This window comes from Oryx dammah, unplaced genomic scaffold (genome assembly GCF_014754425.2).
Source record: "Oryx dammah isolate SB20612 unplaced genomic scaffold, SCBI_Odam_1.1 HiC_scaffold_12, whole genome shotgun sequence".
NCBI lineage: Eukaryota > Metazoa > Chordata > Mammalia > Artiodactyla > Bovidae > Oryx > Oryx dammah.
This window is the reverse complement of record NW_024070196.1, coordinates 62,207,312-62,778,261: the sequence shown is the minus strand read 5'-3', so window position 1 is coordinate 62,778,261 and position 570,950 is coordinate 62,207,312. Positions and strand designations below refer to the sequence as shown.

Below are 570,950 nucleotides of genomic sequence, written 5' to 3'. Positions count from 1 at the left end.
GGACCGTTAGGACTGAGCCGAGACACTCACCAGCACATTTCTGCCACCTTCATTCATTAAAATCGAGTTGCTTAGTTCGTGTTTAAGTGGAGGAAAGTTAGGCTCCACTGCCCATGGGGAGAAGTGCCAAAGAACTGCGGGCGTGTTTTAAAACTACCACACCAGGGGACTTCCCTGGCGGTCCCCTGGTTGAGGCTCTGCGCTTCCAATGCAAGGGGGCACCGGTTCGATCCCTGGTTGGGGCGTACTAAGATTCCACATGCCGCTCAGTGTGGCCAAAATAAAATAAGAAGAAAAAATAGTGTTGTTGAGAAATTGCCTGACTTAAAGAGTCCTGTAGAACTTCAGGTTAAACTACCTTTAAAAAAAAAAAAACCAACCACGTCTGCTGTCTCCTTCACGGGGCTGTCGCTGCCTGACACGTACGTTACTGTCTCCCTGAACTCGGGCTTCCCTCGTGGCTCAGCAGTAAAGAATCTACCTGTCAATGCAGGAGACCTGGGTTCAATCCCTGGGTCAGGAAGATCCCCTGGAGAAGGAAATGGCAACCCACTCCAGTGTTCTTGCCTGGGAAATCCCATGGGCGGAGGAGCCTGGCGGGCTACATTCCACAGGGTCACAAAGACTGGGACACGACTAAGTGACGAAGCCACCGCCACTACCTCCGACTAGCTCCAAAAGGGTAGGCACTTCAGTTCGCTTTGCCTGCTGTTCATCTCCAGGCCCAGGACGGTGCCTGCATGCAGGAGGGGCTTGGGAAATACCCGAGGCACGCTGGCCTGGGCAGGGGCTCCTCTCCACAGGGCTGTCTCTGGCTTCATTCCTCCCAAGACCCAACTCTCCCAAGGGTGGAGACTAGTGGGTAATAGGGGCTCCCAGGCTGGACAGGTTCCTTCTGACCGACCACAGGCTCGTCATGCATTCAGCAAGGCTTCCCTGAAGAGTGGACAGGCCAGCTCTGGGAGCCCTGTCTGCTGGGGGAGCCAGATAAGCCAAGGGCAGGCAGTATCTGCCTCTGGCCACACCAGGCAACCACCAAACCTTCGCCGGGGTCCCCGACACCCAGCTCAGGGAACCCAGGAAGGTAAGGCCTGCAGGGACACAGGTCCCTTTCTCTGCCCCCTCCCCCCGGGCAGGCAGCCCCAGCCAGAGCTCCCCTGGACATGTGCTCGCCTTTGGGTGGCCCTTCACTGCGTAGAAGCCCACCGCAGACAGCTGGCTTGGCTGGTTGCTCTGTGAGAGGCCTTTTTGTGCCATGATATTTGTCAGAACAGGGCTGTGCGATGCCCCTGAACGCTAGCGGCTGGGCTCACCTCCAGGCGAGGGTCTGGAGCCTCTTCCTACAGGGGCTGGGAGGCCTGGCCTGGCCCGAGTGACCAGGAGCCCCCCGCCCCCAAGCCACGGCCACTATGCTCTGCTGGGCAAGACTGCATTTGAGGCCCCAGGTGGCTCAGGAGAAAGCCCTTCAGGAACAAGGTGTGAAGCAGTAGAGGCTGCGGATGCCAAGGCTCACACGGCGCGGTGATCACACCAGGTTTGGACAGGGTGACTCTGGTCCATGGTCTCCCGAAGGCAAGCACTTGTCTGGGGAGCTCTGCCCCGGGCCACCTGCCCGGTCGCGTGTCCTTGGACGGAACGCCTCCCGCCTCTCTGAGCCTCCAGGCTGACTTGCTGGTCCCTCCTCAATACTGTCTGCCTCCCGAGTCTATGGAAGAAAACGGTGGGGTGGGGGGCGTGGGCGGAGCCCCCCTGGATCTCCCAGCCTCGGCTGGGGCCCGCCTTGGGGTACAGGGGGAGGTGCCGACGTGGAAGCTGAGCCCCAGCTCTGCCCTCTCCAGCTGTTTTGGAGAGGTCCCATTTCCTGCTGCGTGGCAAGTCGCTCCAGAATGTAGTGGCTTAAAGCAGGGGTCCCTACCCTCCGGGATTTAATGCCTAATGATCAGAGGTGGAACTGATAATAATACTAGAAATACAGTGCACAATACATGTAATGAGCTAGAATCATCCCGAAACCATCCCCGCCCTCCCCCAGCCCTGTCCCAGCCCAGGGAAAACTTCTCTTCCACAAAACTGGTCCATGGTGCCAGAAAGGCTGAGGACCGCTGACTTGAACGGGTCAGTCATTATATACTGTCTCTCCTGGTTTCCGTGGATCAGGAGCCCCCTAGCTGGTAGCTCTGCTCCGTGTCTCTCGTGAGGCTGCAGGCAATTGTCGGCAGGGGCTGCAGTCACCCGAAGGCCTGCCCAGGGCTGGAGGACTTGCCTCCCCAGGATGGCTCACATGGCTGCCGGGCCTCCCCGCAGGCTGCTCCCGTGCCGCACGGGCGGAGCAAGTGATCCTGCCCTGGACGTCTCGCCCCTTCCCTTCACTGGTATCTCGCAGGCCACACGGGTCAGCCCCATCGGAAGTGGAAGAGCATGCATACCGTGAGGCGAGGACCACCCGGGTCTTGCAACACGTCTTGGAAGCTGCCTGCCAAATGCCACGACTTGTCTGCTGCCTTATCTGTGAAATGGGACTGCCTCCCAACCACTGGGAGGTGGGTTGGGAACCCCAGGTGCTGCAAACAAGAGGCGCAGGGCAAAGCTGTAGGCCCGGAGCCTCGCACATACTAAGCTCTCACAGGAGACAGCCTCTCGGGTGCTACCGCCATCGGCTCCCACAAACGCTGGAGGGACCCCAACTGGCTGAGGGCCCTGCTGACCAGTGGGGGCCAGGCGGGCCCCTTCTGTCCACGAATGGGAACGAGAAACAGGCATTGCCAGGTTTTTTTTTCGCCTCCTTCTTCTTAAGGTTTTAAACACCTAATTTATTCCATCCATTAGATAGATTTTGTAGATTTAATCATTTTCACAGTTGGTGGCTCATTGGATACTCAAGATAAACTCCAAATGAAAGTATAATGGTGAGGACAAATGAGTTTTCACACCACAATGGCAGAAACTTGCTTGGGAAGAGAGTTTAAGGGGAACAAAAATACATACAGATATCATTTTTTTCCCCCGGCAGCCGCTTTTGCTGACTATAGTAGGTTACCACAGTTAATTTCACCAGTTTTGTTCATCTGTAAAATTGCATAAAAGTGACATTTTTGTGCTCATTATAGCAACTGCTGATTTATGGCTGGTAAATGAAGAACTGGGCCCTTTTTTGTGGGACTCTCCGAGCGGCGCTAAGTGCCCATGAAATTGCTTGTATAATGTAGTTTAAATCCAATCTCAGAGAAAGATTCCCCCGTTGGCCAAAGTGACATTTCCATTCTCCACACCGAGTTTATTTTAGGCCACTTGTGGTGGGGGGAGGGGGGGGTTGCCCCAGGCAGGGTCAGGATGGGGGACCTGGGTCAGCTCCACCCACCCAGCTTTCATCGGGGCCACAGGGATGGGTGGGTACTCTGTCACCAGCCTCCTCCTTCCCCGCTGCCCTGCCCAGCTCAGGGCAGAGGAGCACTGTCCTCCTGATACACGGTCTTCCTGCCCTCCCCGTCCCTGGCCAAGAACCTTCCGTGGCCGCCAGGGCCTTGGCCCAGGGCTCCTGAGGCAGCACAGCTGACCCCGCATCCAGGCAGTTCCTTGTGGCTGAGTTTCTGTCCTGGGCACCGCATCCCTGACCAGTACCCACGAGAGGCCATGAGACCCTCTCCACAAGTTAGGATGACAGAACTCGTCTGCGGACGACCTGGCCAGTGTACCCTGGGGACAGAACCATCGGGAATTCCTGCCCCACGGTGAAGAGGCCCTGCTCGGGCCTGACGCCCTCCTGAGCTGCCCGGGGTGGGCTTTCCTCCCCGCACGCCTGCCCTGTGCTTCTGCTCCTTCTCTGGTTCATCGTTCTCATGGAGGCAGACCACCTCGCCTCCGCACCTTTGCCCGTGTGACTTCTGCCTGGAATACATTCCTCTCCTTCCTTACCCCTTCAGCCCTGCCCTAGCAGAGACACCCTTCTCTTTCAGAAAGCTGTCTCTGGAGCCCCCGGGGGTGAGGCTCCCCTGTGTCCCCACGCTCCCTGTGTGTCCCCATCATAGCACTCAGTTTGCTCAGATTGGCTGTGAGTCATCAAGGGGGTCTGCCTGCCAGTGTGGGAGATGTGGGTTCGATCCCTGAGTGGGGAAGATCCCCTGGGAGCAGGAAATGGCAGCCCACTCCAGTACTCTTGCCTGGAGGATCCCCTGGACAGAGGAACCTGGCAGGCTACAGTCCACGGAGTCACACAGAGTCAGACACGATTTAGCGACTGAGCACATAGGCTCACATCTCGAGGGTTGGGGGGAGGCTCGGGGAAGGTAGGATGTGGCGGGTCACCTTCCCGTGGGTGGGGAAGCGGTAGGGCTTGCGCTCTGTCCCAGCCACGATGCCAGGCCCACCCATGCACATGCCCTGCCCCTTCCTCTCCTGGGAAAACCCTTGTGCCAGGCAGACGGGGAGGGTCATAACACACGTGGAGAGACCCACTTCTGCTGAGGCTCCGCCACTCGACTTATTAAACCTCACAGTAGCCAGGAGAAGCAGTGTTAGCACCAGCATAAACCCATTTTGCAGGTGAGGAAACTGAGGCTCAGGGTGGTAAACCCCTCCCTGCCCTTCCCCAAGACTCACTGCTGGGCTCCGGGGGATGCCCTTGGCAGGGGAGGAAGGCAGTGTGCCATTAGAACTTGTGGGGTCCTCCTCGCCCAAGGGCTCAGCCAAGTCTCTGTCTCCCAGCGCCTGCTCTGTGCTGCACCCCCTGGTGGGCTGCTTGGCACGGACGTTTCCTGAGGCCGCCCTGCAGACCTGGCACAGTCATCCCCATTCCACAGGTGGGGAAACTGAGGCTCAACCAGACCAGCCAATTGTCCAGGACCACACAGCCCCACAAGCAGGCAGGACTCCACCCAGGCTGCCAGCTCCAAAGCCCTGAGTCTCTCCACCCGCCTCCTGCAGGCCCCTCACTCCCCTCCCCACTGCAGAGAGGGTCACGGACAGCGCCTAGGGTCACAGACAGTGCCTAGGGAGGTCTCAGGACCGGGAGGGTCTCTGGAGGGGAGAAGGGGGTCTGCCTGCTGGCCACCTGCTTCCCCCGCTGCAGGGACCAGCTGTGCCCACCAACAGTGGGGACAGCTGGCCTGTCACAGAGTATGCCCTTCAAGGAATCCCCTAGTGGTCCAGTGGTTAGTGCTTTCACTGCTGAGGGTCCGGGGTCCAATCCCTGGTCACGGAACTAAGACCCCACGTGCAGCACAGAATGGTCAAAAAAATAAAAAATTTTAAAATAAAATAGCTCAGCTGGTAAAAAATCCGCCTGCAATACAGGAAACCCTGATTTGATTCCTGGGTTGGGAAGATCTGCTGGAGAAGGGATGGGCTACCCTCTCCAGTATTCTTGGGCTTCCCTGGTGGCTCAGCTAGTAAAGAATCTGCTTGCAATGCAGGAGACCTGGGTTGGGAAGATCTCCTGGAGAAGGGAAGGGCTACCCACTCCAGTACTCTGGCCTGGAGAATTCCATGGACGGAGGAGCCTGGTGGGCTGTAGTCCATGGGGTCGCTAAGGGTTGGACATGACTGAGGGCCTTCACTTTCACTTTTCACTTTCATGCATTGGAGAAGGAAATGGCAACCCACTCCAGTGTTCTTGCCTGGAGAATCCCAGGGACGGAGGAGCCTGGTGGGCTACCGACTGTGGGGTCGCACAGAGTCGGGCACGACTGAAGCCACTTAGCAGCAGCAGCAGAGCGACTTGGCACACATGCATGCACACCAGAAATGACGCAAATGTCACTAGCAGTAGGAAGGACAAGCAGGACGAGTGTGTCTCGCAGTCACACTCCAATACCTCGAGGCCATGAGAAGGGACAGACCCTGCCCCACAACTCCCCAGATGAACCTGGAAAAGTAGCCTTGAGTGGGAGAGACCCGAGAGTGTGTGATCCCTGCTCACCTGCGCTGACACCAGGAGCGGTCAGGAGTCTGGGGGCCTTCCCTTTGGTCCCCTTGCTGTGGTTCCTGTCTGAGGGTGGGCGCAGGGGTTGCTCTGGGACTGACCACCTGCCCCCCTCCCCCAACCTGAGTGTCACACGAGTGTGTTCTATGTGTGAAAGTACAGTAAGTCTGTGATGCATGCAGTTTCCTTGACATACTTTATGCTGTGATGAAAAGCTTAAAAGTTTAGAAGGGGGGACTTCCCTGGAGGTCCAGTGCTTTAAGACTCTGTGATTCCAACGGCAGGGGCCCCCTGGGTTCGATCCCTGGTCAGGGAACTAAGATTCCACATGCCACACAGGCACAGCCCAATTTTTTTTTCTTTTTAATGTAAAAAATTTGAATGAATGAAGAAGAAAGTGAGGGGCTGGGAAAAGCAAGGGAGGCGCGGCTGGGAGCCCTTCCAGGGAGCTGTAGGGGGCGCGGCCTGTGGGCTAGCCTTCACCTGTGCGCCCTCCCCTCCCCGTGTCCCCCTGCAGGCGAGACGGTGGCCAGCTCCATGCATTCCTCCCGCTACCCGAGCCCGGCCGAGCTGGACGCCTACGCCGAGAAGGTGGCCAACAGCCCGCTCTCCATCAAGATCTTCCCCACCAACATCCGCGTGCCCCAGCACAAGCACCTCAGCCGCACGGTCAACGGCTATGACACCAGCGGCCAGCGCTACAGCCCCTACCCGGCGCACACGGCCGGCTACCAGGGCCTGCTGGCCATCGTCAAGGCCGCCGTCTCCTCCTCCTCCAGCGTGGCCGCACCCACCGGGCCCGCCAAGAGCGTGCTCAAGAGCGCCGAGGGCAAGCGGACCAAGCTGTCGCCGGCCGCCGTGCAGGTGGGCGTCGCGCCCTACCCGGCGCCCAGCACGCTGGGGCCCCTGGCCTACCCCAAGCCGCCCGAGGCGCCCGCCCCGCCGCCCGGCCTGCCCGCGGCCGCGGCCCCCGCCGCCGCCGTCATCCCCCTGCCCGGCCGCGGCCTGCCCCTGCCGCCCTCCAACCTGCCCTCCATCCACAGCCTCCTCTACCAGCTCCACCAGCAGTGCCAGGCCCCCAGCGCCGCGCCCGCCGCCTGCCAGGCCGTGCCCGGGCCCCCGCCCAGCCCGGCCAAGCACGGCCCGGTGCCCGGCTTCCCCCGCGCGGCCTACTCGGCCACGGCCGGCCCGCCCGAGTGCCGGAAGGGCGCCGAGTTGGGCCAGGGGAGCACGCCCGCGGCCTTGACGTTGGCCGGGGCCGCCAAGCCCGCGGGCTACGCGGACGGCGGCCTGGATTACCTGCTGTGGCCCCAGAAGCCGCCCCCGCCGCCGCCGCCGCCCCAGCCCCTGCGGGCCTACGGCGGCGGCGCGCTGGCCAGCAAGTCCCCCGAGGCCTGCGGGGGGCGGGCGTACGAGCGGGCCAGCGGGTCGCCCCTCAACTGCGGCGTGGGGCTGCCCGCCAGCTTCGCCGTGGGCCAGTACTTCGCCGCCCCCTGGAACAGCGTGCTGGTGACCCCCACCAGCGACTGCTACAACCCCGCGGCGGCGGCGGCGGCGGCGGCGGCAGCGGCAGCGGCGGCGGCTGCTGGGACCGAGTTGGGGCCGGGGGCCGCCCGGGAGCTGACGGGGCCCCCGGCCGAGACCCTCTCGGGCCTGCCCAGCAAGAGCGTGTGCAACACGGCCGTGCTCAGCAGCAGCCTGCAGTCGCTGGAGTATCTCATCAACGACATCCGGCCGCCCTGCATCAAGGAGCGTATGCTGGGCAAGGGCTACGAGACGGTGGCCGTGCCCCGGCTGCTAGACCACCAGCACGCCCACATCCGCCTGCCCGTCTACAGATAAGGCCGGCCCGGCACACACACGGACCGACGGGCAGGGTGCCGAGGAGCCGGGGGGTGGGCGGGGAGAGGCAGGCCGCAGAACAGGGTGGGCGGCACGCGGGGCGGTGGGGATGGGGGACAGCCCGGCCCCGAGTGCCCCCCTGATGCCCACAGGGAAGCCAGGCTGGCGACCCGCCAGCTGCCGCCGATGGGGAGTTGGCCAGGTGACCTCTCGCTCACGACGCCCCTCCCCACCATCGACTGCCCCAGCCCGGCCCCGGGGAGGCGTAGGGGCAGCCACCCCCTACCCCAGGTCCATGCCTCCCTCCATCCAAGCTGGCGGAGGCCGGGAGAGAACAGAAGCGGTTCTTCCGGGCTGTCCAGGAGAGGGGCTCAGGCTGCTGTGGGGCGCAGGAGGAAATGTGATGGTCTGGGGGCGGGGGTGGGATCGGAGCAGGCCCCTCCCCCGGGCTTAGCTCCTCCCTCTTGAGGTCCCAGTCTCCAGGAGAAAGAGCAGCGGGGGCCCACAGCGCCTCCCTCCCACTGCCCATTCCCGGTGAAGACCAAGACTACAAGAGGCTCCGGGGAATGCTGGTCCCCCTGGTCCTCCCCTTCTAGACCCTCTTCCCCTCCCCATCCTGCCTTCCCCACACAGAATCCCATCTCCATTCTCCAAACCCTGGACCACCACCTTCTCCCTTCCCACCAGGACCTATTATGGGGGGGCTGCCAGGCACAGTTGTGCAGGTTGTGTACTGCACAAGGGCAAACTCATCCGAGACGTCATTTGCATCCTAGACGTGTATGTTTATGACAGCAAATTTTCTGAACCTCGAGGAAGGGGTGGCATTGACCTATTCGCACAAAGGCGCCATAGGGGCTAACAGTGTCAGAGGGCTCAGACCCTGCTTCCTTCAGGGGTCCTCCCAGGAGCCAGTGCCAGGGCAACCTGCTGGTTTTAACTGGGAGATCCAATCCACTCCCTTTTCCTGCAAGCCACCCTCCAAGGCCTGCCCCACACCACTTGGGAGGGGGGATCAGGCAGGCATGGCAGGGGAACCCCCATTAAGTCCCTAAGGCCCAATTTCCCCAAGTCCTGGCCCCTCTGGCACTCTGGAAGCGGTACTGTATCTCTCTCCAAGGCCTGTTCAAGCACTAAGTGCATTTACGAATCTCTGAGAATGTTTTTTTTTATATACTAAAATTGACCATTATATTCTACTGTGAGAAGTACGGTCTGCACTATATTGTTTTAAAAACGAAGAGAAAGGAAAAAAAAGGAAAACACAGATGGTGTCTCAGCTGTGGGATTGTTTCGTTAAGCTCTTGTGTTTGTTCATTCTTCCTTCCTCCACCGCCCCCAACCCTTCCCCCGCCAGGAGTAAATCGGGCTGTCTTCTCCCCTGGCGGGGCTTGGAGCCCTGGGGAGCAGGCAGGGAGCCTTCCGGCACCCCCTCTGCTGGGCCACTTTGTAGGCGATGTTTCATTTGCTCCCCTAGGCCTTCTGACCCTGTTAACGTGTCAGCCACTCAGCAGGGCCAGCGACTGGTCCATAGGGCAGACAAGACAGAGACGAGCCCAGCCCCTCTGGCTCATTCCCTGAGGGGTATAGAGGGGGTCTGGGGTTGGTGTCCCCCTTGCGTCACTAAACCACCGCCACTCAGTGCCTGGCACCCTCTGTGCATCTTCTTAAGCAGTGTGGCTTGGGGACAGGCCAAAGTGGTTGAGCAGTGGCCATCTCCCTGGCCAGCCCCAGCACATACACACCCCATGCCCCGGGGGCCTGGGGCTGTCCAGGAGACCTCCCTTGCCCCAGGATGCTCAGCGTGTATCAGGCACTTACTGGGCGTTTTCCTATACACAGCATCTCTTGGGAGCCTCGCCACTGCTTGTAAGGTGTGCTGTGCTAAGTCGCTTCAGTGGTGTCTCTCTGTTGTGACCCCCTGGTCTATAGCCCGCCAGGCTCCTCTGTCCGTGAGGATTCTCCAGGCAAGAATACTGCTGTGGGTGGCCATGCCCTGCTCCAGGGGGTCTTCCCCACCCAGGGAAGTCTTAAGTCGACCGCATTGGCAGGTGTGTTCTTTACTACTAGCTCCACCTGGGAAGGAAGCTTGTAAGGTAGGGGTGTTCTAGAGGAAGAAGCTGGGGCTCAGAGATGGGAAGTGACCTGCCTGAGGTCACACAGCAAGTCTGCGGAAAGCTGGGGTTCAAACCCCACAGCATAGACTCGTTCACATCCTGTACCCTCCTTCCTCCCTGACCTGCTGGCCCAGTGTCTGAACAGAGGGGAATGGGGGCTGTCCCCAGTCTGATTCAGGCCTGCCCTCTCATGCATGGAGCCCCGTCTGGGTGCCTGGCATGGCAAGGTTCAGGGAAGAAGAGGGACAGAGGGGACACCCTGGATGTGACCTTGCAGTAGGGACATCCACCTCCTAAGGCCAGGCCCCAGAGCCTGGCAGCACACGGAGGTTTCGAGAAGAGGCTGTGTCCAGACCCAGGCCCTTCTGAGCCGGGTCAGTGAGCCAGACATGTCACCAGGGCCTGAAGAGCAGGAGCAGGGGTCCGGCTGGGTGACAGGCTAGGGAAGCCATCGCTGCGTGAAAGGCCCCTGGGGGTGGTGGTTTAGTCGCTAAGTTGTGTCTGACTCTTTGCAACCCTGTGGACCAAGGCCCACCAGGCTCCTCTGTCCATGGGATTTCCCAGGCAGGAATACTGGAGCGGGTTGCCATTTCCTTCTCCAGGGGATCTTCCTGAACCAGGGATCCAGCCCATGTCTCCTGCGCTGGCACGTGGACTCTTTACCCCTGAGCCACCAGAGAAGCCCGAAGGCCACTGGCTGTGGCCACAGACAGGATGCAAAGGAGTGCCGACACGGTGCTTTTCTGACCTCTTGGAACAGTCTCACAGCGGCCTTTGCAGGTCGTAATGAGATCATCCCCATTTTACAGATGAGGACACAGAGGATCTGAAAAACAGCCCCAAGGAGAGGAAGAGGGAGGCGGGTTCTGGCAGCCAGCCCCACACTTGGGGCCAGGCTGCCCCCAGACATTCTACTTTCACACATCTCTGAAGCTCACCTTCAGAGGTGCATTGGGGCATCACAGCGCTCAGGGATATCCAGCCTCTGGAGGGAGCATGCCCTGGGTACAAATCCTACCATAGGTACTTTAAGTGACCCAGAACCAGTCCATCCCCAAAGAGGGCAACGCCAGAACCAGGGATGGAATTCAAGGAGACCACAGTGTGGGCACTTGGGAGGGGGGCGGGGCAGAGCAGGCTCAGCGCTGGGGGCGGGAACCCGTGGTCTGGCTGTCCCCAGAGCTACTACTGCGGCCACCTCCACACCAATGCTAGGTAGCCCAGGTCCCCAGGTCCTGGGCCCACCAGCAGGCCCGCCAGGCAAGGGGACAGAGACTGCAGCCACCCTCCAGGCCAGGTCCCTCACATGCAGGGTGAGGACCCGTCCCCTATCAGTGGAAAACCTCCTGACCCCTCTGCAGGGCAAGTGAAGAGGCAAGCAGGTGGGGCCACGGAGCACAGCCAGTCGGGGCCTGACCCCAGGACCCAGCTCCCTCGGTACCTTGGCCGGGTTTCTTCTCCCTGGGAGCTGAGGGAGCTGAGCTCAAAGGGCTCTCCAGCCTCTTTAAAACCAGGTAGAGGAACAGTGCAGGTGTTAACAATATTATCATCACTACAATTACAGCCCTGTTAGTGCAGGCAAACAGGCCCGAAGGCTCAGCGCTAAGTAGTAGGTAGGTCTCGCCACAGTTCAGGTGTACATGGTATACCTGAGGCCAGCAAGACCAGAGAAGGGCGATCACTTTGCCTAAGTTCACACAGTTCAGGATGGGGCTCAGAGAAGGGGTGGGCAGGGGCAGAACACCCACCTTCTGATTTGGAATGGAAGCTCTTAACTGCTATGCAGAGACTAAAACCACCACCGATCCCTGCACACGGCCTGTCTGGCTCCAGAACGCAGATCCAGCATTGGTTCCCACACCCTGCGCTGCTGGGACCTCCGGTGGGTGATGGAGGCAGAGAGGAGCCGCCTGCTCCCCCTCCAGAGCTGCCTGCCTTCTCTTTATAAAGACACTAGAAGCTTCTCCCTCTCTGAGTATCTGGGGTTCATCCCTAGTTAGAGCTGAGCTGTCTAGTCTCGTAGCCATGCGCTGGAACCACACATATTACTACCACTTCCCATCATAACAACAGTTAGATCACTCCATGTTCCAGAGGCCTCAGATGCGCGGGAGGGCTTCGGCAAACCTTTAAGTGCGGGGGAGTCCATGGCGGGCACACTCACCTTTGCGGGGTGGCTCCATGTCTTCTTGTCTCATCCCAGCCTTTAGATCCCGCTCCCATTTCCATCCCCGCCTGGCCTCCAAGCAGCGACTTCGACCTCGCTCCACAGCGCTGAACTGCACCTGGGACTCCACGTGCCCTGCGTGCCCTGCGCCTGGGTTTCCTCCACCTGCACTGTAGTGCGCATGCGCATCCCAGGAGTCTTTAAAGGGCCCACGCAGTCACTACGGGGGGCCCCCTTCGCTGGCCATTGGAAGGTGGGGCCCAGCCACAGTGGGTGGGCAAGCCAGGGGGAACAAAAGGTTTTTTTGTTTAAATCACCACTTGCTCACCAGAGAGTGACAAGGGGAGAGGAGGAGGATGGAGGCAGGAACACTGGCCCGCTCCCATAGACTCCATGTGTGGCCCTGGGCCTCGGTCAGGAGTGGTGGTGGCATTTGAAGGGCTGGGACAGCATCATGTGATGTGTGACCAGGATGACAGGGTAAATTAGTGCTGTAAGTGGGACCTGCCTCCCCCCTGCCCCAGAGCAGTGGGGCCCAGGCGTTGCAGTCCTGAGGCTGCCTCCCACCGGCATGTGGCCTTTGGCGAGTGACTGCCTCTCTTTGAGCCACCTGTTCTCAAGTGTAAAGTGAGTCTGCTATTACAAAGCATGTACCACATGCGGCTGAGCATAGGGAAAGGGCAGTCAAGTCCGAGGGGCTTTCCTGGTGGCTCAGTGATAAAGAATCTGCCTGCAATGCAGGAGACCTGGGTTTGATCTCTAGGTCGGGAAGATCCCCTGGAAGAGGGCATGGCAACCCACTCCAGTATTCTTGCGTGGAGAATCCCATGGACAGAGGAGTCTGGCGGGCTGCAGTCCACGGGGTGGCAGAGAGCCGGACATGACTGAGCGCCTCAGCAGCAGCAGTCAAGTCCTCTAGGGAGCACGGAGCCTCTTCTGAAGGTGGGTTATTCCTGTCATCACCAGAGGCTGATTTTCACATTGCAAAGTGGGTTTCTAGGTTAAAAGAGTTTGAGAAACCGAGGCCTGGTTCACCCTCCCTCCAGCACCTTGGAGATGTATATTAGCATATTATTGGCACATGGATTTAATATGCTAAATCACATTAGATATTAAAGGTTCTGAAAAGTCCTGCAGGGGAGATGTGCATGCATGCATGCTCAGTGACTTCAGTCGTGTCCGACTCTTTGTGACCCCGTGGACTGTAGCCTGCTAGGCTCCTCTGACCATGGGGATTCTCCAGGCAAGAATACTGGAGTGGGTTGCCATGCCCTCCTTCAGGGCATCTTCCCAAGCCAGGGATCGAACGCAGGTCTCCTCCACTGCAGGCGGATTCTTCACCATCTGAGCCACCAGAGAAGCCCAAGAATATTGGAATGGGTAGCCTATCCCTTCTCCAGAACTTTCCAACCCAGGGATCAAGCCCACATCTCTTAGGTCTCCTGCATTAGCAGGCAGGCTCTTTACAAATAGTGCCACATGGGAAGCCCGCAGGGAAGATAGCCTTCCAGATTTAGCCCAGCATTTCCCTAACTTTTTCCTATCAGCTAAGTTTTTATTTGTTTCTGTTAGCATCCCAAGGAACAAAGGGGACTTCAGGAAATATTGAGTCTTAATTTGTGTTGCAAGTGGGAGAACTAAGTCTCCTCTCCCCGCTGGGCCTGTTTCCCCATCTGCAACACAAAGACTCCTCACGGGTTTGCGGCAGAAACAAAACTGGGATCCAGACCTGCCCTGGAGTCGTTGGGCCTCACGTCCTAATTGGTCTTTGTCCACTGTGTTGAGCTGGGCTCCAAAGAGGGGAAAAACCACCAGGAAGAGAAAGGAAGCCCTTGTTTGAGAATTGGGATGATGTCCTTATTTTGAAAATGAGAAAAGTGAGGTTCAGAGGAGGGAGGCAACTCGCCTGAGGGCACACAGCAACTAGGTCCTAGACTCCTTTCCACCTGGTGGGAGTGATAATGGCGGGGTTTCCTCGGTCTGTAGCTTCAGCCTCACCTCCTGGGGAGCTCACGCTAGGGGCTCATCCTGGACCATGGCACCAGGTTCCAGTTTCCCTACGGCCTCCTCTAAGGAGGCTCCTGGGCATGACTACAGCAGCCTCTGGTGGCCAGTCTCTACAATCAGCTGCCCCACCCTGTAGCAGCCAAAGGCAGATCTGTGGGATCCACTGAGTATATCCTAGACTGTGGGGGTCTCAGATAAAGCAGGAGGCTCTCTGACATCACTGAGCACCTTGAGATGCAGAGATGAGCCTGAGCTCAGATATGGGGACCTGGGTTTGTGTCCCAGCTCCACTAACCTGTCCTGCTTTCATCTGTTAGAAGCCATCAACAGCCTGTGGGAAAAACAGAAAAGTCCTTGTGCTGTGGAAAGGACACATAGCTAAGACTGAAGAAAAAAAAATCCTGCCACCTCCCAGCAGGGGTCTCCTTCTAAGACAGAGGGTTCAAATGCTGAGTCCACCACATCCAGGCTGTGTGTACTTAAGCAAATACATTTACTTCATTGAGTCTCACTTTCTTAATCTATAAAACAGGCAGAAAAGTTTGTTCTTGTGTCTTCATGATTTTGGCAGAGTAATAGGAAACCCTGACGCATTGGTATAAATGAGAAAAAAAATTGCTATCTCAAACAATCATAAGAAACCCTAAGGTAGGATGGCTCCAGAGTTGGTTAATTCACTAGCACAATGGTGAGATCAGGTACCCAAGTCCCTTTCTTCTTTCTGCTCCACTAAGCCCCTTCATGATCACAAAATGGCTGCTACAGTTCCAGGCATCACACCCAGTCCTGATAGTGCCTAGCAAAAGAGAAGACAGTGTTTCTTATATTTCTCTTATTTTCCCCAAATTCCTCCTCCTTCAGCAGACTTTCTCTTTTGTCTCAGGGTCCAGAACTCATTCATGTGGCTATTCCTATACCAGTACCTAGTAAGGGAAATAGAACCACAGTGGTGGGTGCGCCTGGGAAAGCCCATGATTGTAGAGTAGAGTGGAGAACTCTGAACAAAATGAGGTGCTGTGAATAAGGAAGAGAGTCTGACTTCCAGAGAGGCATCCACACCAATTCATAAGCACTCACATACAGTTCCTGAGATACGAATTCCAAACACTGAGCACAGCACCCAATGCACGGAAGATGCCTTACGTGAGCTCATTTGTCCCCTCCTTTTTGTGTTTCCCTCCAAAGTCACAAGACACCCAGCCTGGCCTCTCCTGACCCAGCCTCCTGCCCTCCTTCCCTGGGGCCTGGGTCTCTACTGCCCAAGGCGGCTTCTACTCTGTCCTCTGGCTCCATCACCCCCACCTCTTTTGTTTCTGTCCCAAAAGGTTGGGATGAACAAGGATCTCCTCGTTGTTCCCCAGGACTTCAGATTCCTAAAAAATAAAAAGCGGGAGGTGCTTGATTCTCATGCAAATGCTTTCACCAAGGAGTCAAAAATTAATAACAGTATGAACAGAGGCCTGGAGTATTTAACCACTCCATCCAAACAACCAAAATGATCTGAATACACCGTTATCCGGGTGAGGTGTAGAAAATTGACTGCCGACTATGACATTATTACATCGGAAATGTCAGGAGTGTGTGAAAGCCAGGGGGAGATGAACAGTGTGGTTGAAAACGGCTTTTGATTTTTTTAAAAAATTCCCAGCATTCATCTAAAACAATAATAACAGCTAATAATAACAGAGCATGTAATAATGAACTATTCATAGGCATAAGAGGTAATTGTTCAATTAAGATCCGAGAGTTTCTGCAACTGTCTTCTCTGATGGGGTCCCTTTGTTTTTGACTCTGGTAGCACTAATTATTTCCCGGTAGTGCTTTAAAGTTGGGATGAAAAAAGCCCTGCTGTCAAATATGACATACAAGTGCTTTATCATTATTAAATACACACGCATGCACATAATAAGAAATCCTTGTTGGGATAAAGTTAGGGGTAAGTTTAAACTGACAGTCTCCGGAGTTCAGCATTAGCAATAGGAGACAGCCAGGGTCTTCACCCACAGCAGAAGTGATCTGGCCTCACTAACTCTCACCCCTCCAAGCGTCAGAGTGTTTTCCTCTTTGGCATGAGGAGAATGCTGCTAAGTCGCTTCAGTTGTGTCCGACTCTGTACAACCCCATAGACGGCAGCCCACCAGGCTCCCCCATCCCTGGGATCCTCCAGGCAAGAACACTGGAGTGGGTTGCCATTTCCTTCTCCAATGCATGAAAGTGAAAAGTGAAAGTGAAGTCACTCAGTTGTGTCTCACTCCTAGCGACCCCGTGAACTGCAGCCCACCAGGCTCCTCTGTCCATGGGATTTGCCAGGCAAGAGTACTGGAGTGGGGTGCCATTGCCTTCTCCGGCATGAGGAGAATCAGTTCAGTTCAGTTGCTCAGTCGTGTCTGACTCTTTGCGACCCCATGAATCGCAGCACGCCAGGCCTCCCTGTCCATCACCAACTCCCGGAGTTCACTCAGACTCACGTCCATCGAGTCAGTGATGCCATCCAGCCATCTCATCCTCTGTCGTCCCCTTCTCCTCCTGCCCCCAGTCCTTCCCAGCATCAGAGTCTTTTCCAATGAGTCAACTCTTCGCATGAGGTGGCCAAAGTACTGGAGTTTCAGCTTTAGCATCATTCCTTCCAAAGAAATCCCAGAAATCTGATCTCCTTCAGAATGGACTGGTTGGATCTCCTTGCAGTCCAAGGGACTCTCAAGAGTCTTCTCCAACACCACAGTTCAAAAGCATCAATTCTTCGGCGCTCAGCCTTCTTCACAGTCCAACTCTCACATCCATACATGACCACAGGAAAAACCATAGCCTTGACTAGACGGACCTTAGTCAGCAAAGTAATGTCTCTGCTTTTGAATATACTATCTAGGTTGGTCATAACTTTTCTTCCAAGGAGTAAGCGTCTTTTAATTTCATGGCTTCAGTCACCATCTGCAGTGATTTTGGAGCCCCCCAAAATAAAGTCTGACACTGTTTCCCCGTCTATTTCCCATGAAGTGATGGGACCGGATGCCACGATCTTCGTTTTCTGAATGTTGAGCTTTAAGCCAACTTTTTTACTCTCCTCTTTCACTTTCATCAAGAGGCTTTTTAGTTCCTCTTCACTTTCTGCCATAAGGGTGGTGTCATCTGCGAATACCTGGGTTCAAATCCCGCCTCTGCCACTTACCAGCCGGGTGCCCTGGGCACAAGTCTTCCCCTCTCTGAGCCTCTGTTTCCCCATCTATGACATGGAGTGCAATGGACATTCAGGTTTTTGTAGCCTGACCAGGTTCCGGTTACTCTTTTTTCTATTGTCTGTATTCGTTAGCTATTGCCACAAAATTGATGACTTGCACTTGAACAAACTCACGAAAACTCAATGGCATACCAAAAAAAAAAAAGTTTTTGGTCCCTCGTTGGTTGGGGGCCCTCTGATTTCTGTGAGGCTTGCCTGGGATGACGCAGCTCTGTTCCACGTACCTCTCATCTTCCTAGTTGCTGGCCTCGGCAGGTCTGCTAACACCCCATTGGTTAGAACAAGTCCTGCTCTGCCCACAGTGGAAAGAAAAAGGTAGTACTGGAAAGGAATGGCTAAAGGGGAGAGTCAGGACCATTGCTGCAGTCTAGCACAAGTATCAGCATCCCAACTTTCCTTGGGATCTCTCTCCCCTCATCCTCAGTCCCTGTGGTCCTGGAGAAGTTAATATCATCCCTGGTTCTAGCTCTTCCTTTCAGAGATTCTGAGCCTCAGGTTTTTCTCCATAAAGAGAGATTAGTGTTAGGAAGGCCTTAAAAGCTCAGAAGCATCAAACAGAGACCACGTCATAATTAGGAGGGATATTTTCCTCTAAGCAATTCTATGGCCAATGTGTCCCCTGACAATATTTTGACCTATCACCAGTTCATGCCCTGTCCTTTGAAGACATTGGCAAAGGTCATCATTAGGATCTTACAGGAACAAACAAAATCTCAACGGCTGGGAAATATTTGAAATTCCCCTAAAACAGCTTTTGAAAACCTCACAGAAAATCAACACCCACACCATCAAATTATTTAGAAAATCACAATTGAAAGAGTTGTTATCTATTTAGCTAAAAATGTTCCCAGAGGAAAAGTCATAGCCTACAATGATTTCATTATTTTAAAAGAATGCATTCTGCATTCACCTCAATAATTTATGGAATCTTTTTGAGTTAAGAGGGTGTTTTGATTTTGTGGGCCAACCCATCACAAAACTCCTAGAGAAATGACCTCCTTATGGCCCCAGGATAAGTCACAGTCATGTTCCGTGACAACGTTGCTTGCCTTCCAGTGGAAAGACGGGGTGGCGGGGAGGGCATCTGGCTGCAGAGGCAATAGTGGTTTCCACATCCTCCTTTCCCACAGAACCAAGACCTGGCTGGGGAAACTTCCTTTCTCTATATTGCTTTCTGCTGCTTTAGGACAACTGCTGCTTCCAGCTTGCTGATTGGCTGGAGCACGGGCCACATGACACAATTCTGGCCAATAATACAGAGGGAATGTTGGCTAGGGGACTTCAGGGAAAACATCTCTCTCATAGAAAGAGACACAGGAAGTACCATCTCTCCATCTGGATGCCCCTGAACAAAAATGTGAGTTGCTCAGTCGTGTCCAACTCTTTGCAACCCTATGGATTGTAGCCTGCCAGGCTCCTCTGGCAATAGAATTCTCCAGGCAAAAATATGGGAATGGGTTGTCATTTCCGTCTCCAGAGGATCTTCCCAATATACAAATCGAACTCGGGTCTCCTGTATTGCAGGTGGATTCTTTACCATCTTAGCCACCAGGGAAGCCCTGGATGCCTCTGAATCTGGGAGAAATGCCTGAAATAGCGGCTCCACCCTGTGTCTCTGATGGAGGCCCACGGTTTCCCTGGTAGCTCAGATAGTAAAGAATATGCCTCAACGTGGGAGACCTGGGTTCAGTCCCTGGGTTGGGAAGATCCCCTGGAGGAGGGCATGGCAACCCACTGCAGTATTCCTGCCTGGAGAATCCCCATGGACAGAGGAGCCTGGCGGGCTACAGTCCATGGGGCCACAAAGAGTCAGACATGCCTGAGTGATTAAGCACAGCACATGTGAGGAAAAAGCCAGCACACTTGGTGGGTGGTGACTAGCACAGTGCCTGATAAATGCTTGAAGGAATAATGAGCTGGCAGAACCCTTAATGAATCACAGAGACTCAATTAACAAGCCTTACTGCCCTCCCTAACTTGGGACATCTTGCTGAGATAATAAATATTCTTTTCGTCAAGCCAACATAATAAGTCTTCTGTGACTTGCTGCCCCAAACATGTTAATGTATGAACACCACAACCACAATTCTCTCTTCTTTGAAAAGCCCAGGGAATCAACTGACCTTCACAAAGTCAGCGCCCATTTTACAGATGAGGACACTGAGTCTCAAGAGTTTAGGAACTACCTACCATTTTGCAGAAGCCTTGGCTCAGCCAGGGAGGGTATCCCATCCCCCAGGATAGGACTGGCTCAGGCATGACAATGTGACCCACGTCCACCCAAACAGAATGGCTCTTGGGACCTCCATTAAGAACGCCGGGGGGCTTCTCTGGTGGCTCAGTGGTAAAGAATCCGCCTGCCAATGCCAGAGACACGGGTTCCATTCCTGTCTGGGAAGATCCCACATGCCGCAGAGCAACTAAGCCCGTGCGCCACAGCTACTGTGCTCTAGGGCCCACGTGCCGCAACCACTAAAGCCTGTGCTCCGCAACAAGAGCAGCCCCCACTAACCACAACCTGAGAAAAGCCTGTGCAGCAACAAAGACCCAGCACAGCCGAAGATAAAGAAATAAAATTATTAAAAAAAGAAAAAAGAATGCTGGAAAGAGGAAGCAAGTAGCCTTGGGAGAAGCTGGGTCATCCATGGACCGCAAGGGCAGCCCATCAGCCCTTGGAAGCCAATGTAAAGGGAGACGGAAAGAACCGGTCTGTGGGAAGGTTGGTGCTCTGCACCGCACCCCCCAGCCACCCTCAGTGGTAATACGAGTCTCCCCTTCATTCTCTGCTTCATTCCGATAGCTGAAGAGACTCCCATCCTTCAAGTAACTGACATCCTTGTAACAGACAGGGAACATGGAGGCCCAGAGAAGTGACCTATTCCCACTGTTTGGGCAGAGGGTGCAAAGCCAGGTCTTCAGACCCCACGCCCTGTGTGTCTCCCACTGCAGCTGTCCTTGGCCAGGTCCTGCAGAGTCCCAAGCTCTCTTCAACTGAAGCTTCAGATGGGACCTAAGACTGGGTCCAAGCCAGGACCGGGAACCTGGGAGGTCAGAGGGAAACTGGCTGGCTGCGGATTCATCCAGGGCGGAGCAGCAGGATCCGGTATTTGGAGGGCCCCTTCTCATGCCCGGAGGCTTGGAGCTGCCCCAGGGCTGGATCAGCGGTGGAGTGTGACCTGGGGAGAATGGTGGCCCTGGGAAGGGAAGCTCCGGCTCACGTTCATGGCTCCGCTGGTGCGTGTCAACCAAAGTTTCTCTTGCGACTCCAGCAGGCCCCGCTGTCCTTATTAGGGCTGCTCTCCTCCTCACCATCACCCCACTGGACACCGGATGGCTCACCCACCTCCGTGGCTGTCGTCTCCGCCTCTGCTCTGCCCCTCCCAGCTGCTTGCCTACTCCCCCGGAACCCGCATCACTCGGCCATGATGAGCTTTACCACCTCCCCACTGGCATCATTTTTCACCCCCGTCATCACCTCTCCCGGCACCTCTGGAGACTTAAATGTTTCCCTTCATCTCCACCTCCCCATCACACCCCAAGCTCACCCCCATCTCTCAGTCACCACCGCCCTCTGAGTCCAGCCCCTCCAACCATCACCCTGAACACTGCCTTGGTTGTAACTCCTGCCCTGCCTTCTTATCCCCACCCTACCCCCAACCACAGAGTTATTTCTTTGCTCACTGGTCTCCCCGCCATCTTCCCCCCATGCCTGCTACCACTGCTCTCACCATATTCCCAACTGTCTCCACCATCAATGAACATTTATTGAGCACCGACAATCCCAGACCCACCCAGGGCCCGGCCCCTCATCAGAGCCCCTGCACTTCAGCCCAGGGTGGCCTGTGCAGCCGGCCCTGCACCTGGGATGGGGTCCTGGGGCCCCGGCCAGGCTCCGGTTCGGGGCTGGGGGTTGGGCCACTTTCCTGAGAGCAGAGCAAATAAATAAATGAAGAGGCAGGGGGCTGAGTCCTGGTGGGCGGAGACCCTGGTGTCCCTTACTGTGACTCCATGGGAGTGAGACAGGCGACCAGGCGTCCCGTGCCCGGGCCAGGGAGGTGGGGTAGGGGGGCAGGAGCCTGGAGACCAGAGGGTCCTGGGGCCTCCCCGGCATCTGCCCGGCCCTCACCTCTGGGGGTCGAAGGAGGGTACGGGGCGGGGCACACCCCAGTGGGCTGCACCTCCGAAATGCAGCTGGACTGGAAATGGGCGGCGGAGGGGACCCTGCTCCTGCCCGCAGGCCCTAGAGCGGGGCGTCGTCAGTCCTCCACTTGGGGGGGTAACTCTGCTGGTGGCCGTCGCAGCTGGGGTTCCCCACGTGGTCCAGAGGCACCACCACCTCGTCCGGGTTGGAGTTCTTGTTGAGCTCCACCACGCGGGGCACCACCGAGGACCAGCGATCTGTAGTGAGAGCGGCGGCGGGCGGGGTGAGGGGGGCCAGAGAGCGCATGCGCCTGTGTATCCCGCATGCCTTTGGGGTCCCACGCACTCAGCAGGGGTCGAAAGGAAAAGGAAAGTGAAGTCGCTCAGTTGTGTCCAACTGTTTGCGACCCCACGGACTGCAGCCTACCAGGCTCCTCCGTCCTCGGGATTTTCCAGGCAAGAGTACTGGAGTGGGTTGCTATTTCCTTCTCCAGGGGAACCTTCCCGACCCAGAGACAGAACCCGGGTCTCCCGCATTGTAGGCAGACACTTGACTGTCTGAGCCACCAGGGAAGTCAGTCTAAAGGGGGAGGTATATTATCCCCGTTTTACAGAGGTGGCAACTGGGGCTCGGAGAGGTCACGGAGCCCGCCTCGGAACACCCAGGAGTAAAATGAAAGAATCAGGGTTCAAGCCCGGGTCGGGAGGCCTGCGAGCCCAGGGCCTCCCGACTGTGCTCGGCTGAGTGGAAGCGAGAGCCCAGGCTTTCACTGGCAGCAGAGGAAGCTCGGAGGCCAGCCCAGCACACCTTCCCATTCTACAGACGTGAATACTGAGTCCCAGGGAAGGGACAGGACTGCTCCAAACAAAACGGTGCTGAGGATGACCAGGGCTCCCCCTCTGTGCCCCTCAGTCTCCCCTACACCTCCGCTGACCACTCCCCGCCCCGCCCCGCCCCAACTCACCCCTCCGGAGGCGGCCCACGGTGTGCGAGAAGCCGTAGTACTGGTAGTTCTCATTCTTGCCGGGGTCCTCGTTAATGATGCCCAAGTTCTGGTTCCAGTGAGACCAGTTCACCTCGTCCACCCTGGTGGGGCCACAGCAGACAGAGGGTCAAGGAGAGCACCCCACCCCCAGCCCAGAGACAGCACCCCTTCCCCACCCCCAGGCAGCCTCCAAGTTCCAGCCTTCCAGCACACCCTCCTCCTTTTTTTTATTCTTTAAAAATAAATTTTTTTTACGTTATTATTTGTTTATTTATTTATTTGGCTGCACCAGGTCTTAGTTGCAGCACTTGGGATCTAGTTCCCCAACCAGGGATTGAACCCAGGTCCCTGCACTGGGAGCGTAGAGTCTTTGCCACTAGACCACCAGGAAAGTCCTTGGGGTTTTTTTTTGTTGTTTTGTTTAAATTTCTGATAATATATATAGACAGATAGATAAAACATAAAATTTGCTATTTCACTTTCTCTCTTTTTTTTTTTTTTTGGCCTCTATACTTGACTTGCAGGATCTTCGTTCCCTACCCAGGGATGGAACCCTGGACCCGGCAGTGAAAGCTCCGAGTCCTAACCACTGGACCACCAGGGAAGTCCCTCACCCACTTTAGAGTGTACAATTCAGTGGCACTAAATACATTCCTAAGATTGTGCAGCCATCACCACTACCTAGTTCCAAAACCTTTTCATCACCCCAAACAGAAACTCTGTGCCCATTAAGAAGTTACCCCCGATCCCCCTCCCCACCAGCCCCCGCAACCTCTGCTCTACTTTCTGTCTCTATGGATTTATCTATTCCGGACATTCTGTGTTAAGTAGAATCATTCAGTATGTGGCCTTTGTGTCTGGTTGCTTTCACTTAGCATCAGGTTTTCAAGATCCATCCACGATGTAGCCTGCATGAGTACTACATTCCTTTTCATGGCTAAATAGTATCGCATTCCCTGCAAAGACATTTGTATGGCTATATATCCTTCATCTGTGGATGGACGTCCTCTTTCTTGATATTCTCACTCTTATTATTGAGACACCCTCATAAAGTCAGGTTATAGGGCCCAAATGGGCTCGAGATAATTTTTACTGTTTTAAAATATTTATTTGGCTGCATTGGGTCTTAGTTGTGGCATGTGGGATATGTGATCTTCATTGTGGCATGTGGGATCTTTAGTTGTGGCGTGCAGGATCTTGTTCCTGGACCAGGGATCCAACCCGGGCCCCCTGCATTGGGAATGAGGAGTCTTAGCCACTGAACCACCAGGGAAGTCCCAATTTTTACTTTCTAAAATTATTTTTAAGTTATTTTTATTCAATTTCTGTTTTGGGGGGGCAACTGCTATGGGTCAGGACCCAGCAAGGAAGATACATCCTTTGCTCCCATTTTACAGATGAGGAAACTGAAGCTTGTTGAACTATTTGTCCAAGGTCACCAAGGTGTTAAATCACAGTCAAGACTTGAACTTTGGATCCAAAACAGGGCTGTGCAGTGGGGGCTGTCATAGTGGAAACTGACTTGCCTGATTCCAAGCATGATGCTGATGCTCCATGCTGGCAACCACGCTACAAAGAGTGAGTCTTCCCAGGGGTTCCTCCTAAGAAGCTGGTATTCCCCATGCATCTGGGTAACATCCCAAGTCCCGGAAGCTGCTGATAACTCAGTTTCTCTATTTCAATCAAAGCCCTGAGGGGACTTCCCTGGGGGTCCAGTGGCTAAGTCCGCACTCCCTATGCAGGGGGCCTGGGTTCAATCCCTGGTCAGGGAACTAGATCCCACATGTACAAGGGTTCGTATGCCACAACTAAAGATCCTGCAAGCGACAACTGAGGGATCGAAGATCCTGCAGGCCACAACTAAGACCCAGGGCAGCCAAATAAAAATTTATCTATCTATTTATTTAATTTTTAAAAAATAAATACTTTTTGAAAATCGAAGCCCTGAAACCCATTCCATTGTATCACCAATAGAGGGCGGTGCCATGGGGTAAGCATTGCCTCTGAGTCTGCTTCCTCCAGCAAAGGAGAGAGCAGTAACACTGGCTGCTTCGGGTTGTCTGCCCCAATGTGCATTGGGGGCTTGCAGGGCACATCTCACGTGCCAACCCATCTAATACATACAGCTGGCCAAGAGAGTGATGCTATCATTGTCCCCATTTCACAGATGAAAAAACCAAGGCTGAGAACTGAACCCACAGGATCAGCCAGTGGAACTGAGCTCCAGTCAGGCCCCTGGGGGCCTCAATGGCTCAGAAGTGGCAATGGGTAGAAAGCATAAGGAGGCCCGGTGGTCTCGCCCAACCCGGCCTCACCTGAAGCACCACCTGCGGTCTGGAGTGCCGTCCGAGCTCTTGCCCACGGTCACCATCTCGCCGGAGCGGAAGGCCTTCCTCAGGAACACGGGGAAGGAGCGCTCAATGTCCAGGATGGTGGTGGCCCACTGTGGGGAGAGAGGGTGGGCAGACGGCGGGTGAGCCGCGCCCGGCCTTGCCTGTTCTTAAGGCAGGAATGACGCAGAGAACCAGGCTTTCTAGCTCCCACTACCCCTGCATTAAAGACTCAAGTACCCACAGGCGCCTGGCCAGAGAAAATGAATGAAGGGTCAGCAGCCCGTGCCCCAGGACACCAGGCGTCCCCTCAGTGCTGGGCATCCCCAGGGAGGGGTGGGGACTGGGGCAGACCAGGGGGTGCAGAAGACCCCCACCCCATGTGAAAGGGGCAGCCACCTCTCATCCATCCAGGAATGTGGGCCCGCCTTGCCAGGCTTCCAACTTTTCAAGAAAGGCCAGAAATCTGGATTTTTCTATGAAATCTTTCAATTAAAATTTTTTTGCATTAAGTTTTAAAAAAATATATAGTGATGCAGAAAACAAATAAATCTTTGCTGGTCAAATCTAGTCCACAGGCTGCGAGTTGGCATCTTACGAGTTACATCCAGCGGGGAAACTGAGGCCCGGGGGAGGAAGCGGTAGGGATAAAGGGTAAGAGACCCAGACCTGGGGGAGGACCTTGTGGAGCTGTTTTTCCTCACTGTGCCATTTCCTGAAAATGTGCCAAGTCACGGCAAGTGTGAGTGCTGCCTTCCCGGGCCTCGTGGTAAGGCTGTTTATCGGGAACCCGGGTTCTTGAACTGCCTGCAGCCAGGCAGGCCGTGACACCCTCCCCTCAGGCCCTCTGCTCCCTAGGCTTGCACAGAAACCTGTGGGAAACAAAGGCAGCAGCTCCCCAGTGCATCCGCACCCAACACATCTGCTTGGGGTGGGGGGTGGGCAGAGGGCGTGGGGAGCCCCTCTGATGAGGATGCTGGTGCTTCCCGGCTCTGGGGTGGTCTGCTCCCATGCCAGCCTGGCGTCTTGGGCCCAGCTAGGGCACGGAAGCTGCCCCCGGGCTCCATGCAGAATCCCCACTGAAATGTGAGGCTCTCTGAGCATTTCCGGTGCCCAGAGCGCTCCCTCCCTGGAGCCAGGGGGATTGCATCCCATGAATGGGACCGCAAGGGAAGCTGAGCTGTTGGTCAGGCAAGAAGCCACCGGAAATGCGCTAGGTGGCTCCGGGAAACAGACCTGCAGGCTTCATCAGTGCCCATTAAACAGACAGGGAAGTGGAGGCAGAACGGGGTGGTGCGGCTCGCCCAGGGCACCAGGTCGAGGAGGTGCAGCAGGCCAGGTGGCCCCGGGGCAGAGCAGCCAGCGGGGCAGGCTCACCTGCAGCTTCCAGATGTGCTTGCTCTCCTTGGACACCTGGCCCACCGTCTCCCCCATGAGGGCGATGAGCATGTTAAGGAGCAGCACGAACGTGAGGATGATGTACGTGACCAGCAGGATGATGAAGACCACGGGGTACTTGGTGCTGCTCAGCATCTCCAGGTCGCCCATGCCGATGGTGAGCTTGAAGAGGTCCAGGAGGAAGGTGCTGAAGGTCTCGCTGTCACGACATGAGGGGTAGGTGGGCACCGTACAGTTGGCGTGGTCCTCGTCGCACACCTTCAAGTTGGCACACGGGTTCAGGAGCGAGACCAGGGCTGCGGGAGGGACGGCAGTGACGGTCACAGAGGGTGAGAGGTGGGGAGGCCCCTTCCCATTTGATGGAGGGGAACACTGAGGCCTGGGGAGGGCAGGGAGGCTGGCCCAAGGTCACTCAGAGTGGAATCCAAGCCAGTGGTTGAATCTGGGTCCTCCTGCACGCAAAACCTTTGCTCTTTCCACAAACTCTTATTAACAAGGAAGAGGGTCCCAGGACTCAGTCTAGTGGTTCTCAACCGAGGATAATTTGTCCCCCAGGGCACCTTTGGCAGGTTTAGAGACATTTTTGGTGTCACAAGTGGAGGAGGGACACTACGGGCACCTATTGGGTCAACAACAGGGATGCTGCCAAACATGCCACCATGTACAGGACAGTCCCCACCACGGAGAACTGTCTGACCCCAAATGTCAACAGTGCCAAGGCTAGGAGAACCTCATTGAGCTGACTGTTCTTAGAGGTCTTGGGAGTCTGGGATGCCAGCATTCCACTCTAGTGTCCCTGTTTCCCAGCTCACAGCAGCACAGAAAGGAAGGGAGGAAGGTGAAACCAGGTACCAGCCTTGACTGCCCCCAGAGCTGTGCTCACTAAGGCCATCACCCCCTCCAGACATCAGCTAATTGTGGTGCTCATCCCTTCCCATGAAGCCCAGATGAAGCCTCCGAGTCCTGCTCCCTTTTGGATCCTGGGCATCGGATGGCCGGTCACCCGCCCCTTGGGGACCAGCCCAACAGCTTGATTACCTTCCCCAACCCTGGTCCCGCCCCCATGGCCTATGCCACTGAGGTCCCAAGGCATCGTGACATCAAGGATACAGCCTCGTAGAGGCTTTGTAGCTCCTGCCACCAAGAGGGTAGAGTCTATTTCCACACTCTTTGATTTTTACTCTTTATAATTTTTGGCTGTTCACACGATATATGGGATCTTAGTTCCCAGACCAGGGATCGAAGCCAGGTCCCCTGTAGTGGAAGCGCTGAGTCTTAACCACTGGACCACCAGGGAATTCCCGTTTCCCCACTCTTTGAATCAGGCTGAGCCTTGCTTTGGCCAATAAAATGAGAGAGAGAGTGACACTGTGCTAGTCAGTGACCTCAAACGCTTCTGCTCACCTCTGGGAACCCTCAGACCACCATGTGACCAAGTCCAAGCTAGCTGGCTGGAGATGAGTGACCCCAAGGAAGACAGTAAAGTCACCCCCAATGGAGGCCAGCCCTAGCTACACTAGTCAGCTGCAGCCAATCCGCCAGCAAACACAGACACGGGAGCCCAAATCTGGCCCAGGTCAGCACAAGCCCCCAGCAGACCCATGGATTTGAGCATAATAATAAATGGTGGCTGTTTGGGGGTCTTCCCTGGTGGTTAAGACTCCATGTTTCCACTTTAGGGGGCACAGGTTCAATCCCTGGTTGGGGAACTAAGATCCCACATGCTGCAGGACATAGCCAAAAATAAAAAGGGTAGTTGTTTAAAGTCACTAAGTTTTTGGGCGGCTTCTTTTGCCACAGTAGCTAAGATGACAGTTTTACTGTTTCCTAGCTTTTGATCTTGGGCACGTTATTTAACCTTACTTAATCTAAGCCTCAGTTTCCTTAATTGTAAAAGGTCATAAGAAACGCACTTCCCTTATAGACTTGTTGGGAGGATTAAACGAGGCAGGGATGGGAGAGGACTTGGCTCAATGCCAGCCACAGGATGAGAACCCTACAAACGCTATATATTCTCCTCCATACACCCTGGCGGCTGCTCCAGCCCTGGTGCCACCCCCACCAGGCCCACCTGGGCACCCAGGGCTCACCTGACGCATAGCCGATCATGAACAGCAAGTAGACCAGCAGGAAGCGGAAAAGGTCTTTGAAGAGGATCTAGACACCCCGGTGGGAATAGGAGGCAGAGATGAGATACGTGGTTTCTGGCTTTCCCAGCTCCTCATCCCACACCTTCTCTGCAGCTCCACCCTGCCCCACCCCATGTCCAGGCCCTGCCCGCTGCCCCCACACCGCCCCACAGCCTCAGGGCCAGCGGCACTGTCTGCGTTCATGTGGTGTGTGTAGCTCCCTCCAAGGACACACAAAAGTCCAGGGGGAACCGCCTGCCCCGTACCTTCTGGATCATGATGCTATAGGTCCCCGTCAGCTTCAGCCCGCGGGTGAAGTAAAGGGCGTTCATCCAGCCCAGGACCAAGGCAAAGACCATGACGGCCAGGTACGCCTCGATCCCCGCCAGGTAGAGGGCGGCTGAGACAATCACCAGCACGGAGTAGATGAAGCTACAGGGCGGCAGAGACCACGAGAAGAGCCAGAGGGGAGAGGGGGAAATGAGACCCTGGACGGGGAGGCAGGCCCCCAAGCCCTCTAGGTACTAGGACATCCCGATGACACCCAGAAGAGAGACCATGAGACCATGTGGCTTCACGGGGTTCCCCAGCATCCTGATAACCAGAACCCTCAGTTAACTGGCAACTCGGCTTCCCTGGTGGTCCAGTGGTTAAGAAGGCGCCTGCCAAAGCAGGGGTTCAGTCCCTGGTCCGGGAAGAAGCCACGGGGCAATTAAGCCTGTGTGCCACAACTTCTGAGCCTGTGCACCACAACAAGAGAAGCCACCGCAAGGAGAAGCCTGCACACCACAATAGAGGGTAGCCCCTGCTCGCCGCAGCCAGAGAGAGCCTGCGTGCAGCAACGAAGACCCAGTGCAGCCAAACAGATACGTAAATAATTACTTAAAAAACTAATTGGCAACTGACGTGTGTGTAGTTGTCCTAGGGCCCTACCAGATCCCAAAGTGATGTCCTTTGGAGTTGCTAGAGGAAGACTGAGTAGTTCTCAGTGGAGATTTTGTGGCTAAGTGAAAAAAATTTTTTTTTGCCCTACCATGTGACATGTGAGATCCTAGTTCCCCGGCCAGGGATCAAACCTGTGCCCCCTGCAGTGGAAGCGTGGAGTCCTATCTCCGAATTTTCATTGTTCTCTAACTCTGGGAAAAAGGGAAAATATGTAACACACAGGCCGCAATCCATCCTGTGCCCCAGGCAGACATCATCAATCAATCCCAGCACTCTTTCCCACCGAACACAGACACAGCCTTGATTCTTAACATGGGCACTCCTGGCAGGCATTAGCAATCAATCACAAGCGTAAGAGGTTAAATTTATTTCTACCCATGGTGCATATAGTGATAACTCTCCAGCAACCAGAATCTTGCTTTAACCAGAGGACTCTTTTACTTCACAATGGCCTGACTTTGGGCTACAGTAGCTGATCAGGCTGGGTGAGTTCACTCCTAATAAGAGTCACACACACCCCCTACCACCAAACCTCAAGAATGTCCCTCCCAACTCCACCTTCCTCACCCAGAAGCTACCACCCCAGGGATCTCTACTCACTAGAGTAGCTGGAAGGAGCCGTCAATGAAGAGAGAGTTCACTCCAGGGCATTTCTTCATGAACAAGTCTTTGATCTGGAGGAGGGGAGGAGGCGGGTGAGAGAGGTGGAGTCAGCAGAAGCTGGAGAGGTGGAGGGGGACTTTCCTGAAGGCCCAGTGGTTAAGACTAACTCGGCGCTCCCAATGCCGGGGGCATGGGTCTGAGCCCTGGTGGGGGAAGCTCCCTGTGCCATGGGGTGAGGCCAAACATTAAACAGATTAAAGAGGTGGAGAGAGAGGAGGGTCCAGGCAGGGTAAGGCTGGGGCCAAGTGCTCACGTTGGTGAAGAAGAACAGGATCCCAGTGAAGAGCGTGATGATCTCGCCGGCCAGCCTCAGGTAGTCCACCGTGGTGCGGTAAGGGTATGGCGGCTGGGGGGACGAGGGGCATGCAAGTCCTCACCCAGCCCCTCCAAATCCAGATGTCCCCCAACAGCCCAGCCTCTGGGTCTCTGGAGCCTCCTCCCTTACCCCTCCTCCCCCGGGCGTGGGGGCGCCTTCCCACCCTGTTCCAAGCCTTCTCCAGCCCCTCCCACAGGGGGCCCAGCTGCGCCCCAGCTCCGCACTCGCAGCCACTCACAGTGCCCTCGAGAGGCTGGTAGTAGGCAGTGAGGGTGAAGATGACCATGGCACACAGATAGGAGACCACGTTGATGTAGAAGGAGACGGCCCCGAACTTCCGCCACTTGTCCCTCAGTAGTTCGTTGATGGGCTCCACGGCCAGCATCTCATGGCGGTTCTGGGGGGGAGCAGGGTGGGCAGGGGGTGGGCAGGCTGACTCCAGTACGCCTTCCCCCACCCTCTGCCCCGAGAGCTCTTTCTCCTCCTGATCCATTCTTCAGACACCCCGACTTCTGGGCTCAGCATTTGAGGCCCTGCCCAGTTCTGTCCCAACTTACCCTTCTAGCCTGTTCTAGACACATAGAACCCAGAGCTAGAAAGCTCCTGAAAGAACATCTTTCAGGATGTTTGAGTGGTCCCCAAACTCTAATCAGTGGATGTTGCCAAGTTGCTGGCACCAAAATCACCTATAGAGCTTATTAAAAAACATAAATCCCTGGGGACTTTCCTGGCAGTCCAGTAGTTTAGACTCCAAACTCCCAAGGCAGGGGGCATGAATTAGATGCCCTGGTCAGGGAACGAAGTTCCTGCATGCTGCAGCCAAAAAATTTTTAGTGCAAATAAATAAATAAACCCCTGGGTTTCAACCTCAGACATTCTGATTCAGGAAGTGGAAACTGGGAAATTTAGCCCCAGGATGATAAATACTTGACTCACCACAATTTTCCAAGTCTGAACCCAGGACAGACAGCAATAATTGAGTCCCACACAATAGTTCTCTATACAGTTTCCTGGGCAGACACTACCAATCAATCAGAGTTTGCAGCAGAGATGCTAAAACTTACCACCACCCCCAGTTTAAATCAGGTTGATCACTGATTTGAAAGATGAGGGAAGTGAGCTCCGGTATGAGAAGGCATCTGTCCAAACTCACAGAGCCAGGGCTAGAAGGAAGACCTTCTGTATGCAGGCCCCAGGGCTTTCTGCCCCATTTGTGCAGCATCCTGTCTCTTTAAGGACTTGAGTTTCTTTATCATCAAGGATATGTGCAATGATGTAGCTACAAAGATGCCACGGCAATGTTATTCCTGATAGTTAAGTGCAGAAACAAACTCAAATGACCAAGAATAGAGGAATGGTTAATTAGAATGTGGTACATTTCCACGCAGCAATGATACTGCAGAAGAATATTTAATGGTGCAGAACGGATGTTCATAAAATACTGCTAAGTTAAAAAGAGAGCTTTTAAAAACTTCATATAACAAATGCTAATGATAATAGCTGACACATAATGTTTACCCTGCGCCCGGCTGTTCATCTGGTCCTCCCAGCAGCCCAATGGGAAATGCTCTATTTTTATCTGCATGGTACCAAAGAGGAAGTTGGGACTCAGAGAGATTGGGGAGTTTGTCCTGAGTCACACAGCATGTCAGTTACAGCGCCAGGCTCCTAAACCAGTCCTGCGTGCCCCTGAAGTCTGACCCTTACAATCCTGCCATTCCCCGCTGTGCCAGATGCCATCCTGGGCACTCAGTTGGCCTCTTCTATTGCACCCAGTCCATCACTGCTCTGGCCCCTCCTGCCCTGCGCCCACCTCGATCTTGCTGTTGTACACCAGGATCTCCAGCACGGAGGTCTCTTCCCCACACGTGTCCAGGGAGGAGAGGTCATAGAGCGAGGAGTACACCGGCCCGTAGGCCCAGTCCTTGAACTTGCGTGACAGGTGCCTGGTGTCCTCGTCTGTCACCTCCCGACGGATGATGTGTTGGAAGATCTGTGTGGGAGGAGGGGGCTCAGGGGGTTTCGCGGGGGTGTGGGCAGGGGTACTGCCGCTGGGCCACTCACATGGGAGGGACTCCAGCAAATAGCACCTCCCCCGAGAGCAGGATGGGCTAGGGAAAACATTTACTGAGCACCTGCTGGACGCTTTCCTCACATCACCTGGTTTAATTCTTGCCCTTACCATCCTGTTTGACAGATGAGCTAATAGCATGCATGCTAAGTTGCTTCAGTGGCTTCCGACTCTTTGTGACCCCATGGGCTGTAGCCCGCCAGGCTCCACTGTCCATGGGATTCTCCAGACAAGAATACTGGAGTGGGTTACCATTTCCTGCTCCAGGAGATCTTCCTGACCCAGGGATTGAACTCGTGTCTCCTGCACCGCAGGTGGATTCTTTACCGCCGAGTGATAGGGGAAGCCCCCATGAGGAAACAGAGGTTCAGAGAAAAGGAGGATGTTCCCTGAGGCCACACAGCAAGTTAGGGGCTGGGCCAGAACCCCGGCCATGGAGGGCAGAGGAGTCCTGCAGGGCTACAGCTCTGGGGCGCAGCTCTCTGTCAGTGGCGTGCCCTGGCTGGTGGGAGTGGAGCGATGAGCATCCAGCGGGGTGGGATGAGCAGAGAGGCTCTGGGATGAAGTTGAACAGCCTTGCTGGACAATAGGGAGCCACAGCAAGTTCTTGAGCTAGCACATCTGCACTCTGGGGTGAGCAGGATGGGAGGTGAATGTGTGCATTAATAACACGTGCCAGCAGCAGCCTCCCCCGCGTGCGTGCGTGTGTGTGTGTACAGTGACCCCGGCCCCACGCTCACCCCGATCTTGCCCGTCTTGGCAGCCATCATGAGGGGCGAGAGGCCGTCGTTGTTGAGCACGGCCTCCAGGTTGCTGTCGGGGAAGAGGCGGGCACACTTGAGCAGCAGCAGGTCGTACATCTTGGTGACGAACTTGGTGTTCTCGCGGGTGTTGTCGGCGATGGCCACCAGCGCATGCAGCACCGTGTTGCCGCGGGAGTCCTGGCGCCGCATGTCCGCCTTCTTGTGTGGGTTCTCCGTCAGGTAGTTGACGATGTGGGGCTGGTTGGTGCAGGCAGCCAGCGACAGGGGCAGCTCCCCTGTGGGGCAGGCGGTCGGGGGGCCGGCTCAGTGACGGGGTCCCACCCCGAGGAGATGCCGTGACGCTGGGCACAGCGCCCACGGCCAGTGTGAACAAGCCCTGGCCGACTGCAACTGTCTGGGGGCGATGTCCCCGGGGAGACGGATGTGGCTATTTGAGGTACAGCCACGAGACTTGGAGGCTGTGAGGGACTCTTTGAGGAACTTTGTCTCTGAACCCTGAATAACATGTGTCTAAGCGGGGGTAAAATTTAAAATCTTTCATGGGTCCAACTGGGCCATGGTAGTGATGCCATTTGGACCCTGCATCTGACCATCAGTGCCAGCTTAAGTCAGACCAGAGGATGAGCGTGATAAGGTCTGTGGGGGCGGGCAGGGACAGCCCACCACAGCCCTCTGATCCCATCACGATGCCCACTGCACAGAAAGGACAGCTGAGGCTCAGGCAAGCGAGGTGACACTCCACTCCTCAAAGGTGAGACATCAGTGACCAAGACCAACAAGGCAGCCTGTGCCCTGGGCTCCGTCTGGGCCTGTGGTCAGCACGGCCCTGGGTGTCTCGGGAGGTGTCAGGACTGCCAGCACCACTGGGTACCCCCCGTGGCCCCCAGCTTTGGCCCCATGTGCCCCACCCTCCACCAGGCCCCTCCTCACCGAAGTAGAAGTAGCCGCCCTCGTCCTTGGGCTGGAAGAAGCGGCCCCGCGCCTGGGCATGGACGTCGGCTCCTTGGGCCACCAGCAGCTCCACGTAGTGTTTGCAGCGGCGTTCGATGGCGATGTGCAGGGCGGTCTGGCCTGGGAGGGAGTGGGGGACAGTCACCGGGAGGCAGGGGGAGCGCACAGCCCTGACCAGGTGTGGGGGACGCTGGGGCGCAGAAGGAGGAGATCCACCCCAGGGCAGCAAGGGGACCTTCAAGGTCCCAGACCTGCTGTGTCACACCCACAAGAGTTTAGGCTCATGGGGTATCTGACTTGGAGGACCCCAAATGTGGGGGCTTTGCAGACTCGTAAGAGCCTTTCACGCCAGAGGAAGCAAGGGCGTCTTGATCACACAGGGTTTGGGAGGCAAAATTCACAGCCTCTCAATCTGACATTCAGGAATCCGAAACGTCAAGGTGGATTCATGGATCTCAGAATTTAGACCCAGGGAGCTGGGCCTGGTGACACCTCTGCCTTTTCGAGCTGTTGGCTCACAGGACCATTGTCACAAAGCCTCAGAGTCTCCAAAACCAGAGCATCTTGGGTCCGGGTTTCCAGGTTCACAGCACCTTTGGCTCATTACATGTGAGAACCTTGGAACGTTCAATTCTGAAACCCAGAATTTAAAAGTTGGAAGGGGTAGTTATTGTTGTTCTTCAGTCCGTTCATTCATTCATTCGTCAACTGGTTCCAGGACATGCTGGCACTTGCAGCCCAGGCTGAAATGAGGTGTTGCTGGGGGTGGGGAGGGGTTGGACAAGTGAAGAGGGAGCCCCCCTCCCGCCCAGCCCGGGGCCCCACCTCGGTAGTAGATGTCTCGGAAGGGCGAGTTGATGAATTCCCGCATGTTGCCCGTGCGCTCGGCGATGTCCAGAAGCACGGGGATGGTGTCGTTGCGGCCGTTGCTCAGATTCAGCAGGGCCTTGGGCAGGCAGGTCTTCCCGGTGGACGGCTCTGCGGGGAGACACGTGCAACAAGAAGAGTGCTCGGCCCGAGGCTCAAACTGCTGGGCAGCGGGGAACAGGGCACTGGGCAGGGAGCCAGAGGTCCTGGCCGTGTTCTCCTTTCTGAGCCTGGCCCCTATCTGCTCCCCGACCCCACCCCAGGGTACTGAGAAGGTCAAAGAAACTCAGAGGAGCAGAAGTTCTTTAAAACATGGGAAGCTGCAGCCTGAAGAGAGATGGTACTTACCAAAGCATATTTGGAAGGACTTTTTAAATATATATATATATTAAAAATATATATATATTTATCTGTATTGGTTTATTTGCAGCAAGCAGGATCTAGTTTCCTGACCAAGGATTAAACCCAGGCCCCCTTCTTTGGAAGGCAAAGTCTTAACCACTGGACCACCAGGGAAGTCCTTGGAGGGGACTTTTTAAAAATCAGATAAAAAGGGGGAATGCTGAGTTAATAATCAAAGCCAATCGCCACCATGTCTTCACTACAGGACTTCTCAGAGCCTTTAATCTGCTAATGAGGACTGCTGCTGCCGCAGCTGCTGCTAAGTCACTTCAGTCGTGTCTGACTCTGTGCTACCCCATAGACGGCGGCCCACCAGGCTCCCCCGTCCCTGGGATTCTCCAGGCAAGAACACTGGAGTGGGTTGCCATTTCCTTCTCCAATGCATGAAAATGAAAAGTGAAAGTGAAGTCGCTCAGTCACAGACCCAGGAGGCAGCCTTTGCTTGAACACAGATCCTTTACCCATGAAGTGGGTGCAGTAGCGCCCCTAGAGGGGAGCAGAAGGAGTGCAGGTTTCCCGAAGAGGGGGCTGTGAGCCATGGTAGACAGGAAACTATCTTAGAGGATTTGGGGGCTCCTGCAGGGGCAGCGGTGGCAACCTGCTCCAGCACTCTTGCCTGGAAAATCCCATGGACGGAGGAGCCTGGTGGGCTGCAGTCCATGGGGTCGCTAGGAGTCGGACACGGCTGAGAGATTTCACTTTCACTTTTCACTTTCCTGCATTGGAGAAGGAAATGGCAACCCACTCCAGTGTTCTTGCCTGGAGAATTTCAGGGATGAGCGAGCCTGGTGGGCTGCTGTCTATGGGGTCGCACAGAGTCAGACACGACTGAAGCAACTTAGCAGCAGCAGCAGAGGCAGCAATAAAAACAGCCAAAGCCCGAGTGTGCAAGGTGTCAGCCCCTTGTCAAACCTCTCCTGTGAAGTCAGTCTCTGTTTGGTACTAAGGGGTCTTTAACACCTCCCCCTAACGCTTACTAATGTCCCTTTGCAATTTTCTTTCCCTTGTATTAATTTTTATGGTGATGTGAGTGGATTTACACCTTTAAAAGAGAGAGTCAATGACAAGAGAACTGGCATTTAACCAGGCACAAGGCAACACAGCCCGGTGCAGGAAGGGGCCCAGGAATGGGACAGGGAGTGGGAGAGGCAGGGGTGGGCTGAGGGGCTCGCTCTGGAGCCAGGATACCTGGGGCTCACACCAGGCTTTGCTCCCCATTTCTGATTTGTGTGTGACCTTTTCTCTGCTTCCATTTCCTATCTAACTACATTGAGCCTATAAAGGGAAATCATAGGCTAACAGATAGCTGTTGATGAGCCCAGCACCAGGTAGACAGGCATTCTCAATAAGTCATATTGTTGCAGTTATTATTCTACCAGAAATGCTTTCAAGACTCTCCTTAGATACCTGGAATCAGTGGAGAGAATGGGAAAAACCCGTGGACTCAGAGAGACCTGAATTCCAGTCCCACCGCCCCTAGGAGTGAAGTTGCTCAGACAAACCTCATTCTGGCTATTTCTTGCTACATCCCTAGCACCCAGCCCAGTGTTGATGGCAGGTAACTGTGTACTGAATAATAACAGCCTTCAGCTTTCCATCTGCTTAAGGCGGGGGAGGGGGGGCGGTGCGGCAAATGCTGGCCGAGGCCCCTGGGGAGTCTGCTCAGACTCACGAGCCTGGGGGTGGATCAGTCCGTTTCTGAACTGACAGGGATTAGAAAATTAGAATTGCCGCAACTCTCCATGCTGACCTGATCATCTTTCATTCCCCAAACCCCAACCCAGTCCGCATGTATCCCCTTCTTAGACACTGATGTCCCTGGCCAGCCAAAACCTCTGTTACTCGTCTTCATCCTACCTCTTGTGCACACCCTCTCCCCCAGCAAGTCCCCACCAGTTTTACATTTCTCCAAGCCCTCCACCACTCTCCCTCTCCATTGCCACCAACCCGGCCCAGCCAGCATCTCTCTCACATGCCCAGGACACCTGCCTGGTTTCCTCTGGACACCCTTGAATCCTGGACAGCCTCTCTGGACATCCTTGAATCCACTTTCCACATAGCAACTGAGTTCAGCTCTGGTTATGGTCAGCCACAGGGCCTTTGCATATGCCGCTTTTTAACCTTCTCTCTAATCCTTCCCCCACCTGTTTTTACCTGGTTAACTCTAGTTCGTTCAGACTCAGCTCAAGTGTCACCTCCTCCCAGAAGCTCTTCCAGATTTTCCTGATCAAGTCAAATCCTCCAACACAGCTTCTTTGTGGACACACAGTTACAGGTTGTAATTGTGTATTTGTTTCTGTGATTGCTTAATCAATGTCGGTCTCACCCCTGAGACTGAGAGAAACTTGAGGTCAAGTCTGCTTTGTTCATGATCTTTTGCCCCAGGCCAGTACCATACCTGACACTTGGTAGGGGCCCAATAACCACTTGTTGAGTAAATACACATTCCCTGAAGGGGCATGCTGTGCACTGCAAGGAATTCCAAACCACAAGGGCTCAAGTGGTTTATGTATGATGTGAGACCACACCGTTGATTTGGACTGTAGCAGGGTATGGGGCTGCCAACCTGGGTCCTGGGATACGAAGCCAAGAACAGGGCTCAGCCAGAAATCAGGCGTGGTTGCAGTCACAGGACTCCACCACCAGGTGGCGAAGTGGCTTTGCCCACTGGGGAGGCTGGCGCCAGGGGCCCTAAATAAACTGTTCTGTTGGAGGTTGTCAAACTTTTGAGGGGGTGGTCACTGACTCCCCTAATGAGCTCATGAACCTCTGGCTAGAAAAACATGCAGGGGTGGAGCCAGTGTTTGAGGAGCTTGAGACATGCAATTTGGGGATCCTGTTTCTGAAAATGAACACACAACTACAAATTCCAAGTTAGGTCCACGGATGTACTGGGGGCCAGAGCAAGAGAGGATCCTGAAGCCTAAGTAGTGGGCCTCACAGTAAATCCCCCTCTACACCTGCCTTATTCGGTACAATGTCAGGAACCTCCCCCGAGCCAGTCTTAGAGCCCCCCACCCAGGCTCACGCAGACCCACTCGCCTGAACTCAGCCTGCGCTCAGAGACCCAGTCCTGAACTCAGGAAAAGCCAGAAGTCTTGGCAAGTCCAGCCTGGCGCTGCTCTGCCCACCAAAGGCAAAGCACCACAATTTCTGTTTCACAGGGGCTCCCTCCACTCAAAAGCTCCCACTTTTGCCTGGTGAACTTGGGGGGCTAGGTGGGGCTGTTTGGCCAGGGCTTATATGTGGTTGATCTCCATATGAGATTGACAGCATCATGGAGACCTTCTGAGGAGAGAGGGGGACCCCATCCCCCTGACAACTCTAAGCTCATGCCCCAAACAAGGCCATACCGCCTGCGCCCTGGACAGGCACCATGAATGAATGCTTTTTGTAAGTCTGGTAATTCTCTTCTGATGGACACAGTGATACAGCAGAGTATCATTGTGGTGTTCAGAGAGTCTGGCTGGTAAAGGTATATGTGAAAAATATGCTACAGACCCGGCCAGCCTATTGAGGTGCTTAATTTGCTTGAAATACCTAAAGTCTCCAAATACCCGATCTCCCTGGAGCTTCGTCAGCCCCGTTACTGGGGCCGGCCCACCTGAGACAGGCCCTCCTTCCTGGCAGGTGCCACAATCCTCGACATTTTATATTGATTTGTGGGGTCACTTGGCCAGTTAATAACAGCTCACCTGGTACCTGGCACACAGTATATGGCTGACTTGGGTGGAGGGGTTCACAGGCTCCCCTCCCCGATGTGCAGAGAGGCCGGGGCAGCAGAGGGAGCCAGTGCCCTGGGGCGGATGTTTGAGCCTGGACGAGGCTGGAGGGAGCTGTCTGGGCTACGTCCCAGGGCAGTGGTGACTGGGCTCCAGTCTACAGTGGGGAGCCAGAAAACTGGGCGGGGCGGGGCTCGGACCTGGAGAGCAGAAGAGGAATGAACTGCGACCCCCTCCAGAGCTCCCACAGACAGGACAGGGGCTTCTGGGACCCTGGCTGGCTTGTGCTCAGCACTATGGGATTCTCTGGCCGCAGAGGCCAGGGCTACGCTGTGATTATTCCCCAGGGTACAGATGAGGAAACAGGCTCAGGGAGGCCAAGGATCCCTTAAGTGGTAGAGGTGGGATCTGAGGATCCCTTAAGTGGTAGAGGTGGGATCTGAGGATCCCTTAAGTGGTAGAGGTGGGATCTGAGCCCAGGTGTGTAGACTCTGGGCTTCCCTGGTGGCTCAGATGGTAAAGAAACAGCCTGTAATGTGACCTTGCTTACCTATGACACTTTCCAGAAACAAAGGCTGAATGAAGAAAGGCAGCCAAGGCCCAGAGAGGTTAAGTAATATGGGAAAGGACACACAGGACTAGACTCCCTGTCCAGTGCTCCTCCTGGCTAGTGCAGCCCACTGACCCAAGAGAAGACACTGACGGGAAAGGGGGCCCCTGATGCCATCCCCCAAACCCCAGCTGGCCCGCCTGCTATTCTTGGGTGGCTCACCCCGGAACTCCTCATCCGTGAGGCGCTTCTTGTGGGTCAGCAAGAAGGGGAGCAGCCCATCCAGGTCAGCGGTGGAGCCCCGGGACACGATGTCAAAGAGGATAGGCCGGTTGAAGACTTTGAGGATAGGAGGCGGCTGGGGTGCGGGAGCTTTGGGGCTCTGTGGCTGCTTCCTGAAGGGGGAGGAAGCGGGGTGATAGGAGGGCTCATTCCCTGCCCACCCTCATGGTCTCCAGCCTTAGAGGGTGGAGGATTGTAGGGGAGGGCAGCTGGAGCCCTAGGGAGGGGCCAGGCTGAGAAGGGAGAGACATCTGGAGACACAGAGGAATGTTTTACCCCAACACTCTACCTAGCACCTACTGTGTGCTGGGTGGAGACAGACAGAAGCTTACAAGGTCCCCATCCATCTATCCATCTATCCATCTCTCCATCCATCCATCCACCCACCCATTCATATATCCAACCATCCACCCATTCACTCACCCATCCATCTACCTATTCATCCACTACCCACACTCCCACCCCTCTACCCATCCATTCACCCATCCATCCACCCACCCACCCACCCACCCATCCAATCTTCCATCCTTCCACCCACCCACCCATTCATCCATCTATTTGTCATTTATTAAGTGCTTAATTAGCCAGAGACTGGAAGAGACAAAGATACTAAGGACAGAAAGGAGGAACACCAGACTAAAAGATAAAGCAACTCTGTCATTTATTCAAATCATTCACTGCTTGATTTGTTCATTCAACAAACATTTGAGACAAATGAGGCCGTGCACATAGATGCTTAGTTCAAGGCCCCACCACAGTCAACACTGGTAAACGTTAGCTGCTGTTCCTGTTATTATTTAGTGCTACTGGGTATCCGGAGCCTGTATGTGTGGAAGAAACGCTGAGCTGCAGAGGTGGGTGGAGAAAGAATAAGGTGGGAAGGGCTGGGGGAGGAGAAGTGATGGAGAAGGAAAGAAGGGAAAAAACAGTCAATCAGCCATTCTACAAGCGTTCACTGGGCACCTACTGTGCGCTAGGTTTTGAGAGACAAAGAGCTGGCGCAGAGCTAGCCCAGGGGCACCGAGGGCAGGGACACTGTGTCGCGTGCTCACCCACCCAGCGCCCAGCACACACAGGGGCAGGAGGAGGCTGTGAATGAGGACAGGAGGGACAGGAGAGGAAGAGCGTGCGAACGGGAGAGTGGAGGGGGCCAGAGAGGGAGCCAGACAGGAGGCGGGGCCCAGGGCCAAGGGGTCACCGAGCTGTTCCTGGGCCCAGACCTCGCTCCCCAGGACGGGGCCTCCAGCGACGGGGCGCCAGGGAAGGGAAAAGAGGTGCTTCTGGACATTGGGGTGGGGGGCACACAGGCTAGGGCAGCCCGCATTTCATCTGCTCCTGAACTGTGACCTTTGAGCCAAAAATGAAAAGAACATCCTTGCCCCGCCCCCATCCTCACTGAGGCAGCCTTCGGGGTCTCTGAAGACCTCAAGTGCTCAACCGCATCCCCCTCCAACTCCTCTGCAGCCCCTCCAAAGCCATCAGCCCTAGCTGTCTGAGGTAGTGGTGGGGATGAGGGCCTGAAGGCGGGGGAAAGGGAGACGAAGAGCCCACCAGCGTGCAATGCAACCTTCCAAAGAGATCGGGCGCCGGGACATCTGACTCTCCTGGGCTTGTCTCCACTTCTGAGTGGAGCTTACAAAGTTCGTCCTGCAGCTTGCAGACTGCATTCCGTGCAGACCTCAAGCTTCTCCAGCCTCCACCTGGAATGTTGTTCAGTCACGCAGTCATGACCGACTCTTTGCGACCCCGTGGACTGCAGCACGCCAGGTTTCCGTCCTTTACCATCTCCCGGGGTTTGCTCAAACTCATGTCCATTGAGTCTATGAGATCCAACCATCTCATTCTCTGTAATCCTCTTCTCCTCCTGCCCTCAATCTTTCCCAGAATCAGGAGCTTTTCCAATGAATCTCCTATGTGGCTGCCCTTTCTCACTCCTTAGCTTTGGGCTTAAATGCCAGCTCCTCCAGGAAGTCTACCTGGATTATGTTTCCTGTATCAGCTCCCTCTCTCACCTCAGCACCTCCCCCAGAGTGAACTATTTCTTTTTTTTTTCAGTTCTATCAGTTTCTTGCTTCCAGCCCATCTCCCTCCACCCTCCTCATGCATGCAGCCTCAGTCACGTGACCCCATGGACTGCAGCCCGCCAGGCTCCTCCGTCCATGGACTTTTCCAGGCAAGAATACTGGAGTGGGTTGCCATTTCCTTCTCCCAGAGTAAACTATTTCTTTCTTTCTTTTTTGACCAAGCAGCACGCGTGATCTCCCCCGAGCAGGGACTGAACCCATACTCCCTTCATTGGGAGCATGGAGTCTTAACCACTGGACCATCAGATGAGTCCAAAGTGAACTGTCTACTCACCTGCTTATTAAGTGTTCTGCCCTCCAAACTGAAAGTGCCAGTGACAGCTACGCAGTATCTAAGCTAAGCATCTGGCCTGGCTCATTCCTGGAGCCCCAGGGCCAACCCCTCCCCTAACCTGGCATGTGGTGGGTGGTCCAAAAACCCTCACTGAACAAACCGGTGACTCGGTAAATAAACAAAGGAGACAGGCAGCTCCTGACCAAGCAGGGGCTGAGAAGGTGGCTGGGCTTCATCCAAGGGCATAAATGAGTCTGTGATCAGCATCGGGGGACAGAAGGACATACGCAGACTTCAAGACTCCTCTAGATGCACACAGAGGCCTGAGAGGGGTCTAACAGGTTTTCATGCAGAGATGGCTAGACAGAGATGGCAGAGGAATAGATGGTTCCATAGGTATCCGAATGAGTGATGATGGAGGATAAACTGGACAAGCGGATGGACAGGTGGAAAGGCAGGTAGCTGATAAGAGAGAAAGAGAGAAGGAAAGAGAAATAATGAAAGAGAGATATGGAAATGGAATAAATGAATGAATGATGAGTAGTTTGACAGCTGACTGGCTGGATGAATAGAAACGGTGAGTAGACAGAAGAACGGATGGCTGTTTGGGGAGTAAACGGTGGACAAACGGAAAGCTGGTCATATGAGAGGATGCCTAGATGATGGATAGACGGGCAGACAGATACCTGAGCGAGTAGATGACGGACAGGTGGACGGGTAGATGGATGGACTGGACGAGTGGATGGCTAGGTGGAAAGATAGGTAGCTGGATGAACGAGTGAGTAGATGATGGGTGGGTGGGTGGACGGATGGGTGGACGGGCGAATTCAATACAGAGGAGACCCTTGGTCAGGCAGCCAGCAATACTCACTCTATGACCTTCCTCCTCCACCGCTTGTTGTCACTGGGGTGGTGACGATAGGTGCCGTAGTCAAAGAGCGAGTCCATGGGCGCCTTCTTGGGTCCGGGCACCACTGAGGACTCGTACAGGGTGGACTCCAGCAGGTCGATGGGGTTGGGTACCCCCTTTCGGAAAGCACCCTGGAACTTCATGCGCAGGTTTGGCCGCCCGTCGCCTGGGCCGGCGGAGCGACCACCATCAGCCGGGGAGGGCGACGGGGAGCCGTCTTCCCCCTCGAACAGGTTGGCCAGCGACGACAGGGGGAAGGCCTCCCCGCCGGGGGGCCCACTCTCATCCCCGGGGGACTCGGCCGCCTCCCCTGGAGCCCCGCGGGGGCCTTCGCCCGGATCCGCCATGCTGCCCTGGGGACCCGTCCACACGGCTTGGCCTGCAAGGGAATGGGAGGGGTGTCAGGCCAGCTCCAGGAAGCCCCCCTCCCACGTGGGCAAACAGCACTGCTGCCAGCTGCTTCAAAGCCACCCTTGTAATGACAGGGGTGCAGGGCGGCCACTCCCAGATGTGGTTGGCCGCCAGCGCCCGGCAGGAGCTGCAACAGGAGCCCCATTCAGGGATCTGGAAACACAAGTCCGCCTCGCGTCCAGCGACCCTGGGCATCAGCTGGAGAAGGAAGGGCCTCAGAATCACACCAGGTCCCCAAACACAGAGCCTGGGGCTTACTCCTGGCCAACCAAACCAGCTTTGGAGCACCCAGAGCAGGGTTCGAATCCAAGTTCCGCATTTAGCCACCATATGACAGGAAAGCCGATGGTTCACAGCCTCGGTTTCCTCATCTGTGAAATGGGGACGAAGCAGAGCGCATGCGATCCAGTGACCTGTGCTGTGCCTGCCACACAGAAAGCACCTACTAAAACATAACCATTGAATGCGTGCTGCAGGCACACTAGGTGCTCAGCAAATACACATGAACTCATTGTGGGAGTCAGTCACCCTCAACTTCCCAGCGCCATCATTATGACCCCATTTCACAGAACGGGAAACTGAGGTTCTGAGGGTTTAGTTAGCCGTGCCCAAACTCTGCTCCCCAGTGCCAAGCGCTGACTCCTTCCCTCCCCTCTTTGCCCGGTTAGCTCCTGCCCACCTGTGTTCCCAGCTCGTGCCGCTTCCTCTGAGAAGCCCCCGCCCCCGACCATTTGTTCATGGGATGAGTTAATCCCGGGGCTGTGAGTACCAGAGGGCAGGAAGGCCTCTGCCTTGCCCACGCCTGCACCCCCGCGCCTTGAGGGGTGCCGCATGGACACACGACTTGACGGCAATGGTGTTGTTTAGTCTCCTTTGTCAGGTGAGGAGAATGGAGCTTGAAGAGGACCAGTCACACAGCTTGTAAGGAGAAGCGCTGGACTTGAACCCAGGTCTCTCTGGCTCCCAGGCCCAATGTTCAGCCAGGAGAAGGGAAAGGGAAGGACGAGGGCCTGCTGGCTGTCAGCCCCCTGCCCTCTGCAGCATGCACAGGGCGGGCTGGACACCAAGGGCGAGTTCCCAGGAACTCCTCACATCCCACCCGGGCTGCAGAGAAATGTCTGAAAAGCTCTCTTTTCTACATCTGTCCCTCCATGCACATTAGCAGAAGAACAAATAAAGATCGGTCCCACCTTGTTTGTTTGGGGTTGCCAGGAGAGAAGGCAAGGGCCCCTGCGAGAGGCCTCTCTTGGCCGGCACAGCAGGGCACACAGAGGGTCAGAGCTCCTGCCTCGGATGGGCCCCACTCTGGGCACAAATGGGGAGGCAGAGCCTGGACTTTAGACTCTTCCAGGCCTGGGTTCTAATCCCAGCTAAGCTATTTCCGTGTAGCATGACCTTGAGAGGGTGTCCCAAGCCTCAGTCTCCTTATCTATAAAATGGGTACAATAGTAGTAGCTTTCTCATACATTTGCAGGAAGAATTAAATGAGATCGGGCATGTCCAGTGTTGACCCTGGGATTAACCTGGGAGCTGTTGATGAGCACAATCAGAGAAGGAAGCACAGGTCCTGAAATCAGTTTTACCCGGTTCCCCTCTGGGCCCTGGTTAATCAGCAGCTGTGAGATCTTGGGCAAATCGCTTCCTCTCTCTGGCCCTCAGCTCTCCACCTGTAAAACCAGGGTAACCACAACACCTCCTAAAGCTTGGGAGATGCCAAGTGCCTTCAAGAATTTGAAGCACCCACTGGGTGCCAACACCTAGTATGAGTCAGGAGACATTAGTTCCAATCCACCTGCCAGGCAGGTAATGGAGACCCCCTAGGGGCTGCCCCGAGTCCCAGCTCTGTGACGCAGGAATGGGGGTTTGTTGAAGCAGGGAGGGCTGTCCACCGGGGTGCAGGCACTGAGGGGGAGATTAGACTTCCCCGGGCACAGTCCTGCTCACCTCAGTGGGGACCCCAGGGTCAGGGGAAGAGAAGGAGTTTAGGCACATACTTCTTAATTACCGCACCCCCTCCCAGGTCCCCACGGGGTTCCAGACACCCTCCACCCAAGGTGGGGGCCAGATGAGGCAGCCCCTCTGGCCCCCACCATGCCTGTACCCCCTCCTCTAAGAAATCTCAGCTCAGACAGCACCCAGTGTTTCTGGGGCTCCACAACAGGGGGTCTGGAGTCAGCCAGTCCCAGGTTCAAATCCCCGCTCAGTCACTCACTCACTCACTGCCAGCAAACTTGACGAGGCAAACAGGGATCAATGTCAGCGCGTTACCTGCGGAGGCGCGATGCTTATGAACCAACCCCACCATCACCGTGATCATGGGGCTCGTGGGGCCCAAGTGCTTCACACACACATTTTCACGTGGTCTTCCCTGGAACCCTAGACCAGTGGTTCTCAGCCAGGGGCACCTCGGCTCCCCAGGGACACTGGGCAATATCCAGAAACATGCTTGGCTGTCACAATGAGCAGAGGAGAGAGGGCTAATGGCATCTAGTGAGTCAAGGCCAGGGGTAGCGCCAGACACCCTACAAGGCATAGGACCGTGCCTGCCACAAGGAACTACCCAGCTGGAAAACAGTGCTGAGGCTGAGAGATCTACCTCTGGAGGTAGGTAGGTACTGCTGTAATTCTCCTTTCACAGATGAGGAAAACTGAGGCTCTGAGAGGTTAAGTGACTCGCCTGAGGGCACATCGCAGGTGAGTGACAGAAAAAGTGAACGTGAAAAGTCAGTCGCTCAGTCGTGTCTGACTCTTTGTGACCCCATGGACTGTAGCCCGCCAGGCTCCTCTGTCCATGGAACTCTCCAGGCAAGAACACTGCAGTGGGTAGCCATCTACTTCTCCAAGGGAATCCTCCCAACTCAAGGACTTCGCCTGGATCTCCCGCATTGCAGGGCTTCCCTGGCAGCTCAGCTGGTAAAGAATCTGCCTGCAATGCAGGAGACCCCGGTGTGGTTCCTGGATTGGGAAGTTCCCCAGGAGAAGGGATAGGCTACCTACTCCAGTACTCTTGGGCTTCCCTAGTGGCTCAGAAGGAAATGGCAGCCCACTCCAGTGTTCTTGCCTGGAGAATCCCAGGGACGGGGCAGCCTGGTGGGCTGCCGTCTATGGGGTCGCACAGAGTCGGACACAACTGAAGCGCCTTAGTAGTAGTGGCTCAGATGGTAAAGAATCCGCCTGCAATGTGGGAGACCTGGGTTCGATCCCTGGGTTGGGAAGATCCCCTACAGGAGGGCATGGCAACCCACTGCAATATTCTCCAGTATTCTTGCCTGGAGAATCCCCATGGATAGAGAAGCCTGAAGGGCTACAAACCATGGGGTCGCAAAGAGTTGGACATGACTGAGCAACTAAGCACAGCATAGCACTCCTGCATGGCAGGCGACTTCTTTACCGTCTGAGGCATCAGGGAAGCCCTTAGTGAAAAAACCAGGACTCAAACCCAGGCAGTTGGCTGTGGAGGCTGGGCTACCCTAACCCCTCGGTTGACAGCATGGCCTGGGGGCCGGGGGCCACACCAAACCCTTAGAGTATCTTGTTCAAGGTGCACAACGGCCCCTTGAGAGGATGATTACCATCAGCCCATGCTAACCTCTCTGAGCCTCAGTTTCCCTGCATACAAAATGAGGGTTGCAAAACAGCTTCTATCCTATAGGGCTGTTAGTGGGCATGTCAGGTGTCTCTTGGGCCCCTAATAAGCACCTGACAAATGTTTTTTGTTTTTTTTTTCTATTTTCTGGCCACACTGTGCAGCATGCAGGATCTTAGTTCCCTGACCAGGGATCGAACCTCTGCCCACTGCAGTGGAAGCACCCGGTTAAGCATCTTAACCAGGGAGGCCCCTTGACAAATGCTTGAATCATCACTGCCATTATGATACAATCCCAGCATACCCACCCTCCCCAGGTACACACACGGGGTGGTCCTACAGCCGTGCATTCACAGTCCTTATGAACATTCACCAAGTCCTCCCAGCCTCTCCCTCAGTTAATCCGCTGGGGCCTGGTGAGCAAAGTTGCAATGCTCCCATTTCACAGCTGAGAAAACTGGGGCCTCTGAGATGATGTCACACAGAGTGAGTGACCTTGAAGAACTGGACTCTGGGCTCCCAATCTTGGACTCCCTCCACAGCGCACAACCGAAGTGTGTACAGACACCAGCGTGCATGTACATGCCTGTTCACAAGCGGGCACACACAGCCTGCTCTGTGGCAATACCCTCCCCAAACACTGCCGTTCTCTGTGGCTGGGGATCGCGATCACTCCCTGTTCTCATTTGCCCTGTAGGCTGTTATTACACATTCCAAATCCGTGCCAGACTAAGGGGAAGGAGGGGTGCCGGCTGGGAAGGGAGGCTGAGAGTCCTCCTGCCTCTCCTCTGCATGTAAATATCGTGTATGTTTCCTCCTCTCTTCCCCCTGTGCTCATACACATGTGTGTGCCCACTGTAAGCCCCTGGGAATGCCTCTGCAGAAGGCAGCGCCCAGCTGGCACCAGGAGCGTACCGGGGGCTCAACGAAGGACATTTACGCCAAGTGTGGACGTCCCCACAGGCTGTGTGACTACTGCATTCATTTAACGTGGCGGATTTCAAATGTTTTTAAGCATCCAAACCATATATATATATATATATATATATATACACACACACACATATAGGCTTCCCAGGTGTCCCAGATGGTAAAGAATCCACCTGCAAGGCAAGAGACCTGGGTTCAATCCCTAGGTTGGGAAGATCCCCTGGAGAAGAGAATGGCAACCCACTCCAGCATTCTTGCCTGGGAAATCCCGTGGACAGAGGAGCTTGATGGGCTACCGTCCATGGGGTCACAAAGAGTTGAACACAACTGAGTCACTAACACACACACCCACATCATAATATATACTAGGCGGTAGTCCACACACAGATAGTAACTGCGGCAGGATGGACGGGTCTGAATCCCAGGGCCCAAAGAACAGGATTGGAAGCCATTCACCCGTGATTTACTCAAAAAATGTTTCCTGAGCATCCATCGTGTGCCAGGTCTTGGGGACACAGATGTGAGCAAGACAAAGCACTCCTGCCCTCCTGGGGCTGACCTGGTGAGAAAACAGAACAAACAGCCAGACAGAGCAAGACGCTGAGGCATGTCTGGGGACGAGAGCTGGTTAGACAGGAAGGGCCTGGGAGCGGTGAATTCACGGGTGCAGGGCGAGGAGATCAGGAGACCAGGGCCCCCCAGGTCTTCCTCTCTGCCTGGGTCAGACCCCAAGCTCTCCAGAAACATGGCTGAACTTCACACATTTGGCTCGGATGGCCCTGGGGACTCAGTCAGGGCAGCTAAACCCACACTCCCTGGCCTGACCGAGGAGGGGGCACCTGGTGGGAGCTGGTGGATCTGGGAAAGAAAGTGCATGTTGATGTCAGACCGATCGATGTTGGTGCCCAGACCCTACTGCTCATTAACCAGGTGAGCCTGAGCAAGTCACTTGGCCTCTCTGAGCCTCGCAGGCCTCACCTGCCCCTGGGGGACTTAACTGGGTCACCGTGAGGATTATAGGAATTGAGTCAAGCACCTGGCACAGAGTAAACCCTCAACGAACAGCAAACCGCAAGACCGCACGAATGGCAGCCGCCTTCTCCCTGGCAATCCCGGGTACAGCAGGAGCGGGCTGGAGGTCTCTGGGTCCATACCCCGCATCCTTCTTCTGGCAGAAGAAGGGGCCCACCCTCGCCGTTACCCCGCGGCTTTGCCTGATCTCATGGAAACCCTGGCACGTCCTTGTCAAATCCCATCCTCCTGATTACGTGAGCGAGGAAAGCTGCTTAGATCTGGGGGCAAGTTCAGGCGTGCAGGGGCTGCTCCACCCCAGGAGGAGGAATTCCAGGGAGCTGGGACCGATGCACGCCAACAGGCATCTGCTGAGTGCCAACTGTGTGCAGGGCACCGGGGAAGCAGAGAAGAGTGGCAACTCGGGGAACTCAGTCTAGGAGGGGACCAGATGGCTGACCCGCTCCGGGCCTTTGCCTGGCCTGGCCTTCCTCCACTGCCTCCCTTTCTCTGGGTGTCATCTTAACCAGCACTTCCTCTGAGAGGCCTTCCTCCCCGCCCCACCCCACCCCATCCCATTCTAAACCAGCTCCTTGTGCTCACTCTTACAGCAAACTGGGCCTCCCTTTACGCACTTCTCATGATTAAACTTTGACCTTTACTTATATCATCCTTTCATTCATTTTCTCTCTTCTCCTCTAGTGTGTGAGCTCCATGAAGGAGAGACTATCAGTGTTGGCTGTCTCCCCGGCATTCAGCGTTATGCCAAGGCATCAGTAAATATCTGATTGCTTAAACAGTCAGACAAGGTCTGCTGAAGTTCTGGAAGAAGACAGGCAGGAGGAAGCAGCACTGATTGATCCTGAAGGGCCTGGGAAGAGGCAGCAAGCAGGAGGGCTTGATACGTGGGACAGATAAAAGAGCAGAGGAGACAGCAAGGTCCAGGCTGTGGGGCTGGGAAACAGTAGGGGGCACTAAGGAAAGGGCAGCCTGAGGCATCGGGAGAAGACAGGAATGAAGAGAGAAAAGATGGGTGAGTGGGTGGGCGGACCGGGAGGTGGGGGGAGGCAGGCAGATCAGGTGGAGGTTCTGGGCTCCCAGACAGACTCCCCTCCATCCTGTGGCTCTCTGCCCCATCTGTGGGGTCCCTCACTTCCTGCAGTAACCTGGCTAGCCTATCATTCTAGATCAGTCCTGGATCGGTGGTGTGGGTGGGGAAGGGCCTAGGAGGACGGATCCCAAGGCTTGCTGGCGCTGAGAGGGAAAATGCCAGCTCTATCCAACCCCCCACCTGCCAGGTAAGGAAATGGAGGCTCAGAGAGGTAGAGTCACTCTTACAGGGCTGCCCAGCTCCTTAGATGTGGAACCAGGTCCAGGACTCACATGGCCCCAGGACCTGCGCCTTTAGTGGATACTTTGGGGTATGTGGGATCTTAGTTCCCTGACCAGGGATCACACCCACCCCCTGCACACTGCAAGCGTGGAGTCAAGCGTGGAGTCCTGGCCACTGGACTGCCAGGGAAGTCCCCTCAGTCAATACTTTACCAGGACCAAGGGACTTGAGAAGAAAAGGATGGATGATGGGGGTGGAGGGAGAGTGGTTCAGGGTGGGTGGTGGGGACCACGGGCCCCAGAGGCAAACTGCCCACTCACCAGCTGTGTGACCCAGGGTAAGTCACCCGGCCTTCCTGTGCCTCTGTTTTCTCACCTGTAAATGGTGATGACTGCAGCGCCTGCCCTGGGATGGTTGAGAGGGTCAAATAAGACAGTGTGTAAAGCACTGAGCCTAGCACCAGGCAGGAAGCGCCGTGCTGCACTCAGCAGCGTCCGACTATTGGCAACCCCACGGACTGAAGCCCGCCAGGCTCCTCTGTCCGTGGGGATTCTCCAGGCAAGAATATTGGAGTGGGTTGCCATGTCCTCCTCCAGGGGACTTTCCCCACTGAGGGATCGAACCCAGGTCTCCTGCATTGCAGGCAGATTCTTGAACCGTCTAAGGCACCAGGGAAGCCCAAGAATACAGAAGTGGGTAGCCTATCCCTTCTCCAGAGGATCTTCCAGACCCAGGACAGGTGGATTCTTTACCCACTGAGCTACCAGGGAAGGCAAGGAGTACACACCCAGCAGAAGATGGTTGTTGTTGGCATCATCAGTGTCACGGTAGTCTCTTTATCAGAAGATGGATAAACAGACAAACTGAGGACCAGGGAAGGTGTGACAGCCAGGGAGGGCCAAGCAGTTGGGCCTAGAGCCTGGGACGCTGGCAGCCACCTCAGAGCAGCCGCCACGGGGAGCTTGGCTCCCTGGCCAGGCTGCCGAGGCTCCCCCCGGCCCAGTGGGTGGGAGCAGCAAGGGGCATCACGCCACGCAGGGCACCTTCCCCAGCCAGCCCGTATTTACCCAGCAGGTCTCGGCCCTGCCTGCTTCCTGTCTGCTGCACAGTGGTTGCTTGTCCAGGGTGGACAGAGCCCCAGTGTCCCGTCGGGTCCCCCCCACCCAGAAGGGGCAGGGCCGGGGTGACTCACCAGGCCCCACAGAGGGCAAGGCTGATGTGACCATGACCTCACTCGGTCATTCTGCAAGTCCTTGGCTGGAGGGATTCCGACAGGATACACAAGGATCCCTCCGAGCTCTCAGCGCTGCCCATTCGCTCCCAAGGTCCCCGGCCCCAGGGTGGGGAGCACCGGGAGGCGGGGCGGCCGAATGGGTTAAGAGCACACTCCGAGCAAGGCAGAAGGTGACGTGTGATAGGATTCCATGTACATGAAATGGCCAGAACAGGCACGTCCACAGAAAAGAAGCAGAGGGATGGCTGCCAGGAGCTGGCGGGAGTCAGGGGGACGGTGACTGCTCGTGGGGATGGGGTTCATTTGGGGGGATGATGAAAATGTACTGGGTTAGACAGTGGTGATGTCTCTATAACCCTGAACATTCTACAAAACCACCAAATTGCACACACTGAAAGGGTGAGTTGCATGTGAGTTACATCTCAGAAACCCTTTGCAGCTTGATAACCTCGGGAAAGTCACGTCCCCTCCTCAGATGCTCATAGAGGGGGCAGCACAGGGACTGGTGAACAGCAGGGGGGCTCGAGGACATGAAGGTCCTGTCCCAGGAGGCTCTGGCTCCTTCTCCTGAGGCCTCACCCCCTCCCATCCCTCTAACTCAGCCCTGGTCAGAACGCGATGCTACCCAGCCCGGGAAGATGGAAGCCCCTTCTCTCTAGCCCAGCCCCTCTACCGGAGGACAGTCACAGCCACAGAGACTACACCCCTGACCCCCAGCCCAGGGAGGATTCTGCAGCCTTAGGAACCACCCCACCCGTGTTCTCTTCCCCACCTGCCACTTCCTGACAGGGCGGCCGGAAGCAAGTCACTTCTCTCTGGGCCTCAGCTTCCTCATCTGTAAAATGGGGGAAATGATCACTGCCACGTGGGAAGGATAAACTCACATATTTGCTTTATGGTTACTGGTTGGACTCTACGTTCATGCTTTGAATGAAAAAATAAAATGATAGCTCTTACACCAAAAGGCTGCCATGAGGACTGAATGATCATGGAAGATAATGTATTGAATTGATAATTCACGAGTTTAAGCCAGTGCCTGCTGCGTGGTAAGTGTTAACAACGGCAGCTACCTTTTCATTGTTAATATTCCTTCAATTAAGAGCTAGGGAGACAGAGCCCAGAGAGGGCAGAGCCAAGGCAGCGCTGGGACCCAGACATCCGAGGTCCAAAGCCAAAACTCGTGATTCTGCTCGGAGACCTCGCCTTCGGAAAGCCTTTTCTCCCCTCCTCGTCTCCATATCTCCTGCATCACCCCCCCATTACCCAGCTGGGAGGCTGAGGCCCCGAGGAGGCAGGACACCCACCCACGCAGACCAACACCCACCCCTCCATCTCACACCCATGGGCAAAAGTCAGAGAAGAGAGCAGACACCATGGAATGAATGGGCAAGGCAGGAGCCAGGAAAGGGTGCCCCAGGCAGCAGAAAACCAGTTCAAGATCCTCTTTCTGCCCCGGCCCGCCTTACCTGCAGCCTACGCCAACAGGAGGCTGTGTCTCTGGCTAACTGCTTGAATGCCCACGTTAGCAGTGCCCACACCCCTCTGGTACATGTCACATATACCTTCTGTTTTAATCCAAAAAATAACTCTAGAAGTCATTATCATTTCCATTCTCAAAGGAATAAACTATGACTGGGGAGAATGGAGGGGAGGGGCTGACACTTATCTAACACCTATCGTGTGCTGAGCAAGCTCGCACTGACCTCTCAGCCCCATTTCACAGATGAGCAAACTGAGGCTCAGAGAGACCAGGAGACCCAGCTGAGGTCACAACTCAACAGGAGGGGAATGTGGTTGGGATTCCAACCACCTGGTTTTAAGCCCATTTGAGTTCATGCCTTTAGATGTATTAAGCCCTCTCCTTGGGGTCACCTTTCTAAATGCCATGCCCCTTGGAAGTCTTGGGGTGAGCCAGAACAGACTTGTAGTTTCCTTATTTCTAATTTTTTTTTTTTTTTTTGGCTGCACGGCACAGCATGTGGGAATCTTAGTTCCCCAACCAGGGATCGAACCCATGAGCCCCCTGCATTGGAAGGGCAGAGTCTTAGCCACTGGACCAGCAGGGAAGTCCCCTCACTTCTAAGAGGGAGCTAATCACAGCACCCACCGCTGGGTTGCCTGGGACTGTGGGTGTCAAGAGGGAGGCTCATAAAACGCTGTCCTAGATGTTGGGAACTTGGACGCCAGCTCCAGGAGGGCGGGGGCCTCTTCTGTTATAATCACAAGAGTTCCCAGGGCCTAGAACAGGGCCTGGCACATCGTAGCTGCCCAAGACATACTTGCCGAATGAATGACCAAATGGATGAACGCAAAGATATAAATGAAAGGAATCGCAGCTAAGTCCTTCTCCACAGGACAGACAGCCCTTCACAGCTGCACCTCTGCCCAGCTAACCAGCTGGACAACCCCTCCTTCCCATCCTTGAACAGATAACGTACTGAGCACCTGCTGTGTGTTGGACTCTCTGACCTACGACGTTCAACATCCTCCCGTGACGGCAACAGCTACCATGTGTCCATTCTGCAGATGAGGAGACTGAGGTTCAGGCAGGCCAGGACTCTTGCCCGAGTCCCTGTCTGAGTCTGAGCAGGCGGGTCTTCCTGATGCCCCCACCTGGCTGACTGTCTGTTGGGTCACTCAGTCCTTCCTTGCTTCATCCGTCTGCTCTGTCCACAGGTATTCCTGAGTCCCTCCTCTCTGCCAGGGGGCACAGGGAAAGGAGTGAACCAGGCCAGCTGGTCCCTGTCCGAGATCTGTGGGCCCTTTGGCCGCCGGGGTCTCCCCCAAACTTGGGGGGGCCCATCGGGGACACGCACTGGAAGTGCCTGCTCCATACACACTCTTGACGAGCCGTCGCAGAAGGTGGTCAGCTTTCCTGGTCAGTCGGGTGGAAGCCAGGCCACTCCACCCTCGGGGAAAAACTGGTGTCCGGTGAGACTGAGGAGCTCTTTGTGCCGCGGGTGGGCAGGGAGGGGGCAGGAGGGATGGCCGTTACTCACCACCCAAAGAAAAACAAGCTCACTCCCATTTGGTCAATGGCCCTCCTGTCTGCCCTCATGCCACCACCTCCTTCCCGAGCCTTTCCCGCCCTCTGATCTCATCTGGAGCAGACCTGTGAGGGCCTCCGATGCCCCTGGTATGCCACTGTGACTGTCACTTATGAGGAAACAAGCTCAGAGAGATGGCGTGACGGACCTGAGGTCACACAGCCCGAAGGGCAGAAAGGGGAAGCCGATGACCAGGACGGGGCTCAGAGGTGGGAAGGAAATCGGAGTCACAGTGAAAGTGAGGGCCTGGCCTCTCTTCCTCATTCCTGCTCGGCCGGGGTGACAGCTCAAGGTAACTCCAGGGCACCTGAGGCAGGGGAGCCCAGGCCGGGGCAGGAGTGGGCAGCCAGAAGGATCTAAATCCCCCTCAACTGGTTTGCTGTGACCTTCTGCCCACCCCGGGGGTGGCAGCCCCAGGAACAGAGAGGTTAAGCCACTTCCTGAAGTCACACAGCAGCAAGTGGCCAAGCTGGGATGTGAACAGAAGTGGGTCAGACTCCAAGAGCGGACAGTCCCAGTGGCTTTCTGGGAAGGAAGTTGGGCCAGCCACTGGGCTTTTCAGGGACCCTAAGGGTCACTGCGACCTAGCTTACAGGTCCAGCTCTTCCATGAGCCGGTGGGGCATCCCTAGGCAAATTGCTCCTCTCTCTGAGCCTCGGTTTCCTCTACTGTAAAATGGGACTCAGCCTTCCTGCTCTGCCCAACTCCAGTGGGAATGATGCTGCAACCCCATCAAGGCAATAGATCATCAGGCAATAGACACTGGTAACACGCTGAACAGTCTGTGCTGCTCTGGAGACTGTCCACGACCACCCCCACAAAGCCTGCACAGTCATCACCCCATTTTACAGGTGAGGAAACTGAGGCCCCAGGAGTGAGGGAACTGCCTGAGACTTGGGGTGTGAACCAGCCCTTGCGTAAGCACTAAGTCAGGAAAGTAGGAAACTTTGACGGCTCCTGGCGCTCAGTCAGGCCTGGAAGTATTTCCGAGCTGCAAAGGCAGCATCTCTCGTCCAAGTGCAAGTCCAGCTTTGCCCCTGCTTCCTTCCTCCCGCCTTCCTGGCACAGAGGGGCTCTCAGAGGGATGAGCTGGAGGAAAACGCGCCCTGGAACAGGCTTGGGGACAGGATGAGGAAGCAGACGGTGCTCAGAACCCCCTCCGTGTGCTTTGGACTGTCCTTGCAGAGAGGGGACTGACAGCCCCATTTAACAGATGAGGAAACTGAGACTCAAAGATGCGGTGGCATGCCTGAGCTCCCCTGGGGAGAAGGCAGCAGGCATAGGAGTTAAGTCCGGGCCTGTCTAAACGATTCAGGTTCTTACGTCTAAACTGCAGACTGTCTTCCCATGACCCCAGATCTAGACAAATGGGGACAGGCCATCTTGGAAGTTAAGGGACATGGATTTTATATGTATCTACTTTTACTGATTTGGCTGCACTGTGTCTTAGTGGCGGCATGCGTGATCTAGTTCCCTGACCAGGAATCGAACCTGGGCTCCCTGCATTGGGAGTGTGGAGTCTCAGCCACTAGACCACCACGGAAATTCCTAGGCACTGATTTAGAGTCAGATAAATGGAGTTCAGATCTTAGTTCTGCCTTTCCCAGGTGGGCCAGCAACTTTACCATCCTGACCTCAATTCCTCCCTCTCAAAAATGGGCACCATCCTAGCTTCACATCCAAATGTACTTAGTCTTGGGCTCACTGTCTGGCACACAGTAAGTGCTCAGTAAATGCTCACAATCATCATAATGACCGCTAACGCAGCCTATGCTTGGCTGAAGCCAGACAGAAACTTGCTCCCAGAGTTCAGAGCGGCAGCTGCGGGTCCCAGGACCACAGGCATCTTGAGAGGTCTGAATTAATCTTTAACAGGTGAATTCCGCCCCAACCTGGCAACACGGAGCATTCCAGAGGGCCTCCTGGCAGGAAATGTTCCCTTGGCTCCCCAGATCCTACGTGAGTCAGAAGGAACTGGTCCTTGGGTTCCCCCGTGAACTGAGGAGGGGTCTGGAATGTTTTTCCTAGAGTTGAATGGGGGAAACTGAGGCACACGGCAGGTTGAGGGCCTGGGAGGTGTAGAGCCACCACTCTCCATGTGGCCCCCTCCCTCCCAGGGACACACGAAGGACCTCAAAGGACTCTGGCCCTCTCAAAACGCTGTGTTCAGGCACTCAACCGTGCAAGTGGGGTTAATTGCGCACCACGTGCCGGGTGCCCTGAGATCAAGTCTTGCATAGTGCTTTCCCTCCCACATCTTCCAGCCGCCTACCGGGGGTGCCAGCCCCTACCTGGGGCCTCACACCTCTGGCTGGATGACTTCTCCGCCTGGGGACCGGCCTCCCCACCCAGCCCCGACTCCTCGGGCCTTTCCAGACCACACATCCGGCGTGGCCCTCCCAGGCTGGACTTGCAGGGCTTCTGGGTCTGACCCAGCCCACTGCCTGTCTGATCCCTTGTCCTTCCTGTTCGTGTCACACTCCAGACAAACGGGACGTCTCAGCTCTGCTAGTTTCACCACCTGGTGACAAGTAGAAGTCAGGTCTTTACCTGAATACCCTTTCCCCCAGCATCTGCACTTCCTCCTTCAGGTGAGCCTCCAAGGCCACCGTGATCAAGCCCTTCCGGGTACCCGATCGTCACAATCCCACCCACAGCACGCTCCCCTGAGCCCCAGCCATCCGGGGCACACACACTCCCTGGCTGGGTGCTCTTGGGGCTGGTGTGGGTGTTGCCTGAGGGCAACGCCAGGGTCAGGGAGGCAGCTGCAGGGGAGGAGGCAGCCCTCCCTCCCATCCCACCGGCTTTCTTGGCCTACCCAGTTCACCGCGCACCCCCCCGCCCCGACCCGGGCTGGGGCTAGGTGGGGGTCCGATGCCTCAGTGCCCAGTCGAGGGCTGGCCCGGGCAGCTTTGCAAGAGGGTTTTGTTGGACAGAGGAGGAAATGGCTGAGGCCCAGCTCACACCGGCACAGCTGATGAGGTGGGAGGGGAGTCCACAGCCCCAGCCTGGATAGAAGGTGTCTGGTCTGGATTTCGCTCGGGGGATTCGAGGAGTCTTCACTAGTCTCTCACACACTTCTTCCTCAGGCGCCCACTCTCTAAACCTGGGGAAACTCCACTTGGAAGCGACCCCACCCTGCTTCTATTAATACAAGTGTGAGCCTGACTGGCCCAGGACGGTCATTTGTTGTCTTAGGAGCCCCTCCCCGCTCCGGTTCACCAATAAAAGTGGGGAAAGGGGTCCCCCGCCTTTCTGGCTCCCACCACTGTTCAAACAGAATGATCTAGATAAATGTGGAAATGACCAATTACCTTTTATCACCCCCTCCATTGGGCTTCCCTGGTGGCTCAACTGGTAAAGAATCTGCCTGTGATGCGGGAGACCTGGGTTTGATCCCTGGGTTGGGAAGATCCCCTGGAGAAGGGAATGGCTACCCACTCCAGTATTCCAGCCTGGAGAATTCCATGGACAGAGGAGACTGGCGAGCTACAGTCTATAGGGTCCCAAAGAGTCAGACACAATTGAATGACTTTCACACTTCACATTTCACCCCCGCCGTTAAGAAGATGTTGGGGGGAATAGCCACCAGCGCAAACATCATACCCTTAGACTGGGCTCCAGGCAGTGTGGGGCCCCTCACAGGTCGGCTGTCCTCGCTTCAGCCCAGGGGCGCCCTCAGCCCAGGGGCGCCCTCAGCCCACCCCCCACTTTATAGATGAGCTGTCTGTCCTTCAGACAGCTAAAGAAGTAGCCCGAGATCACACAGTAGCAGGTGGCCAAGGGAGGGTTCAGACCCACACAGGCCCCACTTTTAACCTCACAGACGATCCGGGCTTGACCCTCGTACCTGACCTCTCTTAAGAGGCCACCTCCTCACCCAGTGACCCCATCCTTGCCCATATGATAAAGGGGCAAAGCTCAAACCCTCCAGAGGGTCTCAGTGTTCGAGATCACGCCCCACCTCCACCCCCCAGCAGAAGTCCTTGGTTCTAGACACTCAGGGGCCATAAGTCCACCCCCTCCTTGGCAACTTCCACAACAGCCCCTGAGCTCCATGTAGGGAGGACGTTTGAGCTGGACAACCCTGGCTTTAAATTCCACTTGGCTATATCCCTGACCTGGGCCTCAATTTCCTCACCTGCAAAATGGGAGAACGAATGGAGGAAACCAGCTGGTGCTGGGCCAGGCAGGGGAGTCCACGGTTGGAAACCGCCAGGCATGTGGGAGGGTAGGCGGTCTCTCCCAGTTCTCAGAGACCTCCCAGGGTGTCCCGGCAGAGCTGGAGGGGAGATTAGAGATCTTCCTGCCTCCTGGGAGAAGAGCCCTCTCTCTGGGGCTCAGTAAGGAAGAAGTGATCTTTGGAAGCTGCAGACTCCCAACCCTTCCCGGAGATTGAAAGCAAACCCCAGGCACCCAACTCCCTCTTCCAAGCCCACCAAAAAGGAGGTGACCGCGAGGTGGTCTGCAGGGCCTCCTGTGTTTGGTTCCTGGGCTTGGATCTCCGGGGGAGCCGGTACCTCCCTCCCTCAGGCCTGCATTCCCAGGAGCCGGAGCCGAGGTTAGCGCCCACTTCGCAGGTAGGGAAAGGGAAGCCCAGAGAGGTGGTGCCCGGCCAAGGGACCCCCACGGATCCCGCGCCCCAGACTGGCAACTCCGCAGCCTCCAAAACGTACCCAGGGGCGCTCGGGGTCCTTGGCTGTGCCGTCCCTCCCGGGGATCCCCGCCCCGAAGGCCCAGACCCCACTCACCTCCGAGAGGGCTCGGCGGGCACAGGCGGCCGGGAGCTCGGCGCTTCCTGAATCCCGGCAGCCAGCCCCGCGCCCGCCGGAGTCGCCGCGTCCCTCCTCCCCGGGCTCAGGTTCCACCGCACGCGCCGCCCCCGGGCTGCACCCCGCCCACGTCGCCCGCCCCGGAGGCGAGGCACCGAGCCTACCCAGCGCCCGGGACCCGCGCCCCTGCGTGAAGGGCGGCGGCGGGCGGGGGAACCGGGTGGAGGCGGAGGCAGGGCCTCAGTTTCCTCACCTGGAAAACGGGCGTCATCACCCCAGATACAGGGGCAGGCTCTTCGTGAGGGGCGTGGGGGAGCCTCTGGCTGGAATCCTGAGACCACCGGCTCCTGAATTCGTCAGCCCGGGACTGCTTCGCCATCTGGTAATGGGCTTGTCGCCGATTCCTCCACGCTTCCGCTCATTCAGCAGTCAATTCAGAGACAGTGTGCGCTAGGTCCCGGCCTTCAGGTAGCTCCAGACGTCCAGCAGTGGAGGCACCTGTGTTGCAGACAGTACCATCCAGGACTAAACCAGCACGAGCGCCTTTGAACTTCACCTCTTTACCCAGCGCCTAGCACAGACCCTGGCACTGAGTAGGCCACCAACCAGTGTTCTTTTATGGAGAAGGTGAGCCCCACCGCGCAGTCCCACTTTCTACCCCAGACACTTGAATACCTTCATGGACAGGCAGCTCACTTCTGCCAGGACTGGCTCGACTCCTCCAGCCAGACTCCCGGAGCCCAAGCCCTGGCTCTGTGACTCACCAGCTGAGCAGCCAGTCCCTACTCTGCCTCAGTTTCCCCTCACATCACAGTGAAGAGGCTGAGGGCACCAGGTCCATGCAGCAGCCAAAGAACAGCCTTAACCCTTTTTATTGTTATTCTTTTCTCTAAACTGAGCTGACTCCCACATTGGGAAGACGGTGGGGTGGCTCCTTCCTCAACAGCTTGCAAGCAGAAATAGCTGCCAGGGTGCGCTGGTTCAGCAGCCAGAAAGTGGAATTTGAGAACTGTTGGAGAGAGAACCTTAATGGAAGTGCTGTGTTCAAACCAGCGGCCGAGGACGTCCCTGGTGGTCCAGTGGTTAAGACCCTGTGCCTTCCACTGCAGGGGCACGGGTTCAGTCCCTGGTCGGGCATACGTGCTTCAGTTACACGACTCTTTGAGACCCTGTGGACTGTAGCCTGACCAGCTCCTCTGTCCATGGAATTCTCCAGACAAGAATACTGGAGTGGGTAGCCATTTACTTCTCCAAGGGAGCCTCCCAACCCAGGATCGAACCCGAGTCTCTTATGTCTCCTGCATTGGCAGGCGGGTTCTTTACCACTCGTGCTACGTGGGAAGCCCCTGGTCAGGGGACTAAAATCCTGCATGCCTCGCGGCCAAAACAAACAAAAAATAAAATAAAATGCAAACTGCCAGTCTGAAACAATTACCAAAAGAGAAACCTTAATAAAGAACTCACTGAGCAAGAGGTGGGGATGGGGGTGGAGGGTGTCAAGTAAGCCTTCCTCCCCCCAGGCTGTGTGGCGGGGATTAGTGTGCCCGTTTTACAGATGGGAGACGGGGGCTTGGAAGGAACTGTGGCCTCTCCAAAGCTCTGTCCATGAGGATTTGAGAAAGAGGACTCTCTCCTCTGGGCTTCCAGAATCTTAAACAGAGCAGACAGGCAGTTATCTGGCAGTGAGGAATGTAAACAGATGGCCCCTTATACCTCCTTGAGGAGGAAAAGCCCTTCTGTTTGGGGCCTTCTGGCTGGGCGTGGGTCAGGGCGGGACGCAGAGGAGTTCTGGGCATATCTAGTCTGGAGGCCATTTCTGGAGAAAGCCTCTTCTTAAAAGAAAGAAAAAGAGGGGCTTCCCTAGTGGTCCGGGAGCTAAGCCTCTGCGTTCCCAATGCAGGGGAGCCGGGTTCAGTCCCTGGTCGGGGAACTAGATCCCACATGCCACAGCCAGATAAATAAACAAATATTAAAAAAAAAAAAAAAAAGGATAATTCAGTAGGAGGACGCTGGGGGCTTCCCTGGAGGCTCAGATGGTAAAGAATCTGCCTGCAGTGCAGGAGACCTGCGTTCAATGCCTGGGTCAGGAAGGTCCCCTGGAGAAGGGCATGGCTACCCACACCAGTGTTCCTGCCTGGAGAATCCCATGGACAGAGGAGCCTGGCAGGCTTAGGAGGGTGCTGGAGGGGACTGGAGGAGATAGGGTCAGGGATGACGTTTGCTCTTCTCCGGATGAGGGAGAAGAGGCAGGAGCGCTCAGCATCAGTATGGCTAACCCTACTCCCTCCTGACCCCCGTTTCACAGACTGGCCCACTGAGGCCTCATACAAGGAAGCAACTCATCGTGGGCCAGGAGACTGGATCTTGGGCCCCTGTGCCCACTGTGAGTTCAAACTCTGCTTTGCCGCTGATGAGGTAGGGGCCGTGAGCAAGAGCCTCTCCCTCTCAGTGCCCCAGTGTTCCCATCTGAACAACGGTATCAGTTCCCCCGAGGCAAGGACCGTGTCTGTCTGGTTTGCTGGACCAGCCTCTGGTACTTAGTAGGTTCTTTTAAGATACTGGTTGGTTGAGCTGGAAGGGGTGGGAGTTTAATGGCTATAGACTTTCAGTTTTGTAAGATGACAAGAGTTCTGGAGATGGATGGTGGTGATGTTAAGGGAATCACTGACTGAAACTGCCAGGTACTGCAGTAACCACCTGCGTGAATTATCTTACGACAGGAGGTCCTGGTAAGGAACACGGAACTGACAAGCCACCAAGAATTCAGGAAAGGTCAAAAGGAGAGCGGAGACTCCAGTCCATCTATCCTGCCGACCTCCCAGAATCCTTCCCACTGGAATCCATCCTAGCTAAGCTCTGCGTGCACCACCAGGGAGGTGACCACCTGAGTCGGAATGATTGGCCAAGACAACCTGGAAGCTAAACCCATCAGCATAAAACCTGAGACTGTGAGCCGTGGGGCAGAGCAGTCCTCCTGGGTTCCCTTACCCCGCTGCTCTCCGCCTGGCGCCCCTCCCCCGTAGTCTCTTGCTCCATGAGCACGGGTGTCTCCTTGGACAATTCCTTTCTGAGTGCTAGATGAGAGCCCACCCTCAGGCCCTGGAAGGGGCGCGCCCTTCTGCAACAGTGATGCTGGTACAACAGTATGAATGATCTTCACGCCACCGAACTGAGCACACAAATGGCTTACGAAAGCAAATTCCATTACGTGTGTTTTACCACAATAAAAGAAAAATTGGGGGAAAAGTATTGGCTGATTGAAAGCCTGCGGGCCTGCCTTGCAAGGAAAAGGGGAGTAGGAAGAGAAAGCAGGGTGCTCAGGGCACCCAGCAAATGCTCACTGGTTTGACTAAATATGAACAAGAGTCACTGCTAGGATGTGATGGCAGTGGCGGTCACTGTTTTTGTCACTGGCAAAACTGTCCAGCCTCTGCTTTGAGAGGACAAGAGATTCTCGACAGAAAGAACTTTTCCTCTTAGGGAAGGAAAAGATTTCAAAGCCATTAAAGCAGACGGAGAGTCCAGTAGAGGCTGCAGGGCGGCCCAGCGCCTTGTCCCACACAGGTCTCAGAGTCCCCAGGTGGGTGGGGGGCTCGGCCACTTCCACTAAGGGAGGTTCCTGTGCAGCACCAAGGGTCCACACTTAGCAAGCGCCTGCTGTATGCCAGAATCAGTGCCAGTGTTGGGGAGAGACCGTGAACCAGGTGGGCTGCATCTCAGGAAGTTTATACAGACTGCACCTGCCCTGGATTATAAAAACAAGATGTGTGTACCTCATTGTACAGTTAGCATAGCCCTGACTCTGTGGGTCACCTCCTGACAGCCAGGAAGGAGGATTTTTTTCTTTAACTTTTTATTTTGTATTGAGGTATAGCTGATTGACAATGTTGTGATAGTTTCAGGTGGACAGTGAAGGGACTCAGACATATACATACATGTATCCCCCAAACTCCCCTCGTATCCAGGCTGCCATGTAACTTAACATTGAGCAGAGTTCTCTGTGCTCTACAGTAGGTTCTTGTTGGTTGTAAAATTGAGATTCTTATGTCATTTCCCATGAAAGGACACAGAGAGTCCATGTGCCCGACAGACTACAGCTGGTAGCATTTGAACCCAAACCTGGCAGACTCTGTAGTACAGCAGTCAATGAGAATACAGTCTCAAAAAAGCAGATCATAACATGTTTTAGCGAAGAAGTAGGGAAGCTGGGACCCTCGTACATGGCTGGTGGGAATACGAAATGGTGCAATCACTGTGGAAAAATCTGGCAGTTCCTCAAAAAGTTAAATATAGAGTTACCGTATGACCCAGCAATTCCACTCTGTGGGAGACAGCCAAAAGAAGTGAAAACAGATGAACACAAAAAACTTGTATACAAATGTTCACACAACATCACTCATACTAGCCAAAACTGAAACAATCAAATGATGAGCAGATAAATGAAATGTGGTATATCTATACTGTTGAAGATTATGCAATAAAAAGAATGAAGTAATTCCCTGGTGGTCCAGTGGTTAGGACTCTGAGCTTCCACAGCAGGGAGTCTGGGTTCAATCCCTGGTCAGGGAATGAGCATCCTGCATGCCACACAGCGGGCTTCCCAGGTGGCTCAGTGGGTAAAGAACCTGCCTGCAGTGCAGGAGATGCAGGCGTCGCAGGTTCGATCCCTGGGTCAAGGAGATCTCCTGGAGGAGGACTCGGCAATCCACTCTAGTATTCTTGCCTGGAGAGTCCCTGGTAGGCTACAGTCCATAGGGTTGCAAAGAGCTGGACACAAAGTGATTGAGCATGCATGCACACATGCCATACAGCTAGGCAAAAAAAAAGAGAAAAGAACAAAGAATTGATATATGCTGCAATGTGGATGAACATTATGCTAAGTAGAAAAAAACACCTTGAAAACATTATGCTGAGTTAAAAAAGCCAGACATCAAAGGCCATAAGATCCCCTCTACATGAAATGTCCAGGAGAAGCGAATCCACTGAGACAGAACTTAGACTAGTGTTTTCAAGGGGCTGGAGAGGCTTGGAGGGGTGACGGTTAAAGGGTATGGGTTTTTTTTTTTTTTCTTTAGGATGATAAGAATGTACTAAAATTGCTGTGGTAAGAATTGCATCTATCTGTGAATATATAAAAACCACTGAATAATACACACCAAATGAGTGCACTGCATGGTTTGCAAACTGTATTTCAATACATCTGTTACAAGAGATTAAAAAAAAAAAAAAAAAGAACGTGCTCTCTGAAGTCAAAAGGATCTGGAGGATCCAGGTGGGGCTATACTGTATTTTGAAGCTGTGTAACCTCGGGCAGATACCCCTGCTTCTCTGAGCTTCACTCTGCCATCTATGTGGGGACAGAAACCTACCTCACACTGTTGGGAAGGTCAAACGTGATGATGTTCGTGAGGGCCGGGCAATGCCAGCACAGAGCAACGTTCAGTAAATAGTCCTGTGGGGGCAGGCACCGTGGGGTCCTCACCAAGACTAGTGTCCCCCTCAGAGCGCTCCCACACTTACCCAGCACTCCCCCTTATGCATCTTCCTTCCCAGTAATCTGGTGAGTTGGCATCAGCGTCTCCACTTTACAGATGAGAACTACTGAGTCCAGCAGACAACAGGCTTCCCTGGCAGAGTGGCTCCCTCTGACACCCCCAGGCAGAAACATTTTTCCTCTCCCTCCCCACACCCCACGTGGCTCTGTCTCTGCCTCTTCCCTCCTTCTCTCCCCTTAGGCACCTCTTTAGCTCAGCTGGTGGTCTCACGGCTCCAGAGCTCAGTTTAGGCCAAGAGTTGGTGTTTAGGTTCCTGGGGGCTTGAAGTGGTTCTCAGACTCAGGGATGCAGCCAAAACCCACCACCTGCAGACCTGGGCGATCTCATCCCCTCCTCCCTACAACCCTCGGAGGGGTGGGTCTTTTCCAGCCCTTTTTGCAGATGGACAAACTGAGGCTCCACACAGTGAAAAGCCCTCTGCCAGAGGCACCTGTTGGTGATGCAGTCAGGATTTGAAACAGGACTGTCTGAATTCAAACACCCACTCTCCAGCCCCTCTAGCAGCCACACTGCCCCCTGGACCTCAGTCCCCTCACCTCTGACATGGGAAGCCCTGCTCACATCCACTGAGGTGAGACTGCGGAGCATGGGGTTGTGGGGATGAGCAATTCTGACTGGCCTTTTAGCTCTTCCTCTGAGTGCCAGGGACGGGCTCAAGTGATGAGGAGAAACAGCGGGGGGTTGGGGGGAGGGGGAGGGTGCATTTATGCAGCACCTGCTGTGTGCCAGACCTTTCATAAGGCTTGATCCTCACTGATCCCCCTCCAGCTATAAGAGAGGAAGGCACTCAGAGGTGAGGGAACCTGCCCCAGGTCACACAGCCGGGAGGGTGTGGGGTCTGATGGTCTTCCTCTGGGAGCTGGCCCCAGGGAGGAGCAGGCCCCCTGTGAGATCACATCCCCCACCCAGAAGCTGCGGAGACAGGATACCCAGAGACTGGGACAATCAGCTGGCCTGTCTATCTAGGACCTACAAAGAGTTGGCCTTGTCCCAAGGACCAGAGGCCTCACCCTGCCAGGGACCGTCAATGGGGCTCTTCTGGAATTCTCCCTGGGGCAGAAACCTGAGGCCAGGTGGCGAGGAAGCCCTTCCCCTCAGACGCCCGTTGCCATGGACACACCACTCTCTGCCCTCAGCCCCTGGCTGTGATTCCAGTCTGCTGGGCAGCAGGCCTGGTGGCCTGTGGGTGCGGTTGCCTGGCCACAGCTGGCCATGGGCATTTCAAAGTTAGCTTCATCTGGAGCTGGGGCCTAGGGGGGCGGGGTGGGGGACCTTGGTGCCAGGGGATCTGAATAATTCCAACCTTCCCAAATGGGGTCCTTGGGTGGGCCATGGGGATCTTGGGAGGCCCTGGGAGGGGTGACTGAAATTGTGAAGGGGCCTGAACACTTTCCTGCGATGCCCAGGACTTTCGCAGAGGTCTGGGACCCGGACCCCCAGCACACAGGTGATGAAGGCTCAACCTTCCCAAGCAGGAAGAGGCAGAGGGTGGGACGAGGGAAGGATCCCAGCTATCAGCTTTTTAAGCTGAGAACTGGCTTCGTCACCCTCTACTCACCGAGGCTTATGATTTCCTTTGTTCTGAAACGAAAACCAAAGTCACATGGACCTCGGCATTGCTATTTCCTCCCTCACTGCCCTCGATTATCAGGCTCCAGACACTGTGGTCTCTCTCTGCTCTAAGAACAGCACTCTCTCTTCTGCCGCAGGGCCTTGGCACCAGCTGCTGTTGTTCAGTCGCTAAGTCGTGTCTAAGTCTTTTCAACCCCATGGACTGCAGCACGCTTCCCTGTCTCTCACCATCTCCCGGGGTTTACTCAGAAGTCATGTCCATCGAGTCAGTGATGCCATCCAACCATCTCACCCTCTGTCACCCCCTTCTCCTCCGGCCCTCAGTCTTTCCCAGCATCAAGCTCTTTTCCAGTGAAAAGACCAGCTGTAGCCAGCTTCTTTTCATGGTCTGCTCTTTCTCCCCCTTCAGATCTCAGCTCAAATGTCACCTCCTCAGAAAGGCTTTCCCTGTCCCTCCCCACCCCATCTAAATCTCTTGTCTTGGACCATGAGCCCCTTGGAGGGTGCAGGCTTATCTAACTTGGGGCTCACGTACAGTAAGTGCTCAGCAAACAGGAGCTGAATGACTCGCCTTCCAGACACCTCTCGGGGCTAGGTGGAGAGCTGATTAAGAGTTCATCATCATAGCTGCCCTTTATCAAGCACCTTCTAGGTGCCAGGCGCTGTGCTAAGTACTCTGCACATGCGGTCCCATTAGATGTCACAAGGAGAAACCCACGTGCCCACTTGTGGATGGAAAGATTTCCCTGGAATTATGAATACAAACCAGGGACTGTTGCAGTGACAGTCCACTGTAGATCAACAGAGCTAGGAGGGCACTTGGAACGGTCCAATCTCCTGACTTTATAGAGGGAGAAACAGGCCCAGAGGGAGAAGGCACTCGACCAGATCACACAACCGATTAGGCCAGAGCAAGAGGAATCACAGCCAGAATCATTGCTGGAATGAATGAATCATTGCTGCAATGAATCCGAGGAATATTGCCTTTTTCTGGGGTGTTCCTGTTGATGCGTCGCTCTGTGCCCTGCCGTTATCTTTCAAAACAAGGAGTAAGTGAACAACCTACGGTCTAACTGCATTAGGAGGCCCGCTGCCCCTCAGGAACCCCTGGCAGGCGACAACGCCATAATAAATAAAAATATCAATAAATGCTATTTACTGAACATCTTTCCGTGGCAGGCACTTCACACACATCACCTTATATAATCGCGCAAGGGAGAGGTGTTCCCGTCCCGTTTTACAGATGCAGAAACTGAGGCTCCGAGTGGTGCACTGGACTTCCCAGGATTACATGGGCTATAGTTACGGAAGCTGAACTCGAAGCCTGAACTGTGAGGTGATGATGGTGCTGGTACTACTAGCCGCAGCATTAACCGGAGTGAGAGCGGTAGCGGCAGCAGTAAAGCAGCGGTAGCGGTAGCAGCCGCGTTGGCGATGGTGGTAGGCGCAGCAGCGGCGGAAGTACTGACATAAGCCAGTCGCAGAGCCTTCGCCCTCATCCGAGGAGTACAAGTATTAGGACATACCCTTGACCCAGCGGCTGACATTCAGTCAGAATCCCAAAGCAAGGGAGGCTTTGGACTATTCCAACAGGGTTCAGAAGCCACCCCGAACACGTCAGTGGGGCACGCCCTGGGTGCCGGCTGGAGTTCCAGAAGGTGCGGACAGGCGTCGGGGACTCGCCGCTCCCGGGGAAGCGGCTCTCTGCTCACAGCGCCACCTATCGGGACCCGCGGGACCTGCAGGAGGTCGGCGCGCAGGCGCAGCGGCGGTGGGACGCCCAAGGCCACGACGCTGAACCAAAGGAACCCATTGATCAACCAACTAAACCCAGGAAATGGAATCGTCCTCTGTTTTCCGTAAGCTTCTGTAAAGGATGATCAATGGGTCAACACTGAACAATTAGCAGCCAAGCACTTGCCTGGGCGGCTTCATTGATTCTCAGTGAACTAAGAACTGTTAGTATCGCCATTGCACAGACAAGGAAACTGAGGCTCAGAGAGGTGCAGCGATTTGCCCAAGGTCACTCAGCTGATAACAGAGCCAGACTCCAACACTTGATCACGTTACCATACACATCACACACCAAAATATTCGTGCAACTTAACACTAAGACAGCTTATTTCATGTTTATAATTGCTTTACAAATAGTATTTATTTATTCGTTCATTCGTTTATTTTTGTGTGGCCCCACTGTGCAGCTTGTGGAATCTCAGTTCCCTGATCAGAAACTGAACAGAGGCCCTGGACAGCGAGTGCCGTAAGTCCTAAGCACTGGACCACCTGGGAATTCCCGACAAGTATTGAATGTAAGCCTCACAACCTGTGAGAATGGCTACTGGCGGGACCCCCCTGGTACCGAAAAGGAAACGGAGGCTTTTCATGGAGAAGTGAGCTTCAGTTCCTTGTCTATAATAAGAGAATTTGAATCACAGTTCAGGGAGGTTTAACTAAATGCAGCAACGAGTAGAGAGTTCTTTTTTTTTTTTTTTTTTTAATATACTTTATTTTTAGAGCCTTATTTGGCCACACCACATGGCATGCAGACCTTATCCAACCAGGGATGCAAACGGTGCCCCCTGCAGTGGAAGCTTGGAGTCTTAACCACTGGACCACCAGGGAAGTCCCAAGAGTCAGTCTCTATCAAATTTTTGGGCTCAGTCCGTCCGCTGGCATCCAAACGGGCACAACTTGGAGGAGATATGGAGTCAGATGAGAGCCCGAGGTGCCTCCAGACCTGGCAGGATCACCCTGGCTGAGTTCTCTTGCCCCATCCCTGGGGTGTTCAGTTTCTTAATCTGATAAATGCAGCTTCTGATGCCCACGTCAGGGCACTTGTGAAATGATGTATACAAAGTACTTGTGTAGGGCCTGGTATACAGCTGGTGCTCAGTGTGTGTTCCTTCCTCCCTGCCCCAGGCAGAAGTGAGTCCCACCCTGACAAGGATGACATGAGAAGGCATAGATGCACTGCTGACTTCATCTCTGGGGTCACAATCCCAAAGTGCTCCTGGGGCCAGGCAGGTACCAGGAATAAAGGCTGTCCTGGGAAAATTCTGACCTTCCACAAAGAAATGCCTTCCTGGTGTCACTATATTATGTTGGAAACATGCAGAAAACCTTTTTTTTTTTTTTTAATGTGGACCATTCTTAAAGCCTTTATTGAAAATCTGTTACAATATTGCTTCTGTTTTATGTTTTGGTTTTTTGGCCATGAGGTATGCTGGATCTTAGCTCCCCAACCAGGGATCGAACCTGCACTCCCTGCATTAGAAAGTGAGATCTTAACCACTGGACTGCGAGGGAGGTCCCAAAAAGCTCTTTCTAAAATATATATATATATATATAAATATATATATATATATATACACACACACACACACAGAATTTTAAAAATTTGTTGGCAGAATTTTATATTCAAAGGGAAAAGTCCTAAAAAGCACGTAGAGCTTAGAAAGATCAGTGGCATTCTTCCTATCAGCGATGTTAGGAAACATCATGAAATCAGAGACAGCAAAAAACTTAGTTTAGACTTCTAACCCTGGGCCATATCAGAGGGAACCTTCCAACCTGGATATCCGGCTGATCGTGCAGAAGACCTCTGAAGATGTTCCACAGTTTTCAGAGTCAAGCTCAAATTCCTCAGTGGCATGATGTCTCACATACACATAGCCTGCTCTGGGTCAAGCCAAAAGGACATTGCCTATGAACTGGAGTGTCCCCTCTTCCTCCTCTACTGAGATCCTCACAACCCCAACTTTTCCATCAAGGTTCAGTGTGCACCCCAATATGTGGACTCAGGCTCCCTCTGGGCGCTGACCACTCTGTATTACCTCTGCTGATTTACTGGTCCATCTTGCCCACTAGACTGTGTGTTATGCAGGAGCAGGAATGAAGTAAAATATTTTCCTCCACATTTAACCGTAGCACCAGAAAAAGCACCTGCCCATGAAAAAGTGCAAATAACCAATGGTTACAGGGTTGGGGAGGCAATAGGGATTGGTGGAGACTGAGGCAAAGTGAAAGTATATTCACCCAATCGCCCCATCCAGCCAAGGGGGCAGTCATCTCTCATTTCCAGCCAGGCAGTTTGATTTCTCTAAGAAGCTAGAAATAAAGATTTTTCTGGGACATGTCAGTTTCTCAACGTGGCAGCCAGTTCTATTTTTCAAAACCAGAAAATAGGACCCAGAGACTAAAAAGCAAGTCCTTGGCTGGTCCCCAGTTGTATCCTTTGATCCAGAAAGAACAAGAAAAAAAAAATCAAGAATCAAAACAGCACACCAATGTGATTCCAAAATAGAGATTTATTTATTAAGGATTATTTAGTTTCTGCATAAAAATCACCAATTGTTCCTCATTGGGTTTTTAAACATACATCAATTCTTTGTGGGTTGCTTTGGTCATCCCGACACATTAAAAAGACAATTCTTTTTAGAGCCAGGAAGGACAGTTAAGGCAGTAAGGCGTGTTCGTGGGTTCATCCTCTCCCCCTCAAAAGAATACACATGGTAGGTAGTTGCTTAGGTTGGAAAGGCTGTCCCTGAAGAAGGTAATTATGTAGAAGAATGCAAATGCAGTCATCTACGGTCGGTTATTTGTGTCTGATAGCTTTAAAATAAGCCTTCCCTTGGTCATCAAAGGCTTGCTGGTTGGTTTCAGCTATAAAAAACACTGTCTGGCAAGACAGTAAGAGAGGGCCCTAATGACAGTGCTGGAGGTTCGGCTGTGCAAACCACATGAGCACACACACCAGTTTGCTTTAAAAAGAAAAACAATCCCACAAGAGGGGCCCTGTATAATTTCAGATCAAACCCCCTCATGGTCCTTAAAACACTCAAAACATCCTTCAGCTAGCTCCTCAGAAAGACACGTGCCTATTTTCAAAGAGACGGATCTAACACCACTTCCCCCAGAGTCATGCTCCGAATGGGGGCCGGAGGGGACCAAAAAACCCTAGGACTTGATTTATTAGAAATATTAATTGATTTTTACCACACTGAAATGAAGGCATAAAGTCAGTCTGTGCTGTCATGAAATTCAAAGGAGATTCGGAAGTGTGACGTTATTTATTGCTCCAGGAGGACAGATCCCAAACGTGACTTTTAAAAGACCAGGGCCGGCCCCCTGTGGGCCCTGGCCCGACTCAAGGCTGCTCTGGGGGCATGCCACGGGCAGGGGCAGCTGGCCAGCCAGATTCACAGTGATTCGGGTTTGCCTGTTCCTGCAAGGGGTCTGCGGTCCGGGGGTGTGCCGTCCGGAGTACCCACTGTGGAGCTGGCCTACACCTTGTAGTTGAGCTCGGCGTTCATCCTGGTGTACATCTCGTAGATGACGTCGATGGTGGCCGTGTAATTGACCAGGAAGAGGCGGATCTTCTCCAGGCATTCCTCCTCTGTCACATTCTGGCCCTTGGAGAGCGCTTTGAGGAAGTCGGACTTATAGGGGGCCGCATACAGCGCTGCCTTGAGACGGGTGACAGGGGTTGGCACAGCGTTAGAGGAGGGGGAGCCCAGCCACTGGTCAGGTTCTGGGAGGGAACGCCCCCAAGGTCCGCACTGGGCAGGTCTGTGTCACTCATGGCACTGAACGGGAAAGGCCAAGTGTGGCGGTGGCGGGGGGTTGTGTGTGTGTCCTTTTCTACCAGGTGAGGGACAGCAGGAAGCTCTGGGGACAGACAGACCTGGCTTCAAATTCCAGCTTTTACTGCCGACTAGCGGTGAGCCTTGAGCAAGTTACTTAGCCTCTCTGAGCCTCAGTTTCCTCATCTGTAAAATGGGGATAACAATGGCACCCACCCAACTGGGTTGCTCTTGTCAGGATTGAGGTCAAGTGCTGAGCACAGCACCAGGCACACAATAGGTGCTCTGCGAGGAAGGACCTCTTCCCTCCGGTGGGTTCCCTGCTCTGGAGAAGGTGAAAGGCTTCCTCCTGAGACCCACTAACTGAGGGGCGGGGCGGGGAGAGGATGGCGAATCTGTGCTGTTCCTCTTTTGACCTTCAGGGGGCGACACTTCCCTAAATTTCAGGGCTTCCCTGACAACTTGAAAAGCACAGAGAACCAGAAATTCGTAGAATTTCCGAGCCAGAAGGAAAACAATGCAACCGGATAAAAAGGCTTAGCCTACAAGTTTGAGAAGGTGAGGAAATTACAAATAATAACATTATCATTAAAAATCAAAATGGGGGGGTGCCCCGGAGGGAGGGAGGCTCAAGAGGGAGGCTCAAGAGGGAGGGTATATATGTATACTTATATCTGATTTGGCTTCCCTGATAGCTCAGTTGGTAAAGAATCCGCCTGCAATGCAGGAGACCCCAGTTCAATTCCTGGGTTAGGAAGATCCACAGGCGAAGGGATAGGCTACCCACTAAAGTATTCTTGGGCTTCCCTTGTGGCTCAGCTGGTAAAGAATCAGCCTGCAATGTGAGAGACCTGGGTTCGGTCCCTGGGTTGGGAGGGTCCCTGGAAAAGGAAAAGGCTACCCACTCCAGTATTCTGGCCTGGAGAATTCCATGGACTATATAGTCCATGGGGTTGCAAAGAGTCGGACACAACTGAGCAACTTTCACTTTCATGTCTGATTCACCTTGTACAGCAGAAACCAACACACCACTGTAAAGCAATTATCCTCCAATTAAAAAAAAAATCAAAATAGAAATAGCTTCAACATGCCAAGCACTGTACACAGAATAATACATAGACTCTTCATAATAAGCCTGTGAGGCAAGGCCTATTTTATGTCTATTTGCAAGATGAGGATACTGAAGCTCAGGAATCCTGGCTCAGGAATTTCTTACTGTGGGACCTCTAGCAAGATACTTAACAGACGTCTGGGGCATCAGTTTCCTCATCTGTGAAATGGAGACAAGGACAGGGCCTCTCCTGAAAGTGACCCTCCACGGGCAGCCTGCCTTGAGCTAGGCATTCAAGGCACCCAGTTATAGTGGTGGTCGTGAGGCCTTCACAGGGGGCAAGGCTCTGTGGGCGGCAGGGGGGCAGGGCTCTTGCAGTCCCTGCCCGGGATGGGTGCTGTCCCCAGCCTTGCCAGGGCGGACGGCCCACAGGAGCCATATTTCCTGCCTGGATTCAGTTGACGCCTGACCCTGCCTGCCCATGACCTGAGCCACGCGGGAGAGAGACCCGCCCTCAGAGCCCCATTCTTTCCGCAGAGAGGATGGGCGAGCAGGGGGCGCTACTGTAGGAGAAAGGGCGGCCAGGACAGCGTGCAGTGCACCCGTGGGCTCTCGACGCCTCTCCGGTGGGCTTCTCCCATTGCCGGGCTGGTGCCGAAGGCTTGTGGTCACCATCACGCCAACACAAGTCACCAAGAGCCTCGTGAGCAGATATCCCTTCAGCAGACAACCCCGTGGGTGGGCACAGGGGCCCTTCCTCCCCTCCCCACCCCCCTCCAGTGCCAGGGTCCCAGCTGAATCCAAGGGGCCAGTAAGGTCAGCCCACCGTCAACCTAAGGGCCTCGTCTCTGCCCTGGGTCTTCTCATGGTCTCCCAATCGGGCCCCTCATCACAACCGCCACAGAGCACTTAGGAAAGTGCCCACCGCGCAGCAAAGGCCTCTCATCGCACCAGCCTCACCCAGACAGACGGAGGAGAGCCCTTCCTGAGCCCGGGGTGGGCAGCGCGGACACGGGGCAGGGGGGCCACAGCGACGGAGCGCGGGGCGGAGGGCGAACCCCACAAGCCAGGGGTCCCTCTGCGCCCGCGGGGCGGCTCACCTGGAAGATCTTCTGCACAATCCAGCCGTGGTACTTCTTGAGGGCCATCTCATAGGCCTTGGTGGCGTTGACACGGATGAGGTTGGGGTGGTTCTCGTCCCGCTCGCCGTCGCAGATGCTCTGGAGGAAGACCTGGATGAAGCGCAGGCCTCTGCAGCCGGAAGGGAAAGGGTGCGTCAGGGCCCAGCACGCTCCTGCCGGCCCCGCCCACCCACGGCACAGAAACCCGGATGTATCCTGACCCGGATGTACCCTGAATAAAGTACTTCCCGTGACCCCGGAACACTGAGCTGTCATGTCTACACGAGCTTCTGGGTAACGTGACCCTCCCCCCCGGCCAGGGGATCACCTCACGTGTCCCAAGTACCTCGTCTACACCAGGCCTGGCGCTGACCCCGGCCGTGGCCTCTGCTGGGCTGTGAAGTCTACAGAGGGCAGGGTCTGGACGCGCTCTGCCCATTTCTGTGGCCACGTGGCCATCTGTGCTTGAGGGACGAAGCCAGTCAATATAGGGCTGAAGGCCCAGCTCTGGTCCTCAAAGGGCTCAGGGACCACAGACCAGGGCCACGCTGAGAACACGAGCGAGTCTGATCCTGTGGGCTCCCCGCTCCCATCCCTGCCTGTGCCGTGGTCCACATCCTCCAGCGGCCACTTGAGCCCTTCCTCTGAGGTAGGATGATGCTCCAAGAGCCAGGAGCAGGGTGTGGGTCATGGAAAGACCACCAAGTTTAGAATCAGATCAGTGCCAGACCTTTATTCCATATCATCTCATCTGCTCCCCTTGGTCCGTCCGGTGAGACTGAGCTCAGCACAATCTGCCCACTTCACGGAGGGTAATACAGAGGTACTCCAAAAGCCTCAGTCTCATATCTTAAGACAGCGAAAGCCTGTCTCACTCCCTAACTGGGCTCCTCTGCTCCCTCCCTGCAAGGGGGTGGGGATTCGTTTGGGGGCTTTTTGGGGCAGAAATGCTTGGCCCAAGGACTGAAAGGATAAAGTTCAGCTTTATCACCTGTGAAGTGAAGAACTCCTCCATGCTTGGATCCCAACCCTCAATCACTGGGGATCAGCCTGGCGAGTGAACCACGCTCAGGGTCTAGTCCCAGCCCTGTCCTGACTGGCCCCCTCTCCAGAGCCCCTGCTTCTCCCAGCCTTTATGATCCCCCCGCTGCCCAGAGCTGGAGTGAGTCTTTGTCAAGTCCCATTTTACCCCGTTGCTGATGCCCCTCTGTGGCTTCCCAGGACCCCCAAGGGGGCTGGAATTCATCCTTGCCCAATTCCACCTCATCTTTCCCTGCTCCCCCCTGGCATCCAGGGCCCTGGCTGGACCAGATCCTCCTGGAGGGGTGGATACTCTGTACCTCTCCTGCCCTCCCACCCCTGCAAGGCCTCTTCCTTCTGGGACCCTGCTGCTCAGACTTGGAGATGCTAATTGGTAACCCACCTCCAGGAAGCGCCCCCTGATTTCTCTCTGCTCCAAGTTCTGATATCCTGCTGTCACGACCTGCCCCACAGCCTGACCCCCTGCCTCGGCTGGCCGGTCATACCCTAAGAGGGACCCTGCCTCTTCAAGCAGCATCCCACGCATCCAGCACCAGGCACAGAACACAGCAGGTGCTCATTATGTGCTTGACTTGTTGACATCCACCAGGATCTGCTCTCCTAGTCACCAGGCTCTGCCCATGTCTCCTCTGGACACAAACAACCTACTTCCTGACCTGGACGTCACTCTCTGCCTGGCTCTTCCTGAGAAACCTACAGAACCTGCCAGTGGATGGACCCAGGGGCATTCCTCATTCCAGGTGTGTGACTCTCGGCTGACAGACAAGAGTAGGGCAGCTCAGTGTGGACAAGTCATAAAATAAGCTATAAGGGTGTTAGTTACAGCCTACCTACCCACTGATGCCCACACTGGCCACATCCTCCAGGGAGCAGACTCTTCCTGTTCCATTTCACCAAAGAAGTGCACAGAGTGTGGGTGAGGATTAGCTTCTGGGGATGGGGATCCAGGGAAAGTGCGACTTCCCTGGCTCCTGCCTCCAGGCCCCAGAGAAGGGGCAATGTTGGGAACATCAGTGGGGCAGAGAATGGGTCCCTGGCTTCGTAGCTGCAGCCAGGGATTCTGGAGTCTGCATAGCTGAGGGAATCCGGGAACTGGCAGAGAGCAGCATGAGCTCAGCAAGCGAGCTGCCTGGCCTCTCTGAGCCTCAGTGGCTTCACCTTTAAGATGGAATGACTATATGCGGGTCCAAGTATGTGCCACGAGGACAGTACGTGACGTGGTCACAGGCACTGTCAACTAACTCTAGGGTGAGACTATCCGAGTTCAAATCCCATATCGGGGTGCCCTGCCCCCAGCCCACAGGTCGAATTTATGTGAATTAGAGTTCTTTTTCCTCTAGATGCTGCGGTTCTGTCAATAAGCTGTCATAATATACAAATCTGCCATGTGCGTGATGTGACTGGCTGGCTGTAGACAGGACGTCTTTGTGCAGTGCGCAACCTGTACAACTGCAGAGCTCAGCCACTCTGTCCCAGCCCTGGCCCTGTGCCCTGAGCCCATGAATTGGCCCCCAGAAGCCACCAGCATCCTCCTCTAGGACATGGGGATATATGGGGATGATCATACCTAACTCACAGCCCATAAAATATGATCAGGTGTCTATAAAGAGCTTAGCACAGCGGCCGGAGTATCCGTGGGTTTGTTACGCCTCTGGTGAGACTGGAACCAGCAAGGAAGTGTCACCATGAGGCAGAACTTGGCCCCCAGGGTGCTTTTTCTCTGTCTCTAAGTAGCACTGCACAAGGAGAGCGCCTATGTGGAAGACCAAGTGCCCGTCCGCCCCGTCAGAGCAGACGCCCTGGGGTAGTGGCGGGATTGGCTGTCCATCCTCTGCAAGGCAGGTCCCCTAGCCCCCCGCTCACACAAACACCCCACCACCCAAGCCCATCACCTCTTCAGCCACATCAGTGCCAGCGTGGCCCCCACTTTGGGCCACTCGGCCCCGTACATCTCCTTCTCCACCTCCAGGATGTTCTGCAGGGTCCGGAACTTGGTCGGGTTGGTGTCATAGACAGCTTTGATTTTCTGGAACAGAGCACACAGGGTTTTCCCCTGGGGAAGGGTGCCTCCACAGATGCCACCCCACCAGAGCCTCGCTGTCCCGCCCACAGGTGCCAAGACCGGCAGTGGGGGCTGGTCGTGACAGTAATAATCCCCAGGGCCGTCTGCATTCACTGGATGCACACGGCGCTTTACAGCCACAGCCTTCTCTAATCCCCACAGCGACCCTGACGTGCCTGCCGTAGTGCCAATTTACAGATGAGGAAGCGGGCTCAGAGAGGCGAAGTGATGTGCTTAGGGTCACACAGCTGGTGCAGGTGAGAACGGGTTCCAGCCCTGACCAGACCCCAGAGTCCACATTCTCCAGCCACTACTGACAGCACCTTGAACCCCAAGTATCTGAAGTTTCGCTTCTGTGGACAAACACAAGTAGGTCCTTAGGATTCAGAGATGTCCAACAGGAAGAAGGCTCCCGAGTCAGAGGCAGCAAGTTTGGATGTGAATCCCACCTCTGCCACTTCCTTGCTGTAAGTCCCTCAACAGCTCTGGGCCTCGGTTTCCCTGTCTGTAAAATGGGGATAATGACACAGCACCGGCCTCATGGTGGGTCCTTGCTGAGGGAGGGTCAGTGGTTGGGGGATGCCATCAGGAGCTCTAAGGATTGAGGAAGGAAAGGGCTGGGTCAGTGCAACTGTGGACCTTGGAGTTTTATTTTTTGTTTGGTGGAGTGAATCCAAGTACCAGCCAGTTCCTTCTCAGGTCAACCCTCCAGACTGTGAATCATAGTTTGGCTGTGACTGGATGGCATGACTGCAAGGAGAACCAAGAACCTGGAGCCTTGAGTCAGAGGAACTGGGAGCCAGGCCTGTTTTCCACGTCTCCTTCTGTTCCTTAGCCTGGGGAACTTGCAGTGGGTAGCAGGGCAGTGGTAACCAGGGTGGGATTAGAGTCCTGATCTGGGCACTGGGGCTGCCAGGCCAAGTACATACGGTGATGTTGCCACTTATGTCCGCTTTGATGGGAGTAAACACTGGGGAGCCGAGGCAATCTGCGGACAAAACAAGAAGAGAGATGTTAGAATCCCAACAAGGGTGATATTCAGGACTGCCATGGAACAGGAGGAAAGGTCATTTGATGTGTTTAAGGAAAGAACTATTTGTAGGTGTTAAAACGGTTCGTGGGCAAGTAAATTTGGAGTTCTGGGTTCCAAGTGAGACCGGTTTCTTACTGCAGGACTTGTCAGAGCCTTTAAAATACAACCAGATTCTCTAAGGGGCAAATATTTTTTCCATAGCACCCTCTCATCCTAGGATAAAAAGTTTTATACCTGCACCATCTAATATGGGCCCATGTGACTACTGAGCACTTCAAATGTGGTGTGATCGAGGCACTCAATTTGTAATTTTATTAACTTTCATTCATTTAAATGTAATAGCCACATGTGGCCAGTGGCTACCATATTGGACAGTACAGTGTAGAGCATCTCGCAAAACTAACACTCTGAGAAACCATCTCAGCTGACAAGGCGGATGGCCGCTAACAAACCAGCTGTCCAGGACACAGCTCAAGAAATCTTAGTCCGTGGGAGAAGAGGGGCCAGATTTATGAAAGATAACCTTCTCATTCACCAACTTCTAAGGCAGAAGTGAGCTGGTGACCCAGAGGCCCCCCGGTCCTGAGACTGCATAGGAGCCTGGGAGAACCCACCTGCAGGGGGACCCCCGTCACTTAATAGAGCTAAATGAACTGGGGCTGCATACCTGCTCTGCAGACACTGGCAGTCGGGGCTTGGGAGCGTCCCTTCTGCTCCCTGAGCCTCAGTTTTCCCATCTAGCAAGTGGGCCAACAGAAGTGGTGGGAGCTGCTACTAGGATGACTTGAAATCACCCACTTCCGAGACACATACTTTGTTCGTCTCTGACATCCAAATGCTCTCCCTTGGAGGCAGTGTTCCTTCCTTGGTTGTTCCCAAAACAACAGAGCACCTTAAAATAGGTGGCGCCTTGGAGGTCATGAAATGTGGACCAAGAAACTGGCAGTGCCTGGAACTCAGGGCTCCCAGGGAAATAGAAGCAGCCTATGGCTTGTTTCTCCTCCTTTCCTGCCTCTGTGACAACCCCCCCAGCAGCCTGTCAGGGGGACCAGAGACAGCCCACGGGTCAGAGCTCCCTGCTGAGGGCTGGGCTCAGAGGGAACAGACAGGGAAGGGCCAGGTCTCTCTTGAGCAGACTCAACAAGGACTTCAGCCTCAGAGCCTGATTTCAGCTGTGCTTCCGTGCCACCTCTGAGCATCCTTAATACAGAGCCCAGGGGGCAAAGACACCTGAGCAGGCCACAAGTGGGTACCAAAACCCATGGCAGGGAAACACCCCCCCCCCCCGCCAGCTTCCCCTTGTCCGCAGGCCAGGCAGGGGCTTCGGGCGCTGCACGGGGCCAGAGGACTGGAAGAGGGCCACCTGTGGGCTGAATTCCACCCAAGGTGACCCGGCACACCTGGCCAGCCATCTGGAACATTCTAACTGCATCTGTTAAGAGAGGTGCATTGAGGAAACAGCACTGGATGTTTTATATGAAAAAGCCCCAAACCCCATAGAAAGGAGGTCAGGTAGGAACCCAGACAGATTGGGTTTGAATCCAGGTGAGCAAGTCTCCTGCCTGGGCGCCGTGTAACTTAGTTTCCTCACATGGCAAATGGGGCAGCGTGCGTGCGTACTAAGTCGCTTCAGTCGTGTCTGACTCTTGGCCACCCTATGGGCTGTAGCCCGCCAGGCGCCTCTGTCCCTGGGGTTCTCCAGGCAAGAATTCTCCTGGAGTGGGTTGCCATGCCCTCCTCCAGGGGATCTTCCTGGCCCAGGGATCGAACCTGTGTCTCTTACATCTCCTGCACTGGCAGGTGGGCTCTTTACCACCGTGCCACCTGTACTTATTTCACAGGGTTGTGGTGGGGATTGAAACCCACACACTGAACACATTTAGCAGAGTGCCCGGCGCAGCAGCCCTCTCAGTCAATGAACTCTGACCATCTTTATGACTTTGGGACACGACTAGGCTCCGCGCTTCAGCAAACGTCACCCAGGCTTGGAAGTCACCAGGTCCTCCAGGGCCTCCGCTGAGTGGAAACACATGGCCTGCGCCCCTGGCCACCTCTACTCTCCTGACGCCCAACTGAGGCCCCCTTGGGGCCCGAGCAGCCGCGTGGCCCAACTGCAGGCTCCTGGGTACAAGATCCTCAGGCTGAATGGAAAAACCTTCCTCTCAGCTCGCCAGCCTCTCCCCCACTCCTGTGGGCTCACATCTCCCTTCCCGGATGGCTGCAGGAGCTGCTCTGAGGTGCCAGGTGAGGCTGCAGACATCCCGTCCCACCAGATCCTGCCAAGGGCGTTAATGAGGTAATGACTCCACCCACCGTTTCATCCTCCCTGACGTATCACTGGCCTCATCCTGCGAGGCCAACCTGGGAAGCCTGTGCAGTTTGCTAGTCCTGCACCGCGTCCTCCGCCGGGACACTTACCACGACTCCCCCGAAGCATGACGACGCGCAGTACTAATGCAGACAACTTCCTATGGTCCAGTGGTTAGGGCTCAGTGCTTTCACTGCCCAGGGCGCGGGTTCAATCCCTGGTCAGGGAACAAAGATCCCACATGCCAAGCGGAGTGGCCAAAAAATACTCTCCACCACTAGTGACTCTTTCCCTCTTGACTGTGTAGCCAAGGGTCGCCAATTCTGAGTCTCACAGGGGCCAGGCAGGTGCCATGGATGGGCTTTCTGGGGACTGGCAAAACTCTTTTAAAGGCATGACCATGGCTTCACCTCCTTGTCTTTCAAAAATATATGCTGTCCAAAGACATGAGGCGGGTTGACAGATGGACAGAGAGGTGGACAGTCAGATATAAATGGTAGAATCTAGATGGTGGGTACATGAATAGCTGCTGTGAAATTCTTTCAATTTGGTTACATGTTTGAAATTTTTCATATAAAATACTGGAAGAGAATGTCAGGCTTTTTTTTTCCTGCTCATAAAAGTTGGACTTCTTCCTTCCACTTTTCCTCCAAGTTCACTGCACTGCTACCATCACTATGGTTCCACGTGTAAGTCTGTTTTCCGTCCACCTCCCCCTGAGCTCTGAGAGGGCAGAGACCAGGTGGTCTTTGTCCCCTGCTCTGCTCCCCACCCCCGCGGCTGGCATGAAGCCGGACCCCAGCAAGTGGCATGAACAAGGGGGCAGAGAGTGGGAAACGAATCTAGAGGCACCCCACCGTTCTTTTTCTAGCCACATTCTTGTAGGGCAGACTGACCCAATGCACGGGTCTAAGGACCCACCCGGCTAAGATGGCAGAGGCTACGGGAAGGGGCTTGGCCTCGGTTTCCCCGTCTGTAAAGGGACCGTCCCTGTGCGGCTGCTGTGACGGGGGGTGGAGGTGGGGGAGGCAGTGTGCATGCCAAGTCAGGGCTCAGAGCCTGGCCATGATTTGATTACCACTGTGGGCTGATTTTCGAGTAACGCCATCCCGCGTGGAGATGTGGAACCAGGGTTTGGCGATCATCAGCCACGTGTGGGTGGCTTACCAGCTTCTCACAGTGACTCAGGTCAGTCAACAGGCATTTTAGAGACACAGAGAGTAACATTTGGCTTCCCTGGCTCTGGAAATGGCTTCTGTGTGGTTCTGAGTGTCCCCCCTACCCCCGGACATCTGTCTCATCTTCTGACACCGTGCCATGTGGGGCCCGAGGTCATCGTGGTTGGCAGGAGCCAGCCCCAAGGCAGCTGTTCTTGCAGGTTGTGGACCGTGCAGAGACCAGGCTTCTGCTCAACGAGGGGTGGGATGTGGGGCCTGGATGGACTTCTGGAGCCAGGAAGGGAGCAGGAGAGAGGGGCAAAGCAGGGCTGGGAGATGGCCCTCAGGAGAGGGGGGTGGTATGTACATATAGAAGCACACACAGGAGTCAGGTTGGCAGCATCTGGACCGCCTGTGACCAGAGGAGGAGCAGGGTAGAGCTACGCAGCCTTGGTCCTGAGTTCAGATCTCAGCTCTGGCGTCACTCTGGACAAGTGACTTAACCACTCTGGGCTCAGGCCCCTCCCCTTCCAGAGCCCCAAGGTGCTGGGCAAACAGGAGGCACTCCAGGTGACCTGAAGCCAGCCTCCACACGCCTTGTGGAAGGCTCTGGGCTTCTGTTTGCTTTGGCTTAGCCTGACGCCACCAGGCTGTGAAAAGCCTCGTGACTGGTGCGGGGTCACCCAGTGAGAGTCAGGCACTCACACACAATTCCAGACCCAAGGCTGGTATCACCATCCCCTCTAGCCTTTCTTTCTAGAACGTTTCCATCTGTGTGTGTGTGAGCTCGGCAAAAGTGAGAGGATTCTGACCGGAAAACCGAAAATGATTTTGACCCCTGAGCACTCAGTGGCCTAAGAGCTGAAACTCACGCCGGCCCCTGCTCTGGACACGATGCATTTCTGGTCAGGTTACCCAGTTTTACCTTTCATACAGAATACAGTCCTGCCTCAAAATTACCTTTCTAGTTATACCTGTTTTGCAGCTATCCCAAACTTGTTTTTCATTATTGTCAGCCAGTGGGCTCTTTAGAACGGCACAAACGGAACCTGCCAGAAGGGGGGGTGCTTGGGTGGCTTTCTAGTTTATCGTCTCACATCCAGAGTAAAAAGAAGTCGTCTCAAAAACAAGAGAAAAAAATCAAGTACAATCCCACCATCTTACTTCATAAAGGGTCACGGATTCTAAACACAGTCAAGCTTTGGTCACCTGGAACACGTGGCAAATGGCCCCTTCTCGTTTAGACTTTTCCTAAGCATGCCACTCGGAGAAGACCACGGCACCCCACGCCAGTGTTCTTGCCTGGAGAGTCCCAGGGACGGAGGAGCCTGGTGGGCTACCGACTGTGGGGTCGCACAGAGTCGGACACGACTGAAGTGACTTAGCAGCAGCAGCAGCCGCAAGCATGCCACTCAACCCAAAAGGCATAACAAAAAGGCCAATAAGTCTGATTACAAACCCAAAAACCTTCTATATGGGATGGGGTGGGCATGGGAGGAAATCCCATCACCAATCAAAGCCAAACAGCAAACTGATTGGGAGAGGGGGTGACCCATGTAACAGATATCATAGACCAAAGACTGTTATCCCTAATATGTAAAGAGCTCTAACAAATTAATAAGAAATAACCTCCTTATAGAAAATGGACAGTTAAAAGACACTTAATCTCAATAATGAAAAATAAGCAGTGAAATATTTTCCATCTACCAAATTTGATGAATGCACCAACTTTCTCTCTAGTTCAGCTATGCTGGGTGGGACTTATCCAAACATAAGACAAATGTCCCTGCGTTTGTACAGCAAGCCATTTGCAGTGTACTAAACAGGGCCATCATCAAAACTAGGAATTATGATAAAGGTGTGACCCAGTGATATCAGAGGCCCGCTCAACTGTTCCCTAAATGGGTCTACACGGTATGTTTCCAGGGTTTTAGGACAGCGTCATGTAGTTTTGTGGGTCGCTTTTTTTTTGGCTGTGCCCTGTGGCATGTGAGGCCTTAGTTCCCTGACCAGGGATGGAACCTATGACCGCTGCAGTGGCAGTGGGGGGTCCTAGCCATAGGGCTGCCAGGAAAGTCCCCAGCTTTGTGTAGTTTTAAAAAATTCCTCTTGCTTTCTCGGCAGTGCTTTGATTCTGCAAGATACTGGGAGAACAAACAGCCAACTCTGTCAGCATCACCGACAAAATAAGAGGAAGCAGACACCCAGCAACATTCTGTGACCACTGTGACAGTTCTGCCCAGGTCTCTGCCATAGTTCAAATGGTTGAGGTCGTCCAGAGAGCAGAGCTCCCCATAAGCCAGCAGTCCCCACGTGCCGCCCGGAATCACATTCGTTTCCTGTTTCTCTGGCCTCCATGTAGTTGGAAAGCACCTGCTGTTGTGCTCTGAGCAAGCCCCCGCACATATTTGGAAATTTCCATCCAGGCTGCCCCCTCTATGCCTGCCTCTTCAGGCAAGCCTCTCTTCCAGTAGGCGATGCTCCCAACGCTGGGCCACAAGGTGACCGAATCGCCCCCGCCCTCTCACTTCATCTCAGGAATAATTTTCACTCAAGAACAAAAAGCATTCTGCTTTTCAGATGCACACCTTCACTTTCAGCCTGTGTGGTTCAGTGTGGGAAATCTGGGCCCAACCTGTAAATATTCATTTGAAAAAGGAAGAACAGGGTGCTAGGGGCCTGGTTTGGGGAGGTTCTATTTCAAATTCAATTTTTTTTTTTTCAATAGCTGGATAGTAAGGTTTCGCTGTTAACCACATGGGACAGAGTAACTTTACAGATCCTAGGTTACAAGGATTATAATGGGAGGCACTCAGATTACAGTTGATGGAGATGAATCATTTATTCACCCGATGGTATGTGGGGTGTGCATGTGACGTCTCAGTCTACAGTTAGGCCTATTTTGAAGCATAAGAGCCCGAGGATGACCACCTTTCAAAAACTAGTTCCCACTCCAAATTCTATCTAAGCGGAAAGAATGTTTACCAAATGGTACTTTAAAAAATCACCCCTGGGACTTCCCTGGTGGTCCAATGGCTAAGACTCTGTGCTCCCAATACAGGGGGCCCAGGTTTGATCCCTGGTCAGGGAACTAGATCCTGTATGCTGCAACTAAGACGGAGTGCAGCCAAATAAATAAAAGAAATTTTAGAATAATTTTTAAAATTAAAAAAATAAAAATAAATAAAAATCAGCCCCGTGACATGCCAACTCTCTTTATCCCCAATTGTCCCCTTTGGCAAAAACCAGCCAGCAATTGGGAATGCAAATGGGAAAATGAATTCTCTTACTTGCTGTGTGGCCTGGGAGAAATCAGTTAACCTCTATGAGCGCCATTTCCACATTTGTAAAATAAGGTTAATAACAGACCCCACCTTATAGAGCTGTTGCAAGGCTTAAATGAGGTTGTAGAAATAAAAGGGTTAGCATAATTTCTACCTCAATTTTTTAAAGTTATTCTTTATGATTATAATAATTATTATCATACATTATAGCATCATTCTTTAGGAAAGAAATCCAGGAAAGAATGATTCCAATGACTAAGATGTCAAAAAGGGAATTCCCTCGTGGTCCAGTGGTTGGGATTCTGTGCTTTCACTGCTGAGGGCCTGGGTTTGATCCTTAGCTGGGGAACTAAGATCCCCCAGGCATGACAAAAAAACAAAAAAGAGAGAGAGAAAGAGATGAAGACAGGGAGGAGAGAGAGGTAGAGAAAGGTGTGGATATGGGTAAAATCAGCAGGAACTCCAGTTATGAACTAAGGACCCCGCACTCCTGACCATTACAGTCTGAGATCTCAGCAGGGAGTGGTGAGAGGAAGGTGGCATAACAGCAGTGCAGAAAATGAATCATTTCTGAGCCAGAGGAAGTGAGCTGGCCACGGAACTGCGAGAGAAGAGGTTTTATAGGACCCTGGGGAGCGCTGATCCATTGTAAGGACTTGTAAAGGCTCAGATACAGTTAACACAATAACAATTTGGGCGGGGGGAGCCCTGATACAAGTAACTCAGTAAGAATGCAACACAAGCAGTTAACATCCATCCAGGCCCTTTTAACACTGAAACAATGCAACCTAAGGCTAGAACTCAACATTGCTATTCTAACAAGCTCATTGAAATAAGCACACTGTCAATGCCAGACGGGAACTGCCAGCATTTCCCCTCCCCCACAACAGCTCTAAAAGGTCCTTTCTGCTCTGAAAGACTCGTTTGCAGGGCTGGCCCCCTACAAAGCCGTTCCTCCTTGAGTGACTTGGTCACATGCCTTCATCACTCTGAACCTCAGGCTCCTCTTCTGCAAAGTGGTGCCCATTCCTCCTAACTCATAATGTCGTGAGGAGGAGGATTGGAAATGAGAGATCGGCTTGTTCAATGCTGAAGCACATGGAAGTCACTCAAAACACGGGTTACGCTAGCTATGGGGTCAGGCATTATACCTTACAAAGCCGCTGTTACGCATTCTTTCCATTCCCTTTCAAGTTACCCATTGGCTGAGCACCGATGCTCTGCCAGGAACGTTGCTGGGGCCTGGGACATGATTCACAATGGGGCACTGTTCCTGCAACCAGCCCTACGCAGCGGACACCCCACAGATGAGGAACGAGGTGGGGGCTGGACAAGCTCGCAGGGACAGAGCGGATGTCTGGGTCTTTTCCCTCCGGCTTCTCCATCTTCTTTCCTCCAGGAGCAGAGGCCAGACCTCCATCCTTGACCTCAGGGCCGGACTTTTCTGAACCCAGAAGATCAAGAAGATCTCCTTCTCACTAGAGGAACAAGGGTGGTGGACACCACTGGTCCATGCTCTGCGCTGGCCTTTGGATGTTATAAATGAGAGTTGCTTTAGCAGCCAGGCCGCTCAGCTGGCCTCTAGGCTTGGCAGCTGGTCACCAAGAGCCCGAGGCAGCTTCTTTTTGCAAGAACTTTGTTGCCCAAGGGCAGGGTGGCAAGAGGTGCAGATTCTCAGGCTTTTGGAGGCTGTCTGCCCCACCTGTGCAAAAAGGTGGAGAGATTCTCACATTGGACGCCAACATCATCTGGGGGAGTTAGCCTCCACTGGCCCCCTTGGGAGGCCTAGCTTCCCCCTTTTATAGTCGGGGCTGCAGGCTCAGAGAGGGGAAGCTCCTGGGTGAGGACACACAGCTGGGACACCGTGGAACTGGCATTCAAGCTCAGGCTGGCTCTGCTGAAACCAATTTCCATCTATCTAGAGACTCCAATTCAGGGACTTCAGCCAACAATAAACCCGGGTTCAAAGCAACTTCTCTCTAAGCCTCCCAAGCAGCCAACAGATGAACAGGTTAACACAGCGGGGCCAGAGGCAGCCCTCTGTTTAGGTGTTGCTTGGCTCTAATCTGGGCCAGGTGAACTCACGAGTGGGTCTCACCAACACACAGGAGACACTTCTCAAGGTTAACAAGACCTCACTCCCTACTTGCAAATACACCTCCAATGGATGAGAGAGGAGTCGGCAGGCTGGTTCAGTTCAAAGTTGCAAAACCGGGGTTGGGGTGAGTGGGGGAAGTGGGAGAGTGAGAGGGAGGTCCAAGAAAGAGAGGATATATCTACATACATAGCTGATTCACTTCCTAATACAGCAGAGCTAACACAACATCGTAAAGCAACTATGTTATAGTTTACTGGCTCAGTTATGTCCGACTCTTTTGCAACCCTATGGACCCTGCCAGGCTCCTCTGTCCATGGCATTTCTCAGGCAAGAAATACTGGAGTGGAGTGGGTTGCCATTTCCTTTTCTGGGGTCTTCCCGATCCAGGGATAGAACCTGTGTCTCCTGTATTACAAGCAGATTCCTTACCACTGAACCACCTGGGAAGCAACTATAACTCAATAAATTTTTTTTTTTTTAATTGCAAAACCCATTGCCTTAAGTGGCTTTAGCATAAGTGGAACCCATCCAGGTCAAAGGAAGGTGATGGGCTAGAGAGCAGTGGTACCCCAGGCAGTGAAATTCTGATGCAGGTATAGAGCCAGAAGCAAGTGATGTCATGGTACCATCTCTGGGGCTGCAAGCCATTCAGAAAGGCTACAGGATGGATTTCAAGGTGGGGTAATAGGGAGCCACTGCAGCTTTCAGACAGAGAGTGACAAAACTAAATGATAACTAGGTCTCTCCCTTCGCCTCTCTCTCTCCCTCCATTGCCACCCTTCAATTGCAAATGCTCTGGAATGGTTGTGTAATCAACCGTAAAAGCTGAGAGAGGAGGGCCTCACAGAAATCAACTGCAAACTGATCAGAGGTGAGATCCAATTACTGGGTCAAGGTGGAGAAAGAAGACGGACAAAGGGTTGTTGACCTCTAGGTGGACACAGCAAAACCTATCCAGCTTGGGAGACTCAGACCAGAGATACAGAAGAACGAGCCCAGGATACAGGTGCCCTGAACCACACATAACCTGCAGCCCAAAAGAATTCGGCATTCATCAAGCCCAACCAATTCTGTCCCAAACCACACCCAATGAAGCATTAAGAAATGTGATTGCGCTAAACATATGTAAAGCCTTCACCTGCTTCGACCCAGCAATTTCCCTTCAAAAAATTAGAAATAACCAAAGAAGTATGCAAAGAAATATACATATGAATGTTCACTGTAGCATGGTTTACTAGAGAAAAAAAAGAAACAATGTCAATATCCAACACCAGGGGCTTGGTTAAATAGTTTATCGCTACATTCAAACAACAAAATTCTAAGTAGGTCTGGAAAATGATGGTTGACATGGGAAGCTGGTTATGCTATATGGCTGGGTTAAAAAAAAAAAAAAAGGCAGCTTATCCTTTTTCCCTTAAAGAGACAAATGGGTCTGAAAGGAAAATAGTCTGAAATGTCACCACTGATTTCTCTTAAAAAAAAAAAAAAACAAAAAAACGGGACTTTCCTGGTGGTCCGGTGGTTTCCTGGTGGTCCAGTGGATAAGAATCCTGTGGCTCAGCTGGTAAAGAATCCGCCTGCAATGCGGGAGACCTGGGTTTGATCCCTGGGTTGGGAAGACACCCTGGAGGAGGGCGTGGCAACCCACTCCAGTATTCTAGCCTGGAGAATTCCATGGACCATATAGTCCATGGGGTTGCGAAGAGTCAACACAACTGAGTGACTTTGACTATATATTGAATGCCGAAGACGCAGATTCAATCCCCGGTCCTGGAACTAAAGTCCCGTAGGCCGAGAAGCAACTAGGCACACATGCCCAATGCAGCCAAATAAATTAAGTTTTTTTAAAATAACAACAAAAAACTCTGCCTCAAAAAGCCCTGAAAGGATTAAGTGAGCTCATCTACATAGTTTACTTAGCACAGAGTAAATGCTCAATAAAAAAAGGCAGGGAGACTTTTAATTTATCATTTCTTCTTGATCAATTTTTCCTCTGAGAAACAGATCTTCCTTGAAGAAATACTTTTTAAAAACACTGCTCTTAGCCTTCTGCTCTATTCGTATCAAAAGCGGAAGCTCTCAACTGGGGGTGACTCTGTTTCTCTGCGGGTATTTTTGGTTGTTACAACTTGGAGAAATGGGATGCTGCTGGCATCTGGCAGAGAGAGGCCAGGGATGCCACTGAACATCTTACAAAGCACAGGACAGCACCCCCTCACTCCAAAGAATGGCCCAGCCCTGAATGTCAGCAGTGTCATGGTGGAGAAACCCTGCTTTGGAAGGAACTGCCACAATGCCATTCAGACTTCTTGAGTTCAAACTTCAGACCTGCTCCATGCCAGGGACACACACGGCACCCAGATCTCAGATCACCCAAGGGACCAGACATTCCCAAGACCTGGACAAAGCCCATGTTTCAGGGCAGATGGGCCGACCTCCATCAACCCCCATGTGCCAGGGGAGAGCCACTGGTGGGAGCATCCTCCCCAAACTTTAACCCTCGGGAGGAACCCTCGCCCGAGAAAAGCCTTAATGCTTCAGAACGGATCATCAAGTTTTTCAAACAGCGCTAAGAATTATCCTCTGTGGGCCGATCCACTGAGGCTTCTATATAAATGGAGGCTCTGTCAACAGATGTGACAGCCCACAGCAACCAGTTCGCAGCAAAGACAAGGGTCTTTTGAGATCAGGGAAGGGGGAGGGAACATTCTCCTACCCAGGCACCAGCTCACCGCCGGCTCCAGCCACCACCACCCCTTTTCCTGCAAAACTGGCTCGATACTTGCATCAAGTGAAGGCGGACGCAGAACTGATGGACAACCTTGCCGAAGATGGAGGAGGAAAAGGCCACAGAACTTACCTTGGGGGTTTCTCCACCTTGAGAGACAGCTAACATTTGTGGCTGGCTCAGTTCTTTGTGGTTCAGGACTGTGTTATGCCCTGAGGGTGTTTACCAGCATCCCTTACTTCCAGCTGCCAGTACCATCTCCCTGAGCCCCTCACCCCACCTCCACCCCCCCAGGGTATGACAACCAAAAATGTCTCCAGATACTGCCCATTGTCCCCTGAGGGGGCAAAACTGTTTGAGTTGAGAAGGACTAGCTTAAACAGATTCTGAATCCTTATTCAGAGCAAACGTTCCTAGAACTAAAAGAGGAGGGAAAAACCCGTCACAAAAACCAACAGTTCCTCAGTGCTAAAATCAGACAGTTCCCAAGCTCCTGCCTGGAGAGTTAGCATTATCTCAACATGGAGATACCGATATTGACAATATTCTGTACATTTAAGTGCTGACTGAGCACCTACTGTGCACCAGACGTTGTTCTGAGTATCAGGGACGCAACAGTAGAAGACCCAGGTCTGAGAAGCATACAAACCAAGCAAAGGCACTCAAACACTCATTAATCAATCATCTATGCTGTGAAGGAACCAAAACTGAACTCAGGAACTTGTATCACAACCACGCCCCCAACAGCTAAGATGTGTTTGGCATTTAAAGGCCTCGGAACCTTACACACTCCACCCCATTTAGTCCTTGTCGCTAGCCTCAGAGATCAGCACGCGCATTTCACAGACAGGACGCTGAGGCTCAAAGGGTGGAGGAAGAGAACAGGGACGTGACTTCATGTAGCCACGACCACCCCAGAGCCCACGGCACTGTAGCAACTATTGCCCACGGGAGCCCTGATGACCCCCCGGGGGAAAGGGAGTGGCTGCCCTGGGTGCCACCATCCCTTTAGTCCAAGTTAGTATCAGGTTCTGTCAGTCTGCAGGTTTCTGCTGGACTCTGCCCTGGGGACCGGTGTCTTCCAGCCAGGCCACCAAGTAAACCAGCAGGGCAGGGTTTCGGGGAAAGCCCACATGGAAGACGAGAAAGCAGAGCTCAGGTTGCATTCTTTACTGGAGACCAGCAAGGCAAAGGGCAGGGCCCTACTGTCTTCTGTTTCCCATTTTCCATCCAGGGTGTGGGCTGGGTTGGAGGACGGGAGAAATGAGGGTCTGCAACTGGTTTAGGGCCGCCTCCCAGTGTTCCTGCAACCTCCCAGGGCATGACAAATGGGGGAGGGGACTTTTTCTTTTGGACCCCCCCCAAAGCACCCAGTGTCTGATGTCACCCCACAAAGCAGGTCCCCTGGTCCCGACCCCTGCTCCAAACGGAGGGGAAAGTTTAGGTGGTTCTCCGCAGGAAGGAGTCCCTAGAGTTTTGCACTTCCATCTCCAAAAATCCCCTCCTCACTTTGCCAGGCTTTCTGCCCCTGGAGTGGGGGTGGGGGGTGGGGGTCTTGGATTTGGAATTATGAGGAAAAGACGGGTTCACACCGTCCCACGAGGGAGAAGATGGGAGAATTTACAGAAAAGAGGGGGTTTATCAAATGAGGGGTTCATTTTAAAGGGAGAGAGTTGGGAGCCATTCAGAAGGGGAAGAACGGGAGGATGGGTGAAGGATAAAAGACCTGGTTGGTGGGGGACGGTGGGACGCTTTGGGGGAGACGGAGGACTGCAGAACTGGGGATCTGGTAGAGCAGGGGTGTTCGTGGGGAGATGGACGTTTGGGGCACACAAGCGGGTGGAGATCTGCGGGCATCTGATGGACTGAAGTGTCTGGGGAGACAGAGGATTTGGGGATGTCCGGGAAAAAATGAAGATGTGACACGTTCTGGGGAGAGAGGATCTGGGAGCAGTCTGGAATAGGGGAAATCTGGGGTGCCTGCAGAAAAAGGGGATCTTTGGTGCCTGGGGAAGTAGGATTTGGGGTGTCCACGGAAGGTCTGGTTTGGGGATGTTTGAGAGAAGAAGGAAGCGGGTGCATCTGGGAGCGCCCTGGGGCAGGGCTCCCGGCCAGTTCCCCCTTTCACCCCGGCTCACCGAAGAAGGGCGGCAGGTGGGACACCGCCTCCAGGAAGGGCCCCGTCTCGATCTGCTTGTCCGCAGGCAGGGGCCTCAGCAGGTGCTCCGCCAGCAGCGCCATTTCGGGGTCGAGGCCCGCGGTGATGCCCCAGCCGGCGCCGCGGGCGTCCACGCCGCCCCCCGGGCCGCCGCCGTCAGCGCCGGGGCCGTCACTGCCGCCCTCCGCAGCCTCCGGGGACGCCAGCGTCGCCACTTCCGCCCGCGCCGCGCCCGCGTAGCCGAGCGCTCAGCGCCGCCCGCAGGCCGAGCACCTAAACTGCTTGCCGCGCCGCCCCGCCCCCGCCCTCCCGCGCCCAATCCGCGTCCGCCGCCGCGCCCGCCAGCCCAATCCTCGCCCACGGCCGTGGACCTCCGCGCCGCTATTGGTCAGGGGGCGGGGCCAGCCCGCCCGGCGCGGAAGCGCGCCGACTCCAACATCCAGGTACGCCCAGGTGAGCCGCTCCCAGGTGACCCGTCCCCACGTGTTTCCTGCCACCCCCGGCGGCGTGGCACCCCGCAACCAGGCGAGCTGGCTCGGGCCGCGTCCTCGCCTGATGGGCAAGGTCACAACTCACAACCCATCCACCAGCCCAGGTTACAGCCAGGATCCTGCCAGCATCCTTCAGGACATTTGCTACCCCACAAACAGGGACTAATCTTAAACAGTCCCAAGAGACTTTTTGGACACTGCTGTGATCAAAGTTCTCTTTGGCTACAACAGTGGGGATCCTTGATTCTTTTTTAGTGATCTTCTGCCTGTTGGACACTGGCCAATCACAAGTTAACTCAGCCATGCCTAACTAGGACTCTTGTCACCTGAAATCTGGCGTCCGGTCTGACCTGTACAGTCTGATATTACCTGATGGACTCAGCCCAGTGTACAATCCAACTCAATCGCCACCTGACTGGTGCATGTTTCCTCAAACCTGACTTCACCCCAATAGCCTAGGGTACATGCTTGCCACAACCTAGAGCACAATTCATCTCAGTCACAACCCACCTTGATGCTTGTATCCTAAAATCTAGCACATAGCTGTTGGGAGCTTCTCATTCGTTCTCAGAATAAGCAGTTCACTATGCTCCCACCATGCACCATGCACCATGCACAGTGCTAGGCACTGAGGATAAAGTGGTGAACAGTACAGCAAAATCCTGGCTCCTGTGGGGCTCACATTCTAGTTGAGGAGACAAGATAACACATTATATTACAATACCATACATAAGTAAATAAGACAAATTCGAATGCTAAGTGTAATGAAGAAAATAAAATAAGGCGGAGTGACAGGGATGACTGAGGATGTGCTTGTGATAGGATGTAGGGAGTGAGGGCCAGTCAGTACCTATGAAGTGGTGACGTTTGATCCAGGACCTGAAGAAGTAGGAGACAGCCAGAGTGGCTGGGACACAAGCAAAAGCCTTAAGGTGACAAAAAGCTTGGTGTGTGCAAGCAACCAGGGGAGGGGACGGGAGTGGAGTGAGTGAGAGGATGAGGCAGAGACATGCTGATAGGAATTGTGCTCAGGGAGGAGAGCAGGGGCTTGCTGGGTGAGGCAGAGTGTGGTGTAAAGTTCGGATTTTAAGCTAAGGGCAATGAGAACTCCCCGGTGTCAGTAAAAATAATTGCCAAACTTTATTCAATATTTTCAGTGTAATCTTGCAAGGGGCAAATGAGAGAAGAGGCTGTTCCAAACCCATGTATAGTCAGGAAATGAAAGGATCTGGGGGGAAAAAGACTATTATCATGTCTTACTCATGACCCAAACCCTGACATGTTCCATCAAGTCAGCTCACCCACGAATAGAAGCCCAAGCCGTCAACCTTGGCTTGTTCCCACCCCACCCCACCTCACCCCCCTCAGGCATCCTAAGATACCATCTCCTTGAAGCCTCCCTCACTAGCCCGCCCAGAACTTGGACCCAGAACCCCCACCCATATTTCAGACACAGCCCTGCCATTAATTCAACAGAGAGATCACAGCCTACATGGGGACCGCCAGCCTCAGATGACACCCCGATTTCTCAACTTGCTCCATCTCAGCCAAACCACTGGAGACTGTGGCTGATATCAAAAATTCAAGTCTAGAAAAACTGTCTTGCCATGGAATATGGGTTTGATGTGGTGAAATGGGTCGTTGTTCTGAGTGAATGCGATGTCTTCATGCCTACCCACCCATACAACAAAATTTTTAAGTGCCTAATGTGGGATGGAACCCCCAGCTCTCCATAGTCCCCACTACTCTCAGAGAGCCTCTGAATCTCCTCTTTCCTCTTTGAAAATAATACATAGTTCATTGGGAGGTACTTTGAGGCTACTATCCCATCTCTCATCAGACTTTCCATTTATTTATTTTCATCAGTACAGACTTCTGATTCCATGGGTTACAGTCCATTGCTGTTATTATTTATTTGGGCACCCAGTGTATCCTAGACTTAGCCCGTGATGGTCCTTTTTGGCTGGCTTCTGTCTCCCTATCATTCTTTAAACATTTCCTTACTTTCTGGCACGAGATATTCCAGGCTCTTCTTGTACTTTTGGACTGCACTGAGTCTTAATTGCAGCATGTGATATCTGTGTTGCAGCATTCAGGTTTCTCACTAGTTGGGGTGTGTGGGCTGAGACTCCCTGCAGCATGTAGGATCTTAGTTCCCCGATCAGGGGTCGAACCCAAGTCCCCTGCATTGCAAGGTGGATTCTTAACCATTGGACCACCAGGGATGTCCACACACACACATTTAATCTATATTTGTTTCCACGGTCTTCTATTGATGTTGAAAAGCATGAGTTCACTTAATAGATCCAATTCCAACCTAACCCCACAGGGTTAATGCTAGTCTTTTCATGTGGGTAACCTCCTCTTCAACAGTGAGAAACCTAGTATTTTCAGTGTGTTCACTTAATTGACCAACCCCACCCCATATATCATGATTTCTTATTATTGATGCAGCCCTCTACCCAACAAGGATACCCTCTACACCCTACTCAATCTCTGACACCCCATGTGTGCATGCTAAGTAGCTTCAGTCGTGTCCAGTTCTTTGTGACTTTATGGACCGTAGCCTGCCAGACTCCTCTGTCCATGAGATTTTCCAGGCGAGAATACTGGAGTGGGTTGCCATGCCCTCCTCCGGGAGATCTTCCTGGCCCAGGGATCAAAGCTACATCTTTTTCATCTCCTGCATTGACGGCTGGGTTCCTTACCACTAGTGCCACCTGGGAGGCCACCTGACCCCCCATGCCAAGCTGCTTTTCCATTAGGATGCCCTCCTCACTCACACAAGCTCTGGCCCCTATGATGGGGCCACCCTCACCCCATATGGACACTCTTCTTATCCCATTGGGCTATGACACCCCTCTGTGGACCAGCATGTGTCTTATCCCCCTCCCCCTCCAGCTCACATTGATGTTGCTGGGACCCCCTAGTGGGTCAGACTTTTGTTTAGGCTACCCTGGATTCTTTATTATGGCACACGCAGGGGCTCTTAGTTCCCAGACCAGGGATCAAACCCATCTCCCCTGCATTACAAAATGGATTCTTAAACACGGGTCCAGCAGGGAAGTTCCTGGATCAAACTGTTATTGAATATAATGGAAGTGGGAGGAGGGGTCTTCCCAGGGGGTTCAGTGGTAAAGAATCCACCTGCCATGGACAGAGGAGCCTGGCAGGCTACAGTCCATGGGGTCACAATGAGTCTGACACAACTTAGCATAATGGAAGGGAAGGGAATGGGCGCAAAGGGGAGGGAGAAGAGGGGATGGGAAGCTCCAGGAGGAGCCACATAAATGTTAGCAACTGGGGCCATCAGCTATGGACCATCAACCCCCACCTGTAGCTTACTGTAGTGGGGCAAACCTCACACATTCAGTACATAGGCCCACTCCAGTACTCTTGCCTGGAAATCCCATGGACAAAGGAGCCTGGTAGGCTGCAGTCCATGGGGTCGCGAAGAGTCGGACATGACTGAGCGACTTCATTTTCACTTTTCACTTTCCTGCATTGGAGAAGGAAATGGCAACCCACTCCAGTGTTCTTGCCTGGAGAATCCCAGGGATAGGGGAGCCTGATGGGCTGCCGTCTATGGGGTCGCACAGAGTCGGACACGACTGAAGTGACTTAGCAGCAGCAGCAGCTGAAACAAAGAGGACAGAGGATGGAGTCAACAATAAATAAGGTTTTGTGTGGGAGATACTTCCAGACAGAGGAGCCACCTCATCTTTTTGAACTGTTGGGCCATCACACTTGCTCCATCAGCTACGAACCTGCTCTCAAATTGATTTGCAGGACCAGCTTGGCCAGTGGAGTTAATTCTAGTGCTAGGCATTGACTCAGTGGGAGTGAGGTGTTTATCCTACCAAGTTTCATCGTTTTCCTGAACCGACTCCACCTGTGTTAATAGCTTCTTTCCAAATCAAATCTGGGTGACTCAGACGGTGCCTTCTCAGCAGTGTTTGTTGGGATGGATAAAGAAGACCAAGTTCATGTTCTTTTGGACATTTCACCCTGGAAATCAGCTTCCCAAGGCCGATTTGGTCGTAACATGGTCATAATAATAGTAACAGATGGCATTTATCGAGGGCTTCCCTGGTGGCTCAGCAGTAAAGAATCTGCTTGTCAGTGCAGGAGACCTGGCTTTGATCCTTGGAGATCCCCTGGAGAAGGGAGTGGTAACCCCCCCCAATGTTCTTGACTGGGAGATCCCATGGAGAGAGGAACCTGCAGTTCACAGTCCATGAGGTCACAAAAGAGTCGGACACGACGTAGTGATCAAACAACCGCACCAGCGTTTACTGAGCGCTTACTATGTTTTGAGCCACTTCATAGCTGTATGGCCATGGGCCATACTTCTGTATAAGTTTCCAGGGGCTGCTGTAACAAATGACCATAAACTTGCCAGTTTCAAACAACTGAAATTTATTCTCCCACAGTCTGGAGGCCAGAAGTCCGAAATCTGTATCTCGGGGGCAAAGTCAAGGTGTCAGCAGCGCTGCACATGCTGGGAAGGCCCTAGAGGAGAACTTGTCCCTTAGCTCTTCTGGCTTCTGGTGGCTCCAGATGTCCCTGACTTGTGGCTGCATAACTCTGGCCTCTGCCTCTGTCTTCTCCTCTGTGTATGTGAAGTCTCTCGCCGTCTCTTTTTCCTTTTCTTTTTTTTTTGGCCGCACCATGCGGTGTGTGGGATCTTCCCAGACCAGGGATCGAACCTGTGCCCCCTGCAGTGGAAACACAAGAGTCCTAACCACTGGACCCCTAGGGAAGTCCCCTGTTTCTCTCTTATAAGGAGGGCACTTGTGATGGCATTTGGGGCCCATCAGATAGTCCAAGATGATTTCTCCATCTCAACCCTTAATAACATCCGCAAAGACCCTTTTCCAAATCAGGTCACACTGACAGGCTCAGGGGATAGCACCTGATCTTTCTGAGGGCCGTTCCTCAGCTGGCCACACTTCCCCTCTCTAAGCCTCAGTTTATCCCACCTGTAAAATGAGGATAGCAATCATGGTAATTGCCTCTCAGGGCTATGTGGGGTTTAACAGGTTAATGGAAACCTGGCCAGGGGTGGGGAGGCACTGGCAGGCAGGCAGCCCTCGATGAATGGTGTGGTTATTATGAATCGATTTCTTGAGTTATTTCTACCCAGGATTGGCAATTGTGGAGGTAATTGATTCCAGTGATGTCACTTCCCCAACTGCCAGGTTTTCAGCAGGATTAAACGTGCCAAATTGGCTTTGTTGAGCCAACTCCTCTGGGTGTGAAGAGCCGCCATGCCAACCCGCCTTGCAGTTTCGTGGAGCCCGTCTGCCGCTTCTCCCTAATTAACGCGAAGGCGACGCTCGCCAGCAGGCCTGCTTGCTGCCATCCCAGGAAAACAGTGCCACAGACGACAGCTAAATATTTGAACATTTTTTGTTTCAGTTGCTGCATGAAAACAGTATTTTGGGCATTTAAACAACACACAGTAAAGGGAGAAATTCTGGTTCATTTTCTACCCATGGGGCAGCCTTGGGAAAAAAGTGCTGTAAGGGAACCCAATCAGGTCACTGACCTAAGACAGTGTCACAACAAACTACTTTTGCTATTGGTAGCTCTACCACTTCTAGCTGTGTGACCTTGGGCAAAGAACCTCTCTGAGTCTCAGTTTCCACATCTGTAACATGGGTATCCTAATAGCCCCTCCTTCAACATAGTGAGAATATTCAAGGAGATGGCACCTAAGGATTTAAGGAACCACCTGGAACATAGGTTGGCTCTGGGCCTAAGTCACTTGGGGGTGCTGCAGGTGAGACTGTTGATGATTCTAGAAATGCCCTGCCCAGCTCTCAGTACTTCTGGGTGGGAGCAGAGTGAAAGCAGCCAGGTCCACCCCTCAGGGGGCCCCTGGATCCAGTCCTGACCCTGTTGTTGATTGGTTTCTAGACTCTATTTCCCTCTGTGTGTCTCAGTTTCCCCCACAGAGAAGATGGGTCTGGAACAAGTATTTCAAAAGCCCTTTCTAGGGGAAGAGGGATAAGTCAGGAGGCTGGGATTGACATGTACACACTCCTACACACAGAAAACAGATAACTATTAAGAACCTATTGAGACTTCCCTGGTGGTCCCGTGGTTGAGAATCTGCCTTGCAATGCAGGGGATGTGAGTTCAATCCCTGGTCGGGGAGCTAAGATCCCACGTGCCTCAAAACAACTAGGCCCACACACCACAACTACAGAGCCCATGAGCCACAACTTAGAGTCCATGTGCTGCAATGAAAGGTCCCACATGAGGCAATGACGATGTGACTAAGGCCTGATGCTGCCAAATAAATAGATACATAAAACAAAGAACCTACTGCATAGAGCAGGGAACTCTCTTCCATACTCTGTAATGGCCTATGTGGGAATAGAACCCAAAAAAAGAGTGAGTATATGTATACGTATAACTGGTTCGCTCTGCTCTACACTTGAAACTAACACGACACTGTAACTCAACAACACTCCAATAAAATTTTAAAAAGAAAATAAATGAACTAAGCTGAAGCCATTAAAAAAAAAAAAAAGCCCCTTCTACCGTCTGGTTCCACTAGTGGCTCCCGGGGGTGTGTCCCTCACTCTTGCTGCCCCAGGTAGCTGGCTTGGCTGCAGGACCCAGGCCAGGAATGTGAGTACTTCACTGTGCCAAAAAGGGTGGAGTGGAGGTGCAGCTCAGGAGACAGGAAGAAGGCTCCTGAAACTCATCAGAAGAGTCTGGGAACATCCCAGGTGCTTGCTTAACAGAGAGCATGCTGAATTTTTAGAAACCGGTCCTGCACTCTGCCCAGGTTGTGTGGCAAACCTCTCTGGCAGAGGTGTGGCCCTCCAGTCCATGTCCCCACACTCCTGACTATGAGGGTGTAGCACCCCATGGGCCACAGTGTCATTCGCCCACGCTCAGGGTATTTATTAAGTACCCAGTATATACCAAGCAGCACAGCAGAGGCTGGGACACACACCAGAATCCAGACAGCCAGGTCCCTGGCTCTCAGGAAGTTTTCAGTCCACCGCGGGCAGGATGTTACTCTTTAAAATCATTTATTGAGCACTGCAGTGAACAGTATGGAGGAAAAATCCAGTGTGTTCTGAGGCTAGGTGACCTGACCGGGTTAGAGGGGTTGGGGGGAGGGCCTCTCAGAGGAAGAGGTGTTTACACCAAGACCTGAAGGATGAGAAAGAGTCAGAAGGGGAAACAGTCTTCTAGGCAGGGGGCACAGCACAGCAGAAATAGTGCCATGAGACTCAAACAAAAAGATGGCTAGCGTGCCGGGCAAAGTCGGTCAGGGCCCAGACCGTGCCAGGCTCAGTGGCTTGCTCACGGTGTGGCTTCACGTGGAGGGAGATGGGGAGCCAGGGAGGGCTCAAAGTCAAGCAGAAAAGGGAGCTGCCCCAACACCTTGTAGTTAGGAATGGGAGGCTCTCTGCCATCTGGGGATGACTAGTGGGTGCCCATGTCTGGGAAAGGCATGGAAAACACAGGGCTGGCTCCATGCCCCATCTCTGCGGACTGTGCCCAGATCTGATGATGGCCCAGCAGGATGGAACCAGTGTCAGCTGTGCGGTGGGGGCCTGGCACATATCATACGGCCAGCCACGCTAAGCCTCAGTTTCCCCATCTGAAAAATGGAGCTGTGATAACCCATAATTCCTGGAGACACTAAGTATTAAGCAGGTGCCAGCCGAGTCTCCTCTTCTCTGCTGCCTCCATGCACTAAGGCCACCAGCGGCTCTCACTAGAGACACTGGCTCTGCCACTGATCTCATCTGGGTACGACCTCCCCATCCCTGGGCCTCGGTTCCCCTAGAGAGGAAGGGATTCGATAGGTGAGCCCCACCTCGCAGGGCCAGGTGGTTCTCCAGCTGTGGTGACGTCAGATCCAGCAGGGGGATTTGTCAAGAGACAAGTCATCTTGGGCTTCACCCAGTGGTTCGCATGGTCCAAGAATTACACTTTGATTCTAAAAGCGGGAGATGCACACATCACCTGCTTTCCAGAAAGTGTGCTGTGTGGACGTGGTGACGCCTGTTTTTAGAAATTCCGCCAGAATTCCGCCGTGGGAAGGGAAACCAGCCTGAGCGATGAAACAGCAGAGTTCAAGCAACCACACTAATCCAGGCCCCTGCCTCACTGCCACCGAGCAGCATTCTTTCGGAATTCTCTCTGTGCACGTGGGCTGCAGCTGACTGCCAACCTGCCCGGGGAAAGGAGTGTTTGAATAGTTATTTTGTTTTCTCGTGCTTTCTCTTGCCAGTAACACTCCGGCTATGGAAACATACCCACAGTGTGATGTCTGAGCTGCAGAGTGATAATGATAATAATGATTTGTATTTCCATGACCTGATTTTTTACATTAAATAGCTGAAACAGGAAAAAAAATCAAAAAAAGAAACTCTAAATTAAAAAATCCTACCTACTTTGAGATGGTTGTACATTGTGAATATACTTAATGTCACTGAATAGGACACTTAAAAATGGTTAAAGTGGTCATCTTTGTCTCTTTTATGTGTATTTTACCCCCAAACCCATGTCATATGTCTGTCATATGGGTGTATGAAATGTTCATAAGATGTTATTAATAATTACCGAGGAAATTGGTGGGAAATATAAGGAAACTCTCTGTACTTTCTTTGGAAACTTTCTGTAAATCTAAATCTATTCTGAAATGAAAAATTAAAAAAAAAAAATCAGATGTCCAGGCCCCGGTCCTGACCAATGCAATCAGAATCTCTGTCTCGGGGCTCAAGCATCAGGATTTATCAGAAAGCTCTCCTAGCAATTCAGAACTCTCAGGGTTGGACGACTCATGCATGGAAAGCACGTCTTAAGTATAAAGGATGGGGGAAGTGCAATATATTATGATCAACCAACCAAAGTTTTGATTTTTTAAGATTTTTTTTCTGAGGTGGACCATTTTTAAAGTCTTTATTGAATGTGTTACAATATTGCTTCTATTGTTTATGTTCTGGATTTTTGGCTGAGAGGCATGTGAAATCTTAGCTTCCCTACCAGGGATCAAACTAGTACCCTCTGTACTGGAAGGCGAAGTCTTCACCACCGGACTGCCAGGCAAGTTACCCAATGCTTTCTTTTTAGTAAAATTACACAAGTAACAGTGACCAATGTAAAATTAAAAACCCAGAGAGAAAAATTAAAATCACCCCTAATCCTGGCCCCTAGTGACAACCACTGTTTCGGATGAAAAAGTCCTTTTACACCTTTTTCTCATGGATAATACCTACCTCTATTATTATTCCTGTTGTTATTGTTATTAAAACACAAAACTGGACTTCCGAGAGGCAGCCTTGTAGCCCCAGAGTCTTTGAGCTTCCCTATCTACAAGACATCCTTGTTTTCAGGGAGGGCGGGGAGGCCAGCTTAGGTATGAAGAGAGAACCCAGGGTGGTTGATGAAAAGCTGTGAAAACCCAGCCTAGATAAATGTGCCTCGGCAGCGCCACCTGCCGCTTATGTGGGGGCATTGCACGGCCTCTCGCACGGTCCCGGTTCAGCTAATAGGGAAGCCGCCCCAGTGTTATCATGGCACTCCCATTCCTGTTTTCTCCTCTCTTGCCAGAATCCCTCCAAACAAGCCCAAGAACAGCCCCAAGAAACAGTGCGCTGGCCCAGGGCCTGTGCATGCAGTGTCCCTCTCGATGGCTCCCTACTAGGGCTACCGCTCTGTGGGCCATAGTTATCAACCTGTCACAAAATATTTAATACTCCTGAGCACTTTATATGGCCCAACTGGTCCACATCTACTGGCCTCTTTTAAGAACTATATCTGTAAACCACACACTTCTGGAAAAGCAGACTGAAAAGAGGTTCACAAGCTCTGGAAGGTGGATGTAAATCCTGGCTCTCATGGTGCCGGCAAGAGATTTGCTTGACCTCTCAGAGTCTCAGTTTCCTTATCTGCAGAACGAGGGCAGGAACCTCACCTGCTGGAGGAAACCTTACACAAGAAAATACATCTAAAAGCATCTGGCACGTGGTAGGTATTCAAACAATGTTAGTTCCTTTTTTTTTTCTTTTTGCTTTCTTTCAACACCATCTTTCCCTTTTTCTCTTGGAGAAAAATTAGGGGCTCAAAGTTGGGGGGAATCTACTCATTCATTCTCGATGAATATTTATTAAGTGACTACGCTGTGCTGGGCACTAGAACCATAGCAGGGAAGGTAATGATTCCTAACCTTGTGGAGCGGCAGAGCAAGTTCAGGCCCTGGAATCAGACAGAGCTGGGTTCAAGGCTGGGCTTACCACCTACAAGCTGTGGTTCCTCGGGCAAATTCCACAACCTACAAGCTGCATTCCTGTCCCAGAAGAAAGGGCCTCAGGCTTCCAGGACAAGGTCAGTCAAGCCCTAGGCCCTTGATTCCAGCAGTTGAGCTTGTTTGGTCCTTTAAGGCCATTATACAGATGAGGCAACTAAGGCCCAGTGAGTGGAAGGCCCTTGCCAAGAGGTGCAAAACCAGGACCTGAAGGCTCGTCTCCCACAGCACAATTCACGTGTTTCTGAAGTTCCTATCACACTCAAGGAGGCCCATCAACAACTATTTATTAATCAGGCTCTTTTGCTATGTGGGCGGCTCTGGCTGGGCTGAGCAGAGTGGGTGGCTGCTTCCCTTCTCCGCTGTGGACACAGTATGGGTGACTGGCCGTGAGCTTGGCCCAAGGGGTTGGGACCAATCACAGGCTAACTCCAGGGGGTCTCACGCACAGGGCAGGGCAGGCTCTGAGTAAACATGTGTCGAGTAAAGGGAGATGTGAGAGGGACTTCCCTGGTGGTCCAGTGGTAAAGACTCTGCGCTTCCACTGCAGAGGGGCACAGTTCAATCCCTTGTCAGGGAACTCAGATCCTACATGTCCTGCATGCTGCCAAAAAACTAGACAAAAAAAAAAGGGAGGTATGCGAGCGCATGCTCACCTGAGATGCACCAGGTGCTCTGCTCCTGAGTCCGCTCCATTTAAACTTTCATTTCCTCTCATAAGGGCAACTGTAGAAAGCAGCCCTGTCAGTATTCTTATTTAAAGCTAACCTGAGGCACAGTAAAACTTTCAAGACTTGCTGATCGGAATCAGGCAAAGGAAAGGTGTTCAGAACACTCTACCGGCAGGATCTAGGAGAGAGGTTTTTAGAAAGATGTGAAAGCAAGGAAATCGTTTGATTGGCTGTAACTTAAGAGGTTGCTTTGTTTGGGAAAGCCCAGTTGGCTGTTTGTGATTGCTAAGTTTCATTTTCTCCAATTTGGGTGCATTGGCTCTGGCCTAGGTTTAGGTTGACCTGCATCGGCTACGGAGGTGTCACAGCCTTCCCAGTCTAATGGGCTCCTTTTTCAATTACTTGAACATTCTTATTTCACGGATGAGGACACGGAGGCTTAGAGTGATGAAGTGACCTGTCCAGGACCACACGACTGTTGTGGTGGAGGCTGCAACAGAGGTCACTCTGTTCAACCAGACATTATACTGCATCTAGGGAAAACAGAGAAGTGAATAAAAGAAGGAAGGGGGGGTGGGTACTTCCCTGGTGGTCTGGTGGTTAAGAGTCCAGCTTGCAATGCAGAGGACCCAAGTTTGATCCCTGGTTGGGGAACTAGGTTCCCACATGCGGCAGAGCAACTAACCCTACAACCTACAACTAGAAAATGGGAGTGCCCGCGACTAAGACCCCAGGCAGCCAAACAAATAAAATTTTTTAAAAAAGGAGGAAAGGGTGAAGGGAAGAATAAATGAAGACAAAAATGGGAAAATGAAAAGAGCCTGAATAAAAGAGTTAATACTTTTGTTTTTCATTTATTTTTGTCACACTGCAGAGCTTGTGGGATCTTAGTTCCCCAATCAGGGATTGAACCCAGGCTCTCGGCAGTGACAATGGGGTGTCTTAACCACTGGACTGCCGGGGAATTTCTAATCTTTTAATTTTATTTTTTAAGAGAATAATTGGTACATAGAATGATACACGTAGCATGTGAGTTATAAAACATACTAACAGAAGGAACACCCTTGAACCCACCACCATCCTAAGACAATAGAAAGTTGCCAATAGCTCGAACCTACTTACACCAGCGGTTCTTCGAGCTGGCTGCACATTGAACACACCTGGGGGGCTTAGACAACCACAGAATGCTCGATGGGGTTTGTCTGGAGTCTGGTTTGGACATCTGGATTTTTCAGAGCTCTCCAGATGATTCTCTTGTGCAGCCAGGTTTGAGGGTGACTGGCTTATAATTCCCTTCCCTATTATATCCCTCTGATTTTCCCCGACGCTCACCTGCCTCCCTCAGGTAGCCATCATCCTGAATTTGGTGTAGTGAATGGATTCTTTTCCTCAGACAAGCGATGTCTGCGATTGAGCTCCCGCCCACCACGAGGGGGCACCGGAGAAAAACACGGACTTCTTTTCTTTCTCTGCGCGCCGAGTAATCGCGCTGCAGGAGGCTTGGCCCTCGCGGCGCTCCATCGCCCGCCCGTTGCCTCGGCAACGAGCAGGGAAACGGCCGTCGTAAGTGCAGCGCTGTCCGAGAGGGTCGCCGTGGGCCGGGCAGGGATTAGTTGGGGCTTGCGGGACCTTGGGCCGGGGCAGTCTTGGGAAACTCCGGCGCGCAGAGAAACGTGAGTCGGGGGTTTGGGCTCGGTCGGCGGCCGGCGTTGGGGTCGGGACCCTCAGAGCTCTGCCGCAGTCGGCTCCGCGCTGGCGGGAAGCGCGCCCGCCGTCCCGGGACGCGATCGCGGGGCGCCCGGGGCTTCGGCTTCCAGTCCTCACTCGGCTCCTCGCGCGGCCTGGGTCCGACCCTTTCCTCTATAACAGCTTTTGTTGTATGTGGCTGAGAGAGGGATGCGACTTGTTCAGAGAGCCTCCCAGCTTGTTGTTGATGGTTCATCTGGGGCCGGAATCTTCACTTTCCTCAATCCTCGTGCAAAGATTTATCCGCAGGCGGCCTATGGGGCAAAGAAAAATGTTTGTCAGGCCTGCCACAGTCTGAAGACAGATCTGACCTGGCAGTCTCAGGCTAAGCTTGACTCATAGACGCAGATCATTTTCCTCCCGGTTCGGAGGACTCTGAGCTTGTTTATTTGCCAGAAGCTCCTTGAGCACTGTCACAGCTAGGCACTGTGTAGACCCTGCACCTGGGGCAGCTTTTGGACCGGGAGTGGTTGCGGGGAGGTGTCCGGAGAGACTGGTTCTGTTTTCCAGTCTCCGGCCGTGTCCCCAGATCTCCCCCTTGACCCATGCAAATTGATTCTTCCCTCTGGGTGGTAGTTTCTCCATCTGTAAGAGGAGGGATCTCCCTCCATGCTCATCCAGAACATTACCAGGTGTGACACCTGGAGATAGCAACCCACTCCAGTATCCTTGCCTGGAGAATACCATGGACAGAGGAGCCTCGTGGGCTACCAGAGTGGGACACGACTTTCGTTTCAGCAAGCGACTTTCATTTCACTTCACAGCCAGGGCATGTTGGTCCCAACAAGTACCATCTTGCAGTCTACAGAGCTTGGGCCCTCATCCCAGCCTAACATGAATTAGGCTCCCAGCCCTTGTTTAAATTTCCTCTGCTTCCTGGCTTTGTGATCTTCAGCAAGTCATTTTACCTCTTTGAACTTCAGTTTCCTCAGCTGCCAAAAAAAACAGGGCGATAGTAACAATGAAAAAGGTCATATAAGTCAAGGGCTTGGCCCACATCCGTATGCCTGCAGTTATCCTCTCTGTTACCTTAGGCAGAGCACAGAAACCCCCCGTGTGCTAGTCCAGTGTTGTCAGGACTGGCTCCCTGTCTCTGCACTGCCCTTACTGATGTCAGGCTCACAGCTGGGTGCAGTCCACGCTTCTTCAGCTAGATGATTTGGGGTCCTGGTAGCAAGTCATTTTTAAAATGCTGATGCCTGGGAGCCTGCACTGAGATTTTTTTTTTACTTAATTGGTCTGCCTTGGGGCCCAGGCTCTGCCAGGCGATTCCAGTGTGCAGCCCAGGGTGAGGACCGGGCCTCAAAGGGATGAGGGGCTGCAGCAGGCTCCTGTTCTTAGCGCCGCTGTTCTCCTCAGATGGCACTCCCCACGCTGCCCTCCTCCTGGTGCAGCCGGCGGCTCCCAGATCAGCAGGCCGCCCGACAGCGCCGCCAGGAGCAGGAGGCACATCTTCGGCAGCAGTGGGACCGGAACAGCCGCTACTTCCAGATGTCCGACATCTGCAGCTCCAAACAGGCAGAGTGGAGCTCCAGGGCCTCCTACCAGCGGAGGTAACTGTGCGGTGAGCACCTTCCCTTAGGGCTGGAGGGCCACCTACTGCCGGGAGATGTGACTGACTCAAGGACCTGGGGGAGGGTGGCTGGCCGGCATGGATACTCGCATGGAAATGTGATGATTTCTGTGGATACTCGCATGGTGATGTCTTTCCAACTGGAAACTGAAAAAAAGGTCAGCAGTGAAGTAACACATTTGACTGAAAAAGATAAGATGATGAGACATGTATGTAGAATCCGGAAGTCCCCTGGTAGCCCCATTTCCCCAGGAGAAAACTACCGTGAACTGTCTGGCCCATATCCTCCCATACACTTCTTCATCTGTGTTTGTGTGTAAATATAGATACAAGCATACACCCATTTTTATAGAGAGAGATACATACAAAAACACGGAAGTTAAAAGCATGGGCTTTGGAGTCAGACAGACCTAGATAGCAATTCTGACTATGGGCTTTGAAGTCGGACAGACCTAGATAGCAATTCTGACTGTGTCACTTGCTGTATGAATGAGCCTCAGTTTCCTCATCAGTGAAGTGGGGCTAAAACAGAACCTAATTTATAGGATTTATGTCATGACTACTATAAAAACCATCCAGGTTATGTAGTACATGGTAACTACTCAGATAATATTAGCATGTGCATATATACGCCTCTTGTACATTTCCTTGCAAGAACAAGAAAGTCTGTTATGCATAGTGGTTCTATTACCTGGCCTGTTCACTTTGGCTGGAGGATGCCTTCCCAGGTCACCATGTTCCGTGTGCCTCAGCCTGTCACCCACACAGCCAGCCATGCAGCCCCCGTGCAGCTGGAAGCACCCAGGCTGATGGTGGCCCCTCTCGCCCAGCATGCATGCCTACCAGCGGGAGAAGATGAAGGAGGAGGGCAGGAAGCGTCTGGAGGCCCGACGGCAGAGACTCAGGCAGCTTCTGGTGGAGGAGCAGAGCTTGCTGGCCAGGCAACTGGAGGAGCTGAGGCTGAGCATGAACCTGAGGGAAGGGAGAATCCGTGAGCAGCGTGGGAACCTGAAGGCAGCCCGAGAGGAGCAAAGGAAGCTGGTAACTCTGCATAGCTCTTTAGCAGGCTGGGAAGCCCGAGTCCCCGGCCTGCCGGTGAGGCCACGAGGCGTCCCCCTCAGGGGCTCAGATGGCAGTTCACTGCAGAGCCAGCTGGGAAAAGTGCTGACTCTGAGTCGTTCTTCATGTGTATTTTCCAGGAGTCATCTTTACTCTCTTGGGCCCCTTAAATCATTATATCTGAGTCCTTTTTCTTTATTCTAGTTCTCTGGTCCCATGAAAGGCTGGGACTGGTGTATTTTAACTGAACTTCCAAAGTAGTCCTGTGTAGTGGTGGTCTCTAAGCTCTGTTTTTAAGCCTGCTGTATATTTTGAAGTAGATCTTTAGCATCTAGGACCCATTTGTAGCATCAGATTTTGGCCCCTTTTTATCACCATTATGAGTCACTTGTGGGAACTCCCTGGTGGTCCAGTGGTTAAGACTCCACGCTCACTGCTGAGTGCCCAGGTTCAATCCCTGATCACGGAACTAAGATCCCACAAGTCATTTGGTGTAGCCAAAGAAATGAGTCATTTATCAGCACCTGATTGGTGTCTGTTGAGAGCCAGACACCTCCTGAGGCCTGAGGGAAGTCTGAAGGGCAGGTGTGGTGCTGGCTGCCAGTGGAGGAGCTCTTAGGCTCACCTTACTTCACTGTGGGTTACCTGAAACGTGGATGGATTGGAAAAGCGATGTCAGTCTCCCCTCTTTGTGTTTTCTTGGCAGATTGCTGAACGACTTTTGTATGAACACTGGAAAAAGAACAACCCCAAACTTCGAGAGGTGAAAACCAAAGAGATCCTCCCATTGGTTTGCCTAAGTAGATGAAATCACATTGCTCGCCTTGTTTTTAAATTTGCATCTTGTGCTGGGATGAAAAAGAGATCACTCCAGCTGCTTTGGAAAGAGGCTCCACACAGAAGATCTGGTTCATTTGGTTATTTAACATCTACAAGAGGCTGCAAGAGGTTGGGACATCTGATAGGAAGGGGGAAACCCAACAGTGGAGGCTGGTAGGCAGATGGGGCCACCTGGGTGGCCTTCCCTTGGAGGCACCCGGGAACGCCTGCGAGATTCTCAGCAGAGGTGCAGTGGGGCCCTGGCTGCATTTTGGGGAGCAGCAGCAGTGTCGAGGGGGCGGGAAGGGGTGATGTCAATTGAGGGGTTGCAGCTGCAGCCCAGGTGAATGATGGTGGTCAGAACTGGAGTGGCAGGAGAAAGGGGGCAGATCCACAAGACTTTGGGGCAAGGAGAGAAGGGGGCACTTTGGCTGGGGTGACATCATTCAGCAGAGATTGGGCTGCAGGGAGAGAATCCCATGACAGAAATCATTAATTTAGTTCAGTTTACAATTTGTGTATACATTTGTATTTAGTCTCTAAGTCGTTATCCGACTCTTTGCGACCCCGTGGACTGTAGCCCACCACGTTCCTCTCTCTGTGGGATTTCCCAGCAGGAATACTGAAGTGGGTTGCCATTCCCTTCTCCAGGAGGGTCTTCCTGATCCAAGGATCGTACCTGGGTGTCCTGCCTTGGCCGGCAGATTCTTTACTGTCTGAGCAACTTACTTGGTGGTGGTAATTTATGTGCACATAACTACATTTAGAAGTTGCCAGTCATAACAGAGTATCTGGCTGCTCTGGTATGCCATGTGGTTAGCACTAAACCTCTCCTTGGCCACTCGTAGATTTCAGTGGCTCCTCCGAAGTCAGGTACTCAGTTGTTTATTCAGAACATTCAAGTTAGTTGCAAATGTTTATGTGTGTAAGTTGAGAAAATTTTAAAACTTGTATAAACAATTTTCCAAACAAAAGCCTTTGGACATTGTTACGATTCATTTTCTGATCCAAAAGATTCTTTAAACCCAGATCTCTTATTAATAATCCCAAATTTGTTGCATCCATCGATACAGGTGGTGTGTGTTTTCACAGCTGCTCCTTTGGAGAGGGAGGTTTGGGGAGCCAGGCAAAAAGCTGAGACTGCTTCTCACCCAGGTCCTGCTGCCTTGGGGCCTGACAGGCGTTAGACCCACCACAGTAGCCTTTGAGGTTGGATTTCCATTTCAGTGTCCGCTCAGCTCCAAGGGGACTGGGTGGGAGAAAAGTTTTTGATACTTTGTTCCAGTTCTTGAGATGGCTTAGAATCGCCTGGTCCTTTGGTTTTTTTTACTGACTTGCATTTAGACTGTGTATGTTGGGGTCACCATGCACTTCCTTGTAAGGTACCTGGTCACATTCCAGGCCACGGTGCGGTGCTCAGCAGTGAACATCCATCCTGTGAGCCACTGAGGAAGTTTATATTTTCTGCCTTCTCATCCTCAGATCGAATCGGACCTTCACAAGAGGCATGTGATAAACGCTTGGGAAACGCAGAAAGAGGAGAAAAAACAGGTGTGGTATGTGTTGGGAGACTCTCTCCAAGTCTTTGAATTTGTTTCTTGTTTTCCATCTCAGTGACTCCAGTCCAGAAATAGACCTTTGCTCGGTTTACTTAACACCTGTTAAAATGGAACGTCTGTTGCTCTTGCACAGACAGGAATCCCACGTGATCACTCTCGGGACAGAATAAGACCAGGTGTCCAGGGCCGGTTGATGGCAGACGCAGTACGCATCCTTCAGGGTTGTCCTGTTGCCAGTACCCTCTGGACATAATTCACATCATAAACTCTCAACCTGGGTTGACAGCAGCAGTTCTGGTGATGGCAGGCCACGCTTTGTGGACCCATCGCTTTGCCTCTGGGCTCGTTTTGGAAAGTGCTTTATCGACCTGTGAAAGGGAAGGAACCCGGTATCCCTGATTCCCTGCTCCGTGCCGGGCACTGTGCTCCCAGCCTCGTCTCTGAGGGCAGCACCACGCCCATGGTTCCCACCGTGAGAGCTGAGCCCGGGCCTCATGGCCGATAAGTGCACAGCCTGCTCAGGCGTAGACGTGTCAGAGTGAAGAACAGGCCCCGCGGCCTGCTGACCAGCGGTGAGGTCTTCGCTGGCTCTGTGTTACAGACGCTGACCCCTGCGTTCCTTTGGCTCCATGCAGCAAGAAGCCGCTGAAGAGGAAAAGGAAAAACGATTTGAAAACGAGTATGAAACGGCCCGCCGGGAAGCGCTGGAACGGATGAAAGTGGAAGAGGAGAGGAGGCAGCTGGAGAGTAAGCTGCAGGCGGAGGCGCTGCGCCAGCAGATGGAGGAGCTGAAGGCGAAGGAGATGGAGGTGAGGGCGTGCCCCGGCTGCCAGGCCTCCTCACTTGCAGCCGCTCATTGTGAGGAAACAGGCATCTAAGAAGCTGCTCCGCATGGAGATGGCATCTGGGAGGTGCTTCTAAGAAGGGGAGCCACACTGGGTTCTCCTGACATGCGGTCTCACCAGTGGTTCTTCCACACTCACGCTGTGTGCTGGATTCTTGAACGCTAACCCTCGGGGGAATCACACCTGTCCCTGCAGATGTGGGTAGAGGCCTGCTGTCTGAGGCCCTCTGAGACCCCAGAGTTCAAGTGCGCTTGGTAGACTTGACTTAGTCTGATGAGCCAGCCCACAGCTCTCCCCAGCTAGTAGTTTTGGGGTCTCGGGACAAACCATGAGGATCTTTGGTCCAGGAGGCTGTTCCAAGAATCCTGTGCCCAGCAATTCTGAGGGGAGCAGCCCCCCTCCCCCAGGCCTCAGTGATTCGAGAACTGGGTCCTTTGTGCCTGAGCACTAGACTGGCTGCTGGGAATACAGCTGGGGGCTGTGTCACGTCGGGGAGACAGAGGTTCAGTTGCAGTAAGCGTGGGCAGTGCAGGGTCATGTGGGGCAGGGTTTCATTCTTGTCGGCGGGGTTGGGAAAGACCCAGCTGGGATGACTGAGTGAGCTGGGCCAAAGGGCTTAGTGCCTTGGAAGTGGGAGGGGATCCCGGGTACCAGGTGGCCAGGCTGCCCTTGTTGCATCGTGTCTGCTAGAAAGGGAGATGAGGGATGACGAGCCTAACCAGTTTGCTGTCCGGTAACCACAGGCCTCCAAACTGAAGAAGGAGCAGGAGAATCTGCTGAAGCAGCGCTGGGAGCTGGAGAGGCTGGAGGAGGAGAGGAGGCAGATGGCAGCCTTGCGGCAGAAGGCGGAACTGGGGTACGCACGGGAAGGCCCCCACCCCTCGCCTGCCCATCCCAGGCCAGCGAGCCTCTCACTTTCTCAGGCTTGCCCTGGTAACCCTGAAAGCAGAAGGGATACAATCTGTAGAAAATAACAGTCTAACCTCTGCAGAATTCTTTATGGTCATAAACGCTAAAGGCAACCCATATCTTTTCATTTCTAGACGCTTCCTGAGACATCAGTATAATGTGAAGCTCAATAGACGCACACAGCAGATCCAAGAGGAACTGGTAAGTCTGACATGACAGCCTGGTGTTGCTTTTACTTTCTTTTGAAAAACATGTTTTTCGTTGCTTAGTAATGGATGCTTCTCGTGAGAAACCACCAAGGGTCATGCCCTCTTGACCAGCAGCCCTCGCAATCCCTGCCCCTCCCCAGAGGTGTCTGGGTATACATCTTTCTGGATATACAGTTGACCCCCGAACCACATGGGGGTTAGGGGCACTGACCCCCATGGAATTGAAAACCTGTGTACTGTTATTTCTGCCTCAGAAACAAAGGAACTGATAGAGACTGATAAATGACTCACTGAAGGGCAGGAAGCTAAGACAGTTTGGATAGAATCAGGACTCAAACCGCAGTTCTTTTGAGTCTGCATACTGTAATCTCTAGTCAGACACTTCTCCCCCACTTAGTTAATATAAAGATCTGTAAAGGGAACTCTGCTCAGTACTCTGTAATTACCTATATGGGAAAAGATTTAAAAAGGAATGGATATATTCCATTATAACTGAATCACCTGGCTGTATATGTGAAACTAACACAATCTGGTAAATCAACGATATTCCAAGATAAAATAAAAATTAAAATATTAAAGATCTATAAAATAAAAATACAAGTACTATCCTTATTGACAAAAAACTGTAGTTAGTGGACTAGCCCAGTTCAAACCCACATTGTTCAGGGGTGAGCCGTACACATTCAGAGGAGTGGTGGGTTTGGGGCTTCTTGGTTTCGTTTTTGAATATACTTGATGTGGTATTGCACAACACAGTACCTAACAGTACACCTCAGACCTCAAGACTAGTGTTCTTAAACTGAGCTTGCCCTTTCTGGCTAGCTGCTCAGTGTTTCTGGCAAGTATTTAGACAGGCTCCCTCGCTGAGATGGGACAGGAGAGATCTCTCATCCTGGCTGGCTGTCCTCTCACGGAACAGCTGCAGGAAGCATTTTGAGCATAGCTTATGTCCTCTGCAGTGGAACTGCTTGCAAATTGTGTTATAGAAAGCTGGGCTGCCAGGTGTGTCCGAGGGCAGGATGTGCGTGTGGTGCAGAGGGTCTCTCCCGGTGGTGGGCAGAGAAAAGCTCCTGGGTGTTTGTGACCTCTAAAGTGGCCCTGAGTGATCACACCCTGCCTTCTCTGGAAATGGCCCACGACTTCCCAGAAGACCTGCGATCAGGGAGGAAGGCTGTTACCTGCGGTAACTGCGCTTCCTCGTCTGTCCTCTAGGAGGCGGACAAGCGCATCCTGCAGGCGCTGTTAGAGGAGGAGGATGAGAACCAGCGTGTGCACCAGGCCCGGCGGGAGCAGGCCCTGGCCGACGTGGCCTGGATGAAGCGAGTCATTGAGGAGCAGCTGCAGCTGGAGAGGGCGCGGGAGGCAGAGCTGCAGATGCTGCTAAGGTGAGAGGTGGCGTCTTGATGTCCCCGCGTGCCGCGGTCCCAGCAGGTCAGCAGGTCACCATGGGGGTTGTGTGCTGCCGTTGAAACGCCCGTCCTTGTTCCTGTGTCCATCGTTTGTGAGGAGCACACCTTTGCTAATGGACCTAGCTTATGGGTGTTTCCCTTGGGTTATGTAAGGTGGAAACCACTGGGGTTTAAAGTAAGGATCTGTTCATCTGAAATCTTAGAAATTTGAAAGGAAATTGTTATAAATTATGGAGACATTTAATGCATCTTCAGTTCAGTTCAGTTCAGTCGCTCAGTCGTGTCCGACTCTTTGCAACCCCATGAATCGCAGCACACCAGGCCTCCCTGTCCATCACCAACTCCTGGAGTTCACTCAGACTCACGTCCATTGAGTCAGTGATGCCATCCAGCCATCTCATCCTCTGTCATCCCCTTCTCCTCCTGCCCCCAGTCCCTCCCAGCATCAGAGTCTTTTCCAATGAGTCAACTCTTCGCAGGAGGTAGCCAAAGTACTGGAGTTTCAGCTTCAGCATCATTCCTTCCAAAGGAATCCCAGGGCTGATCTCCTTCAGAATGGACTGGTTGGATCTCCTTGCAGTCCAAGGGACTCTCAAGAGTCTTCTCCAACACCACAGTTCAAAAGCATCAATTCTTCAGCACTCAGCTTTCTTCACAGTCCAACTCTCACATCCATACATGACCACAGGAAAAACCATAGCCTTGACTAGACGGACCTTTGTTGGCAAAGTAATGTCTCTGCTTTTCAATATGCTGTCTAGGTTGGTCATAACTTTTCTTCCAAGGAGTAAGTGTCTTTTAATTTCATGGCTGCAGTCACCATCTGCAGTGATTTTGGAGCCCCCCAAAATAAAGTCTGACACTGTTTCCACTGTTTCCCCATCTATTTCCCATGAAGTGATGGGACCAGATGCCGTGATCTTCGTTTTCTGAATGTTGAGCTTTAAGCCAACTTTTTTACTCTCCACTTTCACTTTCATCAAGCATTACTGGTTGGGGCATAGACTTGGATTACTATGATATTGAATGGTTTGTCTTGGAAACGAACAGAGATCATTCTGTCGTTTTTGAGATTGCATCCAAGTACTGCATTTCAGACTCTCTTGTTGACCATGATGGCTACTCCATTTGAATGCATCTTCAGTTCAGTTCAGTTCAGTGTCCGACTCTGCGACCCCGTGAATCGCAGCACGCCAGGTCTCCCTGTCCATCACCAACTCCCAGAGTTCACTCAGACTCACGTCCATTGAGTCAGTGATGCCATCCAGCCATCTCATCTTCTGTCATCCCCTTCTCCTCCTGCCCCCAATCCCTCCCAGCATCAGAGTCTTTTCCAGTGAGTCAACTTTTTGCATGAGGTGGCCAAAGTACTGGAGTTTCAGCTTCACCATCATTCCTTCCAAAGAAATCCCAGAAATCTGATCTCCTTCAGAATGCACTGGTTGGATCTCCTTGCAGTCCAAGGGACTCTCAAGAGTCTTCTCCAACACCATAGTTCAAAAGCATCAATTCTTCGGCGCTCAGCCTTCTTCACGGTCCAACTCTCACATCCATACAGGACTACTGGAAAAACCATAGCCTTGACTAGATGGACCTTAGTCGGCAAAGTAATGTCTCTGCTTTTGAATATGCTATCTAGGTTGGTCATAACTTTTCTTCCAAGGAGTAAGCGTCTTTTAATTTCATGGCTGCAGTCACCATCTGCAGTGAGTTTTAGGCCTATATAAATGAGTCTGGACCCTAAAACTTCATCTGATAGAGTGAAGGAATGAAATAACAGGTAACACTTATTGAGCGCTTACTGTGTGCCAGACGCAGTGCTGAGGGCATTACGGTCCTCCTCCTGTTTAATCCTGACGTCCAGGCTGGTGCTGGGCTCGCAGAGTACCTGGGCCACAGAGAGTCAAGGCCACTCACAGGGTGCCCGGACCACAGGGTGAGCTAGAGGGGCCGCAGGAACATGGTAGCAGAGCTCAGGCTCTGGTGTGCCCCTCCTCCTCTCCAGTCCCAGTGGTTTCATTCACTTCTGTGTTTAAATGTCCTGAGTGCATGTCATCACCAGTGCTTTCTGTAAGGAGAGGGAGTGTTAAAAAAGAGAACTTGAAAGTGCTTATAACAGTAGTGTTTTCTGTGAAGTATCCTTACCTGTAATCCATTGAAAGTTTACTTGGAGGTTGACCCCGCAGAAAGTGTTCGTTACCTGGCGCCCTGGAGCTGTGACTGCTCTTTGATTCTCTTCTGCCACTGGCGGTGGTAAGGAGCCCACTGTCATCCGCTCTGTGTCTCCCTAGGGAAGAGGCCAAGGAAGTGTGGGAAAAGAGAGAGGCAGAGTGGGCCCGCGAGAGGAGCGCTCGAGACCGGCTGATGAGCGAGGTAATCCCGGGAGGGGCTGCAGCTCGGCCGGGCAGGTGTCTGGGGTTGGTGACCACGTGTTGACCCTGCCAAATGCTCAGGGAACAGAGTCCCCTCAGGTTATTTTGTCATCTTTTATATCACCATAAAAGTAATATGTTTACTAGAAAAAAGTTTCAGTACAGAAAAGTAAAACCGAAAAGTCACCTAGACCCCTGTCATCTCCACAGCGACTCTTTATTTCCTTCTATGCTTCTGTTTCTATGCATAACATTTTTCCTACATATTACTTATTATGCTGAGCTATTTGATTTCTATCATTTTAATATATTATTATATCTTCTTTGTAAATATCATTTTGATGACATATATCACGTGGGTAGACAATAGTTTGTTTTTCTATTCCTTTTGTGGGTCCATTTTTTTCTAATTGGAGCCTTTTAAGAAACACTGCGATGAACACCTGGTGCAGAAACCTCCATATTTAGGATTTTTTTCTTGGGGTACAACACCAGAAGCGGACTAAAGAACATGACTGTTTCATTTGCTATTTAGAAGTAGTCTGTTATAAGACACACCCCAATTCAAAGGAAGTCTTTTTGGGGAAGAAAGCCTTTATTATCCATGTATTGAAAGTTATCTTAAAGTAGTTTAAAATGGATCTTGTATTCTGTGCATGCCAGCATGCTACATTTTAGAACCTGTGGGAATGTGGGTCCCAGCTGGTGCTCTTTAAGGAATACCAGATATTCTCCAGCATCTTTTGACTTTTTTCCTTCCCATTTAAAACATCTTTCCTTGTTGTGGCCACTTGTCCTGTCCAGAGACCCTGGCTGTCTAGAATGGCAGGTGGTTCCCGAGACTAGACTGTGTTCTGGACGAATCCTCCAGAATCAAGCACAGCAGGTTTCTGCTGCTCTGAGCAGTGAATTCACAGCCACAAGGTTGGCGAGATGACCCCGACTACCTCTGGCTGCCTGCGTGGCTCATGGTTCTTGCTTTTTCTGGCACTCACTGATAGGGAGCGAGAGTCGCCTTGCAGCTGTGTGTCTGTGGGGACGGGGCTCCACCCCTGCCTGCTTCCGTCTCTCTGGTGCTTGGCTGTCTCCACACGCACCATCCACGTGAACCTTGTGCGTGGTGGGGACGTGTGGGAAGTACAGCCAATTGTCTGGGCTGACCCTGTAGTAGGCTTGCCTGGTGCATTTGGGCCTGAGGCTGAGGATTAGGCTGGTGTCTGTGTAGCTGCAGAGTGGTCCACAGCTGGTGGAAAAGGCATTGTTAAAGTCTAACTAAAACCTTCCCTCTTCCTTTCTGCTGAGGATAGGTATTGACCGGAAGACAACAACAGATCCAGGAAAAGATTGAACAAAACCGACGGGCGCAGGAGGAATCCCTGAGACACAGAGAGCAACTTATTCAAGATCTTGAGGCGGCAAGAGAGTCAGCTCGTCGTGAGAAAGAGGAGAGTGAGGAACTGAAATCGGCCAGGAAGCAGGAGCTGGAAGCCCAGGTGGGGCTGAGCCCTGGGATGAGCGCACAGGCAGCAGGCCTTGCTGGGGTTGCTGCACCGTCAAGGCACAGGGCTCAGGGGCCCTTGACTTACTTCCACAGCCTGGCCTGGACTTTGTCTAGGAAGCCCACAATCAGGAGCTCAGAGCATCCATTTTTGTTTCCCACTGGAACCTTGACCCTTCTGGTTTTAGGTCCAGCCCCACTCCGGGTCCTCCGTCTCCTAGGAAAGCAATGGTTACTGTTCCTGCCCCTCACCTCTTTCCTGGTTGCCTCTGCAAGCACTTGGCTCTCTGGCCCCAAGTCTCTTTTATTCAATTTAGTACCTAATAGTTAACACAAAAGAATCTTCCAAACACGTGGCCACATCCAAAGTGTTTCACAGGGTACATATGACCACACACATAACCTCTCCGGGTCCATGAGCATCCTTCCCACGAGGGTGCAGTGAGGGGAACCCAGGCTGCCCCTCGAGATCGGAGGCAGGGTCCTGCCCGTGGCCCATCCAGGGTGACTTTCCTCTTGGTGCCCAGGTGGCAGAGCGGCAGCTGCAGGCGTGGGAGGCAGACCAGCAGGAGAAGGAGGAGGAAGAGGAGGCGAGGCGGGAAGAGCAGCTCACGGCCGCCCTGCTGCAGCAGGAGGCGAAGATGATGGCCAAGCAGGGCTACCAGCCCAAGGTAGGGAGCCGCTCAGCCGGCCCTGCTCTCCTGGTCCCTCGTTCACAGCCCTGGGCACAGGGCTGCTTCCCAGTACCTTGGACTCTTCCTTGCTCCTCTTCTCATGTGTTTCTTCCTTTCCTGACTGGTAGGGAGCTGGACACGGTCTGTTCGATCCTTTGTCGGGCCTCAAACAGACCTTGCAGCAACTTTGCTCTGGCTCCTGCCGCTGCAGCCTGATGACTGAGGTCCCGACTGCTCTGCTGGTGCCTGGCGACCCCGTCTGGGACAGAGCAGTCTGGGAAGAGGTTTGGGGCGGCTGGTGAGGGGGGAAGGTGCAGTGGGGCTGGGTCCTGGCTGTCAGGACAGCAGTGCCCAGCTGAGCGGGTGATCGGGACCTGGGTCCCTTCCTCTCCTGCCCTTGGCACTATGGTCACCCCCTCCCTGTCGTCTGGTCCTCTCCTTCCTTCTTTCTCTGTCTCCCCAAGTACTTGAATGACCCCTGCTGCAGGACCTCAGGGGAGCACAGAGAAGCTAAGGCCATCACCCGTGCTTTGGGGGAGCTGATGAGCAAAGCACCAGGGAAGTGACTGAGGGCTCAGCCGGCATGTCGCTGCTGTCCCTCCTTGACCAGGGCCACCCTGGCACTCACATGCTGCCAGGCAGAGGCCGGCTCCTCTGGTCAGAGACTCTGGGAAGCTGATGGAGCAGAGCAGGTCGCACACCTGCTGCAGAACGCCAGTGTCCTAGCCAGCCGGGGCTCTCGAGTGCAGGGAGCAGCATTTTCTAAACTTCCTCCACCGTGGATCAGTGCGTGTCTCAGATCAGGGACTCAGAGCCACGTGCAGTGTTACTTAGGGCTGGTACTTAACAAATCAGAGCGCCTCATGTATGGCTTAGGGTCAGAAACTTTCCAGCTGTAAAATGAAAACAGCCATTTATAAAACGGCACTTTTAGCTGTTTCTTGAGATGAGATTAATTTCTAATGCTCCAGCGACTACTGACTTAATCAGTCTTATGTTTTCTCTTTCTTCTCAGCCTTATGGACATCCCAGAATCGCTTGGAACTGACTTAGTTGGTACTGGAAGAACAAAGAGTGAGGATGGTGAGGTCTCTGGTATGCTGCCGCCAGACCGTTGTACAGGCTCTGTTCCAGTGTTCGGGTCACTGTAAAATAGTTGAGTGAATGTTCAGGTCCATGATTAAATGGCGTGAGGGTCTGGCTGGACTTTAAGCTGTGATGGCTATACAGGAGGCCCTTTCCTGCCTTTTTTATCCCAGAAGGGGACTTCATAGTCACACGTTGACAGTGCTGTCACAGTCTTGTGATATGTTGATAAATAATGTTAGCTTCTAAATCGGTGCTAGGAGTTATAAGTTGTATCCCATGACAGGCTATGGGTTTCCTGTTGTCTCACCTCTAATTGTCCACCTCCAGTGAGGACTCTTAATTACAGATAGGAGACAAGTTTTTCAGTTTTTAAAATTGCCATTTAAATTTGTTCTATTGAAAATAAAACTTGTGGGTCTTGGTCTAGTTTATTATTTTCAGGGTTTATTAATTTAGGTCCCCAAACGATTATGTCTTGTTTTCTGGAAGAAAAGAACTATGAACCCTAAGACAGTTTGGTGGCGTCCATGGATGCTTTCTGAAAAGGTGGTGAGAAATGAGTCTTTCCTCGTTTTAGAAGCATTTTGGTAGAATTTGCATAGAGCCTTGTTGGGGGTGATGGGTGACCCCAACATGTATGTAACTGAGCCTCAAAACGTCACCTGGCTGGCTAACCTTTTGGCAGGACACCTTGGGCCTCTAGTGTCTTGGATAGGGCTCAGCCATGTGCAGCCTTTTGAGATTTATGTCCCCAGAGGAAGGGGCGCTGAACCTGAAGAAACTAGATCAGACTCAACTGCAGATCAGCCAAAAATGTCTCTTCTCACTGTCCTATCACTGTGACATAGTCCTAGATTAATCTCTATAAATAGCTATAAGTTCCTTGTAGCAATAATCATATTTTTATGACTTGTATTTTTTTTTCATATTTTTCCTCTGAGATTTCAGTTTTCATTATATTGTGCTCAAGATTCCATATCTCAGTAAATTACAACTAATTACAGGGCTCTGTTCCAGGTTATTAAAAACCAGAGATTATTAAAAAATCCCGAGTCTCAGGGCAGCACTGCCTTTCATTTCTATTGTGCCATAAAAACAAATGGATCTGAGAACTACATCCTTAGCCTGGTTTTCATTTTCTTGTCTTAAATTTCTTTTGACTGTGATCCCCTGAGCACTGCTTTCATTATGCATGTTCATATTTACTTTCCTCCTCTCAGATGTTCGTTAATTGTGAAATAAAGTTCTGGTTTAATGGCACTGCTTCCAAGATTTTGTCACTGTTGCTTTTAAAAACTGCTGCAAAGTGGGTTGTATAGAATGATAAGAGTTTTACTGATTTAATCCACATCTCTAACAGGTTTGGATATTTTCACTTTCTTGTGTCAGTGGTATTGTCTCCGTTCTCATTTCCACTGGAACCTCTTCTAAGTAAAACTACAGGGAATTACTAGCAGTCATACATTGTCCGAGCTCCAGGATAGAACTCAAAATGGACAGAATGTCTGGTAAACAGGCAGTCATGTATTTACTGAATATTTTTTATTTCCTTGAGTTTTTTGTTTGTGAAGCCTGGCAGCAGTCTTATTAGCATTAAAGTTTATTATAGGGAATTCCTTGGCAGTCCAGTGGCTGGGACTCCGCAGTCTCTGTTACGCTAGTTCTCTACCCTAATATATTTAAATGTTTCCTCTCTGAACTGGGCCTCAGTCTTTGTTTCCAGATTCGGAGCATCCACTGTCTTAACTATTTCTCGTGTAGCACGTACTCTTCTTAGCTCGTAATTATTGATTGTGTATGTTGGTTTTATTATTTTAAGCAACTTTTCCTACTTACTGTAAAATTAATGATTTGTGAATCATTCTACAGCAGATTCTCCTGCACGGTTCAAGTTGTTACAGATGGTGTTGAAGCCACTACTCACATGTTCCTTATGTGAATGATTTTCACTCTTTTTGCTCACTCAGCACATATATCCTCTCTAGGGAGGATGTGCTGCTAGGCCTGGGGAAGTTACAAAGCTGAACAAGAACAGGGACAGAAATCAAACAAGTGCTCGGATGAGCAGATGTCCCTGGCAGGCACAGAGCCAGCTGTAACTCATGGGGCTGAAGGAACCATTTGTGCAATAAACATATTCAGTGCATCCGTATTTCCTTATGGGTAAATTAATATTTACGTTTTTAACAATCTGTTTTTGGCTGCACGGGGTCTTCACTGCTGCGTCCAGGTCTTTTCTAACTGTGGCCAGCAGGGTCTTCTCTAGCTGTGGCGCTCGGGCTCCACAGTTGCGGCTCACAGGCTCTGAGAGGGCGCAGGCTCAGTAGCTGTGGCCCGCGGTCTCAGCTGCCCCCATGTGTGATCTTCCCAGACCAGGGATTGGACCTGTGTCCCCTGCACTGCCAGACGATTCTTCACCACTGGGCCACCAGGGAAGTCCCATAATGAATTTTTTTTTTTTACAATCTGGGTTTTGAGGTAGTTTTCAGTCTTCATAAAATACAGAGCATCATCATAATACCTTCAAACACATTAGCATTAGCAGTGCTTGCTGACTGTGATGAAATTTGGCCATGAAGCCACGTGGAATTTTATTTTAGGGAGTCTGACACCATCGTGTCTTCATTTTAGAGGGTTATTTACTTTATGACTTAATGTTATGATTACTCAGAAGTGCTAAAAGGTAGGGAAAAACCTACCTCAAAGGATATGCTGCTAAGTCACTTCAGTCGTGTCCGACTCTGTGCAACCCCATAGACAGCAGCCCACCAGGCTCCACCGTCCCTGGGATTCTCCAGGCAAGAACATTGGAGTGGGTTGCCATTTCCTTCTCCAATGCATGAAAGTGAAAAGTGAAAGGGAAGTCGCTCAGTTGTGTCCGACTCTTCGCCACCCCATGGACTGCAGCCCACCAGGCTCCTCCGTCCATGGGATTTTCCAGGCAAGAGTACTGGAGTGGGGTGCCATCGTCTTCTCCGATATAAGCATGTAATTTAAAAAAATTTTTAAGACTTTATACCTCAAGTATTTCATTTTGGGGTGCTAATATAAATGGTATTATTTATTCATTCTAATTTGGCTTCCAGTTTTTTCTTTTAAATAAAACTGGGTTTCTGTGAACATCCTGACACATAATTTTAGTTGCATGCATTTAGGATCATCTCTAGCTAGACAGCTGGAAGGCCTCTCTCTCAGCCTTCTGTGATGATGACGTGAAAGTCATGCTGTGATGCTCTCCTTGCAGTGTGGTAGTGGTTTCTTTCTCTCCCTCACTTTATTTTGGTTATTAGCTGATTTAAAAGGCTACAGTTCCCTTTTGTTCATTTTTTTGCCCCTAAATACCCAGTCCTCCATTTCTGTACACACTGTGTAGAGAACACTGCCCTGAACATTGAGACAGCTGAGTTGGGCAGTGTCCTCTATTCAAGAGATCAGAGTCTGACTTGAGCAGCAGTTTCCACGTCTCTATTTGATACCGACAGAAGAGAAGAGAAATACTTATGGCAAAAAAAACAATTGGAAACCAAACACAAGCTCGGCCACCCAGGTGTTCAACATTCCTTTAAAGCCCCCAGCACCCACGGTGGGCAGAGACCAGCATCCCTGCCTTCCCGCCCTGATGCTCCCAGACCAGAGGAGTGCCTCCGGGTCTGCCCCCCACCTCTGTCCAGGGTGCAGCCATCCCTCACCTCTCCTGCTTCCAGAAGGTCTGCCGTCCACTGTGTTCCTGCAGCCCACACCCTGGAGGCTCCCCTGGACAGTGAGAACCCTGTGGCTGAGCAAAGGCCCTATGCGCTGACCCCGCACCACCGCCACCACCAACTGGGCTGTTTCCTCATCTGCAAAATGGGAGGTCGTTTCAGTTGTGACTGTAGGAAATTGCACTTAGCCAGGGACTGCCCACAATAAGCGCCTATATATAGGTAATTATGTAGGTAATTCAGCCCCTCAGAAAGGAAGGGGGCTGGGTGGGGTAGGGAAATACTGAAAGAGGTCCTGGGAGGGGAGGACTAGGAGAGGGAAGCAGATAGCAAAGTGTGGGGCAAGAGGGGGCTAACAGCTACTCTTAGGCCATAGTGGGGGGGTGGGGGCGGGGGGGGCGGGGCAGTGTGTGCAAATTGCAAGACCAAGTTAGATTTCAAAACTATCCTGTCTGAAATGCATTGTGGGCTCCTGATGAAAGCAGGGTCTGGGAGAGAGACGGTCCTTCCAGTTGGTCCTTACAGGATAAAGGTGAGAGGAGGCTAGGCCGGGTGGGAGTTAATTACCTGGGGTTCTGAAAGGTAGAGGTGGAGAGCTGGTGGGCAGCAGGACATAGGCAATGCTACAAGGACCGGGGAGGAAAGGAGAGAGGCCTGAGAGGGGACAGACAGAAGGGGGAAGACGAGTCCCAAGAAGGGAAGGGGTTGAGGGGAGAGGAGTTTTGGGGAGCAGCTGCACTGGGGTGGGAGATGCGCTGAGAATTCTGGGGAGTGTGGTCAGGGAAACTGTGCTTGTAAGGGCCTGGGAGTGGGGGCGGGAGGATGAAGCCCAGCTTCCCCAGACCTCCCCTTGTCCGCAGCGCCCCCTCCACCAGGAAGCTGCTGTGTGGTGAGCCGCCGCATGACCCCAGAAAGCTGTGGAGTCCGTGCCATCTCGATGGCTCTGGCCACGGGGACAGCTCCTGGACAGCCTCTCGGCACGTCACCCTCAGATGGCCCCCAACCTGTCCCTGTGGTGAGGCCAATGGCCTCTGTGTAGCCCCACAGCTGGCAAAGTGCTGCCCATGGTGCTTGGGAGCCAGTGACAGTCCTTTCAGCCGGTTATTTCATAGACGCTGCGGGGGTCCTGGCACCTGGGACTCAAGGGTAAGACACAACTTCTTGGCAAAAGACTATGCCCCGGTTACTCACTCAGGAGAGGTGACGGCACTTATGCTTGGCTGGCTTCCACTGAATTTTAAAATTTTAATGTGAGGAGTAAAGGCCTCACTATCAGATACCTGGAAGTGACCCCATGATGCAGGACCTCTTGTTAAGAAAGCTGTCTGCTGAGCACAGAGGAGGACAAGGCCATTGACACAGCTCCCAGGGTGGAGGCACCTGCAGTACCGCCTCTCATGGAAGACGGGTTTCCATGGGGACAACTTCCTCAGAACTTTGACCGAGTATCTGGAAACATCAGCTAATTGATGGCAGACACAGTACCCCAAGGACACTTACAGAGCCTGTTTATTGCATAACTAGCAGGCACAAATTCCAAAACGATTTTACAACACTTACAGGGTTGAACAATAATTACAGGGATACGAATGTACAATGAACAGGACAAATAGGTACAGAATCATGGGTAACGTGGATAGAACGCTGGGATAAAAGGCATTTCATTTTTCCTATGCAGCATTTTCTTTTGGAAAATCAAGGTGACCTTCAACTGGGACAAGGAAAGAAGGAAGACCCTCTGCATGGGGAGCTCAGGGCGGCTGCAGGGGACAGACTCGAGCTGGGCTCGCCCGGGTTCTGCAGCTGAAATCGCTGGGGGAGTCGGAGGACAGCTCCTGAGTTGTGCGTTTCCAGTTCCCATCAGTGAAATGCTGTTAGTCTTTGGGTCCGAGTAGTTGTTCTTTGGCAAATAAGAACTATTTGTGTTCCCAGGCAGAGGAGGACTTCAGTGGGAGGCGCTCAGGTGGAGCTGCCTCCTGGCCGCTTTCCTACTTGTGTCCTCCCAGCTCCTCAGGGTATCTGAGGGGGCGGGGATTTGAGAATCAAGGGGAGAGGATAACATGACAGAGCTCAGACGTCAGAGTAAGGCCTGGGAACTCATGCGCAAAAGGTGGTGAACGGCTGCTGAGACGAGGTGCAAACGTCCGCAGGCCCCGCAGGTCTCTGACCCCAGCCTCGAGGAGACGCGCAGGGGGCTGGAGAAGGGCCCCCTTCAGCCCTGTCACTGGGTGTCATTCCACCTGGGAGCTTCCCTCCCCGAGTGCTGGCACTGTGGGTCAGCAGGGCGAATTCCTGTGGTGTGCTCACGGCTGGGCATGCTTTGCTGGCCCTCATGTTCCTTGACTTTCTCCAGGGGCACGAAATGACACCCCCCCACTCCAGGTTCTGAGTGTGCCTGTGAAGACGCCGCTTCACCCACTGTGGCAGCTCATCATCCAGAAGGCTGTCCTCCCAATGGAGGAGGGCAAGGGCGCCGACCCAAGACTGCGCTGGGCCTTGCCCAAGGAGCCCATGTTGGCCGGGAAGAAGAGCAGGTACTCGCCAGGAAGAGAAGGGACAGCCCATCCGTGCAGCGTGCAGAGATGGTTCTCAGATGGTGCCTGAACTGAAGGTAGAAGACCTCCTTCGAGAAGATGCCCCTCAGCATCTGACAAGAGCGTGGCACTTAGGTTTGTGCAGACAAGTCTTGGAGACATGGACCCTTTCCCCGTGCTACTCAGCAGAGCAAAAAGCCGGCGAACGCACCCAGCACAGTGACTGAGTCACCAGACACCATCACCGGCCTCCTTCCAACAGCATTCAGTCAGGCTACAGAGGTGTTTGTGAATCAAACAGTCCTGTGAAAATACAGGCTTACCGAGCATGTTTTGGGGCAACTGTGATGATTTTGACTTTTCCATGTATGTGAACGAGCGCTATGGGACAGAACAGATGGGTGAAACAAGGACCAACATCAACTTTTAACACAGTACGGCAGCCCTGCAAAAGGTAATAAGGCTCAGTGGCTAAACCCGGGGAGGCCAGGGAAGCCAGGCCTCACGATCCACAGCAGAGCTGGGAGCCAGCAGCCTCAAGGCCGCAGCATGCCCACACGTGTGCTGTGAACACGTTTAGACGAGTCACCGACGTTTACAGATGGAGAGATGGCACAGAAATATCTGATGTCTTCCGGCAAGTCAAAAGCTTCGGCAACTCCAGGCCCGTTTTATTTACACGGCAGCCAGAGTGGAGCTGGGCAGCTGCTGTCCCCACTGACATGCCATGGGCTCCCCGCTGTCCCTGGCACCTGGCTCACTTCATTCATTGTCACTACCGCTTGGCCCCGCTGGTTGAGGTCAGGGTCTGAGCCACACCCACACAAAACAGCGGCCACGAGCAGGAAGGAATACACTTTTAGCTTCCAGAACGACCCAGCTCTTCTTAGAAGGCAACCTCAGGGCATCCCAGACCTTACACCTGCAAGCTTTTGTAGCCTTGGGATAGCACACAGTCACCTAGAGCGCTCTGCAGGGACTTCCTGAAATGTGATGTCTGATGCTGAAGTACCAGCAAGGAGGCGCCAGAGAAGCGAATCCCGGTGACTGTATGCATCTTACCTTATCCAAAGTCCTTAAAGGTGGTGAGACGTGCGGGGCTGGTCGTGTGAGAAGGCTTTAAGCGGCTAAAGGAGTGAGGGGAGTAGACCATTTCTCTCGTCACAGTTTACGGCAGTGCTGTCTGAATGGGGTGAGCTATGGCTCGTGGGACTGGGGGTCCTCCGCCTGTGCGTGACAACGTTGCCAAGGCACACAGGACATGGGGGATGAGTGCTTATCACTATGGAGACTTCAGGGTGACCGTAAAACAGAAACGGACAGAAGACAAGAGAAAAATCAGCTGAGAGAACACCGAGTGTGGCAGGACGGTAAACGGAACGCTTCATTGTTTCCCCCCAAGAGAGACTGTTACGCTAGTTTCAGAAAGTGGCAAAGTCCTTTCTCTACACGCCTGCTTGGAGATACCCCGAACTTAAAGAGGCTCTGCAGTAGAGCTTGGAAAACTTGCCTATTGCACAATGCTTGACAGGGATTAGACAACTCTCTCCAGAGAATGTTACACTAAGAACTTCACTTATAGTCTTAGCCACAGGCAACGAGTCTGAAGGGATGGAGAAGGTCTAACAAACTTTAAACAACGAAGCTCTGCTTTCGGGTGTCTATGATCCTTAACTCAACGGTCACGGACAGCACAACAGAACGTCAGAAGGTAAACTGGCAAACAGGCACAAAATAAGGCAAGTGGGTTAAATTAATAGTTGAAAATTTGTTAGAAAACATGCAAAAATAATACTGAGTTTTCTTTTTAAAAAGTTTTAAACTTTCATTAAATGTTTGTGTCTGCAAAAATCGCAAGAGTTCCATGTCTAAAGTGGAAACCGGACTTGGAAAAGAAAGCAGAAGGGCCAGCCCTGCCGTTCAGTTGCTGTTCTCTTTGGTGGTGATAGTGACCAGCTGCTTGGCGGCCTTGGCGATGTCATAGGCACACTGGATGACCTGCTGCGTGACCAGCTGGATGTCCGTGGGTGGGCCTGGGTCCCCCGGGAGGGTCTTCTTGCATTCTGACTGCAGTCGGTAGGCACTGGACGTCAGTAAGCGGAGGGAGGTCCTCACCATGTCGGATTTGGGTTTCTAAACAGAAAAATAGCCGTTCGCCATGGACTGCAGGGTGGACACCTCCGAGAACAGGGACAAGCATTCCTCGGAAGACAACTCAAACTATTCTGCAGTGAATGGCAGTTATGTCCTGCATGTTTTTATTGGGGATGTGTGAAAGTCCACAAGTTTGGCAACCTGCAGTGTAGGAGATTCTGGGGGCTCTGACTCAAAGTTCAGAGTGCACGCAGTATATTTAGCAGTATGCATTTACTAGTGCTATTCTGAAGCAGTATTTGAAAAAGTATTTACACGGGTGAAATATTCCAGATAAAATTTTTTTTCTATTAATGCTTTGCCTTGCAGCATTTGGCTCATACATTCTTGTCTTATTAAACCCAAACCAATAGCCCTATATGGCTGTTTGCATATTTAAAACTCTCCGTGCTACAAAAAGATGAATGTAATGTAAAGGTCATCAAGAAATTTCTTGGAGCTCATTGAAAAGGATCCAAACCAAGTTAGCAGGGAGTGACTTACTTTGGGGAATAACGCTGCCATTTCTGTAACAGCTACATGTATCCTCTCTGAGCAGGGAATATAACTGCAAGAATATTGAAAAGGTTATTCAAAGGCAGCAAAAATAATTCAGAGACAGAGAACACTCAGACATGAATACGTTCCCAAATACACTCCCGTAATAAAGGGGCTGAGGCCACAGCCAGTCTGCTGTGGATACCACACCAACACAAGGCACTCGGGGATAAAACCGGGGCCCCCATCCTTCAAAGTTGATTCCATCGTGTAAAAACAGCCTCCAGGTATGAATGCAAGCGACGCACATAACAGCCTGGGGGAGCCACAGAACACTGAGATCACAACATGCGCTGAATGGATTTGTACATCTTAAAAAAATGGAAAACTTCCCAGACTGCAGCAAGCACCATATTGCGATCTTTGAAGCCAGAAAGCAGCCCCAGGACACATATTTATATTCTTGACAGAAACCCAATGTAAGCATGTTTTTCTGGTCATTTGCAATACAAGCGGGGCACTTCCAAGCTGGGTGAGATGGGAAGTGAAGCGTGTTGCCTGGCAGTGGGAGAGCGCCAGGGGAGGGGTGTACCATGTTATCGAGGACCCTAACAGACCGTACATGGGAAGGTGGGGAACGTTTTGCTTCATGTAACGAGGCAATGAAGGAGCCTGCTGTCCAGGCCGCGGTGCTGAGCAGAGGTACTGCACAGCTATAGCGTGTGAGGCAGGAGGGTCATGTGATAAACAGGATGTCCTGGGGAAGGAGAGATGGCCAGTTATATGATTTTCACAGAAGGAGGCTGAGAAATCGTGTAGGTTCCTCTTTTTCTCTGACGCTCCTCCAGCCATCCACCCATGAAGACTAATTCTGCTCCGGTAATAAACACTGCCCACTCCTCTCTTGGTGCGGGGGAAATGACACCACTGGGAGAAGTCTGCGCTGCACAGCAAAATGAAAAGGGTGGAAAACGGGCAGGTGAACGTGACATTGCCAGGGACACGGAGACTGCAAGAGACACTGGCCCCGCTTTCTGTGGAAGGGAGCTCAGAGGAAGGAGGAGGGGCAGTACTGTGCTCCTGGAACAACTCCTGTTTGTGCAAAGGCATGAAGAGAACTTCTTCACGGAAGCACTAAACTTTGCTGTTGGTTAGTCGCTGAGTTGCGTCTGACTCTCTTGCGACCCTATGGACTGTAAGCCCACCAGGCTCCTCCGTCCATGGGATCCGCCAGGCAAGAATACTGGAGTGGGCTGCCATTTCCTCCTCCAGGGGATCTTCCTGACCCAGGGATCGAACTCACATCTCCTGGATTCTTTACCACCGGGCTACCTGGGAAGGCCAAATTTAGCTGACCTACTCAAAAAAATGAGGTTTTCTTGGATTTTGATCAAATTCTGCTGCTTTCACAAATTCAGTGGGATGATGTTAACGTGTCTGGAGCAGGCCGGCCACCATCTGAAACTAGGGTCAACTCGCAACTGCTAATAACTTACCCGAGAGGAAAGGGGTGGGTTAGAACAGGGGCTGGGCCCTTCTCTGCAGCTGGAAAGAACTCTGTGGGATGCTGTTCTGCCCAGACTGAGCAGGTTTTTCTTTCAGGAGCAGAGAATGATTTGGGTGATGATTAGACCCACTTTTATTTGTAAACCACTTGCTTCCTAGACGTGCACATGCACACGTGAGGGAGTTGGGTAAGAAATCAGGTTCATTTCAGGAAACCTATGGCACACACTCCTCCCCAGCTAAGCAGAGCAGCCAGGAGAATCTGTTGCCAGTTTTGAGGCAGCTTCTTTCACCTCGAGAACTAGGAATGTCACCACCCCAAAGATGCTGTAATTCTATCTCTAGATGCAGTTTTATTCAGAGCATTTTGTGATATCAAAGGTTAAAAATACCATATAAAACAGGTGAGACACATGGAGAGAAGTGGCATGGAAGCATATACACTACCATATGCAAAATAGATAGCCAGTGGAAATTTGCTGTAGGACTCAGGGGACTCAAACGGGGGCTCTGTAACCACCTAGAGGGGTGGTAAAGAGTGGGAGGTGGGAGGAAGGTTCAAGGAGGAGGAGACATATATACATCTAAGGCTAATTCATGTTGATGTATGGCAGAAAGGAAACCAATATTGTAAAGCAATTATCCTTCAATTAAAAATAAATTTTTTTAAAAAAGTACCATAGAAAACAAACAAAAAAAACCCCAAATTTACACATTTAAGTGTCTTAAGTAAACCTGAAATTTCTGACCTTTTGACGTCAGCATGTTAAAACCCAGTCCCATCTGTAACTAGAGCGGCAGCATCTCTCCCAGAGCCAGGCAGGATTCTCAAGCCCCCTCACCTGTCATGTTTATTTTCTTGGGCTGCCCTTAGGAGCTCCTGTATGTTTTTGGTGATCTGCTCTGTCTTCCGGATGACATCTTCGGTGCTGGGGAGGATGGGGCTGGGGGCCGCATGGGGCTCTGCCGTGTCTGGGCCTGAGCTGTCACCCTGCCACACCGAGCTCCTCTGCCTTCCTTTCCTGCTTGACCTGTGAGCGTTAAAGAAGTGGTTAAACGTGACAGGTGCTGATGGGTGGCCTCTCTGCTTATAGAAGCTGTGGCGTGTGCATCTGCTGGAGGCACGAGCGGGCTGCTACTGTGGTTTCCTTTATCCTGTCTGGCAGGAGACTTGGGGTAAGGCTCGTTGAGCAGCAGCAGCTACTGCTCACAGGGAGGCTGCTTCATTCTACCACGAGGCTGAATGGGATGACCCTCATAGGAAGGCTAACGATGGGGAAAGGGAAGGAGCAAACGAATGGGGAGCATGTGTGGTTATCACGTATTTGAATCAAGGCCAATTCTTGGGACAGTGATGCAGGGTATAACCTAACTCTGACTTGAAGTGCAGGGCTGACTTTAAGCATAATACAGAGACTCAGAGATGAGTCTAACCTGCTGGTAAAAGGAAAAAGGGCCCCTGGGGCAATCAGGTGAGATGAGAAGAGGTGTGAACTATCAACTTATGTCTCGGTATCTGAGGACCTTAAGGGTCTGAGAACAGAGAAGCAGGTGGAGGTGGTGAAGGGCGTGACCAAGCTGTTAGGATTCTGGTTAGAGAGCCCAGCCCCGAGGCCTTCTTCCTGCACGAGTACCCCATGTCATCCAGGCCCCTGTCGTTGGGAGTGTTGTCGTAGTCACTCTCGGGCGTGCTATTCTGCTTCTCCAGCCGGGATGCCTACAAGAGAAAAGGTGGTCCCGTTAGCTGAGACCACCAGATACTTCCTGGGTGCCCTCCCAGGAACCCTTACCTGTCAGGCCACGTGGCCTTCATGCCCTAGACCTCATCTGGGACAGGGGCCAATGCTTTATTAAAAATTCACTAACAGGGAATTCCCTGGTGGTTCAGTGGTTAGGACTTGGTGTTTTCACTGCCCAGGGCCTGGGTTTGATCCCTGGTCGGGGAATTATGACCCCACAAGCTATGTTCAAGGCCAAAAAAAAAAGTTTTTTTAATTAAAAAAAAAATTTTTTTTTAGTAACTGATGAACAGTGGATTCAGAAATGCTTTCTTTCCTTCTCTACCCCATCTTCATCTTCACTCCTTAGCTGCTCTGCAACCAGATCCCTGATAAAAATTAACAGACACACGCAAGGCAACACTCACGTTTAGCTCTCTAAGAACTATGGAGTTTAACCATAATATAAAGAGATCCATTTAAGAAGCAAACATGCCATATACCCATAGATTGGATTGTTAGCAGCTCGCTTGCAGATTAGCTGGTCTAATACCAGATGGGAAAGGTGAGGTGAGGTGAAGTCGCTCAGTCGTGTCCGATTCTTTGTGACCCCGTGGACTGTAGCCCACCAGGCTCCTCTGTCCATGGGATTCTCCAGGCAAGAATACTGGAGTGGGTTGCCATTTCCTTCTCCAAGGGATCTTCCGGACTCAGGGATCGAACCCAGGTCTCCAGCTTTGGAGGCAGACGCTTTAACCTCTGAGCCACCAGGGAAGCTGGCCTAATACCAGATGGGAAAAGGAAGGGCCAAAAGAGCCGGGGGTCACCCCCAAGGCCAAAAAGTCAGCAGAAAACTTGGGCCAAAACCTGGAGCCTCCTATCTCCTGCTGCCTGCGATGCCCCAGCCTGGGGTTCTGAGGCCTGCCACTGGTCTCAATCTGGCTCTCCAAGAACCACCCTTAGAGATGGCTTCTGTGAGCCACAAGAGGAAGCCAGAAATCACTTATTCATTGCCACACGTTGTTTGTGAGCCAAAATGGATCAAGCCGGTGTGACAATTGGTTTCCAAACATTTTCATCCATCTCCCCAAACATTTATCCCTTAAAACATAAAGATACAGTGTAAAATAAAAGGGATGCAGGAACCCTTGAACTGTTTTGAGCAAATGGCAGCACCACTAAGTACAGAGCCTTCAGGGTGGGGTGGGGGAGTACTACATTTAGAGGGGACCACATTCCTTTGAAGGGAACTGTGTTAGTTCTGGAGTATTTAATACAGAGGATTTCCTCTCATTATTTATCCATCATGCTTGAGAATTTCCTCATGTGAATAGCAATCAGTGGAAGCCGATTTAAAACCTAGGTTGATTACCAACTGCAAAAGACGAACATGAGCTATTTCTCGTTCTATACCCTGAATTTAATCCAAGTGAATCAAAACATGTGACTAAGGAATTTTATTGCAGCTGTTAATAAGAGATAGCTGCAAATTTCTTCATGTGTAAATTCACAGCCCTGTTTTAAACACATGGAGTCCCCGTAGCTTCACTCATAAGAATGGTTCCCTTAGAGTGAGTCAGTTAAGAAAGCCTCTCTAAAGTTTAATTATTTGCTCCTTACTGATCATGCTGCTTGGCCTTCTGAAGGCCCTATGTGAGCAGGCAGGCAGGCAGCCCCTATTCTGCTTCTCTAGAAGCACAATACTATTAGGACTTGGTGTTTTCACTACCCAGGGCCTGCGTTTGTTCCCTGGCTGGGGAATTATGACTTCACAAGCTATGTGCAAGGCCAAGAAAAGTTTTATTAATTAAGAAAAAATTTTTAGTAACTGATAAACAGTGGATCCTGAAATGGTTTCTTTCCTTCTCTACCAGAATACATGTTGCCTGCTAGCCTCTCTCTGTCCTCTCCCAGGTAGAAAGCTCTTTGTGTGTATGTGCTGAGGTCTTTCACGTCTCCCTCAGATGCTCTATTTGGTTCCAGCCACTTAATGCAAGACACTTGCGATGGGCTCCTAAAGACTCTGTGCTTTAACCACTTGAGTTCATCTGGCAAGTGATTGAAAGTGTTGGCTGGCAGCTGTATAGACAGTCTGCAGAGCTAAGTTCTGTAAAAACTACAACATAAAAAACTACAACATTCAAGATCCCTTTGTTTCGACCTCCTAAGAGCAAGCAGTGCCTCTGATCTGGCTTCATGAACCAATCAGTGAGTTACTGGCTACTGGCTGTCTAGATGGAAGACCAAAGCAGGCACTATATCCCAGGAAGGGAATAGTGAAACCAGGCTCTTCCAGAGATATCTCAAAAAAAACAAAACAAAAACAAGACATGACAAAACAAAACCAAAAAAAAAAAACAAAACTCTTCTTACCTTTCACAGTGCATGTTTGAATAATCTTTAAATTTCTTTTCCTTTAGTTTTTATATATACATACACACAAAGATGAGTGTGTGCTTCTGTGTGTGTACACATATACAGAGCATAAAATGGAATGTGAAACACTTGCATTTAAATAAGTATTCTGAGAAATTTGTCTAGAGTAGTTCCAGTGAAAAAGCTAGAAAACAGAATTAAACCCAGAAAAATCCCATCTATTTACAATGGATCTTTTTGCCTTTCTTGATGTAAATTTGACAATTACAAATCAAATGCATCACCCATGATCGAAAGTACCAAATTTCATTGAAACATGTTACAAGAGTAATGACTCGTCTATCTGATCAAAGTACTCAGGAAATGCTTCTTGAATACAGATAACAATGTACAGCAATAACCACCCAGGAAATTGGTTACTTACATTAAATCCTTCATTGTTGTCAACAAAAGCATATTTTGGGCTTTAAAATTAGTTAGTGTTAATTTTAAGGAAATTATTGTCAACATGCAGAACTCAGGTCTATTAGTTAAAAGTGCTGCTCTCTCAAAGCTGTTAATAGAAAAGTTACCTTATAGTTGGTGCTGGTTCAGTTTATTTAAGAGATTGGTAGCTTTCTCTGAATACAGATGTGCCATAAAAACCTAAACTCATGATGAAGCTCTCAGGAGCAACTGGGATTACCAGTGTAAACAATGTGTATAAAACATTGTCTCAGCAAGCAGTCCTGGCAATAATTCTCAAAACTACCAAAAATTTTATAAAAAAATTTTCACAGTGGACAAAAAGGTTTACCTGACTCTTAGCAACATTTCAAGAAAGATATCATTTCTACTTAGCTGCCCCGGGATGGAACCTGGGTCTCCTGCATTGCAGGTAGATTCTTTACCACTCAGCCACCAGGAAAGTCCTTAACTGAAATATTGTAGTAAAAACACTGCAGTTCAACTTCAGAACCGCTCAGAAGATAGCAGCATACATATGTCAAGAGGTTTCTTTTCAATAGATTACCTCAAACATGCAGAAAAGAGCCCCTGAAGGGCCACAATGAGCTGTGAGGCACTGGGAAATCCCTCCTCAGTGGGAAAGAAGACTCTCCATAGTTCCAGCCAAAAGTGGAGGGACTAGACAAAGGCCTGGTGCAAATCTCCCCTCGTCTGTCAAGGTGGTCCCTCAACCACAGCCTCCCTCTCTCCTCTCACTTTAGGGACACCACCCTTCCAGTAAAAGACGCGAGAGCCAGGACCTGAACGCAGGTTTTCAAAGCCTGTGCTCTTTCCCAGCTTGCTGTCATGTACTCTTCATGCATCAAGGCATTTTTTAAACTGACAGTGCCTTTGAGAGTAGGAGTGTCACCTAACTTCCTAGGACTCTTTAACTGACTTTCTGAAAGGCAGGGTGTGGACAAGGTGCTTGATAAATACTTGCTGCCTGGCTACTCTAAAGGGAGCTTACCTGAATCACGTGCTGTTACTGGGAATGTAAATTATACACTGGCAAGTTGGACTTGACCAACTAAGAGTGAACAGCTTCATACTAACAACCGCCTACACCTCCAATCTGGATGTGGAATGCAGGGACTGCAAAACCTGGGTCTGTCAAGTCAGGGGCTGACATAACATGTCAAGACGTTAAAAAAAAAAAAAAAAAAAACAAGAAACATGGTGTCTCAGCGTTTCTGTTAGTCCTAATAACACTCTGAACAAAATTGGACAGATTTGCCATATTATGTTTAACCAGCAGCCAGCTAATTTTCTGATTGTTTAAAAAGACAGAACGCTCAGAATCAATGTTACAGGGCGAATTGTGGACTGTGTTAAATGTCACGTGAGACTGAGCAATGTGGAGTTAGCTGAGAGGGAGGCCCTCTCCCGCAGACATGCGTGCGGATGTGCGTGCGAGGCCTCATGCAGGACAGAAGGGTTGTTAGTGGAGGAGGGAGGGCCAGGAGGGCCAGGAGAAGCACCAAGCGCCCAAGAGCAAGGCCCCTCCTCCAGAGAGCAGACCATTCAGTGTACTTAACCCTTCGGGTGCTCTCGTCCCTCGACCAGGACAGTGTGGAGGGGAAGGAAGGCAGAGACGAAGAGGAGGTCACAAACGCACTCCTCCCGATCTGGAAGGGGAAAAAGAGACACACTCGGGAAAACACAAAACAAACATGAAACCTCGCCACCCACCCTGGCTTCGCTTTGGTTCCCAGTTAAAAGACGCCTAAGGAGCAACTCACTAGTGGGATCAGTGCTGAAACGCCCACGCTAGCCAATGAGATCCCCAGAGATGTTTAATCCCTCAGTGAAATAAATGCCTCTCGGAAACTACTCAGAATCTGTAAGGCTACTTTTCTATGAGGGAAAAGACAATACCTAGCATAATCTGTCAACTGTACCAATGGTTTCTTTTTTTAATAGTCTTAAACAAATATTTGTTTTTTAATCAGGACAGATGATATGAAATGAAAATCTATACAAATGATTTAAAGTTGGTTTATGTATATCAGATAGTACAGATATAGAACTTTTAAAATAATAAGACATTTTTACATTGTAAATGTTTTTAAAATCAAAAAGTACACTGTGAAAATGAACAAAGTGGCTTTTCCTAAATTTTGTTCTCAGTTATACAAAAATAAGATTCTTAACTTAGTTCAATGATATTCCCATTACACCAAATGTGTTGAATCAACTGTTTTAGAATGTTTAGCCCAAACAACTTTAAAAGCTGAAGCAACAGATTCCCAATTACAAAATAACAACACTATAACTTTATCACACTAAACCTTGACAAAATTGAATAGGGTATAATTTCCCAGGCCATATTCTTTACTATTGACCCTGAAAACTTTTTTTGGAAATTCCTATAAAAGTGGACTGAAGAACAACTGACATTCAAAAAGATAAGTATTACTCTCTGAAAAACTAAAATCACGTAGGTTCAAAATGCAGAAAACATTTTGTCAAACCATAGGTTTTTAAAATAAATTAATCCAAAAGATATATAATTTGAAAACCTCACAACACAATACTTATTCCACGGGAAAAACAAGAGTATTAGCAGCCTGTTACAGAATACCATCTCTGGAACATAAAGCAGGTAAAGTCAATATAGGAGTTTTTACATCTCGTTCTCATGAAATGAGAAAGCAACACTTTCTCCCAACAAGGGAGGAGGAGGAGGCAGCAGCTAAGCCAGCAGACTGACCACAGGTGCAGGGCTGCTGAGGCCCACAGGCTTCCCGACCAGGCCTGCACCCCCACGCCACAGACACCACCCGCTCCACTCAGAAGAGTGGAGAAGGCACTCTGAATTCTAAGGGCTCTGGTGCATAAGTGGGCACACACCCGCCTACCTGGAAGAAGACGGTACTTTCTTCCAGTGGTAACCTTTATAAAGTTTTGGTTTTGGATATGGGGAAGGAAGTTCATGACCAAAAAAGTTCCAACAGTGGCCTCTCGGGAAATATACTATGGATATGGGGCAGAAAAAGGGGGAGAGGGGGCCGAGCAAGAGCCAGAATCCCCAGAGCTGCTGGGACACCTTCGGCCATGGGCCCTGAGTGCTTGTGGAGTGCTTGTGGGAACACCACAAGCACTGGTCGACATGTTATTAATACAGCAAACACAAGGACGGTTCTCATAGCCCAGTTTGGCAAAGCGGACACTGGGGATCTGCAAGCTGAGAAGAGGGAAGGCAGGAGTCAGGCGGGACAGAGAGTAAAGAGCGGAAGCGCTGGTGGTGTTACTTACGTGTGCCGGGAAAGGCTGGAGTCTCGTCCTGCTCTCTTCGGGATGGTTCACTTCTCCCACTGGGAGATAGGGTTTCTGACCTGATCCCGTCTCGTACATGGACATGGGCCTACTGCCCCGGGCAGACGGACGTCGCTTTAAGGAGGAGTGGTTGGAAGTGTCTGTGTACTCAGAACCAGTTTGCACCTGATATATATTGGTTGTGGCCTGTTTCCTGAGGTTCGAATTTTCACTCTGGAGTGTTTGAAGCTGAAAGACATGTTTGGCAGTGGGACTGTGTTTTTCTATAGCAAGCAGAAAAAGCAAACACCAAGTAAACACATACAACTACCAGCTTTAACAATAAGAACAGTAACAGCTTGCTGAGCTGAAAGTCAAAGGCAACCACAAAGACAAACTCTTTCTTCTAGAATGAGTGAAATGCAATCAACTCACTTAATCAGTTAAGCAAATGAAATAATTTCTGACTGTGGAAAAGTTGCAGTTTGGACTTTTTTAAAGCAAAATATCTCACGGCTTAAAGACTGGTCATGGTGGCCCGGAAAATTGTCTGCAGGCAGGCTGTGCCCTGGATGGTTCTAAGGCTGTTTCAAGCAAGAGCTTGAGATCATTAAAACTTCACTTAAGTAACCTGCTTTTCAGATGAGCCCTGAGCAATTTAGAAATGCCAAAAATGTCAGCAGACACCATGGAAGCAGCACAAAGATAACTTAGAGTTGCTTTGCAAAGCGAGAAAGACAGTGAAATCCAGTTTACGAAAAAAAAAAAAAAAAAATCAGATGAGCTATTGCTGCCCAAAAAGCCAACAGGAAAAATTAAGATCAACAAGTTTTTATTACATAATATATTCTTTGAAATTCCAAACAACTGAGTATTTTTTTTTCTTAAAGAGAGGGAACTGGATCATGGTAAGTTTGCTCTATAAACATATCACGAAGAGAACCGGAGGCCTACTGAACTATCAACATCTTCATCTGAACGCTCCACTGGCGCGCGCCGCCCTCTGGTGATCAGTCATCTTTCAGCCGGGGCCGGAAGACCTGGCCTCGCTCTCCTTTGGCTCTGTCGCCCAGAAATGTGACCGTGGTGGTGTCAGCTTTAAACATGCTAAGCTGCCTGGCACCACCCCGTTTTAGTTAGAGGCTGGCACTTGGAGGCCCTGAACGCTCTTCCCATTGCTCACATGCAGGCTGCTTCATGGTGCTGGATGAATTAGAGTTACAGGGATCGGCAAGGAATTGGGTTCCTCTTTAGCCATCTGGCATGTTAGACACAAGTAACTGAGTCCAGGCTGTACAACGTCCTTCCCCTCTGGTGCTCCTCCATCCTCCAGGGCATTTTATAAGCTGGGTGTGGTGTGAGTTCAGCTGTCTACTCCTCGAGAGAGAGTAAAAATCTGACCAAATTCCCCACCGGGGCCAAGGCTTAAGTCCACAAGCACCTGTGTCTGCACCAGAAGATCGTTTTTTCCAATAGCCAACCCATTCAGTGTTAGGAGTTACTTTCAATTTCTATTTTAGAAAGCACCGCTCTGTGACAAATACACCAATAGTGGCTGCTCCTCTTCATTAATTAGCATCTTTTCCAAGCAACTGTTAAATGTGAAAGATCAGACACAAATCATGCTACTTTGTTGACTACTATATTAAAAAACTTTACCTGACTTTGAAATAAAATCAACGTTTCTTCAGTGAATAAACAAGTTCCATATACTTTATACCAGTAGTGCCAAACGCCTGTGAAAGTCTGACTTACTGTCTTTGCCACAGAAATACCCTTGTTTTCTATTTTCTCGAAGCGTGACCCCTGAGAAATGAGAGGATGCTTCTACACCTATGCTTCAGGCCATAACTTGTATCTGCAACTCCCTTTCCAAGGATAGAACAGCTGCAAAGTAATAAGCATCTACTGAAAAGTCCTACATTCCAGGAGACAGATACGCATAAAGTGCCTGTCAAAACTACTTACTAGGGAACCCATGTTCTAAAGTGAAATGGTCGAGGGCCAAAAAGTGAGGAACGTGACTGACACATGGCCCTCAGTGAAGGACTTGGGGATCTTGTCAAGTGCTTATCTATGTGGAAACCTCCTAGAGGATTTCAGACAAGGTCTTGAAATCTGAAACTTTATCTTCACACTTTTCACTCTAGAACATCCAGTCTGGATCTCACCTGAATGTGCGAGATCTCAGCTGGTCTCAACTTTAAAAACTTTTAGTATTCTGAACTTAGCGAGTTGTCCTTGGATAAACCTGAATGATGCTTATCTTAATAAGAACCAGGCTATACTTTTTCTGTTTGGAAGGAGTACAACAGGAAATGAAAAGTTACAGATAATAGTTTCAGAAATCAAGAGCATTTTCTAAGAATCAAGGAGATAATCCATGAATGATGACAAGTAATTCCACTCAACATTTCTTAAAGAAGCTTGAGACATTTGCTTTCAGAGACTTGAGGTTATCTCTGGTGATTTCTACAAATACTAAAAGAAGCATAATGGAATAAAAATGGTAATGCTTAGCAGACTGATTTGCAGTGGCAAAGTCAGCTTGTTTCAGAAAAAGTCACCCCAAATCCATGTATTAGTTCAACTAATGAGATAAACTATAATTCATTAAACAAAAGAAATTTCAGAGAAGAGAGAAGGGCAAGCCCTGTACATTATGGCAAAAGGGCACTTGGTCTGTCTCATTCGTGGCTGCACACCAGCCTTAGACAGGGCCAGGGTGGCAGAGAACAAATGTCTGATTAACATCTGATTGATCTTCAGGTATTCTTATCCCTTTCTATTACAGGTATTGAAGCCATCTATCTCAAAATGTCTCCAAAAAATGATCTAGACGCAAAAAGAATCCCGGACCAAGCCCCAGGTGAGGGTGCACTGCCGTGTCCTTTCCTGACAAGCAGAGGCGCATGGGCCCCTTAGTTCTTCAGCCTTCCTGCAGGAAGCACCGCTGAAAAGGGCCCGGCCACAAACAAGATGCGCCGTGTCCTCTGGTGGTGGTAACGATTCTGAAGCGTTACTCTTCAAGTGACAGAAGGAAGACGCAGATACATACTTTGTTTTGTTTCTGGTTAAGGGAAGCGTGTGTGCCTCTCGTTTTGTAGAGCACTGAATGGTGGGAGCACTGCCGACAAAGTCTAGGGCAGAGTTTTTCTACTTCCTCTTCTTAGCATTCTTATAAAGAATGACATACATAATCCTCTCTTCAACATATTCTTTGTACCATTAGCCACACGCTTTTTAGAGATCAATATGTTCACGTATTTCTGACTCTCTCAAAAGGTGGCAAACAAGCAAATGCTGAGCAGATGGGATTGTCTCTTACCAGCACACAGTTCTCGCTTGTGTGCATGAAAGGTTTTCTTATATTGAGTATCTATTCTGTGACTCTGAGGACACCATAAATGAGTGGTAGGAACTGGCCAACAGTGAAGTGGGACTGTGCGACGGGGCTGCCAGGGCGGGGTGGGTAACAGCACATAAGAGTGAGCAGGGACAGCAGCCATGTGTGGCATGGGGGGGGGGGGCTCTGAAATGCTGGTAGACACACACCCTGTCCCGGGCTTTTGTCTGCTCTGTCTCATGGTGTGATTAGAATAAGCAATAAACAGTAAGAATCACACCCATGGAGCTGTGTCTAGCTTCCCAGGAAACACAGGATCCTTGCAAGGGTCTCTACAACTGATATGAATACTTACTTAGTAAGTTATGATGTTCTCCTACCTGGGCAACTTAAACTGGATTTATATCTAATCAAAGCTACTTCGTTGAAAATATCCATAATTCATACTGCTTCCAAAGAGACAGCTTGGCCCAAAGATTTTCAGGTCTGTTTTCCTTCCCTCTGATCACAAGCATCATGCCTGGGATTCTTCCTTATATACTATGGGGTTAAAGAGCAACCATCCTGGCATTTATTGACATGTTACCTTTTTCTGCATAATTCTCAGCTCGTCACTCAAGTTGTTATTCACCTTCATTAGCTGTTGTATCTTGGCCTCAGAAGCCACTAGAGCGTTTTTGACCTCCAAAAATTCCTGCACAGTGACTGGTCCATCTGATAAATCTGAATCTAGGCTCTAAAAATAAATTGGGGAAAACGTTCACAATCTGAGACGATGATAACATTCAAGACTAACAGCTCAAGAATTTCAAATTCTGACTGTGCCAGCTGGATCGCAAAGTTAATCAAACCAAATCAAGGCTTCTGAGAGGAATACAAAATAAAACAGAAAGGTAGGGCCCCTACAATAGATGAAAATTTTTCAAGTCAGTATTTTCTGGCGATCAGACAGTGGGGCCATAAATCCACTCTAACAATGACTCTGAACACCTGTCTCATCTGCCTTTCTCTTCTTCATTCATTTTTCTTTTTTGATTCATTATTTCACTCATTCTGACAGATTTTTACTAAGCATCAAGCAGTGTTCTAGGGGCTTAGGTTACATAAGAAAAGAAAATAGAAAAAGATTCCTGCTTCCATGGTGTTTACATCCCAACTGGGTGAGAGAGGGAAAAATAATAATAAATAACTACATAGTATAGGGGAATGTGATAAGTGCTATGGAAAATAAACAGAACGGAGGAGGAGTGAGGGGCTGGGGAGCTGAAAGAGGGGTGGTGGTGGGTGCATTTTAACTAGACAGCTGGGTGGGGGGACATGAGCAACAGCCTGCAGGAGGGGAGGTCACTAGTCAGGTGGCTGTCTGGAGGACAGCGCTCCAGCCTACGGTAGGACTCAGCGAGAGGGTGTGGGTGTGCAAGGCCCAGAGGAGGGGGAGGCCGGCCAGTGCAGGGACCCTGTCGTGCAGGGTCCAGTCATGACCCACCTTCACTCGACTGAACCCAGCACTTCCAGGGAGACTGGCAGAGACGTTTCAGACTGAAGAGACCCCAGAGTGAAGAGCCAAGACCTTGGCTGGCAGCGCAGAGACAGCCGTCCCCTCCATGTTCCCTGCATCTGCTGGTGGCACCACTGACCTGCACGGCTGTGTAAGCTGGAAAACTCCGGAAACAACTCGGGTAAATCTACCTTCCCACTTCCAATGTCTAACTTGTCACCCAGCCCTGCCTTTTCTGTCTTCCTGTTTGTCCATTCTCAACTGTTTGCTGAGCCCCCTGTGGGCCAGGTCAGGGATATTCAGCGGTAGGCGGGCCAGCCAGGCCCCTGCTGCCCTGGCCTTGGGCTCACCCTCTGCAACGGTGACTTTTTTTTTCCATCCAGACCCTCCCAGCTGAAGAGGCCCTGAGGTGAGCCTGCGTCAGCTCTTGTTTGGACCTTGTCGGCACCTCCCTGCCTGGGTTCCTTTCCTCCACTCCTGACCCACCAGAACGGTCCTCCTCAAACAGAGGACCCAACAAGGTGGACATGGTCTTCCCGCCCTGCCTAAAAGCTTCCTGGGCTCTGCGCTGCCAGCCAAGGTCTTGGCTCTTCAGTCTGGGGTCATGCTCCTGCACGGTGTGACCCCCGCCCTCTGCCGCAGCTCAGACTCCCTCTCCTTTCAGGTCGCCTCTCCACGTGACCAGATGTCCCCCAGGTGCCCGTCTCACCTCCGCTCAGTCTGACCCCTCCCCACCTCTCCACATGCCCACGTCCCGGGCCTTCTCAGCCTCCCCTGACACTCCCCATCAGCGACAGGCTATGTCTGTGGACCGCCTGCCCCTACCCCTCCGCTCCTGTCTGCACTTATGACCCTCAAACCGTGGTTCCCTCTCTTGGTGAGGACGGCCTCACAGAGGAAAGAGACCAGGCCTCATTCAGGAGAGTATTATCCAGAGAAGTTTGGGTAATACCCAACAAAAGTAAACATTTGTTGAAAGAATAAAACCCACCCGTCCCTCCTCATAGGTTTTATAAAGTTAATACTGCAGCCGGGCTGTGAGTCAGCAACTGACTCAGGGGCGAGGGACCCCCTATTTTAAAACTATTTACCTTGTTGACCTTTGCTTGGGCCAAACTAGTAGAAAACCCAATTTTACCTCCAGAGCACTTTTCCCAGGCCTAGCCCTTGAATGCTTTACAAATCAGGCAAATTTTTAGGAGGAAAGATCTGAAAAAGAACATAAGCTCACTTTCTGTGTGCAATGCACCACCTTACCTTTTGCCTGTGGGCCTTGCTTGCAGTGGCTTCCGGATCCGTGTCTTCGTCTGACGCCACACTGTCGTAGTCTGGCTGGTCATTGTCCTGACTCTCAACACTGTGCTGGTTACTAATTGTTTTCAGTATCAGTTCCACATTGTCTGTCAACAGAAGCAAATAACTTTACTTCAGGCTCGAAAAGAACTTCTTTTTTCCTAAAAGAAAAACGAGCCATTTAAAAGACTGGAAGAAAAATGACAGAAATAGCAAGGTTCTATTCACCCCCAAAAGGGATAACAGAGAACGTTATCAACTGGACAGAGTCTACTGAAAACTACAGAGAGAGTGAAGCAACCATCTGAGATACATGCCAAAAATGGGCACGAATTAGATGGCTAGGGAAGAGCTGCTCGTGTAAGGTGGCAGGTTCCCAAATTTGTAATCATTCAAGGAAACAGTATAGCTCGAAATCATGAAAATAAAGCTGTAACTAAAGTATGATTAACTGCAATTCAGTTACAATTGTAACTTTTTTACAGGATTTAACGTCAAGTCAAAACAGAAAGAAAACTGCTAAAGTAAGCCTAGAAACTAGGAGATTATTGAATAGGCATGTTGGCCTTTCCTTAACTGAATGCCAGTGAGAAAGAGAGAGAAAGAAAATGACCCACTGGACACAGACCATGCAGACCAAGAGCATATGGTTACTGGGAAGTAGCAATGGTTCTATCAGCTCTGACACATTATGAATCAAAGATTTCGCAAATTATCCAAGTCTCTCAGCTCTCTTTCAGGCAACTCAAGCAAACCTTGAATTTCTAATACTGTTTATGGACATTTTGAAGGATAATATCTGGGTGATAAATTATGTTTACTCAAATGGAATTTTAGTTTTCAAAATGAATATGTAAAATATATATACCATCAGATTACAGAAGTAGTAACGACTCAATATAGAAAAATTGAAACTAATGATAAGAGTAGTCATTCATAGCTATTGATACATGTCATTCTATTTTCTGCCAGTCTTTTTCCCAAGCATATACAAATACATACAGTAAATTTTACTATTTGTAGCAGTCATGGTCTATAAAGTTGCTGTGAAGGACAAATCAGCAAATAGTGAACCACTGTTCTGAGTGGAAATACAGTTAGGTTCCTGCAAACGTCTGGTCACATTTTTATCAACTGATAAATACATAACCTTGTTTCACATGCGTTTCTGTTTAAAGACATCTTGAATATATATCATTGATCCATCAACATTGAACTCATGGTTAACAGCACTGTGACTCAGGCCTGAACAAAGCTAATCTAACACATGTATTTTCTGTAAGGCATGTCACCGCCTTCATGTGCTCAGGAATGCTATACAGCTCTTCAGCACTGTACTTGGGGACCACTTTAAACAGTGAAATTATCAAAAAATGTGAAAACTGTGGCACTAAATAAATATCAAAAAGGCTACTTGCTTACAGTATAAGAGCTGAAATAAAAGGAAGAGCGTGGCCTTGCTCAGTCTCACATGGGAACATGTGTTCTGGGTGACTCAAATTTTTTACCACACTGTACAGATCCACAAATTACCATCAAAGTGCTGTAAGATTTTAAAGTAATAAATTTTAATTTATTTATCTTTTTGCTGCCCCATGCAACTTGCAGAATCTTAGGTCCCCAACCAAGGATTGAACCTGCTCCCTTGGCAGTTAAAGCCCAGAGTTCTAACCACTGGGATGCCAGGGAATTCTCAAGGTAATAAATAAATTTTAATGAATAGGTGAACTGGCAAATATGAGATCTGGGAGTAATGGGGATAAATAAAGATATTCATTTGTACATATGCATGTACATAAATGTTTTCCTTACAAAATTGGGATGATACTAAAGCTTCTTCAAAAAATTAATTATTTTATATTACATCATTACATAGTCCCTGAAAAAACAGTGTGCCCTATTCAAATATGAAACTAACTATTGCTCTATTATTGTTTCCAGTGTAATATGTATCACACATACAACATCTCTAATTCTCCTCAACTAACACCTAGAGATGGACCCACCAAGTCAAAGGAAGTTGTACATCTTGAGACTTCAAATTTATGAAGGGACCCTTATCACTGCACCTTCACCAAAATTTAATCGAGTTTCTTAAACTTGTTTATGTCTGGTTGAGTCAGTAAAATCAAGAAGGACAAACTGCTGTCAGTTAATGCTTACTGTCTTTGAGGATAAGATGCTTTGAGGACTGAAAGCTGAATTCTTATTGAATGTATTTTTCCTGTTCAAATTTTTTTAATTTTAAAATGAAAACAACAAAAATATAGTATCAGGGCTGGGGAGGAAGTGTGTTCTCAAGCACCGAGACAGGACCCTGAGCTACTGGAAAAGACTCGAAGGGCACCTTGGAAATATGTGCTAGGTGCTCTCTTCACAACTTTAAACACCCAAAATTCTCAGTGCAGATATCCTTTAACAAGGTCTAAGTCATACCTGAATTAATTTCAGAATGCAACTTTGTAAGGAAGGCAGGTGACTGAAGGAGTAAAAACTCATATATAAGATAAATGTGAATCACAGTTAATAATGTTGAGATATTCATAATTCACCAAGACTCAAAGAGAGAAACTTGTCATCACAACATAGTACCCATAAAACTTAACAGGGCTTTAAGCTGTGTTATCGATGACTGCTTTAATTCTTTTCATAACTTTAACACGTGTGTGAAGTTCAGAAGGCCAAAGAAGCAAACATTTAGAGGTCTGAAACAGTTACCTTTTAAACTAGAGAGAGGGCTGCCTTGCTGTCTCCTCTTGGCGTCACTGAGAATGTCGATAACCAGAGTGGCAAACTCATGGGCATTAAACCGAGCTAGTTTCTGTCTGCCCTGAGGGTGAGAAAATAATTGGAAATATTCTCAGATATAAAAATACACACATGTTCACATAAAATTAGTCAGACTATTGTTAGAGTTCAGCAAAGGCCTTCCAGCATGCTCAAAGTACCATCAATCACAGCCATAACTGAATCAAACTTTGTTTCTATGGATAGTTTAAAACCATTTATGTAATAGAACGATATAACATTTCTCAGAAGGCATATTTATTTTTGTGAACTGAAACGAAGTGGTTCTACTTAATGCTTTCTATTATCAATTCTGTTTTGAAATAGGGCTACTAGTCAAAAATCAATTTGAAGGGACAGATTTTTAAATTTCAAGATAGAGTCTAGATGCTGGGACTCTCACTATATATAAACATTAATCAATAAAAATGAAAAGAACTTCATAATTAATTCAACTTCTCTCCTTTTGATGGATGCTTAGGCTTGGTTTCTGTGCTCTATCATTACATACAATACTTCGATGAAAGTATGCATAAAGCTTTGTACTTTTATTAGGACATATTCCCAAATAATGTATTTGGATGAAAGGTATTTGTATCCTGGGTGAAAGGATGCAGTTAATTTTGAGGCCTCTGTAACCAGTTAACAAACTGCCTTTCTACAGTCTGTAGCAATTTAAACTCTTATCTGTAGCATAAGAATGCCACATCCTTACCAGTGTGGAGTCTCCTTTATCATATAATTTATTACTTTGATGGATGAAACAAACGCTCGTTAATGACTTCAGGTTGCTTTCTTTGATTACTAATGAGGTGAAATATTTCTTTAAAAGGCGTTTGAAAGCCATTTGTAATTCTTCTGTGAACTGTCATATGTTCTTTCTCAGTCACTTATTAACTTCTGTTGCTTTTCTTATCAATTTGTGATGTGTGTGTGGGTACGTAAAGGATATTACCATTTTAATCAGTCAAAAACATTTTAAATACCTGTCCTGGGAAAATAAAATACCACAGTATCAGTCATTCCCCAAAGATCACTACTAGTGTGTTTTGGACTCGGCCACTTGCCTGGTTCCGTGTCGATGAGTACTCGGGATTGACTGGAAGGAAGGGGACGACGGTTGTCTCGGTCACCAGGGTGCTGTGGTTCTGCGTGGCAAGCCAGACTAGCCAGAGGAAAGAGCCAGAGATAGAATCTCATCACCAAGGGCGCTGCTGCTCCTCTGAGAGCCGCGGCTCCCGCGTTACTAGGGAGACTTGGGGCAGCAAACTCCGAAGCCAACAAACACAAGAGTCAGTGTCGACACACGTGTTATCAGGACAGCAGGAGTTGGGCAAGGAGAAACACTGAGGCTGGCAGCTTGCTGCTGCCTATGGCAACAGAAGCTTAGTAAACAGAGGCACACGTTAAGTCACCTGCATCAGTCTCTCGCCTGTCAACTTCATCGTACACGTCCATGGCAAGTTCTTCAAACAAATGATTACTTAGCTGAAAGCAAAAACATATCAGGGACACAAGGGACAAGGATTAACACTAGGAGAATGAGTGAGGACTGTGACTTATTCACCCTTCTACCTCCAATATCTTATCCAAAGCCAGCGCTTACTTAGCAAATACCCACCGTTAAACAGACAATAGCATTTCCAAAATGGTACAGATGCCCTAAAAACACTTGCCGCCCGCTGCAGCCTCCCTCCAGACATGCAGATAAGAGGTGCACAAGGCAGCTAAAGTGCAAATCTCAAAGACAAGAGTCCATTCTCCACTCGTCGTGTGACATCACCTTAAAGTCTCTTCTGCTCTTTCTGGAAAACGTTTGCCAGTGCCCCCCGCCCCCATTGTAAGGGATCTTAAACCCTTGGTAGGATAAAGAAGTCAAAACATGCCATCTCAAGAGGATAAAACGTGCCCTGCAGGAAAATACCACCCAGACCTCTGGCTTAAGTCTCTCTGCTGTCTTCCTCAGTAGGTAGGGGTCCTCCAAACCCCCAAAGAACTACCTGAGCGTCCCCTACCAAGGACAGCCTTTCTAATCAGTACACCATGCAGTGTCCCAGCAAAACGGTCCCCACAGCCTGGGGCACCCGCTTGGCAGCAGTCAGGTCTTCCTCAAACCAATGGTGACTAAGCCCCCGCCAGGCTGGCCCCAGCTCTCCCTGCACTTCCTCCCTCATGAAACCCTGCTGCCCAGTGGATGTTACTTCCGGGGTGATTGCTGCCCTGCTCTGTGAGGGCAGATGCTGAATTCGTTCCATTCTCTACTATTCCCTTCATCCCTATACAGGCCCCAGCACCGAAATGGGACTCTAAATATCCATTCATTCACTGACCAGAAGGTACTTCCTGCAGAATTTAAACCTGGCTGTGCATACCTCACTGGGACTTGTTAAAATGGTTACAGTACATTGTTAGGTGACACAGGCAGAATAAACAATTCTGTAATTATGCTTCAGTTAAAAAAGACAGGCATCTGAAACAAGAATCAGAAAAATATACCAAAATACTGAGCCTGAACTTATTAAGAATATAGTAAGTGAAAAAAAAAAATATAGTAAATGAGGATGATTCCCTTTCTCTATTTTCCAGATTTTCTCTAGTGTGGTTACACTACGTTTATAATTAAAAATCAGCTCTGAGAGACTTTTGCTGGATAAGGTGGTGAAGGACTGGGAAACTGAACTTGCATCATAAATACCCAGTGTGCTTCCTCCAAGGGGCTAACAAGCTAATGTTATTATTACTAACAATCACTACAACAGCAATGCTGCTGAGGGCTTATACTGGAGGTGCCTTGCGAATATCATGATAGTAAATACTACAGTTCTCTGAAGACAGGAACTACAGTTATACCACTTTACAGAGAAGGATACCCAGGCACAGAAGTTAGCGTGCCTCAAGTCACAGAGCCAAGAAGTGAGTGAGGGACTGGAGATGCAAGTTTCTCTCAAACTGTTAAAATATATGAATTCCAGGAATACGCTAGTCGTCTTCTATTTCTCCCAGCTGTTCACCAGGGAGATACTGCAGGATGAACACTAAACTGGCGCTGATACGAGGAGCCCACAGGGCATGGGCAGCTGACACCGAGCAGCTCTGACTCGCAGCTCTGCTGGACCACTGTCTTGCTTTCTAGGAGGGACACCGAGGCACGGAGCGGTGCGGAGCTCGTCTGAGCCGAGTTCTGTACCTCAACAGTCTGACCCAGAGCCCAGGGTCTGGAGAGCTACACTCGACTTTGTCCCAGATATGTATCTAGTGCCTTTAACATCTGGAGATATTATAGACCTAATCCCAGCTTTCAGCCAAGCAAATGCAAAACAGCATAGTCAAGGGGAGCTGGGGTTTTCTCTTTAATGTCTTTATTATTTAAAATAAAAATTGGCTTACACACTGTAAGTAATAAAAGGAAACACAGAATATTCAGTGCTGACTCCAAAGCTTATCATCTTAACTATAGGACCCCCTTAGTTTAAGAAAGGCAGTAAAAACACATACACACAGAACTGCAGATACAGAACACAGAGACACCAAACAAACTGCATAAAATACATTTATTGCACATTACAGGTAAATGCTAGTGATGAGAAAGTCATCTTATGTATTATGTAGTCCTTAGTACTATACGAAGTTCTAGTAAAGAGTCTTCTATTAAAAGGGGGATGAAGAGTAAGACATGAATTAGGAGAGCTGCGAGTTCAGAGCTGAGCTTTAAGAATACTCCTACCTACATTGCGAAGGTGGTCAGACTCCAGCCACGTGAATGATAAAAGGGAGGACAGCTGGGAAAAGAGGGCTCCTGAAAGGAGACCTGAAGGTGGCCTGAGAGGGTGCTAGCCCTTAAAGAGATAGTTAGATGCACACTCCCACTCCCACACACAGTGGGAGCCAGATGGGGAGAGGGGCCAGAACTGAAGAGTGAGAGCGGGATGATGCTCTTCAAGGTTATGACCAGAAGGATCTTGGTTCTGATTTTGAGAGTACAGAGAACAGCTAAGGTGGGTGAATCAGGTGGTTAGAATGGCTGGGGAAGCACCATGTGAGGCTCCATTTGTGGGGACTTAACATAGAGACTGTGTTCCCAGAGGAGCAGATTTCTCAGGGGCCTGATTGCTGAAATGGACAGGCTGGAAAGAAACACGCAGACTAACGTGAGCTTGTGACCTGAAGAACTGGGTAAACTCTGAGCACACAGTCGGGGCAGAACTGGCTATTAAAAGCCTACATTTTACAAAGCTCTGATGAATGGTGTAGAACATGCCCGACAGTGAGTGGGGGCTGGATGTCAAATGGCAGTGAGCTTTTTATCAGTCTCTAGCATCCCACAAGGCTATAGGAAGTCATCCCAAGGAGTGCCCCACTTACTAGTTTACATTGAGAGAAACTAGGGAACTCTTACAGGGAGAAACAACTTTCTAAAAGTCAAAGGCACAGTCCTCGCTTTTAAAATGACAGAGAAAGACGGCAGTATTTGAAGCAGAGCCAGTGAACTGGATGTACTCAACTTAATACTTCCATTGTTCTTCACTGCAGACTCGACGGTCTGCTTCTGATTTAACATCTGAGAGCATGAAACAGAGTAATCTGATGTACTAGGTAACAGGCTGAGAACAGGTGTTAGCCGGACACATGGTTTTCCACAGGGGAGTTCATTAGGAAATAGAGATACTCACAGACTGAAGTTTCTTCTTAGCAGCTTTTGCCAATTCAGACAAATCCAGGCTGCTAAGAAAATGTACAACACTGATAAGCAAACAAATAAAACCATTTTCATGAGCTCTGTAAAAGGCTAAGGTAGCCAAGGGATCAAGATATTCATTACAGCTCATGGACAAGGTCAGATGTCAAAATTCTTTAGCCCAATAGTCAGTGAGGAAACTGAACAGAACTTGGTAAGACTATCTCCTAGAAATACCACAATCATGCAAACATTTCTCATGGTAAAGAGAAAAATAACCACCTACTAACCAAAAGGCAAAAACTATTGCCATGCTAGTCCCCAGGGTGTGTATGTGAGAAATCATAATTTTTAAAGTATTTTTTTTAACAGCACAATAGAAGAAAAATATAAAAGGGGCAGAATGTTAGAAACCAGAATGGCAAGATTACACATATGGAATAGCAATTATTCTTTTCACAAACTCTTGACAGGATCTGTGCAAAGGTTATTAGCTATAAAAGGGTTTAAAGTTCATTTCTACAGCCATGATCTTGTCTGACCTTATAGACCAGAGGTCAACAGATTATAATCCCCCTTTTTGTTTGAGCTAAGTATGGAATTTACATTTTTAGGTGGTTGGGGGAAAAAAAACACAACAAATGATACTTGGTAATATGTGGAAATTATATGAAATTCCAATTTTAGTATCCAGAAATAAAATTTCACTGGAACAGACATGCCTTTCATTTACAGGGCCCACGAATGCTTTTATTTACAACTGGCAGAGTAGCTGTGGCAGAGGGTGTGTGGCCCAAAAAGCCTAAAGTATTTACTATTTAGCCCTTAACAACAACAACCACAAAATGTGTTGATCCCTATTACAGACAGAGGATATATTCTCTTATAACACAGAAATATTCTGTGATATATCTAGAGACACAATATACTGTCACAGCTGGCTAAAACTATGATAGTATCACAGACTCCGATTTTCTTATTAGCAAATCTGTTACTTGCGCTCTTTCAAACTTATAATTTTATATGGTGGTTTACTTACAGCCGTCTTATTTCCAAAGTGCATAGCCATAAAAAAGAAAAATGTATGGGCTTTGTTAAACACAAAATATAATACACTTATACACTAAAAAAACAAGGAAAATACTCATGACAGATATAATTGATTGGCATTTCAATGGCCTTACCTGTCTGCCATTTGAGGTATTATAAAGTGCTGTCCATTTTTGTGATCTGAAACAGAAACCAAGCCAGAGTCTCATTTGTATAAATACTAGTAAGATCTGTAAAGGAACACCATTATTTTCTGAATTTATGTTTTGCTCCTCTCACTACACAGTTTTTGTTCCTCTCTCCCCTCTTTGCTCTCTTTTTTTGAAAATTTTAAATCAAAACATCTTTTGATTATTTGGGTAATTTTTTAACATTCCATTTTAATTTATCTCTAGAGTTTCTGACCATATATGATTGCATAGTCTTTTTTCAATGCTAGGGATTATAATATGCAAAACTTGTTAAAATCTACTGGAAATAATATTTTACCATTTTAAGAAAAGTGCAAAAACTTACCTTCATATTTCTTTTACCCTCTCCCCTTTCATGTGGTAACTGTCAAATATATTACTGACATATGCTGAAAACCACACCATACAATACTATAACTTTTGCTTTAAACTGTCATACATACCTTTAAAAACTTAAGAATAAAACAGGCTATTGTATTTATCCAATACTTATCATTTCTGTTGTTGTTCTTTCATTCCTGAAGTTCCGAGATTCGCTTTGGTTCATCAACTCCCTTCCACTCAAAGAACTTCCTTTAGTATTTCTGTTAGAGCAACTAATTCTCTTTTTTTTCATCTTAAAATGTCTTTTTTTTTTTTCATTCTTGAAGGTTATTTTCATGGAAATAGAGTTCTTTCTTTTCAGCATTTAAAAAATATTGTTCTACTTCCTTTTCATCTCTGGTTTCTGATGAGAAATCCACAGTCATATACATAATTGTTCTTTTATATAGTATCATTTTTTTTCCTTGGCTGCTTTCAAGGCATTTTCTTTCTTCGTATTTTAGCCGTTTGATTTTGATGTGTCTGAGTGACGATTGGAGTTCATCCTGTTGGAGTTCTCTGAGCTTTTCAAGTTGTGATTTTACGTCTTTTGCCAAATTTAGAGTTTTTACCCAATATTTCTTCAAATATTTTTTCTGCACCACATTCTTTCTTCTCTCCTTCTGAGAGTCTGATGATACAAACGTTCTGGTTTTGTCCCGTAGGTCCCTAAAGCTCTGCTAAGCCTCCTTTTCCTCCCACTCTTCTTTCTCTCTGTTGCTCAAACTGAATTATTTCTAGTGATCTGTTTTCAATTTGCTGACTTTTTTCTTTGTCATCTCCATCCTAACTAAACCCATCCAGTGGGTTTTAAAATTTTAGTTATTGTATTTTTTAGTTCTAACATTTCTGTTCTTTTCTATATCTTCTGTTTCTCTGCTGAGGTTTTATTCAATTTGCTTCAATAATGTTCACACTTACTTCTTAGAGCATGATATTACTATCTGCTTTAAAATCTTTATCTGATAATTCTAACTTCAGAGTCACTAAGGGTTGGCATCTGTTAATAACTACCTTTTCCCATGCAAGTCTTTGGGATTTTCCTGTTTCTTCACATGTCAAGTAATTATGGATGGTATCTCAGATATTTTACATAGTATGTAAAATAGTAGTTTACATACTCCATCTCACTGGGAACTGTGGAGACCCTTGTAAGTCTTCCTTGAATTCTGTGGTGAATGTTAATATTTTGTTTTAGCAGGCACCTGACCAGGCAGGTTCTGCCTCCTGGGCCAAGTGGTGAGAAAGACTAAAGATAAAAGCCATCAGGGTTCCCCTCAGGCTCTTGGTCAGAGATTTAGGCACCTGTGCTTGCCATTACTGAAGCCACAGGATTATTAGTGGGGAAAGGAAAAGAGAAAAATCCTGTGGGAACTCCCCGATTCTCAGTCCTGTCAGAGTTCCATTTCCTGCTCCTCAGATCACACAGAGAAGGCTTCTTTGCTCTTGCTGTGCAGTTCCAGGTTTGGGGCTGTTCTGGAGGCCATATCAGAAGTAAAATAAAGGGGACACTCACCACCAGCTTGATGTCACTGTGAGTTCCCTAGCCTGCCTGCTGGAGTCCTTAGATGGCTACTCAATGCATTTTTGGTCCAGGGTTTTTACTGTGTTCAGAAGGAGAGACAGGGTGAAGTGCGCTTACTCCATCTCACTGGGAGCTGGAACCACACCAGGGGCTCTTAACTCTGCTGTACAACCAGGGTGGAGAACCACTGGTTATGTGATTATACACATATGTCGATATGCTGTATCAGGGGTTGGCACACTTTTTCTGCAAAGGGCCAGACTAAATAGTTAAGGCTCTGTGGCCATATGGTCTCTGTTGTAACTACTCAACCTACTCAGTTCTGCTGCTATAGTGTGAAAGCGGTCACAGACAATACATAAATGAGTGGGCATGGCTATCTTGCAATAAAACTTTATTTTTAAAAATCAACATAATAGGTTTATCTGGCCCACAGACCAAGGTTTGCTGACCCCAGTTCTACCTCATGAACAAAGCAGGTTAATGGTAAAGTTCACTTTTTCCCTTTTCCCCATCCCTTAGCTAGCAGAATTCTGCACACAACTATAGAGGTTAAGGCTTTGCTCTTCCATGCTGACTCCCACTAATCACAAGAACTGTGGTGCCACATTCAGGCTGGGTCCAGCAACGCTCTCTGATTCCTGAAATGGCCAAACTGTACAGCAATCATTTTAAAAACTAAAATGTCAAGCTGTGACCGATGTTATGTATTTCACATATAGCAAAATATGCCATAGTCATCATTTCACACAGAAATCCTTATTTGCAGTTTTCTCCAGGATATGTCAGAGCACAGACCATAAACAGCAGTGTCCCGACTTGCTCTCCCAGGGCCTGCCTGGCTGCAGCTGTGGAGAGGCTGCTCTCCTTCACTCACCTGGTTTCCTGCCACAGAGATAGAAGGCTAGTCTGTCAGTCAGCTCATACTGTATTTCTACAAGGCGCTCTGCCAGCTCGTGGTGCCCTCCTTGCCTACAAGAGAAGACAAAGTACCGTTTATACTACTCACTGGTCCCGGGTGCTCGAAAAGCACAGAGACACCCTCGAGATACCTGAGGAGTTTATCAAATGTGACTTTTCAGAATAATCTACCTTTTTGTGTGAGGTAAACTGTCAAGGTCGACTCCAATTTCCACTCTTATAAAATTGCTTTCAAAATCTCCACTACCCCTTTTCTCTGATTAATTTGTGAGACAGGGGACTCCCCTGGTGGTCCAAGGGTTAAGAACTCGCCTGCCAATGCAGGAGACATAAGAGATGTGGGTTCCATCCCTGGGTCGGAAAGATCCCCTGGAGGAGGGCATGGCAACCCACTCCAGTGTTCTTGCCTGGTGAATACCATGGACAGAGGAGCCTGGCAGCCTACAGTCCGTGGCGTCGCAGAGAGTCAGACTTGACTGAAGTGACTTAGCACGCACACATATAAGCGATGGCGTGTTAGACCTGATGGAATACTGCGCTCCTCAGCACCTGAGCCCTTATTCCCAGACACACTCTGCTCTGCCCAGGCAGGACCCCTGCTGTGCCGTACGTGCCCTGTCCACCCCCCCCTCCAGAGCTTGACCCACATCCTTCTTCTCCTCTGAAAGGCCTTAGCTCCTCTTCACACACCCAAATCCAATCCATTCTCCAAAGACCAACTAAAGACATCACTTAATGTTCTGGGCCACAGTGAAGAAATACTATGTATGTATCCATTATGGTAATGAGTTCTACATTATCCTGCCTCATTTAACTCTTACATGCATTTATGAATCCTCTCCTCCATGAGAGAGTAAAGTCTAGGGAGGCAGAGGTTTGTCATTTCACTTGTCATTTTCAAGTTGTCAACTGTCATTTTACCCTGTGCAGAGCATCGTTCTTGGCAGTTAAGTTAATTTGGAAAAAGAAGGAAAGATGATCCATCTTCTGTCATTTAAATGATATTAAAGACTAATCTGTGGATTTACTTTTTTATTTTCCACTACTTCACAGCCAAAATTTTCAAACGAAGAAAAATTTATTTTATAGGGAGCCCTGAGATGTCCACTACCTAAATTCTGCAATTAACATTTTACGATACTTGTTGAACCACATATCTATCCATACAAAGGCTTCCCAGGCGGCGCCAGTGGTAAAGAATCTGCCTGCCAACGCAGGAGATGTAGGTTCAATTCCTGGGTCAGGAAGATCCCCTGGAGTAGGAAATGGCAATCTACTCCAGGATTCTTGCCTGGAAAATTCCATGGAGAGGAGTCTGGTGGGCTGCAGTCCACTGGGTTGCAGAGAGTCAGACACGACTGAGCACACAGGCACATCCATACAGATTTGTTTCTAAGTTCAAGCAATGACTAAAAGTATTCAAAAAAACCCTGAGGAGTGGGTTCTGCAACTCTTTATACTTGATGTGGATCCCAACCATGGCTCAAATACCACTATGTTACAAAGGATAAAAAAAAAAGAAAGACTGAAAGCTAAACCACAATGGTTAATGGTTCTACCTTCCCCAACTTTGACTGGCTCTAAGATCATATGCACTTGAAATATCTTCATCTGCAAAATAACAGAATTCAAATCTTTGAAGGAGCTAAATGCTACCCATGCACAATTTAGCCACTTTTAACAATGAATCATACAAAAGGTAAATAATCCCAAACAGAGAGAGGTAACAGAGTCGAGTCTCTCACCTGGCATAGTCAACAGGAGTTTTCCCACTGGAGTCTTGGGTGCCAGGGTCTGCTCCATATACTGCCAACAATTCCGCCTGTAGAATCTGTCCTGCTTTGGAGGCCACGTGGAGGGGGGTGTTTCCTTTCTCCTAAGAATCATTAATACAAAGTACACAAAAAGAAACGAATTAAATAACCTGAAGGCTAAGCAAATGCAACCCATTTAGTTTCAACTTAACATTTGAACCAATTTGTGCTTTCTTACAGGGTGAAAAAAGTTGGCTTGTGCTCCCAAAGATAATAGCCTCAAACAGGTTTCGAGATTCCCTGTTCTCACGCTTGAATGGAGTTGCTGAAAAATACATAAACAAGAGAAGAAGGTTTGTTAAAAGTGTAAAGAATGAGGGAGCAAAGCAGCTGGCAGACCACTGCAATCTACATTATCGCAGCACTACAACATCTTTATCTCGCTTAGCAAGGTGAATGAAGCCGTCTCTGCAGGTAACAGCTACCCCTGGGCTCTAAGGCAGAGTCAGGCCTACATTACCGATAAGGGAACTAGGGCTGGGAAGGCTGATGCACCCAAAGGCATGATCTGTCTAAGTGGCGCAACCAGTCTCTGAGTGAGAGGGAGTGTGAGGAGGGGTTAAGCATGGCTCTGAAGTCTGACAGACCTGAATTTCAAACCATATACCCCTCAAGCTGTGTGAACTTGAGAAAGTGTTTAAAGCAATCTGAACCTGTTTCCTTATCTCTAAAATGGTGATAAAAATGCCACCTATTCACAGGCAACTATAAGGGATTGATGATATAACAGAGCACGGAGCTGGTACACAGGAAATGCCCAAAGAAAATAGCTGCTATTATTATTGCTGTTGTTATTAGCTGTTAATATTGAACCTAGGGCTTTAGAGTTTCAGATCCTAGGCTGTGTAAATCACAGGATTCCGCTTTATATCACACCCTCTCCACAACACTAGTCTTAGCCTTGTGCAGAATGATTTAATGAAGTCTTTAGGGGTGGAAACAGGCCTGTGGCATATCAGATTCCATAGCACTGTGGAAAAGCCCTTACACAGTCAGAGGATAAGCTGCCTTCCTGCAACTCTTCCTTCAACCCTAGAACTGTCCAAAACGCAAGCATCCTTACCACAGGATTGAAGAAAGCTACTCTAACATCAGCATCCAGGTCTTGTTTTCCTAATTAATTTTATTTTTAAAAATTGTGGTTTAAAACCACAATGAATGGAAGTAACAATCACATCCACCTTCAGGCAAAGTTTAAAATTCTGAACTGTGAGTGCCTCTGCTCTGGATGAGCATCTGCCAAAAGCAGCACTTTGAAAATTAAGATACTCGTTTTTGGGGCACCTCTCAAAAACATGCAAAGGCCCATATAAAGAAAGCCGTCGACTCATCTTGTGAGTTTAATAAACCATCCCATGGACTACGGCTCTGAGTGCCGCCCTACTTCCTGAAGATCTCACTCGGCATGCAACCTAGAAACCTGCACAAGTCCCACAGACCGTGTAGTCCCTCCTAGAAACAAACTATGACATGGCTCCTATTTCAAACAAAAACTTACAGAACAAAAACTTACAGAAATACGACTCTAGAACCAGACCTAGAAAACACAAATAGTTTCCTGGATGCTTATTTTTTCCTTTGTCCCACTAGTATACCTCCACTAATAGGAATGGTTGCCATTTGAATTAAGATGAGAGAAGAAACCAACTGCAAAAAAAGCTGTTACTAATTATTTTGTGTACAGAAAGGAGTTGTTTTTCTTTTCTTTCTAAGTGTCTTTTTTTCCCCAAACAGGACAATGTGCTGTTGCATCCAGTAATTTCAGGATTCTGAAAGGTGTGACCCACCTTACTGAGATCTTTGGTGGTCACACTGTCGTCATCCCGGCAGGGCAAGCGGTGGACAAACGCTAACATCTGATACTTGGCTCTGATGAATTCTGCTTTATTAGGACTGGTTTGAGAACAAAAAAAGAAAACAGTTCACTTGCAGTTCAGATACAACATTCCCCATTCTTCAGACTGTAAAGAGAAGAGGAAGTGACCCACATCCCCCACTCAAGAATAAAAGGAACAATACTGAAGTAAGCTTTGGCAGTGTGTTAAGACCTGAAGTCTGAAAACGTACATTAGTCATTATAATGGCCAGGACTGCAGAATACCTGCTTTTTATAGTATCTTTCTTCTCTGTGTAATTTTCTGAAGTGACCTAGCAACTTTGGGAGCAAGCAGCTCTTTGTCCCATCTTGTAAGAATCCAGATGTCTGGTCTGACTGCCTGTTGGTTGAGCACCTAAGCGCAAACCCAGTGACATCGACAGCCACCAAGCCTTAGTCTTAAACTGGATAAACCAGACTTGTGCTGGGTAGCCATGCGGAAGAGACGGTCCCATGCCTGGCTTCGTTCTGTATTCCTAACAGCAAAGAGTTCAACACACAACAGGGTGACCACCTCCTGTGCTGCCCCTGTGGAGGATGGTCCAAGACAGCTGCGCTCCTTTCAGTGGGCCCCAGGGGTTAAGAAAAAATAAGAGTATTTATAAACATTCCACTCACTGTACTTTATCCTGCGGATTAGCTTTGCGTCTTCCACTCATAATAGAGGTGGGGTCCAGTAACGAATGCTCCCATATAGAATTAGCACCATTATTATACAAGGTTTCAACCATCTAAAACCAAGCAGTATAAAACCACATTTTAATTTCTTTCTACAAACATTCCATGGAAATCAGTGACTGAACTGATTCCACTACAAACACTAGCATGACTAAGAGATCACACACTTCATTATTTTCTGTTTTAGAATGAGAAAGAAGAACCTACATGCAGGATTCAAGTTTGATCAGGAGGATAGCTAAATACTTCAATGGGTTTGATTACATTTTCTAATACATGATGAAGAAAGAGCACTCTGACACTTTAGGACAGCACTGCCCAAGCCTGAGCATCCAAATACTATTTTTCAAGATTCTTAATCCTTTTCTTTAAATCCACTTACCTTCTAAAACTTTCACTAGCAATTAGAATTTGATGCCCTAGTTATAGTTTTATGCAACCACTGAAATAAATATTTGAGTATTACCTACATCTACCTTTGATCAGTGGTAAAGAATCTACTTGCCAACACAGGAGATGTGGGTTCAGTAAAATTCCCTGAAAAAGGAAATGGCAACCCACTCCAGTATTCTTGCCGGGGAAAAAAACCATGGACAGAGGAACCTGGCGGGTCTGTAAAGAGGTGGACCCGACTGAATGACTGAGCATGCACGCCAACCTTGAGTGCCACTAGTGGTCCACGTGTCACTCTGAGAACTGCTGTTCTAGGGTCAAGTCTGGCATTTTAAACTACTCATCTCTGGACTTTATTCATATCCTACAATATAATATAGGGTATGATATAATATCTGTATTCTGTATAATCTGACAGCAGTAAACACCCATTTTCACATGGGAATGAGCTGTTAGAAACTTCTGAGCAGAAGTTATTAATAATAATAAACCATTTTCATTTCCGAGCATGCCTCCTGACAAGGCCTCATCTGGTTTTTACAACAGTGCAGATACTGTCATATCAGAGATCTAAACTCACCAACACAACAGTATCTGCACAGGCTGTGCAGCTGCCACAGATTTAGTAAAATATGTACTCAAGACAAATGAAGGCAAAACACATGCCAAAGTCTGAGTTCCAACAGAACTCAAAGAATGTGTACCCCAAAATAGAAGTACCCGGTGACATGATAATGGACCCCCAAATAAAACTAAGAGCCCACTGAATACTCGGCAGGGTGTTAGGCATTCAATCAAAACAGAACTTGATTGTCTCTAACAAGTTATAAGAACCTTAAGAGAACTTAAATCAGATGCATCAGAAACTTCGGAGGACTCCTATCAAAGCAGGAAACTTAAAGAAAAGTTTCTAAGGCAGTTGCTTTCAGGAACATTCATCGTGGTACGTGGAAAAGACAGACTGTTTAAAAACAATTTCTGGCGATATTCTAGAAAGACGGCAGTAAAACATTAGGAAGAAATTTTAATGACTATCTGTCTACCTATAGTTGAGCTTTTCCAGATTTTCACTAGGAGGAAAATAATCTTAAATAATGAATTCAATATTTATATATAGCACTGATAAGCTTGGCACCTCCACTTAATTAGGATTCAAACATTTTTGCAAGATTTAAGAAGTGTAATTTCAGTTGCTAAAACAGTAACTCCTAAAAACTTAAACTTCTTGAGGAGAATTCTTACTCCTTACCTGAAGCAGCGTCGGAGGCCATGGAGTGTGCTTAAGATGCCTCACTTGGGAGATGTGGCGTCCCAGGCTCCGGTGCACACTGCAGCAGTCATCGCAGATGAAAGTTCCCCTGTTTACGGATGCCCAGGAAGGATCTGGAGAGAAGAGTGCGGTCAGTGGCAAGGATACCAGGCGGCTGCTATTCTGCCAGGTGGTGAAAGACGACCAAGGCTTGGTGTTTCAGAAAAATAAGACATTTCTGTTGTGTTGGTATGCTAGTCGACACGTTAAGCTGGGGAGCTTGTCTGATGATACCACCTCTCTTGGCTGGGGGTACAATGTTAATAGAGATGGAAAACATGGATTGAAGCCCTGAGTGAGCACTTACCTGCTTTCTGGTCCAGGGCCACAATCTGTAGCCCTAGTAAGATCTACTATCTCAGATGTGTGCTCCTTCATTAAATGTAAGAGAAGCAAATTGAGAGGGTTCACCTGAATCATTCTGACTCCATCTCCACAAATGGCAGGACAACAAAACTGCCCATGAACAATCCACACAGAATTATGCGAAGGGAATGGTGAAAAGACAGCTATCGACATGCCTCTGGGCTTAGCAGAAAGCTGCAAGCGACACAACTATGAAGTAGCTCAGCCGCGGTGGCTCTGAAAACAGACTGGGAAACCTGGCCTCCTCCACTAGGAAACGTGCTAGGATATCCATTAGCTGTCTTAAATAAACTGTTGAGTCTGATCTCACCATGGACCTGAAAGAACAGAGGCTGTAAAAACATTGGCCTCACAGAAAAAAGATGCAAAATACAAATGAGCAATATTTTTGATGTGCGCATGATACTTTTTTTTCTGTGAAGTCCGACAAAGCCTCATTAGACACCCTTTGAAACAAGGAAAAACGCACACTTGGTAAGCAGTAGGAATAACTCACGCTGGGAAAGTAAACTAAATATTTAGAAACTCAAAACAAAGACAGATCTTCTACATTTCATCAGATTCACACAAGGGGTGACAATAGGTACCGCTCAAGCTGCTTGGCTTGAGGGTTATATTTAAAAATTCTTCAATGTCCACAAAAATCTCTAAAATGCATGTACACCATCCTTACCATTTCTAACAGTTTATTCAAACCCCTTCCAACCATATAATGAAAAGTTATGGGATTTCAATCAAAGACAAACTGGGAGTCAGAGAGTGTAGTGGTTAAGAGGGCTGGCTCTGGAGACAAGCAGTCCAGGGTTTGAACTCCAACTCTGCCACTTCTTGCGCAAAGATCTTAGGCAAGTTATTTCTTTGAGGGTGCTCATCATGGATCAAATAGGAGAACAACACATCTCAGCGCGGTGAGGATATAAAGAGTAAGTGAAGCTCTTTGCATATAGCAAGTATTCAGTAATGTGAGCTATTATAACTTTTCCCAATTATTTTGTAAGTACCACTCAAGTATTTTCAAGAGTTCACTGCAATTGATGGCCACTAGAGAAAGCCTTTGATTGTTATTCGAAACATTGAATGTTCCACATGAACACTATCTTACTACACTGAAAAACCTCATGGAGTTTTCAGGTAGTTGAACTCAGAATAGGATATGAACTAGATTCATTTAAAAAAAAAAAAAAGAAGGTAAACCAGGACTTCCCTGGTTACCCAGTGGTTGAGACTGCACTTCCATGGCAGGGTGCACATGGTTGGCGCTTGGTCAGGAAACTAAGATCCTGCATGCCATGCAGCATGGCAAAAAAAAAACTAAAAAGAAAAAAAAAGGTAAACTGTTTACTATGATTTGATCATAGTTAATCAAACATTTTGGAGTTTCAGCTTTAGTATCAGTCCTTCCAATGAATATTCAGCGTTGATTACCTTTAGGATTGACTGGTTAGGGAAATCAATCCCTGAATACTCATCGCGAGGAGCGAGGATCAATGCTGAAGCTCCAAAACATCTGATTAACTATCGTCAAATCTTAGTAATTAGTTTACCTATCTTTTTATTTATTTATTTATTTATTTTTTTTTTTTTTTGCCATGTTGCAAAGTATTGGAATTCCCACTGGAAAAGACCCTGATGCTGGGAAAGATTGAGGGCAAGAGGAGAAGAGGACGACAGAGGACGAGATGGTTAGATGGCGTCATCGACTCAATGGACACGCATTTGAGCCAGCTTTGGGAGACAGTGAAGGACAGGGAAGTCTGGCATGCTGCAGTCAATGGTACTGAAAAGAGCTGGACACGATTTAGGGACTGAACAGCAACAATCAAAAGTTTGCCATGAAACAAAAACTCAAACAAAATTCTTCAGTGAAGTACAACTATGTCAGTACTACTAAAGGACTCTAAAAAACAAAAGACTGGAAACATCAAGATGAAAGATCCCTGCAAAGATACATAACAACTTTGCTTTTTGCAGTGTGGTACTACTAATGACACACACACAAAAAGACTTTTATTGTGAAGATCAGCCTTGGTTTTCACCTATCATTCAGAGAATTCACAATCCTTTTGGAAGAAATTAAATAGGGACAAGAGAGCAAGGATTTAACACACACTAAGGAAGGCTCTCCACTAGTCATTTTGACATCATGAATCAGAATCACATGAAGAGAATATCAGAATGTTAACGACAGTAAAATCCAGTGAACCCCTTCCAATTTATGTGAACATTTTATGCTAGGGCTTCTTAACATGGGTTCTAGGAACACAACCAATGGGCTTCAGAAACGTCTATTATCCCACTGAGAAATCTTAACAAATTCTGCGTGAAAGGTGAAGTACCCGTGTATTTTGGGGGGAGAAGGTCTTAGCATTCACCAGAATCTCAAAGGGATCCTGAACCATAAGGGTTATTCTCTCACCAGGGCTTTGCAGAAAAGGCAGCACAAATTCCTAGCTGCTCAAGTTCAGAACATTTCAAGGTAGCCTAATTATATTCAAAACAGGAAGGAAGTGACTCAAGTCTCTGTAGATTAGGCATATGAGACAACAACTAAAAAAGATACAATGGAAGAGAAAAATGTTCTCAAACGCACAAAACGCCACAGAAGTGCAAGACAGTATTTAGCACAGAATTCAGCATGACAACAGAGATGCAATTTTCCTGTGCCCCGTATACCATCCACTGAGAAGCAAAGAATATGCGCTTCAAGAGGAAGTTTGAATCTAGATTCATGTGAATCAAACAGCACAGAAAGTTCAACCAAAAACAGGCAAGAAAAGAAGGAAGTGGAGCAAATAACATTTTTAGAGAATCCGATGGAGTTTGTATGACAAGCTAACTTAGTTTCTAAAACACCTCTTTTTAAACTCCTCCACCCGTTCTCCCTATCTTCAAAAGAAACTGGTAACCCCACTTACATTATAGAGACCGTGAAATAACCACATAAGGTTTGAGTTATCATAGCCCTTTTAAAATCGGTCTGCACCTCCATATGACAAGATGAAGTTTAAAACAGAGTGCTCAATGACTTCATTAAGATTGTTTATTGGACACTATTGTGCCAAAGAAGCCATCTTACCTTTTGAATTACTTCAAATTCAAAGGAGATAAATCCAAGCGCTGAAAACAGCAGAGGCCTGTCAACTGGGCTCCAACCGCTAAGCTATATCTGAACTCTAAATCTATGGGAGGGGAGGGATGGTTTTCGCCCTTCAGTGTTCCCATATGCCTAAACTGCCTGAATACCCAAATGGTTATAGTTGCCAATGATTTGGTGTGTTTGTTTTGTAAGCAGTAATTAATGTATAATTTAGAAATTCAACTATAGCTTTAAGGGGCTGTGAAGGTTCTGTACACAACACAAAAAACAGGAAAAATAAAAACAACAATCCCCAAAACCACCTTAGATGAGACGATCCTAAGCATATTCATTGAAACTGTTCTACCCCTGAGCACCGTACTCTCAATCATCCTTACTCGAAAAATGAGGAAATCAAGACTTGGCCAAATGAAGTCACCAGCCCAAGGTCACCCAGAGGCAAAATCTAGTTTGAACTCGGCTGGTTCAGATCTCAGAACTTGAGACAAGCATTGCTTCCTCAAGTGATGGTCGGCGTTTGCAAGACCCCGTCATCCGGGAGGCTGTCCGCGGCAGAGTGGCAGGCGGGATGTTAAGAGAAGCGGGGCAAAACTCATTCTTGGGGGTCCTCTGGCGAGTCTCAGTGGAAGGAAGCGGCGAGCGTCGCCCACTCCGGACAGGGCCTCCCCCCACCCCGGAGCGGGGGTCTGGGGGGCTGTGGGGAGGGGGGATGACACCTGCAGCCTCTGGGGGCCACAGCCGGGAGGACGCTCGCAGTTGATTTCTCTAATTGGCCTCCTAGTGGATTGCCCAAGCCCCTTCCTGTTGGGAAAGAGGCCACGACCCCGCCGCCTCTCCGCCCGGCCTGGGACAGAGGGGACGAGAAAGAAGAGAGGGACGGGAGTGACGGGAGGGCGGGAGGGCGGCGGCCCCCTGCCCGCCCGGCTCTGACAGGCCCGGGACGGGTCCCGCCCCACGGCCGCCCAGGCGCCTCCTCGTCGCGACCCGGGGCATGGGGTGCAGAGCTCCACCGCCCGGACCCTCCCGGCCCGAGGGGGCGGCCCCGGGGCAGGGGTCCTGGCCAGGAGAGCTGAGGGGAGCGGGCCCGGCCGGTGCGACTCACCCGGCCCGCTGCAGTCAGCGCACACCTCGCTGCTCCGGAGCCGCTTCGACATGGCTCCCGCCTCCCACCTGCCGGGAACCTGGGGCCCCGGGACAGTGAAGGCGGCGGCGGCGGCTGCGCTTCCGCTCTAACGGGTCCCCGCGGCGGCGCTGGCGGCGGCCGCCTCTCCCCTCAGCGCCTCACAGCCGCGGCGCAGCACGCACGCGCGGGGAGGTGCCCTTCGGCGACGGGCAGGTCATGTGACCGGAAAGGGCACGCTTCCTTGTCGCCATTTTGAGTGAGGGCAGGTGTCTCCTCTCCTGTTTCCAAACCTCCTTGATTTGGGGGTCTCCCTCTCTGAAAGAGATTAACTTCCTCCCAGTGCTGATTAGTACCAGGGGAAGCAGCAAAATATAGTGACCAAAGGTATGCAGCCACAGCCTTCTTCAGGCAATCATTCGTCAAGTCATTTAGCATAACTTTGGTCAAGTTCACTTATTTATTCATTCCTTTATTCAACAAATATTTATTGACCAGGGCTTCCTTGGTAGCTCAGCTGGTAAAGAATTCGCCTGCAATGCAGGAGACCCCGTTTCAGTTCCTAGGTCGGGAAGATCCCCTGGAGAAGGGATAGGATACCCAGTCCAATATTCTTGGGCTTCCTTGGTGGGTCAGGAGGTGAAGAATCCGCCAGCAATGCTGAAGACCTGGGTTTGATCCCTGGGTTGGGAAGATCCCCTAGAGGAGGGCATGGCAACCCACTCCAGTATTGTTGCCGGGAGAATCTCCATGGACAGAGGAGGCTGGCGGGCTACAGTCCTTGGAGTCGCAGAGTCAGATAGGACTGAGCGGCTAAGCACACATAGATAATACTGAAATTATCAGGAATGCACATTTATTGACCATGTACTATGTTCCACACACTGTTCTGGGCACTGGAGAAGGAGCAGTGAGCCAAAAGACGAAATTTTCTATATTTATGGAGTTACATTCAACTGTAGTAGATCTACAATAAGTAGGAATATATTAGATGTTTCCCTGTGCTGCAATTTTAATCTTATCTGGAAAGTGGAGGTAGTCTGTCTACCTCAAGCCCATGATTCACGTTTGTATAGCTTGTTACCTAAAAATGATTTTTACATTTTTAAAGGGGTGTAAAGAGGAAAAAAAGAGGGAGAGGACGAAGAATATTCAGCAAAACTCTTACATGACATGCAAAAACAAAATATTTACTTAAGGACAAATGGAATAACTTACAGAAGCATATAGTGTGCCTGCCCCATAGTAAGCCCTCAATAATAGTTGCTCCTATTATTGGAATTAGATACTGCTATTACTTCCTAATCACAACTTTTTTTTTGTTCTTTGAGGGTGAGAATGCTGCTGCTGCTGCTAAGTCGCTTCAGTCATGTCTGACTCTGTGTGACCCCATAGACGGCAGCCCACCAGGCTCCACCGTCCCTGGAATTCTCCAGGCAAGAACACTGGAGTGGGTTGCCATTTCCTTCTCCGATGCAAGAAAGTGAAAAGTGAAAGTGAAGTCGCTCAGTCGTGTCTGACTCTTTGCGACCCCATGGACTGCAGCCTACCAGGCTCCTCCGTCCATGGGATTTTTCCAGGCAAGAGTACTGGAGTGGGGTGCCATTGCCTTAGATAACCTAATTTACAGGACTACATAAACACAATGAGATGACTTTAATCAGTCTGAAAGCAAGCAGACATGTGGTCCTAATGCTAATGAGCATTGTATGTATTACATATGTGTAAGCACAACTATAATTGCCATTTGGCAAATATTCCATGGCTATTGTGGGCCAGAAACTGTCTTGACCTCCAGGTACTCTGGTGAGCAGCCATTGTGGAGTTTTTTCACTAATAAATTAAGAGAAATGTTCAATAAATATGGAAAGATGACGAGGCAGAGGATTAAATTGCCCAGGACTTCTGAAAGGATAAGAAGTCCGGGAAGGGGTCTCAGGAGCACCGGTCTTTGGTTCCTCTCTCCATTTTTATAAATGTGCGGTGTGGGCATAACCACATAAATCCCACACATTCCACAGTTAGAGCCTCTGGGTTCCATCCTGATGCTCCTGCATCCTGTTTTGGTTCACAGACTCACAAATCTTCTGGCCTCAACATGTGTGGAGAAAAGATTAGGCCAGGATTCTTGAACAGCTGTTGTTGCAGGCGTCGGAAAAGCTGATATCCACAAGCAGAGAAGGCAGAGAATATGCTTTCAGGATTCATCAAATAACTTTGCCTGGCTATGTGATCTAGTTGTGGACAGCTGTGCAGAAAGCTCAGGCTGGCGAGCAAGCGTGAGTTGACTTGGTTCTTCATTGAATCAAGGAACTATACTGTCTTAGGTTGAAACCCAAAGAATGAACTTAAGTTTGGCTGACTGTGGTTAAGTGTAAGTATTATCTATTAGTCCTTTCGGCCATAACCCCAAATTCAAAAATAAAGGACACTCGTATGTGGAATAAACCAGCAACTTAGGTAACTTTGAATCATAACCCAGTCTGCAGTTGAGGCAGAAGAGCGCTTCTCAAAGTTGGGGGGGTGGGAGTATGAATTTTTCTCCTCCAGGGGACATTTGGAAACATTTTTCGGGAGTGTTACTGACATCTAGTGGGTAGAAACCGCGGGGATTCTGCCCGATATCCCCACCTAAAGTATCATGTGGTTCCTATCTTCCTTTCCAATTTGGATTCCTTTTATTTCTCTTTCTTCTGATTGTTGTGCCTAGGACTTCCAAAACTATGTTGAATAAAAGTGATCCAAGTGGGCATCCTTGCCTCTGATCTTAGAGGAAATGCTTTCAGCTTTTCACCCTTCAGTATGATGTTAGCTGTGGGTTTGTCTTATCCAGTCTTTATTATGTTGCAGTATGTTCCCTCAGTATGTAGCATTCTACAATGGTATTCTAGTCAGTCATAAAAAAAGAATGAAAATTCGCCATTTGCAGCAACAAGGATGGACTTTGAGGGTGTTATACTAAGTGAAATAAGATAGAAGACAAATACAGTATGATATCACTTACATGTGGAATCTAAAAATGACATCAAAGTTGTAAACATAACAAAAACGAAGCAGATTCACCGAGAACAAGCTAGTCCTTACCAGTGGAGGGAGGGGTAATATAGGTGTTGGGGAGTGGGAGGCACAAATCACTGGGTGTAACATAGACTCAAGGATGTATTGTACAATACCAGGAATATAACCAATATTTGGTAAAAACTGTAAATTGAAAGCAACTTTTTAAAACTGTATAAAAACTAAAAATAAATCCAAAGTAAAAAAATAAAAGAATTAGAGTTACCAGAACAGCAAAAACAAATAAATTTATGTGGCTCAAAATGTGCTGAAGTTGAGAAGCTCTGAGCTAGAACCATCCTCTCATGGGCAACTACTTAACGCCACTTCTCCAAGAGTTTATGATGCCTACTTGAAAATTGGTTGGTGTTGCCCACTTCCAAAATGGCTCCTGACCAATCGTGGCAGCATCTGCCCAGGTCCAAAAAGGCTGCAAGAGAGTCAGGAACTAGAATGGTTTGGTCCAGGAGCCTGTTGTCACCCCGCCCCCCGACCGCAGAGCCGATGGAAGAGGCCCAGTTGTGGACCGAACCATATGAGGGAGCTGGGGCAGGAGTAAAGGGGATGATAAAGGCTAGATCGAGTTTTTCAGGTCGAGATCCTAGGCTAAGCAAGAGAGTTTTATTTCTGTTTTCGGTATGATGCTCTGATTCCCGGTATGGGATTGGAGGTGGGTGAGGTTGGGCGGACCCCGGCCAGGGTGGCCAGCCTCGCCTCCCCCCCGCGCCGCGGCGCGCGGTGGTCCGCTCCCCGCACTTCCCTGTTTGGGGCAGTTCGGCCCGCAGAAGTCGGTTCGCGAGCTGTCAGCGCGGGCGGGAGCGCCGCGGGGCGCGGGGTGGGCGCGGCCGACCCCCGTCCCCGACCCGGCCCGCGACCCCCGACCTCCCGCGCGTGCCCTGCACCCGTCCCGCTAGGCCGGCGGGTCGCGTACCGCGCCCCCTCGCTCACTCGCCTGGTTCTCTTCGCTCGCCGGCCGGCCGGCGGGCGGGCGCCGGAGACCCCCCACCGGGGGCTGAGGCTTGGCAAGCGGGCGGTGAGGGCCCGGCTGTGGCTTCCCTCGCCATGTCCTCGCCCCGCGACGCTAGCGGCGACTTCCCCTTGCACCTCCTGGTCTGGAACAACGACTACCGGCAGCTGGAGAAGGAGCTGCGGGCCCAGGTGAGGGGGCGAGGCAAGGGTCTTACCCCGGCGAGAGGAGCCGGGGAGTCGGGGATCGTAACGCCTCCCTGAGCCCATCTCCAGCCCTCTGGGGAAGGGGACGGGGCACCGCCGTCCCCTTCCGCTCAGTAATCGAGGGACAATAATAATAACAGCAGGATGTGTACTGAGTATTTAACGTGTGCCAGGCCGTGTGTCGAAGGTTTTATATACATTCTCCCTCTTAATCTTTCCAGCAGCCCTAGGAGGTAGGTACTATTCTTTCGTTTTACAGAGAAGGAAACTGAGGCGCTCAGAGATTATGTCCCTTACACAAGGTCGCTTACCTAATAAACACCAAATCGAGATTGTAACTCTGGCCAGCTGGCTCCAGCGTGCACCGTCTTAACCAATTATTCTTGCCTTTCTCCAAAATGTGTGAGCAACACACACCTCTCACCCCACCCATTCTTTTTGTTAAGAAGGGCTTGGTTGGGTTTGGAGCCCAGGTTCTGACTTGCCCTGTGACCTTGGGCAAGGCATTTTCCCTCTCTTGGCCCACGTCCTCTTCTTTGTGGAATGAGAATGTTGATACCCATGTGGGCAAATTCTGTACTTGACTGTTACCAATAGGTCTGGGGTGATGCCCAGGAAAAGCTCCCCAGGGAGGCTGATATACCAAAGTTTGAGAATCGCTGGTGCACAACATCCTTAAAATCACTTCCTGTTCTAAAGTGCTTTGATTCCTTTTTTATTTATTCCCAGCTTTAGAAGCAGTGGTTCTCAGTTGGAAGTGATTTCCTCCCTCATCTCACACATCTGGTAATTAATAGAGACATTTTTGTTTGTTACACGCAGGGAGTGGGTGTTACTGGAATCTAATGGGTAGAGAGGCCACAGAGGCTGCTCAGTATCCGGTAAGACACACGTGTGTAAGACATCCCCCTCCCCAGTTAAGATTTGTCTTCCCCAAAATGTCAGTAACATCTTGCTTGAGAAACCCTGTCTTCAAACCAGCACAGTGATTCTGGGAGGTATTGGTACCCTCAAGTTACAAACCGACAGACTTAGCAGTTAGGATGTGTATGTGTGTGTTAGTTGCTCATTCGTGTCCTGTTCTTTGCGACCTCATGGACTGTAGCCCACCAGACTCCTGTCGATGGAATTCTCCGGGCAAGAACACTGGAGTGGATGGCCTTTCCTTTCTCCAGGGGATCTTCCCGACCCAGGGATTGAACCTGAATCTCCTGCATTGCAAGCAGATTCTTTAAGTCTGAGCCACCAGGGAAGCACCAAGCAGTTAGGATAGAGACTTGTAATTACCTCGTGTAATTGTTCTGGTTGACTTCATTTTATCTAGTGTATTAAAGTTCTGGTCTTTGAATGGCTCAAATTTGATGCTCTGATTGTCAAGAAATTCTAGAGGAAAGAGGGCATTGGTTTTCTTCTGATTTGCAAAAATTGAGCAAGGTCAGCACTACTTTGCTGACCCCCACCCCACCCCCGCCACCCCCCGACCCCGATGAACAGTTACTGCTAAGTGTGTTCTTTCTTTTTGGCTGTGCTGGATCTTCACTGCTGCCCGGGCTTTTTTCTAGTTGTGGTGAGTGGGGCCTGCTCATTGCGGTGGCTCCTCTTGTTGCAGAGCACTGGCTCTAGGCAAGTGGGCTTCAGCAGTTGCGGCTCAGGTGGGCTCAGTATTCGCAGCTCCTGGGCTGTAGAGCACAGGCTAAGTAGTTGTGGAGTCCAGGCTTCATTGCCTCGCGGCATGTGGGATATTCCCTGATTAGGGATCTGACACATGTCTCCTGCACTGGCAAGCGGATCCTTCACCACTGAGCCGCCAGGGAAGCCCTAAGTGTGTTCTTGTACTTTGCCATCTTTCTCTTAAGTCTGTCGAGCACCCACTGGAAGTCAAAAGTTGCCCTTCTTCCTTTTAAATTCTCTGTCCACACAGAATAAACTTTTGTCATAAGAGTCCTTGTTCCTAATTAGATCATGCCCCCAGAGTAAATGATTCAACAGTTAGGCATCACAGTATACCTAATGATTCAATTCCCTTTCTCTTACTAGACATAGCTCAGAGGGAACCCGCCATTGTTTCGTTCTCGGCTTTAAGTCTCACCTTAGACACTTTAAAAATGACCAGACACTCTTTGTTTTTAGGCCTGCTGTGTTTTGCCTCTGTACTTCCTCAGTATCGGAGCCTCACAGCTTCTTGTGAAATACTGAGATAAAGTACAAGGAAAGTCACAAAACTAAAATCCTATCTGATAGAGTAGTTCCACATCGTCACCGAACCACACACATGTTCAATACCAATTTCAGAAAACAGCAGGCTTTCTGTTCATGGGAGGTGAGGACGAGAGTTAAAACGAGGCACCGTCTTTCTTTATAGAAAAACCCAGTCGATAAGAACAGAGTCTTGGTTTGTAATCTAAAATGTGGCATGGTTGAATTATTTCTTTTTCCTACAACTTGTGATAGAAATGTTCATCGAAAGTTCTCTGTGCCTCTTACCTTGAAAAACATTAAGGACACAGGTGATTAGCGAATTCTAATTTTGCAGCAAAGTAGTCCTGGGATACATTGATCCTTAGTGCCTTCAAGTGTCAAGGAGGTCAAGAAAGAATACGCATCTTTGCTAATTATTTGGTTTTGACTTTGTTATCTGTTGTAACTGTAGGTCATGTCACAAGATTCTGTTTTCTCTGGGGGAGAGATAGTTGAAGTGTGTTCAGAAAAAACATCTTTACTGTGGAAGTTGGACTGTCGTGACCACGCAGTCCAATTGCAATCCTGAAACTTTGACCATTGAAGGGGTGGAGATGGGGCTGGCTTCACGGGTATGCAGGCTCTACAGTTGCACAGGGCCCTGTCCTCAGAAGTGGCTTAAGCTTGGTTCAGTGCTCTGGGGTCATCATCTGGAAAGTCTTACTATTTTCTTTTGAAGAAGGGGCCTTGCATGTTGATTTTTATCTGGGTCCTGTGAATTATGCAGCTGCTTCAGGATCAAAAAGTTGATCATTGATACCGTTAAAACACAAGGCAGGGAATATTTTGTTGATTTCATATTTATTGAGATCCTCTGTTAATTATGAAATAGCTATCTACTCCTCTGCCTTGGAGGCAGTTAGGTTAATGGCCAGTACTAATACTGGTTAAATTGTGAGCTTGGGTGCTTAATTTACCCTTAACAAATCAGTTCACGAGCTGTCAAAATGCGAAGCGTTAACACTAAACGCTTACTATTTTGCCAGGCACTGTGCTGAAATGTTTTTGTTGTTTTTGGTTTGTTTTAACTTTTTCTTTTATATTGGAGTAGAGCTGGTTAACAATGTTGTGATAGTTTCAGGTGGACAGTAAAGGGACTCAGCCATACAGATACATGTGTCCATTCTTCCCCAGACTTGTCTCCCATCCCAGCTGCCACTTAACATTGAGCAGAGTTCCCTGTGTTATACTGTAGGTAAAAAATGCATATACTTACATACATACATATATATATAGATATATGTATATATATATATATATATATTTTTTTTTTTTCTGGCCACACTGCACTGCATGTGGAATCTTAGTTCCCCTACCAGGGATCAAACCTACCTGCCCACCCTGCATTGGAAGCATGGAGTCTTAACCACTGGGCTGCCAGGGAAGTCCCTTAAAATGTTTTATGTGCAGTTTTAGATTTAATTCTCACATCAGTCCCCGGGGTTAGTGCTTGTGTAATTCCCACTTTACAGATGAGGAAACAGAGGTGGAGAGGTTCAGTCACCTGCTTACCAAGTCATCAAACCAAGATGTCAACCCTGAGGAAGTCACTCTCACAGAATAAGAATCCTGTATTCTTAACCCTCCTGCTTTCCTTCTTTTGGTAAAAGTGCCTCCATTTCAGGATTCTGGCGAAAGAGGAAGGGAACATATCAGAAGGTGTGGGCCCAGGGTACCTGGAAGCAGTACATTTACCATAGCTGCTGCTGTTAATGTCATCATCACCCTGGGAATGTAGCTCCTTTTATGTATGTTCCAGTTTTTCTACAGGGAACCCGTATTGGCTGCATAATTAAAAACAAAAAATTCCCATCACCCCAGCAGTAAAGCCAGCTGTTTCACTTAAGGCTTTGTTTGCCAGTACTTTTCTGCAGTCGGTTCTTCATTCTTTCCATCCCACGAGTGAGACATGAAGCAGGCTCACTGGTAGCTGTAAGAATTTTTATTTTGTTCTAGGAACAGCAGCACAGAAAGAATCAAGTTTATCCAGATGAAGAAGAATAAGCACATGTTTCTGAATGTGTGTGAGTCAGCCCCAGGCCCACCGTGTCGAACATTTAGCCGAAGTTCACTGCTTGTATAACTTCGCCAGAGATGAGATTGTTTCAAGCTTTCAACGTTTACTTAACCAAGGCACTTTATTAAGTGCCTCTTAACCCATCAGCTCTACTGTCTTTAATATTCAGTGGGGCCTTGAAGTTGGTTGGTGCAGTTGAAATGATTTGTGTTCTGGTTATGTCATTTGTCACTTAGCCAGAGAGGTCTGTTAAACATCTTTCAGCCTTCCTGCCGATGCTGGGAGAATGAATGAAAATTTAAGGGGACAGATGCAAAGGACAGTCTGTGCACCTTAGCAGAGGAGGGAAAGCCCTGTGGGATCAAGTAGAGTAGAGGGTGGCAGATGAGGCCTGACTCCAGGGCCAGCCCTCAGTTAGGGAGCCAGCAGTGAAAGCACAAAATCTGGGCAAAAGACGTTCTAGGCAGCGGCAGTGCTCAGAGCCTGACTGGGAACCACCCGGCGTTCTCATCGCAGCCCGGGGCAAGGCTGGGTGAGGCCACCGGGCACTCATTCCAGCCAGTGCCTGTTGGCTGGAGGCCCGCCCTGAGCCAGAGCCTTGGATCCAAGGGAAAGAGCCTGGAGCCTGCTCTCAGGTGCTCCTCCTCAGCCCTCGGGCTCAGTCGAATCTTCGAAACCAGGCACGCATCTATACCTCCCCCCGACTTGGAGTGGGAGAACCAGCTCAGGCCCCGGCTGGCCACAGAGGACCAGGGCTCTCTGAGCGCGCACAGGAATGAGGGTGGTTGACTCTTTCAAGCAAAGGGAGGGCCAGTTAGCAGCCTCTTGCCTGAGGCTTTCCCCCCAGGAGGTACCTGTGATAATTTCCGAAGTTCTGACTGTGCGCCACTCAAGAGTGGGTCCCCCCAGGCCAGTGAGGGACCCGAAAGTGGACTCTGCTGTCAGACACTGGAGCCCGCACTCAGCTGCACAACAGCAGGCTACCAAAGAGGGCTTGGATGAGAAGAGTTGGTGGGCTTAAAAATTAGCACGTAAGGAGACATGGAGAAATCTCGCGCCTTTTCTTCTTTGGGGGGGCACTGTGATCTTTAAGAGGGTTCAGTTCAGTTCAGTCGCTCAGTCGTGTCTGACTCTTTGCGACCCCATGAATCGCAGCATGCCAGGCCTCCCTGTCTATCACCAACTCCCAGAGTTCACTCAGGCTCACGTCCATCGAGTCAGTGATGCCATCCAGCCATCTCATCCTCTGTCGTCCCCTTCTCCTCCTGCCCCCAATCCCTCCCAGCATCAGTCTTTTCCAGTGAGTCAACTCTTCGCATGAAGTGGCCAAAGTACTGGAGTTTCAGCTTTAGCATCATTCCTTCCAAGGAAATCCCAGGGCTGATCTCCTTCAGAATGGACTGGTTGGATCTCCTTGCAGTCCAAGGGACTCTCAAGAGTCTTCTCCAACACCACAGTTCAAAAGCATCAATTCTTTGGGGCTCAGCCTTCTTCACAGTTCAACTCTCACATCCATACATGACTACTGGAAAAACCATAGCCTTGACTAGACGGACCTTAGTCAGCAAAGTAATGTCTCTGCTTTTGAATATACTATCTCGGTTGGGAGGGTGGGCACTTTTGATTTGGTGCAGCTTATCATTGGAGAAACTTAAAGGAAAAACTTAAATGATTGGCTATGACAGTGAATTCCAGTGAAATTCTGAGCTCTTGCTAACTCAACTCATGTCATTAGTTTAGGACCCTCAGCTCCCCTATTAGCTGTAAGGAAATTTGAATAAATCCCTTTTAGGGAGAAAGCGACAGCTTATGTGAAGCAATGTAGTGTAGGTGTATAATCCTGAGAGCTGACTCTTCTAAGAGCTTGCCATGAGGTTTACCTTTGTAAGACTTTTGTAAGATAGGTGGGTTTTGTTTTTTGTTTGTTCTTACTGTTCCGGTTTTACAAGTGCGCATACTGAAGCTCAAGAGGAGTTAGGCAACTAGTCAAAGAGCATATAGATCGTAGATTAGATTTATGTGTTACATAAAACACATACATAGGTTGATTTTTGAACATCTTTATTGAGATTCAATTCCCTTATGCAATTCACCCATTAACTATTATTCACTGTTTTTAGTGTATTCCCTGAGTTGTGCAACTGTCACCACAGTCATATTCCAGAACATTTTCATCACCCCTGAAAGAAACCCCGCACCCATTAGCTGTCAGTCCCTATTTCCCCCCAAGCCTTCAGGCCCAGGCAACATTAAGCAGTTTGATACATCTATAGAGTTGCTGCTTCTGGACATTTCTTATAAATGGAATCATACAATATGTGGCCTTTTGTGTGTGGCTTCTTTAACCTAACATGATGTTTTCAGTGTTCATCCGTGTCATGGGAGATGTTAATACTTCATTCCTTTTAATGGCTGAATAGTGTTCCCGTGTGTGTGTATGTAAACGCTATGTTTTGTTTATTCCTTAGCCAGTTGATGGACATTTGGGCTATTATGAATAAAGCTGCTCTGCTTATCTGTGTATAGGTTTTTGTGTGACTGTATGTTTTTCTTTTTCTTGGGTAAACACCTATAAGAGGACTTGCTGGGTCTTATATTAATAGTAATTCTGTGTTTAATTTTTTGAGGAACTGCCAAATGTTTTTTCAGTTTGACTGCACCATTTTACATTCCCATCAGCAATGTATAATGGTTCTAGTTTTTCCACATGCTTGTCAACACTTGTTAGTGTCCTTTTGATTGTAGCCATCCTGATGGATGTGAAGTATTATCTCACTGTGGCTTAGATTTGCATTTCCCTAAGCTTCCCCGGTAGCTCAGCTGGTAAAGAATCTGCCTGCAATGCAGGAGACCCCGGTTCCATTCCTGGGTCAGGAAAATCCCCTAGAGGAGGGATAGGTTCAGTTCAGTTCAATTCAGTCGCTCAGTCGTGTCCGACTCTTTGCGACCCCATGAATCGCAGGCACGCCAGGCCTCCCTGTCCATCACCAACTCCCGGAGTTCACTCAGATTCATGTCCATTGAGTTTACCCACTCCAGTATTCTTGGGCTTCCCTGGTGGCTCAGATGGTAAAGAATCCGCCTGCAATGAGGAAGACTTGGGTTTGATTCCTGGGTCGGAAAGATCCCTTGTTGGAGGGGATGGCAACCTACTCCAGTATTCTTACCTGGAGAATCCCCATGGACAGAGTGGCTTACAGATCATGGGGTCACAGAGTCTGACGTGACTGAGCAAGTAAGCGCGGCACGGCACAGTGATTAGTTATTTGAGCATCTTCCCTGTGCTGTTGGCCATTGGCATCTCTTCTTTGAAGAAGTGTCTTTAAATCCCTTGCCCATTTTAAAACTGGATCATGTGTCTTTTTATTCATGGGTAGAGTTCATATATTCCAGATGTGCACATGCTAAGTTGCCTCACTTGTGTCCGACTGTTGGCGACCTCATGGACTGTAGCCCACCGGGCTCCACTGTTCATGGGATTCTCCAGGCAAGAATACTGGAGTAGGTTGCCATGCCCTCCTTCAGGGGATCTTTCCGACCCAGGGATTAAACGCGTGTCTTTTGTGTCTCCTGACTGGCAGATGAGTTCTTTACCACTAGGGGCCAACTGGGAAGCTCCCATATTCTAAATACTCAGTTTAGTTCAATCGCCCAGTCATGTCCGACTCTTTGCAACCCCATGAATCCCCTTAATAAGTATATGACTTACAAACATTTTCTCCTTGTCTTTGGGTTGCCTTTTTACTTTCTTTATACCATTTGAAGTACAACAGTTTTCAGTTTAGATGGAGTATAATTTACCTATATTTTCTTTTGTCTCTTATGCTTTTGATGTTGTATCTTAGAAAATTTTGCTTAACACAAGGTCACACAAATATAATTCTATGTTTTCCCCTAAGAGTTTTGCTGTTTTCTATCTTGCATTCATGTTTATGATCAACTTTGAGCTAATTTTTGCATTTAGTCTATACAATACTTCATTCTTGTTCTGCATGTTGATATCTAGTTGTTCAAGCATCATTGTGGAAAAGATTATTCTTTCCCCATTGAATTACTTTGGCACCCTTGTTGAAAATCAATTGACCATAAATGTATATAAGTTTATTTCTGGACTCTAAATTGTATTCCACTGATTTATATGTCTACCCTTTTGCCAGTATCACAGTCTTGATTGCTGTAGCTTTGTGTAGTAAGTTTTGAAATTGGAAAGTGTGATTTCTCAAATTTTACTCTTTTTTTTCAAGATGATTTTGGCTATTCTGGGTCCCTTGAATTTCCTTAAGAATTTTAGTATCACCTGGTTCATTTCTGCAAGAAATAAGCTGGAATTTTGATGGAGATTGCATTGACTCTATAGCTCAGTTTAGGGAGTTTTGACATGTTAGAATATTAAGTCTTCTGAACCAAGAACATGGGATGTTTTCCCATTTATTTAGATCTTTATTTCTTTCAACAATTCCTTATAGTTTCCAGAGTATAAGGTTTATTCTTCTTTTGTTACTTATTTATAAATGTTTTATTCTTTTCAATGTCATTATAAATGGAATTTTTAAATTTCACTTCTGAGTTGTTACAAATGTATAAATATACAATTGATTTTTTGTGGTAGCCTACAACTTGCTGAACTCATTAGTGCTAATATTTTTTAAGTGGATTTCCTAGGATTTCCTATATGTGAGATCATGTTGTCTATGAGTAGAAATAGTTTTACATTTTCTTTAGATGCCTTTTCTTTCTTTTTCTTGCCTTAGAGCCTTGGTTAGAACCTCTAGTACAATGTTTAATAGCTATGATGAAGTGAACATCCCTGTCTTATTTCTTATCTTGGGGGAAAGCATCCATTCTTTCACTGTTAAGTATGATGTTAGCTGTGAGTTTTTCATAGATGGATGATGTTTGAGGAAGTGCCCTTCATTCCTAGTTTGTTGAATGTTTTGATTTATTTTTTGATCGTGAAGAGGTGTAGGATTTTGTGAAATGCTTTTTCTGCCTCATCTCAGCCCATTTGGGCTGCAGTAGCAAACTATCGTGAAGTGGGCAGTTTATGAGCAATAGGAATCTATGTAGTCTTGGCGCCTGGCAGGCCCCGATCATGCGGCCGTGGGTTTGTGTAGTGTCTGGTGAGGGCTTTCCTCCTGGTCCACAGCACGTGTCTCCTCACAGTGCCCTAGCTTGGTGGGAGAGGTTTCACAAGCTCTGGAGCCTGTTTTCTAAAGACGATTATTCCATTCATGAGGGCTCCACTCTCATGATCTAAGTACTTCCCAAAGGCCCCACTTCCTAATGCCATCATCTTTGGAGGTTAGGATGTCAACGTATGAATTTTGGGTGGACACTTCACATTCAGACCACAGCATGCATTTATTGAGATGGTCATATGTTTTTTATTTTTTTCTATCAATATGATATGTTACATTAATTGATTATTGGGTGTTAAGCCACCCTTGCATTTGTGGGATAAACTCACTTGGTCATGGTGTACAATAACCCTTTTCATATATTATTGAATTTATTTTTCTAAAATACTGTTGAGGATTTTTGTATCTATAGTCATAAGAGATGTTAGTCTGTGGTTGTCTTTCTTGTGTGATTTGTTTGTCATCAGCATAATACTGGGCCTATAAAATGAGTTGGGAGGTTTTCTTTCTTCTTCTGTTTTTGGGTTTATAAAGAATTGGAATTATATGTTGAAAGTTTGGTAGAATTCACCAGTGAAGCCATTCTGGGTCTGAGGTTTTTTTCCCCTGGGAAATTTTAAAATTACTGAGTCAATCTTCTTACTTGTTATAAACTTTTTCACATTTTCTGTTTTTTTCCTAAGTGAGTTTTGCTAGCCTAGGAATATGTGCCTTTCATCTAAGTTCTCATTTGTTGGCATACAGTTGTTCATAGTATTCATTTATAATACTTCTTATTTCTGTAGAGTTGATAGTAATATCCCCTATATCATTACTGATTTTGGTAACTCGAATCTTCTCTCTTTTTTTTCTTTTGGTCCGTCTAGCCAAAAGTTTGTCAATTTTGTTGATATTTTCCAAGAGCCAACTTATGGTTTTGTTGATATTTCTCTGTTGATTTTCTATCTTTTTCCCCCCTCTAGAAAGGCATGGCAACCCACTCCAGTATTCTTGCCTGGAAAATTCCATGGACAGAGGAGCCTGGTGGGCTGCAGTCTATGGGGTAGCAAAGAGTCGGTCATGACCAATCACAGCACATTTTACATTTTACCAGTTTCCACTCTAAATGTTATTCACCCATTGTTTTAAATCACACTGTCATTATAATATATCATTTTTCCTCCCTTATCTCCTTTCAGATGAGAAGGAGGGGCAGAGGAGGCCCTGCACAGTTATAATTATCTACGCAAAGTGTGCAGCTATTGGACTCAGACATACAGTTGCCCCACCTCTGCCCTGTGGTCAAAAATAGAAAACAGTTAACTTAATATATTTGAATTTGATTGTATACATCATATCTAGTGGCCCAGAAACTTGAGCCTTACTTCTTAGTCCTAGATGTTGGCTTTGTTCTAGGGTGTGAATTAAAGTAAGTAGTTTCCCCTTTTGCCTGGTAAATATTGTTAAGCATCTCCTTTGTCTGGCAGCATGCTAACCCTAGCACCTTTCATGTAGTAGATAAAACTTGTTGAATAAGAAAGCATCATCTATAACAGACGTGAAAGATAAGAATGAATTTGCTAAGTCTTTCTTTCCTGCTAAACTTCAGCTAAGTTAATAGTTTTAAGTCACATTACTTAAAAGAAAAAAAAAAGAACAATGATTTAATGCAAATTAGAGACTAAGGTGGCAGAAGCTAAGAAACATAAGATTCAGATCCTGCCCTTTGGAATTCTCTAGTGAGATAAACAGGCCATCCTGCTGGAAAAGTCAGGGAATCCCAGGAGGTGGTGTGGGCCCTGTTCTAGGAGACGTGATGGCGTTTCAGCACCTGAGAGAACCCTGAGGCCTGGAGTTGGTCCAGGAGGAGACATGTTCACTTAGCGAGATGTCTTCAGCGACTTCTATTTTTCTTCGATACCAGTCTGTCTTCACTTCACAATGGCCGTGATACAGTTAGCGAAACAGGGGGGTCGGGTAGCTGTTGGATGGTGGCTGTTTACCCACAGTCCTGCTTACCTTCCTCTCCTGGGGCCGACAGTGGCTTGTCCTGGATCTCTCTGGAGGCTGCCCCACAGCTAGCGTTGCACATCAACGTCAAGCACATTTTCTAAGCAAGCAGCCTCGTGATTTGGGGCTGTGGTGGGTCTTCATTGCTGCACACAGGCTCTGTTTTCTAGTAGTGGGGGGCTACTCTTCATTGAGATGTGCAGGCTTCTTATTTCCGTGGCTTCTCTTATTGGGGAGCAAGGGCTCAGAGTCGTGGTCCGTGGGTTCAGTAGCTGTGGCTCACAGGCTTAGTTGCTCCGCAGCACGTGGGATCTTCTGGACTAGGGATCGAACCCATGTCCCATACATTGGCAAGCAGATTCCCAGCCACTGGACCACCAGGGGAGTCCCCTTAAAGGTTTTTATTTTCCAACGGCCCCATGGAAGTTTCTTGTATCCTTGGAAGAACATTCAGAGCTGTCTCTGGAAGGCAGCACTGACCCGTTCAGACGGAGCCCTGGACCCCAGTGCAGGTGCTGGAGGGAGGACCAGAATAGGAATGAAGAGTAGAAGCCAAATGGATGTTTGTCTGCGTCCACACATGTGCCTGGCGGATCACGCTCATTGTATGTGGGACCCACGGATGCTGCCACATCGGGGCACTTGGAGCTGAACACACAATAACGAGAGTGGTATTTTGGTGGGAATCCACCTAGAGAATGTACTTTTATTCTGACCCAAATTATCTTCTGTACTTTCAGTTTTGATTAAAGTCCTTGCACTTCCTGTTCTGGACTTGAGTGCTGAGATGTGCTGGAGAAATCCCCCACGTTCCACACCACAGGGTGGCTGTGTTTCCATGCAAGCCCTTGGCCTTATTTAGACTTAATTTGAGTGCTGTAGTGCTTCGGGTTGTGTTTGATGATCGGAGGCCTGTAGCCAGTGTTTATTTATGAGGCTCTTAACTTTATAGAAAAAGGAACTCAGTAACTGTCACCTTTATTTATAGCCCCCAGAGTCACATTTCAGTTCATGCCCACTTGTAAGCATTTGTTTTTCCCATGTACTGCTGTCTGGAGTGTGCAAATACTATTTTTAATTTCTATACTTATTATTAACCTCTGAAACTCCTTTCCACGTTTCTGTGTCCAGTTATATATATCCAGTTACATAAATGCCAGTGTTTACTTTACAGAACGTGGAGGCCCTGGATCCTCGAGGTCGCACCTTGTTGCATCTTGCTGTTTCTTTGGGACATTTGGAATCTGCCAGAGTCCTGCTCCGACATAAAGCAGATGTGACAAAGGAAAATCGTGAGGGTTGGACAGGCAAGTGTACTTGCGAAATAACATAAAGCCTTCCATTTTGTTTTCTCTCTCTGAATACAGGGTAGCCTCAGTCCTCATTGTCCTCAGAGTCATCTTTATCTTGATCTCTGTCTCTCTGGGGACTTGGGGCCAGGGAAGGAGCTGAGAGCCTCGGAGGCCGCCAGCTTGTCTGCAGCACAATGGTCGCAATTGTGTCCTGGGCCAGGCGCCCAGGGTAGGGGGTGACTCCTCATCCAGAAAGCAGCTCTCAGTGCACCAGACATGAGTGCGAGCCCCGGTTTCCCCTGAGGAGCGTGGCGGTAACTCTAGAAAAGCCATCCTGATAGACAATCAGAAAGAAATGATAGGCAGTTTGAATCGCTATGTGACGAAGGAGTAGGCGGCAGGCTCTCGCTGGGTGTCTGACTAGTCCTTTCTCTGCCTTGCTTGTTTGAAATGGCTGACGGTAAGGCTGGGAAGGACTCTGGAAAAGCCAACACAAAGGCGCTTTCTCATTCACAGAGAGCCAGTCTGCAGTTCCTGGGGGACCGTATTCATCCATACCTAAAATCTAGGCCCACCAGCCATGGAGGGTGGACGTGACTGCCGCTGTGTGTAGCACACCATCCTGGAGTACCTCACCGCAGAGATACTTGAATTGGCAGGAAATGCGTCAGAAGACTTGAAGGTACAATGTATTACGCCTCATCACTTGCAACTTGCTATTCGTGGAGATGAAGAATTGGACTCTCTCATCAAGGCTACAGTTGCTAGTCGTGATGTCAGTCCACAGCCACAAATCTCTGGGAAGAGAGGATAACAGAAGACTGTCTAAAGGAAGCCTGGATTCCTTATTATCTGAGGACTCTAAATACCCCGACAGCTATCTAGTGTTGGTGATTCCAGGGGACTGTATCTCTGGGAATAAGACGGTTTTGCCTTTTGTGTAATTCTGTTTGAGCAAGTTGGAAGGTTAATTAGCCTTCCAACAAGCCAAATTTCTGCATTCGAGTCTTAACCATGTTTAAGTGTTACTGTGGCTTCAAAGAAGCTATTGATTCTGAAGTAGTGGGTTTTGATTGAGTTGACTGTTTTTGAAAAACTGTTTGGATTTTAATTGTGATGTAGAAATTATAGTAACAAACATTTGGTTTGGCACAAACATTTTTTCTATACCAAAAGAAAAAATGTGGTGGATAAGCTAAATAAAGGTCATATCTCAGCACCCCACCCTCCCACCGGCCAAAAAAAAAATTATAGCTGAAAGTAGTATCCTTTTCCAGTGAAATCCTGGGACTTCACTTGTTTTGAGACTCTTGAGACTCCTTTGGACTTTGAGGAGATCAAACCAGTCAGTCCTAAAGGAAATCAACCCTGAATATTCATTGGAAGATCTGATGCTGAAGCTCCAATACTTTGGCCACCTGATCGAAAAGCCAACTCATTTGGGAAAACTCTGATGCTGGGAAAGATTGAGGGCAGAAGGAGAAGAAGGTGGCAGAAGCTGAGATAGTTGATAGCATCACTGACTCAATGGATGTGAATTTGAGCAAACTCCAGGAGACACTGAAGGACAGAGGAGCCTGGAGTGCTGCAGTCCATGGAGTTGTGAAGAGTCAGACACAATGTAGCAATGAAACAAGAACACTTGTTCTGCAAGCTCTCGTACTACTGGTCCGAGTAATTTGGGGTTGACTGATCAAGAATACACGCCACCTGGCTGCCCATCTCCACCGCTGTGTGATCACACAGTGAAAGCCAGCTCTGAAGACACCGTCAGGATTTCAGAGTCATTAAATGGGAAAGAGAATAATGGCAGGTTGGCTCAAGAGGCTGAGAGTACTCTGTTCTCTGCTTAGCCACGTAGGGGTTAAAGTAAGTAGTCATGGTCATGAAGATTGGGTGGGGCTGGAGCCTCTGTCCCACTTTAAAGAAATTGTTGGCCTTCGATCCAGAGAGATACTTTTCAAGCTGGCTTTGGAATTTGTGAGTAAGTATGAGAATACAGGGTGATCAGATTACATCTTTTTGCCTTCCAGTTTTGCACGAGGCCGTGAGCACCGGCGACCCCGAGATGGTGTACACGGTCCTTCAGCATCGAGACTTCCACAACACGTCCATGGCCCTCGAGGGAGTTCCGGAGCTGCTCCAGAAAATTCTCGAGGTAGCCATAAAAACTGACAGCGCCATCAGTGGAGTTGAATGCTGACACAGCAGCCGCAGACAGTTTGACATCCTTGTGCGCCTTTCCAAACAGTTTTAAGGATTGTGAAAACAATGTATTGAATACCAAATAGCGAGATTTCTTGCTTTTGCAATCTGTTAAATGTATGATGTCTCTCACAAAGTATGTTTCCAGGTCACTAGACCGACTCTTTTAAGTGCTATTTAAAAGTTAGAACTAAAGACAAATGGACATCAGGCAATTAATTTGTCTAGCTGCCTGTTTTCTTAACAGTAGCGTCCTGAGCTCAGGTCATCTTGGGGAAATTATAATGAACGTCGTTACTGTCTGGGAATTTTCAGGGCCTGTTGAGGCTCAGAAGTCTGTGTGCAACTCTCCTTGACACCTTTGTCACTTCTAGCCATTAGTATTCTGTGACTTCTAATCCATTGCCTGAACTTAGAGTTGCTAGCTTTGGGGCAGTTTATCTGTCTTGTGAGTTAAAAAGGGTATGGGCTCTGTAACATTTGGAGAAGTTTCTTAAAAGATTTTACTTCTAGGCTCCCAAGTTTGTTTTGTTTGCTTGTTTTAATATTTATTTATTTATTTGACCTCTCCGGGTCTTAGTTGCAGCACGTGGGATCTTCGACCTAGCATGCAGGTATTTTAGTTGCAGCATGGAAGCTCTTAGTTGTGGCATGTGGGATCTAGTTCCCTGACCTGGGATCAAACCCCCAGCCTCCCGCATTGAGAGTGTGGAGTCTTAGTCATTAGGCCCTCAGGGAAGTCCCTCTTAGATTGTTTGGGATGATGGTTACCATTCTTCAGATAGCCTTTGTCAATTGAAATAGCTGTCTTATTGGTCAGTCATGTGCAGTATTCCTGAGGCAGCCAGGGGTTCAGTTTTCACGTCATTTATTCTCAGTTTAAGCACAGAAGTGAGCTCCCCCAAGTACTTCCAAAGATACTTGCTAGATAAATCAGCTTCCCACACTTCTTGAGAAAAGTTAACAGCTCTGTTGAGAAAAGGAATAACTTTGCTGTGAGACAATCTGAGCATTCTTCTTAAAAAAAAATTAACACTTAAACTAAATCCTGCCTAAGACATTGATTTTCCACATACTGCACAGAAACCAACCGTGAACTATAAGTTGTTGTATCCATTGATTTTAAAATAGATGTGTGTTTGAGTGCACAAAGATCACATAGATTTGTTTTCTTGTCTAACTCACTGTAGGAGGAACTAGTAACATCATCTGTCCATTTGACAAAGCAGAAAATGACTTATTTTACCTAGAGTCACCACCCCCCCCATTTTAAAATTCCATGTAAAAGACTTTTTTTTCACCTGTGTTGATCCATAGCAGTGAGCTGCCCTGAATTATACCCTGTGTTAGAGGTTATAGACAGCCCACAAATGACCTGGTGCTCCGTGGCCCCGGAGGCCATGCCTAACGCCCTGTCTTTCCACGGCATCTCCTCACAGCATGCCCATGTTTCTTTTCCATTTTCCCTTGGAGTGACTTCACCCATCTTTGGAATCTGGAATTTCTAGCTCTTGTCTTTTTGGGGTTTCTTAAGTAGCTCTCCCAGAACCTTCTATGGGAATTCATGGTGGGTCAGAAAATGATTCTAAACAGGCTTTCTGTGGTGGTATGAAACCTCAAAAAGTCAAGTTCTAGAAGTTTAAGAAGAAAATGGGGGGCAAAAGTCTGGAGGGAAAACTTAACTTCCTGGGGACAGTGATGTCTCACACCCTCCTGGTTTCAGAGTGGTCTGATAAACACTCCACCCTTCCCAGCACACAGAGCCTTTTGCAGTCAAGCTCCCTGTAGAACAGGTGGGGTCCATGCTCCTTCTCCTTGCTTGGACCAGCCTGTGACCCTCACTGCTAGGAACCCAATTGAACCCTTAAATCGGATTTGACTTTTATCTCCCTCCAACCTTGTCGCCTGCAGTTAACTTTACTAACTGTCTAGACATATTTTATAGTGAGATAAAATAACAGGCTGAATATAAAAATAGGCATTTAGTCTGATGGGTTTGCAATTTATGTTTCTTCTTATTTTCTCTGTTCTTTCTCCCTCTCCCTTTCGAACAACCCTATCAACCTTTACTGTGTTTGTGTTTAGCTAATGGTACCAAGGGTAATTTGTTTTATTTTTTAAATTAATTTTTATTGGAGTATAGTCACATTTACAATGTTATGTTAGTTTCTGATAGCAGGAGTGATATCTTTTAAACCTTTGTCCTTCAGGCTCCGGATTTTTATGTGCAGATGAAATGGGAATTCACCAGCTGGGGTGAGTGGCTGTGAGCTTGAAATTTATTCAGCTTTAATATAGGCTTATTTTTCTTTTATGGTAGTTACATATTTATTTTTTAAATCTAGGAAATGCATAGATGAGCGTAACAGTCGCCCACAGTCCTACTTAAGCACAAGTGCTTACTGTTGTAGGTGTGTTCCTTCCAATCTTACCCACACGCCTGGGACTTTTTCTCCCCAGCATGTCAATAGAATATATAGGCAATTTTGTCTCCTCCTTTTGTTACCTGTGGCTGACATTTATCCATATTATTCATTTTTTTAAAATGTCACTTTAAAGGGGCTTAAAGTCTTTAGTAAGTAGATTTATCATAATTCAGTTACTCATTTCCTTATGTAGTTCAATGTGATTCTTTTAAACTTGTTTTTCTAAGGAAGAAGATGAGGTGAATATTGGAATAGCTCATTTTTTAACAAAATGGTTGCATTGCTCCAAAATCTTACGTAAGGCAAATTGACTGACAGTAATTTTCCTAAATGTTCTACTTCTGTGTCTTGTAGATCAGTTAATGACAGCTTCCAACTCCCAGAGCCTCAGCAATTTTCACTTCCAGACTTCCCTTTCAGGCACGAAATCATATTTGCCATGAAACATTTAAACGAAGTAAAAAGTATATGAAGGAAGAGAACTTGAGAGTCTTCTATAAATCTGAGTTCTTTTTAATGAAGATAATGACCCTGACCCCAGGTTTTGATAAAGCAGCATATTTTAGACATCTGATCTCGTGAATCGTGGGAATGACAGTATAGTGGGTTCAGGCCAGATGGACACACACTACCCCTGATGGCGGTCAATAAGAGGGGTTCATTTGGGACTGAGAACACACTTGAGAAATTGATTTAGCGTTTTCTCTGGGCAAGGCATAGATCTGCAGTTTTATAAACGGCTCTAGAACTGAAAGTCCACTTTCATTCTTTAAGATTGACTTCTTGTATCATAAGCATGGGAGCCAGGCCCAGTTCTGTATGACCGTCGGCATCTCACCTCTCCTGTCCTTTCAGTAAAGTCAGGGTCCTGATTTGCGGGGCCAGACTGTTCTGCTGGGCCCTCAGGCTTTTCTCAGTAGTCCACATCTCTTCTCCAGTGCCCCTGGTTTCCCGAATATGCCCGAATGACGTCTGTCGCATTTGGAAAAGTGGTGCCAAACTGCGTGTGGATATCACACTGCTGGGCTTTGAGAACATGAGCTGGATAAGAGGGAGGCGGAGTTTCATCTTTAAAGGAGAAGGTGAGTGGTTTCCCTTGTAGTCGTCACTGCTGTTGCTAAGTTCAGAGTGATTTTTCACCATCGAAATGTGTTCACGTGTGTGTGTGTGTGTGTGTGAGAAAGATGATGTGGTTCAATATGCGAAGCTTCTTTGGTTTCGCATCTTCCTTGCGCCGTGCTTAGTTACGCCCTTATTTCCGTTAACAGACAACTGGGCAGAGTTGATGGAAGTCAACCACGATGACAAAGTGGTCACCACGGAACACTTTGACCTTTCCCAGGAAATGGAACGCCTCACCCTGGACCTGATGAAACCTAAAAGCAGGGAGGTTGAGAGGCGGCTCACAAGCCCCGTCATTAACACCAGCCTTGATACTAAAAACATTGCTTTTGAAAGGTACCGATTTAAGTTCTGCATTTTCATACCTAATCCCATTACTGCCATCTTTATAGAATGTATATATTAATTGGAAACTATGGGTGGATTAGAATTTTTTTTTTATGGTGTAAGAAATTCACTAGTGGGCTTTAAAGTTGATCTCTGCTCCAACCAAATGGAAACCACAGCTGACATCCTCCACCATATGGCATTTTTATCACATGTTGGTGAAGTCTTGGAGAAGCATCTTCATATTCTTTTATGGGCCCTTTTCTAACAGATTTTACTTGAATTTGATTTTTGTGTTTGTCAGTCCACAAGACTCCCTCATCCCAGACCATGGCGCTTTGAGTTTCTGAGGCAGAAGCGATCCAGTATTGAATGTGGTTATTAGTCAGATTCACACTTGGCATACAGTTCAATGTGGTCCTCCCCCTTGCCCACCCTCTGCTTCCCCATGAGGCCTAACGGTTTCGAGCAAGAGTCTGGAGGGTTTCAGTTTGATTCCAGACTTTATCTGGAGCAACCTCTGGGGAGGTCTCTGCCGTGGTTAAGCCAGGTCAGAACACCGACTCTGGGTGCCTTCCCCAGGGGCGGCGCCGAGGCGGGGAGGGCTTTGTGAGGGAGACCCAGGCTGTCACAGCTATTAGTTAGGCTAAGAGTTTGTTCCATAGACTACACTGAACCCAGGGAGTCTACCCGAGCCCTGAGTGTTTGCCTAGGATGTCACATCCCGCTCCCTGCAGACCAAAGCCACCTCATCTGAGCCAACACAGACAGCGTTCTCCTGGACTCAGGCTGTCTTCTCTCTTAATGAGCATATGAACTGTTCTGTCTTTTTCTTTCCATCTTCTTTCCAGTAGAAAATTTATTACTAAAACCAAGAGTCTTCTGTGTAGTCAGACGTAAGACTTAAGTGCCCCTTCCCAATAATTTAGACCAAGCTGTGGAATTAGGGTGTTTGTTTGGTAGCAGAAGAGAAAACGTCAGGTATCTGCTGCCTTGGGAGCGACACCCCTGAGGCAAGGTCAGTGCCCTTTCGTCAGCCTCTGGGCATCGGTCTCACCAGATGACAGCCGCTGTCTTCCCAGGACAGCAAGGTTTAGGAACTGACCATACCTGGAAGGGTCTTGGGAAGACATCTGCAGGCTTGAGCCCCTGCCTGTGCAGGGCAGGAGGGCCCGCCTGCCTAGGGCTCTGCTCTGAAAGCTGGAAGACGGGGGCGCAAGGGCTGGAGGAACCTGGCGCCTCTGGTGGAGCTGCTCCCTGTGCGGCTTTGAGCCAGTGGCTTCATCTCCGGGTTTCTGTTTCCTCAGCTGAAAGGAGAAAGAGTGAATCTTGAGCTGAAATCTCAGATGTCATGAGAAGAGCCACTGTTCCCTCTAGTTCAGCAGCAGAGTTGCAGGGTCATTGTTTGGTCTGAAGTGTCGTTTACAGAGAGGTGATGGTTACTGGCTGTTACCCAGCAGGTAGATGGGCAATGACCGCGCCTTCCATTTGTACCGAGTTGCATTTTGTATTCCTATGGCCTCGGGGTTTTCAGATAGTTCAGGCTAACCCTCCTTTTGCAACTGACAGGGAGTTGCTGGAATAAAATTTTCTGGAAAGCAGCTGCTGTTTTGGTGGGGCTCAGAATGAAATATGTGCTCAGTGAGTTTCTCGTGCTTCGAGCAAGGACCCTCACCCTCACGATGGTGAGGTTTGCTGGTAGAAATAGAAAAAGTGTGCTTGCCTGCTTCTTACCCGAGTGAAGTGTGAGCAAGCATTCAGCTGATTAAATTTAGCAGATGAGGGTCTGATATATTCGGATAGTCTTTTTCTTCCCTTTCTTTCTTCTCATCTGTCACTCGGAGCTCGAAGTTTGCAAACATGTACTTGTCCCGCATTCAAGTTTGGCCTGTGGGTATAGACCCTCTGTTTGCAGTCTGGATTTTTCTCTCGTCTGAAAGGTTCCTGCCCTGCCTACCTCAAACAGAACATGCCCTGGCCCCCAACCCGTGAGGCAGCCTCCGAGCCCAGCACCAGCCCAGTGGCCTTTGGGGTGGTGGTCTCAGTGGAGACAGGCAGAGGGAAAACAGCTGAAGAGGAGGCTGGGTTTCCTCCTGTCATTTTCAGAGCCTCTGCACATACAGTTGATCAAGAAGTTAAAACCAGATTCTTGGTTTTAAAACAGGATGTAGATGTTGAGTTCAGGAACTAAGCTGTCAGAGAGTGGACATGGGAAAGGCAATGGAGCAGCCAGGATGGCGGATGGTGCGGAGGTGGGTGAGTGAGGAGCCTGGTGGTTCCCAGGGAGAAAGCGTGGTTCTGTTTTCTCAGCATCCATGCTGTGGAGCAGACTGGGTCATCCTTTGGTCCCTCAGAAGACCAGGTGCCAGAAACCCGTGATTTCTTGTGCCAGGATATCGAGTTCTTACTGAGAGACAGGAACTGAGGATCGATCAGTTCCCCCAAAGGAAGATCTGGATTTTCATTGATCACTGACAAAAAGGGGCCTTGGGTTTATTGATCGGTCAGGTGTGGTCCCTAAATGTGTTTCTGGAATGTGAATTGAAGACAGCTAGCCTGCAGGGTCATCCCTTTAGGAGACCTCTTTTTCCTTGAGTGGGTCACATTGCACTCAGTTCAGTCCGGTTGCTCAGTCATGTTTGACTCTTTGCGACCCCATGGACTGTAGCATGCCGGGCTTCCCTGTCCATCAGCAACTCCCGGAGCTTACTCAAACTCATATCCATTGAGTCGGTGATGCCATCCAACCATCTCATCCTCTGTTGTGCTCTTCTCCTCCTGCCTTCAGTCTTTGCCAGCATCAGGGTCTTTTCCATTGAGTCAGTTCTTCACATCAGATGGCCAAAGTATTGGAGTTTCAGCTTCAGCATTAGTCCTTCCAATGAATATTCAGGATTGATTTCCTTTAGGATTCACTGGTTTGATCTCCTTGCTGTCCAAGGGACTCTCAAGAGTCTTCTCCAACATCACAGTTCAAAAGCATCAATTCTTCAGCAGCTCAGCTTTCTTTATGGTTCAACTCACATCCATACATGACTACTGGAAAACCATAGTTTTGACTAGACAGACCTTTGTTGGCAAAGTAATGTCTCTGCTTTTTAATATGCTGTCTAGGTTTGTCATAACTTGTCTTCCAAGGAGCAAGTGTCTGTTAATTTCATGGCTGCAATCACCATCTGCAGTGATTTTGGAGCCCAAGAAAAGAAAGTCTGTCACTGTTTCCATTGTTTCCCCATCTATTTGCTGTGAAATGATGGGACCAGATGCCATGATTTTAGTTTTTGAATGTTGAGTTTTAAACCAGCTTTTTCACTCTCCTCTTTTACTTTCATCAAGAGGCTCTTTAGTTCCTCTTCACTTTCTGCCATAAGGGTGGTGTCGTCTGCATATCTGAGGTTATTGATATTTCTCCCGGCAATCTTGATTCCAGCTTGTGCTTCATCCAGCCCGACATTTCACATGATGTACTCTGCATTTTAGTTAAGCAAACAGGTTGACAGTATACAGCCTTGACGTACTCCTTTCCCGATTTGGAACCAGTCTATTGTTTCATGTCCAGTTCTAACTGTTGCTTCTTGACCTGCATACAGATTTCTTAGGAGGCAGGTCACATGGTCAGCTATTCCCATCTCTTTAAGAATTTTCCACAGTTTGTTATGATCCACACTGTCAGAGGATTTGGCTTAGTCAATAAAGCAGAAGTAGATGTTTATCTGGAACTCTCTTGCTTTTTCTGTGATCCAACGGATGTTGGCAATTTGATCTCTGGTTCCTCTGCCTTTTCCAAATCCAGCTTGAACATTTGGAAGTTCTCAGTTCACATACTGTTGGAGCCTCACTTGGAGAATTTTGAGCATTACTTTACTAGCATGTGAGATGAGTGCAATTGTGCGGTAGTTTGAGCATTCTTTGGCATTGCTTTTCTTTGGGATTGGGAAGAAAACTGACCTTTTCCAGTCCTGTGGCCACTGCTGAGTTTTCCAGATTTGTTGGCATATTGAGTGCAGCACTTTCACAGCATCATCTTTTAGGATTTGAAATAGCTCAACTGGAATTCCATCACCTCCGCTAGCTTTGTTTGTAATGATGCTTCCTAAGGCCCACTTGACTTCACATTCCAGGATGTCTGGCTCTAGGTAAGTGATCACACCATCGTGGTTATCTGGGTCATGAAGATCTTTTTTGTATAGTTCTTTGTATTCTTGCCACCTCTTCTTAATATCTTCTGCTTCTGTTAGGTCCAGACCATTTCTGTCCTTTATTGTGCCCATCTTTGTATGAAATGTTCCCTTGGTATCTCTAATTTTCTTGAAAAGATCTCTAGTCTTTCCCATTCTAGTGTTTTCCTCTATTTCTTTGCATTGATCATTGAGGAAGGCTTTTTTTAAATCTCTCCTTGCTATTCTTTGGAACTCTGCATTCAGATGGGTATATCTTTTCCTTTTCTCCTTTGCCTTTCGCTTCTCTTCTTTTCTCAGCAATTTGTAAGGCCTCCTCAGACTACCGTTTTGCCTTTTTGCATTTCTTTTTCTTAGGGATGGTCTTGATCATTGCCTCCTGTACAATATCAAGAACCTCCATCCATAGTTCTTCAGGCATACTGTCTATCAGATCTAATCCCTTGAATCTATTTGTCACTTCTACTGTATAATTGTAAAGGATTTGATTTAGGTCATACCTGAATGGTCTAGTGGTTTTCCCTACTTTCTTCAATGTACGTCTGAATTTTACATTAAGGAGTTTCATGATCTGAGCCACAGTCAGCTCCCGGTCTTGTTTTTGCTGACTGATGTTGCGCTAATGGCGGATAATGAATAAGAAAACTAAGGCTCTGGCCCCTCCTTTCTGTGATGGACTAGAATACACACCTGAAACTCCTTCTCCCCAGCCTGGACTAATTTCTTTGACCACATCTCATCAGAAGAAAAGCAGACTGTTTGGAAAAACAGGGTGCAGGTCACCCCCTCCCTGCCACCTGTGTGTGCCCCGCGTCACTTCAGGGTCGGGGCGGAAGGCAGGCCCAAGTGCAGCAGTCACAGGAGCTGGGATGTGATGTCCTAGACAAAGGGGCCGTCTGGGCAGGGCTCCCTGGGGCGTGGGAGCATTTCCCAGGGTGAGCTGCCTTGAAAACGATCCACAGCCTCTTGGCTGCTTTTGGTTCCTAAATGCGTTTTTTTCCAGGCATATATTGAGTGGAGTAACGAGGGGTTCAGACACTCACTTAACCAAGGCTGCAGCTGCTGCCGAAGTGCTGACTGCTTTAAAGCAGCTCCAGTGGAGCTGGACTCAAGGGCTAGGCTAAAAAAGCTCTTGAGACGTGGTTCCCGCCACTGCTGCATCAAACCGGACGCAGGGCGTGCCTCCCAAGGCTTTTTAATGGTGCTCACGGCTTCTGCACGCAGCTCCCCACAGCCATGAGTTCCCGCCCCACCTGCTTTCTCCTTCCTGAGGAGCAGGATGGCGTGTGCCTCATGGATCTACAAATTCCTAGACTGAGATACGGCTGCTCAGGGGGCTGGAGCTGCTGACTCTGTCGTGCCCGTGGTTGGGATGACCTGGTAAAGGCTCCCCCACCTCGTGGCGAGCCCTTGGATGCTGTCATCTGCTCTCACTCCTCCGAAACAGCTGTCCCATGAATGTCACAACCTTTGTCGCCTCTGCCAGCAGCTTTTGTCACTAAGCCAAGAGGGGAGGCTTTCTCTGCCAAGGGGGCGAGGCAAATTGATGAATAACTGCGGGAGGGGGTGCGGGGGGCTGCTTGAGCCATCTGTCATTAGCAACATCCTTCCCTGGACAGAGGGACCCTAATTTCCAAGTGTCCTTCGCTCACTTAAGCTGGGGGAAGAAAACCTGTAAAGGCTGCAGGGATGAATCTGAATGGCATATTGTACATGTGGAAATTTGTGGTGTTCACTTTTTATCAGAACTAAATCCGGATTCTGGGGCTGGAGGACAGATAAAGCAGAAGTTGTTAATGGTTACGAAGCAAAGGTAAAAGGACACTCTTAAAATAAGATTTCATACGGCTCTTTAGCTTCTATGCAAATGAGGGGTCTGTTCAGACTTTGTCATGCATCTGTGCTGAGGAGGTGCTCTGGGAAATAAGTTCTGTCTAACGTGTCTCTTCCTTGGCTTTGTATCTTATTTGACTTGCAGAAGGTGAACTAGCACATCCCAGGGAGGTCTCTAGTTAGGCCAAAGAGAAACTGCTGTAGAGAAATGAGTCCCAGTATCAGTTGTCCTGGTGGGAGTGACAGTTTTTTTCTTTAAAAACAAAAGGAAAAGAAAGGACTAGACTTAACATGCTTGTTCTTTTTTTTTTTTTTCTTCACCTGAGTAGGTTTAAAAAATATATATTGCAAAATAGCTTTCAGGAGTCTCCCAATATTCTTAGTCAACCTCATTGTAAACCAGTAGGCTCCCAGCCCACCCACATGACGTCAGTGAATTTCGAACACAGCTGTCAGAGTGGAGACAACAGTCACTCGAGTCATCTGGCATTTTGTCAACTGGGAAGCTGTCTCCTGGCCTCTCGCTAGGCCTGCAGTACAGTGGGGCTTGATGGCTCACAGCCACACTGCCAGGAGCGGCAGGGTCCTCTGGTGACCTCTGAGTGAGCAAGGAAGGCTTACGTCACACTCAGCGAGACGCACTTAGAAGTGAGCGAGTGTTCCTGAATCTTTGAATGCTGGGAATCCTGTGTTAGGCATCCTCAGTTAATTCTCTGTGAACCATAACATTTAACTTTCCAGACCCCAGTATTCCTTAGTCAACCTTGAAAACAGAGCATTGACCCTGGCAGTTAAAATAATTTGGGGTCAATAAACAGAATACCTTTTAAGCAGTGGCTTGCTGGTTTTCTCTAAATCTTACGGGTGTGTTCCTTCCATTTTCCTTCTGCCCCAGCAGATGGCTGTCCAGGTCAGTCTTGGTATAAGATTACCAAAAATCAGTCCAAGGACACGACACAGGTTCAGTTCCCTTAGGAGAAGTTCAGCTGGGAGGCCTACACTGCAGGCCCCTCTTTGAGAGGGTTTGGCAACACAAAGGGCAAGTAGGCAGGAGCAGTCTGTCCCTGTCAACCCCTCAGGGGCAATGAAAGATGTCAGGGATACAGAGTAACTACTGAGACTCTTCTAAGGCGGTAGCTGTTGTATTTTCTCTGAAGAGTCCTAAGGAATGTTTAACCATTTCTCATTTTTATTTTGCTGGATTTTTTTTTTTTTTTTGGCTTTGTTTTGTTTTGGCTTCAGCGTTCTTGCTCTTGCTATTGCTTATCTGTTGAATTTTGATTCCCCATGTCACTGTTTCCTTTTGCACACACCTCTCAAGGTTTACACGGTGAACAATGTCAGTGTGATTACCAAAATACGGACAGAACATCTGACGGAGGAAGAAAAAAAGAGATATAAAGGTAATCTCTTCCCTTCTCCCCGCCCCTCCCAACCCTGTTTCTAGCCTAGAGCACACCTTCATCAGCTCTGTTAAACTCGGGGGTCAATGTGGTGGGGTCATGCCATCCGAATTTCCTCCTTATAAATTTCTCCCTCGCCTGACTCACTCCTGGAGGCTCTTCCCTGTAGTTGGCATCAGCTGTAATTAAAGCCATTCACAAGGCCTTGCTGATGTTTTATGAAGAACAGTTGTTGAAATCAAGTCGAAAAAGTAGATAAAAATATTGAAGAGTATTTATCACTGAAGTGAGTTAGTGCAAAGCATCACGGTGGGAGATTCAGCCAGGACTTGGGATCTGAACCAAAACATGGCCAGCGTGTGGCCACCTTATCTCAGCTCGCTGAGGCTAGTGGGGCCTTGTGAGGTTACCTACCCACTCAGCTACCAGACCTGCCTTAAGAGTCATTGCAAGGATGAGATGAGTTGTTGCACGTTGGAGGCCAGGGCCTGCAGCACGTGGTAAGCATGCAATCACTGTTAACTCCCTCCTCCACCACTATTCCCTTTAGTCCAGTTTGACAGATGAGGAAGCTAAGGCCTCAGTCACACAAGGTACAGTTGGTATCAGATCTGGCTCATTCCTAAATCTAAACTCTTTGTAGTAATTCTGATTGAATTCTTAAAACTCTGTTCATCAAGCTTAGAGACGTTAATAAAAGTGTCATAGAAATACTCAGTCACTCAATTGTATCTGACTCTCTGCAACCCCATGAACTGTTGCCCCCCCAGACTCCTCTGTCTGTGGTATTTCCCAGGCAAGAATACTGGAGTGGGTTGCCATTTCCTCCTCCAGGGGATCTTTTTGACCCAGGGATGGAACCCAGGTCTCCTGCATTGGCAGGCGGATTCTTTACCACTGAGCAACCTGGGAATCCCCCAGAAAGAATGTTAGCTGATGGTTATTAGAGATGATTTTATTGGCCTATTCAGGAGGATGGATTTCCTAATGCATGATAGAGAAACGTGAAGGTAGAATGGGAATCTTTCTGTAATCATTAGTAAAGTCAAATAAACTTTCCCCCCTCTGTAGCTGACAGGAACCCACTGGAGTCGCTGCTCGGGACTGTGGAACACCAGTTTGGTGCTCAAGGGGTAAGTCAAAGTGTGATTTCCAGCATGGTTTAACAGGAGATGACTTTTCTGTGCTTCTGGTGGCATTTCCTGCATCCTAAGCAGGCCACTTTATTTGAAAAAGCTTAAGAGCACTCCCCAGCTGAAATCGGAGATGTTCTTTCGGAAGAGAATAAGATGAGTAAGTCTTGGAAAATAAAAGATTTTTAGATGCAGATAGTGATCATAGAAATCAGGTGGTTTCTCTCGTATCTGTTTTAAACTAGGACCTCTCTATAAAAATGGGACCGGGAAAAAAAAAAAAAAAAGAGGATTCGGAACTTTATATTTTAATAGAGCACCTTAACAAACATTTTCTGACTCAGTCCTCCCAATAACCGTGTGAAATTTGCTGCCGCGGATGTCACTGAGGGTCTGAAAAATGAAGTGACCTTTCCAGTGTCACAGGCTAGAGAAGGACAGAGCTGGAACCTGATGTTCAAATCTTCAGATCCCATGAACTGGAGCCCACCAGGCTCCTCCATCCATGGGATTTTCCAGGCAAGAATGCTGGAGTGGGTTGCCATTTCCTTCTCCAGGGGATCTTCCTAACCCAGGGATTGAACTCTGGGTTCAGTCTGAAGATATGCTTTCAGATATTTCTGTCTATATCTCTTTTCTTTTTCCTTTTTCTAATCAGGAGGTAAAAAGGCAGAGGAGATTGGAGAAACGATTTGAAATAGAGAAATCCGTTAGGCTTGGCCATGTAGTTTGGTAATAGGTTTGTAGGTGTTCTGTGCAATAACTTAATTAAAAAAGAAAAAAAGTTAATGACCAGAACTTCCTGCTCTGTAGCTGGTTAACACAGCCGCCTCAGAGGCTGGGTGCCATAGACCTCCACTTGCCAGCAACATTGGCATTTCTGACTCCCCTGAGTTCTGGCTCGGCAGGACCTCACGACAGAGTGCGCCACGGCCCACAACCCCACAGCCATCACGCCTGACGAGTACTTCAACGAAGAGTTCGATCTGAAAGACAGGGACATCGGAAGGCCGAAGGAGCTGACGATTAGGACGCAAAAGTAAGAGGGACTCAGCGGTCATTTTCAACTTACAGATTCTTATTTGTTTGAGAAGTTGTGCTGTTTTCCCATGTCATGGTTCTTCTTCCAGCCCCTCCCTTGAAAAATAATTTCAAATTACTGGGATTTCCCTGGCAGTCCTTTGGTTAATAAAACTTCTTGCCCTGCCGCTTCAGGGGCACAAGTTCCCCTGGTTGGGGAATTGAGATCCTGCATTGCGAGTGACCTCCCCCCCAAAATTAAAATCACTTTATCTGATGAAAGGTGACAGTAAATTTCCTGTCTTATTATTAGCCCTTCTCCAAATAGAATATAGACTGGATATAAGAATTCCTTTTTTGTTTTTTAACTGCCGACAAGCCTCAACTGATCAAATGAAATGGTTTCCCCCAAATACCAATACTCTCTGCTTGCTGTCGCTTAAGGCTTGTGGCGCAGGTTGTTTGCCCCCAATTGCCCTGATTTCGGGGTGATGCGAGCTCTTTGTGGCTCTCATCCCTTCCCAGCTCTGATGCAGGGGATGGGAGATAACTGGGGAGACTGGGGCATAGGGAAGTGGGAGCTGTCTAGGCTACTGCAGAGGAATCACACAGTCTCCCCGTCTCGGGGAGCCGGCCTCAGTCAGTCTCATCTCACCCAATCCGGCAGGTTTAAAGCAACGCTGTGGATGTGTGAGGAGTTCCCGCTGTCCCTGGTAGAGCAGGTAGTCCCCATCATTGACCTGATGGCCCGTACCAGCGCGCATTTTGCCCGGCTGAGAGACTTCATCAAACTGGAATTCCCACCCGGATTTCCCGTCAAAATAGGTACCATTCAGTCAAGCAGAGGAGCAGCTGACAAGGGACTTAATGGGAGAGGGCAGACTTGTCCTCAAGTTCAGTGTGATTTACAGAAGTGTCCTGGTTCTTAGTTCATTTTGCACATCAAAATTAGGAATTTCCCCCAGCCATCAGTGCTGTTTACAGATGATGCTGACAGATGAAAAAGGCATAAAAAGGGAACACATGCCTTGTTTTAAGATCAAACCTTACTGAAGTGAAACTTCAAATTAGACTTACTATTTGAAGAAGACAGTTGACACTAAGATCCTTTGATACATTAATATGTTTTAGGGCTTGAATTAGTGCACATGATACCACATATAATAATTGCTTGTGAAGAATTTACATTTTGGATAGTTGTATATTCATGACACTTGAATCCTGGCTTGATCACTTCCTGTGATCTAGAAGAAGTCGCTTAACCTCTCTGAATCTCAGTCTTCCTATCTGAATATTGGGAAAGGGTTGTTATGATTAAATGAAGTCGTACTTCTAGAAAGTACTTAGCATGGTACCAGCATAGTAAATGCTCAGTAAGCGGTGGCTGTTATTCTTCTGGATAAAGTTTATTTATAAAAGCTTTTATTTTGTTAGAAATTCCCTTGTTTCATGTCTTAAATGCACGGATTACATTTGGAAATGTTAATGGCTGTAGCACTGCTGAAGAAACTGTATCTCAACATGTGGAAGGGACCCAGCCTGATTCAGGTAAAAAAAAAAAAAGTTGGATTTTGTGATTTAAAAGAAATTCATACATTTAATCATTATACTGATTATTCAGTTTGAAATTAAGAGTATCTTATGAAGTTGATTTCTGTCCTAAATGAAAGAAAATTTTAGATTTAGTTTTGATTAAGTAAAACAAAAAATTTGTAGGAATGTATGAATATGATCCCTCTTGAATTAAAAAGACAGCCTATTTTAAAAAACAACTTTACTGAGGTGTGACATGTAATCACATCCTCCCATTTTAAATGTGACAGTTTGTTGCATTTTGACAAATGAATACAAACCCATGTAACCATCACCACAGGCAAGATACGGAACATTTCCATTAACCCCCAGTAATTTCCTCAGGCTCCTTTGCCATCAGTCCCATTCAGATGTTGGATGCTGTTATAAAAGGATTTGTTTCTTAGTTTTATTTTCCAGTTTACTCGCTTATATTGAAAGTTAATTGGATTTTTTTCTGTTTCTTTTTTATTATGGTACAATAATGTTCTGTGTCTTAGGCTAGTGGAAGGATATGCAGGCCTTTGTTTTTATTATTATTATCACTTTTGAGTTTACAGAGGTGTTATATACTCTTTTGTATGTTTACTATTTTTCATAATAATAAAGGAAAAGAGAAAGACATTGGTGTGATTGTGTGTATATCTACACACACACACATATCACATTCCTCAGAGGACACACAAGTAAACACTAGTTACCTCTGGCATTTAGAAATAGGAGACAGGGTGTAGGGAGGGAGATCTTCACTTTTAATTTTGCAGTCTTGGGTTGATTTTTTTTTTTTGGTGATTATGCATTATATTACTAAAAAAAAACAGTCAAGGCAAAAAGGAAAAAAAACAAAACAGTATTCTGGTACTTTTCCCTGTCGAGGTTATTCTTCTTCGAAATCTCTCTCACCTAGCTGCAAATCTTGATGTTAATCAATTGAAAAAATTTTTATAGAAGTTGAAGTGGAAATTTATTCTGCTAACTCAGGCACTGGACTGTCACCGTCTGTGTTGCAGCTTCCCCTGTCACAAACTTCGAGGTGGATCAGTCTGTGTTTGAAATCCCTGAGTCTTACCACGTTCAAGACAACGGCAGAAACGTGTACCTGCAGGATGAAGATTACGAGATAATGCAGTTTGCCATCCAGCAGAGCTTACTGGAGTCCAGCCGAAGCCAGGTACATGTATCAGAACCAATGGCAGGGCTGGGAAGGCTTTACCCTCCCGTTTGGCCTCAGTCTTTGGTTCTAAATGACAAGTTTGGCATATTTGTGGTATTTACCTAGATTATATTTTATGTCCCTGGTCTTTTATGAAAGCTTCTTATATAAGACCATGTGCGTAGCCCCCGTCAGCAGCATTCACAGGAAGTTCCCTGCCAGACTTGGTGGCTTCCTGCTCTACAAGAGTGGGGTGTGCTTCTGCCCTTTGGTGTGGTCCTGGGCTCCTGCTATCCACTGGTTTCCTTACATCATTCATCCAGCAGATGTTTGCACAGTGCCTGCTTTGTGCCAGGTGCTGGGAGGTTCCGTGGTGAAGCAGCCCCAGCGCCTGCCTTCATGGAGCCACTAAGCTTTGAGAATGGTGCCCACACTCCAGTGTCCTCCCAGCCGAGTTTTTTCACATTCTTGCTTTTTCTGGAGTCTCAGAGCTTGGTAACATGAGCCCCCCTCTCCCATGGACCCATTCTTAGAGCCATTTTGTTTTCTGAGGCTGCTGGGCCAAGGGCCAGACCCCAGTGCTGGCATGTTGCCGAGAGGCTTCCCTCCCCTCACCCTCACCCTCAATCCAGTGTGCTTCTCCATTCTAAGTGAGCTTATTTCTCCCCCAGCAGCTACGTCAACCTTGACCATACATTTTGAAAAGAGGAGTAGCCAAAGATGACCAATAATGAGTTACGTATTCTGGTCTTGCTCTGTTCATTTAAAACTTTGTCTAAGGTTGAGTAGTTTTAAATAGATTGGTTTGATATCAAGTAAGAGAAACTGGTAGCTGTCAGTCAGGGTAGTGGACCCTATACTACCTGACGTTTGGGTGTTACTTTAAACTAATCCCAGTCCCTGTTAGTTTTTCACCCAGCACCGATGATAATGGACTTGAAATATTGTTAATCTTGTTCTTGCTGCTTTCATTTTGTTGTCAGTATAACTTGATTCCTTCAAAGGGGTATTCACATGCATCTGTTTGTCCTTGCTAGGAGCTTTCAGGACCAGCTTCTAATGGAGGGATCAGCCAGGCACATGCCTATGATGCCCAGTATGAGAGGTGATTGACATGACTCTTGATTAACGCGAGGTTGGTACAGGTGCCTAGGACACGCAGCAGCAGGCCTGGTGGGAGAGACTTGATAAAGTGTTGGCTCTCCTGCTTCCTTTGTGGCAGTTCCTCATTGAATTAGCTCTAAGCTTGCGGTGGCAGAGCTTCCAGGAACTGGTGCTAGAATTGCTGACCAGTTCCTCCACCAGTGTGTGTCATGGGCAGAAAGGCGCCACGTAAATGTGTTCTGATCTTCTGCGAAGAATGTAATATGATCACAGAAGGGCTAAGTTGCCCCTAGTGGGAAGTTTATACAGTTTCCCCCACTGGGGATCAAAGCCACGCCCTTGGCAATGAAAGCTCGGAGTCCTAACCACCGGACCACTGGGGAGTTGCCAGATTGTCCGTTTAAGGAGGAGTTAAACTGGAAAGACTCATTTTATGGAGCATCTTCCTATAGTCCGGGCACATATAAATACCTGTTGAAGAAGTTGGGATTTGCTTTAAAATAGATCCAAGCTCAATTGTTAGCCCTGCCCTTAGAGGCTGGGTAATCTCGGGCAGGTGTGTGCCAGTACCTGCAGCCCCAGTTAGGTGAGATGGACGGCCTCGCGCATACTGAGTGGACAGGAAGCGCCTGGCACCGCGGGCACTGGGTTCCGGGCTGAGAAACATGGGTGTTGCTGGCCCGCGGGGGTGACTGTTTCTTCCCCTCTGTGGTTCTAACGCAGGGCCATCCAGGAGAGCCTCCTCAGCAGCTCCCAAGGCCTGGGCTCCGGCACCTCCAGTGAGACCAGCCGCTTTGACAGCGACCTCCAGCTGGCCATGGAGCGCTCTGCCAAAGAGCTGGAGGAGCGGGAGCTGCGGCTGCGCGAGGAGGAGGCGGAGCTGCAGCAAGTCCTCCAGCTGTCACTCACCGAGAAATAGGCCCGCCTGCCTCCCGCCCCCTGTCTGCGCTCCCGGCTGAGGGAGTGCGCCTGCGCGGGACTGCTCCTCACACGGGTGCAGCCCATGGCAGCTGTCCCCTGCTTTCTGCAGAGGTGCAGTGCCGGGGCTCCTCTGGGCCCACCCGCCACGCTCCCCGGTGAAGGGGCTGGGGTCCCGCCGCCCCTGCGCTCCAGGCATCCGGGGAGGAGAGCATCGTCACTTTCCATTAGCTCTGTTGGCTTGCAGGTCACGTTTTTTACTTACCAGCTTTAGATACAAACCCAGCCCCTCCTCCCACTGCCCCTCCCCCAAGGTTTGTAGATTAATTTTTATCAAGGAGTGATGATGAGTTCTTGCAGAGTCGGGTGCTTTCATAGAGGAGAGCAGCAGCCTTTGCAGAGCGTGGTGTATGAGGACCTAGGAGACACTTCTTTACAGTTCACCAAAGAAATGGACCACCTGTGCCGATCTGCTCTTTTTTACCTTTCTACAGGGTTTCCAGGGCACCCTCACTGTTCCTAAGCCACCCCCACCTTATTCCACCCCTCCCACCCCAGCTGAAGAGGAGATAAGTACAGGATCTATTTTAGATTTAGGGTTAACTATTTGCATCAAATTAAGATACACAGATGACAACGGAAGTTGCCTTAGCCTTAAAAATTACTGATAGTTTCAAACCACCTCACTCCTCTTCTTGTCGAGGAGGGGTCTGATTTGAATTTATAAAGGCAGTTCCTTTGAGAGCAGGATCCTCCAGGCTAAACCCAAGGCAGCTAATCCTGACCCTGAAGGAGCAGCTAGGACAGCCCGAGGTTTGTTCTTGAAGTGGGCAGGCTGGCCGAAGGATCACCAAAGCAGGGGTATGTCCCATGCCTTCTCTGGTTAGAGGTCTCCACCCAGAGGCCTGGGAAGACCCCACCACGTGCCCTGGCCACACTGGAGAGAGGGGTGGGCTTGAAATGAGCAAGGGAGCTACAGACAGAACTCAGTGGCTCTGTACTCAAAAGGGAAAATGGTGAATCCACGTTGCTTTTTAGAGTTCAGATCAACATCTTTCTGGATAAATATATTTTTTAACAGAATCTTTTTATTATTTTTAAAAGAGATAAAAGCGACTGCTCCCATCCGTAGCAATACAAGGTTATACATTTTAACCAGATTTTCTCAGGCCCTTTTTGGGATACCTTTAGTAGTTAACTATTTTGTCTAACCCTCCTGTAAATAACCATCACACAACATAAGAGGACCCTGGGGAATGCGGCCGAGGGCACCATCACTCCAGCCCGGCCCATGGATTCATTCCCACAGGCTGCACTGAAGTCCCCCAGTTAACAACATGCTCCTCTGTTCTGTGTCCGTTACCTACCTGTTGCGCTGCTTTAGGGATGGGAAGGGAAACCAAAGCCCCCGTTCCAGTAAACAGCCGTGTGTACAGTTAACTGTTGCCAGCGAAATGTGCCCGGTCACAAAGAACTGGGCTTTTGATTCCATGTGACCATCTGCCTTTCTCTTCTTGGTCTGACCAAAATTCCTTCTCCGCACACGAGGCCAGTATATGCAGCATCACATCTGTCTTAGATACACAGCCTGGCGTTTTGTTTACTTAGCCTTTACCTCCAGCAAAGACGCGTCTTGGGAATGGCTGCATTTAGGCCATGTGTTTACTCACCGAGGTGAACAGAGGTAATTTCTGTGTTCGCATTCCATTGTTCTGCTTCCCCATGTCTTTGACTTTCTCCCTAGGAAGTCAGTTAAAAAGGGACTGAGCCTTGTGTCACCATCACAGCATTTTTCATATATGTGTTCACTCTCAAAATACAAATAAAGACAGCTTCCTTAGAGGGTGCTCGTACAATACTCTGAATGCTTTCGAGTCCTTTTTCTCTCTCTCTCCACGTTTTTCTAGTCCCTTTCTGTTGTGTGTGTTATTGGAACATTAGAACGCCTCCCAGTCCTCAGTTGTGTGTGACTAAGGTTTCCTCACAAATGCAGATGGCAATTTCAAATGGCTGCGGAGCCCTGAATGATGGAGTTGGCCTTCCCAGGTGGCGCTAGTGGTAAAGATACCGTCTGCCAGTGCCATGACTGATGGAGTTTAAAGTCCAAGCTAGACCCACGTCCAGATCTCTGGTCATTTCCAAGGCAAACCATGCAATAGCACAGTAATCCAAGTCTATGCCCTGACCAGGAATGCTGAAGAAGCTGAAACTGACGATTCTGTGAAAACCTACAAGACTGTCTATAACTAACACCCAAAAAGGATGTCCTTTTCATTATACAGGACTGGAATGCAAAAGTAGGAAGAAATATCTGGAGTACAGGCAAATTTGGCCTCGGAGTAAAGAATAAAGCAGGGCAAAGGCTAATAGAGTTTCGCCAAGAGAACTCACTGGTCATAGCAAACACCGGATTCCAACAACACAAGAGAAGACTCTACACACAGACATCACCAGATGGTCAATACCGAAATCAGGTTGATTATAGTCTTTGCAGCCAAAGATGGAGAAGCTCTATACAGTCAGCAAAAACAAGACCAGGAGCTGACTGGCTCAAATCATGAACTCCTTATGGCCAAATTCAGACTTAAATTGAAAAAGGTAGGGAAAACCATTAGGCCATTCAGGTATAACCTAAATCCAATCCCTTCTGATTATGTAATGGAAGTGACAAATAGATTCAAGGGATTAGAGCTGATAGAGTGCCTAAAGAACTATGGACAAAGGTTTGCGACATTATATGGGAGGCAGTGATCAAGACCATCCTCAAGAAAAATGCAAAAAGGCAAAATGGTTGGTTGAGGAGGCCTTACAGATAGCTGTGAAAATAAGAGAAGTGAAAGGCAAAGGAGAAAAGGAAAAGATATACCCATCTGAATGCAGAGTTCCGAAGAATAACCAGAGAGAAGAAAGCCTTCCTCAGTGATCAGTGCAAAGAAATAAGAGGAAAACACTAGAATGGGAAAGACTAGAGATCTCTTCAAGAAAATTAGAGATACCAAGGGAACAATTTATGCAAAGATCGGCACAATAAAGGACAGAAATGGTATGGACCTAACAGAAGCAGAAGATATTAAGAAGAGGTGGCAAGAATACACGGAAGAACTGTACAAAAAAGATCTTCATGACCCAGATAACCACAATGGTGTGATCACTCACCTAGAGCCAGACATCCTGGAATGCGAAGTCAAATGGGCCTTAGGAAGCATCACTACGAACAAAGCTAGTGGAGGTGATGGAATTCCAGTTGAGCTATTTCAAATCCTGAAAGATGATGCTGTGAAAGTGCTGTATGCAATATGCCAGCAATTTTGGAAAACTTAGCAGTGGCCACAGGACTGTAAAAGGTCAGTTTTCATTCCAATTCCAAAGAAAGGCAATGCCAAAGAATGCTCAAACTACCGCACCATTGCACTCATCTCATGTGCTAGCAAAGTAATGCTCAAAATTCTCCAAGCCAGGCTTCAACAGTAAGTGAACCGTGAACTTCCAGATGTTCAAACTGGATTTAGAAAAAGCAGAGGAACCAGAGATCAAATTGCCAACATCCGCTGAATCATCGAAAAAGCAAGAGAGTTCCAGAAAAACATCTACTTCTGCTTTATTGACTACATCAAAGCCTTTGACTATGGATCATAACAAACTGGAAAATTCTTAAAGAGACGGGAATACCAGACCATCCTACCTGCCTCCTGAGAAATCTGTATGCAGGTCAAGAAGCAACAGTTAGAACAGGACATGGAACAACAGACTGGTTCCAAATCGGGAAAGGAGTATGTCAAGGCTGTACATTGTCACCCTGCTTATTTGACTTATATGCAGCGTACATCATGAGAAATGTTGGACTGGATGAAGCACAAGCTGGAATCAAGATTGCTGGGAGAAATTTCAATAACCTTAGATATGCAGATGACACCACACTTATGGCAGAAAGCAAAGAAGAACTAAAGAGCCTCTTGATGAAAGTGAAAGAGGAGAGTGAAAAAGTTGGCTTAAAACTCAACATTCAGAAAACGAAGATCATGGCATCTGGTCCTATCACTTCATGGCAAATAGATGGGGAAACAATGGAAACAGTGACAGACTTTCTTTTCTTGGGCTCCAAAATCACTGCAGATGGTAACTGCAGCCATGAAATTAAAAGATGCTTGCTCCTTGGAAGAAAAGTTATGACCAATCTAGACAGCATATTAAAAAGCAGTGATATTACTTTACCAACAAAGGTCCATCTAGTCAAAGCTATGGTTTTTCCAGTAGTCATGTATGGATGTGAGAGTTGGACTATAAAGAAAGCTGAGTGCCAAGAAATTGATGCTTTTGAATCGTGGTGCTGGAGAATACTCTTGGGAGTTCCTTGGACAGCAAGGAGATCCAACCAGTCCATCCTAAAGGAAATCAGTCTTGAATATTCATTGGAAGGACTGATGCTGAAGCTGAAACTCCAATACTCTGGCCACCTGATGTGAAGAACTCACTCCTTGGAAAAGCCCCTGATGCTGGGAAAGGTTGAAGGCGGGAGAAGGGGATGACAGAAGATGAGACAGTTGGATGGCATCACCGACTCGGTGATGAGTTTGAGTAAGCTCTGGGAGTTAGTGATGGACAGGGAGGCCTGGCATGCTGCAATCCATGGGGTCTCAGAGTTGGACACGACTGAGCAACTGAACTGAACTGAGACCCATGTCTAGAAATGAGTGTGGATTTACGATTGAGATCCTGCAAGGGAAAAATGTGTAATCGACTAATAAGACTCCAAGCCCCTATAATCCAAGCAACAACCTGCAAACTTCTTAGTCTCAACTTTAGAGGATGTTAAGATCAGTATTTGCTAAAATAACCCATTTTTGTGTATATTAGTCTAATGTGTTTGCTGGGGGGCGTGGCAAGTAACCTGAGTACAGTTCAGCTTAGGCAACCTAGGGTTTGACCCCTGCCCCCTGCACCCCTGAAGCAGAAGGCCAGGAGAATAATTCCACTTGAAAACAGCAGCTGGGCATAAAAGTTTTCAGTTTATTTCTCTCTTGCTTCCAGAATTGATCTTTTCTTTCACCTTTACTACTCTCTCATAGTGAACAGATGGTAACACCAGGATGAAGATGCAGGCTGGGTTTTCCATGTGTATGTAGAATGTCTATGGCCAGTTTGTTTCAGAAAACCAAATATGATTGGTTTACCTGGCTGGTGATTACTGGGCAAAAGGCAGGGCACAAGGTTTATGAGTCTGATAAGTTTCTACTGTTTCCTTTTAAAATGCTAAAAATGGCAATAAGTGTTTAAGCAGATAACAAAACACGGCATCCCAGATGACGTGGGGATGTGGGCTGCTGTGATCTGACTCTGTCCCTGCCCCTCAGAATCCTCACCACTCCGCCCTCCAGTCACAGGCCAGCGGTGGTGATCCCACTTCCGTCTGTGTTAGTTTTCCCATCACCTGATTCTCACTAGAATCAAGAAAGAAAAAGTGTGTATATCACTGTTTTATAGATAAGAAAACTGAGGCTCTAAGAGAAGTCAAGCCTGTTTGTAACTGGAGCCGGAACAGGAATCCAGGTCCTCCGGCCCCTGACCCAGCTTGAGAGATTACTTAGGGCTCAGCTTTCTGAGTAGCGTGGAGCTCTACTTCACAGTGCCTCCTCAAGAGATTAAATCAGATTCCAACACACACACACCTGCATTTTCAATGCTTGTGAAATAAGGACTAGAATAAAACATCACTTAAGATTTTACTTTAGTTTTAATGGACATTTTGCTCAGAAGCACAGAACAGTAGACATGTCAGTGGCTCAGTCCAGGGTTACACACAGAATCGCTGGGTCAGTTATGGTATCCCACTTCTTCAGTTATTTCACATTTAGTTCGGGATGTTTTAAAAAAAAAATCAGTGCTGTGCTAGAATGAAGCACAAAACAAGATTAGCGTTTTAATTTAGTAACACAGATAAGCCTAGCACCCTTAAAATAAATACTGTTAAGAAAGAAAGTATTTCCACAGGGGGATGTTCCAGTTCACCAACAGTGCAAACGAATAGCAGCATTTTCAAAGTTGAAATTAAATTGTGTAAACACACACCTACTTGCCCCTTGGCCTTGACAGTGAATACGCACATCTGCTGCGCCCCCCGCCCTCCCCACCCAGGGCGGAAAAGAGCGCCTGCTGAGAATCAGAAAGCTGCCCTGACTTCCAGGCCATGGGCTGGGAAGACTTCAGTGCAGGACAAGGAAGTCAACGTGTTTGAGACGGGCCAACTGCTATACTTCCGGTCGCCCCCAGAGCCTCCCAGCCCAAGGGTGCCGGTGGTCACAGGCCTACCTGGCAACCCTGACTTCAGTGGAGGCATCTGAGCACAGAGCTCTATGCAGCGTGAGGAGTGGGGCGGGGGGGTACCGCCTACGTTCCCCACAGTGGACACTGCTTTGCAAATGGGGCATCCAGGCCACCTCTGGATAATTAAAAACATTTGTTATTCTTATCCCATTGTGACCAAATGATTCTTAAGTAGGGAATGTCAACAGGTCAAGTCTTCCTTAACAGTTTCAAACAAATTTTCCTATCCAGGGTGGTTTTTTCACCACTCACAAAGTTATGCTTTCTTTCTCGTGAGCACTCCATCTTTATGCTGAGCCCCAGAACTTCAGGTCTTACTCTCAACAAGCACAGCCAGATATAAGAAGAAACACCGAGAAGCAGACTCAGGGCCCAGTGCTTGCCTTCCAGCATTAGGATAAGACAACGGCTAGATGTTTTCTCTACATTGTTCAGAATTTACCAACTGTCCAGACCAAAGATCATTTCCAAACAGTAAAGTTCTGATTCCAGCTTCTCCACTGACCAGCGTGCAACACAACTTATTCCATTCCCAGATGCTTGTGGAAGGACTGGCTTGCTCGGCTGTCACCGACGCCGAATGGGCTTGTAGACGCAGAATGCCATGAGGATCACGGTCACCAGCAGGAGGCTGAAGATGGTTCCCATCAACACTGCAAAAGGAAAACAGGTTACCGCCCAAGGGCAGCTCAAGTTCTCTAAGTCCGCTGACAGCAACGTGCCCAGTGCCACTCGGTACCAGGCACCGTGCCGGGTGTAGGGGAACCAGCCATGACAGACTGTGATGGAGGTGGACATTGCCTTGACGGAATGGTGATCCGCTGAAAATTGGGCTGGGAGGAGGGAGCGAAGCAAGAAAGGCGGGGAATGAAGCCGGGGAGGAAGCGAAGAGCCAGCTCACGCAGGGCCGGGTCGACTAGGAAGCTTAAAGAGAGGCTTATGGGCAAAGAGAGACATGATCTGACTTAGTTAGAAAAAATATCCCTGTGGCTGCTGCGCGGAGAACCACCCCATTATAGGGGGACAAGAACAGCAGGGAGCCCAACCATGTTTTTAAAGCCATTCATAAAGATTGGAGATTCAATAAGAATAACGTGTTTGAGTCTCTTGGGGCGTCTTGACAAGGGCTTTCTGGTCAAAGAAGCAATGAAACAACTTCATAAATCTATTATGTTTCTGAGTGAATTTCACATCAAAATTTTCTAGGTTGCTTAGGTGAGTAATGGAACCTATTGTTGTTACCCACCCCCCACCCGCCGCACCACCCCCCGCCCCCACAGTGCAAGACTAGATATAAGGAGGTGGGATTTAACCTAACTAGCAACCTGCCGGAAGTGATGTGCAGCCCTCTTTGTGTGTCTATCCCAGAAACCTTGGAGGGAGCTCAAACTGAAGTTACCTTAACAAGTAAATGTACGTGTATGTGTTGGTAAGTAACCTGGGCTCTACCTGGGGCCTAATCATGCTTGGTCTCCAGACTGGTTACTGTTCCTCTGAACAAAACCAACAAGATTTGACCGAAGTTTTATTTAAATGAGTAATTTGAGCGTATCTTATCTACCCCACCCACACACTCACTGAACCGAGCTATTATTTAAAAACTGGCCATGTAGAGATCACCTTTCACTGGAGAGGGAGGGAGGAAGGATGAAGAAGGTGACCAAAACAGTGGGTCAAAACTGCAAGAGGCCAGAGGGAAGTTTAAGGGTGTCTGTTAAACAAAACCTATCTCAAAATAGCCCTCATTACCTAAATACCTGCCCTCATTTTCAAAGTTCTGCATTTCACGAGTTTCTAAGGCTCTGTTTTTAATTGGACCTAAAGTTGTCTTATTCCATTTAAACCAATGTTCCCCACCCCACCAACCTGTTTTTGAAAAGGCTCTAAACAAAACCAAACCTCCCAGCAGGAATGCAGGGGACTAGAACTGGAGAATGTAAGTCTTCTTTAAAAAAGGAACAAGAAGAGCTTAAACCCCAAGTTGTCAGGTACACAATAATCTGTTGGGATAGCTAACCTTATGGGCCTGGATAAACCTGCCACTCTTCATGTCCCAGGACCTGGGAGAACTTTAAGACCACTTGGTGGTGGCACTGTTTAGTCGCTAATTCATGTCTGACTCTTCTGTGACGCCATGGACTGTAGCCCACCAGGTTCATCTTTCCATGGCATTTCCCAGGGAAGAATACTGGGGTGGGTTGGCATTTCCATCCCAAGGGGATATTCCTGACCCAGGGATCAAACCCACCTCTCTTGCATTAGCAGGTGGATTCTTTACCACGGAGCCACCTGGGAAGCCCTTAAGGCTACTTAGGGCCTTCCTTATGGTCACTTCCCCTTTTCAAGCCTCATTTCTACCCTGTAACACGGGGCAAGTGAAACCCACCTCACAAGAGTGAGTTTCCTGAGGGCTAAAGATGAATGTCATTTAAACAGCGAATTTCAAGTGAAATGTTTTTGTACTGTTTTGGAACTATTCTAATACTGCTCTTTTTTTGTTTGTTTTTTACCCTGAGTTAACACTGTCACATGGAATCTACTGTTTTAAATATAATATTAAAAGTGGCCAACATATTCTAAAAGAATTCTAAAATCAACCTTGGAAGGCTCTCAAAGGACATCTGGTCCAGCTTTCCACTGAATGTGAATGTTTTTTCTACAATATTCCTGGCAGTTCCAACTCTTATTTGGAATACTTCTGTGTATTTGTTTGTCAACCAACTAAAATACTAGAAAATTTAAAAGCACCTCCACATCATGATTTTTTTTTTTACTGTCAACTGTGTCTTACTCAAACAAATTGCATTTTAGATCTCAAAAATTTTTTCATATTTTATATGAAAAGCACTTAACACAGTGCCAGACAGATAATAAGCACATGATAAATGAAAGCCGTTATTATCACCAAGACAGGCAACACAGAACAGCAGTCAAGAACACATGGTTTGGGGTTTAGACTGTCTGGGTTCCCATCTACACTTACAGGCTACGTGACTTTACAGAAGTTACACAATCTCTGTTTCCTCTTCTTTAAAAATGGAGATAAAAATTCCCACTGCATAGAACTGTCCAGGGGAGTGTTTCTCACAATCTGTGGTAAAGGACTAGTTTTTGTAACTTGTCTGTCCCAGTGCCACTACCTAGCCCTACTGGCATGACTGACTAGCAGCTCCCACTACCTAGAAAGCATTCCCATTTAGAGAGCTAGAAGTGGTTTTGGGTTGCTTGGATGTTGCAACCATGTCACACTGTTAAATTCCTAAATAATCTCAAGTGCTCTAAGACATCTCTTTGCAGATAACGAACAGTCTGCAGGCTTCACAGGGCTTTGACACCACTCCTTGAATAGTACTGTTCTACACAACAGCAGCGGGTTCTCAACCATGGGGATTTTGCCTCCAGAGGACATTTGGCAAGTGTCAGGAGACATTCTGATTCTCTGAACTGAGAGTGGGGTGTCCTCCTGGCATCTAGTTGGTAAAGGCTGGGGATGCTGCTAAATATCTCAGAGTGCTCAGATAGTGTGTGCTCAGAATAGTATGTCCACCTCCCCCCCCCACCACCACTGCCCTTACCCCTCAAACAGAATCATCTGGTCCAACATGTCAGCAGCACCCAGGATGAGAAATCCTTTTCTAAAGTATTAAGCAGGATGATGTACGGAAACCATGGAGCAAGTACAAAGTACTTGGGTACAAAGTGGTCGATACATGACAATGAACTCATGGAGTCAAGGTAATCCAGAAATAGTACCACATGGCAGCGAGGTAGATATACAGGCCTACCAATGAAGTTCAGCACAGAAGACTTTTTAAAGTTTGCCAAGCTTTGAGCTCCAGGGCCCCTTCCAAAGTCACGTAATTCTATATGTATATAATGTGTGTGTGCATTTTGATGACAGCCTCCCAAAAGGATGTTTCAAGCCCCAGAAAACTAAGGTTCTCCTACTGGCCTCCACCACTTCCTTTATTTATTTTTGGAACGCCTGCCCTTTGCAGTGGAAGAGCAGAGTTTTAACTACTGGATGGCCAGGGAAGTCTGTCCACCTGGCTGGCTGTGTAAACTTGGGCAAATAACTTCACCTCTTTGAGTTTCACTTTCCTTATCTGTAAACCGTACTTTTCTCGTTAAGTTACTGTGAGGCTCAAATAAAATCATGTATATAACGTGTCTAGTACAACACGGTACATAGGAAACGCTCAACAAATGTCAATGATCATTATGGACTATGATTACTAGTCCTGTTAGGAAAGCAGAGGGGTGAGGTATATTCTGCGCCGTGTTGCCTAGCTCGGGCGCACACAGTCATAGAGGAGGGGAGCCAGAGTGTGACCTGGGTTATCCAGGGCACTCATGCAACCTATACCGATCAAGCCCACAGTGGACCAAACCTTCCGCTCAGCCCCAGGCCTTCGGACAGGGCTTGCACCAGCACCCACTGCCTTCACACTGCCCCCACCGTCCACACCGCGCGTGCCAGACCCCGGCTGCCCCGAGCGGCGAAAGCACAGACCAGACCGCCGGCCCGCGGCCACTCACCCAGGTTCTGCCCACGCAGCACCGCATACGGCCGGCTCCGCTCTGGCGGCTCCACGGGTGTCGGTGCCTCCGCCTGTCCCAGCAGGAGGCTGTACAGTCCGAGGCAAAGCCACTGCCACACTGAACGCAGCATCTTCCCTGACAGTCGGTGGAAGGCTAGTCACTTCCGCCGGAAGCCCCGTCCCGTCTCCTCGCGCCTACCACCTTCTATCGCACCGGGAGAGCGTCGTTGCCAGGGTAACTGTACTCCCCGGCCAGAGTTCAGCCCTCAGTAAGGTTCCTCGGGGATCCACGTTCCTCCAGGACTAACGTTTCCACCCGGCCCAATTTTCAGGGGATCACCGTTCCGTCAAGGCAATGTCCACTTCCATCAACAGTTCCGTCCTGACCAACGTTCCCCCTCCCTTTGAGTTCCAGGTGCGCCCCCTTGCATAGAGGTTTCTTAGGTTCGTTTTGGACCTCTGGAAGTTGTTTTACGAATCCATGTATTTTCTTATTAAATCTTCACCACAGGCCTAAAAAAGAAAAGACACTGTTCCTATTTTACAAATGCCACCTTCTCTGGGAGTTTTTACCTGGACATGGTTTTCTGAAACGCTAACCTTCCCACTCCTTCTGTATATATACTCCCTACTCTTTAACTTCTCTCATCCCCTCATAACCCCTTCCTGTTTACCCCATACATTTAACCTACATTTTGTTATTTTGACTTAAAAAGTGCACAATGTTACAGTTGTGAGTTAAGTTTTATTTGGGGGCAAAGCCAATACTTTGGCCACCTCATGCAAAGAGCTGACTCATTGGAAAAGACCCTGATGCTGGGAGGGATTGGGGGCAGGAGAAGGGGACGACAGAGGATGAGATGGCTGGATGGCATCGCCGACTCGATGGACATGAGTTTGAGTGAACTCCAGGAGCTGGTGATGGACAGGGGAGGCCTGGCGTGCTGTGATTCATGGGGTTGCAAAGAGTCGGACACGACTGAGTGACTGAACTGAACTGAACTGAAGGACTATAGCCCAGGAGACAGACTCTTAGATATCTCTGAACTGCTCTGAAGTGGTAGGGGGCAAGTCGGTATAAATGTCATTATTAGTGCAAGTTCGTGTACCCCAGGGCACAATGAGGCCAAACAAACCAAAACGTCAGAGTTTGGAGCAGAGAAAGGTTTACTGCAGGGCTATTTAAGGAGACACATGTCTTATACCCTAAAAAGCCCCTCGCTACCCACAAGGTGTTCAGCAAAGCATTTTTAAAAGCCAGCTTGTGGTGGAGTTGGGGAGAGGGGGGTCACAGGGTACGTGATCAGCTCCTGCACAGTTCTCTGATTGGCTGGTAGCGAGGGAACAGGGTAGTGTTACAGGGGTTAACTGTATCAGTCCTTAGTCTCCAGGAGGCCTGGGGCTATGTGCTCATGGTCATCAAGAAGTTAACATTTTCCATTTGATGGGGGGTTTTCATATCGGTGAAACAAATGTGTGCAATTCCGGAAGTGTGCATCAAATACTATTATCTAAGTACTTTCAGTTCAGTTTAGTTGCTCAGTTGTGTCCAACTCTTTGCGACCCCATGAACCACAACACGCCAGGCCTCCGTGTCCATTAGCAACTCCTGGAGTCCACCCAAACCCATGTCCATTGAGTCAGTGATGCCATCCAACCATCTCATCCTCTGTCGTCCCCTTCTTCTCCTGCCTTCAATCTTTCCTAACATCAGGGTCTTTTCCAATGAGTCAGCTCTTCACATCAGGTGGCCAAAATATTGGAGTTTCAGCTTCAACATCAGTCCTTCCAATGAACACCCAGGACTGATTTCCTTTAGGATGAACTGGTTGGACCTCCTTGCAGTCCAAGGGACTCTCTCAAGAGTCTTCTCCAACACCACAGTTCAAAAGCATCAATTCATCTGCGCTCAGCTTTCTTTATAGTCCAACTCTCACATCCATACATGACCACTGGAAAAGCCATAGCCTTGACTAGATGGACCTTTATTGACAAAGTAATGTCTCTGCTTTTTAATATGCTGTCTAAGTTGGTCATAACTTTCCTTCTAAGGAGTAAGCGTCTTTTAATTTCATGGCTGCAGTCACCATCTGCAGTGATTTTGGAGCCCCCCCCCCCACCAAATAAAGTCAGCCACTATTTCCACTGTTTCCCCATCTATTTGCCATGAAGTGATGGGACCAGATGCCATGATCTTAGCTTTCTGAATGTTGAGCTTTAAGCCAACTTTTTCACTCTCCTCTTTCACTTTCATCAAGGGTGCTTTAGTTCTTCTTCCATAAGGATGGTGTCATCTGCATATCTGAGGTTATTGAGATTTCTCCCGGCAGTCTTGACTCCAGCTTGTGTTTCATCCAGCCCAGCATTTCTCATGATATACTCTGCATATAAGTTAAATAAGCAGGGTGACAATGTACAGCCTTGACATACTCCTTTCCCGATTTGGAACCAGCCTGTTGTTCCATGTCCAGTTCTAACTGTTCTTCCTGACCTGCATATAGGTTTCTCAAGAAGCAGATCAGGTGCTCTGGTATTCCCATCTCTTTCGGAATTTTCCACAGTTTATTGTGATCCACACCGTCAAAGCCTTAGGAGCTAAAGCAGAGGATATGGTGAAGGCCTGTCCTGGGAAAGTCCCACAGGGTCCAGCTCAGTTATAAGACTTCAACGAAGAGGGATCCATGCAGTCAAGCACACGTTTTGGCAGAGGTTTACTGCTAGTCAGAAGGAGCTGGTGTCTGTATTAATGATGTTAGTGCTTTTCTAGATTTAAGAAGATTCAAGGATTTGGGCTCATAAAGTATCCTAAAAAATATTTAACTCTCTGAAGACCAGTTTTTCCCAGAGCACAATGTGCCTCATTCCTGACCTCTGCCCTGAACTCCTTTCAGGGTGTGTTGAACGTCACTAACTGCTCATGTGACTCATGAATTCATCCGTGTAAACACAGAAGGCAAGTGACAATTTTTAGTTCGCTCTGAGTATCTGCCACCCTCCTAGGATGTAAGGTTCATAGGGGCTGAGATTTGTCATTGCTCACTGTTGTCCCAGAGTCTGGAAGGGTAGCATATTATGTTCTAGGAATGTTGGCTGAATGAATGAGGAAACAGCTTAGTTCAGTGTTTGGCCCAGTGCTGCACAGAGTAAATGGCAGAGCTACAGCTTGACTCAGGTATAGTTTGGAATCTTTTACTATTTGCCGAGAAGATGAAACTGAGAAATGGAATATTTCCTGGCATATCAGTAAACAAAGATGTCACAGTCATGAGTGACTGCAGCCCTCCAGCGTGAGTTCGTGAGCCCTAAGGGCACTGGGGGAGGGAGAAGAATCCCTGAGATCTGACAGCTGTTGGGCTGCAGCCACTGCCTATGGTGAACGCCCAGGGAGCCGGGGATGTGAGCAACACAGTATACTGGCCCAGGATAGCTGACATGCATATGAAAAGAATGACTTCAGTGACCCCAGACGCTTCCATCTTTCCATACCTAGAAAAACACAGAACTCCTTAACTTGGGATATCTGGTTTTCTTTAATTAATCATAATCTCTTGATGTTTGGACTACCTGCCCTTTGTTGTAAAACTTCTATATAACCTGACTCCTTCCCTCACCTCCTCAGAGCAGTCCTCTCAGGATTGCTTGAGATGCTGTCTCCGGGGCTTGAAGTCCTAAATATTCCCACTGAATGAAACATAACTCTCAACTTTTAGGTTGTGGATATTTTTTTTTTCAGTTGACAAAACCAACACAGAAGAAAGGAGGTCTGCGATGACTGTAGAGATGAAAATGAAGTCGGATGACGTTAGCATCTAGCTCCAGACAACTAGGCTAGACTTTGCAGTCACTTAAGCTGATAAATTTCTTTCTTTTTAGAAAATTCTTGTTTTCTGGTTGCACCATGGAATCTTAGTTCCATGACCAGGGATCGAACCCACACTCCCTGCTTTGGAAACACAATCTTAATCACTGGACTAGCAAGGAAGTCTTCTTTCTTTAATTTTTTTCTTTCGTTTATTTGTCGTCAGGTGGCTGTGACTTTCACCCCGAAGGACCCCTATGTGGGAGACCTTCAAAAACATGAGTTGAATAAGAAATATCTTATCCAACTCTTTTTAGCAAAGGATATGTCTGTTTCAGTTGTTGACCTGTTCTTTCAGCTGAAGTGGGACCCAGCCAGCTTTACTCTCACCTCCGCCCTCTCCTGTCCTTAATTCATTTCAGCACGTGTTGACCTGAAACAGGAAATCCACACATGACCTTCATGTTCTTTTAGACCTTTTTTTTTTTTCTTACTTGGGCACTTGGGATTACATTTTCAAAAAACCCCAGCAACAGTTGAATGTCAAGGGACTTTCCTGGTGATCCGATGGTTAAGACTCTGTGCTCCCAATGTAGGGGGCCCAGGTGCAATCCCTGGCCAGGGAACTAAGATCCCACATGCCACTCAATGACGTTAAAAAAAAAAAACCTGGAGTGCCAAATAATGATAAGAGACTGGCTTCCAAGAAAGTTATATATTGTATCTAAAGTACAGCTGCAAATGTATATTTTCACCTACATTTACTGCAAGGAAGCAACTGTCTTCTGTACCATCTGTCCCTTTTTGTTGTTCATCAAGTTTGCATTTTTCATTTTTCTCAAACAGAAACATGTTTATGCTCCTGTGTCCTGGAACAGGGTGAAATTTAGCTTCATCGACATTCTAATTTTAAAACTATCAACTTCACAAATTTTACTCTCCATCAGTTTGAGTACATCTACTTCAAGCACTTTGAAAATCACCTCTTTTTTTGTTTGTTTGATGACGCTAGTCACAATTCTACTTCACAGAACAATGTCCCTGGTGGGGTGGGGGTGGTCTGTATAAAAGAACCTTCTCTTTTGTATAAGTGATCTTTAAAAGTTTGTGTTAAGACTCAGGAACTAACTCCTACAACTAGTAAACCATTTGGAACCTGTCACTAAACACTTACTTTCAATCAACAGGAAACAAACCTTCTCCTCTCCCCCTACCTCCAGTACACCACGAAACACACTATGTTCCGTGTCTACAGACTTGCCTAATCTGGGCATTTCATGTAAGTGGACTCATACTATATTTTTTTATTTATTTATCTTTGGACTAACTTCTCTCCCTTAGATACATAAAGGAGACATGCTTATGTTCACCTGGAGGCCTGTACAAAATCATTCATTGCAGAATTATTCTGAGTAACCACCGTGGAAAACAACATGGGTTATAGTACGTAAGACACAGAGGAGGTAAACTTAGTTTGCTTATTCGTACCACGTTAGATACTGAGCTAGCAATTCAAAATAAACTCTTGCTTCTCATAACAACCTCAATGAATTCAAATACTATTCAGACATAATATTCAGCCAAACGCAAAGGAGTGCAGACTTGTGTTTCCATTTATTTGACGTCGAAAGCAAAGAAATCTAAAATATGGTGATCATAGTCAGAATGGTGGGTTCCTACTGGGGGGTTACTGACTGGAAAATGGTGAAAACCATCCTGTCTACGTCTTTCAGAAGTTCTGTATATTGATTTGGATGTTGGCCATACACACGTTGGGGCCTCCATGATAGCCCAGTTGGTAAAAAATCTGCCTGCAATGCAGGAGACCCTGGTTCAATTCCTGGGTCAGGAAGATCCACTGGAGAAGGGATAGGCTACCCACTCCAGTATTCTTGGGCTTCCTTCGTGGCTCAGCTGGTAAAGAATCTTCCTGCATTTCGGGAGACCTAGGTTCAACCCCTAGGTTGGGAAGATTCCCTAGAGAAGGGAAAGGCTACCACTCCAGTATTCTAGCCTAGGGAATTCCATGGATGATATAGTCCATGGGATCATAAAGAGTCAGACACGACTGAGAGATGTTCACTTTCACTTTTCATATACACATTTATATATACAAGAAGTCATCAAGCCATATACTTAATATCTATGTACTCTGTAATATGTAAAGCAGACATCAGATGAAAAACAAATGCCAAGAATATTTTTCTCGCAAAGTGAACTTCTGGCCCTGGTGTTTCCCCCCTGAATCCTTACAAATACTTAAGACAGAAATAATGCCAATCTCCAACACATCCCTCAAGAGAACAGATTTAGGGGGACCACCCCAACCCTGTTTTTATCAGTTTTGATACTTCCTCACAATAGACATTCTAGGAGAAGGGCAATCACAGGCCAAACTCTTCTGGATGGTGATGCCAAAACCCAATACCAATCATTGGCAGTCTAGACTCAGAGTTTGAGTTGTTTGTTTGTTTTTCATTTTTTTGGCTGCCAAATGTGGCTTCACCATGGATCAAACCTGTGCCCCCTGAAACTGGGAGTGCAGAGTTTTAACCAGTGGATGGCCAGGGGAGTCCCATAGATTCAGAGATTTTTAGAAAGAAATTGGAATTTCATGGCAGGATTTCCATCAGGATCACTGGCTGTTTGGAGGATGCCTTGGAGAGTGGTGATGCAGCGGTAAAGAATCCACCTTCCAACGCAGGACACGCAGGAGACCCGGGTTCGATCCCTGGGTTGGGAAGATCCCCTGGAGAAGGAAATGGCAACCCACTCCAGTGTTCTTGCCTGGAGAGTCCCATGGACAGAGGAGCCTGGTGGGCCACAGTCCATGGGGTTGCAGAGTCAGGTACGACTGAGCATGCACACTTACACTTACTTGCTTGATGATTGGAGAGAAGGGACAAAGCCATTGGGGTTAGTGAAATAAACATTTGGTGACAGAAGTTAGAAGGGCCTGGGTCATCCTCAGGGATAGTCCTGGGGTGGGGTCTCTAGGGTGGGGCTATGGAGGGGTCCCTCTCAGAGGAGGAGATGGGAGTCTGTCCTCTGCTTCTACAGGGTCTAGGGATGGAGGAGAAACCTGCAGGGCCTGGATTCTGGTAAGAAAGGGTGAACAGGGAGGGTGAGCCCTCATAGCCAGTGCAGGCCAGGGCCCCTTCTCAGCCCAGGCTGCTCAGACAGTGGCTCACATCAGTAGTCAGTGAGAGGCTTCCCTGGTGGCTCAATAGCAAAGAGTCCACCTGCCAATGCAGGAGGCAGGGGTTCGATCCCTGATCTGGGAGTATACTACATGCCTTGGAGCAACTAAGCCCATTCACCACAAATACTGGGCCTGTGCACTAGGGCCCACATGTGACAGCTACGAAGCCCGCCTGCCCTGGAGCCTGCTCCACAGCAAGAGAAGCCACTGCAATGAGGAGCCCCTCACCACAACTAGAGAAAAGCCCATGCAGCGTGGAGACCCAGCACGGCCAAAAATAAATGAATAAATTAAAAAAAATTTTTTTAAGTCAGTAAGACACTGAGGGTCACAGACTTAATTCATTAAATTCCTAGGGTACCAGCCTAGATGGCTACTTTCCCAGTTAAATTTGTATGAACTCCTTACTCATCCAAGGCTGGTCCATTGAAGGGAAGTTAAATCTTGGCAGAGCCATCATGTGACGGTTGGTTTGGAATGTCCTAAGTTCTGAGCCAGCTTAGGGGTCAAACAGACCGCTGGTCACGTGGGGGTGGTCACTTGGTCATCGGGAAAGCTCAGCGTGAGACAGCTGACAGTCTGAAGACGCTGGGGCAGGATGAACACATGGCTGTACTTCCCTTGGTCCTTCAGAGGGGCTTCCTTCGGAGAAATCTGTCATGTTTGGGGTTAGGGATTAAGTCCTAGAGGTGGGGGGCTGGGTCAGGGTTTGAGCCATTATTTTGGCCCAAGACCTCCTCTGGGGTATCAGCTCTCTCCTTGCAGAAACCCTGGGGCAGGATATTTTGAAAAAGGGGGAGAGGAGCCCTTGGTTCGTGAATAGGGCATCATCGGGAAGTCTTAGGAATTCAGGGATCTCTGTCCTCAAGGAACCAACTACATTCCTGTCTCAGTTCCATCATGCATCGTGTGACTCTGGACGAGGCACTTAAAATCTCTAAATTTCAGTGCTGTGAACTAGCAACCCACACCAGTACTCTTGCCTGGGAAATCCCATAGACAGAACTGGCGGGCTACAGCCCGCGGGGTCGCAAAGAGTCGGACACAACGACTAAATAACAACACCACGACGTGGGCTACAGCCGCTGTGCTGACACAGGGAGTCGTGGGAAACATTGAGATACATTCTCCACGAGCCTCAGAAGCACCCCTCCCATGCACAGGATGAAAAGTAAACACCCACCCTTCCCTGTCCTATAGCCATCCAAGTCCTCTCTCTGGAGGCAAGCCTACCCAGTTTCTAGCTTTTTCTTCTGCACATTTATTGAGCAAGCGCTTAAAGAGGACTTCTGAAGTACTCTTTCTTAATTTTTCCTTGTATTTAACTGTTTTAAGCCTCATACCACGATACTATAGGTTCCATTTAAGAACAGTGCGGAGAACTGTGGGGAGAGGTCAATCCAGCATTTTCCTGGGTTCATGCTGCTTCTAGAGGGATTTGAACCAGTGCCCATGTTCTCAGTTTATATTGTGCTGCCTTCCTATGTTGCCTTATCTAAATAAAGGTATCTGGTGGACTTCTGTGGTGGTCCAGTGGTTAAGACTATGTGCTTTCAATGCAGGGGTGTGGGTTCGATCCCTGGTCAGGGGACTAAGATCCCACATGCCACATGGTGAGGCCAAAAGAAAAAAATTAAAGGTATTTACCCACATAATCTCTACCTTGAGTGTTTTAAGTGCACCCCAAACTGCAAGATCTTCTTAAAGCCCAACTTTGATTCAGGAGGCTTTGCTAGGCAGCTGGTCGGATAAGGGGATCAAAGGTTTAAACTGTGAATAAGCTATCACTGACTTTCCTGTGCTCTTCTGCCAGCAAGATGCCAACAGCTCTCTTTGTTATGAATGTATTTCCTAGATCTGGCCTGATGGAGACAAAAAGGAAACTGGATCCTCAGCTAAGAAGATATGCACCTCACCCCCAGCAGTGGGTCAGAAAAGTGGGCATCCTGCCACACCCCAGGGTGCACCCCACAGACCAGTCAATTGAAGGTACTTTGGAAATTCAGTCTTTAAATAGACTGCAGAATAATGATAGAAGTTTATTTAGTATACTGTGTGTAAGAGAAAACTATAATAATATTAAGCTATATTCCTTTTTTTCCATGTATGAAAATTTAAATTTGTCAAGTTATTTGTGCCATGACCAGAAAAGTAAAGGTGTATTTACAACTCAGGTTTGTTTACATGTAATAGTCAACCATGTCTGGATATTAATGTTTGAATGTTAGCTGATGGCTGAATATTAGCAGAAGTAGGTCTCTCCGTGAAACTGTGCAATCAGGTTTTTTTTTTTTTTTTAATTAATGGATGTTAGTATTTAGGACAGGTTTTTGGGGGGAAGGGTTGTTTTATTTTTCATTTGGCTGTGCCAGCTCTTAGTTGCAGCATGTGGGATCTAGTTCCCTGACCAGGGATTGAACCTGGACCCCCTGCATTGGGAGCACAGAGTCTTATACACTGGACCACCAGGGAAGTCCAGTCGTGGTTAAACAGTAGGATATCAGTATTTTCAAAACTTCTATAATTGATTATATTTATGATGAAATGTTAGTCGAATGAATAAAATAGATTACTTTGTCTGGATTTCAATCCAGTCCCCCAATAAAAGTGTGCTTGTAATCACCTACAAAATCCTAAATAACAGATGATCAATGTGGTATCAGCCTATGTGAATTCATGGAGGCTGGCGTGGTTTTGGCAGATCAGAGTGGTTTTGGTAGATGTTAAAAATAGAGCAGCGGGCACTTGCCTGGGAGTCCAGAGGTTGAGACTTCACCTTCCAGTGCAGGAGATGTGAGTTCTATCCCTGCTCTAGGAGCTAAGATCCCACATGCCTCACAGCCCAATAAAAACAAAATGTAAAACAAAAGCAATATTGTAACAAATTCAATAGGCTTCAAACAGACTTTAAAACCAGTCCACATTAAAAAGAAAAAAAAGCAATTTAGCTGGACTTCAAAATGGGCAGGATGAGTAACGGGACTCTGTCATTGAATCATAACATGGAGTTTAGTACCATTTGTAGATTGAATATTTCATAATGATATAGGTTGCCTTCAGCTGAAAAGCCAAGGGCTCTGTCTCACTTCTTTTCTGCTTCTCTCCTTTGCCTTCCCTTGTCCACCAAGGCAGATGGCCCAGCAGCAGCTGAGTCATGCTTGTTTTACCCACCACATCCACGCAGCCTATCTCCTTGCCCAAGGCAAGAAAACCTCACCGAGCAATTCCTGAGCAACACCACCAATGACTGACAGTCACTCTGTGTCCAACCCCCGCCTGCCAGACTCCCCTGAGGACCTTTTGGAGGAACTCCCTCATGACAGAGCAGAGGAAGAAACCCTATCTAATGCTGAGATAAGGCCGCTTGTCTTTGTCTGAGATGAATATGTTGCTTAGTTGGTTTATGTCATGTTCAACTGAATTCACCCGTGAAAATCTGACAGTGAAGATTATCGATGGTTTACACAGTTTCCATGATGGGGAGAGTGCCCCTCACAGATCTCTAACCACTGACACCTGATACAAAGGGGTATTCAAGGGACTTCCCTCGTGGTCCAGTGGTTAAGAATCTGCCTTTCAATGCAGGGGCTGCAGGTTCAATCCCTGACTGGGGAACTAAGATCCTACAAGCCGCAGAGCAACTAAGCCTGTGTGCCACAACTGCAGAGTCCAGCGCCCTGTGACAAAAGACCCCGAGTGCTGCAAGTAAGGCCCGATGCAGCCAAGTACATATCAGTAAAATCAAATAAAAAGAGGGCATCTAAAAATGGCAGCATCTGTCCTACGGTAGCAAGCATTTCCACCAGCAGGCATTTCTCCTCCTTGAATAAGGATTCTGTGATTGCCAAACAAAACGGACTTTAGGGACACGTTCTCTTGGAAAAGCCAGTCAGTACCTTTTGGCATGAGTAGGTTTGGCCCCTTTTGCTTTTGGGTGCCTTTGAGTCAACTGCTATTTCCCATTTGGTTTTCTAGATTCACCAAGAGAACAAAAGACGTGTGCAGGTGAGGAAAGGAAATTCAAACTCCTGAAAAAAAAAAAAAAAAAGCCTGATCTTACCCTCATAGTATCTTCTTTTCTATTTGTATCTGCAGGTGGTCTCAAGAACCAGTGAAAAGGGTATGTGTTTTAGAATTACTCACTCAACGAGGAAAAGGGAGGTGGGGCTTTCTTGCTGGTCTTAGGTCTGGAAAGTTACCCTGTTTCCAATTTCCTGCTGGGGATGAGGACTGGAGCAATGGGGTAAGGACCGAATCCCCAAGTAAAGAACTATGGCCTAGCTCTGCCCCTCCCTGGGAATAGCTGTGTTCCGTTGAGGGGGTGTGGGTCTGCATACATGGGACTTTAGAAGTGTGTGTGGGGGGAGGATCTGTGTGAAGTGATTGTGAATGTGTGGGCAATGTGTACAGTTAAAAATACGTGTTTCCCAGGACTTCCCTGGTAATCCAGTGACCAAGACTCCATGCTCCCAATGCAGTGAACCCAGGTTTGATCCCTGGCATGCTGCAACTAAGACCCAGAGCAGCCAAATAAATAAATTTTTAAAAAATACATTTCTCCCGTAGATACGTCCCACTTACACATCACAATTGCCGTCGTCACATTTCCCAAAAAGTGCCATCAGCACCGAATACTTTATGTACATTATCTCGTTCAACCCTCCCCACTGTGCCTGGGCAATGACCCACTATCCCCACTTCTAAGAGAGAGAAACAGGCACAGAGATGATTGATCCATGCTCAGGAGCTCCTATGTGGAAGAGCCAACATGTGAATCCAAGCGTGTGGCCAAGAAGCTAAGCCACTGACTTTCACTTATCACTCAACCATGGGGTCATTCGTCTTAGGGCAAGACAGTCTGGGCATCGGCGTACAGAGGCCACAGACACTGCCCATCATCAGAAGGGGCCTCAGTGGCCCTAGAACCCAGAGCAGCTATGAAAGTGAAAATTGAGTCACTCAGTCGTGTCTGACTCTTTGCGAGCCCATGGACTGTAGCCTGCCAGGCTCCTCTGTCCACAGAATTCTTCAGGCAAGAATACTGGAGTGTTTTGCCATTCCCTTCTCCAGGGATCTTGCCAACCCAGGGATCGAATGAACCCGGTCTCCCACACTGTGGGCAGATTCTTTACTGTCTGAGCCACCAGGGAAGCCAGGGCAGCTATAGGTGCATTGAAAGCCGACTTTGGCACCAACGTGAGCACAAATGCCCATCAGAAGCCACATGCGCCTGGTCAGTCCACAGAGTCTGAGACTCCGTGTAGACAACGCAGGTTGATATCTACCAGGGCTAGGGTCACTCCTGAGCCTTTGGCCCCAACCATATAAAAATCAGGGAGAGAGCTTCCCTGGTGGCTTAGTGGTAAAGAATCCACCTGCCAATGCAGGGGACACAGGTTCCATCCCTGATCTGGGAAGGTCCCACACGCCACGGGGCAGCTAAGCCTGTTCTTCACAGCTACTGAGCCTGAGCTCTAGAGCCCTCAAGCCGCAACTGCTAAGCCCGTGTGCCTACAGTCTGCGCTCTGCAACAAGAGAAGCCACTGCAACGAGAAGCCCTCACACCAAAATTAGAGAGTAGCCCCTGCTCACCACAACTAGAGAGAAAGCCCTTGTGCAGTAATAAAAACCCATTGCAGCCAAAAGATAAATAAAAAATTTTTTTAATTGTTGACTTGTTTTTTAGAAAAAAAATCAGGGAGATATTTTAGTGTATTTAATAATATTATGACCACAAGCTCTATAACTCATGTGAGCTTCATCCCCCAGGACAGTGATAGATAAGAACCCAGGATTTGGCTTTGTTGTTAGCCTGCTTCTCATTTCTTTCCTATTCCTCTCCTTTGCCTTTCTTCGCCCACCAAGGAGGGTGGCCCCTAATTCTCAGTGCTTGCTTGTTAACCGATCATGGCCATAGACTCTCGCCCGGGGTCCACATCAAGCAGGCCTCTCTGAGTGATTCCTGAGCAGCGTCACCAAAGACTGACACTCGCTCTGTGTCCTTCCAGCTCCCCCCGAGGGCCTGGTGGAGGAGCTGCCCATGCACAAGGCAGAGGAAGAGAGCCCGTCTAACACCAAGGTAAGCTCAACCATTTTTAATTCATTAATAAACTCAACATTTGGCTGCAGCGGGTCTTGGTTGCTGAGCACAGGCTCTCTAGTTGTGGCAAGCAGCGGATACTCTTCACTGCGGTGTGCAGGCTTTCCACGGCGGTGGCTTCTCTTGTTGCAGAACATAGGCTCTAGGGCGCACAGGCTCAGTAGCTGTGGCGCACGGGCTTAGTTGCTCCTGGGCATGTGGGATCTTCCCAGATCGGGGAGCAAACCTGCACCCCCCTGTATTAGCAGGTGGATTCTTTACCACTGGACCACCAGGGAAGTCCAAGTTCACCCATCTTTGTCTGAGATAAGAGTGCTGCTTTTTTGGTTTCTTTCTTTCGTTTCTAATTCATTTGAATTCACGTAGGAAAATCCCAGCGTGTGCATTAGAGGTGATACTTACAATTTCCTTAACGAGGAGCATTGAGTCTCTCACCTATGACCCGTGATTCCAGAAAAGAAAGGGAAAGTGTTAGTCAGGCAGTCTCTTTTGTGACCCCGTGGACTTTAGCCCACCAGGCTCCTCTGTCCATGGAATTCTCCAGGCAAGAATACTGGAGTGGGTGGCCATTCTCTTCTCCAGGGCATCTTCCCAACTCAGGCATGGAATCCGGGTCTCCTGCTCTGTAGGCAGATTCTTTACCATCTGAGCCACCAGGGTGCCCTAGGCCATTCACACAGGCAGCTTGGGTTTAGAGATCACGCAGGGACATTTCCGCATCAGAAATGTTTCCTCAGTGGAGTAAGAATTTTGCAATGGGCGGACTAGTATGGACTTGAAAGATCCATGGTGCGGAAAAGCTTGTCCCTTTTTCACCAGGGTTGTTTTCTACACTATCTTTTGGGACCTTTGACTGGACAGTTTTCCCACCTGTTTTTCTAAAGTCCCCTATAGGATCAAAGACCCCCATCGACAGCACACAGCATGGTCTGATACCCACAGTGTTTTCTCTTCTGTCACGGCAGGTGACCTCAGGATTAACTGAAAATGGTAGGTACCCTGGAATTACCCATTTGCTTCGTTAGGGGGCGGGGTGGGGGTGGAGAATGTGGATAATGAGAACGATGGGCTGTGTTGGCAGACTTTCATCTGGAGAGCCTCCCAGATTCTGAATTCCTGCTGGGAACGGGGGCTGAGGATGGGGTGAGAGAAGCTGACTTCCCCGGCAATGGCCGTTTTTCTTTTCTAAGTACCTGTTTATTTCCGGCTCACTGGGTCTTCACTGCCGCACCTGGGCTTTCTCTACTTGCAGCGAGCAGGGGCTACTCTCTGGCTGCTGTGCACAGGCTTCTCATGCGGGTGGCTTCTCTTGCTGTGGACCATGGGCCGTAGGGCTCTCGGGCTTCAGTACTTGTGGCTCAGGGATTCAGTAAGTTTCGGCTCCCGGGCTCTAGAGCACAGGCTCAGCAGTTGTGGCTCGAGGGCTTAGTTGCTCTGAGGCAGGTGGAATTTTCCTGGATCAGGGATCCAACCCGTGTCTCCTGGGTGGGCAGGTGGTTCCTTTAGCACTGCAAGGATGCCCCCATGGCTATTTTTCAACTAGCAGTTTCATTGCCTTTAAATTTGATTTATTTTTGGCTGCATTGGGTGTTCAATTTTTAAAAATTTTTAAATTTAGATTGCCTTTAGGTGGTGACCCCGTATGTGTGTCTGTGTGTGTGTACTTCCCTAGGCTGATGTTGCTTCCAACAACACAACTGCCAGTGTCAACTTCTTTTTTAAAAAACTATTTTTATTTATTTATTTGACTGCACCAGGTCTTAGTTGCAGCACATGGTATCTAGTTCCCTGACTAGGGATTGAACCCCAGACCCCTACACTGGGAGCTCAGAGGCTTAGCCCCTGGACCACCAGAGAAATCCCTAGTGTCAAGTTCTAAATGAAAAAGATCCCACTGCTACTGTTTCATATGATCAAATGCATTTAAAATATCTCAAACCATACACTTAAAATGTGTGCAGTTCATGGTATGGCAGGTAGACCTCAGTAAGCTCAGTGGAAAAATCTCATCACCAGCCTGGCAAATGTCCACAAGGTTCCAAGAAGCACTGTGATTGGGTCAATGACAACTTCTGTTAATAATTTTCTCCTCCATCCAACCTTTCATATTCAGTTTGACAGGATGATAAATGAAAAGAAGTCATCCCTGTCCTAATTTCTCATGAGAGAAAGCAGAGACTGGGGAAGGTGGCTGAATTCTGGAGAGTCACGCAGACTGTGGGTATGGAGCTGAGGGAGGCCATCCAGACTCTTCCATCCAGAGCCTATGCACTTTCTCCCACACCCCTACTTCCTGGGAGAAGCTCAGCTTCCATGCGTTTGGCATCAGTTACGTTCCGGGGCCTCTTTGGGTCGGATGCTTGCTGGGCCTGAGATGCACCAACCGCAGCCCTTGCTCCATCAGATATTTCAGTGCTAAATGGATATTTCCCCAAAGGATGTTTCATTCCTGCTCCTCCCCTTCTTCCTCAAACCGTTGGATTACAGGAGGGCTCAGCATTAAATCTCCCTCATCTCTGGGGCTCGGGGGCAGAGTTCCTTTTATTTTGCAGGAGCCCCAGGGGGAACCCACATGTCCCTCTCAGTTCTGGAGGAATCTGAGAGAGGACAAGTGAACAGACCGCGTCTGAATGTGTCCGTAAGAGTTGGAACTTAAGGCTTATCCCTTTGGAGGCTAGAGCCAGAAAGATCTGGTGGAAATGGGGAAGTGAGAAATTAAAGGGGGATCCCCTCTCTCATTTGAGGATTTGCAGCTGTGATCAATGTCTGGGTGGAGGGCTCTGGCTCCAGGGAGCCCCAGGAAGTTCTGGGACCTCAGAGGAAAGAGTGACGCCCCAGCTGGAGTAGAAGAAAGGAGTGAGCTACTCTGTTAAGTCTGTTGCTCATGTTTGTGTCTCTAAAGATTGGATTGTTGACCGAAGATATGACTCAAGTAGCAAGGACGAAGACTCCCCAGGTAGGGAACCGCTCAGGTAGGATTCAAGGGGAAAAGGATCCTGGGAGCGGTTGGGCTATACCTGTTGCTTTAGAGACAGAGGAGGAAGGGTGTAAAATGGGAGAGAAAGAGGAAATGTGTGTCCTTTTTATGATTTCATGACTTAAGAGCTCAGTAGGACTTCCCTACAGTCCAGTGGTTAAGACTCTGACTTCCAGTGCGAGGGGTACAGGTTCAGTCCCTGGTCAGAGAACTAAGATCCCACATGCCATACTGCACAGCCAAGAAAAAAAAAATTTTTTTTTAATAAAAGAATAAGAGCTCTCATGTCTCTTGCTTTGGGAACCTTGACTGTTTTTTCGCTTTGGTATTGCAAGCTTATCTTCCCCCACACCCCCACCAAGACCTGCTGTTTCCTGATTCTTCCATTGCCAAACCCCAAAACCTTTGGTTGGCATCTCTCAGGAATTGAGTGCTAGCATTCTGGGGGTGGGTTTTGGTGTTGATTTACAAGACAGGCCGTCTGGTGAGACACGACTCCCTGGCAAACACTTGAACCTGGAGAGTCCCTCGTGTGTGCTCCAGATGCTAGCAGACACTCCCTCCACACGTTCAGGTCTCGTGGCAGCGCCTCCATGCCCTGACCTCAGGTTTACATGTGCTGATCATATGCTCTGTTGCTCAGTGGTGTCCAACTCTTTTGTGACCTCATGGACTATATAGCGTGCTGCAGTCCATGGGGTCGCAAAGAGCTGGACATGGCTGAGCAACTGAACTGAACTGGACTATATAGCGAGGCTCCTCTGTCCATGGGATTCTCCAGGCAAGAAAACTGGAGTGGGTTGCCATGCCCTCCTCCAGAGGATCTTCCCAAACCAGGGATCAATCCTGAGTCTCTTGTATTGGTAGGCAGATTCTTAACCTCTGAGCCACTTGGGAAGCCTCAGGTTTAACCCTGGTTTAAGGGCATTCCCAGGGGTGGAAATGTTAGAGGGGGCAGCAGGGGCTTAAGGAATCACCCCCGCCCTAACTGTGTGCTTTCTTTCCCCAAGGCCATTCCATCACCCTTACTGCCCTTGTGCATGCAGAAGCCTGTGTTACAGATTCTGAGGACTGAGTTACTGAGACCAGCAATCTGCCCGTAATTAATTTCCTATTTATGTCTCTCTCTTTTTTAATTCTGTTTATATTCTACCGGTGGATGCTTCTTCATTGCTCTCCTCCGTTCCTTCTTATGATTTTCATCCTAAAGAACTTGGTCTTGTCCAGACACTTGAGGTCCAGAGATCTTCCATGTCTAGAAAAATTTCTCTCCAGTTCTCCTCCCTCCCTGGCTTTCCCATCGTCATCCTGATGCCTGACACTCAGTCTGCGCAACTGAGTTGTGCTGAGCAATCCTGAGCGGCCAGCATAGAGGTGGGTTGGGCATCAGAAAAACTGGGTACCCCTCCTTTGGGGGTTCTCCTGCACTGGATGGCTCTGGACACGCACAGCTGTTTTTTTGCCTTTCAGCTGTCAAGATTACACAATTTATTTTCAGAAAAAGGTTATTCCATCAGGAATCTAATTCCAGAAATCCTCCTGTCCTGAATTCAAGAGAATGAATCAAGAAAGTAAAAGGAGATGAAAAAGAGCAAGAAGAGGAAATGTGAGTGTTAGAGAGGGTAGGAGGACGTGCAGAAGGCGGATAAGTGCACTTCAGGAAAACCCCCAAACCCGAGGAGCGCCCTGGGGTGGCCACCACGGCATGTGACCTTGCAGGGGAGATGAGGGATGGCTCCCATCAGTGCCATCGAGTGAAGGGTGAACTGACTACATGTCCCAGGGAATGGACACCCAGTCCTTCCCAGGCCCCGAAGAGGGGGCCGTACGTGCCTGCAGGGCCACCATATGCACAACTCTGGGAGGGACAGGTCGCGTTGCATTCTTTGTGGAAAGCGTTCCTGGTATGGTTAAGTGTCCTGTCCTTCTGACCTTCTCAAGCTGAACAAGGAGCTCCTCAACTGATCAGTGTGGTAACAGTGTGACATGCCCTTGATGCCCCACCCCCACCCGTTTCAGGCCTCCTTGGACAAGGGTGAGGCGCGCAGAGGCACCAAGGTTCCTGCTCATACAAGCAGGCAGTTCCCTGTGGACACACAGTCACCCTGACATCAAGCAGGGGACCCTGCAGGATTCACACCTGGCTGGGGTTTGCCCAAGCCCTGGGGACCCCCTCAGCCTCTATGGAGCCCCGTGGAATGGCCTTGGTCCCCTCATGGCGCTGTTTCTCGGGCTGAAGTTCTGCCAACTTTCTACATACAAATAAAACTCAAAACACAAGAGTGTGAAAGAAACTCAATGCAATGCTACCTCGAGGGTATGTTAAGGAGTTAGGATTCTGAGTTACTTGCATTTCTCTTTATTTCCCAATTTTGTAAATAAAAAAAAACAAATGCAATTTTCAAAGCAGTATGTTCTGTGACCTTTTCTTACTGAAATAGACAGAGGCCGTGACATTGATGGTTCTACTATTATTAAAGCACTGTGCTGTGCTATGCTTGGTCACTCAGTCAGGTCCGAATCTTTGCAGCCCCAGGGACTGTAGCCCACCAGGCTCCTCTGTCCATGAGATTCTCCAGGCAAGAGTACTGGAGTGGGTTGCCATGCCCTCCTCCAGGAGATCTTCCCGACCCAGGAATCAAACACCGGTCTCCCGCATTGCGTGTGCATTCTTCACTGTCTGAGCCACCAGAAAAGCCCAAGAGTACTGGAGTGGGTAGCCTATCACTTCTCCAGGGGATCTTCCCAACCCAGGAACCAAACTGGGGTCTCTGGCATTGTGAGTGGATTCTTCACCAGCTGAGCTACCAGGGAAGCCCTTAAAGCATTCTAATTTCCTTTTAATTGAAGGGCAAAGTTTGGCTGGGGAGTTAGAAAGAAAAATGACTTTTAGGGGACAAGGTGCATTCCAGGTCTCTGCCCACTTCTACTCTGTGGGTCTTAAAATGTTGAGCATGATCTGGGAGGACCAGGGTCACCAGTCCCACTGGTGTTGTTATATCCACGCATTCCGGGAAACAAACTCACTCAGAAGGACAATGCAGATAGTGGAGTGCGGTTTATTATACTGGCGGGCCCAGGGCAGAGTCTCCTCTTAGCCAAGGACCCCGACCAGCATTTGTGAAAATCTTTTATACCCCATGTGTATGTGTCCGAACCCACCACCCCAATTTCCTTGAGACTTACAGAAAACAAAGGAAGGGTAAACACAATCACAATAATCCCATCATTCATGTGTTATGTTCAAACAGTTAATAATCAATAAGCCTGCCGATAGATACAGAAAGAATTTATGACCTGTCTGGAGGCAGGAGTGATAGAGTATGTTTTCTCTTAGGTGATGAGTAACCTGGATGTGATCTTCAAGATTCCCCTGTCCAGAGGGGGTCTTATCCTTCTATTGTAGTTTCCATAGGCACTAAGCACAGAGTTCAGAGTCCATTGGAGAGGCGGCAGGGTCCAGCTCTCTGTCTGTTTCCTCCTTCAGTGTCAGCAGACCTGCTCCTCGCGGAGCCCAGGTGGGTGGGACTCAACCCTTTGATCCTGAAGTTACTTACAATATTTTTCCCAATTGGAGATTTGCACAGAGAGGCGATTGGCACCTTCCCCTGGGTCAGTGGTAAAGGCTTTCCTGGCCCACTCTCCTTGGCAGTTCTAGACTTTCAAAGTCTCCTATGTTTGGACTTCCCTGGCAGTCCAGTGGTTACGACTCCATGCTTCCAATGCAGGGGACATGGGTTCAATCCCTACTTGGGCAACTATGTGACTTGAGGCACCAAAATCATTTAAAAAATAAGTAAAATAACAATAAAAGCCTCCTATGTTTGATTGGAATCCATGTTTCAAGATCTTACTCAGCAGGGGATAAAATACCACCTCTTGTTCCTGAACATGTGTCCTGGAACCCAGGACACACAGAGGCGTGGAACTGATCTGCTTTGATTCCCAGGCTTTGGTCAGTTCAGTTCAGTTCAGTCACTCAGTCGGGTCTGACTCTTTGAGACCCCATGGACCACAACACGCCAGACCACCCTTCAGTTCAGTTCAGTCACTCAATCGTGTCTGACTCTTTGCAACTCCATGGACCGCAGCACGCCAGGCCTCCCTGTCCATCACCAACTCCCGGAGTCCACCCAAACCCATGTCCATTGAGTCGGTGATGCCATCCAACCATCTCATCCTCTGTCGTCCCCTTCTCCTCCTGCCTTCAATCTTTCCCAGCATCAGGGTCTTTTCCAATGAGTCAGCTCTTCGTATCAGGTGGCCAAAGTATTGGAGTTTCAGCTTCAACATCAGTCCTTCCAATGAACACCCAAGACTGATCTCCTTTAGGATGGACTGGTTGGATTTCCTTGCTGTCCAAGGGACTCTCAAGAGTCTTCTCCAACACCACAGTTCAAAAGCATCAATTCTTTGACACTCAGCTTTCTTCACAGTCCAACTCTTACATCCATACATGACCACTGGAAAAACCATAGCCTTGACTAGACGGACCTCTGCTGACAAAGTAATGTCTCTGCTTTTTAACATGCTGTCTAGGTTGGTTATAACTTTCCTTCCCAGGAGTAAGCGTCTTTTAATTTCATGGCAGCAATCACCATCTCCAGTGATTTTGGAGCCCCTCAAAATAAAGTCTGCTGCTGATTCCACTGTTTTCCCATCTACTTGCCATGAAGTGATGGGACCAGATGCCGTGATCTTAGTTTTCTGAATGTTGAACTTTAAGCCAACTTTTCCACTCTCCTCTTTCACTTTCATCAACAGGCTTTTTAGTTGCTCTTCACTTTCTGCCATAAGGGTGGTGTCATCTGCATATCTGAGGTTACTGATGTTTCTCCTGGCAATCTTGATTCCAGCTTGTGCTTCTTCCAGCCCAGCGTTTCTCATGATGTACTCTGCATAGAAGTTAAATAAGCAGGGTGACAATATACAAACTTGACGTACTCCTTTCCTGATTTGAAACCAGTCTGTTGTTCCATGTCCAGTTCTAACTATTGCTTCCTGACCTGCATACAGATCTCTTGCTTTTTCAATGATCCAGCGGATGTTGGCAATTTGATCTCTGGTTCCTCTGCCTTTTCTAAAACCAGCTTGAATATCTGGAAGTTCACAGTTCACGTATTGTTGAAGCCTGGCTTGGAGAATTTTGAGCATTACTTTACTAGCGTGTGAGATGAGTGCAGTTGTGCAGTAGTTTGAGCAGATTCTGCTAACTGTCCAGCCAAAAGCACTTGATAACTGAGGCTCTACATTTAACTCTTGCATGTATTGGGTCCTGGTATCTCCCTGACTTGACTGGAAGTTCATCTTTAAGTACTGTAGCCATGGATCATGTGTCTCCAATATTCTTAAGTAACTGGAAAATATGGGCTCTTCCGTGACACTGGAAACAGGAATCTCAAGTTTCTTCTTTAATACTACCTGAGTTTTGCATTCGAAAGTTCTTAGAATTCTGAAACTGTAAAGAATATCTGCAGACCTGAAGGAAAACTTTGAGTTCATTTATTGTCAATCAATGCCTGGAAAGAAGAAATCTCTTATTGCCATCATCATGTTTTATGGCACAGGGAAATATTAAAGTGAAGGTGTATCAAATATCATGATGCTTATTTTAAATGTTTTTGAGATTCAAAGTATGAGGTCATAATGAAAGTTTATAAATTTTGCTTAAAAAATACCTTTATTACTAAACCCTTGAAGAAATTTAAGAGTTTGTTGATGTTGAACATGCTCCCACATATTTTGGATTTTTTTCTTCAAATATTTTAAACCCTGGACAGGCTTTAATTCTTGAGTGACAGTTGCAGACATATTTAACATTTGATTAACGTTGTTGCTGTTCATCTGCTAAGTCGTTTCTGACTCTTTGCAACCCCATGGACTGCAGCACACCAGGCTTCCTTGTCCTTCACTGTCTCCCAAAGCTTGCTCACATTCATGTCCATTGAGTCAGTGATGTCCATTGAGTTCATTCACAGTGACAGACTTTCTTTTCTTGGGCTCCAAAATCACCGCAGATGGTGACTGCAGCCATGAAATTAAGAGACGATTGAAAGAAAAGTTATGACAAACCTAGACAGCATATTAAAAAGCAGAGACATCACCTTACTGAACAAGATCTGAATAGTCAAAGCTATGGTTTTTCCAGTAGTCATGTGCAGATGTGAGAGTTGGACCATAAAGAAGGCTGAGCGCCATAGAATTGAAGCTTGTGAAGTGTGCTGAGAGTCCTTTGGACAGCAAGGAGATCAAACCAGTCAATCCTAAAGGAAATCAACCCTGAATATTCATTGGAAGGACTGATAGTGATGCTGAAGCTCACAACACTTTGGCCACATGATGTGAAGAGCCGACTCATTGGGAAAGACCCTGATGCTGGGAAAGATTGAAGGCAGGAGGAGAAGGAGATGACAAACGATGAGATGGTTGGATGGCATCACTGACTCAAGGGACATGATTTTGAGCAAGCTCCGGGAGATAGAGAAGGGCAGGGAAGCCTGGTGTGCTGCAGCCCATGGGGTTGCAAAGAGTCAGAAACGACTGAGGGAATGAATATGTCCATTGAGTCAGTAATCATAAAAGGGTCTAGCCATCTCACAGCAACCCGCTAGGTGGCACTGTGTCAAAGTCTATGAAAGGACCTTGCTTTTCCCTGTTCTAAGCCATACCTCATTGAGTTAGACAAGGCTATGGTCCGTGTGATCAGATTGGCTAGATTTCTATGATTATGGTTTCAGTGTGTCTGCCCTCTGATGCCCTCTCGCAACACCTACCGTCTTACTTGGGTTTCTCTTGGATGTGGGCTATCTCTTCACAGCTGTTTCAGCAAAGCGTGCTATGGATGGAGGTTCATGACATTGTACAGGATACAGGGATCAAGACCATTCCCATGGAAAAGAAATGCAAAAAAGCAAAATGGCTGTCTGAGGAGGCCTTACAAATAGCTGTGAAAAGAAGAGAAGCGAAAAGCAAAGGAGAAAAGGAAAAATAAAAGCATCTGAATGTGGAGTTTCAAAGCAAGGAGAGATAAGAGAGCCTTCCTCAGTGATCAATGCAAAGAAATAGAGGAAAACAACAGAATGGGAAAGACTAGAGATCTCTTCAAGAAAATTAGAGATACCAAGGGAACATTTCATGCAAAGAAGGGCTCAATAAAGGACAGAAATGGTATGGACCTAACAGAAGCAGAAGATATTAGGAAGAGGTGGAAATAAAACAGAGAAGAACTGTACAAAAAAGATCTTCACGACCAAGATAACCACAATGGTGTGATCACTCACCTAGAGCCAGACATCCTGGCATGTGAAGTCAAGTGGGCCTTAGAAAGCATCACTACCAACAAAGCTAGTGGAGGTGATGGCAGTCCAGTTGAGCTATTTCAAATCCTGAAAGATGATGCTGTGAAAGTGCTGCACTCAATATGCCAGCAAATTTGGAAAACTCAGCAGTGGCCACAGGACTGGAAAAGGTCAGTTTTCATTCCAATCCCAAAGAAAGGCAATGCCAAAGAATGCTCAAACTACCACACAATTGCACTCATCTCACATGCTAGCAAAGTAATGCTCAAAATTCTCCAAGCCAGGCTTCAGCAATATGTGAACCGTGAACTTCCAGATGTTCAAGCTGGTTTTAGAAAAGGCAGAGGAACTAGAGATCAAATTGCCAACATCCGCTGGATCATGGAAAAAGCAAGAGAGTTCCAGAAAAACATCTATTTCTGCTTTATTGACTGAGCCAAAGCCTTTGACTGTGTGGATCACAATAAACTGTGGAAACTTCTTCAAGAGATGGGAATACCAGACCACCTGACCTGCCTCTTGAGAAACCTATATGCAGGTCAGGAAGCAACTGGACATGGAACAACAGACTGGTTCCAAATAGGAAAAGGAGTACGTCAAGGTTGTATATTGTCACTCTGCTTATTTAACTTATATGCAGAGTACATCGTGAGAAACACTGGGCTGGAAGAAGCACAAGCTGGAATCAAGATTGCCGGGAGAAACATCAGTAACCTCAGATATGCAGATGACACCACCCTTATGGCAGAAAGTGAAGAGGAACTAAAAAGCCTGTTGATGAAAGTGAAAGAGGAGAGTGGAAAAGTTGGCTTAAAGCTCAACATTCAGAAAACGAAGATCACGGCATCTGGTCCCATCACTTCATGGCAGATATATGGGGAAACAGTGGAAACAGTGTCAGACTTTATTTTGGGGGGCTCCAAAATCACTGCAGATGGTGACTGCAGCCATGAAATTAAAAGACACTTACTCCTCGGAAGAAAAGTTCTGACCAACCTAGATAGCATATTCAAAAGCAGAGACATTACTTTGCCAACTAAGGTCCATCTAGTCAAGGCTATGGTTTTTCTAGTAGTCATGCATGGATGTGAGAGTTGGACTGTGAAGAAAGCTGAACGCCAAAGAATTGATGCTTTTGAACTGTGGCGTTGGAGAAGACTCTTGAGAGTCCCTTGGACTGCAAGGAGATCCAACCAGTCCATTCTGAAGGAGATCAGCCCTGGGATTTCTTTGGAAGGAATGAAGCTAAAGCTGAAGCTCCAGTACTTTGGCCACCTCATGCGAAGAGTTGACTCATTGGAAAAAACTTTGATGTTGGGAGGGATTGGGGGCAGGAGGAGAAGGGGATGACAAAGGATGAGATGGCTGGATGGCATCACTGACTCGATGAATGTGAATCTGAGTGAACTCTGGGAGTTGGTGATGGACAGGGAGGCCTGGTGTGCTGCGATTCATGGGGTCGCAAAGAATCAGACATGACTGAGCAACTGAACTGAACTGAAGCCAGACCTCTCACCTCCCTTCCAAGTTCTGAAATATCCTTGCCAGAAGGCAAGGACCCATCTGATCCTATGACTGTTTAGTTTGGTAACCGTTTCTGTCTCTTGATAACTACAATATCCTGACTATCTAGTCCTCACAAGATTATTAAAAATTCAGTTCAGTTCAGTTCAGTCACTCTGCTGCTGCTGCTAAGTCACTTCAGTCATGTCCAACTCTGTGCGACCCCATAGACGGCAGTCCACCAGGCTCCCCCATCCCTGGGATTTTCCAGGCAAGAACACTGGAGTGGGTTGCCATTTCCTTCTCCAATGCATGAAAGTGAAAAGTGAAAGTGAAGTCGCTCAGTTGTGTCCAACTCTTACGACCTCATGGACTGCAGCACGCTAGGCTTCCCTGTCCATAACCAACTCCCAGAGCTTGCTCAAACTCATGTCCATCGAGTCTGTGATGCCATCCAGCCATCTCATCCTCTGTCGTCCCTTTCTCCTCCTGCCCCCAATCCCTCCCAGAATCAGAGTCTTTCCCAATGAGTCAACTCTTCGCATGAGGTGGCCAAAGTACTGGAGCTTCAGCTTTAGCATCATTCCTTCCAAAGAAATCCCAGGGTTGATCTCCTTCAGAATGGACTGGTTGGATCTCCTTGCAGTCCAAGGGACTCTCTCTTCTCCAACACCACAGTTCAAAAGCATCAATTCTTCGGCGTTCAGCCTTCTTCACAGTCCAACTCTCACATCCATGCATGACCACAGGAAAAACCATAGCCTTGACTAGATGGACCTTAGTCGGCAAAGTAATGTCTCTGCTTTTGAATATACTATCTAGGTTGGTCATAACTTTTCTTCCAAGGAGTAAGCGTCTTTTAATTTCTTGGCTGCAGTCACCATCTGCAGTGATTTTGGGGCCCCCAAAAATAAAGTCTGACACTGTTTCTACTGTTTCCCCATCTATTTCCCATGAAGTGATGGGACCGGATGCCATGATCTTTGTTTTCTGAATGTTGAGCTTTAAGCCAACTTTTTCGCTCTCCTCTTTCATTTTCATCAAGAGGCTTTTTAGCTCCTCTTCACTTTCTGCCATAAGAGTGGTGTCATCTGCATATCTGAAGTTATTGATATTTCTCCCGGCAATCTTGATTCCAGCTTGTGTTTCTTCCAGTCCAGCGTTTCTCATGATGTCTATGTTAGTCATAGCTTTTCTTCCAAAGAGCAAGCGTCTTTTAATTTCATGGCTGCAGTCACTATCTGCTGTGATTTTGGAGCCCAAGTATATAATAAAGTCTGTCACTCTTTTCATTGTTTCCCCATCTATTTGCCATGAAGTGATGGGACCAGATGCCACGATCTTAGTTTTCTGAATGTTGAATTTTAAGCCAACTTTTTCACTCTCCTCTTTCATTTTCATCAAGAGCCTCTTTAGTTCTTCAATTTCTGCCATAAGGGGGGTGTCATCTGCATATGTGAAGTTATTAATATTTCTCCTGGCAATCTTGATTCCAGCTTGTGCTTCATCCAGCCTGGCATTTTGCATGATACACTCTGCATATGAGTTAAGTAAGCAGGGTGACAATATTAAAAATTACAGCAGTTTAAATTCATATTTAAATGTTCAGGTAAATGTTCAGATTTCCTTCTTTCTCAAGGCATTTAACCCTGAATGACAGTGAAATTCCACTGCACCCAATGCCCATTGATCAGCTGTTCCTTATTCTAGGAACCATTCCTTTTGTCTCCAGGCAAAACATTGGTTTATGTTGCTCTCCCAGGACAATTTATAAACATTTCTAACAGAATCTGTTACCAGTTTTATTTGGATTGTGCATGCTAAGCTGCTTCAATCGTGCCTGACTCTTTGAGACCCCATGGACTGTAGCCCGCCAGGCTCCTCTGTCCCTGGGATTCTCCAGGCAAGAATATTGGAGAGGGCTGCCATTTCCTTCTCCAGGGGATCTTCCTAACCCAGGGATTGAACCCTGGTCTCCTGCATTACAGGCGGATTGTTTGCCAACTTAACCACCAGGGAAGCCCATTGGTGTGATCTTAAAAATTCTTTAAAGAGATAAACTTAGTAGAAAGCGGAGTCTGTGGCTTTGATTTTGGACAAATACAAAGATATCCAGAAAAAAGTAGGCCGCAAACAGTTACTGTGGGATGACAAACAATTGTGTGTAATAATTTGAGGGACTTCCCTGGTGTTCCAGTGGTTATGACTCTGTGCTTCCAATGCAGGGGTTCAATTCCTGGTGGGGGAACTAGGATCCTGCATGCCTCAAGGCGTGGACAAAAAATATTTTTTAAAAAAGTAGTAATTTGAAACCAGTCTGACTTCCTTTATATTTTCTCCCAATTTTCATCCTCCCTACACTTTTCTGGTTCTCTGGGTGTCATCTAAAACAATAAAAGGAGTCAGCTGGCCTTACACCTCCAGACCCTGAGTAAGGAATCCAATTTAGCCAGAATGGACTTCTGACTTACAGAACTGTGTGATAATCAATGGCTATTGTTTTAAGGTGGAAAAAATTATGAATTAATAGTGTAATTTTATTCATTGACCAAGTGGGTGGTATTTATCCACTCATATTTATTTTATGACTAAGATGGGTGTACAGTATGTCACTTTGTTTGCTGTTTAATTCATTGAAGACACCTAGAGAAGACAAGACTTGTTTTCAACCTCAACCATGATGCTTCTGTAAAAAATTAATAAACAGAAACCACAATCAAATAGAGTTGGGAGGCCACAGTGGGAGCTCTCATGCCCTTTGACCATTGCAGAGCACAACAGGAAGAAAGAAGAAGCCTTTTCTTTCCTGGCAAGGTTTCAGCCAATGAAAAGCCATGACCTCTTTTCTAGAGCCCGCCCAACTTCCTTTCCCCTCTCTATAAAAGCGTTCTCCTTCCCTTGCCCATTGGGAACTTAATACCAAGCTGTTAACACTTAACACCACGGGGTCTAGGGTGGGGGGTTGGGGTGGGAGTGGGGAGAAGCCCATGACAACTATAACAAAGAGCAAAGGGTAACAAAATCTATATTGCTGTAAAGCCTCTACATTTTACTGTGGTCAAAGCAAAAATTGCGCCCAAAACAAGTTAAACAGGGGACTTCCATGGAGGTCTGGTGGTTAAGACACCAGCTTCCACTGCAGGGTTCCAACCCCAGTGGGGAACTAAGAACCCTCATGCCCGGTGTGGCTAAAAAAATAGGAAAAAAAAAAAGTTAAACAGGCAAGGAAGATGATATTGAAGACTACTGCAGTAATGAAGAAAGGCTAAGACCGCCTGAGCTCAGCTGAAACAAAAGGCAGGAAGAGTTTCTCAGTGCTGAGGTGGGGTTGACCTATGTGGTATGTCCAGCGCATTGAGTTATTCCTGAGTTCACAGTGGATTTTCTCTGTGATTAGGACATCTGTCTGTGTTATTTAGTACCCATGGAACTTAGACTCCTCCTCTCTCACATGGACTGGGAAATATACAGGGAGTATAGGTCCCTCCCGCTTGCCGTGGCCGCCATTTCAGTTGTCACCCCAGCAGGTCTGAGCGGCGTGGGAGCTTCTGTTCTTAGCAGCTCTCTCCAATGTAACCAGGTGAGAGGGCAGGAGGACCTGCAGTGCTGATGTCAAAGCTGCCATCCCATGCAGTGGCTGCTGAACCAGGCACCCTGCTCCCCAGTGTCCCCACTCTGCTGAGCAGGGACCGATCCTGTACAATTAGAGCTCAGCCCTGGAGAAGGGGCACCTGTCCTGTCAAGAAGCTTGTCATTCTCAGGGCTGCTGCTGCTGCTGCAGCTGCTATGTCGCTTCAGTCGTGTCCGACTCTGTGCGACCCCATAGACGGGGGCCCACTGTCCCTGGGATTCTCCAGGCAAGAACCCTGGAGTGGGTTGCCATTTCCTTCTCCAATGCATGAAAGTGAAAAGCGAAAGTGAAGTCGGTCAGTCGTCCCTGACTCTTAGCGACCCCATGGACTGCAGCCCACCAGGCTCCTCCGTCCATGGGATTTTCCAGGCAAGAGTACGGGAGTGGGGTGCCATTGCCTTCTCCGATTCTCAGGGCAAACACCTCCAACCCACAGCCCCTGGAGATCTGGAAGCGCCCAAGTTCGGCAGCGCATCCCTATGCCGCCCCAGGGACACACACACACACACACACACCAGGGACACACACACACCCGCGCATGCGCCATCCCTCTAGAACCTTCGCGCCTTGCGCACACGCGCTCATTCTTTGCTCACAGGTTCTAGAGCTGCGTCCCCAAGCAGTGCTTGATTCGCCTTTGGCTGACTTGGCAGCTGAACCAGAGCTCTTTGAGCTCAGCTCTCTATCCAAGCGCCGACCACCCACCCACGTGCCCTATGGGCAGTTACCTGGGCAGGCCCTGGCCCTCACCCCCACCCCAGGCTGTGGGGGGCCAGCACCTGCCAGGAGGGCTCGGCCGCCCGCAGCCCGATTCCCGCACCCGCCGATTTTCCGTGGCCGGCCCAGGTCACCAGGCTGTGGCCCCGCTGTCCACCCGCAGCCCAGCCCACAAGCACCCGGTGACTCTGCATCGGCACTTTGTCACAGCGTCCCTGAGGCGGTGTTCTATTATCCCGCACACCCTTCGCTCCTTCCTGGGGGTCCTCACCTCCTTCTGCAGGCGATGCCATCAGAGGAAGGTGGTGCTGGGCGCTCGCATCTCCACGAGGTGCCGCGGCTCGGCGTCCGCAGTGGGCACGGTCACTGTGTGTGGCGGGCGCCAGCAGCAGGTCACCCCCGTGCCGCCCACCACACTGAGGTGCCCCCCAGGCTCCTGCTCAGAGAAGACGGCGAGGAGGGCCCAGGGAGAGAGCGGGAAGGGCATGGCCCAGCAGGAGGAAGACCCCGCATTCACAGGGAAGGACCATCAGAAACGCGGCCCCGATGGCTCTCGGGGTGCACGATCAACATCTGGGCCCCTGGGGGCCCAGGGAGGCCTCTCTGCCTTCGTGCCCAGGCCTCTGCGGAGAAACCTCCACGCCAAGAGCTCAGTAGACAGATCCACCAAGAAACTGCAGACCTCTTGTGTGAGCTCCTGCGCCCAAAGAAACGCCATCGCGAGCTCCTACAGCTCCACCCGAGGTTTCCCGCCAGCGCGGAGAAGGACGGGCCCCCGCCTCCCGCGAGGGCTGCCCGGGAGGTCCTCGAGGAAAGCGAGCGAGGGGGGCCCGCCGCCCTGTGCCGCCCGGGTGGCTTCCCAGAGCAACAGCCGGCCTGACGAGGACGCGGAGGCAACCAGGGGGCAGAAACGAACCTGGGAGAACGGCGCCCCTACGTCGGACAGTCCCAGGCCCGGAAGACGCAGGTTTCCTCTGCTGCCGCGCAGGCGAGGGGAGCCGCTGAGGCTGCCCCCACCCCCTGAGCTGGGTTTCCGAGTCACCGCCGAAGACCTGGACGCGGAGAAAGCAGCGGCGTTCCGGCGCATCAACAGCGCGCTGCGGGATGAGACCCCGGCCCCGCAGCCCTGCCGTCCCTGCCCCGCGCCCGCCGACCCTCCGGCCCCCGGCAGGGCTCCTCGGCCCGAGAGAGACCAGAGGGAGTCGGCCTCCCCGGCGCCAGTGGACACCCGCGCGTCTGCTGGAGGGGCCTCCTCTGCGCATCCCTGGTCAGGGGGGCGGCACGGCTCCCCGGGGCCCCTCTCCCCCCGGTCCCAGGCTCCCCCGGGCCCTCCTTCCCACTCACGGGCCCCCGCCCGGTTCACCTTGCCCACCCGCGCTTCCTCCCCAGGATCGGGCAGCGCGGGCCTGCCTCCTCGGCCCCCAAGCCCCTCCGCCCCTGCTTCGGCCCTCGCGCCAGGCACGGCGGGTGCGACGGGAAGCCTGGCTCCGGCCCCGGGTGCGGCTTGGCTTCCCGGCTTCCAGCAGAAGCCCGTCTGGGGGCCTCTTACGAACGCGGCAGGAGGAGGAGGCCCTTCCCAGCCCCCGGCGTGGGGCCTGGCTGCGGAGGATGCCAGACCGGTTTTCCCTGCAGCGCCCGGCTCCTCGGGCATGGGGTCCTCCACACCCATGTGCCTGGACTCTCCTGTCTTCACCCCCCAGAGCCGCCCTCCCGTATCTGACCCTCGATCCCTGACCCCCACCAGCCAGCTCATCCCGTCTGCTCTCCAAACCAGACCCTCACCCTGCACATCTGGAGACCTGGCTCCCCACCCCGCTTCTGACACTGAGGTCACCCCCATGGACACCATTCCACTCTCCCAGTCTCCCCTCTTCGGGTCTCCCCCTGGCTCCAGCGGGAGCCTCTTCCCACCTTCCCAGGCCCTGCAGACACCCCCCAGGGACAGCGCGGCCCCTGTCACAGTCAGCACCAGCCTGCCTGCACTCGGGTTCAGCGGCTCCTCTCACACCGGAGCCCCTGCCCAACCCATTGCTGGGGCCCCTGATGTCCAGCAGCGCGGAGCCCCCGCCTGGGACCACTCTCCACATTATGGAATTCCAACAGCTCCAGCCCTAACCGGGGACCCAACCTCTGCTCCAGGCCCCCCAGCTCCACCCACCAACTCCCCCATGGGCACCCATGCCAACACCCAGCCGGCCTTAGCTGCCACCCCAGCTGCATTCCCATCTGGCCCAGCCCCTGTCCCTGGCTCTGCAGCTGACACCTGCGTGCCCCAGGCTGTGCCCAGTACAGGGCCCAACAGTGGGCCACGCTGCTCCACAGTTGGTGGATCGAGCACAGCCCCCTGCAGGCCGGGTGTCTCGGCAGAACCTCGTGGCGTTGGGAGGGGAGCGTCTGTCCTGGATCTCAGCTGCCCCTTTGCAGCTCTCAGTATTTCATCGAAAAGAAGGGGAGCCCAGAGAACCACACACAGCAGAGTGGGAAGAGTGGCCCACCACCCTGGGGCCTTCCTGGCCAGAGGCCCCCCATGGTGACCATGGGGCCCAGGGCTAAGAATAAGCCCAGCACTAAGAATAAGCCCGGCTTTGGAGGCTTTACTGCCCCTATCTTCAGTCACATGCCTGGGGGTGCACCCAGGCAGAGCCCCCATACTTCCAGCCCAGAGACAGCCCACCCCCAGCCAAGGTTGCCTTCAGAGGCGTGTCCACCCCAGCCTCTACCCTCAGCAGCCCCAGCTCCAGGGGGTCACAGCCAGGAGACGCCGTGCTGTTAGGGACCCATCACCTGCTCAGGACTTGGCTGGACACAAGACTGTTGGGCCATCAACCAAGTCGTCCTCCTCCAGGGCGAGATCCACTCCCTTGGAGTCTAAGAGGCGATGAAGACCTGAGCCAAGAACTTTGGGGCCAGACAGTGTCTACCTTCCTCCCAGGCTGGGCCTCGTGTGGGCACTGTGAAACCCGAGTCTAGCCCTAGCCTCTCTGGGCGCCTGGAGATACAGCACTCCGTTCCCTCCCCCCGCCTTCCACCTTCCCCTCTCAAAGGTGGGCTGTTCGAGGCTGTTGTCCCATCCCAGTGGTCAGTCCTCAGGACAGCAGACAGAGGCCCTAGTCCTGTTTCCTCCACTGCCCACCCCCTCCCCCGTTGCCTACAGCTGACTCCTTCCCTCTCCCTGTCTTCCTTCCAGAATCCTCATGTTAGCTTCATAATGTATAATAAAGTTTTTTTCTCATTACTTTGCACAGTCCTTATGTGTCAGTGATCTGTTGATCAAATGTGGGAAAGCACCGGCTTGTACAAGTGGTTGGGCTTCCCAGGTAGGGCTAGTGGTAAAGAACCCGATTGCCAATGCGAAGAGACACAGGTTCAGTCCTTGGGTTGAGAAGATCCCCCAAAGAAGGGCATGGCAACCCATTCCAGCATTCTTGCCTGGAGAATCCTGTGGACAGAGGAGCCTGGCGGGCTACAGTCCTGAGGGTCTCAAAGAGGTGGGTGTGGCTGAAGCAGTTGAGCATGCATGTGGTGACATGGAAAGCCAGACCTGTTTATAGTTCCTTGTGGTCTCATTAGTGGGTTGTGGAGAGTAGTACATCGTGATGGCTACAAGCACCAAATATTAAAAGTGTGTTTTGAGTTTAAGTGATGAAGCCCAGGGTGAAATGAGGCCAAAGTAGGGATAAACAGGATCATTCTTGTCTGTTGGAATTGCTGCTTCTCACCCACATTTCTTGGAGAAGGAAATGGCAATCCACTCCAGCACTCTTACCTGGAGAATCCCATGGACGGAGGAGCCTGATGGGCTGCAGATCGTGGGGTCGCAGGGAGTCAGACACGACTGAGCGACTTCACTCACTCACTCACTCACCCACATTTCTGGGCTTCCCAGGTAGTGCTAGTAGTAAAGAATCCTCCTGCCAACGCAGGAGGCACAGGTTCAATCCCTGATCTGGGAAGATCACACATGCTGAGGAGCAACTAAGCCCGTGCATCGCAACTATTGAGCCTATGCTCTAAAGCCTGGGAGTCACAGCTACTGCACCCCCGTGCCCTAAAACCCATGCTCCACAACAATGAGAAGCTCACACATGGCAACTACAGAAAAGCCCTCGGAGCAACGAAGACCCAGCACAGCCAAAAATAAAAGTAAATAAAATTATTAATAAAATGCTGAGAGACTTGGTAGATGTCAGGGATTCTAAAAAAACAAACAAACCAAGAAGTAAAAGAATAAAATAAAATCCTTCAGACAGGCTCTTATTACCTACAGAATTAAGTTCAAGTTCCTTTGCTTGGCATTCAGGATCCTTGATCATTTACCCCTTGCTGGTCCTGCAGTTATTCTTCATCACTCTCAAAACACATCAGATGTGGCCAAACACTTGTAATTGCACAACATTTAATGCTGGCTCACAACTCCATGACTTTGAGTCAACTACCCTTTTCCCCCATGTTATCATCTTTCAGTACTCAAAATTCTAAACCATCGATTCTCAAAAGTAGAGATGGACCCCAGACCAGTGGAATCGGTATCACCTGGAATCTCTGTGAACTACAAATTCTCAGCAACTATCCCAGGCTTACCTGAGTCAGGGCCTCTGGTGGTGAGACTCACCAGACTGTGTCTTAAGACTTCCAAGTAACTCTGAGCACAAATGGAAGTTCTAGGGACTTAACACTGCAGGGGGCAAGCCTTCCACCTGGAAAGACAGGAACTAGGGAGTACATACTCCCCTCTTCCACCTCACAGGTAGATAATTTTGATGCATGTTCTACATTGCTCTCTCGAGTGGGATCAGACTGTTGCAGGAAGTGGAACCACTTCCAAGGCCCAAAAGCGGGCTCTTGTCTAACACTCGGAAGTGAATTGCCCAAGGAGATACATATGCTGACAAAGCAAGAGACTTTATTGGGAAGGGACGCCCGGACTGAGAACAGCAGGGTAAGGGAAGCCAGGAGAACTGCTCTGCCATGTGGCTCGCAGTCTCGGGTTTTATGTTGATGGGATTAGTTTCCGGGTTGTTTTTAGCCAATCATTCTGACTCAGAGTCCTTCCTGGTGGTACTTGCCTTGTTCAGCCAAGATGGATGCCAGCGACTAGGATTCTGGGAGGTGGTTGGACACATGGTGTCCCTTTTTGACCTTTTCTGAGCTCTCCTGCTTGGGGGTGGTTTATTAGCTCTGTGTTCCTTACCAGGACCTCCTGTCAAACAAATCATCCAATTCATCACTATGGTGCCTGGCCAGGGTGGGCGGTTTCAGTCAGTGTGCTTACCCTAACAAAACCTCAGCGGCCTGCAATAGTGATTGATTTTTTTATATTTCTTGGATTGGTTTTCCCTCTTTCTCAGTCCCCCACACTCATCCCTTGGGATCGTTTCCTAAAACAAGTCTTATGCAAATCATTGTCTCAGGGTTTGCATTTAGAGGTATACAAGTGAAAAGAAAACCCTTCTTTATGTATCTTCCTCCTTCCTAAGACCTAGCCCACACCCTTTCTAACCACTATCTCTTCCCTCACCCCCATAGAAACGTGCTCAACTGGGTGGCCTTTTGACAAACCATAAAATTAACACACAACCTGAGACAGACTGGGACCTGGGACACTTTGCTCCAGTGCTCACACCTGGACACCTCTCTCTCCTCAGGCAACGAAATACAGCGAAACTGCAGAGGGCTGAAAATAACTGCCTGCGGGTGCAGTTGGGGCAAACGCTGGACCCAAAGATCAAAATGACCCAACTGCCACTTTTGAGGAGCCTGGAGCAAAACCAGGGTACTGCCCATTCCACCCCACTGCTCCTGTACACACCACCACCAGAGGGGTGGGCAAAACACCCAAGCCACCCCTCTGGCCTGACCCCTGGATGCACCCCTACGCTCGCCCCATATGAGGAAGACACGCGCCCATCCCCCTTGGGGAGGAGTAAGCCCGGGAACCTGTTGGTGTCAGTTCGTTCTCCTTCACCACCCCCGCCCCGCAGGTTCGCTCCCTGGGTTGGGAAGATCCCCTGGAGAAGGAAATGGCTACCCACGCCAGTATTCATGCCTGGAGAGTCCCATGGACAGAGGAGCCTGGCAGGCTATATAGTCTATGGGGTCGCAAAGAGTGACACGACTGAGGCGCAACACGCGTGCACAAGGACATATCTATTTTATATTTTTGGGCTCCAAAGTCACTGCAGATGGTGACTGCAGCCATGAAATTAAAAGACGCTTGCTCTTTGGAAGGAAAGTTATGACCAACCCAGACAGCATATTAAAAAGCAGAGACATTACTTTGCCAACAAAGGTCCGTCTAGTCAAAGCTATAGTTTTTCTGGTAGTCATGTATGGATGTGGGAGTTGAACTATAAAGAAAGCTGAGCGCTGAAGAATTGATGCTTTGAACTGTGGTGTTGGGGAAGACTCTTGAGAGTCCCTTGGACTGCAAGGAGATTCAACCAGTCCATCCTAAAGGAAATCAACCCTGAATATTCATTGGAAGGACTGATGGTGAAGCTGAAACTCCAATACTTTGGCTACCTGATGTGAAGAACTGACTCATTGGAAAAGCCCCTGATGCTGGGAAAGATTGAAGGCGGGAGGAAAAGGGAACGACAGAGGATGAGATGGTTGGATGGCATCACTGACTTAATGGCCATGAGTTTGAGCAAGCTCTGGGAGTTGGTGATGGACAGGGAAACTTGACATCCTTCCATGGGGTCAAAAACAGTCAGACATGACTGAGCAACTGAACTGAACTGAACTGATATCTATTCTACAGCACAGAAAGTGAAAGTGAAGTCGATTGGTGATGTCCAGCTCTTTGTGATCCTATGGACTGTAGTCTACCAGGCTCCTCTGTCCATCAATTCTCCAGGCAAGGATTCTGGAGTGGATTGTCAGGCCCTCCTCTAGGGGATCTTTGCAATCCAGGGATTGATCCCACATCTCCTGCATCTAAAGCATTGAAAGTGGATTCTTTACCCTCTGAGTCACCAGGGAAGCCCTTTAAATGGAGTATAATCCGTAAAACTATTGAATCACTTTGTTGTATACCTGAAGCCAATACAGCATTGTAAATCAATTATATTTCAAAAAAAATTTTTTAAACTAAGATGTCAAGTCTGAATGTTCACTGCTTGAATAACTTTTCTATTTTGCCTTGAACCTCATTATCTGTCATTATAAACATTGGACAAATGTTTAGAATCCCATTTATTGTTGACTACCCTTTGCAAAACTGCTCTTGTCATTTAAACCATTGTAATATAGGACTGTTTAAGGACCAAGCACTACCAAACTTGGGAAATCTGGGTATGTTAAGAATTTGTGTAATTAAAAATGTGATTCTCTCCATTTGGGGTTAGCCAGTTGGAACGTTTACACTGAAATGTGTCATGATTGAGGGTTTTAATTTTATTTGTCCACAAACGGTATTTAAGACACTAAACAGACTTTATCTCACCACTTCGTCCAGTTCACACCCTGTCTCTCTCCATCCTTTCACAACAAAGTTCTTGAAAGGGTTATCTCCACTCCTGGTGTTCATGCCCCTCAGCCAACCTACTACTCAACACCCCCCCAAGCTGGCCTCTGCTCCCAGCTCTCCCTACACTTGAACCTGTTATGCCCAGTGTCCGAGTCCCCAAAACTGAGAGAATAAGACGTCCACAGCAATGCAAAAGCATAAAGGGGTTTATTGCTAGCTCGAGCTAGGGCTCAAGTCTAATCCAGCGCAGTGGAGTCTTGACGAGAGCCCCGAGCTCTGAATCACAGCTGCTTATATACAGGCGGTCTTTTGTCTCAGCAATAGTGTAGTTGGCGTGTGGTGACTGACTCAACCTTGGGTCATCGTGGTGATTGACTTAACCTTGGCATCATCGGGGGGGACCTTGGTGTCATCGGGGACCTTGGTGTCATCAGGGACCTTGGTGGGGCTTCCCAGAATTGTGACTCATGCTTACAGGAACCTGAGGCTTAGGCCTAGTGTGGCCTGTTGAACCCGTCATGGCTCAGGTCAGGTTCCAACAGAACCATCATGATCACCGGCAGCCTCTTGGGTGCATCTCAAGCCTAGATTCCTGAACTCACCAGAAACATTAAGTAATATGGACACCTTTTTGAAGCTCTCTGGCTTAAACAGCTGCCCTTCTAGACCTCCCTGCTTCCCATTCCTCCTTGTACCTTCCTCTCTTTGTTTTTTGTTGGTTTTTCATCTGGGGTAGAGTTGCTTTACAATATTGTGTTGGTTTCTGCTGTACAACAAAGTGAATCAGCTATATGCATTCATATATCCCTCACTGTTGAATCTCCCTCCCACCGTCCCACCACCAGCACCCATCCCTCCCATCTAGGTCATCGTAGAGCACAGAGTGGAGCTCCCTGTGTTATTCAGCAGGTTCCTACTAGCTATCTGTTTTACACATGGTAGTGTCTGTATGTCAGGCCCAATCTCCCAATTCATTCCCCTCTTCTACCACTGCGCCCAGCCATGCCCACAGGTCTGTTCTCTATCTCTGGGTACCTCTCTATGTCTGGTACCTCTCTATTCCTGCCCTGTCTCTATTCCTTCACCCATTACCCAGATACCCAAGCCAGAAGGATTATAGCCATCCTGTCTTCTCCCTTACCTCTCCCTACTACCTACCTGTAGTCACCAAATCCTGTCCTCCCTTCCTTCAACGTAGACCTAGAATCCCATCCCTTCTCCCACCTCCAGTGCTTCCAGCTGAGTCCAGGACACCTTCCCTGACACCTGGGCCACAGTTCAGCATCCTGACGTGTCTGCCCATATCTACCGTCGCCCCCTGCAGTCCACCCTCTCTGCAGAAGCAGCCAGGCCAATCTGCCCAGAGTGGCAACCTTTCCTCTGGTCTCTCGTCTGATTTGCCACTGCCCTCGGGACAAAGTCAGCACAGGTTTGCCTGACATTTGACCCAGTGGATCACTTTCTGTTTCCCAGAACAGCGTCTCTACTTGGCTATCAAGATACAATCCTGATTCTTCTTCCACCTCCCTCGATACGCCTCATTCTTGTTTGCTGGATGCTTGCATTTCTCCAATCTATTAATATTATTAAGTGTTCCAGGGCTCAGTCTTTAGTCCTTTTCTCATCTTGTTCTACACTCACTCCCTTGTTGAAGTCATCCAGACTCATGGCTTTAAATATGTCTCCGCTGCATGTGTGTGCTTAGTCACTCAGTTGCGTCCAACCCTTTGCAACGTTATGGTCTGCAGCCCGCCAGGCTCCTCTGTCCATGGGATTTTCCTGGTAAGGATACTGGAGTGGATTGCCATTTCCTTCTCCAGGGAATTTTCCCAATCCAGGGATTGAACCTGCATCTCCTGCATTGCAGGCAGATTCTTTACTGACTGAGCCTCCAGGGAAGCCCCTGTGATGTCCGGGATTCACTTCCAAATAATACAAGAGGGGAGATGGGGACATCATTCAAGAAAGACTGTCTCTAGATTGGGACTTCTCTGGAGGCCCAGCAATCAGGACTCTGTGCTTCCACTGCAGAGGTTCTATTCCTGATTGGGAAATTAAGATCCTGCAAGCCACATGGCCACACACACACACACACACACACATAAATGGGCAGAAGACCTGAATAAACATAAAAAATTGTCTATAGGTTGATAATTGTTGAAGGGGTTCCCTGGTGGCTCAGATGGTAAAGTCTGCCCTCAATGTGGGAGGCCCAAGTTTGATCCCTGGGTCAGGAAGATCCCCTGGAGAAGGAAATGGCAACCCACTCCAGTATTCTTGCCTGGAAAATCCCGTGGACAGAGGAGCCTGGCGGGTTACAGCCCATCAGGTCGAAAAGAGTCCAACACAACTGAGCAACTGAGCAACTTCACTTTGATAATTGTTGAAGTGGGAGGTGACGCATAGACATTCATTATATTCTACTTTTGTTCATGTTTGAAATTTTCCATAAGAAAAATAAATAATACCACTTCTCCCTCCCTTTCGCTGCTAATATTCTGATCCAAGCCACCACATCTCTTGTTTGGACTGTTGCAGTAACTTCTTAATGAATTCCTGCTCTGCTCTCACTGCCTCTCTCACCCTCCACTTTTAGTCTAATCCTCCCACCGGGAGCCAATGTGATTCTGTTAAAAGTCCGACCATGTCCCTCTTCTGCTTGGAACTCCCCCATGGTTCCCCATTTCATTCAGTGTGAAAGCTAGTTGCTCAGTCATGTCTGACTCTTTGCCACCCTATGAACTGTGGCCCACCAGGCTCCTCTGTGCATGTGATTTCCCAGACAAGAATATGGGAGTGGGTAGCCATTCCCTTCTCCAGGGGATCTTTCTGACCCAGGTATCAAACCTGGCTCTCCTGCATTACAGGCAGATTCTTTACCATCTGAGCTACCAGGGAAGCCCATTTCATTCAGAGTAAAAGCCAGAGTCTTAGTAGTCTTCAAGATCCTACACAATTTGCCCCCCACTCTATACTACTCAAACCTCATCCCCTCCCACTTTCCCGCCTTGGTCATCCCATTTCCATCACACTGCTATTCTTCACACCCACCAGGCACACTGCTACCACGGGGCCTTTGTACCTGCTGCTCCTTCTCCCATTATTTCCTCCGACGTACATACAGCTCACTCTTTGCCTCCTTCATGTTCTGCTCAAATATTTGCTTTTCAGAACTTCCCTAACCACCGTACTTGAGACTGACCTCCCAAATACCATCACCCCTCACTATCCACACATGTGGAATGGAAGATGGTTTAGTGGCTAAGTCGTGTCTGACTCGTGTGATCGCCATGGACTGTAGCCCACCAGGCTCTTCCATCCATGGAATTTCCCAGGCATGAACACTGGAGTGGGTTGCCATTTCCTCCTGCACGGGATCTTCCCAACCCAGGGGTTGAACCCATGTCACCTGCATTTGCAGGCGGATTCTTTACCACTGAGCCACCTGGGAAGCCTCACTAGATGTATAGTAAACGAATAATAATACTTGCATATATTTTTTGCTTTTGGCTGTGAAGCATGTGGAATCCTAGTTGCCCAGCTAGGGATCAAACCCATGCCCTCTGCATTGGAAGCACAGAGTCTCGACCACTGGACCGCCAGGGAAGTCCAATATGTACATTTACTTAATACTTTCCCTTCTAAATGTTCTCAGGTTTAATCTACACACCCTATGGGATAGGTATTATTCCTAAACCCATTTTAAGGATTATTTATGTGAAGGTCAGAGTGACACCCCACTCCAGTACTCTTGCCTGGAAAATCCCATGGATGGAGGAGCCTGGTAGGCTGCAGTCCACGGGATCTCGAAGAGTCGGACACGACTGAGTGACTTCACTTGCACTTTTCACTTTCATGCATTGGAGAAGGAAATGGCAACCCACTCCAGTGTTCTTGCCTGGAGAATCCCAGGGAGGGGGGAGCCTCGTGGGCTGCCGTCTATGGGGTCGCACAGAGTCAGGCATGACTGAAGCGACTTAGCAGCAGCAGCAGCAGCAGCAGCAGCAGAGAGGTTAAGAGTCTGACAAAGGGCAGACTGGAATTCCAGAGTTCGTACTGGGGACCCTAGAATTCCCATGCTTCTGCTCAACCTAGAGCAGGTCCCTGCTCTCTTTGTCGGCCTGTTTTGGATGGCAACGTAGGGGGATGGGATCGGTGGATACCATCCAACTGGGGGAGTTGCCTCTTCCAGGGCCATCCTCAAGCCAACGTCAGTCTGCAACTTATAAAAAGAAAACTAACAGTTGAGACACAAAACCTGCCACAGGAAGGGTGACTGAAAACCACACCCATTAAGGTGGCACCTGACCTTCCAGTCATCACTCAGTGTCTGGGGCGCGCCAGCCACAGTACACAGCCTCAATAAAGAGGAGCCCCAGGTCAGCCAGACACCCTTGGTTTCCTCTCCACTCTGGTCCTTTATTCCACAGGGTACTGGAGAGGAGTGTGCTTAAAGAAGGGGGAGTGTGCCAGCAGCTAGGTAGGTGCATAGCTGTATACCTAGCCACCAGTGGTACTCTCAAGACAGATGGCAGTATCCCTGGAGCTGTTTGATATCCCAGCTTCTAGGCTGAACTCCTTTGTGTCTCAGTGCCAGCATAACATCAAGGAGTAGAAAGAAGACATGGTGAAGGCTGTGCGGTCCGTGGAGAAGTTCCTGAAGGAGCAGCACTTCCAGGGGGACCATGGGCTGGACCAGAAGGTGCCGAAGGTGATCCAGGTGAGACTGGTCCCCTCCATTTCCCAGCCAGGGCTGGGCAAAACCCAACCCATGGGTCCATGTCTCTGAGGATGCTAGGGACCTCTTGCCTCATTATCCCTAGTCTATGCTACTGACATCTCAAGACACAGCATCCCAACACACTGCTGCCTGGAGCAGAGCAAGTTGAGTAAGGAAGCTGATAATAGTAGCGCACGTTTTGAATGCACTTGCCTGAGCCCTTCACAGGTACTCTCTCTAATTTGTGCACCCTCTGAGGTGTGCGCTAGTCTTCCCAGTTTACAGATGAGCACAATGCAAACTCAGTGACTTAAGATCTATAATGGCTAAATGCTACTCAAGGTCTCTGGTTGAATCTTGGTGTGAATGGACCATCCGGAGAATATAATTTGGGAACAATTGGGGAAATTTCAATATGGCCAGAATGTTAGATTTTATATGTATATATATGGAAATTTTCTTTTTGAAGTGTAATAGTTTTGTGGTTGTGGGGGCAAATGTTCTCTTTGGTTGGACATAAATGCTGAAGTATTTATGGACAATGGTCCTCAGTTTCTGTAATTTATTTTATTATTATTATTTTTTAAGATTTTTGGATGCGGACCGTTTTTCAAGTCTTGAATTTGCTACAATATTGCTTCTGTTTTATGTTTTGGTTTTTTGGTCTCAAGGCTCAGTTCCAGGTCAGGGATTGAACCTGTATGCCCTGCGTTGGAAGGCGATGTCTTAACCACTGGACAGTCAGGGAAGTCCCTGTAATTTACTTTAAAGTGGCTTAGTTGAAGCAAACATGGCAAGAAGTTTAGACTTGTTGAATCTGATGGGGCGGAAGTATAAATGTTCTTTGTTTTCTCTTTCTATTTTTATGTTTACAATTTTTGATAATGGAACTTTTGTTGTTGTTGTTGTTTTTAAATGGAAGATCAGGGAGGTGAGAACTTACCGAAGGTCACACAGCTGGTGGTAAGGCTGGGATTTCTTACTCCACTCTGGGCTGCCCCCACTGAGCTTTATTTCCCCAAAACCCTTTCAGCAGCTGCCTCTCGTCACCTCTGGTCCTAACTAGGATAATACTCCAAGAGGGTCAAAACTAGAAAGGTGTGATGAGGAAAAACAAAAAAACAATTTTCTTTTTCTGAGTTGCTGCCTAGGTGCCTTACAGTATGATGATCCTGCTACCACCAAAAGTCCAGAGTCTGGACCTTTAGATAAATTTTGGGCACCCTGCAAGTTTATACTTTGCTTCTCCTGGTGGAACCTTTTAAAATAACCAGTTATTGGGCTTCACCGGTGGTCCGGTGGTTAAGACTCTGAACTTCTACTGCAGGGGACACGGATTCGATTCCTGGTCAGAGAAATTTCACAAGCTGCGCAATGCAGCCAAAATAAATCATGAATTTTTTTTTAAGTTTTTTTTAATATAGAGTCAAGATGGATTTTTTTAAATTCAAAAATAAAATAAAATAACCACTTGAAAGTTAAGCCTGCGAAACGTTAGTAACCTCTGCCCCAATCACCTTGTAAGAACTGGGTACCCTGCTCCGCCTCCTGCTGAATTGTGACCTGAGTAGAAGGTCTCTCCCCAGTTCACTGAGTCCCCTTGCTTCTGGGATTGTAAGTAGTAAGCCTTTTTTAAAATTAATTTTTAATGAATTTTTATTGGAGTACAGTGGCTCAGAGGATAAAGCGTCTGCCTGCAATGCAGGAGACCTGGGTTTGATCCCTGGGTTAGGAAGATCCTCTGGAGAGGGAAATGGCAACCCACTCCAGTATCCTTGCCTGGAGAATCCCATGGACAGAGGAGCCTGGCGGGCTACAGTACACGGGGTAGCAAAGAGTCGGACACGACTGAGCAATTTCACTCTCACTACAGCTGCTTTAGAATGTTAGTTTCTTCTGTACAGCAAAGGGACGCAGTTATACCTATACATTTATCCACTCTGTTTGACGTTTCCTTCCCATTCGGTCACCACAGAGTACAGTAGGTCCTCATTAGTTATCTGTTTGTGCAAGTAATAAATCTTATGACTCCACTTCCTCTGTATGGGTATACTGAAACTGTGTCTTTCCTCCAAATGGCCCCATGAGTTTCATTACCCTACAGCGGAGCTTGCTGGGGCAGCTACCTGCCTGTATGGGTGGCTTGTGCCCCCTCATTCATCAAGTAAAAATCTACATATTCTTAAATTAATTAATTTATTTTATTTTTGGCTGCACTGGACTTTCTCTAGTTGCGCTGCGTGGACCTCTCAAGCACAGTGGGCTGTCCAGTTGCAAAGCACAGGCTCTAGGCACACGGACTTCAGCAATTGTTGCACAGAGGCTCAGCTGCCCCACTGCACAGGGGATCTTCCCGGACTAGGGGTCGAACCGGTGTCCCCTACACTGCAAGGCAGATTCTTAACCACTGGACTACTAAGGAAACCCTACATGTTCTTAATTCAATCCACCAGTTTCAGCTTCCCAACATGAAAGGTCCTGGAGGCAGACAGTCTCAGCCAATCCTTCCTGTAAACACTAAGGAAACTGAGGCACAGAGAAGGTAAGAAACTTTCCACGTTCACACAGCAAGCTGGTAGTCCAGGCAAGACTAGCACTAGGACTCCTGACTCGAAGCTCAGTGCTCTAGCTCTGCCTTTAGGAGCAGTCACTGCAGGGAAGGGTTTAGAAGCCGCAGGCCCATGTTACTTTTTAGCTCTCATCCCCAGCACCCAGAGCCTGAAGCCATGTGATTTAGAAGTGAGAAACCATACATTTTGACACAAGGCGTGGGCTTGACTCTTGGCTTCTTCCCTCACTAGCTGGGTGACCTTAGAGTCACAATCTTGTCTCTCAAACCCTCAGTCTTCTCATGTGTAATTAGGATGACATCAAAGGCATCACAGTGGGGGTGGGAGGCAAGGGTTTCCCAGTGGCTCAGTGGTAAAGAATCTGCCTGCCAATACAGGAGACCCGGGTTCCATCTCTGGGTCAGGAAGATCCCCTGGAGGAGGAAATGGCAACCCACTCCAGTATTCTTTTTTTTATATATAATTTTATTTATGTATTTTTGGCCATGCTCTGGGTCTCCGTTGCTGCATGGGCTTTCCTCTGGTTGTGGATACCAGGGGCTACTGTCCATTGCAATGCACAGTTTTCTCATTGTGGTGTCATCTCTTGTTGCAGAGCATGGGCTCCAGGGCACACCAGCTTCAGTAACTGTAGCACGAGGGCTCGGTTGTTGCAGCTCCCGGGCTCCAGAGCACAGGCTCAATAGTTGTGGCATGTGGGGTTAGTTGCTCTGTGGCACATGGGATCTTCCTGGACCAGGAATTGAACCTGTGTCTCCTGCATTAGCAGATGGATGCTTTTACCACTGAGTCATCAGGGAAGGCCCCCACTCCAGTATTCTTGCCTGGAGAATCTCCATGGACAGAGGAACCTGGTGGGCTATAGTCTATGGGGTCACAAAGAGTCAGACACAACTGAACACACACCCACACCATCATCATCATCATCTGTCCCTCATCAACCAAATAGAGTGGTGCAGGCTAAATGATTAGTCAATGTTCAAAAACAAAAGCATTGTTATCAACTTTTGCTTGAGCTTTCTTCTGGGCCTGGAGCACACCCCACCCCACCAACCCTGAGAATAATGCAGATGGCATGGGGCAAGTGAGTGGGATGGAAGGATGTCTCAAACATAAGTTTTGATGGCAGGAAGTGGTATTAACCCAACCCTCAAATCCTGCCTGCAACCTTCTCCAATCTTGAAACTAAAAAATAATAGAGACACCCAAAGAGCAATGGCCATGGAGAAATTAGCACTTTATTTGGGCTTTAAACCCTCTTCCCTCCCATGAAAATCTGGTGAGCTGTGCTGGCCCATATGAGTGAATGCTTATCGATGGGTTGGAATAGGTTTGGACTGGAGCAAATCATACAGCCTGTTCTAGAATGTTCTCCCCTCTCTGCCTGTATTTTCCCACTGGGAAATGTAAGAAGGGCACAGCCTTCAAGGGGTTGTGGCTTTCATCAGCACACAGAGTGCCATCCCCAGTGCTCTCACATGGGGCAGAAATGCTGACTCTGAATGCAGGTGGAAAAAGAAAAATGGAAAAGGAAGAGGAGGACTTCCCTGGAGGTCCACTGGTTAAGACTCCCACGCTTCCAATGCAAGGGATGCGGGTTTGATTCCTGGATTCCTGGATGGGGAACTAAAATCCTGCATGCCACATGGTGAGGCCAAAAAAAAGGAAGAGGAAAATAAAGATGGCAGACTTCTCTTCTGCAGACACAGGGCCTGGCACATAGACTTGGGTCACTGGCAATAAAGAGGCAGATGAACCACACCCTGTGTTCTGACCCTCTGTCTGACTATGACCATGACTCCTAGCTACGAGTCCATGGCAAATCCGTTAACCCCCAATTTCCTCCTTTTTTTCATCTGTACAATGGGGATAATTATCCTAGTCCCTCCACCTCAACTGGGCGCTTCCCTGATGGCTCAGCAGGTAAAGACTCCACTCGTAATGCAGAAGACACAGGAGACTTGGGTTTGATCCCTGTGTTGGGACGATATCCTGGGGATGGAAAATGGCAACCCACTCCAGTATTCTTGCCTGAAAAGGCTCATGGACAGAGGAACCTGGTAGGCAACAGTCCACGGGGTTGCAAAGACTTGGACACGACTGAGAGACCGACACACGCCGCCTCAATTAGTGAGACTGAGGATTAAAAGACTGTTTGTATAAAAGGCTTTCAGTGGTGCCGGACATAGTGAGGGCTCAGCTGGTGGCAGTTGGGTCATAGTCAATTTTCAATGATTCCACCCACCAGCAGAGGTAACCCACCTGAGGTCTGATACATCTGTGGCAATTCCACCTCTCGATCCCGAGTGAGAAAGAGAGAAAGCCAAAGAGTTGGGGGCCTTGTATACCAGAGGCAGCAGGACTGGAGAGCAAGTCCAGGATCTCAGAACATCAAAAAGACCCCTTCAAAATCATCCAGCTCAGTCTCCTTCAATTCAGATGGGGAAGCTGAAGCTCAAGCAGAAGAGGTGATCTAAGTCAACTCGAGAAAGAGAAGGAAGAGAGCTATATGGCTGACTTCCTGTGTAATCAGCTCCACGGCAAGCCCTTGACACAAATAGTCTTACCGAATCCTCCCAATAACCCAGTGACTCATGTGCTATTGTTACTCTGAGATGACTGATGAGGAACAGGGGCAAGAGGTGAGGTCAAGATTAGGCTGCCCCATTCCCCAGCCCATGGCTCTTATCCACCAAGAAATCCTGTGCCCCCTTTTTATAGAGAAAAATTTTTTTGCTGAGGTATACGTGCTTTACAATGTTATGTTAGTTTCTGCTGTACAAAAAAGTGAGTCAGCCATATGTATACATATAGCCCCTCCATCCTGAACCTCCCTCCCATTCTTTTCATCCCACCCAGCTAGATCACCAAGGGCATGAGTGTGTGCTAAGTCACTTCTGTCGTGTCTGATTCTTTGCGACACTATGGACCGTAGCCCGCCAGGCTCCCCTATCTATGGGATTCTCCAGGCAAGAATACTGGAGTGGTTTGCCATTCCCTTCTCCAGGGGATCTTCCCAACTCAGGGATGGAACCCATGTCTCCTACATTGGCAGGCAGATTCTTTACTACTAGCGCCAACTGGGAAGCCCCTAGGTCTCCACAGCCTTTTTTAATGACATAAAATTACGCCACTGCAGGAGATGGTAAGAGACACAGGTTCAATCCCTGGATTGGGAAGATACCCTGGAGGAGGGCATGGCAACCCACTCCAGTATTCTTGCCTGGAGAATCTCATAGACAGAGAAGCCGGGCGGATTATACAGTCCACAGGGTCCCAAAGGGTCAGACATGACTGAAGTGACTTTGCATACACACACAGAGCACAAAATTATTCAGACCTGCCCCTCCCACCCCCCGGAATCCTCCAACTGCCACCTTGTAGAGGACGATGGTTTCCTTGGAGTGGGGATCACTCTGCAGATAAGGCTGAGTCTCAGAAGCAAGACAGTGGAGTAAATAAGAAACATGGATGTGGAGTCTGGCTGCCTGGGTTTGACACATCCACTGTGTGACCCTGGGTGAGCGGCTTGCCGTCTTGACCTCTCCACTTTCCTCCCCTGTAAAGAGGTGTTGTGGGTACTTCCCACCCATCGGTGAGGCAGGTAGCAATGAACGGGATCATCTGTGGGAGAGCCTTAGGGATTCCCTGGTCCCGGCAGTGGCCTTGGGGTGATGGGACTCTGTGTTCCACAGGTGGGCTCCTTCGGGAATGGCACGGTGCTCAGGAACCACGCGGAGGTGGAGCTGGTGATGTTCCTGAGCGGTTTTAGCAGCTTCCAGGAGGAAGCCAGCAACCACAACCACCACGAGCATGTTCTGAGCATGCTCTGTGAAAAGCTCACAATTGCCCGGATCTGCTTTACCTCCAGCCCCAGAACCTGAGGCTGGTCCACGGAGTCACCTCTGCTGTCACCTTCACCATTCAGACCTGGGAGATGGAAGAGCAAGTCACTGTCACCATCGTGCCGGCCTACAGGGTCCTGAGTAAGGGAAAGCCCACCTGACTCGCACACCTGCCCTCCCCAGGGAGAGGACCCACAGCTCCTTCACCTCTCCTTTGTGGCCACGTGCAGATGCCTGCATGCACCCATTCAACCCACATCCCGTGCTGGGTGCTGGGCGACTGAAATGCCTGAGACTGACTCAGCTCTGGCTATCCTTGTGGTTCAATGGGGCAAACAGATTTATCAAGGAATCACGCAAATAAATATATGATTGGAGAGGAAGGGAGAGTCAAGGAAGGGAGAATCAAGGAAGGGAAAGTGTTAAAGCAACCCCCAGGGTGACTCTGGAACACTTACCCTGGGGGTGGTTGTTTCCCCACACTATATATAATAGTTTGCGTCAGCTAAACCCGAATTTCCAATCTATCCCTACCCCACCCATCCATCTCTCCCTTTGGCAACACAAGTCTGTTCTCTATATCTGTGAATCTGTTTCTGCAAAACTCACTTTTCATTCTCCAGAAGGACAGTCAAGAAGGCAAGCCTTTAGTCTCTCAAGCTATGTGGTTCCAGGCTTCCCTGGAGACATACTCAAATGAATTAGCAGTCTCTCCCCTGAGAGCTTCCCCACTGGCTCAGCGGTAAAGAATCCACCTGCCAATAGAGGAAACATGAATTCGAGCCCTGGGGTCAAGAAGATCCCCTGGAGGAGGAAATGGCAATCCACTCCAGTATTCTTGCCTGCGAAATTCCATGGACAGAGGAGCCTGGCGGACTATAGTCTACGGCTCACGAGGAATCGGACATGACTTAATGACTAAACAACAAAACCCTTGAGGACTTGTTAGCAACTGGGGCTTTCTTTCTAAGCCCTCACTGTCTCTCCTTTGCCTCCTCAGGGCCTTCTGTTCCCAACTTTCAGCCCTCCCCAGAGGTCTATGTGAGACTGATTAAGGCCTGCTGTACTCTTGGACTCTTCTCCCCATCCTTCAGCGAGCTGCACAGAAACTGTGAAATACAAGCCAACCAAGCTGAAGAACCTCCTGCGGCTGGTAAAACACTGGTACCTGGAGTGAGGAGGCTGCCTGATGGGGGCAAGAACAGAAGATGGGGGAGGGAGGGGAAGAAAAGGCAAGAACCAGACTTCTCATCAGGGGGATACTGTGAGGAGGGGCAACGGTCGTGGGGAAGGAGAGGAGTTAGCTGGTTACCCGTTTTATGACAAGCTACTTCTTAGATTTCACATAGGATGTCTTCATGGTACCAAGGGTATTTCCAAATACCCAGATGAGCAGTCATCTCCGCTTATGAAAGGAAGACTCAGAAGCAAACAAAAAATGAGAAAGAAAGAAAAAAAAAAAGATTTCTTATTTTAAAAAAATTGGTAAGAGTCAGAGTTTAGACTGGTTTAACCAAAAAGAAAAAAATAGTGGTTAAAGATAAAAATCAAGATACTATGAAAGTTTGTTTAAGTTAGTATGTTTATGATGGAAAAATAGCGTTTTCTTACCTAGTTATCACCTCAACAAAGGTTGTGATGTATCTTCAGATATTAGCAACACTGAAGTCAAGAAAGAAATTGGTGTTTTTGGCCAGTCAGTCACTTAAACAGGAAATGATCCAAAGCTTTGTGGATTTGAAGAGCTAGAACTCAAAAGAATGATCGGTTTGTTTGACTAAGTACACAAAGTGTTTTCTTCCTGAATATAACATGCACATTTATTGGCAATGTCCACAGAAAACCATGCCAGCTTTACTTCTATAGCCCTTTCTTTGTACAAGTCTCTGCCTCTAAGGGACTTCTCCAGCGGTCCAGTGGTTAAGACTCCACGTTTCCACTGCAGGGGTATTGGGTTCCATCCCTGGTCAGGGAACCACGGTCCCCACACAGCCTAAAAACAAACAACCTTTAAAAGACTCTGCCTCTAAGACAAGATGTTGGCTGCATATGGTTTTTTGAAAGTTTCTTGACTCAGTATTATTCATTTGATGTTTTCTTTTATTTGAGAATTTTTATTTAGCCAAGTGTTACAAGACATGTTGATCAACACTCAAGGACACAAAGAGTTCATGCTAAGTCACTTCAGTCGTGTCTGACTCTGTGCGACCCCATAGACGGCAGCCCACCAGTCTCCCCTGTCCCTGGGATTCTCCAGGCAAGAACACTGGAGTGGGTTGCCATTTCCTTCTCCAATGCATGAAAGTAAAAAGTGACAGTGAAGTCGCTCAGTCGTGTCCGACTCCTAGAGACCCCATGGACTGCAGCCTACCAGGCTCCTCCGTCCATGGGGTTTGCCAGGCAAGAGTACTGGAGTGGGGTGCCATTGCCTTCTCCAAAGAGTTCATATTATACATTAAACAGAACTAGAGTCCTGTGATGCTAAAAAGGTTATTAGTTCATTTTTATCTGGAGGATTTGTAACATCCCAGGAGTTGTTATTTACCATCATGATTCAAAAGTATTTTTTGATTTTTACCAGTTCATCCACTGGGGCCAAGGAATGTGTAAGTTAGATTCCCTGGGTTTTATTTGATTTCACCAAATCTTAACTGTAAGAATATCACTGATCTCAGAGATGTCCAAGTTTGTGTATGCTCATGCACAAAGTCATTTTTAAAAAAAATTTTTGAGATGTCAATTGGAGTACTATATCATTTAAGTCTGCACTATGTATAGCCATATACTGAGGGTGAGTGAGTGAGTGAAGTTGCTCAGTCATGTCTGACTCTGCGACCCAATGACTGTTGCCTATGAGGCTCCTCCATCCATGGGATTTTCCAGGCAAGAATACTGCAGTGGGTTGCCATTTCCTTCTCCAATACTGAGGGTAGGAGATAAAGAAAGAAAGCTTTTTTCCCCCACCTCATATAGCCATCAAAAATAGAACATTAGCTTTTCAGTCCGGCACTGAGTGGTTCTTCGGATCATGTCTGGGGGCTCCGAGGATTATAACAGAGAACATGGTGGCCCAGAGGGAATGGACCCCAATGGTGTCATCGAGAGCAACTGGAATGAGATTGTTGATAACTTTGATGATATGAACTTAAAGGAGTCTCTTCTTCGGGGCATCTATGCTTCTGGTTTTGAGAAGCCATCAGCTATTCAGCAGAGAGCTATTATTCCATGTATTAAAGATCCAAAAGGTAATTCTGGCACTTGGAGATTATATGGGAGCAACTTGTCATGCCTGCCTTGGTGGAACAAATGTTAGAAATGAAATGCAAAAACTGCAGGCTGAAGCACCACATATTGTTGTTGGAACACCAGGGAGAGTGTTTGATATGTTAAACAGAAGATATCTCTCTCCAAAATGGATCAAAATGTTCGTTTTGGATGAAGCAGATGAAATGCTGAGCCGAGGGTTTAAGGATCAAATCTATGAGATTTTCCAAAAATTAAATACTAGTATTCAGGTGGCGTTGCTTTCTGCCACAATGCCAACGGATGTGTTGGAAGTGACCAAAAAATTCATGAGAGATCCAATTCGAATTCTGGTGAAGAAGGAAGAATTGACCCTTGAAGGAATCAAGCAGTTTTATATTAATGTTGAAAGAGAGGAATGGAAGTTGGATACACTCTGTGACTCGTACGAGACCCTGACAATTACACAGGCTGTTATTTTTCTCAATACAGGCGCAAGGTGGACTGGCTCACAGAGAAAATGCATGCCAGGGACTTCACAGTTTCTGCCCTGCACGGTGACATGGACCAGAAAGAAAGAGATTCGATCAGGGTCAAGCTGTGTTCTGATCACTGCTGACTTGTTGGCTCGTGGAATTGATGTGCAACAAGTGTCATTGGTTATAAACTATGATCTACCTACCAATCGTGAAAATTGTATTCACAGAATTGGCCGAGGGGGTCGATTTGGGAGGAAAGGTGTGGCTATAAACTTTGTTACTGAAGAAGACAAGAGGATTCTTCGTGACATTGAGACTTTCTACAATACTACAGTGGAGGAAATGCCAATGAATGTGCCGCCGACCTTATTTAATTCCTGGCATGAGATAGTTTTGAATGCAATGCTCGCTGTTGCTGAATAGGCGATCACAACGTGCATTGTGCTTCTTTCTTTGGGAATATTTGAATCTTGTCTCAATGCTCATAACAGATCAGAAAATACAGATTTTGATAGCAAAGCGACATTAGTCGTGAGCTCTTGTGAGGAAAGTCATTGGCTTTATCCTCTTTAGAGTTAGACTGTTGGGGTGGGTATAAAAGATGGGGTCTGTAAAATCTTTCTTTCTTAGAAATTTATTTCCTAGTTCTGTAGAAATGGTTGTATTAGATGTTCTCTATCATTTAATAATATACTTGTGGACTAAAAGATATAAGTGCTGTATAAAATCAGCCAATTATGTTAAACTAGCATATCTGCCTTTATTGTGTTTGTCATTAGCCTGAATAGAAAGGCCTTTAAAATTGATTTTTTTTAGCATTTGAATGCATTTTGTTTGGTATTATATTTATTCAATAAAGTATTTAATTAGTGTTAAGTGTGAACTGGACCCTGTTGCTAAGCAATCATCCTAGGTAGGGTTAAACCCCCAGTAAAATTGCCACATTGCACATGTCTTAATGAAGTTTGAATGTTAAATAAATTGTATATTCACTTAAAAAAAAATAGAACATTAACCTGGGTAATTGATTCTAATTTTTTTCTTTTTGTTTTTTAATTGAGAGTAACAGAAAAACCAACTCTAACTGGCTTAACCAATAAAAAGAATTATCAGCTTATGTGTGAAAACCTACAACAGTGGAGAGAGCTTCAGGCACTGTTTGGTGAAGGCTCCAGCTCTGTTTCTCAGTAATTCTCTTGTGTGTGCGTGTGTGCTTCAGTCATATCTGAGTCTTTGTGACCCCACCGACTGTAGCCGCTAGGCTCCTCTGTCCATGGGATTCTCCAAGCAAGAATACTAGAGTGGGTTGCCATTTCCTCCTCCAGGGGATCTTCCCGACCGAGGAATGGAACCAGCATCTCTTATGTCTCCTGTGTTGGCAGGCAGGCTTTTTACCACTAGCACCATCTGGAAGAGCTTCTCTCAATATTATATGTCAACTTGGTCCCCAAGCTGGTTTCCCTCATGGTGGCAAAATGGCCACATCTGTTCCTGCCCTCACATTCACTTAGACTTCTCTTCTCTCAACCACAGAACAAAAGAACTAGATTTGACTCAAGTTGAGCCAGCTTAGATCACAAGGCATCTCTTGAACCAACCACTTGGCAAGGGGGAAAGGTTTATCCTCGTGATCCTGTCCAGTCAGGGCCAACCCTGGAGATGAGGATTGGGCCAATCGCATCCAAACAGCATGGCCACTAAACAATGGGGAAGAAAGACATGCCTGTTAGAGAAGCAACCCCAACATTCACTACAGATTCTCAGCTATTACCTACTCCTAGAGGAGCCTGGCGGGCTACAGTCCACAGGGTGGAAAAGAGTCAGACCCGACTTAGCAACTAAACAGCAACAATAACAAAGTCCCCCAACACACACAGAAACACATTTTTTTTCTCTTTAGCTAAGAAGATTTTTCTTTAAAAGAAATCTCCCGGAAGCCCAAATAGATTAAAAAAAAGTTATTTCAGTTGGGGTGCTGGTGACAGAGCCCAACCTGCTGACTCCCTTTTTTTTTCTTTTAAGTATTTATTTGTTTGCACCAGCTCTTAGTTGCAGCATGCGGGATCTTCTGCCTTCACTGTGGCGTGATCTCTAGCTATGGCATGTGGGATCTAGGTTTCCTGACCAGAGATGGAACCTGGGAGCATGGCATCTTAGCTATTGGACCACCAAGAAAGTCCCTGCTCACTCCTTGGGATACTTCTTTATCACTCCATGCTGGAAGTTATGTCAAGTACAGTTTGAAACCCACTGGATTCACCCAGTTGCTTAATTTTAAGATGGGGAAACCCAGTTAAGGCCAGAGAAGAAAAGTGACTTGGCCAAGAATACGCTGCAGGTAGGTAGCAAAGCTGGGACAAGAACTTGGATTCTTCCAATTTCGGGTCCAATGTCATCCTTCTAAGGAATCTTGGGGTCACTCTCTCTCTCTCTCTTCCCTCGTCTTTCAACAGTATGTGAAAGCCAAGTGTCCTAGGGCGGAGCTGACCCCAATGTATGCCCTTGAGCTACTGACCATCTATGCCTGGGAAACGGGTACTGAGGAGAAAGAGTGTTTCAGGTTGGACAAAGGCCTGGTCACTGTGCTGCTGCTGCTCACGAAGCATCAGCACCTCTGCATCTACTGGACCAAGTACTACACGTTGCAGAACCCGATCACTGAGGACTTTGTCAGAAACCAGCTCAAAGAAAAGAGGTACTGGATGGTTGTGTGCCAGCCACATCTCAGAGAAAGAGAATTAAGGGAAAGGTGGTATCGAGTTTCCTGGGCGGGCTTTATTTTGTATATAAAATCACTATACATAATATATATATTTAAAGATTTACCTGTTTTACGGTTTGGCTGTGCTGTTTTGTTGCTGCACGTGTGCTCCCCTACTTGCGGCGAGGGGGGCTGCCCTCTAGCTGTGGTTCAAAGGCTTCTCCCTGCAGTGGCTTCTCTTGGTTGCCGGGCACTGGCTATAGGGTGCACGGGTTTCAGTAGCTGTGGCTACTATGGGCTTCATTGCATGTAGAATTTTCCTGGACCGAGCCTGTGTCCCCTGCATTGCAAGGTGGATTCTTAACCACTGGACCACCAGGGAAGCCTGGGTGGACTTTATTAAGTAGAAAAGCGGATATCTCACCCCAACACAGTTGACATCTCAAGCTGATTACCTTTCTAATCACCAGGGCCTTAGGGGCTATAAGCCTTTTCCTTATTCCTTGAGCTATCACTCCACTCTATGTTAATCCTCTTGCCCTCAGAAGACCATTTCAGTGCTTTTTCCCAGCATGAGAAACTAAAAAGAACCATGGAGACCCAAGTTAAATCCCAGCTCTGCCGTTTTCTCATTTCTGTGAGCCTCCGTTCCTCATCTGTAAAACAGGAGTTATTGTTGTTGTCCAACTCTTTCGAGACCCCACGGACTATAGCTTGCCAGGCTCCTCTGTCCATTGGATTTCCAAGGCAAGAATATTGGAGTGTCTTGCCACTTCCTTCCCAGCGGATCTTCCCAATCCAAGGATTGAACCCATCTCCTCCATTGGCAGGCAGATTCCTTACCAATTAGCCACCACGGAAGCCCAAAACAGGAGTAATTGGCACCAGCCATGAAGGACTCAGGATAGTCAGAGAAAATATACGTAAAGGGCCACTGTATCTCTAGCCTATGATAGATGCCAGCCAAATGTCCAGTATTGGAACACATGTTGCTTGTACCCATTTGCATCCCCTGGGCCTTTACCATTTCAGGAAAGGTTGGGTCAACCTCCAGCTGTCAGCACCCGTGTCCCTTTGCCTGTGGGTTTTCAGCTTCCCTTAGTGACTGGTGGAGATTGGTGTGTAAATACCTCAGCTGCCTCCCATCTCAGATGGAGGGACTCTTTCTGGGTCGGGTGTTCTACACTAGTTCTCAGAGTCCAACCCCCAGCTGCTCACAGAGATAATCACCTTGATGCATACCCTTTCTTGGCATCCTTCCCGTCCCTGTCTCACTTTCCCACTTGCTCTTTGGTGCTTCCTGGCACCTCCTTCCAAATAAATGACTTGCACTCAAATCTTCATCTTAGGTTTTGCTTCCAGGAGAACCAGCCTGAGATAACTCCTTATACTAGAAGCTTTGTGTCACTGTAAGCAGTATCGTAAGAATTTTTATTGTTCCCTCATGTGAGTGTCAGGTCTTTTTTTTTTTTTTTTTTTAAACAAGAAAGAGTAACCAGGTCTCCTTAGGAAAAGACAATTTATTGTATGGATGCCCAGAATATTGACCTGGGAAAACCATCAGGACCTGAGGCGCGGCCCGTGTGCTCCCTCCCCTCTCACTGCCTCTGTTTCTCTCTCCATACCTGCCCTGCTCCCCTCTTACTCCAAGGTGATGAGGAACATCCATCATTTCTGGTCCAAACTCCAGAGGGAACTAATTTGATTACTAGGCAGAGGCTCTGGAGAAGGCTTGCCTGGCAAATCCCATGGACGGAGGAGCCTGGCAGGCTGCTGTTCATGGGGTCGAGAAGAGTCGGACACGACTGAGCGACTTCACTTTCACTTTTCACTTTCTTGCATTGGAGAAGGAAATGGCAACCCACTCCAGTGTTCTTGCCTGGAGAATCCCAGGGACGGGGGAGCCTGGTGGGCTGCAGTCTCCAGAGTCGCACAGAGTCAGACACGACTGAAGCGACTTGGCAGCAGCAGCAACAGGCAGAGGCTCTACCTGCCAGCTCACCTGGTGGGTCACTTGGATCAGGTGAGTCGGATCCACAGGACAGAGTGGCACTGCTTCTTGACTCCATCAGGCAGGACCATTTCAGGGAGCCAGGGATGCTGGGGGTTGAAAGCATGGAACCTAAAGTGTCCAGTTCATGTCACTAGCCTGCTAACACATTCTGTCACTTAGATAGAGTCTCAGCTCCTGCCTAAGTCAAAAGCTCCTGGGTACAAGGGCCAGGCCTTGGGACTTCCTTGGTGGTACAGTAGTTAATGCTCCGTGCTCTCAATGCAGGGGCCCGGGTTTGATCCCTGGTCAGGGAACTAGATTCCACAAGTCACAACTAAAAAGATCCCATGTACCACAGCCAAGATCCTACATGCCACAGTGAAAACTGGCACGCCACAACTAAGACCCAGCTCAGCCAAATAAAACAAAAACGGAAAACCACGCAAGGGCCAGGGCTTCATCATGGGCTTGACATCCAAGACCTATGGTCACCCCATGCATCCTCAGTCAGCTATTAGACTCTTCAAGCCAATAGTCTTTAAAATATCTATTCAACAGTTACCTAAGGAGAGACACTTGGAGGAAGCTCAACCTCCCCTCTGCTGAGGCAGAGGAGATGGATCAGAATCCCATCTCTAGGTTGGGAGAACCTAGGGAGGTCTGTGCCTCAGTTTTCTCATCTGTAAAGTGGGGAGAAATTATCATCATCACCACCACCATCATTGTCATACCTTAGAGAACTGTTGCAGGGATTAAAATAGATTACTTAGAGACTGACCCCGTGCCTCAGGAAACATCAGTAAATGGTACCAGCGGTATTGTTTTCATCCAAAGCAATTCAGAAGCTCTAGGTTTGAACTCATTTATGTACCCTGTTCAGCAAAGCGAAAGCTCTGAACTTAAGAGGCCCATAGGCTGGTGTGGTCTGCCTGAGGGACCGGTATTCTTGTTGCATCATGGCTTTGGGGGTCTCAACCTCTGTACACCTCAAAGATTCCTCACAAATACCTAAAATGCTCTCCCCAAGAGAAATTTACTTTAAGTATTTATTTATTTATTTTGACCACACTGAGACTTAGTTGTGGCATTTAGTCAGGATCTTCGATCGTAGGTGCTACCTGCAGGATCTTTACCTGCAGCATGCAAGATCTAGTTCCCTGACTGAGGATCGAACCCAGACCCCCTGTGCTGAGAGTGCAGTCTTAGCCACTGGACCACCAGGGAAGTCCTGAGGAATTCTTGGAAACAGAATCCTCTTCATTCTGTTGCTGCTGCTGCTTCTCAGTCGCTCAGGCGAGTCTGACTCTTTGTGACCCCACAGACTGTAGCCCCCTAGGCTCCTCTGATGATTTCCCAGGTAAGAATATTGGAGTGGGTTGCCATTTCCTCCTCCAGGGGATCTTCCTGACCCAGAGAGCGAATCCAGGTCTCCTGAGTCTCCTGGATTGGCAGGCCGATTCCTTATCACTGAGCCACCTGGGAAGCCCTCGTCATTCTGTTACTCTCTGACAATATTTGTGGACCCTCTTGGACTGACAACCACGGGCTCTGAACACAGCAGATGCTCAGATGATTGCCAAGAAGATTTCTTTCTGGCTTTCAGGCTTCCAAACAAGAAAGAACCTGGGCTCCCTCTCTCTGTGTTGCAGGCCCATCATCTTGGATCCAGCTGACCCCACCTACAATGTGGCAAGAGGCTACAGATGGGATATAGTGGCTCAGAGGGCCCACCATTGCCTGAAACAGTCCTGTTGCTATGACAACAATGAGACACGCATCCCCAACTGGAAACTGAAGGTAATGTCTCCTCTCTGGCTGCCAGAGGCTAGAAGTTCAGAATGAGATACTGGTGGCTTAGTGGAGAAGAATCCACCTGCCAGTGCAGGAGACACGGGTCGGATCCCTGGGTCCACAAGATCCCCTGGAGAAGGAAATGGCAACCCACTCCAGTATTCTTGCCTGGGAAATCCCATGGACAGAGGAGCCTGGTGGGCTTCAATCCATGGGGTCGCAGAGTTGAACATGACTTAGCAACCAAACAAAACGTTTGCAGCTGCTGCTGTTATAAAGACAAGGACAGGTGAGAGGCACTTTTTTTTTTTTAACATCCGTCCACACAATAGAATTTTTTTAAGATTTTTTTTTTAATGTGGACTACTTTTTCAGTCTTTATTGAATTCGTTACAACTGTTGTTTCTGTTTTATGTTTTCAGTTTTTTCTATCACGAGGCATGTGGGATCTTAGTTCTCCAACCATGGATCAAACCCACACTCCCTGTACTGGAAGATGAAGTCTTAACCACTGGATCACCAGGGAAATCCCTGAAGGGCACATTTGTCCTCAGACAGCAGAAGGTGGATTTAACCCCTCTCTGTCCTCTCCCTTCCAGTTTGCATGAGACATCAAGGTGACAGAGGAGCAGCGGGGTTGTGTGGATTTCATCATCCAGGTGAACCCTTATGAGTCCATACAGAAGCTTAAAGAGACGATCCAGTGTAAGCTGGAGTCCTCGGCCCCACAGCGTCTGTCCTTCCAGGAGCCTGATGGGGAGCAACAGGTCCTCGGGAACATCTCCTCCTTGGCAGATTACAGCGTCTTCTCTGACACTCACATCTCTCTGCTGCAGACTGTCTCTCCTGAGATGCAAGTCTTCGTGAAGAATCCCAGTCGTGGGAGCCATGCCTATGCCATTTACTCCAGCAGCTTAGTCCTTGACCTGAAGTGTCAGATTGAAGTGAGGGAGGGGCTACTCAGAAAGAAGCAACAGCTAGAGTTCCAAGGCCAAGTCCTGCAGGATGAGTGGAGTTTGAGTTTCCGTGGTGTCTGAGACAGCACCACCCTCATCCTCTCCAAGAAGACAGCTGAATAGGTCCTATTTCCACCCAGTTAGTTTCCTCTGAAACATCTCCCTGTGCGTTTTTGCTGTTTAATCTAGGTCCCATCGATTTCACCTCACCTTGCCAGTAGACGGATGACGAGGGATATGAGACTAGATATGCAAACCAACAATAGCCAGAGCATATTTGACAATAGAATTCTGACCCACAAGCTCTGCAGCCACCAGCCTGGAAGCCAAACCATTGTATCAACTAACTGGAAACCATCAGGATTTAGTCAACAACTACTAGCTTCCCTATTTCCTCCCTTTCAATTTAGGACTGATGAAAGAAAGCCAAACAAGTTCCCTGACCAATCACATAGGATGCTCTGCTTCTAATTAGCCCACCTCCAGCTTCCCATGCAAACAACCTCAACTGGGGTATACCTGAAGCCTTCTCTTTATGCCACTATAAAGCTGTCTCACCGCCTTCCTTGCCTTGGTGTCTTTGCCAAAGGCAAGGGATGGTGGCTAACCCCCTGGCTATAGCGAGTTGGGAATAAATAACCTTCGTTTGTTCTCTTTCGGGCAGTCTTCATTTATTTGCACAGGTGCTAAGGCCGTCCTGGGAGTTATAGCCTAAGCATATGAGCCTCTCAACTCTGGAAAGTAAGGACTGTGCAAGAAAGTGAGATAGAGATAAGGGAAGTCTGGGAGATGGAGGATGATGTAGTTTTAAAAATCCCCTCAACTTATTTACAAAATAAGAGTACAGTCATGGATGTAGAAAACAAACTTATGGTTACCAGGGGCGAAGGGGGAAAGGGGAGGGATAAATAAGACTGACATATACACACTACATATAAAACAGATAACTAATAAGAACCTGCTGTATAGCATGAGGAACTCGACTCAGTACTCTGTAATAGCCTATTGTTGTTGCTGTTGTTGTTGAGTTGCTAAGTCAAGTACAACTATTTGCAACCCCATGGACTGTAGCCCACCAGGCTTCCCTGTCCATGGGATTTCCCAGGCAAGAATACTGGAATGGGTTCCTGTTTCCTTCTCCTGGGGATCTTCTTGACCCAGGGATCAAACCCGTGTCTCCTACATTGGCAGGCGGGTTCTTTACTGCTGAGCCACCAGGGAAGTCCGTATCACCTGGAGATCCTGTTTAAATGCAGGTTCTGATTCAGGTCTAGGCTGAAACCAAGACTGTGAATTTCTAACAGGTTCTGGAGTTTGCTGATGCTGCTTGTTCACGGATTATACTGAGAGTGGTAGCAAAGCCCTAGGATATTGAAAGGAATATGGATTTGAGTCCCACCTCTCAGAGACTCTGATTTGCCTAGTTTTCAGTGAGACTCAACGATCTGCATTTTAAAAAGTCCCCTACACAACCATGTGAAGCGTACAGTTAACTATGGTTAAAATAGTATGTTTTATATGATGTGGTCTTCCCCGGTGTCTCAGCAGTAAAGAATCAACCTGCAATGCAGGAGGCGCAAGTTTGATCCCTGAGTTGGAGAGATCCCCTGGAGAAGAAAATGGCACTCACTCCAGTATTCTTACCTGGGGACTTCCATGGACAGAGGACCAGGCAGTTTACAGTCTGTGGGGTCACAAGAGTCAGACACAACTTAGCAACTAAGCAACAAAATATTATGTGACTTTTACCACCGACGTGCGTGCGTGCTTGCTAAGTCGCTTCAGTCGTGTGCCACTCTATGGACTGTAGCCCGCCAGGCTCTTCTGTCCATGGAACTCTCCAGTCAACAATACTGGAATGGGTTGCCAGGCCCTCCTCCAAGGGATCTTCCTGACCCAGGGATTGAACCTGCGACTCTTACATCTCCTGCACTGGAAGCCAGGTTCTTTACCACTAGCACCACGGGAAGCCCCTTGCCCCCCACCCTACCCCGCCACAGACATAAAGGTCCCTAAGGTACTTCTGATGCCCAAACAGACTTCTGAATTTGTAGAATAAGTGGATAATAATCAAAGTGCATTGGACCAAAACATGGGAACCGATCCCGACTGTCATTAACCCCTTGTGTGACCTTAGGCAATTCCTTCCTGTCTATAGGTCTTATTTTCCTCATCAAGGATAGATCTGTTGATCTCTTAGGCCCTTCCAGCTCTCACGTTTCAGGAAACCCTTCAGGACAATTTAGGACCAATGGTGGCCTGAGTCTATGAACTACAATCCCCACAATGCCCTGCGTTTTTCAGCTCCCTTTTGGATCCTAGGAGGACGACCGCTCCTGGAAGCGCTCCCCACAATCCTTTGCGGTGCTTCAAGGTGGCGGCACCCAGTGGCGCCATGAGCGATCTGGAGAGCAGCAGCAGCAGCAGCAGCAGCGATGAAGAGGAGCTGGAACGGTGCCGCGAGGCAGCGATGCCGGCTTGGGGCTTGGAGCAGCGCCCGAAGGGTCCAGAGGAGCCAAGAGTCGGTAGGGGGCTATATTCGGGGGGGTCTGGCCGAAGAGCGTATAATCTTCCCCTGAGGCCTGAGAGGATGGACGGTGAAGAGAGTGTCACCGGCATTCGACTTCTTTCCCTGAGGAGGCTCCACGGCCTGGGTGGGGTTCAGAGTAGGATTCAGAGTCAAAATAAGAACAAGGGCAGCGGGGCGGGTTGTTCCATGATCCCAGTCCGGGAAACCAAGGCACCAGAGTATCTCTTGACTCTGCCTCCTTGGGTCCATCCTAAGTGTTGCACCCCGGGCAGCCCGCCATTCCTCGGAGATTACTGCGACAGCTGGATTCTTGCATCCAGCCTTTCCTCGGCTCCAGCACTTTCTCACTCCCTGGGGCTGCCAGCGAGCTGTGCCCCACACCTCCTTGACCGTGGCCTCTGCAGCCCCGTGGATTGCAGCCCGCCAGCCTTCCCCATCCTTCACTATCTTCCCCATCCTTCACTGACTCCCTAGTGCCCTGGGAATAAATCCCAGACCCCTTAACATAAGGGCACCCAATGGTGGATAGACTGCAGCGGGCCTGTGAATCTGAATGGGGAAAATATTTCATCTCACTTTCACTCATCTCTGAAATTTAGCCTCTCTTTCCATCATGAGTCTGAACAACCGCAGTAATTTTGGCAATATCTGTTACTTTGTCTTAACAAAAGTCTCAGACTTTCAAATCCCGTTAGTCTTTCAGATATATCAAAAATATTTTATTCACAATAATATGTTGGAAACAAAGTCATTTCCACTCATCCCTGCTTTAAAATTAAAGTAATTTTGGACTTCCCTCGTGGCCCAGAGGTTAAGAATTCACCTGCCCGTGCAGGGCACACTGGTTTCCCCCATGCCACAGGGCAACTAAGTCCTGAGCACTAAAACCACAGAGCTGGTAAGCTCTGGAGTCGGTGCTCTGTAACAAGAGAATCCGGTTTCTGCAATGAGAAACCGGAGCGCGGAAACCAGAGAGTAGCCCCCAGTTGCTGTAACTAGATAAAGCCCTCAGGCAGCAACGGAAACCCAGCACAGCCAGAAATAAATTAATTAATTAATTTCTTAAAAATTACAGTAATTTTTAGGCCCATCAGTAGATCTTATTTAATACATTAATGAAGAAGCATATGTATTAAAGTATCCCAAATTTTGCTTTTTACTCTTAATGATAACTGAATTTCACTATCACTGGTTTTTTTGTAATCCTATGTGTTGTATTTTTTGCATCTAAAAGATTATTCTGAGAAGGATCCAGGCTGCCAGAGCAGGCCATGGCAAAGCAAGGTTAACTCCCGCTTTTGTTTAAAAGGACTCAAGCCCTCGGGACTTCCCTGGTGATCCAGTGGCTAAGACTCCATGCCCGCAATGCAAGGGGCCTTTGTTGGATCCCCGGTCAGGGCACTAGACTGCATGTTGCGACTAAGAAGTTCATAGGCTGCAGCTGAGGATACAGAGTGCCGAAACTAAGACCCGGCAGAGCTGAGTAAATAGATAATTTCTGTAAAAGTTAAAATAATAAGTAAATGAAAGGACTTACAAACCCTTTGGTAATCGATTCCTGGCCTTTGGTAATCAATTCCCAGCTTGCTTTCCTGCCACACATTCCACAACGAGGCTCCAGACCACACTGTGTCCTCTCATCTGTGGTCGCCGTAATGCTGCCGTTTTTTATTTTCTGTGTGCAGAAATGCCTTTCCATCTCTACCACACACTCAGTTCAGTTCAGTTCAGTTCAGTCACTCAGTCGTGTCCAGCTCTTTGCAACCCCATGGACTGCAGCACGCCAGGCTTCCCTGTCCATCACCAACTCCCGGAACCTGCTCAAACTCATGTCCATCAAGTCGGTGATGCCATCCAACCGTCTCATCCTCTGTCGTCCCCTTCTCCTCCTGCCTTCAATCTTTCCCAGCATCAGGATCTTTTCCAGTGAGTTGCTTCTTCCCATCAGGTGGCCAAAGTATTGGAGTTTCAGCTTCAGCATCAGTCCTTCCAATGAATATTCAGAACTGATTTCCTTTAGGATTGACTGGTTGGAATTCCATGCAGTCCAAGGGACTTTCAAGAGTCTTCTCCAACACCACACTTCAAAAGCATCAGTTCTTCAGCGCTCAGCTTTCTGTATAGCCCAACTCTCACATTCATACATGACTACTGGAAAAACCATAGCTTTGACTAGACAGACCTTTGTTGGCAAAGTAATGTCCCTGCTTTTTAATATGCTGTCTAAGTTGGTCATAGCTTTTCTTCCAAGGAGCAAGCGTCTTTTAATTTCATGGCTGCAGTCACCATCTGCAGTGATTTTGGAGCCCCCAAAAATAAAGTCCTGCCACCACTCACTAGCAGGAAGAATTTGGGCAGGGTACTTAAGTCTCACTGTATTTAAATTTCCTCATCTGTAATGTGGGGGTAAGGATAGTACCCACCCTTGTAAGGAGTGGAGATGACATATCTACAGTGCTTGGCACACATTAAAGGCCCAGTAAAGAGCAGCAGTTATGTGGTTGGTCTCTCGTCATGGACTCATTTCCCCTTCCTGTCTGGCTCCAATTTATCCTTTAATGCAGCTGAGACACCATCTCTTCAGGAGGACTGGCTTACATGCCCTCTCTCCGCGATCGTCATGCTTTATGAGATTCCCTTCATATGTAATGCTTTCCTTTCTTCTACAATTGCTTCTTTGCTTATCCTGCCTTTTTTCCTTTCATCCCTCCAACCCCAGTACCTAGAGTCAACTGTGACTCATACTTGCTCCACAAATTTATTGAGTGAGAGGTTGCATGATGTGAACTTCACAAGGGCTGGTGTCTGTTCACCATGGTATCCCCAGGGCCTATAACTTGCTCAGCAAAATAATTCTTAAATGAATCAACTTGCCGGAAAGGTACCTCTAAGGAGTGAGGAGGCTGAGACCCCAGCAAGACTCCCCGTCCAGTGATCAGCATAACTGAGCCCCCTTTGTTTCTCTCTTCCAGAGCACTTAGCACACAGCTAAGCACACAGTGGGCACTCAATGAATGCTGGAATCAGAGTACACTTAGATGTGCTTATTCAGCATGGTGATGAAGAGGGGGCTCTGGAGCCAGACAGCCTGGATCCTCATCCTAGTTCTTGTCACTTGTTAGCCGTTTGGCTAAGCTGTTTAACAGGGCTTCCCCAGTGGCTCAGCAGTGAGGAATCCACCTGGGTCAGGAAGATCCCCTGGAGAAGGAAATGGCAACATTCTTGCTTGGGAAAGCCCATGGACAGAGGAGCCTGGCAGGCTACAGTCCATGGGATCGCAGTCAGTCAGTCATGACTTAGCAGCTGAACAACAACAAGCTATTTTACATCTCCTTGCCTCAGTTTCCTCTGTAAATGGGGGATGGTGACTGCTCCACCTCCACCCCCACCCCTATTAGTCCATTGGGTTTTTGGAAAGATTCAACAAATTATAGGTGTAAATCACATAAAATAGTGCCCAGCACACAACAGATGGTATAGTTGTTTCCTCTGTAAATACCTCAGTGTTCATTATTTCCACAGGTGCTACAAATGCTAAGTTGCCAGCCAACCAGCCAAGCCTCAGGTACTGTGCACTTTGGATTCAGGTTTCATCTGTTCATTCATTGATGTTGGCCCCTGCCACCTGCTCCCCCCACACACACACACACACATAACCCATGTACTCCCTGCTACACCCTGGTATGTCAGGGTGAGCAAGACACATGTCTTCCCCACCCTCTTGGGGGCAGCCTCTGAGCTGGCAGGAGGTGAGGTCCTTTCATATGTGTCGCAGGCACAAGGTAGATGAGCACGAACAAGATGGCAACGAGCTTCAGACCACCCCCGAATTCCGAGCCCATGTAGCCAAGAAACTGCGAGCCCTGCTGGACAGGTAACAAACACCTACATTCTCTTTTCTTGCCCTTATTCATTCATTCCAGGAGTAATAGCCCCCGAGGCCTGGGAGCTCAGCAGATGTAAGTTGGCACTGTGGTAAGCACAAGGCATCACCCTACGGTGCAGGGCCTGTCGTTGTTCTCTAGCTGTGGGAAAAGGCTCCCGTCTGTGAGAAGAAGCATGTGCCTGCAGTCACGGAGGAGGGAGCAGAGTGGGCTCAACTCCAGGGCCCTGCTCTTAACCACTGTGCTCTCTTGCTGCCCCAAGAGGAAGAGGGGACCCCGGGATGCAAGAGCTTATTCCCACCACAAGAGGACAAGGGACTAGCGGAATTCCTGTTTCTTGAGTGCTTACTGTATGACAGGTGCTTCGAGAATATAATCTGTGAAGATCCAGGTCGGCAGGACTTCCCTGGTGGTCCAGTGGCTAAGACTCCGTGATCCCAGTGCAGGAGACCCAGGTTCAATCCCTGGTCAGGGAACTAGCTCCCACATGCCACAACTGAAGAAAAGATCATGTGTGTCGCAAGTAAGATCTAGCGCAGCCAAAGAAATACTTTAAAAAAAAAGAGAGAGATCCAGATCAGCATTCCTAAAGTAGGTGCCCAGGAACTTGAGTCCAGAGTGTGGCTCTGGGCACCAGAGTTCCAGCTGCAAAGAGGATGTGGAGAAAGGCTGTACTCTGCCTACCCACTGTGCCTTGGGAGGTTAACTGATTTATCTTTGTAATTTTATTTACTTTCTTTTGGCCATCCTGGGTCTTTGTTGCTGTGTGGGCTTTTCTCTAAGTACACAGGCTTCTCACTGCAGTGGCTTCTCTTGTTATAGGGCAAGGGCTCTAGCGCATGTGGGCTCAGTAGTTGTGGCTGCCAGGTTCTAGAGCACAGGCCAGTAGTTTTGTTAGTGGGCTTAGTGGGCTTAGTTGCTCTGCGGCATGTGGAATCTTCCGGGATCAGGGATCAAATTCATGTCTCCTGCATTGGCAGGCGGATTCTTTACCACTGAGCCAGCAGGGAAGCCCTGCCCTGGGAGATTTAGATTCTTAGTAGTGTCTTCAAGGCTCTGAAAAGTCCTACAGTAAGGAGTCCTCTGTAACTTTGTCTAGCCCGGCATCTTCCAAGCATGTTTGGCCACAGGGCCTCTGTTCTGAGGATGACCAGTGGCGTGGCATGGAACCCGGTCCAGGGCAGGCTGGGCAAGATCTCTCCTCACTTGACAAAGCCCTAGCAGATTTCGAAAGGGAGACTCAGGATGTTTGGGCCATGGTCCTTCAATTTGAAGTGACCATCAAAAAGGACAGATGAGCCCTCCCAAAGTGCACAGCTGCTGCTAAGCCCAGACAGAACTTTGGGCCAGCCTTCAGCAGCCTGCACCCCCCACGGCCTTAGTGCCAGTCCCCAATGTGGGAATGTGCCTACCGTGTTTAGGTACGTCAGTTGGGCATCTCAATCTGAGGGAGTGATTTTTCTCAGTGATCGTTCAGCTTCAGGGTAACCAGGGCCACCTGGCATTGCAGTGATCCATGACGAGCATTTCCCCAGGTGGAAATCCACCAGGGTGTTGGTCACCCACCATCAGGATGGTTCCTGCAGTGTTCTGTATTTATTTCTCTCCAAAGAGATGACTTGGCACGCACACACTGTGCACAGCTGTCTTGAGCCAGCGTCTTGTGTCTTAAGGGCTTCCCAGGCGGTGCTAGCAGCAAAGATCCGCCTGCCAGGACAGAAGACATAGGAGATGTGGGTTCAGTCCCTGGACTTGGAAGATCCCCTGGAGCAGGAAATGGCAACCAACTCCAGTATTCTTGCCTGGGGAATCCCATGGACAGAGGAGCCTGATGGACTATAGTCCATAGGGTCGCACAGAGTCAGACACGACTGAATCAACATAGCACGCACAAAGAAATGATACCCCAGTTGGTCCCTTGTGTTAGATCAAGGTTTCTTATCTTGGCACCATGGACATTTTGGCCCAGATTGTTCATGGTTGTGTGGGGCTGTAACCGAGCGCTGTAGGAGGGTTAGCAGCGTACCTCGCCTCTACCCACGAGATCCTAGTAACATTGCTTCACCAGCCATGACAACCAGCTGTGTCTCCAGAGATCGCCTAACGTCCCTGCCGACTGACAGTGAACCACCGGGTTAGATACCCGGGACAGGGTCAGGATCCTGTTGGCATCGTCTCTGTTCCCTCTCCCCAGACCATGTCCCATGTAGGATGAGGCCTCTGGCACCTACACAAGGCAGTTAGGAGAAGCACCCAGCACATCATTCTGTTTGCTGCAAGGGCGTTGCTGAGAGCGTTGGTCTCCAGTTGCGAGGTGACTGCCTCTCCAGCACTCCCTGAGACCTGCTTCCTGGTCTCGGCAGTTCTCCCCTCTTCGACTGTGCTAGAGAAAGGGGTCCTGTGGAGCTCATTGCTTATCTTTTTTTTTCGGCTGTGCCAGGTCTTTGTTGCTTTGCTCAGGCTCTCTCCAGTTGTGGCGAGTGGGGGCTCCTCTTTATTGAGGTACGAGGGGTTCTCATTGCGGTGGCTTCACTTGTTGGGATCACAGGCTCCAGGTTCATGGGCTTCAGTGGTTGTGGCACGTGGGCTCAGTGGTTGCAGCTTGCAGGCCCTGCACAGGCTCAGTAGTTGTGGCTCATGGGTTTAGTTGCCCCATGGCATGTGGGGTCTTCCTGGACCAGGGATTGAACCCACATTGGCAGGCTCAGTCTTTACCACTGAGCCACCAGGGAACTCCACTGATTGCTTATCTTACAGCAGTAATCATCTTCATCATTGTTATAGCTGGCATTTACTGGCTCACAGCCAGGCTCCATGCTCAGGGATTGGAGTCCGCTTTCTCCTTTGAACCTTATAACAGCTCTAGGAGGCCGGGAGTCTCATCACTCCCAGTGTTCAGAGGGGTAACACAGGTTCAGAGAGATGAAGTCCCTTCTTAATAAGTGACAAAAATCAGAACTTAAAACCCAGGTCTGAAGTCTGAGAAAGGTGAATGGATTGTAACAAAGTCAGTTTCTCAGTTGTGATCATGGATGTTAGTTACACACAGTGTTGTCTGAGGGAGAAACCAGGTAGGGAATACATGGGGTCTCCCCATATTATTTCTCGGCACTGAGTGTCAATATGTATTAACTCAAGCTTTTTAAAAATAAAAAAACCCAAAAAGCAGGTCTGCCTGTTCTAGGAGCTGAACCTCTGAAACGTTCTTTCCTCAACCAGTCATGTTTCCCTTTTCGGGCTTGCTCCCAGGAAGTTGAGAACCAAATGTGTGCCCTTTGTCTAGCAAGTCTGTTGGGCTTCCTGGCCACACTTCTGGCTCTTTCTGTCCCTCTTGCTCTCATTTTCTCTTTGCCTTATTTGAAGTTGCATTCTGTTGTACTGTGAGTATCTTTAAAACTTCTTCAGCACTTTATGGGCTACAGTAGGGTTTGAACCAGTGAGTCACCGTCGTTTGAGCTGACGGGCTCTTCACCACATTATGGCCGTGACCAGGCATGTTCCCATCAGCCTGGGGACCCTCTGCCTCCACACGTAACATTGCATTACTCTGTCCCCTCCACTTAGCAACAAAAAAAGTTTTAATTTAAAAGAATTTTTGTTGTTGTTACCCAAAATCTCATCCTAAATCCACCGTCTCTTCCCGTAGCTCCATTACCATTTCAGAAATCGTGAAGGAGCCAAGAAAGGCCGAGGTGCAGCGAGCCGCCCTGGAGGATGATGGTGAGCAGCTCGACTGTTGATAACAACTTTCCTTTATTAAGCCCCTCTTGTGAGTCTGGAGCTACAGAATGCCCTTTTAGCATATTATCTTCCTTCCTGCCTGCAGGCCCTGTCCGAGGCAGATATTATGGTGACCCTGGTCACAGGGGGACCCATGAGGGGAGCTGGGGCCAGGAATGCAGCCACTGGCCCGAGGTGACCCTGAGCAGGAGCGCCTGCTGCACCCCACAGCCTCTCACACATGAGTCTCTGTCCCCTGCCCGACTCACTCACCACTCTGCAGGCTGCCGTAGGCAGGCAGCTCAGCTGCTGAGTCCCAGAAGCCTCGGGAGACTTGCTGCCTTGACTTTTTGGCCAGCAACCCCTCAAGCACCCGGTCCCTTCACTGCAGCAGAAGGAAGCGTGCTGCCTCTCATCCTGTGAGGCACTGCTCTCTTATTAGACAGGAGCAATGCCCTCTGGACCAGGGGCTCCATGAGGACAGAGGTGGGGCAGCCTTGGCACCTGGGGGCCCCTGGCCGTGCTGACTCCACCCCCACGGGTTGCAGGCTTCCGCCTTTTCTTCACATCCATCCCCGGAGGCCCCAAGAAGGAAGCTGCTCCCCAGCCCCACCGGAAACGGTTGCCTTCCAGCTCCAGGTGAGATGACATGTCCTCTCCTCAGATTTCCTCATTTTGACCAGATCCCCCGCCACCTCCACCCACAGATAGCCACGCAGACCCCAGACAGGCCTGGACCCAGGAGGAGTCCCGCCAGGTAGCTGGAGACATAGTAACTCAGTGGGAGGGGGAGAGTTTCCATTGGGGGCTGGATGTTGACTGCTCTTGGAGCACCCATCTCGTGCCCGATACCACACTCCTGGGACATCCCTGTGAGGCCTAGGCTCTGTTAAGATCCCCACTTGATAGGTGAAGACCCTGAGGGTCGGAGAGGTTAAGTCACGAAACAAGGTCACGCAGCCTGGAAGGAGAGAAGCCTATGTGGGAACCCAGGTCTGCCCCTGGCCAAGCCTGAGTTCTCCACATACTGCCCTCTCTCCCTGGCCTCCTTCTGGTGGCCTGGCCTGGGGCAGTGCACGGCAGCTTTGGGGCCCCGTCCCAAGTCCCACTAACACTCCCCCACCCTCCCCGGCAGCAGCGATGATGGCGACGAGTTACGGCGCTGCCGGGAGGCGGCTGTGTCCGCCTCTGACATCCTCCAGGAGTCCGCCATCCACGGCCTTGTCCCCATGGAGAAAAAGAAAAAAATGAAGTTGAAAAAGAAAGCCAAGAATGAGGACAGCGCCAACGTGGCCTCTACCGCCACCAGCAAGGCTGCAGTCGGAAGGCAGGAAAAGGAGTCTGCCCAGCTCAACGGGGACCAGGCGCCCCCTGGGACCAAAAAGAAGAAGCGGAAGAAAAAGGCAAAGAAGGTCAGTGAGGCCTCCCCGTCCCCGCCAACAAAGAGCGCAGCTGCCATGCCCTCGAACTGAGCCCAGTGTGCGGGCCGGGAGCCCACCAGCTCAGGCTTCCCACAGGGACTAGCCTGTCTGAGCCCTGAGTCCCTCTCCAATGCAAGAACTTGGCTGACAAGTCCAGGCTCTGCCCGTGACTGGGGCCAGCCCAAGCGTTGGGGCTAAGAAGCAGTCATAGGGTGAGGGGGGCCTGCCCTCCTGTGTTCCCCCTGGGCCGTGGCAGACCTGTGGTACCAGAACATTCTGTGACCCCAGGAAGAAGGAGACTTTCGGTTACTCAAGGCTGAAGGCCAAGTAATCGAGCTCCGCCACTGCAGCCTGGTGCAGGAGACGACCTGAAGGAGACAAGGTGGGGTGGGCCCCTGAGGCCCTGGAGCCCCTTGTGTGTCTCCCTCCATACAGACTTCATAAAATACTGTCTAGAAAAGAGAGAGATCTACTCTGCCCCCACACCCGGCTTTCCGGAATTTTCTATCTCCACAATGTGAATATGCCGTGTGTGATCGTGTCTCTGAGCCAGCCAGATTATGGAAAATAAATTGTCGAGGGAACGGAAATGTAACGGATCTGGGTGCTATCCCTGAGTCAGTGCTGAACTTGATGAGCATCACGCAGGTGGGGTCCTCCTGCCTACCCCCCAGGAAGTGTTCCCACACCCCAACTTCAAGCCTGCAGGAAGTGTCACAGCACTCGTGGCCTGGGACTCCTGGACCCACGTGTCCTGCAAGGAGCAGAAGTTCACAGTGAAGGAGTCATTCCTGCTCGGAGGCCTGGCCTCGGAGATTGGGTGGAGCCAGGAAGACAGAGGTGGGATGTGAGAGTGTATGTGCCGCCCCCGCCCCTCCTCAGGCCCCGAGCCCCCTTCTGCCTGCCCACCCCACCTACACGACAAGCAAGATATTCAACACAGTCCATGTTTACTAAAAGTTAAATAAATGTACAGGCTCACTCTCAGCTGACTGCAGGCTGCACTGATGCTAGTTCTCCCCTTGCCCTGTCAATCCAGGGTGGAGGTGGTCTACGAGGGCTGGGTTATCTGCAGCAGCCCCCCTGGGAGATGAGGTCATGTGAGCCCTGGGCTGACACGGCTGCCTTATCGCTCAGGACCTCAGCCTCCTCGGGGCGGGGAGGTGGGAGGCTGGGAACCCTCCCCTCAGCCAGCTGGCCCTAGCTCCCAGGTGCAACCCCTCCACTGATCTTGCCTCTCTTCTCCCTCTGGGCCCCTCAGCTCTGCTTCCCTGGCCTTGCTGCTTTCTGAGCTCAGCAGCTTCACTCCCGAAGGTGAGAAGGGTGTTCTGCCCCACAGCCTCGACTTGGCACCAGGCTCTCACTAGGGGCAGGGACGATGCCTCGGCCTGCAGGGGAGGGAGGCTTTCCAGTAGATGCAGGATGCCAGGCTGGCCTCAGAAGGTGTGGTCCTCAGTGGGGACAAATGTTGAAGAAAACCAGAGGTCATGGGCTGGGGAGAGGTTTGGCTTCGGAGGAAGAGAGCTAGAGAGGCCTGCGTTTCCCCAGGCCCCAGCCCAGAGGAGCCACTCAGGTGAGGCTTAGGTGAGTGGGAGACAGGTAGGTCCAAAGGGGCATGCGGTTAATAGCAGGGGGGCTGGGTGGAATGGCCTGATTGGGGCATAGGTGATAGAATTGGGGCCATGTTGACCTATGACCTTTGCCAGCTACACAGGCTGCTGTCCTGAGAAGTGTGGCTGGCAGTTCCCTGCGGGGTGCAAGGGCTCCAAGCCTCAGGGTGGTTGTGTTCCAAGCAACAAGATTTACCCTGGGCAGCAGGGACAGTTCCTCCCTGTGACCCACCAGGAACAGGCTCTGCTCTCCAGCTCTCCACAGTCCCCACTTGTGCACTGAAGCAACCCTCCTCAGGTTGCGGTGCCTTAGAAGACCCCGTTTCTGAAGCTGCCAGGATGGGGACTGGCGCAGTTTTCCAGGGATGAGCAGCTGCCCGGTGAGCAGTAAAGGTTTGCAGGCTCAGATGTCCTGGTCACCCATCCAGCAGACTGGAGGCTCCAGGGCCCCTGGGAGGCCATGGTTACTGGGAAGAAGAGGTCATCTGCGTGGAGATGAAGGTCTCGATGACACCGTGGTTGGACGGTAGCAGGTGGCCATTGGTGGAGTCTGAGCTCTGGTACAACACCAGGCTGCTGGAGGACACTGCGGAGGCAGAGGAGGCGGCTGGTGCCTGCCACGCCGGTCCCGACCCCACGCCCCACCACCACCGTCCCTGAGGGTGTTTGGCATGGGAAAGTAGCATCCCACCACCTCCTGAGTCTCAGCAGGTTAGAACCCCAAAGTCACACCTCAGCTCTCAGGCCTTATTAACCCAGCCCGGCTCCAGGGCTGCCAGGGTGTGGCCCCCACAGCCCCAGCACAGGTTAGCGAGCATGTCAGAGGAGCCCTGGTGAACCGGCCTTGTGGTTAGTTTCATGCGTCAGCTTTGCCTTTTAGTACCCAGTCGTGATCCAAAGCCCAGTCCAGATGTCGCCGTGTATTTTGCAGATGTGGTTAACACCTACATCAGTTGGTGTTAAGTAGAGGAGATTTCCCTTGACAGAGTGGGTGGGCCTCATCCAATCAGTCAAAGCCCTTAGCGCAAAAGGTGAGGCTTCCCAGAGGAGACTGCAGCAGGGCCTCCTGCCCTGCAGCTTTCAGGCTTTCAGACCCCACGGTTGTATGAACCAATTTCTTAGATACGTGTGTGTGTATCCCTATTGGTTCTGCGTCTCAGGAGAACCCTGACTGATTCACATGGTTAATGAATGGATGTGGAGTTTGGACCTCGGTCTGGGTCCTGGCCCCACCACCTCCAAGTCCCTCTCCGCAGGTGCTTTCTCATCTGGAAAACAGGGATGCTGCCACCCCCTTCATGGGTCGAGCACAGAGCCTGGACCGCGGAGCCCCCAGGGACCGTCCCTGCAGCCTCCAGGGCTGGATGGAGGACCCCAAGACTCACACTTAGCAAGTAGCTGCCCCGGGTCTCAGAGCCCAGCAGCCTGACTCCACAGTGCCTGCTCGTCACCGTGGCGTTGCGGGCTGCAGACTCGGGTTCTCGGGGAACAGAAATTCAGGGTTCGAGTGGGACGTGGCGGGCTCTGTGGTCGCTATGGGGGAACATGACTCCTTCTGACTACCCAGGAGAAGCCAGAAAGGTGTGAAAGCTCTTAATTTTTTAACTGTTGGCAACAGATTCAAAAAACGCCAAACGCTGAGCCAGAGCAGCACATCCACGAGTCATTTCCGGCGCCCCCAGCAAGCCCTTCCCGCACCTCCTGATTCCGCTCTACTTCAGGTTATCTTCTTCCTCCACCGAGTTAGTGGATGTTCCGGTGAGACAGGCCCGCTTCCTGTGGTTTCACACCCCTCTTGTCTCACTTCAGGGGAGCACCGGTGCCCCCTCGCATGTCCATCCCTCCCCCCAACCCGCTGTGCCCACCTCCCTCCTCAGCTGTGGGGACAGCAAGAAGGGGTGGCGCGGGGCAAGGGGGCTCACCGGTGGGGCTGGTGCTGAGCCGATGGCTGGGCTGCAGCTGCTGGATGCCAGCAGGGTCCTGGCCGGGGATGTGGATGGCGGTGGCCTGAGACGCCGGCGTGTGGAGCCCGGACTCGCTGGAGGCCTCAGCGTCTGAGCTGAAGACCTGGCGGAAGAGCAGCTCCTGAGCCCCGCCGGACCGGGGCTGGGCCAGGGCCAATGGAGCGGCGGGGCCGGCTGGGCCTTACCTGCTTGGTGGGTGTGAGGCTGGCCAGGGCGCTCAAGTTGGTGGTGTCGGTGATGAGCATGGTCTGCGGAAGCAGCCCCGTGTGGGTGTACTGGGCCACCTCAGGCTTGTGACTGTAGAGGGCTGGCCAGGAGGGAGAAAAAGGAGGGTACAGACATGCACGTGGGTCCGGCTGGGCTCCTCCCCCGAGGGGCCTCAAGGCAGGGGCTTGGGCCTGGTGAGCCCCCGAGTGGGGCAATGGTCGGGGACTCAGGGCTGATTTCTAAAACCTGGGAGCTCCAGATAGAAGAGATGGGCGCTGTCACCAACCGCAGGGGCCTGCTCTGCCTGTCTTTTGGGGAAGAGCCTGGGGGAGGTGGGGAGCCCACCCCCACCGTCACCTGGAGAGCGCAGGTGTGGAAGGGACCCAGAGATGCAGGTGCTGATGAGGTACTCAGTACCTGCCCCAGACGGAAGGGTCTGGAAGGGTCGGCGCCCTGGTGAGGGGGGCGCATCTTATCCCCCACCTCCAGGACCCCTCTCCACAGCATTTCATCTGCAGTCCCAGCCCCGCCAAACACACAGACGCCAGCAGAGAAGCAACACAAATCACGTATGCTCGTGTGGACTCAGATTAAAACACAGCCACCCACATACACACATAAATGGTGCCCTCCACCACACACACACACAGACGTTCAGGTCTACAAATCCCTCATCCAAGAGTCCAAGTTCCAGAATGGTCTGAAAACTAACAGGTGTTCATCAGGTTGGTACTAGAGCTCGTCTGGTGGCGAAGTCGGTCCTGAGCCTATTAACCCTGCTTCATGGAATTCTCCCTTTGGCTGCAGAAACAGTGGTGTTTGATGAGGGGGTGTTGGACCAAGCCTTGCTGAGAGTGTTGTATGTCCTCGTGGTGTATGCACCATATCACCTTTCTGAAAGCTGAGAGGTACACATGGCCCCAAGGGCACACATGGGTGTGTACACATGACCATATGGATTCACACCCTGAAATGTATTCAGCCCATGGACATGCATCTGAGCACCCCCAGAGCCCCCATCACAGAGGCACTCACACTTATGTATCAGACCACAGACCACAGTATCTGCCATGCCGCCCCTTCCCCTGGGTTCCCACCACCCCACCCCCCAGCAGGGGACCAAGGGGTGCTCACCGTGGGGGCTCTGCAGCTGGGCCATGGTGGCCATGAAGGGGCTCTGGGCCACGTGGCTTTGCACAGAGGGCATGAGTGGCTGCTGATAGGAAGGGTGCAGCGGCTGCGAGAACTGGACGGGCTGCAAGGTGGTCAGGCTGCTGCCCATGCTGTTGATGACCGGCACGCTCTGTGCCTGTGTGGACGCCAGGCCTGGAGTGGTGGGAGGGGCAGGGGTCGACCAGGCCTCCGGGACTCCCAGGAGTACCATCCCTCCCTCCTAGAGCCTGTGGCTTGGAGGAGGGGATGAGGTAATCCGGAAACAGCCTTGCACTGCGTTAAGGCCCTGGCAAGTGACTCCCCCTCTCTGAGCTGCTAGCTCACTATAAGGGCAGGGAGTGTGTCAAGAGGGTTCCTTGGTGCCCAGGGGTTCCACAGCAGTGCAAAGGCCCTGGGGCTTAACTCTGTAACCCTTCCCCAGCAACTCCCTGTCTGTCATATATTGAGCTTCTGCATAATAGTTCTGTGAATAAAGTCTTTCTGATCTTTAAAAAAAAAAAAACTAAAACCTAGGAAACGTCAGCCCCCTTGCGCTGCTGTTTTCCCATGGCTGTTTCACTGTCTCAGGCACTGTGTAACTTATGTATTGTCTATCTGCCTTCCCCACTTGGGTGGCTGAGTTCTGGGGCTCTTTGGTTCACTTGTGTATCGCTGGTGGAGCATGAGACAGGCACTCAATAAATCTATGAATGAATAAGTCCCAGTGGCTCTCCCCATTCCTGGATTCAGCAGGAGCCCCCATGAACCCCTCACCCAAATGGCCCCCTTCCAGCCCCACCAGCTTACCAATGACCAGGGTGGAGGCTCCTGTGTTGGTGAACGTGGGACCCAGGGAGGCAGGCTCTCCAGGCCCAATGGCCATGACCCCGGGAAGTGAAGCCATGATGAGGTTCTGGGGCTGCTGGCTGAGGCCTGGAGAGGTCTGCTCCAAGCTGTGCAGTGCTGTCAGGGTGCTGACCGGGGGCAGGGCGCCCCCAGTGGCTGAGACCTTGGAGGGGAAGCCAGACTGAGTCAGGGCGGGGCCCCACCCCGCCTCTCTGGGTACTGCCCCAGAATCTCCCAGCCAAGGGGAGATGAGGGGAGGTAGGGGGACACTCACCAGCTTGGCCTCTGTGCTCAGCAGACTGTGACTGGGCTCCAGGCCAGTGGGAGACACTTGGTGCAGGGGTGCAGACACCGTCACCAAGGGACCACCGCTGCTTGAGGGCACTTCCGCCCCCTCACTGGTGGCAGGCTGTCCATAGCGCACGCCTGGAGTGGGAGCAGTGTCCAGCTTCAGTGCCCCACTTCCCTGCCTGCGCCCATGGCCTCCAACACCCCAAATTGTATTGGCTTGTTCAGGCCACTCACACCATCTTTCTCTATGCAGCCAGCAGATTTTGCTGGAGTATCCGCTTCCTGCCAGGCCCTGTGCTGGCTGCTTGTTCAACCCCTTGAACACAAGCTTTGTGTTTTATTAGCTCTGTGGCCCCCACTGCCCAGGGCTACACCGGACATGCAGTCGGTGCTCAGTGAAAGACAACAGAGCCAAACTGAACTGAGGCTAATGAAAAACCGCAGCAAACTTGAACAGAATGAATTGGAATTAGTTGAATGAAACTGATCAAGCTGAATCAAACCCGAAATGAACTGAGATTGATTGAGTTGAACTGGATCAAATCGAATTGGATTGAAATTGAACTGAACGATATGAGATTAACTGAATTTCCTTGAAATACATTTAGTTAAACTGATCAATTGGGAATGGGATTGGACCGAAATGTAAATGAAACTCAGATTATAGTGAGTTGAACTGGATTGAGTTGAATTGAACTGAGCTGAAAGGAATTGAGTTGGCTTGATCAGGAATGAATTGCAGTAACCGAAATCCAGTGGGGTTGGAGTGAATGCAGTGGACAGAAGAGAGGGCAGTGGGTGGAGCTGAGTGGTCAGAGGAGAGGAGAGGGGTGGGGTGGATAGGGCAGTGTGAATAGAGCTGGAGCCATAATGAGGTGCTAAGTGGTTTGTGTGGCTGCAGTCCTTGGGCTGTGCTCCCCAGCTCTCCCACGTACCCCCCATATTCCCACTGCCCAGTACCCCTGCCCACATGGCACTCACCGTGGACCTTACTGGGGGAAAGGGCAGGCGGGGGCAGACCAGGGGAGCTGTGGGCAGGCAGCACAGGGCTGGGACCTGGCCCCGGCGGCGGCCCGCTGTACGTGTCCATGGCCAGCTTGTGCCGAAAGGCTTCTTCCTTGCGGCGATTGGCAAACCAGTTGTAGACACGCACCTCTGTGACGAGGTTGGAGCCCAGTCCCTGGGCCTGCGACGGTGACACCCCCCTCTGGATGCATTCTGCCCTGGAGAGATGGGCAAAGTGAGCCTCCCGGGGCTGGGGGAGGTTCTGAGAAGCAGGGCTCTCTACCTGAGAGTCCGCTGAAGCTGACAGACCTGGCTTCCCGAGCCCGGTCTGCTCTGCAAGCTTGAGCAAATGGCTTAGCCTCTCTTGAGTCTCTTCATACAGAGGGAGCGCAGTAAACGGAGGGCGAGTGAGACGAGCAGCCCCACTCAGGGGTGTTTGGGTAGGCGGGGCAGCAGTTCCTAACCCTTTTGGCACCAGGGACTGGTTTCATGGAAGACAATTCTTCCATGGGCTGGGGAGTGGGGAATGGTTTTGGGGTGATTCAAATGCATTACATTTATTGTGTGCTCTGCTTCTGTTGGGGTTTCCCTCTGCCTGCAATGCAGGAGACCCAGGTTCGATCCCTGGGTCAGGAAGATCCCCTATAGAAGGGAATGGCTACCCATTCCAGTGTTCTTGCCTGGAGAATTCCATGGACAGAGGAGCCTGGCAGGCTACAGTCCATGGGGTCACAAAAAGTCAGACACTACTGAGTGACTAACACTTGTTTCTGTTATTATTACATCAGCTCCACATCACATCATCAGGCATTAGATTTGGAGGTTGGGACCCCTGGGTGGGGGTGGGTGCCAGAAATAGAGCCAGGTTTCAGGCCCTGAATGGGAGCCAAGAACTCCTGGGCCAACAGCAGGAGCTCTCAAAACCAGGGGGCCTCCCTCAGGATCCGGAGCCCTCCTTACCTTTCCCAGCCTCTCCCCAGCCCAGGCCCAGCCAGCCCTGCCAACTGCCAACCATCCTACCTGTTGCACTCCTCCACCAGCGCCTCCCGCTCCTCCTTGCTGGGGTTCTTCTGCCTCTCATAGGCCTGGAACAGGATCTGCTGGGAGGCTGGGCCCCATTTGAAACGGTTTCTGCGCCCCTTCTTGGTCGGTAGCTCATCTCCTGCAGGCTCTTCAATCAGCCCACCCTGGCCTGCATGGGTGAACTCTGTGGGCACAGAGAGCTGTGAGCAGGACACTGCCCAGCCCACCTTCCCGCATCAGCCTGAGCATGCCTCTGCTTCTTCCTCATTCCTAGGGTGCTGAGCCAGAGGAGCTTGCTGCTCGAACCCAGAAACCGCCTAACCCAGTGATGACAAACGCACAGCATACATGTCAACCCTTGCCCCACCTGCATCCAAGGCAGACATCACTAATCAACCCCTGCACACTTTTCTATTGGGCCACGATATAATCTCACAGTCCTCAATATAAGGCTCCAGGTAAGCATCACCTTTCACTCACATTGGACACATATGCCATCCCATTTTACAGAAGATGTAACTGAGGGTCAGGGAGGTTAAATATTTTTCCAGGGCCACACAGTAGAGCAGAAACCTGAACTTGTATCTCCTGAGTAGATTCAAGAGTTATTTTCAACATTCTAGCCTTGAAAATCAAGCCTAAAGTACAAGTATTAGCCAGGAGAGAAGAGACCCAGCCACTTTCTCAGCTGATTCTTTGGTAGGAGGCCAGTTAATGGCACCTCCAAATAACAGAACAGCTAGCTGCCCTTCAAACAGCAGAGGAAATATATATATGTGTATATATATATAGTATATGGCTCATGTATGCAGGGGGGTCATCCCTGGTGCCTCAGTGTTCACCATATTCTTGCCGGGGAAGCCCCATGGACAGAGGCCTGCAGGACTACAGTCCATGGGGTGGCAAAAGTCGGACACGACTAAGTGACTAAAGAGCAGCGGTATATGCATATAATACCTCTGGAAGGATCTGTATGAGACTAGGTATGCCCGTGGCTACTTTAGGAGACGACACCTAATTTTTATTGTAAAATCTTTCTTCTGTTTTATTAAAACTAAGTATGAGTATTGCCTTAAAAACAAACCTGGATAATTATAAAAGAAACATCAAAACCCATCTTTTTTACACTTAGGCTCTAAAGTGTGGACGTGCACTTGGGACTCTATAGGGTATGAAGCTCAGGTGGTAAAACCCACCATGCCCTGAGTGAGAACGCTCCTAGCTCTCCCCAGGTTGGCAGTGGAGGGTTCCCTGAGTGTACACCTCGCCTTTGAGCCTTGGCTGCTGCTGTTCCTTCTGCCTGAAACACCCTTCCCTGCATCTTCAGCGGTCGAAATTCAACTGACCCTTCAAGACTTAGTCGAGAGGTCATACTCCTTGTGTGATCCCTCCTGATGCCCCTGCCTCCCTGAGGAAGAGGAGCTGCTTCTCTGCAAGCTCAACACTTGGAAACGTTCCCTGTGGTGCCCTGTGCTGGGCCTGGCACATGGTGTGTGCCCCAGAAACGCTGGCTCTTGTTGGTGTTATCACATTTTAATTCTTGTTTCACCAAATCATGCGGATTTATCCTCCGGCTTCCCCTCTGCACAGGACGCTCTTAGAAGGCAGGGACCCAGTTCATCCATCTCTCGATGCCCAGGATCAACCCTCTTCCCCTCCACCAGAGCGCCTCCCGCGGAACAGGTGATACACGCTGGTTGAATCCCACCCCCCCACCACCCGCTCCTTGACTTTGTCCGTCTGCCTATCCGAGGAATGGGGAGGGGGCGAGACTTCCAGCCCCCGCCCTCGAGCTGCAGGGAGTCCCAGGCCCTGCCAGGAAGACGGGCTGCTGTCGGTCATTACTTACGCTGGGCCACCTCTCGCTGCTTGCGGACGTACCAGGTGTACAGGGCGGCTCGCTTCTGTGTCTTCATGGGCGTGCCTTTGTTGAGGTGCTGGGACAGATGGGACTGGTTGAGGCCGGTGGTGTCGACCACCTCCCGCTGCGGGATGTTGTGCTGCTGCAGGTAGGACTTGACCATCTTGGCCACGCGCCACGGGTCCTCCCTGGGGGAAGGATGGTTTGCTGAGCCGGGGGTGGGTACTGGGAGCCCTGTCCACCCGGGAGGCGGGGATGGTGGGTGGAGGCAGGTGTGGAGCCTAGGGGCCTGTGGCCTGACTCAGGGACGGGGAGGTATGGGCACTCATGTCAGGACACAAAGACATGGGGGCAGAGATTCACAGACACACACACACGTGTGGCAGACGTGTAGACAGGCCCAAACCAGCCCTGCACACACACAGGAACAGATAAAGGTTTAGAAACACACAGTGACACAAGAACACACATGTAGACTTAAACAGGCTCCCCCTGGAAGCTGCACAGGCCCACGGGGAGGATCCTTACTGCTGCGCCTCTGTTAAAGGCCCCTCCTCATTCTACCTAGAAATGCTATTTGTGACTGTGTCTTATCCACTGAGAGACTGTAAACACCTGGAGGGCAGGAACTGTCTGGTTCTCAGCACCCAACATAGGCCTGACATAGAGTATGCCCTTGGTGACTGCATGAATGAATGAGTGTATGTATATAGGGATGGATGGATGCAGGGATAGGTAATGTGATGGCCAATGGATTGACAGTGGGTGGTGGGTGAGAGGATGGATGGATGGATAAATGAGATGGTCGATGGGTAGATGGTAGGTAAATGGATGGATAGGTGGGTGTATGGATGGACAGATGGTAGGGTAGATGAGTGGATAAGTGGATAAAAGCATGGATGGATGGGTGGATAGGTATGGGATGATCAATGGATTGATGGTGGATGGCGAGTGAGAGGACAGCTGTTGGATGAAGCAATATGATGGTTGATGGGTAGATGGTAGATGGATGGATGAATAGGGGGTAAGGTAGATGGATGGATGAGCAGTTGAAAGCATGGATGGATGGATGTGTGGATGGATAGGTGGGTGGGCGGGTGGATGTACAGATGAGAGTGACCTACTGGGAAAAAGAAATTGGATATGCCAAGAAGGCGAGAAAAATGATTCTACCACTTGACAGCCAGGGTCACTGAGGCTCAAAGCACTGTGTCACATGTATCTCTTGCCCAAGGTCATGGGGTCAGCCCAGCAGAGTCCCACCCCAGCTCAAGGGATTTAGTTCTAAGTCAGCTCATCTGGTAAAAGTTACATAGCGTCACAATGCCTCCTGAAAATCTGCACTAAACCCTAGACGGTGGCGCGGCCAGTCTCTGCACAGTCCTGAGGCGGATGGCTAGTTTTTCAACAGAGTCCCAGGGTTATGGGCTGGCCTCCCAAGAACTTCTTGTAAGGAAAAAATGTACGTAGTTCTGTCACTGGAGGGATTCAAGGGACCTGAGGCCACTGTGGCTCAGCCTCCCGTCCTCAGCTCACCGTGGGGAACAGAAAGGGTTCAGGCTGCCTGTATGATATAAGTCCTTCCCTCTCCTGCTCTGTCTCAGCCTTCCTCTCTTCCCTTCATCCTCTCCTGAGCTTCTGCTACATCACGTGGCAGATGCAACCATGCTGAGAGAGGCAGAACTGGGATTTGAACCCAGGTCTGTGCCATCCCAAGCCTGTGTTCCCACCGCCTCATTGCAGCGATTTGCTTTCGGAAATCGGAGGCTTCCAATACTGGCATGAGTGACGATTGGTGTGTGCAGGAGGTGATGTGTTGCTGCGTCACGTGTCACAGCCAAAGATTGGATACAACCTGAACGTCCAGCAAAAGGAAGCTGATCAACCAAATTGCGGTGCCTCCCTCCAACCCCCTGAGAAAGCTCTGCACAAGCCCAGCTGGAACAATTCGTCTGGTACATCTGCTGTGTGGGGGCCTCCCTAATGGTCCAGTGGTAAAGGATCCACCTGCCGATACAGCAGACACAGGTTCGATCCCTGGTCCTGGAAGGTCCCACATGCCTCAGGGCAACCGAGCCCATCCGCCACAACTGCTGAGCCTGAGCTCTAGAGCCTGGGAGCCACGACTCCCAAGCCCAGGTGCCCCCACTACTGACGCCCACATGCCCTAGAGCCTGTGCTCCCCAACAGGAGAAGCCACTTCTATAAGAAGCTCACAGGCTGCAGCTAGAGAGTAGCCCCCACTTGCTGCAACTAGAGAAAAGCCCCCACAGCCACAAAGGCCCAGCACAGTCAAAAAATAAACAAATAAAATTATATATTTAAAAAAATAAAAATAAAATTTAAAGTGCGACAGGGACTTCCCTGGTGGTCCAGTGGTTAAGACTGTGCTCCCTAGGCAGGGGGCCCAGGTCAGGGAACTAGATCTTATATGCCTCTGCTAAGAGCCCGCCCAAGGCAGTGAAGCTCTTGCATGCCACAATGAAGACTTGGTACAGCCAAATTAAAAAAAAAATCAAAAAGTGGGATAAAAGAAGATTTCTACATATTTGCTTATGTTCACATAAAATACAGGAAGGATATAGAATGAACTGAAGACACTGATTGGTTGCTAGGGACGGGGCGGGAGGCTTTTCTCTGTTACTCTTCTGCGCTTTGTAAATTATATGATACAGGATCATGTATCACATATATCAATATCATATATGATAATATACTACATAGATCATGTTTAAAACTGAACTGTGAAAAAAAAAGTCTAAAAGCAAGTTAACCCCGCCCCCAGCACTCTAAAGCCCACCCCACACCGCAGTGCCTTCCCCTCTGGGCCTTCTCTTTCCTCCAAGAACCAGTCTCACCTGCCCCCCTTACGGTGCCCTTCTGAGACACAAGGGCACAGAGACCTTCATACTAATTGGCCCTCTGACTTCCTCCTTTTTTATCAGCAGTTCCCATAGAGGCAGGGAGGAAGGGAAGATAGGGACAGATGCAGTTAAAACAATCAGCAATCAGTGGCTGATTGGTAGCCGGGAGAATGCATGTTTTTGAGTATTCACAGTGAGTCAGGCACTGTGCTAAGGGCTGGCCATTTAAATCTTAACCCTGGAAGGTAGGTGCTACTTGTCGGCTCCCATTTCACAGGTGAGAAAACTGAGGCTCAGAAAGGTGTGTGCTTGTCCAAGGGGACCTCACTGGGACTCAGGACTATTTCTCTTTGCCTGTACTCCTGACATCTCCCTGAGCCCTGTCTCCCTGCTTTCAGGGGCCCTTAGAAGCCTCTCCTCCCTGCCACCACCCCCCTCCACCAGCTCCCCAGATGCCAGTCAGTCCTGGGAGGGAAGGGCAGGACAAAGTCCAGCCTTGTGCTCCACGGCAAACATGTTTATCTGATTCCGGGGCTGGGCTGCCCATGGCGTCCCTCCTCCCGCAACTGCAGTCGTCCCTGTCCTGAGAGAGAGGTCCTCATTCCCTCTGTCTCTTCTGCAGAGAGAAGGAGCCCAGTCTTCCTTCAGCAGTGCCTCTCCGGGCTCAAACTAAAGATCTGCCGTCTCTCCTGTCCATGTGACCCCACGTGCCTCTGTCTGTCTGTCTCTGTTTCACACACACTCTCTTTCCTTCTCTGTCTCTGTTATCTGCTTTCTCCACCTCCATAAGACACACACACACACACACACACACACATATACACGGAGTCTCCAAGAACAGGGCTCTTTTCAGGACATTTTCCCCACGGCAGAATTAAGAGGCCTGGTCTCCAGGCATCTCCTGCCTTCACGCTAATGGGTTTGAGTTAAGCCAATCCCCGGTTGGAATCCCACCACTGTGACCTCTCGCCCGTCGTGTACACGCCTCTCATCTGTCCTGTAACAGGATGATAGATCCACGTCTGCCTCTCAGTTGTCTATTGGGAGAACTGGATGAGTTTCTAGTAGGGGTGAAATGCTGAGGTCAGGGTCAGGCGCGCAGTAAGTGCTCAGTAAGGGGAACGATATTGTTACCACCACCACCTCCGCCATCACCACCCACAATTTAGTCCTGGCGCCTCCCAGCCCCACAGCAGAGGGAAGAGGGCTCAGGAATGGTGGAGATCTGCCCGTATCTCCCTCCTCCCACCTCCTGCCGGTTCCGGAGTCCCTCAGAGGTTTGAGACTTTGGGCCTCTTGCTTACGGGCCCATGGGATTTTGGTGGGCCCAAGGTTGCAGAGCTGGGAGACCAGCCTGAAGGGCCGTTTATCTAGAGGGGAGCCGAGTTCTCAGCATGAACCCCAGCTCTACCAGTCACCCTCCAGGTGGCTCTGGGAAGTTGCTTAACCTCCATGTGCCTCAGTTTCCTCTACCGTGATAGGGGGCTAATAATATTTCATAGGTTATCAGGAGGAGAAAATGAGTTTCATGCATTTGTAAGCCCTTCATAAGCCCTAGGGGACTTCCCAGGTGGCTCAGTGGTAGGGAATCCGCCTGCCAATGCTGGAGATGCAGGTTCGATCCCTGGGTCAGGAAGATCCTCTGGAGGAGGAAATGGCAACCCACTCCAGTATTCTTGCCTGGGAAATCCCATGGACAGAGGAGGCTGGCAGGCTACAGCCCATAGCATCTCAGAGTCAGACACGACTTGGTGACTGAGCACAAACGCACGCACTCGTGAGCCCTAGAGCACAGTGTGGAAGTCAGTCAGTGGTTAACAGTGAGACTGATGAAGGAGGGTAAAGAGGGAGGTGAACGTGTCAAAGACAGGCATGCGACCTCAGGGTTTTGGGTCAAGTGTGGAGGACTTGGGTCCAAGTCCTGGCCTTACTGCTTTGTAAGACTACCTCGGGCAGGTCACTTTGCCTCTCTGAGCCATAGTTTGCTCATCTGTAAAATGGGACCATTGATAATAGCAGTCGTTTGTTGCACTTACATGCTGTTTAACCCTGTGGGTAAGCGTTATGATCGGCTCTGCCTTGCAGAGAACACTGGGGCTCAGAAAACTGAAACTGCCTTCCCCAGCCGAGCTGGGGATCAAGTCCAGGCAGGCTGGCCTCTGTCGGGGTGTCAGATTGTCCCACCTCAGCCCCTGTCTTCCTGCGTCTCCGGGCCTTAGTACTGCCCAGTGGAGAGGACCAGAGACCCTCGAGTTTGAGCGGCTCAGGGATAGGAGGGCCTAGGAGGACACTCAGGAAGGATCCCTGGGGACGGGCTCTCCGCTTGGTCATATGGACCCAGGGCTCAGAGAAACCTAGTTGTCACTCATTCATTCATGAAGTATGTCAGCTACCAGGCTGGAGATCAGGGGTCTGAGTAGTGAACACAGCTCCGGAAGAACTTCGGTAGTCATGGGCCGAGACAGAAAACAAATAAGATGATCATAAGTTATGATGCATTTCAGGAGAAAGTCAACGAAAATAGGGGAAGAGAGAGTGATGATGCTGGGACCTACCTTTAGATGGGGTCATATTGGAGCAAAAAGGGGAAGGAATTGGTCATGGGAAGATCTGGAAAGAAGGTTCCAGGGAGAAGGTCCTGAGGTGGGAATCAGTGAAGTCAGTGTAGTGTAAGTGGAGGAAAGTGGTGGCGGGGGCAAGAGGTACCTGAGGAAGAGGTCAGGGAACCAGGGTGGGCGGGGAGTGTGAATTTTACTCATTGTCCTGGTCAGGGAAACCAAGGCAGGATGAGAAGAGACATGTCCAAGGTAACTCTAGGTCACTCCTGGCTTCCTGGGGAAGTCCTACCCCTTCGCCATCCTTTCCAGCCTCAACTTCCCCCACCACCCAGGGCCGTCACGGGGGTCCCCCACCCCTCTGCAGCCTGTGTCCTGAGGCTCAAGGCCCCACTTTCCCCCCTCGGGGCATTTTCAGATCCCTTTTGTTACCTGAACAATAAGTAACCCAGGTAGTTAGTTATAAACTCCGCAGGAACAAGGAGCTGGTTGATAATTTATAGCAACATCTCAAATTTAAATGGAAAGTAAATAGCATGCTGTTAGCATTAAAGAAAACCCAATCGGGGCGGGAGGCAAGCACTCCAGCTTCCTCGCAGCTTGGGGCACCTCGCTCTCTCCCCAGCCCCTTCTCCAGCTGCATGTCAGCCCCAGGCCCCTCCTGGCTCCTCCGCTCCACTCTGCTTCTCCAGGTCTCTCTCTCCATCTCCCGAGACGCCCCCGCCACTCCCATCTCTTCCTTCTTGTTTCCCCTCTCCCTCCGCCTCCAGGTCTCTGCTGGTCCCCAGAGAGCACTTTGACCCCTGCTTCCCAGTCGCGTGCTGTGGATCAAGCCTTCCTGTCCACCTATCATCCCACCAGGGGGGCTACTGGTCAAGAGGCCCCACCTAGCCAGGTAAGGCCTTTGGTACCCCTTCCCTGCCCCCTACTCCCCGCTGAAAGCCCCTAGGCCCATCTGGGGCCCTGAGCAGTTCTGGCCCAGCCCCACCCTGCCCAGGTTGCCCTCTCCCTGGGTCTGGTGATGCCTGACTCTATGCCCCTCCCCTGCAGCCCGGCAGGGCCCTTTGCCCTCCGCCTCCTGCCAAGTCAGGGGGCCCTGGCTGCTCCCCTGCCCCCTCCCCGGCCCTCAGAAGGCCTGGCAGGCCCTGAGGGCTCCCTGAGGGATGGATCCCGCCCTCCCCCACCCCAGGCTGTGATCCGGACCTTGGACAGAAAAGAGATAGGCTTTGGGAACTCTTCCTCAGCAACCCAACCCCCAGTCACCCCAAGTTGCCCCCAGCTCCGACCCCGGTCCCAAGAGAGGGACGTGGAGCCCCAGCTGGGTGTCCTTAGTCCAGCTCTTCCCGATCTCTGAGCCCCAGTTTCCTTTCCTCATTCTTCTCTGTATGTAGCTTCCTCTAGAGTTCATCTCAACATTGCCCAAAATGACGCCTGTGAAACCTTAGCCGGGCACCCCTCCCCAGGCTGTTAGGAGGGAGGTTACAGAGCCTTGGAGGGGGGCCTGTCCCTGAAGCCCCCAGGCTCCCCTTCCCTCACCTCCAACCTCCCCCACCCCCACCTGGGGGGAAGTCGGAGTTGGCTCAGGCCTCCCCAGGCCACCAGCCCTACAAGTTAATGATCACAGGCCTTATCAGAGCCTTTTGCCATTTATAAATTTATAAAACAAAAGAGAAATAATAAAGCCCATGGGTAATTAGTAACCAGCTCAGCTCTGCTGAGGAGAGGGGAGCAGAGGGCTCAGACCCACCCCGTCCTCCAGGAGATAGGGAGAGCCATCCGGTGGGTGGGGGTACGAAGCGGGGAGGCTTCTAGCAGTACCCCCTGGTGATGGGGGGCCTGAGGCTGTGCTGGAAAGGGGAGTAGCTCCTCTCCTGAGGCTCCATTTCCCGCAGGTAAGAAAGACCTGGGTTCTCCTGGCTGAAAGCTTGAGTTCTGGGGAGGCCAAGGGGGCCCCCCAAAACCCCAGCCAGGGGTGTTCCCCGATGCTTAGCAGGGAAGTTAGGATTGGGGGACTAGAAATGCGCCTGGTAGCTAAAAATTCCCACCACCGCCCCTTCCCTGGTTCTCTCCCCGGGTACTCAAATTGTGGATTCTCTGCTTTGTTCCCATCTTGGGGTTCCTCTGTGGGGCATGGCTCACTTCCCAAGCTCTGGGCTGCAAGCCTTGGCTCATGGGGACGGAACCCTGCAGAGGGCCGGACTGGGCACTGGAGACTCCAGCCTACAAGCCAGAACCCCCCTCCCACCACCTCCAAGCTCTAACCGGCCCCTGTCCCAGTCTCAACAACCAGGCTGCAGCCCATGGGACTCTGGACTGGGAAGGGCGGGCAGAAGCCGAGGGTGGGTCCCTTTCTCAGGGCTCCTTGGGAGCGGGGGACAAGGGAGGGGTCCTTACTGCAGCAGGGTCTCCACCACGGCCTTCTGGTGGGCCGCCTCCTCTGGGCTGAGGCTCTCCAGCTCCTTGAGGATGGGCGGCGTGAAGTCGTCCCCATCGTCGTCCGTCTCATCCTCCGAGCCCCTGGTCTCCCCCAGCCCATTGGGCAGCTCGGCCAGCTCCCCTCGGCCACTGCCACTGCCGCAGGACTCCCCCTTGTCCAAGGGGCCATCTCCAGCCAGCAGGTAGGGCCCCGGCTCACCCAGTGCCTGGATCAGCGCCTCTTTGCTCAGGCCTGACTCAAGCAGGGCCGCCAGGAGCTCCGTCTGCAGCTGGCTCAGTTTAGAAACCATGGCTCCACTAGCGCCGGGCCACGCGGCCAGGGGCCACCAAGCTGGCCGCCTCCCCCGACCGCGTGGGCTGGCTCCGTGCTGGCTGGCCCGCAGGCAGGCCCCAGCCAGGCTCCTTGCACCCGCTGCCCCCCCAAACCCCACTAGCCAAGCCCTGTGGGCACCCCCAACCCCCAACCCTGGCCCCAGTGGCCAGTGAATCAGGGCCCCTGCCCGCTCTGTTTACATTGGAGCTGGGGAAATTCTCCAAGGTTCATATTTATCCGTGTGCTTAGCGAAGGGACTGAACTTTGGACTTCACCCTGCGCAGTGCAGGCCTCATGGCAGTGCAGAGAGTGGTAGAGCTGCGGCCTTCAACAGGAATGGGCAGAGTGGAGGGTGGGGGAGGCAGCGACGGGGGGCCCAGGCAGCTGGGGTGCAAGGTGCTGGCAGCCGGGGAGGCCTCTGGGTGACCAGCATCCGGTCCCACCCCCGCAGGACCTTGTAGTGGGTCAGGCTGGAGCAAGAGAACCAAACAGCAGGTTACCCTTGGGAACAGAAGCAGCAAGGATTTCCGGGCCGTTGGGCCAACTCTCCTCAAGGGCAGGGCAAGGTCACATCCATCTGGGGACACCCCCCACAGCCAGCCCGGGCACCAGGCCTCCCAGGAGGAAAAACGTGTTGACTCATGTCTACTGTGGACTGGATCTGTAACTCACGTCATTACCTCCATGCAGCCCCCTAACAGCTGTGAGTGGGCACAGGGATTATGCCCATTTTACAGAGGAGGAAATTAAGGCTCTGCAAGGGCAAGCAACTCACCCAAAGTCACGCAGCTAGCACGGACAGGACCTGAAGGGTGTAAGCAGGGTGAGGCTAGTCAAGTTCTTGACTCAGGCGCAAATTTTAAGGGGATGATGGAAAAACTCAGTAAATCTAGATAAAATAATAATTTGTATAAGGATATTAAAAATTCTAAATTAATGCAAGCCTTAAAAAGAATTTAAAAGAAATGTCCACACAAAAACCTGCATATGAATGTTCACAACAGAATAATTCACCATAGCCAAAAAATTAAAAACATAAATATCCATCAGTGAAAGAATGGATAGAAAAAATCTGGTCCGAATGGCGTATTATTTGACCATAAAAAGTAGGGTGGGCTTCTCGGATAGCTCAGCATCCATCTGCCATACAGGAGACACAGGAGACTCGGGTTCAATCCCTGAGTCAGGAAGAAGGAAATGGCACCCCACTCCAGTATTCTTGACTGGAGAATCCCATGGACAGAGGAGCCTGGCGGGCTACAGTCCACGGGGCCACCAAGAGTTGGACACAACTGAGCTACTGAGCACACACAGCAAAAAGGAGTGAAGTCCTGATTCATACTACAACAGGCGTGAATCTGGAAGACAGTATGCTAAGTGAAGAGAAGCCAGACACAAAAGCCCATCTATTGTACGATCCCACGTATAGGAAACATCCAGAACAGGCAAGTCCATATGGACAGAAAGTGGATTCGTGGTCGCCAGGGTTTGGAGGGATGAGGTGGGGGTAGGGAATGGCTATTTGATGGGAACAAGGTTTCTTTGGGGACGATGGAAATGTTCTAATATTGATTGAGTGGTGTTATACAACTCTGTGACTTTACTAAAAACCGCTGAATTTTGCACTTTAAATGGACAAATTTTATAATATATGAATAAAACATATTTCTTAATTAATGCCCAAAATCTGATGAACAAAAATATCAAATGTTAAACAGAGGCAGGTTCCAGCCCTCTCTCACTTCCCACTGATCCCAGCCCTGGATAAAAACTCACACCCTGCTGACCCACCTCTTCCCTTTTCCAGTAAGAGCCTGGACAAAACTTCCTGCTGTCTGTTCCCTGGGGTGGCCATAAGCCCCCAGAACAAGGGGTGCACACCGTTGCCCTGAGTGGGCAGGGTGGTGCTGAGGAGCCCCCGGGCTGGGGCACCTCTCAGGGGTCTGAGGAACCAGGTCATGCTTGCCAATAGTGGAAGGGAGAAGGTGTCATTTGGCCAGGAGGCTCTCGCTGCAGACCAGGCCAGGCCAGCAGAGGGAAAAGAGGGCTGGTCGAGTCTTCCTTTTTGCACTCACTTGGCACATTTGGCCACCATGAGGCCCATGTGGCCACTGAGCACCTAAAATGTGGCCGATGCCTCTGGCCGAAACAACAATATTTTAGGTGAAAGGGTTTTTTTTTTGTGTGTGTGTATTTAAAAAAAAAATTTTGGCCACACTCTGTGGCCTATGGAACCCTAGTTCCCCAACCAGGGATTGAACTCACGCCCCCTGCATTGGAAGCATGGAGCCTTAACCACTGGACCTCCGGGGAAGTCCCGAAAGATTTTAATCTTAAAACTACATTTTTAAACATTTTACATTAAAAATTAGCAGCACTGTTTATAATAGCCAGGACATGGAAACAACCTAGATGTCCATCAGCAGATGAATGGATAAGAAAGCTGTGGTACATATACACAATGGAGTATTACTCAGCCATTAAAAAGAATACATTTGAATCAGTTCTAATGAGATGGATGAAACTGGAGCCGATTACACAGAGTGAAGTAAGCCAGAAAGAAAAACACCAATACTGTATACTAACACATATATATGGAATTTAGAAAGATGGTAATGATGACCCTGTATGCGAGACAGCAAAAGAGACACAGATGTATAGAGCGAACTTTTGGACTCTGAGGGAGAGGGAGAAGGTGGGATGATTTGGGAGAATGGCATTGAAACATGTATACTATCATGTAAGAAACAATCGCCAGTCTATGTTCGATGTAGGATACAGGATGCTTGGGGCTGGTGCACGGGGATGATCCAGAGAGATGATATGGGGTGGGAATTGGGAGGGGGGTTCATGTTTGGGAACTCATGTACACCCGTGGCAGATTCATATCAATGTATGGCAAAACCAATACAGTATTGTAAAGTAAAAATAAAAATTAAAAGAAAAAATAGAACCTTAATTTCACCCATCTCTTTTTACTTTTATAATGGCACCACTGGAAACATTTAAATCACATGTGCAGCTCACACCGTCTTTATGGGACTGCGCGCTCTGTCATTTACTTACACTGCTGTTGTTGAGTCGCTCCGTCACGTCCCACTCTTCGAGACCCCATGGGCCGCAGCACGCCAGGCTTCCCTGTCCTCCACCATCTCCCAGAGTTTGCTCAAACTCACGTCCATTGAGTCGGGATGATGTTTGTTTTTTTATGGCCTGTCTGCCTCTGCTAGAATGTCCGCCTCACTCCTCCCAGGGCTGGGCTTTTGTCTGTCCCGTTCGCTCCCAGTGCTTAGAATGTTGCCTCATCCACAGCTTCCCTGGTGGCTCAGAGGTTAAAGCGTCTGCCTGGAATGCGGGAGACCCGGGTTCCATCCCTGGGTTGGGAAGACCCCCCTGGAGAAGGAAATGGCAACCCACTCCAGTATTCTTGCCTGGAGAATCCCACAGAGGGAGGAGCCTGGTAGGCTACAGTCCATGGGGTCTCAAAGAGTCAGACACGACTGAGCGACTTCACTTTCCATAAATATTCATGGAATGAATACATTTCATTGTACACCGACCACGTATACTCAGCTCTGCACTAAGCTTTAGTAATGTATGAAATGCTCAGAACCACTCTAAGTAGGCACTGTTATTCCCATTCTGCAGAGGAGAAAACAGAGGCTCAGAGGGATGGAACGACTTGCTCAGAGTCCCCGTAGAGCCTGGCAGTCTAGCTGCACAAGATGGTGCTGGCAATTGCCCCTTGGTAAAGTAAGACCCCCACATTCTCCCAGCGCTTCCCTTTATCTCTAGCATTAAGTAGCTTTGGGGTCATGCAGCTCACCGCTGGGGGAAGAACCCTCAAGTCCAGCCGAAGGTCAGGGAGGATGCCGTGTGCTGTCCCCTCTTGGGTCTCCCCCTTGCTACCTCTCCAGGAAGCTGCTTGCCATCTGCAGCTCCCCCTTGGAGACTCTCACCTAGAAAGTGGAGCCAGATTGGGTGGGACCTGGATGCCCAGCATGACTTTTTTTTACCACACCAAGAGGCCTGTGGGATCTTAGTTCCTCCAACAGGGATCGAACCTTCACCCCCTTCAGTGGAAGCACAGTCTTAACCATTGGACCACCAGGGAAGTCCCATGGCGCGACTTTTAAACTCCTTTACTTCTGGGGCCCCTGGCAGCCAGGTGCCTGAGCCAGTGACTTGGGGATGGAAGGTGGATTTAATTGGGAGGGGGACTAAGAGCGGGAGTGGGGGGATCCTGCAGGGTATCTAAGGAAAAAGGATCCCCCCAGGGCCCAAGTTCAGCTCCCACTGCACACAAAGGCTGTTGCCCTGGGTCCCCTGGGTAGGGCTCCCCTCTTGAATGAGAAGGGTGTCAGATATTGATGCTTGGCAAACAGAAAGGGATAGATCCAGGGCCCAATCTGCCCTTCTTCACAATCAGGGGACACATCTGAATGGACTCTCTTGGAGAGAGTCTCCAAGAGACTCTCTTGGGCTCTCTTGGAATTTAATTACCACCTCCACCAACCCCACCTCAGGGCTCTCTTGGAATTTAATTACCACCTCCACCAACCCCACCTCAGGACGCATCTGTTTTCATTCTCAGACTATTCTTCCTCCCAGACCCACTGCCTTTTAACCTTTACTGAACAGTCGCTGCTATATGCAATTTTCATGCTTTTTTCATTTAACCTCTCAGCAGCTTCAAGAGGTAGGTACTTTCAGCCTCATTTTACAGATGAGCAAACTGAGACTCTAGGAGGCTATACAATCTGCCCGTCTAGTGCTTGGCAGAGCTGACTTTGAACCCAGATCTCCCTGATGTCAGAATCCAAGCCCTTGACCACTATTCCATGCCACTCTGCCTTTGAGGTAGTTCACGCTCACTAAACACTTGTTACTGTTATTTTGGTTGGTGTCCTCACTGTTTGTTGTTCTGAGTAAGTGTCGCTTCCCCTTGCCTTGTCATCTTTGTGCTGGTTTTTACAGATGAGGAGACTAAAGGTGCATAGTGGTTAGGGACTTCCCTGGTGGTCCAGTGGCTAAGAGTTCACGCTCCCAGTGCAGGGGGCCCAGCTTTGATCCTTGGTCAGGGAACTAGATCCCGCAACTACGAGTTCCCAGGTCCCACCTTAAGATCCTGTATACCATGATGAAGACTGAAGGTCTTCTGTGCTGCAACTGAGACTCTGCACAGCCAAATAAACAACTAAATACTAAAAAAAAAAAAAAAAAAAAAAAGACACAGGGGTTAAAAGCAGAGACTCAAGTCTAACTGCCTGGGTTTGAGCCTGGCTCTGCCACTTACAGTCGGACATGACTGGATGACTCAACAACAGCAACAACTGCCACTCACCAGCTGTGTGACCTTGGGCAACTTATTTAACTTCTCTGTGCCTCAGTTGCCTTCTTCTGTAAAATGAGAATGAAAGTGCTGTCTGCCCCAAGAGCTGTTAGGACAACTGATGAAGTAATTCACAGAAAGCGCTGTGCCTGACGCACTACAAGCACTACTCCCGTTGTTTGCTGCCTGTTCAGTCGTTCAGTCATGTCTGACTCTTTGCAACCCCATGGATTGCAGCACGCCAGGCTCTCCTGTCCTTCACCATCTCCCAGAGTTTGCTCAGATTCATGTCCATTGAGTTGGTGATGCTATCTAACCATCTCATCCTCTGCCTCCCCCTTCTCCTTCTTTTGCAAAAGTTCTCCACATCAGAGTCCCTGCTCCCTGATTCTTAAGCCCTGATTCTGGCATCGAAGGCCATCAATACCTCAGCCCCATTCTCTATCCAATCACAGAATTTGTCCTCTCCACAGCATACCTGAAACTGTCTCCCATCCATGATTTTTGCACACACTGTTTACCTGGAGACCCTCACCTGTGAACCTGTCTTCAGGATCCTCCCGAGTCTCCTCCTGACTCCTGCTGCTGCCCACAGCAACAAGAACCTTCACTAGCCAGCCTTCCCTAACTCAAAGGAGCAGAACCAGCAGCCACAGAAAGCCTGGGGTGGGGGATTAGAAGCTCAGATTCCTGACTCCACACTCAAAGGGTTTGATACAGTAGATCTGGGGCAAAGTCCCAAGTGTGCCTGCTCCTTGTATCAAAGGGTAGAAAACTGAATTGTGCTTCTCTGCAAATCAACAATAAATGGGGAGAGAGATAGGGAGGGTGGGAGGGAGGAGGAAAAAAAAACAATAAATGGGGTTGTATGTGTGTGTTTGGGAAAGATGAGAAAGGATATAATCCAAGCTGTCAACATCTTTGACACAGAAGTATGCATAAAGAAAACCAAAAACAGCAGTGGGAGGAGAGAAAGAGAAATAAATGTCGAAAGAAAGGAAGAAGAATTTGTAACTATATAAGGTAATTGATGTTAACTAACTGTGATAGTCATTTCACAATATATACGGACACAGATCAAGCCGTCACGTTGCACCTTGAACTAATATGATGTTCTAAGTCAACTAAATCTCAATTTTAAAAATTGGGGAAAATTAGATTATGATGATGGTTGCAGAACTCTGGTTATATACGAAAACCACTAAACTGACTTTGTTTGGCTGTAGGACATGGGGGAATCTCAGTTCCCCAACCAGGGATCAAACCCATGCCCTTTTGCATTGGAAGCATGGAGTCTTAACCCCTGGTAAGTCCCTGAACTGATATTTTAAGTGATGAGTTATATATATGAATTATATATCAATAAAGATCTTAATAAAACAAGAAAAGAAGCTTGAATAAAACGCTGCATGTATAATAAAGTGACTGGGTATACCTACGTGCGTCAGTATAAACCACAGTGGGCCTGTGTGTTAGTTGCTTAGTCGTGTCCGACTCTGCAAACCCATGGACTGCAGCCCGCCAGGCTTCTCTGTTCATGGAATTCTCCAGGCAAGAATACTGGAGTGGGCAGCCATTCCCTTCTCCAGAGGAACTTCCCCACCCAGGGATCAAACCCTGGTCTCCTGCATCACAGGCAGATTCTTTACTGTTTGTGCTACAGGGAAGCCCCTAAAACACAGTGAGTCAGGTGGAAAGACGGACTTCAAAGGTACATTTGCACATATAGACTTCAGGTGATTTTTACTTTCTTGTTTATCCTTTTCTGTATTATTCAAATAGTTTAGCATGAATATTTATTTTCATAGATATAAAATAGAAAAACAATAAAGGCACTTTTATTTGGGTGGTACCCCCTCTCCAAATCCCACCCCAGGTTCACGTGATGCTCAGAGTTCGGTCCCCTCTCTTAGGTGTCTGTCCCTGGACCCCCACCAAGCTATAAGCTACAGCTATAAGCACCACGGTATGTCTATTCCTGGGCGCCAAGGTCTCCCAAGTACTGACACCTACATTCGTGAAGCTCCAAACACAGCGAATGCTCAAGAAATAATTGCCAGATGCAGCCCCGTCCACTGCTTCTAAATGAGCTTCTCATGATTTCCTGAAGATGTCTTATGAGTTCAATTAGATTGTAAATTCTGCAAGAACAAGGAGAACCTTGACCTTCCTTCTACCTGCCTTTGCCCCTGCCCAGCTCTGATCTGGGCACATAGTGACCCTGAAGGGTAGAAGAAAAATCAAGGCAGGAAAAACACGTGCTGAAGGAAGGGGCTCGACAACCCCTCAATGCCTGCGTCCGTTTTACTGTCATCCTCTTTACCGACAGCAGAGAGCGCTCTAATTCCACACAGCAGAAATTTCCAACCCTCTCTTTTCTTTAGAACTCCGGGTCATGGGGGCAAAAAAAAAAAGACCCAAAACTCCAAAGTCCCGCCCGCATTGTTCCTGAATCAGACTTGCTAGCAAGCCTGCCAGGGAATCCCTTCTTTGAACAAACACCTCAGGAAATTTTCTCTGGATCAAGCAAGTGCAAAAAACTGTCACACAGCCCTCCTGGACCTCCCTGATAGCTCAGCCGGTAAAGAATCGCGGGCAATGCAGGAGACCCCGGTTTGATTCCTGGATCCGGAAGATCTGCCGGAGAAAGGAATGGCTACCCACTCCAATATTCTGGCCTGGAGAATTCTGCAAAGAGTGGGACAGGACTGAGCCATATAGCCCTCCAGGTGTTTACAAGGTAACTAACCATGATTCTGACAAGCAAAGAGCCCAGAGAGACCTGCAGTGTTGTGAATCAAAATGAGGAAACAAATTCTTTCGCCAGGTTGTCACACTTCAGCCCCAGGGCTACATGATGGCGTTGCCCAGAGGGCAGGCTATTACAAGCTTTCCGTTCAGTTCAGTTGCTCAGCTGTGTTCAACTCATTGTGACCCTGTGGACTGAAGCACGCCAGGCTTCCTTGTTCATCACCAGCTCCCAGAGCTTGCTCAAACTCATGTCCATCAGTCAGTGATGCCATCCAACCACCTCATCTTCTATTGTCCCCTTCTCCTTCCACCTTCAATCTTTCCCAGCATCAGGGTCTTTTCCAATGAGTCAGTTCTTAGCATTAGGTGGCCAAAGTATTGGAGCTTCAATTTCAACATCAGTCCTTCTAATGAATATTCAAGATTGATTTCCTTTAGGATTGACTGGTTTGATCTCCTTGCAGTAAAGGGACTCTCAAAGTCTTCTTCAACTCCACAGTTCAAAAGCATCAATTTTTCTGCAGCTCAGCTTTCTTCATGATCCAACTCTCACATCCATACACGGAAAAACCATAGCTTTAACTATAGGGACCTTTGTCGGTAAAGTAATGTCTCTGCCTTTTAATACGCTGTCTAGGTTTGTCATAGCTTTTCTTCCAAGGAGCAAGCATCTTTTAATTTCATGATTGCACTCACCATCTGCAGTGATTTTGGAGCCCAAGAAAAGAAAGTCTGTTACTGTTTCCATTGTTTCCCTAACTATTCGCCATGAGCTGATGGGACTGGCTGCCGTGATCTTTGTTTTTTGAATGTTGAGCTTTAAGCCAGCCTTTTCATACTCCCCTTTCACTTTCATCAAGGGCTCTTTAGTTCCTCTTCGCTTTCTGCCATTAGGGTGGTGTCATCTGCATATCTGAGGTTATTGATATTTCTCCTGGCAATCTTGATTCCAGCTTGTGCTTCATACAGCCCGGGATTTCGCATGATGTACTCTGCATATAAGCTAAATAAGCAGGGTGACAATATACAGCCTTGATGTACTCCTTTCCCAATTTGGAACTAGTCCGTTGTTCCATGTCCAGTTTTAACTGTTGCTTCTTAACCTGCATACAGATTTCTCAGGAGGCAGGTCAGCTGGTCTGGTATTCCCATCTCTAAGAATTTTCCACAGTTTGTTGTGATCCACAGAGTCAAAGGCTTTAGAATACTCAATGAAGCAGAAGTAGATGTTTTTCTGGAACTCTCTTGCTTTCTATGATCCAACTGATGTTGGCAATTTGATCTCTGATTCCTCTACCTTTTCCAAATCCACCTTGAATATCTGGAAGTTCTTGGTTCACGTACTTTTGAAGCCTAGCTTGGAGAATTTTGAGCATTACTTTGCTAGCATGTGGGATAAGTGCAATTGTGCAGTAGATTGAACATCTTTTGGCATTGCCCTTTTGGGGATTGGAATGAAAACTGACCTTTTCCAGTCCTGTGGCCACTGCTGAATTTTCCAAATTCGCTGGCATATTGAGTTCAGCACTTTCACAGCATCATCTTTTAGGATTTGCAATAGCTCAACTGGAATTCCATCACCTCCACTAGCTTTGTTCCTAGGGATGCTTCCTAAGGCCCACTTGACTTCACACTCCAGGATGTCTGGCTCTAGGTGAGTGATCGCACCTTCATGGTTATCTGGGTCATTAAGATCTATTTTGTATAGTTTTTTGTGTATTCTTGCCACCTCTTAATATCTTCTGCTTCTGTTAGGTCCATATCATTTCTGTCCTTTATTGTGCCCATCTTTACATGAAATGTTCCCTTGGTATCTCTAATTTTCTTGAAGAGATCTCTAGTCCTTCCCATTTTGTTTTCCTCTATTTCTTTGCATTGATCACTGAGGAAGGCTTTCTTATCTCTCCTTGCTATTTTTTGGAACTCTGAATTCAGATGGATATCTCTCCTTTTCTCCTTTGCCTTTAGCTTCTCTTCTTTTTTCAGCTATTTGTAAGGCCTCCTCAGACAACCATTTTGCATTTCTTATACTTGGGATGGTTTTAATCACTGCCTCCTGTACAATGTCACGAACCTCCATCCATAGTTCTTCAGGCACTCTGTCTATCAGATCTAATCCCTTGAATCTATTTGTCACTTTCACTATATAATCATAAGGGATTTGATTTAGGTCATATGTGAATGGTCTAGTGGTTTTCCCTATTTTCTTCAATTTAAGTCTGAATTCTGCAATAAGGAGTTCATGATTTGAGCCACAGTCAGCTCCTGGTCTTGTTTTTGCTGACTGTATAGAGCTTCTCCATCCTTGGCTGCAAAGAATATAATCAGTCCTAATTCATTATTGACCATCTGGTGATGTCCATGTGTAGAGTCGTCTCTTGTGTTTTTAGAAGAGTGTGTTTGTTATGAACAGTGCATTCTGTTGGCAAAACTCTGTCTTTGCCCTGCTTCATTTTGTACCCAAGGCCAAACTTGCCTGTTATTCTAGGTATCTCTTGACTTCCTACTTTTACATTCCAGTCCCCTATGATGAAAAGGACACCTTTTTTTTTTTTTTTTTGGTGTTATTTCTAGAAGGTCTTATAGGTCTTCATAGAACTGTTCAACTTCAGCTTCTTCAGCATTAGTGGTTGGGGCATAGACTTGCATTACTGTGATATTGAATGGTTTGCCTTGGAAACAAACAGAGATCATTCTGGTGTTTTTGAGATTGCACTCAAGTACTGCATTTCGTACTCTTTTGTTGATTATGAGAGCTATTACAAGCTTTGCCTTGTACTAACTGTTGATCGGAACGTTCCCATAATCTTTAAATTTGTTTCCTCATTTGTAAAGTAGGGACAATGTGGACCTGAGAGACTGCTATGAGAATTCAGTGAGATAAACAGCAATTGTATTTATATAGCAAGCAGGCATTTGGTTAAATGTCAGTTGTCATCCTTCTAAAATTAGCTGATTTTTGAGCACCTACTATCAGCCAAGCCCTGCTTCACATTTTACATTCAAACGATGTTCATTTATCTTCTCCTTTTTGTTTTGCCATGCAGTATGTGGGATCTGGAGAGTCCCTTAAACAGCCAGGAAATCAAACCAGCCAATCAACCCTGGTTGATTCAGGGGAAATCAAGCCTGAATATTCATTGGAAGGCCTGATGCTGAAGCTGAAGCTCCAATATTTGGCCACTTGATGCAAAAAGCTGACTCATTGGAAAAGACCCTGATGCTGGGCAAGATTGAGGGCAAGAAGAAAAGGGGGTGACAGAAGATGAGATGGTTGTATAGCATCATCGACTCAACGGACATAAGTTTGAGCAAACTCGAGGAGATGGTGAAGGACAGGGAAGCCTGGTGTGCTGCAGTCTATGGGGCTGCAAAGAGCTGGACACGACTCAGCAACTGAAAAACAACAATGTGGAATCTAGTTCCACCACCAGAGATAGAACCTGTGCCCCTGCCTTGGACTCACAGAGTCTTCCCCACTGGACAGCCAGGGAAGTCCCTTATTTGCTCCTTTAAGCCTCGAAACAGCCCTAGGAGGTAAGTTCTGTTTCTCTCCCTATTTCACAGGTAAGAAAACTGAGACGAAGAGGTTAAGCAGCCGGCCACTGTTTCCCAGCCAGGAAGTGGCAGAGCTGGAATGTGAATTCAAGAAATGTGGCTCCAAGCCCCAGGAGGAGCTGACTCCATGGGAACAAAACCAAAACATCATTTAGGAATCCTAATAATTGGGACTTCTCTGGTGGTGTAGTGGTTGATTCTGGGCTTCCAATGCAGGGGCTCAGGTTCGGTCCCTGGTCTGGGAGCTAAATCCCACATACCCCTGTCACAGCTGAAATCCTGCAAGACCCAGGGTAGCCAAAAAAAAACGTTGCCCTTGGTTTCTCTGGGGAAATGTAGACCACTCAGGTGAGGGAGTCCAAAAATGAGTTGAGGGGCCAAATACAGGCTGCCAGCCAGGATTCCTCGTCCTAACGAGTTTTCCTGGACTGACTCTTAGATACCTGAATTACCAGGAAGGGCTTAGGGTCTTGCTAAAGCTGGTTGCTGTTGGCCCACCTGCCTTGCACTAATGTCCGTTAGTTGCAACTCAGCATCAGTTCAGTTCAGTTCAGTCACTCAGTTGTGTCTGACTCTTTGCAACCCCATGAACTGCAGCACTCCAGGCCTCCCTGTCCATCACCAACTCCCGGAGTTCACTCAGACTCACGTCCATCGAGTCAGTGATGCTATCCAACCATCTCATCCTCTGTCGTCCCCTTCTCCTCCTGCCCCCAATCCCTCCCAGCATCAGAGTCTTTTCCAATGAGTCAACTTGTCGCGTGAAGTGGCCAGAGTACTGGAGTTTCAGCTTTACCATCATTCCTTCCAAAGAAATCCCAGGGTTGATCTCCTTCAGAATGGACTGGTTGGATCTCCTTGCAGTCCAAGGGACTCTCAAGAGTCTTCTCCAACACCACAGTTCAAAAGCATCAATTCTTCGGCACTCAGCTTTCTTCACAGTCCAAATTTCACATCCATACATGACCAATGGAAAAACCATAGTCTTGACTAGATGGACCTTAGTCAGCGAAGTAATGTCTCTGCTTTTGAATATGCTTTCCAGGTTGATCATAACTTTCCTTCCAAGGAGTAAGCGTCTTTTAATTTCATGGCTGCAATCACCATCTGCAGTGATTTTGGAGCCCCAAAAAATAAAGTCTGACACTGTTTCCACTGTTTCCCCATCTATTTCCCATGAAGTGATGGGACCAGATGTCATGATCTTCATTTTCTGAATGTTGACCTCTAAGCCAACTTTTTCGCTCTCCTCTTTCACTTTCATCAAGAGGCTTTTTAGTTCCTCTTCACTTTCTGCCATAAGGGTGGTGTCATCTGCATATCTGAGGTTATTGATATTTCTCCCAGCAATCTTGACTCCAGCTTGTGCTTCTTCCAGCCCAGCGTTTCTCATGATGTACTCTGCATACAAGTTAAATAAGCAAGGGGACAATATACAGCCTTGACGTACTCCTTTTCCTATTTGGAACCAGTCTGTTGTTCCATGTCCAGTTCTGTCTGTTGCTTCCTGACCTGCATATAGGTTTCTCAAGAGGCAGGTCAAGTGGCCTGGTATTCCTATCTCTTTCAGAATCTCAACTTAGGACCTGGTTAATTCCAGAAAGCCCTGGTTTCTGGACTCCGCCCACTGGAAGCAAGGCCTTTGTGAGGACACAAAGGGACAGGAGGGAAATCACATTGAACCAGTGTCCTCCCAAAATGGCGTTGGGGTCACGTCCACTCATGGGCCTGGCTTGACTCACAAGTTATTGATCATCCCAAACAAGCCAACAGAAACCTCACAGTCACATTTCTGGGTGGAGAGACGCAATGGAGCCTGGGAACACTGTTTCCTGGGGGAGGGCAACCCAGAGTCTGGAGGACAGGGGGGGAACGAAGATTTTGCTTTTGTGCCGCTTCCAGTTTTACACCCGGAGCGGGGTGGTCAGGGTCCTGGCAGGACACAGCTGCCACTTTCTCAAGTGCGTGCGTGCGTGCGTGTCCAGTCACTTCAGTTGTGTCCCACTCTTTACAACCCCCATGGACTGTAGCCTGCCAGGTCCTCTGTCCATGGGATTCTCCAGGCAAGAATACTGGAGCGGGTTCCCGTGCCCTCCTCCACGGGATCTTCCCAATCCAGTGAGATGATACAAACAGGCTTTCCTGCCCGGGATCTTTACCAAAGTGGGAGCAGATGTAGGCAGACCTAAGGATGGCGTGTCCGGGGGTGGGGCTGGGGCTGGGGCTGGGGCGGGTAACAGTGGGGAGCTGTTGGCAGGCCTGGGCCTGGCTGGGTGGGGGAGGGGCTGGGAATGGCTACCATGGGAAGGGCTGTCCTGGGAGGACCGGTGACTCAAAGCCCAGAGGCGGGAAGGGCAATAAATACCTCCACCTCTGCCTCACTCCAGTCCTGCCCTCCAGCCTTTTATTTTTTTTTTAATATTTATTTATTTGGGTGTGCCAGTTCTTAGTTGTGACACGCAGGTTTTTTAGTTGCTGCCCGAGGGATCTCTGACCAGGGCTCAACCCCAAGCCCCTTGCAATAGGCACTGGGAGTCTCAGCCAGTGGACCACCAGGGAAGTCCCTGCCCTCTGATCTCCTGCTCACTGCTCCACTTGCTGAAATCAACCACCAGGCAGAGACGGGGGAGACTCCGAGGGGCGCAGAGCAAAGTGGAGGCATTCAGAGACCACCTGTGCGGAGCAGACGAGACCCCCGAACTGTAGGCATGGTTATGGAGATCTGGTGGTGTCAGAAGACATGTATGTTTGGTCTCCATCCCAGGTTCCTGGCACAGAGCTTGTAAACCCTTGTAAAACTGAGCAATGAAGTGATCAGAACGTCTTTTGTTATACTGTTTGATCTTAGTCCCCGTTCCTTACGTAGAGCTTCTGAGACCTTTGTACCTCCAAAGTGACTGAGTGTCTTTCTGTATGTAAAGGAGATGATTGATGACTGGGAACTACACGGTGAGGGGTGGGGGGTGGTCTTCATCTGGACTGGAAAGACCCTGGGCATGGTTAGAGGGTTAAACATTTCAGCCCCATCCCCACCCCTGACCTCTGGGGGTGGGATTAGAGATTGAGGTAATCACCTGAACGGGTGACTCATTCATGCTTATATAAGGAAATCTCCATGCAAATCCTAAATGAAAGGGTTGGCTTTGTTTGTGCTTGGGGATATTTTCAGGAGCCTGGAGGATGGGACACTTGTATCCTTTATAACATCCTTTATGTGTGCTGGGCATGCTTAGTCGAGTCCGATTCTTGGCAACCCCGTGGGCTGTCACCCACCGAGCTCTTCTATCCATAGAATTTTCCAGGCAATATTGGAGTGGGTTGCCATTTCCTCCTCCAGGGGATCTTCCTGAGCAGGGATCAAACCCGTGTCTCTTGTGTCTCCTACATTGTCAGATACATTCTTTACCACTTGCGCCTCTTGGGAAGCTGAAATATCCTTTATAATAAGTCAGTAATTGGGACTTTCTTGGTGGCCCAATGGTTAACACTCCGTGTGCTTCCACTGCAGAGGGAGCAGGTTTGATCCATGATCGGGGGACTGCTGCTGCTGCTGCTGCTGCTAAGTCGCTTCAGTTGTGTCCGACTCTGTGTGACCCCATAGACGGCAGCCCACCAGGCTCCTCCGCCCCTGGGATTCTCCAGGCAAGAACGCTGGAGTGGGTTGCCATTTCCTTCTCCAATGCATGAAAGTGAAAAGGGAAAGGGAAGTCGCTCAGTCATGCCCGACTCTCAGCAACCCCATGGACTGCAGCCCGCCAGGCTCCTCTGTCCACGGGATTTTCCAGGCAAGAGCACTGGAGTGGGGTGCCATCGCCTGCTCCAGATCTGGGGACTAAGAGCCCCATGTCCCGTGGTGCAGCCAAAGCAGTAACAATAATAAACCGGTAAGTGGTGCTAGTGGTAAAAGACCTGCCTGCCAAGGCAGGACATGCAAGAGATGTGGGTTAGATCCCTGGGTCGAGAAGATCCCCTGGAGGAGGAAATGCCAACCCACTGCAGGATTCTTGCCTGGGAAATCCCATGGACAGAGGAGCCTGGAGGGCTATAGTCCATGGGGTCACAAAGAGTCGGACACGGCTAAGCATGTACAAACCCTCGCAATAGTACGTAAAGTGTTTCTCTGAGCTCTGTGAGCTGTTATAGCAGGTCATCCAATCTGAGGAGGAGGTTACAGAAGCCCCTGATTTTGTAGCCAAGTCAAGTAGAACCATGGATGCCCCAATACTTATGAATCCAATATTTGTGACTGGTGTCTGGGGTGGGGGCTATCTTGTGATATAAAACCCTTAACCTGTTGGGTCTGCATGGACCTTGGGTGGTTAGTTTTAGAATTGAATTAAAGAATTAATTAATTAAATTAGTTAATTGAGGTTAAAAATAACCTTTAACTAAATCGAATTAAAAGTGAGTCTTCTAAAAGTCTCATGCAGGGTTTGGTGGTCCAGTGTTTAACAGCTTTCACTTCTGTGGCCCAGGTTCAATCTCTGGTTGGGGGACTAAGTTTCCGCAAGCCGAGTGAATGGTGTGGCCAAAAAAAAAAGGTCTCCCGCAGTATTTCTGCCTATGATTCACTGAAACAAAACACCAAATCACACGACCACATCTTGGTGTGAGAGAGGCTGAAAAGTATCTTTATTGTAGGCAATGAGACCAGGATTCTATTACTAAAGAAAAAAATGAGGAGAATGTATATTAAGTATGTAACTAGCTACAAAGGATAACCGTAGCATCTCCATTTATTGAGCACTTGCTGTGCAGCAAACACAGGGCAGAACACTTAATAAGTCTGTTCTGGTCAAACAAGATTGCCCTCTGGTAGCCAGGAAAACACACACAAACACACACAGAGAAGCCTTTTAGACTCGGTGCGGCCCGTTCACTGTGAGCCATTGATGTGGAAAGTCTCTGTAATGTGATCCAGCAGGGAGGGAGGGGGTGATGTCCCCTTAGCATAATAAGGTCAGGATTACTGAAATCAAATCAAAATCTGTAACCAGGAGGAAATATGAGTGTCCTGTGCAGAAGGTAAGGGGGCGGGATGTTTTCAAAAGGAAATTAATCTTTGTGGTTTGAGACATGTTTGATTTTGAATACATGGAGAGAAAGGCAGCCACTACGTGACAGTGGGAACCCCCGCTGTTCCAGCCAACCCCATCCTCCCTGCTCCTGCCCCCAGAGGAGTCAACAAACGATGAGGACCAAAGTCCCTCTGTCCCCCACTGCGAGTCAGCAGAAACTCGGAGAAGAAAGACTTTTAACAGTCAGCAGACTCCGCGAACTGTGTACTTAGCAATTTACAAAAAGGGGCTTCACCAGGGACTTTGACATTTTTACAGAGAAGGGTGATGTTTCATGAGTCGTGAAAAGGTTGGAGACAGAAATAGGCGGTTCAGAGAGAAAGGGAGCATCGCAAGGCTGCCATTTCGCACAACCCCAGGGCCATGCCCACCCACAGAGAAGAGAGGATGACACCGGCTCCAAAGACTTAGGACACAGGGGATTGGAATGGGAGGAGAGGGAAGGGGTTGGAAGAACTGTTGGAGGGCTAGAGGCTGAAGCAGTGGGAGATGCCCGGGGGAATGGAGACAGGCTTGGGGTTCCCAAGTATCTGGGGACTGATACTGTTCAGCCAGTCTGAACAAAGACCCCTGAGCCAACACTTGGCACAGAGACAGAGATATTGCCAGTGTTCAGGGGTTCCGTAGGACTAATCAAAGGGCACGTGAGGGTCACCAGTGTAGACCAAAGAACAGCTGACCCAACTTTGTCACTTCATTCCATCTGGCTTTGCTAGCTAGTCTGGCCTGAACAGGTGGACCAATGAGATGCAAGGAGGGCCGTGGTCTGAGCTAAGGCCAGAAGGCTTCCCCCAAACTATTTTGCCTGGATAGGAATCCCACCACTCCCGTACAAGACAAGAGATAGGAAGCCCTGAGTTACAATTAAGCGTGCATCTGCGCGTGCTAGGTCGCTTCAGTTGTGTCCGACTCTGCGATCCCAGGGGCTGTAGCCCGCCAGGCTCCTCTGTCCATGGGTTTCCCCAGGCAAGAATACGGGAGTAGGTTGCCATGCCCTCCTCCAAAGGATCTTCCCGACCCAAGGATGGAACTCGCGTCTCCTGTGGCTCCTGCGCTGGCAGGCGGACTCTTTACTGCTGAGCCACAGCCTAAGCGTACATACTGACCGCCCTAACACGTGGAAGTCTTGGGTCAGGAGTAAGTTGATTTCAGAACGCTTAAGTGACGTTCCCAGATTCCAGTCACCATCACCATCATCCCAAAGCTAAGAGGGTTTGATATCATTAGGATCCCAGATTCTCTTCATCTTCCCTCTCAGCAGTCCACAGCATCAGCTTCCCTGAAGGTCAACTGCCCAGAAGGTCACAAAGTGGCTGCCGCCACTCACTGAGGCACCTTGGTTTCGAGACCACGCCCCTCCTTGCATCTCATTGGTCCACCTGTTCAGGCCAAACTGAATCCATCCCTAGCAAAGGGAGATGGAATTACGTGACAAAGTTGGGTCAGCTGTTCTTAGTGTGGTCCCAAGACCAGCAACATGCACACTGCCTGAGAACTTGTTAGAGATGCAGATCCTTCAGCCTCGTCTCACACCTGCCCAATCACAAACCCTAGGGGTGGGACCTAGCGGGCTGGATTTTCACGAGCTCTCCGGGGATTCTGAACCCCTGCCTTAGGTAAAGGTCTTTTGGAACTGCTCTCAAGGTCTAGTCGTGGGGATGACTTTGGAGGAAGATAGTGGGGCCATTTGAGGGTGGGGGAGGGGAAGAATACCCTCTTCAGCGGGCATTGCAGCGCCTGCTGTAGACAGCGAGATGCCAGGGACAGTGTGGACACAGGAGTCTGCATCTGCAGTAAGGAGACAGCAAGACTAAAAGCCTCCTCTTAGGACCAACCCGCCGACCCCCACCGCAGAGGAAAAGGATAAGTCCAAGGGACAGAAGGAAAAAAAAAAAAACACACGCATACTATGTCATTTGACCTCACAGCTTCCTCTAGAAGGGATGTTATTAAATTCTCAGTTTTTAGTGATGAGGAAATCGAGGTTCAGCGAAGTCGCTGCTGCAAGGCTACACACAGCGCCTATTCCACAGGCATCTCTTCCAGCTTCGTGTCCACGTGATGTACCAGTGGCAAGGGGCAGCAGGAGTCGTGGGCACCAAAGGGGTGCTTTGGTGCAGACAACTTTAAAACTGTAATAAAGCAGGCTAAAAAGTCCTTCATTGTGAAAGTGTAACGGCAGTTTCTAATGATCAAAATGCAACAGCAATTCTAATTATTTCTCAAAAAGACTGGGGAAAAACAATAAAAGGAAAAAATATATAATAGCAATTCTAAATAAGGTCAGAGGCAAGATTCTCTCCCCTGAGTTGGTTTTGGGTTCTAAACAATCTCCGTGGTTAACTGTTGAATTTTAATACTAGAAATGATGATATAGGGAATTCTCTGGCGGCCCAGTGGTTAGGACTCTGTGCTGTCACTGCCGAGGGCCTGGGTTCAATCTCTGGTTGGGGAACTAAGATTCCACAAACCCCGTGGCATGGCAAAAAAATAAAAAGACAAAATAAAAGTTAAAATATGACACAAATAATATAAATTAAAAGCAAGCCCTTTTAAATAACTCCTCTTTTAACAAACATTGTAGTCTCTGTGCTAAGTCACTTCAGTTGTGTCCGACTCTCTGTGACCCCACGAACTATAGCCTGCCAGGGTCCTCTGTCCATGGGATTCTCCAGGCAAGAAAACTGGAATAGGTTGCCATATGCCCCTCCAGGGAATCTTCCCAACTCAGGGACTGAACCCACATCTCTCTTGTCTCCTGCACTGGCAGGTGGGTTCTTTACCACTAAGCTACCAGGGAAGCCCTCCATGTAGGGAGCTAATTCAGAGAATTCTCAGTTATACAGCTGATCCTTGACACAGTTGGTCTCAGCCATCTTGGTTTCAAAAGAAAGTTTATAATAATATGAAATTACAGGGCATGGTTTATCACTTCCAGCCCCTTTGGTCCTACATCTCCCTCATTTAAACAGTAGATTAAAAAAACAAAATAGTACAGTGATTGCCAAGATGAAGAAACAGAACCTAGCCTACTTCATTTCTGTCAATCTATATGGCCACTTGGAGTTTTTATTTGTGTTTAAAATGTAAAATAGTGAAATAGCAGGTAAATGACAAGGTGGAATGCTTTCGTTCAGTCAGTGTTCATCGTAGTTCATGCAGGAAATAGTTTGCTGAATGTCAATAATACCTTTAAAATTGAAATGCATTCCTACTTCCTAATTATTGACAGTTTTATTTATTTATTTATTTATTTTTTGTTGACAGTTTTAAAATGAATCAAGAAAATGGTGATGATGATGATTAATAGTGAAAATATTTTTATCATCTAGACGTTACCGAAAGGTGAGGGGTCCAGCTGCTCGTCTCTCAAAAGCCGATAAACAGGGCAGGTTGGTAGAAAGGAAAGTTTGCTTTATTTCACGTGTCAGCAACCGGGGGCAAAGGCCACCTCCACCCCCACTGGCAACCGGTGGGGCAAGAGCCTTTATAGACAGACAGAGGAGGCTACATGCAGAAACAGCGCAGTCAGCTCTGACAGTCACCTTCAGATTGGCCATCAGCGGTCTGACCTGTGTCATCTTGGTTAAGCACAGCTCATCTTCAGTTCTGCGCTCCACTTGTTCACATTTCTTTGAGGCCAGCTCTTGGAATTGTGGCGGCTTATGTCCTGGGTACAGTCTGGTCATCGTGTGGTCAATTTCTTATCCCTGGGGTTTTAGTATCTCTAAGACAGCTCACAGGATGCGGCTCAGAATATTATTGGTGGCCCTTGAGAAAGAACTAAAGGTCTTTGACTGTCCTTAATCACTACATTATTTGGTCTCCTTTGACTGAGTTCCTTTGTTTCTGCATTTCTCATTTCTCTGATTAAACTTATTCACTGACTAAAGTTTTCCACAGGCAAAAGGCAGACAGAGTGTTTGTGACCCCATGGCTTGTAGCCTGCCAGGCTCCTCTGTCCATGGGATTTTCGGGAATGTTAAAGATGATATATGCTGGGTCAAGTACAATTCTTCAAATGTCTGAAGACGATTTTATGTCATTGCTGAGAGTTCTCTCTTCCTGGCTAAATGGCCCTAATTCCTTTGTCCTCTCCTCAGCTGACACATTTCAGACGTCTGCTTGCCCAGTGTCACAGCTAGAGCCTAGTGGAGGCCTTCTAGGACTGTGGCATCCAGAGAGGAGAATTCTGCAGGAGAGGAGAGCCAACACAAGCTTTAGAATCGGGTGTGCCTGGCTGCAAATCCAGAATGTGGCCATGTGACCTTGCGCAGGTCACTTTCTCACTGAGCGTGTTTCCTCATCTCTACAATTTGGTTAAGGATGTTTGTCATCTCTTAGGGTTAATATGAGGATTAGATGAGCTAATTTATTGTTTATCGAGGTGTGGTTACTCATCCTTTTTCCCTCCCCACCTTCTAAGCGGAGAGGATTCTTGCCAACTCAGCTCCATGATACTTTGCCTTTATTATGCAGGACCCTAGTCCTGGGTTATATCTTGGGAGAGAAGGAGTCAGGCAGTTTTGAGATCTGAGAGTGTGTCTAAGGGACTACCTTCTCTAGGGAGAGCTCTCTGTAAGGGAAGAAGTGTTTTGAAGAAGTCATCCTCTGCATTGAAAATAAGCTCCCTCCAAATCCAAATCCACACCTATTAGGATGGCTACAATGATAAAGACTGACCTAATTGAGTGCTGGTGAGCATGTGGAGCAAATGGAACTCTCATGCCCTGCTGTTAGTGCTGTTAGAAACGTCAACTGGGAGGATTTCCTGGTGGTTCAGTGGTTAGGACTTCATGCTTCCACTGCCGGGGCACAGGTTCAGTCCTGCAAAACACACACACACACACACACACACACACACACACACAAGAAATGTAAAGTGATGCCAATATTTTGTAGTTTGTAGTTCTGCTTTTTTGTGGGGGCTTTTTGGTTTTGTTTTTTGGCCACAGGGCAGGCAGGATCTTAGTTTCCCAGCCAGGGATCAAATCTGTGTTCCCTACACTTCAGGGAACACTAGAGTACTAGAGTACTAACCGCTGGATTGCCAGGGAATTCCCAGTTTGCAGTTTCTTAAAAAGCTGAATGTATAACTACCATCTGATCTAGCTGTTTCACTTTTAGGTATCCACCCTTAAGACATGAAAATATGTCCAGAAGCAAATTTGTACCACTAATGTTCCTAGCAGCTTTATTTGTGAAAGTGAGAAGCGTTTTAGACCCTCAGTCCTGTCTGACTCTTTGCGACCTCATGGACTGGAGCCTGTCAGGCCCTTCGAGCCATGGGATTCTCCAGGCAAGAATACCGGAGTAGGCAGCCATTCCTTTCTCCAGGGGATCTTCCCGACTCAGAGATCGAACCTGGGTCTCCCCACATTGCGGGCAGATTCTTTATCGTCTGAGCCGCCAGGGAAGCCCAGTTGGAAGCACCCCAGTGACCACCAACCAGGGAATGGATAAACAAAGGGTGTTCCATCCATACCATTGAATGGGACTTGGCAACAAAGTGAAAGGAGTTAACTAAACAGAAAACTACGTGAGCAAATCTCAAAATAATTACACGGAGTGAAAGAAGGCAGGCGAAAATGAGAATTACTGTGTGATTTCACTTAGATAAAAGTCCAGAAAATACAGAGTCATCTGCAGTGACAGAAGGCAATCTAGTGGTTACTGGGTAGGGAGGGAGGGCGGGAGAAGCAAGAGGAAAGGATTACAAAACGCAGGAGGAAACCCTTGGAGGTTACAGGTATATTCATTATCTTGATTGTGGTGATAGTTTCACAGGTAGACTTCTGTCAAAACTTGTCAAATTATACACTTTAAACATGTGCAGTTTATTGTATGTCAATTACACGGCAACAGAGCCTTTGTTAAAAATGTACTCACCCATTTGCTTTCTTTTGAGAGACTGGGAAAGGGTCTTAATTACTTTCATTTTTCCTGACAAATAAGTCACTGTGCAGCGAGCCCTGGGTATATTCAGTTTACATATATTACGCAGACAGCTTGGTGCCTGGCTCAATGAAAAGCAGTGATTGGGATTATTAATGCAGCGTTCCAGGTACCATCTGAATGAATTCTCTATTTAGACCGGAAGCTGAAAATTCAGAGAAATTTAGGGGCCAGGCAGGTGAAATAAAGCAACAGTGAGACAAGCATAAATAATAGGTAATGGTAGAGACTGGGCTTCTCTGGCAGTTTAGACAGTAAAGAATCTGCCTGCAGTGCAAGAGACCCGGGTTCTATCCCTGGGTCGGGATGATCCCCTGGAGAAAGGAACAACTACCCAATCCAGTATCCTTGCCTGGGAAATCCCATGGACAGAGGAGCCTGGTGGGCCATAGTCCATGGGATTGCAAAGAGTCGGGCATGACTGAGCAACTCACACACACACAATGGCAGAGACTATGACAAAAATAATTTATGTCCGGTCCAAATGCATTCAGGTTCTAAGTGTTAAACAGCACACGTGGGTGGCCTGATTTGGACAAGTTTGGGGATAGGGGGTTGCTTGGCAGTCACTGCACTATCCCTATGACAGAATATATCAGGTCAAGCAGGTCCTTGAAACTTAGTGATTTGATAGCAACAGCTGACATTTTTTTTGTTTTTATGTATTAAAAAAATCTTGACCACACCCCCATGACATGTGGGATCTTAGTTCCCTGACCAGGGATCGAACCGTCACTCCCTGCACTGGAAGGCAGAGTCTTAACCACTGGACTTCCGGGGAGTTGCAGCATCAACTGACATTTTACAACATGCTTTTATTCGGTCCTCCTGACAACACCGTATGCTTGGTAAGATTATCCCTGTTTTCTAGATGAGAAAATGGATGTTCACCAGGACTCCCACCCAGGGCCAGTGAAACTAAGACTCTGCCTTGCTGCTTCTCATCCTGGCTTGAGTTTTTCCCCATCCAGCTGCACCTGTGATTGTATTAGCTTCGTTTACTCTGGTGGAGAAAACTCAGCTGTCTCTCCATTCTCACAGTGGTCACCTCTGAGACCAAGGATATTCTGGAAGGAGAAGGAGCTCAAGAAGCCCCCTGGTGGACATTCCAGGGAAAAAAAAGAGTTGGAAACAGGGCCTGTTATGACTCCAATTTTTTAAAAAAATAAATTCGCTTTGTAAGGAGTTCATCTGTGTCTGAACATCCTAGGATACAATGCAGGTAAGTTCACTTTAAGGAAGCTATTATGTATGGTCAGTAATTATGTAATACCTTTATACGGTGTCAGATGGTAACCAGACTTATCATCCTGATTGTTTTGAAATGTATAGACATACTGAATCACTGTGTTGTGTTACAGGAACTAACGTAGCATTGTGGGTCGACTACACTTCAAAAAACAAACTGGGTGACTTCCCTGGTGGTCCAGTGACTGAGACTCTGCGCTCCCAACGCAGGGGCCCGGGTTCGGTCCCTGGTCAGGGAACTAGGTCTCACTTGCCACAAGTAAGAGTTGGCAGGCCACAACTAAAGATTTTGAATGCCAAAACTAAGACTCCTAACAGACAAATAAATCAATATTTAAAAAAAGAAAAAACCAAACAAACTCATAGAAAAAGAGAACATATTTGTGGTTATCAGAGGTGGGAGCAGGGGGAGGAGGAACTGGATGAAGGCAGTCAAAAGGCACAGCCCTCAGGGAACTCCCTGGAGATCCAGTGATTAGGACTGCACATTTCCACTGCTGAGGACTCAGATCCCTGGTATGGGAGCTAGGATCCTGAAAGCTGCGGGCCGTGGACAAAAACAGAGGTTATAAAATCTCAGTTATAGGATAAAAAGGTACTAGGGGTGTAATGTACAACATGATAAATATGTTTAACACTGATGTATGTTACATACGAAAGTTAAGAGGGTACGTCCCAAGGGTTCTTCTCATCAGAAAGAAAGTTTTTTTTTTAATTTCTTTAATGTCGTATCTATGGCTTCCCATATGGTTCAGTGGTAAAGAATCTGCCTGCCAAGGCAGGAGATGTGGGTTTGATTCCTGGGTCAGGAAGATCCCCTGGAGGAGGAAATGGCAACCCACTCCAGTATTCTTGCCTGGAGAATCCTCATGGACAGGGGAGCCTACGGGGCTACAGGCCATGGGGCCGCAAAGAGTCACAACAGCGATTGAACAGCGACAGTGTTGAGAGATGATGAATGTTGACTAAACTTATTGTGGTCACCATCTCCTGATGTTTGAAAGTCAAATCATTGTGCTAATCAAATAAAAAGCAGTCAAATAAATAACTTTAAAAATTCTATCATCTCCGTAGCGGAAAAGCGGGGTCGGGGGGAGTTACTCAGGCCTAGAGAAATGGAACCCGTTCTGGTTTGGGGAGTCAAAGAAAGAGACTTTCCTGAGGAAGTGCTGGTGAACAAAGAGGGGAGGTGGAGTGACAGGCAGAGTGGAAAACCTTAAGAGAGACGGGAGAAAGAATGTGGACATGATGCAGAAAGCCAGTGGAGAACCCAACAGAGGATGGTGGCTGAATCGGGGGTGTATTGTGAAGATCACTGACTTAAGAGGGACAGAGGGGAGCAGGGGATGTCCCTGCCAAGTCCCGGCTTCCTCTCTCATGTTTATTAGGAGAAAAGCAGAAGCAACAGCAACTGTGAAAGCCTGCAGCAGAGTCGCTGGCTCCCAGTGTGAGCGGCTCAGGGCAGTGGAGAGACCACGCAGCCCTGGGACTCAGACTTTGAGACCTCCCCTCAATGGCTTATTGGGCTTCCCAGGGGGCGCAGTGGTAAAGAACCCACCTGCCAAGGCATGAGATGCAAGAGATGTGGTGGACTCAATCCCTGGGTAGGGACGATCTCCTTCAGTAGGAAATGGCACCCCACTCCAGTATTCTTGTCTAGAGAATCCCATGGACAGAGGAGCCTGGTGGGCTACAGTCCATTGGGTCGCAAAGACTTGGATATGACTGAGCACGCGCGTGTACGCACATGCACACACTCAATGGCTTATTGGCTGTGTGTCCTTCTGCAAATAGTTTGCCTTCTCTGGGCCTCTGGGGGCTCTGGATGGACTGGGGGAGGTGAGGCTGTGAGGCTTTGAGCTGCCTTCTCAGCATTTCTCGGCACGTTGTACTCTGACCAGCCTCGGGCTGTGCTGACAACTGCTGGAGTCCCCACGCCACTGCCTCCTCCGCGTGGTTTCAGAGTTTCTAGGTAAATTCCAGGCCCCGCCCAGCCAAGCCTCAGCTATTAAATGACAGAGCGCTGTGTTAGGAGAGCGCGTCCCCGCTCCAGGACCGCACCTCTGTTCCATGGTTTCTTGAGCCCAGGCTTGTCCCCAGCCGGCCTCCAGGATCAGTCCAGGCTCTTGTGTTTGCTGAGCTCAAATCCTGCTTCTGTTGTGTCCTAGCTATGACCTGGGGGCGGGGAACAGGCTCTCTGAACCCCAGTTTCACCATCTGCATCACGGGGATTTGTGAGGATTCAAGGAGATTTCTCGGCACACAAAGTGTTCAACCCACAATGTGGTACACAGTGACTTCCAATAACAGTTTTCGTTTTTAAAAAGTATTATTTGGCTGTGCTGGGTCTTAGTTGTGGCACGCAGGATCCTCAATCTTCACTGGGGCATGTGGGATCTCTATTCGCAACGTGAGCGATCTAATTCCCTGATCAGGGCTCAAACCAGGGCCCCTTGCATTGGGAGCTTGGTGTGTTAGCCACTGGACCACCAGGGAAGTTCCTGTTTTTTATTTTTTTTAAGACATTTTGTTATATAATAGTCAACACATACCTGTAACATATTTATTCCAAAAACACTGATGAAGGACCTGCTGGGTACCAGACCCTGCGGTAGATGCTGGGGATACAGCAGGGACTGAGATCTCATTGCTGTCTCTGTAGTGCGTGAGTGCGTGTGAAGTTGTGTCTGACTCTTTGCAAGTCTATGGACTGTAGCCCACTAGGCTCCTCTGTCCATGGGATTCTCCAGGCAAGAATAGTGGAATGCATTGCCATGCCTGCCTCCAGGGGATCTTCCCAACCCAGGGATCGAACCCACATCTCATATGTTTCCCGCGGGTTCTTTACCACTGCCACCACCTGGGAAGCCCCCAACAAAGCAATGGCTGTCATATTATTATTTACATTTCTCTATTACTGCCCACCCCAGTTTTAGCCATCTTAAGAGGTCCCCCCTGGACTTCCTTGGCGATCCAGTGGTTAAGACTGAGAACTTCCACTGTAGGGGGTGTGGGTTCAGTCCCTGGTCAGGGAACTAAGATCCCACACGCTACAGGGGGTGTGGCCAAAAATAAAGAAGAGGTCCTTCAGTCTTTCTTCATCCTCCTCCATCAAGAGGGCTTCCTGTTTGCCACACCTCACATTTGTCTCCTTACTCATGAGTCCTGAAGCGCTTTACAGCTCAGTTAGAAAACCTGAGTTAGGAGTCCTGGGTTCAACCTGTTGCTTAAATGCAGGCTGTCTCGGTGACCTTGAGTGAATCATTGGTCTGCTCTGTACCTCAGTTTCTCCATCCTGAAACCAAAAGATAAGAGCCTCTTCAAGACCCCTTCCAGCAGAAACCATGGATTGGACTGTCTGTGTGTCTGTGTGTGTGTGTGTCTTTCCAGTCCCAACTGTCATTCCTGTAGTTTGGAGGATCCACCTTGTAGATCAGATATCAGCTTTGTGTGGAACAAAAATATCAAATACTTGTTCTCACCAGGCTGGATGATTTCGATGAAATCCCTTGAAGCACAGGCAGAAGGCACCATGGGAGGAGAGGGGGGCCTGGACTTCGGGTGGCCGCCAGTGATCCCTTGGAGGCAGCAGGCTCTTTGTGGCAAAATCCTTAGCCGTGGTTCCAGTCATCTAGTTCCGCTCCCCAGGGTTTCTGCCAATTTTCAGACCTGTCTCAGTCGCCAATTCTCTAAGCTTACAGGTATCCTTCCAACAACCTCCTTTCTGCTTAAGTTACCTAGATTCTGTTGGCAACCCTTGGGCTCAGACCTTCAAGTGGTCCCTGTGACATAACCACGGGTCTTGCCTTTTCTTTTCTTTTTTTGTTTTTATTCTTAACTTTTTTTGTTATGTCTTGTCTTTTCTGAAAACAGTGTTTATTTCATTTATGGGCTTATCACGGTGGTTTCTCTTGTTGCCGAGCACAGGCTCTAGGCAGGAGGGCCTCAGCAGCTGCAGCCCGTGGGCCCTATAGCACAGGCTCAGCAGCTGCAGCCCGTGGGCCCTATAGCACAGGCTCAGCAGTTGCAGCATTTGGGCCAGCTGCTCTGCGGCATGTGGGGCCTCCCTGCATCAGGGATGGAACCTGTATCTCTTGCATTGGCAGATGAATTCCTTACCACTGAGTCACCAGGGAAGCCCTAGTTTTTGTTGTGTTTTTTTTTTTTTAACATGTGTGGGATCTTAGTTCCCTGACCAGGGATCGAACCCTCACCCCCTGCACTGGAAGCATGGAATCTTACCCACTGGACAGCCATGGAATTCCCCCCACGTGTCTTTCCTTAAGTGGGTCTTGCCTTTTGGATGCGTGTGACTTACGCGTCTCCTCACCCCTAACCTCCCCTCCCCAGATAGAGGGGTATCTTGAGGGCCCCCAAAGCAGTGCAAAAAATCAAAACCAGGTGTTTCATAGAAATGGAATCCTTCCAAAGTTCATGGAGCATCTTCTAGGGGGTCAAATTGTCAGCCTGATATAGCCAGGCTATATCAGAATTCCATGGACTGTATAGTCCATAGGGTCACAAAGAATCAGACATGACTGAACAACTTTGACTCTCAAGAGGCACTTGAATTTGCATCTCTTGTTTCGGTGGGTAGAATGCTGCAGTTTCTGCCTTATTGTCCTTGTGTGCCTGCATGCTCAGGCATGTCCGACTCTTTGCGACCCCATGGACTGTAGCCTGCCAGGCTCCTCTGTCCATGGGATTTTCCAGGCAAGGAAAATTGGATTTTCCAATTTTCCAGTATTGGAGTGGTTGCCACTTCCTACTCCAGGGGCTATTGCCGACCCAGGAATTGAACCTGTGTCTCCTGCATCAGGGTGGGTTCTTTACCATTGTCGCCACCTGGGAAGCCCCTGTTGTCTTTGAGTGTGTCTTTTAAGGCCATGACTGGGATAGGAGTGGCAGAGTGAGATGAGCACAGACTTTGGAGTCATTCTCTAGCTGTGTAACCCTTGGAAAGTCCCTTAACCTCTCTGACTCTCAGTCTCTTCACCTCTCAAATGGAAATAATAGTTTGCAAGAATGTTGTGAAAAAGATCAGCCTGACACCAAGGAGGTATTCATTAAATGTTTATGAAAGATAGGACTCTGAGATCCCATCTCAGAAGGAGGAGGAGGAGACTTGGCTCAGAGTGGGTGCTTTGAAAATATGCTTTCTCTTCCCGCAGCTTTTTTTCGAAGTAATCTCTCTCTCTCTTTTTTTTTTTTACTTTTAATTTCATGTTGGTATATAGCCAATTAACAATGTAGTGATAGTTTCAGGTGGACAGCAGAGGGGACTCAGTCATGTGTATCCATTCTCCCTCAAACTCTCCTCCCATCCAGGCTGCCACAACTTTGAGCAGAGTTCCCTGTGCTATACAGAAGGATGAAATAATCTTTTTTTGATTGAAATACAGTTGCTTTAAATATTGTATTAGGTTCAGATGTACAGCAAAGTGAGATACACACACACACACACACACTTTTAATCTTTTTCCCATTATAGGTTACTATGAGATATTGAATATAGCTCCTTGTGCTATACAGTAAATCCTTGTTCCCCCAGCTTTTTGATGGCTGGGCGGAGTTCCTGGGTAAGGATGTTTTGGCTGAGCCAGATTTGGGCACTCAGGCCACAATGCCCTCCAGTGAGGCCCTGTGGGTTAGAAATAGACGAGTCCCCAAATGGCTTGGGGACCATAGGTATAAGGTACGGCCTGTGGGCTTCTTGGAAACGAATTGATATCCTGTCCAGGCAGGTGAACCTGAGATTCAGACAGGCTCAAACCAGCCCAGCAGGCTTGGAGGGGCAGAAAGAAGCTGGATGGAGGGAGGAATAGGGCCCTGAGGCAAAAATCGTAGGAGGAAGGCAACTGGCAGAGAGGGCAGGCCCGACAGAGGACGGGGCTGAGACGGGAGAGAACGGGTGTGCTGGGAACCATCGGAGGCTGTGTGTGCCCACGTGGTCCTCACTGACTGTGGATGGAGAAGCCTGTGGTGAGAAGGCGAACAGGGATGCACGTGGGGCTCCTCCTCCCTGTAGAAGGCCCACAGGAAACACGGCAGGGGTCAGCAAATCGCCTCCCTGCTCAACAGGCAGGGGGACAGGGCCTGAGACGCACCCCCCACCCCCACCCTCCAGACAGCAGACAGCAGCTCAAAGCTCTCCTGAAGTAACTGCTCTCTTCTGGGACCTCACAAAGTGCCACAGCACTTTTCAGAAGCCAGAGCATCACTAGGATATTCGGTGAAGGGAATCGTGTCCAGGACAGGACCTGCAGGCCCACCATGCGGTGGGGGTGGGGCACGAGCGGTTATGGAGGCCTTGGAGCACCAAGACCGTCGGCGTAGGCCTGGCAGGAGCCGTGGTCCCTGCTGTACTCGAGGCCCATCTGCAATTGTTTGCCGCCGGCTCTGTGCCAAGCTCCACCCCAGGTGTACAGTGGGAGCAACGGGGTAGAGCTTCAAGGCAGCAGGGGAGATAAGAAGCAAGTGTTCAGGCAATCAGGTGAGTCACTGGTGACTTGGGGTGGATCAGCTGGGTGGGGCTGAGCACCCAAGGCAGACTTGGTCCTTTGTGTCACCGTGGGAAGAGTGAGAGAGGGGCAGAGGGGCCACTGCTCTTCCCCCGGCAGGATTTGCCTTGTGGGGGTGCCTGGCCCACCTGAGAAGTCAGGGTGGCAGAATGGCCTGCCCAGGAGTGCAGGTCAGCCCAGTAGCCCCTCAGCAAGCCCACCCTGGCCTTCTCATCTTAGGAATGAGGCCAAGTGCGCGAGTGTGCTCAGAACCACTGGTAGGGTTGGCATTGTGCTTCTGCCTGCCCAGGCTCCAGGGCTGGGGCGTCACCTGTGACTCATCCCAGGTGGTGCTGGGGAGCGGCCTGCCATGCCCCCACCCCCACTAAACACACACAAACACACACACACACACTCACACACACACACACACACACACACTCACACACACCGGCTCTGGACTTCTGGACTTCTAGGAGAGGACCTGATCAGTGGTGTTTATGGAACTGGGGGCTTATGATCACTGGGGCAGCAGCCAAAACCCTCCCCTTTGCAGGTCAAGGCTCCTTTCCACCGCTTCCTGTGGGCAGGGGGTGTGGTTTTGGGGGGGCGTGATATCAGCGTTTCTTAGTTTCTTAGGGGAGTGGCCTGGGCTGTCTTGCCACATCCAGAACACTTGCCCTAGGAGGCGGCCAGCTGGCTGTCCCCCCACCCCCTTTGCTACTTCTCCCTCAAAACCGCTTGCTTCCAAGTCCACTCTGTTTCTGTCTTTGCATCCCCATAGCATTCATTCAAACTGGGACACCTCACCCCCCCCTCCACCCCCCCGCTGACCTTTTGCTTCCCAGGTCATCACACTTCTCTGGATTCAAAGCCTGGTCCCTGTCCATGTATTACCTCTGCATTTTCAGTTTCTCTATTTATAAACTAGGAAGAGTCTAGCCTCATAGAGTAGTTATCAGATTTTTCATCCAGCAGATACTGTGTGAGTTAGGAGACCCAAAGCCCTTTGAAAAGTGCCTGGCATGTGATAAGCACTCAATAAATGGTAGCTATTTCACTATTACTGTAATTAAATATTTACCGAGTGTCTATTCTGCTAGGCCTTGGGGATTCAGTGGTGAGGAAAACAGACAACATTACAGTGGGTGAGGTCAGATGAAGGATGTGCGGCATCTGACACCTAAGGGTCCCCAATAAGTAGGGGGATCTTCCCTCCTTTCTCGCCAGGAGTATTCCCAGCTCAGAGAACCCCTCTGGTTCTGTGTTCATCAAACCTATAGACCTGACCTGAGATGGAGGTTGTGAGATACTTTTGGCTGGCGGTAGAGCCCCCAGAGTGTCTAGTCACCTTGGGGTTGGGCCATGTGCCATCTAGGAAAAGTTTCCCTGGGGAGGAGTCCTGAGCAGAAGTCTAGCAGATGGGGTTGGGGGGGACTTCCCAGGGTGGTGGTGAGTCCTTTCTCGTATCCCAGCGAGCTTCTAGAAATGGGGGTGTCAGGAGCTTGCCTTCCATGAGTTCTCTTGGTCAGGCCCAGGTTCCCCTTAGGACACTGACTCAGGCCTGACTCTCAGCAACAAAGTTGGTTCGTCTCAAAGGTTTAGGCCTGGTTTTGCAATTTTCACATCTCATTCTGGAATTCAGACTTGCCACTCATGTGAGGGTGTGGCCTGGTGGTCATCGTGGTGTAGTTGCTCGGTCGTGTCTGACTCTTTGCAACCCCATGGACTGTAGCCCACCAGGCTTCTCTGTCCATGGGATTTTCCAGGCAAGAATACTGGTGTGGGTGGCCATTTCCTTCTCCAGGGGATCTTCCTGACCCAGGGATCAAACCCAAGTCTCCTGCATTGGCAGATGGATTCTTTACCACCGTGCATGCAGAGGGCATGGCCTAGGAGGTCCCAATCATAGGCAAGAAAGAGCACAAGCTGAAGTGGAGGGTATCTGAGTCCGTTCTAAGAAGCACTTCCAGGCTCTGGTCTCAATTTAAAATGCTTCTTGGGCTTTCCCTGGTGGCCCAATGGTTAAGAACCCATCTTCTAATGCAGGGGAAGTGGGTTCAATCCCTGGTTGGGGAGACAAGATCACACATGCCTCGGGGCAACTTCATTTTGCTCACCAAAATGAAGACCTGGAAGAATGAAAACAAACAAACCTTCTTGCTCCAGGGCAGAGGGACATGAGTGGGGATGGATTAGTTGCAAAGATAGAGGCTGGGTTAACTTTGCGAAGAGAGGGATTTTGAAATACCTTAGAAGTTATACATATGGTTTAACTCTGGAAGTTGGATTTAGGTAGGAGACAGGACAGAGCTCCAGGCAGCAGAAAAGCTGAGGATGTTTATCCTAATAGCTACTCTCCGTGGAGGGTTTACAGGTGTCAGGTGCTGTGCAAAATACCTCATGTGCATTATCTCATGGAATCTTTACAACAGCCTCATGAGGTTGCTGCTGTTATCATCTCCACTGAAGAGGAAAGAAGGCAAAAGGCTCAGAGAGGTCAGGGCAGCCGCCCAAGGCCACTTAGCTAACAGGTGACAGAGCCAGGACGTGGGCCCAGCGCCACTGTCACTACCTGGGCAAAGCATGACGCGAAAGTCAGAGTCTTGAGCTCCAGAAGAAAAGCAATACTGGTGGGAGGCGCTTTGCCTTTATTAGAGGGATTTTTTATTTGACTGCATGGCCTGAGGGATCTCAGCTCCCCCATCAGTGACTGAAGCCAGGCCACAGCCATCAAAGCGCCAAGTCCTAAGCATTGGACCACCAAGGAATTCCCATACCACGGGATTTTTAACCCTGACTGGGCACTAGAATCATAAGGAAACAGGGAGTTCCCTGGCGTTTCAGTGGGTAACACTCTCACTTCCACTGCAGGAGGCTCAGGTTCGATCTCCGGTTTGGGGAACTAAAATCCCACGAGCCTCACGGCACCATTGGAAAAACAGCAACAACAACCAGGAAACAGGATAAAGTGTAGATTCTTAGTCCCTACTGCCAGAGATACTAATCCAGTAAATGGAGCCTAGCATCCTTATTTTTCAGTTTTGTAAATGATTCTGTTGATTTGGGTTGAAAACTATTGCCCTACCCTGAATGGGGGTTTTCAGGGAGCTGACCTCTTCTCAATTCCAGTGGGCTTTAGGCTGGAATCCAAATCATCCTGAAGATGTTTGGGAATGGGTGTGAAGTGGGTCAAGGATACGGTTATGTCATTTGGTTGGTTTCAAATTGTGACTCTGCCGTGAACTAGGTATGTGACTTTGAACAAATGGTTTCACTTTTTTCAAAGCCTCAATTTAATAAAGGGGGCTAATTATACTGACTGTAAGGGGACATCCTGATTAATAAAAGGGTTAAAGAATATAAGGGGTGGTAATGGCCAAGTAGTTTCATCAGAATATTTTTGTGTGTGTGTGGGCTCAGTTATGTCTGATTCTTCGTGACCTCATGGATTGTAGCCTGCCAGGCTCCTCTGTTCATAGAATTTTCCAGGCATGAATAACTGGAATGTGTTGCCATTTCCTCCTCCAGGGGAACTTCTAGACCCTGGGATCAAACCCGCATCTCTTGTGTTTCCTGAATTGGCAGGTGAATTCTTTTACTGTTGCACCACCTGAATGATTGTCTGTCAAACAGAAAATAAAATTAACACTCTTGAGAGAAACAACAGAATCCAGGGTCTGTACAATAACCAGCACCCAAAAATCAAGTGCTAGACATAGGAAGAAATAGAAAACAGACTCAATCTCAAAGAGAAAAAGTGATGACCCAGGTGTTAGAATTAGCATCAAGAACTTTAATGCAACTCATAAATATTTTCAAACTCCGCCCATCCCCCCCAAATATAGTCATAATGAAGGAACAGATGAGGAACTTCAGCAGAGAACTGGAACTATTAAAACAAAATCAAATGGAAATTCCAGAAGTAAAAAGTACAGTAACCGATATGAAGAATTAATTTGATAGGTTCAGTAGCAGAATGAATGTGACAAAGGAAAGAGTGAGTCTGCAGACAGATCAACACAAATTATCCATCCTGAAGACCAGGGAGAAAAAGAAATCACTGGAAAAAGTTATGCAGAGTTTCATGGACCTGTGGAACAACAGTCAAAGATCTACATACCACACGTCATCCAAATTTTAGAAAAAGAAAAGAGAAAGAATGGGGCATAAAAGTATTCAGAGAGAGGGAGTTCCCTGGTGACCTAGTGGTTAGGACTCCAAGCGTTCAATTCTGTGGCCTGGGTTCAATCCCTGCTCAGGGAATTGAGATCCTGAAAGCCATGTGGTGCAAACAAAAGAAAAATATTTGAAGATATAGTTCCTGATGATTTCTCAAAGTTAATAGATACATTTATAGATTCATAGAGAAAGAAATGGCAACCCACTCCAGTATTCTGGCCTGGAAAATCCCAAGGACAGAGGAGCTTGGCGAACTATATAGTCCATGGGGTCTCAAAGGGCTGGACACAGCTTAGCAACTGAGCATGCACATGAATGACGATAGTGACATTAAGGATCTTTGCATGGATGTGTTTAACATCTTTATGTCTTCTTTGGAAAAATATAATTTAAGTCTTCAGTCCATTTTTAATTGGATTGGGTTTTTCTAATATTACGTTGTATAAGCTATTTATACATTTTGGATATTAATCCTTCATTGGTTATATCATTTGCAAATATTTTCTCCCATTCAGTTGGTTGTCTTTTTGTATTGTCAATGGTTTCCTTTGCTGTCCAAAAGCTTTTAGGTTTAATTAGGTCCCATTTGACTTATTTTTGCCTAGGTCTCCTTTATCTTAGGATGTATATATATGTACATAACTACAATTTATGTCAAAGAATGTCCTGCCTATATTTTCCTCTAGGAGTTTTATGGTTTCCAGTCTTGTATTTAAGCATTAACCACTTTGACTTTATTTTTGTATGTTATATGACAAAATGTTCTAATATCATGTAACTGTGCAGTTTTTCCAGAACCACTGATTGAAGAGACTGTTTTTTTCATCATGTATATTCTTGCCTCTTTTGCCATAAATTAATTGAACATAAAAAATGTATAGATTCCAAAATCTCTGTGAATATTCACCAAAATAAGTCAAAGGCTGAGCCATATACAAGCTTTAACAAATTCCTGAAGGTTGAAGTCCATCTTCCCGAGGATGTGCTCAGACCACAGCAGAATTAAATCAGCAATTAATAACCATAGAATAGTTGGGAAAGCCCCACATATTTAGAAATTAAACAGCACCCATCTAAAAATCCCATGGTATTCCAAAAACCTGCACAAGGATATTTATTCTATTTTATTCATACTTGCCAAAACCTGAAAGCATCCTAGATGTCTTTCAATAGGTGAATGGATAAGCAAACTCTGGTACATTCATACAATGGAATCTAATTCAGTGATTAAAAAATAAAAGCTATCAAACCATGAAAAAACAGAGAAGACTTAGCATATTGCTAAGTGGAAAGAAAAAAAAGGCCCAACTGAAAAGTTTACATATTGTATGATTCCAACTGTATGACATTCTAGAAAAGGCAAGTCTATGGATACAATGAAAAGATTGGTGGTTGCCAAGGATTTAATGAGTGCGGGGGGGGGGGCGGGGGGAGTGGGAGAGTGGGAGAGAAGGAGGGAAGGATGAATAAGTGGAACACAAGGGAATTTTAGGGCAATGAAAGTATTCTCTATAATGGTGAATACATATTATACATTTGTCAAAACAGATAGAATCTACAACACCGGGAGTGAACCCTAATGTAAACTACGGACTTTAGTTAATAAGAATGTACCGTTAGTGGTTCATCAACTGTACTGAATGTACCATGCTAATGCAAGATGTAAATCATAAGGGAAACCTTGTTGGGGAAGAAGGGGTGAGTGGGAACTCTCTGAACTTACCCATCAATTTTTCTGTAAACCTAAAGTGAAAGTGAAGTCGCTCAGTCGTGTCCGACTCTTTGCGATCCCATGGACAGTAGCCCACCAGGGCTTCCGTCCATGGGATTCTCCAGGCAAGAATACTGGAGTGGGTTGCCATTCCTTCTCCAGGGGATCTTCCCGACCCAGGGATCGAACCCAGGTCTCCCACATTGCATGCAGGCAGACGCTTTAACCTCTGAGCCACCAGGGAAGCCCTCCGTAAACCTAAAATTGGTCTTAAAAAGTTAAAAAAAATTTTTTTAAAGGAACTCATGATCAAAGACTGAAAGTGACCTGACACCTAATAAGCTCAGCATGATGTACCTTCCCTCCAATCCTCTGTCTTACCCACATCCCTAAGAGAGATTTCTCTTCCCTTAGGGCTTCTCTTTCTCAGTCAAAGAGGAGGTCGTGGGGAACAGGGAGGGATGCTGAATTCGAGATCATGGGAGTCATGGGACTATCAGGTAGAACCGGTTGTTTTGAAACCTGGTTTGCCTTTTCGCTCACTCAAGCTTCATTCCACGAACTTTGAGCTTCTTTCCACTGAGTTCTGCACTGGGATCTGAAGGTGGAACTGGTGACAGGTCACAGTCCCTTCCCACAAGGCATGCACAGCCCAAGGGAGAGGATGACAAGTCAACAGGCAGTGACAGTTCACTGTATTAAGTGTTAAAAGACACGGGGTACACTCAGGGGTCTGTGGGAATGCCGGAGAGGAGTGTCTAACTCAGCCTGGATTTGCTCAAGTGAGACTTTCTGAAGGAGGGGACATAGAACTTAGTCATTTCTGACTCTTGCAACCTCACAGATTGCAGCTGCCCTCCTTTGTCTGTGGGATTCTCCAGGCAAAAATACTGGAGTGGGTTGCCATTTCCTCCTCCATGGGATCCAGGGATTGAACCTGCGTCTCCTGCATGGGCAGGCGGATTCTTTACCACTGAGCCACCAGGGAATCCCGAGGAGATAGAAACCAAGCCTCAAGTTTACGAGCAGCTGTTAAGAAGCAGAAAGCACATCCCACTGGAAGCTGCAAGCAGTTCACTGTGTGTGTGTGTGTGTGCGCGCGCGTGCGTGTGCGTGCGTCTGTGTGTGTGTGTATGTGTGTATTGGAAGGGAGTGTTGGAAAGAGGTGATAAGTGGGCTGGAGAGGCAGGCAGGGACTGGTCAGACCTGAGCTCTTGACCCTCTCAGAAGCAGCACCTACACAGCCCAGTCAAACCTGGCAATGCCTGCTCCCTGGAGTCTGCACCTGCGGCTGGTGACGCGTCATGGGGAGACTCACCAAGTCCCTTGAACACACTGGGTAGGAGGAGCAATCCTGTAATTACCGTGGTGATAATTAGAGGAACTTCCCTTGCCTCTTTCAACAAAAATTTCACAAGCTGTGGCCCTCTCACCTGTGCAGCACTGGAGGGTGGGGTGCGGGGAGCCTGGCACCCCTCCTGCAGGGAGCCAGTGCCTGCGTCTCCTGCCAGGCACACCTGACTCCCCGGCTGAGGCCCAGAGGTGCCACGGATACCACCTGGGACCGCTCCAGCTTGGAGCTGAGTGCTGCTGGCAGAAGGACTGAAAGTGACTCCCCAGGTGCCCCAGGCTGGGCAGCCTCCAGCTGATGCACAGACTTGAGATTTACTCTAGCCTGGACTTCTCCGGGAGGGTTCAAGCCTGCAACAGTTCTGACCGGCACCTGGAGGTGCCTTCTCCATCTGGGCAACCTTAGCCTGACATACCCCAGCTACCAGTTTCTGGGCGCACACTCCATCTGCTGAGACCACATGCACAGGCTGCCATGGCCTGGGTGTCCTCTGGCTCTGCCTAGTGCTCTTTGGCTTCCTATAATGGTCCGAGTTCACGTGTTTTCCCAAGAGACACTTGGAGAGGCCTCTAGTTTACATGGAAGAGAAGGAAAACTTTCTTTTCATTTCTCATCCCACACTTTCTCCCAGAACCCTTCTCACCCCTTTCTTCCAGTGGATTCTTCTCAGGGCCCAGAAGGGTCCCTTTGCTTCTGGGAAGGCCTTAACCTTCTTTCATCAGCACCTCCTGTTCCATCCCTCCAAAACTTGAGTTTTCTCTTGGTTTTGCATCCTCTGACTCACCGGGAATGAAAGCCCAGGTGAACTGCCCAGGGGCGCAGTGTGTCTTTTTGTTTTGTTAGTGACATGTCTGATCTGTTTTGTTCTCAGTCTCCAGGGAAGGAGCTTCTTCACCTCCCAAAGCCTTTTGTGCCAGTAGCTTCTAGCCTTTTCCAGGGCCCCGATGTCTCACGTTTTTGAGACTCAGAATGACTATGTGTCACATTCAAGGGTACACTTGGCATTCTGTAAGACCATCTGGAAAAGTAGTAAGTGCTAAATGAACATCAAAAATTTAGGCTCTTTGCTTTTCCATCTCCTCATTATATCCACACATCCAGCGCCATTTAGAGCTGGGCAGGTATTTGCAGGAAGGCAATGGCAACCCACTCCAGTACTCTTGACTGGAAAATCCCATGGGCGGAGGAGCCTGGTGGGCTGCAGTCCATGGGGTCGCTAAGAGTCGGACACGACTGAGCAACTTCCCTTTCACTTTTCACTTTCATGCATCGGAGAAGGAAATGGCAACCCACTCCAGTATTCTTGCCTGGAGAATCCCAGGGACGGGAGAGCCTGGTGGGCTGCCATCTATGGGGTCTCACAGAGTCAGACATAACTGAAGCAACTTAGCAGCAGTAGCAGCAGCAGGTATTTGCAGGCTGGTATCTTTCTGTGAAAGGTCAGAGGAAGGGACCTTGGTGGTCTGGTATATTCTTGGGGCCCTGCCTCCAAATGTCTGGAGGGAATCCGATCTTATCATCTGGCCCTTTCCCCAGACTCACTGGTGGAGCTTCAGGAAACACATTGAACCCAACTGGTCCTGGTCGCCAGCAGTGGGGGAAGGAAGAAGGAGAGATTGCTTCCGAATGAAAACTACATTTGGCTTTCTCATGAAAGGGTTCCTCTTGGGGAACGGGCAAGCAGCAGATGTATGAGCAATGGCCAACTGATCCATTTGAAGATAGATTCAGGGCGTGGTGTTCCCCCGTAAGGCTGGGCAGGTCCTGGGAAACTGGAGCAGCGCTTGATCCCGGCCTGAAATTGGGCCAGCTGCGGAGGATCTTGAGAATACTGGTTTTGGGTGTGCCAGCTCTGCTCCCTGTGGAGACTGGGGGTCTGGGAAGTCTACTGTGTCTGTTGCCCAGGCGTGCTTCTAAAGCCTGGAGCTGCACTGATCATTTTCATTCATGAACACAGTAAGTGGCCAGGAGGCTTAGCTGGGCCCTTCAGAGTCTAGCCCCAGAGCAGTCTTTCAGTCTCTTCTCTGAACACTCTGCAGCAGGAATCATCCATCCCACTCCTGGATCCAGGCTCACTCCAAGCCTTCACATCGTTGGGACTTGCCTCATGTCATTCTCTTTCTAAAGAGTGTCTTTTCTCCTATCAACACGCTTACTCTTTCAGACCACCTCATCCACTCCTAGCAAAGCATTGCCCAGTGCCCTGGGGTTCAGTTCATCTCTCCCTCCTCTCTCCTCCTAAGCCCCAGATTCACTCTGTGAATCTGGTCTGCTGCTGCTGCTGCTGCTAAGTTGCTTCAGTTGTGTCCGACTCTGTGCGACCCCATAGACAGCAGTCGACCAGGCTCCGCCGTCCCTGGGATTCTCCAGGCAGGAACACTGGAGTGGATTGCCATTTCCTTGTCCAATGCATGAAAGTGAAAAGTGAAAGTGAAGTTGCTCAGTCGTGTCCGACTCTTAGCGACCCCATGGACAGCAGCCTACCAGGCTCCTCCCTCCATGGGATTTTCCAGGCAAGAGTACTGGAGTGGGTTGCCATTGCCTTCTCTGTGAATCTGGTCCAGCCCCATTAAATTTACTTCTGTGTCTGCCTCCAGATGGACTGTTCACTGAGCTTTGCTCTTGCGTGGTCAGCTCCTTGTCATCCTTCAGGTGTCAGCTGTCACCTTCTCTGCCAGGCCTTCCTTCACCATGGAAACTAGGCTGCACACCCACTCACGCTGTGTCCCATTACCTTGTGTTATCATCTTCATAAAACTTAGCAGCATCTGCAAGCACCTTCACTTATTTGTCGGCTTGGGCTATCTGTAAGTCTTTTCCTCTAGAATGTAAGCGCTCAGAGGGCAGACCCAGCAGAATGAATTGATACATGGTTGGCACCCAATAAATATCTGTTGATGGGTCACATGAAGGCTAGTATGGGGTATTCGACTTGGCCCCTCGAGGACTTGGCACAGAGCCTGGGTGCAATAAAAGCTGGCTGCGTGGAGTTATTTGCTAAACGAATGAATGAACCAACGAGCAGACCAACTAAGCGAGGCAGCGTCCCGCCTGCTGACTGACAGGTTGACTGACACTTGGGAGCCCGTGGCCAGCAGACTCTTGATGGATGGGTGACAGCTGAGTGGCAGTCAACAGACGCGCACGGGGTTCCTGACTGGCTGGCTGCAGCAGCCCCTCGGAAAGGCGAAGGGAAGAGGGCTCCAGAGGCGACCGCCCCGCGTGGGGAGGGGGCGGCACCAAGCGGCGGGAGGCGGCGCAACCGCCAGAAGCCGAGCGAGCAACAGTCGCCTCGAACCGAGGAACCGACGTCTCCGCGCATGGGCCCGGCGCGAGGGGCGGGGCGCGCGCGTCACGTGAGCGTGTTTTGGGCACGTGACCCGCGCAGGGCCAAGGCTCACCCCCCGCCCCCTCCTCGCCTCCCCTTGGCGGGTGTGAGCCGAGCGGCCTCGCCTCACCGCCTAGCGCCCCCCTCAGTCGCCGCCGCCTCCGCCTCCGCCCGCCGGCCATGTCCCCGGGCCGCCGCCGCCGCCGCACGAGCGCGGCGCCCCTGCGGCCCAGCGCGCAGTGAGCGCGGGGCCCTCTTGCCGTTCGCCCGCCCCGGGGCCCCCTTGTTCTCAGTGCCGCCGCCGCCGCCGCCATGTTGGGTTTAGAGCCGCAGCGGAGCCGCCGCCGCCGCCGCCGGTGAGGGAGGCCGAGAGCGGAGCCCGCCCCGCCCCGGGGCCCAGGGAGCGGGTCCGCCTCGGAGCCCGGCCTCTCCCCGCCAGTCACTTTCCCGGCCCGCCCGCCCGCGGTGTGAGCGAGCGAGCGAGCGCCGGGCCGCGGCCGCGCCTTCCGCTCCCGGCCCGAGCGAGCCCGCCGCCCGTTTGTTCCCCTGCCGCCGGGCCCGGCCCGGGCCGAGCCTGCAGCAGAGCCCTCGAGAGTCAGCGCCATGGCGGAGCAGACCTACTCGTGGTGAGTGCGGGGCTCTGGGAGGCCGGGGCGCGGCGAGGGTGGGGGTCGGGACGCCGGCGCGGCCGGCCGGGGAGGAAGAGGAGGAGGAACAGGTGCGCTTCGGGGGTGGAGGGGGGCTGGGGACCGCGGCATAGGGGTGCACGCCCCCCTCGCCCCCTGCCGGAGGGGGCGGCTGGCGCTCGCGGAAGGCGGTGAGCGGCCGGGGGCCCGGCGTCCGAGGAGGCGGCGGCCGCGGCGGATGTCATCTGGTCATGGGCGGAGCAGGTGATGGAGAAAGGGGAGCTTCACCCCGAGGTGGGAAGCCCATGCGAGGGAAATGGATTCCCACGGGCATTCCGGAACCGACCCGAGGCGGGAAGCTGCTGGAAAGGAGGAATGGCCAAGGTGGAGAGGGGCAGGTCGGGGCAAAGGCGGGGGGCCACCGGGCCGAGAGGCATCTTCTGAGAACAGGTGATACGAGGTCGAACTTGGAAGCTGTCAGAGAGGAGAAGCCACCTCCCCTGGGGCTGCTCCTTACCCCTGGGATGGGGAGTGAAGGGAAGAGTTGGTGAGGTGGGCAGAGGCCTAGACGTGAGCAGAGGAAAGCCGCGGAAGGGGAGAGGCCGGGGAACCCTGAAGGCTACACCCTGCTGGAGAGGTTGGAAGGGGAGCCTGTTTGGATAACTAGATTTTGGAGTGGAAGTCGCTGATGACAGTGGGGCCTGGCAGAAATCTTTGTGAGGGTAGGTACCCTGTTCTGTAGAATAGGACGAAGCCCAATGCCCTGGGGCAAGTATGGGGATGAAGGAGCTACAAGTCATGTCCATTTTAAAGAGACTTTTTAAAAGTTATAAAATAGCTTGCTAAGGGCTGACAAGCGTACTGTGTAGTTCATGGAGTGAGAACTATACCTGTCCTGAGAAGGGAGGGCTGAGGTTTGGGGCGAGGGGGATGCACCTCCCTTTAGCAGGCTGAGGTGGAATATGTGCTGGAGGGGGTTGAAGGAGTGACGATAATATCCATGAGGAGTGGAGTGGAGAGAAAGCGAGAAATGGGATGATGGTAGGTGCAGAGATGGAAAATCTGGTTGCAATCTAGAGCGATTGTTTGAAGATCGTTTTCTCTTGGAAGCAAATGTGGTTTTTGATAAAACTGTAGGCTTTCCCTTCTTAGAAAAGAGCATAGTAGAGTGGGAAGAGCTTGGCGTTTAGAGTTGGTTTGGACGTCGGGTTCACCTGTTAACTTGCTTTATAACTCGACAAGATAGTAAGTTCTCCATTCTTTTCCCCTTACTTGCAAAATAGAATTATCTTTCTCATAAGCTGTAAGGAGTAAATGAATTAAGTTTACAAACTACAGGGTAAACTGTAAGGTGCTATACCTTACTACATTATAATTATCTTAGGGGAACAGCAAAGAAATGAGTAATACCTGAAAAGAATGGCTTTGGATGAAGGCTTTATCCCAGGGGATGATTTGTGGTGGCTGGGGTTATGATAAGTGAGGGACGCATTATGTCTTCTCATAGGGAAAGAGGATTGGTGACTGAAGAAGATAATTCAAAAGAGAACTTCAGTTACATACATACAAAAAAAAAAAGAAGATAACTTAGAAAAAGCAATGCTAAAAGAAGAATGAAAATCCTAATGAACAATTGTGACAACATATATATTTTTAAAAAGACGTTTAAACTTCTTTGATTATTTTGAGCAACGGTGAACTGCCTCACCAATGCACGTGATTTGGAACACCGGATTAGAATTCGCACTTTCTCATGGACAGAGTAAGAAAGCAAGTGCAGGTGCCCTTTGCATGCCTCATCTTGAGCTTCTTAACACGCTGGCCCCGCTGAGTGTCCTGATGGCCGCCCTGCTGTCTGTAGCCTGCTGTAGAGGGACTGTGGGTGGTTCAGAGAGTAAGCGCAGCACCCGAGAAGTGGGGATAGTGAGAGTGTTTTACTAGGTACTAGGTAGGCCACAGGTAGGCCACAGGAGAAGGCAGTGGCACCCCGCTCCAGTACTCTTGCCTGGAAAATCCCACGGACGGAGGAGCCTGGTGGGCTGCAGTCCATGGGGTCGTGAAGAGTCGGACACGACTGAGCAACTTCTTTTTCACTTTTCACTTTCACACATTGGAGAAGGAAATGGCAACCCTCTCCAGTGTTCTTGCCTGGAGAATCCCAGGGACGGGGGAGCCTGGCGGGCTGCCGTCTATGGGGTCACACAGAGTCGGACACGACTGAAGTGACTTAGCAGCAGCAGCAGGTAGGCCACATTCTTGTGTGATGTTGGACGGCTCTGCTAGTTAAGGTGGTGGCGGGGAGAGTGTTGTAAGGTGGAGGTGTTTTGTGAAGTTTGACGCTGTATAAGATTTATCCTCCTGAATACTTGCTTCAAGCTCAGGTCCCTTAATTTGCTTTAAGGTGAAGAAAGAAGCTCCTTGAAATCAGAACACTTAGCTCCTCACCTTTAGCACGTTTTGAGATGGAGAAAGTTTTTACATTATCTTGAGAGAGAGAGTTGGGAAACCAGGCATCATCTTGAGAAAGGGGAGAGAGGATTGGGAAACGAGGCAGCTTTCTTCCTGACTGGTTCTTCCCAAGTCAGTCGGGGGGTGATATAAAGAGCCAGCCATGTGGCATTTAACATATACACTCAGTTGATTCTCACAAGTACCTGAGGCAGGTGATCTTTCTCTCTTTTATAGAGGAGGAAACTTAGGCTCAGGAGCCCAAATGATTTGTCCAAGATACTTCACCTGTGATGCTTTTTTTTCAGGTCATGAATTCTCTATCATTTTATTCATGTTCATTGAACTATTAAGTTCAGTGAGAACTTAATATTCAATGAGAACTTAACTATTGAACATATTAAGTATGGAAAAGGTAATCTCAAAGTACATGCAAACCTTTTTGGATTGTCTTGTCATATTGGAATATCTTTGTCACTGTTCTGTTGGTTTGTGTAAACAATCAAGAGTTGATTTTTTTTGAAAATAGTCTTGCACTTTATTTGTATGTGGCCTTTAGGAAAGTCAGCCTTTTGGAGACTACTGTGCTATGGATTTGTCTGAAGATGGAGTCAGTGAAAAATGCAGGAACATTTGAAAATAGGTTCCTTTAGGGTTTTTGTGAGCCAGACATGTAAGTTATAAGAGAAAATTGGCCTTGAGTTGATGATTGTGGAAGCTCAGTGGCGAGTCCATTTATCCTGTATATGTTTTACATGTTGAAATTTTTCACGATAGTTTGTTTGTTTGTTTGTTTTTTAAAGAAAGCCCCTACACATATGTTCATGCTGTTCTCTGGTTTCTTGTGCCTGCTTTTTTTCCTAGCAAATTCAGTCAGTTCTGTTACCCAGCTGTGATGCTTTTTCTGACCACCCCGACTGAAAGTGAGCTTGCTCTTTTAGACACTTGTTCTGTCTTACTTCTTTTCACATGTGAATACCTAATCTCACTGGATGGTAAGCTTTTTGATCAGCAAGGCGTTTTCACCTGCTCCGTTTCTGACCTGGGCAGGTTCACCCCTCCTTAGGTAACTTGGTGGTCCCCCACTCCTGAGAGGTCACCATATTGATGCCAAACTTGGTGCGGACACCTGATCAGCTTAGTACATACAGCCCAGAACTCATGGGCTCAAGCGATTCTCCAGCCTCAGCCTCCTGAGTAGCTGGGACTACGGGTACACGCCACCGAGCCCAGCTAAGCTTTTTGAAGGTCTGTTGTTTCGTTGCTAAGTCTTGTCTGATTCTTTGCGACCCCTTGGCTATGGGATTTCCTCTGGCTATGGGATTTCCCAGGCAAGGATACTGGAGTGCATTGCTATGCTCTCTTTCAGGGGATCTTCCAGACCGAGGGATCTCCATTGGCAGGTAGATTCTCGACCACTGAGCCACCAGGGAAACCCAACCTTTTTGAGGGTTAGGATGCAATTCCATTAACTTTTGTCCTCCTCTAGCGCCCAGCACTTTGTCTTGCCTATAGCTCGTGCTTAGTAATTACTGAACGATTGAATATATAGGTTTTCAGGGTGGTTCATCCTTTGTTGAAAGGATAAGCGTCAGGGGCAGATCCAGAACGTTTACACCAGGGTGTTTATAGATGTTGTCCCTGGGAGAGCTTGACTTTGGATCTCAGTACTGCCACTTCCTTCCTGGGCTGAATGTCATAAAGTATCTACCCCTCTGCTCAGTTTTCCACCTCCCCTTTTTCATGCAGCCAAGCCTCAGATCGTTTTTAAAATCAAAACCCAGAAAATAATCCTTTCCTGTGCACAGGTTTCCTGACTATATTCTAGAGAGAGTAGAATACGTTTTCTTAATATCAGTTCAAGCCTAAACTTACATTAATCTAGCTTCCTCAGCCAAAATACCAAGCAGGTTATTTTGTTAATGTCACCAGTATCCTATTAACTGCCAACTTCAATAAAGAATTTTTCACACTGGAAAAAAAAAAAAAAATGTAAGGGGAAGCTGCAGACAGCTGAATTTTGTAAACTTATAGTTACAAAAGAAAGCTTCTGGTAACTTAGTTCCCTGGTGTCTCAGTGCTGTCAGAGTGAGGGTACCGTCCCTTAATAGTTTTAAATAAAAACGATTGACAGAAGTTAAAATAATCGGTAGTAACACCACAGTCTTTATCACGATCAACAGCAAGGTTCTCCTTGTCTAGTTTTTATTCATAAACACTGAGGAAATAAAATAATGCATGTGAAAACACACATTGAAGGTGCAAACTAGAGTTTCATTAATTTGAGAAAAACACCTTGCTCAATGTATATTTATGAGCAGTTGTTTTAGCGTAAGGTGGGTGAGAAACATCCTTCTCTCTTGATGGAGTCACTGCAGTACTTGTGTATAATTGCTCTTGGTAAAAATTACTTATGTTAGGGTTAATTTTGGTGCAAGCAGGGGTTGGGGGCGGGAAGTGAGCCCGTGTGAACCTCATTCAGATGAATTTGTTATCAAAGTATTGATAGTATATCATAATTTGTTGTGTTTTCTGTGTGCTGCGGCTTTAGAAGCATTGATCGATAAGGAAGCCAAGGCTCAAGGGTATAAGTAACTTGCCCAAGTATATAAATGGAAAAATGGTTCTAAGTCTAGACTATCGGACACCAGAATTCTGACACTGACTGTGTGCTGCTTTGTCCGTAGTCACTACTCTCAGCCAACCCTCTTCTGCTTGAATTTCTTTTTAGTCTCCGCACTGGTTCCCTCCATTCTCTGCACAACAACCATCCATTCTCCTGAGTAGTCTTCTGACAGCCTGATTCAGGTCACCTCAGTCCTCTGTTCAAAACTCTTCAATGGCTTTTGGCCATATTAGAATAGAATCCAAATTCCTTAATGGGGCTCCTCACATTTTGTGTGTGTTTTTGAAGGATGTCAGTAAACCACAAGTGACACAGATGAAAGTCTTTCTCGTTTGGTGCTCTGTCCAGTGCCTGGCATAGAATAGGTGGTTTGGCAGATATTAATATTTACTGAACAGATGAATGTGCATAGCTCCCCCTGGGCTGCCTGTCTGAAGATCTGCTCTGAGGACTGCATTATACTGGGGTGAGATGTTGTGATAAAGGACATTGTTATGTCAGAGACTTGTGAATAATGCTAAAACTGGAGAGGGAAAAACAAGGTGGCTCTCTGGAGCAAATGGAAGCTGCGTCTGTTTTGGATTTCTGTTACGTATCACGGTCTCTGTTGGGATCATATCTGATTGTGCATTGTGATCATTGCACCTGCTGAAAGTTTTCCAGAGAGAAATTATTTACTTGAAGATGTGTGAGCAGCATTGTAGACTTTAGATTTGGTTTTATTTTTAAAACATGTTTTGCCTGTAGTGATAGTGCTGTAGTAGTAATGTTTTGGTGTTACATGATTCAAGCTAAAATTAGCCGAAGCTAAGACTATGAATTTGCATTGAAATAATTTTCCTCAGTGTTTCTTATAAAGCCTTGGGGAGGGGAAGAGCTGAAGAGTTGGTAACCATGTCAGCCTGTAATTTATCAATGAATTAAAATCCCTACTGTTCAAGCATTTCTCAAAATACATTTCAGTAATCATTTACTTTAGAGATATAAATGTCGCTGTGTTGAGGTATTACGTAGTTCTGTATAACTGTATTTTACTTTAACATTAGTAACTTAGTTTTCAACATTCTTACCTGTCTCATTAAGCCATCCTGTGAAAAATCGAGGATGTCCTGAGAGTGTCTCGTGAGGTCCTGTTTTAGTTGGCTATGTTTAGCACCTGAAACTTTTATGTGATTGCTGTCCCTGACAGCAGAGCCATAAGTATAATTTGATTTTTCAGAATTCTATATTTTCTGGAGTTTAATGATTCCTTCTTAGGATTTAAAGGAAAGTAGTGGTTTTATTTGTTGTATGTATAAATCAAGAAACGTTAGCACCTTTGAGTTTCTGTGGGTTATTTCCTAATCCTCACTTAAAGAATTAGAGACAGAGTGCGCCTCTTCTGGAATTTTTAACCCCTTGGGTATCTAGAGGAGTTCCAGGTGATCAAATTCAATTTTACAGGGAAAATCTACAGTTAGTTCCCATGATGCTCACAATGAATTACCTCTCAGATTTTGTTAATAGGTCTCATTAGAGCCACAGCTTAAAATAAAGCAGATGCACTCATTTGCCATGATAAGACTAGACTGAGCTCCTCTGAAAAAGTTAGGTTTTTGAATACTTTTAAGGCATTAGTCTGAATATACATTAGTCTAATAGAGACCTAATAGAAAATCCTATTTCTTGGTTTGTTCAGTTCACTCTATCTTGGAAAGAAAACTTGATAATCTGTTTTGGACTTCCAGGTTTGATATGATGAAGAGCCGCTAGAGGATTTTTTTAAAGGCACTAAAGTAGAGGTGTGTCTTGATTGTTTTTTACATGTTTGTAAATTATACTGAATATAAGTGATCACTCATTAAATTTTATTTGAAACCCTAAGATAGGGTCTAATTCTGTTCTGGTTTCTTTAAATTGATAAATCTTTAGTTGGAGGGTGATTTTCATCTCTTGATTCAGTTCAGTTCAGTTGCTCAGTCATGTCTGACTCTTTGCGACCCCATGAACGGCAGCACACCAGGCCTCCCTGTCCATCACCAACTCCTGGAGTTTACACAAACATGTCCATTGAGTTGGTGATGCCATCCAACCATCTCATCCTCTGTTGTCCCCTTCTCCTCCTGCCTTCAATCTTTCCCAGCATCAGGGTCTTTTCAGATGAGTCAGTTCTTCGCATCAGGTGGCCAAAGTATTGGAGTTTCAGCTTCAACATCAGTCCTTCCAGTGAACATTCAGGACTGATTTCCTTTAGGATGAACTGGTTGGATCTCCTTGCAGTCTGTGGGACTCTCAAGAGTCTTCTCCAACACCACAGTTCAAAAGCATCAATTCTTTGGTGCTCAGCTTTCTTTATAGTCTAACTCTCACATCCGTACACGACTACTGGAGAAACCATAGCCTTGACTAGATGGAACTTTGTTGGCAAAGTAATGTCTCTGCTTCTTAATATGCTGTCTAGGTTGGTCATAACTTCCCTTCCAAGAAGTCTTTTAATTTCATGGCTGCAGTCACCATCTGCAGTGATTTTGGAGCCCCCTAAAATAAAGTGTGCCACTGTTTCCATCTAGTTGCCGTGAAGTGATGGGACTGGATGCCATGATCTTAGTTTTCTGAATGTTAAGCTTTAAGCCAACTTTTTCACTTTTCTCTTTCACTTTCATCTCTGATTAACTGGTTCAATCCCTGGGTCAGGAAGATTCCCTGGAGGGAGGGCACGGCAACGCATTCTAGTATTCTTCCCTGGAGAATGTATGGACTGAAGAGCCAGGCAAGCTACAAATACAGTCCATAGGGTCACATGGAGTCGGATGTGACTGAAGCAGCTTGGCACGCAGGCACAGTCTTGTGTTAGTCCCAGTGTTGAATTTTGTACAGTGGTTATTAATGCCTGTCCTACTCCACAGGGTTATTGCCAGTATTCAGTGAAATAATATATGTGAAAAGGCTTTGAAAATTGGTACATGTAATATAAAAGCAAGTTATTTGTTCTCTACGTTTTTAGACCCAAATTGGCTCCAGGTAGAGTTCCTCACTGCAGAAAAGACTTTCCTTTTTCTAAAAACATGTTTTAAAATGGAAGTATAGTTGATTTACAGCATTATTGGTTTCAGCTGTGCAACATAGTGATTTAATGATTTAATATTTGTATAGATTATACTCCATTTACAGTTGTTATGAAATATTGGCTGTATTCCTTGTGCTGTACTATATATCCTTGTAGGTTGTTTTATGCATAGTAGCTTGTACTTCTTCATCCCTATCCCTTTCTTGTCCCTCCCCACAAAAAAAGTTTTCTTGTTTCAGAATTTAACCAACATTTAAACTTTGAGATGTTTATTCTAGTGAGAATTCTGTGGAAATGTTTGAATAATGCTGCATAAAAAGAACTAGAAATGTTAGTTTGTAAGTTGTCATTGATTTCAGTTGTTGCCTTTGAAATGTGTTATAAGTGAAACACTATCTCGTCCATTTTTGACTCTTTGAGACCCCATGGACCATAACCCTGCCAGGCTCCTCTGTCCATGGAATTCTAAAGGCAAGAATACTGGAGTGGGTTGCCATTTCCTTCTCCAGGGGATTTTCCCAACCCAGGGATTGAACCCAGATCTGCATTGCAGGCGGACTCTTTACCATTTAAGTCACGAGGGAGGTCTTGGTGTTGTAAGGTCATCTTTTAGTAACAAGTTTCACAGTCCACTACTACTTAACCAGAAAACAAGAAAATTTGTGACTTGAGTTAAAGTTAATTTTTTTGTAAGTTTATTTTATTTTGATCTTTTGAAGGTAGTTTTCTTCATAATCATGGATAATACTCTTCTTTGCCTGTTTTTTGTTTTTGTTTGAAGTGCACAGAAAATTTTTCTACCTTAAAATGCCTGAGGAGGGGCTGTGAGTGGTGGGTTATCTGTTTTCCTCACCCTTCAGGTCTGCCAGGCACACCCACTTCCCTCTGTCTGAGGGCCTCAGGCTTGGGCTTCACTCTTGACCTAAATTGGACATGTGTAGCCAAGTTTTGTTAATTGTTTCTTGAACCTGGTTATACACATTTGACCTAAGTATAGTGCATGACTTTTTGTTGTGTCCTTGTCTTAATTTTTGCCCAGAATAGTCTAGCTTGGCTTTCCAAACTTGACTAAATCTTCAGGCCTTGCCTGACAGTCTTAACTTTTAAACCTTTGACTGTATGCTCTGGTTTTGTAAATGCCCAGAAATTTACATTCACTTCTCAGAAGTGCTTGCAAAAATACTCCTGTTAGAAATAAAAGCTAGTTTTAGAGAATGAATTCTCTTACCTATGCCACTGAGTAGTACAAGCACTAATATCTTAAAAATATTAAGGTTTAATACCTTAAAAACGCTTTCAAACCTAACTTCATAGGGCTTAGTTGAGTCTTATTACAGGAATACTTCTGGGACCACAGGTGGGATAGCTGAAGGGAGAGTACAGAGAGGACAGAATGAGAGACTCGAGTTGAGCCCTGGGATACTCAGTTGAGAAATGGAGGAAAGAAGAGTAGTCAAGAGATGCTTCCTTAGAGGTAGGATAATTAGCAAGGTGTGATGGTGACAAAAGGCTCAGAGAATCTTCAGGGGCAGCAGCGCAAAAAGCATCAGGACCAAAGAGAATGAAGGAAACAGGCTATGGAATTGGCAAAGGAGAGCATTCCTGAAAGTGTGCTAATAAAGATCAGAGTAGAGGGGCTGAAAACCAAATTAGGGGTGGACAGTGAAGAAATAAAGGCGTCCTTTGGGTACTGGCCATTTGTTTGAGAGGTGAGATGAGAAAGACAAGGAAGGAGGATGGTTGATAGAGACAGCAGAGTCATTAGGGTCTTCTGTTTTTATTTTATGTAAGGGAGAGAATTGTGTATCTGAAGCCAAGGAGGAGAAATTGATCTTGGAAAGAAATTGTTTTGTTTTTCTTTTTTTTACTGTAGTTTAGAGATTTTTTTTTTTTAACTCATGGATTTCAGTTAGGAGTTGTGAAGAGGACTCAATGGGGAATGAATGCTGTGTAATGTACATATAGTCTGTTTCTTTTGATCTTTACTTGTCACTTGTTTGGATTGTATTGCGTTTGAATTCTTAGGGTTTTTTTAAATTGCCTACAGAGTAAAATCCAGTCTTCAGTCTGATTGTCAAAATAACCTGGCCTTTTAACCCTACTGTCCTATATCTTTAAAAATTTGTTGTTTCTGCCAGGCTGGATTACTCACTGGTTCCCCTTTTCTTTAAGCTGGCTGGTGTACCTGGTTAGCCTTTCTCTGTCTTTCAAGGTCCAGCTGAAATGCCATCCTCTTGTTACAGCCTTCTGATTGGCCCAGGAGAAATATTTTTCTGATGCCTGTACTTCTTTATCTGATCCTGTCAGATAGCTGTGCTTTTACGATTTTCTGACCTTGTATTGAATGTATTTATGTGGCTCTCTTCCCACCTTGGCGGTGAACTCTGGAAAGGTAGGATCAGAGTCATTAATTTCGCGGTTTAAGGATCTGTAATACATAATAGATGATCAGGTTTTTTATTTTCCTCCAAAGAATGATTACCTTAGCGGTGGAGTTTGTCAGGTGCAGGATTTTAGAATGGAATGTGTCCTTAAAAATAAAATGTCAGGGCACATAGAAGAGAAAGCGATACTTGCCTGATGTCTCATTGCTCTTCGAAGAAAACACAAGGGTAGAATTGTTACTGTTAAGTTGGGTCACATGTTGTGGCCAGATGTACCTGACTTCCTAATATCCATTCAGCACATAGAGAATGAAAGTGGCTCAGCCTGGGAACTGAACTACTAAGGGAGACATTTACAAAGGACCACAGGCCCTTTAGAGTAGTCATCTTCGTTTATCTCCAGTCCTCAACGCCCACACACTGACTGCTGTTTGTGTATAATTCTCCCAAATCGGCACTTGTTACACATGTGACGTATAGGACACGTATGAATCGGTACTTGTTACATAGGTGACGTATAGGACACGTATGACACACACACAAGTAGAGGAGCTCTGCTATTTTGTTTCTGCAGTTAGCAAAACAATTTTGGGGAAATTCTTTTCAAATGAAGATAGTTTGTGGGAAACTTCCTTTGAGAGCTCAAAGCTATATGGAAACTACTTTCTGAATAACATTTTCTCTTTCGTTACTCTTTCAGAAATTCATATTTTTTGTGTTTAAGCTTCTGTTTAAAAAGTTAATGTTTTTAAAAATAGAAACTTACATTTCATCTTTTTCCTGTTTCTAAAAGACTGTTAACTTTTTTTGTTGTTTTTTGTTTAATAATTCTTCAGAATGGCAATTAGAGAGTTGTAATTTTAATTTTTAAAATTTATTGGAGTATTGTTGATTTAAAATTGTGTGTTTCTGCTATACAGCAGAGTGAATCAGTTATACATATATCCACTCTTTTTTTAGATTCTTTTCCCATATAGGTCACTACAGAGTTTTGAGAAGTTCCCTGTGCTGTACAGCAGATCCTTATTGGTTATCTATTTTATATAAAATAGTGTATCAATCCCAGTCTCCTGATTTATCCCTTCCGCCCTGATAGCCATAAGTTTTCTATGTCTGTAACTAATTTTGTTTTGTAAATAAGTTCATTTGTATCATTTTTTTAGATTCCTTATATAATCAATATCATATGATATTTGTCAGAAAGGGCAATTTAAAAAAATCTCCTGAATTGGAGTGTGCATGTTTTAAATTTCATAGATACAGTAGTGAGTCAGTCTTGGGTCAGAATTAACCTAGTCGAATGGAATAGGCATAAACCTGAAGTTTGGGCAACTAGGAGCTTGTTTTGAACCTTTGCATTCTGTGCAATGGTGAAAAATAACCTGCAGGCCTAAGGATGATCTGTTAGCTTGGCTAGCAGAAGTTCTGGCTTTCATGAATAGCAGAAGTTCTAAAAGCTGAACTTAAGGTTATCATGAACTTAGAAAGGAATTACAGGTAGGAGAGAAGTGCATAGCAGTGGACAGCAGTGACTAACGGACATGATTGGACAGTAGAAGCAAAGGCAAAGGCTAGAGACTCAGGAAGCTTCTAGTAGTGAGACCAAATGGTCCAGTGCCAGCTACTAGAGGATAGGAAACTAAACCAGAGTCATTGTATACAAAGGTACACAAGGCTCCATGGAGCTCTGGAAATTCAGCTCTGTGCCTCAGTTTAGACTTAAGTTTATAATGAGTCAGCATCTTTAGCCTGTCGCATAGCTGTTGAAAGCATCTGGTTTGAGTGTCACAGCTAGAAACCTTGAAGACATTATTGATTTTCATCAAACATGTCAGTAAGTCCGCATGACAGAGATATCTTTGTGCATGCATGCCAAATTGCTTCAGTCATGTCTGATTCTTTGCGACCCCATGGATTACAGCCCACTAGACCCCTCTGTCCATGGGATTTTCCAGGCAAGAAGACTGGAGCAAGTTGCGATGCCCTCCTCCAGGGGATCTTCCCAACCCAGGAATCAAACCCTCGTCTCTTAGGTCTCCTGCATTGGCAGGTGGGTTCTTTACCAATAGTGCCCCCTGTGAGGCCCTGTATGATTATATATTACATGTATATAACTTAAAAAATTGGCCTCCTCTTTGTTATCTTTGTTCCTGAATGACCCTTCATGTTCTCTTAGAACACTTCATTGCCTCTTTAACAGCTGTTGTTTGTTTCCTTGTTTATATCCCTGTAAAGTTTTGAGGATGTGGGTTATACTTTGTTCATATCTTTATCCCTAGTGGGATAAAGTGCATAGTTTATTTAAATTAGTATTATTCCATTTTTCATTTTTAAAAATAAAAATCCTAAAATAATAAAATTAGTAAGATGAAAGAGTGAGTAATATCTTAAGTTGTTCCCAACCTTTAGTTTAAGAGGTTAAAGGGACAAGCATTAAAATTTGAGATACATAGGTCATTCTCTTAAGCTGAGTAAATTAAACTATTTTTATTCAAGGTGTTAAGCTGGACCTACCTGGATAATCACTTTCTTTCATGGAACCTCTTCAAAATACAGTGGGAGAATTGGTTACTGTATTAGTTTAATATCACCACCATAATACTGCATACCAAATTGCCCCAAAACTCAGTGCTTAAAATAGCCATTGATCTGCACGTTGACTTGGGCAACTTTGCTCTTGGCTTCAGATCTGTCAGCCAGCTGGGAGACTCTGCTCCACGTGTGTTCACTTCGGAGCTCAGGCTGAATGGGCAGCAGCTGCCCAAGGGAAGTCCTCATGACAGTGGCGGAAGCTCAGCAGGGCACGTGGACGCATGCAAGACTTCCTGGAGCTCCGGAGTGGCACACTGCCGTCTGTCCTTCCTTCTTGCAGCCAGAACAAGTCATGTGGTGGAGCCCAAAGACAAGAAGCCACAAAACTAAACCTTGCCCGTTTGGTGAGAGGAGCTGCAAAGTCACAGGGCTGAGGAGTAGATCTGGGAAGGAGATCAGCCCTGGGATTTCTTTGGAAGGAATGATGCTAAAGCTGAGACTCCAGTACTTTGGCCACCTCATGCGAAGAGTTGACTCCTTGGAAAAGACCCTGATGTTGGGAGGGATTGGGGACAGGAGGAGAAGGGGACGACAGAGGATGAGATGGCTGGATGGCATCACCGACCCGATGGACATGAGTTTGAGTGAACTCCCGGAGTTGGTGATGGACAGGGAGGCCTGGCGTGCTGCGATTCATGGGGTCGCAAAGAGTCGGCCACGACTGAGCGACTGAACTGAACTGAGGCATTTGGGCCAGTAATGGCAGTCAGTCATAAGTGAAATTTTTTCTTTCTTTTTGTGTGGCCAGCTATCACTTGTTCTTTCTATTCTAAAATGAAGCATTTTGTATAGGTCCCTTTCTGGAGCATTATGGTTTTCATTCTAATGTTTTACGTTTTTATAATGGGTTTATTGAGATAAAATTCACGTACTATTGTTCAGTCAGTAAGTCGTGCCTGCAGCACCCCAGGCTTCCCTGTCCTTCACCATCTCCCTGAGCTTGCTCAAACTCATGTCCATTGACGGTGATGCCATCCAACCATCTCATCCTCTGTCACCGTCTTCTCCTCCTGCCCCCAATCTTTCCCAGCATCAGGGTCTTTTCCAGTGAGTCAGTTCGTCGCATCAGGTGGCCAAAATATTGGAGCTTCAGTATCAGTTGTTCTAACGAATATTCAGGGTTGATTTCCTTTAGGATTGACTGGTTTACTCTCCTTGCTGTCCAAGGGACTCTCAAGAGTCTTCTCCAGCACCACAATTGTCTTCTCCAGCACCTTCTTTATGGTGCAACTCTCACATCCATACATGACTACTGGAAAAACCATAGCTTTGATTATACAGACTTAGGCTTTCAAAGGGATGTTTCTGCTTTTTAGTACAGTGTCTAGGTTTGTCATAGCTTTTCTTCCAAGGAGCAGGTGTCTTTTAATTCCATGGCTGCAGTCACATACTCTGCTATACAGTTCACTAGTTTAACGTGTACAAGCCAGTGGGTTTTCGTACATTCACAGAGTTGTGCAACCATGACTACAATCAATTTTAGAGCATTTTTTTCACCCCCAAAGAGACTCTGTACCTGTTAGCAACCCCTTCCTTCCCTTTTCCCCAGCCCTGGCAGCCTCTAATGTGCTTTTGGTTTCTGCGGACTTGTCTATTTCATATAATTACGGAATAATAAACTAATGTCTTCTGACTGATTCTGCTTAGCGTCATGTCTTCAGAGTCCATCGTGTTGTAGCGTGTGTTAGTGCTTCATTCTTCTTTATTGCCAAATAGCATTCAGTTGTATGTATACACCACATTCTGTTTATACACAGTATAGTTGTTCGGGTTGTTTTCACTTTTTGGCTGTTACGTACAATGATGTTGTGAACATTCATGTAAAAGCTTTAGTGGAGACACATGTTTCCATTTCTCTTGGATGGATACCTAGGAGTGGAATTGCTGGCCCTTAGGGGTTTCTGGGTTCTAACGTTTCGAGGAACTGCCAAACAGTTTTCCAAAATGGCTGCCCCATTTTTTATTCCCTTAGCAGTGTATGCGGGTTCTGACCTCCAAGTCCTCCCCAGTTCTTGTCACGGTCCATCTTTTCTTTTTTGGCGTTTATTTATTCAGCTGCTTCAGGTCTCAGCTGTGGCATGTGGAATCTTTGTTGCATCATGCAGGACCTTCTCTTGTGGCTCTTGGGCTTAGTTACCCTGTGTCATGTGGGATCTTCGTTCCCTGGCCAGAGATGAACCTGAGTCTTCTGCATAACAAGGTGGATTCTTAACCCCTGGACCACTAGGGAAGTCCCTCATTGTCCCTCTTTAATTAAAGACATCTTAGTGAGTATGAAGTGGTTTTGTGTAATTTATGTTTAAGGATTTATAGAAGAGGAAGGAAGTGGTGGTTTTAGAATGTTACATCTGTTTGTTCTTAACAGTTTAGTACCAAAATTGAACCTTAGTTTTAGTCACCTAAAAATCTAGCATTGAGGGGAAAAAATATAATCTTTTGACTCACAGATTTTTCTTTCTACTCCTTGTTTCTTTTACATGCTAGAATCATTTAGGAAGAAAGTAGCCTCAGGTGATTGTTAAACTAGTTACTTACCTCTGGGTCTGTGAGGGACCAGATTACTCTGGCAACCTGCTGCATTGTCAGTAGTCATGGGACTGGTTTAATGACTGAAGTTGTTGTTGTTGTTTGTATGGGTGTGGGTGAGGCTCCAGATCTCTTTTTGCCAGGAAAATAATCATTGGAGGAGTTAGTTGTAAAATTCTAGGGCAGCACTGTCCAGTAAAAATATAATATGAGGAACATATATGATTTAAACTTTAGTTGTAGCCAAATTAAAAGGTAACAATCAATAGGTGAAATTAACTTTAATAATATCATATATATATTTAATATTATATGTATTAATATATAGGACTTCCTGGGTGGCTTCAGTGTTAAAGAACCTGCCTGCCAATGCAGGAGAAGTCAGAGATGCAGGTTTGATCCCTAGGTCGAGAAGTTCCCATGGAGAAGGGAATGGCACTCCACTCCAGTATTCCTGCCTGAGAAATCCCATGGACTGAGGAGCCTGGTGGGCTACAGTCCATAGTGTTGCAAAGAGTCAGACACGACTAAAGCAGTTTAGTGTGCTTATCAACATATGGTTCCTCCCTGTAGCTCAGATAGTAAAGAATCTGCCTGCAGTGTGGGAGACCTGAGTTCAGTCCCTGGGTTGGGAAGATCCCCTGGAGAAGGGAATGGCAACCCACTCCAGTATTCTTGCCTGGAGAATTCTTTGGACAGAGGAGCCTCCTGGGCTACAGTCCATGGGATCGCAGAGAGTCAGACAGGACTGAGCGACCAACACTTACTTATCAATATATCAAAAGTATTTATCGAATCATTTATTGTATGTAACCAGTACAAAAGTATTAGCAAGATACTTTATGTTTTTAGTACAAGGTCTTCTCTATTCAGACTAGCCACATTTCAAGAGCTCAGTAGCTACACGTGGTCAGCAGCTACCATACTGTGCAAGACAGTCCTGAAGGTCTGAGAGCTTAGATCCACACTTTATGCTCACGCGTATGATGATTGTGTATCTCTGGAAAAACAGATGAGTGCTGATCAGCCTGCATTTCTGGTTCTTAAATTTTAGTTGTTACATAAAATTTCTAACAACACATTTAAGTTTAAATTTATGTTATTTTATGCCTGACCATTTTTTGTTGTTGTTCTGTTTTAGTGTGGAAGACAGTCGTTAGAGGGGTACAGAGGGCAAACTCCTTACAGGTCAATTTTTTTATTGTGAGTAAAGATTAGTTAGCACAAGGAAAAAACAGTTGGTCTCCCTCATCATTAAGGATGTTTGAGTTTCCATTGTTCTTAGCAAATGAAAGAAATCTGTTAGATCTGCTGTTGTTTGGTCCTAATTATAATTGTTCTGTATGTTTAGGGTCTGCTTTGGCCTGTTCTTTATCACTTACACACTACTTGCACTGTTTGACCGAATAACTCACTTGGTTAGACATTAAAAGTTGTAGGTTTGATCTCTATAATTAATTAATGACTATGCCTGCTGGGACTCTCTCTTCTATGAGTTTGCAGTGTTGTTAGAGACTATTTGGCATTTGCTGGGTCAAATGCCAGCAAATGTAATTAAGACAGCTTTGAGAGAAAGGAGATGTCAAGAGTGGGCTGTGTGTCCCAATCACTTGATTACTAGAAGGACTAAATTTGGTCAAGTGTCTTAATATTTGAGTGTCTTTACTCATAGTGTACATTTTCTGATTTGGCTCAGTCCCTACCACTTTCTGTTCCTGTACACTGAGTCTCTACATCACTGGTTTGTGTTATTTATTTAGCCCTGAAGGCAGGTTGTGGCCTCCTGGTGTCTGATCAATTCATTGCCTCAAGGATGGTGGGTTAAGGGGACTTCCCTGGTGGTCCACTGGCTAAGACCCTGTGCTCCCCTTGTAGGGGGCCTGAGTTCAATCCCTGGTCAGAGAACTAGATCCCACATGTTGAAACGAAGATTGAAGATCTTGCATGTCACAGCTAAGACGCGGAGCAGCCAAATAAAGATAAATGAGATATTTTTTTTAAAAAGGAGGAGATAGCAGATCAGTGCCCCATGACACTGGATATAGACACTTGCGTATTGAAGCACAAATACTGTCACCAAATGTGACCGTTGCGCTCAGTGTCACTAGCTGACTTTGGGCTACTTTAATGTTCTAACAGATGTTCTGTCAGCCCTTGTGATTTTCTGAGTGCTGGAATGCAGTTACTCTAAATGAAATTCACATGCCTTTGGATTGGGGTCTGTGAGTGGTATCCTGACTGCGAAAACAGAGATCACGAGTTAACGCACACATGTTCATGGCGCAGCCTGTGCACTCATCTTTGTGCTCTTGGCATTTTTTATAATATGGACCCAGGACCCGTTTTTGAGTTCATGAATTTGAATTTGAAGGCCATGTGAAATCCTTGTATACTGTAGGTCCTTAGTGCATAATTGTGGGATTAAGGAATACTACGAGTGGTACTGTTGTGTTTTTTTTGGGGGGAGGTCAACAGTTTCTTTGGCTTTGTTGTATTTTTGGCACACATTATGATTTTGATAATTTCGAAATAAAGTCTGACTCTTTGTTAACTTTTTGAAATGGGCTTGCAAGCATTAGCCTAACAGAAAAATAATGATGCTTTTTAGCTGTTGAGTTTTAAATGCTTTGGTTTGTTGGTATGATGAAATATTAATTTAAGGACTGTTTTATCAATGCCTGTTCTCAGCTGAGTGCACAGTCTGCAAGTGGCTAAGCTTTGAGTTGGTTGGGTCAGTGAGACAGATTTGGAAGCCTTACTTCTTCTCTGGTCTTGTAAGCTAAATAATTCCATTCCTCTGGTAGTAAAATATAATTTAGAGCTCTTCTGTGGTAAAAACACAAGATTTGAACTGATGTGAAGTTAGTTATGTGACCTGTTTATTCCACTTAGTGTAACTCTTCACTTTGCTTGCAGGAATGTTTGTGGGGCTTTTTGTTTTTGTTTTTTTGCTACAAAACTTGCAGGATCTTAGCTCCCCAACCAGAGATTGAACCCTGGTCCTGGCAGTGAAAGCGCCAAGTCCTAACCGCTGGACTGCCAGAGAATTCCCTAGAAGTTTGTTTTTAATTGCTCTGTGGATATATCTCAATATGTTTACCATTCACCAGTCAGTTGATGGACACTTTCTCCTTTTTTTTCGGTTATTATAAATAAAACTGCTGTGAATATCCAAATACAAGTCTTTTTATGGACACATGATTTTATTTCTCTTGCATAAAACCCAAGAGCAGGAATGGGTCATGTTGTAAGTATATACTGAATTTTAAAGAAACTGTCCAACTGTTCTCTTATCAGTTCTCAGCTGACTGTCAGTTGAGTTAGTTGTTTGGTCTCAGTTGGTGAACTGTCAGACTGTTCTCAAATAGCCTCCAAAAAGACGGTAGCATTTTGCATTCCCATCTGCAGAGTGTAAGGTCTGGTTTCTCCAGTCTCATAGCAGACAGTTTTAGTTGCTGCATTCTCTAGCCATTCTAGGTGTGAAATGGCATCTCACTGTTGGTTTAAATTTGCGTTTCTGTGGTGACTGATGATGTTGAGCATCTTAACACGTGTTTAGTCGAAACTAGTCTGTCTTCTTTGTTAATATCTATTGAAATCTTTTACCCATTTTTTCCATTGGTTTTTTGTTTTATTGAGTCATAAGAATTCTAAATATATTCCGGATACAAGTTCTTTATGAGATGTATTCTTTGCAAGTTCATAACTTGCCTTTTCATTTTCTGAACGGCATTTTTGAAGAACAAAGTTTTTAAAATTTTGATGGTCTGGTTTATCCCCCCCACTTCATTATGCATACTTTTCATGCACTAGGTGAGAAATCTTTGCCTAACCTAACGTCATAATAGTTTTTCCCTGGGGTTTCTTCCAAAAAGTTTATGTCCTTTGTTCAGGTCTTTGATCTATTTTGTGTTAAATTTTGTGTATGGAATGAGAGGTAAGATACTGCTTGTTTTTTATTTCCATTTCCAAGTGAATATACAATTGATCCAGCACCATTTTTTGAAAAGACTGTCCTTTTCACATTGAATTAGTTGCACCTTTGTCAAAAACAATGACTGTTAACACATGCGTTTATTCGTGGTTTCTCTGTTCTGTCGATCTGTGTTTTTATCTTTACATCACTGTTACATTGTCTTACTGACTATATCACTATAGCTGTATAGTAAGTCTTAAAATCAGAGCGAGGATCTTTCAGTTTTCTTCTGTTTTAAAATTGTTTGACCTATTCTGGGTCGGTCCTTCCTATTTTAGAGTCAGCTTGTGGATTTCTAGTTTAAAAGTCAGATGGGATTTTGACTAGGATCCTGTTGAGTCTCAAGATCGATTTGGGAGAATTAACATCTTAAGGATATTGAGTCTTAACAGTATCTCTGCTTAGACTGTCTTTAAATTTGTTACAGCAGTGCTTTGTAGTTTTCAGTACATAGTTCTTCCTCATACTTTGTTAAATGTATCTCTTTTCATATTTTTGATGCAATTGCAAATAGTGTTTGTGTTGAAATTTTAATTTTCAATTTTTCACTGATAATATATAAAAATATAACTGTTCTAACTGCTCTTGTAGTTTGCAACCTTGCTAAATACACATTTATAGTAATTTTTGGTGGGTTCCTTAGGATTTTGTACTTGCACAATTATATCATCTGCAAATATAGGTACTTTTATGTAATCATTTTTAATTCAGATGCCTCTTCTTTTTCTTGCCTCATTGCACTGACTAGGACTTCCATTAGAATGTTGAGTTGAAATAACAAGAGTGGACATCTTGATCTTGTTGTTGATCTTAGGTAGAAAAGATGGAGCCTGTTACATTTTCTGTGATCTAGGTTTTTCTTAGATATCATTTATTTATTTGGCTGCACTGCTTGGCTTGTGGGCTTTTAGTTTCTTGACCAGGAATTGAAGCTGGACCCTTGCCAGTGTGAGAGCATGGAGTCCTAACCTCTGGACTATCAAGCAATTCTCCTAGATGCCTTTTATAAGGATGAAGTTGCCTTATATTCCTAGCTTGTCATGAGGTTTTATCAGGAATGGATGTTGGATTTTGTCAATGTTTTGTACGTGTCTGTTGAGATGATCTTATATATTTTTTTTTCTTGATATGGCAAATTACACTGATTTTAGAATGTTAAACCAATCCTGCATTCCTGGGATTATGATGTATCTGTGGCAAAGTTTGGTTTGCTGAAGTTCCGTTATAGACTTTTGCATCTCTATTCATGAGATGTATTGATCTACTATTTTCTTGTAACATTTTTGGTTTGGGTAGTGCTGGCCTCATAAGATGAGTGAGGAAATGTTTCCTCCTCTTCTGCAAGAGGTTTGTGTAGACTTGATATTATTATTGCTTCCTTTAAATGGTTGGTAGGTCACCAGTGAAGCCAGCTGGGCCTGAAGTTTTCTTTATAGAAAGATTTTTTAACTATAAATTCAATTTTGTTACCAGAAACTGGGCTATTTAGGTTTTCTTTCTTCTGGAGGTTGATTTAGGGTTTATGGTATATATCTTTATCGCTGTTAGTATTGTAGTTGGTAATTTGTCTTCTCAGTTATTCCAGGTTGTCTTAATTTGTTGGCATAAATTTATAATGTTTTCTTAATTCTCATAATATTATTTCTTATTTTCTCATTACCTTTTATTTTTGTGCTGTGTGTTATGATATCCCTTCTTTCATTTCTGGTATTGATAATTTGTGTCTTCTTTTTCCTGATCAGTCTAGCTAGTTTATTAATTTTATCTTTTCAGAGTCACTTTTGTTTTTTATTGCTGACTCTTCAGTAGGTTGTTTGTTTGTTTTTTTAATGTCTGGCCTTATGTTTATTATTTCCTTTCATCTTATGTGGTATTTTATTTGCTTTTCTTTTTCTGGTTTCTCAAGGTGAAAGCTTAGGTCATTGATTTGAAATCTTTCTTCTTTTTTAAAATAAGCATTTAAAGTGATAAATTTACCCCTCAGTGCTTCTTTATCTCTAGCCCATGAACTTTAATCTGTTTTCTTTTCATTCATATCAAAATATTTTCTATTTCTCTGACAATCTCCTTGGACCCATGGCTTATATATTTAGAAGTGTATCTTTCTATTAATTTATAGTTTCTCTTCTAGTTAGAGAATGTGCTTTTTATTATTTCAGTTCAGTTGCTCGATCGTGTCCGACTGTTTTCGACCCCATGGACTGCAGGACGCCAGGCCTCTCGGTCCCTCACCAGTTTTTGGCTTTTTGATAGCAAAATTTTAATTTTAAAATTCATTTATTTATTTTAAAACTTATTTTTAATTGGAGGAAGATTGCTTTACAGCCTTGTGTTCGTTTCTGCCATACATCAACATGAATCAGCCATAGGCATACACATATCCCCTCCTCCTTGACACGCTCCCATCTCCCACGCCTTCCGTCTTGGCTGTCACAGCGCACTGGGCTGAGCTCCCTGACTGTACAGCAGCTTCCCAGTAGCTGTCTGTCTGGCACACGGTGATGTACGTATTCCATTGTTGCTCTGAGTTCCTCCCCCTCTCTCCTTCCCCTGTTGTCCACAAGTCTGCTCTCTGTGTCTGAGTCTATTCCTGCCCTGCAAATCGGTTCATCAGTACCATTTTTCCAGATTCCATATATATGGATTCAGTCAGTTCAGTCGCTCAGTCGTGTCCGACTCTTTGAGACCCCATGAATCGCAGCACACCAGGCCTCCCTGTCCATCACCATCTCCCGGAGTTCACTCAGACTCAAGTCCGTCGAGTCAGTGATGCCATCCAGCCATCTCATCCTCTGTCATCCCCTTCTCCTCCTGCCCCCAATCCCTCCCAGCATCAGGGTCTTTTCCAATGAGTCAACTCTTAGCATGAGGTGGCCAAAGTACTGGAGCTTCAGCTTTAGCATCATTCCTTCCAAAGAAATCCCAGGGTTGATCTTCAGAATGGACTGGTTGGATCTCCCTGCAGTCCAAGGGACTCTCAAGAGTCTTCTCCAACACCACAGTTCAAAAGCATCAGTTCTTCGGCGCTCAGCCTTCTTCACAGTCCAACTCTCACATCCATACAAGACCACAGGAAAAACCATAGCCTTGACTAGACGGACCTTAGTCGGCAAAGTAATATCTCTGCTTTTGAATATACTATCTAGGTTGGTCATAACTTTTCTTCCAAGGAGTAAGCGTCTTTTAATTTCATGGCTGCAGTCACCATCTGCAGTGATTTTGGAGCCCCAAAAAATAAAGTCTGACACTGTTTCCACTGTTTCCCCATCTATTTCCCATGAAGTGATGGGACCAGATGCCATGATCTTTGTTTTCTGAATGTTGAGCTTTAAGCCAGCTTTTTCGCTCTCCTCTTTTACTTTCATCAAGAGGCTTTTTAGCTCCTCTTCATTTTCTGCCATAAAGGTGGTGTCCTCTGCATATCTGAGATTATTGATATTTCTCCCGGCAATCTTGATTCCAGCTTGTGTTTCTTCCAGTCCAGCGTTTCTCTTGATGTACTCTGCATATAAGTTAAATAAGCAGGGTGATAGTACACAGCCTTGACGTACTCCTTTTCCTATTTGGAACCAGTCTGTTATTCCATGTCCAGTTCTATCTGTTGCTTCCTGACCTGCATACAGATTTCTCAAGAGGCAGGTTAGGTGGTCTGGTATTCCCATCTCTTTCAGAATTTTCCACAGTTTATTGTGATCCACACAGTCAAAGGCTTTGGCATAGTCAATAAAGCAGAAATAGATGTTTTTCTGGAACTCTCTTGCTTTTTCGATGATCCAGCAGATGTTGGCAGTTTGATTTCTGGTTCCTCTGCCTTTTCTAAAACCAGCTTGAACATCAGGGAGTTCACGGTTCACGTATATACAATATTTGTTTTTCTCTTTCTGACTGACTTCACTCTGTATAACAGGCTTTAGGTCCATCTACCTCACTAGAACCTACTCAAATTCGTTCCTTTCTATTGCTGAATAATATTTCACTGTATATATGTACTTTTTTTTTTTTTAGTGGTCCAAAATATGGTCATGTTTTAGGTAATAATGTGATTTTGCTCTTTTGGGGTAAAACATTATATAAATATCTATTAGGTCAGGTTAATTGATAATGTTCAAATCCTTGCTGATTTTTTAAAATTTTGTCAATTACTGAGAAAGATGTGTTGAAGTTTCCAACTTTAAATGCTTTGCCTATTTCTTCTTTCAGTTCAGTGAATGTTGAATTTCTGTTCAGGATACGTGTTTAGGATTGGTATGTCCTTTTGATGAATTAACCTCTCCTTTGTTATGTAATATCCCCTATTATTTCTTGTTCCAAAGTCTATTTTGCTGATGTTTATGCCACTCCAGATTAGTGCCTGCGTAGTATACATACATACATACATATATATATATATATTTCCATCCTTTTACATTTAATCTATTTGTGTCTTTATTTTTACACTGGGTTTGTTATAGTTAACATAGGTTGGGTCTTGCTTTTCAAATCCAATCCAATCTTTGGCTTTTAATTAGTTAATTCATTCACATTTACTATATCATTGATATTCTTGTATTAAAATATTTTCTTTCTTGCTTTTTGTTTTCTATTCGTTCCATCTTTTCTTACTCCTTTCTCATTTTTCCTGCCCCTTCTTAACATTAGTGGAGTATTTTTATGATTCCAGTTTGGCTTTCTTGGCTTACTAACTTAATGTCTTTGTTTTATAATTTTAGTGGTTGATACAAGATTTACAGTGTACATCTTTAATTTATCACCATTGCTCTTGAAATAATGTTATGCAATTTCACCTAAAATTTAAGGAATTTACAGTGGTAAAATTTACTTTTTCCTGTTTCAGTATGTTCATGGAATAAGAAACCACCAGTAACTTAGTACCTTAAAACTATGCTATTAAATTTGCAGACCTTGAATGGGGCACAGTGTGGATGATTTGTGTCTGTTCTGTGATGTCTGTGGCCTCTCCTGACCAGCTCAGAGCTGGGGACTGAAGGTAAAATGTTATTTTTATACTCTTAGTAATACCACCAGCAGAGCTTTGTACTTCCTAGGCACAAAAACTATTTTAAAACACGAATACTGAGGGACAGGACTAATCTGTTAGGAGATTGGATTGTTTTTTATATGTTATTTCAAGAATGTGATGTTTTAAAAATCTACCAGAGATTTGATTGTAAAGTGTAATGTCAGACAGTGTTCTCCCCTGCCAGTTAAACCACGATTCAGTCCTTTGCTAAAAAGTATATAAACAAGGATATTTTATCTGTGTAGTGTCATCTTAGGGCACTGTAGTTTGTTTATTATAACAAAGCAAAAGTCCACCACAGTCTGGTTCATGAATGACTAGAAACATGGCTGATGGATAGCTAAAGGAAATCTAGATCACATGGGTAGAAGTCTCTTCCAGATTGGTTTCCAGAAATCTTACTCTTTTCCAAAACCCTTCCCAAGGGTCTTTCCTTTCAGAACACTTTGTGCTTTGTCTCCTTCCTTAGCCTATTTTTCTTTAACGTTATGGTGCGGGAATCAGCAAACTATGACCTGCAAGCCGAATCTGACCCACTGCCTGTCTCTGTAGCTCAAGCCTTCTTGCAGCACTACCATACCCATTCTGTTTGCGTGTCATCTGTGGCTTCTTTCATGCTGTAATAGCAGAATTGAGCAGTTGTAGTAGAGACTGTATGGCTTGTAAAGCCTAAAATATTTACTGTCTGGCCCTTTACTAAAGAAGTTTGCTGGCTTCTGCTTCTTAAACTATTTCTGATAAAATACGAGTTCCTTCTTCCTCCCTCCCCCCAGTTTGTCACAAACAGATTTTTGGATAAAATACACTAAACATAAATTACCAGATTTAAAAAAACCTGACAAAATGTATGTCCCAAATTTTCATTATCAGGGTCAACAGACATAAAATTACCAAATTGTGTAAATGCTTTGCAACATTTATTCTTTGTTTTTAACCATACTTTTAAATGGATCGGTTACGAATGGTCTGTGGACCAATACCAGCGCCGAACCACACTTTGAATAGTCCTGTTCTAGTAGTCAGTGTTTTATGAGAAAACGTGGACATTTATACAGTTTGCTCATCCCTTTCTAGCAGGTATCTTTGTAGACCAGGTGTCCTGTACACTGGTGGTTACGTATGCCCGAAGAGGATGACGCTGGACCCCGAGTGCTGTGGCTCTTGCAGTATGAGCCCTGCCCTTCCCGATCCCGCTGGGTACTTAGCACCTCAGCCACTGAGGGCACTTTTGGACTCTCTGTATTTTCCATTGAAATTTAACAGAGCTTTCTTATTAATGGGGACAGTATGACTGTAGGCAGGAGTGTTCAAGAAATTCTTTTAAATCAGTAATTCTGTAAACATCTCTGGTTCACGTACTGCGGTGGTTTTGTTTTGGTAGAGGGTGAAGTGATACAGACTGCTGCAGGTAGCTTGGCTGTGCTGTCACAGTTCTCACCTCAGTTGCTGCTTGGTAAAGGCATGTAGATTTGGCACTCCTTGTTTTACTTAGGAGGACATGTTCTATTTTGTGTATAGCACACTATAAATTTACTACATATATAAAATCTTCCTATTGGAAAATTGTTGAATTCTGCCTCCAAGAGACATAATGAGACAGAATTTAAAAAACGAAAATATAACACTGTTCAGTTAATAAATAAGTAAAGGAAACACTAGTAGTTTCTTAAAAGGAACTGGCTCTTAAAAAGTTAAGCAAATTTGCCATATGACTCTGCAGTTTCACCCCTCCTCGTTTGACTGCTTGTAAATTCTTGACTTACATTTGGTTTCCTCATGCTGTCAAAGACTAACAATATTCTGATAGTCTTAACATCGCAAGTGACTTTGACTTTTTGCCAGCATGCCAGGACTTCCGCTTTACAAAAGATCCAGTAATTATACTATACTGTTTCTAGAGTTGGTCATTAGGGATTGGGTGACTCAGTATAGACTTTTTTTCGTGAAGTTTTTCTTACTTTTTTTTTTTTTTAGTATTATGTTGCATTGCTTTGATCTTTTCTCCCCCTTTGGAGCATTAGGACATTATTACATCATTTTGTTAAATTTTTAAAGCTTGCTTTGAAATACAGTTTTCATGTGCTTTTAAAGGATTGTTTTTCTAATGTGCTTTCATTGTTTTAGGTATGCTATCTGTACCTCCTCCCCCCTCCCCCCATTTTTTTTTCTTTTCCATGTAATATCTTTTAGGTATAACTACACTACTATTTCTTGCTCATTTTAAAGTGAGATTAATTTTTCTAAACTATTCGAAAAAGAGAAGTGAGTCTTGAAAACTTCTCTAGCTTCATGGTTCTAGAGCTCCCTCTTCTGAATTTTCTCATTTTCTGGCCCTTTCTCCTCCCAGTTCCGTGTCTGGGCTGCAGTCTTCCTTTACTGTTCTTGTCTCTGTTCTGCTTAATTTGGATTCTGTTCCATAGTAGTTTCTCCTTAGTATAAGACTCTGTTCTGAAAAGAACTTCAAATGGTTAACTTTTTTAAAAAGATTATTTTGGGGCTGTGCTGAGGGTGTGTATGTGTGTGTGTGTACTGGGTCTTTGTTGGGCTGTGCTGAGGTGGGGTGGGGTGTGTGTGTGTGTGTGTCTGTGTGTGTGTACTGGGTCTTTGTTGCTTCTCAGGCTTTCTTGAGTTGTGGTGATCAGGGGCTTCTCATTGCGGTGACTTCTCTTACCATGGAGCTGGGCTCTAGGGCTTGAGGGGCTCAGTAGCATGCGGCCTCAGTAGTTACCGTTCTGGGACTCTGGAGCACAGGCTCAGTCGATGTGGCTCATGGGCTTAGCTGCTCCACAGCATGTGGGATCCTTCTGGACCAGGGATCAAAGCTTTCCCCCTGCATTGGCAAGCAGACACTCAACCACTGGACCACCAGGAAGTCCCAGATGGTCAACTTTGAGTTTATAGGGCCAGAGTACTCCATCCCCTTCAGACAGACTGCCAGTCTCACCCATAAGTGGAAATGTACACAACTTTCCAACTACTCTCATTTTGGCCCACTGCACTCTCCAGTGACTATCTCTTGTCTCTTTGGGATTATCTTAAATTCAGATTCATCAAATACCCTGTTGCCTTTTCTCACTCAGATGGTAGTTCCACATGAGCCTTTAGCAATCAGTAGTTCCTCCCTGAAGTGAACTGAAGTCCCTCAGTCGTGTCTGACTCTTTGCGACTCCATAGACTGCAGCCTGCCAGGCTCCTCTGTTCATGGGATTTTCCAGGCAATAGTACTGGAGTGGATTGACATTTCCTTTTCCAGGGGATCATCCCAAACCAGGGCTTGAACCTGGTCTCCCGCACTATAGACAGATGCTTTACCGTCTGAGCCACCCTCCCTACCTATTTGTATTTGGGGCTTTGTGAGGATACCTTCTCACTTAGTACTGTTGTGAGTGCAGTCAGTTTTGCTATCCAGATCACTCAGTGTTTTTTATGGGAGAATTTAGGAGGATTCAGAAAAAAACTGTGCCCTGGCTGCTGGCATCATTCTAGAGGTCCTATCCCATAATTAAATGTCTTAAAAAATTTTTTTTTAGCACAGAAGTGCCAAAAATTGTGAGCAATAGTGTTTTAGCTTTGTTTTTTTAACTTTAAAAAAGTGCATGTGACCTGTTTAACACAATAAAGTAGAAAAGTTCCAGTGTGATCCACTTACTTGATCCAAACCGATTTGAATTATTTCACTTAGTCTGTGTTTATATGATTAGGAAAATTCATAATGTGTTATCGGACCATTATTTGGTTTCAGATCACTTAGACAATTAAATAGTACGTATTTTGTAATTGTTTAAAACAGTACAGAGGGAGGTGAGTAGAGGAGAAATTAAGTTAGAAAATTTTTCTGTTTGTACTTATACCTTACTAGTTATAACTTTAAATGAGTCCTTGGATGGTAGTACACAGGTGGTTAGTTTACTATTAATGATACATGTTTACTTATGTTCCTTTTAGTAGTCTGGCCTTAATATTTGCTGATGTGATTTTTTTTAGCAAAGTACTTATGACCCATTATTTAGGATAAATTCTAGAGTTTCTTTCTTTGGAATTGACATCAATATCTGATATTTAAATACCTAGGTTTATTTCACTACTGTTCTAAGGAAGAGAGTTTACTTCATCCACTTTTACTTTGTTGCTTTTGTGAATTAGCATCTCTTCAGCTGCAGTTAACCAAAAAATCCTAATTTTGCTGACTTAAACAGAATTTGTTTTATGCTTATGGACAGGGATTTTTATCTTTTTATGATCAGTACTGTATCTGTAATCAGTGCTTAGGACATATCTGAAAAAATGAAAATATGTAAGTATCTTAATAGATGAAAATGTCATCTTTTCAGGAGTGGTCAGGCAGCTCGTTGGTGTTAGTTTCACAGGGTCACGTTCTTTCATTCTTTTGCTCTGCTCTCTTCACCATATTTGTGTCATCTGTAGGTTTGCGGCCCTACTGCTTGGAAGATCGCTGCAGCATTTCCTAGACACCACATCCTCAAGACCATATCCAGAGGCAGAGAAAAGAATTTTCTCTGCCTTGTGTGTGTGTCTCCCCGACCCCCGCCCCCAGTACAAGAGAAAGCTTTTCCTCCTTTCTCATTGGTCAGAATTGTGTGTCATAAGCCCAAGCCAGATCACTGCCAGGGGGACTGGAATCTCCAGGATTGTCCTAGATCTCTCTTGTTCAGTAAGGTAGCCACTAGCCACATGTAGTTATTTAAATTTAAAATAAAATGACAGAATCAGGTCCTCAGTCTAGTGCTGACTTTCTGGACAGTGCAGATACAGAATGTTTTCACCATCGCAGAAAGTTCTGTTGGACAGTGCTGGTTTAGGATTATCGGGAGTCACCCTTTGGGCCTTTTAGAATCCCACTGTTGAGACTGGAGTTCTCTCGGCTGCCCTCCAGGGGTGTCTGGGTGAATGTGCGCAGTGTCTGGCAATGACTCCATCCTGGTGCGGCTCCCGGGCTTCAGGCGCACCTCTGCTCCTCACAGGAGTGGCTTAGTCCATCCACGTGTGGACGAGAGCAAGGCTGTTGCACTGCCAGAAAGAAGACAGCACGTTTCTGAAACAACAATTATTTTCCTTGAGACCAGTAACTTTTTTTGAAATTTAAGCTTTTAAGTCATAATGCTAATTAACAGAAACCTATGATTTATTTGACAAAAATCGGTTTATATATGTTTGCCAGTTTCTAATTGGGTAGTTGAAAAATACCATTAATCTATGTTATTTCTGTTCATTTATTGAGCTATCTGAAAGCTCTTCCGCTGAGAAAGTCTACTTCATAAGTTATTAGAATCAGAAGTTGAGAAGTTGTGGAGTACCCAAAAGATGCTCACTTGTTAGGTCATAAATGCTTATTAAGTTTGGGCTTCCCTGGTGGCTCAGCAGTAAAGAATCTGCCTGCTAAAGCAGGATACATGGATTCAGTCCCTGGGTTGGGAAGATCCCCTGAAGAAAATGGCAACCCACTCCAAAATTCTTACCTGGGAAATCCTATTAACAGAAGAGCCTGGTGCAACGAGTCAGACACAGCTTAGCAACTAAACAGCAGCAGCTTATGAAATTTGGACCCAACAAACTGAGGCATTTCTTTTGCCCTTGGGCGTCCCATGAGTAAATGACATTCTGAGGGAGCAATGACCTGGGACAGTTTAGGAACCTCTGGTGTGGTCTGGATTTTTTTTTTTTTTTGGATACTTTGCAGTGTGGACTTTCATTATGTTAAAAAATTGTTGAAAACAAGAGGAGAAAGGCCAGGGAATTATAAATAGCATCGTAGAGGAGAAGGCAATATGTGGCTCTGGTTTTGAGTCCTGATTCTTTGGCTGATTTTATGATGCCATAGAAATTAGCTTTCTAGACCCACTTGATCCTTAATTTAAAAAAAAGTAATGAGGGACTTCCCTGGTGGTCCAGTGGTTAAGGCTTTGTGCTTCCTTTGCAGGGGGTGTGGTTTCCATTCCTGGTTGGGAAAGTTCTGCATGCCTTGAGGCGTAGTCCCCCCCCCCCCCCGAAAAAATTAATGCCAACACCTCATAAGATTTGAGTGAGATATTGTTGATAAGTATACTTTATAGAATTTAAAATCTCTGTACAGGTGTGTGGTAGGCTGAATAATGGCTATCAGAGATGTCCACATCCTAATTCCTTTTATGTGTGAAATGGTGAAAGAGACTTTGCAGATGTGATTAAGTTAAGGATCGTGGATGAGAAAATTAGCCTGGGTTATACTAGTGAGCCCAAGATAGTCACAGGGGTCCTTAGAAAGGGGAGATAGGAGATGAGATTTGATGACAGAAACAAGAGGTTTGAGTGGTGTGTTCAAGGACAGGCCTCTGGAAGTTGAAAAAGGCAAGGAAACTGATTTTCCCCTTAGAGCCCCTAGAAGGAACCAGCACTCCCAGCACCTTGATCGTTAGCCCCATAAGACTCCTTGAAGCTCTGTGACCTCCAGAAGTTGTTCTATCATTTTAAGTCAGTCTGTGGTATTTGTTGCAGGAGTAATAGAAAACTAACAGGGTATTACTCAAGTTGAAAAGGGGAAATTTTAAGAAGTCATTAGTCCATTATTCAACATTCTTTTTCCTAGTGTGAAGTCTGGGATAGCAGCAGTCGGCTTTTTGGACTCCCCCACTGTGGCATAAGCTTCTGTGGTGTGGAGGATTGCCTTTGGCTCTAGAGACTGAGTAAGTGGTTAGATTGGAAAGGGGCAGTGGGGAGGACTCCTAAACCTCTGGTGCATCTGTGATAAGAGTGTCTCCAGAAGGCTTAATTTAGTGAAGAGGGTTCTAGAACTTTCTCCTGGAAGCTTCTGGAGCTGGGTTTTGTTTGTTTTTTACTGATCATCCATCCTATTTCCAGGTTTAGTTTGGTCCAGGAACTTTCTTTAGAACAGTTTCTCCAAGCTTAGTATATTTTACATGTGTACACCAGAGGGTAGTATTTCAGAACCTCTGAAGTGCAAACTTGGGGTTTTCCGTGGCCTGGCGATTCAGCTGAGGGGAGCATCTGACCAGTGCCTGCCTGAATATGTCTGTTACACCATTAGGAACGACTGTTTTTACTGAGTCCTTGTCCACATTTTTTTCAGTCTTAAATTTTCCAATAAAAATTCTCACTAAATAACATTTGCCCAGTCCTCGAATGCCTCGGACAAAGCCAGATCGTTTCTTGGAGATTTTCTCAGATGCCATATGCAAAAATCATACACAGTATGTTGGTCACTCTTTTTACAGCAGTTTTTATTTTCTAGGTAAAAGTCATGATTTTTTAAACAGTTGCTGTTGTAAACAGATCACCATTTCATCTGCTTTCGTGGTGACCCATTAATCTGTCAGTAGCTAGGTAAACAGTAGCTTAGGAGATGTCCTGCCGGTTGGCCACAGCTTTGTAGAAATTGGTATAAACTACATGAATTTTTTACCTTTAGAAAACTGCCTTAGGTGGCTTGATATGTGGGGTGTGTGCTCAGTCCTTTCAGTTTTGTCTGACTTTGTGACCCTATGGAATCCTTGCCACCCTGTGGAAGCCCGCCAGGCTCCTCTGCCCATGGGGTTCTCCAGGCAAGAATCCTGGAGTGAGTTGCCATGCCCTGCTCCAGGGGGTCTTCCTGGCCCAGGGATCAAACCTGCGCCTCCTGCATCGCAGGCGGGTTCTTTACCACTGAGCCATCTGGGAAGCCCAATTGGTTTGATTCATCGTGCCATAAAGCCACAAACTGGGGAAAGTTCCTAAAGAAAGTTCCTAAAGAGATGCGAGTACCAGATCACCTGCCCCCGAGAGACCTGTATGCAGCCCAAGAAGCAACAGTTAGAACGGGGCATGGAACAACTAACTGGTTCAAAATTGGGAAAGGAGAACATCGAGTCACCCATAGTGACTTGGGTCGTCACACAGGGTATATTGTCACCCTGCTTCTGCTTATTTAAATTATATCAAGAGTACGTCATGCGAAATGCTAAGCAGGATGAATCAAGCTGGAATCTAGATTGCCAGGAGAAATGTCAACAACCTCAGATATGCAGATGATATCACTCTAATAGTAGAAAGTGAGGAGGAACTAAAGGGCCTCTAGATGAGGGTGAAAGAGGAGAGTGAAAAAGCTGGCTTAAAACTCGGCATTTAAAAAACTAAGATTGTGGCATCTGATCTCATCACTTCATGGCAAAGAGAAGGGGAAAAAGTGGAAACAGTGACAGATTTTATACCCTTGGTCTCCAGAATCACTGTGGATGGTGACTGTAGCCATAAAATTAAAGGATGCTTGTTCCTTGGAAGGAAAGCTATGACAAACCTAGGAAAAGGAAAGGAAAGTGAAGTCGCTCAGCCGTGTCCGACTTTTGCGACCCCATGGACTGTAGCCGTGTCCGACTTTTGCGACCCCATGGACTGTAGCCTACCAGGCTCCTCTGTCCATGGGATTTTCCAGGCAGTAGTACTGGAGTGGATTGCCATTTCCTTCTCTAGCTGATCTTCCCGACCCAGGGATAGAACCCAGTTCTCCCGCATTGTAGACAGACGCTTTACCGTCTGAGCTACCGGGGAAGTCAAACCTAGAGAGCATATTAAAAAGCAGAGATATCACTTTGCTGACAGAGGTTCTTATAGTCAAAACTATAGTTTTTCCAGTAGTCAGCTGAACGTCAAAGAATTGATGCCTGCGAATTGTGGTGCTGGAGAAGACTCTAGAGAGTCCCTTGGACTGCAAGGGGATCAAACTAGTCCATACTAAAGGAAATCTACCCTGAATATTCATTGAAAGGACTGATGCTGAAGCTCCAATACTTTGGGTACCTGATGCAAAGAGCCGACTTGTTGGAAAAGACTCTGATACTGGGAAAGGTGGAAGGCAGGAGGAGAAGGGGGTGACAGAGAATGAGACTGTTGGATAGCATCACTGACTCAATGGATGTGCTTTTGCGCAAACTCTGGAAGATAGTGAAGGACAGAGAAGCCTGGCATGCTGCAGTCCATGGGGCCGCAAATAGTTGCACTCGACTTAGCCCCTGAACAGCAATGATAAAGCTATTTAGAGCTGATGATCCCATCTGTGGTAACTTTGTTAGGGGAAGAGTACTTGTGTGCGGGATGGGGGGTGGTATATGTAAGTTTAATGTTAGTTTTGCTTTCATTAATGTAAAAACATTTGTATACCCTAATTAAGTTTGCATTACAACTTGGACTCCAAAAGATGGTTAAAATAAATAACTGAATGTCTTCTGTATCATCTCTGGTGTGCTTATTTTTTGTCATTGGTGTTATAACAGAGGTGATAAAGAACAGTTTATGCAGTTTTCTTTTAAAAATTATTTTCCTTACTGTTCGTTTACTTCATCATTTCCTTATTCTTAGATGTAATAAGATATGCTGCAACAGCAGTATTTTAAAATACCTGTGAAACGCCAGTCAGAATGGCTGCCATTAAAAAGTCTACAAACAATAAATGCTGGAGAGGGTGTGGAGAAAAGGGAACCCTCTTACACTGTTGGTGGTAATGCACACTAGTGCAGGCATTATGGAGAACAGTGTGGAGATTCCTTAAAAAACTGGAAATAGAACGGCCATATGACCCAGCAATCCCACTGCTGTGCGTGCACACTGAGGAAACCTGAATTGAAAGAGACATGTCTACCCCAGTGTTCATCGCAGCACTGTTTACAATAGCTGGAACGTGGAAGCAACCTAGATGCCCATCAGCAAACGAATGGATAAGGAAGTTGGGATACATGTATACAATGGAATATTACTCAGCTATAAAGAAGAACACTTTTGAGTCAGTTCTAATGAGGTGGATGAAACTGGACCCTATTATACAAAGCAGTGTGTCCATGTGAAGTCGCTCAGTCGTGTCCTACTCTTTGTGACCCCATGGACTGTAGCCCTCTAGGCTCCTCTGTCCATGGGATTCTCCAGGCAAGAATACTGTAGTGGGTTGCCATTTCCTTCTCCAGGGGATCTTCCCGACCCAGGAATCGAACCCAGGTCTCCCGCATTGCAGGCAGACGCTTCAACCTCTGAGCCACCAGGGAAGCCCAAGTAAGCCAGAAAGAGAAACACCAATACAGTATATTAATGGATATATATGGAATTTAGAAAGACAGTAACAATGATCCTTTATGCAGGACAGCAAAAGAGACACAGATGTAAAGAACAGACTTTTGAACTCTGTGGGAGAAAACAAGGGTGGGGTAATTTGAGAGAATAGCATTGAAACATGTATTTTACCATATATAAAATAGATGCCCAGTGCAAGTTTGATGCATGAAGCAGGGCACTCAAAGCCAGTGCTCTGGGAAAACCCAAAGGGATGGAGTCGGGAGGGAGGTTGCGGGGGTTCAGAATGGGGGGACACATGTATACCACCACAATATTGTAAAGTAATTAGTCTCCAATTAAAGAAATTAATTTAAAAGAAAAAAAATACCTGTGAAAAACCTAGCATTTCTCTTTAGCCTAAGTTTGACTTTTGGAAATGAACCATTAGGAAGTAGTTACAAAAATTATAAATTTGGCTTTCTTTCATCTTAAATATGTAGATTAATTTCACAGTTAATCTGTATAAGATAGGCAGATTAAAGTCATATAGCAAATCTAAATATGATTAAAGTAGTTTCAGTCCAGTTCAGTCACTCAGTCATGTCTGACTCTTTGCGATCCCATGGACTGCAGTACGCCAGGCTTCCTTATCCATCACCAGCTCCCAGCGTTTACTCAAACTCATATCCATTGAGTCAGTGATGCCATCCAACCATCTCATCCTCTGTCGTCCCCTTCTCCTACCTTCAATCATTCCCAGCATCAGGGTCTTTTCCAGTGAGTCAGTTCTTCACATCAGGTGGCCAAAGTATTGGAGTTTCAGCTTTAGCATCAGTCCTTCCAATGAATATTCAGGACTGATTTTCTTTAGGATGGACTTGTTGGATCTCCTTGCAGTCCAAGGGAGTCTCAAGAGTCTTCTCCAACACCACAGTTGAAAAGCATCAATCATTCATTTTTCAGCCTTCTTTATGGTCCAACTCTCATATCTGTACATGACTACTGGAAAAACCATAGCTTTGACTATATGGACCGTTTTTTTGTAAAGTAACATCTCTGCTTTTTAATATGCTCTTTAGGTTTGCCATAGCTTTTCTTCCAAGAAGTAAGCATCTTTTAATTTCATGGCTGCAGTCACCATCTGCGGTGATTTGGGAACCCAAGAAAAGAAAGTCTGTCACTGTTTCCATTGTTTCCCCATCTATTTGCCATGAAGTGATGGGACCAGATGCCATGATCTTAGTTTTCTGAATGTTGAGTTTTAAGCCAACTTTTTCACTCTCCTCTTTCACTTTCATTAAGAGGGTCTTTAGTTCCTCTTTTCTTTCTGCCATAAGGGTGGTGTCATCTGCATATCTGAGGTTATTGATGTTTCTCCTGACAATCTTAATTCCAGCTTGTGATTCATCCTGCCTGGCATTTCACATGTTCATAGAAGTTAAATAAGCAGGGTGACAATATACAGCCTTGACATAACTCCTTTCCCAATTTGGAACCAGTCTGTTGTTCCATGTTCGGTTCTAACTGTTGCTTCTTGACCTGCATACAGGTTTTTCAGGAGGCAGGTAAGGTGGTCTGGTATTCCCATCTCTTTCAGAATTTTCCAGTTTGTCATGATCCACACAGTCAAAGGCTTTAGTATAGTCAATGAAGCAGAAGTAGATGTTTTTCTGGAATTCTATTGCTTTTTCTATGATCCAACAGATGTTGGCAATTTGATCTCTGGTTCCTCTGCCTTTTCTAAATCCAGCTTGAACATCTGGAAGTTCTTGGTTCATGTACTGTTCAAGACTAGCTTGGAGAATTTTGAGCATTACTTGCTAGCTTGTGAAATGAGTGCCATTGTGTGGTAGTTTGACCTTTTTTTGGCATTGCCCTTCTTTGGAATTGGAATGAAAACTGACCTTTTCCAGTCTTGTGGCCACTGCTGAGTTTTCCAGATTTGCTGACATATTGAGCACAGCACTTGCACAGCTTCATCTTTCAGGTTTTGAAATAGCTCAACTGGAATTCCATCACCTCCACTAGCTTTTTTCGTAGTAATGCTTCCTAAGGCCCACTTGACTTCACATTCCAGGATGTCTGGCTCTAGGTGAGTGATCACATCATGGTGGTTATCTACGTCATTAAGACCTTTTTTTGTATAGTTTTTCTGTGTATTCTTGCCACCTCTTAATATCTTCTGCTTCTGTTAGGTCCTTAATATCTTCTGCTTCTGTCCTTTATGGTGCTGATCTTTGCATGAATCGTTCCTTTGTTATCTCTAATTTTCTTGAAAAGATCTCTTAATTTTTCCCACTCTATTGTTTTCCATTTGTTTGCATTGATCACTTAGGAAGACTTTATTATCGCTCCTTCCATTCTTTGAAACTGTGCATTCAGATGGGTATATCTTTCCTTTTCTCCTTTGCCTTTAGCTTCTTTTCTCAGCTATTTGTAAGGCCTCCTCAGACTACCATTTTGCCTTTTTGCATTTCTTTTTCTTGGGATGGATTTGATCACTGCCCCCTATACGGTGTTACGAACCTCCATCCATAGTTCTTCAGGTACTCTGTCAGATCTAATCCCTTGAATCTATTTGTCACTTTCACTATATAATTGTAAGGGATTTGATTTAGGTCATACCTGAATGGTCTAGTGGTTTTCCCTACTTTCTTCAATTTAAGTCTGAATTCTGCAATAAGGAGTTCATGATTTGAGCCACAGTCAGCTCCTGGTCTTGTTTTTGCTGACTGTATAGAGCTTCTCCATCCTTGGCGGCAAAGAATATAATCAGTCTGAATTCAGTATTCACCATTTGGTGATGTCCATGTGTAGAGTCTTCTCTTGTGGTTTTGGAAGAGGGTGTTTGCTATGACCAGTGCATTCTGTTGGCAAAACTCTGCTAGCCTTTGCCCTGCTGCATTTTGTACTCCCAAGGCCAAACTTGATTGTTACTCCGGTTATCTTCTAGCCCCCTACTTGTGCATTCCAGTCCCCTATGATGAAAAGGATATCTCTTTTTGGTGTTATTTCTAGAAGGTCTTGTAGGTCTTCAAAGAACTGTTCACCTTTACCTTCTTTGGCATTAATGCTTGGGGTATAGACTTTGATCACTGTGATATTGAGTGGTTTGTCTCGGAAAGGAACAGAGATCATTCTGTTGTTTTTGAGATTGCACCCAAGTACTGCCTTTTGGCCTTTTTTTGACTATGAGGGGTACTCCGTTTCTTCTAAGGGATTCTTGCCCACAGTAGTTGATATAATGGTCATCTGAATTGAATTCGCCCATTCTGATCCCTACCTAGATAGCATATTAAAAAGCAGAGACATTACTTTGCCAATAAAGGTCTGTCTAGTCAAAGCTGGGGTTTTTTCCAATAGTCCTATATGGATGTGAGAGTTGGACTATAAAGAAAGCTGAGTGCCGAAGAGTTGATGCTTTTGAACTGTGATGTTGGAGAAGACTCTTGAAAGTCCCTTGAACAGCAAGGAGATCCAACCAGTCAATCCTAAAGGAAATCAGTCCTGAATATTCATTGGAAGGACTGATACTGAAGCTGAAACTCCAATACTTTGGCCACCTGATGTGAAGAACTGACTCATTGGAAAAGACCCTGATGCTGGGAAAGATTGAAAGCAGGAGAAGAAGGGAACGACAGAGGATGAGATGGTTGGATGGCATCACCAACACGATGGACATGAGATTGAGCAAGCTTCCAGGAGTTGGTAAAGGACAGGAAAGCCTGGTATGCTGCAGTCCATGGGGTTGCAAAGAGTTGGACATGAGTGAGCGACTAAACTGAACCGAAATGATTCCTAAAATGTTATGTTTGCTCTCGCCATCTCCTGTTTCAGTTCAGTTCAATCTCTCAGTCATGTCCGACTCTTTGCCACCCCATGCACTGCAGCACGCCAGGCTTCCCTCTCCTTCACCAACTCCTGGAGCTTGCTCAAGCTCACGTCCATGCTTGACTGCTTCCAGTTTACCTTGATTCATGGACCTAACGTTCCAAGTTCCTATGCAGTATTGTTCTTTACAGCATTGGACTTACAGGACAGAGTCTACTCTTGTAAACATAGACCACCTCTCCATTCCACTCCAGTGCTTATGAACAAGACTAGTTTAGTTTTGTTGCAAAATGCCTTACTTCTCTGTCATCAGGCATTCAACTGCCTATAAAAATGACTCTATCCAAATAGAGATTTTCCCATTTATCTTAGCAGTTAAGATGCCTACAGGTTCACATTCACTGTGGCATTTAGAGAGTAAGGGTACACACCCAAACTGATTATGGCATGTAAGTACAGAAGAACAGGAAGACCAGTGCTCTACTATGGAACACTAGTTATGAATATTGGCACTATTTTTTAAATAGATTAAAATTGAGTTCAAATGGCTACTTTAAAAATAAACCTAATCTGTATTTCCTGCCTTCCCAGAGGACTAAGGAGATTAGGTGGGGTGTTTTTTTTTTTCCCCCCTTTCTTGTTTTCTTTCTCTCACCCACTCCATTGTTCTTGCCTGGAGAATCCCAGGGACGGCGGAGCCTGGTGGGCTGCCGTCTGTGGGGTTGCATAGGGTCGGACACGACTGAAACGACTTAGCTGGCAGCAGCAGTGTTGAAATCAGCGTTAAGTCCTTTGTGTGTGTATGTGTGAGGGGTCTCCTTTGTTTGAATCTCCCTTTTCCTGATGCTTGGTACTGTGCGTAGTGAAGCTCCAGGCTGTTGGGTCAGGTGTTCAGTGACATAAAACTTCCATTTATTGATGTTTTTAAATCAGAATCCTGTTTCACTTCTTCCCAAGCCTGAGGGGAAATCTCAGAAAAGTCCATTGAGATTTAAGTTATAAACACACCACTTAATTACTGCACAGGATTAACCACAGAATTTGCTGTCACAATATAAATACCCAGATGAAAGCTGGGGAGAAGCCTCCACAGTCCACCCCCATGAACTCTCTGGCTTTCCTGATCCTGCCCTCTGTCTGGCAAACAAAAATATGAAATCCATTCCAAGAACTTCTGTGAAACAGGTTTAAAACCTTATAAATCACTCAACCGAGTACTCAGAACTCTGCCTCTCTTCTGTCTTGCCAGCTTTTTCCAAGCCCTTAAGTTTAAAAGAAATGATTATTATTCTACTATATTTCACCTACTTTGCTGCACGTTTTTTAAAACTCGTTTCTCTTTCAAGTCTTAGGTAGCATACACTAAAGAAGCAAAACATCCTTGGCTCGCTAGTTTATTCTCAAAAGCCTTCATAGGATAAAACATGCTCAGGCTTTAGAATTCTCATACGACTATTTCAAAGTGAAATCACAGCTGTGGGAGTAAACCAGAAACTAGTATAGTTCATGCTTCATCAGTTTAAAACAGTAAAATTGTGCCTTTACTACAGTTTAAAATCTTACTTGAAGAGTTAGACACATACCATTGATGAAATTGTGACAAGCTAAACAAATACACCATGCTCTGCATGCGTTTGAAATGAGTTTATGGAATTTGAAGACTATTTTCACTTCATTTTTTAAAAAAAAATTTTTAGAGTGTAGTTGATGTACAAAGCTTTTGTTAGAATATAGTTGATATACAGTATTGCATAGGTTTCTGCTGTACAGCAAAAAGTATTGGTTACACATACAGCTCTATCCACTCTTCTTTAGCTTCTTTTCCCCTGTAGGTCATTACAGAGTCTTGAGGCGAGTTCCCTGGGCTATGCAGTACATGTCAGTTATCTTTTTTATATATGGCAGTGTGTATAGGTCAGTCCCAGTCTCCCAATTTTATCCCCTTACCCCTTTTGCTTTTTTTCCTGGTCACCATAAAAGTTTGTTTTCTATGTCTGTGACTCCATTTCTGTTCTGAAAATAAGTTCATTTGTACCATTTGTTTTTTTAGACTCCACATATAAGCAGTTAAGATATTTGTCATCCTGTAACTTCATTCACTCAGTGTGACATCTCTAGATTCAGCCATGTTGCTGCAAATGGCATTATGAAATTAGAAAATTACTGTATCCGTCCCTGTAGCGTGTCCCTACTCCTCAGTTAGGTAGCATGTTTTCAGAACTCTGGGTGTGTGCGAGGCACTGCTGTAGATGGCAGGGATGCAGCGGTGGGCACTGTGTCAAAGCCCTGCTCCAGGGAGCTTCCCTGCTCATGGGGAGCAGGGAACTAGTGTAAGAAAGTGTAAGAAGGAATTCTAAGCAGAGAATGAATAGAGAAAGAAGTGTCTGGCTGAGAAGGGGACATTTAAGCTGATGTCTAACGAGCCAACGATGCCTCGATCAGAGGCAGCATGTTCTAAGCAGAGGGCCTAGTATCTTCGGTGAGAATGAGTCATATATTCAAAACAGAAAGATGGGCAGTGAGGCTGAATGATAGTGTTTGTGCTGGTGTAGTATGGGGCGAGGGAGGGGATGTTTTAGGGAATAAGGGTAAGTTTGAGGTCAGGTAGGCAGACAGGAGTGAGGATTTTATTGAGACAGTGGCATGCCACGGGGGGATATTTAACAGAGGCATAAAGAATTGGTTGTGTGGGTTGGGAGAAGGAGAATGGCAGTCAGACCAGTTTGGAGCTGTTGCAGTAATTTAGGGTAGACATGGTGGTGACTTGAATTAGGATGCTTACACTGGAGATTAAAGTGGAAGGATTTGGGATAGGTCTTTGGAGGTATGGTTGATTCACTTGTGTTGCAGATTTTGATTTGAGTACCAGGGTGCCTGGTGCCCTTTACTTGATACGGTAAAACTGGGGGAACAGCAGCTTTGGGAGAAAAATCAAGTATTTCTGTTTTGTCTGGTTTAAGCTCAAGATATCTGTTATGGATAGTCAACTGGAGATCTCAAAATAGCAATTGGGTGTATGTCTCTGGAGTTCCCCAGAGAGGCCAGGTCTGTGAGTACACATTTAGGACTAAGCATTAGAGAGCAAGTGCTGTTTCAAACTGCTGGCCTTTATAAGATCATTAGGGAAATTGTAGATCGAGAAAGGAAGACCTAATACTGCCGACTGAAAAAAGCTGCCGAGTGTGAGCCTTAACAAATTAAATTTTATTTGGACCAGAATGAGGACTGTAGCCTGGGAGACAGCATTTCAGATAGCTCTGAGAAACTGCTTAGAGGTAGGAGGGAAGGTCAGTATATACGTGATTTTGGTGAAGGAGGAGTACATGCAATCAAACACATATTTTTGGAAAAAGTTTCTGCTGGTCACTAGGATCGGACTTCACCAAGAAGGATTTTAGTGCTTTTCAAGATACAAAGAGATGGAAGAATTGCACTCATAAATAAAGTCATCTCTTGAAAATGTCTATGTGAAGACCTCTTCTGCCAGTTTTTCCCAGAGCCTAGGGTGCCTCATTTCTGATCTCCACCCTGAGCTCATTTCAGGGGGTGTTGAAGGGCAGCAGCTGCAATGGCTCATCATTTTATCCTTGTAGAGGTAAATTGTTACCAGTCAGTTGTGTCTGACTCTCTTGCGACCTCATGGACTGTAACCCGCCAGGCTCCTCTGTTGCCTGGCGTTTCCAGGCAAGAGTACTGGAGTGGGTTACCATTTTCTTCTCCAGGGAATCTTGCCGACCCAGGGATCAAACCTGCATCTCCTGCATTGACAGGTGGACTCTTTACCACTGAGCCACCAGGGAAGGCCTGTGCAGGTAAATGGCAAATGCCAGTTTGTAGGTGACAGAACCCTGAGGACTCCAAGAGAAAGAGCCAGCAAAGGTGACTGAAGAAGAATGACCATTGGCGTGGGAGGAAGCCAGGGGGTTGTGGCATCAGAGAAACCGCAAGTGGAAAGTTTCAAGAAGGAGGGGTAGAAATCAGCATGCTGCTCGGAGAGCACGCTAAATAAGAACGACAGCGACAGCGGTTTCGAGAGTCACACGTGACCTTGACGAGAGCACTCTCGGCGGTCAGGGATTAGAAGTAAGGAAGGAGACAGTGGTTATACACAAATTTCTGAATCAAAAAGTGTTGTACAAAAATAGATAGAACAGGTAATTAATGCTTTCTGAGAGAGAACAGGTATACCAAACATATACTTTGTTCCTAATACAAGTCAACAAAAATGTCCCTAGGTAATTTATATAATATATGTATCTGCCACTTGGGGACCCAGACATATATTAGTAGGACCGTGAGCCCTCATGGTGTGAATGCTCTTGAATGGAGCACAGGCTCAGTGGTCCTTCATGTAGCTGCACTCCTGGCAATGGGCTCAGGAACTCACTCTCCTTGTTTGAGGCTATAGTTTAGTATATTTCAGGCTAGAAATAGTGCAAAATGTGTAGTTGTGTGTCTGTGTGTACTGCCTCTTGGAGCTTCCAGATCATTGATCAGCTCCTGTTCTTTTGCATTAAAAAAAAAAAAAATTGCCTTGGTGTTTTTTTCCATTAACTGAATGTTAGTGCTCTGTCTTTAATACTGTATTTTTTTCCTTTTCTCTATTTTTGAAAAATAATCTGTTACGGCAACATTTTTCACAGGAACGTCTTCTAAGCTATTGGTGAGGTTCTGCCCGCCCTCTGTAACTTGGAGTGTAATATAATGTTTTGTTCTGTCGAGAAACAAAAGTTTTCTGATACTTGTTTGTATTGATAGATGTCTTTAACTTTGTGGTATGCATTGGCATTGTTACTTTTATCAGTCAGATAGACCATCAGAGAACTTTCATGACTATTTTCTCTTACTACTCTACCTAAGGATCAACTTCCTGTGTGTGCTTCTGACCCACTATCTCAAAAATCAAGTCCTACCCTTCTTTTTGCCACCACAGCTTAACAGCTGCACTTTATTTTCTCTCTGTACTGCTACAGCCCAGTAGAAGAGATTCAAGACAGTCTCTGGTGGTGATCAAAATAAATCCAGCCTGCAGATCCTTAGCTTTGCCATTCCAGATAGGAAGCTAGTACTGCGGTGTGGTAGAAGCTTAGGATGCCATAGTTACTATGTAATGTTTTCCTTAAATGCCTAATAGTACTGGTGCATATTTAAATGTGCAAGCCACTAGTTCTGTGATTCAGGCCATTTATTGATTAGCAGTCAGAGGAGAAAGAGAAGTTACATTGATGCTTATTTTGCTTTGAAGAAAGAAGTTGTAATTGTGAGGCAGTCAGATACTGAGACTGCAACCCAAGGAAAATTCAGTTATCACTCTGTGTCTGACCTTTCACTTTCCAAATCAGAAACTGAATAGATTTAGATAACAAGGGGTAGTTGTTTTTGTAACATTGGGCTAATTGTATAAAGCACAGACTGGGACTTGCCCAATTAACACATTTTGTTTCATATTCCAGAACTTCTGACTTTTACAGTCAAGTAATTTAGCCTAATTCACATGAAGGAACAGATGAGGCAGTTTCTGTTTTCACTCTTTTAAGGAAAATATATAATGTGGCCTTTTATTTATCCGTTTGCAACAAGGTTTCAGGAATCTATAATAATAAAAAACTGAGTTGCAGGAAGGAGACAGCCCAGATGTTTTGCATATAAGTAATCTATTCTTTTTATTTAAAAGTGCATAGCCAAGAAAACCAGTGAATAATAAAGATATGAACAGTTCAAAGCTTTTATTGTTTTTTTAAATAACAGCTTTATTGAGATGTAATTAACATAGAATTCATCCTTTCATCGTACATAGTTCTCTGGGTTTTAGTTATGCCACCGTCATGATCTAATTTTTATTCCTCCCATAAGAAGCTCACATGTACAGTCACTCTGTTCTCCGATCCCCCACCACCACCACCACCCTAGGAAGCCACTAATCCCCTCTCAGTCTCTGTTGATTTCCCTCTTCTGACAGGTCATATGATTGAAATCATGCACCATGAGGCCTTACGTACCTCACTTCTTTCACTTAGCATAGTGTTTTCAAGATTCATCCAGGTAGTAGCATATGTCAGTACTTCATACCTTTTTATGGTCCATGTTAGCCCATAGCATGGATATACCACAATTTGTTTATCCATTCCTGAGTGATTATGAATTATCTGTGTACATGTTCTTTCTGTGCGTGAACATGTTTTTTCAGTTTTCTTGAGTATCTACCTAGGAATAGAATTGCCCCGTTTAATAATCTTATTGTTAGGTAATATAGTTGTTGACTAGTTCATTGAATGGAATTATCAGATATATCTACATATAATGTAGCCATGGAGTTAGGAGTAGTAGCATGCTGTTTTCCACCTTTGGTTATTGAAAGAGAAGGGCTCTTAAAGATGAGTTGAAGGTAGCTCATTGAGTATTCTGAGTCTGCCCACTTTCTTGGACTGGTGGCTGATGTATAGTACCTTGGTACTCATGTGCTCCTTGGTAACTGTAAAAGTCTTACCAGGTGAATGTTTGGAAGCAAAGAATATAATAGAAAGCCTAGGGGCTTAAGCAGTACTGAGGCTTTTCTAGAACAGTAATTGAAAAGTCCAGGTAGCCCTGCCTTTGGGCAAGATTTGTTTCTTCACTCTGAGAGTTCCTTGGTGGCTTAAACAGAAGGCCCAGTGGACTCTGACTGATCCTGTTGATCTGTCTTGGGTTGCATGCTTACCTTTGGTCAGGATTTGGTATAAACTGGAGCTTCTCGGGTGCAACCCAGGCCAGTGTTCTGTTAGGAAAGGAAGCATGTGCTGGAGATAGCGGCAAGGGCCCATTGCAGAGTCGCCCTTCTCTCTGTAGAGCTGCTGTGCTGAGGGAAAAAAAAAGTGTGCATGCGAGTCTGCATCTGGTGACCTGCTGAGTCCAGAAAGCCCATCTTTCCTCAGAAGACCAACCCTATTCTTATTCTGGCCTTTCCTGCAGATCCTTCAGATGTCTATATCCTTTTATTTTTTTAAATAATTTTATTTGTTTATTTTTGGCTGTGCTGGATTTTCGTTGCTGCATGGCTTTTCTCTAGGTGCGGTGTGCCGGCTTCTCGTCATGGTGGCTTCTCTCGCTGTGGAGAGCGGGCTCTAGAGCACAAGCGCAGTAGCTGTGGCACGCAGGCTTAGTTGCTCTGCAGCGTGTGGGATCTTCCCGGGCCAGGGATTGAACCCATGTCTCTTGCCTTGGCAGGCAGATTCTTTACCACCGAGCCGCCGGGAAAGCCCTATGCCTTTTTATTCTTAAGTATTTCTGTTGGTAAAATATTTTGTAGCTTTTTTAAAGCAAAACTGACTCCTTTGTTTTAAATAATAAATGTGGGCCGTATTCATAATCACTGTCTGAGTTTTCATTCTAAAGGGTTGGTGAAGAATGTTTTCACTTTTGCTCAGTGATAGTCTTGTTTGACACAAAGGTTGGGCTTTTAGTGACCAGGGTAACATGAGTTTTGTCTGAAACATCATCTCTATATGACCCTTCCAGTTAATTCTGATAAGTAACAGGACAAAGAAGTGAATAAGGTGGCTTAAACATCCCCCTGTGGGCATCAGTGAGGAGAATGAGATGAGCATTGAGTGGGTTTCAGCACTGCATGTGAATTGTATCCAAGATAATTTCCTGGTATAGGTCTGGTGGCCTTTCCCCATCTTGCTGGGTAACAGCCTCAAAACCTCAGTGGATTACAACCCACAACATTTATTTTTGTTTGTGGGTATTCGGGTTGGTGTAGTTCTGCTGATCTAGGCTTTGCTTGTCTAGGCCAGGCCGGGCTTGAACTTCTGGCCAGGTTCAGGTCACTTTCCTTAGTTTGTGCTCCGGAGCCTAGGCTGAGGGCAGTGGCTCCCTGGGCCTGTGGCTACATGTTCTTCTCACACAGGGTTGCAGGAGTTTCAGACGGTGACTAGGAGTGCCTTGTCTCTTCAGGGTTCATCTGGGAACTGGCACGCTGATACCTTCTCCCAGTTTTAGTACCCACAGTAAATTCTATGGCTAAGCGCAGCATCAGTGGGGCCAGGAATAAACTGTTTCCACAGAGTGAGATTGCAGAGTCACATGACAGCCAGCACAGGTGTACAGTTCTAATAAGGATGGAGTGAAGAACTGAGGACTGTAATCTGTTTAGTCATAGGCATTGTTTTAGGAATAAAGGTGTGTAAAACTGTGACAAAAACAGATTTCTCTGTAGAGAGAGTAGATTAGGATTATGTAAGAATATACTTGGGTACATTTTAATAGTGTGATTAAAACCATTAATAATACTCAGACTAAATTATTAAATGATGTTTTATTTACTGCTGCCTCTGAAAAAGCAGTCATGGTGGTGCTGTGTTCAGTTCCTCACCTCAGTGTCTGGAGGCCTTTACTAAATTGCTTCTGGTGGTGTTTAGTCTCTCGGTTGTGTCTGACTCTGCGACACCGTGGGCTGTAGCCCTCCAGGCTCCTCTTGCCAAGGGGTTTCCCAAGCAAGAATACTGGAGTGGGTTGCCATTTCTTTCTCCAGGAACTTCCCGACCCAGGGCTCGAACCTGTGTCTCATGCATTGATTGGCAGGCAGATACTTTACTACTGAACCACCAGGGAAGCCCCAGTTTATATTAATACATCGGCTGTTATAAGACTTTTGTAACTGCTAGAATATAGAATCAATGAAAAGATGGGGCGTTTAAAATTATATTTAGAAACATCCAGGTCATCTAAGGAACATTTCAGAAATGTCGTATGCAGTTCCCATGGAGAGAATTATAAATTTGTTTTTGTCTTTTTTGAGAGTTTCCAATTCCAGTGCTGGCAGAGGAGTGACTTTTGTAGACTTGGAGAAATCTAGATTTTAATGGCTAGGACAGTATTTTCCCTACTAACTGAACTATGGAACCCTTTTCCACAAGAAAGGAATATTTTGAAAATCTACGATTCCATGAGATACATTTTGCATTATACTATTGTAGACCATATTTATGTAATACATAAGTTTAACTATATGTAAGAAGTATTAAGTAATATGTAATAAGACCCCTGGTCTTCCCAGTGGTCATGTACCTTTGTGAAAGCTGGACCATAAAGAAGGCAGAACACCAAAGAATTTATGCCTTCCTATTGTGGTGCTGGAGAAGACTCCTGAAAGTCCCTTGGACAGCAGGGACATCAAACCAGTCAATCTTAAGGGAGATCAACCCTGAATGTTCTCTGGAAGGACTGATGCTGTCTAATGCAAATGGACGACTCATTAGAAAAGTCCCTGATGCTGGGGAAGATCGAGGGCAGAAGGAGAAAAGGGTATCAGAGGATGAGATGGCTGGACGGCAGCACTGACGGAATGAACATGAACTTGGGCAAACTCCAGGAAATGGTGAGGGATAGGGAAGCCTGATGTGCTGCAGTCCAGGGGGTTGCAAAGAGTCGGACATGACTGGGCCACTGAACAACATAGGTAATAAAAACTCAAGATAATAGTGACTTAGAAAACAGGAAACAGCTATAAAAAACACCAATGTTTTTGTGTTTAAAATGCAGCTAAATACATATTTGAACTTCAAAAAAGCTCATATTTTAATGTCTTTCAGCTAACCTAAGACTGCTAATTTAAAATGACCCCATTATGTTTGTGCCACTAAGAAAAGAAAAAAGGTGGAGGGGGCACTTCCCGTGGTGATTCAGTGGTTAAGACTTCAAGCTCCCAGTGCAGGGGGCCACGTTTCGATCCCTGATGAGGGAACTACATCCCACATCCCCCAACTAAAGATCCCGCATGCCACAACTGAGACCTGGAGCAGCCAAATAAATATTTTTAAAAACTGTCAATTTTAAAACACTTCAACTTCAGGGATGTTAAAATGTGGGGAAAGTGTGTTATTGACAGTATTAAACATTTTCATGTGTGACTTTTGTCTCTTCCCATGTCTCTCTAACATGGGAGGGAACATTGGAAGGAACATCAGTGTGTAATTGAGGGCTGTTTGGTTGAAGGCAAGTAAACCAGGGGAAATAGTGCACTCTCCTGCTGCTAGCCTCGGCAACGTCAGCGCTGTAGCCAGGAAATCTCCTGGGGCTTCCCCGGTGGCGGTGGCAGAGAATCCACCTGCCAGTGCAGGAGATGAGGGTTTGATCCCTGGGTTGGCAAGATCCCTTGGAGAAGGAAATGCAACCCAATCCCAATCCATGGGAAAATCCCATGGATAGAAGAGGAGCCTGGCGGGCTATAGTCCATAGGCTCTCGAAGAGTTGCAAGTTGCAAAGAGTCAGACACGACTGAGCACACCCTTAAGTTTTCTCGTAAAAGCTGAGCTGTTATTTTAAAGTTTACTGCTCAGTGTCACTATTACTGCACAACCACTTCAAAATCTCATAGCTTAAAATAATCGTTTTTAATTGGCATTAAATTTGAGATAAATTTGAGATTCACATACAGTTGTTAAAAAAAATTTTTTTTTTAAATAATGTAGAGAGATCCCATGCCTCTTTTGCCCAGTTTCTCCCATTGGTAAGCTTTGCAAAGCTGTAGTGTAGTTTCACAGTCAGGATATTGGCATTGATGCAATCCACTGATCTTACTCAGATTTTATCAATTTTATCTGCACAGGTATGTGTGCACATGTGTGTGTTAAGGTCTGCATGGTTTTACCACCTGTGTCTGTATAGCCACCACCAACCCAAGGTTCTGAGCGGGACTAACACTAAAAAAGGACCCTTGAGGACATCCCTGGTGGACCAGTGGCTAACACCATGAGCTCAGGGGTTCGATCCCTGATCAGGGAACTAGATCCCCCATGCAGCAACTGAAGATCTTGCGTGTCGCAACTAAAATCTGAAGCAACCAAATAAAGAAAGAAATATTTTTTAAATAGTTTAAAAAATTAAAAAGTGCCCCTCTTGTTGCCCTTTTATGAGCATACCCCACACCCACCTCCTCCTTGAGGCTGATCTGCTACCCTCGCTTCCATTCCTAACCACTGGCAGCCACTGTCCACCATTTCTAAATTCTGTCCTTTCAGAAAGAGTATGTTTGCTCTGTGGATTTGCAGTTAGGGCTGGTCTCAGTTGAGTTGGTTTGTCTTTGCTCCATGTGGTATCTGCTGGCCTCCCTGTTAAGGTGTCTGAGCCCCTCCCTACAGCCTCTCCCGTAGTCTGTTCTGCTACCGGGCCTCTCTCCACATGGCCTCTTGCTTCTAGCAGTAGAGCCCAGACTTCTTTGCTTGCCAGCTTCGGGCTCCAAGAGAGCAAAAATGGAAGCTGCCAAGTCTGTTTTGAGCTAGGCCCCAAATTGGCACAGCCTTACCTCTGTAGCAGTCTGCTGGTGGAGCGATCACAGGGGTAAGCAGGACTCAAGGAGAGGGGAAGTCTACTCTGCCTCTTGATGGGAGGAACCGCAGGCTTGTGCAGAGATGAGCAGCGTTGCTGGTGGCCAGCTTTGCGTGCCCAAGATAAGAGAGTTGCATTATAGCAGTGATGGCGCATGTGTCTGCTTGGATCTGTTGTAAACATTATCTTCATTTTGAGTCGTGAATTCATTTTAATTCCATAGAAAGTTCAAAGAATATGGTAAGATTACATAATATTCTTCCATTAATGCCTGATTTCAAATAGAACAGTTCCTTTGCAAGACAAGTTGCTAAGTTCAAGTTACCAACCAGATCTAAGAATTCCCAGGGGGCCTGTGGTATTTTCAGAACAAGTGGTTGCTTGAAGTGGCTGGTAAGATGTTAGGAATGGTTCACTTCTCTTTATTTTCCCAGGCTAGCTGTTTTCTTGTGATCCTACAATACCAGGGCCTTTTTGTATACATCGTTCCAGCTTTCTATATTACTAACTTTAAGAGACCATAGAGAATTTTGTTTTTTCATTAAATTTTTTGGGTAGGGTGTAAGGATATTGTTTTTTTTTTTTTCCCCCAAGGTATTTTCAACTTCATATAAAAGATCTTTTAAGGGGGAATAATATTGTAGAAGGGAAAAGACCCTCATTTCAGCAAAGGATTTGAAACCAGAAAAGCATTTTCTCTTAAGATTTTTTTTTTTTTTGACTGTCAAATGTTACGCTTCCTTTGTTTTGCTGTGAGAGTGGCAATGGAGTAAGTTAAAGTTTAGAGATTCTGGACTTTGCGGGAAGAATTCTCGATCATCTATTCAACTGTAAGGAATAAGGTTTCATAGAATTTGTGAAGTGTGAGATAACCAGAGCTACTACATGCTTAGCCTTTGTGAATCAAGAGGATGGTTAAGTACAGTGTGGTTGCCATTATAGAAAGGAGATTTTCACTCTGAGCTTTAGAACAATATGTTATTTGGCTGAGAGTTTCCTTCCTTCCTTCCTTTCTGAGTGATGATTGATTTCACAAACATTTACTATGCACTCTGTACTTCCCTGGTGGCTCAGACGGTAAAGCATCTGCCTATAATGTGGGAGACCTGGGTTTAATCCCTGGGTTGGGAAGATCCCCTGGAGAAGGAAATGGCAACCCACTCCAGTACTCTGGCCTGGAAAATCCCATGGATGGAGGAGTGTGGTAGGTTACAGTCCATGGGGTCGCAAAGAGTCGGACACGACTGAGCAACTTCACTTTCACTTTCTTTCTGTATGGCTAGGACACTCTGTTGGATATCATTAAAAGAAAATTGGAACAGGGTCCCTGTTTTCCAGGATATTGTGGTCCAACAGAACAGAAAAGATGTTCACCAATAGCTGGTATATAACACCCCTATGGTGATAACATTGAACTTCAAAACCAGGAGAAAATATTAAAGCAACAAGCTAAGTAAGCTGTCTGAACTTCATTTTTTGTTGCTATAAAATAATTGTAGACCAGTTCTCTTCCGTCTCTAAAGTATTGTATTGTAATTCTGAAATGTATGTTTCAATTATTGGAGGCTTGTACTTTTTTAAAAGACATATCAGATTCCATGTGATGACGTGGAAGATTTATTACTGTGTATTTTTGGCACGTTTTACTCACTGTGTACACAGATGAATACTTGTTTTATTATTCATTAATGAAACACAGAATTATGGAAAGGGAGACTCAAAAGGTTGTTTTTGTCTTTGGTTAAACCAGTTTAAGACCTTCATTTAGTGCTTTTCATACCATTCATAATGGTGAGAATAGTACGCCTGATCCTGTTCACTCTCGTAGGAAAAGATAATTTTACAAGTGCAGAGGGCAGTGCCACACGGGCCATCTGGAGAAGATGTCTTCCTTTGTTGTAGTGGACTGCTAACCGCTCCGTCTGTGGCAACACCCTTGGCCCTCTTTTGCTGCCCACCTCCTGAATGTTGGGTGTCCAGGTGGCTGCTGTCGTGGCCCTGCCTCCAACCTTTTCCACAGTGTCTTAAAGGGCACTGCAGAGGGTGGCGTCCTGTCGTCCCCCCCGCCGCTCACCACCGCTGTAGGAGATCACCAAGCCGACTTCTGGACTGCTGAGCCCCTCTCACCACTGCGGCCCCTTATTAACCACGCGTGGCACACTTGGCTTGAAATTGGGTAGCGTGTGTGATGGTGCTAAAGAGATCAGGGAGCTTGGAGGAATAAAAATGAACTAAAAGATTCTCATATACTAGCTTGTCTGCCTGTTATGAACTGAATACTTTTACAACTCAGCCTGGTGAGGTTTGCTTTGTTTCTGCATTCCAGACTAGGGGGAACATAAGAGCTCTAACTGTGAACTCACAAGCTAGGAAGAATTGATAGGCCAAGTACTAAAATTTCAGGAAATAGTGATAAGTAATCTTGTGAGATAAGTATTATCTCATTAGGATTAAAGAAGAATGTAAGTGAAAGTGTCTAATCCTTGACACACATTTATTCTCAGTCTACAAAGATGGTGGTGGTTTAGTTGCTGAGTCACATCTGACTCTTTGCAACCCCAGGGACTGCAGCACTCCAGGCTTCGCTGTCCTCCACTGCATCCTGGAGTTGGCCCAAATTCAGGTCCATTGAGTCGGTGATGCTCTCTAACCATCTCATCCTTCATAGGTCAGGGCTCTGCAAATTTATAATCACCTTTCATATGTGTATGTTAAGATGAAATCTCAGTTTTGATCTCTAGCCCCACATTGGCAGCCCACTTGAGTTATATAAAAACAAACAAGTGGATCTCACCACTTCCATAGCTGTCACTTGAAGCTCAGTGTATAAAGAAAAACTCTTTCCCTGTCCTCCTCACATGTTCCTGTCTCTCCTCCTTTGCTTCATGCTTATTTTTCTTACTGTACTGCCACCCTCTTATTTACCCGGCTTTGCTCCTGTTTCTCTCTTACTCCACTGTATCAAGTCAGCTGCCAAGTGCTGGCCATTCTGCCTGTCTTCTACTTCTTAAAATGATTCAAATAGTCTTTCCCGTCTAGGCGGTCTCCTGGTCACTCCCCCTTTTCTCAGGCCTGTTGCCTGTCTGCCCACAGCCTAACCGGTCTTGTTTTCCCCTGTTTCCCCTCTGATCCTTGTGCTCCAGGCTGCCTCCAAGTACTTAGCACACCCCACACTTCCTTGTCGTTTGCCACATTCCTCTTGTAGCCTTTGCTTCTGAATGTTCTTCTCCCCGTGGGTTTCCGCCTCTTTCCAAGAGGCTAAGTTGAACTCTGGTCGGAAGTAGTCTCTTCCTCCTCTCTTGTCGCTCGTGTATTGCTGCTTTTACTGCATTTTAGTCTCTTGCTGGGTCACTTAGAGTTGTTTATGTGTGTTTTCTCTTCCTACTTAGATGGTAGTCTTGAGGTCATGAGCCGAGAGTTATCACCGTATTGCCACAGGGCTGATGTAGTGCATAAAGTACCCTTTATACTTCGGCAGGGCTCAGTAAAACATCTGTCCCAAACCCCTGTTTTTCGAAGAGTCTTCCTTGCAGTCAGATCTCTTATATTAAGCAACAGTGTGCAAACAAGTTGCCTGAACAGCATAGTGAGACCTGAACTGCTGTGAGAGCAACTTGACATTTTCAAACAACCTGTTTCCTCTAAGAAAACCTCTATTTTTCTTTTTTCGTTTAAACATTAGAGCCAGGAAACAATAGTCTAAGGCAGAGACCAATCTTTCATGGTCCTTTGGGGATTAATTAAATGCCATACTCTACTCCTTAGTATACAGCCTAAATATTGGACATTCAAACCAAATTTTAAGTACTTAGTGCTTATTTTATTTCTAAGGTTGACGTAATACCTCCTGTTTTTATGAATGTTACTGTAAATTGAAAGCTAATTTGGCACGTGTAAAATAGGATTAACAGTAATGATAACTTTGTCACAGAATTATTTTGAGTGTCACGTGGACTGATTTATTTAAAACACATAGCACAGCACCTACACATACTTAAATGGTCAGTGAAACCAAGCAGCTATAATTACGATTAGGAGTTTACAGTCTGAGAGTTAAGATTGTTGGCGGAATAAAGGCGAATGTCCTGCTGGTTTTTATGGATTGAACTGTGCCAAGTAGTTTCCTAGGAATTAGATTCGCCTGGAAATGTTATGTCAGCTTGGTTTCTAGGTGACAGTGCTACCATCAGAGACAGGACTGGCATCCCTTCAGAGAAGAAACCTTTCAGTAGGAATCTATAGTAGCTTTTTCGGTCTTTTCAACTCTCAGGTTAAAATGATAGTCCATGTAAAGGAGACAATAGAGAGCCCCTGCAGAAAGGATCGGGAGCTACCGAACTTCAGAGGAACTGCTAAGAGATAGCAGAAATGAGAAGCTGTTTCTGTTTCTATTAAGCACGCACTTTATTAGTGGAAATGAAAAACTCCATGATAGGAAGGAGAAGCTGTATGAGAAATATAAGTGATTCAGATATGAACTCCCGAAGTATACAACCTCTCCTTCACATAAACTGGAGGGGTAAACATTTAACACAGGGAGTGAAATACAGAAATAGTAACATGGAGGAATTTCTTCTACAGGGGTGTGAGTGGAACCTGATTAAAGGAGCCAAAGATGGTGAACCCATTTTTCCCTTTTGTAAGTAAGAGAAGCAGGCTTAACTTGCGGGGGAGAACTGGTGAATTCTTCAAGCTGCAGTGAGCAGAGGTGTGTGGTGGCTGGGCTCCCTTTTACAGTCACAACGAAGTCTGCATGGTAGGACTTCCAGCTGAAATGCAGACTGCAGTGGTGTTCACAGAAGAAGCAATCCGTGAGTTTAAGTGATGGCATCATGTCTGTTTTACAGCAGACTAGAATTCAGAACTGAGTTCCTAGTCCCGCTCCCCACCCGCTTGCCTGCCTCCACAGACACACGTCGTTCCATCTGTAGCCTTCCCATCTGGCGTGACGGTGGCTCCATCTCTCCACTTGACGGGGCTAAAACCAGGGTAATCAAATCCTCTGCTCCTCTTTCTCTCCTGCTCCACGCTCACTCTTAACCAGGAAATTCGGCAGAGCTTGTCTTCAACATAGAAATGGAATCAGATCACTTCTCATCTGTACCATGACTTTTACCCCTGTGCCAGCCACCTTCTGTCACCTTGCACCTGGATTACCTCAGTAGCCCATTCTCTCTGCTTCTGCCTTACCCCACTGGAATCTGTTCCCCCACTCTCCAGGTTAATATGTACTTATTTATTTTCGTATAGTTGATATACAATATTTATGTAAGTTTTAGGTGTACAGCATAGTGGTTCACAGTTTTAAAGGTTACATTCCACTTACAATTACTGTAAATTGACCATATTCCCTGTGCTGCACTGGATATCCTTGGAGCTTATTTACTTTACACATAGTAGTTTGTACCTCGTAATCCTCTACCATCTTCTCCGTCCCCCGTCTCTCTCCCTACTGTTAACCACTAGTTTCTTCTCTATATCTGTGTTTCTTTTTTCTTATATTTTATTCACTAGCTGTATTTTTTTGATTCCACATGTGCACTTACATATCATTATAGTATTTATCTTTCTCTGTCTGACTTACTGCACTTAGCATAATACAGGTCCATTCATGTTGTTACAAATGACAAAATTTCATTCTATGTTTGAGTAGTCATTTTGCTTATATATTTTTATATAAAATATATATTTTCCACATTTTCTTTATCCATTCATCTGTTGTTGAACCCTTAAGATTGTTTCTGTAATCTATTCTTAATACATCAACCAGTCATCCCTTTTCCCCCTACTTTCCTGAAAGTCAGATTTCTTAAGGTACAATTTACAAACAGTAAAATTCACTTTTTTATAGCTACAGAGTTCTGTGGATTTTCACAACACACAGTCTTGGCCCAACCATCATAATCAAGAAATAGAATGTTTCCATTGCCCCCAAAAGTTCCCTTATGCCCCTTTGTAATCATCCTTTTCTCCCAGCCCCTGGAAATTAGTCTCTTTTCTCCCATGAGATTTTTTCCTAGAATGTCATATAAATGGGGTATATTTGTAGTACTTTGAGTCTGGGTTCTTTCACTAAACATAATGCATTAGAGATTTATCCATAGTGGATTGCTCAAGAGTTGGTGGCTTTTTATTGCTGAGTACTTCTCCACTGTATAAAGGTACCACAGTTTATCCTTTCACTAGTTGATGGTATTTGGATAGTTTGCAGTTTTTGTCAATTTTGGGTAAAGCTGCTGTAAGCATGCGCATATAATTCACTCTGCTAGGAAGAAATTTAAAAGAACAGCTTGGAAAACTGTTACAGGAAGAAGCGTGCTGAAGACCAATATATCAAATAATCCTCCTTTTGTTAAAAATGGGACTCACTATTTCACATTTATTTATTATTTGAATTTTTAAAATAACACTAAGTTTTTTAAAACTTGTGTTTAAGATCGTGGTGTACATGTTAGGAAAAGGACAAAGAAATTTCTGTGATTTCTTATTTGGCCATACTTTTTTATTTTTAACCAAATGCTAGAAGCTTATGTTTTACAATTAAATATAACATTCCTTTATAGTAGAATTTTATTTCAGAGAGCCACAAAACTAAATGCTTAGTTTTAGTTTTTCTAAAACTAAGCATCAACAACATTGCAGTTACATATATATATTTTAAGATTTATTTAGTCACATCACATCAATTGGGAATCTTGATTCAGCACTAAACACTGTTGCAGGTAAATACTGCTATTCTGGTTAATAATACTGCTATTCACATAGGAAACAGCAGCTAACTTCCATACCTTAATTCATCTAAAAGGACAGCTAAAAAAATACAGGTCATATTTGAATTCCAGTCTCCCCAAACCCCATCTCACCCTCTTTTGGAAACTCCAAATTTCTCTATTAAATGTTACATTCTTCCACCTTGTCTTGTGCAGTGTATCTTTACTAGATTGTAACCGTCTTCAATGACTGTCTTATTTTCTGTATCTTCAGTTCAGTTCAGTTGCATCTGACTGTTTGAGACCCCATGCACTGCAGCATGCCAGGCTTCTCTCCAGAGTCCATCAGTAACTCCCAGAGCTCGCTTAGACTCACATCCATCGAGTCAGTGATGCCAGCCATCCAACCATCTCATCCTCTGTCGTCCCCTTCTCCTCCCGCCTTCAATCTTTCCTAGCATCAGGGTCTTTTCCAATGAGTCAGCTGTTCGCATCAGGTGGCCAAAGTATTGGAGTTTCAGCTTCACCATCAGTCCTTCCAATGAATATTCAGGACTGATTTCCTTTAGGATGGACTGGTTGGATCTCCTTGCTATCCAGGGGACTCTGAACAGTCTTCTCCAACACCACAGTTTAAAAGCATCAATTCTTCGGCGCTCAGCTTTCTGTATAGTCCAACTCTCACATCCATACACAACTAATGGAAAAACCATAGCTTTGACTAGATGGACCTTTTTGGCAAAGTAATGTCTCTGCTTTTTAATATGCTGTCTAGGTTGGTCATAGCTTTTCTTCCAAAGAGCAAGCATCTTTTAATTTCATGACAGCAGTCACCATCTGCAGTGACTTTGGAGCCCCCCAAAATAAAGTCTGTCACTGTTTCCATTATTTCCCCATCTATTTGCCGTGAAGTGATGGGACTGGATGCCATAATCTTAGTTTTCTGAATGTTGAATTTTAAGCCAACTTTTTCACTCTCCTCTTTCACTTTCATCAAGAGGCTCTTTAGTTCCTCTTCACTTTCTGCCACTAGGGTGGTGTCATATCCATATCTGAGGTTATTGACGTTTTTCCCGGCAATCTTGATTCCAGCTTGTGCTTCATCCAGCCCAGCATTTTGCATGATGTACTCTGCTTATGAGTTAAATAAGCAGGGTGACAATATCCAACCTTGACGTACGACTTTCCCTATTTGGAACTAGTTTGTTCCATGTCCATTTCTAACTGTTACTTCTTGACCTGCATACAGATTTCTCAGGAGGGAGGTAAGGTGGTCTCGTATCCCCATCTCTTTAAGAATTTTCCACAATTTGTTGTGATCCACACAGTCCAAGGCTTTGGCATAATCAATAAAGCAGAAGTAGGTGTTTTTCTGCAACTCTCTTGCTTTTTCAATGAGCCAGTGGGTTGTTGGCAGTTTGATCTCTGGTTCTTCTGCCTTTTCTAAATCCAGCTGGAACTTCTTGGTTCATGTACTATTGAAGCCTGGCTTGGAGAATTTTGAGCATTACTTTGCTAGCATGTGAGATGAGTGAAATTATGCAGTAGTTTGAACATTCTTTGGCGTTGCCTTTCTTTGGAATGAAAACTGACCTTTTCCAGTCCTGTGGCCACTGCTGAGTTTTCCAGATTTGCTGGCATATTGAGTGCAGCACTTTCACAGCATCATCTTTTGGAATCTGCAATAGCTCAGCTGGAATTTCATCACCTCCACTAGCTTTGTTCTTTGTTTTGTATCTTACACATGAAGATTTGTTAAAATTTCATCTGATAAGATACTTATTCCATTACTGTGTTTAGAATATATGCTTGGCTTTTTTTTCCCTGAAAATAAGAAAAAAAATGTGAAAGACCATCACTCTGAACATTGTGATAGACAATATTTTAGATAAAAATACAAATTAATTTCTGTTTCAGTGTATTTCACCGTTAAGGGAAAGATTGTACCATTTCTTAGGCCTGGAATATAAGTAATATTTTGCATATTGTATTTGAAGTCGGTTGTTTTGCAAAGCAGAAACAGATTGTAGCTACCCTGGTGTCTTGTGATCTGTTAGAATTGCATGTGAGAAAAAGCAGTAGTTTATATAGCCAGCAGTTCTCAGATTGTGACCTGTGGATCACTGGGGTTTACTCAGACCATATCAGGGAATCTACAGGGTCAGACTACTGTTTTCATAATGCTACTTATTTGTCTTTTTCATTTTGACTTTTTTTTTTTTTTTCCTTACGGTGAAAAGCAGTGGTGGGTGAAAAAAAAAAGTCACTGCGATGCTATAACACGAATCAAGCTGAACTAGTAATCATTGTATTCTTCACCACCATGCACATACTACTTTAAAAAAAGAAAGGTTTCACTTAGGGTGAAGCAGTGAAAATTGCTTTTATTAAATCTCAGCGCTTGAGCACACTTGTTTTTCTCTAATAAAATGCAAAATTTCCCCTTATTTAAAAAAATGGGCAGAAGACCTTCTTTTCCAGAAAAGATATGCAGATGGTCAACAGGCACATGAGAAGATGCCTGTTGAGGCTAATCATCAGGAAAATATAAATCAAAACCATGGTGAGATACCACTCACCCCTGTCAGCATCACTGTCATCAAAAAGACAAGAAATAACAAGAGTTGGCGAGGATGTAGAGAAAAAGGAACCCTCTTGCACCGTTGGTGGGAATGTCAATCGATGCAGCCACCATGGAAAACAGTATGGAAGTTCCTCAAAAAATTAAAAATAGAACTACCATATGAACCAGCGGTTCCATTTCTGGCTGTTTATCCAAAGAAAACAAAAAAACTAATTTGAGAAGGTAATGCACCCTAATGCTTATAGCAGTCTTATTAACAATAGCCAAGATGTGGAAGTAGCCTAAGTGCCCATTGATAGATGAGTGGATAAAGAAGATGTGGGGACCTGTGTACACACGCATACCCACACACTGTGCAGTGTTACTAAACCATGAAAAAGAATGACATCTTGCCGTCTGTGACAAGGATGGAGCTGCTGGAGGGTGTTTTGCTTAGTAAAATAAATCAGAAAAAGATGAATACCATATGTGGAATATAAAGAACCAAACAAACAAATATAATAAAACAGATACAGAAAACGAACTATTGGTTAGCACAGGGAGAAAGAGGCAAATAGGTGAAGGGAATTAAGAGGTACAAACCAGCAGGTATAAACAGGTCACAGAGATGTAATATCCAGCATAGGGAATGTAGTCAGTATTTTATAACTTTGTATGATGTGTAATCTATAAAAACCTGAAACTAGTATATTGTAAGTCAACTATATACTTCAATTTAAAGCAAAACAAACAAAAAAACCCAAAAAGTTATTGTTAAGCACTTCAGCTGTATAATAAAAGTACTATTAGTTCTCTTAAAAAAAAAAAAAGAGACAAAAAAACCTGTGTGGTCATTTAAAATGCTAGCTGAACTAGCTACTGTTTTCTTGGGATACCATTTTTACTTGAAGAATAAATAGTAGACAAACCATGGAGTTATTCACACTTCCGTGTGTGGCTGACAGTTTTCTCACAAATGAATAAAGTGAGCCTGTCACTTCAAGGGGGAAAAGTTATTTTTGCCAGTGATAAAATTTGCATGAAAATAGGCATTTTGGAAATTTTGACCCCATTATCATTAGTGAAATTAACAAATGAGGTTTTTCAGATATTGTGTAATGAAATGTGACAACATCTGGAGGAGCTACATGACTTAGTGACCAGTGTGTGATGTTATAGAATCACCCGTGGATAAAAGAACCATTTGATAGCATAGTCCGTGAGGTTTTAATGTAATCGGTTTTTTTTTTTTTTAATTCACAGATAAGGTTTCAGATTTCACATTTCAGGTAACCTGTAAGAAATGATGACTTGTTGAATTTTAGGGTAGTATCAAAGAAGAGTGTCCTTAGTTATCTGAAAAGATTATTCCAGTGTTCTTCCCTTTTCCAGCTACCCATCTATGTGAGGCCAGACTCCCCCCCGCCTTATAGTTCAACTAAAGTAACATACAGCAGCAGATTGAATGCAGAAGCAATTATGAGAATCTGGCTGACTTCTACTTAAGTCAGACATTAAAGAGGTTTATGAAAACGTAAAAGGATGCCCCTCATCTAAGTTTTTTGTTCTGGAAAACTGTTATATTTCCTTGAGAAATGTAATTTATGTACTCGTGTTGTAATGGTTTTATTATATTTAAGTGAATTAGTAAATAAACATTTAAAACTTTTCTCACTTTTAATTTCTAGTGGCATAAATATCAGTAGATATAACCTATAGAAACAGAAGTTCTCAGGGTCCGTAATTTTACGAGTGTAGATGGTCTCAAGACCAAAAAATTGCCAAGTGCTGTTCTCAGTCAGTGTGCAGGGTTGGAATAGTAGTGACTTGGTTTGTTGGGTGCACAAGAATGCTTTCATTGTATAGCTGGAAGGCTGACACAGGACACATTATAGAACAGTACACTCTGTGTCTCGGTTTGGCATGGTTTTTAGCAGGATATGTGTCTAAGCACTTGCTGGTAAAGCAGCTAGAAATAGATGCTTGACTGTAGAGCAGCTACTAAAATCCAGTATGGTTCTAAAAATCTTAGGTTGTGGAATATAACCTTACATATGCGAGAACTTTCTGGTAGTTCTTTGTCTTTGTCTGTTAAGGCTTGGGGGAATGCAGTTAAAGAATTAATGGTTTTTGTGATAACCATATAAAATATTGCAGCTCAACAGCGGACCAATACTCCTACCTCATTTGGCCAAGTCTTTGAGTCTGTGTTTAGTACGTTCAGCTAACCTGATTTCAGTGTGTCTCAAATGCATGTATTTAGTTTCTATTTGCATTTCTGTAAGAATTGCTTTTACTTCAGAGTGTAGAGCAATTCCTGTCTTTAATGTGAGTCCAGAATCCCTGGAAACAGACACCGTACCTTGTTGGAGGGCCTGAGAAATGATACATGCTTATTGATGCTTGGGTGGAGTCTGAAGTATAGGATAGGCTGTAAAGTAAGGTAGACCACTGGGCTTCCATTTTAATTCATGTTCTGTATTTTATAATACTTTCTGTTAAAGGCTTTTTGTAAAACTGCCATAGTGGTAGATTGAGTTGAAAGTATATGAAATTTCAAATAACACTGTGAAATAAATCAACTTCTAATTATGTGAAATTTGGTACAGTTTGCAAAGTTGTTAAAAGTTTCTTAAAGTTTTATTATAAATTATGCCATGAACTATATTACAAGTCAGCTTTAACCAGATTTCCTTAGTACAGATTTATTTGGAAAATAAAATGGTCCAGTATAGAAGAAAGCATTAAATGAAACCATGCATTTAGCTCTCTAGTGGGTAGTGTGCAGGGCCAGGAAATGGAGATGAGAACTGGTAGTGCTAATCAGCCTCTTCATAAGATATTTTGCACATGGCCAAGACTTCACCTTGAAAAGTAGATTGTGAAGAACATCAGTGACTCAGTATAGTTAGTCACGCAGAGCAGAGCACAGCAGATCTGTGGAGGAGGGAAGGCTGGTTTAACAAAACTTCAACCCAGACTTATAGAAGTCTTAAGTGATGTCTCTGGAGAGTCTGTATTGACTTGACAGTTGTAGCAAGGAAACAATAGTATCAGACTTAAGATGTGGAGTTTGGCAAGTTTAAACATTTAATCTACCTTTTAGGGAATGACAGTATGCTTCAGAATGTGAAGGGTACGAAAAAGTCAAGTCATCCAAGTAAAACACTAGCAAAAGAAAAGTCAGATCCTTCTCCTACACACACACACCCACACACACACATGCTCATTTCATGCTTTATAGACCAGGCTTTTTAATCATATGAAAAGCTACTCAATCTCACTTTAATTCACTTTGAAATTAATTACATCACAAAAGTAACACAAATGAAAACCATATTGAAATATGAATCTTCATCTGTTAGATTGGTTAAAAAAAATTCAGAAGTTGGACGACACTCACTGTTGACAAGACTTTGGAAAACAAGAGACGCTGGTCTGTTACTGGTTATAGTGCAAAATGGTAGAACCTCTCTGGTGAGCAGCTTGACCATGTTTACCATGCTGCATTTCCTCTTCCATCCCACAGCCTTATTTTCAGGAACTTTATTCTCTGTGGATGTGTTATTTCTTGTGTGTGACTGTGAGTATAATTTACAAAGCTCTTTATAACAGAATTGTAGCAGAATTTTTATAAACAAAAGGGATTTGCTTTTTGAAAACAGAAAAAGTGGTATGTCCACACAGTGGAATACTATGCAGATGTTTAAAGAAAATAAAGAGCTCTGTATACTGATACGGGAAGATCTCTAGGCTGGATGGTAAAGGGGGAGGTGGGGGAGTAAAGAGCAGCGTATTTAACGGCCTGTCTTTTGTGTGAAGAAATGGTAAGAAGTAGTATGTTTGTATGTTTTAGAAGGCTACTGAAGGAACTAATAAAACTGGTTATGTAGAGAGGATGTGGGGGAGGAGGCTAGGCGCGAGTGAGACTTGTCAGTGTGTACCATATAGGCGCCAGTGAGACTTGTCAGTGTGTACCATATAGGCGCGAGTGAGGCTTGTCAGTGTGTACCATATAGGCGCCAGTGAGGCTTGTCAGTGTGTACCATATAGGCGCCAGTGAGACTTGTCAGTGTGTACCAGACATAGTTTTGATTTTTGTGCCATGTGAATATATGACCTGTTCCCCCTGAAGATATTTTTTAACTTCTGGAAAACACTCCCTCTAAAGACAGGTCATTTGTTTTGAGAATTTTGAAAGATGTGTGCAAAGATTATGACAGAGCATGAGATGACTTTAGAGTAAAGCGAAATTGAAATCAGTTTTCCTAATATAGGAAATGTACTGTTCCAGGTGTCTCTTAGTGGGTAAGCTGGTAGCTGGACAGAAGCTTGCAAAGGGGCTGGAGCGGCCATCCACTGTCCTGCATCTGCATCCCTTTGCTGACTGAAATTTTAAGAAATTGTGGGTGCCCACTGTGGGGTGCTGTGGGACAGAACTGACAACCCAGAAGATAAATGGCTGTATTCATTCACCTCTCATGCTTTTCATTGTCTCACCTTCTCACAGACTGCTGTAAAGAAGAGAAAATCTCCTTTTATGTGTGTGTGTGGAGGTTTTCAGAAAATAGGCAAAAGCAGAAGAGCATAAGGAACCCCCATATACCTGTCATTCCAGTTTCGATAATTGAAAACAATTTCACCTTAAAAAAAAAAAAAAAAACTACCCTTCCTACCTTTCTTACTCCTGGACTATTTCACAGCAAGCCCTACATCATTTTAGGACTTTCCCGGTGGCTCAGACGGCAAAGCAGCTGTCTACAACACGGGAGACCCGGGTTTGATTCCTGGGTTGGGAAGATCTCCTGGAGAAGGAAATGGCAATCCACTCCAGGACTATTGCCTGGAAAATCCCGTGGACAGAGGAGCTTGGTAGGCTACAGTCCATGGGGTTGCAAAGAGTCGGACACGACTGAGCAACTTCACTTCACTTATATCATTTTACCCAGAGCTACTTCAGCATGTGTCTTTAATAACTAAAGATAAAAAATTTGACAGTATAGGCCACAGTGTCTTACTATGAAATTTCATTTTATGTTTATGTCCTGGTTTTTTTTAGAAAGGTTAAAGGAAACTTATCCTTCTCTGTTCATCCGTCTTTCCTCTTCACTGGTATAATTTCCAGTTAACATACAAGAAAGGTTGAGTATCTCCTGTCTTTAAAAAAAAATTAAGACTTCCCTTACCTTACATTCATTCCCCTCTAGCTGCTGTCTCCGTTGGAACTGTGCTTTTCAAAAAGCTGTCTTCATTTCCTTACCTTTAACTTCTCAGCCAGTTCCAACCTGACACCTGTCCCCACCGCTCACTCCATTAAAACTGTTCTTGCTAAAGTCATCAGTGACTCACACATTAAATAAACCCAGTGACTTGCAGTTTTCATCTTACTTGACGTCTCAGCCACCTTCAGCACTCATGACCTCTCCCTCCTAATACAAGCAGTGAACATTGAGTAATTACTGGGTTCAGCTCTGTGTATGAATTCTCATTTCATTCTTTTTTTAAGCAGTTTGTTTTTACTAATGTAGAGCTTTGTCTTAATCTTAATTCTGTAAAATTTTCTTTCTTTCTTTCTTTGGGGCTGCGCAGGGTCTTGGTTGCTGTGTGGGCTTCCTCTGGTTGTGGCATGCAGAGCCTCCTCTGGGCTGCGGTGGGCAGGCTTCTCATTGCAGCGGGCTCTCTTGTTGCAGAGCATGGGCTATAGGGCGCAGGGCTTCATTAGCTGTGTCTCGCAGGGTCTAGAGTGCAGGCTCAGTAGTTGTGGTGCAAGCTTAATTGCCACACAGCATGTGGGATCTTCCCGGGCCAGGGATCGAACCCACATCTCCTGCATTGGTGGCGGGTTCTTTACCACTGAGCCACCAGGGAAAGCCTCATTTAATCCTTTGACAGCTCTTTGAGGGAGGTGTTGTCATTATCCTCATTTTACAGGTGGGAACTAGCTAAAGCTTAGAGAGGTTATGTAACTGGTCAGCTGCGGGTCAGGGGTAGAGCAGTTTTAGGTTCAGGCACCATCTTGTCTCATCCTGCTGCCTCTTTGCAAACACTTCACCTTGCTATCGTGGGTCGTTGTCTTCTTTTTCAATCTTATCATGTTTTCTTTGCAGCTTCTCCTTCTTCCTGATCTTCAGATTTCTGGCTTTTCGGGCATTCATCCTGGGTCCTCCTCTCGTGCAACCTTGGCTTCAGTTTCCATGTGGAGGGTCATGAGCTCCCGGTCTGTGTCCTTAGCGTAGAGCTGCTTCAGAACTCTGGACCCAGAGAGCCAGCTGCTCCTCGGCACATTGGGAACTTCGACTCTGCCCCTCCTGTTGTTGGTTGCCTTTTTTGCCAGATGGTACAGCCATCCACCAGCTGCTTAGCAGAAACCTGGGGTCGTCTCTCAGCTCTCCTGAACGGTCACCAAATCCTGTTTTATTGAGTCTTGTGTCTCTCTCATTCCTCTACCTCCCTAAGGAAGCCCCCCACCCCCAGTTTGGTAGGCTCCACCTGTTACACATTCTCAGGGTATCCTGTACTTGTCTTCCTCCCCTTATAACATTTTCAGCAGTTACATTCACTTGCTTATGTTAGCTTTTTGTTTTCATTCCTTTAGCCCAAACTTTAGTTTTTAAGTTCCTTTAGAAAGACATTAAGAGACAGGACCAAGACAACCTTATTTTTTATTCCATCCCTAGGAGCTGGCAGAGTGCCAGGCACAAAATCATCATTAAATATTTGATGAATGAAAAGAGGAAAAATTTGTTCTGGGAAAATCCCTAACATGAACGGATACTCAAAAGGGTGAATTTCCGAAGACAGACTTGAAAACATTGGGACTTGCCCGGCAGTCCCGTGGTTAGGACTCCGAGCTTTCACTGCTGGGCATCCAGCTTTGACTCCTGGTCGGGGAACTAAGATCCTACATGCCACATGGTGTGGCCAGAAGATTTTTTTTACTTCTGATAGTCAAGCCATAGAAAGGAGCTAAGGAATTGGCAGTAACGTTAAGAGAAATAGGGTGTTTATTTTTGTTAGGCAGTCGCTGAATTGTGTCCAACTCTTTTGTGACACCATGGACTACAGCATGCCAGGCTTCCCTGTCCTTCATTGTCTCCTGGGGTTTGCTCAAATTCATGTCCTAGGCAGTACTGTTCTTTGCAGCACTGGACTTTACTTTCACCACCAGACACACACAACTGAGCCTCATTTACGTTTTGGCCCAGCTGCTTCATCCTTTCTGGAGCTATTAGTAATTACCCTCTGCTCTTCCCAGTAGCATACTGGACACCTTCCAACCTGGGGGGCTTATATTTCTGGTGTCGTGTCTTTTTGCCTTTTCATATAATTTTTGGGTTCTCTTGGCAAGAATACTGTGGAGTGGGTTGCCATTCCCTCCTCCAGTGGACCACGTTTTGTCAGTACTCTTTACTCTGACCCATCCATCTTGGGTGGCCCTGCACAGCATGACTCTTGGCTTCACTGAGTTACACAAGCCCCTTCATCACAAGGCTATGTTCCGTGAAGGGGAGGTTACTTGGGGAAGTAGAATTTGGACTTTCTGACTGTCGTCATAATATGGAAAGGAAGGGAAGAGGGTGTCAAGAATGCTGAAGGAATCATGATATGTCTTGAGAGGGTCAGGTATGAAGGGAAGAACAATCACTATAGTTTTCAACCTGTTGACTTTTAAGAACCTTCTGTGGGATACACATGAAGAGAACCAATAGACAGTTAAAAAACAAAACAAAACTAGAATCCAGGAGAGACATGAGCTTTACTTTATTACTGAGTGAAATCACTAAGATACTACTGATAATTCACAAGTACAGAGTTGGTAGATATTTTGGTACTTAGGAGTGGAAGCACGTGTGTGTGTTATTACTGAGACAGCAGTTTTGCATTGATACCATTGAACACTCGGTGAAGGCCAACTAATGAAAACTGAATCTGTACATTTACTTTTTATGCTAAACTACCAGTTCTGTGTTTCAATTAATATTTTGTTCATGCTAATTTATACCTTTTTTCCTTCTTAGACAAAAATAAAACTTGGAGTTTCTAGAACTCCATTAGACTGTAGATTCCATGAGTTTGCTGCCATATGATTAAACTTTTTTTTCCCTCTCTTTTCTCTAGGGCCTATTCGCTGGTGGATTCCAGTCAAGTGTCTACTTTTCTGATTTCCATCCTACTTATAGTCTATGGTAGTTTCAGGTAAGACGCTCTCAAAATGGGGCTGCTTTCTGTTGGGGGTGGAAGACCCATTGTTCTGGGTGTTGGGACCAGAATTTATTGCTTCTTTGAAGAGAAACATGACTTTGACAAGAATTGAGTTGAACAGGGTAATTCTGATATTTATTCTTTGGGTGCCTGTTAAAACACTTCTTGGTTTTGCTTATGGCTTTGGCATTTTAATGCAAATAAGTGAAAACTAATCGCTTACATTCTGGTTCTGGGGGAAAAAAGATTCACATTAGGTATACTTATTAAGAGAGTTAAGGAGAGAGTCCTTGACAGTGGTTCTGCAGTGTCTCAAGGGGACAGAATGTTCTTCTTAATTTAAAAAAAAAAAAGGCATTGCCCTATGTTGACCATATATGAAATTGCCAATAGACAGTCCACCTTCTTGACATACACATGTAATTTTATAAGGTTCCAGCTACCGTTACGAGAATTGTGCACGGTTACATTTACCAAGTATTCCCTCTGCTGACCTTAGGAATGCTGAGACTGGATTTTCTTGAAGTTCCCATCCTAGCAGACATCCATAGAAATACAAAGATAAGGAAGCTAGATACTCACTCCCTTCTTTTCTCTGTTCTTACTTTAGAGAAATCTTAGTGGTTGTATAACTGATAGTTTTGTGGTGTATACATTTAAAAATGAAGGCTGCCTGGGAAATTTTAAATTGAGAACTTGAAAGGGAGCAGCAGTGTTAAAGGAAATAATCAAACTTGAGGGTTTTGAATTACCTAGTACTATATTTGGATTTTAGTGAGTATTTGGTAAAATTACAGACTTCCAGGTTTTATCTCAGCATTGAGTAGAACAAGTAAAATACTGTTGATAATCCAGTATCAGTTGATAAATGTTTTACTCATTGAGACTTCTGCTGAGAACCCTAGGTTCGTAGCCACCCTTAGGAAGCATCAGTCAAGCCAGAGCAGCTTAGAACCTCAACAGCATGATCCTGTATTTTTTGTATCTCTATGCTTTAGACAATTTTTTTTTTCTTTTTGAGTATATAACAACATTTCAGAAGTTTTTATAATTAAAAAAAAAACAAAACTTTAGACTCACAACTCTGAAACTCCTTTCGTTAGTTCAGATGACATTTTATTTGACATGTACTGACATACTGTGTACATTTTTATAGTTTAAATCAGCTGTCCCCAACCTTTTTGGCACCAGGGGCCAGCGTCATAGAGGACAGTTTTCCCACAGACTTTGGCAGAGTGAGGGGGCTGAGGGTGGTTTCTGGATGATTCTCATAAGGAGCGTGCAGCCTAGATGATTCACATGTACAGTTCACAGTAAGTTTTGCACTCCTGTGAGAATGCAGTGCCGCCACTGACCTGGCAGGAGGCAGAGCTCAGGTGGTAATGGGAGTGATGACCCAGTACAGCCAGAAAACAAACCTTTTCACAGCAGCAGAAACAAAACTGGCAGCGGTCAGTGAGTAAACCTGCTAGAGTGATTTCCTGGGTTCTTGCTTTAATGTAAACAAGGCATAGCTGAATGAAGAACTGACCGATTACTTGGACATGGATTGCTTGATGAAAATACAGGGGATTCATTAGAGCACAGCCAGCTGGTGCCCTGTTGTTGTTCAGTCAGTCAGTCGTGTCTGACTCTTTGCAACCTCATGGACTTCAGCATGCCAAGCTTCCCTGTCCTTCCTCATCTCCTGGAGCTTGCTCAAACTCACGTCTGTTGAGTCGGTGATGCCATCCAACCATCTCATCCTCTGTCGTCCCCTTCTCCTTCTGCCTTCAGTCTTTCCCAGCGTCAGGGTCTTTTCCAGTGAGTCAGTTCTTTGCATCAGGTGGCCAAAGTACTGGAGCCTCAGTTTCAGCATCAGTCCTTCTAATGAATATTCAGGACTGATTTCTTTAGAATTGACTGGTTTGATCCCTTTGCAGTCCAAGGGACTCTCCAGATTCTTCTCCAACACCACAGTTAGAAAGCGTCAATTCTTTGGCGCTCAGCCTTCTTTATGGCCCAACTCTCATGTCCTTACATGACTACTGGAAAAACCATAGCTTTAATTAGATGGACCTTTGTTGGCAAAGTAATATCTCTGCTTTTTAACATGCTGTCTAGGTTGGTCATAGCTTTTCTTCCAAGGAGCAAGCATCTTTTAATTTCATGGCTGCAGTCACCATCCGCAGTGATTTTGGAGCCCAAGAAAAGAAAGTCTGTCACTGTTTTCCATTATTTCCCCATCTCTTTGCCATGAAGTGATGGGACCAGATGCCATGATCTTAGTTTTTTGAATGCTGAGCTTTAAGCCAACTTTTTCACTCTCCTCTTTCACTTTCATCAAGAGGCTCTTCAGTTCTTCGCTTTCTGCCACTAGGGTGGTGTCATCTGCATATCATACTCATATTTCTCCTGGCAGTCTTGATTCCAGCTTGTGGAATCATGCAGCCCAGCATTTCACATGATGTACTCTGTGTATAAGTTATACAGCAGGGTGACAGTATATAGCCTTAATGTACTCCTTTCCTAATTTGGAGCCAGTCCATTGTTCCATGTCCAGTTCTAACTGTTGCTTCTTGACCTGCATTATAGGTTTCTGAGGAGGCAGGTCAGGTGGTCTGGTATTCCCATCTCTTTCAGAATTTTCCACAGTTTGATGTGATCCACACAGTCAAAGGCTTAAGAATACTCAGTGAAGCAGAAGTAGATGTTTTTCTGGAATTCTCTTGCTTTTTCTATGATCCGATGGATCTCTGGTTCCTCTACCTTTTCTAAATCCAACTTGAACATCTGAAAGTTCTCAGTTCATGTACTGTTGAAGCCTAGCTTGGAGAATTTTGAGTTGTTACTTTGCTAGCCTGTGAAATGAGTGCCATTGTGCGGTAGTTTGAACATTCTTTGGCATTGCCTTTCTTGATTGGAATGAAAATTGATCTTTTCCAGTCCTGTGGCCACTGCTGAGTTTTCCAGATTTGCTGGCATATTGAGTGTAGCACTTTCACAGTATCATCCTTTAGGATTTGACATAGCTCAGCTGGAATTCCATCACCTCCACTAACTGTTCATAGTGATGCTTCCTAAGGCCCACTTGACTTTGGACTCCAGGATGTCTGACTCTAGGTGAGTGATCTCACAGTTGTGGTTATCTGGGTCATTAAGATCTTTTGGTATGGTTCTTCTGGGTACCCTAGGGTGCTAAATGATGCTGACTAGTCTATCTTGCTGTCTCGCTTCTGCTGTTTCTACCAGTTTAGATGCTTCTCAGATATTGTGAGTGACTTCTGTTTGTTACTCTGAGGGGGTTGTTTAGAGATGTATGATTGTTACTGGCTACTAGAATTTTCTTTGGTTAGACATTGACTTTATTAAAGAAACCTGATGAAGAAAATAGCTGATGTTTTACTGAGCATTTATGTTCCACGTACAGTGGTAAATGCTTTACCTAAAGTCTCATTTAATCTTTATATCAATTCAACGGAATAAATACTGTTAGTCCCATTTTATAAATGAGGAAACTAGGGCCCAGAAATGTTACGTAGCTCACCCAAGCAATAAGTGATGAAGCTGGGATTTAAACTCAGGCAGTACTCTACTGCTGCTGGCTATTGAGAACAATAACATTTCATTTATGAAGCAAATAAATTCTTCTTCTCAGAAGAAATGAGAAGTTTCTTAAAAACCCTTTTTTGTGTTTTTTTTTCTTCAGTAGGGTTCTCCGACCATAGGAATCACCTGGGGAAGGTTGTTCGGTAGGCTTAGGATGGGAGCCCTGTACTCTAGCCTCGTTCAGGTGACCTGCACACTGCATAAACTCTTGCCGTTAACTGTGCATTGTTGGTGCTTCATTGCAGGTGGCACTTTATGGACCCACTCATTGATATGTTTTTAACCTTTTACAAATCTATTGAAGCTCTCCTGAAGTTTTCAGAGTCTCCTTTTTTTGCTAAGTCAAAAACATTTCCTCTCATTCTTCATCCTTGCTAAGCCTTGATGGTTTTATCACCACTTCTTCCTGCAGATTTCTCCTCCCGTGGCCTCCGCTTTCATGTTGCCTTCCATATAGGACTTGCATAAGAAATGCCTCTTGAATTTGATTAGCCCTATCCGTATTGTCTCTCCCGACACCCAGCCAAATGTTCTTACCTCCTCTGATTTAGGACCATAAAAAATACATTATTTGCTCATTTAAATAATACATTTTATTTAGAGCCCTGAAGACATGGAGAAAATCATAAAACACAGGATGAAAGGTTTGTGCACTGTACTGGTTATTTTCCCCCAGGCTTTCACATTTCTAAGTACAGAGGGGAGAACTATGGCAAATAAAACTAAATTTTAAAGCCCAAAACAAATCCTCAATCTAAGAGCCCTTACGTTTGCCATGCCTTCGCTGAGCTCTGCTTGCTAGACTTCCTGTGTTACTTAAAGATGACACCTGATCTCCTTAATCTTTCCAGCTGCTCAGGGGGAGAAAATAGCATAATTACTCATGTAATAAGTATTTCCCCACAGCCTTTGACAAACCAACAGGAAAACATTAACGGAGGGGCAGGGAAGGTGAAAGGGACCACTCAGATGGGCATAGGAACCCAGGAATCACAGTGTGAGATGGTTTAGAATTTTTTAGGCAGCTTATTACTGTGAAGACACTTGAGTTCTGTCCCCACGGGAATCACAGACAAAAAAAAGAAGAGCAGGCTTGAAGTAGATCTAAAAGGAAATCAAAAGGAAAATATACTTTATAATTGATAAAAAGGTAATACATAAGTATAATACAGATGTATCTCTTTATGTTTATGTAAAGTTACTATATAAAGGAATAATGGAACTTTTATAGAGTACTGTCTTTTTTTAAGGCCAGCACCTCCCTGTGCTTTCTTTAATTTTGAGGGTAGTTTATTTGCTTATATCCAAACCTTCTCTAGGAAGACAGTGCAGAGATGATAAGGAATGTACTTTATATGATTTTTTTGACCTTCATACCAAATGCATGTAACTGTAAAGTTAGACCAGGTTAACCAAAGTAAGTCTTATTATGGTTCACAAACCAACTCACCATGAGCTATGGCCACCCAAGATGGACAGGTTATGGTGGAGAGTTCTGACAAAACATGGTCCACTGGAGAGGGGAATGGCAAACCCCTTCAGTATTCTTGCCTTGAAAACCTCATGAACATTATGAAAAGGCAAAAAGATAGGACACTGAAAGATAAACTCCCCAGGTCAGTAGGTGCCTAATATGCTACTGGAGATCAGTGGAGAAATAACTCCAGAAAGAACAAAGAGAGGGAGCCAAAGCAAAAACAACACCCAGCTGTGGATGTGACTGGTGATGGAAGTAAAGTCCGATGCTATGAAGAGCAATATTGTATAGGAACCTGGAATGTTAGGTCCATGAATCAAGGCAAATTGGAAGTGGTCAAACAGGAGATGTCAAGAGTGAACATCAACATTTGAGGAATCAATGAACTAAAATGGACTGGAATGGGTGAATTTAACTCAGATGACCATTATATCTACTACTGTGGGCAAGAATCCCTTAGAAGAAATGGAGTAGCCATCATAGTCAACAGAAGAGTCTGAAATGCAGTACTTGGATGCAATCTCAAAAACAACAGAATGATCTCTGTTCGTCTCCAAGGCAAACCATTCGGTATCACAGTAATCCAAGTTTATGCTCCAACCAGTAATGCTGAAGAAGCTGAAGTTGAATGGTACTATGAAGATTTACAAGACCTTCTGGAACTAACACCCAAAAAAGATATCCTTTTCATATATTATAGGGGGCTGGAATGCAAAAGGAGGAAGGAAGTCAAGAGATACTTGGAGTAACAAGCAAGTTTGGCCTTGGGAGTAGAAAATGAAGCAGGGCAAAGGCTAACAGTTTTAGAATGTACTGGTCATAGCAAACATCCTCTTCTGACAACACAAGACAAGACTCTACACATGGACATCACCAGATGGTCAACACCAAAATCAGATTGTTTGCAGCCAAAGATGGAGAAGCTCTATTCAGTCAACAAAAACAAGACCGGGAGCTGACTGTGGCTCAGATCATGAACTCCTTATTGCAGAATTCAGACTTAACTTGAAGAAAGTAGGGAAAACCACTAGACCATTCAGGTATGACCTAAATCAAATAAATCTCTTATGATTATATAGTGGAAGTGACAAACAGATTCAAGGGATTAGATCTGATAGAGTGCCTGAAGAACTATAGACTGGGGTTCGTGACATTTTACAGGACACAGGGGTCAAGACTATCCCCAAGAAAAAGAAATGCAAAAAGGCAAAATGGTTGTCTGAGGAGGTCTTACAAATAGCTGAGAGAGGAGAGAAGCAAAAGGCAAAGGAGAAAAGGAGCGATATACCCATTTGAATACAGAGTTCCAAAGAATAGCAAGGAGAGATAAGAAAGCCTTCCTCAGTGATCAGTGCAAAGAAAAAGAGGAAAACAATAGAATGGAAAAGACTAGTGATCTCTCTTCAAGAAAATTAGAGATATCAAGGGAACATTTCATGCAAAGATGGGCACAATAAAGGACAGAAATATCATTCTACTATCAAGAAGAGGGGGTAAGAATACACAGAAGAGCTATACAAAAAAGATCTTAATGACCCAAATAATCTCAATGGTGTGATCACTCACCTATAGCCAGACATCCTGGAGTCCCAAAGTCAAGCGGGCCTTAGGAAGCATCGCTACGAACAAAGCTAGTGGAGGTGATAGAATTCCAGCTGAGCTATTTCGAATCCTAAAAGATGATGCTGTGAAAGTGCTGCACTAAATATGCCAGCAAATTTGGAAAACTGAGCAGCAGCCACAGGATTGGAAAAGGTCAGTTTTCATTCCAATCCCAAAGAAAGACAATGCCAAAGAGTGCTCAAACTACTGCACAACTGCACTCATCTCACACACTAGCAAAGTAATGCTCAAAATTCTTCAAGCCAGGCTTCAACAGTACATGAACCATTAACTTTCAGATGTTGAAGCTGGATTTAGAAAAGGTAGAGGAACCAGAGATCAAATTGCCAACATCCATTGGATCACAGAAAAAGAGAGTTCCAGAAAAACATCTACTTCTGCTTTATTGACTACATCAAAGCCTTTGACTGTGTGGATCACAACAAACTGTAGAAATTCTGAAAGAGATCGGAATACCAGAGACCTGACTTGCCTCCTGCGAAATCTGTATGCAGGTTGAGAAGCAACAGTTAGAACTGGACATGGAACAACAAACTGGTTCCAAATAGGGAAAGTCGTACATCAAGGTTGGATATTGTCACCTTGCTTATTTAACTCATAGGCAGAGCACATCATGCAAAATGCTGGACTGGATTAAGCACAAGCAGGAATCAAGATTGCTGGGAGAAATATAAATAACCTCAGATATGCAGATGATACCACCCTTATGGCAGAAAGTGAAGAAGAACTAAAGGGCCTCTTGAGTGAAAGAGGAGAGTGAAAAAGTTGGCTTAAAGCTCAACATTCAGAAAACTAAGATCATGACATCGAGTCCCATCACTTAGTGTCAGAGTTTATTTTGGGGGGGCTCCAAAATCACTGCAGATGGTGACTGCAGCCATGAAATTGAAAAACATTTGCTCCTTGGAAGAAAAGTTATGATCATAGACAGCATGTTAAAAAGCAGAGACATTACTTTGCCAACAAAGGTCCGTCTAGTCAAAGCTATGGTTTTTCCAGTAGTTGTGTATGGATGTGACACTGGGACTATAAAAAGAAAGCTGAGTGCCGAAGAACTGATGCTTTTGAACTGTGATGTTGGAGAAGACTCAGGAGAGTCCCTTGGACTGCACAGAGGTCAAACCAGTCAATCCTAAAGGAAATGAGTGAGTCCTGAATATTCATTGGAAGGACTGATACTGAAGCTCTAATACGTTGGCCACCTGATGCGAAGAACTGACTCATTGGAAAAGACCCTGATGCTGGGAAAGATTAAAGGCGGGAGAAGGGGACAACAGAGGATGAGATGGTTGGATGGCATAACCGACTCAATGGACATGAGTTTGAGTAAGCTTCGGGAATTGGTGATGGACAGGGAAGCCTGACGTGCTGCAGTCCATGGGGTTGCAAAGAGTTGGACACGACTGAATGACTGAACACATATCATAATGTATTTATCACACACTGATGTGTGATGTGTTTATCTTTTGAATTGTTCTTTTGCCATCTCATATCCTGTCCTACCTTAAGAAAACATTTACAGAAATCTGAATTTATCAGATAGTGTAGGGAATGGTTATGTACATTGTAATGCATATGGACAAGTTCCTCGATATATATAACAGCCTCATCAGTTCCTTTTTCAAGGTTCCCTTTATAGAAACCACTCTTAATTTTTCTAGGAACACACATTTAGCTTACAGCAAAGTTCCACCATATAGTGTTTACCTTGACCATATAGTGTTTCCTTGAAAGGGAATGCTCCCTTTCATTATGTTTCCTTCCAATATTAGAATGATCAAAAAACATGGTATTCTTAAAATTCTAAAATAAAAAATTCCATTTTGCCTTTCTTCTCCAGTATTCATAATTGTATTCCATTATCAGAATTCAAACAGGTGAACAAGTATAACTTTTCAGTAAATGTGTTCTCAGCTCCCTTTTGCTTCCTGCAATTGTCAATTGTTTATTTTCACTCTGCCCTGTTCAAAAGTATTTCAGACCATTAAGTTTTACAAGCTGTGATAAGGTAAATTAGAATAGGGCCAAAGAAAAGGTATGGGTGGAGACAAAGCAGAGCCAAAAATAAGTCTAAAAATGCATACCATAGTGGCCAACACCCCTCCTTGTGGTCCACAGACACACAGTAAGCTTTCTAGCAGCTAACTTGCAGAAGAAAGAAAGAAATTCAAAACTTAACAATGTCCTGAATAAAAGAACCAAATTGTGCAGGTGAATTGCAGTTATTCTTGCTTCTAAGATCAGACATAGGTTTATCCCAAAGATCCTCAGAAAGAGCATGCAACGTTGTATTTCATAGCATTTCATAACACACATTGTTTGTTTGTTGACTGAATTATAGTACTCTTCAGTATAACCTGGTGGCATTTCATGAAATTAGATTTCAGCAAAAGCAGTTTTGCCAAAATTGAGGAGATACAACCACTAGCAGAAAATTGTGGTCTAGATTGCTAGCTTACTGTGATCTAATGTTACATTTTATAATATCTAGAGAAATCAATGGGTTATTAGTTCTTCAACTGATTATTCCTGAATATTGATCTCTTGATAAACGTGGGCAGTGGTCCAGACATGTACTGTATGGCTGGCTGAATATAGGCCTCTTTGTCTTAACAGTTCTCATGGCACATTTGCATTTTTATCACAACCTAGGAACCTAAAACGGCCTAACTATAAGCCCACATTTCCCCTTGTCCCGAGCAAGCAGTGGAAGTTCTTATGGGCCCAGGACTTTCCCAGAAAATCCCCTGTAATTCAGTCTGGTACCTAAAGATACTAAAAGTTGATTTCCTAAGTTCTATTCTTTACAGCTGAATCAGTTTTAGCCTGAAAAAACATTTAGAGCAAATATCACTAGATCTCCACCTCCACCCCAATAAAACCTTAGTAAAGCACTCAGAGAATGTTAAACTACTTCCTGATGTAGTATTTGAATCAAACTATTGGGTTGGCAAAAAATAGAGTTTTTCCATAAGATGTTATGGGAAAACCCAGATGAACTTCTTGGCTAACCCAATACATCAAAGTGACCCAAAAATGCACAGTGGGATTTGTACTTGTGTATCAGCTTAAATTTGAAGAATGTTGATCAATTGTCTTTCTTTCTGTCACTGTTTATCTGGCAGACTCAGTTGTTGGTTATACCCCACCCAGTTCAAGATCACTCGGAGAAGGCAATAGCAGCCCACTCCAGTACTCCTGCCTGGGAAATCCCATGGACGGAGGAGCCTGGTAGGCTACAGTCCATGGGGTCGCGAAGAGTCAGACACGACTGAGCGACTTCACTTTCACTTTTCACTTTCATGCACTGGAGAAAGAAATGGCAACCCACTCCAGTATTCTTGCCTGGAGAATCCCGGGGACAGGAGCCTGGTGGGCTGCGGTCTGTGGGGTCACAGAGAGTCAGACACGACTGACATGACTTAGCAGCAGCAGCAGCAGCAATTCAAGATCAAAACTATCATCTGCCTGTAAAAGGTTGCTTTTCTTACTGCTTGTCTCTAGTAAGGCAGGAATTGAGCCAAAAATGGTATCAGATCGAGTTAACTCAAGAAGTATTCTCGGCTTCTTTTAATAGTTTTTAAAATTATTTTGGGGTGCTGGGTCTTCATTGCTTTGCGAGGGCTTTCTCTTGTTGCAGCAAGCGGGGGCTGCTGTTTATTGCTGTGTGCTGGCTTCTCATTACGGTGGCTTTTCCTTGGAGCAGAGGTTCTAGGGTGCGTGGACTCAGTAGTTGCGGCTCCTGGGCTCTAGGGCACTGGCTCAGTAGTTGTGGCACACGGGCTTAGTTGCTCCTTGGCGTGTGGGACCTTCCCGGTCCAGGGATTGAACTCGTGTCTCCTGCATTGGCAGGTGGATTCTTATCCACTGTGCCACCAGGAAGTCCCCCCCCCTTTTTTTTTTTATGAAAAGGAGTTGTATGTATTGATGTGGAAATATATCCTTGGCGTATTATTGAATGAAGATTAATTTGTGAAATGACAGCTATATAGTGTGGTTAACCATTACTGGACCCCAGTCACAGTAGCCTGGGATCTGTTAATCCTAGGTCCATGGATCTTGTTTTAGAAAGCTGGAATACATGTATCTTCATGTTTGAGCAAATATATGGATCCTCACAGCCTCATTTAGCCAGACTTCTGTTTTGTGTAATAGTGACCCATGATAATGTTTGACAGGGCAAGGCCAAAAAAAAAGAGAAAAATTGACTACAATGATAAATACAGAAGATTTTTTCCCCTTATTTAAAATTCCTTATAAAAGATAACGGATTATATAAACAAAAATAATAATATAATATGGAGTTCATAGTATGACATGTAAAAATAAAATGCACGGTAATAATAGTACAAGGGTTGAGAGGGAAATAAACGTAAACTGTTGTCAGGTTTTAATACTATAAATGAACTACTGCCATATAACTTGAAGGTAGACTGTAGACTGTGTTGATTAAAGATATACACTATAAACTTTACAACAGCCACTAAAATAAAAGAACAAAGAGTTATAGCTAATAAGACAACAAAGGAAATAAAACAGAGTCATTAAAAAATACTGTGTTAATCCAAAAGAAGGCAGGTACAGGGGAGCAACAACAAAAACATAGTCTCCAACCTAATCATAACAAAAATCACATTAAATGAAATTGGCCTAAAAACCCCAATTAGAAGACAGGTGTTGGTAGAGTGCATGAAAAAGTAAGATCCAATTACATGATACTTAGAGAAAGTACACTATAAAGCCAGAAAAAGGATTTAGGGTAAAAGGTTGGGAAAAGATAAAACTTATACTCTTCAAAAGAAAGCTGGAGTGGCTATACTGATGTCAGACAGAGCAACTTTCAGAGCAGGTAATATTGCCACAGACAGAAAGCCTTGTTTCATAATGATAAAAGGGGTCAGTTAAGCGACAAGACATGATAATCCCTAATGTTTACGCATCCAACAGGAGATTTTCAAAATACATGAAGCAAAAGCTGATACAGCTTCAAGGAAAAATAAAACAAATGCACAGATGTAGCTAAAGATTCCAGTACCTCTCTCTCAATAATCGAAAGAACAAAGTAAGCAGAAAATTGGTAAGGTTATAGTGGCTTAAGCAATGTTCTCAACCAGGCCAAGCTGGCATTTATTGAACACTTCAACAATGTAATAATACACATGTTCCTCAAGTATATGTGGGATATTTACCAGGATAGGATGTATTTGGGGACATTAAAAAAAGGTCTCAGTAAAAGGATTCAAGGCATACAAAGTATGAACGCTGATCTCTGTTAGTCAGCTGGGGTTGCCATAACAAAATACCACAGACTGGGTAACTTAAACAACAGAAATTTTTCTCATAGTTCTAGAGGATGGAAATCTAAGGTCAGCGTGCCACCATGGTTGGGTTCTGGTGAGCTATCTCCCTGGCTTGCAGATGGCCACCTTCTTACCAGGTGCTCATGTGCATGGCCTTTCTTGGGCGTATGCTTGCTCTGGAAGGGAGGGAGGGAAACGAGAGAGGAAGAGAGATCTGTTAGAAGGATACCACTTCTATTGGGAGGGCCCCACGCTCAGGACCTTAGAAAAATTACCTCCCAAAGGCTCCATCACCAAATACCATCCACCACATTGAGGGTTAGGGCTTCCACAAATGAATCTTGTTGGGGATCCAAACATTTGATTCCTAACAAATCACAACTGGATTGAGCAGAGAAAGCTCTGGAAAATCCCCAGATGTTTGGAAACAAAAAGTAACACTTCCATGTATCAAACAAGATGTCAAGAAGGAATTGGAAAATATTTTGAATTAAAGTGAAAACATACCAAATTTATGGACTGCTGCGAAAGCAAGGGGAATTGTAGCTCCAAATACCTGGATTAGAATAGAGGAAAAAGTTATCAATGACTTAAACCTTATACCATTTCTGACTAAACCAGGAAAATGGAGCAAATTAAACTGTATTTAGTAGACAGAAGGAAAGAATAAAGATCAAAGCCAAAGTAAATCAAATAGATTTTCTCTGTGGAGAAAAATGGCTGAAACTAAAAGCTGATTAAAAAAAAATAAAGTTGGTACCCCTCTAGCCAGACTAACCTGGGGAAAAAAACACACAGACTTAATATCAGGGATAAGAGGTGATATTACTAGAGTGCACAAATATTAAAAGGATAATAAGGGATGACCATAAACAACTTTATGCCAATAAATTTGATGACTTAGATGAAATTGATAAATTTTTTGATGTATCTATAAATCACAGTCTATGCCCAAGGTCACTCAAGAGAAACAGGTAGCCTGAGTAGGCCTGTACTCGCTAAAGAAATTGAAAATCGCCACAGTATTTTCTGCAATGACTGCAGCAGTTGACAGCTCCGCCTGCAATGTGTGATGCTTCACAGCCTTGCTGACCCATTGGTATGTAGTGGTTCAGTTTCAGTTCAGTCGCGTCTGACTCTTTCCGACCCCATGAATTGCAGCACGGCAGGCCTTCCTGTTCATCACCATCTCCTGGAGTTCACTCAGACTCACGTCCATCGAGTCTGTGATGCCATCCAGCTGTCTCATCCTCTGTCGTCCCCTTCTCCTCCTGCCCCAATCCCTCCCAGCATCAGAGTCTTTTCCAATGAGTCAACTCTTCGCATGAGGTGGCCAAAGTACTGGAGTTTCAGCTTTAGCATCATTCCTTCCAAAGAAATCCCAGGGTTGATCTCCTTCAGAATGGACTGGTTGGATCTCCTTGCAGTCCAAGGGACTCTCAAGAGTCTTCTCCAACACCACAGTTCAAACGCATCAATTCTTAGGCGCTCAGCCTTCTTCACAGTCCAACTCTCACATCCATACATGACCACAGGAAAAACCATAGCCTTGACTAGATGGACCTTAGTCGGCAAAGTAATGTCTCTGCTATCTAGGATGGTCATAACTTTTCTTCCAAGGAGTAAGCGTCTTTTAATTTCATGGCTGCAGTCACCATCTGCAGTGATTTTGGAGCCCCCAAAAATAAAGTCTGACACTGTTTCCAGTGTTTCCCCATCTATTTCCCATGAAGTGATGGGACCAGATGCCATGATCTTCGTTTTCTGAATGTTGAGCTTTAAGCCAGCTTTTTGGCTCTCCTCTTTCACTTTCATCAAGAGGCTTTTTAGCTCCTCTTCACTTTCTGCCATAAGGGTGGTGTCATCTACATATCTGAGGTTATTGATATTTCTCCCGGCAATCTTGATTTCAGCTTGTATTTCTTCCAGTCCAGCGTTTCTCATGATGTACTCTGCATATAAGTTAAATAAGCAGGGTGATAGTACACAGCCTTGACATACTCCTTTTCCTATTTGGAACCAGTCTGTTGTTCCATGTCCAGTTCTAACTGTTGCTTCCTGACCTGCATACAGATTTCTCAAGAGGCAGGTTAGGTGGTTTGGTATTCCCATCTCTTTCAGAATTTTCCACAGTTTATTGTGATCCACACAGTCAGAGGCTTTGGCATAGTCAATAAAGCAGAAATAGATGTTTTTCTGGAACTCTCTTGCTTTTTCCATGATCCAGCGGATGTTGGCAATTTGATCTCTGGTTCCTCTGCCTTTTCTAAAACCAGCTTGAACATCAGGGAGTTCACAGTTCATGTATTGCTGAAGCCTGGCTTGGAGAATTTTGAGCATTACTTTACTAACATGTGAGATGAGTGCAGTTGTGTGGTAGTTTGAGCATTCTTTGGCATTGCCTTTCTTTGGGATTGGAATGAAAACTGACCTTTTCCAGTCCTGTGGCCACTGCTGAGTTGTCCAAATTTGCTGGCATATTGAGTGCAGCACTTTCACAGCATCATCTTTCAGGATTTGAAACAGCTCCACTGGAATTCCATCACCTCCACTAGCTTTGTTCGTAGTGATGTTTTCTAAGGCCCACTTGACTTCACATTCCAAGATGTCTGGCTCTAGATTAGTGATCACATCATCATGATTATCTGGGTCGTGAAGATCTTTTTTGTACAGTTCTTCTGTGTATTCTTGCCACCTCTTCTTAATATTTTCTGCTTCTGTTAGGTCCATACCATTTCGGTCCTTTATCAAGCCCATCCTTGCATGAAATGTTCCCTTGGTATCTCTAATTTTCTTGAAGAGATCTCTAGTCTTTCCCATTCTGTTGTTTTCCTCTATTTCTTTGCATTGATCGCTGAAGAAGGCTTTCTTATCTCTTCCTGCTATTCTTTGGAACTCTGTATTCAGACGCTTATATATTTCCTTTTCTCCTTTGCTTTTTGCCTCTCTTTCTTTTCACAGCTATTTGTAAGACCTCCTCAGACAGCCATTTTGCTTTTTCGCATTTATTTTCCATGGGGAGGGTCTTGATCCTTGTCTCCCATACAATGTCACGAACCTCATTCCATAGTTCATCAGGCACTCTATGTATCAGATCTAGGCCCTTAAATCTATTTCTCACTTCCACTGTATAATCATAAGGGATTTGATTTAGGTCGTACCTGAATGGTCTAGAGGTTTTCCCTACTTTCTTCAATTTAAATCTGAATTTGGCAATAAGGAGTTCATGATCTGAGCCACAGTCAGCTCCTGGTCTTGTTTTTGTTGACTGTATAGAGCTTCTCCATCTTTGGCTGCAGAGAATATAATCTGTCTGATTTTGGTGTTGACCATCTGGTGATGTCCATGTGTAGAGTCTTCTCTTGTGTTGTTGGAAGAGGGTGTTTGCTATGACCAGTGCATTTTCTTGGCAAAACTCTATTAGTCTTTGCCCTGCTTCATTCCGCATTCCAAGGCCAGATTTGCCTGTTTGTTACTCCAGGTGTTTCTTGACTTCCTACTTTTGCATTCCAGTCCCCTATAATGAAAAGGATATCTTTTTTGGGTGTTAGTTCTAAAACGTGTTGTAGGTCTTCATAAAACCGTTCAGCTTCTTCAGCGTTACTGGTTGGGGCATAGACTTGGATAACTGTGATACTGAATGGTTTGCCTTGGAGACGAACAGAGATCATTCTGTCATTTTTGAGATTGCATCCAAGTACTGCATTTCAGACTCTTTTGTTGACCATGATGGCTACTCCATTTCTTCTGAGGGATTCCTGCCCGCAGTAGTAGATATAACGGTCATCTGAGTTAAATTCACCCATTCCAGTCCATTTTAGTTCATTGATTCTTAGAATGCCGATGTTCACCCTTGCCATCTCTTGTTTGACCACTTCTAATTTGCCTTGATTCATGGACCTGACATTCCAGGTTCCTATGCAATATTGCTCTTTACAGCATCGGATCTTGCTTCTATCACCAGTCACATCCACAATTGGGTATTGTTTTTGCTTTGGCTCCATCCCTTCATTCTTTCTGGAGTTATTTCTCCAGTAGCATATTGGGCACCTAATGACCTGGAGAGTTCCTCTTTTGGTATCCTATCATTTTGCCTTTTCATACTGTTCATGGGGTTCTCAAGGCAAGAATACTGAAGTGGCTTGCCATTCCCTTCTCCAATGGACCAGGCTCTGTCAGACCTCTCCACCATGACCCGCCCGTCTTGGGTTGCCCCGCAGGCATGGCTTGGTTTCATTGAGTTAGACAAGGCTGTGGTACCTCATTGTAATTTTGACTTATATTTCCCTGATGACCAGTGTTGTTTAAGAACTTTTCATGTTCTCACTGACCATTTGCTTATCTTCTTTGATTTATTCACTGTCTGCCCACTTTTTATTTGGGTTGTCTATTATTGAATTGGAGGGGTTCTTTCTATATTCTAAATGTTCTCAGATACATAAGAGCACATATTTTATCCCATCTTTTGCGGTTGTCTGTTTTTTTTTTTTGAAAGTGTTCCTTGGTGCTCACAAGGTTTTTAATTTTGTTGAAGTCCAGTGTATCAATTTTTCAGTTGTGTTTTTTGGTGTCATAGGTAAGAACCCACTGCCACATTCAAGGTTACAAAGATTTTGTCCCAAGTTTTATAGTTTTAGCTCTCAAATTATTTAAATTTAGATTAAAATGAAATGGAATGCAGAATTCAGTCGTTAAGTTGCACTCGCACGTTTCAAGTGTTAATGGGCTCATGTCTACCAGATAGGTCAGCGCAGGGTACGGGGCATTTCCACCGTCACAGGAAGTTCTTTTGGACACACGACACATTAAGTGAAGGCAGTGGTAGAAAATGAGCAGGACTTGAACAGCTCAAACAGAGAGAAAGAAACGGGCAAGGTCAGTACGTAAAATTGTTTAGTGGTTAAAGGATTCTAAATTAGGGCATGTACAGCATTTTTAGTCCCCCAGATTGAATGCGTCTACTTTCTTCCGGTCTTGACTCAGAAATAGTACTGATGAGCCCTGCATGCCCCATTTAAAATTTCAGGTCCACCCTCTCCATTTCCTGCCTTATTCCTTAGCTGTTAGCATATCATATACAGTATTTAATTTTTCTTGTTTATTGTCAGTCTCCCCGCTCTTCAAATATAAAATCCACGAGAGCCTATTTTTCTCTCTACTTGTTTCTCTCCAGTACCTAAAACACTCCCGGACACAGCAATAACTCAGTACATGTTGCTGTTGACGGAGAGCTGATACAGTGAAGAGAAACAAGTGCTCTCAATAGCTGACGGTGTATGATGTCGAATTTGTGATCTTCGAAGCAGATTTAGCTTTGGGACCAGGGACCAGGCTTGATCACTCAAGACCTTTTGTGTAGCAGAGTTTTATTAAAGTGAAAAAGGGACAGAAATCTTCTGACACAGACATCAGACATCAGAAGGGGGATGGAGAGCGCCCTGTCCGTAGTCTTAGCAAGGCCTTACATACTTTCTACCAGACCTACTCCTACAACATACATCTTAAGTTAACAAGATTAGAACTGACAACAGAAAGGTCTTACCAGACCCACTCTCACAGTATACAAGTTTTAAAATAACAAGATTAGTCAGAAGGTTCTTGTTAAGGAGAAACAAATTCTTGAGCAAGATATGTTGTTGTTATATAGTCATTGGTGCAGAGTTTAAGGGAAAACATATATCCGTAAGCAAGATGAGTTGTTTTGTTGTGCAATCATCAGCTCTGGGCTTAAAGAAAAAAAATGTTTGTCCTTTTCTCCCCCTTGAGAACTCCAGACCTCTGTCTCCTCAAGAGCCCCAGACCCCTTTCTCCTCCTCGGAGACCCCAGACTTCTTATCCACCTGCCTGGAATTGGCTCTCTCACTCTCATGCACTGCTCTGAGAGTAAGTTGGTCCACCCTTTTTAGAAGCCGTTGTGTGGTCTGTAAAAGCTTCAAGATTGCCCTTGCCTTCTGACCCAGTTTTTCTCCTTCTAGGTGTTTCTCATACGGAAGTAATTAAAGATGTGCCCAGAGATACGGCTGGAATATCCAGCCACAGCGGAATGCTTTTATCTGCTGTCAGGAAAACTCTTGAACTAGCATGGAGAACTGTTTTGCAGAGCTGTTCAAAAGAAATCTTCCTTTCTTTCCTAGTGCTTTAACATTTAAAACTATGTCTCATTACTGACTTTTCTGATCTACTTCTTTCTTGAAACTAAAACTTACCTATACAATTTTCCCCACAGGTCCCTTAATATGGACTTTGAAAACCAAGATAAGGAGAAAGACAGTAACAGTTCTTCTGGGTCTTTCAATGGCAACAGCACCAACAATAGTAAGGCATTTTTTTACAATTAACTGTCTACATGTAGTGGTCTTAATTTGATTCTTTCTATAACCCCAATGATAATTTACTGGGTTTAAGGATTACAGTTGGTATAATAATACAGTTGAATCTGTATGTTATAATTTGTTAAAGTTTTATGTTCTGAATCTGAGCTACAGATTTCTTGTGAATTCCTTTTAATTTGTGCCTCAAAGCTTGCAGCCAAGATTCTTTATTTTCCTAAAGACAACCAAGATAGATGGGTGTCTGTCTGCTTGTAACTTCATTTAAGTCCTTTGATGAGACTGATAATTGTTGTAGGTAAATTCATGTAGTGACTCTTAAAGATAGCTACTTGCAGTACTTGTAGAACTGTTGTATCTCCTCTGGTACTTCAGATTTTAAAGGATGTTTGCTTTGAAGAAACATAAGTGTGCTATATGGCAAGTGTTTAGCAGCACTATTCATAACAGCCAAAAAGTAGAAGCAACTCAAAGATCAATAAACTAGTTAATGGGATAAACAGCATGCAGTATGTCCATGCAATGGAATACTATTCAGTATTAAAAAGAATGAATTACTGAAACATCCTCCAACATAGATGCACATCAAAACATTGTTAAGTAAAAAAGGCCAGATAAAAAAACTACTATTTTAAGAATCCAATTAAATAGAGAGACAGAAAATAGATTAGTGGTTTCCTGGGGCAAGAGATGGACAGGAGAATTAACAGTTAACTGGCGTGAGGGACCTTCTTGAGATGAGGACATTCTAAAACTAGACCATAGTGATCCTTTCACACTTGGTGCTGCTGAGTCACTTCAGTCGTGTCCAGCTCTTTGTGACCCCATGGACTGTAGCCCGCCAGGCTCCTCTGTCCATGGGATTCTCCAGGCATGAATACTGGAGTGGGTTACCATTTCCTCCTCCTGGGGATCTTCCGGACCCAGGAATCAAACCACAGTCTCTTATGTCTCCTGCATTTGCAGGTGGGTTCTTTACCACTAGTACCACCTGGGTAGCTTCACACTTGATAAACTTACCAAAAAAAATACTGAATTACTTAATACTGGTAAATTTTATGGTATGTGAATTGTACTAGAAAGTTGGTAATGCTTGTAATAGAAGGTACTAAATTAGAAATAAGGAGACTTGATAATATTAAGAGATTGATATTGGGTACCTACATTCACTATACATTTATTAAATATTTTGAAAGTTGCAAAAAGAGTTAGTACTCAAGCTGTTGCATAAGCATTGTGGCCAGAATACCCCCAAGGTGTTAATAAAGTGCTAAGACAGCAAATGCCACTTTCCACCCTATACCTCAAGCAGGTACTTTTTCTTATGGATCTTTAACATAGCCTCAGAGTCCCTTCTGAACCAGCATCTGCTGTCAGTAGATCAGAGTAAGCACCAGTGGTGAAGTCATTTTGACCTCCATATACAAAGAGACTAGAGAGAAAGACAAGATGGGCAACAGTGGGTCAAGTTAGTAAGGGGTTCTCCTGGAGAAGGTGAATGTGACATGAAACAGTGATCTTGGATCACTGGAAGAGCATAGCGTACAGCTGCAAAGCAGGAGTCGAGTGCCTGCTATAGTGAAGGCACGACGAGGACAGCAGGGAGCGTATAGTCTCGTTTCCTAGGAAAGAATCCGAGGGCCTCGGTGTTCTTTATCATATGTACTAATCCCTAGAGCTGTCTGCACCTTGCTGAGTTAATGTATTTCAGTCCATGGGCGCAGAGGCTGTTACGTAAGCTGTTAATATGCCCCTTTCTCTTTCAGGTATCCAGACCATTGACTCTACCCAGGCCCTGTTCCTTCCAATTGGAGCATCTGTCTCTCTCCTAGTAATGTTCTTCTTCTTTGACTCAGTTCAAGTAGTTTTTACAATATGTACAGCAGGTAAATGAGTTCTGCTATCTAGTCTCAAGCTTAAAAGGAAACTTTTTAACGTTTTTAAAAATCATTCAAAAATTAAGATTTATATACCACTCTTTTGCAAGTTTTTCTTCCTAAGTCTTCTTTCTCCCTAAGTCTGCCTTCCCCAACCTCCCCACCCAACCCTGAACCACTTGATACCTCTGTCATCAGTTCCAACTTGCCAACTCAGTCTGGACGAAAGGCCAGGGGTTAAAAACTCAAAAACTTCGTGGCACCAGAGCAGAATTGCTTTGGCTGTGACTCCTTGTCTGATAAGTTACCAGAAGGTCCAGTTTGGTAGAGTGGTTGTTGGCAACCCTTACCCATGCATGTTATTGCAGATAGAAACACTGAGAGCTAATCACAGTAATTCGATTGTCACCTATCTGATCCGTTTTCAAGATGATTGATGGTGGACATGTATCAATGTAAAACATCAAAATGCTAGCCTTCAATATTGTAAAGTAATTAGCCTCCAATTAAAATAAATTAATTTAAAAAATGCTAGCCTTGTTAGATCATACTCTGGCCTGCTGTTTATCATTTCTTGTTGAGATAGACGAGAAAGAGAAAACCTGCCAGTGCTACCCCTACCTCAAATCAGGAATGCAAAGAGTTTATCTGTGCGCTGCTAAAGAAAGACACTGTTCTTTTCTCTAGTTAATTAATATTATTGTATGCACTTGTGGAGGAAACTATTGTAGGCAATCATTATTTCCGTAAGTCATGCCATGTTTCTTATGATTAGTAAAACATTAAACAACAAAAAAATTAACCATACATTTTCTTTCTCTAGTTCTTGCAACGATAGCTTTTGCTTTTCTTCTTCTCCCGATGTGCCAGTATTTAACAAGGCCTTGTTCACCTCAGAACAAGTAAGGACTTGGGATTTTCCTCTAAACTATAAGTGTGTACGTTTTTTTCTTTGTGCGTGATAGCAATATTAAGAGCACATTTTCTGATATTGACTGAAGCATGAAAATGCCAGGAGGCTAGAAAATGAGATGTTTGATTTTTTTAAACTGGAAAATGATACTTCTTTTTGCACCTTCTCATAGCAGAGGAAATCTAAACAAATCTTAGGAAGTCAGAGTCACTGCAGTATGCTTCCTTGCTTAGATTATTTAAAAATGAGCAGTTTTTTTTATCCCTTTACTTGTTAATAGAATATGAAAATAGTGCTTGACTCAGACATTCTTTCCCTTTTGTCTTTGATGACCTAGATATATACTAGCCGCTTAGGTTTAATTCTAGTGTTCACACCTTAACTCCTAAAGCTATTGCTTCATGGAAACAAAATGCTGTGCTAATGGAGATGCATATGTTCTTAGAAAATCAGTCACTTGTGGTGGCTGATTTTCCCAGGAATTAGTGATAACCAAATAGATGGACTATCTTAATTTTATTCATCTTTGGTTAATGAATTGAATTGTTGACTTTCCTCATTTTGTTTTCCTCATAAGAATTAGAAATTTCTCTGTATTTAGATTTTTCAAATATTGATATTATCACTTTAAACTTCTCAATACCCATGTTGGTATCTGGGATAAAAGGTACATTATCTAATGGGTGCAGAAATGTAATCCTTCTGAACTTTCTGTAGTTTCTTCCAAAGAAATTTGGGTATTTTGGATTTCTGGGTATCTTGGTATTGCCTCCTACTTTAATCTGGCCATCACAGATTCTGATCATGAAGAATCAAAGGAGAGTTTGCTTACTGAACATAATTTACTGTCTGTTAGTCCAGTCAATGTTGTATGTTTCCCAGGATTTCCTTTGGTTGCTGTGGACGTTTCACTGCTGCTGAGTTACTGTCATTCTCTCTGTCTGTCATGCTCGTCCTCATCTGGGTTCTCACTGGCCATTGGCTTCTCATGGATGGTAAGTAACTACTGGGTGACAAGTTCAAATTGTAATATCACTTATGGTGAAATTTGTCCTCTCTTCCTCTACTTTCTGTGTTTTAGTAATATATTACTTCTGATTACCATGAATTATTAGGTGTCCAGAGATGATGTTTTGTATCAGTTTTTACCCACACTCTTAAGATATTTTCTAATAACAGCTTTTTTGAGATGTAATTCACGTATCATACAATTTATATATTTAAAAGTGTACTATTCAGTCGTTTTTAGTATGATCAGAGTTGGGCAGCCACCACTTTAGGGCATTTTAACACCCACCCTCCAAAACCCACACCCATTAGCAGTCACCTCCCCGTTCCCCGACCCCAGCCCCAGACACACCCTCGTCTACTTTGTTTCAGTGAATTTGTCTCTTACAGACCTTTTGCGTAAATGACATCATATATGACCTTTTTTGTCTCTTCTTTCACTTAGCATAATGTTTTCAAGGTTCATCCGTGTTATACCAATCAGCACTCCTCTGTTCCTTTTTATGGCCAGATATTGTTTAATTTTATAGATGCATCAGTTTTATTTATCCATTCATTAGTTGTTTTCACTTTTTTGACTGTTGTGAATAATGCCACTGTGAGAAATGGAGTACAGATTTTTGTACTTTCTTAATATAAATGGGATTATACTATAATATATCCATATTATATAAATATGAGGAATATATAATAGTGTATTGATATAAATACACGTCTATATCATTATATACAGGGTAATAATAGCTAACATTGAGCTGCTGTTTTACATTTTTTCATGAAATCCTGAAAACAACTCTTTGAAGTAGGTACTGTTGTTCTTATTTTACAGAAGAGGAAAGAATTTCAGAGAAGTGACCTTTTTAGTCTCTTCTTGATTTAAGACCCTGTAACCATCTTCACCTCCTTTTTCATTCATTCCTTCTCCTCATTTTCACAGTTCATTTACTAATCTCATGTGATTTTATCTAACTGCCTTGCCCCACGAAGTCTGTTCACCCTTTCCTTTCTTTCGGTGTTTCAGAAGGGAAGGAAGTTGAAATACTACAGCCAGTTTTACACTGTTTTAGCTCATCCATGTCGTAATGTGTATCAGCACTATCTAAAGAATTTTTTAAAGGGGGGAATTTGGAAAGCACATATGAGTATGGGCGGCACTTCTTCTGACCCATTCCAGGCAGCCACAAGGCTAATCCAGGCCTTGGAGCAGAGCTCTTTGAAGGCACTGCCAGGTCTGAGGGCTCCTCTTCTTGCCAGGCACCGTGTCCCTGCAGCTCGGAGGATGGCACACCTGCAGGGAGCTGTCACTCGGTGCTGTCTCAGCACAGGGCAGGGTGTGACCATGAAGGAAGGGCACAGGGCTCTCTGCTGAGTGTGGGGGTGGCTCTACATGCCCGGGCACCTGTGCACACCCACAGAACTGCACGTCTGAAGCCAAACTGCTGTTTCTGCCGGTGATAATCTGTGAAACGTTAAAGATACATGCTTAGGATTTTATATAACTTGTTTGTATATATTTGAGGCTGTCCAAGTGCGGGTCAGAAAAGAATTTCCAGACACACAGCATCTCAGAAGGGAAGGAATGTATTAAGAACAAAGAGCAGAGATACTGTGAGCACAGTGGGCAGACCTCTGGACAGACCAGTGAGAGTTGACAGTATTCGTGAGTTAATAGCCAATTTTTATAGCCTGGAGACAAAGTAACTTCCTGCCGGAAGGTTGGCATTAGATGACAGGTTGGGGCGCTATAGGGTGTTTACTAGAATGGGCATCTTTGCCTATTTGGGAGTCAGGAAGCCTGATAGTGATGATCAGGGGCTTTTGGCAACAGTTACAAAGGGGATCAATTAGCTTTGGAGGTGACCTTGTTCTGGGCTCTGCTTCTGTGGGCGTAGTACAAGGCCTTGCACCTGCAGCCTGGCATATGACTCTGCATACTTGCTGTCATACTTGTTGTTGAGTGCCTTTTTTTTTTTTTTAAGTGCCTGCCATAGACCAAGCAAGAATGGGAACTCAAAAGCAGTTCCTTGAGGTTGCAGTTTAGACTTACATACAGACTCCATAGGAAGTCAGAGTCTTGATCACCTGGCCCAGTCTGTGTAGTGACGGACTGATTTCCTGACAGGCTTGGTCTCTTGTGGTAGTGCCATGCATTGCCTGATTTAAAAAAAAAAAAAAAAAACTAACTATGATCATTTGCTTCACTACTTGAATACCCACTGCGCATATAAATATGCATTCTGAAGTGCAGTGTTTAGAATTTTTAAGTGGTTTATCGAACTGCTAAATTTCCCAGATTCAAGTATCTGTGCTTTCCTTGTGGATTGGTGGTTGATAACTTAAGTGCTTCTGAAGGTTGATAAAGAATAAGTTGAGAAGAAGAAATTTCATCCAAAGTCACAGCAGGGCTTTGCCAGATTATAGCAGAAGGGTAAGAACTGTTTTATAGAGACTAGAAGTTAGTAGTTGTAATGTAGCCATTAACCTGCATTTGACTTTTCCTAACATTAACTCCTGATTCCTTCCAAGGGCTGATTTGTTAACCAAAAGCAGTATTGAAATTGAGCGTGCAGGTGATTTTGAAAGACTTTAATAGAACCTAATTGCTCTTTAAAATATGTATTATAGAAAATTGAGGAGTTTTGGTCCTGTTAATGATTAGAGTAGTGTCAGTAAGTCAGTCTCATAGCTGCTTTTGTGATTATAGCCCTTTAATCTCATCTAGTTCAGTCCTTCCTGATGAGGAAGCAAACAGACATTTCTCCTCTACTACTTCTGAACAAAAACTTGATGTAAAGGTTGGTTAGTTGGTTAAAATCTAAACTGAATTATTTCAGTCCCATATAAATTGACAGTTTGGATGATTGTTAGCTACATATTAAGAGAAAATGTTCTATGATGATGTCCTTAAATGACAGAGCCCACTCCCATAAATGGCACCCTAAGTTCATCTACACAGAGGAAAGCTGCAACCACTGCAGCTTTACCTAGACTTCTGGAAACCACAGTCACCTGCCTGGGGCTGGTTAGTCTCCATCCTGGCACTTAGAGTTGGTGTGGTGATGGTGATGCTTAAACAGCCTTGGAGCCTCTCGCCCCTGGGTAGTCTGAGGCTTTCTGTAATCTCTGTAATCCCACTCCAGACTTTCGGTGGCTCTGCTTGATGGAACTGGGCTTCCCAGGTGGCTCAGTGGTAAAGAATCCACCTGCCAGCACAGTAGACATGAGTTCGATCCCTGGGTCGGGAACATCCCCTGGAGAAGGAAATGGCAGCCCACTCCAGTATTGTTGCCTGGGAAATCCCATGGACAGTGGAGCCTGACAGGCTGCAGTCGATGGGGCCACAAAGGAGTTGGACACGGCTGAGTGACTAAACAACAACTGGACACACATAAGACTGTTTACAGGTTTTGCTAAGGATTTGAAGTTTACTAAGCTGCTGACCCAGTTTTTAAAAGATTGGTACCTCAAAACAGCAAGCAGTGTGTCCTTCATACTCCATTCTCTCCTTTCCTCGAGCATTACGTAGGACAGGAAAATACCAAAGTAGTGTGCCTCTAAAAAAGAAGAGGTTGGCATGAGGGAAGGTGACGTTCTTTTCCAGATAAATTGATTTGCACAGCCATCAGAAGCTCAGTTTTGAGAGCAGTCAGCTGAATGGTCTTCACCGCACGGCTGCAGGTAGGGTGGGGAGAGCCCTATCAGACTCTCTGTAGGAAAGTGGGGACAGCGGCTCTCCACACGCTGTTGGACAGGGACGGGGCCTTCTCACACGGGATTCTTGCCTCCTGACTAGAGTCAGTACAAATTGGCCATAAAGGGCAAGCTTTATTTTCCCAGAGACCAAGATCAGAAACAAATTTCCATTGTGAAATGTAAAATTTTTTTTAGTGTTCATCTAGGCTCCCCAAACCCTTAGTGGCCCTAACTTGTAAACATATCATTTTCTATCATTTTTGCTACTTCCCCAAATGATAAGGATCTCTTACTGGTTATACTGGTTAAATTGTCCTTGTGACCAAGCTTACAGTTTTCCCTAAAAGAGAGAGAGCCTTTGAGCTTTTAGTTGTTTGTTTCTCATATGTATCATTGTCTGATGTGTATGTGACTTGTTTTCTGCTGTTACAGAAAAGCTAGCTTGCTAGCCACGCATCTGTAACATTCTGAAATATGTTCTCCCCTGACATGCAAACTGTCTTTCCAGACTTCTGTGCAGAATCAGGTATCATTTTGTAGATAGTGATAATGTGGATTTCTTTTAAATGAGTGTCTTTTTCAATTAAATCCTGTTTTTTGAAGTTAATTTACAGTGAAAACAGAATGATAAATGTAGGTATTTTAAAGAGTGAGGCATGAAGCTTGTTTTCAGAGTTATTCTGAGAAGCAGTAATATTAAGAAGGTACTTTACAGAGTTTTCTTGAACTAAATCTATAGCTTCTTCTTTACCTATTCAGTTTCTAACTCTTAACAAATTAACCTTTTAAATTTGGAAGGACTTGAAAGAATTTGACCAATAAGTGGTGTGGTATGTTACAAAGGCTGATGAATCTTGTACACACATTCCTCATGTTCAAGGACAGTTGAGCCAGGTTCATACTCTACTTCCCCTGAGCAGTTCAGGGCCTAGAAGAGCCCTGACAGACAGATGTCTCATCTTATAGCTCTTGCTGTTCGCCTAGGATTAGAAAACGCTCAATCCCAGAAATCTAGCAACTGATCTTTTTTTTTGTTTGGTTTTGTTTTAAAATGCTAGACTCTGGCGCTTGGTCCACGTCCAGATTAGCTTTCCGGAAGCTTTTGTCTTGGATGTGAGTGCTGCTTAAGACCTTCCAGGTCACACGGTCCTTTTAGAGAACATTGCAGCTTGGCTTGGTGGCCTTTTCTTTGTTCCTGGCCCTCCTGGTTGAGAAAGAGAAGGTGATAGAGATTCTATCAATAGTATATTAAAAATAATTATAACTAAATGGCAAAGATTAATAATTTACCTCTCTAACATTTTTGATTAATTTTCATTTAACCAGAAGTTAAGTCTGTTGGTAAATCTATTAGGGAAAGTCTTGGGTTTTCTCAGGCAGCATGCAGTGAGGGAAAGTTATCACCTCTGTTCCTTAGAAGAACCCAGAAGAGGAGGTAAGATTTTTTTTAAGGATGACTTGAATGAAAGAATGAAGAAGAAAGGCCAACTCGATGAATACTTGAGAGTGTTTGGGGGCTGTGACCGCCTGGTGGTGCTATTTGGTTGGTGGGCATGATTGTCATTGAACATACTTGTGCTGAGAACCTTCTCTGAAGTAGTCAGACGGGATGGGGATGCATGCTGCCTCTTCAAACATGGAACTTGGGAGTCTGGTGGGGAGATTTGGTTGGCATGGTTGGAAAGAGGTTATCGCTCAACTCAAACGGAGAGAAGGAGTCGGTGGAGGAATAGGAACACAAGAGGAGACTTGAGGCCAGGCCCCTGTGGCATAGCCTGTGTGTGAGTCGTGCCTCCTCAGTCAGAAGTGATCCATCACAGACAAGGGGACCTCGTGACTTGAGGCTGGGGATGATTTTTGACAAGGTCAGGGAAGAGAGAAAACAGGAAAGGATACACACAGTGAAGCAGGAAGTGTGGGGACTTCTGCCCGAGGTGTGCAGGGACGGTAAAGAGGAGCGCCCCAGATAGCAACAGCCTGTGCATGCATGAGGAGGTTGTGGTAAGTTGAAAAGGAACGCAGGATTTCTTGCTTCGAAGATGAGCAATAGGATGACATTGTGTGGAGACATGAAAAACCCTGTCATTGAGAGTTCTGTCTTGTCCCCTTTACTTAGACCCAGGTCGGGAGGATGAGCATAAAGGAGTGACTTGACTGGAACAGTGTCCTTAAGGAAGTGAAGAGGATGTGGTCTAGGGTGTGGCTTTAAGGGAGTAAGGGCAGTGCAGTGAAGTAGTGGGGAGGCAGGAGACAGAGCTGGGAGAGCTGGGCTTGGCCCAGAGCTTTATCATTCAAAACAGCCCCGGGGGTCTTAGTTGACCACCATCTCCAGCATGAGGAAAGGGGTTTTCCCAAATACCAGGAGGTCAGAATGGGGTGAGGTGGGCACATTGCACTGGAGGAGTGTAAGGACCTCACCTGGGGCATAGGGCTGAGGGACTCACAAGCTCTGTTAGGTTTCTGAGCTGAATAGCGTGTGGAGGGAGGCTGTGCCTGTGCTCCGCTCTGACCGCTGTCTCCTCCCCAGCCCTGGCCATGGGTCTCTGTGTTGCCATGATCGCCTTCGTCCGCCTGCCCAGCCTCAAGGTCTCCTGCCTGCTTCTCTCAGGGCTTCTCATCTACGATGTCTTCTGGGTGAGTGTTCCCCCGGAGCTGCTGCTCTCCTTCGGGTCTGACTGGAATATTCACTCCTGAAAATGTACTCAGTACCCCAAGTCTGCTGGCCAGGGCACCTCCTGTCCAAGACCACTCCTCCAGGCCAGCACTGCACGGTTGGAAGATGTGCATGGAGCCTTGTCAGAGTAGAGGTGACTCTTGGGTGAGGAGGGAGCACAAGGCTCTCTACCCTGGAGAGAAGCAAGGCTCTCAGCCCTGGAGCATGGCCAGCTCTGCGCTCAGGGCTCCCTCTCTGGGTGTGAAGAGAAGAAATCTGCAACACACACGAGAGCAGGGATCTTCTCTTTCCTCAAAGCGTGCAGTCTGAAAAGCCTGATGCTGCAGCCCTGAGACTCTGCTCTCAGAAACAAAGAGGGCTGGTGCTGAGATCGGGGTGCCTCCAGCTCCCTCTGGTAAAGGTGACTCTCCCCTGGCAGGTGTTTTTCTCCGCCTACATCTTTAATAGCAACGTCATGGTGAAGGTGGCCACGCAGCCGGCTGACAATCCCCTTGACGTCCTATCCCGGAAGCTCCACCTGGGGCCCAACGTCGGGCGCGATGTCCCACGCCTGTCTCTGCCTGGAAAGCTGGTCTTCCCTAGGTAGGACGGGTGGGCTCGTCTCGGGAGGGTGAGGACCCCACCCTCCTCTGCCCCTCCGTCCCTGCTTGGTTGTCGTTGTCATCAGCATTCTGATGGGGACCAGGAAAGGGCTGTGAATCATCTCCATCTTAGAGATGACAGGACAGGAGTACTGACAACTTCCAGAGATGGGTCATTAAGTGATGCGGGTGCAGCTTTTTAATAATTGATTAATGTTATCAAATAGCCATACATTACTGCTGTACTGCAGTTTAAAGCTAGCTAAAGGGAATTAACAGGAGGATCCGGGTCTTTTTTGTTTTTTTTCTTTTACTTTTCAGACATTTGTAAAAATGTGCTAATGCTAAAATTACAGAGTCCCTGGAACTATAATCTTGGAAAAATTAATGTGCTGCTTTCATCTCCCATGTCTGATAGTAGTCGGGCGCTTACTGGAAATCTCAGCAGTGAACGTGTGACACGTGGTGAGTTGACGTCTCTAGAGGCGGCAGCACCACGCGGACGCTTCAGCAGCCACTTAGGTGGTGCTGTCCCACAGCGCTGCTGCTGCAGACCATTCTTCCAATACTCGAGTGGCGTCAGTCTCCACACTCCTCTAACAGCTAGTGCTGTTAAACCAGTAGCGATTGCCATCAGCCGTCAGATAAATTCTTTGGCTTCTTAAAAAGCGAACAGACCTTGAGCAGGAGGAGGAGTGGGGTTGTAGAGCGTGAAACCCCTGACGTGTGACACTGCATTCCAGCTCCACGGGCAGCCACTTCTCTATGTTGGGCATCGGAGACATCGTGATGCCTGGACTCCTGTTGTGCTTTGTCCTGCGTTACGACAACTACAAGAAGCAAGCCAACGGTGATTCCTGCGGCGCCTCAGGACCTGCCAACATCTCCGGGCGCATGCAGAAGGTTTCCTACTTTCATTGCACCCTCATCGGATACTTTGTAGGTAAGAGGACTTGGGAGGCTGCATGCGACCCCTCCCTGACTGTCCTCCAAGCCCTGGAGTTAACCCAGATCTTGGAGCTACAGATGCTGGAGGAAGAAGAGCAGTCACTCTAGTTGTTGTTATAAACAATCACAGAGGTGAAGGAAACTCCTGACCCTGAGGTGAGGTGAGGCCAGCAGCCTCATTCCCTATCCAGTAATAGTGTGTTTGAAGGACATTGTAGGAGAAGTGTGGTCGGGCCTCAGAGCTGAGAACACCTACCCCAAGGTGATGGAGCAGTGTGTGTGCTTAATTACATCTTCAGCGTGAGTTTAATGGATGTCATGTTTATTTCTTATGCTGTCTGACAGATATTTCCCTTCATCTGCTCGAACGTTTCCGTCACCTCTGACCTGGACTCTCCCTTGGCTAGTGTTTCTCTAGCCAGCTCTGTTTTGGCTGGACAGGGAGAGACGATTGTATGTCCGCCCTGTGTGAGCTGCGACAGCGAGGGGAGGGGAGCCCCTTGCTCACCTCGGTGCCTCCTGCTTAGGGAGCGCTGCACAGTTCCATGGCGCTTTCCTAGCCTGCGCTCATTTCCACTCCAGCAGCTCCCAGTGGGGCAGGGCCGCTGCCCTGAGGCTTGAGATGTGCAAGGCCACACGGCGTCATAAGCAGCAGGGTTAGAACTTGAACCCAGGTCTTTTGCCTCCAAGTCTGTCCTCGTCCAGCTTCCCAGTGGCACTAGCGGTAAACAGCCCACCTCCTGCCGATTCAGGAGACATTAGAGATGCGGGTTCCATCCTGGGTCGGGAAGCTCCCCTGGAGGAGGACATGGCAACCCACCCCAGTATTCTTGCCTGGAGAATCCCGTGGACAGAGGAGCCGGCGGGCTACAGTCCGTGGGGTCACAAAGAGTCGAACACGACTGATGCAACTTAGCACATCCACACGCCTGTCATCACCATATATATAGGAGACGGGGAGACCAGGCACACTTGGGGCTGAAATGAGGCCTGGGACCAGGGACTTGGGCCACTTGCAGGTCCTTGGAATTCTAAGTTTTGAAAAGCTGTGCTGCTCCCTGTTTCTTTCCCTGCTCAAGCTAGGCATGTCACTCCCTACCACTGGAGGGAGTGTCACATTGGAGCTGCACAGCCTCAGGGCCGAGCCGCCAAGGTGACGGAGGTCCTCCTCCCTCAGGCTAGCTGCTTGCGTCACTCACCAGCGCTTCTCTCCCTGCAGGTCTGCTCACTGCGACTGTGGCGTCTCGAATTCACCGAGCAGCCCAGCCTGCTCTTCTCTATTTGGTGCCATTCACCTTACTGCCACTCCTCACGATGGCCTATTTAAAGGTGAGAGCGGCAGGTATAAGCCAGTGAGAGCAATGATAGGGCACTCCCCTGGACCTGGCTAGGTATTCCCCTTGCTTGAGGGTTTCCCCTAAGCTCTTCATCTTGGGATCTTTGTGTGTGTTCGTGTGTTTTTGCTAACCTGCTACTAGCAACCTCTTCCAGATTTTTAACAGCCATTGGCTGAAAATACTGAGTTAGACCCCTCACCACATAGTCATGGATTAGTTAACTGAAATCCCTAAAACCCTGCTGCAGAGACTTCCTGTTTCTCTTAAAAGCAGTATGCTATTGCCACCTAATAGCTCTTTTAGTACTCTGCATTAAAGTTTGGAAATAAGAAATGTAAAACCTGAGGGCCTTAATCTGATTTACAGAGTTTATACTATCACCCACATTTTACAGACGAGGAAGCAGACACAGAGGTAAGTATGAGCCTGGATCATTTGACTCACAAGTGGTTGAACTGCCCCCAGGACAGAGTCAGAGCCCTTTCCTGCTCGGGGAGGGCCAAGAGCCGTTCTAGCAAGTTCTTCAAAGAACGGGGAGGTTACTTTTCAATGAGTAAAATGTGAATATTCTTTGATTCTGCACAGAATCAATCGGCTCTGAGGTCAGGAGTCAGGAAGGGCTTGTACGTAGATAGGTGTGCCTCGATGAAACGTGGCTGAAGTTGTGTCTTTCCCAGGGTGACCTACGGCGAATGTGGTCTGAGCCATTCCACTCCAAGTCCAGCAGCTCCCGATTCCTGGAAGTATGATGGATCACAGCGGGCGACCAGAATGGCCTCTCAGTCCTTCTCTGTCAACGTGTGGTTTGCTTCCTCTTAGAGCTGGCCTGGCACTCGGAGACGCGCCTGCGTAAGGACTGCCGTGTGCCCAGATTTTGCGTTCTCGGGAGCGAGGTGCTGGAGCCTGCCTGGTTCCTTCTCTTCCTGCCGCCGGAGAGGCGGCGCCCCTCCTGGAGTGACAGGTCCTCCCCAGCCCACAGCGCGCCTCCCTCCCCCCTTTCTATGGATCTGCACCAGACTGTTACCTGTGGGGGACGGAGATGCGGCTGTGGACACTGACAACGGCAAGGAGTCGTTCTGTACCTTTGAACACTAAGAGGATGGGCACCTTAGCAAACTGGTTTCTTCAGTGAACCCTCAAGAACTTTGGGACCAGTTTCCTGTAGGGGACTCAGTTTCAGAGAACAGAGAACTGAGACAGAAGCTCTTCTGTCGTTATATTCTTCTTTCCTTTTTTTGGATTTATTAAATATTTTCTGTGGTGTGAAGTGACTTATTAAATCCACAGACATTGAGTGACTTCTTACAACATACACATAAGAATTTGTTGTAATGAGTTCATGTCCACCCAGATGTCGTGTTGGCAGTGAACGAGGGCACGGTTTTTATACGTACATACACACCTACATGCACATAGATATATATGAATAAACAGAACTTAAAACCCGCTAAGCTCATGCTGTGTAGCGGACAGGGGCTTGCTGTAATTTCTAGCATGTAGAGCAGTTCACGCTGGCTTCCTTGTATACAGACAAGCTGCTGTCTCTCCCTCCACAACTGAACATGCAGTTAAAAACCAGTATAGTATTTGTACTGATAGACTCATGGACTCTAGGGGACTCTCATTTGGTTTTGATCAGTGTAGCAAATTAGGGATGAAAAGTTCAACCTTTTTGACCCATTTTCTCTTTTGTTTTTACCGGCTTCTTCCTCACAGGGTTTTCAGTAGTTTCCTGAACCAATGCATGTATCATAGCAGCAGGTGTCTTTGTGCTTTCTGATCATAGTAATGTACTGCTTGTAAATACATTTTTCTATTTTCTATTTTTTTTGTATTTTTTTTTTTTTGGCCTTTTGTTTCATTGGTGTGCTGTATTTTCCATGCCCTCACTCCTTTAAGAAAAAAAAGGAAAAAGCAACACGAGCCTGTCCTTGCTGTTGTGATTGCAGTCTTGGTTTCCCATGGTGACAGCTGGGTACTGGGGACAGTGTCAAACGCTCCCCAGAGACGGGCCCTCCTTTGCAGGAATCGTAGCCAGAGCTTGCATCTACGGCCTCCACTGGGGGGCCAGCGCCCAGGCAGTGCCTAATATGAGTGGCGTCCGCAGACTGATGGGGGATTTGCCTGTCATCTGGATCGAGAGAAGCCGGGGATGGGCCTGTACACCTGCGAGCACAGGCTGGAGAGGGGCCCACTGTCTTGGGCTCTTCCTGAGACAGGTGACCTGTGTAGAAACCAGGAGCGTTGGGGGCCCTGTGGCTGCAGGTTGTGGTGTGTGGCGTTCACGGGCAGGCGGTGCACGTGGCCATCAGCGTACTGCATTCCTCCATCATGTCTTCAGGTCCCACTGAAGGCTGTTTGGTTTTGTTGGTTATTGTTGTCTTTAATAAGTGCCTCCTTTCTAGCCTTTGTTACCTCACCTTCACTTTTGGGTGTTGGTACCAAGCAGAGCTCCCATCACCACCTACCTGCTCGGCCTGTCCAGGAGACTAGCAGCGTCCCCTGCAGCTGTGGTTCATCCTGCACACGTCCCAGGATGGAGGCTTCCGCTGTCCACACAGCTCCCAGCAGCCTCTGGGTTCGGCGGAGACGGGGAATACACGGTGTGACCCTTGCTAAGGAGCCGGCCCTCTTCCTTAAGCCCTCGAGGATGCCGATGGCTAACTAAGGGGCGGGGCGAGAGACGGGGTGACTCTTCCACAATGACCCTGATTAAGGGCAAGTGCCAACCATAGTCACAAATAACCTTCTGGCAGTTCCAGACAGACAGAAGGTAAATTTCCCTCATCACTCCTGTGCAGGTTTAGTGGGGGGAATACCCATACAGGACTCCGGAATGTAATCGGGACTCCAGCTGTAGTCTGCAGAGCACTTGAAACTTTGGCAGAGTGACCGCAAATGTTCCTTTTGTTTTAAATCAAGCCCAGGAGCCGCGCCAGAGCGTGCCCCGTTCTGGAGGTGGTGTGGTCTTCTGACCAGGAAAGGTGGGGGGCGGGGTGCAGTTAAAGTGCGTGCTTCCAGTTTCTCCTTCCAGCCTCCCTCTCAGCCTTGCTTAATACACTTCTATCCTGGTCTTGCTTTTCCTGGTTTCTCAGATATTGTTTGTTTTGGGGTTTTCTTTCTAAAAAGTCTCTTGCATTAATTAGGCAAGGGATGTTGGCATAGTTCCATCATGGACTGCCCCCCCACACCCCCAGTCTTGGGATCTTTTTCGTGCAACGAGTCTGCATGTTGGAACTCCCACTAACTTGCAGTCACTTTCTTCTTTCTAATTTGAGCAAATGGAGACACGACAGCAGTTTATCCAAAGCCTAGCATGTCCCATTGCTATTATTACCACTTATGCCTTTTCTGAATAAGACAGCTACACAGTCCCTGTGTAGGAGTGGTTCAGACTGGGGGAGTGTGCCGGGGGCGGCAGGCTGCCGTGTGAACTGCCTTTGTACCATGCCAGCACAGGCCCTGGCTAAGCAGGTAAGTTATGTTATCCGCAAGAAAAGCAAAAGGGCTAGTTCTCTGTGAGGGTGGAGGGACGGGGGCTCTGTTTCTCCAATAAAGTGTTAAAAATAGACTCCGCCACGCCTGCATAGCAATGCTTGCGGTGCCGCCAGCCAGATCCAGCGTCGTTCCCAGATGTTTGTGTTTTGTAACTTCTGACATGTGTCACAGCCTCGGAATGTAGCAGTCTGGTCCATATGTGAATGTCCGCTGTGCGGTTCTCCTCCAGAGGCCGGCCTGACAGGCTGAGGAGACCAGCCCACTCGGCTCCTGGTCCTCCAGTGCGTGGGGGCCTGGCCAGCCTCCTTCCTTCACTCAGTCCCATTGTTTTGGCAGTTTCCAGCGACGGAATCATTTCAGGAACCAGGGCTCCTAACACCAGTGTCAACCTTGCCACAGAAGTTTGTACTGAAGAGCTGAGACTCTAGAACCCTCCCCTCTTCTTGGAGGGATAAGCCAGGTAAGAGACTTTTTGTTTGTTTTTTAATCCAGAAATTGTATTCCCATGCAGTTTACACACTGCTCTCTACTTGTGAGGTCTTAACTTCTCCAGGTTCAGACTCCAGCCTCTGGTGCTCCAGCTCTCCCAGGACTGTGTCAGCTACGACTTGTTATCTCCCCAACCTTTCCCTTGGAATTCAAAGCCCTTTGCCTCCGTTTGAGATACTTCAGTTACGTTTCAGTTTAAGCTGTGTCAGTCACTAGGTGCTCCTTGAACAGAACCAGACACCCTGATCCCACCCTCGTGGTCTAACGCCAGCCTTGCTTCAGCTCCCTGGCGTGTGAGGCAGGTGGGGTGGCAGGCATCCCTCTGTGAGGCGGGTGTGCAGCAATAACTCTCGGTGCACAACTGTGGGCCTGGCTGGGAATGCCGATCCACGGGGCCGGGTGTGCCAGCCAGGAGGAGGTGGGGAGTGCTCCTCTGTCCTGATGGACACAGGCCAGCACTGGGCCAAGGGTCTCTCTGCCCGCCGAATGCAGTGCCAAGCCCGGTTTGGATGTCTTAACTGCTCATAGCCGGCGGTCAGCAGGGGTCTCATCTCAGCGCCTCATGGTCTGCTGTGGAAGTCTCACTTGGTGCAGCGGTGACCCTCAGCTGTGCAGTGACGCTGTTAGACGCCCGAGTTAGTGGAGATGGGCGTGGAGGACTCCAGCTGAGAGATGGAGTCTGCCTGGTCGATTTCTTAAGATCCAGGCAGTCTGCCCCCTGTTGGGTAGAACCTGTGAAGCCTGCCGCTGGTTCCCAGATGAACAGAGGCCCTGAGGGTCCTGAGATGGGGGGCGGGGTGCCTGGGCTTCCTCCAGTGCCCACTGGACCCTAGGAAGACAGAGGAGTGGGGAGGCTGAGGGGACTGGGGGGGTCTGCCAGGCAATGGGCGCAGACTTCTGTCTTGTGAGGAATGAGAGGCAGGAAGTGAGTGTCCAGAGGACAAAGGCAGAGGGCAGCATGGGGTAGGGGGCGCCCCCGGCCAGCATTCCAGCCCCAGGGTTCCGTGGACCTCACCCCAGGCAGGTTACGCAGCAGCCTTCCAAGGAGAGTTCACTGGATCCTCCCGGGCCTGGCGAGCTTATGCACTAACTTGCGGTCGATCCCTTTCTGTCGGAGGCAGTGGATTTCTCACACTTTGGGTCAGCATTGTGGCTTATTTTCAGTACCCACCCCCCTTGCACCCCCGAGTATAGGGTAGCTGTGCCCGGCTGTGCAGGCTCACAGGGGAGGGCAGAAACCTGGCTTCAGTAGAGGAGATGGAGGACTCGGGCATACAGGAGGAGCGGCCCTGACCTCTGAGCTGATGGTGCGGCGAGTCACGGCCTCACCAGCTGCGCGAGGGCGGGAACAGTGTTGCCTCCCCAGCGCCGTCCGCAGAGGCCGCGGCCCCGCCACCCTGGCCGCCGGTGTGTTCCGTGTCTGCCTCGCTCAGTGTCACCTGCTGGGTCTGCCTGCCTCCCTCTCCTTCACTGAGCTCTTCTGCCAATAGGCCTTCCCGTGAGAGCCGACCTGGGCTCTCGGAGTGGGAAGAACAGACAGAACTTGGTGCCACGGTGGATGCAGAGGGTGGCGGCTAGGTGATGACTCTGGCTTCTGACCTGAAAACAATTAATTGCCAAAACTAAGATAAGGAAAAGATAGGGAGTCCTGGTCTAGTCAGTAGAGTAACTAAAGCTCAAAGATGGGGATGAAAGCATGTTGTTCAGTCACTCAGTTGCGTCCGACTCTCTGTGACCCCATGAACTGAAGCCCGCCAGGCTTCCCTGTCCCTCACCATCTCCTGGAGTTTCCTCAGACTCATGTCCATGGAGTTGGTGATGTATCCTCTGCCACCCTCTTCTGTTGCCTTCGTCAGGATGAGAGCTTAAAAGTGGTACTCAAAGCCTCGGGGGATATATTTATACAAGCTGTACTGAACAGGTCAGAGAATCGCTCCCACAAGGTTCTGTGTGTCAAGGTACCTGGCAGCACGTGGCCCTCACGACCACACAGGACCTTCCTCGACGACAGAGCTCTTTGGAGCCTTAGTTTCTCAGTCTGGAGTGGGAATAAAGGGCCCTTATTTGATGTATCACAAGAATATTAGGCACCGTTCAGGTTTATTTTCTTGTACTCCACAGACAATTTGCCAGTCTTCACAGAGTTAAAATACACTTCTAAAAAATCAGATTTAAACAGACACACTTCCATTATCCAGATGACCACAGCTTTGGTAATACTTTCCAGCTCGTCACTGAGGAGGCTGGCTGCCCTTCCCCTGTTGAGGGGTGAAAGCCCCGCCTTCCTCGTCTGGGCTTTCGGATCTCGGCAGTGGCTGGGTTGACAGCAGGGCCACCGCCGTGAGCCTAGGCCAGTCCGGGTCTGGACACGCTGAAGGATCTGGCACAGGGAGGGGGTTGAGTGAGCCTGAGTAGAGGCGCCCCACACCCTTGTGCCCTGGGGCGCCTGCGCACGTGTCTGCTGCCACAGCTCCTCTGGGGAAGGGCCCAGGGGCCACCTGGTCAGGCTTGAGGAGCAGCCCTGAGGGCCTTCCTAGGGCCCTTCCGTAAAAGGCCACCTCAGGCCTTAATCATCTCGCAGCCCCGTCTGAGCAGATTGCTCACAACAGAAGCAGGAAGTGTCCTCACGACAGGACCTGGGGGCCTGCGAGGGGTCCTGGACTTGTCCCGGCAGGAACTCCGCTGGGGGCCAGTCTGCCGAACGGACCCTTAGCATTGTGGGGCTTAAAGTCAAACATATCGGCCTCTGACCAGGTTCTGCAAACAAACCAATATTGACATATTTTTGCCCAGTGTTGACATTTTTATTTTTCTATCCTTTTGATTAGTTTTTTCATAATAAATGCTGTCTATGCCCTCTTACTTTGTTGTACTTTACAAATCTGTCTATTTTGAGGGAAAAGGTAATTGTTCCACTGTAAAGCTCCCAGTCAGTCATCGTGGGCCTTAAATCTGAAAGCTTTTCTTAAACACCTTTTGTAACAGAAGACTCGATGGACCAAACTCCAGCCTGTTTGCAAATAAAGAGCGGTGTCATCGTAAGCCTCTTGGTCTCAAGTCAGTCCACAGATGGGGAAGAACAGAGGCCAGGCTAGGCAGAGGTTGCAGTCTGCTCTCCTTTAATAATGATTTTTATTGGAGTGCAGTTGCTTTGCAGTGTTGTCCGTTTCTGCTGTGCGGCAAAGTGAATCAGTTACGCGTGCATATATACACGTGTCTGCTCTTTCCTGGCTTTCCTTCTGATCGAGGTCACTACCGAGCGTTGAGTAGAGGTCCCTGTGTTATACAGTAAGTTCTGGTTGGTTGTCTCTTTTATACATAGTAGTGTGAATAGGTCAGTCGTAATTGACCAGTTCATCTTCCTCTCCTTCCCCCTTGATAACTGTTCTCTACACCTGTGACTTTTTCTGCTTTGCCAGTAAGTTCATTTGTACCATTTTTCTAGATTCCACATATAAGCAGTATTCCATTTTACCTTTCTGACTGACTGCACTCTGTATGACACTCTAGGTCCGTCCATGGCGCAGCAGATGGCGTTCTTTCGTTCCTTTTTACGGCTGAGGGATGTTCTGTTGTACAGACGTAGCACATCTTTACCCATTCGTCTGTCGGGGGACACCTGGGGTGCTCCCGTGTCTTGTCTGTTGTAAACAGTGCTGTAATGTACACTGAGGTGCATGTATCCTTTCAGATTAGGGTTTTCTCCAGATAATATCCCCAGGAGAGTGATTACTGGGTCATACAGTAGTCCTGGTTGTAGTTTCCCAAGGAACCTCCAGACAGCTCTCCATCGTGCCTGTACCAGTTTACCTTCCCCACCAATAGCGCAGGAGGCTTCCCCCTTCCCCTCGCCCTCTCCAGCACTGTATTGTTTGTAGACTTCTGACAATGGCCATTCTGACTGGTGTGAGGTGATAACCTTGTTATAGTTTTGATTTGCATGTCTGTAAGAATTAGTGACATTGAGCATCTTTTTGTGTCTTTTGGCCCATCTAAGTGTCTTCTTTGGAGAAATGTCTATTTAGATCTGCCCATTTTTGAATTTTTTTTTTAATATATTGAGCTGCACAAGCTGTTTGTATATTTTGGAATTACACCCTTGTCAGTTGCTTTGTTTGCAAATAATTTTCTCCCATTTGAGGGCTGTCTTTGTTTTGCTTAGGATTTAGTTGCTGTGCAAAAGCTTTTAAGTTTAATTAGGTCCTTTTTTGTTTTTATTTTCATTGCTTTTGGCGGTAGATTGAAAAAGATCTTGGCTGTAATTTATGTCAAAGGGTATGTTTTCCTCTAGAAGTTTTATAGTGTCTGACCTTACATTTACATCTTTAATTCATTTTGAGTTTATTTTTGTGTATGTTGTTAATCTGTTTAATTTCATTCTTTCACTCCAAGCTGCCCAGTTTTCCCAGCACCACTATTGAATAGACTCTTTTCTCAAGAAGTCCACTCTTAATAAAAGATGTCAGCAAAGCATTTGGAAGAGTCTCTATCCTCTAGGTTAAGGTGGGGAAATGGGGGCATCCAGAGTATCATTGATGAAGCAGATTAAATAACTAGTTGAATGGCCCTGTTATCCCAAAGGTTTTCACCTTTGTCCCCAGCCCTGCGCAACACGTCTCTTGATAATGTGGCTGCAGACACAGCTTAGCAAATTTGGGTCGGATGTGAAGCAAGGAGGACCATAGCCATGATCCACAGAGAGCCCCGAGGCGCAGGACAGGGGTCGGATCAGACACAGGGAAGTCTGGTGTTGAGAGCCACACTTTGGCCGCGGCGACAACGCCCGGGGCCCCTGAGGCGGGCGCTTCTACTGTCGCCAGTGTACAGAGGGCTCCTGAGGTCAGCGCTGGCTGAGTGGCAGAGTGAACTAAACACAGGCCTGTGGCCACAACCACTGTCCTTCCTCCCCTCGTGGAATTGCTCATAGCAATTCCCCACCCTCAGGAAATAGAAGTCATTACACTGCTGGCTTGGTGGCCTACTCCTTGCTCGCAAACGATTTCAGTCCACCCACTGCCCATAGGAATCAAGGACTGTTACAGCCACCTCTGTCTTCGTCTTCCCAAATCCAAATCCAGTGTCCTCCACACTGTGGGCCAGAGTGGTGGGCAGTCATCTCAGATTTGTAGTAAAATCTCATGATTTTTGCAGGGCAAATTTTATTACCCATGTTATAACAGACGAGGAGCTTCATGGTCAGCCAATTTGCCCCAGATCTTCCTGCCTCCAGAGCCTGACCTCATTATCAGAAGATAGTCACACCCACGTTTTGTTTGGCTTAAAGTTTCTCTAAACAGGGAAGGATCGTGCCAACAACTCCCTACTAGAAGTGGAGGGACCACTGCCCGTCAGGCAAGGAGGAGCTGGGGTCTGGCTGCCTGAGCCTTACACTAAGGTGTAAGGTGTGCAGGCCTGCCTCCCTCCCCAGAAGGCGGTAGCAGCGTGAACTACTACTCACTAAGCTAGGGCACTCACTGCCTCACACAGGGACCAGGACACACGCCTCCTGGCAAGCCGCAAACAGACCTCAGTGTCCCTCGTTGCTGTCATTAAAACAGCAAACCATAAAAATAAATGAAAACAACTGTCAGCTGCTGTTCCAATCGCCAGTAATGGTGGGCTATAATTCAGACCAATCCTCCTGCTAAAAATAAGATGAAATACCAAAAATACCTTTTGAAAAGCAACGGAGAAGCTTCTGCTTCTGCTAATGATGGGAGAAGAACTCCTGTTTCATCCAACCCTGCCACAAATGACAGCTATAAATTCTCAGCAAAATACAGAAGCAACCTTAAGGCCGCATAGGACAGCCAAACTCAGGAGAAACTGGAGGGGAGCTGACAGTTGGAAGGGAATGGCACCAAGTTAGTGCCCACGTTTATGGGTTTTTGCCTGAAGACAGGCCCCAAGGGGCACTATGTGGGGTAGTTAAAACTCTGGCCCCACAGCCTGTGTACAAACTCCGCCCGAGGCTATGATCTGTAAATACACACCCACAGGGCAGACTCCAAGCAGCCGGCTAAAAGAACTAAAGGGAAGTTCTCAGCAGCTGCCCACCACAGGAGAGCCAGTTGAAGTCTGAGTTCAGCCCAGTTGACTGCCTACTTTAAAAGTATTCTTCAGGGGAGGGAGGTGGGAGCGGGAGGCTCAGGAGGGAGGGGCCATACATATACACACCTGTGGCTGATTCATGTTGAAAAAATATATGGAAATAGAGTTTCTACAGTGTATTATTAACAATAGCCAGGCTGTAATTCAGAATCACTGAACATATGAAAAGACAAGAGAAAGATCCATCCTCCGGGGAAAAGGCTATTAATGGAAACTGACTTTGAGATGACCCAGGTGTTAACATTAACACTCAGAGTTTGAAATCAACTACTGCTGTTCATGTGCAGCAACGTGGATGGACCCAGAGGTTATCATACTGAGTAAAGTGAGCCAGAGAAAGATAAATATCATGTCACTTACAGGGGGAATCTCAACAGAAGGGTACAAGGGAACTTACTTACAAAACAGAAATAGTCACAGATACAAAAAACAAACTTACGGTTGCCAGGGCTGGGGGAGGGAAAAACTGGGAGATTGGGATTGATGTATACACACTGCTGCTGCTAAGTCGCTTCAGAGTTGTCTGACTCTGCGACCCCATGGACAGCAGGCCACCAGGCTCCTCTGTCCACAGGATTCTCCAGGCAAGAATACTGGAGTGGGCTGCCATTCCCTTCTCCCCATATACACGCCACTGTATATAAAATAGATAATAAGGACCTACTGTTAGAGCACAGGGAACTCAGTACCCTGTGAGGACCTATAGGGGAAGGAAGTCTTTTTAAAAAGTGGACATAATGTGTGTAAGTGACTCACTTTGCAGTCCGCAGAAAGTAACACAACATGGTGAAACAACTACACTCCAATTTAAAAACCATTACTGAGAGAAAAAAGATTGTAAACCTCAGTCTCGTTGATCTAAGGTAAACATCTAACATCAGTCTAAAGTGAGAGTGTTATTTGCTCAGATGTGTCCAACTCTTTGCTACCCTTTGGACTATAGCTTGCCAGGCTCCTCTGTCCTTGGGATTCTCCAGGCAAGAATACTGGAGTGGGTTGCCATTCCCTTCTCCAGGGGATCTTCGCGACCTAAGCATCGAACCCGGGTTTCTTGAGTTGCAGGCAGACTCTTCACCAACTGAGCCACCAGGGAAGCCCAACGTCAGTCCTAACAGACATAATTATAGCCCTAGGATGAGAAGAGAATTGGGGCATTAAGATGAATGGCTGAATTTTCCTAAATTAGGGGATAGTTCAGGAATCACAGCAAACCGCAGGTAGGATAAATATAAAGAAACCCATACCCAGAGACTTAATCAAACAATGATTATAGAATCTAAAAATTGAAAAAGCTTGAAAGCAACAAGATAGAAATGGCATATGAGGAAACAAGATTTCAATTATAAGAAATATCCCACAACTTCATGACTATACTAAGAAAAAGCATTGAATTGTATACTTTTAAAGGGTGCATTATATGAGAATTATATATAAACTTACCCAGAAAGTCCCCCTCCGTCTTACTCTTCTGGGTCACTCATACTGGGGAGGAGCTGTATTAAAGGGCTGTGATGTGAAATCTTGGAGCGGATCCTACAGCCCAAGACAGACCTTCAAACGACTCAGCCTTGGCCCAAATTTTCAATGTAATCTCACACGAAACCACAAGCCAGTTCTGGGTTCCTGACTCATGGAAACTGTGGAGACAATAAGCATTTACTGCGTTAAGTCACTAAGCTGTGGGGCAGTTATGGAGCAATACATAATAAGACTGGCGATAGTAAATGTGTGGATTAAATATTAAAAAGGCTTGTCTCAATTTCTTTAAAGCATATAACAGCAAAAATTTTTGACATCATCTGGTAGACACTGTATATGTTGTATAGTGTATAAAGATGAAATACCTATGACTTGGCATAAAATGTGCACCCTTCCCCATACAGTACCCTATGCATCTGTCTCTCTGGCTGTTCCTGAGCTATTCTACCTGTAACAACCTGTGTCCATTGATGGTGAAAGAATTTAAAAATATGATACACAGTGGAATACTACTCAGCTATTAAAAAAAAGTGATATTCTGCCATCTGTGACAGATGAATGGACCTCAAAGGGAGCACACGGTTGAGATTTATTAGTGCCAGCAGATCTTGACTCTTCAGGCAGATGGATAATGTGCAGGCTGAGGAATATCATCGTGAGTTCACAGGTTCAGGAAAACTTGTCTGATTATCATGTAAGTCTGGGGGTGAGCATTTCCTCCCAAGGCTAATTCATCACACTGACCTTATCAAGTATAATACTAAATGAGATGCTAAAGAAATTAGCCTCTAACAATCTTGAGATGCTCCCCTTTGTTATCTTCCAATTGTTTTATTTCCCTCTGTCCTAACTACTTAAGTAGAAATAATTTTTTTATGGAAGATAGAGATAATAATAGACGGCTTCAAGCAAAAGAAGATGTGAGATTCATAATATAAAGAAATGTATGACAGCTATCACACAAGGTTGGAAGAGAGGAACATCAACATTCTTGAATTACATATGAGGTAATATATTATTTGAAAATAAACTGTGATAAAGAGGCATACTGTAAATCCTAGAGAAACAAAGCCAGTAAAGGAGACAAAATGGAATCATAAAAATAATCGGAAAGAAGAAATGAGGCAAATAGGAAACACAATGCAGGAGGGTGGATATATAACGAAACATAAATATTCACATTGGACTATTTACATTTTAACACCTCAATTAAAAGGCAGAAGTTCTCAGATGAGATTTTAAAAGCAAGGTTCAATTATATGCTACTTTTGAGAAACCAACTTTAAGCATAAAGACATAAAGATTAAAAGGGTGGAAAAACACATTATCATGCTAACAACAACCATTAGAAAGATGGAGTGGCTATACTAATATGAAAATAGATGTCAGGACAAGGAATATTATTGAGACTAAAGCAGATCCCTCCATAATAATAAATTGCTTCATTTATCTGAAGTCCATAATAATCCTAAATGTTTATGTAGCTAATAGTAAAACTTCAAAATATTTGAAGCAGAAACTGATATAAATAAGAAAAATAGTCTAACCCACAAGTATGGTTGAAATGTCAATATCCCTCTCTCACTAATCCATAGAGGAAGTAGATAGAAAACGAGGATTAGAAGATTTAACGCAGTCAGAGTCCTTGACCTAATTAACACTTATAGAACATTCCACCCAGCAATAGCAGAATACACATTCCTTCCAAGTGCATGAAGAACATTTACCAGGATACACCATAGTCTCAGAAGTAAGATAATGAGAAAGTACTGAAACGATACGAAGTATGTCCTCTGCAACAAAACTAAAAATAGAGAAAATCCTCAAATATTTGTAAGCTAAATAAAGCACTTCTAATTCCCAGGTGGCGCTAGTGGTAAATAACTCACCTGCCAATGCAGCAGATATAAGAGATGGGGGTTCGATCCTTGGGTCAGGAAGATCCCTTGGAAGAGGGCATGGCAACCCACTCCAGTATTCTTGCCTGGAGAATCCACGGACAGAGGGCCTTGGTGGGCCCCAGTCCGTAGGATCACAAAGAGTTGGACATGACAGAAGCAACTTAGCACAAATAACTCACAGCTCAAAACGGAATCACAGAAGTTAGAAAAAAATATTTTGAATGGAAAGAAAAACATGACATGTCAAGCTTGTGGGATACTGCAAAAGCAATGCTTATAGAGAATTCACATATGTGTGTGTCTCTGTGTGTATGTATATTTTACAGATTTTTTTCTTTTGGCCACCAAGCTTGTGGGAGTCTTAGTTCCCCAACCAGGAATCAAACCCCAGCCACAGCTGTGAACGTGCCAAGTCTTAATCAGTAGACTACCAGGGAAGTCCCTGAAACAGACAAATTTCTTGAAAGATTAAAACTTCCAAAGCTCAGTGAAGAGCAAATAGATAACCTGAAAAGCCCTATATCTATTAAACTAAATTTCTAATTAAAAACCTTCCTACAAAAAAACTCCAGGTTCAGATATCGCCAACTGTGAATTCTAACAAATACTTGAGAAATATTATCAATTCCGCCCATGGGTTCAGAGAGAGTCGGACACTACTGAGCAACTAAACTGATTATCAATTCTAAACAAATTCTTTCAGAAAATTAAACAAGGAAATACTTCCTCTATTAGGGAAGCATTTCCCTGATAACAAAACCAGACAGACGCTACAAGATCAGAAAACTACAGATCAGTATCCTTTATGAACCCAGACATACAAATCCTTAACAAACTTTTGGCAAATTGAATCCAACAACATATAAAAAGGATAATGTATCCTGACCAAGTGAGTTTATTCATCAAATGCATGTTTGGCTTAACATTCAATTATTCAGGGCTTTCCTGGTGGCCCAGTGGTTAAGAATCTGCCTTGCAAAACAGGGGACACAGGTTCAACCCTTGGTCCGGAAAGATCACACATGGTGTGGAGCAGCTAAGATGGTTTCCGTGACTAATGAGCCTGTGGTCTTGATCCAGCTCACCACAGGCTGCAACAACTGACCCCGAGGGCCCTGGAGCCCATGTTGTGAGTCCATACTCCACAACAGGGGAAGACCAGCACACCATATGTTTTTCTAAAAACATTCATTCATATCAGCAGACTAAAGAAGAACTGCAGACACCCAAAAGGCATTTAACGAAATCCAACATCCATTCATTTTAAACAGTTTTAGCAAACTAGCCATAAAAAGGAACGTCCTTGTTTGATAACGGCACCTACAAAAAATGAGTTATGCTTCATATCTATAGTATTGATCCTATGTATAAAATAGATAATTAATGAGAACCTACTGTATACCAGGGAACTCTATTCAGTACTCTGCACTGATCTAGAGGAAAGAAATCCAAAAGGGGAATATACGTGTACATACAGCTGATTCATTTTGCTGTACAGTAGAAAGAACACTGTAAAGCAACAATACTCCAATAAAAATTAATTTGAAATACAAGAGTCATGCTAAATGTTGAAGGAAATCAACAGAAAATAGGAATCTGAGAAAATGTTTTCCAGGAATTCATGTTCCTCGATGTGCACAAATAAGTTTTTCTCATGTTTTCCATCAGCATTGCTTTAAATCAATCAACTATATAACTGTTATCATCAGATGTTTTATCTTACAGGGAAAAACTTAGCATTAATAAGGAGGATAGTGTGGAAAACAGGAAAGTGAAGGTCAAGTGACTGGCACTAATCTAGGAGGGAAAAAGTCATTCACTAGAAGAAAAAGTTCATATTTGACCAAAAAGATAAATCCAAATGCTTGTAAGTGACTCAGTTCCCAAGTAAAAGAGCAAAGATACACCAAGCACATATGCATGAGAAAGCAAGGATGTGACAGTCATATCCAGAAGAGCTGGAATTTGGTAGAAAGCATGAAGCACAGCAAAAGTTTCACAGTGGGAGGACCATACTCCACTCAGTATTTCATCACTCAGCTCAAGCTGTGAACCAGCATGATTTCCAGAAAAGGGAATGGGGCTGGGGGGTCACAAATATGGACTGTCCATAATTTCAAATATTTCATAACAGTCTCAGGCATTACTACAAGAAGTAAATATAGAAATCTTAAGATCTGACATCGTTATGAACCTTGACTGTCAACATGTCAAACTCTAAGAAAAAAATGCAAGACAAGAAATTGATAGAAATTAAAACGTGGTTGAATTACATCATCTCAGTCCTGGACAAGTAGGGAGCGGGGAATAAAAGGACTGTGCATAGAAAGAAAAAGCTCATCACGGCTGAGCCAGGTCAGTGCTCTCCCCAGCTCCACCTCTGACAGCCACGTCCCCCTTCTGTACCAGTGACTCCACCATCCACGCAGCTGGACGAGCCCTGCTACCCCCATGACCAACCAATCCATCACTGAGTCCTGTCCACTTAACCTCCTGAATGCGCTTGGCATCTGTCCACTTCTCTCCATCACCTCTGTCTCCAATCTGATACAAGACACGAGGGTCTTGCCCCTAGATTTTGACAGGAGCCTCCTAACTCACTCTGACAAACCTCGCCTCCACCTCCCATCACCTGCTCTGCACACCACAGCCAGAGCCGTCTTTAAGAAATGGAAACTTTTTACCACTCTGCTGGGTCCACGAGCCAAGGACTCGCCCTTGCTCTCAGAGTATGGCAGAAATCCATCCTGCAACCCACAGGGCCGTGGCCACCGTGGCCCTCCCTGCCTCTCCAGCTCCTCTCCCACCAGGTGTCACTACCCCGTCCTCTGGAAATCCTTCCACTCCTTCAAGACCAGGCTCCCCTCCCACCTCTGGGCGTTCATCTGCACCAGCCATATCCTGGACCTGGACTGCTTACCTCCGGCTCTGTCTCGCCAAGGCCAGTTCATGCTTCAGATCTCAGCTCACCTCTCACCTTGTCGGGAAAGCCTTCTGTGACCTTCCATTCTAGCTCAGATGCCTCTGTGTTATGCTCTCAGAGAGCACGGCTCCTTTCCTGCACAGGACTTCTCCCATTGAGGCTATTATCTGATTAACATCTGCCCTCACATTCCTGCCCCCAGAACCTGTCAGAGTTCTGAGTAAAGGAATCCTGCTTTTGCTCACCTACCATTTCCCCCAGTGGCCTACACAGTATCTCAAATATAGTAGGTGCCACAGTAAACATGGGAGCCATAAATGACCTGAATCAAAGTATCAACACTCATTAGATTGATCTGATTCAACTCATTTACTGTCCCAGAAAACATAACCTCCTTAGTTGCCCATGGAATAGCAATGGAAACTGATCATAACTTAGACCCTCACAAAATCACACATTCTGTAATGTGCAAACAACGGATTGCTTTCTCTCCAAAGCACTAGACTATGCTAGCATATTGCTTTGGAATATCACGAGAAATACATAGGAAAATTAGAAACAGCAAGGCATGGGCTTATTCATTGCTCTTTCGCCAGCACTTAAAGTAGGTGTTGATACATATTTGCAAATGAACACACACAAACATGGACATGAAACTGACAACCCCCCAAAGAGCAGGATGGAGAGACAAGAAGGAAGATAAGAGAGAAAATCAGGTTCAATCAAGAAGGGATAATCAGGAATTTTAGAAAGAAAACAATAAAATGATCAAAGAAATAATGTACTTTTCTAAGAAGCTGAGAACATGGATCTCCAGATTGAGAAAGCCCACAAGCACCCAACTAAATGGATGAAAAAAAATATGTCACATACACATACGCACAACTGAATACTACTCAGCCATAAAAAAGAATGGAATAATGCTATCTGCAGCAACAACACGGGATCTGGAGATTATCATACTAAGACAGAAAAAACATATATATGCTATCACAGGCAGATCTAAAATATGACTGATGAACTTGTTTATAAAACAGAAACAAGACTCACAGACATAGAAAACAAACTCACGGTTACCAAAGGGGAAGAGGGGCAGACGACTTAGGAGTCTGGGATTCACAGATACACTCTACTATATATAAAACAGAAAAAGAAAAAGGACCTGCGGCACAGCACAGGGAGCTATGTTCAATATTATATAATAACCTAAAATCAAAAATAATCTGAAAAAATATATATGCACACATATACATATATAACCGAATCACTTTGTTGTACACCAGAAACTAACACAACATTGTAAATCAAATATATGTCGATTTAAAAAAAGGAAAATCGCCCACACCCAAAATGGCCACACATCACCTTAACATTGCAGACTCTGGAAACAGAAATGCTACAAGCTTTCCTAGAGAAAATAAAGGTCACCTACAAACATTCGAGAATCAGAAGGACTCCGCATTTCTAAGTCGTGTTTAACTCTGCAGCCCTATGGACCCTAGCCTGCCAGGCTCCTCTGTCCATGGGATTCTCCAGGTAAGAACACTGGAGTGGGTTGCCATGCTCTCCTCCAGGCAATCTTCCTGACCCAGGGATCAAACCCACATCTCCTGTCTCCTATATTGGAAAGCCGGTTCTTTACCATTAGCGCCGCCTGAGAAGCCTAAATGGTAACACTGGAAGCTAAGAGACAATGGATACCTTTAAACTTCTAAAGAAATAACTCCAAACTAGAGTTCTACACCCAGCCAAACATATAAGGGGTTAATACAGGACAGATGAAACACTGATACACAGGAGTTGTTTTTGCTTTTTTGGCCACACCATGTAGCTTGTGGAATCTTGTTCCCTGACCAGGGATCCAACCTGGGCCCCAGCAGTGAAAGTTCCTAGTCCTAACCCCTGGACTGTAGGAGATTTCCCGAGAATTTATCTTTTAAATGCTTATAATTAAATGAAGAAAAGTCTCAAAGTACCTAAGCTTCTATCTTAAGAAAGTAGAATACAAAGACCACAGTTGGCACAAGAGGAAATAATACAGATAAAGGCACACAAATCAATGACATCAAATACAGAAAAATAATAGAGACACGAGTTAAACCAAAACCCGATTATTTGAGACGATCAGATTAAAATCCATAAACGTTTAGGGCTTCCCTGGTGGCTGAGTGGTAAAGAATCCGCTGGCCAGTTCAGGAGACGTGGGTTTGATTCCTGGTCCCGGCAGATTCCACATGCCACAGGACACCTGAGCCGCAGTGCTATCGCTTCTGAGCCTGTGCCCTTGAACCTGAGCCCCGCAACAGGAGAAGGCACCGCAACAGGAAGCACACCCGCCGCAATGAAGAGCGGGCCCTGTTCGGCGCAACGAGAGAAAAATTCCTCACAGCAGCGGAGACCTAACACAGCCAGAAATAAATATATTTTAAAACTTATTAAAAATTAATCTTCAAAATACACAAACAGCTTATGCAGTTTAATACCCACCCTCCAAAGAAACACAACCCCATCAAAAAATAGGCAAAAGACCTAGTCATTTTTCCAAAGAGTGGATACAGAGGGCCTCCTCGAGGCGCATGAAAATATGCTCAACATCACTGATTATCAGTAAAACGCAAATCAGAACTACAGTGTGGTACTACCTCACACCGGTCAGCACGGCCATCATCAAGAAAATCTAAAGACGCTTCATCTGAACATCTAAATGCTGGAGAGGCTATGGAGAAAAAGGGGCCCTCCTGCACTACTGGTGGGAATAAAGTGGGCCCAGGCACTGTGGAGAACAGCATGGCCATCCCGGCTCCGGCGGGTAAGGGGCCCAGGGCCTGGCACAGCACGTGGCTGGGAAGGAGCCACCTCGTGGGACGGCACTCAGATTGGACACTGCCCAGAGGCAGCCAGGGGGGCCGCTGGAATAGCCGAAAGGCACAGCTGAAAGGCCAGCTGAGGAAGCGCTCTCAGAGGACGAGTGCTGTCCATCCGGATGGGGCTTTTTTATTAAATCAGAGGTTTCTATCTAGTTCCTTCCCCAAAGGAAGGACGCACGGCTCTTGGCTGAAACAGAGAAGGGCAACAGGGGTGGCCCCACTCCCATTTTGCCACCACTCTGGGCTCTGCAGGGCTGCACGGCCCTCAGACCAACAGCCCGGATCTCCAGCCAGGACACGGTGGCTCCTGCTGCCCAAGGACGGGCAGGAGCAGAGAGGAACTGCCATGTGGGTGGGGGTGACTCTCAGCAGGCGGGGGGACAGGAGACGACGTGGGTGGACCTCAGGTGATCCACCTGGACGCAGCTGGTCTCCCCTCACCCTACCGCAATGGCCAACAGACGTGCAGAACCCTCGCCGGAGACGCACAGTAAGTGTTCAGACACTTCAGAAAGGAAGGTCTGGGCTGCTCATCCAGGCAGGCCCCCAGCGCCTGCTCGGGTGATGGCCGGGGGAGTGAGAGGAGTTTGAATTGGACAGTGCGGGAGGGTGAGGATGAGCACACTTCGGAGTGTCCCCTGAGGAAGGAGGGCCCATGGAAACCACGAGATTGCCGCTCCCCAAACCTGGGGAGAAACAGAACTGAACACGTGCCTCAAAGCCCTCCAATTTCACCAAGGATCCTTAACCAAGAGCCCCTGCCGCTGCAGAGCTTTGAAACCCACCCTTCAGTCTGTGTTGAGTCCACGCCTCCCACGGGCCTCCCCCCATGCCGAGGACACAGGACATGAGGGATGTAGAGACAGGCTGGTTGCTGGGGGACCCAGGACGCCTCTGAGCCAACTTTGGTTTGAGGACTCCCTGGCAGCTTTGCGGAAACTTCCTGGGGGGTGCATGGCCGTCTCGGGAGCTTCTGCCCACCCTTCTCTGCCGCTCGTCTTCGTTGGAGTCCTTGCAGTCTTGACCAGCTCCTTCCTTGTCTCTCTGGGTATTTCCCCAGATAACCCTGCCCCCCCCAACCCCACACATTTAGTCTCACCCTGGTGTCCCTTCTTGAAGGTCCTGGACCAACACAGGAGGCCTTCTGAAGGGATGGTACCAAGAAAAACGCAGAACCTAATAGGACAAGTGATGTATGTGAATATGCAGAAAATATAATCCGAAGATCTGTTTCCTTCTGTTGCAGAGATGGGAAAACTTAGTGATAGATACACAGAGCTAATAAACAGGAAAACGAGGCAATTACTAACTCCAGGAAAAAAGAGCATTGTTTTTTTAAAAAAAAAAAAAGGAAATCAGACTTGGTTCAGTGTGACAAGGGTTGACATTGAGTACTAACTAGGCCAAGAGTGGAGACAGCAAACCAGACAGAGAATGGGAGGGAGGGGGTGGGGAGGACGGTTTGGGGAAAGAGTGCTACAATTTCAACCTCTACAACTGGAACATGAACAGGAAATTCACAAATTATACATCGAGAAATGGACTAGGGGACTTCTCGGGTGATCCAGCGGCTAGGACTGTGCGCTCCCAATACAGGGGGCCTGGTCGATCCCTGGTCAGGGAGCTAGGTTCCACATGCCGCAGCAAAAACCCCACAGGCCACAGCTGTTCATGAGGGTGAAAGAAGAGTGGAAAAGCTGGCTTGAAATGCAATAGTGGAAAAACTAAGATCATAGCATCCAGTCTCATCACTTCTTGGTGAACAGAAGGGGGAAACGTGGAGGCAGTGTCAGACTTTATTTTCTTGGGCTCTAAAATCACTGCAAATGGTGACTGCAGCCATGAAATTGAAAGGCGCTTGCTCCTTGGAAGGAAAACTATGACCAACCTAGACAGCATATTAAAAAGCAGAGACATCACTTAGCTGACAAAGGTCCGTCCAGTCAAAGCTATGGTTTTCCCTGTAGTCATGTATGAGGAGAGTTAGACTATAAAGAAGGCTGAGCGCTGAAGAACTGATGCTTTTGAACTGTGGTGCTGGAGAAGACTCTTGAAAGTTTCTTGGACTGCAAAGAGATCAAACCAGTCAATCCTAAGGGAAATCAACCCTGAATATTCATTGGAAGGACTGATGCTGAAGCTGAAACTCCAATACGCTGGACACCTGAAGCAAAGAGCTGACTCATTGGAAAAGCCCCTGATGCTGGGAAAGATTGAAGGCAAAAGGAGAAGGAGGTGGCAGAAGATGAGACAGTTTGAGAGCATCACTGACTCAACGGACATCAATTTGAGCAAACTCCGGGAGACAGTGAAGGACAGGGAAGCCTGAGGTGCTGTAGTCCGTGGGGTCACAGACTCAGACACGACTTAGCGACTGACAACAACAATAAATGCCACAACTAAGACCAGATGCAACCAAATAAATAAATATGTAAAAAAAAAAAAAAAAAAACCCAGCCTAAATGGAATAAATATGTAAACATCAGCATTCACTTATTTTTAAAAAGCATATATATATCAGTACTGAGCCACTCTGGGAAAGTGAGAAGGTGAGGCAGGACACCAAGGGTTTTGTTTTGTTAGAAGACTTGTAATACGATTTAATCTTTGCATATTGTATTTCGGGGAAAAATGACTATAAAATGAAAACAGTATATGTCAAAACCTGTAAGTTACACCTATGAAATTTTAACTCTACATAAATGGTCTATTTTCTGGGGAAACAGAAATTAACAGAATTGATCCTAGAAGAAGCAGAGGGGGAAGAAAAAAGGCCTAGACCAGTTCGTCTAGAACAAATTGAAAAACCAGTTAAGAACCTGCCCTCTGAGGGAAAACACCATATGATACTATAAAGGAGGGAAGGAGGGTCCATGTCATTATACACTTGTCCAAAGTATGTAACGCCAAGGGTGAACCATGGTATAAACTCTGGCCTCTGGGTAAGGGCGTGTCACCCTAGGGCCGTGACTAGTGACAAAGTCCCCCTCTCGTGGGCTCATTGACGATGGTGGAGGCTGCAAGTGTTGCGTGGCGGGGAGGGAAATGGGAAATCTAACTACTTTCCTCTCTATTTTACTGGGAACCTAAACCTGCTCTAAAAATAAAGTCTTAGGTTTAGTTGTGCTTGGGGTTTATTTGTTTGTTTTTTTACCACAAACTGCCTGTTCTCCTTTGCACGGCCCTGCAATAAATCTTTCTCTGCTCCAAATAAGAATAATGATAATAGGACTTCCCTGCCCTGATGGTCCAGGGGTTAAGACTCCATGCTTCCAATGCAGGGAGGGCAGGTTCGATCCCTGGTCAGGAAACCAGATTCCACATGCCATGCCATGAGGCCATAATAATAATAAAGTCTTAAAACTGAATTTTAAAAACAGACCTGCCCCTTGCCCTGAAAAAGGCATCTCATAACAAGGGTCAGCTGAGACATGGAGCCGCTGGAATTGTCCCTCTTGTGAGCAGGGGAGTAAATAGGTAGAACCGCTGTGGAGAAACAGTGCCCCATGACTGGCAATTCCACCCCCCCAGGCATACAGCCAACATAACTGAGAGCTGTTTCTCAAAAGACCCAGGCAAAAAAATGCTCATATCTGCATGATCTGTAATAGTGGAAAACTAGGAACCACCTACAAACCCATCAATGGCAGAATGAATAAATAGTTCATGGCATATTCACACAGTTAATACACAGCTTAGAAAAAAGAATAAACTGCTCACCATACTTTGACATCACAGATGAATCCCACAGACAATGCTGAGTGAAAAAAGACTCCAAAGAGTTGACATTGAACCGTAATTATATGAAGTTCAAATGCAGGCAGAGGTCATCTGTGGTATAGAAACTAGGTTTTGTTGGTGGTGGTGGTGTTCAGATGAAGTGGTTTTCACTTTTAAACCAACCGAACACATTTAGAATAAACACCTGAGAAGGGAAAGGCTACCCACTCCAGTATTCTGGCCTGGAGAATTCCATGGCCTTGATAGTCCATGGGGTGGCAAGGAGTTGGACACAACTGAGCGACTTTCACTTTGGTGGCCCAGGGGTAAAGAATCTGCCTTGCAATGCAGCAGACACAGGTTCGATACTGGTCAGAGAACAAAGATCCCACATACCCTGGAGAAACTAAGTCGACTCACGACAGCTACTGAAGCCTGAGCAGTCTTGGGATCTTTGCTTAAAGATCCCGGCTGATGTAACCAAGATCCTGAGAGCCACAGCTGAGACCTGACACAGCCAAATAAACCCAGTAATTAAAAACCACAAGTATCTCAAAGGCTATTAAAACATCCCTCCCTTGGACTTCCCTAGTGGTCCAGTGGTTAAGAATCCACTTGCCAGAAGACCTAACCAGACATTTCTCCAAAGAAGACATACAGATGGTTAACAAGCACATGAAAAAATCGCTCAACATCACTCATCATTAGGGAAATGCAAACCAAAGCGAAAATGGGGTATCATCTCATACCGGTCAGAATGGCCATCATCAAATAATCTGCAAACAACACATGCTGGAGAGGATGTAGAGACAAGGGAACCCTCTTGTACTGCTGGTGAGAATGTACACTGATACAGCCACTATGGAGAAGAGTATGGAGATTTCTTTAAAAACTAGGAATAAAACTACCATATGACCCAATAATCCCACTACTGGGTATATACCCTGAGAAAACCACAATTCTAAAAGACACGTGTACCCCAATGTTCATTACAGCACTATTTACAATAGCCAGGACATGGAAGCAACCTAGATGTCCATTAACAGATGAATGGACAAAGAAGTTGTGTTGTGTTGTGTGTGTGTATATATATATATATATATACATACACACACACACACACAATGGAATATTACTCGGCCATGAAAAGGAATGAATTTGAATCACTTCTAGTGATGAACCTAGAGCCTGTTATACAGAGTGAAGTAGGTCAGAAAGAGTAAAACAAATATCATATATTCACTGAGAAAGTAGCACTGAAATATATACATTACCATATGTAAAATAGATAGCCATTGGAAATTTGCTGTGTGACACAAGGAACTCAACCTGGTTCCGTAATAACTTAGAGGGGTGGAAAGGAGGTTCAAGAGGGAGGGGACATATGTATACTATGCTGATGTATTACAGAAACCAACACAACAGTGTAAAGCAATTATCCTTTGATTAAAAATAACTTTTTTTAAAAAAAGAACCAAGTTCAGTTCAGTTGCTCAGTTGTGTCTGACTCTTTGCAACCCCGTAAACCGCAGCACACCAGGCCTCCCTGTCCATCACCAACTCCCAGAGTTTAACCAAACTCATGTCCATCGAGTCGGTGATGCCATCCAACCATCTCATCCTCTGTCGTCCCCTTCTCCTCCTGCCCTCAATCTTTCCCAGTATCAGGGTCTTTTCAAATGAGTCAGCTCTTCGCATCAGGTGGCCAAAGGATTGGAGTTTCAGCTTCAACATCAGTCCTTCCAATGAACACCCAGGACTGATCTCCTTTAGGATGGACTGGCTGGATCTCCTTGCAGTGCAAGGGACTCTCAAGAGTCTTCTCCAACACCACAGTTCATAAGCATCAGTTCTTTGGTGCTCAGCTTTCTTTATAGTCCAACTCTCACATCCATACATGACTACTGGAAAAACCATAGCCTTGACTGGATGACCTTTGTTAACAAAGTAATGTCTCTGCTTTTTAATATGCTGTCTAGGTTGGTCATAATTTTCCTTCCAAGAAGTAAGCGTCTTTTAATCTCATGGCTGCAATCACCATCTGCAGTGATTTTGGAGCCCAAAAAAATAAACCCAGCCACTGTTTCCTTTGTTCCCCCATCTATTTGCCATGAAGTGATGGGACCAGATGCCATGATCTTAGTTTTCTGAATGTTGAGCTTTAAGCCAACTTTTTCACTCTCCTCTTTCACTTTCATCAAGAGGCTCTTTAGTTCCTCTTCACTTCCTGCCATAAGGGTGGTGTCATCTGCATATCTGAGGTTATTGATATTTCTCCCGGCAATCTTGATTCCAGCTTGTGCTTCTTCCAGCCCAGCATTTCTCATGATGTACTCTGCATATAAGTTAAATAAGCAGGGTGACAATAGACAGCCTTGACGTACTCTTTTTCCAAAGGGGGGAGAAAAAGAGTCCGCCTGCCAATGCAGGAGACACGGGTCTGATCCCTGGACCAAGAAGATTCCACATGTTGCAGGGCAACTAAGCCTGTCACCACAGCTACTGAAGCCCCTGCCCTGGAGCCCGCGGTCTGCAACAAGAGAGAGCACTGCAACGAGAAGCCGCAACCAGAGAAAAGCCCATGCAGCGATGAAGACCCAGCACGGCCAAAATACATACATAAAAATGCCCCTCCCTTAAAAGAAAAACCCTTCAGTACACAAATAGCAATCAACAGCAACCTCATGGCAGCCAGGAGCATGGCAAGGGGAGGGGAGGTTTCTGCTCTCTCCTGCTCCCCTTGCCCACGCTCTGTGACCTGTGCGAGCATGAGGTCTTAGCAGAGGGCAGATCAAAGCCAGAAGAGGCATGGGAATTCTCTGGCGGTCTAATGGTTAGGACTCGGCACTTCCACCGCCATGGCCCAGGTTCAATCCCTGGTCGGGGAACTAAGATCCCTCAAGTGCTGGGGCATAGCCAAAAAAAAAGGGCGGGGTGGGGGGCAGCCAGAATTAGGAGGGGTGGTTCCTGAAACTGATGTTGAGACAGACCAAGCACAGCAGGTCCCTCCAACATGCCATGTCCCCACGTGGCAGCCTCCAGGGAAAGCCAGATCCAGTTAGGAGGTAGCGGAAGGTGGCTGTGATGGACAGGAGACTCAAACACCATTCCTCAGCATCCCGCCGGCCACATCTTTGGGGAACAGCACTTTCCAAGGGCCTTCTGAGATTAATTCCCTCTGTCAACCACAGATGTGTGAGCTATCTGCCCAGGGAAATGCCGGGATCCTGCCCCGGTTGGATCCAGGGTATCCGAAGTGTGACAGCATCGGCAAATGATTTAGAGAGAGAGATAATGAAAGAATGTTGCAGATAAGAAAATAGAGGAGAGAAAGAGGCTGATATTAATGCAGAGAGCCTCTGTGCTCCAAGGGATCAGCCTGAAAAAGAGAGTGAGAGAGAGAAAGAAAGAAAGATAGAGAGAAAGAAAAACACAGGGAGACCAAGCTTCTTCGGTGAGCAAGGCCCATAACTTTATTTTCAAAAGGGACTTTTATACCTTGACTTGTACATAGAGGGAAATGAAAGATGCAAGGTCATGCAGAATCAGCCCAAACACTCCAGCAGTTTTGCCCTTATTGAAGCCAGGATTTTTTCTGCATACCTTTCCCACAAACGATGTTGTGTACATTATCTTCTGGCCTTGGAGGCCTGTGGACATTTCATGACCCTCTTTTGATAAAGGCTGCTCAACCAGAAAACTTATTTTCCCTCCAAGTGTTTTTTCTTTATATTTCTAATCTATATCAGCCTCAGAAAACGCTAAGCAGGGTTACATTTCTCACGGACCAAAGGTGCAGTGAGTTTCAACAAAGAAAGAACCAATTAGCTCAAAGGTCTGATGTGGTTAATTTCAAGGCTACACTTGTTTTTCTTACATTCCAACTATGTTAACTAACACACTCCCAGGTGCACAATGGATAAGAGATATGGGAACTTAGCAACAGGCATTGGCCCAATAATGAAATCCTACACCAGCACTACTCTAATAACTTTTAACTCTATGTTTTAAGCTTCCGTGCCTCTCACAGTTGGGAGGCTGTGACCAATCATATGTGTAGCTGCAAGAGTCTGGATAAACCTGCCAAGCAAGCTAGAATGCCAACCGAGGGGGTTGATTTGAAATACTCCTATCATGTCCAAGAGACTTATTAGCTAGAGCCCTAATGTTATTTTCTCCAGAGAAAGGTGGTTGGGGATAGTGCCCTCTTAATGTCAGGAGAGTTGGTGAAAGGCACAAAATAGAAAGACAGACAGATTCTGGTTTTGGGGGTAGATGCTCGGGCAGGTCCGGGGGGTCCCTTGAGGCCTGAAGCCTTGCTTATCAGATCTCTTCCACATAATCTTATCATGGGTGGGATCTCCCGTGCTGGCTCCCGGCAGGGAAAGCCGCCCAGGTCTTGGAACAGAGCTCTTATAAGAAGACAGGTCACACACAGGATTTCCTAGGTGGTCCAGCAATTAAAACGCCATGCTCCCAGTGCAGGGGGCACAGGTTTGATCCCTGGTCAGGAAACTAGATCCTGCATGCTGCAACTAAGACCCGGAGCAACCAAATAAATAATTAAAACTTCTTTTTTTTAAAGAGTCAAGCTTACAAAAAAAAAAAAAAAAAAACTCACAAGATGGTCACACAGACATGTTCCTGCTACATGACCAGCCGTGGTAACTAAAATGCAGGGCTCCAGAGCAGACACCAGGTGCACATCCTAAATCTTAATGTTTACATGAAACATATCTGAAAATCTGCTCCATTGCACCCCTAATGCCCTAAGCCTACACAGTAACATCATTAATCAGGAGGATCCCTTAGACTGCAAGGAGATCAAACCAGTCAATCCTAAAGGAAATCAATCCTGAATATTCATTGCAACGACTAATGCTGATGCTGAAGCTCCAATACTTTGGCCACCTGATGCAAAAAGCCAGCTCATTGGAAAAGACCCTGATGCTGGGAGGGGTCGGGGGCAGGAGGAGAAGGGGACGACAGAGGATGAGATGGCTGGATGGCATCACTGACTCGATGGCCGTGAGTCTGAGTGAACTCCGGGAGATGGTGATGGACAGGGAGGCCTGGCGTGCTGCGATTCATGGGGTCGCAAAGAGTCGGACATGACTGAGCGACTGAAATGAACTGAACTGAACTGAATATATTACAATGAGCGTATAATGAGGCTCAAGGTCAAGTTAAATCTTCCACCATCTAGGACCCCATCAGTTCTGACCAGTTTATGTCATTCTTTTAAAGGCTATGCCCTGCCCTTTTCCCTCCTGTTTCAAATATACATAAGGCCACTGAACTGTACACTTAAAAATGGTTAAAATGGTAAATCCCATGTTAAGCATATTTTACCACAACTTTTTAAAAAAGGAATATGTGTAGACAAGCTGGGTGGTTGGTTCTCCCTTTAGTGCTAGGCAACTCTAGATAGGGGCGCAGCGGGGTGGTGGCAGGCTGTATCCGTGTGTAGGCATGTTTATACATGTGTAGGCACAGGGAAGTCTGTGTCCTAAGGAGAGGTGCACAGAGGTCACTTGGTGTAAAGGCCACGTGATACCCAGAGTATTCATCCCTTTTGAGAGGAAAGTAAATAACTGATCCTAGATGCACAGGAAAAGGTCTGGAAAGATGTACCCAAACTGCTCCCCAGAGGGAAACTGTCACTTTTTATCATGAAATGTGTGTCTGAAACATTTAGATAAAACTTCTGAAAGGTTTTTTTTTTAATTTTCAAAGTGGACGTTAAAATGTAAGCGAAAATCACTCGGTCGTGTCTGACTCTTTGCAACCCCATAGACTGAAGCCCGCCAGGTTCCTCTGTCCATGGGATTCTCCAGGCAAGAAGACTGGAGTGAGTAGCCATTCCCTTCTCCTGGAGATCTTCTTGACCCAGGGATCCAACCCGAGTCTGCTGCACTGTAGGTGGATTCTTTCTCATCTGAGGCACCAGGGACACCCTTAAAATGTAAAACCACTTTAAAAAGTTTAAGGGTGTCGCTGTTGGCTCAGTCATAAAGAATCCACCTGCCAGAGTAGGAGACATGGGTTCCATCCCTGGTCCCGGAAGATTCCACGTGCAACCTCAGAGCAATGAAGCCCGCGCACCACAACTGTTGAACCTGTGCTCGAGAACCAGGAGCCACAACTGCTCAGGCCCCATGCTCCAAACTCTGAAGTCCATGCACTCCAGAGCCCCTGCTTCGCATCAAGGGGGGCTCCCTGCAACGAGAGGGCCGCCCACCGCAACTAGAGAAAAGCCCCGCAGCAGCAAAGACCCAGCACAGCCATAAATAAATATAAATCCATAAAAATGTTGAAGTCACACAAGGAAGGAGTCTTTTGGCAACTCTACAGTTGGCAAGTGATTAGCATCCAAAACATGTACATGGAAGAACCTCTCTGGTGGTCCAGTGACTGAGACTCTGCTCTCCCAATGCAGGGGGCCTGGGTTCGATCCCTGGTCAGGGAGCTAGGTCCCATGTGCCACAACTAAGACCCTATGCAGTCAAATAAATAAAAATAAATATTTAAAAATCAACAAGGAGAAGACAACCCATGGAAGAAACAAAGGATGTAAATGGCAATTCACAGCAGAAACTGGAATGGCCGATAAACAATGAAAAGCTGGGCGATTCCTCTATCGACTAGGGAAACGCAGGTTAAAATCACAATGAGGATGAAGAAAAATCGTCAAGTCTGCTGGTACCAAGAGACGGACACTCTTCTCCCCTGTTAAGAGGCTGTGTGCCCGTGGAACAACAGTGCGGAGCAATCTGGCAGGTGCCAAAGCTGAAGCAACCAACAGCGTGAAGCCAGCAAGCCCACTTCTATTTAAACACTCAGAAGCTCTCGCACAGGAACAAGGAGACACATTCCAGAAAGTTCGCCACATCGTGGTTTATAACAGAGAAAAACTGGAAACTACCTAAATATATTTGCACAGGGAGACATCTTGCACAGGGAGACATCGTAGAGAAATCAAAATTAATGAACTGGGGCTAAATGCATCAATGTGGGGAAAGAGAGAATCTTTTTAAAAAACATTCAGTTTTTATAGAAGATGACTGGGGCCGTGATACAAATCTCAAAACATTTCAAAGAATTTAAATAAATAATGCAGAAAATGTTCTGAGACTACAATGCAACTAAGGTAAAAATCAATGGTGATGGAGGAATTCCCTGGAGGTTCAGGGTTAAGAATCAGTTTCCACCCCAGGGGGCAGGGTGGGGGTAGGGGTGGGAGTTCCCACTCCTGTTGAGGGGAGGGGAACTGGAGAACTAAGATCACACAAGTGGTCAAAAGAAAAAAAAAATCAAATCAATGGGTATGGGAGTTGCCTTCTGTTTGTTTTTTACTTTTTGGCATTCCAGCTGAACTATTTCAAATCCTAAAAGATGATGCTGTGAAAGTGCTGCATTCAATATGCCAGCAAATTTGGAAAACTCAGCAGCAGCCACAGGACTGGAAAAGATCAGTTTTCATTCCAATCCCAAAGAAAGGCAATGCCAAAGAATGTTCAGACTACCGTGCAATTGTGCTCATTTCATGTGCTAGCAAAGTAATGCTCAAAACCCTTCAAGCTAGGCTTCAACAGTATGTGAACTGAGAACTTCCAGATGTACAAGCTGGATTTAGAAAAGGCAGAGGAACCAGAGATCAAATTGCCAATATCCACTGGATCCTAGAAAAAGCAAGGGAATTCCAGAAAAACATCTCCTTCTGCTTCATTGACTACGCTAAAGACTGTGACTGTGTGGACCACAATAAACTGTGGGAAATTCTTAAAGAGCTGGGAATACCAGACCACCTTACCTGTCTCCTGAGAAACCTGTAGGCTGATCAAGAAGCAACAGTTAGAACTGGACATGGACAGACTGGTTCTGAATTGGGAAAGGGGTACCTCAAGGCTGTATATTGTCACCCTGTTTATTTAACTTCTATGCAGAGTATATCATGAGAAATGCTGGGCTGGATAAATTTCAAGCTGGAAACAAGATTGCTGGGAGAAATATCAATAACATCAGATACACAGTCTGCAAGATTAACCAGCCTGATCTACTTAAAAAAAAAAAAAAACCTGTAATATACAGTGGAACTATTATGTAACCTTGCTCTGTATTTTCCAAGTCTCCTGTAAATGTGTTATGCTTTCATAATTCAAAAAGAAAATAAAAATTAACCTGCCTGTACACTTCAAAAATGCCAATATCACAAAAAACAAATTCAGTCTGAGAAATCATCCTAGAATGAGAGGCACACAGCGACATGTTTGCAACCCATCTGTGTAGTTCAGGTTCAAGGGGACCTCAGGTGGAGTTCAACATTCAGTTCTGAGCTGGAGAAGCTTCAACTAAGGAAGGCCTGCTCCCTGCTCAAAACTGAGGGTTCATAGTTGACTCTCCCCACAAGCTGGAATCAAGATTGCTGAGAGAAATATCAATAACCTCAGATATGCAGATGACACCACCCTTACAGCAGAAAGTGAAGAACTAAAGAGCCTCTTGATGAAAGTGAAAGAGGAGAGTGAAAAAGTTGGCTTAAAACTCAACATTCAGAAAACTAAGATTATAGCATCGGGTCCCATTACTTCATGGCAAATAGATGGGGAAACAATGGAAATAGTGACAGCCTTTATTTTGGGGGGCTCCAAAATCACTGCAGGTGGTGATTGCAGCCATGAAATTAAAAGACGCTTACTCCTTGGAAGCAAAGTTATGACCAACCTAGACAGCATATTAAAAAGCAGAGATGTGACTTTGCCAACAAAGGTCCATCTAGTCAAAGCCACGGTATTTCCAGTAGTCATGTATAGGTGTGAGAGTTGGACTATAAAGAAAGCTGAGCACCGAAAAATTGATGCTTTTGAACTGTGGTGTTGGAGAAGACTCTTGAGGGTCCCTTGGACTCCAAGGAGATCCAACCAGTCCATCCTAAAGGAGATCAGTCCTGGGTATTCATTGGAAGGACTGATGTTCAAGCTGAAACTCCAGTACTTTGGCCACCTGATGCAAAGAGCTGACTCCTTGGAAAAGACCGTGATGCTGGGAAAGATTGAAGGTGGGAGAAGGGGACGACAGAGGATGAGATGGTCGGATGGTATCACCGACTCGATGGACATGAGTTTGAGTCTGGGAGTTGGTGATGGACAGGGAAGCCTGGGGTGCTGCAGTCCATGGGGTTGCAAAGAGTCGGATACAACTGAGTGACTGAACTGGCTTCTGCCCGCCCCCGCAACTGGAAAGGGAGACCCGAGACCTATGAGCTTTTGGAAGCCCAGGAGTGCTCAGAGACCCGGGATTTTCACCAGTGAACTGGAGGATATGGTCTGGCTCTATCTGGCCCCGTCGCTGAGGTTCTTCCCAGCCCCATCTGAGAAGAACACGGTCAGCTGGGGCGGCCACTGGGCAAACCAGCATATTCCCCGCTCAGGGCTGACTCCGCTCGCCCAGGCCTGTGCCCTGAAGGAGCTCTGTGGCTCTGGCTGCCTGGCCCTTCACAGCCTGGAGACTCTGAAGCAGGTAGGCCAGGCAGGCTTGATGCCAGGCCAGGAGGGGCCAGAGTCCAGAGCAGAAGAAGCAGGTTCCCAGCCTGGCGCCCCGCCTGGGACTGGGGCTCAGGTTGGGCCCCCTCTGTTCCCCTGTGAACCTCAAAGCCCCTTCATCCTCCACCACTGCCTGGCGGAAAGGCTCAGAGACCGCCTCAACCTCATGCCTGTCCCCACACCCTCACCCGGGCCAGGAGCCAGGGCTGCCTTGTTGGAGGCGTCGTGGTGCCATCTGGACGCCTGTGGTGCCCCAGTCACTGAGAAATACCGTCCTTCCCCAGCCTCCCAAGTGGCTCAACCGTGGCTGCTCCGGGTCAGGAGCCCTGAATCCCAGGCTGCTCCCCGCACCTTCAGCTTGCACCCCAACCCAGGGTCCCACAGAGGGGTGCGCTGGCCGCTTACCTGGAGTAGGAGGAGGCGGAGCTCCGCAGACGCCGAGGCGGCAGCGAAGCGGTGCGTGCGCTCCTGGCGGCCGCGTCCGTGCGCCTGGGCATCTCGGGATCCCGGGATCCCGCACCTGTTACCACTCACGCCTCTCCCGCCTGCGCAGTGGGGGAAACACGCCGCCGCCGCTGCGCCTCCCGGTCCCGCACGGCCAGGCTCCTCCATCCCGCGCACTTGGACCAGGTGCCCCGCCCCCAAGGAACGTGTGCCCAGAGAGCCACGGCTCGGGCGCTGCCGGAGGGTCAAAAGCAAGGCCGGCCCTGGGCGCCCGGGGTCCGCGGGCTGGAGGCGGCCTCCCAAACCTGCACGGAGTCCGCGCGCGGCGACGGCCCGCGTGGTTGGGCGCCCACTGCACGGTGGCTCCAAATGGATCACGTCCCCGTTCCCTCTGCCCTCCAGAGACCTCAAGTCTACGTCTCAACCCTTCCCGCTCGGCGGCGGCGGGCTGTCCCCACCTCCTCTGAAGCTCTCTCTGTGGGCTCTTCTCACGCCCACCCCATCCCCCTTTTCCGTCTTCTCCAGCAGCTCCACTCTCTTCTCTGCCTTGGGCCACAGCAGTGATGGTCGCGTGCTCCCCCCGACCCCCGCAGAGGCTCTTCCGTTCCAACGCCAGCCCCGCAGCACCGGGACTGAAAACCCAATTCTCCTAAAACCCGTTTCCTTGCTGAGTTTACGATTAATCTCTCTCTCCAAAACTTTGCGCTTCCCTAGTGGCTCAGACGGTAATGAATCCGCCTGCAATGCAGGAGTCCCTGGTTCGATTCAGCCGCCGCCGCCTCCCCCGCCCGCCCCCCACACACGGTGGGGGTTTGTAGAGGGCAGGCTAAAGGACCGTCGTTCCTTCCCCAGCAGTACTCAGGCAAAGACACACGGGTCAGGGGACAGGTATGCTTTATTGCTCGGTTCCCACATATAATTGTCCCAAAGCACAAGTCAGACCCCTCACCTGTACTCATTTATACTTTACAAAGGTTATCGGTGCGCAGGAAGGCTTCCATAACGACCCAGCCCCAAGGCAGTGGGGGCCTCAGAGAACACAACTTCTGCCTCGAGATGTGGTAGTTCGGGCCTCCACCCCACTCCTCCAGACCCTGATCTCAGAGGAAACGGCAGACGCCGGGTCTCCTGCTCAGCGCCAGGACCCACAGGACAGAACCGGGGAGTCGCCGGGGGCATCATTTCTCCCTTCCCACGGGCCAGCCCCCAGATGAAGAAAATAAGGCACGGTCAACGGTGGAGAGGGAACAAAGTCAAGAAACTGAGCTGGAGATGGGCGTCCTCAGGCCAGGTCGCAGCCCCGCCTCCGCTTCCTCCTAGGAAGCCGACTCCAGCGGGGACAGAGGTGACGCCGGCAGCAGGCCCACCCAGGAGGCTGGGCCTGGGGGTGGGAGGGGTCCTGGCAAGAGGGGGCGTGGCCCCGCCCCTCCTTCCGCCCCCTTTTCCAGGGTCCTCGGGCCAGCCTCCAAAGAGGGCTCAGCTCCGGTAGCTCTTGAGCAGGTGCCCGGCGACCACCAGCCTCTGGATCTCACTGGTGCCCTCATAAATCTCGGTGATGCGGGCGTCGCGGTAGTGCCGCTCGGCCGGCATCTCCGTCACGTAGCCCATGCCGCCCAGTATCTGCATGGCCTGACGGGGAACGCGAGGGCTCAGGAAAGGAAGACCAGCCCCCGCCCTCCCCAACTCGCGGGGGAGACAGGGCAGGACCATCCCCAGGGAAGGACCAGCGGGGAGGGAGCAGCAGCCGGCACACTCCCGCTTACCCAACCCTGGGGAGCTCACCCAGGCAGTGGGGACGCTCACCTGGTGGGTGATGGCAGTTGCGGCCTCCGATGCAGCCAGCTTGGCCATTGCCGCCTCCTAACCACAGAGGACGGTGGCGTCAGAAATTCTTAGCACCTGGCCTGTTCAACAGGGCGGGCCTGGGGAAGCCGCCCCTTGGAGCAATAAGCCCACAGGCGCAAGGAACCGGGACCCTGCCCAGACGGCTCCCTCAGGGCCTCTGCCGCCACGGACGCTCTGGCCTGGGCCCGGGGAGACCCCTGCCCCACTGGCACCTTGGTGAAAGGCTTCTTGTTGTCCTTCAGCATGGCAGCGCGCCAGGTCAGCAGCCGGGCACTCTCCAGGGCCAAGGCCATGTCCGCCAACTTGAACTGCAACAACCCAGACCCGCCCCACCGTCAGTGCTGGCCCGCCCTCCCCTATTCCTGAGGGGCAGGATGGAGGAGGGCGGAGGACAGGGCAGAGGCTGAAAGCTGTCCGGGAGGCAGAGAGGAAAGGCTGAAATCGCGTCCCTCTGGCATCCAGGCAAGGCTGCGCCTCTGTTACCTGGATGCCCTGCAGCTTGGTGAGGGGCGCCCCGAAAGCACTGCGGTTCTCGGCGTAGCTCACAGCACAGTCCAGGGCGGCCTGGGCGATGCCCAGGGCCTGGGAGGCGATGCCGATGCGGCCCATGTCCAGGGTTTGCTGTGAGGACCCACCTGTCAGGGGCCGGCCGTTCTCCAGGGCCTCACCCTAGGGACCCCCCGCCCCCCGCTGCCAGGCTCACCATGGCGATCTTGAAGCCCAGCCCCGGCTCCCCCAACAGGCTGTCCTTGGGGATGCGACAGTCCTCGAAGATGAGGTTGGCCGTGGACGAGGCCCGGATGCCCAGCTTGTCTTCCTTCTTCCCCAGCGTGAGCCCGGGTGTGGGCATAGGGACCAGGAAGGCACTGATGCCCTGGAGGCCACGACACGCCCCTCAGACGAACCACCCGAGACTCCCACTCGGCCCACCCCCCGCAATTTCCACCTCCCTCAGAACCTCGCTGTGACGCCCTCTGCTGGCTCCTCCGGGGACAGCGCCGCCCGGGGCCGGAAAGGATCGGCTGGCAAGAGCCCGAGAGCCCAAGCGGCTGTCAGACCAGAGATGTAGCTGGAGAAACTGAACGGCTCGCCGCCCCTCCCTTGCGGGCCCCCCACCTTGTTATACAAGGATCTGTCGGTGCTGGCGAAGACCACGACGGCCGAGGCCTCCCAGGCGTTGGTGATCCAGGCCTTGGTGCCACTCAGGACCCACGAGTCACCGTCTGCCCGCGCGGTGGTGGCCGCGGCCCCTGCATCACTGCCGTTCCCTGCCCCACACGCCGATTCAGAGTCCACCGCTGCCAGCTTGCCCGGGACCCAAGCTCACACCTCCCACACCAAGCACCCCGCAACCCCGCCAAGCAACACCCCCATTCCACACTCCCACCCCCACCCCACCCCCAACCCCCGCAGCTGATGAGCCAGACCCAGGCACAGGGAATCAGGGTCTGGCTCCTGAGAGAAGGGGCTGGAGGGCCACACCAGCTCCCTCTCTAGAGGTGGGGGAACGTGGCACCTGGCTGTCTCCAAGCCAAAGGGACCACGGGGTGTAGGTCCTTCCCATCACAGGCAGGGTGGGCCCCAGGCGGGGCGGGTGAGCACGGTCCCAGGGTGGTACCTGGTTCACTGAGGGCGAAGCAGCCGATTTTCTCGCCACTAGTGAAGGGAGTGACCCACCGCTGCTTCTGCTCGTTGGTGCCGAACTTCAAGATGGGCCCTAAGTAGAGGGACTGGGGGACAGTGTGGGGAGGTCGTCGCAGGCCCCAGCACACCCGCATACCCGCCCCAGGCCTCCTCTCTCCAGAGGCCCCATGCAAAGGGCCAGGACTAGTGGCGGTCAAGGGCGGGGAGCCAAGGGGGGGCTGTGCCTGGACGCGGGGCCATCTGGAGCCTCCCTCCCCCTCTGCCTGTGTGTCCGAGGCCCAAGCGGGACACTCACGTTGTTGACACTCATGATGACTCCCGTGGAGGCGCAGCCCCGGCTGATCTCCTCCATGGCGATGGAGTAGGCCAGGTAATCGAGGCCGGCTCCGCTGAGCTCCTCGGGCACGTCCATGGCCATGAGCCCCAGCTCGCCCATCTTCTTCACCTGGCCCCAGGGAAGGATGTCAAGGGCAGCTCCTGGGAGACGGGCGTAGGGTGGGGCCACAGGGCCCATCCTCTCCAACCCCAACCTACCTGCCCTCAGGCTGGTGCCCATAGAAACTCAGGTCATGTGACCCTAACCACCCACCCCGGAACCCCCAAGGCTGGATCTGTATGACAGCCCTGTTGTCTCAGGCAGTCCTGTCGCCATACTCGGCCCTCACTCATCTCTGTGTCTACAGCCACAACCAGTGAGCACGCAGAAGGCAGAAGAAGGCTTCAGGGCCTCCGAGGTGAAGGAGCAGTGCCACACAGACCTTTCAGCCCCTCATGCTCACCACAGAGCCTGTCCTCCCCACCACAGGGCCTTTGCACATGCTCTTCCTGTCAGTGATGCCCTGTATTAACTGGCTGTTAACTCCTCCCGCCTAGGGGTCTCAGCTCAGGCATCACTTCTGCTGGGTGGCCATCTCGGACCTCACTGAGTCAAATCCTCTAATCACACACTCCCGCAGGACCTGTAACCACACCTCTTCATGTGCTTGTTCTGATTACGGTCTCTCTCCCTGACCACAAGGGCAGAGATGGTGCAGTTTTGCCCACTGCTGTATTCTAGTGCCAGTGAAAGACTCGATAAAAGGGAAGAGCCTGGAATGTTTGACTTGGAATCCAGGAGTGGCTGGGGTTAATGATCAAGTGCCTTTTACATGCTCAGCGCTGGAAAGCACTTCATGTGTATTCTCGGTCGAGTCTCTCTGAAGCTTGAAGCTTTGCTGAGTCAACCTCATGTCACAGGTGAGGAAGCCGGAGCTCAAGGAGGTGGAGCGCTTTGCACAGGGTGGACCTTGTAAATGGTGGGATGAGACTGAAACCCAGCACTGACTCCAGGACTACAACCAGCTCAGTCTGCACAAGGTGAGTGATCCGTGTACAGAGTTTAAAAAAGAAAGTCTTATTGACCGCTTGCCAGGAGCCAGCATGGGAGATCCCACCCATGGCAAAGGTCATGAGGAAGAGCCCTGATGGGCAAAGGCGGGTCAGGACTCAAGGGACTCCCCGACCCCACCCCCCGACCCCAACAAGGTCATGCAGGCAAGGTGGATCAAGAACTCAAGGGGTCCCTTATCTCTGCTCAAGCATCTACCCCCAAAACCAAAATCTGTCTGTTATACTACACTCTTCTGACATTAACAGGGGCTATCCCCGACCACCTTTCTCTGGAAAATTAACTTAGAGCTCCAGTTAATAGTCTCCTGCATATAAAAGGAGTGTCTCAGGTCAAACCTCTCTGCTGGCAGACTAGCTTGTGTAAGAGGATTATCCACACTCTTGCTACTACGTACATGATTGTTTCAGTTCAGTTCAGTTCAGTTCAGTCACTCAGTCATGTCCGACTCTTTGCGACCCCATGAATCGCAGCACGCCAGGCCTCCCTGTCCATCACCAACTCCCGGAGTTCACTCAGAGTCACGTCCATCGAGTCTGTGATGCCATCCAGCCATCTCATCCTCTGTCGTCCCCTTCTCCTCCTGCCCCCAATCCCTCCCAGCATCAAGGTCTTTCCCAATGAGTCAACTCTTCGCATGAGGTGGCCAAAGTACTGGAGCTTCAGCTTTAGCATCATTCCTTCCAAAGCAATCCCAGGGTTGATCTCCTTCAGAATGGACTGGTTGGATCTCCTTGCAGTCCAAGGGACTCTCAAGAGTCTTCTCCAACACCACACTTCAAAAGCATCAATTCTTCGGCGCTCAGCCTTCTTCACAGTCCAACTCTCACATCCATACATGACCACAGGAAAAACCATAACCTTGACTAGACGGACCTTAGTCGGCAAAGTAACGTCTCTGCTTTTGAATATACTATCTAGGTTGGTCATAACTTTTCTTCCAAGGAGTAAGTGTCTTTTAATTTCATGGCTGCAATCACCATCTGCAGTGATTTTGGAGCCCAAAAAAATAAAGTCTGACACTGTTTCCACTGTTTCCCCATCTATTTCCCATGAAGTGATGGGACCGGATGCCATGATCTTCATTTTCTGAATGTTGAGCTTTAAGCCAACTTTTTGGCTCTCCTCTTTCACTTTCATCAAGAGGCTTTTTAGCTCCTCTTCAGTTTCTGCCAAAGGGTGGTGTCATCTGCATATCTGAGGTTATTGATATTTCTCCCGGCAATCTTGATTTCAGCTTGTGTTTCTTCCAGTCCAGCGTTTCTCATGATGTACTCTGCATGTAAGTTAAATAAGCAGGGTGACGATATACAGCCTTGACGTACTCCTTTTCCTATTTGGAACCAGTCTGTTATTCCATGTCCAGTTCTAACTGTTGCTTCCTGACCTGCATACAGATTTCTCAAGAGGCAGGTCAGGTGGTCTGGTATTCCCATCTCTTTCAGAATTTTCCACAGTTTCTTGTGATCCAACAGTCAAAGGCTTTGGCATAGTCAATAAAGCAGAAATAGATGTTTTTCTGGAACTCTCTTGCTTTTTCCATGATCCCGCGGATGTTGGCAATTTGATCTCTGGTTCCACTGCCTTTTCTAAAACCAGCTTGAACATCAGGGAGTTCATGGTTCACATATTGCTGAAACCTGGCTTGGAGAATTTTGAGATTGTTTACAGCCTCTCAACCATAAACAGCACAAAGAGTTTGGAGTATTTTGAAAGTCTTAGTTAGCACAGGGTTTTTCTAAAGATAAAAATCATGTTGGTGAAGGGTTTCATTGCTGAGTTAATGATTGCCACCAGGCCTCCATATCCTTAGGCACCTGGGAGTATGTTAATCAATGTAATTGGAATGTAGAAAAAGAAATACAGTAGTTTTGATGTTAGCAATACTAGACTTTTGAGTTAATGAATTTTCTCTTTGTTATAAATCATTGTACTCCTCTTTCTTTGTTATAAATCATTGTGTCCTTGCTATGTAAGAATGTAACTTTATCACTATCTTAAGACTAAGTAGACCTTAAGGGAAAACAAGTTTTCTGATTGACTAACCTTTATCAATCCCTGGGATTTCTTTGGAGGGAATGATGCTAAAGCTGAAACTCCAGCACTTTGGCCACCTCACGTGAAGAGTTGACTCATTGGAAAAGACTTTGATGCTGGGAGGGATTGGGGCAGGAGAAGAAGGGGACGACCGAGAATGAGATGGCTGGATGGCATCACTGACTCAATGGACGCAAGTCTGAGTGAACTCCGGGATTTGGTGATGGACAGGGAGGCCTGGCGTGCTGCGATTCATGGGGTCACAAAGAGTCGGACACGACTGAGCGACTGAACTGAACTGAACTGAACATTTATCAATAGAAAGATGGGGCCATAAGATGTTAATCGGTCTCCAGACCAGAAGATATTGTAAACAAACGTAAGACCCTTGTAAGAACAAAGATATGCAAAGAACACTGTCTTTAGATAAGGGTCAGAGCAGCTGACCCTGTGTGACTCAGTTTCTTACATTTATCTCTATGTACAACTAAAAGTATAAAAGCAGACCTGGAAAATAAAGAAACGGACCAGTTCGTGGAAGACTGGTTTCCCCCGTGTCGTCTTTTCTCGCTCTCTTCTTTTCTGGCTGAATTTCCATCTGGAGCGGAGGCTCACCAGGCCTACTAATTTTGCCGGGGCTTCTAAGATCAGAACGGGGAGGCACTTTGTGTCTCCGCTCCTTCGGGAGACCGGGAAGACACCTGTGGCCTACGTAGGTGGTGCAAACTCCTTGTCTCAGAGTTTTATTGGTTCTCCGCATAAACCAAGTTATTCAGCCTCTTTTCTCCACTAATTTTCCTACTACACTATTCTTTTCTAATCTCTCTCCATATCTTTAATTAATCAGTTCTCCTCTAGACGCCAACTCCGTCCCCGCTTCGAATTACCCTGGATCCACCGGGGCTGGACCCCGGCAACCGCTAGTTGATCTACAATGTTGTGTGAATTTTCTGCTGTATCGCAAAGTAACTCTGCTATACAGATTCTTTTTCATATTCTTTTCCATATGGTTTACTGCAGGATATTGAATATAGTTCCATGTGCTGTACAGAGGGCCTTGCTGTTTATCCATCCTGTATACAAGAGTTTGCACCTGCTAATCCCAAACTCCCAATTCATCCGTCCCTCACCCCCTTCTCCTTGGCAACTACACGTCTGTTCTCCCTGTCTTTGAGTCTGTTTCTGTTCCGTATTAATAGATAGGTTCAATTTGTGATGTATTTTAGGTAACACATGTAAGTGATATCACATGGTATTTGTCTTTCTCTTTGACTTACTTCACTTCGTATGATAACCTCTAGGGCCACCACGATATGGCAAGTGACATTATTTCATCCTTGTTCATGGCTGAGTAATATTCCACCGTATGTACGTGCCACATGTTCCTTATCCGTTCATCTGCCCGTGGACAGGTTGTTTGCATGTCTTGGCTATTGTGCACAGTGCTGCTATGAACACAGGGGTCCACGTTATCTTTTCAAATTATAGCTTTGTCTGGATAAATGCCCAGTACTGGGACTGCTGGACCACACGGTGACTCTATCTTCAGTTTTCTGAGGAGCCTCCCTACTGTTATCCACTGCACCAGTTTACATTCCCACCAACAGCATAGGAGGGTTCCCTTTTTTCCACACCCTCTCCAGCATTTATTAGGCCAGGCAGTGATTCTCCCTGGGGCCTGCCCAAAGGCCTGCCCACACCTTGATCAGAGCCCAGAGAGACGAGCTTTGGATTTCTGCCCTCCAGGAACGGTCAGGTACTAACTGTGCACTGCCTTGCCACTGCTTCTGGGGCCTGGTGCTGCAACAGCAATAGGAAGCTAGTACACAGTGACGAATAGGATTCAGAGCCACCAGGGACGTGGCATTTCCAGAGTCACTAAAAAAAAAAAATTCTGTGGACACCACACACCTGGGGACAGCAGTGGGTGGCACGGCTCAGGAAGCTGGCGGGGATCGAGGAGTGGGTGAGGGTGGGAGGATCTGAGAGTCAATTTCTAGGTAAGCTGATAGGAAGTCAGGGGTCCCCAAGGAGGAAAGAGGGGTCTGGGGCTCTCAAAGAGGAGACAGGGGTCTGGAGTTCTCAAGGAGGAGAAAGGGACAAATTTTTTCCCCCCTATATTCCTTAGTCTTAGTCACATAAGATGTTTTTTTCTTTAACCTCAGAGCTGATAAAACAATTCAGCTTCAACTCTGTACTAAGGATTTTATATATAAAACAACAATGTATCCTGCTTGAGGACATGTTTCTCTTGTCCATGATCCTGTTCTCTTGAACATGATGTTTCTCAGTACTGTCTGACTCTTTGCGAACCCACGGAATGCAACATAGACTATATTATAGACTATATTACAGTCTGTGGAATTCTCCAGGTCAGAATACTGGAGTGGGTAGGCTTTCCGTTCTCCAAGGGATCTTCCCAACCCAGGGATGGAACCCAGCAGATTCTTTACCAGCTGAGCCACCAGGGAAACCCAAGAATACTGGAGTGGGTAGCCTATCCCTTCTCCAGTGGATCTTCCCAATCCAGGAATCGAACAGGGGTCTCCGGCAATGCAGGTAGATTCTTTACTAACAGAGCTATGAGGGAAGCCCAGGGATTACATATATAACAACAATGTATCCTGCTTGAGGACATGTTTCTCTTACTTGAGAACCTTCTGACTAATCCTGTTATCTTAAAATGTATATTATGGGGGAGGGGGTCTAATAAAATCTTTCTATTGTTAGTTCTAATTCTATCATCTTAAAACGTAAATTGTGGGAGTGGGTCTAGTAAGATCTTTACAACTGTGAGACATTCTTTTGATTTATTGTAATAAACAATTAAAAATATATATAGCTCCCTTGCTAAGACTAGCACTCTCCACCCCCTTCTGATGTCTATGTCAGAAGCTTCCTCTGTCCCTTTTCACTGTAATAAAACTTCTGCCACAAAAGAGCCCCGAGTGGTCAAGCCTGGTGTCTGGTCCTGAAGCTGAATCTTCTTGGGAGGTCACTGAATCCGACATGGTTCATTGCAAGTTACCAGATCAAGGAGTGGGTGAGGGTGGGAAGTAGAGTGCAGCTGAGGCGCTGTCTGTCTCTGAGCACAACCTGGGGACTTAGACCCCAGTGCCAGCGCCGGGGTGGCCTCAGAACAGAGCCCCTTTCGAGCCTACACTTATGGCCTCCGGCAAACCTATTCCAGTGTGAGGTAGTGGTTTACTGGGGAGGCCTGTGCTGGCTCACCAGCTAGAGCTGCATTCTACCAGGAGCCAGAAATATGCAGGGTCCCCAAGATTCATGCTCAGGCCCAAACAGGAACCTCACCGGAGGGCTTTCTCTGGCCAAACAGCAAAAGAAACTGAAGTAGAAAAAAAAAAAAAGCCCCATTTGTCTCACCCTACATGCACCATCCAGCTTCTCTAGGCATTGAGACACACACCCCCCTCTTTAGTCTCTCTCTCTCTCTCTGGTCCACGACCGTGGGATAAGTGACACATTAGCCCACCACACCAAGAAGACTCCATTTCACCCCAGGAGACAGAAGGGGAACCGAAATTCCCAGGTGGAGTACAGGCAGGACAAGGACAACCCCGTTTTCCTGTGATGGGTCGGGGCTCTCGCGCAGATGGTGACGCTGACACCCAGAGTCCGATGAGAAAGCCAGGGCCCCAGGCTCTCTGCCTCTCACCCCGCCCTCTAGTGCTCTCTGTACCAGAAGAGAAAGCTGCCGGAGTCCACAATGACTGCACCCACGTGGCGGCCTCACCAGCATGCTATTTCCCCCCAACCTTTCTCATTCTCAAGTGTATCTGGAGATTTCTGGCAATACGCCATGGCCAGCTGCAGGAACATTCCAGGGAAAATGTGGAGACAGAAAGGCAGTGGAGAGAAGAGACGGCGTGATCAAGAAGAAAGCGAAGACAAAATAAAAAGCAGCACACACATACACAAAAAGACCGTGTGTCCAGCTGCAGAAACCACTTCTGATCTCGGCATGTTTGATGGTAACTGGCTAACAGCAGCCAGTCTCCCTAATATTTTTGCCAATTTTGAGCGATCGCAAGGAGAGCCCCTCACAGACACTACCCACAGTGGTTACTCTCCATGCCTGTGTCTGTGAACCAGGAGTGTGGACCTGCAACCCTGACCAGGCCAAGCCTGCTGCTGCTGCTAAGTCACTTCAGTCGTGTCCGACTCTGTGTGACCCCATAGACGGCAGCCCACCAGGCTCCCCCATCCCTGGGATTTTCCAGGCAAGAACACTGGAGTGGGTTGCCATTTCCCTCTCCAATGCATGAAAGAGAAAAGTGAAAGTGAAGTCGCTCAGTCGTGTCCGACTGTTAGTGACCCCGTGGACTGCAGCCCACCAGGCTCCTCCGTCCATGGGATTTTCCAGGCAAGAGTACTGGAGTGGGGTGCCATTGCCTTCCAAACCCACAAGAGAGGGACTTCCCTGGCAGTCTAGTGGTTAAGACTCCCTATTTTCAACACAGGGGTTGTGGATTCAATTCCTGATTGAATTAAGGGTTCTCGGCACACACCGGCACAGAGTAGAAGCTGGGGAGGTGGCTCCCGTGGCCCTTTCCCATGAATAAAGCAACGGATCTTCAACAAGTAAGGAGACGTGATTCTCTAAAGGGAGTTACTTTGGACTCTCATGAGCATGAGGGTGTCAGAATTAAGGGTTCTCATGTGCTGCATACATTCTCAGTCACTAAGTTGTTTCCAACTCTTTTGTGACCCCATGGACTGTAGCCCACCAGGCTTCTCTGTGCATGGGATTTTCCTGGCAAGAAGACTGGAGTGGGTTGCCATTTCCTCCTCCAGGGCATCTTCCTGACCCAGGGATAGAACCCGCGACTCCTGCATTGCAGGCAGATTCTTTACCACTGAGTCACCTGGGAAGGCCCCAGTTGCATGGCCAAAAGTAAATAAATAAATATTTTAAATGCATGAAGTTTATTTAAAAACAAAAAACCAAAAACTCCCAAGAGAACATGTGAGAAAGAGAAAGACCCCTTTCTTAGCAGAGCAAGCCTTCAGCACCTCTGCCCTCATATGCGGGACCTGTTTTAGAGGGTGCTTCGTACAAAAATCAGTGCTTTTAAGTCACTTCTAAAGCTCACATTTCTAAAAAGTCAAATTCGTCCTGAGTTTGCCGATGCTCATGAGAGTCCAAACTAACTCCCTTTAGAGAATCACGTCTCCTTACTTGTTGAAGATCCGTTGCTTTATTCATGGGAAAGGGCCACGGGAGCCACCTCCCCAGCTTCTACGCTGTGCCGGTGTGTGCCGAGTGCTGGGACAGTAAGAACATTCATGATGACTTGACCAAAAAGTTCAAGTCCATAAATTCAGCAAACATCTGCTGAATGCCAAGCACTTACTTGGCAAGGAGGTGTTTCGCTGGGCCAGGAAGTAGGGGTTTGAACAAGCCTGGCCTTCAGGAAGGCAACCTTAGAAAATAACTGGGTCATAGGACACACACAGTAGCGTGATAAGCACACCCACAGAACCAGGGATTAGGAACAGAGAGTGACAAATTCTTGGTGGGAGAGGTGAAAGGTGATGCTATTCAGAGGACACCACCAGGGTGGCGTTAACAAGAATCTGTGCGTATGAATAAGAGCAAAAATGGAGTATGGTTCGAGAGGCTTCTATGTGGTACACTATCATCTGAGATTAGGGCAAGAGGAGGAAAAGCAGATTTTGCACCCAATACATTAAACTTACTCAATAAACATTCACTGAATGAAGGAAATGAAATTGGGTTCCGTTCTCTAGATATAAGCACGCACGTACAGGGATGTCCCTGGCGGTTGCGGTGGTTAGGACGTGGTGCTCGCACTGCAGGGGACTTGGGTTCGATCCCTAATTGGGGAACTAAGATCCTGCAGCCACACAGTGCGGCCAAAAATAAATAAATAGATAAAGATTCACATATACATTCTCAGGTTCCAGAGTCCAAAGTTGGTTTGGAAACACCATTCTATTTCTAATTTCCCTTTATTATATGATAGCGTTGTATATCCATAATCGTTCCTTTTTTTTCCCCCTGGGAGTTGTGGGGGGTAGGTTTTGGACACAGAAAGACCAAAGTTCAAACCTAGATTACAAAACCAGCCAAGTGAGCAGAGACTGGCGCTAGCCTTCCACCTCCTTCATGGCCTGTCCACCTCTCAGTTCTTCTCCCCTTGATTCTTCCTCAGGAAACCCACTTTTCCTGGGAGAAAAAATTATTCAGGAAAAAAAGTATTAGAAAACACTGACTAAGCATTTCCTGCAGGTTGGGGGGAGCACAGAGTCTACATCTGGCTCCTCCGACCCCAGCCCTGTGGCTTTATTGACAGAGAAATGAAATTCCTGGCTTCTGTTTCCTCATCCGAAAACTGGAGATCAGTGAAGAAACTGCCTGAGTGTTCTGTTGATGATTTAAGGGTAAGTACATGGAAATCACCAATTTAATGGACATGAATTTGAGCAAACTCCAGGAGGTAGTGGAGGACACAGGACCCTGGCGGGCTACAGTCTGTGGGGTCGCACAGAGTCAGACACGACTGAGCAACTGGACAACAACCTGGAATATGGTAACCCCCAAATGAGAGTTACTCCTGTTATTACTACTACTGTCATTTTAAAACACGACTGGTATTATTTTAAATTTTGCAACCTATCCTATTACCCCTGTGTCTACCATTTTGATCCTTCTGCTTGTTTAAGTCCTGGATTTCCTTCCGTAACTATAGCTGAGCACCACCCATAGTAACAGAGACAGTGAGAAAAACTGTGAGCCAATACGCTTTGATCCTCAGTGAAGGGACACCCTGGGCAACCGCTGCATCCCATCAGTGACCAAAATGAGAGCATCCAATCCATGTGAGGCAGTGGCAAGACCAGAGATCAGAAGATTTAGCACCATTTCTCCCCAAGCCCTAAAACCTCAGGCAGTTCTTACAACTGTTCCTTTATCCCCTGTTGCTGTTCAGTCTCTAAGCCTGCAGCAGGCCAGGCTTCCCTGTCCTTCACCATCTCCCAGAGCTTGCTCAAACTTATGTCCATTCAGTCGGTGATGCTATCCAAACATACCCTCTGTTGTCCCCTTGTCATCCTGCCCTCAATCTTTCCCAGCATCAGGGTCTTTTCTTTGGAGAAGGAAATGGCAACCCACTCCAGTGTTCTTGCCTGGAGAATCCCAGGGATGACAGAGCCTGTTGAGCTGCCGCCTAGGGGGTCGCACAGAGTCGGACATGAGTGAAGCGACTTAGCAGCAGCAGCAGGGTCTTTTCCAATGAGTCAGCTCTTTGCATCGGGTGACCAAAGCATTGGAGTTTCAGCATCACAGAATATTCAGGGTTGATTTTCTTTAGCATTGACTGGTTTGATCTCCTTGCAGTCCAAGGTACTCTCAAGAGTCTTCTCCAGCACAACACTTTGAAAGCATCAATTCTTGGGCAATCAGCCTTCTTTATGGTCTAACCCTCACATCTATACATGACTACTGGAAAAACCATAGCTTATATAAGGACTATACAGACCTTTGTAGGCAAAGTGATGTCTCTGCTTTTCAATACGCTGTCTAGATTTATCATAGCTTTTCTTCCAAGGAGCAAGCGTCTTTTAATTTCATGGCTGCAGTCACTATCCGCAGTGATTTTGGAGCCCAGGAAAAGAAAGTTTGTCACTGTTTCCATTGTTTCCCCATCTGTTTGCCATGACATGATGGAACTGGATGTCATGATCTTCGTTTTCTGAATGTTGAATTTTAAGCCAACTTTTTCACTCTCCTCTTTCACCTTCATCAAGCGGCTCTTTAGTTCCTCTTTGCCTTCTGTCATAAGGGGGTATCATCTGCATATCTGAGGTTACTGATATTTCTCCCAGCAATCTTGAATCCAGCTTGTGATTCATCCAGCCCAGTATTTCGCATGAGGTACTCTGCATATAAGTTGAATAAACAGGACGACAATATATAGCCTTGACGTACTCCTTTCCCAATTCTGACACAGTCTGTTGTTCCATATCCAATTCTAACTATCGCTTCTTGACCTCTGTACAGATTTCTCAGGAGGAAGGTCAGGTGGTCTGGTATTTCCATCTCTTTCAGAATTTTCCACAGTTTGTTGTGATCCACACAGTCAAAGGCTTTAGCATGGTCAATGAAGCAGAAGTAGATGTTTTTCTGGAACTCTTGTGCTTTTTCGATGATGCAGTGGATGTTGGCAGTTTGATCTCTGGTTCCTCTGCCTTTTCTAAATCCAGCTTGCACATTTCGAAGTTCTCGGTTCATGTACTGTTGAAGCCTAGCTTGAAGGGTTTTGAGCATTATCTTGCTCGCAAGTGAAATGAGTGCAACTGTGTGGTAGTTTGGACATTCTTTGGTATTGCCCCTCTTTGGGGTTGGAATAAAAACTGACCTTTTCCAGTCCTGTGGCCACTGCTGAGTTTTGCAAATTTGCTAGCATATTTAATGTAGCACTTTCACAGAATCATCTTTTAGGATCTGAAATGGCTCAGCTAGAATTCTGTCACCTCCACTAGCTTTGTTGGTAGTAATGCTTCCTAAGGCCCATTTGACTTTGCACGCCAGGACTTCTGGTTCTAGATGAGTGACCATACCATAGTGGTTATCTGGGTCATTAAGACCTTTTTTGTACAGTTCTTTTTCAGGTATGACCTAAATCAAATCCTTTATGATTATACAGTGGAAATGAGAAGTAGATTTAAGGGACTAGATCTGATAGACAGAGTGCCTGATGAACTATAGACAGAGGTTCGTGACACTGTACAGGATACAGGGATCAAGACCATCCCCATGGAAAAGAAATGCCAAAAAGCAAAATGGCTGTCTGAGGAGGCCTTACAAATAGCTGTGAAAAAAAGAGAAGCGAAAAGCAAAAGAGAAACGGAAAGATATAAGCATCTGAATGCAGAGTTCCAGAGAATAGCAAGGAGAGATAAGAAAGCCTTCCTCAGAAATAGAGGAAAAGAACAGAATAGGAAAGACTAGAGATCACTTCAAGAAAATTAGAGACACCAAGGGAACATTTCATGCAAAGATGGGCTCGATAAAGGACAGAATGTTATGGACCTAACAGAAGCAGCAGATATTAAGAAGAGGTGGCAAGAATACACAGAAGAACTGAACAAGAAAAGATCTTCATGACCCAGATAATCACAATGGTTTGATCACTCACCTAGAGCCAGACATCCTGGAATGTGAAGTCAAGTGGGCCTTAGAAAGCATCACTACGAACAAAGCTAGTGGAGGTGATGGAATTCCAGCTGAGCTATTTCAAATCCTGCAAGATGATGCTGTGAAAGTGCTGCACTCAATATGCCAGCAAATTTGGAAAACTCAGCAGTGGCCACAGGACTGGAAAAGGTCAGTTTTCATTCCAATCCCAAAGAAAGGCAATGCCAAAGAATGTTCAAACTACTGCACAATTGCACTCATCTCACATGCTAGTAAAGTAATCCTCAAAATTCTCCAAGCCAGGCTTCAGTAATACGTGAACCGTGAACTTCCAGATATTCAAGGTGGCTTTAGAAAAGGCAGAGGAACCAGAGGTCAAATTGCCAACATCTGCTGGATCATTGAAAAAGCAAGAGAGCTCCAGAAAAACATCTATTTCTGCTTTATTGACTATGCCAAAGTCTTTGACTGTGTGGATCACAATAAACTGTGGAAAATTCTGAAAGAGATGGGAATACTAGACCACCTGACCGGCCTCTTGAGAAACCTATATGCAGGTCAGGAAGCAACAGTTAGAACTGGACGTGGAACAATAGACTGGTTCCAAATAGGAAAAGGAGTACATAAAGGCTGTATATTGTCACCCTACTTATTTAACTTATATGCAGAGTACATCATGAGAAATGCTGGGCTGGAAGAAGCACAAGCTGAAATCAAGATTGCCGGGAGAAATATCAATAACCTCAGATATACAGATGACACCACCCTTATGGCAGAAAGTGAAGAGGAACTAAAAAGCCTCTTGATGAAAGTGAAAGAGGAGAGTGAAAAAGTTGGCTTAAAGCTCAACATTCAAAAAACGAAGATCATGGCATCTGGTCCCATCACTTCATGGGAAATAGATGGGGAAACAGTGGAAACAGTATCAGACTTTATTTTGGGGGGCTCCAAAATCACTGCAGATGGTGATTGCAGCCATGAAATTAAAAGACGCTTACTCCTTGGAAGGAAAGTTATGACCAACCTAGATAGCATATTCAAAAGCAGAGACATTACTTTGTCAACAAAGGTCCGTCTAGTCAAGGTTATGGTTTTTCCAGTGGTCATGTATGGATGTGAGAGTTGGACTGTGAAGAAAGCTGAGTGTCAAAGAATTGATGCTTTTGAATCGTGGTATTGGAGAAGATTCTTGAGAGTTCCTTGGACTGCAAGGAGATCCAACCAGTCCATTCTAAAGGAGATCAGTCCTGGGTGTTCATTGGAAGGACTGACGCTGAAGCTGAAACTCCAATACTTTGGCTACCTCATGCGAAGAGTTGACTCATTGGAAAAGACCCTGATGCTGGGAGGGATTGGGGACAGGAGGAAAAGGGGATGACAGAGGATGAGATGGCTGGATGGTTTCACTGACTCGATGGACATGAGTTTGGTTAAACTCTGGGAGTTGGTGATGGACAGGGAGGCCTGGCGTGCTGCAGTTCATGGGGTCGCAAAGAGTCGGTCACGACTGAGTGTCTGAACTGAACTGAACACTTGGAGTATGAATTCTAGCTCCACAGACTGGTAAGCCTTGGAAAATCACACCCCCTCTCTGTGCTTCAACTTTCTCAACTGTAATAAAAATAATAATAGTATTAATAGCTTCTGTTTTTCAAATGCACCATGAACTTAACATGCATGATCGCCTACAATCCTCACAACCATTCCAGGAAGCCAAATGGAGATTAGACCTGCAGCTGGGGATGACTAAATGCGATGAAGACAACTTCAAGGCTTACCACATAAAAGCTGTCCAGTTCATTTTGGTGCTCAGAATGCCACCCACCTACTCTCCTTTGAGCTCTTTGGATGTTATATCCACAGTCCAGGCACAGTGCCTGGTACACTGTGAACACACAGCACACACTAAGATAGGAAAACTGGCCCCAAGGCCGAAAAAGCATGTTAACAGCGATCACAAGTTCTGAATTCGAGCCTGACAGAATCGCTTTATCACAAGTCATCTCAACAATATCTACTAAGTGTTTACAATCACGTACCAGACAACTTGTTAAATCCCATGGGAGGGTACAGCAGAAGCGCTTGTCCTCACAGGAATGATACAGTGAGACAGGAAGGACAGGACCGCCTGGGATCTCAGCGGCCGGCAGAAGACAGACTTGAGTTGGAACCTTAGCTCTGTAACTCATTAGCTCCATGACCTTGGGCACATTATTTAAGCCTCTCATCAATCCGAGTTTCATCAACTACACAACAGGATACATAATAATGGCACCTTCATCTCATTGGACAGTTTTAAGAGACAGATAAGCTAGGCACTTCCCTAGTGGTCCAATGGTTAAGACTCCGAGCTGCCACCGAAGGGGGTGTGAGTTCGATCCCTGGTCAGGGAACTAAGATTCTGCATGATGCATGGTGCAGCCAAAAAAAAAAAAGAAAAGAAACAGGTGTGCTAACCCATCAGCACTTAGGAGAGTGCCAAGCACATGTCAGCATTTTATGTGTTAACTATTATCAACACAATGCCTGGTATACAGTAAGCATCACAATTATCCACCACGATTACTGTTATTCCAGAAGATATTATCCTGGCTACAGGCCTCATGCTGGAGAGTGGAAACCTCCAGGGCATTTTCTGGCTCCCTGGGTCACACACTCCGAGGGTTCCCTGGCTGCAGCGTCACTGCCTCTGGTTGTCACTGTCACCAGTTATCCTGGAGCAGAGGGAAGATCCCGTCACTGGGTGCTGAGCTTGGAACTCTCACCTGAGCTGCTGGGAAGCGATGCTCCTTGTCCACCTGGGCTGCGATGGGAAAGAGCTCCTTCTCGGCAAAGTCACGGCACGTCTGCCGCAGCATCTGGTGAGTCTCGGGCAGTTCAACAGACTGGTAGACAGTATGTAGGTGACGCCAGCCCCAAGGCCAGGGGGCTGCCAGAGAGAAAAGGAGTCAGTGGGAGGGGAATGCAAGAGGTCTCATGTAGTAATTAAAATAATAACAGCGACCCACTTACTGGGTGGGCTTCCCTGGTGGCTCAGATGGTAAAGAAACTGCCGGCAGTACAGGAGACCCAAGTTCGACTCCTGAGTCAGGAAGATCCCCTGAAGAAGGGAATGATCACCCACTCCAGGATTCTCGCCTAGAAAATTCCATGGGCAGAGGAGCCTGGCAGGCTACCGTCCATGGGGTCACAGAGTTGGACACGACTGAGTGATGAACACTTTTTCACTTTTTCACTTTTTCACTTTTTTACTTACTGGGTGGTTCTCCACCACAGATGACTCGTGTCCCCCAGGGGGACATCTGGCAATGTCCGGAGACATTTTTGGTTGTCTCAACCAAAGGGTGGTAGGGAGTGGGTAGAGGCCAGGAATACTGCTAAACCTTGTACAGGACAGAACCCATGATAAAGAACTAGGGGCCCAAAATGTCATTAACACTGCTGTTGAGAATAGAACGGAATGTTCACCGTGCTTGCTGAATACTTTGTACAACAGTCCTACTCAGTGGCCAGTATAACACCAGTGACAGTAAGAGCATAGCTCTGTGACCTCAGGCAAGGATCTTAACTTCACCGGTTTCTCTAAATGTGGAGGACAGCAGTGCTCTGCTCCTGGGCTAGAACCATGAAAACTAACCGGAGCACTTAGCACGTAACCCTAACCCTGCTGAGAGTAGCGACAGCTCTCAAAGAGGGTCCCCTTTATTATTATTCAGGGTGAGTGGGTCTTGACCAGGCAAAGGAAGCCCTGGCCACAGGTGCCACTGCTGCTACAGGGTAGAGAAATTAGAAGATGGGAAAGAGGCTACCAGTGAGCTCCTGTAATCTGCCAGGCACCTGTGTTTTAATCCTTGTAACAACTCTATGAGAACAGCAGTATTACTGTGGTCGTTTCACACAAGGGCCCAAGGTCACAGTCTGGGTTCAACCCCAGACCTGGCACCCTAGGAATGGCGTACCCTGAACCTCCTCCGAAGGTGCAATAAGTGAGGGGGTAAGGGTGGGGGCGGTGGTGCAGCGTGAGAAGCGGGCTGGGACTGGGGGTCGGGGCAGGGGCAACGCAGGCGCGAGGAGTAGCCTAACTGGGGCAAAGGCCTTGCGATCCGGAGGGGGCACCGCCCGTCTGCCCGCCCGCCCTGCCGCAGGGGTGAACCCGCTGCCCTGACCCACGCCCGCCCCGCCCGCCGCCCCACCGTGCGGGGTCGGAACGCACTCACCTCCGCGGACAAGGCCACAGGCCCGGGCGAGCAGCGTGGCAGCCATGGAGGACAGACAAGGCGGGCTGGTACTGGACTTCTTCCCGGCGACCTCCGGGCTGCAGCACGGTTCCGGGCCGCGAGGGGAGGGACCTGGCCTGTCAGGAGCCCCGCCCCTCGGATCTCGGGGGCGGGGCCGGCCGCGGGTGCCCCGCCTCAGCCCGCCACCCCCACCGCGGAGGTAATACAACTCTAGGGAAAGCCTCCGAAGCTGGTTCTGTTGCTCAGCCCTGCTCAGCCCGCTAAGTCGTATCCCAGTCTGCGACCCCATGAACTGAAGCCCGCCAGGCTTCCTTGTCCTTCACCATCTCCCGGAGTTTGCTCAAATTCATGTCCATTGATGGTGGTGCTGTCCAACCATCTCATCCTCTTTCGTCCCCTTCTCTTCCTGCCTTCAATCACCTTCAGGCTTTCCCGGCATCGGAGTCTTTTCCAATGAGTCGGCTCTTCTCATCAGGTGGCCAAAGTATTGGAGCTTCAGCTTCAGTCCTTGCGATGAATATTCAGGGTTGATTTCCTGGTTCTAGGCTAACCTTAAAACTCTTCAGGGGGCGAGCCTGCTGCTGCTGCTGTCACTTAAAATCCAGTTCCGTGATCTAAAAAACGCCACTTGGCCTTCCCCGGCCCCAAACCCACCCGCGCCCTCGCTGTCCCTGCTGAAGCCTCACAGTGCAGCTTTTCTCCAGGATCTCTAGCTGTTTCCTGCCTCAGGACCTTTGCAGTCACCATTCCCTCCGCTGGAAGACTCCTTCCCATCAACACCTCCAAGGAGGCCGGTGCTTCCCTTCACAAACTCTCCATCCCATTATTTCTGGCAGGTAGCACCTGAAATCTTATCAAGTCCCCTACTAGCCTGTGAGTGCCCGGGGCGGGGGCAAGGGTCTTATGCTGCTGCTCATTTCTTGGCATAAGGAGTTGGGGTGCTAGGAGGTTGTGAAGGTGGGGTGACACTGCTGCTTCCCTGTCCCTCTGTGGTCCAGCGTCTCACTCCCAATTGTGGAGCAGAGAACCACACCTACCCCTCCAACGGAAGCCTTGAATGCTGTGCCCTAATCTCCTGCATTTTGTCCTTAGTCAGGACCCCTTCACCCTGCGCCCCAAAATTACAGCGATTTCTCTTGCCTGACAAGCCTCTTCCATGGGCCCAGGTGTGAGTCAGACTTTCACAGGCTCCAGGCACCACCCACCTGCACCCAGAAACCCAGTCCCTCCAGCTGCCATTCTTCCATTAACTCAGCCAGGCGTGTCTCCAGCACAGACTGAAACCAGATCTTGCTCTGATTTCTGAAGATCTATTAAAAGATGGCACAGTCTTTCATGTGTTTTTTTCCTTGAGTCACTAAGTCATGTCCAATTCTTTGCAACCCCATGGGCTGTGCCCACAAGGCTCCTCCACTATCTTCCAGAGTTTGCTCAAATTCATGTCCACTGAGCTGGTGCTTCTATATCACCTTGCATTTAGAAGAAATGAATTCAAAAGAAAGCCTCTAAACCGACAGTACATTTACTGTCCTTGGCAAATGAGGCTTCCATACCTTTTACCACTGCACCTGGGCACGAGCCCTGGGTAGAAGAAAAGGGGGAAGAGAAAGGGGAAATCAATGAGTGTTTGTAGGCAGAGGCCAACAGACCTTCAGGTGCCACAAACTGTCGAAACCAGAGTTATTTTTAACTTGCATTGTTTGTGACCTTAAACATGGATATGTTTCATATTAAAAATATGCATGTTTTCCAAAAAAGATAGGAATCAGAAGTTGGTTGCAAGGGGTTGGGTGGCGGGAGGGGAACTGGCTGCAGACACCAGGAACTTGAGGAAACTTTCTGAGGTGATGGAAATGTCCTTTATCATGACTGTGATCAGGTATCCATTTATCAAACTCATCAAACCATACTCTTAAATGAGGTATGGTTAAAACACACCTCAATAAACCTAACTTTAAAATATATATGCATTTTAAATTCTCAAACCATTTCATTAAAATGTAAAACAAAGACACATGAAACCTAAAGCACAATACTGTCCTAATCACTCTAGAAACCAGCGCTACCCATTAAACCAGTATTTACAGAAAGGCCACGTCAAGAAACTCAGAGCCCACCCCCACTCCATACCTACTCCCCCTGCAAACCAAGAGGCCCAGTCAGGAGACACGAGAGGGCACACATACTGTGAAAATCTTTCTTTTATTACTGTCTCTTGTGGCAAAATAACATTTTATACAAATAAGTCACCCAGTTTACTTTGGACACAAAGACAATACAAACTGGAATGAGGATCTTAGGTAAAAGGGAAAAGGAGGAAGGACAGATTTGGTAATTGACATTTCTTACATTCTGTGAAAAATAGATTTACAGGGGAAAAAAATAGACTTTCACAAGTTCAACGACTTTATGTGATCCTTTGTATACAACAAGGGGTAAATCCACCTCCATCAAATCCTTCTTGTGCCTAAGACGTTCCGTGACATGGAATGTGAGAAACAGGATCGACGCTTGGGTTCCTTCACTGGGTAGACTGGCACCCTCTGCATCAGGGGTCCTCACCCACAGACACCGAGTCTGTGCTGTAATTCTGAGACTGGTCCCCATTCCCCAAGCTGACATCATAGTGACAACGGCCACCAGGAAGTGACAACAGCCCCAGGAAGAAAGTGACTTTACAGCAAAAACTACGAGTACACTGGGAACACTAAGAGAACCAAGGGTGGCGAGACGCCAGTTGGCACACTGGACACCGCCTGTGAAGGCCGTTCCAGAAACGAGTCCCACTTCGACTGAAAAGACAAACTGAAGATCCCCCAGCTACTGCCACATCAAGACTCTTCAGTCTAAGGAGAGCTCCAAGACCCCCAAATCACTGCCCGTATTTGAGAATCGGGTGGTCCAGACTGTGAGTACCTTCAGGAAGTCCTGCAAAGCCCTGAATACTTGCATTCCCTGTGAGACAGCTAAGAGCTGATATATGAGGAGAGGATGACCTACTTTATCCCAGAACTTTTACTTATTTCCTGTTCACTCTTTAAAACATAGAATAAAATAAACCATGGTCTTCTCTGCAGAAGCTAAAAGGGCATCTCAGCCCAAAGGCGCCACAGGAAAAGAAAGGTACTCTCCCAGGAGCCCCAGGGCAGAAGGACAGGAGTGAGACAGAAGGAGGGGTGCAGGCAGCAGGCCCTCTGGCCACAGCTGGGTGAGCTGGTCTGCTGGGATGTGTTCCCTCCAGGAGCTGCCTCGCCAGGGCCAGGTCTGAACAAAGGGAGGGCGTGTCTCCCCGGGCAGGCAGTTTCTGTCCAACTGCCCCAGTGCCCACAGATAACTGCTGCCCACAGTCCAGACTTCTCAATGCCACGGCCTCCTGATTCAGCTTCTGATGAGTTCAGCTACTTTCAGAGAAAGTATAATTTCCAATTCTCTCCCCAGTTCGGGTACAGAAGGGTGAATTTCAGACTTATCCTAGTTAACATCCCAGAGGCTTCTCAAGGTTTCCTGAGTAGCTGGACACAAGAATCTGGAGTCCCAGGTACAGACAGCAGATCTTCAAGTGCAGAAGGGGACCAATCCCCATCCTGCCTCACAAGGGTCCCCAGTGAGACTAAGGCAAGTTCCTGGGAACAGGGTGCAGCACTCTTCAAGCCAGAACACTGGCCTCCTGCTGCCCTGCTCCCAGCAACTGCTAACACTGCAGGTGAGGGACCCCACGAGCCCACAGACGGGGTCTGCCTGGGACACGCTCTCCTGAGCAGAGCTCTGAGCAGCTCCAAACCATTTCCTAGATAATAATTAAACATCAAATAGTGGAAACGCTCCCGAGTGGGCTTGTCGCAGAGAGAAGGGGTTGTTCCAAAGCCCAATGAACACAGATCTGTTGAAGGTGCCCCGGTGAGAGAGAAGGTGAAGAGGCAGTGCCGACATCCGTCCGCTGAGGACGGGAGCGAGCCACGCCTAAGGCACCTGGATTTGCAGCCAACTCCAGTTCTGGGGCTCATTAGGTCTGGGGTGAGCAGCCTGCCCTGCAGGGAGCCCAGTTTCTTCCTCCCTCGGGGGCTGGGTGCAGGGCCAGCACCCAGGATGAACCAGGGTGCTCTCAGTGAGCAAGCTGCAGGCCTCTGGCACAGTCCAGACTGGCACAAAGTGCTGGACCAAAGTTCAAGGCCACTCACGCTCTAGAAACCAAACAGGGTGCAACATGGGGCAGCAAAAGGCTGGGTCCACCTGCGGCATAGTGCTGGCCCCCCTCTCCCGGCCCCGCCCAGCCTTTCTCCCCAACACCAGGGAGATGGCGCTCCTGCCAGAGGTACCACGTGCCTGGGCGCTTCCTTCTGCGACCCTCCTATGAACGCTGAGCCCTGGCCACAGCAACAATCTCACCAGAAGGGCAGGAGTTAGGCCTGAACACCTAAATCTGCCCACACATACAGCGGTAGGGAGCTGAGGCGGGGAGAGTCCGTCCAGTGAGGGCCTGAGGGAAGTGCAGAGAGACACGTTTTGGAGAACACATGTCTCTGCCAGGCTACCTCAGCCCATTTCCCCCTTTCCCAACACCGAGACCATTCCGACTAGCGGTCCACAGGACCAGAATCCGCCTTACTTAGGTGGGACCGGCCAGGATGGTTCCAGAGCAGCTTCAGTACAAAAGCAGAGGGGACAAGAGCCAGAGGAGCCACAGGAGCCTGATTGGTACTCAGAAAAGTCTAGCCACACATCACGTACTCTGGGAGCACCCCTGACATTTTATAAAACCTCCCCACAAGAAGCCTAGAAATAAAAAACCAAAACACAAGGCCTGTGTGGCCTCGAGCGACACTACAGTTGCCGGAGAGAAAACGGACACATTAGATTTCAGGAGAAACTCAAAAGGCAGGAGCTAGGAAAAGCAGAACAAGCTCATCTTCTGTCTGGAAGGAGAATGGGAAGGCACGGCCAGGCTGAAACCTCGGGGGTACCCCAAGAAGAGCAGCCAAGATACCGGAAGTCAGACAGGTAAGCGTCTCCCTAGGTTCGGCAGTCTTGCCCACCCCAACGCCCCAACTCGTGGCTCCATCCTCTGCTCCACTCCGTTCAAGGTCCTCTCCAGCAGGTTAAGGATGATGCTCAGGCTGAGGTCTGAGTGTGCTGATGGTGGCCCTGCAGGTGAGGGAGGAGTCTCAGCTTTGCAGAGGGCCCCTGAACCTACAGAAGAGCCTTCTCTCCCTGGTAGAGCTGTGCCTGCAGAGACCCAGGCTCGTCAGGACATCCTGAAGGAGCTGGGAAAATAAACTTTCTATCTGGATTCCAGAAGTCTTCTAAGTTTTACTACCTCTGCGACCTAAGGGGCAGGGGGAAAGGGAGGAAAAAATACGGGGGGAAAGAGACACAGCACTGCTTGGCACCTCTCTTGGAGCACAGGAAACTGCCACCCCAGCCTCGGCTTCCGGAGGCCACGTTCCAGATATGTGTCGACAGACAGCAGCTTCAACCACCTCCATGCGCCAGGACCTTGGGCCACAGCGAAGCACCTCCCCGTCTGCTCCGGCCGCTGCTACTGGCCCCCATTATAGGCATAGTCGGCCTTGTTGTGCATTATCAGCTTGTTGTCGACAAAGTAAAAGCTGTCAGAACGGGTCTCATAGGGATTTTCAATCATCAGACGAACTGCAAGTTAGAAGGGAAAAAATGCAAAGAGTTATGTGTGAGTCTGCCCTGTGGGCCAGGTGGGAAAAAACTCAGCATCCCCTCTAAATTCCCAGGTGGCGCAGTGGTAAAGAACCCGCCTGCCAATGCAGGAGACACAAGAGACGCAGGTCCGATCCCTGGGTCGGGAGGATTCCCTGGCGGAGGAAATGGCAACCCACTCCAGTGTTCTTGCCTAGGAAATCCCAGGGACAGAGGTGCCGGTGGGGCTACAGTCCACGGGGTCGCACAGAGTCGGGCATGACTGAGCACCCACACACAAAAACGCATAAACCAGCCCTTCCTGAAAGTGTGAGCATGTGCTATCAGAATAACGAGGTCAGAACAGAGGGAGCCAGGCCTGGAGAGCTGGGGAAACCTGGGGCCACAGAGGCCCCCAAACTGTGCGTGCCATCCGCTCCCACAGCAGGAGGCCACCAGCCTCCGACATTATTTAGCTCACATCCAGAGGACTGACCCCATCCTCTTTTAGCTTATTTGGTTTCAAGAAGAAAAAGTTAGATGGCTGGCCTTTGTTAAACAACTTGAAATGCTGTACCTAATCTTCTCTTGCAAGTATCAACATGTTCCAGCCCAGCTTTAAAAACGGGATCATGATGATAGCAGATGCAACTGACACCCTGCCCACTCCTCATCTGTCCTCACTTTACCTGTGAACAGCACTGCTGCACAAGCACAGAACATTTGTCAGAAAACAACACTTTCAAGGATCTGGGGCTCTGAGAAAACTGGTCAGTATATGTAGACCCTTGCCCACAATTCAACTAAACTCCACCACTACTCACAGGATCCAATCGTATCCTTGTTGCTCCGGAACAACTTACCCTCACAACTCACAGACGATGCTAATGTGAGAGAGCCAGATGGAAGCCACAGGACTACACAGCCTGTTCATCCTCTGTGATCGAGTCCATCTCCTCCCTGGCCTGGCCTTCCCTGCTTGGTGCCTCCTCCAGGTCTTCCTCCCCATATCTCTTCCTAAGACCTGTTTCCATTCTGTCACTCCTGCTCCCAGACCTCGACCAGCTCGCTATTTCCTGCCTGATCTATTCTGACAGTTTATCTCATGACCCTTCTACTGGCAGAGAATGAGAAAGAGGTGGTCCTCAGATCGAGAATCCCACTCAGCTCAGTTTCACACATAGCTCTGATTAAGGAGGAAGCAAAGGGCCAGTGCAGTGCTGAATAGGAACTGGGATCCAGAACAGTGAAACCAGGACTGGCTGTGTATGGAATGGGCACCCCGGGAGGGTGGGGGTCTCCTCTCATCTCCCTCCATCACACCCTTCCCCGCACAGGCTTCTTAAAGGATGGCCTGTATTAACACCTTCAGAGTCCCAGTGCCAGCAGAGCCAGAGTGTGAAACACGAGACAGGAGCAAGAGGAAATGAGAAGCCTGAGGTCAAGTGACTCGAGACCCATCACATCCCTGTTTCTCTGCCAATGAGATTGCCAGACCAGATGGATTTCACTTCAAGGTCCACTCCTACTAAGATGAAAGATCCAGAACGTTGCACAAGTCAGGGGATACATACTGACATCCTCAGAAAGTTGGGGAAACTCATAGATGTGCTCGCAAGTGTTCCTGCTGCTGGGGATGCAGAAGCCAAAATCAAAGTCAAAATTTTTCAGCAGTCGTTCCCGGAAGTAGTGCCTCTCGATCATCCGGAAGTTTGACACAGGTTTGTCTCCCACGGTGAACTCCACCCTGCGAAACACAATCTCCGTGAGCCCGGCTTTGTTGCCTCCTTCCTCCGCTAGAGCCAACCCCAACCCAACAGAGGACATTCTTCTCTGTGAACCAGAAGAAGGTGCTCCCCTCAGGAGATGCCAGGACTCACGTGGCACCCACGGTGCGGAGGCGGAGAAACGCCGGTGTGAACTGGTAGCGGACAAAGCGGCCTGCGCTGATGTCCACATCTCCACCTGCCTCCCCTTCCTCGTCCTCTTCTTCCTCCTGGTCTGAAAGGGCACACGGAACGCTGGCTCAACAAAGAGCATGACCAATCGGGGGTACCAACACCCGCAGCAGGACGGCCGTGCTCACTGAGCACCTGCTGAGACTCCTGGCTCCATCTTGCACACCTCACAGGGTCCTAACAACCCTGGAGGTGTTGTCTTCATTTTATCTCCACTTTACAGACCAGAAAGGTGAGCTCACAGGTCCAAACTCCCCCCAGTCTTCAATCAAAACCCGAGGGTTGAATCCCTGGTCAGGGAACTAGATCCCACATGTGACAACTAAGACTCAGAGCACCCAAAGAAGTAAACTGAATAAATGTAAATATTAAAAAAAAAAAAAAAGAAAATGAAAATAATGCTGCCGGGAATTCCCTGGTGGTCCAGTGGTTAGGACTCTGTGGTTCCACTGCAGGGGCATGGGTTGGATCCTTGGTTAAGGAACTAAGATCCTGCAAAGCCATGTGACATAGCAAAATATAAGTAATGCTGCTATATACAATATCCTGTAATAAACCATAATGGGAAAGAAAATGAAAAGATATATAGGTATAACTATACACCAGAAACACAACACTGTCAATCAACTATACAGTAATAAAAAAAAATTTTTTTTAATGTTGTTGAAAAAATGGAGCCAACAGACTTACTCAATACAAAGCTGCCATGAACTTTCAATTTATAAAAAAACACACTATCTGTGAAGTTCAATAAAGCGAAGTGAGCCTATAGTAAATTAAGGGAGCAGGGATGTGGATCCAGGCCCATCAGACTCAAGGCCTATTCTTAAACACGAGGCTATTTGCCTTTTATATAACCTGAGGCCTTGGGCCATGTCCTAACGCTGAAGCCTGAAACACCAGCTGGGTACCAGGCCCCTGAGGTGGTCTGTGCTTTACAGACCAGGTCGGCTGTTGACCAAGTTAATGTGCTTGCTGCTAAGCAAAATAAGGAAGCTGCAAAAGTTGAAACTATCGAGAAGGCACCTTCAAAGAATGCTGAAATTTCTGACACAGCAAAGACAAATCCCTAGAAATAATTCTGCTATTTAAATGAAAGACAGTGACCTTCAGCCTTGGGGAACTGCACCTCCTTAGATTACTGCCTATTCCAGGCCATACCAGGCCCAACGCTCTGACCATCTGGGAAAGGGAGAAGCATGAAGCAGATGGGCCATGAACCAACACGTGGGACCCAAGAAAGAAGACGGTCCACATCAGCAACGATGGGCTCTGGTCTAGCCCATTCCTGAACCCAAAAGGAACTGGCAAACATTCTAATGTGAACCAGGAGTTAGTGCCCCTCTAGTAGCCACCCAGTGTCCTGCAAGAGCATTTTCTTCCAGGTCTAGGCTGAACAATACAAGAAAAGAGCAGTCTTTTTTAGTATCAAATATACCGAAAGCAGTGAACAACCAGGCTGAGTGGGAGTTCAAAGGTAAAGACTCCAGAGGCCCGGCTCCAACTATGGGATTCAGAAAGAAACATAGAGCAGATCTTCTCGGGGATTCGAGCTCATCAGAAAAGTGCTGCAGGAGGCTCTGGTTCAGCGTGCGCCTTAGTGAATCAAGATCCTTAAAGATTGGACGGGCTGAAAATCAAGGTATTTTTACAGTGTCTGATGCTGACCTTCCTGTGACAGTTCAGTTTTGTACTGAAATGACTACTCTCAGTCCTGTCTCATCCAAATCCATACACCGGAAGTAGCCCTGGTGTTCCCTGGGTCCTGGGAACATCTTAACACCACAAGGACAGGAAGCTTAGAGATGCGAATGGTACAGACCCAGGAAACTAGGTGGCCCTGACCCTCCCAATACAAGATAAGTACCTACCAGCTTGAGCCTTTAGTGCCCTGGTCAGTCCGGGATTACGGCAGCAATCTCAAGTGGGGTCAATCAGCAAGGAATCTCAAGTGGGGTCAGGAGACGGATGCCTTAGTCTTGGCTGAGACTTTTTCATGAAAGCCTTTGACTTACTTGGTTACTAACAGCTGTCTTACCAAACTTATAGGCTCCTCCTGAACAGCAAATAGATGCGAAAAGCTTGGCAAAAAGAGTCATTAACAGACTGTGGCTGCAACTCTGGACTATCTGGGCTGGTGTTCTAAAAACAAACTCCAGGGGGCACTCAATCTCCAGTGACATGCTCCCCAGACCTACACGTGGTCCCCTAGTCAGAAATGAAATGCCCTGGAACCACATCACAAGCACCAGCAGTATTCATTCAAGGCTAACTGAAGGGGTCCCAAGCAACTGAGTTCACAGGCCTGGGCCTTCTGGTCATCCAGAAAATGCTGGAGATTAAAATCCAAACCGGGACTAACTCGGAAATCTGAGACACTATTCAATGGAAAGGGCGTGAGAAGAGAAACTGCCTCCTGATATGGACTGGAAGCCTCCCTATCGCCCTTCCAGAGTGTCCCCATGACTCAAGGCTTGGGCAGACTTTCCTCATTATACTTTTATTTCAAGGATTCCTTCCTAAGTGGAGGTGACACGGTCAGATCAAAGAGCATGGGACCTTAGCAAAGTCACTTAGAAATTCTGGGCCTCAGTTTCCTTATCTGGAAGATAAGGATGATAACCCCTCACAGAGGTGTGAGGATTCCATGAGCTGATATAAACAGAAAGCTGTGGAACCCAAAACCAGTGCAGAGTAAATACTCAACAAGCACAGCTTCAAGCCGGCAGGCCAGGCTTTAGGAGCGGCTCAGAGGCAGGCCTTGCTGGCGTCCACAACACAGGATGCAACAGCACACAGAAACTCAAGCCTCAAAGACTCTTCGCTCCAACGGTCAACTGACTACTGTTAATACGATACTGAGACCTACCTGAAACACAAGGTTTGGCAATTTCAAAAAGCACTGTCCCTGTCTCCAAATCTCGAATTTTGAAGCGGGTAAAATCAATACTGTAGATGTTGTCTTCAGGTTTACATAAATAATCTGAAAATGAGAGAGAGAGAAAGACCAATGCTGTTAAATGATCCTCCAAAACTACCATTTCTTTCTCAAGTTGTGAAGCAAACTTGGGTTGTTGTTTTTTCTGACATAAAATATACCCCAAAACTTCAAATATACTCCAAAACTTCCTCTTATGTTACAGGCAAAAGTTGCGTGCAGAGAATTATGGGATCCAAGAAAGGAGAAAAGTGCATGGACTTGGTTTAGATGGAAGATTATCGTAACATTTAGAAACAGGGAGGGCAGAAGGGAATTTCTATGGAAACACTTCAAAAATGACCTACAAACCTTTCCTTAGAAGTCACAACACAACAGAACTTTTTTATAAATCCATTTAAAAACATGCTGACCTAAAAGTCAGACGTGACTGAGCGAGCACACGTGCACGCATGCAGTGGTGAACATGGTGCATGCTTGCTGACCGTATCACAAAGCAGAGATCAGCCAACTTTCTCTGTCAAGGGTCAGAAAATGAGTAATTTTAGTTTTTGAGGCCACACAGTCACTATCACAACTACTCAACTCAAATGCAGTCACACAACTATTTACAGACAAAAAAATACAAATTTTATATAACCGTGTGTCCCAAGAGATTTTTTTCCCCCAACCATTTGAAAAGGTAAAAATCATTCTTGGATTGTGGGCTGCACAAAACCAGGCGGTGGGCCATACCCACCCAGGTGGCAGGACAGATTTGCTGGAGAGGGCATGAGGCCAAAGGGAGATGGAGCTGCCAATAGCTTCATCTGTTAATCAAGACACTGCTGACCAAAGATGATTTCATTTCCGTTTTTCCACAATGACTCCTGAGAGCATCATCTCCACAGTTCGCTTTGGTACTGTATTTTATACTGCCTGCTATGTTCACTGTTTCATGTTTTACAAGCTGACTCTCCGATAAGATGGCAAAATTGAGAGCTACCGATTATTCCATAACTTCCCAAGGCACTGATATTGGTTCTGCACCTTTACAGGGGCCTCAATAAATACCCTGCTGAACGGAACAGACTTTTAAGAAAAGTAACAAAATCCAGAGGTCACCAAGCTGACTTATGACTTTCTCCAAGCTGCCGCCGTTCTGAAGCAACGGCACCAAGCTCAAGTTCTTACACAGGGCCTGAGTGCCCTCTGAGCATGCCACTTAGCATCAGCCACTAGCGGCTGGATTCACCCTTGCTATCAGGAGAAAGCAGGAGATGAGAAAAGGTGAGGTGGTGAGCATTTCCGTACTTTCAGAACCCCTGGTGATAACTGGGTCGGAACAAAAGCAGCTTTTTCACAATGTTTCTATCAAACAGAATAGCAAGACCTTCTAAAGACACACTCAGGTGTGCAAAGGATAGTCCCAAGGCAAACAGTGATTGAAAACGAACACGTGACAATACTCAGAATCAAATTAAAACTGTCTTAGAAGATGGGAATTCTATTTCACAGAGGTTGAACCAAGGCCTCAAACTGCCATCCTCAAATCACTGGGATGGCCTCCAGCTTCCTGAGGGCCACCTGAGCTTCGGACCAAAGCAAGTCAACAGATAAAAGGAGAGCAGCCTTAATCCATCAAGCTGGTGCTGGGGCTTCAAAGTTAGAAGTCCAGAGGATGGGGCAGGTGGGTGGGCTGGGCAAGCAGGATCTAACCTATGGACTGGAAACTCAGGGGGAAACAGCAGAAAGAGAAAGGGCAGCAAGTCAGAGCATGAGAACAAGAAGAGGGAGGAGAGCCAGGACAGGGGGCGGGCTACATACTTCTATCAATAGAAGGTGTGAAATCCTTGCATCCTATGCAAGAACTGCATCTCTGATACTCTGACATATTCGTCAATCACTAGACCAAGTGTCAAAAGCAGGATTCACATTTCGGTTTTATACGTGGAACTGAAACTTTATTAATACATACATTATATACACATAAATGCAGCAGGAAACGCCGCGGCAATGTACTTAAGGAAAGAAAAGGCCACCTGCACACAAAGAGGGCAACGCTTGGGACCCAAAAGAGGCAGGGGGCCGAGGCAGGGAGCCACGGCAGGCTGGAACGAGGAGGGGCTGTCCGGGGGGCCGGAGTGGAGGGAAAGGCGGAGAAAGCAGGTAGGGGTTGGGCTGGCAGAGGGCAGCAGAAGCTGGCTCAGGTCGAGGGGGCCAAGCTGAGCAGGAACTTCACTGATAACAGCGAGCTAGGGGCTGAGGGAGTGGGGGAGAGGCAGCGGCCCACTTGCCAGGATCAGGAGGAGCTAGTTAAGAAGCCAAGACGGGGTCCGTCCCCACCCAAAGAGATCCAGCTGAGGAGGAGAACGGTCGGCCGGGCCTGAGGGCCCAACCGGGACGGGCCACAGGGAAGCCTGACGTGGCCGGAGTCAGGGGAGGGCAGTCGAGCTCAAGGGGACCCATCCCAACCAGGTGTAGGTGAGGGTGGGGAGCGCCGACTCGGCCGGGCGGAGCAGTGGGCAGCGAGGCCTGGCCAGTCGGGGGCGCCTGGGTGGACCCCCTGGGCCCGCCGAGCAGCGAGCGGCCGGCTCCGCGGAAGGCGACCCGGGGCCCGGGGGCCCGGCGCCAAGGGGAGGACGCGGCCGGCCCCGCACTCACTCTCGGTGACCCGGCTGAGGCGCAGGACGTGCTCGGGCCGGATGGTGTCCAGAGCCAGCAGCTCCTGCTCCGTGACCGCTGCCCCGATGCCGTCGTCTGCCGCGTGGTGGGGCGCCTGCCGCCGCGCCTTGAGCCTGTTCAGGACGCCGCCGCCCGCCTTCTTCTTCTCTTCCTTGCCAGTTACCAGCCCCCCGGGCCCAACGGCCGACCCCAAGGCCGCAGCCTTCGAATTCGACCCGCTCATCGCTCCACCGCCAAGATGGCCGCCGCCTCCGCAGCGCCGTAACTATGGAGAGGGGGGGCGGGGCGGGGCCGGGACCTGGAGGCGGGGCCAATGTGGGCGGGGCCTGTGAGCCGCGTCGCTGGCGCTCCCCGCCCCTACCCTCCCCGCCAAGCCCCGACTCCAGCGCTGGTCCAGCCAGGTGGGCCGCCACGTTAGTACCCCGGACTCTCCACTTGGCCCCCGAAGTCACCCCAAACATCTAACATATATATTTCGTACGGTCAAATGACTTTCTAGCACATAAAATGTAAACAAGGCATCTTGAGAAAATGTGTTTTTATCTGCAGTCTAGAAGGTAAGTTAAGACTGTGTTTGCTGTGCAAAAGCAGCTTTCAGATTAGATTGCCATTCTTAAACCCTACTGCGTCAGGCTTTAGGCTAGACATTGAACTAGGCTACAAGGAATATAAGAATATGAAAAGGGGCAGGGATTGAGTCTGCTGTATTCACCACTGTATCTGGGCAGCCTATAAAGAAAGCTGAGCACCAAAGAATTGATGCTTTTGAACTATGGTATTGGAGAAGACTCTTGAGAATCCCTTGGACTGCAAGGAGATTCAACCAGTCCATCCTAAAGGAAATCAGTCCTGAATATACATTGGAAAAACTGATGTTGAAGCTGAAACTCCAATAGTTTGGCCACGTGACTCGAAGAACTGACTCATTTGAAAAGACCGATGCTGGGAAGGATTGAAGGCAGGAGGAGAAGGGGACGCCAGAGGATGAGATGGTTGGACGGCATCGCCGACTCAATGGACATGAGTTTGAGTAAACTCCAAGAGTTGGTGATGGACAGGGAGGCCTGGCGGCTGAGGTCCATGGTGTCGCAAAGAGTCGGACGTGACTGAGCGACTGAACTGAACTGAACTAATGCCTGTTGTTCAGTGGCTAAGTCTTGTCTCTCTGAGACTCCATGGACTGCAGCACTCCAGGCTTTCCTGTCCTTCACTGCCTCCTAGAGTTAGCTCAGACTCGTATCCATTGAGTTGTTGATGCTATCCAACCATCTCATCCTCTGTGCCCCCATTCCCCTGCCCTCGATCTTTCCCAGCCTTAGGGTCTTTTCCAGTGAGTTGACTGTTCGCATCAGGTGGCCAAAGTATTTGAGCTTCAGTCTTTCCAACAAATATTCAAGATTGATTTCCTTTAGGATTGGCTGGTTTCATCTCCTTGCTAAGGGATTCTCAAGAGTCTTCTCCAGCAGCACAATTTGGAAGCACCAGGTGCTCAGTAATGACTGACTGGCAATGAATGAATGAGTGAAGGAAGGCTTGCACAGCACGGTGCTATGGAAGAGGCTCCACTTTGTTGGGGAAGACTGTGAGGTACATAATTCACTACATGGCCCTTCCTCTTGACCAGCCTAGTGGGAATGAACTAGAAGACAAACCAGACTGCTAACTGTAGCAGCAGAGGTGCTACTGGAGTACACAGGAGAGGTCTGAGGGGTGGCAGAGAGGCTTCAGGGGTACCGTCTACACTGAAAATTGGAAGTTCACCGTTATGTCAACTGGAGGTGAATGGGAGGGGGGAAGACACTGCCCTCTTACACCCTGAGTGGCTCCTTTGCTCGAGTCAGGATCTGCTCTCTTCGGTGTTGGGAGGCCCCCACCCTGAGTGCTGAAAATGTGTCTGCAAGGCTGATGTCACCTGTTAGGCTCAGGCCAAAGTGAAACTCTACCCATCTCTCTACGGTTAGCCTCAAAAGACTGGATTTATGCAGGACTTGCTGGGTCCTCTCACCTGATATGAGGGGTTTGGGAGCAGCTGATAAGCCTCATCTGGTTTCTGGATAAAATCCAAACCTGACTCCACCTCAGTGGCCCAGCAGGGTGAAACAGTATGTGGTCAAGTTCCTATCAAAACACTGTCCTGTCCTGGAGAGATTACCCACCCCCACCCCGGGTGGGACTTCCCCAGCTGTTCAGGGAATTTTAAGATGTGTACAGAGAATTAAGCTCTTTCCCTTTGCAAACAATTCTTCTCAAACTACTCAGGAGTAAGTAGCTACTGAAGAATTTCCTGAAATGTTAATATGCTACCTGGTCGTGAATCAGTAAGATGGTGATGGGCAGGGCGGGGGTGAGCACACAGCCACTTCCTACAATCACTTGCTCCATCAATCTTTGTTCTCGGAGCACCAGAACTCGAGTTACCTGGATCCTGGCTTTTCTCTTTTTAGGGATGATGACAAGCGTCTTGACCACTTTATTTGCAATTCCACATCCAGGAATTTAGCCAATATGTATTCACAAAGATGAGGGACCATTCTAACACTGAAAAGTTACAGTTAGTTACAGTTGCATCTATTCATGTCATACAGCTGTTAAAAAGAATGAGATCAGTCTCCATGTACTAGTATGGAGAGACCTCAAAGATATTGTTTGTGGGGGGAGGTGGACAAGGCATATAATCCCATTCACTTAAAATTTAAAAGTACATGAATATTTGTATGTGACTGCAATGGAAGGGGTTTGGATATAATGTATTAAGTGAGGTTCCCATTGGGGAGCAGAGTATTAGAAGGGACTGAAGGGGGATATATTCTCTTTCAACACTCTTCAGCTGCTTCAATGTATTTTATCAACAAGCACAGGATCATGGGCTGCTTATTTACTGTGAAATAAATAAATAACTTTGGATCTGTGTCTGGAAGGTAGATTCTAAGTCAAAGTAGCCTTATCTCTTGAAAACTTGAAAGCTACCTCAGACTGGATCACTTTTTTCTGTTCAAAAAGAAATTTAAATAAATACTGCCATATGTAGGAGCTGAGGCCTGTACTCTTTCTGATCACTATCTGTAAACTGTGGTTAAAAAGATTATGTCTTTAGGAGAACAGCAAGCACCCCAAAAAGAAAGAAAAGATATCTGTAATTATTCCTTTTTAAAAAGGAGTTGGAAAAATCAGGGCTGTAAACTCCAATCAGCCTCTCCTCACCAAATCTTCCTAAGGTATGTCAAAAGGCTCTTAAATAAAAAGTGTTTTTTGAAAAGTACGTCTTCTCAATCCGTTTGGTGGAAAAAGGAAAATAGAGATTTACCGCATTAAACAACAGCCCCCGTGTCTGCCTGGGCTAGAACGTGGGAAGACAGGAGTGGAGAGGCTGACCTCCCTTTCGTCCCGACTCAGTCCTCTTCAGGTCCCTCTCCTTCAGCGGGTTAGTTTCTTCCCTGTGAGAGGTGTGCCAGTGGCTGTTTTCCAGGACAGTCTCAGAGTTACCAGGCAGTCGGCCTCAAATCAGGCCAGGCAGGTGGGGCCCAGAGCTGGTGCAGCCAAGGTAAGCAGGACATCACAGGGCTTTTTTCTGCTGAGACAGGGAAGTCCAGTCCTCCTTCCTGCTGCCTCCCGGAGGTGGCATCCATTGAATCCGCGGGTCGTGGCTGGGACTGCAGGCGGGCCTTGTGGTCTGGGAAACTGAGAACTGGTAATTTCTCTAGTACCCAAGTCACTTCTCTCCCTGGCCGAGGGCTCTTTTTTAAAAAATATTCATTTATTACTTTTATCCCACCTGCTTCCAAAAAAGATTCATGGCATGTTCCAAAGTCATACAGCATGAGACTGGTGGGCGGACATTTGTGTAGTCTTCTTGAGGGCAGAAATTTCAACATTTTAAGTGCATATATTGATTTTGGTTTTTGTTTGGGCTGTACCACATGGCACACAGGATCTTAGTTTCCCAACCAGGGATCAAACCTGCAGTCCTGCAGTGGAACTGAGGAGTCTTAACCATATACTATTTGCATATACTGTTTTCAGTAATTCCTTAATGGAATTCTAAAGGCATATTTGCACATGTGCAGAATAAATACATATGGAAATGTGTGTATGCATGTGTGTTCAGTCGCCTCAGTCGTGTCTGACTTTTTGTGACTCCATGGACTGTATATGTACATATAAATATATATAAATACATATAAAATGGAAGATATAAACCAAACATAAACATGTGTATTATCCTCTAGGGATTAAAGAGGTAGGGCTAAGACAGATGAATTCTTTTTACATCCTGTACCCCATATAAAATTTTTAAATGTGCTTTTGCACTTTGTATCACTAAGCCTTAAAAGGTTACTTTTCTTTTTCAGAGAAAGAATATAATAAACCTCTGTGTAACCAATACCGAGCTTTCTCAGTTATCTACCCTCAAAAGGTTCCTTCTTAAAAATAGTACATCATGTTTTATGTCCCTGGATATGTTCCAGTGTATCCTGGTTTACAGTCTATGGGAACTTGAATACTGTATAAAATCTCAATTATGTGGAACTGGTTCATAGTGCTTTTCAAGTCTACTATATCCTTCTACTTCTCTGTATATTCATTCTATTAGTTTTTGAGAGTTTGATATTGAAACACCAACCAAAAATCTTAAATTTATCTACTTAAAAAGATAATTGTAATATATAGAACTATATGTAACCTTGTTCTGTATTTTCCAAGTTTCCTGTGAATGTTTTCATACTTTCATAATTTAAAAAATTTAACAATAAACTTCATCTCAAAAAAAAAAAAAGTAATACATCATGATGTTAAAAGAACACAGGGTAGGTCACATATGCCCTTTGAGCCTTTGTTTTCTTATTTACACGTCAGGCCAGTGACTGGTCTTTCCTGGGGTTGAGAGGAGATGAAAACAGCAACGAAAAGCACTGTGCTGGCGCCAGGGAGAGTGTCTCATGAACAGTCGCTATGGCGATACATTTAAGTGCCCACTTTCTCCACAACCACTCTGCTGAAGGCAGTCACCCTGGGCAGGGAGAAGCCATGGAGCTGGATGGGTGAAGGCAGTGCAATGACTGAAAGAACAATCAAGCCAGCACAGAAAGGAGACGCGTCGGGGACCAAGGTTTAAGGAAGCAACAGATGGGAGGTCAAGTAGAAGCCATGAGAAAACCCAGGAGAGGGGCTTCCCTGGTGATCCAGTGGTTAAGACTCAGCACTTCCAAGGCAGGGGGCTCAGGTTCAAACCCTGCTCAGGGAACTAAGATCCCACATGCCTCATGGCCAAAAAATAAAAGAAAACCCAGGAGGAGTCTTAAGGCCCAAGCCAAAAAACAAGTGGGATTGTTTTTCATTAATGTAAGTGGTTAACAACAAACAAAACTAAGACTCTTGGGTCAAATAAATGCGGTGAGGTGCCTACCATTTCCGGTTGCTAGAGAGCAGAGGCCGCCTGCTCCAGACCTCCGTGCTTCGCCTCTGTTCTGCCTTGACCTCTCACCATTGCTATGGCAACAGGCATTCCAGTAAATGTTGGAAAAACTCTTTCTTTCTTCCTCTATGGGGGCGGTGGAGGGGCGTGGGGTACTAAGTATGGAGAAAGGTCCGACACATCGGCTCCAGCCAACCGGGAGCCTGATTTCCTTAGCAAGATTAAGATCTGGACCCAAGAGTGGTTTAACCCAACCCCCGGCACTTGGCCCAAGACCTTCTGTCAGACAATTTCCCTCCCTGTGAGTCCCTAGAGTAGGGCTTCTTCAGGTCTCTTCCCCATTTGGCAGCTCACGCGAAGCTACTTGAAATAGTAACAGCCAAGTCTAAATTAGTCAAGAACTCTAGTTATGGGTGGGCTCAAGCTAAGAATGAGGCTCTGTGGGCCTCCTGGCTTATTTGAGCCCGGAGAACAGACTCCATCAACAGTGGTTTCATTCTTGGAGCCGAGCGCTGAATTCTGCCCTTCAAGGGATAACTGAGGAGAAGCAGGCCACGCTCTCCCTCCCTCTCCCCATACCAGCAGCCTCGGTTCCTGCTTGGAGACTCACAGAACATGGTGTCAGGGGTGGGCAGGGGGGAGGGGTGTGATGGAAAGCTGGAGAGTCATGGTCAAGAGCGAGAGTCTTGGTGTAAAACCTCAGCCCTGCCTTTTGCTGGCTTTGTGACCTTCGGCAAGTCACTTCACCTCTTAAAGGTGAATACCAACTCGTTTGTTAAAGATTAAACAGATTAACATCTGTGGAAGTGCTGGGCCTTCTGCCAGGCCCATTTCAAAGGCTCAGTCAAAGGTATCTGTAACAATTATTCCTATAGCCTTAGCAAGATCATGGGCTTTGCAGCCAGACAGACTGGGTTTGAATCCTGGCTTGACTATTTACTGGCTAGTCTGGGGTAAATTTCTGAAGTTTTTTTGAGCTTCGTGTTTCTGAGCTTGTCGACACTGACAGCACACCAGAAGAGGAGAAAGCAGAGAAAACCGTCTCACAGCTGAGTCTGTCCACGGGTTATTGTGGAAGCTGAGGGGAAAACCGGAGGGGAGGAAGCAACGGGCTCAGTGTGTCTTGGAAGTGAGAGTCCCAGCCTGGTGTTCCAGTGAAAGTGGAAACAAAACAAAATAATTGTTTATTTTTCCTTGAGAGAGCTGCTGCCAGTTGAAAAGGCCCAGCGGCATTTTACAAAACTTTGTTCCCTTAGCCAAACATCCTGGTGAAGAGAAAAGAAAGCTCCCTGACATATCACAGGAGAACTCTTTGCAGCCAAAAGAACCCCTGGGTCTCCACCTCACTCCTTTGCGATCAAGTTCAAACTCAATCCCAACACAGAGTGTCACTGCAAATTGTTTATTAAAACACAAAGCAATGGACAGTGAAAAACATCCTGATTTTTTTTTTTCCACTTTTTGGTGGGAGTTGGGTTGGGGCGTGGGAGGGGTAGGGGCAGATGGAGACACCCCGGAAGGAAAGACAGCTCTGTGCACCCCGGCAGCTTTCCCGGGCCAGCCAGGTTCAAAGCTCCTCAGTCACACCCCGCTGTGTCGCTATAAATGCGTGTTGTGGCTACAGACAGAGCAGGTTTGGCTTCCGCAGGGAGAGGATGGGCATTTAGAATAGGAGCTTCGAGGGCCACCATGAACCGGACGCTGGCTCCAGCACTTAGTACAGAATCGACCGACCAAGAGGGGCAGGCTGGTGTCCCGACAAGCCCAGCTTAGGCTGATGACGGTTGAAGAGGCTGCCCTGAGCTCTAAAGGGACAGCTGGTCCAAGCGTGGGAGAGCTTAGGGGAAGGAAAATCCTCGGAGGGGACTGATCCAGGGTCCAATTTCTTTTCATTCCCCGGATCACGACGCACCAGGGAAGAGAGGAGTCAAGGGTGTCTCACTCCCGGATCTGTCCTCCCGCCTGGCCCTGCCAACTCCCCTCTCCCACCTGGCAACTCAGCCCTCTTTTCCTGACAGTTGTCCTTTGAAAGGACGGAAAGCGCACTTCAGATTGTTGTTGTTTTTCCTCGTACTGAAATAAAGGCCTGAAGCTCAAAATAGAGGTGAGAATGGAGTCCTGCTTTTCCTGGTGCTGCGTTCCCTCGTCTCACAAGACTGCCTGGATGCAAGAGGTGCCAAGGGCCTCCCTGCCAACTCCAACAGGCACTACTGTTTCCCTGGCTGCCAGCACCATCCTGGCTCCTTGTTTTTATACTCCTGGGGGGCGGGGGCAGGAGCGGGGAACCCGTCCTAAGAGATCCATCTTGCTCTTTCCCTGCCAACCCAGCCAGGCCCCAAATTGCCTGCCCTTATCCAATTGGTCTGGCAGCTGAAAGCCATCTAGCCAAAGGCTGCTAGGCAAGGACACACCAGATCGGCAGTGAGCCACCCACATTAACAGAGAAGAAACCACCCGCTCTGGGCAGTGGACCCATTGGTGCCAACCTAGTCTTGTAACAAAACGAGGAAATCTAGCCCTCTTGCCCCAGGAGAGGTCTAAATACAGAAGGAGCCCTAGCTCGGACTGAAAGGGAGAAACAACTCCGATCTCTCTGAAGCTTGAACGTTAAGGCTTCTTTGCAATTTTCTTAGAGCTCTTTCATCCCTAATCGTCTCTTCCCACAGAAGAGGAGCAGATTCCTTCTCTGGTTTTTGAATGGATCCCGGGTGTCTCTGGTTCTACTTCTGCACCATCCCTTAGGCTCCTTCCCCAGGGTAACAGCAGAAGGAGGCCCTAAGCTTACCCTCCCTCCCCACCTTGTTTTTGTGACACAGAAGTATCTCTTATTAGTCTCTCATTCTGGAAAGCTCATCTGCTCTTCTGAGTCTTTTTGGAGAGGCGTGGAGGACAGCATTATATGTTGCCACTTGATGCCATTAAGGCTCCCCGAGGCAAGAAGACACTTGGACTAGGTCAGAGCCGGCCAGCAAAGGGGAAGGGAGGGAAGGGCCGGGGAGGCAGCCCCACAGCAGGAACAGTGAGACCTCCTGCCCAGACCTGAATCTCGTGGGAACACCCATCCTGGCTCAGAGCAGGAGAGGAAAAGGCACTATGCTGACCGGGTTGGTCCTTCCCCAACCCCCAGGGAGGATGGAGAACCTGCTGATTCTCCCCCTGGGCTTCCCAAGGTGAGCCCATTTCTAGGGAGAGGAGCGTAAGTGCTAGGAAAGGGAAAATACTGCTGCTGCTTTCCGAAGTTCAACTCAGATCCTAAAAGCCACGGCCAGGCCTTCCCAGGAGAGGGCAGAAGCAGGATGTGAAGGGTGAGAAATTCCTTAAAACAGAAGCTTCTCCAAAAAGAAAAGAAGTCACAATGCGATTCTAAAACTGGATTAAACAGTCCCCAGGCACAGAAAGGGGGCAGTTAACATAACTCAAACACTTTACCCCATCTCTTCAAAGCCTAAGTGACTTCTAATATCATCCTCCAATTTCGGGCCAGTTCTATCTCTTAGGCAAACGGTGGGAATGAGAAAACAAGATCACACTCTCCAAGTGATGACAGGTGGGCCTGCAGGCCCTGTGGTCCTCCTGCGAGTCTAATACCACCGAAACAAAGGGAACTATCTTTCAAGTCACCAAAACGCAAGGTAAACATTGAGCAGCTTCTTCTCGATCATACAGGTTTTTTCTTTTTCTTCCCCCCAGAACAACATATTTGGTGTAGGGTACATGGGTCCCACAGATTGTTTCCATCAGCGTTGAGTGAAGCCCCCTAAAAGTCTGATTGGAGGCCAGCTGGTCCCTGACCCCAATCAGGGCGACAATGCAGACTCAGCCCACCTCCCACGGACATCTGTGCCTGGTCCAACTGGAAACTGGACCTGAGCCACACTTCGGGCACCAGGAGTTTCATCTCAGTTAGCGTTTGCTCTTGGCTTTGGCCAGCTGGGCTGAGGAGGATCTCAGAAGCTCGGACAGAGGGTGGATCCCGTAGAGAAAAGTCGAGGCCTTTCCTTTCCCACCTCTAATGGGCCTGACTTCTCACCTCCCCAGCCCCAGCCAGCAACTCCCCTACCACGCAGACTCTCAGCCCTAGCACCAGCTCAAGACACAGACGCGGGGACAAACAGTGCAAAGAGCAAAGGATAAACAACAGGGTAATTCTTGACACGCACTAAACAAAAAATAAACAGTACCCCATTCCCACCCCCTTAACCTAAACTTCATGTACCTATAACATCTTGAAGGAGCAAAACAAACAAACAAACAAACAAACCAAAAAGCTTTCAAGTTCAGCATCCCAAGCCAACCGTGACCAGCCCTGGGCGGCTCTGAGAGCTGGGTGGGCTTGGCTACAGGGGACTTGACCCCCGCCCCCGCCATACTTCTTCCTGTTTCCTCACTTCCCCTTTAGCTTTTATGAGCCACAGAAAGCTGTTCCTTCCTTTCAGACACGACCAAAGAGGAAAGCGCCCATCCCTGTCCCTGAGCTCAGGGAAAGGGTGGGCTGGGAAACAGAGGCAGAAGCGAGGCTGCTTGGCTTACAGTACCGTGAGGAAATGGCCCCAGGAGTCAGGGTTTCCTTCTGAAACTCTGAGTCACTGGAGGGAAGGGTTGAGGTGAGGAGGCGGGGAGCCTCCTTCCTCGGAGAGGCCCAGCAAACGAATGGACAAGGCAAGATGGCGGCCACAAGCCCTCCCGCATCCTGTTTACCCCGTGGGCAGTGGCCTCAGGAGAGCGGCGATGGGACGGGAATCCAAGCCGCCGTCAGGACGCCCACTGCCCCTGGCAGGCGGTCCCCAGGACAGAGGCTTCAGGACGTCCCCCCGAAACGCGGGAGGCTTTGTGAAGCACTCCAAGTGCGCCTCTAGTCATAGCTGCAGGCCGCAGCCACCCGGCTGCCTGACTCTTGCCTGAGCACGGACGTCTAAGTCGCAGCTGAAATGAAGGGCTTTGACTCTCTCGAAGGACTAAAAGGAGGACCTGGGGTAACTTCGGTCAGAACCCAAAACCCAGGACAGGAGCCCAGGGGCTACTTCCTTTGTCCCAAAACTAGTTCAAATACGCAGAGCTCTTGGAAACCAGACAAACTCAAAATTCAACAGGTTCTAAAGATGGGCCTGGCCTGAGTCTGTGCTGTTCCAGCCCCAGCAGCGGCTCATCCTGCGGCTCTCCAGCCACAAAACTCCTTGTAGCTTGGCTGGGCCCCAGCTCACTGCTCCCCTAATGGGGAAAAGGATGACTGGGATCAGAAAGGAGGGCAACAGGGGAGCCTCACTTCCCGCAGAAAATTCTCACAGGGAATTCAAGACAGACATATCCGGGGCTGCCAGGACTAGGGCTGCCTGGTAGCCTTCCTGCCCCATCACACCAAGAACTTGGCAGCGACCTGGACAGGGAAATGAAAGGTCATAAGGGCGCACTCCCAAGGTCAGTGAGAGGCGTCACTGGGCCAGATACAATCAGTCTAGCTCCTTGGGGCAGCTCTAGCCTTAAACCAAAACTGGCTGAACCGTGACGTAGGATGAGGAGGGAATCAATGAACGTCGGATACTAGATACTCTCAACAGTGGTCAGTCACTTAGTAGGGCTCAGGTCTCTGAGGTTGCTCTTAAGTTATGCTAACGTAAGCCTTTTCCAATCCAAAGACTAGAAGAGACTTTTAAGGTCAAGTGTTCTGTGTCTGCAGGCTGGAAAGCCTCTGTGTCCCCTGGCAGCGAGCCCCTACAAAGGGGCCAGCAAAAGAGCTGCTCAGTCAGATCCTCCTGGCTGCTGGCTCAGAGATCCAGGGAAGGAGGTACCAGTAAGGTGAGGTGGTGGAGGAGAAGACATTCCAGCAGAGGGAACTCCGGATCCCCAATGTCTCCTTCCCTTCTTGGCAATAACTTAGCAGGATGGTTGAGAGAGAGCGAGAAGAGATTTCCAAATGAGCCAGATTCAGAAAAATGAGAGAGAGAGAGGAAACCAAGTCCCCAACAGGCACTGAAATCAAAATGATCTGCTGTGGTAAGAAGTCATAGGCAACTCGAGGACCTGATACAAACCAATCATCTTGGATACCAGATAGTCCTCTAACTGGCGCGTGTCAGGGAGACAAGCGATGACAAAGCTCAAACACTTAAGGTGGAACCGTCACTGGGCTAAAACCAGACAGGCTTCCGTGTAAGGAAGTATCGACTTTTCTTCTTTTGAATCCCCTTCCATTTTTGTCTTATCATACAAATTATACACCTTCACACACACACACACACAGACCACACACCCACTTGGAATCCCAGGACTTCTGAAAACTTCTCTGGACGTCACTTCAGAATATACCCAACTCCTAGTGCTGGTCTTCTGGAATGAGAAGATTGTATTTCCCTGCTGTTAATTTCTAACCTAAAAAAAGGAACCAGGTCAGCTCTGAGTTCAGAGTCCCTTCCACTGGACGAAGACCCTTGGCCAGGTGGGATCCAGTTTACCCTACATACCCTAGAGAGGAAAGAGATAGCTGGGGGCTGCCCCAGGGAGAGGACGAGGACTAGAGCCGGTCTGGGACCAGGTGGTGGATGAGGGCTGCTCTCTAGTCACTCTGCCTCTTTTCATCTCCTTTAATTGTGTGTGTGTGTGTGTGTTTTCTCATTTGTTTTTGTTAATCACTATAAAAAATACAGAAACCCAAACCAACACGTTCGGTTTCTTTCCCACACTCCTCCACCTGTTCAGGATGGTGATTGGTTCTCACAACCGGCAGAGGCAGAAGAGGGTTGGAATGAAGACTCCGAAGGCCACCAGGATGGGAAACATGAGGCTGCTGTTGTCCGAGGCGTAGGGGTTGGGCGTGCGGGGGCCCGACTGCACTCGGTTCTTATTGGTCTGTCTCTTGAGATTAGACCCTTCATCGTATTCTTCTTCCTCCTCCTCCTCTTCTTTCTTTTCCAGTCCTGGATGAGGCTGCAGCTTTGGTACATCTGACACGAGAACAAGAACACCTTTTAAGTAAGACTCACAGCATTTAAATGAGGCCCTTAAGGGAAGTAAATGAGCCACAAGAGACCCTATGGCCTAAAGCAGGACCCACAGGAAGAAGCAGCCCCAGTTCCCAGCCTGGAGAAGAGCAGATCGCTGCAAGCATGGGTCTTCCTGAGATTTAACTGAAACGGAGTAGAAGTCTTGCACCCTGAGAGGCTCCCTATCTCCCTTCCCTGTCCTACTTCTTTAAAGCCTGGAGAGAACCAGACTGGATAAGGACAGTGACCCAACACCCCAAGCTTAACCTTTTCAAATCTCTGCTCCCTCCTCCAACCCCACATTCCCTTCACAGCACACAGCAACTGAGGAAAAGCTAATCCATGGAGTTCTGGGTTCTCGGCACACCCTCCCGCTCTGTTCACTGTCCCCTCCCAAGGGATTCTGTTTTACCCATCAGTCTGGGAGTAAGACATCCTCTGGGATGTGCCTCCAGAAGAGGTGGGGAAAGGTATGGAGGTGGGATGGGGGAGCAAAGTCACTGAGACAGACGCCTTCTCTGCAAAAACCAGCCCGGGAAAGCTGGCAGCCAGGACCTTCAACCCCAAGAAAGAGGACGCACTTTTGGGCTGGATCCCAGGAACAAGGAGACATTAAGTGAATTTCTGCTCAGTGCAGCCCAGAGAAACTGTGCTCTTAGAGCACACCAAACACTCAGGGCCCTTCCTCTGCCTTTTTCTTCTTTCTACCTACCTGCCCTGCGCCTCATTCATAGATGTCAAAGAAACAGAATAAGAGTGAGGTTTAGGGAATTCCAAATGACTACAAGGGTCAGGGCACACCCGTAGTCCCGATTTACAGAGCCGTTAAAAGGACTTTTGTCTAAAACCAATTCACTGATTAAATGGTGACAGGAAGATTTGAACACAGACCCTGCTGCAAAGCTTAGGGCTAGCACTATGCTTGTTACACTTCAGCCCGGGCTACCTGACTCTGGGTTCCTCATATTAAGGCTTTAAGTGTTAGTGTTTTCCAAACAGTGATCAGCTAAATCACCTCAATCGTATCTTTCAGCCCACGTCAAAAAGCAGATCAGAGGAGCTTCCAAGGTGGCTCAGTGTAGAGAATCTACCTGCCAATGCAGGAGACATGGGTTTGATCCCTGGGCCAGGAAGATCCCACGTGCTGGGGAACAACTAAGCCCCTGCGCCACGGCTACTGAGCCTGCGCCCGAGAGCCCAGGAGCCACGGCTACTGAGCCCACCTGGGCTGCAACTGCTGAAGCCTGAGTACCTGAGACTGTGCTCCATAAAAGAGAAGCCACCACAATGAGGAGCCTCCATACCACAACTAGAGAGGAGCCTCTGCTTGCCGCAACTAAAGAAAACCCCGCACCGCAATGAAGAGCCGACACAGCCAAAAATAAATAATTTTTTTAAAAAAAGGCAGACCAGAAATACAACTTACCATCCACTGTCCCAGCCATGATGTAGAGTGCACAGACTTTGGGGTTGTCATAGTATCCCTAAAGTAAGGGAAACAGCGGTCACCCCCACACAGCAGCAAACAGCTTCCCCCTGCCCCTGGCACCCATCCTTTTGAGCTCGTCCTCAGCTGCAAGGAGGCAGAGGGGGGAGCATTACCTTGACAAACTCAATGTAGAGTTTGCCTGTGAAGGTGGACACCTCGCCCTGGACGCTCAGCTTCCCCTTCCGGATGCTCATCGGGATGATCTCATCGTGGGCGGTACTGTGCCCTACACGATCAAAGATATCCAGGTCTTTCACCACCACGTGGCCGTTCAACCGCACGTCAAATACCTGCCAAGATGAGACAAGGAGACAGTGTCAAAACCACCTGCTTCAGACTTCCCTGGGGGTCCAGTGATTAACGCTCTGCGCTTCTAACCTATGGGTTATAGGTTCGATCCCTGGTAGGGCACGTTCTCCATGCCACTAGAGATAGCCAAAACAAACAAACAAAAAACCATCTGCTTCACACTCCTTCAGCAGCTGGACATTAGGACCTGCCTGGGCTTCAGGTTCAAAAGTAATTTAAGAAATGACAGGCAGGGCTGGATAGACTTCAGGGTGGTGAGAGACCTTTACCTGAGCCAAACCAAAGGCACACTCCTTCACTGTCAAGGTTGCTAACTGGGAACAAAGAGTACAAACAAAAAGCTCAAGGTGGAAAGAAGGCAAGTCAGAAGAAGGGACAGGAAAATACCACAGCGAAAAACAAGAAGATCCGGACAACCAAGAAGGGAGAGGTTATAACCAGGAAGACCTTAGGAAGATTAGTTAACTGCTAAGATCTAGGATTCTGGCATTGCTTTCTGTCAGTTCAGTTCAGTCGCTCACTCGTGTCTGACTCTTTGCAACCCCATGGACTGCAGCACACCAGGCTTCCCTGTCTATCACCAATTCCTGGAGTTTGCTCAAATTCATGTCCATCACATTGGAGATGCCATCCAACCATCTCATCCTCTGTCGTCCCCTTCTCCTCCTGCCTTCAATCTTTCCCAGCATCAGGGTCTTTCTGTCACCCCAAGGCAAATGCAGCCTCGTAGTTACGGGACACAGCTGGGCAAGAGGAACCCAGCTTTGGGAGTTCCCTGGTGGCCTAGTGGTTAGGATTTGGGCTTTCACTGGGGTTCAGTCCTTGGTTGGGGAACTGAGATCCCACAAGCTGCTTGGCGTGACCTTAAAAAAGAAAACCCAGCTTTTCCTCAAACTTCAATTATTCCCCCCTCCTAAGCACCCACATTCTCTGGGAGCTTTCTCCCAGAGTGGCAAGGTCTCACTGGTCAAGTGGGGGCCTGAGCCGCCTCACCTTCTGCTGGGACTGCGCAAAGTAGACCTCGGCAAACTTCAGCACCAGCACGTAGTCCCCCTCCTCCTTGATGGGCACTTCGTAGCCAAAGGTCTCCTCATTGTACCTCTCTGTCTGATACAGGATCTGGTCCTCTGGGTTGGAACGCAGGATTGGCAGCTTCATGCCATAGTCAGAGGCTGGTGACAAAAGACACAAGAGAAACCACATCAGAGGCCAAACAAACACAAAAGCAGAGTGGAGACCCCAGAATGGCCAGGGGCGTTTCCCCGGGCAAAGCTAATAACCCTCCCCCACTGCACCTGGCTCCAAAGAGACCAGCCACAAAGGCAGGAGTCAGGTAGCTGTTACCAAGGAAGAGTAAAATGAAAGAAACCAACACAGAAATCACCCCAACAAGCTCCCATCACCCTCACAGCAAAACTTTCAAACATTCGTGAAATTGACTTTTCCCCAGCTATATCCAGAGTGGTGGGAATGGAACAAGTCTAACTCATTATTACAACAAAGCACTGCCCTACAGCTGCTGGGCTTCAGAGAATCCTCGTAAAAGCAGGGGGATGGCCAGGAACACTGCAAGATGGTTAAGTTCAAAGAATTTTTTTCCCCTCATTTGGAAGAGCTCAGTCTAAGTAAAAAAACAGGATATCTGTTAGGAAAGTCATTCTTCATTGTCTTTACTGCAAATAAGAAACAAGCTTTCATTGCTTTTTACAACGTTTCATTCAAAAAGTTCCAGGGCTGGTCAAAAGCAACAAGGTCGTTAAAAAGAGAATGTGATGCTCTCTAATTTCCTCTGGGTCTAACACCTTACTTCCCACAGACTCACAGAACTCAACCTCACCCGTGGTCTCCAACATTCCCCCAGAAAAACTGAAAGAAGAAACAAGATTCCCGCTGTATCCCCAGCACCTAACACCGTCCTGGGCACGTTCATCAGCACGCTCAGTGTGATCCACTCAACAAACAAATGGCAACAAAGGAGATGCCCGCAGCATAGTCAAGTCACACGCCCCTCTCCACAGGGCCAGAGCCATCCTAGCAGGGAAGGAAAATGGTCCACGGTCCTGTCCCACCTCTGGCCTCAGATTCCCAGGTCCAGAAGGAGCCACTTTCCCCATTTCAGACATAAGGAATGCATGCGTGTGCTCAGACACTCAGTCGTGTCTGACTCTTTGCGACCCCACGGACTCTAGCCCGCCAGGCTCCTCTGTCCAGGTAAGAATACTGGAGTGGGTTGCCATTTCCTCCTCCAGAGGCTCTTCCCAACCCAGAGATTGAACCTGCTTCTCCACTGGTGGGCTGATTCTTTACCACTGAGCCACCTTTCCCATTTTAAACAGATGAGGAAGAAGGCAGAGTAAAAATAAAGTTTTTACTTGTGGGTGGGTATCAGAAGAGCCAAAATCCTCTACTGCCCTCAGCCTGCTCCCAATCTTACAAGATGACTCTGTGTATGTTTTTCTTTCTCCCACACAACAAACGAAACCCGGGTCCTTCCTCAAAGATGATTCCACACTCAGGGCCCAGAGGTGAACAGCTATGCCTTCCAGAGTGCTATCCATCCACTTTCCAAACCACAGACTTGGCAGTGATTTTGGTTCACAGGCCTAGTCTCTCCTCCACCCGGGAGGAGGAGTCTTGGAGCTAAGATGTCAAGACCACCTTCCAATTTCACACGGTGGCTCTGAAGACATCTGGCATCTGGATCCCCAGGGGGATGTTTGAGAGCTGTCACCCTGGCAGCTTTATCTTCCGAGACTCCAAGAGACAGGATCTTTTATCTCCACGGGAGATAAAAGAGTAACTAGAAGATCCAGTGGCTGAGGTCAAGCCTTCCAGAAAAATAAACAGAACTGTTAACAGTTCCTGTAAGTGAATAGCAGCCAGATCAGATGGACCGATGAGACAATGAACAGGAAACTCATTGCACTTTTGTCTCCAGACATTTTTTCTTCCTATTTCTCCTTGAAAAATCAAAGGGGCGGGGGGTGCTGAGTAGCTCTACAAAGGATGTGCTGCCAACTGCCCCAGATCCATCCCCCGGGCTCAGACCACAAACCTATAAAGATGTAAAGATTGCCAATCCTCTTCCAACTGAGTTCGAAGAATCTCCCTCTTTCACAAGGACCGTGATCCCTACAAATTTGGACTGGTCACTCGATTTGCTTTTCGGAGACACAGAAAATCTTATGCCTGTGTGGAGAATCCATTCTCCCCCCTTCCAGGATGGAAAAAGTGAGACACTGACGGTAACGTAATCTGCGGCAGTCTCAGTCTCACAGCTAAGAACACTCAGCCGTGTGAGCAAAAAACTACTCAACAACCTTGGAATTACCTTTAAAAGCTTTTCCAAGTGGCTTACCCACAAAATTTGCCACATGCAAAGCTGAATTTGCCCAAGTCTCAAGAGAGACAATAGCAACTTCCCCTCTGAGCTTTTATGCCTTCATGGCTACCTTAACAGTGAAGTGAACATGGGGAGCACACAATGGCAGCTGGAATTAAAATTTCGAGTTAGCCCGACAGAGGTCGGACAGTTAACCAAAGATGGAAGGGGGCCAGAGGGTCCACACTCTGCCCATAGCTTCTTAGCTCTAGACAATGGAGTCACCAGGCTACCTGAAAAATTCAGTCCAGGTGTGCGGGGAAGATGGGCCTGGATCTGAATTCTGGCTCTGCTACCTACTGTGTGATGTAGAATATGCTGTTGTCTCTAGGTGTTTTTTCATCTGGAAAACGGGCTATCATCTACCTAAATTCTCTGCCAGTGAACTGCTCCTAGGAGGGCCTGCAAATGAAATTGGCCTCTTATGTAGCAGTATATGAAAGTATTAGTCATTCAGTCATGTCTGACTCTTTGTGACCCCAGACTGTAGCCCGCCAGGTTCCTCTGTCCATGGGATTCTCCAGGGAAGAATACTGGAGTGGGTTGCATTCCCTTCTCCAGGGGATCTTCCCAACCCAGGGATCGAACCCAAGTCTCTCCACTGCAGGCAGATTCTTAACCGTCTGAGCCACCAAGGAAGCAGTATAGGAAGAGAATTTTAAACAAATCCCTTGGCCTTAAGCAAATCAGAAGTAGCAGTGTCTCTCTCACATTATCTTTCAAGCTCTTATTTCCCCAAAGCCAAATCCTTCCCCAGCCAAAAGGGAAGAGTCTTCTTTGTTGTTCTTTAATTGCTCAGTCCTGTCTGGATCTTTTGCAACCTCATGGACTGTAGCCCACCAGGTTCCTCTGTCCATGGAATTTCCCAGGCAAGAATACTGGAATGGGTTGCCATTTCCTTCTCCAGGGGATCTTCCCGATCCAGTAATCGAACTTGCATCTCCTGCATTAGCAGACGGATTTCTTACCACTGCCACCAGGGAAGCCCCTGCAGGGTCTTCCTTAGGTCTAGAGAATTAGTAATCCAATGGGCTCAGACCCCTGGCCAGCTTTTTCCCCTCCAGAGCCACGTTCTGCTCCACTTGTAATTCCTTGTAAAAGATCTTCAAGCAAAGAAAAAGACAGACACTTGAACCTACTGGACAGGAGAATTTTCAGACTCATGTCACTGATTCCTAAAGCATGACAAGTTTTATGAAGAAGGAAAACAAGGTTCAGAGAGGGAACGCAAATTCATCAAGGCCATACAATTAATTAGCGGGCATCTTTCTATGAAGAAGAAATAGCCTTTTTCCTAAAAGCGAGCCAACTTCTATGCCCACAGGCCAAATAACCAAGTCTTTTCCATCAGAGTCAAGAAGAACCCACAGAGAGCAAGTTACAAAGAACCTGGGATGCAGAGCATGCCAGAATCCCACACAGAGCGCTTCTGAATCACTCTTCATAGTGGTACCTCTGTCTGCTGAAGCACACAGGTTGAAAAAAGCCTTTCCCAGGCTGTCAGCATCTTCTACGAGCACTAGCGATCCTCAAGGCAGAAATGAAATTCAATACACAATGTGAAGTGCCTTTGAAAGCAAAACCCACTAGGTGCCTTGGGCCACTCACAGTTTCCGAGAGACCAAACAACAAAGACACTATAGAGAGACACCAAGTTCAAAAGCAGGCCAAACTCTTATCTGGATTAACTTGGCAACAAACACCTGAATTCATTAAACACGAAAACGGACTTTCCTCGGGTGCTGGAAACATCACAGGCATGTGGAAAAGAAATAAAGTCGGTCAGCTCCAACAGAAATTATTGTAAATAGCAGCTAGCAGCAGTGGGGGGCGACGAAGGTCTCCAAATACTTGGCACACCCTTATCCAAACAGAAGGAGCAGCTGCACTTCCCTTCGTGGTACTGACTCCCCAGGACAGAAAGAATCTAAAGAGCTGCTTTCTGAGAGAGAAAGACTAATCACTTCTCAGCCCGACCTACAGCCAGCAAAATGCAGCTCTCAGGAGCCCTCCAAGTGCAACGTCGCAACTGGCTGGCTCAAGCTACAACCTAAAGGCTGACAACCACCCTCCACCCTCATTCAACCCTTAACACTGCTGCAGTTCATACCCAAGTGGACTACCAGTGTGGAGCAGGGAACCTCCATTTAGAGTGCCAGGGTTCCAGCCAGGATTCCAGAACAAGTGAGGGCTTTGGTAATATGGTAAGTCGCACACTTTTACCTGCTACAATAAATTCTTCCAAAGGTACTACAACTATGACCCAGTAACCCAAGGACAGAGAGCCTGGCTGACCGCTGATAAGACTCAAAAAAAAAAACCAAACCCACTGGTACCAGCAAATGAAAACCAGGATTTCTGAATAAGGGAAGTAAAGTAGCTGGGGACTATACCTGTGTGGTCTCAGCTCCCTCCTCTGCACTAGGGACCAAAGAGAATAAGGTCACCTATGAAAAGCCTGGTATTTGTTAATTGAAAAGGAACCATCTGTACATGGCCTCACCACAGCTATCTCTAGAGGCGAAGTCCACAAACGGTCTCTAATTTCCTCAAGGGCTTCTTCCGCCCTGCCCACACCCATGAAGAAAGAGGAAGGGTCCAGGCTGAAGATAACCACCACCTCCTGCTATTAAGTAGCCTTTGGCTGCTGTGACGGCTGCTGAAGACCAGGGCCCTGACTCAGCTGAACCCAGGCTACGGAGACCTACATGCCAGGGCTAAATAAATTCCAGAGCTAAACTGAAGACAAACGTGGAGCTTTGGAAAACTGCTGTGTCCCAACACCCCCACGTCTATGGAAGCAATAAACTCCCCCCAATACAACAAATTCCAGGCAGGCCAGGGCAATTAATTTGGTTGGAAGAACCAAGTTAAGCCTTTTAGGAAAGGCAAGAGTCAAATCTGGGCATCGTGGAAAAAAGAGTGAGAAAGTCTGTTTCCTACTTTTCTGGAGATGGCCTGTTGCCAAGCTGGCAGCCTCTGAACCCAGCCGACAGCATAAATCTCCTTCCAACACATGAAGCAGGGAACTTCCTTCTTAAACCTGTTTTCCAATCCTAGGAACAGAAGAAACAAAGTCTAGATTTTCCCAAAGAGTGGTCTGCAGATGACCTACATCAGAAGCCCCAGGGGTGCAGAAACCTGGGTTTAATCCACAGGTCTAGAATTTGTATTTTTAACTAGCTCCCCCAGCAATTCTTACGCTGAGAACTGTGCAGCTCTTGCAAAACTACTGTTGCTCAATCAGTTAAGCCAAAAGCAATTTTCCCATAACCTGGAATCACACCTCTCAGGACCACTGAGGGGTAGGCTCTCCGCACAGACAGGCAGAATATTCAGACCTTACGCTACTGACACACCACCAGCCCCATGTGCAGTAGGGTTGGCGACATAACCACCCTCTGAGAAGGGCCTTAAAGCTTCTACTTTTAAGCACACATATGCCCCGCTCCAAAAGGGGGGGAGGGCGGGGGAGGCGGCTACCATCAAACTTTCCTGGCCCATCCTCTTCGAAGATTCCTTTCCATTCTGGCTAAGAATCAAGCCCCGCTCCTGCAGAGAGGGTAAAGAGAGCGGCCGATTTCTGGGTCGGCAGAAATCTACCAGAAACTGACTGGAGAGCAGAATCATCAGGCCAGGAACAGCGAAAACCGAAAAACCCGTGAGGCCTCGAGGTGGCAATAGGCCGCCCCCGACTTTACTTTCCCAGCGCGGTTGGAGGTGAGGGGTTAAGAAAATACAAGATGCGAGGTCCAAATATAACTTCTCGCCAACTCTCTGCCTCGATGGCTCTTGGTCGCTTCGAGCCAGTGCCAGTCTCTAGGCTCTGATCGGGTCCCCGAGGAAACTGTAGAGAGAAACTTCGCTCCAGAGACGTGGCCCCGGGGTTGAGGAAGGGGTTCGGGGCCCGCAGCCCTCGGCGCGCTGCGCCCGGCACGGCAGGCCCGGGATCCCGCGGCTCGGCCGAGGGGCTCTCACCTCGGCCCACCCGGCCTTCCAAAGGGTCCTTGCGGAAGTGGATCCCGTGCACGTCCACATGCGCCTCCCCGCCCGCGTTGACGGCCCAAATCACGCTCTCGGGCAGCCCGGCCCCCGCCAGGCGGACCACGCCGAGCGCCGGCAGCAGCAGAAGCAGCAGTCGCAGGAGCGCCACGGCGGCTCCCTCAACCGCCCGAACGCCTAGCATGGCGGCCTTCACAGCGGGGGCAGCCTCCGCTGAGTCTTGTCCTCAGCCGGCCGCCAGGCCGCCTCGGACTCAGAAAAACAGCGCCACGGGCCGCTGTGCCTCAGCCGCCGGGGACATGTCGCTCTCAGGCCTCCTTCTCAGCCACGGGTGCCGCCTCCCACCTTAGGAACAACCTACCCCACCGCCCAGCCCCCGGCCACGACCCTGTAACCAATCAGCGCCCGGCCCTCATTAATTACCCACCACCCCGCCGGGAGGCTCCCGCCCATTGGCTGCCAGGAGCGGGAGAGGGCGTGGCTACTCTCAGGCGCCGGCCCAACCATCAGGCATAAGAGGGAGCGCGCGCAGAGGCTGGGAGTTCGGTTGAAGCGGCGGTTCAATGCGGAAGTGGCGGGGTGCAGCGCCCAGGCGGCCCTGGAATCCTGCAGCTGAATAGGAAAGGTGGCCTAGGGGGGAAGGTTTAGGATAGGGCGCACTGACACGTCGCCAGCACTTCCGGTGCTCCAGATTTTGGGGGCCGAATAGGCTCTCGAGGGGGGCGTTACCGGCTTTTCCGATCCCCGCTTTCTTTCTCAGGGAGAGGCATGAACATTAGCTCTGATAGGAGAAGCAACGATCACGCTTCCGACCTGATACCCAACCTTTGTCCCCACGCGAGGCAGAGAACCCATCGTCCCCTAGAAAGACCACATGCACAGGTTTTCAGGGGAAGGGTCCCACGAGGACAAGATCCCGCCCCCACCCCTTAGCGGGCTCTGGGCTGGTGGTAGCGTCCAGATGGCCGTCCAGTCAGGAGGCTCCAACGCAGCGGAAACGCGTGGCCTGGCGGGGAGGGGCTCCAGGCTACCATATCTCCATGGCGACAGCCTCAGGCTGGCCCCAGCTATGGAGGGGCGGGACTGGGGCTTCCCCGGCCCCGGCAGAAGGACTTGAGAGCGGTACCCAGTCTGGAGGTCCAGACTGTCCCACACAGAGATGACGCTAGCTTCCTCCTTTTCTTTGGCAGTTCACACCACGCTCTCCTGCCTTGGCGATCCCTGCGCTGTGGTCGCTGCCCGAACTCCCACCTGTCAGAGAAACAGGCCCAGAGAGGGGGGCCGAGCGTTGCTCAAATGGTCAAACCACAAGTTTAGGGCGGAGCCAAGGCAAAACCTCCTTTATCCATTTGTTCCACAAATATTTATCGAGACCTTACTCCTAGGGTTGTCAGATTTAGCAGGTAAAATACAGGAAGCACACTTAAATTTGAATTTCAAATAAATGGAGCATACACTAAAAATAATTTATTGCTTGTCTAAAACTGAAATTTAACTGGGCTTTTTGGATTTTTTTCTGACGATGCTGCTTACTACCTGCCAGGCAATGAGTTTTTGGCAGCAGTGAACAAAACTACACTCAGGATCTCACATGAGAATCACAGTCCTTAATTATTTGGTTAGAACAATGATGAGTACTCTAAAGGAACAAAGTGAGGTACCAAAGTAAAGTATAGTTGGGGAAATTTTTCTTTTTTGGCCCGGCGGGTGGAGTGCCTGCCGGGAAACATGGCAGGTTCTTAGTTCCCTGACCAGGGATGGAACCTGTGGCCCCTGCAATGGGAGCACAGAGTCTTAAACACTGGACTGCCAGAGAAGTGCTAGAAAATTTAAATGCACCTGAATTGCTTCCCTAGCCCCTAAGAGCAGATTCCCACAGAGATCATTTTTAAAGTATCCTCTTCTTAGTCCTATTTTCCCCCCACCTTCTTTTGCAAGAACATGAACTTGTTTCCTTCCAGGGACCTGTTTCACCTCACAAGGCATCTGGGGTCCTGCTCTGGAGTTTCTAATCCTACTTTCCTCTGAAAACTGTCATCTTTGGAGGAATCTGACAAGTCAGAGCTTATAGAGCAGGCTGTGGTGCAAGTGGGGGAACACAGACACAGAGAGGTGATGGGGACTTCTTCCCTCCTGGGCAGTTGACCTGTAAAGCCCATGTGCCGGCCATTTACTACACTGCTTCCAGACACTCGTGTTTACTTCACCCTCAAGGCAGTCTAGTCTAGAAGAAACTATCACAAAAACCATTAAACTTTTTTAATTTTTTTATTTTTTAGAAACCGTTAAACTTTTGAAGAGGACCCAGGTGGCACAGTGGTAAAGAAGACTGAGGGTTGATCCCTAGGTCAGGAAGATCCCGTGGGGCAGAAAATAGTAACCCACTCCACGCCATAGCAGCATTATTTGTTATTCCCGTTCTTGCCTGGGAAATCTCATAGAGGAGCCTGGTGGGCTACAGTCGATGGGGTTATGAAGAGTCGGACATGACTGACCACACACACACACACACAAAGAAAGCCTAAACTTAAGCCTTCTCTCAGTACCTTAGATCCTTGATCACCCCAGGCGATGAACAAGATACCTGATTTTTCTCCACCCCAAACTACCCTCTTCAGAGTTCATTCCTGGCTGGGCTATCCTAGTACGCAGAGGCCTGGCCCCATTTTTGAGACTCAGATGCTTGTAGTTGAGGCTACCTCTTAGGTAAAACAGAAGTTCTAAGACCCTGAAGGTGGGACGAGAAGCATGGGATCTGAGTTAGACTGCCTGAGTTCCAAGTCCTGCTCCACCATTCACTCACCATGTGGTCTTAGGCAACCTCTCTGAGTTTCAAGTTTCCTCAGTTGTGACTTAGAAATAGTTTCAACTTCAAAGGGTAGATGTAGAATTAGAGAAGATAATGCCATCATTTGACTCAGCAACTTCACTCCATTTCACCCAAAAGAAATGAAAACACATGTTCACGCTAACAGTTGTACATGAATGTTCATAGCAGCATTACTCATAATGGCCAAAATCTGGAAGCAACCCAGATGCCCATCAACTAATGAATGGGTTTTAAATGTGGTGTATCTGTACAATAGACTGTTGGGCCAGTAAAAGTAGCAAAGTACTGGTACAGACTACAACATGGATGACCCTTGAAAACACTGTACTGAGAGAAAGAAGTCAGAAAAAAGAAAGGCTATAAAATCTAATACTGCATTTATATAAAACGTCCAGAATAGGCAAATCTATAGTGACAGAAAGTAGATTAGTGGTTGCCTGGGGCTGGGGAAGTAGGGAGATTGGGGTGTGATAACTAAAGGGTATGAGGTGTCCTTTGGGTAACAAAAATATCTAAAATGGATTGTGGTATGGTTGCACAAATTCTGTGAATGTACTAAACCACTGATTTGTACATGTTAAACAGATGAATTGCCTGGTATGTGAATTATATTTAAATAAAACTGATACCAAAAAGAAGATGAAGGAGGGAGAGGAGGGGACAGAGGAGGAAGAGGAGACGGTGATGTACTTTAGAGGAGAGATTAGAGTAGTGCCTGGCACAAGTCAAGCACTCAGCCAATTGTTATCCTGGAATGAAAGGGTCCCTGAGTTCTTGTTTTCTGCAATTTGTACCCCCACCTGTCCTGTGAAAGGTTGCCAGAGTCAAGCATTTTTTAGGAATGCCAGGAGTGGTAAGTATAATCACTGAGGCTGCAGCCTCCTCAAATTCCTTTCTGCTGAAAGACCCTATGCCCCTTGAGGGTAACCATGTCTTCTGTAGGTGACACCCCAAACCAATTTTGGTGAAATTGGTGGTATTATTTAACAGGGGATTTCCTAACAGAAATATTGGGCCCCTTGACTCACCAAGCTCTTTCTCTTTTATCTCATGAGATTCTTGTTGTTGTTTAGTCACTAAGTCATGTCTGACTCTTTTGCGACCCTATGCACTGTAGATTGCCAGGCTCCTCTGTCCATGGGATTCTCCAGGCAAGAATACTGGAATGGGTTGCCATGTCCTCCTCCATGGGATCTTCCTGACACAGGGATCAAACCTGAGTCTCCTGCATTGGCAGGCTGATTCTTTACCATCTGAGCCACCAGGGAAGCCCTGTGAGATTCTTACAGCGTTTGAAAGCCCCATATCTACTCTCCTCATATAAGTGAGGAAGCAAGCCTGCAGGGATGGGGGCCAGCAGATTTCAAATGGCAGACATTGCTTCTGCAAGAAGAAGCTGGCACCTGTACAGTGGGTCTCATCCAAGATAGTGTGATTCAGGGGCAGTTTTATGGGAGCAAGTGGTGATAGAGGTTGGAGGAGTTAAGGTTCTAGCAGCTGGAGAGTTGTCATGAGCAGGACTCGGGGCTGGGATGCGAGTGGCGTTGAATGACTATATTAGCGGCTCAGTCGTGTCCGACTCTTTGCAGCCCCATGTGCTGTAGCCTGCCCTGCTCTTCCGTCCACGGGATTCTCCAGACAAGAACACTGGAGTGGGTTGCCACTCCAGGAGATCTTCCCAAGCCAGGGATCAAACCCAGGTCTCCTGCATTGCAGGCAGATTCTTTACCATCTAAGCCACAGGGAAGCCCCCTGGGATGGGGGTAGTCGGGGGAGACAAAAGTGTTAGGGTGCCAGCTGCCAAGCCAGACGGGAGGGCCTGACTCCAAGGCAATATTACATCCAAAGTCTCTGACCTAGGAGTCCCCAAATAGCCCTGGATCTCCTCTCAAAACTGGCTGTCCACACGACGGGGAGTGTGAGCTCTAGGAAAGCAGAGAAGGGTGTCAGTTCCTTGGTGGCACCGGGCCCAGGCATTTCTCTCCAGCTTCCAATGTCTCCTGCCTGCTGGCGAAGGTCAGCCCCATCTCAAAGCACAAGGACTCTCAGAGTGGCTACATCCCCGCCCCCTTCAGTTTTCTCCAAAAACTACTTCAGCTCTTCAGAAGAGGAGAAGTGCTCATTCACTGCTGGTGAGAATGGTAAGCTGCTTTGGAAAACAGTTTGGCAGCTTCTTACTACTCAGCATGCTCTTACTGTGAGATTCAGCAATCAAACTCCTGGGTATTTATCCAAAGGAGGTGAACACCAACATCCACACAAAAACCTGCACACAGATGTTGACAGCAGCTTTGTTTATAACTGACAAAATGTGGAGGCAACCAAGATGTCCTTCAGTAAGTGAATGGATAAATAAACTATGGTACCTCCAAACAATGCAATATTCTAACATTATTCCGTGCTAAAAAAGAAATGAGCTATCAAGCCATAAAAAGATGTGGAAGAACCTTAAATGCATAGTACTAAGTGAAAGAAGGCAATCTGAAAAGGCTACATACTGTATGATGCCAAAACTATGGAGACACTAAGATCCGTGGTTGCTGGGGGTTATTGTGGGGAATGGGGAAATGAATAAGCAAAGGACAGAGAATTTTTGCATGCATGCCTGCATGCTAAGTTGCTTCAGTCATGTCACAGCAGCGAAACTACTCCGTATAATATTGTAATGGTGGACACATGTCATTATGTGTGTGTGTGTTTTTGCTAAGTCCCTTCAGTCCTGTCCAACTCTTTGCGACCCTATGGACCATGGTGCTCCAGACTCTTCGGTCCATGGGATTCTCCAGGCAAGAATACTGGAGTGGGTTGCCTTGCCCCTCTCCAGGACACATGTCATTATACTTTTGTTTACAGCCATAGAATATACAGCACTAAAGAGTGAACCTCAGTATAAACTGGACTTTGGGTGATAATGACATGGCTGTGTAGGTTCATCAGTTGTAACAAATGGACCACTCTGGTGAGAGATGTTGACGGCAGAACAACTGTGTATGGAGTGAGGATGGGGAGTAAGATGGGAAATCTAAGTGCTTTCCATTCGGCTTTGCTGTGAACCTGAAACTGCTCTAAAATATAAAGTCTATCTAAAAAAAAAACAAAACACTACTCCAAACCCTCCAGAACCTTCTCAGAATGGAGAATTTGCCCTCCAAGAAGTGATGTGCATGGAGATTTGACGGTCAGACAGAACTGGGTTCACTTCCTGTCTCAGCAGCTTCCCAGCTCTGTAACTCCTTTTCTTTCTAATCATTTCTCTTCTAAAATGCAAAAAAGATCATCCATCTCACAGCCGTTGTAAGGATTGAGTGAGACGGTTTAAAAAAGGACACAGATTATTTTTCTCTGTTTGTGAAAGAGAGATACACATTTTGTTGGAAAACTCAGAAGAGAATTTCACAAAGACAAAATCTACCACAATTCTATCCAAAACTAGGATAAACTCAGGCCCTGAGGGAACAGTTCTCAAGAACCACTGTTTCCCAGCCATTTGATTCTCACAACCACCTCAAGAAGTTAGGAAAACAAAATGTCCCCATTTCACAGATAAGAAATGAAGTTCAGAAGGCTTAAGTGGATTGCCCACACAATGAGGTGCCAAAATCTGTGGGAGTTTTTGGCTTCTAATCTACTACTTTTCCAAGCTACCTATCAGACACAGCTCGGTGCAAATCACAGCTCCACTATTGATTGCTGTGTGACTTTGGGTAAATGAATTCACCTCTCTGAGCCAAAGTTTCCTCATCTGTGAAATGGTGAGAATAATTATACAGGCCTTCTAGGACTGTAAGAAGTAAAAAGAGATGTTTTAAACAAGGAAAGTAAAAAGGACATGTTTTAGACGCTTGAGCCCAGAGCTAAGCAGTCAGTAAAATATTAGTCATGGGTGTGTGGAGGCATGGAGCCCAGATTCAAAGCCAAGCGCCACATCTTAGAGTTAGTTGTGCAACCTTGGGAAAGTCATTTTTCCTCTTTGGGCCTGTTTCCTCATCTGTAAAATGGAAATAAGATCTGCCATGTAAGAGTGTTAGGAACCCTTAACAGAGTAGGTCTTCAATGCATAGTAGCTATTAATCACACGAGAAGAAATAATTATAACATGTAAGACGAGTGATATGGTAAATAGAAAAGGCCTTGGTGAAATCCTTAGGCTAAAGAGTTGGGAAAAACCTTTCCACCCCAAGGAGGGAGAAGCCAAAGGGTCTCGGAGTTCAAAAGGAGAAAATGGAGCAGCTGTTTGGAAGCCCCGAGGGGTAATTTCACCTTGACCCACAAAACCGTAAAGGGGTGTATCTTCCTGTGCGGATAAGGATCAGAAGAACAAAGCATGCTATTAATTAAGTCTTGCCTATTTTAAGTTTATGGAATATTTTTCCACTTTAAAGATAAGCTCACAATAAAAGTTCAAAAGGTAAACACAGAGAGGGGGCAGGGGCCAGCCCTGCCTTCTGCTCAGCCCGCCCTGCCAGCCCTTGGTCTTGGAGGTGGGTGGTCTGGTCCCAAAGCCAAATTTCCATGCCCAGGGCCTCCAGCAGTTAGACAGCAGGGAGACCAGAGCCACCCGGAGAGGTGGGGAACCAGCCATGGTGTCTCCTGTTTCTGTCCCGAATAGGCAGCTTGGACCAAGTTAAAGCTGGCTGGGTCTCCAGCTTCACGGGAGGGAGTATGGACTTGGCTTTTCTTGGCTTCCCCCAGGAGGATATGAGTCACGGGGAAGTTGCCTGGGACAAGGTCAGAGACAACAAGCGTCTTCCCATCTGGTAGCCATGGGCAAGTCACTTCCTCTCTGCGCTTTTGGCTTCCTCACCTGTAAATGAGGTGGTGAGAACACTCAGCCGCCCAGGGTTGGGATGAGATTTATATAAAGCGAATTTCCAAGAGAGCCTCACACAGCCATCATCAGCACTTCCTACGTATTACCTGTTCTTACTATCTCCCAGGCTCTTCTTGTGTTAAGGACACAATTTTTTGGAGTTGGGAACGCCAGGGACAGTCTTGACAAGTCATAACCTCTCTTTGAACCCCAGTTTCCTCGTCTGTAAAATAGAGTGGTTGTATAGATGGAGTGAAATGAGGAACGAAAAGGACTTAACATACCCAACAAGACTGTAAAGCAGCTGCTGTGTCCTTTCCACTCCTTCCCCGTGAGATGGGCAAACTAGGGAAGCCAGAAGAAATGTAATAACCAGCACTTGCACGCCAGTTTACTTGTCAGCTGTCCCTTTAGACTTGAACTTCCCACCATGATGGAAACGTACCATATCTGCACCATCTAACGTGGCGACCCCCTGCCACACGTGGCTATTGAACACATGAGATGTCGCTAGTGCAACTAGGGAAGTAAATTTTTACTGAGTTTGCCTTCACTTAAATAGCCACACCATATTGGACAATGTTACAGATGAGAAAACTGAAGCTTCAGCAACTGACTCAAGGTCCCAGAGACTGTTAGTGACTGATCATCAGAGACTAGCGTCTAGGTCTGCCCCACTCCCAATCCTCTGTGTTTTCCCAATATAGGGCACTGCCTATTACTCTGAGGGCCCCGCCGCACAAAGAAATGGTCCGCAAAAATCCAGCATTGGAACAGAGTGAGACCTGAGTCAAGAAGCCACCAGGCGTAGGGCCTGGAGTGCTTCCTACACCTGAGAGCAGCGGTCACAGCTGACTGCCACCCTCTGCACCGGCGGCTCGTGTCCACCTAACAAGTGTTTACAGATCATGCAGTGACACTGACCAGTGCGAGGGGCTCAGGAGACACAGCAGAGAACAAGTCTGACAAGATCCTGTGCTTATGTCCCTCGCAAACCAGTCAGAAAAGACAGACTACAGAGAAGCAAATAACGCGTATTTATAGATTTGTGGATTTTTTTCATTTTTTTTCAGTAAATAATTGCCAGGTACCCACTAGACACTGGAGATACTGCAGTGAACAAGGTAGAGGTGGTCCCTGCCAACGTGGAGATTCTCAATTCTAGTGAGGGTCAAGGGGTGTCAAAGAATGAAAAGAAGAATATACTGTAATCTAATAAAGTACGTCAGGCCAGAAATGTCATATATGCTCTAAAGAATATAAATGAGATGTGGCGGTGGCTTCCTTTCTTCCTTTAGAAGGGAAGCCAAGGAACTATTTAAGCCCAACCTCAAGAAATGAGAAAGATCCAACCACTCAATGAATGTAGGGAAAAGCATCCTAAGCAAAGGGAACAGCATATGCGACGGCCCTGAGCCAGGCCCTCTATTAAGCATTATGCATGGGGTATATCTCCAAACCAGCCCCCCACACAGGTACGTGCACTTATTATCATAACTAATGGATAACAAGGCTCAAAGAGGAAGAGGGACTCCCTTAACACCTATATCCCTTAACTTGGTTAAGTGGCAGAGATGGGCTAGAAAGCAAGTTCATATTATCATCAAAGTCCATGCCTTGATCATGAACCTCAGCCCCTTTGTCCTTCTTCTAGGAAAGACAGACATCAGCAAGATCATGGGAGCAGGTGGCAGATACCTCCAGAGGGGTGAAGGGATATCCTGGCCCCACAGCCTAAGCCGCAAGCACAGCCAACATCATCAGGACCGCTTCGCAGGTCCACACCATGCAGACTGTCACTGCCTGGTCATAGAGCCAGATCCCAGACTTAAGCTGTGATTATCTTGTCACTGTCAACAAGAGGTTCAGCCACAGCCATTAAGGAATGCCAAGGCTAGTTCTCCATTCCCCTTTCCTTGAGAGGGAACCACGGAGGCATGAAGACACACGGGAGAGAGGGATAGGGGAAAAAGGAATAACAACACAATAGTAACAAAAATAGCAAAAAACTTGCACCAGACTTCCCGTGTGCCAGGCACTGTTCCAAGGGCTTCGAGTACACTAGAGTGTTTTATCTTCAGAACAACACTGTAACATCATCCCCATTTTGCAGATGAGGAAACTGTGGCCCAGGGTGTTTTTTTTTTTTTTTTCCAGCCACATCTTGAGGCCTGTGGGATCTTAGTTCCCTCATCAGGGATGGAACCCACGCCCCCTACAGTGGAAATGCAAATTTATTTTTTTTTTAAATTTATTCAGATTCATTATTAACCACTGGACCACCAGGGAAATCCCCAGAGGATCTTATAACTTACCCAAAATGACACAGCTTGTAAGTGGCAGAGCTGAGATTTGAAACCTGGTGGCTGACTCCTGAGCTCATACTTAAAAAAAAACACACCAAAACTTCTATCATAAAATAAGAAAAACTTAAAAATACCCTGGCATAAATGTACAACTAAGTGAGAGACAAACAACCTTGTAACTACCATATAGATCAAGAAATAGAACTTTGCAGGACTTCACTGGTGGTCCATGGCTGAGACTCCTTGGGCCCAGTGCGTGTCCGGGCTTGATCCCTGGTCAGGGAACTAGATCCCTCATGCTGCAGCTAAGACCCAGAGCAACCAAATAAACAAATAAGTATTTTTGAAAAAACAGAAGTTTGTCAGACTCCCCAGAAGCCCCTCCCTGTGCACTACCCCAATCCACTCCCTTCCCTCTCTCTCCGTAAGTGTGTTAGTTGGGCAGTCATGCCCGACTCTCTGCGACCCCATGGACTCTGCTAGCACCCCTCTAGGCTCCTCTGCCCATGGAATTTCCCCAGCAAGAATACTGGAGTGGGTTGCCATTTCCTTTTCTGAGGGATCTTCCCCACCCAGGGACTGAACACACACCTGCACTGCAGGCAGATTCTTCACTGTCTGACCCACCAAGGAAGCCCGATCAGAGTCCCCTCCACCCCCCTCCCTAAAAGGAACCACTATTCAGACTTTTTATAAGAAGAATTCTCTTCTGTTTATGCTTTTTTTTTTTTCCAACTCAAGTGCACATCTCTAAACACTGTCATTTATTTAGGCCCACTTAAAACAAAACAAAAACTTGACACCTTTTAAGTCTCTTTTCATCTACAAGTCCTCCGCCTATCCCTTTCTTTTTCTTGTCGTTTATATGTTGAAGCTTTTGAGCCCTTTGACTTGTGAAGCTTCCCAGGTCTGAATTTTGCTGATGGAATACTCATGGTATGTCTCAACATGTTCTTCCGTACTCCGAATTTCCTGCCACTTGCCTGCTGGAGCTAGAGGCACACTCTGGCTTGGCTCGGCTTGGGTTCTTTCCTCTCAGCAACACCCCCAAGGGGTGTGTTCTTCTATTAAGGGCACGGGATGTCTGTTTTTCTCCGTCTTTTGGTCAGAACCAGACTCTCAACCATGTTGCTATAAGGATGCTTCCTGGCAGCCCCTGGCTGCCCCCGAGCTGCCCTGTGAATTTGTTCCATGCTCTGGACCCATCTGTTAAATATGAGCCCTTTCTAAGCACCAGGTATTCTGTTGCGCGGGCCTGGCTCACACAAGGACGCTGCCCCTCATAAGTACCCCCTGAACCCTGTCCCAATCACGCTCCACCCTCCAAGGTCTGGGTGGGATCAGGCCTTGCCTCTCTGACCAGCATCATCTCTGCTCCTTCCTCCAGCCCTGTACACCAGCCAAGTGGAATTCTGCTTCATTTCCCAAGGAAGCCACACTCTCTCTTATCCCTGGGCCTTTGCTTCTGCTGTTCCCTTAACTAGAAACACTCCACTCCTCACCTCAGTTTCTCTGACTCAGCACAGCTGATCCTTCAGGTCCTAGCAAACCTGTCCCTTCTGCCCCACCAGATTGGTGGGTAGATTCTAGTTCTCCCAGGCTAACCTCATAAGTTAGCTGGTAAATACCACTTCTACCAGTACATTAGCCTTGTCTGCCTTCTTATTCGTTTCCCTACTAGAGTCTGAGCTTCTAGGACTCAGGCAGAGGACCTGGTGCAGACTAGGTGCTCAATAAAAATTGGTTGACTGTATGCTTGAATTAGTGAATGAATTGGACTTTACAGGTCCAAGGAGGCAAATCCAGGCTGAGTTTCAGACCTCACAGACAATGAGAACTCTTCTAAGATGACACACCTGCCTGGTGAGAAGATATAGAAAGGGTTCCTGCCTGAGATAAGGTTCATCTAGGAAAATGAGCCTCGGTTCGTGGAAAGGAAGAGAACCTCTTCTTCAAATGATCTTATTAGGAATGCCTTAAAAAAAAAAAAAAGGAATACCTAGATATACAACAAGTTCAAGGGGTTTCAGCATTGGAGGAGGCAGAAGCCCCGCCTCTGGGCTTCCCCTGGTCCTGGGCATGAGGGCTCCTCTGCAGTGGCCTGACACCTTCTCAAGTCCGTTTATCATAGCTGCTGTGTCTGTGACTCTAGCAACCACAGAACTGAGGACAGACACCCTAACTCTATTTTCTCCCTGTGGTGCCCTCAAGGGCTCATCCCTGTCAGCTGTCAGGGATGCCCCCCAGACACGCTCTTTGTACAAGTGGCTCCGGGCCATTGGATTTCTGAAACAGTGTGGATCTGGAGTCTCTGGGCAGAGCTGGGTACAGGAGCAGGCAAGGCTGCAGATGTGCCCACCAGGTCACAAAGCCAAGGGCTTAGTCTCAGAATTGGATTATTCCAGTGAATTTGGAGCTCCCAGCCCCCCTGGTTCTGGTGATTTGGGGATTACCCAAGCCTCTAGGAGGTGGAGCCCACCATCCTTTAATGGATCTGATAACACGGATCCTCTCTCTGTGTCTACAGAAAGGCAGGGGATTGTCTACTTACCTCCCGCTTCCAGCCTGCAGCCCACAGCCTCCGTCAGCTATGTCCCATGTGTCTGGGATGTTCAGCCGTGTTATTCCCATTGAGGTCCTGAGAGCATCAGCATCCCCTGGAGCTTGTGAGAGATGCAAATTCAAGAAGTCTGTCCCAAACACTGGATCTGAATCATTGGGTTAGGGGTGCCTAATAAACCCTCCAGGTACTCCTGATGAGCAAACTCAAGTTTGAGAACCCCTGGCTTGGAGTCCATGGGTCCATCCCACACACCAGTCGGATTATGCCTCAAGCCGATCAAAAGATTCTGGGCAACTTCTGCCCACAAACTTCTCCTTCAGATTTCTTTAAGCCTTCAATTATAGAAATTAATGACAGTGATTACAGTGGAACCTGCTTAATAATGCCACCTTGCACTATTTCAAGGCCTCTGGAGGTGGGCACTGCAATACCCCAAGATCATTTACAGTGGACTTTATTATCCCCTTACTGCACATGAGGAAACTGAGGTTCAGAGAGGAGATGTGGCTGACCCAAAGTCACACAATGAGCATAATAAATCCAGGACCTAACACTATCCTGCTTCTTGCTTGGCGGAGAGAATGAAGGCTGCTTCTACATCTGTCTCTTCACACACACTGGGATTTCCTCCTGGGCAAAAACCGTGTTATCACTTCCTCAGGAAAGCCTCTGCTGACCTCCCGGGAGAGTAGTCCAGACCTCCTTATTCTACCCCACCGAAGGTCCCCGCATTTTTCGTTAAAAGCAGGATTACAATTTGTAATCACATATGGATGTGATTATCTCCTGTCGGTCTCCCCAACCAGTGTGAAAGCTCCAGGGAGGCAGGAAATGAGGCAGAGCCAGGGCTTGCGCAAGCCTATCCAGTCTTCATTCCTTACAGAACTTGACTTGGGCAGCGGCGAGTCCGGCTACATCTGTATATGCCCAGTCTCCCTTTCAGTTAAAGGTGCCAGGTTCTGGCTTCTGAGATGAGTGTGGAAGAGGCTGGGGACCTCATGGAACTCAACGCAAGGGGAGTGCAGGGAGGTTTTTCAGCCAGGTCCCTGTGTGCCGCTGGTACTGAGGAAATGCATGTATCCATCTAACCAGGCAGGAGAAGCAAAGAACCCCCAGAGCCGCCTTCCTCTTGGAAATATTTTTATTGGTTCTGAGATAACAGGGCTGAGGCGAGCTGGAACGGGCACAGAGCTAAGGAAGGTGGTGAGAGGCTCTGCCCTGGGGCAGACATGCTGTGTGGGCCCCCCCACCCCAGCCAGCGGCGGCTGGGTCCGTGGCACTCGGCGCCCGGCCTGACCTCTGCCGGCCTGGCATGGTGGCCTCCTCGTTGGCGGGCGCCCCCCCTTTCCAGTTGCAGGAGTCGTGAGTCTTTTTCACAGTGCGGGGGGGTGGGGGTCCGGGGTGGGCACCTCCCCGGGGTGCAGGCAGGCCCCGTCCGCCAGTACATCCTGGGCTCTGGGCGGCAGCGGCGGCGGCGGCGGCGGCGGCGGCGGCAGGGTGAGGCGAGCTCAGGCTCTTCTTCTCCCGCCCCGCGGAGCTTGGCGGTCCTGGAGGGGCCCTGGCGGCCTCAGCGGGACATCATCCGGACAAACTCTGCGGTGGGGGCGGGACGGGGGACGGGCGGGGGTGGGGAGAAAGCAGCAGTCAGGGTCCAGGACGCCGCCCCTCACCTTCCTCGGATCGATGCCTCCCTCCCCGTCTGTGACCACCGCCTCTGACCGGTGCTGGTCCCCAGTGTCCATCCGGCATTTTTTTTTTTGGTCTCGCCCACCACATGGCATGCAGGATCTTAGTTCCCCGACCAGGGATTGAACCCAGGCTCCCTGCAGTGGGAGCATGGAATCCTAGCCACCCGGATCACCAGGGAAGTCCCCATCTTCCAATCCCTCTTCTTTGCAGCAGCCAGCAGGATCTTTCTATCTGTAGGTGTGACCCCTTTCAAACCTCTCACAGTCCCCACAGGACAGTGGGCACAACCCCAAGGCCTTCCTGTTCTGGCCCCAGCTGACAGGTCCAGCCTCATCTGTAACTACTCACCCCCCACCACGAATCCCGGATCCCGGTGTCAGCACTTCAGGTGGAGCTGACTCCCCACTCCTCTCCCGTCTTAGCTTTCCTGCAACCTGTCCTGCTCCCTTCTCTTTTAACTAGACTTTGTTTTTTAGAGCAGTTTTAGGGTCACACCAAAAGTGAGCAGGAAGTCCAGATTTTTCCATCTACCCCCTGCCTCTACACACACACACACACACACACACACACACACACACACACACACAGCCTCCTCCATCACCAATATCCCCGAGCAGAGTAGGATGTTGCTTATAGATGAACCTGTGTTGACTCATCATTATTACCCCACGTCCATGGTTACATTAGGATTTATCCTTGGTGTTGGAGACTCTCTGTGCGTGTGCACGTGCTAAGTTGCTTCAGTCGTGTCCAATTCTGTATGACCCTATGGACTGTAGTCCCCCAGGCTTCTCTGTCCATGAGGATTCTCCAGGCAAGAATACTGGAGTGGGTTGCCGTGCCCTCCTCCAGGGGATCTTCCCCAACCAGGGATCGAACCCGCGTCTCTGAGTCTCCTGCATTAGCAAGCAGGTTCTTTACCACTAGCACCACCTGGGAAGGCCTGGAGGCTCTATGGGTTTGGACAAATGTATAATGTCATGTATCCCTATTATAGTATCACACAGAATAGTTTTACTTGCCTAAAAATCCTCTGTGTTCCCCCTATTCATCCCTCCTGCCACGAACAACTCCTGGCAACCACTGATCTTTTCACTGTCTCTGGTCTCCATAGTTTTGCCTATCCCTGAATGTCATATCGTTGGAATCACAGAGTACGCAACCTTTTCAGATTTTCTTTCGCTTACTGTGCTTTTAAGTTTCTTCCATGTCTTTTCATCACTAGATGGCACATTTCTTTTACAATGCTGCATAATATTCCATTGCCTGAGTATACCATAGTTTTATTTATGTATTCACCTAGTGAAGGGCATATTGGTTGTTTCCAAATTTTGGCAGTCATAAGTAAATCTGTTTGTAGGTTTGTGTGTAGACATGAATTTTCAAGTCCATGGGGCAAATATCTCTTCCTTCCTTTTCACCTGGTGACTCCCACTTGCCTCTTAGGGTTCTGCTTACTTACAGCCTCCTCCAGGAAGCCTTCCTGAATCCTTACCACTTTGGCAAAGGTGCCCCCACTGTATGCAACAGCCTGCTGTACTGCCCCCCAAATGGCATGGACTATACTGTCGGCTTCTCTTTTCCTTGCTGGTCGTGGGCTCCTCAGGTGGGGATCAGGTCTTGGCACACAGCTGGTGTACAACACATGCTGGTAGAATGAATGGGAGATACTGGGCTTGCAGGAAAGAGCTGTCATCTGTGGGGGTTACTACCTGGACACGGGGTACCTGAAATGTTCAGCTCTGGTGGTAGCCAAGCCTTTGGTAGCCAAGCCTCTCCATTGCCACGCTCTCCTGACCTAGAAGATCAAGATGAAGATCTGGGACCTTGAAGGCCCCAGAAAAGGCCTCCCAGCCTTTGGGTTCTAGATGTATTCACAGTCTAGCTCATGTTTATCTTGCCTTTCTGCTCAGCACGCAAGTTTATGTAGTGTAGAATCAGTGTTTTGCTGTGTTTTTGCTCCCCCTGTATCCCAAGATGCCTCGGATGGTGTCATGGACAGTGTAATGTATGGAATGGCTGAGATTCCAGGCCTTGAGTTTATGACCCAGCTCTGCTTCTCTGTAAGAGAAGCAAGTTATATTACTTCTTTGAGGCTCAATTATAACATGAGGTAATAATAGTGCAGTCCATGGAGTCATTGTAAAAATTAAATGGGATAATACATGTAAAGTTACTTAGTACAGTGACTGGTACATAATAAATGTTCAGTTCAGTTCAGTTGCTCAGTCGTGTCCGACTCTTTGCGACCTCATGGACTGCAGCACGCCAGGCTTCCCTGTCCTTCACCAACTCCTGGAGCTTGCTCAAACTCATGTCCATTGAGTCGGTGATGCCATCCAACCATCTCAGCCTCTGTCATCCCCTTCTCCTCCTGCCTTCAACCTTTCCCAGAATCAGGATCTTTTCCAATGAGTCAGTTCTTCACGTCATGTGGGCAAAGTATTAGAGTTTCAGCTTCAGCAACAATACTTCCAATGAATATTCAGGACTGATCTCCTTTAGGATGGACTGGTTGGATCTCTTTGCAGTCCAAGGGACTCTCAAGAGTCATTTCCAACACCACAGTTCAAAAGCATCAATTCTTTGGCACTCAGCTTTCTTTATGATCCAACTCTCACATCCATACATGACTACCAGAAAATCCATAGCTTTGAATAGATGGACCTTTGTAGGCAAAGTAATGTCTCTGCTTTTTAATATGCTGTCTAGGTTGGTCATAGATTTTCTTCCAAGGAGCAAGCGTCTTTTAATTTCATGGCTGCAGTCACCATCTGCAATGATTTTGGAGCCCAAGAAAAGAAAGTCTGTCACTGTTTCCATTGTTTCTCCATCTATTTGCCATGAAGTGATGGGACCGGATGCCATGATCTTCGTTTTTTGAATGTTGAGTTTTAAGCCAGCTTTTTCACTGTCCTCTTTCACTTTCATCAAGAGGCTGTTTAGTTTCTGCCATAAGGATGGCATCATCTATGTATCTGAGGTTGTGGATAATTCTCCTGGAAATCTTGATTCCAGCTTGAAATTTATCCAGCCTGGCATTTCACATGATGTACTCTGCTTAGAAGTTAAATAAACAAGGTGACAATATACAGCCTTGACGTACTCTTTCCCCAATTTGGAACCAATCTGTTGTTCCATGTCCAGCTCTGTTGCTTCTTCACCTGCATACAGATTTCTCAGGAGGCAGGTCAGGTGGTCTGGTATTCCCATCTCTTTAAGCATTTTTCAGTTTGTTGTAATCCACACAGTCAAAGGCTTTAGCATAGTCAATAAAGCAGAAATAGATGTTTTTTTGGAACCCTCTTGCTTTTTCCATGATCCAACAGATGTTGGCAATTTGATCTCTGGTTCCTCTGCCTTTTCTAAATCCAGCTTGAACATCTAGAAGTTCACGGTTCATGTACTGTTGAAGCCTGGCTTGGAGAATTTTGAGCATTACTTTGCTAGCGTGTTGAGATGAGTGTAACTGTGTCGTAGTTTGAACATTCTTTGGCATTATCTTTCTTTGGGATTGGAATGAAAACTGACCTTTTCCTGTGGCCACTGCTGAGTTTTCCAGATTTGCTGGCATGTTGAGTGCAGCACTTTCACAGCATCATCTTTTAGGATTTGAAATAGCTCATCTGGAATTCCATCACCTCCACTAGATTTGTTCATAGTGATGCTTCCCAAGGCCCACTTGACTTCACACACCAGGATGTCTGGCTCTAAGTGAATGATCACACCATTGTGGTTATCTGGGGCATGGAGACCTTTTTTGTACAGTTCTTCTGTGTATTCTTGCCACCTCTTCTTAATATCTCCTGCTTCTGTTAGATCCATACCATTTCTGTCCTTTATTGTGCCCATCTTTGCATGAAATGTTCCCTTGGGATCTCTAATTTTCTTCAAGAGATCTCTAGTGTTTCCTATTCTATTATTTTCCTCTATTTCTTTGCACTGATCACTGAGAAAAGCTTTCTTATCTCTCCTTGCTATTCTTTGGAACTCTGCATTCAAATGGGTGTATCTTTCCTTTTCTCCTTTGCCTTTTGCTTCTCTTTTCTCAACTATTTGTAAGGCCTCCTCAGACAACCATTTTGCTTTTTTGCATTTCTTTTTCTTGAGAATGGTCTTGATCACTACCTCCTGTACAATGTCACGAACCTCTGTCCATAGTTCTTCAGGCACTCTGTCTATCTGATCTAATCCCTTGAATCTATTTGTCACACCCACTACATAATCGTAAGGGATCTGATTTACATCATACCTGAATGGTCTAGTGGTTTACCCTACTTTCTTCAATGTAAGTTTGAATTTTGCAATAAGGAGTTCATGATCTGAGCCACAGTCAGCTCCTGGTCATGTTTCTGCTGACTGCATAGAGCATGTGCAGTTAGAGATGATCACTAATTATGATTATTACTATTTTAAAAGAACTTTTACTGAGCATTCGCTATGTGTCAGGTACTGAGTTCTGTGGGAATCTCAGAGATAAATAAAGTAGGGTTCCTCTTTTCTCTGAAAGTTCAGAATTCAGTGGAGATATAACTAGCATTTAGGGGCCAGTGTGAAGAACGAGGGTAAGCCTGAGGTGCTCTGAAAGCCCAGAAAAGAGGAAGCTCGGTCTGGGGACCGAGGGAAGTGGCCCCACTGCTGGGTCTTAAAGATGGAATAGACTTTAACCCCAGGGAAGAATAGAATACAGGCATCCTGACAAAAAGAATAGTGTAATCAAATGAGAGCTTGGCAGGTTTTTGGATCACCTGTGGTTTTAAGGCGGAGTGTGAGTGAAGGAATGGTGAAAGCTGTGGCCAGAGAGGTGAGTTGTGGATAGATCTTAAGGGGTCTGAGTGTCAGGTTGAGGAATGTGGGGTTCAGAAAATACCTCCATGGATGGATACAGGAGAAGGTGGACCAATAGACATGGAACAAGATGGGTGGGGTCAGAGGGACAGGAGTGGATAGATGGATGATTAGATGGATACAGATGGGGAAAGGACTGTGCACACAACTGACAGATCCATGGAAGTACGGGTGGCGATACAGGCGGATGGGTAGAGAATAAATGGGTGAATGAATGTTGAGAGCTACAGATGCATGGGTAGATGGGAGGAGGTATAAGGGTAGATGGAGGCATGGGTGAATGTACAGAATGAATAGATGCCTGGATGGGTAGGTAAAGCCATAGGTAAATGATTCTGTGGATAATTATCTGGAGATCCGTTAAGGGATAAATAGGCACCTGGACAGAAAAAGAGACAGATGGATGAACACATGGAAAGAGAGCTCTGGAAAGATGGATGGATGAGTGGGTGTAGGAACAGACGATGGATTAGAGGGGCGGAAGGATGGAAGGGTAAGGGGATGGCAAGTTGGGGCGGATTGATGACTGCATGGTGGACCCACATGTGGAGGGATGCTCGCTGTGGATGCCCACTCCTGTCTTGGTTCTTCTTCCACTCTCAAGGCCCGCCTACCTTCAAAGTCCACTCGTCCATCCCCATTGAGGTCCACATCCCGGATAATCTCTTCTATGTCTCGGTGTCCCACCTGATGGCCCAGGAGTTTCCTCATGGCCTCTCGTAACTCACTGGTGCTTATCTCCCCATCACCATTGGTGTCAAACTAGAGAGGGCACGGAGGAGGGAAGAGCAGCTACAACAGGAAGACTGTCAGAAGCAGGTCCCAAGGTTGAACCTCTTCTTCAGCATCATTGTCCCCCGCCCACCCCTTCCCCAGAGCGCCTCTCTGTCCAAGCCTCTTCCCCTGGGGTGGGATCCAGAGGTCCAGTTTCCTTTCAGGTTGGGAATTCTAACAAGTCCCCCCACCCCTGCCTGTCCACTGTCCACCACTTACCTCTCGGAAGGCATCTCGCAGTTCTTTTACTCCAATCATATCTGCTGTTTCCGCCAGGAGTTTAGGTCCCATTAGCTCCACAAAGTCATCAAAATCCACGTGGCCACCCACTGGGGACAGAGGAACAGGCTGGGTCATCCATCTAACCACCACCCACCTCCAGCTAGACAACCGGGGAAGCTGTCAGCCCTCCCTGACCTTCCCAGCGACAGGCCCAGGGTAAAAGCAGAGGCCGAATGAGGATAGAGAAGAGACCACGGACAGGGGGGTTATCCCAAAAGAGCCCAGAGGAGCGGCCGGGGGCTAACTAAGGGAACAAGTCCGGAACTGGACAGGGGTACAGAGGGGAGAAAGAAACATGAGGTCACAGAGATAGGCAAAGAATTTCAGAGCAGGAGAGAGACGGAGACAAGCATGCAGAAAGGCAGAGAGGGGAGCAGGAGTCGTGAGTGCCTGGCCCGCTTGCCCACTTGCCCCCGTCTCTCCCTCACTGTGCAAGTGGAACTCACCTTCCAACCAGCCTTCAGAGGGTGGAAATACAGGAGACCTGCCCCCGGGGCCTGCTCACAACACTTTCAGCCAGTGGCTGAGCTTGGGGAATAAATACACAGCCCGAGAGACAGCTCCATGGTAGGCCTTCGACACCAGCACCCTGAGCTCCATCACCCACAGCGGCAGCTCCTCGAGTGCCTTCTGCCTTGGCACCCTGTCTTCACCCTCCTGCCTCCCTATTCTTTATAGACTCTGTCCTGCCCCTACTAAGTAAACTCCACATTCAAACCCTTGTCTCCTGGTCTGCTCCTGGGAGGACCCAAAGGGAGACAGAGAAAAACATAATAATGATAGTGTCCTCTGTTCAACTCTTACTGAGTGCTAGGTATTGATTATTGGGCTGTTTAGAATATTACAGCCCAACAGTGTCTAGGGACTTCTTTCCTGGTGGTCCAGTGGTTGGGAGTCCCACCGACCAATACAGGGGACACGATCCCTGGTCTGGGAAGGTCCCACCTGCCATGGGGCCACTGAGCCCGTGCACCATGGCCACTGAGCCCATGCTCTGCAACAAGAGAAGCCACCGCAATGAGAAGCCCACACATCGTAACCAGAAAGTAGCCCCTGCTAAACGCAACTAGAGAGAGTCCACGCATAGCAACAAAGACCCAACACAGCCAAAATAAATAAATAAATTTAAAAAAAAATATGTCCCCTAAAGAGAAACAGGCTCACAGATACAGAAAACAAACCAGCAATCACCAGTGAGGAGAAGGGGGGTTGGGGGAAGGGCAACATAGAGGCTGGGGATTAAGAGATGTCAACTACTCTGTGTAAAATACAAAAGCCACAGGGATATATTGTACAGCACAGGGAACAGAGCCAATATTTTACAATAACTTTAAATACAGTATAATCTATAAAAATTTTGAATCACTATGTTGTACACCTGAAACGAATATAATACTGTTAATCAACGATAAGGTGAAGGTGAAGGTGAAATCGCTCAGTCGTGTCCGACTCTTTGTGACCCCACGGACTGTAGCCTACCAGGCTCTTCCATTCATGGGATTTTCCAGGCAAGAGTACTGGAGTGGGTTGCCATTTCCTTCTCCAAACAAAGATACTTCAACTCAAAAAAAAAGAGAAATGCCCAGAATAGGCAAATCTGCTTAGACAAAATGTAGATTAGTGGTTACCCAGGGCTGGAGAGGGACTTGGGGGTGACGGCAAAGTGGTACAGGACTTCTTTGGTGGAGGGGGCATGAAAATATTTTAAAGTTGATTGGGGTGATGGTTGCGCAACTCTGAATATACTAAAAGACACTGAATTCTATCCTTTAATTCCCCAACCAGGGATCAAACCCATGCCCCCTGCAGTGAGAATAAGGAGTCCTAACCACTGGACCACCACAGAAGTCCCTGAAGGGAAGGCTTTAAGTGAGTCAACTGTATGATATATGAATTATATCTCAATAAAGCTGTTTCCCCAAAAAATAAATGAATAAATAAGCCAAGAAAAATAATTAATAAATAAACATATCCCCAGTTAACTCCCCATTCCACCCCTCATTTTACAGGTGAAGAAACTGAGGTACAGGGTGGGTAAGTGGTTTGCCTGCAGGTCACAGAGCTAGGAAGAAGGGGGAGCTCAGAACTTGAACCCAGGCAGAGGACAGCAAGGGTGAGGCCGGGGAGAGAAGGGGGTGCCTGGCAGAGGGACTCACGGTTCATGTTGATCTGCTGAGATAGCTCGATGAGCTCCATCTCGGTGGGCATGTAGCCCATGGTGCGCATACAGTTACCCAGGTCCCGGCAGTTGATGTAGCCATCCTTGTCCTTGTCAAATTCTCTGAAGGCCTCCCTGAGCTCTGGGGAAGAGAAGGAAGGTGGATGTGGTGCGGAAGGAGGACCCGCAGAGCCTCCAGGGTAGAGGCGGCCCCGAGGGGCCCATCGACTCATGCATTCCTCCAACGCAGGCTCCCCAGAGGATGCCCGGCCCTGCACCAGACCCTGTTCGCAGGAAGCAGAGACGTCTCTGGCCCTCTTCCCACCCACCTCCCTCCCCTCATCTTCCTGGATGGCTGAGCAACACCCTCCGCTAAGAGGCCAGGTCTCACCTTCAATCTCCTCTGGCCGCAGAGATCTGTCCTGAAACAAAAGAACATGTGCCATTAGCAGCCGGGAGGGACCCGGAAGTCATCCAGTGCCCAGCTGAGGGCCATCCCAGTGGCAGCAGGCACTGGCTGGGGGTGATGGGCAGCAGCGGAGGTGAGCCTGGACCATGTCCTGGAGGGGAAAAGTGCAGCCCCACCTGTCCCACACCCATGGGAGAGGTCAGAGAGCCAGAAGCCCCTTCCAACCTGGGCCCAGAACCTCTGCACCCCTTATTCCAGACACAAGCATGTGGTCAGGGAACAGAGCTGATCTGGAGGCCAAAACCTGTAAATAAAATAGGGTTATTGGGAGGATCCCAACAGGCAGTAGAGGGCTCTACCCAATAAAACCAGGAGCTTCCCCAGTGGCTCAGCTGGTAAAGAACCCGCCTGCCAGTGCAGGGACACGAGACGCTGGTTCAGTCCTTGGGATGGGAAGATCCCCTGGAGAAGGAAATGGCAACCCACGCCAACATTCTTGCCTGGAAAATTCTATGGTCAGCGGAGCCTGGAGGGCTACAGTCCATGGGATCGAAGAGTCGGACACGATTGAGCACGCACACACACACACCCAATAAAACCAGGAAGAGTGGGGGAGAAGGGGGGCTGAGGGGGGCAATGGGAGAAGAAAGAGGCTGGGAGAGAGAAAGCAGGGTCCAGACGGGCACACAAGAGGGAGGATAAGAAGGGGCAGAGGGGGTGGAGGCAGGATTAGGGCTGCGCCCTGCTTCCTGGGCACCGCCCCACCTTCTCCAGTTGGGCCCCCATCACAGACCTCGCCCCGTCACAGGACACAGCACAGGACCCTGGGGGCTGCCAGTGCCTCTGGCGGCTGCCAGGGTCCAAAGCACACGTCTCCAGCCTCAAGCAGTGCCCAGGTCTCCTTGGGGAGTCAAGGAAGCCCCAGGGTGAGGCATCTGAACAGATGGCAGGGAAGTCTCCAAAGAGCGGGCCCAGAGGGAGCAGGGGGCAGGCTCCGGCTGGTGACATGCCAGCTGCCCCAGGCCTGCCCAGGAGGGAAACAGACTGGCATGAAATGGATGCGGTGCCCAGCTGGACATGCTTAGAAGGCTCCAAAACTGGTCCATGGTGCTCATCCTGCCCATATGTCACAGCTCCCTGCCCACAGGGGCAGGGTGTACCCGCCCTGAGGAAGCGCACACCAGGTGTGAGTAAACCAGTCAGGGACACAGACATGTGGGCGTGCCATAGCTGTGCACACAGGCTGTCCTAGCCCACTGGGCCACGGCAGGTGAGAGGTTGCTGCCCACCTGCTCCAAACTGGCCCCAGGGCAAGGGATCCCAGTGCCAGAAAACCCGGGAATCTTCTAGAAAGGGGCTGTTGAGCAACATTTTGCAGGACCACCAGCTGCACAGGAAGGACTCGGCTCTTGGAAGGGGCCATACATGCCAGGACCATGCTGAGAGTGTACCTGAGCTTGGCACAAGTAGTGTGCAGGCTCCCAGGTCCTGCCAGCAGCATTTCTGGCTGAAGCTGTCTGTCTCTGTGAGATGACTGGAAGGACTTCCACTTAAAAAGCCTGTCACCATGCACAGGGAGGGGTTGTCACTCTTCTCTAACACCTACCCATTCCTACCTCTATCACCCACTAGCTGTTCTGAGTCAGACTGGGATCTTGAGTGACCACAAAGGATGCTTTTCACAATGCTCCCCGTAAGAGAAAGCGTCAGCAAGAATATGCATGTACCCACATGCAGGGCATGCTCACTGGGACAGGCGACAAGTCCCTTCCCACCCTGCAGCCTCTCACATCTCCAGGATCAGCTCTGCAGCCCCCTCTCTGCTTCTTGTAAACCCAGAACCAGGGTGCAGAAAAGCCAATACCCCTTGGCCATGTGCCTGTGGCCCGAGCTGGTCCAGCTGAGTCCTGGTGGCTGGTCCCTGAATCACACGCTCCCCAGGCAGAGTGCCGGGGGATGTGGGGCAGAGCCAGGGATGCTCACTGACATGACAGGGGAACCATGAACACCGATTCAGGGGGTCAGGTGGGAACAGAGCCCACCACAGCCCTCACTCCCCAACTTATGCAGTCGAGGGATGAGTTTGGCCTCTAAAGTCAGATAGACTCAAGGACAAAGCCCAGATCTGCTGCTTCCTAGATGTAGGACCTTGAACAGGTCACGTCCACTGTATGAGCCACAGATTCCTCATCTGTAAAATGGGTTAATACCAGAAACCACCTTACAGGGTCTTTGTTAGCATCTGTGAGGCAAGATACATAAAGTGTTTAGCAGGTGGCATTCAATAAACCCCGGAGAAAGAAATGACAACCCACTCCAGTATTCTTCCCTGGGAAATCCCATGGACAGAGGAGCCTGGTGGGTTACAGTCCATCAGGTCGCAAAAGTTGGACACAACTTAGCAACTCAACCACCACCATTCAATAAACCTACTGATGTTTGAATCTGTGACATCATCAATACCCTCCTCTCTGTGACTGTTCAGATATGTACAAGAGGCCCTCCAAGGCAGTGGCCACATGTGACTATTTAAATTGGAATTGGAATCAAAGAAAATTAATGATCCACTTCCTCAGTTGCACTGGCCACATTTCAAGAGCTAGTGGCTACTGTAGAGGGCCGTACTAATTGGAAAAAATGTTTCTATCATCATAGAAAGTTCTAGCCGTTGGTGCTGTGTATTCAGTACTGTTGTTCAGAACACAGGGGGCCCCTGAGGCAGGCTCCCTGAGTCTGAATCCTACTGCTAATGCCCACCAGCTGTTACTGTGAGTATGTTACATGCTCCAACTCAATTTCTTCATCTGCAGATGGGGAGGATAATAGTACCTACCTCTTGGGGTTGCTCTGAGGCTTAAGCACCAAAGCACTGAGCACAGTGCCTGGCACATATTAAGTCCTCAAAAAAAAAAAAAAAAAAAAAATCCAAACCCCAAACAATACCATAGCTGCTATTATTATTTTTGGTGGTTGTGGACTCACCAGGGCTCTGCAGCCATAAGTGGGAAACTCTGGGGGTCAGGTTCACGAGTTGAGGGTGTGAGGTGCATCTGCCAGGGGTTGCACACCGCTGTGTACAGAACCCCTCTTCTTCTCAGCACCTCCTTCCTCATGCCCCGTGAAGCCAAGTCGAACGCGGCTCCACCAGGGCCAACTTACGTACAGGCTGCCTGTTCTCCGCGAAGCCCTTACGCAGGAAGATGCAGGCCGGGCCCAGCAGGTTGTGCATGACCGCGCAGTTCTGAGCCAGCATCAGGAGTGGTCCGGGGAGCTCGCTGCTGGCCGCCAGGCCCTCCTCGCTTGTCTGCACCACCGTGTAGCTGGTTTCCTCCTGGCGCATCTTCAGCCAGCACATATAAAACAGAGGCAAGGTGTCACCTCTCTGGCCTAGCTGAGTCCTCCGGGCCCCAGCCTGGCTCCCGGTCCTAGAAGGGGCCCTTCTCAAGAGAAGACCTTGAGAGGCAAACACCAGGGTGCAAAGAGCCCTCAGGAGGCACGGGGGGCAGGCGGCAAACTGGTCCAATGGACAGAGTCCTGGATCTTTGGCCAAAACAGATGTTCCAGGGAGAGCTGGGTGTGATATCCACTGTGTGGCACACCTGCAGACACACACACACACACGTGCACAGAAAAACACCCTTGTGTGCAAACAGAAGCTCAGAGAGAGGAGCAGGTAGAGGGAGGCTTCTGTTCATTCAGGGAATAATGTCTTTTCCTATTGTGCTCCCAACATTCCAGCACAATCCTTGGGGCTAAGCTCCCCAACAGACCTCTGATCCTACCCCTGCTGGAACCCACTGGAGGGTAGTGAGGACCATCAGAGCTGGCAGCAGAGCGTGGGCTCAGCTAGTCTGGGAGACCGGAGGTTGCCGAGACAGGGGCCATGGCAAACAGAAATAAAGCAGGCAGGTGTGAGAGGCGGGGCCTGGGGTAAGATGGATGCTCTGGGTCCTCTCTGAAGGGACAGCATGACGTAACTCCAGCCTGGTGTTGCCAGACCTTCCGATTTAAAGCACTGGGTGGGCTAAACAAAGCGCTTCTGTCGGTCAGCTTCCACCCAGCTTGTGGCCTCAAGACTAGACGCTGTCTCCCATGAGCAATCCTCCTCGTCCCTCCCGCCTTTGCTGGCTCCGTGCCTGGTCCAGGGACCTCTGGAGGCTGAGGCAGGGGCCCTCTGTGCTGACCAAATATAGCTGTGCTCCCTGACCACGGCCAACCCATCCTCCTCCCTGATGGTTCCCATGCAGCTATAAAAAGTCAGCACTGCCCACAGACCGTCCCCTTAGGACAACAGCAGCGTCCAGACACAACATTCTCTCCTAGCCCAGCCTCCCCGCCAGGATGCCCAGCATCCCCGTATGTCAGGGTGGTCTGCTTTCAGTCCCCAGCTCGGATGCCTCCACCCCCAGAGTGAGGAGCTGGAGCCAAACCTTCCAAGGAAAGAGCAGTGAAAACTTAGAGGGCTGCCTCTGTCCGAGGACCTCAGAGTTGCATGTCCCACACATCCATTCTGCTACATCCTCTCCCTGCCAGTTTCCTCCAGCTCCAAGAAGGTCACACTCAGGAGAAGATGCTAAGACCTAAGGGGTAGCCTGTCCTCCCAGGTGGACAAGCAGAGCAGTCTCCCATATCTCACCCTGTCCTCATGCTCCTTCTCCTCAAAGCCCCACAGTGTGGGGCTGCAGTCTAGACTCTTGTCCAACTTCTAAGCTTCTTCCAGGCCTAGAGAGGAAGGAGCAACATTCTGTTCCTCTAAGGGCAAGCAGCCACACAGACCCAAGGTACGGGACCTCAGTGCAAGGCCTGAGTCCAGGGAGTGCAATAAGGGTCACCCTGGGTAGTCTTAGAACTTGAGGAGTGATCAGGGTCCATTCTGGTTTGATGACCAAAAGAGGTTCAGAGCCTCGGCCATACTCACCCAGGCTACAGGGACCTGGCTAGAGTGAGGGCAGGACCAGAGAGACCTTCTGGACAGAGGGAGCCAGGGAGTCAACTGTGGTTAAGCCCCAGGAAATAACCTCAGGAGATTTTTGCAGAGAATCAGCCTTTTTGTTTCTGGCTGACTCTCACTCACTTGGCTCAGATGAGCACACCCAGGAGGAGGAGGCAGCAGGCGGCAGGGAACTCAGAGAGGAGCTGGAGTATAACTGGCTTTGGACTCAGACAGTCTTGGGGACAAATTCTGGCTCTGCCACTTGCTCCTGTGCGACCTTGGGCAGGTCACTTCACCTCTCTGGGCTCTGGTTTCCTTCTCTGTCCCATGGGGGATGATCAGGGCCACTCACAGGATTCTGTGAGAGGCAAATGAGCCGTTGCGCAGTGCCTAGAGCATGGCAAGAGCCGAATGTGTGGAGTTGCCATGGGGATGACAATGATGATGGCGATGACGCTGACGCTGATGACGCAACTTGAGAGATGCTGGGCGCCAGAAGGCATTCACTTCTGGCTGCAGAAGAAGTGGGAGAATATTTGCCAATCAGGAAAGAAGTGAGGAGGACAGAGAAAAATTTGTTCCCACGAAGCAAGAACCAGCGATGGCTGGGGAATTTCCACTGAATCTCTTGATCTTAACCCAGTCTGGCACCCAGTTGCCCCGGGAGGCAGCTGTTCTTCCCTGGCCAGTGATGGTACCTGACAGCCCAGTCCTGCCCAGCTCAGCGCCTGGAAGAGGCCGCCTCTTTCCATCACCAATTCCCAGTCACCACACAGGAAGCCAAGTGGGCAGCGGCCTATGGGATGACAATGTTTCCTGGCACCAAGGGGACATCTCTTGAGTGGGGCAGGGCAACAGGAGGAACCAGCACGCCTCCTGAACTAACAGCTTTCTAACAACACAAGCTAGCCACGACCGTGCTCCCTCTCATTGCAGGAATTCACAGAAGGAGGAGTTGAGTGAGGAAGCACTTGATGTGGTGGGAGAGGGCACTGCCCAGTGAGTGGAAATTTGGACTCAGATGACCTGTAAGGTCAGGTTCACGAATTTATGAATAACATCTCTGACGGCAAGAGAAAGAGAGAGAGGCAAAATTAAAAACAAAATCCTTGCTCTAGATTCATACAGATCAGGGTTTACATCTCAGCCCGGCTCCCAGACAGCGGTGGCATCTCAGGAACACTCTTATCTTTGAGTCTCGTTCTTTCTCTAGAAAATAGGCAAGAGAACCACTCGGTGGAAAGGAGCAAATGAGATAACAGATGTTGGAGATCTTGTAGATATTCAGGAAAAAGCAATGTTTACTATTATTTCTTTTAAAAAATGAAACTGATGTAATACCTATTATGATCTTTTGCCTTATTCCATGGACTCAAAACCTCTCCTATTTCCTTTTCCTCATCCCCCTTCTCAGAAAATTGATGATTATGATTGTCATGATATGATTTTGTGATTGTGAATCATAAAATTATGATTATGATGCTATTAACACTAGCTAACATATACTGAGTACTGCATCCCAGGCAGTGATCCCAGCTCTTTCTTTAGGCCGCACAATCACCTTAGGAGGTAGATGTTAGGATTTCCACTTGATAGACAAGGGAACTGAGACCCGGCAGGGGTCAAATAACTTATCCAAGGTCACATGGCTAGAAAGAGGAGACCTAAGACGTCTGAGTCATGGGTGGGGTAGGACAGAAGGACAGCTCTTGTTCTTTGAGTTCACCTCTTGAAGGTCTGGACAGAACTCAGGGAAAGGGATTCGCCCAAAGGTCCTCTAGACTAATTCAGATCCATTTCTACTGCTCTGCAACAGTGTGGAGGCCACATCTGATGCAAAGAACTCTCCTTTAAGATGACAGATGACTGGGGGTGGGGGGTGTGCACAGAAGAAACAGTCAACCCTAGGAAAGATCCAAGGAACAGCGAAGATTAAAAGGAATTTGATGTGAGCAGCTTAGCTAAATGAGGAAGAAGATGAGCAGAAAAGCCTGAAATGTCCTAAATTGAGAGACTGTCAAACTAACAGAGGGGGTAGGAACGGGTTGGGGATGGAGGAGCCATTAGCTAACCTGAGACCTTGGATAAGTCACTTAACCTGAGTGGCAATCAAGTGCCTTCTCTGCAAAATTAAAGAACTGGAGGAAACCATCCCTCATATTTCTTCCTCCTTTACGAAATATCTGTGGATTTCTTCTACGGCCTGACTACAGAGGGCCAGAAATACAGGCAGAGCCCACCTAAGTCAACATCCTACAGATGTAAGCCCAGACTTGCAGGAAAGATGCTTTGAAGGTGATTCTTTGCTTTCCAAAAGGGATTCTTGCAAAAGGATATTATCCTGGTGTGTAAGCAATGCACCCACTACAGAACGCAACTGACAGACACCTTTGCTGTATACTCCATTTCTTGATGGAAACAACCCTGGGACCCTGAGCCAGACTGGACCTATTTGTGAGTCTCTGACCTGACTCAAGTGTTCTCAAGGGTAGAAGGGGATGTTTCCTCTCAGTAACAATGGGATCTACTTCAAACCCCACAACTCTGAAGACCTTAGAGACCACCAGAGAGGGTCAGAGTCCCTCAGAGGAGATTAACGAACCCCTTCTCCACCGCTGGGAAAGAACCAGCAGCGGCAGGGTCAAAGTCCAGCTTAACCCTCTTCTCATTCTGCATATCCTGAGGCATTCTGTCCTTGCACATCCTAAGGACCCTACCTGTTTTTTTTTCCTAAATCTTATGCAAATTCCCAAACACAGGCCCCCGTGCAGCTCTAAGTCCCAACTTCAGCTCAGAGCCCCGGGACACAGATCACTGTGATAGGAGGGAAGGCAGAGGTAGGAACAGGGAAGCGGCCCAAGGCAGAACCCACAGGAAGGGAAGCGAGCTTCAAACGTCCACCCTCTCCACCCCCAACCTCTGGGACAGATGGCAGGATGCCCGAATCTCCCACCCCAGGTCTTAAGAACTCCAGAAACATACCTTCCTTGAGAGATTTCTCAGTGGAGACTTGACACAGTTGCCCATCCTAAGCTGAAGCAGCCCCTTTCAGGATCCCTGGGTCCATGAAGGAGGCTCCCGGGGGCTAAGAGACCTGAGTCCCGGTCCCTGCCAACCCCAGCCTCCCTCTGCCTGCGCCGTGCTTCCTCCAAGACCGGCTGAGCCCTCTCTCCTGCGCGCGTGCTCTCTTACTCGTCTGCCTGTTCCTGCTCCCTGATTTTTTTTTTTTTTTTTTTTGTGGATTGTGTGTGTGTTCGTGTGTGTGGGTTTAACTTTCTGGACACTTTCTTAAGGAGATGAAGGCAGGAGGGGAGAGTGCAGGCACAGAGAAAATCGCCTGGAGAGCTGATGGCAGAGGGCAGCCGAGCTGGAGAAGGCTGCGGGATCAGCTACATGAGATTACAGCCGAGTCCTCTCCCGGTTCACTCCCCTTCCCTCGGCCCCTCCCCTCCCGCTGTCAAATCTGCAGGGAGATTGCCTCGGGGAGGGGAGCTCAGAATGGCAGCTGCAGCTGGGAATTAGGCCAGCAGACCCAGAAGGGGAAGCAGGCTAGTTTGGGTCCCCAAATCCACGGGGCCTCGCAGCTCCCAACCTTGTGTGTGCAGTCTCTCTCTCTCCCTCTCCCTCTCCCTCTCTCTCTCTCTCTCACACACACACACACACACACGCACGCATCCAAGGACGAACAGGCATCTTAGTCGCCCCCCGGCCATCGCAGCTATATCGAGAGACGGCGGCTCCAGTCGAGGCCCTGGAGATCTTACGATGACTTTCCATCACGCTCCATTTTTCACACTTGCCTCCTCACTGAAATGGGATGAGGCTTCGGGGCTGGAAGCACAGTAGAGCCGACAGCAGCTCCTTCCGCCGGTTCCCTTCACCGTGTGCAGTCTTTCCGACCCGGGGGAAATGAAGAGCCGGCCCTGAGGGGGTCCTGACCGAGGCAGTGCTGGCCCAGCAGGCCTGAGCGAGCGAGGGCGACGAACCTTCTCCCAAACCCTCTGCCTGACCCTGATAGAGCATCTTTCATCGGCTCCCTCGGGGCGCAGAGCAGAGAGGCCGCCCTTTGCAAAGGGGTCGTCACAGTCCCATGAATGGAACTTCTTAGGTAGCCGGCACGTTCTCGTCCCTCCGGGTTCCAGCTTTGACGTGAATTCATCTCAAGCCTCAGATGTCACCATCGAGACCTACAGCCCGGAGCCAGATGACCCAGGAGAGTCTGTATCCACGTTTCCCTGCACCCCTGCTTTTCTCAGCAGGGGGCACCAGAGACAGGCTGGCCAAGCTCCTTCCAGGCCCTGATGCAAAAACCCTTCCGCAAACCGCTCTAAGAGTTTCAGTCCAGAGAGGGTCCTTTTTTTTTTTTTTGGTCCAGTTTTGGGTGGCTGATCAGAGCTCCCATTAGGGATAGATGGGTGGGGACGCTGACCAGAAGCTGCCACAGGCCAGCTCCCAGGAAACTGGGAAGGCAGGTCCCTGGGTGGCTCTTGACAACTGTGCAGTGAGGGCAATGGAATGGCTTAATCAGGGGTCATTCAGCAGCCGGTTTGGCCTCCGGAGAGGGATATGGAGGAGGAGGGGCACCCCCTGAGGACATAGAAGCCTGGGGGTGGGGGAGAGGTTGCTGACATCTAAAGGGTAGGAAAGGGGAGTGAAGATACTTGGGGGAGGGGGAGCTGGTATGGGAAGAGCCAACAGAAATGCCTTCTTCAAAGACCTGTTTCTTGAAAGCAAAGCGTGAAGGCAGGGTTGTGAGAAGAGCAATAAACTCAGATGAAAGGGAAGGGTCTGGAGGCCTAGGATGAGTCCTGGCTCTGCTGGCTTCTGAACACTCAGCTGGCAGGGCTCAGTTCCCTCACCTGGTTATAAGATGTGAGTGACACAGAACAGGTACTAGAACGAGGAATTATTAACATGGAAGGAGGAAGTAGCATTTGTCCCATGTGCTTGGCTCTGGGAATGTGGTAGGAACAAGATACATACAGTCCCTGTTCATAGATTTGATTCCTGGGTCAGGAAGGTCCCCTGGAGAAGGGAATGGCAACTCACTCCAGTAACCTCACCTGGCAAATTCCATGGACAGAGCAGCCTGGAGGGGTACAGTCCGTGGGGTCACAAAGAGTCGGACTTGGCTGAGCAACTAACACTTTCACTTTCACTGCTTGCAGGGAGCTTACATTCTAGCAGGGGAGCAGGAGATACTAAAGAGCTATCAACTTACTGAATCACAGTTCAGGTCAATGCCAAGAAGGGGAAACACAAACACTCTGAGAATGTGAGCCAGAGGGATCTTAGTGTAGGGGGATCAGGAAAGACTTGCACACAAAATCTATAGAGTCTTGCAGACCCTTTTGAAAAGCTAGGGCTTACCACAGACCCCAGAGGGGAGATGAGTTAGGCTCCAGGTAAGGTACAAACCCAATTCGTATGAGCTGAATGGATGGATATATGAAAAGACTGGACAGGGTGAAGCAGGTACATTCTCAGTGCTGGCTGTAGACTAGAATCACCAGGGAACTTCCGAAGATGGTGATGGAATAGGTGTAGGTGAGCCCCGGGCACCGGTGTTGTTTAATACTCCAGGTAATTCTAACCTCCAGCCAGTGCTGACAACCACTGATCTAGAGGTAAAGAGTTCAGCATGCGGAGCTGGACAGACCTGAGTTCAAATCTTGCCCTGCTGCCTACCAACCATGTGACCTTGAGGACTTGTTCATCTTTCGGGAGCCTCGGTTTCTTTATTTATAAAACAGGTACTCTAATAACCTTTCCCTGGTAGGACTTATGAGGAGTTAATGCAAAGGGCTTGGCACAGTGCCCAGCACCTGGAAGGTGCCCCTTTCCCTGCCCAGCAGCTTTGATAGAGCAGGGCCCCCACTAGGTCAGACCTGGTGACTCCTGCCCCCTGCAGGTCAGTCCAGGGCACAGCACCCATTTGTCAACCTTGGGATATGTATGCTTCTGTCCTTGGAGACAGGAGACAGGACTTCTCCCCCTATGGAAAAGTTCGCCTAATTTGAAGAAATCCTATCCTTCTTTAGCAGAGGGGGTGCCAAAAGTAGCCTGGGGGCTTAACAGAAGAAAGGGATTCGGGATTCAAACCCAGAGCTCGCTTAAGCTATTTTAGGTTGGACAGATGGGGTGGTGGTGGTTCTGCATGACAGGAGTAGCTACTGATCTTGACGAGGAAGATGGCTTGAATTTCGGCAGAAAATTTTATGAAGGGCTGAATGGTGGAGGCTTCCTTAAGGAGCAAAGCACATCTCATGGCCCCCACCTTCCCATCCCTATGCACTGTGGCAGCAGGCCTGGGCCTTCGGAAGCCACACTTAGAGTTCTGGAATGGGATAATAGGATCAGAGGGATGAGAAGGATAAACTCATTGCTGATTATTCCTGATTAGGAGGGAGGCTGGCTTTGAGCCCTGAGCAGTCCTAAAGCCAGCATTTCAACTTGGGATGGCAGCCCAGTGTTAAGACACTTGGGGAAAGCTGGGTTGTAACTTGAGAGGTGCTTTGTGGACGCTTCTGATAAACAGGAAACACACTTCTGTGACTTTCTACCAGCCGGTATGGTGTGGCACTGGCAGATTGGAGAGAGACACAGCATGTCACAAGTCCTGCCTTTTACTTACTCTGGGACCTCTGGTCAACCTACTTCCCCTCTCTTGAGCCTATCTCTTCATCTCTAAAATGGGGGGAGATGATGCTACATTTCAGTTTGCTATGGAGATAAGATAATGAGAAGATGCTTTGTCCATTGTTTACTGAGCTCTAAACAGAGATCTGAAGTGCCAATGTTGCTTCTGCAAAACCTGCAAACTAACACCAAGACACTCGTATCATCTATGCTGCTGCTAAGTCGCTTCAGTCATGTCCGACTCTGTGACCCCATAGACGGCTCCCTAGTGCTCCCCACCAGGCTCCCCTGTCCCTGGGATTCTCCAGGCAAGAACACTGGAGTGGGTTGCCATTTCCTTCTCCAATGCATGAAAGTGAAAACTGAAAGTGAAGTCACTCAGTCGTGCCCGACTCTTAGCGACCCCATGGACTGCAGCCTTCCAGGCTCCTCCGTCCATGGGATTTTCCAGGCAAGAGTACTGGAGTGGGGTGCCATTGCCTTCTCCCGTATCATCTGTAATCTATGTCAACCACAAATGGGCCTTCTCTTCCCCTTTCCCAGGCCCCAGAGAAAGGCCACAGGGGCTCCCAGCCTTCTAAGAGAGCAGTAGGAAGTGACCTGACCGGGAAGGAGTAAGTAATACACCCAAGCTGTCATCTTAGGCACACAGGCCTAGTGCACTTGAATCTGTTAGGACCCAAATTGTCATGGTCTGTCTCCCTCATCTTAACTATGGGAACTAAGAAACTCTAAAGTCCAGAGGCTAGAGATACCCGTCATTCATTCATTCATACATTAAATATCTTTGATCCTGTTATGCACAAAGCAGTTTAGGAATTGGCCTGGCCTACTCTAATCAGAAGAGATGTCCCTATAGTTAGAGAAAGAGGAAGGATGGGACAGATCTATGGGTTTTATTCATATTTGCCTCCTCTAAAGAGGTGTTTCTTCCCAAACTTAAAATAAGGGACAGAAAGACTATTCTTTGGGTAGTTTTCTGGACTTCCCTGATGGTCCAATGGTTAAGACTGTGTGCTTCCTATTGCAGGGGGTGCAGGTTCAATCCCTGGTGAGGGAACTAAAATCTCACATGCTGCACAGCCGAAAAAAATTTTTTAATTAGTTTTCCAAGACCCAATGCCAAGAGTTGCCTGTTTTGAGTTACTTTCTGATACCCCATCTGCTCTCTAGGTAGTTGGGTGGTGTGCCGATAGCTGGCCACAAAGAGGATACCAGGGAAGGTCCTTGGTCGTTCAGCTCCTTCCTTTAGTGGCCTTCCTCACTTGGCTCAGAGACAGCTTTCAGACTACGTTATGCAGGCCCTCATTTTGACAATCATTCTATTAATAATCATAATAACAATAACATGAATGAAGCCTGAGCCCTTTTCCAGCATCCACTCTGAGCCAGGCCATTTGGCATCCTTAACCCTGTATAACCCTCATAAGAGTTCCGCAAGGTAGTTTTTTGTTGTTGTTGTTGTCAGTCTCATTTTTGAATGAAGAAAGCCAGACCAGAGAGAGAAAATAACAGGCCCAAGGTCACAGCAGTGGGAAGTGACATTGCTGGAGTAGGAATCTTCAGCTCTAGCTCCCAACTCACCATGCCATGCCTTAGCCTCAAAACCACATGCTCTCCCTGCAGGCAGTAAGGACGCTCTGTGAGGTCACTGGGAGAACCCTAATTCCCGTTCCCCCTAGTGAGGAAGTCTATCTTGATACCCTCAGTGTCACTTTGGCCCCTGGCCCTCCCTGACTGTTACAAATGGAAACAAGTTCTGACACAGCCCTTGGTAGTGAATCAACAACAACAATAACAACATCCATAGACCCTTGCTCTAGGCCAAGCTCTGTATATATCTTCATATCCCCTTTAATTCCCCCCCAAACCCATTGAGATACTGTGTGTGTGTGTGCTCAGTCATGTCTGACTCTTTGGGACCCTATGGATTGTAACCTGCCAGACTCTGTTCATGGAATTTTCCAGGCAAGAATACTGGAGTAGGTTGTCATTTCCTTCTCCAGGGGATCTTCCCAACTCAGAGACTGAACCCGAGTCTCCTGCATTGGCAGACGGGTTCTTTACCACTGCACCACCTGAGATACTATGATTATCCCAAATATGCAGATAAGAAAATAGGTTTACTGAGGTTAAGCGATTCACCAAAGGTTAAAAAAAAAAAAAAAAAGAACTTGGAAGACATGAAAAATATATTTCCCCAGGGCTATATTTTGCCCAAACCAGATCCTATCTGAAAGTTTCTATATTCAGAACCTCATTTCCCTTCTCTTGGTTCTGACCTAAGGACAGAAATCTCCATGTAGAGAGAAGGGACAGAAAGACTAATTCTTGCAGGAGACTGGAGACTCGGATGCAAAGTCCCAGGCTGGGCTTCGCTGTTGTTGCTGTCGTTGGAGCAGCTGTCTTACAGCCATCAGCAGGAAGCCCAGACTGGATGTGCCCAGCTTTAAAGAGAAAGTCGGCGGCTCCAGAGGCAAGAGCTTCCAGGGGGAGGTAGTAAATATTTGATGGGACCTTCCAGCTCCTCCTGACTCAGGTGACCCTGGTGACATTTCAGAACACTGGACTGGAGAACAGCCTTCATTTCATGACTGAGAAAGTAGAAGAAAGAAAAGCACATGAGCTGAAATGCTCTGTGCTCACAAAGGGCCCAGGCAGACAAATTCTGCAAGGCTGGAAAGAAAGGGCTCCTTTTCTAGGAACGAAGTCGGATCACTGGCAAACTAAATAACCAGAAAGTGTGTGATCCTCAGTGACCTACCCTTCCAAGCTTCTAGACGGCTAATCTCCAAAACAGTCAGGACCCCGCTACCCTCTCTACTTTCATCTCCATAGTGCCCAGCAAACGCCTAGACAAAGCAGGTGATCAAAAAATATTTGATAAATGCAAGCGATAGTTGTCACCAATTCAACTGGCACGGTATCCCTTTCGCAAGCCGGCCCACTCCTGCCCTAACACCTGACACCCCCTCAGTCATACAGAAGCCACCGCAGTCAACACAGCGCTGCACTGTCACAGCTCTGCATCCACATCTCTACTCTGGAGAAACTGCTTCCAACTGCCTCAACTAACGAGGGCTCCTGGCAGGAACAAAGCCAGACTGCTGCCCTATCACACCACCGCCGCAGCCCCGCGCAACCCGAGCCTACGTGCAGCCGCCTTCATGTCAGACCTCCACTGGCATCAGCCACAGCGGAGTAGTATTTTGAAAAGGAACTGTGCACATCTGAAGCAAAACACACACGGCCTCCTTGGAGTTCTGATCCAGCCTGGCAAGCCAGGAGCTTGAAACGGCTTCTTTACGCTATATCCCAGCACAGAAATGCACAGGCCCACCCCCACCCTCCATCCCCCACACACCATATGCAAACACCCTGATCACATCTATGCATTAAGCCCCTCCTCAGCTGCTGCAGAACGGTGTCCACGCCGTGCCAAAGTGTTCGACTTAATTATGGACTTGGAACTAGACAAAATCCTGGCTTCACTAGGGAGTTCACAGGTCCCTTTCTGCTGAACCTCTCCCCAGCACCACGACCTCAAATTGTAGATCTGGATTATGACTACGGGGCCATTTCTAAAGGGCAGGTGCCCAGCTGCTTGGGGCTCTTGAGAGAAAAGAAACAAAATGAGCCACTCATGACCCCTTAGCGACCTTTCTGACCCTAGAATTCACACTAACTCAGACTAGGGATCTCTGGGTGTTCTTCTACGTCCCACAACTCGACAACTGCCTGCTGCCATCCTTGTGGCATTCCTATATGACAACCTCCTTGAAATACCCTCAAAGTTCCAGTTTGAGCCATAGTTCTTACAGCCCTCCATGTCTACCCACACACTTCTCTTTTCTCATATTTTTTATTTCTCCTAACTTTTCCCACGTCTTTGGGGCCACCACAGGCAATGGCTAGGGTCCCTCATTGCCTGACAAGGCTGTGTACCCCAAAGTCCCCTCTCTTGACCCCCAGACTCCATGCTCATTCATTGGTCTTCTCGGTCAGAGGCCAAAAGAGTGGGTTTGGGGCCACCTGCTCGGAGCACCCCTCCGTGACCCCTGCAAATTTCCAGGCGGTTTGTGGAGGTTGCTCCTTTCCAAGACTGGCCCTTTCTGGCAGGTGGAGGGAGTCTAAGCGGTGGCGCCTGGCCCGGAAGAGGCCCGGAGCGTGGACAGCGCACAGGGTGCTGAATCAGGCACGGGGGAGGAGGAGGCGCGCGGACTAGGGCGCCAGGCGGCGGGAGGACCAGAGGAGCGTGACCTGGGGGCCGCGGGCAGCGGGAGGAGGGCTGTGGGCGCGCAGTCGCGGCAGGGTCCCGAGCGCCTCTCCAGGAAGCGGGTGGGAGGCGCGGCCCTTACCTGGCCGAAGGCGGAGCTGAGCATGGGGCGCAGCTGGTGGAGGAACGGGTCTGCCTCGGACGCGGCGGCTGGAGCAGAGTCCCCGCGACCCGGGGCTCGCAGTGAGCCCCGGAGGCCGAGCGCCGGGGACAGACCCCGTTCCTCCCCATCCCGCCCGCGGACCGGCGGCAGCGGCGACGGCGGCGAAGGTCGGGACGCCGCGGCCGGCAGCGCCTCCCGGGGCCTGCAGTGCGCCTGGGGGAGCCCGCGCCGGCTCCCCCGCGCGCCCTCCTCTCGCGGCGCCGGCCGGCACAGGGGCCTCCGCGAACTGGGGTCCCCGGACGGCGACGGAGTGCCAGGGCAGGGGCCGGGCAGCCGGCGACTGGGCAGCACTGGCTCCCGGGCAGGGCCGTGGCGGGGAGCCCGGCTGCCCCCGCTCGCCGCCGCCGCCGCCGCCTTCAGCAGAGACGTCTTGGACTCGCTTTTGGCGATGTGCGAGCTCATCGCGGCGGGGCCCGCGCTCGCATGGCCCGGCGGGGGCGGCGCGGTGCGGCGCGGCGCTGGGCCCCCGGCGGGTAGAGAGCGGGGCGCCCGGCGGGAGCCGAGCCCGAGGACGCGCTGGAGGCGGGCGCCGTCCCCCGGCCGCTTAAATGCGGCCCCGTCGCCGCCGCCCATGTGACAGCGCAGCCTCTACGCCCGGAGCCCCGAGCTCCCCGGCGGCTGGCGGTGCGAATCTGGGGGGGCCGCCGGCTGTCCCCGAAGAGTCCACCCCCGGCTCCCCGGCGGCCCAGGTACTGCCGCGCCCCGCCCCTTGCCCCGCCCCGCGCTCGAGGAGCCCCGCTTCCGGGCGGCCCCTGGCGGCGGAGGGGGCGCTGCGGCGCGGAGTCGCACGCGCGAGGGAAGGGGCTCGGCGACGGGCCCCGAAGACGCCCAGACCTTGGTGGCGCCGGCAGTGCCCGGGAGCACGCCCGGAGGTTCCCAAATAACCCACAACCGCCGGAACCTCCAGAAATGCTGGCGGGGTGCACTGTCCAGGGGATACAACTTTCGAAAAGATGACGAGAGAAGTAAACTCGAGACGCAAGGAGGGTGAAGGCAGGCTGTGTATGACACCGCCACCCCGAACCCCGGAGCCAGAATGGCTTGCAAGGACACTGCTGGAAGGAACGGCTCCCCTCTTTGGGGGCTTCACTCATTCCCAGTACCCTGGAATGGGACCAGAATGACAGTTCTCAGAACCGAAGAGAAGCCAGGTGGCACCCGCCTAACCTGGACTTTGCAGGGTCTGGTGATGCTCAAGTCTCAGGTAGGACCCATCTGCTGCCCCTCCAGTTCTTGTCCTCCTCCTGCCCTCTTGCC

At 48.0% G+C, this 570,950-nt stretch overlaps 14 protein-coding genes, 1 long non-coding RNA gene and 2 pseudogenes across 31 annotated transcripts in view; 9 read left to right on the top strand and 8 right to left on the bottom strand.

The window, feature by feature from the left end:
* FAM222A (family with sequence similarity 222 member A) overlaps window positions 1-9,038 on the top strand; it is a 59,542-nt gene extending 50,504 nt beyond the window's left edge. Inside the window, exon 3 of the mRNA XM_040250915.1 lies at window positions 6,435-9,038. Within this exon, the coding sequence (XP_040106849.1) occupies window positions 6,435-7,759 (1,325 nt within the window). The 3' untranslated portion in view covers window positions 7,760-9,038. The remainder of the gene's footprint in view (window positions 1-6,434) is intronic.
* A 5,488-nt stretch (window positions 9,039-14,526) lies between these two features.
* TRPV4 (transient receptor potential cation channel subfamily V member 4) lies at window positions 14,527-59,429 on the bottom strand. Its single transcript, XM_040250913.1, has 16 exons — window positions 59,373-59,429; window positions 43,031-43,448; window positions 39,742-39,914; window positions 34,804-34,956; window positions 33,958-34,098; window positions 33,004-33,302; window positions 32,006-32,185; window positions 30,431-30,589; window positions 30,130-30,222; window positions 29,814-29,887; window positions 28,535-28,700; window positions 28,230-28,296; window positions 26,119-26,435; window positions 24,727-24,854; window positions 22,391-22,512; window positions 14,527-21,683 (listed from the first exon to the last, which is right to left on the bottom strand). Exons 2-16 carry the CDS (start codon window positions 43,414-43,416, stop codon window positions 21,526-21,528), a joined length of 2,616 nt encoding a protein of 871 aa, XP_040106847.1. The 5' UTR covers window positions 43,417-43,448; window positions 59,373-59,429; the 3' UTR covers window positions 14,527-21,525.
* An 11,378-nt stretch (window positions 59,430-70,807) lies between these two features.
* On the bottom strand, window positions 70,808-92,387 carry LOC120871176 (glycolipid transfer protein). 2 transcript variants are annotated; one of them, XM_040250911.1, is made up of 5 exons: window positions 92,124-92,387; window positions 78,307-78,365; window positions 77,208-77,341; window positions 74,254-74,404; window positions 70,808-71,985 (listed from the first exon to the last, which is right to left on the bottom strand). In XM_040250911.1, exons 1-5 carry the CDS (start codon window positions 92,224-92,226, stop codon window positions 71,803-71,805), a joined length of 630 nt encoding a protein of 209 aa, XP_040106845.1. In that variant the 5' UTR covers window positions 92,227-92,387; the 3' UTR covers window positions 70,808-71,802. The 2 variants fall into 2 exon arrangements, with proteins under 2 accessions (XP_040106845.1, XP_040106846.1); XM_040250912.1 differs by lacking the exon at window positions 70,808-71,985 and adding an exon at window positions 73,180-73,372.
* Window positions 92,388-105,121: 12,734 nt separating this feature from the next.
* Window positions 105,122-120,618, top strand: LOC120871174 (trichoplein keratin filament binding). The gene is made up of 13 exons (XM_040250910.1): window positions 105,122-105,260; window positions 106,693-106,886; window positions 107,737-107,947; window positions 108,672-108,728; window positions 110,267-110,335; window positions 110,979-111,152; window positions 111,932-112,044; window positions 112,232-112,298; window positions 113,519-113,691; window positions 116,007-116,088; window positions 117,395-117,580; window positions 118,113-118,256; window positions 119,275-120,618. The coding sequence occupies exons 2-13, from the start codon at window positions 106,693-106,695 to the stop codon at window positions 119,305-119,307; spliced, it is 1,503 nt and encodes a 500-aa protein (XP_040106844.1). The 5' UTR covers window positions 105,122-105,260; the 3' UTR covers window positions 119,308-120,618.
* A 3,922-nt stretch (window positions 120,619-124,540) lies between these two features.
* GIT2 (GIT ArfGAP 2) lies at window positions 124,541-166,049 on the bottom strand. Of its 12 annotated transcripts, none has more exons than XM_040250902.1 (20): window positions 165,843-166,049; window positions 161,218-161,351; window positions 159,516-159,628; window positions 158,809-158,914; window positions 157,200-157,286; window positions 156,953-157,083; window positions 155,164-155,258; window positions 152,342-152,387; window positions 151,153-151,204; window positions 147,898-147,970; window positions 147,550-147,647; window positions 146,414-146,525; window positions 143,660-143,802; window positions 141,491-141,640; window positions 137,559-137,807; window positions 135,839-135,928; window positions 131,355-131,437; window positions 130,563-130,751; window positions 128,217-128,284; window positions 124,541-127,716 (listed from the first exon to the last, which is right to left on the bottom strand). In XM_040250902.1, exons 1-20 carry the CDS (start codon window positions 165,892-165,894, stop codon window positions 127,562-127,564), a joined length of 2,226 nt encoding a protein of 741 aa, XP_040106836.1. In that variant the 5' UTR covers window positions 165,895-166,049; the 3' UTR covers window positions 124,541-127,561. The 12 variants fall into 12 exon arrangements, 11 of the variants coding, with proteins under 11 accessions (XP_040106836.1, XP_040106832.1, XP_040106834.1 ...); XM_040250898.1 differs by having other exon boundaries at window positions 128,221-128,284; XM_040250900.1 differs by having other exon boundaries at window positions 128,221-128,284; window positions 141,536-141,640.
* A 3,698-nt stretch (window positions 166,050-169,747) lies between these two features.
* ANKRD13A (ankyrin repeat domain 13A) lies at window positions 169,748-205,017 on the top strand. Its single transcript, XM_040250897.1, has 15 exons — window positions 169,748-170,075; window positions 182,647-182,779; window positions 184,798-184,922; window positions 187,180-187,225; window positions 188,334-188,477; window positions 188,664-188,853; window positions 194,769-194,835; window positions 196,177-196,258; window positions 197,330-197,391; window positions 198,300-198,430; window positions 199,079-199,236; window positions 199,846-199,959; window positions 200,994-201,154; window positions 202,174-202,241; window positions 202,964-205,017. Exons 1-15 carry the CDS (start codon window positions 169,980-169,982, stop codon window positions 203,157-203,159), a joined length of 1,773 nt encoding a protein of 590 aa, XP_040106831.1. The 5' UTR covers window positions 169,748-169,979; the 3' UTR covers window positions 203,160-205,017.
* Window positions 182,918-183,630, top strand: LOC120871172 (annotated as a pseudogene).
* Window positions 205,018-255,084: 50,067 nt separating the features above from the next.
* On the top strand, window positions 255,085-273,632 carry OASL (2'-5'-oligoadenylate synthetase like). Its single transcript, XM_040250896.1, is given in 8 exon segments — window positions 255,085-255,438; window positions 261,704-261,848; window positions 261,851-261,994; window positions 262,854-262,962; window positions 262,964-263,020; window positions 268,022-268,270; window positions 271,919-272,066; window positions 272,660-273,632. Coding segments are annotated over 8 exon segments (1,524 nt in total). The 5' UTR covers window positions 255,085-255,246; the 3' UTR covers window positions 273,140-273,632.
* LOC120871169 lies at window positions 264,844-266,570 on the top strand (annotated as a pseudogene).
* Window positions 273,633-275,369: 1,737 nt separating the features above from the next.
* Window positions 275,370-285,563, top strand: CUNH12orf43 (chromosome unknown C12orf43 homolog). 2 transcript variants are annotated; one of them, XM_040250894.1, is made up of 6 exons: window positions 275,370-275,541; window positions 279,069-279,111; window positions 279,322-279,420; window positions 283,077-283,150; window positions 283,699-283,789; window positions 284,289-285,563. In XM_040250894.1, the coding sequence occupies exons 1-6, from the start codon at window positions 275,412-275,414 to the stop codon at window positions 284,620-284,622; spliced, it is 771 nt and encodes a 256-aa protein (XP_040106828.1). In that variant the 5' UTR covers window positions 275,370-275,411; the 3' UTR covers window positions 284,623-285,563. The 2 variants fall into 2 exon arrangements, with proteins under 2 accessions (XP_040106828.1, XP_040106827.1); XM_040250893.1 differs by having other exon boundaries at window positions 284,286-285,563.
* HNF1A (HNF1 homeobox A) lies at window positions 285,505-302,675 on the bottom strand. The gene is given in 10 exon segments (XM_040250895.1): window positions 285,505-286,767; window positions 288,104-288,324; window positions 288,326-288,452; window positions 289,487-289,678; window positions 290,312-290,513; window positions 290,625-290,776; window positions 291,623-291,864; window positions 292,667-292,853; window positions 294,519-294,718; window positions 302,344-302,675. Coding segments are annotated over 10 exon segments (1,977 nt in total). The 3' UTR covers window positions 285,505-286,645.
* Window positions 302,676-302,789: 114 nt separating this feature from the next.
* On the top strand, window positions 302,790-327,467 carry LOC120871165. The gene is made up of 3 exons (XR_005722973.1): window positions 302,790-303,880; window positions 306,675-306,679; window positions 327,430-327,467. It is a non-coding gene; the product is annotated as an uncharacterized LOC120871165 (long non-coding RNA).
* Window positions 327,468-344,166: 16,699 nt separating this feature from the next.
* On the top strand, window positions 344,167-444,844 carry SPPL3 (signal peptide peptidase like 3). The gene is made up of 11 exons (XM_040250891.1): window positions 344,167-344,318; window positions 411,495-411,572; window positions 429,793-429,881; window positions 431,662-431,781; window positions 432,596-432,674; window positions 433,568-433,680; window positions 439,914-440,020; window positions 440,479-440,642; window positions 441,385-441,584; window positions 442,809-442,918; window positions 443,604-444,844. The coding sequence occupies exons 1-11, from the start codon at window positions 344,296-344,298 to the stop codon at window positions 443,673-443,675; spliced, it is 1,155 nt and encodes a 384-aa protein (XP_040106825.1). The 5' UTR covers window positions 344,167-344,295; the 3' UTR covers window positions 443,676-444,844.
* A 31,933-nt stretch (window positions 444,845-476,777) lies between these two features.
* ACADS (acyl-CoA dehydrogenase short chain) lies at window positions 476,778-496,540 on the bottom strand. Its single transcript, XM_040250889.1, has 10 exons — window positions 496,212-496,540; window positions 494,760-494,923; window positions 479,685-479,834; window positions 479,364-479,475; window positions 478,862-479,013; window positions 478,449-478,619; window positions 478,229-478,366; window positions 477,958-478,053; window positions 477,704-477,760; window positions 476,778-477,529 (listed from the first exon to the last, which is right to left on the bottom strand). Exons 1-10 carry the CDS (start codon window positions 496,519-496,521, stop codon window positions 477,377-477,379), a joined length of 1,503 nt encoding a protein of 500 aa, XP_040106823.1. The 5' UTR covers window positions 496,522-496,540; the 3' UTR covers window positions 476,778-477,376.
* Window positions 476,778-509,716, bottom strand: UNC119B (unc-119 lipid binding chaperone B). The gene is made up of 12 exons (XM_040250890.1): window positions 509,421-509,716; window positions 506,709-506,822; window positions 503,762-503,882; window positions 503,456-503,628; window positions 496,212-501,881; window positions 494,760-494,923; window positions 479,685-479,834; window positions 479,364-479,475; window positions 478,449-479,013; window positions 478,229-478,366; window positions 477,704-478,053; window positions 476,778-477,529 (listed from the first exon to the last, which is right to left on the bottom strand). The coding sequence occupies exons 1-5, from the start codon at window positions 509,662-509,664 to the stop codon at window positions 501,769-501,771; spliced, it is 765 nt and encodes a 254-aa protein (XP_040106824.1). The 5' UTR covers window positions 509,665-509,716; the 3' UTR covers window positions 476,778-477,529; window positions 477,704-478,053; window positions 478,229-478,366; window positions 478,449-479,013; window positions 479,364-479,475; window positions 479,685-479,834; window positions 494,760-494,923; window positions 496,212-501,768.
* A 6,524-nt stretch (window positions 509,717-516,240) lies between these two features.
* MLEC (malectin) lies at window positions 516,241-531,394 on the bottom strand. 2 transcript variants are annotated; one of them, XM_040250888.1, is made up of 6 exons: window positions 530,990-531,082; window positions 529,955-530,858; window positions 524,623-524,801; window positions 523,434-523,610; window positions 523,258-523,315; window positions 516,241-521,792 (listed from the first exon to the last, which is right to left on the bottom strand). In XM_040250888.1, the coding sequence occupies exons 3-6, from the start codon at window positions 524,785-524,787 to the stop codon at window positions 521,563-521,565; spliced, it is 630 nt and encodes a 209-aa protein (XP_040106822.1). In that variant the 5' UTR covers window positions 524,788-524,801; window positions 529,955-530,858; window positions 530,990-531,082; the 3' UTR covers window positions 516,241-521,562. The 2 variants fall into 2 exon arrangements, with proteins under 2 accessions (XP_040106822.1, XP_040106821.1); XM_040250887.1 differs by lacking the exon at window positions 529,955-530,858 and having other exon boundaries at window positions 530,990-531,394.
* Window positions 531,395-544,645: 13,251 nt separating this feature from the next.
* On the bottom strand, window positions 544,646-570,266 carry CABP1 (calcium binding protein 1). Of its 3 annotated transcripts, none has more exons than XM_040250886.1 (7): window positions 569,613-569,752; window positions 556,846-557,022; window positions 553,665-553,695; window positions 553,272-553,415; window positions 551,053-551,162; window positions 550,674-550,821; window positions 544,646-545,115 (listed from the first exon to the last, which is right to left on the bottom strand). In XM_040250886.1, the coding sequence occupies exons 1-7, from the start codon at window positions 569,634-569,636 to the stop codon at window positions 545,090-545,092; spliced, it is 660 nt and encodes a 219-aa protein (XP_040106820.1). In that variant the 5' UTR covers window positions 569,637-569,752; the 3' UTR covers window positions 544,646-545,089. The 3 variants fall into 3 exon arrangements, with proteins under 3 accessions (XP_040106820.1, XP_040106819.1, XP_040106817.1); XM_040250885.1 differs by lacking the exon at window positions 569,613-569,752 and adding an exon at window positions 561,598-569,384; XM_040250883.1 differs by lacking the exon at window positions 556,846-557,022 and having other exon boundaries at window positions 569,613-570,266.
* Window positions 570,267-570,950: the final 684 nt, after the last annotated feature.

Coding starts and splice junctions, on each gene's coding strand:
- TRPV4 (XM_040250913.1), bottom strand. CDS start 43,416: ATGGCGGATCCGGGCGAAGGCCCCCGCGGGGCTCCAGGGGAGGCGGCC. Junction 39,915..43,030: donor TGGAGGAGGAAGGTCATAGA/GTGAGTATTGCT, acceptor CTCCCCCTTCAG/GAAGCAGCCACAGAGCCCCA. Junction 28,701..29,813: donor GGCTCCTTCCAGCTACTCTA/GTGAGTAGAGAT, acceptor GCCGCCCTGTAG/CTTCATCTACTCCGTGCTGG.
- LOC120871176 (XM_040250911.1), bottom strand. CDS start 92,226: ATGGCGCTGCTGGCGGAGCACCTGCTGAGGCCCCTGCCTGCGGACAAG. Junction 78,366..92,123: donor CCACCTGCCGCCCTTCTTCG/GTGAGCCGGGGT, acceptor TTTTGTCCGCAG/ATTGCCTCGGCTCCCCAGTG. Junction 77,342..78,306: donor ACATAAGTGGCAACATCACC/GTATGTACTTGG, acceptor GCTCTGTTCCAG/AAAATCAAAGCTGTCTATGA.
- LOC120871174 (XM_040250910.1), top strand. CDS start 106,693: ATGGCACTCCCCACGCTGCCCTCCTCCTGGTGCAGCCGGCGGCTCCCA. Junction 106,887..107,736: donor AGGGCCTCCTACCAGCGGAG/GTAACTGTGCGG, acceptor CCTCTCGCCCAG/CATGCATGCCTACCAGCGGG. Junction 112,299..113,518: donor AGCAGATCCAAGAGGAACTG/GTAAGTCTGACA, acceptor TCTGTCCTCTAG/GAGGCGGACAAGCGCATCCT.
- GIT2 (XM_040250898.1), bottom strand. CDS start 165,894: ATGTCGAAGCGGCTCCGGAGCAGCGAGGTGTGCGCTGACTGCAGCGGG. Junction 130,752..131,354: donor AGGGGCCTGGATGACATGGG/GTACTCGTGCAG, acceptor TAACGCTCACAG/GTCAAGCAGGAAAGGAAGGC. Junction 127,717..128,220: donor TGGCAGCGTTATTCCCCAAA/GTAAGTCACTCC, acceptor TTTTCTGTTTAG/AAACCCAAATCCGACATGGT.
- ANKRD13A (XM_040250897.1), top strand. CDS start 169,980: ATGTCCTCGCCCCGCGACGCTAGCGGCGACTTCCCCTTGCACCTCCTG. Junction 187,226..188,333: donor ATGGGAATTCACCAGCTGGG/GTGAGTGGCTGT, acceptor TCTCTTCTCCAG/TGCCCCTGGTTTCCCGAATA. Junction 188,478..188,663: donor TTTCATCTTTAAAGGAGAAG/GTGAGTGGTTTC, acceptor TTCCGTTAACAG/ACAACTGGGCAGAGTTGATG.
- CUNH12orf43 (XM_040250893.1), top strand. CDS start 275,412: ATGAGCGATCTGGAGAGCAGCAGCAGCAGCAGCAGCAGCGATGAAGAG. Junction 275,542..279,068: donor TCCAGAGGAGCCAAGAGTCG/GTAGGGGGCTAT, acceptor TTATTTCCACAG/GTGCTACAAATGCTAAGTTG. Junction 279,112..279,321: donor GCCAACCAGCCAAGCCTCAG/GTACTGTGCACT, acceptor TATGTGTCGCAG/GCACAAGGTAGATGAGCACG.
- SPPL3 (XM_040250891.1), top strand. CDS start 344,296: ATGGCGGAGCAGACCTACTCGTG. Junction 344,319..411,494: donor GCGGAGCAGACCTACTCGTG/GTGAGTGCGGGG, acceptor TCTTTTCTCTAG/GGCCTATTCGCTGGTGGATT. Junction 431,782..432,595: donor TTTTACAATATGTACAGCAG/GTAAATGAGTTC, acceptor TTCTTTCTCTAG/TTCTTGCAACGATAGCTTTT.
- ACADS (XM_040250889.1), bottom strand. CDS start 496,521: ATGGGGTCGCAGACTGGGATACGACTTAGCGGGCTGAGCAGGGCTGAG. Junction 479,835..494,759: donor ATCGCTTCCCAGCAGCTCAG/GTGAGAGTTCCA, acceptor CCCTGGGGCCAG/GTGAAGAAGATGGGCGAGCT. Junction 478,054..478,228: donor CCAAGCTGCAGGGCATCCAG/GTAACAGAGGCG, acceptor GGGTTGTTGCAG/TTCAAGTTGGCGGACATGGC.
- UNC119B (XM_040250890.1), bottom strand. CDS start 509,664: ATGAGCGGGTCGAATTCGAAGGCTGCGGCCTTGGGGTCGGCCGTTGGG. Junction 503,629..503,761: donor CTCCGCACCGTGGGTGCCAC/GTGAGTCCTGGC, acceptor TGTGTTTCGCAG/GGTGGAGTTCACCGTGGGAG. Junction 501,882..503,455: donor CCAACTTTCTGAGGATGTCA/GTATGTATCCCC, acceptor TCTAACTTGCAG/TTCGTCTGATGATTGAAAAT.
- MLEC (XM_040250887.1), bottom strand. CDS start 531,197: ATGCTAGGCGTTCGGGCGGTTGAGGGAGCCGCCGTGGCGCTCCTGCGA. Junction 523,611..524,622: donor TTGCGCAGTCCCAGCAGAAG/GTGAGGCGGCTC, acceptor TCATCTTGGCAG/GTATTTGACGTGCGGTTGAA. Junction 523,316..523,433: donor TCTACATTGAGTTTGTCAAG/GTAATGCTCCCC, acceptor CCCTTACTTTAG/GGATACTATGACAACCCCAA.
- CABP1 (XM_040250883.1), bottom strand. CDS start 570,266: ATGGGCGGCGGCGACGGGGCCGCATTTAAGCGGCCGGGGGACGGCGCC. Junction 553,416..553,664: donor GCGGCCAGAGGAGATTGAAG/GTGAGACCTGGC, acceptor TCTCTTCCCCAG/AGCTCAGGGAGGCCTTCAGA. Junction 550,822..551,052: donor TGCGAGATGCCTTCCGAGAG/GTAAGTGGTGGA, acceptor TGCCCTCTCTAG/TTTGACACCAATGGTGATGG.